The 458,763-nt window shown below is 41.2% G+C and overlaps 1 protein-coding gene and 1 non-coding gene across 2 annotated transcripts; one reads left to right on the top strand and one right to left on the bottom strand.

The window, feature by feature from the left end:
• Positions 1-106,183: 106,183 nt before the first annotated feature.
• Positions 106,184-457,884, bottom strand: plxna4 (plexin A4). Its single transcript, XM_088348478.1, has 33 exons — positions 457,734-457,884; positions 457,538-457,665; positions 422,816-424,161; positions 395,197-395,379; positions 237,803-237,931; positions 223,746-223,846; positions 201,403-201,526; positions 193,241-193,394; positions 191,630-191,729; positions 191,438-191,552; positions 180,219-180,419; positions 175,351-175,447; positions 170,987-171,177; positions 165,935-166,086; positions 162,841-162,964; positions 161,436-161,572; positions 159,040-159,207; positions 158,884-158,977; positions 157,995-158,234; positions 157,781-157,927; positions 156,512-156,746; positions 155,240-155,382; positions 151,277-151,545; positions 143,872-143,938; positions 142,570-142,716; positions 142,234-142,393; positions 139,580-139,683; positions 137,667-137,766; positions 135,477-135,667; positions 132,270-132,439; positions 127,385-127,597; positions 113,284-113,434; positions 106,184-111,293 (listed from the first exon to the last, which is right to left on the bottom strand). Exons 3-33 carry the CDS (start codon positions 424,058-424,060, stop codon positions 111,198-111,200), a joined length of 5,748 nt encoding a protein of 1,915 aa, XP_088204604.1. The 5' UTR covers positions 424,061-424,161; positions 457,538-457,665; positions 457,734-457,884; the 3' UTR covers positions 106,184-111,197.
• Positions 282,193-282,274, top strand: trnas-aga (transfer RNA serine (anticodon AGA)). The gene has a single exon. It is a non-coding gene; the product is annotated as a tRNA-Ser (tRNA).
• Positions 457,885-458,763: the final 879 nt, after the last annotated feature.

The following is a 458,763-nucleotide window of genomic DNA, read 5'->3' as shown; positions in this document are numbered from 1 at the left end:
ACTAAGTTATACAATTTAGAACAGAAAGTCTGGATCCCAGAGCCAAGCTGAGTTTGACATCGCTGGTTTGGGCCACTGGGGGGCAGTACAATACTATCACACCGACCTACAATTACTGGGACTAAATAAAAAACTTCCGCAATTTTTTCCCCCATCGAGGACAAATAGCGACTCTTAGATGAATTTGTACTCATCACAAGTTATTTCATTGCAACCAACTGGATAAAAAAAGTGGTAAGTTTTTGTGTATTGTCAGAAGAAGGGTCATTGGGAAGGTAGAATTTGGTCCCCATGTGGGGAGCAGAGGGAGTGATTTGTCCCAGTGTCACCCTCCATATAGCAGCCATTCAACTGGGAGGATTGGAAGGATTTTTGCAAGTGTCCCCCTCATTTTCGGACCAGCGATCCAGGGATAATGGATGGGTGGAAACGGGGGAACTCGGCAGCGGGGGATGATGGAGAGAGGGCTTGGATTGCTTTACGACATGGGGGGTGCGGGCTGCTCCCCATTCCCATAATCACAGTGGACCTTTGACCTCAGGTGATCCCCTTGCACCACCTTTAGATGTATTTCTCAAAGATCTTTTGGGAGATAAAGCAGAAAAAAGATTTACTACCCTCACCAAAAAGGGGTTGAAAAGGGCAAGGTAGGAAAAAAAAAACTATTTCTCCAGATGTTAAAAAAATATATATCTGTGGGCTGAATTTTAATCACATTACACTAGATTGGTCGTTCTCAAATTGTGGTGGTGGTGGTAGGTAGGGTCGTTTGACATTGGAATTTTTTTCGTTACTGTCCTAGACTAAATTGCAATTGTACCTTCTCTTAATTAGGGGGCAGCACTGGTCTCATTGGCAGTGTGTGCCCTCGGCGATGAAGCATGCACTTTTTGCACGTACAAAGCACAGAGAATGAGTATGAAGTGCAGACACAAAGTGTTGCAGACAATCTAGTCACCTATTTAATTTTTTTTTAATAAGGATGAATAGTCAGGCAGAGAGAGACAGTGATAAAGAAGAAAACAAAAGACTCCTGAAAGCTAAAACAACAACGTTTAACAATGTGTATGTCAGGATTAGCTTCACTTTCATTGTGTTAGACAAGGAAATGCCAATGTGCTTGCTAAGTCTTAAAATGTTGGCAGCGGGCAGCATGACGCCAAATAAGTAAAAAAAACTCATGCATAGTCGTTACACCCCAATGATGGTGATCAGCTACTTAAGTCTTTTTTAAGTAAAAATCGGCCAAACAAGGGCGCAGATTTCGCATGGACGGATGTTACGTGTTACCACCAATATCGAGCAATCATCGTTTTATCCCTGCCAATATTATATCATCACTTTTAGAAATAAATAAATCAATCGAAGCAGTACAGACAGCGTTAAATCAATGTCTCTGCTTAGGACAAATGCATCAGTGGTGTGTTCCCCCTATTTCATATTGACTCATGTTTTTTTTTTATGATTTGGTCCCCACCACTGCCAAACCCACGTCCTGATAGTCTTTTCTCTTTTTTCTCTTCAAATTTTTTAAAACATGTTTTACTCTCGAGTGCCATGTCTAATCTTGCTGCATGCAGTGTTGATATCAATGACCGTAAGGAAAATTTTACTCTATTGGTGACTAATATTGCCAACAATCATCCGGCTTTGTCAATCTTAACACGGGGTCTTGAGGGCTGCGAGAGGTTTTCTTCTTCCTAGGAGGTGTTTGACAGAAACTGATAGAGAAGCACTGCCATAGTCCCTAGAGATCTTTTTAACTCAACTGATTTTTTTTGCCTCTAGTAAGAAATATCACACAATGTCATTTGAAAAGAATACATAAGTTTAACAGTGTGGATAGAGAGACACTGATAGAATTTGTGTTTGTTGTTGCCAGCGAATTCCAGTCTTTATTCCAACTATAGTGTGTTTGACCTCCAGTGATTGTCTGTTCATTGGAAAGCAAACGCAGATGCGGGCAAATCGTCGGCTTTTATCCGCCAACAATCAGCGCTCGGGTTCCGCCCCTCGTCGGCTGCCAATTCTTTAATCAGCTTCGTCGTGACGACTTTCGATCATCGGCTGCCAAGTGATCGGGTTGGGTCTGAAGGTCGCCGATTCTTGGACGGTTCGAGGAAATCGATGCTGGCGCTGACTCTCCCGGTTTGGTTTTCTTCCCTCGGGACGCTGTCACGGAGCTGCTCAAAGAACGTATTGGATGTTTAACTTTACATCCATCAACCGCGCGCTGACAAACGCACCATAAAGTCTATTGTCGGGTGCCAAGCAGCGCACCCCATCATACATCATCTGTTACTAGATATATGTGCACTCGGCGTCGTAAAAATCGGACCCTGATACAGTAATACTGTAAACCCCCCGTTATTGTAGTTAACCAAGGCAGTGGGCAGAAGTAGAAACGTTTATCCATTTAATTATTTATTACTCATAAATAAACCCAATTTACAAGCTCAGGTATTTAACACATACAAGTACAGTGGAACCTCGGTTTTCGAACGACTCAGTTCGAACAAATCGGAGTCCGAACAAAAAATTTGAGAAATTCTTGCTTCGTTGTTCGAACAAAAATCGGAGTTCGAAAGCCGGGGTGGATGTTTCACATCACATTTTTTTACTCCTTTTAATTTTCTCAGGTGCAATTGCACCTCCAATACACTAGGGGACGTCCGAGATTGAACTAATGTGTAGCAAATGGGCTGAGTTACAGAATTTCACCACACCAATGAAGCTGCAGCCACCAGAGTCATTATGACTTTAATGACACTGTCATCAACCACTTCCGAAAAGTGCTAAAAAGAAGGCAGAAGCAAGTGTCATTAGATAGATATTTTGAGAGAAAAGAACATCCTGTAGCCAGTCATCGGTAGCAAAGAGATTTGAACGTGTGAGCACCCCTCGGACAGAAGAGCTCCCCGAAGTTTTTATGGAAGGGGACTCTCCTTCCAAACAATAATTTTCCTTCCTCCTCCATCCCTCACCGTCCATCTGCGCCTTCTGCTGACCACCACAAAGGTAAAAAAACCTATTCATAATTATTTTCTTTATCCTTTTTTTTATTTTTACACGTTCATGTTAGCGTAATCTTTCGTACGGAAGATTACGCTAACGCGAACGTACGATTAGCCTGGGTTACATTTATGTTATTTGTGTCTTAAAGGTAAACAAAGGTAAACATTCAGGGTGTTGGAACGGATTAAACAATTTACATTATTTGTAATGGGAAATATGATTTCTGTGTTCGAACAAATCGCTTTTCGAACAGGGTTCTGGAACGGATTATGGTCGAGAACCGAGGTTCCAAGTCAAGTCAAGTCAAGTCATTTTTATTTGTATAGCCCTTAATCACAATTAGTCTCTAAGGGCTTCACAAGTTATTACATATAAGAAGATTAGGTTACTCGTATGCTATAGAGTAGAAGTGAGTTTTAAGCCTAGATTTAAACATTTCCACCGAGGTTGCAGATCGGATATCAGGGGGAAGAGCATTCCACAACACCGGTGCCCGGATGGAGAACGCTCTCGAACCAGCGGAACACTTCTTGGCTCTTGGGATCACCAGGAGACCGGCGCTCTCGGAACGAAGGCTTCGGGCCGGGACATAAGGGCAGATCAGATCTGAAAGATACGAGGGGGAAAGTCCATGTATGATTTTGTATAGTAGTAGGAGAACCTTAAAATCGCATCTTAGGCTAACAGGGAGCCAATGCAGGTTAGCCAAAATTGGGGTGATGTGATCATACTTTTTTGTCCTTGTTAAAAGCCTCGCTGCAGCATTTTGTACCAGCTGAAGACTCTTGAGTCTGGTCATCGGAAGACCGGAAAGTAGTGCATTACAGTAGTCGAGACGGGAGGTAACAAACGCATGAATTATGATTTCCGCATCCGACTGAGAAAGTATAGGACGAATTTTAGCAATGTTACGGAGATGGAAGAAAGCGGTTCTAGTAATTTTCTTCACATGTGTTTGAAAGGACAGATCAGGGTCGAAAATGACACCTAAATTTTTAAGTGAGTCACTCTGTGTGATGTGGCAATTGTCCAAGTTCACTGCGGTTTTAGAGAATAAGTCACGGGACTTAGAAGGACCAATTACTAACATTTCAGTCTTTTCAGGGTTAAGACGCAGGAAATTGAGTGACATCCACTCTTTTATCTCAGTGAGGCAGGCCTCCAAAGTTCCACAGTTTAGTGTGGTAGATTTCTCCATCGGGAGATAGAGTTGAGTGTCATCTGCGTAACAATGGAAACTGATGTTATACTTGCGAATAATATCACCTAGTGGAAGCATATAGATGCTGAAGAGAAGGGGGCCAAGCACCGAACCCTGCGGAACACCACAAGTTACACTAAATGGCTCAGATGTCAATTCGCCATATTTAACGCAGTGTGTCCTATCTGAGAGGTAAGATCTGAACCATAATAGGACGTTTCCTGAGAGACCAATCCATTTTTCCAACCGTTCTAGCAAGATAATATGGTCCACTGTGTCAAATGCAGCACTAATGTCCAGCAGCAGCAAAAGTGATGATGCGCCCGAGTCCATTGCCCGTAGGAGATCATTGGTTACCTTTATCAGAGCTGTCTCAGTAGAGTGGTTAGCCCTGAATCCTGATTGCATCGATTCAAAGAGATTGTTATCGGACATGAAATCATTCAGCTGCTGTGCCACTACTTTTTCAAGTATTTTAGAAAGAAACGGTAGGTTTGACACAGGTCTATAATTACATAAGTTTTCTGGATCTAGGTTGGGTCGTTTCAGTGTGGGTTTAATGACAGCGGACTTAAAAGCAGCTGGAACTACACCAGAGGCGAGTGATATGTTTAAAATATTTAGAACTGAAGGTGCAAGAACGCCAAAGAGACCTTTAATAAGTGAACCTGGAAGTGGGTCGAACTGGCAAGTCGTCGGTTTGGCAGTATTCACCATCTGTTTAAGATTTTCGAGTGACAGTTCACTAAAACGGGACCAAGTCCCTGGACAGCCACCATGTCGTGCATCTAGGGATTTGAGTGCTTTAGTATGTGTTGAATTAATATTGTCTTTAGCAATTTCTTCCTGTATGCTCTGGATCTTCTTAGTAAAGAAGACCATTATGTCGTGAGCAGAATGGGTGGAGCTATCTGGGATAGTCTGTTGCCTTGTAAGTGATGCTACAGTGTCAAAAAGGGCCTTGGGATTGTTCTTTTGTGACGCAATCACTTTCGAAAGGTAGGCTGATTTTGCAGAGGCCAGGGCCGCTTTATACTTCAACAAACTATCACACCAGATTTGATGGAAAACTTCAAGCTTGGTAGCGCGCCATTTTCTTTCAGATTTCCTGCATTCTCGTTTAAGGGATCTAGTTTCATCATTAAACCAAGGTGTGCGTCTTTTAGGTCGTAATTTATGCCGGATGGGCGCAACTAAATCCAGGGCATTGGCCAGGGTAGCGTTAAATTCATTTAGGAGTAGTTCGATGGAGCCTATGTAGGAAGGAAAGGACGCAACTGCTCCTGTAAGAATATCGGAGAGCTCAGAAACTGTGCCTGTGCTTATATTGCGTCCGGTGAATCCTTCAGTTTTTTTGGTACTACATTTAGCTAGCACCTCAAATGTAACTAAATAATGATCCGAGATAACTGTAGTACACGATAGCACCGCCATGTTTGAGGTTGAAACTCCTCGAGTCAGAACCAAGTCGAGCGTGTTTCCATCTTTATGGGTTGGCAAATCAACCAGTTGATTAAAACCAAAAGCATCAATTATAGACTGAAACGCAACAGTGAGTGAACTGAGTGGAGAGTTCATATGAATGTTAAAGTCCCCCATAATAATAATTTTGTCTGCGTAGGTTACTAGTTCAGACAGAAGTTCGGCGAATTCGTCTAAGAAAGTTGTGTATGGTCCTGGTGCGCGATAGATAGTTATTACGTCAATTGACAATAGGGGGGACCGCATCACAAGAGCCTCAAACGTTTTGTAATTATTAGAGGTACGTGGATTAAATTTAAGCGATTTTTCAGAGATTAGCGCGACACCGCCACCCTTTTTCAACGTGCGTGCTATATGGCTGCTCTCGTAATCTGGGGGAGACGCATAATTTAGAGCTAAATACTCATCCGGGCGTAACCACGTTTCACAGAGACCAATACAGTTAAGTTTATAATCACGAATAATATTATCTACAAGTAAAGCTTTAGGAGCGAGCGATCTAACATTCAAAAGACCAAATTTTAGCTTTGAATCGTTTGACTTAGCTGTAGCCTTTGTAGAGATCGTCACGAGATGCCGGTTGTGTGCGTTGGGCTTCGGTTGTCGGTTTACTCGTAGAATCGACGAAGAAATGATGGTTGGATTAGACAGATCTTCATGTCGTTGCTCCATCAACTTCACACGCTTCCCTGCACGACATCCTCGCTTCTGTTTTCTATCTTTTCGCCGTCTTCGTCTCCGATTTTTCTTCTTTTTCTTCGGTGGAGCGGGAAAGCAGGGCGAACCCGAGTCCCTTTGGAGCTCATTTGGGATGTCGTGGGTGGTATAAAAAGTGCCCGAAAAGTCGAAATTTAGACACCCACCTAGTCGGATGAGCTCCTCCCGACTGTAGGTCTTATTGGCCACGCATGTATCCAAAAAGGAAAGCAGGAGGACAGTTGTAAGTAGTAGGATAACCGGGTAACAATCAGCCGCAACGTAAACACGCGCCGCCATGTTGGAAACCGGAACCGGAAGCCCACTGTACTGTAATTCATACAAGGTTCATAGGGGTGCTTGAAATCCTTGTAAATGATTGACTTTTAATGTTGCGTTTTCAAGATTTTATAAGTGCTTCAATTTCTGGTGAAGTGCTGGTTAATTCTTGAAATTGTTGCCATGGTTCTCGGCAGTCTGACTCGATAGACCGAGTATTAAACAAAGAAAAAAAAAACAAGTCTGCTCAAAAATGACACCAACACTGCTCTCTGGGGGTTTCGCTTTACCATTGCATTCCTTCATCCCTGGTGATTATCGGCGACTGGTATTAGTTTGTATGGCATTGTCCTATGAAGCATCATCGCCCTCTACGCATCGCGCCCAAGAGGACAGGTGCATGCTACACTTAACAGGGCACTATGAAATGTGCCATACAAAAGATTAAAGTACTTTTTCCCAGTGGTATATTTTAATGGGAAGAACTTCCTGTACTAAAAATGTAATCCAGTTATTATCATATTTAACCAACACCTAAATGAGGAGATATATGTCTCGTATTGCTTAGATCCACCAAAATATTTTTAATTTACTGAAGATCTAAAAACCATATGTCTCGATAAATGCAGAAGCAAGAAAATCACTTTTTGCGATTTTGTTACACAGCGGATTTTCATCGTGCATTGTGTTCTGGATTTTGATTTGCAAAACTGTCGTACTGCCCATTTTCTGCCTGTGCCTATCTTTCCGTCAATAACATTGAGGTCTACGTTGTACATGTCTGTAAAATAGCTTGACTACACACAAATCCTTATGAATTTAGAGTTTCTCTAAAAGCCATCATGTCAACAAAAGGCTCAGGACCAACAATGTGCAAAGTAAGGTACTTTCTTAACGCACATTAAGTTGGACTTCTGCACATGCTAAAAGAATAGTATAATCATTGTAATACCACATTTTTGTTTCCCACAAATGTCCACATAATAGCGACACATCAATCTACCTTGAATTCTGGACTACAGATCGCACCTGATTAGTGGCGCTGTCTTTTTTCTTCTTGTTTTTTTAGTTATCAAGTCATCTGTTTCCTGTACTGTTGCTGCCACGTCATAATGGTAACTGCTATCTTACTTCCTGATTCTGCCCATTGATTACTATCACTGTAGGGATTTTTCTAGCCTTAATTTTGAAAATCGTTAGGATTTAAACAAATTATTCTTTACTAGATTATTACTTTGAGTTCTGATATGAATTACTAATCCTGCCCCAAAAAAATTAATCAATGAACTAGGCCGAATGAAATAGACACACAATTTATTAACACAGAGAATTAATGATTGGGGGGGTCTTAAAGTTACTAGCACCAAAAGAAACGTTCCCGCTATAATGCTAGTCCATTTTGGGAGATTCCCTTGTACAGAAAAAAACGCTAATTCCCAAGAACCAGCACACATGGAGTTAAATCTGAATCTGTCACCTTATTCGTCAAGGAGAGATTTGGTCTCGTGTCCCGGATGGTCACAACTTATGACTAATATCAAGGCCGCAGTGCAGGCCCGCAGCGACGCGGCAAGTGGCCATCATACGAGACGAACCAGCCAGACAGGCTATCAGCAATTCTTTTTATATGGACCAGTGACGCTCGACCAGATCATGCCTCTTTGGATGTGATCTCAGATATCTGATACCATCAGTATCGGATGCCGGTGTTTGAAATAGTTAAACTTGTTAGAAAGCGGGAAAGGTGAACATTTGCGTAATGTTCTGCACTTAAAGAATGTCCCTCTCATCGACATAATTACGTATGGTCAGAACTATTTTTTATCAATTCATATCCTTTGATGTTTTGATTACATCAAACCTTCATGTTATCAGATTTTATCATGGTACATGGCGAATTGTTACGTCCGGGAAGAGTCCAAAAGGGGACGCAGCCATTCCACTCATTCCAAAGTTCTGAGTCATTTGAACTGGGCACCTGTAACTGTTCAGTTTTTGTTTGTAGAAAAGGACGAAAAGGTTGTTTGGCAGATCCCAATTGACCCTAGGTATGAGTGAGTGTGTATAGTTGTCTGTGTCTCATTGTGCCCTGTGATTGGAAGACTGCTGGGTACCCCGACCCAAGAGTGGCTAAGTTGTGCAGATAATGGATAGACATTCAGACTCCTGCAGATTTATATTTTGATAAGGCCAGGTCCTTGGGCATGTTAGAGGCCTCAGTACATACCATACGCAAGATACATTTGTTATACATACCAGGTTCTAGGGACAGTACGCCACCCTTCTTCTTTATTAGTAGAGCAGTTTAGTTAAGGCCCGGTCACACAACCTTTCACGGGCGTATCGAGGCTGAATCACGGCCAGAAATTTCTGCCCGTGAAGCAGACGCTGTTGGACGCTTTTGAGATCGCGATACAGACGAGATACAACCGTGCTTTACACGCGGTAAGAAATTCACACGCGGTTGGCCGCGCGAAAAAGTTTTGCGCTGCTCAAAACTTTAGACCACGGGTAACTGCGGGCGGCACAGCGATGCAGCCCCGGTTACCAGCGATAAGGACGCGGAACAGTCGCCGGCCAATTTTGCAAATTTTCCACCGTGGGCAACCCCGGGCAAAAAAAAAAAAAACGCAAAATTTTACCCGCGATACAGACGCAAAAAGCTGTGTGACCCGTCCTTTAGTTAGAGATTATCTGCTAGTGCAGCTTTAGTGGGCCCGCAATTAGTTAGGCAGATTATCTGGTTCCTTTCTTAGGTGTCTATTTAATTATTTGGGTGAACATACTTTCACTAGTCCGCTTGGCCTGGTCCTGAGATTAATTGTTTTGTCGAAGTACCTTTTCTGTTATTCTATCCTACATTTAAGTCAAGTCAAGTCATTTTTATTTGTATAGCCCTTAATCACAAAGAGTCTCAAAGGGCTTCACAGGTTATTACACATTAGCAGTCTAGGTTATTCATATGCTACACCATTATCCTGTGTTGTCTCAATTGTTTGCGCCAGCACACTTAGGTTTCCATTTTCCTTCTTAAAGTTATTTCTGTCACACTTATTTTACCTGGGAAAACCTATAGCTTACAGGCTGTAACAGTTTAAAATGTTAAAAATGTAACGGATTGTAGTCTGTAATTTACGGTAGATACAAAGAAGTGATTGACTGTTGTTTTTGTACTTTTCTTTTCGCAAACCTTTGTAATCAAAGTTTGCACACATGGAAAGGTCAGTATCATGACTGACAAATATAAAAGCTCAAACAGAAGGGAAGTGGGGGGAGCACTAGCATAGCGGATGGGGAAGGCGGTCAGATTGACAGAGCGTAGAGCCAAGTGCACTTTTCATATGTCACCTTGGCAGGAAGAATGGCGGGAAAAGGAAAATGCTTGGGGAGAAGAAACGGAACTGTTTGACAGTTGACAGTCGTCAAACTCCAGGCTTTAGAGGTATTCAAAAAGACCAATTTTTTTCAATAAGGCACAGACGTGTAGTGTTCCTCCCTAATTATGCAGATATCTAGCAAAATGATTTGAAAAATTTACTCCCTAAGTTGACCCATCTGGCTTGTTTGCTGCAGAACTGTGATGTCATTGACACAACACATGGCATCCAACATGGCAAATCCTGTTAACAAAACAAAGAGGCAGCTCCAAAACAGACAACGATTTTAGTCAACAGCGATTTCATTCCTCTCATTTCTGTTTGAATTTATTGGAACCTTGCTTACTGTCTCGCTGGGGGCCACGTGACTGTTTTCTCTAAGTTGACCTCCAAAAGCTGCAAGGGGTAAGTTTACCTCCTTGCAGTGACAGCATGCGTTCCTTCTTTGCCTTCGCATATTTTTAGGTGGGCAATTGTGGCTTTTTATTTGTGGTTTTTGGCAGGTTTCTCAGGTTGGTATAATATTGTCCAACTAGCTTCCGGTAGCGTCAGGGCTGCCGAAGGCTTCCAGGTTTATTTGCTCCCCATTGACCGCCAGCTATCCGGCTAGCCTGCCGTGTCCATTGGTTTGTTCTCTGTAGCCGTTTTTTTGTTGTTAGTTCCCTGTTAGCCTGGCTCTTCACCGTCTGTTTTTGTCAGCCGGTACCGCTTTTTACCAACGAGGCTGTGGCTGCCTTTTGTCAATTGTTTCGGTTGCATCCCTGTTGGCAGCCAGCTAGCCTGCCGTGTCCATTGGTTTATTCCCGGGGGGTTCACGTTTATCACTGTAGCTGATTTTTGTTGTTGCTCGCCTTTTGTTGTACCATCAATGCATGCACCGGCAATGCAAAGTCTAGGCATTCTCCACAATACTAAACAAAAAATTGGCTTAAAACACTCATAACCTCTTCGGCTAATTAACACATAGACCAATATGGCTGGCTTGTGATGGTTCTGGTGTTAAACTGGTGACGTCACAGCTCAGGAAGTTAAAGACAAGACCAGCTGTCTTCAAAATGCACTATTTCGGAAAGTAATTGCAATTTACCGATTTAGGCATCAACAATATAGGTAGCCATTCCAGGCATCAGAGGAAGACTGAAAAAAAAAAACTGGGCCGACAACGTTAAGGATTGGACTTGTGCCAATTTTGCCAGGACCACAAAACAGGCCAGGACCAGTGGAGATAGCTGTCGAGAGTTGCGTTCACATTGGTGCCCTGATGACCCAGGCGTTAATGGATCCGTGAATGCGATAAAGTATTTATAGATTTTGTGCCAAAAAAATTACTATTTTCTCACATTTTTGTATTTGGGTATATATTTATAGTTAATGCTAACGGTAATGATGGCCAGCATCTGGTCGCGGATGGGATAATCCATTGTCACAAAATATGATGTAGATAAAACAATGACTGAGTCCAGAGTTCCACAATATCCCAGCAATATTTCCCAAATTTGGGAAAAAGCACCATATCGCTCATCACAGCTGGATCCATCAGTCTCATGGCCACAAAAGGAGCTTTGACACGTTCTCCCGACGTACTTCAAAAACACATCAATCAAAGCCGGTCCCAAATGTCACAGACCTTTTCTGTTTGACCCGAGTGAAAACGGCAATTCGCTTCCTCTATTGGTGTAGAGATCAAATTCTATTGGTGAAAACATACTAAAATAGAGGATAAAAGGGTTTTTACTATAGACAGAACTGACCAATACTGGACAATACACTGTTCGCGGATCGCTTAATAGCCAGGGCTACCACATCCTGTGGTGTGGCTTGGGCAATCACCACCTGGTAACGCCCTTCCCTATTCAGGGCATTTTTTTGGGTGGGGGGTCGCTCCCCCACATGAAACGGTACTTTTTTCCATGGTTACCAGTAGCAGGAAAAGCCTCCTGATCTGACTCAAATACCACACCTTCCTTATCTGGTTGCTGTTGTTTTCCAGTGCAAAGTGTTATACCGCTCTTTAGAGATGAGCCGGACCTTGGCATTGACAGGCAGCGGTGTGTGACAATACTGATACTATGAGCTCTGTACAATACGGAACTACTAAAGTGTCCTCACGTGGCTGGAGTTAGGTAGAAGCGTTAGGTCTTACCTAAAATCACTTAAGCTACTTACTTTGTTGTTGTTGTCATTTATTCTGAATATGCATTACAAGTACTGCAAGGTTTCCTGATTATTTAAGCTACTTACTCTGTTGACTTAACTGTGATCTAAAGCAGTGTCCGAAATAATGTCTGCCGGACGCCCGGGGCGTTCATCTTTAACGTAAACTTACAAAATGTCTCCGCCCGGGTGGCCGCCAACTTTTTCAAGAAAAAAAAAATCTTTTGTTTTCATTTTTTTCCATTTATCTATTTTTAAAATTAAACATTTGCTTTATTCCGATTTTAAAATCTTTGTTCGGTTTAGAAATTTCGGAATGTCAATTTTGGTTCGTTTGGTAATTTGCATACTCGGCAGCCAATCAGAAGCCTGCATCGAATAACTTTGTTCTTCCGGACTTTCCCGAGCGTTATAAGGTCGCGCATTTGCATATTATTTTCCAAAGTAGTGAAAAAAATGGATAAGTGGTTAGGAATCAAGCCAAAACATCAGCCCCAGGAGAAATATTCAAACGAAATTTATGACGCTACAAAAACGTAAAGGTACATTAAAAGCATCGAGTTCATGTGGCTTGTAGCAGACGACGCAACGCAAACGTTGCATGAATGAAGATGAGTAAATACAGGTACATACTGATGGCAGATGGAAAACAGCGATGTCGTATACATGCAATGAATGTTATAAGTAGATTTATAATAAACTAAATTTCAAAGTGTTGTTCTGTTGTATACTCTGATTATCAATCCTTAATATTTTGCAACATTTTCTTCTTTTTGCGATTAGTTGTCTTATTGTGTTTCAAGTTGTGAAAAATGGGGCAGGCAACTTTATGGCTGAGTTGGGACCTCTCTCACCCCCATCATGGACTGTTCACTCTGCTAGCCTCTGGGAAGAGGTACTGCAGTGTGCGGTGCAGGACCACCAGGCTCCGCAATAGTCTAGTCCCCCTGGCCATTAGACTGTTAAATGGTCAATCTAACATATAGTTAACTTAAATCTAAACGGCTGCTAATCTGACTTTTTGCACTACTGGCAGTTTTTTTTTTATAGCTTGCCACTCCTTGCACATTGCTCTCTGCACTATTGTAATTACAGCGTTATTGTTACAGTGTTAATGTTACTGTGTACCTGACTTGTTAACCTGACTGCCCATTTTGCACATCTGGTTAGCTGCTCTTCTTGCACTATCGGCACTATGGTAAAATACTATACGTAGCCAAAATACAATACAACATTATTTATATCTGTACATTCAAGGAAACTGTGGGGGTCAGATGCATCGACATTTCGTTCTGTATACACGTGTACTAGAATGACAATAAAGTAGATCTGAATCTGAATCTGAATCTGAAAGTCACACACTTTCAACAGTCTTCAATTTGAAGTAAGATGATCATATTTATATCACTTAAGTCCGTTAAAATACACTGAGTATAAGATATAACAAGCCAATGGGACAACAACAGTAACTCAGTTTTCACGTTTTGCTTAGCAGTCAAAACCCTTTGTTGTTCGGGGCAGGACACCTGTCTCACACCAAAAGCGGTCCTACCTATATTTACCGAAACATTTATTTGCCTTCTGGATAAAACAAAAATAGCAATCAATGACACATGTACACTTTGACTCCTATACTGCATGATAGTAAAAGTCAGTTTTTTTTCTGTGCTTAACTTCATTTGATGCACTTTTAGGTTTACAAAATGACTAAAACACATACTACTAACTCACACACACACTCAAAAGCAACACAGTTAGTTTCAAGGTATCTTATGCACTCTCTGGAGGCCCTCTGGGCGACTGGAGAAATCGAGACAAACTCTACCTTATTGTCCGTCTTGCTTTGTTAGCAAGCATGCTAATTATACAGAGGAACCCTAATACAAAGACGTTCCCTACCAGGGGTATGTGTTTAAATAAACATCGACATGTTTGGAGTGGATTACAATGACCTCTGCTGCTTAGACTCCCACCATTGATTCGATTGGCGAGCAGACAATAACTAAGCAGACCAGCATCTGTCACTGTTGGCATTGCAAGTAATCGATTTAAAAAACAATAAGAGAGCTGTCTTTGAAGCTCTCACAGGTTGTTAAGGACACCAAAAATGACAAAAGGGCTGGCTGTGTTCTTAATCACATTCTGGGTTTTTTGCCACGGACACATCAGAGTTGAATATTGGCTATCACTAGTGGTATATGCGTAGTTGAGTAACACAGTACTCCCTCTCCCTTTCGTGGTTGGACTTTTGCATACTCAATGCATTATTTTGTGTCCTCGGTGGATTTTATTTTTATTATAAGGTTCCCCAAATAAATACGTCCTTTGCAGAATTACGTCATCACTTTAGCCTCAAACCAATTGGAGAAATGCCTTTTTTCCTGGGCGCTGCAATCGTGATGAACGTTTTCACACAAATAGACATTGTTTCCGCTTTTAACTTTTGACCAGTGTTGGGCTCATTTCTGGCAGTTTTTTGTGGGTTCAGTATATCACTAAAAATATTGCAACATTGTGCACAAAATGAATTGATAATTTAGAAAAAAAATCGGGCTTTTAATTCCTAGTTCGTGTGTAAACATTCTATACTGTATCTCCAGCGCAAAGAACTTTGACTTTTTTATTGTTTAATATCTCGTGCAACCATTCAAAATGGTTGATGTAAAGTGTAAAGAAGAGGCGAGCCGTTTCTTTTGAAATGAAAGGTGAATAGGAAAGGTTTGTTGCGATTGAGAAAATAGTCGGAACGCTTTTTCGGCCACTTTTTACCACGGAGGAGGACATCCTGAAGCGCATCTTCCATAAGTAAATTAAACTCAACTTTATTTATCTTCTATAAAACATATCATTTTATGAAATGTTTATTTTTTTGTACAAAACAATACAGGTTACTTATACAAGCCTTAAACATCCAAAATATAGCACTGAATCAACTTATGGACAAATTCAACTTTAGAAAGATTGTCTGGATTGTCTCGCTCGTAAGTAGAGCAGCGTCTGTACTCATTATCGAGAAAAGTAACTGCGTTCCAGACACGCAACTCTGTGTGACATTTGCGTGGTGAAATAACCATAGCGTCAATTTTGAGAGAAATACGAGGTCAGGAGGACCCCCATGTACTGATTTCTAGCGACAACTTCTACTAATTTCTCAAAGGCAGCTGGCCAACTGTCATTGTGGCAACTCAAGACCGATGTTCCCATTTGTCAAACAGAGGCAGTGGACTTGAGTAAGTGGGGGCTTTGGCTGAAGGCTGAGTGTTACTATGGGCCATTATAGCACCAGTGGGGAAGCTCATGCATATTTAAAACGGAGCCCGAGAATAAAAGGTTGGTCATTTGGGAGTAGGAGTGCGCCAACCTCGACCAGACCTCCACCGGCGACGCCTTATGAAGCCTTTAATTGACTCCATGCATCCATAAAGCTAATGTGGCCGTCCCTCAATGCTAATGTCGCCAGGGCGATAGGCCGGATAGGTGACAACTTGACGCCAGGAGGAAAAAGGTCACACTGTGATCGCTGAATGTGTAGAAAACCCTACATTTTGATCTTGTCTTGTGGGACAGACAAGATCAGAATGTGCAATACTAGAACTCATTCTAGTCCAGACATTTCTCTCAAATGGGAAAACCATGTACCATCCAATTTTGGACCCAAATTTTGTTTTATACCTATATAGGCATAGGAAATATCAAAAGATAGCTTTTACCCTCATCTTTTATTAGGAAACACGTATGTCTCTAGCTTTTACCATTGTTTATTAAACAACACGTTGGTGTTGGATACGTTTCTTGAAAATACGAGTTCCCAACAAAACTGAGAAAAACGGCTTTTGTGAAAGGATGCATTTCCAGCAGAATGTACACGTTGGTGCTTTTTTTGCATTTGTGATACCTCCAATATATAAAAACAGCTTTACGTAAACAACACAAGGGTACTTTGCTTGCAGAATAATATGTTATTGCAAGAACACCGAACTTATGCATGAACAATGCTTTAATTATGCAAGAACTTTTCAGTGCCAGAGGTTTTCAGTTGCTTGATCCAAAGATTTCAGTCGATGTGGGAATCGCGCCCCTGCAAATGTGCACAAAACGTCATCCCTCTCGGCCACAACGAGGGAAAAGCGACTTTATGTCATCTTTTTTAGAAAGAAAAAAGCTGTCTGTACTTATCCGTTTATTCACTTGTCTCACTCGCTGCTTCACTACCTATTCACCGTATGGGGCCGCCTACAGATTTCAATCACTGGATACAGGAAGCAAAACTAGGAATTGAGGGCTCCCTCCATGTGTAAAAAAAGTTCTGATCAAAGCCACTTCTGCCATTTAATGGTGATTTATCTTATTGAGATTATTTCTATTGACTTGATACTTACTGATGAACTGTGCCAAACCTTCAATAATGGTTTTCTAAAATAAGACAAAAAGCATCCGTTTTTTTTGCAGTTTTATTTTTGTATTTTCTGGTTATTTTTTCTTTTCAATCTTGTTGCGACAAACATGGCATAAAAAATACATCAACAAGTCACCTCAACAGAAAAAAAAGGATGGAAGGTTGAAATCTTATACGATACCTGTCCCTAAAATAACTTTTGACACTTCTATCATTCGAATAAACAAATTATTCTATCTGCCCCATTTTTCACAACTTGATTTATTTTCACATCTGGGGTAACCTACCTGACTGACTGCAGATGATAGACAAGGTTGTTCTGGGCTGGGAGAGTGGAGTGCCTATCTGGAAAAAAAGTGTGAAGTCAACAAAACCAAAAGTGCTGAGTCAGCTTTTAAGGACATTTTTCACATCAAGGGTAACCTACCTGAAGAGGTACCACTGTTTACGGGTGGCACGGATAGCATCGGAGGCTCAAAGAAAGGGGGCCAACATCAGACCAGGCATCTCCAACCGGTGCCATGCCTGGGAGGGAAGCAAGCGGAATGACTCGGGCCGTATTCTCCCCAAGAGCGCCTTCTTTGAAACGGCATCCAAATTGGAAAAAAAACAAAACAAAATTGGCCGGATTAGACTTTCTCCGACCTCATCAGAATTCCGCTCCCGGGGGACATAAACATGCATTTTCACAAATGCTGCCTTCAAAGTGTTCACCTTGATGCCCGGCCCTCCACGACATTGCAAGCGCTCCATGCCCCTCGGGCGCAGAATTGCTTCAGACAAATCGAGTCTGCCCAAATGCTGCCGTGTTTTTTTTAATTCAAGTCTCAAGATGCAGTCCAGAAAGCGTCTATTATTATTATTGAAATAGTAATACAGCAATCCCTCGTTTTTGGCGGGGGTTATGTTTCGAAAGGTCCTGCAATAGTCAAAACCCACGAAGTAAAAACCTTTATTTTTTAAATCAAATACTCAATTATACGTTGAAACCAAAGTATTTTGAAGGCTCAGGCAGATGTTTTTAAAATAAAAGTACTGCACTTTACAAACTTTTCTTTTTTATAAATGAATTCTGTACCTTTAAATTAAAATAAAAAAAGAATTCTAGCTACGACAGTGGTTTTCTTCACCACTAAGGGGGTATTGAATAATGCTCTATGCCTTTTTACACTAGGGGTCTAAAACTCAGGGGCCAATTGGGGCCTTCAGAATGATAGTTTGTGGCCCCCATCCTGATATGAAAGTTTAAAGGAGCAGTGTGTATTATTAAAGCCTCTTGTTGTTCAAAAAATAAGCAAAAATACATGAACTATGATATAAACTTGCATGTTTAAAAATACAGTAATACTCGTTGCAGTACGGCAGCGCAGTGCTTGGAGCATGTGAGGCACACTTCTGAGGTCATGAGTTCAAACCTTCCTGTGTGGAGTTTGCATGTTCTCCCCGTGCTTGCGTGCGTTTCCTCCGGGCACTCCGGTTTCCTCCCAATTTCCCAAAACATGCATGTTAGGTTAATTGGCCGGTCCAAATTGTCCCTAGGAGTGAATGAGCACGTAAGTTGTCTGTCTCTGTGTGCCCCGCGACTGGCTGGCAACCAGTTTAGGGTGTCCCCTGCCCACTGCCCGATGATGGCTGGGATGGGCTCCAGCACCCCCGCGACCCTACTGAGGAAAGCGGGCTCTGTTGTGGGCACAGAGCTGGACAGCCTGACAACTGTAGCCGAGAGACTGAAAAAGCTGCGGTCAATCATGGACAATTCATCGCATCCACTACACAGCATCATCTCCAAACAGAAGAGCAGCTTCAGCGACAGACTGCTGTCACAGTCTTGTTCCACGGACAGACTGAGGAGATCATTTCTCCCTCATGCCATGAGGCTCTTAACTCCACCCGGGGGAGTAAACGCCCACATTAAACCCCACCCCCACATTTGCATATTACCCTATTTTTATTACAATGTGTATTTCCCGTAGCACTATTTAAATACTCTATATTAACACGTTATATTGGGTATTTCTGTATTCTATTTCTTTTATTTTATTATTTTATTTTTTTAACACAAGGATACTGCTGGAAGTGTGAATTTCCCTAAGGGGATGAAAAAAGTATCTATCTATCTAATCCCCCGTTTTTCATTGGGATTGCGTTCATAAAAGGTCCCGCTTAAGTCAAGTTCGCGAAGTAGAAACCTTAATTTGTTCAATTAGTCAATACTCATAATACATTGAAACCAAAGAACAAAACCAATTTACAGACAGACAGATTTTACTGTTCCTGTACTTTCCTGTACCTTCCTCTAGCATGTGTAAAAGTCCCAGTTGGTTGATGATAGAAAGCAAGAAAAAAAAAGTATTTACTGTTGGGGCAATTTTTAAAGTAAATATTTTAGTTTTTTTCCCCACTGTTTCAACAGAACTAAGTTGATTGGTTTGGGCACAATTTTTTTCTTTCCCATTTAAACTACGTTACTAAATAACCCTCGGAGCACATTCAATGAGTGCAAGTTTCATTGTGCAGTTCCTTTAAACGTTTTACTGTCCTTAAACATAAAAACTTAATCTTAGATTGACACACATCAATCACTTGCAAACAAAAAGTTTGCAAGGACATACTGCTGCACTATGCAGTTTGTTCAGCTTGCCCTGAGGCTAATTATGATTCAGATGCCTTTGGCACGATTGGGGAAGTGACCAGATGGCACAACAGTTATTCCATTAAAACATTTTTTACACGATTCAACTGTTAATAGCCTAAGCCCTTTTTTTCTTTAAACATCCGATTCCTGAATCTGTCATGCCCGTGAGTGTCCGGGTATCGGGAGCCGCTTCAACGTGTCCATGTGTCCCCTCCATCTGTCACCCGGTGAGTCCAGGGGCCGGGATCCAACCCTTCAATATGCAGTGTTGGCCACGTTGTTGAAAAAAATGTAATGAGTTACAGTTAGCAGTAACTTCATTTACTAAGTACTTGATAATAACCCCCTCATTCACGGATCCCTTAACCACCTGGGTTGTCGGGGTACCACTCAATGCGCCCCTAACTCCCAGAGTACAGACACCCCTCCCTCCAGAAACTGGGTTGAAAGGCAACGTTCCAGCCTGACACTGACCCCAAACACATCTATAAAGACACCACAGCTTATCTAAAGGGACTATGGGTAAATTGGATGGACTGGCCAAGCATGTTTCCAGATCTAAATGCAATCGAACATCTTTGGGGCATCTTTGGCCAGAAGGTGGAGAAGCACAAGATCTTGAATATCCCCCAGTTCTGTCATGGAGAAGGTGGGAGAGCATTCCAGTGGCAATGAATTGCCAGGAGGATTAAAGTGATTCTCCAAAATCATGGAGGCCGCACAAAATATTGAACATCTGGAACTTTTTAAAGGTGTACTCACTTATGTTAGCCGGGGTTTAGCTACTAATGGTTGTAGTTTGCCCCGCGACCCTACTGAGGATGAGCAGTGCAGATAATGGATGGTGGGGCTGCACGATTAACCGAAATCGAAACGACATCACGATGATACGTAGTGCGGTTGTGAAACTGCAAAGCACTGCGTTTATTTCAAGGTTTTGGGTGAGTGATGGGATTTTGGCCATCCACAATTGTATCTGTTCAGGTCTTAAAAGCGCCGATCAATCAGAGGTAAGTTTTAATAATAGCACTAGCCAATAAAGGCGATTCAAAGTTTGCAAGCACTACTCTATGCCACACCCATGTTAGCTCATTGAGGTGTGATGCCGAAATCCGTAAACGTAGTTCCAGAGTCAACAAACGAGAACTCAACAAAGCTTGCACCGAAGAAGGGCGATACATCACTTGTTTGGACGTATTTTGGTTTTGACGAAGCAGACGGGGAACACAAGAAAAACGCCAGTTGCAAAATTTGCTTTTATGTAGTCGCTGGGTCTAGAGGAAACACAAGTCATTTGTACCAGCACCTTAAAAATGAGCACGAATTAGAAAACACGGCATGTCAAAAATGAGTAAAAGACGAAGAAAGTGCATCTACCCGTAGATTAGGAGGTAAACAAACCTCCTTCAAAGCACCATTTGCGCCCTAAGGCACAAAGGAGTAACCAATGCTGTGACTCTAGCTATAAATGCCAAATAGTGTCCAATTTAATTTTGTGATTGTGTTACAAGTTTTACCATGGGCGCACGCGGCTTATATACAGGTGCGGCTTGTGTAAGTACAAAAGCAGTTATCCTCTCAAAATGTGGTGGGTGCGGCTTATCATCAGGTGCGCTCTATAGTCCGGAATTTACGGTACTTGTTACCGAGAAAAGTAATCGCGTTCCAGGAACACGTTCCCGAGTAATTTGCTACTCCCAACAATGGTTACCCCCATCTGTCACGCGGTAATTCCAGGGGGCCGGCATCCAACCCTTCAATATGTGAGGCTGCATAGGAGAGTGAGGGAGCGTCACTGAATACTCTGGTTGTATTTCCTCATGAATGAAAGCCTTCATAACCGCCGCTCGCTGTTATTGTGAGCGGAACGATGCGTGACCTACAGATCGTCCCTTGACAGAGGAGCTGACAAGAGGGCAAGACGCCATCCTGATCTCCTGCGCAGAGGTCATTAACCGGGACTGTGATCCACAACTCTGGCCATTAGCGTCTTTATAAGAGGGGGTGGGGGCTGAGGCAAAGCCCAAAAGCAAAGTGCGTTTATGTCCGTGAGGCGTCCGCCAGACAGAATGGTCCATTTCAGCCGTCATTAGAGGAAAGGCAGCAGGTCAGACACTTCAGGGGACAGCTAGAGAAACGCTCTAAGGGAGTGTGTGCCACACAGCGCTGCAGATGTATTGTCAGAGATTAAAGAACACTGGCCGTTCAATCATGTAATGTTCTCCAATGTTGGTGTGAGTTTTCGTATGAAAACCTATTTTTTAGAATTAGAATTGTCCTTATTGTCATTGATTACAGCACACTGTACAGTGGTAGTCAAGTCAAATCACATTTTACAGTCAATCCATTAATCACAAAAAAAGTATCAAAGGACTGAACAGGCCACATTTACAACATCCCCTAATCTGAAACCTGCATGCCGGCAAAGAAAAACTAAAAAAACTCAGCATGAGGAAAACGAGAAAACTTGTGAAGGAGCAACCCAAGAGGTAACCCCATTTCAGGATGACCGGTATGCATCTGGTAACGATACACAAAACATCAGCAATAAACATTGGTAATTACTAGAACTGAGTAAGCGTGTGGATAAGAGAGTACTCTGTTGGTTTGGACAAATGGAGAGGATGGATGAGGAGCGAATGTTGAAGAGGAGCTACAAGCAGAAGTCAATGGAAGAAGACCAAGAGGAAGGCTGCGATTGACGTGGATGGATGGTTTTATGAGTGCACTGCAAGAAAGAGGTCTAAATAAAATGGAAGCTAGAGCTCTTGTTGGTGATAGGAATGAGTGGAGAGGTGTTGTAAAAGGATAGTGGGATGTTTAGACGTGTTCTAAGGGATGGGCTGGGCACCCGTATGATGCGGCAGGGGTAAACCAGTGAAAGCTGTCGGGCCCTGCTGTTCAACAGTAGAGTGTGTTGTGTCACCCTGACCCGGGTGAAATGGGCACTTTCTTGTGTCCCGTTTCATCTGGAGGAACGAAAGTATGACCAACTTGGCTGCCAAGGTACTAAGCTTGTTTGGGTGTTTGGGCATTTGGATTAACCATGGTCCAAAAAGTTTTGTGTGTGTTCCTTGCTACTTTTTCCCTTTTTTATTTTCTTTATTTTTGTATGTGTTTGTCTTGCTGTCGGTCACCCCTCTTGAGGGATATGACCAAGGTAGAGAGTTTGATAGATAGATAGAATTACTAAAGTTGTTGAAAAAGTCCAAGGCAGTGACAACACAGCTTCTCATCTCAGCCAGTGGGTCAATGCAGAATACACGTCTCAGCTCCAGGTTAACTCACTACAGCAATGGGGACAGTCCAAATGTTCTGCAGGCGGTACTCGTGGTCAGGAAAGTAGGCAATGGTTCGGTACACTGGAAGGAAACAAGGTTGTGACAACAATGCTTGGAACATGACAAGAGATGCAACGAACTAGCACTGAGCCGAGGAAACAAGGTTTAAATAGTGAACAGTGAGCGGTGAGATTGGAGAGTAATCAGGGCATGTGACACCAAGTGTGGGGTGGAATCTAGAGCCAGGAAGTGAGTGATCAAATAAGGTATGCAGGGATCAGAATTTTCCGCGGATCCGCGGATTTCCGCTGTTTTTGAACCCCAAAGGTCATTCCCGTAAATCGTCTAAATTCGATGAGAAAATATTTTGGGGGGGTGAGGTATGATACGTGACTGTTTCATCACCCCAAGTTAGCAGTTAGAGATCGCAAGAAAAATCGGCAAAAAGAAGCGCAGCGCATTAGATCTATAGCAAATAGATCGACTCCTACCATTGGTTGATAGGTTCGCTGATAACCAATCAGCGGAGCTTTTGTTCAGAGCATTGGCTTTCTCAAACATGGCGCTCCTTCCGGTCTTTTCAAACGGTGAAATGAGTGTTTGAAAAAGTAAATATGAAAATACTAAGAAAAGAAGACGAGGCTTTTGTCTCGAGATTAATAAAGGAATCAAGAATAAATTTAAGTGGTCATGGCTGGAGAAGACTGTCACAGTAAACGTTAAAATCGGCGCAAAGATCGAGGAAGTTACAGAAACTTTGAACCAGTTCATCGCAAAGTGTGATGTTCCAAGGAAAGCAAAGTGTCTATACTGTGTCAATCTGATCAATTATGGTACGCGAGGTTGTGTGGCACTGATCGATCATGCTAAAATGAACAAGCACAAAGCAAAAATAGCTTGCCGGCGATCAAATCATGCACTCGGATCCGCATTTAAAATCGGCAGTGAAACTAACAGTAACACCACCGGTTCAACATTATTGGCCGTTCCAAATCCTTCCACTTCAAATACTAGCAGCAGTCAACCACTGGTTCCCCTGTGTGACAGAAAATCCCAATCTGAAGTATTTATAAATCTATTTATTTATGAAATGATTTTATCTTTTGTGTTTATACAATATTTAGAACAGGATAAACAAAATTTATGACATGTATTTTCTTTAAGCATGTTCAGTTTGTGCATTCTATTTTCAAATTAATGATGAATGGTTATTAATGTATATATTTTCATATATATTGTTGATTAGTAGCTAAATACAAGGTCCATCTTCATCATCAAAACACAACAACAATGGTGATGGTTGTAACATTGTAATCCCCCAATTGTTTTAAACATCTTAAAACTGAAAAAAATACATGGTTTCTGTTTTGTTGGATTTAATTCATTCTAGTGCAATTTTCACATAGCAAATAAGATAAATGCTTTTGGCTTCAAGGGGGGCTTCGCCCCCCCTTAGCCCCCCACCGGGCTCCGCCCTGGACCTGGCCGGGGCCTGCGGCCCCTGGACCCTGGCTATTTCAGCTGAAAATGAAAATCTCCATTCTGATCCCTGGGTATGTGAGAGGGAGAAAAATATGAAATCAAACCTGACTACAGGACATAAAAAGCATTACCTGACCGAAACTTTCACTGGACTTGCCTCACCAGTTGCATTGCCATCGTGTTTAGATTTATTTTAGTGGTGAACCCCCAATCTAGGAAAAAAGCTGACAACTGTTGACAAGAGTATTCAACAAAAACTAGCCGATTGTGTATCCCCAATAAACACACGCACACACACACACGAGATACAAAAGAACAAACCCTCCAGACCAGTGTTCCGTCTAAGCTGCGCGCGTGCGCAATTGCGCACTGCTCGCACATTCTCAGCGCACAAGAAAATCTAGCCAGCGCACAAAAATGAGGGCTCAAAATTACTAATTAAGAAGCGACTCAAGTCAAAGTTACAGTGCATGATGGTAAAAATACACGGGTTCCCCTGACTTTATGTCCTAAATGCGGTATTTTGAAGTCGAGTCGAAGTAGAACGAAGTTGAGCAAAGTTAGTAGAGAATCGGCTTCTTCGGCTTGGCTCACTAAAAGGAACCGGCTCTTTCGGGTCCTAAACGGCTCTTCGGGTTGTTTTTGCTTCTTTAATCCCAACATGACCAAATATTATGTAAAATTATGCACAACATCACTTAAAGGAAGAGGGGAATAGAACAAAAAAGAAAAAAATACCAAAATGAAAAAGTAGTGAAAAGCTGAGAAAAAAAGAAACAAAAGGAAGAGAAAAAAGAAGGAAAAATTTAGAAAAAAAAGCCAGAAAAAAAGAAAAGAAAGATATGTAGGAAAAAAGGAGAAAAAAACACGGAAAAAAGAAGAACAAGTTTGTGTTGCATTCAAATGATTTCCAATTACATCAAGTGAATCTTGTTGCCAACATTGTACTTCCACTAAAAAATGTGATTAAGTACAGTTCTGTATCTTACAACTGACTAAAAAAGCCTCCAAAAATGTTAATATTACGCGACAAAATATATTAGGAAATAAAAAGAAACGGATATCCTGTGAAACAATTGCAAGAACAAACGACGTTTGTAGGCCGTACAACCTTTGCAATAGTACATGAGTCAATTCATTCAAAAGAGAAAAATTATTTTGCATTGCCGGAAACTCAGCAAAATGTAACTGGATGTCAAGTTTTGGACATGTTTGATAATGAATTATCTTGCCACACTTGGGATTATGGTTGCTCACTGTTGTTTCAAGCGTTTCTCACCGACTTTGTGTGAACGCTCAGACCCGTGGAAAATTACAGGGAACATCGCTCCAGACGCAGGCTAGCAAAAACGTAGCCATAGACAAAGCTAATCTTATGTACGCTGAGCGCCCTTTCCTCATGCCTCGTAGACATTCATTTAAGTCATTCTGCATAGCAATGCATTATGCCAAGCAGAAATTGTTCCTTTTATCCATCAGGAGAATTGGGAATAAGCACACATCACCATAAAACAGCGTACTGCCTCCGAGCGATGAAGGCAATGAAAGTGATGGATAATCAGTGAATTGAATCGTAGCAAATATGATCTCCGGACATTAACTCCGCTATAGTATGCACACATTTTCTTTTCATTAGACTCCACACTGCTATTTTAATGAATTGCCAAGAGTAATGACTGCTTTTAGGTGGCCAGCCTGGGCTGGGTGTTAATCACGGAAATGGCACAATACCAATTAAAGCTCGTAATGCTCGGTGTTATGGCCTTGAACTGGCCCGGGATTAGCCCCACACCACTCCTCAAGATCCTTTAATTATCAGCCCTTCTAGGAAAACGGGCCAAGTTGATGAATATATCTGCGATAGGAAAGATTCACTGGGCGGCCCCCTTTTTCTAATTGGCTTTTATACTGGGTTTATTTTCTCAATTGAAATGGAATTGGTAATTTATAAACACTTCGAATATAAGGAAAGGTCAATTGTTAGCTCCCTTAGTTTTGTTTCCCCGATTTCAGTGTCGGGGACAATACATTACAAAGGAAGGCGTTACTCACGTATTATCAGGGTTGGGTCGGGTTACTTTAACTTGATTACTTTCAATTACTTTTGGATTACTCCAACACCAAATATGCTAATAAAAGACAAAAGAAACTAAATAGGAATAAAATGACTACATTTTGTGCAGGCTTGGGGAGTAACGGAATACATGGAACGGCAAAAATGATGTTGGCAAGCTGTTTGGATTTATTTTTATTTTGTTTCTGTCGCTTTTTATGTTTGTTTTGCCGGAGATCAAAGAGATCAAAGCCAGGAGAGAAAGCTTACCACGTGTTGTGAGTCATCATTTTATTCATATTTAGTTTCTTTTGTCTTTTATTAGCATATTTGGTATTGGAGTAATCCAAAAGTAATTGAAAGTAATTCAGTTAAAGTAACCCTACCCAACCCTGCGTATTATGATATGCCTGTCATATTTAGTTGTGTATGGGAACCCAGTCAAAAATGGATCTTGGATGTCTATAGCCGTCAATAGCAGCCGAGCTTGAATGAATGATTGACGTCTATAGCCATATACGACAACCCAGTCAAAATAGATCTTTTACATCTATAGCTCTCTTTGGGAGCGAATGAATTAATAGGAGAAAGCATTGTCAAGTTGAGATTCGAATCGACCCCAAACAAAGACAACTACATATGTATGCTTTGCCTTAGGTAGGTGGTTTCACTGATAGCATCTCAAACCCATTTGACAGAAACGTTCACTGTTTTATGCATAAATTTTTTTCAATCTATCAGCAGCAACTAAAGGTGAGACCTCAGTGAGCCAAGAACCCCAATTACCAAGATGCTTGCTTATCTTGGCCTATTCTCAACCCAGACGCTCAGTCAACAATCATCACCCCTTAATGAATTCAATTGCATTATTTGCCAGATTTAATGGCCTGAGACTCTCGAGGCTTTATCTAGAAACGAGAAACAATTCCACTTTAAAAAAGCAAATCTAAAAAATAATTTGGCTGCATCTTCATTTCCTCAATCATATTCCACTTTGAAATTGAAATTCAACATCAACAACCGACAAGGAAATAAGCCATCTTCACACACTTTCAGCTTCATACAGCATGCAAACAATATGCTTTTAGATGACAGTGCTCTCAAGTATACCTTTTAACCCCTTTCCTGTCACTCAAAACTGAGTCAAGGCATTCTAATAGATTTCAGGTTTTAATCCTACCTCCTAGATTTAGATAATGGACAAGGGGTGTGACTACTTGTAGGTTCAACACAGGAATGATGAGATTATGCATTTTGGCTCAGGGACTACATGGTAGAAAATACACTCTCACGGGGGCCGGACTAATAAATTAATTGCATAAAAGGTGTGTCTTAGCTGTGGGGCTGGGGATCTTTTGGAGGCTCATAATTAAATTGTTATTCAGGGGGGTAAGATTTGTTTATAAATTTATTATTGGAGGTGTTTTCTTCTCAGTATATTTTCCTTTACTATGATGTAATCCAGGGCAGCACGGCGACGCAGTGGTTAGCGCATGTGCGGCACAGTTCAAGCGTGGGTTCAAATCCAGCTCCAGACTTCCTGTGTGGAGTTTGTAAGTTCTCCCTGTGCTTGCGTGGGTTTCCTCCCACATTCCAAAAACATGCATTTCAGGTGAACTGGCCGGTCCAAATTGTCCCTAGGTGTGAATGAGCGAGTGAGTTGTCTGTCCCTGTGTGCCCTGCGATTGGCTGGCAACCAGTTCAGGGTGTCCCCTGCCCACTGCCCGATGATTGCTGGGATGGGCTCCAGCACCCCGCGACCCTACTGAGGATAAGCGGTGCAGCTAATGAGATGAGAGATGAGATGATATAATCTACGTGTTTATTGTACATTTGTAAAAAGAAATCAAAACAAAAAATAAATTAATTCCCACTACTGTTTATTTAACTTAGGGGCAATCTTGCAAACTGGAAACTGAATGAAATAGCACACAAACACTAATTTGAGTGCAAATAATTACGTGATCAAGTTAATTTAAAAGTGTTTGTCTGCTTTTTATTACTGTATTTATTTTTTATGAAAATGTTTAGCTAAATTTGATAACTTAGCTGTTAAAGTTCAAATCTACTATCAGTGTCTGAAATAACCTCTGCCCGTCGGGCTTACAAAACGTCTCCGCCCGGGTGGCCGACAACTTTTTCAAGAAAAAAATAAAAAATCAAATCAAACGTTTGCTTTATTCTGATTGCGAAACCTTCATTCGGTTTGGAAATTTCGGAGTTTCGGTTTGGTTGGCAATTTGCATACTCGGCAGCCAATCAGAAGCCTGCATCGAATAACCTCGTGCTTCCAGACTTTCTTAAGCGTTATAAGGTCGTGCATTTGCATATCGTTTTCCAAAGTAGACGCATAGAGAACACAAGAAAAATGGATAAGTGGTTAGGAATCAAGCTAAAACCTCAGTCCCAGAAGAAATATTCAAAAGAAGCTAACAAAATTGATGACGCTACAAAACGTAAACGTACATTAAAAGCATCGTGGAAAGAGGAGTTCACGTGGCTTGTAGCAGACGACGCAACGCAAACATTGCATGAATGAAGATGGGTAAATACAGGTACATACTGATGGCAGATGGAAAACAGCGATGTCATATACATGTTATAAGTATATTTATAATCAACTTAATTTTAAAGTGTTCTGTTATATATTCTGATGATCAATGCTTAATACTTTGCAACAATTGTTTTTTTTGGCGATTAGTCGTCTTATTGTGTTCCAAGTTGTGAAAAATGGGGCAGGCAACTTCATGGCTGGGCAGGCAACTTTTCAGACTGTCCGGTAACTTTTTGTCATGAGTTTCAGACACTGCTATTATCGAAAAAAGCTACAGTATTTTAAAAATTCTGCAAAGATTCATAGATGTTATTTATATTTTTTATTTTCATCATGATGCAACAAACATCTCATCACAAAATGAACTAATGACCTGGTAAGTAAAAAAGGATGACAAGTTGAAGCCAAAGGATTCAAAGACAGTTAATTAGAAAGAGGAACAATTCTATCTGGTTTTACTCAGCTGGTTTACAATTTTTTCAAGGTCCATAGTAGGAAAAATCACACGTTACTTAAGAATATACAATGCAAGACCAGAAAACCTATAAAAGTAATAGGTATAGTCTGGAAAACGCCGCAATTTAGTCATGAAAAATCAAAATCTATAAACCCTAACATACCAAGGATATGTGAAAGACACAGAAGAGCAAAAGCCTTTAAATGAAGCCTTGGTATTCCTTGAAAACCCTATCAGGGATGCCAAACCACAGGATCAATTGTTCCTTTGAGTACGACAAAAAAACCTGAGCGAAGACATCAAGATGTGCCCCCACTGAGTTGGCTGTAATGACGGCAGAAAGAAGTAATGATAGTGTGCATGGATTGACAACACGAACCGAAGGTATAGAAGGCGAAGCACACTGATGAAAGGCTGAGGTGGGGTAGGGGTTCAACATGACACAACCATGTGATGATGTGAAGGAAATGATGAAGATACCACAGAGAAGCTCATAATGGTGTGATTCTTACGTTTCTACACGAACCCTTTCCTTGCCTCTGCTTCCACATGAATGGTAATCGCCCTGTCTTCAATCATGTCTTGTCATTCGGGGGGATAAGCAATTGAGGATCGACCACCCAGTAGCAGTGTTCCCTCTAAGCTGCGCGCGTGCGCAATTGCGCACTGCTCGCACATTTTCAGCGCACAAGAAAATCTAGCCAGCGCACAAAAATGAGGGCTCAAAAGTACTAATTAAGAAGCGACTCAAGTCAAAGTTACAGTGCATGAAGGTAAAAATACACGGGTTCCCCCGACGTTGTGTCCTAAATGCGGTATTTTAAAGTCGAGTCGAAGTAGAACGAAGTTGAGTAAAGTTAGCAGTTTGTCGAGAAATCGGCTTTATCGGCTCGGCTCACTAAAAGGAACCGGCTCTTTCGGGTCCAAAACGGCTCTTCAGGTTGTTTTTGCTTCTTTAATCCCAACATGACCAAATATTACTCAAAATAATGCACAAAATGACTTAAAGGGAGGGGGAATAGAACAAAATAGAAAAAAATACCAAAATGAAAAAGTAGTGAAAAGCTGAGAAAAAAGGAAACAAAAGGAGGAAGAGAAAAAAAGAAGGAAAAATTTAGAAAAAAGCCAGAGAAAAACAAAAGAAAGAAATGTAGGAAAAAAGTAAATAGAGAACAAAAAGAAAAATGTAACAGCTCGGAAAAAAATAAACACAATAAGATTTTTTTTCAAGGAATTAAAAAAAAAAGTAGAAAAAAAACGCGGAAAAAAGAAGAAAAAGTATGTGTTGCATTCAAATAATTTCCAATTATATCAAGTGAATCTTGTTGCCAACACTGTACTTCCACTAAAAAATGTGATTAAGTACAGTTCTGTATCTTACAACCGACTAAATTAGCCCCCAAAAATGTTAATATTATGCGGCAAAATATATCAGGAAATAAAAAGAAATGGATATCTTGTGAAAGTATTGTAAGAACAAACGACATTTGTAGGCCGTACAACCTTTGCAATAGTACATGAGTCAATTCATTCAAAAAGAAAAAAATAATTTTGCATTGCCGGAAACTCAGCAAAATGTCCATTTTTGGACATTTTTTATAATGAATTATCTTGCCACACTTGGGATTATGGTTGCTCACTGTTGTTTCAAGCGTTGCTCACCGACTTTGTGTGAACGCTCAGACCCGTGGAAAATTACAGGGAACATTGCCCAGTAGATTCATCCCGTTCCTACGCTGTATCGTTCGCCTTGGACTGAAGGTGTAATTGACAGTCTCTAATTACACCAATGGGTGGAAAAGAGGGGACAAAATAAAAACAGAAAGCAACGGGCCGACCGCATCAGAGCAGACCTGCGGAAGGTTAATTATTTTGTCGAGGGTGTGATATCTGCCCACTTTACTTAATCCACTGCGCCAGAAGCTCTTGACGCTCACATTTTTTGACATGTTCTCCCTTCGGAGATGTGGCTGCAGCCGTTCTGTCTGATTACAACCTTTCATCATCAAATAAAGGTAACACATCTTTATAACTCACAGGAGAATGACAAAAAACACACTTTCTGGAAAAGACGTATCGCTTAGATTTTTCGCAAACATCCGCTTGATTGGAAACAACGTCAAATGGCCCTCGGGTGCTGTATGAAAGATGAAATAGCGAGGCGGAACGTTCTGAGAACAGCTTTATTGTGGGCATGTTTACATGCAGGAGGAATAGTCCGATTGAGATTATAAATCAGGTTTTTGGACCAAACCCAATAATCAAGCCGATTGGGAAAGGTAAAGCACAAGTGTTGTCATTACACAAATACACGTAATTTCTATCTTGATTGTTTCAGATTAGATACATTTTTAATTATGTTGAATGGGTTCTGTCAAATACAGAACTATTGAAGTTGCTGTACAAGGCAGATGCGCTAGCTACCTAAAGTGACATAGGGTACTTACTTTTAATTTTAATGTGATCTAAAGTAACAACTCTTAGAAAGGCCTTTAGGTTAACTAAAACAATCATCAGTCAAAGAAAGTATGCCCTTACAAAAGACACAAGACTCAAAGATACCAGAATAAGCCAATTTCCATGTTAGCGTAGCATAGTGGTCAAAACCCTTTGCCCTTCTGGGTCAGATACCAGTCAGACAAGACCAGCCATGCTCACTTTATACACCTCTGAAATTGACTGCTATGTGGTGTATATTGTGCGGCATACAAGTATCTTTGGACCTGCTACTTTAGGGGGTCCGCCCGCAGGCAGCAAGACCACCATTCTTGAGTTTCCTGATCCGTGCATTAAAAAGACAAGGTACGGGAGCTCGAGCCAGATGCCTCCAGCATCAAGCTCCCACTTGTCTGCCCTAACTCAGAGATGTGAAGGACATGTCTGTTTTGTGTTCTTTTTAAGATATATATCTATGTGATTGTATCCCCGTGTATTAAGTTTTTATAAATTTTTCACCATCCTCACCAACATATTTATTCACTTAATAGTTTTTTGTTTATAAATATAGGTCCAGATTGTGATGGCTTTGCATAATATGATGGTGACAGTAAGCATTGACATATAGTTAGATCAAAGCGGCGCTGCCACGAGCGGCTGCCTGTTCCAGCAGCTGCCCTATTGTTTTATTGTCTGCTCCTATCTTCGGTGTTTTTTCTTCCCGTTTTGACAACTACACTATGGATTACTTCTATCCTATGGACATGGGTTTTAGCGCACAAAAATGCGTTAATTCAAGGAATCAACTCCTTGCCCTGAAGAATTCTCGTGCCGGCGTGATGAAGGGGCCTATCGTGGAAGAAGAGCCGGAGCTAGCTAAGCGGATAGCGGCGTTATAAGTCTTCGGTACCATCCGTAATCATGGTAAATGCGAACTCACGACCAAATAAGATCATCGAGTGCTGGTGGAAAACATCGAAGCGCACAGGGAGCGCAGTTGCTGTGTTTTGCGGAAACGTGACTCACGTTTAGCATTCCGGACGCTAACGTGTAGCCACCCGGAGCTACCCGGAGCTATCCGGCTTCAACGCCGCTATACAGAGACACGAAAGCCGGGGGGAATCGGAGAGGAGGTGGACTTGCTAACACGAGGTGGTGTATCCCTGGATTTTCATAAAGAAAAGATTTCCATCTGCCGCTGGGATGTCGAACTTTTTGGACTAGCGTGACGTCATCCACTCCGCTACAAGCACCCCTAGTGCATCATGTTAATCTGTTGATAAACAACGGGGTAGACTGCTGAAAGTGTGTATTTCCCTACGGTGATAAATTATGTATCTATCCATCTATCTGTCTATCTATCTATCTATCTATCTATCTATCTATCTATCTATCTATCTATCTATCTATCTATCTATCTATCTATCTATCTATCTATCTATCTATCTATCTATCTATCTATCTATCTATCTATCTATCTATCTATCTATCTATCTATCTATAGTTGATAATGATGGTGATAACAATAACATAATAGTCATGATAGTCGTTGCAATAGTAAAAAGCTTAATTATTAGCATTTATACAAAAGGCTTCTGCTCACATACATTATTTGGATACCAATAATACTACTAATAATAGTCACATAAATCTCATAATAATTATCGGCATATTAACAGTTTTAATAATACCACATTAATTTACAATCAATTACAATCAATGACACACATATATTTTGGCTCCTACAAATAAATATAAATAAAGATATTATTTCATTTATGTCACTCACCACGTTAAATGATGTGCTGCAGTTGTTGGGTGTCTCACATGCGTAAATAATTACAACAATAATAATGCATTCTATTTATACAAACAACATGGTCGTTTGAATTGGGCTGCTTTGAGTAGTTGATGATTTGGGGCTGCAGTACTCAAATTAGCCACTAAAAGGTGTTAGAGACCCCATGTAAGCAGAACACACCAAAACATTTATTTAAATATCTCATCTCATCAGCCGTACCGCTTATCCTCATTAGGGTCGCGGGGGGGGGCTGGAGCCCATCCCAGCCATCTCCGGGCAGTGGGCAGGGGACACCCTGAACTGGTTGCCAGCCAATCGCAGGGCACACGGGGACAGACAACTCACTCGCTCATTCACACCTAGGGACAATTTGGACTGGCCAATCCACCTGAAATGCATGTTTTTGGAACGTGGGAGGAAACGTTGTTATTTTTGGGAGGGGTACCTTGATACGAAAAGTAACTAAAGACACTTGCGGAGGCCTAAAGTACAACTGTAAATTTTTACAAAAATCGCTTCAGCCGTTTGGAGCCTATAAATCACATAGATACACACGTATACACCCACACATGCACGCACACACAAATCAGGATTTATGAAGTCGTTTAGATTAGGTTAGATAGATAGATAGATTAGATATAATGATTATATTAGATTTAGATAAGATAGAATGATTATATTGGATTTAGAATTAGATCACGCTTTATTCGACATTCAAAGAAACTTCACAGAGGATCCATTATTCATTCATCGCACCTTTCACGTACCAGTGTAAGTGGCACAGGAGGCAAGGTGTTAGAAGTGCCTTGCCCAAGGACACAATGACACATGATGTCCAGGAGAGAGATGGAATAGAACAGGCGGTTACTGAACAATCCACTCTACCCACTGAGCCAGTTTTGCTCATCGCTTGTCAAAAGTAGAGCCTATGCATATGAACAGATACAACCATGGCATTTTCGCTGCAATGATAATAAATATAAAATGTTACGGGAAAATCGACCGAGTCAAGCGGACCCTATCTGCTAGTAAACCAGATCGAGGTTGTATTATTCTTTTCTGTACTTGAAGATCAAAGTTCTTTGCGGCAGATCAGAACAGAGGAAAAAAAAATAGCCAATAAAGAAATGTAGCAGCAGGTGCATAATGCAGCGGATATGTTGGATGGGTTCATGTGACTGACTATTAGCAGTCCAATTAAGAGCTTAGTATTACTTTGGATTAACTTTGGCCTTCTAACACCAAAATATCTGCAATATTCTGATCTTAATCTTACTTACTCAGTGATCTTCCTTTGAATAATTGCAGAATTAGAGAGGCTTGCAAGGGTTGTTGTGCTGTGGGAGGTCTTAGGACAGGTGACAGGTGATGCTGCTGGTAAGTTTATCCATTTACTCCACATTAGCTGTTATCGATCGGGCGTGTCTCCTGCCATTCCTTTATCAGCTTCGGAGAAGGCTACCAGGTCTATATGTTAAGATTGCAGAGTGGAGGCACACTGGAATTGAAAAGCCTGTGTTGCACCAAATTGGGACTGATGGACTAAAGGCGACACCTGGACCGAGCCATTTAGCGGGCACTAATGGCTGGACCAGATTACCACTCTAGCCACACCACGGTTGTCCAAATCGCCCTCTTGAATGGATTGCAGGGCAAAAATATCCAGCAAGGAGCAACAGGAACGCTTGAAAGCAACATTTCCACAGGAATTCTATCGGGACTCTCGTCAGAATGTATGTTTATCTCTCACATGGATACATATATCACTTCCACCACCAGCGAATGATCTCAGATCAGTGTGATGTGATGCGTGCTGTGAAATCAACCTGAGACATTAATAAACCCCCCTAAAACCGGCATCACACCTATGCATAGCATTACCAAATCTGTTACTCGTTAGCATTGATCAACGTAACGGGGTATCTTGGTCGTAAAATCGTTAATGGTTTTAAAAAAGGAAACCAAGAGGTGACCTGGGGACTTTTGAGGTACAATACAATGTCTTCAACCTTTTCGAACTCCTCGGCATAATAATCCTTGCATTTCCTACGGAGTTCTGAGCAAATGGACGTGAAACACAAACTGATGTGTAGCCTTGCAACAGGGTGCCTACTTCACTTGCGTTATGATGGCTACCGTGGCGACAGTTTTAATTATGCACCATCAGTCCACACCGAGTGTAATAAACTGGACTGTCAATCTGAAACTCATTTGGTGGTGGGACGTCTCGCCGCTGATTACATTAATCACTGACACTAAGCCTAAATGGGAACACAACACCATGATGGCTTCTCTGCATCAGATGATGAAGTTAGCCCCAAGTGTGGTCACACTGATACTCAATAAGTTTACTTTGCTTTAATATTGTTTTAAATCCTTCGTAATTTATCACCAGCCATGCAGTATACCATTGACATTTGCTTTGCTTTTTCAGAAACGCTCAACTGCTGGTTCTGTGGGTGCGAGGCTAGGGACGTTGGAGTTTTGAGAGGACCACACCCGCTGCTGTTACTGTCATCGTGCAACTCCTAGGGGTGAAAGCTAGCTTAATTTGATTTTCAGAATATTTAGTGTCTTTTTGATGCATCTATCACTTGAAGTGTCATTCAAAAAGTGGATTTTTTTCACATTAGATTTTATTCAGAAAATCAAATTAAGCTAGCTTTCACCCCTAGTAGTTGCACAATGACAGTAACAGCAGCGGGTGCAGTTTTCATAAATCACTATATTCTCTGGAGAGAAAGCATCTACCTTTTCCCAGTTTTTGAACCATGAGGCTCAGACACAGATACTCTCCTCCCTGAGTTTGAAACCCTTGTGTATTATTAGTGGTTAATAAAAACCCGATGTCTTCTATTAAAATAAAACAAGTTTGTTTCAAATAATAAGAAAACCTTTCTATCTATCTATCTATCTATCTATCTATCTATCTATCTATCTATCTATCTATCTATCTATCTATCTATCTATCTATCTATCTATCTATCTATCTATCTATCTATCTATCTATCTATCTATCTATCTATCTATCTATCTATCTATCTATCTATCTATCTATCTATCTATCTATCTATCTATCTATCTATCTATCTATCTATCTATCTATCTATCTATCTATCTATCTATCTATCTATCTATCTATCTATCTGTTTTTATCTGTCTGTCTATGTCATATCTGTCTATGTCCTACCTACCCACCCTGGTCATATCCCTCGAGAGGGGTGACCGGCAGCAAGACAAATACATACAAAAAAAAACAAAGAAAATAAAAAGGGAAAAAATAGCAAAAAATCACACACAAAATTTTTTGGGACCATGGCCAAACCCAAAATGCCCAAACACCTAAACAAGTGAAGCACCTCGGCACCCAAGCCGGTAATGCTTTCGTCCCTCCAGATGAAACAGGACACAAGAAAGCGGCCATGTCACTTGGGTCAGGGTGATACAACAACTTCTTCTCAATAGCAGGGCCCGACAGCTTTCACTGGTTTACCCCTGCCGCATCATACAGGTGTCCTGCCCATCCCTTAGAATGCGTCCAAAAATCCTACTATCCTTTCACAACACCTCTCCACTCATTCCTACCACCAACAAGAGCTCGAGCTTCCATTATATTTAGACCTCTTTCCTGCAGTGCACTCATAACACTATCGATCCACGCAGAATTACCAACGGGTATTTATTTTCGAACCCATTCACCATAAATTATGGTCCATAATCAAATAACTCACAAAGTAATATGTCAAAAGTTTGAAAGCCTTTGACCTGGAAGTAAACCAGGCTGTAGCACTCAATCTTAACAACAATCAATCTAGTTCGACATTGGTGGTGGCGAGAAGAGGTCATTCAATGCCAAAAGTCTAAAAAACATTTATTCAGTGGATTTAATTGCAGGTGCCCTGACCTGAAGATGTCCTAGAGGACTGGGTAAACCGACAGAGCAATTATCCGATGTATATTCAATGTAAATATTTGACTGAAATCCTTTTCAATCGCTTGTTAAGTGGATATTGAAGATTTTAGCAATGATTTTCTCTTGGATCGTTCCTGTTTTAGTCAAGTGAAGTTTCTGCCACATTTAAAAGCCCTGTTGGAAGGGAATATATTCAGGTACGTACATGTCAATTTAAAGTTTGAATTGGTTCCATACATACACAGTGTTCATTTTACCTCTGAAAAGTGATGCTCAAAAATCTATGGGTCCCAACAGAGATCCATGGGTCCCCAAAATGTAGTGTTATCGAGGTTGAAAGTGTAAATCGGTGACAAATATATAATAAAAATCTATATATTAATTCAGTTTTAATCATCAAATTATTAATTCATTTTCTGCATCCAATTATTGTTGGTAATATACCGATTAAAGGGATAACCACAAACCTGTCTTTTTTTTCATTTTCTCCTTTTATACTTCCTTTTTTTTCTTAACTTCTTAATACAACATAACAATTCGTAATATAATGCATCAAAGCAAGTGAGCCGTTTGAGAGCCGGCTCTTTTGAATGAGTTGAGCCGAAGAAGCCGGTTCTCTAAAAAGAGACGGACTTTTCACCACACAACTCGAGATCGACCTGCAGACGAAAACTTGAACCGCGAGACCAAAACAACATCTGCCGGACCTGCCTGACGAAAAGTTTGGGGTGTGGTAAACCTTTGTTTAAAAAAAAATGTAATCGGGTAATAATGACAATTTTGTGGCAAAAAAAGTTGCGTCCCGGGGACGCATGTTGATTTGAGACTATGCGTCCCCAGCAAAAATGATGCGTCTAACGCAGGCAAACGAGAACACTGCATACAGTAAATATTATTTTTTTTCAACATTGATATCTGGGGCTCATAGTTAAAAGTGGCTTGTATTTATTTTATTATTTTGTTTTATAAATAAATAAGATTGGTCCAATGGTAAAATAGGGTAGCTAAGTTTGACACTACATGGACAATACAGTTGAGTCCTTCATGTAGCTGATCAAAACCTTTATCCTCTATCTACACTTGACCAAAATTTTGCGCTGCTTTTTCAGATTTATTCTCTTTTTTCTTGATTGTGGTTCCTGAACTGTGTGAAGAGACTTTTTTCGTCAAAAAATGGAAAATGGTCATGAAATTTGTTGAATATAAAACTTGATTAAGATGAGAAACGTTATTGCCTATCAGTTTTCAATAAGTTAGCACGGCGGCGCAGTGGTTAGCGCATGTGCGGCACAGTTCATGTCTTGGGAACCTCCTGCGTGGGTTCAAATCCAGCTCCAGACTTCCTGTGCGGAGTTTGTATGTTTTTCCCGTGCTTGCGTGGATTTCCTCCGGGCACCCCGGTTTCCTCCCACATTCCAAAAACATGCATTTCAGGTGAATTGGCCGGTCCAAATTGTCCCTAGGTGCGAATGAGCGAGTGAGTTGTCTGTCCCCGTGTGCCCTGCGATTGGCTGGCAACCAGTTCAGGGTGTCCCCTGCCCACTGCCTGATGATTGCTGGGATGGGCTCCAGCCCCCTCGCGACCCTACTGAGGATAAGCGGTGCAGCTAATGAGATGAGATCAGATGAGTTTTCAATAAGTAGTGTTAGAGTCAGAGGTAGTGTTTACAGGTTTCTGCATACCTGGCTGGTTTTCCAGATTTACAAGAGAGCCCGGTGAATGTTGACTATCCCTTTGTCTAATGTCTAACTTGTCAGTGTCTGTCATTGTTTTGTTGCTCCCTTCATTTTCCCTCCATTATCTTCTTCTTCCACCCTGCAATCCATTATTCATTCCTGCACACTCGCTTTTGCTGGTGACAGATTGATGAGCGTTTTCAATTAAGAGCTCTATTTATTTATTTTTCAGGCGCAGTGTCACTGAAAGCTGTACCCTTTTTTGTTGGGGTGGGGATCTGGCGATTTTAGGGCCAAAACACTGAATGGTGGGTAAAACTCAGAATTATGATCTCGACCCAAACCAAGTAAATACAAGGTCATATCGATTGATAGCGATCTGATATTTTTTGCTTGGAAACGTCATGATCATCGAATAATATAACCTTTCCCTTTGAGTTATTTTATAATTACAATAAGCACAACAGAACATTTTTGTCATGTCCTGCACGGTTGTCATGGCGCCCAGCTGGCCCCGCCCCTTGACACCGGCTGAGATGCATTGGACTGATTGCTCTTGGAGTACTTAATAATAATAATAATAATAATTTCCTTTGTATTGTCATTCTTTGTAACAATGTACACAGAACGAAATGTCGATACACCTGACCCGTTGTAGCGAGCCGATGCAGCCGCAGCCAACAGAGGGCGCCGCCATTTTACCAATTAGGTATGACTCGGCCGAGGCGCGAACCAGCGACCTCCCAGTCTCAAAGCGGGCACACTACCATCTAGGCTACTGAGCTGGTAAGCGTACCTTTTGGAACTGCCCGCTGCTAGATCATTGTTTAACCCTCGTTGGAACCCTGTTCATGCCCGGTTGATCTGAGTAATGCCTAGTTTGTAATTTTGCCTGCCTTTGAACCTGCTTTGTTTTGTTTTTGGTCCTTTTGTGTGTTGGACAACTTTACTTTCTCAATTAAAGTGACAGATCGTCTACGCAAATGAGTTCCGACTTCCTGCTTCCCGGCCCTTTTCGTGAAAATTTTTAGGCCCAGTAACCTTTTTATGAATCAAATAATTAAAAAAATAGTATAAAAATAAATATACAGACGCTCCCCTACTTACAAACAAAATAGTTTAAGGATGATTGTAAGTTAAATTTGTTCGTAAGTTGGTTCAGTGCTATATTTTGTATGTTTAAGGTTCATATAATTATATTTAAGGCTTGTATAAGTAACCTGCATTGTTTTGTACTGAAAAAATTAAGATTCAATAAAATAATATGCTCTATAAAGATACATTAAGTGAAGTTTAACTTACTTGTGGAAGATGGGCTTCAAGAGTGAGGCTACTTTCTCCTCCATGGTCAAAAGTGGGTGAAAAAAAGTGTGATCGGACCATTTTCTCAACCGCATCAAGCTTTCTTATTCCACTTTAATTTTAAATGAAACAGCTCGCCTCTTGTTTACACGTTACACCAACCATATTGAATGGATGCGCGAGATAACAAACAATAAAAACGTTCTTAGCGCGCTGGAGGTACCGGTAGCACTACAGTACTGTTCTGTACTCGGAAAAAGGTGCACAATACAAAATCTAACGGACAGCAATGAAATCCCGAAAAAACTTTTCATAGCTACCGTTTCTTGAATGTTTGTAAGTGGGGGAGCGTCTGTGTATATATTTATATTACACCTGTTGTAGAAAGGCGGCGTGCGTAGTTTGAGAGGTCCTTAAAAAGTTGAAAGTTAAATATTTTCTCTAATAAGTATATGATAACAATGACCAATAAGTTCAAAGAGCCCTTATGCCCTTTTTTCCATTGGTTTTCTCTTACTTTTATAATAGCTGTCCGGGCTATACATTAGATTTGAGGAAAGGGGTCTGAGGGGATTGCTGGAAAGAGACATCATTGTTTCTTAAAAATTGTATTTGTCAGTGGAGTATAAAAATGTTGAAAGGAGGAAAAGGTCTGCTTCTAGTAAAGTCCAAAACCCAATCCAAACCTCCAAAAAAAAAAGAGAGAAAGCCATTAAAGGAGGGACTGGCAAGCTACATGCTAGAGTCTGATCCCCCGCAATGTCTTTATGATGATTAAGATAGAGTGGAACCTCGGTTCTCGACCATAATCCGTTCCAGAACCCTGTTCGAAAACCAATTTGTTCGATCACCGAAATCATTTTTCCCATTAAAAATAATGTAAATCGTTTCAATCCGTTCCAACACCCCGAATGTTTACCTTGAATGTTTAACGTAAACATGAAGCTAACCCAGGCTAATCGTACGTCCGCGTTATCGTAATCTTCCGTACGAAAGATTACGCTAACATGAACGTGTAAAAATAAAAAAATCAGGTCGTTTACAAATCATTTAGCACCCGGGTCTCCACAACAATTGGTGAGCGGTTCATTGGAAAGGGGGCTTCGTTCCAACACCCTCAATGTTGGGCTCCGTTCCAACACCCTAAATGTTTAACGTAAACATGAAGCTAACCCAGGCTAATCGTACGTTCGCGTTATCGTAATCTTCCGTACGCTAACATGAACGTGTAAAAATTAAAAAAAAGGATAAAGAAAAGAATTATGAACAGGATTTTTTACCTTTGTGGTGGTCAGCAGAAGGCGCAGGTGTACGGTGGAGCTATTATTTCTTTCTGAAACGCAATAGTTGTACGCACTACTTTTCTTTTTTCACCTGTAATAACTTTGCTGCCTGCACTGACTTTCTTCGGAGGCATAATTAGGGGCTAAAACACTTCGTACACCTATATTAAAAGCGATAGCAAAACGGAGCACGTCCGCACGCTATAACAGTTGGTCACGAAAAGAGCGATCTACACCCGTACGCCGCTCAGCATCGCATCCTACGCATCACCGGCGTTCGAACTCTGATTTTTTGACCGAACAGCGAAGCAAGAATTTCTCGAAATTTTTGGTCGGACACCGATTTGTTTGAACTGAGAGGCGTTCCAAAACCGAGGTTCCACTGTACAAGAGTCACAATTGAAGCGGTTTTTCATGAGTAGTAGCTCCAAGTCGGTCACTTTATTGGTGATAAATCCGGCGTTGGTGACTAGCCACATTCAGCAGCGATGGTTTAAGAGTTGTTAGCCTAGCTCTTAGCTTCCCCTTCCGACCCCGCCTCAGTCAATTCCCGGACGCAATAAAAATCCAGGGCGCACCCGCTAGTGATCTGCTTTTCTTTGCACTCTTCTGACTTCCCTCAGAGTCCGATTTAATTGATGAATTTATTTTCAATGTAACGAGCTGGTAAAGCTACGGGCTGTCGCGTTCGTTTTGGTGACCAGTTGTGCGCCCGGCTGTTTGACTGTGAGCTAAAACCAGCCTATCAAAGTCCTGCACACACCTCTTGCAAATTCTGCCTCGCCTTTATTGGCTGATGCCATAAAACCTTGTTCTTATTGGCCAAACGCTTCATCACTTACATGACAAACTGGAACTATGAAACACTTTCGATTTCGGTTAATCGTGCAGCCCTACTACACATGTTAGGTAAAGTTAGCACCGGTCGAACCTTTCAGGTCTATGGTGCTGTCTGAGTGGTCCAGATGGTCCTTCTGCACATGGGACTGGTGACCCCTGATGACTCGACCCTACTGGCGACCTCGCTGAATTACAAAAACCTATAAAACATGGAGAGCCGACCCTTGAATAGTGGAGACTTTACGCTCAGATTGGATTTCTGTGCAATGACTGTCCCTGTCCCAAGGTGATGTTTTTGCCAGCCGTCTCTATAGCGTTTGGAGGCGTTATCAGTGGCACGCAGGCCCCGACACAGTATGATGCTATCTCAGGGCCCGCTAACTGCTGTGTTAAGCTATAATGAGGAATAGATTATGATGCAAAGCACATAGCATGCCCACACGCTGAAGCTCGGTCCATAATAGGCCAGATAAGGGATTTTTCTGCTGATCTCATGCAAACATAGACGGCCTCCGAGGGGCTGTTTAGGCCCGGCTCCGTGTTTACAATGCCATTTGTCACTTTGACACCTTTTGTTTGCGGTTTAGATGTCACCCCGGCTCATCCACGCATCCCTCTCTAAGTGTGCCCTTTGAGAGGAAGTGATGCGTGTTGACCTGCGAACTCGGAGTCGTGCATGTAACCCTCCAGATAGTGAGCCTCGAGTTCAACGTCTTATTTGTCACCTAATGAAGTCTCAGAAGGCCCCGTGAATCCTATTTTACTCTTGCTCTGCCTGTTCTAAATAAAAATAGCAGACCATATGGTCCAATCGAGCTCTCCAAAAAAAACATGGGTCGGCTTCTTTTTTCCTTTTTTTGGAAGTGTTGTGCTGCCCAGAATCAAACATCAATGTGTCTCACTTTTGGATGTTATCTTTGTCTACTAACTACCGTTTGGTTTTAGGGCTGCAACAATTAGTCAACGACGTTGTCAAAAATAGATAATGTAAATATTCGACAGTTGAATTATTTGTTGACTATTGTCGCCAGGGAGGTTTTTCCAACAGAAGCCTCTCTACATGGACTTGCACCCTTTTATCTCTCTGATTTGTTTTCCCTCTATGTTCTTGCACGGAGTCTGTGCTCGGAAAATGCCGGTCTACTTGTGACTCCGAGAGCCAAGAAGTCTGCAGGCTCGAGAGCGTTCTCCATCCGGGCCCCGGTGTTATGGAATGCCCTGCCTCCGGAGATAAGATCTGCAACCTCAACAGAAGTTTTTAAATCGAGGCTTAAGACACACTTCTATTCCAAAGCTTATGATTGATGCCCACCTCATATTCTGTATTGTCCTGTCTTTTCCGACTGCCTGCCTGGTGGTGATACGAAGGAGAAGGATGGTTTGGAGATGAGTCAGCGGACCAGCGTTTGACCTGAAGCATGTGAACGCCTGCATGGACCAGCTGGCAGAGATGGGAAACTGCGTGGCCGTCATAGACTTACTGGACTAGTTTACCGGCTGGGGGCGTCGCTGCTGTCATTCACTTTCCGGACAAATTTTCAACATGTTACCTAGTGTTTACTATGCTTGTGTATAGTAATGCTAATTGTGATTCACCCTGGTCATCCTGGAAGGGGGATTACCACTTGTGAGGTCCTTTCTCAAGGTTTCTCGTTTTCCTCACGCTGAGGTTTTGAGTTGTTCCTTGCCCGCATGTTGGTTTAAGATCAGGTCATTGTGTAATTGTAATCCTGTGCAGTCCTTTGAGACATTTTTGTCATTAAGGGCTATATAAATACATGTGACTTGTGTGACATGAGTATGAGGTCAGCTGTGAATTTCACATGGGCAATGCTGTCTCAAGTGATGACATAAAATACAGAAATGTAACGTCAAATACACGAACCAAAATATCTAAAGTTTGGGAGCACTATAGCCTGGATACGGCCAATAAAAAGACTACTTACAAAATTTATAAAGAAGACCTTGCGCGTCATGGAACTATCTCGGGCGACACACGAACAAGTAACTATTAAGCCAGTGCTTAATATGAATGTATTATGAAAGTAGCAATTCGAGAGGTATCAGTTTGTTGTCTGTGCTGGGTAAGCTGTATGGAAGAGTCTTGATTAAGAGAGTGAGAGGAAGAACGGATGAGGTGGTGATGGAGGAGCAGAGTGGTTTCAGGAAAGGAAGAGGACGTGTGGATCAGGTGTTTGCAGTACGACAGGTGTGTGAGAAATATTTTGCAAAAGGTAAGGATGTTTATTTGGCTTTTATGGACTAGGAAAACGCTTCCTGAAGTGTGTCTTGGGCAAGTACACCCTGGCCGTACCCATCACCCTCAAGGTAATTTTTTGGGGGTAGGAGTTTGCAGATAGTACTGGTTTCCCTGAATACCAGTACCAGAATGAGCAACCTGATCTTGCCCAGATACAGCACCTTCATGATGTGGTCGCCGTTGTTTTTCAGGATAAAGCATCCTCCCATTCTCCTCAGCTGAGCCAAACCCCAGCATTATGCCCGCTAATGCAGCATGTGACAATACTGATACAGAATATAAAAATAAAATATTCCGATTTTTTTCCCAAGAAAACTTTTTACCTTTAAAATTGAATTGAAATGTCGGTTTTAGACACTAACATCTTTACATCAAACCTCAAAAACAGTCTCGTCGATTCCACTCTCCCTTTGTGACTTCAAAGCATGACAAACATAAAACCCCTTAGCACAATTTCTATACTTTCACAGTGACACGCTGAATCCAACCCATTCCTCAAAAATGTCGTCCTCTGATCCAAAGCTATCATCATTCCAGTGTTGCTTTCAGGTGTCAAAGGTTCGGTGTATAAACAAAAAAAATATACGCCATGCCGACAAACTCGCTAGTTAGTATTACATCCGTTTCCCTTTGAGAGACGAAGCGACACACTGGGGCCCCAGCGAGGGTGAGTAAAGAGAACGTGATCTACGAGATGATGGCCACTGTTGCATCTTCCATCATCTCTCCTATAAAGTCCAGCCACTCATGAAATGAGGATGTTAAAACCGCTACTGCAAACACAAGCATCAAAATGCCCGGATAGCTCAAAGACACTTTATATAAACATTGAAGGAACAGCATTGTGATTGATCGAATCCTTTTCATGGTGAGGTACGGATATTTTTGATAGAATAAATAAAACAAAAACTCTAAGCTTAAAACACACTTCTACTCTATAGCATATGAATAACCTATATTTTTGTTGACACTATCTGTGTATTATTTGGTTTTGCAACATCCATTGCAGCCTGGTCATCCTGGGAGGGGGATGACCACATGTGCGGTCCCTTCTCAAGGTTTCTTCATTTTCCTCATGTTGAGGTCTTTGAGTTTTTCCTTGCCCTCATGTAGGTTTTAAATCAGGGGGTGGTGTAATGCTAGTCTGTAATAATAGTTTGCAATAACCTGTGAACCCCTTTGAGACTCTTTGTGATTAAGGGTTGTACAAATAAAGATGACTTGACTTGACTTCACTCAAACGCTGTGCAATTTTAGCTAACAAAAGAGTCAACATTAATTCACTTGTTATAATTTTACCCTCCTTGTTTGTTGAGAAGCCCAGTGTTTTTCAAGCAGTGTGCCGGTGCACACTAATGTGCCGTCAGACCTTGTCTAATGTGCTCCTGGAAATGGAAAATCCAACAACTGGAAGAAAGCACATTTATTGAAAAATGGCATGCTTTTTTTCAAGGATAAATGAAAAAAAATATACTCTAAGAAATTTACCAAATAACATTTCCAGAATAGGAATACTTGAAAATATTATTTTAGCTACATCCATTCAGCACATTGAACTGTTATTGTTGCAGCGTTGAGCTGCACGAATTCCAGTTCCGATATTGACTAAAATAATGAACAAAAACATAATTGAATAAAATACTGTCAAATACCAGTAGGGGGCAATGACGCTTTATACGATAATGCCATACAAAATCATGCCAGGAGCCGTTAATCACGAGGGAAGAAGAAATGCGATGGTAAAGCGAAGCCACCGGAAGGTCAGCGTCCTTTTTAAGCAGACTTGTTAAAAAAACAAGGTCACAATTCCAAGCATTTAAAACAACCAGCTCGTGTGCCTTGGGGGTAGGGCGCCCGCCCTGTGACTAGGAGGTTGCTGGTTCAAGCCTCGGCCGAGTCATACCTAAGACTTGTTACTAATTGCCTCCCTGCTTGGCGTTCGGCGTTAGGGGTTGGAATTGGGGGCTTTGGTCACCTAATGACCCCCAACACATCAGTTGGGTTGAGCGAAGGGGCTGGGAATCCCCTCCTCTGTATCAATCTCCCAGAAAGAGTCAGAAATATGAATGTGTCTTGACTCTAGCCACCTCCCACTAGGGGGATATGGCTCTGGTATATATATATATATATATATATATATATATATAATACAATATCAATAAAAACATTGTAAATTATTAAAATTGGCTTGGTTTATTGTTGATGTTGACTACGTTTTAATAATCAATACCCAATGCAACATCTATTGTAGCATGATCATCCTGGAAGGAGAATGACCTCTTGTGTTTTCTTATTTTCCTCATGCTGAGGGTTTTGAATTTTTACTTGCCCGCATGTCGGTCTCACAGCAGGAGATGGTGTAATTGTGGCCTCTGCAGTCCTTTGAGACATTTTGTGATTTAGGGCATACGAATAAATATGACGTGAGTTGACTGAATTATATGTCGACAGAACAAGAAAATCTAACTTGTATAGTGCATTATTTACTGTATTTTTCTACCTTAATTTCTAATTCGACTACTATTACAATGGGACTTGAAAACTGTATCAATGACAATAAAGACAATTCGATTAAAACATTTTTAAATAGTATTCATTCTTTTATTTGAATTTAGCCTGCAGTGTTATCAGCAATTACCAGGGTTGGGTAGGGTTACTTTAACTTGATTACTTTCAATTACGTTTGGATTACTCCAATACCAAATATGCTAATAAAAGACAAAAGAAACTAAATATAAATAAAATTACTAAATTTTGTGCAGGCTTGGAGAGTAACGGAACACATGGAACGGCAAAAATGATGTTGGCAAGCTGTTTGGATTTATTTTCGTTTTGTTTCTGTCGCATTTTATGTTAGTTTTGCCGGAGATCAAAGAGATCAAAGCCAGGAGAGAAAGCTTACCACGTGTTGTGAGTCATAATTTTATTCATATTTAGTTTATTTTGTCTTTTATTAGCAAATTTGGTCTTGGAGTAATCCAAAAGTAATTGAATGTAATCCAGTTAAAGTAACCCTACCCAACCCTGGCAATTACATGAAAATGGAAACCTTCCTGCGGCACACCAAACAAGGCTTGTGCTGCGCCATATGGTTTAAAAAAGACCGGTGTTATCAAATCACCAGCAAATTTGTAATGCGACACTGTATCCCAAACTTCATTAAGAACCTGGAAGAGTGCAGGAATGACAATGACATTTGCCATTTACAGGCCCCTGTGATTTATCTCCTATCGTATCCCGCTGAGATAAAACAGAAGAAGTCCTAAGAAAAGGTCAGTATCTCTAGACGACTGCGCCCTCGCCTGCGACGCTATGGGTGGGATTTATGGAGACGGTAAACCCGTGCATGCTTGTCGACGCCTCGGCACACACCACATCACTCTACCTCCCCTCATTTACTGCAATGCGCCAACAGTGGTTAGCAGTCGGAGACAAAAGGCAAGGAATAATAAGAGGTAAAGAGGGAGCTTGAATACACTCACTGATGTTCCTCTCCTGACCGTCCATTGATTCTGCAGATACATTTTTTAATACACGTACATCAATGGAGCGGATGGTCTGACAAATACATTTTTCAAACACTTGGCACTCGATAGTCATTTAGCGTGGATCTGTGTCCCCCAAGTAAAGGCTCTCGATCAATCAAATAGATGATTTCGGATAAATCACACGCAGGAATCAAGCCAAGCAATTCTGCCGGCGTGTCCCGCGGCCGCGCTGTACCGGCGACCGCGTTGCAAAAACAATAAATACTGCCATCCCCTTTCAATCGCAGATTAATTAGAGCCGCGTGGGTGGTGGAGCAGCCAAAGGTAGCAGGCGTAGCTTAAAAGTATCGGCCAGTCGATAGTCCATTATAGACACACGGTCCGGTGCTGTGTTAACAGCATGACAATGCAAGTGGGGGGTGATGGAGAGTTCATAGGTGCCTAGGGAGTTCTCAACACAAAAAAGAAAGTTGGTCCAACATGTTCTGAGTTTGTTTGAATGGTATCGTCTTCTTGGGGTTTGCATGCATCTACTGTATCCATTTAGTAACGTATTCATTTGAACACATGAATAATTTGTATACAGCTATACAAATACCTGAAACATAAAGTCCTTTAGGGCAGCACGGCGGCGCAGTGGTTAGCGCGTGTGCGGCACAGTTCTAAGGTCTTGGGAACCTCCTGTGTGCGTTCAAATCCAGCTCCCGGACTTACTGTGCGGAGTTTGTATGTTCTCCCCGTGCTTGCGTGGGTTTCCTCCGGGCACTCTTCCAAAGACATGCATTTCAGGTGGATTGGCTGGTCCAAATTGTCCCTAGGTGTGAATGAGCGAGCGAGTTGTCTGTCCCTGTGTGCCCTGCGATTGGCTGGCAACCAGTTCAGGGTGTCCCCTGCCCACTGCCCGATGATTGCTGGGATGGGCTCCAGCACCCCCGCGACCCTACTGAGGAGGAGCGGTGCAGCTGATGAGATGAGATAAAGTCCTTTACCAGACAAAGATCCTTTGTAACGTCATAGCCACAAAGTTTTTTATTCAACCAAAATATGGAAGCCACAAGTGATGCAATGTGTATTGATGGTCGGTTCGTTGGATCCCTTAAGTACTAGGGTCATAGGGGCACCATTTCTCATGGTGTGTCTTGGGCAAGTACAGCCTGGTGGCATCAACCCTCTCCAGGTACGATGTAAATATGAACAAAACATGCCTCCTCTTGATTTCTAAATGAATTAGTTGTTTTCTATCAGTATTATCACATGCTGCTGCCTGCCAGATGCTCATCTCTGAAGTGCGGGATGAGGCTTTACAGCAAAAAACAATGGCAACCTGATGATGAAAGTGAAGTATCTGAGTCAGATCAGAAGGCATCTCCTGCTACTTTAAATCATGAAAAAAAGTACTATCTGTTTCTTATGTAGGAAAAATTCCAATGCAAAGAACTAGCTTGGAGAGGGGCTGTACTTGCCCAAGAAACACTACAGGAAGTGGTTACCCTATGACCCTAGCGGTTAAGGATCTGTGAACCAAACTGTAACCTCCAAAAAGATAATACACAGTATGATTTGGCAACTTGACCATAAATCACAGTTCTGCCAATTACTTGCCACTCTCTTTGACTGTCCCAATGCCCGAAACTTCGCCATTCAAAGTCCTCACCGTGAGACAATTACAACCCACGGAGAGCTAATTACAGCCAAAGTCAAGCTTTGTGCTCTTTCTAATGATGCAGCAGAGCATACCTCAAGGGGCAGAACACAGCAAGTTAATTATGCTATTATTCTATAATTCCAGACAGACGAATAGGGTCCTAGCACATCTTGACCTCCAGGAGCTAGAGGATGACGATAGATCCCAAGTAATACCCAGCATCTACCTCTCACCTACCTCTTGCAAATAAACTGTGAAGATTGTGTATAATGAAATATTGGTTACCATTCACTCTAGTAATTTACTTTCCTTGCACTCGCCCAAATAACACAACTGTCTGCAATTGGCTTCATAACAGTGTTTCAGCATATGAGTGACGTATTTTTTTTACAGGAAGCACAAATGAGATTTAAAAGGCCCATTTAAAACCACATATGGCAGTAGAATACCACACCTCACGAAAGATCGGTCAAGAGTCTTGATAGAACTGTAAATAAGACAAGGCAAGTGCTTCGAAAGCCGATACGCTTTCATCTTGACCAACCCTACGCCAAAAGATATTCCATCAGGAATCCGCTTGCCGAAGGGACCGCATAGCATCCGTGTCTGCACTCCCAGTGAATGATGTCACTCAAACTCTATAATGGAGCTCTAATGAACTCTCAATGCCATGCAAGCACATTTACACTGCATTATTACTTCTTCACCCTTAACCTCCCAGTGGAGAAGAGTGGAGAGCATTTCTGTCCACAGAGATAGGAGTCATTATATATGCCTTTTGCTCTGAAGAGTGACTCTAATGCATACTAGAGTGTGTCAAAGGCTCAAAAATGGCCCTGCCAAGCCTTATAAAGCTTTGTGGCTTTAACAGTTGCAAGTGCTGATATTATTAGGTGTGTCACGTTGTAGCATAGCGAGTTTACAGGAAAATGGCATGACAAAGCCAACCTCATTCAAGATGCAGGGAAAGAATGAAAGGTCGAAGGAAGAACCATGTTATGAAATAGGCCCTCGCTCCTTTAACTTTTCTCTCAAAGTGATTTATCTTCTATCACGTGTGGAGATGACCGCAAACTTAAACTGGTTTGACGCAAGTTCTCTCCAATTTCAAATAAATCTAATCACTTTGAGGTAGGAAACTGACAGAGATGGGAGTTAGCTCACGCCTTGTAGAAAAGCGAGCTCTGTTGTGGGCACAGAGCTGGACAGCCTGACAACAGTAGCTGAGAGACGGGCACTGAAAAAGCTGCGGTCAATCATGGACAATTCATCACATCCACTACACAGCATTATATCCAGACAGAAGAGCAGTTTCAGCGACAGACTACTGTCACTATCTTGTACCACGAACAGACTGAAGAGATCTTTTCTTCCTTTATGCCATGAGGCTCTTTAACTCCACCCGGCGGAGTAAAGGCCCACATTAAACCACACCCCCTACATTGCATAATACCGTATTTTTATTGCAGTGTGTATTCTATGTCGCACTATTTAAATACTCTATACAACACGCTACAGTGGGTATTAGCACGTCACATTGGGTATTTGTATATTGTATTATTTTTATTTATTATTGTATTGTTCTCAGCGGGGATGAATACAGTATCTATCTATCTATCTATCTATCTATCTATCTATCTATCTATCTATCTATCTATCTATCTATCTATCTATCTATCTATCTATCTATCTATCTATCTATCTAATCTGGCATCTGCTGTGGGGTGTCCAATGGAAGGAGATGGGTGAGGAACAGGAGGTGGAGGAGTTCAACTAATTGCCCCATGATGGAATTTTAGCATCTCCTTCATTATAAAGTAGCTTTTAAGTGGTATTGATCTTAGTGTGAGAGTTGTGTGGTATGGGAGAGCTCGAATGCTCTGAGGCTATGCATTATTCAGGCTTTCTGACAAGCACAGCTAGACTGGACCTGCCAATTCCTCCTGTTGGCCTGGGAGTAGCTGCAACTCCCTAGCTGCCACATACTTACCGCAAGCCCACAAAGACACATAACGTAGACTCGACTACTCCACCAGAGTTTCAGGGTGTCATTCTTCTTCTCACATTGACCTTCAGCTCCACTAAAGGGTTCTTCTATAACATACTAACGGCTGCTTCTGCCTAGTCCGATTTCTGAACACTGAATTATGGATGTTATTTTTTTCTTCCAAACGAAAGACTGAGATATATGGACATGTTTTTTTCTAACAACAGTTGGTGCTACTTTGCTACACATACCCACAAGAGTTTAGGGAATTTCCTTCTTGATATGTGTAATTAGCAATCCAATCCCTCCTCCCTTCTGCCATGTGTAACAACTGTGATGGTCCAGTTTGTATGCGTTTCCCGTCAGGTACAGTTGGAAGTTTAATTATGTTCTTGCTCAGTACAGTGGAACCTCGGTTTTGGAACGCCTCTCAGTTCGAACAAATCGGAGTCCGACCAAAAATTTTGAGAAATTCTTGCTTCGCTGTTCGGTCAAAAAATCGAAGTTCAAACGCCGGTAATGCGTGAGTGGGTACGCTAGGGTGCGATGCTGAGCGGCGTACGGGTGTAGATCGCTCTTTTCGTGACCAACTGTTATCGCGTGCGGACGTGCTTCGTTTTGCTTTTAAGATAGGTGTACGAAGTGTTTTAGCCCCTAATTATGCCTCCGAAGAAAGTCAGTGCAAGCAGCAAAGTTGCTACAGGTGATAAAAGAAAAGTAGTGCGTACAACTATTGCATTTAAGAAAGAAATAATAGCAAAATATGAAGGAGGTGTGCGAGTGTCTGATCTTGCTAGGGAATACCCCACCGTCCACCTGCGCCTTCTGCTGACCACCAAAAAGGTAAGAAATACTATGCATAATTCTTTTCTTTATTTTTTTTTTTTAATTTTTACACGTTCATGTTAGCGTAATCTTTCGTACGGAAGATTACGATAACGCGAACGTACGATTAGCCTGGGTTAGCTTTATGTTTACGTTAAACGTTAGGGTAAACATTCAGGGTGTTGGAACGGATTAAAACGATTTACATTATTTTTAATGGGAAAAATGATTTCGGTGATCGAACAAATCGGTTTTCGAACAGGGTTCTGGAACGGATTATGGTCAAGAACCGAGGTTCCACTGTACCAAGTTTTCAGGAAGCCGTGGTTGTGTTTTAAATTGGCAGGAATAGACTGCATCCCCTCACTCTCAACTTTTTTTCTACTCTAAACTGTCAAGTCGCAACCGAAAATACATACCAGTCTTTTCAGTAGGCTGTGTTTGCTCAGCACTGTATTCAAATATTGCACACGCATAATTTCAGAATTGTTAGCAAAAGAGTATTACTTCCTGAAAATAAGCTTTAATGATAATAATGATCACCTCGCCCATATCAAACAGAATTTAATCAAGACAAAATGATGGATTTATGACAAAATGCAATAATAAAGGATATCAATATGAACTTGCAAGATAATACCATACAGCAGACAGTGAGCGTATATAGAGACAGGAAGAGAGAGAGAGAGAGCGCAGTTGAGCGGGGAGCAGCACCGTGCTTTAAAGTCGGGATCGCGGTACAATATTCCTTGGAGGACGCACTACCAAGAGGTGTTCACAAGAAAAGCACATCTCTTTTGCAAAACCATTCATCATTGTTTAGCCCTCCTGACAGAACGGGCTCAGGCTCATATAATACATCTTTGTTTTCACTGGCTGCAATTATCCACCAATCAATGAGTGTTATCAATACCTTGCAGCAATTAACATTTAATATCCCTCCACAGCCACTTACTCCATTAATGGTTGATTGATGATGGTAAAAGCCCAAGAGCTACACACTGGGATTGGTGTAGCACCATTTGACCAGTTGCCTCTGGAGAACCTCCGGCTCCATCTTAACCATATCATACAAAACAACCTACAGCAGTCAGACAACTATCAGGAAATCCAGGAATTTATTGTATTTGTGGTCTGTCTATGTTTCCCTTGCCACCACAATTACTCATAACCCCTTTCCTTTCTATTCCCATTTGACTTGAAAGACTTTTTGTGTTCTACAGTGGAACCTCGGTTCTCGACCATAATCCGTTCCAGAACCCTGTTCGAAAACCGATTTGTTCGATCACCGAAATCATTTTTTCCATTAAAAATAATGTAAATCGTTTTAATCAGTTCCAACACCCTGAATGTTTACCTCGAATGTTTAACGTAAAGCTAACCCAGGCTAATCGTACGTTCGCGTTATCGTAATCTTCCGTACGAAGGATTACGCTAACATGAACGTGTAAAAAAAAAATAAAAAAGATAAAGAAAATAATTATGAATAGGATTTCTTACCTTTGTGGTGGTCAGCAGAAGGCGCAGGTGGGCGGTGGGCAGAGGAAAAAGTTTTTCAACCTCTTCCAAAACTTGCGGCCGTTGCTTGCTTATAGCACTCACTTCCTTAGCCGCATCACTAGATTTCACAGCCTCCTTATTCTTTAGCATTGTACTGATCGTAGATTTAGCCATGCTGTATTCACTAGCAAGATCAGACACTCGCACCGCTCTTTCATATTTTGCTATTATTTCTTTCTTAAATGCAATAGTTGTACGCACTACTTTTCTTATATTACCCGTAGCAACTTTGCTGCTTGCACTGACTTTCTTTGGAGGCATAATAAGGGGCTAAAACACCCGTACGTCGCTCAGCATCGCACCCTAGCGTACACACTCACGCATTACCGGCGTTCGAACTCCGATTTTTTGACCGAACAGCGAAGCAAGAATTTCTCGAAATTTTTGGTCGGACTCTGATTTGTTCGAACTGAGAGGTGTTCGAAAACCGAGGTTCCACTGTACTTGCATTTCACCCTCGTTTTAGGCAACTATCAGGAAACACCCTCCCCTCCACCGCAGGACTTCATAATCTGATCAACTGTGATATATTTTCAGCATAAAGGGGCACTGCTTTCCATTTCAATCAAATTCAGCCTTTACAGAGGAGCCCCTAATGCAATCGTCTGTGCAAGATTCAGGCCCAATTTAAGCCCTATTGACAGTGGATCGCTGATAAACACTCCACCCCACTCGTTCTATCCTGTGGCCCTACTTCATGTGTCAAGAGCGAGCTGCTAGCTATCTGCTTGGAATTCCTGTAGAAGCCCAAGGCTTTGGCAAAAGATATCAAAAAGCCCATTCAGTAATACCGTAAATTCCGGACTATAAGCCGCTACTTTTTTCCCAAATGTTCAGCCCTGCGGCTTATTCAGTGAAGCAGTCAATTTATGTAATTTTTCTAACGGCCAACAGCGGCACTCGAGTCCAAATGATAAAATTTAGACCGGTGGAATTGTACGCCGAGGTAGACTGCATCCTCTTAGTTTATGTTCGAATTGTTTGTATGACAGAGGACAGAGGTTCGTTCCGATTATGAGGAAGACACCCTTGATGGCGACAGTTATGAGGAGAAAGACGAGGACGGTTTACCGTGAATTTCGCAATTGCGGTACGGCTTTTTTTAACAGCTACGCTTTGTGCGTTGCGAGCGTGTTAGGAGTAGCGTGGTGGTACCTTTCACAGGCACGGTTTGGGATGAAAGTTATATTATTATTATAAAGCTTTGAAAACTCTCTCGGTGTACCGTCTTTCTTTGTAAATATGTGTAACCATGTATAATATGTATTTGCAACTGTACATTTTTGTAATGTATTTATTTTAGAGACTTATTGTGACATGTTTTCTACGAGCGAATCAAAAAGAAGGGGCGGAGCAAACACGGGCTGACGGGAAGTGGGGTAAAGCTGGGTTAAATCTCTTTGTTGTTGCAGCGGACAATAGTGGATATATATTTTTCCCACCCTTAACTTTGGAAATATACATTTTTTTCATTGGATTACTTTCAACGGGACCTGGACTTTGCATTAAATTCTAACTACCGGTATCATTTTCCATTCATGTTGCAGATTGTGGTGGATGGATTGTGTACTATATTTGCAGTTACAATCGCGGCACCCAAAGTCAGGTTTGGGATAAACTTGTGATTGCGTTACATGTTTAAATGTTGGCGCATGCGGCTTATATACAGGTGCGGCTTGTGTAAGGACAAAACCAATAATGTCCGCAATATGTAGTGCGCGCGGCTTATAATCAGGTGCGCTCTATAGTCCGGATTTTACGGTAAATATCAAGTTGAACTAAAATGCAAAGCCACTTTGAAAACTATAGGTGCTGTTGTGGACGTAGAGTTGTTTGGTGGATCGAAACTTGAGCTGAGCAAGTTTAGAAGCTTGACCAGTCAGAATTTAAAAGTATTTGTTGTGGTGCGGTGTGGGCAGCTCCTTCCCGGGGTCGGAGCTTCGGGTGAGAGGTGCAGTGAGGTGTGCAGGCAGATTGGGAAGGTTTCGCTTAATAAACACTTTGTTTTCTGCTGACGTTCGGAAGGCCAGAGTGAGAGTGATGCGGACAGATCAATAAACTGATTTGTTCCGGGCCTCTCCTTGGTTCATCAGACCTGCGATTCTACCCAGGGGAGAAAGATGCGGAGCCTGAAAAGGGAAAGAAGAGGACGGTGATTGGAAGCCAGGAAACAGACAAGTGAAATCAAGGGAGTTAAGGGTAGAAAAACAGCGGGAGATGAGGACTTCGGATGCAGACAGACAAGACGATGATGATGATGGGCGGGGGGCAGTCTGGAGAAAATGGCAGAGGTTGTGTGAGAGGAAAAGCAAGACAAAAACAGAAGCAAAAAGAAGAGGATCTAGAAGGTCAAATATCAAGGTAACCAAAATGGAAAAGGAAGAAACGGCAAAAAGCTTTTCGAACGCCGCCGACTCAAAAGCTAAAACAAAGACCGGAATACCAGTGTTCTCGTTTGCCTGCGTCCCTGCGTCCTAGACCCATCATTTTTGCTGGGGACGCAACCTTTTTGCCACAAAATTGTCATCATTACCCGATTACTTTTTTTAACAAAGATTTACTGCACTCAAAACTTTTCGTCAGGTAGATCTGCCATTGTTGTTTTGGTCTCGCGGTTCGAGTTTTCGTCTGCACGCCGATCTCGGGCAATGTTGTGGTGCTTGTCGGTGAGCGAAAGTTAAGTATGCCTCCGAAAAAAAAGTTAGTATTAGGTGAAAATCAACACAAAATCGGTAATTTCTTCAGTGTCAGTAATAATCAAAACATAATGCAGAAAGTGATAATAACGGCAATAATTACGGCACAAAAAACGGCGGAGAAATTCATACCTGTCAACCTGTACGTTTTTGCCACACAAAGTACGTTTATTATGCATTTTAAGACGTGTACGACATACGAGAAAATCTGTACGGACAATCGCATATTTGTCAATCATGGGTACCATCAGGTGTACACCGACTATCACGAGCTGTGTAGTGAAAGGAAGTCCGTCTTTTTTTAGAGAACCGGCTTTTTTGGCTCGACTCATTAAAAAGAGCCGGCTCTCAAACGGCTCACTTGCTTTGATGATTGATATTACGAATTATGTTGTATAGAGAAGTTAAGAAAAAAAGGAAGTATAAAAGGAGAAAATAATAAAAATACAGGTTTGAGGTTATCCCTTTAATCGGTATTTTATCAACAATAAGTTGATGCAGAATGCCCTGCGATTGGCTGGCAACCAGTTCAGGGTGTCCCCTGCCCACTGCCCGATTATTGCTGGGATGGGCTCCAGCACCCCCGCGACCCTACTGAGGATAAGCGGTGCAGCTGATGATGATGATGAAGTTGATGCAGAAAATGAATTCTAATTTGATGATTAAAACTGAATGAATATATAGATTTATATTATATATTTGTCGCCGATTTATGATTTCAACCTCGTTAACACTAAATTTTGGGGACCCTTAGATCTCTGTTGGGACCCATAGATTTTTGAGCATGCGAGTCCCCGGGACCCATCACTTTTCAGAGGTAAAATGAAGACTGGAATACTTTCTTCTACTCTTCTTGTTTACAGGGATGAAAATGTATCTATTCGACCTGCCTTGTATGTTGTCTTAACCACTGAGCCTCCAAGTCTCTCATGATCCATCTCAGGGCGACTTGTTCAAAAGCACTGATAAGAGCTGGGAGATAATAGCACAGCAATTTTCTACCTCCTCAACAAAAGCAAAATAGGCTGTGGTGCATAATGGCAACAAGCAATTGTGCCGCAAAGATTTCAACGGCTATTACGCCATTGTACACCATTTTTGAATCTGATGTCAGTCAAATAAAATAAATAAAAAAAGATAATACTGTCTGCACCCGAGATGTACTACTGCTCTTCAATGTTCAATTTGAATAACAATTATGCAAATTAAAATGACTTATTTTACTGCTTGCGATTGCATTTAGTGTTGGATCAGAGTTTCCTCCCTTGTTTTAAAATGTATTTATTTCTGGTTGCACTTATATGTACGGTGCAATGAAATACATCCAATGCAGTGAATGGGAAGACTGTTTGCTACACCTTTACTTCAATGAATTCCAAATGAGTCCAAAAGGTCACAATGTAAGGACGCTGTTATTCCGGCTGACATAGTCCCACGACCAATAAGATTTTGTGAAAAACCATACACTGAAACTGAAATTGACTACACGAAAATGACTCAATCATGTTCAACCTATCCCATCAATAACCTTTTGCAGCAGTGCAAAATTATACCTACAGGGCACAAGCTGTAACTCCACCTTTATGCGGCTTTTCTCTAGTATCAAAGGCAAAGAAAATGAATATGATAATGGTTTTTGTTTTGCAAGGATGCATTTCTGTTTTAAATGAAATATACGTCCGCCATTCTACAGATAACAAGCGACAGAAAAATCCTGAATGAAAAGGTTTAGCTATTCTATAGACTTGCTTTGGGCTTTGGCACAGAGTAGACATAAAACATGAAATATAAATGGAAAAAAAGCCAGGGACGTTGTGTATAAACCAATCAAATTTGCCCACTGGCAGTTGCATTTTGATGCAGGGGAGCGTAGACATATCAGTCGGGTCTTAGCGAGTGACTGCTAAGGCTACAAGGTCAGGAATGAACGACATGAGCGGGAAAAAGTAATCCGTGTCTATGTAATAAGATTTACAGCACAGTACACACCCACCCATTTTATCCCATCATTTTCAAGTTCATCTCCAAGTTTGATTGTCACCAAGCAGAAGTTGAATCAGAGTTTTACTGTAACCACACATGAGACTGCTTTTCGGTTTGAGTTAAACGTTCTTTTATTTCATTTGCAAGCCACATACAGGAAAAATAAGAAAACAAGCCATTTTTAAAATTGTAATTCACGCAAAAAAGCAAACTCAATATTTTTGTTATCTATCAGTCAAAAGTTTTACAAAAACTTATCAGGGAGGGCGGTATAGTGGTTGACTGGTTAGTCAGAGGTTCAGGTTTTATTCCAGCTACCGGCTAATACATAAGTTTATTCCGATTTCGAAATCTTCGTCCGGTTTGGACATTTCAGTTCGTTTGGCCATTTGCATACACGGCAGCCAATCAGAAGCCTGCATCGAATAACTTTGTGCTTCCGGACTTCCCCGAGCGTTATACGGTCGTGCATTACATATAATTTTCCTCAGAGAACACCAGAGAAATGGTAAAGTGGCTAGGAATCAAGGCAAAACCTCAGCCCTAGAAGAAACATTCAAAAGAAGCTAAGAAAATTTACGACGCTACAAAACGTAATCGTACATTAAAAGTATCGTGGAAAGAGGAGTTCTAATGGCTTGTAGCAGACGACGCTATGCCATATCTGTCAACCTGTACGTTTTTGTCGTACAAAGTACGTTTATTTTGCATTTTAAGACGTGTACGACGTACAAGAAAATCTGCACGGAAAAACGCAAATTTGTCAATTATTGGTACCATCCGGTAAACACTATCACGAAACGGCAAATCAATCAAGTCAAACGAGTTTGAGTTGTGTAGTGAAAGGAAGTCCGTCTCTTTTTAGAGAACCGGCTTTTTCGGCTCAACTCATTAAAGAAAGCCGGCTCTCAAATGGCTCACTTGCTTTGATGCATTGTATTACGAATTATTATGTTGTATAAAGAAGTTAAGAAAAAAAATGAAGTATAAAGAATAAAAGGAGAAAATGAAAAAAGACAGGTTTGTGGTCATCCCTTTAATATTACCAATAATAGTTTGATGCAGAAGATTAATTACTAATTTGAATAAGAAAATGTATTATTCCACCTAATTATATTTGCATGTATTATTTCCTTCTACAGTGAACATCCAAGCTACTTCAGTTTTTTTTATAATAAACCTCATTCATGTCGAGCAACTCAGAATCTCATAACAAAATATTAATTGACAATATATATGATATAACGAAACACATGTACAATATAACATGTTAAACTACATCAATAAACACGAAAAAAAAATATGGTGTAAAATTATTTTGTATCTTGTAAGGGAAAACACGACAGTTTGTAAGGGCATGGAGCCATGGAGGTTGACAGGAACATACTGATGGAAGATGGAAAACAGCGATGTCATATACATGCAATGAATGTTATAAGTAGATTTATAATAAACTTAATTTTAAAGTGTTGTTCTGTAATATATACTAATTATCAATCCTTAATACTTTGCAATAATGGGTTTTTTAGTGATGAGTCGTCTTATTGTGTTTCAAGTTGTGAAAAATGGGGCAGGTAACTTTATGGCTGGGCAGTCAACTTTTCAGAGTTGAAAACAACTTATCAATTATTACTGTATGGGGAAAAAAATCAAATAATTAAAAAAAAAATCCTGATGGGAAACTGTCCGCCATATACCCTGGTCATATCAACAAGGACCAGGGGTGATACCGTTATTGATAGCCGTGGTTTATTTGGTACCTAAAACACGTCCTGATAGTCGGAGGCTACTAGCCAGTCCTTATTTACAGCAATGCATTTCAGGACATTTCAAAACAGTGTAAGGTGAATCAAACCCATCTTGGAGCAAATATCCTTTTCATTACGTGATACTGAAAAATGGTCAGGTCACCAGAAATGTATTCAGAAACTTTCTTTCAAGTTAACAATAATTTACTCTTTAGCCAATCTATGTTTGCATATCAATGCATTTGCTAGTCAATATTAAAAATGACATTGTTGGCCAGTTGTTGGCATTGTTGGCTTACACCAGAAGTCCATCCATGAACTTCAGCTGGTCCATAACTCTGCTGCACGTATCATCACCAAAACCACCGCTCGCCATTACATCACCCCTGTCCTCCAGCAACTCCACTGGCTCCCAATCAACCATAGAATAAACTACAAAATCCTGCTCTACATCTACATGGTCATTCATAACCTTCCCCTTCCCTACCTCTCCGACCTCTGTCACATTGCCACGCCATCCCGCACCCTCAGACCATCCTCCTCCCTCCATCTCACTATACACCCTGCCCGCCTCAGCTCCATGGGGAGCAGATCTTTCAGCCGCTCTGCCCCCCAGCTCTGGAACTCATTGCCGTCTGATCTCCGAAATTCTGCGACCCTGTCCACTTTAAAGTCTGGACACAAAACTTAGCTCTTCTTTTGACCATCTGCCTCACACACCGCCACTTTTCACTCTAATACGTTTTATTGGCTATTTACTATTGCTTGTTTTACTCTTTTAATCTCCATTTATTGTTGAGTCCTACTCCTATGTACAGCGACCTTGGGTATCCTGAAAGGCATTTTGAAATACAATGCATTATTATTAGTATTATATCATTCGAATTTTCGAAAACGTGTTTCCAAGGCTACAAAGAAAAGTATCCACACTTGGTAAAATGAAAAAAGGATTTGGATGTTCTTCTCTCACGGTCAAACACTTTTTCAGAAATGGTCTGTTTAGTACAACTCAAGAAAGACAGCTGGCTTCAATTTCTGTAATGCTGTAGAACCGAGAAAAACATTAGACTGCTATGATCACAATGTGTATGACCGAAGTCTTAAGGAAGCCACATCGTATCCAAAGCAATCTTCTGAAAAACAGACCATAGAGGTTTAATCTTGTCAAACACACAACACAACAATCACGAAAGCTGATCTTCGATGCGGGAGATGGATTATAATCCAATAGAGACTCTGCATCTGGCTATCATCCTGTGGAATCAAGTGTGGCAAAACCAAAGACCGCAGATGAAAGCACAGTAATAGCATACACAAATGACTATGCTGTGTATTTTCTTCCCTCCGCCATCCAGTTTTTTTTCCGTATTCCTCTTTGATTTGAGGAAAGCCGAGGAGGCTACGGAGCGACTCTCGAAAAAGACGTGAAAATGTTATTTGGCAGGATGTAAATGAGGGTATTTCAGCTCTTTAAACTCCGGTGTGCAAAAACACGGCAGGCAGTCAAGGTGGATGTGGGTGTGAAAATGTTTTCTCGTTTGGCTCGCTTAGACAAACAGTGAATAAAAACCCTAACTTGATCGAGGCGAACACATGTATGCAGAGCACCTCTTCAGTAAATCAATGGCTTGGTTACAAAGCAGGCTTTTTGATTACATTTTACTCTATGGCAGGAGAGGGAAACTACGGCTCACATATATAAAAACATATTTATATATACAGGGTTGGGTAGGGTTACTTTAACTTGATTACTTTTGGAATACTGCAATACCAAATATGCTAATAAAAGACAAAAGAAACTAAATATGAATAAAATGATGACTCACAACCCGTGGTAAGCTTTCTCTCCTGGCTTTGATCTCTTTGATCTCCGGCAAAACCAACATAAAATGCGACGGAAACAAAATGAAAATAAATCCAAACAGCTTGCCAACATCATTTTTGCAGTTCCATGTATTCCGTTACTCCCCAAGCCTGCACAAAATTTAGTCATTTTATTCATATTTTGTCTTTTATTAGAATATTTGGTATTGGAGTAATCCAAAAGTAATTGAAAGTAATCCAGTTAAAGTAACCCTACCCAACCCTGTATATATACATGTTTCAGTAGGGCAGCACGGCGGCGCAGTGGTTAGCGCGTGTGCGGCACAGTTCTAAGGTCTTGGGAACCTCCTGTGTGGGTTCAAATCCAGCTAACGGACTTCCTGTGCGGAGTTTGTATGTTCTCCCCGTGCTTGTGTGGGTTTCCTCCGGGCACTCCGGTTTCCTCCCACATTCCAAAGACATTCATTTCAGGTGGATTGGCCGGTCCAAATTGTCCCTAGGTGTGAATGATCAAGCGAGTTGTCTGTCCCTGCGATTGGCTGGCAACCGGTTCAGGGTGTCCCCTGCCCACTGCTCGATGATTGCTGGGATGGGCTCCAGCACCCCCGCGACCCTACTGAGGACAAGCGGTGCAGCTAATGAGATGAGATGAGATGAGATGAGATGAGATGAGATGAGATGATATATATATATATATATATATATATATATATATATATATATATATATATATATATATATATATATATCCTCAGAAGGGTCACAAGGGTGCTGGAGCCCATCACAGATGTCTTCGGGCAAAGGGCAGGAGGGGACACTCTGAACTTGCAGCCAGTCACAGGGCACACAGAGACGGACAACTCACTTGCTCATTCACACCTATAGACAATTTGGAGTGGCAAATTAACATGACATGCATATTTTGGGGATATGGTAGGAAAACAGAGAGCCATGCAGGCACGGGGAGAACATGCAAACTCTGGGCACTCCAGTTTAATGTGTCCCCTGCCCACTGCCCGAAGATTGCTGGGATGGGCTCCAGCACCCCTGCGACCCTACTGAGGATAAGAGGTGCAGATAATGAATATATATATATGTATTTATATGCGTGAATATATTATAAAACACCAAAAGTAAACCCCAATATGGCGAGGGATTACTGTATAGATTTTGAATGCTTTATCATGTATTCAGACTAAGAGAATGTTAAACCCGCAAATTTGACATGCCAGAGACAAACTCAAACGTCGGTACAGAAGAATTTTGAGAGCTCACAGCTTTCTTTCGCCCACTTTTTGCTGGAAGTGATCAAAAGTTGGCCTGACTGTGACCATTGAATTTCCTGATCTTCAAAGGGCTCGCTTGCCCGGTGAGCCAAAATCCTGAAGCGGCCCCTTTCTCTGGAGGGCCCCGCTTTCCACAGCGGCTCTCATCCGGGAAGGCGCCCCTTTCAAATTATTATGTATGCTTTCATTTACGCAGCGTTTAACACAAAATAATAACCCAAACACTTTGAAATTTTAAGTAATGGTATGCCGCCAGGGCCTTCAAGGCCTTCTCTACTGGCCTGAAAAATATCTGAATCGTGATGTTAATTATATTTTGTCCGTGAATACTTGATGAATAATTTCAAATTGTCTTTTAGCTTCCTTTCATTGCTTTTCCCTTGTCGGTGCTTTTTCCAGATGTGTGCTTTCATATTTAAGCATTTAAACAATTATATTTCAGCCATTACTTGTTGCCAGGATCAGAAGTCTACCCGGGGGCTTTCACAATCAGTTCTAAAGGCCCTGAGGCATAACATCAGTATCGATAAAGCTTTTTGTTTGGATTTATAATTGGCAAGCAAGGGCCTGCTAGAAGGTATAAGAAAACGTCAGCAGTTTCACAAACCATGATTGGCTAGGGTGCGGTCACGGAAGTATTACAAAAAACATGAACAAGAATATCCTTGTTTCCTCCGCTTTTGTCAATCAAGCATTTTCAGACATAAATCGAATGAAAACGTATGCCAGAAATACGGCAGGACAGGTTTAACTTTTGGCAATGGAAAATAACATATTGATGAAACTGAAAGGAAAATATAATCTACACAACAGAGTAAATTGAATCTTCTCTCGGAGGAAAATGAGGATGGGTATTGTTCAGCTGATTTTTTTTTTTTTATGTGTTTAGTGCAAATGATTTGTTGTTCCCTTTTGTTAATTACTGTTTAGTACTGTTTTTTTGTGCTGTGCCCAAACAAACTTTGTTTTATCATTTAACTGAAAAACAATCTCGCTCTCACACACACACACACACACACACTTACAATTAAGCTACCAAGCACTAGCTAGCACATCAAGCGAGTGACCGGAGACTAACTTTACGTTTCCTCACTTAATCAGTCGGACTTTGCCAGAAAATTAAAACCCGATGCTTAATCTTACCACCATTGTGTGAACGTTGGGTGTTTTTATACATAGCACAATTAAACCCCGCTTAAGATGATTCAACTGAGATCAAGAGTATCTCACACACATACATACGCGCAGTCATCAGCTAAAAAGCAACTGCTAACATCATCTAGCTACCAGAGACAAAGGCTACGTTTTCACACTTAAAAAGGAAAATAACAAATGGATAAAAACAAATAATGTCATCACTAACCCCTTAACTGAGCCCCCCCATCATCCTCATCGGTGACTCCATGTTTTGGTTTTGTCAAAACCTGAACAGACGGAGGACCCAGATGCATAACATTTTCACACAAGCTTTATTTTACGGGAATGGGGCAGTCAGGCGCGTGAACACAAACGCCAGGGATGCGGCTATCGCTAGGCGGAAGAAGTGAGACAGAGAAGTCAGAGGCAGACTGGATCGAGGCCGGCCGGAACAGATGGGATCGATATAGGACACACGGGTAGATACCTCAAGGGACAGACAGGATCGATACCGGATACTGGAGCAAAATACCGGACAGGACGAGACAAACGGGATCGATACCGGATACCAAATATTTGAGCAAGTTACCAGACAGGACGAGACCGACAGAATCGATACTGGAGACTGGAGCAAGATACCGGACAGGACGAGACAGACGGGGTTGATACCGGACACAGGAGCAAGATACCGGACAGGAGGAGACAGGCGGGATCAATATCAAATCCTCGAGACTGGAGCACGATATCGGGCAGGAGGAGACAGACAAAATCGGTATCGGATACTGGATACAAGGGCATGACGAGACAGGTGGGATCGATATCGGACACCGGGAACTGGAGCAAGATACCGGACAGGACGAGACAGGCGGGATCGATACCGGATACTGGATACACGAGTCAAAACACAAGTCTTGCAAGTGCAGAGGTTCGTTGACGGACTGACAAGGAGTGAATGAAAGCACTGAGTTTAAATAGGAGGGAAGCCAATAGCTGTCGTCAAACGGGCGGGGCCAAGTGAGGGCAATGGGCAACCGTGACCGGTTTTGATTGCTGCCTCACCATCGTGTTTCTCCTGTGCCATATCACTTTTGCAAATAAAGTTCAGTACTTATATTTGCCAAACAAAGGCTCGAGCTTGTAAATAATGGTTGTTCGTTGGGGTATTTAATAAATAAGTGAAGAAAAGTTTTAACTTTGTGAGTTTTGACTATCGTAGGTCCGCAACCCCCGCGAAAAAACGAGGGTTTGCTGCATGCATATTTACTTCTTGTGCGGGGGAGCTAAGAAGCATATTTTAAATTGTTGCTAAAGTATAAACCAAGTTATATAAGGTCAAAAAATGCACAGAACAAATAAAGAGTAACGTAGCTTGAATAGCTTGGCATTGGTATGCTTCTCGAAGTGATTGTCAGAAAAAAGACATGATTTGACAGCAGATGCACACAAATCCTAAACAGCACGTTCTCCCTTCAATGCACACACCTTTGGACGCACAGTAGATGGAAAATGTGTTTGTGAAATTGGGTTTCAGCTTTAAGGGCCTCTGAGGTAAGTTATGGGTCAAGTCAAGAAATTTGACTTTGGAAAAGGCGCTGATGTGGCTCCGCGTCGGGCGTTAAGGGTTCATTACTCTGCAGATGCCGGGTGAGACCGAGTTGGGAAGAGGAGTTAATTTCCACCAAGTGAGAAAAAACACATTAGCGGAGACCTATCCATCTTTTTCCCGCTGACATTTCCATTTGAATTGATTATTTTCTTAAAAGATGAAGCGAGGCGATGAGGCCGTGGCTGTGTGTGTGACTTGATGATGCCTTTCTATGTAAAATTCAGATACTTTCCATTTAAACAAGTGGATTCCTGCTCCGGTGACAAATTAAGCATTTTTGGGGTATTCCTTTCTTGTATATCTATAAAATCAATGCGAATGCTTTTGGTTTATCACAAATTACGGTTCCAAGGCCTATCCTCAATCAATCCGAGATCCATATTAAAGGAAAATCAAAATACAAGTATTAAAGGAAATCAAAATATAAGCATAGAATGTTTTGTTAGATGATGCTGCTTATTGTATGAAAGTATGAGGATATCTGCATGAGCGCGTGACGGGTGGAACAGGATGTGTGGTGCGAAAAAGTGCAAGAATAGAACAGACGGTACTACCAAAAACAGAGTGATGACTCAGAGGCAGTTGGTAAACAACTGCCAGGTAACCACAACCAGGAGGGGCCAACACGTGGTCCTGCAGGGGAGGAAAGACCAATCAGAGCAAGGTAAGGATAACTGCAGTACACACATAGCCAATAGAATTATGCTAGGATGTTTTTTGCTGTGCTATTTGCATATTGTATAGTATAAATTAATGGTGGGCTACTCGTATGAGAGGTGCGCCTGCTGGTGGGAACAGAGACGCACAAGATTGTATTAAGAGGGACCCGAGACCCAGTTGTTTGTATTAGATTTGTGTGTTAGGAATAAATCCAATTGTGTGTGAAATGCCGGCTTCCTAATGCCTTTCTATTACAGAACGAGCGCGCATATTATTGGATGAGTGGCGTTTGGGTAAGGTCAGAAATTGGAGTCAGATTACTAATGTAAGTGTGTATTGATAAAGTAATAATTCCAACAATACTTAAAACATGGCCAGCATTAACCCAACCCTTGACGTCTCATCACTTAGCTCTCCAATATCTTCAGGGCACCATTTATATTTTAAATGAAAAAAAAATGCACAAACTTGCCTATAGGGCGCCCGCTTTGAGACTGGGAGGTCGCTGGTTCGCGCCTCGGCCGAGTCATACCTAAGACTTATAACATTGGTAAAATGGCGGCGCCCTCTGTTGGCTGCGGCTGCATCGGCTCGCTACAACGGGTCAGGTGTATCGACATTTCGTTCTGTGTACATTGTTACAAAGAATGACAATACAAAGGAAATTATTATTATTATAAACCAATCAAGATTTTCTTAAGAAAGTTTGATCTCCTCTTCAAATGTGTCCTCTCCCCATTTACCTCCCACGAGCTAGCCAGAGGGAGGGAATAAGTAACACGAGCAAAACAACAAACAACATTTCAGGAGTCATGACTTTTCAACAACATTTAGAAAGCGCTCACAGGAAGAGGGACCAGAGACCCGGTGTTTTAAAATTCATTCCTACCCATGCGCACTCACACGCACAAAGCTGATAGTGAGTTTTGTCTTTAAAAGCGGTGAGTACTTTTATTTAGTCTTATTTGACTCTTTCACTGCTTCAAAATATGTCAGGACCAGAACGGAGACAGGACCCAGTTGCGTTGCGTTTCTCACTGGTTTTATTGGAAGAAAAAGAAAGGGTTGCGCCCACGATCCGGTGTTCGCTGGACGCAGGAAGAAAGTCGCTCTGATACTCGGATTGTGCTCGGAACACGAAAGTGGATCTTCCGTAGCGAGCAATGGCGGTGTCGTGGACGGAAAAGCAGGGTCGGTAGCCGGGACAGGAGAGCAAAAATGTGGTCAGGGTCGAAAGCAAGTCATAAGCCAGAACAGGAGAGAAGACCTAGTCGGGGACAAAAAAAAGGTTGAAAGCCGGGACGGGAGAGCAGACGTGGTCAGGATAAAAAAAACGGGTTGAAGACGGGACATACGGGAGCAAAAAACGGAACAGGTGGGAGTCAGGGTCGAAAAAGGCTTGCCTACTGTTCACTGAGGTTCGCAGAGGGACTGACCAGGGGACAGACAGGACTGGGTTCAAGTAGTGACAGGGAGCCAATCAGAACCTGCGGCAGTTGGCGCCAAATGAGTGGGCACAGCTGAGTCACATCAGTAATCATGACAAAATACTAGTTTCTGACGTAACTTTTAAGCTTTGCGTTTTTTTCTGTGTTAGATTTTTAGCATGTTGTTGTTTGACTACAGTGATCACGCAGCGTATGTATGCATGCCAACCTTTGTTCTAAAGCATCAGCAAAAGTTCTGAGTCCAATATTTCTGAACTTCAGTGTCTCTGGTTTTGGTGTAAACAATCAGTGTTGCGCAGCGTGTTCAATTCCGGGATTCCAACCGATCATTTTGACGAAACAAGTGAAGAGAACAGCTCTTTAGAGGATTTTTAATTACAAAGAAACATAATAAGAAATAGACAGAACATTCTGGGCTTGTGGTCAGGACAAAGTTGGCCTTAAAACTGGTATAAAAAATGGCTGACCATTGTTTTTATAGGAAAGGGGCGTGAATTGTCAAAAGTGAAACTTAGCTGAAAATGTAACTTAACCAGGAAAGGTAAGAAAATCAAATTTTTACAAGAGACCTTTTGTTGAGACCAGATCTAACTGTATTTTGCAGGTGGTGAGATAAGATTAAGGCAGACTTATGGGCAGACTCATCAGATCACCACTAAATAAATGGATACATTTCTGGGAAAGTACTGGATGAAAGGATACATTGACACATCAAATGCATACAGGAAGTAAATACTTCATTTAAATATGTGGATGAACCATGAATAATGTGATTATCAAAGCAATGATGTTATGATTATATAAAGAAACCTATTTAACTGGAAAACTTATGCAATTATAATCCAACACTGGTTCTGTTTAATCAAAGAAGCAAGGTTTTGGGTGCGCTGAGGAGAGTGACGAGTAACAAGAGTATGAGTATGGATGTTAAGAGGGGACTGTATAAGAGTGTGGTTGTGCCAACTATGTTGTAAGGTACAGAGACTTGGAGCCTGAACAGATTTGAGAAGGAAATTAAATGTTTTTGAGATGAAGTGTTTAAGGAGTATGTTAGGAGTGACAAGATTGGATAGATTGAGAAATGAAATTGGGAGGGATCGAACTGGAGTAGTAGTGGAACTGAGCGAGCGTGTGGGTAAGAGAGTACTCGATTGGTTTGGACACATGGAGAGAATGGATGAGGAGTGAATGTTGAAGAGGATCTACAGAGCAGAAGTCAATGGAAGGAGACCAAGCGGAAGGCCGCCATTGACGTGGATGGATGGTGTTATGAGTGCACTGCAGGGAAGAGGTCTAAATATAGTGGAACCTAGAGCTATTGTTGGTGATAGAAAGGAGTGGAGAGGTGTTGTGAAAGCATAGTGGGATGTTTGGACGTGTTCTAAGGGATAGGCAGGGCACCTGTATGATGCGGCAGGGGTAAACCAGCGAAAGCTGTCGGGCCCTGCTGTTGAACAGAGGAGTGTGTTGTGTCACACTGACCCGAGTGACATGGCTGCTTTCTTGTGTCCTGTTTCATCTAGAGGGACAAAAGTGTGACCAATTTAGGTGCTGAGGTGCTTAACGTGTTTGGGCATTTGGGTTGGCCATGGTCCATGGTGTTTTTTGCTACTTTTTCCCCTTTTTATTTTCTTTTTTTGAATGTGTTTGTCTTGCTGTCAGTCACCCCTCTCGAGGTATATGACCAGGGTAGGTAGGTAGCTAGGTAGATAGATAGATAGATAGATAGATAGATAGATAGATAGATAGATAGATAGATAGATAGATAGATAGATAGATAGATAGATAGATAGATAGATAGATAGATAGATAGATAGATAGATAGATAGATAGATAAATTAAACAAAATTGCTGCTATCAGGTCGGCCCACGGTAGAAAGGTCTCAACTGGGCAAGGCGTTTCTGCAGAACACCGGCTTCCAATGTCGTGTTTGTCATCTAGTTATACCCTCCGCGAGGGTTTTACTGTGACCAACCTCGTTCACAATCTAAGCCATTCCTTAAACAAATGATGAGAGTGCGACTATTAGACTGCCTGGAGGGATTTTAATTTGCCACGGTTCAAACATTTAGCATCATCCCACTTTTTTTTTCTTAGGTAATTTAATATATTGTGTTTTCTCAAATGTCAGCGTTGGTCCTAAGGGCCCACATAATGAGAAACAATAGAGAGTGGGCCGGTTTTAATCAAATGAGCCCCGCATGTTAGAAGCTCCCTGACGAGACCCGTTTGGTGCCAGCGATGCCAATATTACGCCCCATTAAGAAACAATGCCCACTGAACACGCGGGCGCACTGATTAGCGCCAATCAAGATAGAGACTTAACAGGGCCGTAGGAGTATTATTACTGAAAGGCAAACAACATTCATTAAGCAAGCTTGATCAAAAACAAAGTCAAGTGGTGCTTTTATGGACACGTATCAAAAGTGATTGTGTCAAGCAAGTGCTTTGCTTCCCTGGAGGCAGTCAAGTTGGCGATTAAGTTACCGCAAACTGCAAAAGAACACTATAAACACTTTCTTTTAGCGGTGACACTGGAGAAAGTGAAACTAAACAGAGTTTTCCTCAAGGCTTTTCCCTAAATATATATTTATGGGCTTTGTTTATTAGGGTTGATGTATTTATATGTTTGCAGAAGTTGTGCAAAGATGTTTTTGTTGATTTTATTTACAACTGAAAAAAAAATGATGTTACCTCAAAGTGTATTTTCTTTTGTGTGACACTCCGCATTAAAGGGGCGGCAGTGGCTCAGGAGGTAGAGCGCTCGTCTTGGGATCAAGAGATCGCAGTTCGAATCCCGGCTCCTCTGGGTTACATGGCGATGTGTCCTTGGGTAAGACACTGAACCCCTAATACCCCCAATAAACAGATTAGCGCCTTACATGGCTTCAAGACCGCTAGTGGGAAATGTGAAGCACACTGTAAAGCGCTTTGGGAAGTCTTGACTTGAAAAGCACTATATAAATGCAGATCATTTCATTTTTCATTTCGCGGTGTACCTGTCCCACCAAAGATCCACATTCACGCTGGACTGGATGATGAGGTTTTTATTACAGTTTCTGCAGATGAAATGAGTCACAACATTATCTTCTCTGCTGGCTTTGATCTCTTTGATCTCGTTGGCAGCTTCGTTCTGAGAGCGCCGGTCTTCTGGTGATCCCAAGAGCCAAGAAGTGTTCCGCTGGTTCGAGAGCGTTCTCCATCCGGGCACCGGTGCAGTGGAATGCTCTTCCTCCTGAGATCCGATCTGCAACCTCAGTGGAAATGTTTAAATCTAAGCTTAAGACTCACTTCTACGCTATAGCATATGAATAACCTATACTTTTCGTGGACAATATCTCTGTATTATTTGTGATTGCAACATCCTTTGCTGTCTGGTAATCCTGGAAGGGGGGTACCACATGTGCGGTCCCTTCTCAAGGTTTCTTCATTTTCCTCATGTTTAGGTTTTTTGAGTTTTTCCTTGCCCTCATGTTGGTTCCAGATCAGGGGATGGTGTAATAATAGTCTGAAAAAAATAGTCTGTGTAATAACCTGTGAAGCCCTTTGAGACTCCCTGTGATTAAGGGCTATACAAATAAAAATGACTTGACTTGACATTTCATACGTAAGGCAAGCACTTTGACTCTGGCTCCCGTCTGTCCCACCTTCATCTATATCCTACTCGTCTGCTCCTGACCACGCTCTGGTCTCCCGCTCCTGCTATCGACCCGTTTTGCCCCTGACAACGCTCCGATCTCCCGCCCCGGCGAATCCACTCACTTCCGCATTCCGATCACGCTCCGATCTCCCGCCCCGGCGAATCACCTCACTTCCGCATTCCGATCACGCTCCGATCCCATGAGCTGCCTGCTCCTCCTGTCCAGCGATCACCGGATCGCTGGCCTTTGGACCCTCGCACCTGACTTCCCCAGCATCCCAATAAAATTTTGTGTGAAACATGACGCGTTTGGGTCTACCATCTGTTCCGGTTCTGACAGGAACATACAAACGAACCTTTTGACATTAAAATGTGATGGATTTTATTGCCCACTCTGCAAGCCCTAAACACAATCCGTCTCCAAATATTAAAACAAACGTGTTTGTGTAAAACAGGAAGTAGCAAAGTTTTTTACCAAAACGGAAGTATTTTGCGACCGTTGGAGCGGTTTAGTCTTACTTCAAAATAAAGCTTTGAGTCAAGATATTTGTTGTGGTTTGAATTTGAAAAAGTAATAGATTGGGTGGCACGAGAGATGAGTGGTTAGCGCATCTGCAGCTCAGTTCTGATGTTATAGTTCAAATCCAGGTACGAGCCTTCCTGTGTGGAGTTTGCATGTTCTCCCCGTGACTGCGTGAGTTTCCTCCGAGCACTCTGGTTTCCTCTCACATTCCAAAAATGCATGTCCCTAGGTGTGAATGAGCAAGTGTGCCCTGGCTGGCAACCAGTTCAGGGAGTTCCCCCCTGCCCACTGCCCGAAGATAGCTGGGATGGGCTCCAGCACCCCCGCAACCCTACTGAGGATGAGTGTTGCAGATAAAGGATGGATGGAAGAATTCTTTAAGCGGAAGGCGTTTTTAAGGACTGGCAGGTATCTTTACAGTGGGGTTAGCTCAAGTAAGTAGAAAACAAGTTGCAGTATGGATACCCAAGAGAAGCCAATATGCTGGAATCATCAGGCAAGAACGATGCAAGTTTTGTTTTTGTATTGTTAATAACTTTACTTTTTTGTGAACTTTTATTTTAAAAAGAGTTTAATGCACTTCGTATAACCAAGGAGTCAGCAACCCAAGATGTTAAAACTGGAGCCGCAAAAATGATACATTATATATAATACAATGAGCCTTATATAAGAAGTTAACACATACTATATCTATGTAAATGCATTGGAAAACGTTTGGAATGTTTGTGTCATGTTTATCCTCTTCAGAAACCACCTATTTTTCTATCATGTAATATTTTTGAAAAAGGGTCAGTGGGCAACTAGGGAGCATCCTAGAGCTGTTATTTACCTACCCCCGGTATAACCAATAGCAGTGAAATGAAATGAAATGATCTGCATTTATATAGTGCTTTTCAAATCAATGACTTCCCAAAGCGCTTTACAATGTGCTCCACATTTCCCAATAGCGGCCTTGTACTGCAGCCATGTAAGACGCTAACCTGCTTATTGGGGGTATTAGGGGTTCAGTGTCTTACCCAAGGACACTTCGACATGTAACACGGACAAGCCGGGATTCGAACTGGGATCCCTTGATCCCGAAACGAGCGCTCTACCTCCTGAGCTACTGCCGCCCCCAGTGGCACTACAAGCTGGTGACTTTAGTTTTGTACTTATAGTTTTCACCACATTTATTTTGCTGATGAAGAGTACGTACACCGCAACTCAACACCTGGGTTTTCATTTGTACTTTATCTTGGCATTGACAACAAAACCCTTGTCGAAAACACTACACATTCTATTTATTTTCTGCTGAGTCAGACTCCAAACAATTTTCACTGCTTTGATTAAAACAGATCCTTCTCAGACTGTTGTTCACCCTTCGGATGTGCGTAACCTTTAGAAGACTTAGTGCGAAATAATTTCCAATACATATTAATGAAGCGCAGCTGAATGGATGCCCCTGGAACCTTGGGTGATGTTGTTGCCATTCAGTGACAGCAACAAAACGCTTCTGTGAGTTTAAAAGTGAAAGGCTGAAAAGTAGCATCCGTCGTCTATCAAGCTTAGTGTGTTCAGGACCAGCGAGTTCGAGTGAGTGACGCCCGAATGGGAGAGGCTGCCGTATCGATCTATATATCCATACTATAGCTAGTATTTCGATCAGATCGACACAATCGATATTTCACACTTCAATCAATTTCCAAAATGCGCCACTTCTCTGTGTAGATAGCACAGCCCTTCTTTCTCTCACCCAGCGCACTTGGCCACTGTAAGTCTATGCTTGGGTATATGACAGAGAGGCACACTTTTAGCACCTCTCCCTACCTAAATGAAGGAGGCAAACAGGACGCGCATGTGTCAAGTACTTTTTTATCCATACAAAAGGAAAGGTGTAATCATGTGGAAACGTGGTCTGCTACTGTGGAAACACCACTAATTGACATAAACACAAGAAAAACAGGCTCACCCTGCCGAGACCAACGAGCTACAACCAAAAATGTAAACATGTTACTGTTCCTGAACAAAAACAGTAAAACCATTGTCACGATGGCAACAGAGCAATGAGAGACAATTGACACGAGAGGTATGATCGGCCTAAAAAATCCACCTCGACCTGGCCCGCGGGTGTAAAAGTCTAAACCAGCCAGAGCTGGACCAATTAACATGATTTGAGGGACTGAGCCTAATACAAACAAACCCTACGTCCCTGTCATGATTACTGATTTGGGGCACCTGTGGCTGTGCCGTTGGAACCAACAACAACGGGACCTGATTGACTGTTGGACTCTTTTTAAACTCCCGTCTTCCGAAAAGAACTCGTCGGACCGTCTGCGAATCTATGCTCTCAGCTAGGCAAGCTTTTGTACTCTCCGACACGATCCTGCCCTGTTTCCTGCCTGATACCTGTTGCTGACCTCTTTTCTGAACCTGTTTCTGTTTTTGCTCCTCCGCCCCAGCCATCGACCTGTTTTACTCGCTGCCAACAACTACCCTCGGTCGACACGGATGTGCCACTTCCGCGTTCCTGCTATCTGCTACCTGTGACCGACGATCATCGGATCGTGGATGCAAACACTGTTCTCTTTCTTAATAAAAACTGAGTAAAACGAACGCAAGTGGGTCCCGTCTCCGTTCCTGGTCCGTGACAGTCCTCTCACTATTTGCCTGTCGGACAATGCCGCTGAGCGCACGCGCCACCAAGAGTGTGCGCCGCGTGGCGCAGATCTTTCACAAAAAAAAATAAAAATCACAAAACAAATGAGGGGTTGATACTATTTTTGTAAAAGTCAGCGAGAGAGAAACACCCTGAACCTGAACATAAAGATTGACATTGTAAGCCCGAAATGACCTGAATTCTGGGCAGGGTTCGGCCCTGGCCTAAGATCTTACTTCGAATTGAGACCTAAATTGTATTACTTTGTATAATTATTTTCAAAGTATCATGTGATGGATTGTATTTCAGTTATCTTTTTGACATTGGTACAAAATATTTGTATTTTCATGACATTGCTGCTTTTTCGTTGGACTCTCGTGGCTTTTGTTCTGAAACAGTTTTAATAGAAATACAGGTATTTCTTTTTTGTTTTTAAACTGTTAGAGTTTGCAACGTAGTTATGAAATAAAAAACTAAACATTTTAGTGCCTGTGTTACAATTAATTCTATACTAAGTGTTCATTTTACCTCTGAAAAGTGATAGGTCCCGGGGACTCGCATGCTCAAAAATCTATGGGTCCCAACAGAGATCTATAGGTCCCCAAAATGTTGTGTTATCGAGGTTGAAATTGTAAATCGGCGACAAATATATAAATAAATCTATAAATCTATATATTCATTCAGTTTTAATAATCACACTTAATTGGTAATACAAAGCAGTTATCACTTCAGATTTTTCAGTTCACAAAAATACTGTACATTATACAAAATAATATAAATATTAGTCTATATATTCATGCAGTTTTAATCACTTCAGCTTTTTCAGTTCATATATTCTGGTTTGCTGTCCCACCACAATTGTAATGCCTTCTCAAGGTCCGATTGAAGCAACAGAATTTCCATAGCTAATTTGTGGTTTTCATTGTCGTTGTGCCGATCTGATGTGCTTTTCTGAAAGTTCGTATTGCGAAATGATTTATGCAATCCAATTTTTTGTCACGCTGGGTGCATGCATCACAGAACATGTATCCTCCATTATCATCCTCCTCATAGCGTAACCAGGAATATTTTGGCAGAAAAGTCCTTTTCTTGCTAGGAGTATCCTTTTGTTTATCTTTCGTTCAATCATTCGCTTCAAAACACGTGTTTTTCTTGCCTTTGCGGTCTTCTGAAGAACTTCTCCGCCTTTTTTTCCTGCCGGAATTATTGCCGTTGTTACCACTTTTTGTATTATGTTTTGACAAATTACCATTTTTTGTGGATTTGCACCTAATACCAATTGTTTTTACGGAGGCATACTTCTCTTTCACTCGACAACCACCAAAACATTTACGTCATCTCGAAGCAGCGAGATCTCGTTTGCCAAGATCGGCGCGGGACCAAAACAACAATGGCGGATTTGCCCGACGAAAAGTTTGGAGTGCGGTAAATCTTTGTTAAAAAAAAAAAGTAATCGGGTAATAATGACAATTCGGTGTCAAAAAAGTTGCGTCCTGGGGACGCACGTTGATTTGAAACAATGGTCCCCAGCAAAAATGATGCGTCTAGGACTCAGTGACGCGGGAAAACGGGAACACTGCTAACTCGAAGGACGAGGTTTCAATTATTTAATGCTCTTGATATTTCCAAGCAAAAAGTATCAGTATTGGATCAGTATCAATCCATACTACCATACATCTACTTGGATCTGATCGATAACAAAATTCCCAGTATCGCCGGCCCACCCCAACCGAATGGAAGAGCCATCAGCGCTCGATTGCCTCATTATAGTTTGTGTAAGCAACTCTAAATGGCCGATCAATGATGTAAAACGCATTGATGATGTTTGCAATCACTCTCATGTGTGCATGAGTGCCGAATTTGCCGGCTATAAAAACCCTGCTTCTGCAGGAAAATGGCAGCGCTTGCTACTTACGGCATATCGAGCAGCCAGGGAATTACGAGCCCTGCGGCACTTGCACATGACACGGGTGCTTGCAGTTCAACCACGGAGCCAAATGCACTTACTGAATCCAAAATTTGGATTCTAGCAGTTGAGTAAGACTGGTCGGTATGCCTGCACAGTGCAATTGTGAGTGTGTGGATTCTTAAAGGAGCTGTATGGAATTCGGAACTTTGTACTTGCTGCTGCCATCTCCTGGCTTGTGTCATCATTGCAGCCTCGATCAAGATCCGTACAAGCTTGTGCGTTTCTTAGACATTCTTGAATAAAGTAAAGTGCAGTGTACGTCTGGTGTTCGGTTGGATCCCTTAACTATTAGGGTCAAAGGGGCACCATTTCCTGTGGTGTGTCTTGGGCTATTACAGCCTGGTGGCATCAATACCTCTCCAGGCCAACATGTGTTTCCAACCGGTCTCGAACCACGGACCTTTCGCCCGTCAACCACTGCACTTCGGAAACACATTGTACAATAAGAAAACAGAATCTTCTGCTGCTTTTTCCCCATCCCGACAACCTGGAACACCAAATGCAAAGACACACAAAATGGCTCAAGTAAAAGCAACATACCGTAAATTCCAGACTATAGAGCGCACCTGATTATAAGCCGCACCCACCACATTTTAAGAGGAAAACTGCTTTTATACTTACACAAGCCGCACCTGTATATAAGCCGCATGCGCCCACATTAAAACATGTAACACAATCACAAAAGTAACCCAAACCCGACTTTATGTCCCGCGATTGTAACTGAATATAAAGTACACAGTCCAATAAACCACAGCCGGCTAAATGAACGGAAAATGATACCGGTACTTAAGGTTTGATGCAGACCTGCAGAGTCCGGGTCCCGTTGAAAGTAATCCAAGGAATAAAAGTCTATATTTCCAAAGGTAAGGGTGGGAAAAATATATATCCACTATTGTCCGCTGCGTCCACAAACACGTCTCACCTTTACTCCACTTCCCGTCAGCCCCCGTTGTTTTCGCCCCTTCTTTTTGATTCGCCCGTGGAAAACATAGCAGAATAAGTCTCTAAAATAAATACATTACAAAAATATACAGTTGCATATTATACATGGTTATGCATATTTACAAAGAAAGACAGTACACCGAGAGAGTTTTCAAAGCTTTAATAATAATAATATAACTTTCCTCCCAAACCGTGACTGTGACAGGTAGCAATAGCAACACGCTCTCAAAACAGTAAACAGGTCTGTTAAAAAAATATACCGTACTTTTAAAAACCACGGTAAACCGTCCTCATCTTCCTCCTCATAACTGGCGCCATCAAAGTCGTCTTCCTCAGTATCGGAAAGAAACTTTGTCATATAGACGTTGTCCCTCGCAACCTTATTCCAAAACATATTCCAAAACACGCTAGCAACAGGCTCGCAAAGTAAAGTTTACGTGCAATAGCTCTGTTTCCTTCTTTATCGGATCGCTCGATTGCTTTTAGCTTGAAAGCTGCGTCATGTGCCTATTTTTTTTTGCAATTTGCATGATGAGGGTAAGTTTACGCTAATTTAATTTGTGCACAAGCTAAGAAGTTGCAGTCTTCCTCGGCGCAAATATTCCAGCGGTCTAAATCTTACCTTTTGTACCCGAGCGCCGCTGGCGGCCGTTAGAAAAAGTACATAAATTGGCCGCATCACTGAATAAGCCGCAGGGTTGAATGTTTGGGAAAAAAGTAGCAGCTTATAGTCCGGAATTTACGGTAAATATGTATACAAATACAATTATGAAATAAATACAATGGTGGCAAAGCACAGACAAACCATGTAAGGAGATAGACCATAGGAAGGCTCATCCACACTGATTGAGATGACAGCAGAGGGCCTCAGGAATTGATTTTCAACCATTGAACCAAACCCAACTAAGTTACATCCCTATTGTACCCGATATAATTTAAAGTATTTTAAAGGGCAGTCTTTGTACTGTTGTACTGCATATAAGAATCAATGCTTGCTTTTGAATACAATGGACAGGATTTTCTTTCCAGAATGACGTGAAGCCTTGGGGCGTTTGTATCACCAAGTTCTAGTCACAACCTGATTGGGTAAAGAAATGAAAAGTCTGGCCCGCCAGGTGCTTATCTCTGACCAGAGCTTACCGTGTCACCCCTACTCCACCACCAAACTCTTTAACTCTGAATGACATCCCAACACTGGAAGGGGGGACTTCCAATCACCGCTTGAAGTGCAAGCCTCAGAAAATATATTTCACAAAAGTTACACAGGAAGCCATACTCTCTGAAACCTACCCCAATATTAAGGATTGATGCGTTTGGAAAGAAGTGTTTCTATAACAGAATTTTGATGACTCACATCTCAGATTTAAAGGAATCGTGTATAGCAGCGGTTTCAACAGACAGATAGATAGGTAGATAGATAGATAGATACTAGTACTTTATTTGCCCTTCTTCAATATATCTGACCCGCACAGTTTCCGTAAATATATAAACATAAGTATATAGTTGTAACCGCAGTGTACCTGTCCCACCAAAGATCCACATTCACACTGGACTGGATGATGAGGTTTTTATTACGGTTTCTGCAGATGAAATGAGTCACAACATTAGCTTCTCTGCTGGCTTTGATCTCTTCGATCTCGTTGGCAGCTCGCTCTGTGGACTGGCCAAAGCATATCAAAGAGCATTCTTTTCATTTTACATAAAATACATTTTAGAATATCAAAATACATTTTTACATCCATTTTAACAAGAAACTTCTAACAAGAGATTGTATAGTGGGATTTTTTTAACGTTTGTAATGAATTCAACATATTTTTCTTTAGTCTGAATTTTAACCAACATCAGCCTTTTTATATATATGAGAAAATAGAAATAAGAACAATAATGAGTATAAAAACGGGTACAATTTACTTGCAGATGAAATGAGTCACAACATTAGCTTCTCTGCTGGCTTTGATCTCAATGATCTCTACAAGGGGAATTAACATTTCATTACAACAGAAACAAAACGAAAATAAATCCAAACAGCTTGACAACATAAATCACATTACTGTGCATGTTGAGAGATTTGTCAGCTGTAGTTATAATGTTTAAAATTAACTTCCAAAAGTTGTGTCTTACCGTTGGCAGCTCGCTCTGTAGACTGCCAACAAAACCCAGCCTTCCGGTCACACGTCAAAAGCCAAAACAAACCCTACCCCATACCAGCAGGTGGCACTGTTGGACTCATCATTACAGGACACTTACCAAAAACTATACACATATTTCAGCAGGAATTTCAATAAAACAAAAGTTATTATTACACCCGTTACATAGTAATGAGTTGGAGTATTTTGAAAAAGAATACACTACATTTGCGCAGAAGACAGACAGACATTTTATTCATATTTAGTTTATTTTGTCTTTTATTAGCATATTTGGTATTGGAGTAATCCAAAAGTCATTGAAAGTAATCAAGTTAAAGTAACCCTACCCAACCCTGTTGGCCACTGGTGTTGAGACTGTTTTTTCCAGCCAATGCTGCAAACAGACAGCCTCATAAGTGCTTTTCATCCTCCTGTCCAGTGGGTAACAAACCAGAACGTCTTACAGATAGAAAACAAGAAAGAAAAGTTTGAATCACGGGAGGGCATAGAAACAGGAAAGGTGTTCAAAGAGAATGTGGACGCTGGGGCGTGCAAGGCTGAGGACCACAGCATCCTGCCGAGCATTACAGATGGCCCTCAGAACTAAATCAAAACTATGCTGACTGCCAAGGAATGAAGCTCGCCACCACGCGGTGTTTAGGGGCGGAGGCTGCGGAAATATAGTCGAAACGTCTTTCTAATTAGTTTTTAAAATATCTAAAAATAAATTGAGTTTGAAAAAGCCTAACAGAAGGGCCCATATGCCAGCTGGATGGGGGCCAAGTGAGACGCTGCCCTCTCCCTCCATTTCTCATCATCGCCGCCTCCGTTGTAGCTTGCCATCATTTATTTCCTCGGGTCTCATTCCCTGTCATGCTCTCCCAGGGAATATGTAGTGCACATATACACACTGTGGTGTAAACAAAGGGCTCTGATTTGGTCACTAATGAGAGTCAGAAAAATTAATAAAGACACTCCCTCTGAAAATCTACGTTAAATGTTGTCATAACAACCAAAAAATACTGATGATGCCGATTATATGCAACGTTAAAAGCTGCATCAAAAGCACTTGAATGTGCCTTTGAGACATACGACAATCTTCCAACAAACATAATTTATTTGGATGGATTAGTTTTTGTGGCAGCAAAATAAACAACGGGGCGAATAGTAAGGGTAGGCGGATGATCCAAATATTCATATTATTGATATTATCGATATTAAGAGAGTACGGTGGAACCTCAGTTCTCGACCATAATCCGTTCCAGAACCCTGTTCGAAAACCGATTTGTTCGATCACCGAAATCATTTTCCCCATTAAAAATAATGTAAATAGTTTTAATCCGTTCCAACACCCTGAATGTTTACTTTGAATGTTTAACGTAAGCATAAAGCTAACCCAGACTAATCGTACGTTCGCATTATCGTAATCTTTCGTACGGATAACATGAACGTGTAAAAATAAAAAAATCAGGTCGTTTACGAGTCATTTAGCACCTGGGTCTCCACAACAAGTGGTGAGCGGTTCATTGGAAAGGGGGCTGCGTCCCAACACCCTGAATGTTGGGCTCCGTTCCAACACCCTGAATGTTTACCTTGAATGTTTAACGTAAGCATAAAGCTAACCCAGACTAATCGTACGTTCGCATTATCATAATCTTCCGTAAGAAAGATTACGCTAACATGAACGTGTAAAAATAAAAAAATCAGGTCGTTTACAAGTCATTTAGCACCCGGGTCTCCACAACAAGTGGTGAGCGGTTCATTGGAAAGGGGGCTGCGTCCCAACACCCTGAATGTTGGGCTCCGTTCCAACACCCTGAATGTTTACCTTGAATGTTTAACGTAAGCATAAAGCTAACCCAGGCTAATCGTACGTTCGCGTTATCGTAATCTTCTGTACGAAAGATTACGCTAACATGAACGTGTAAAAATTTAAAAATCAGGTAATTTACAAGTCATTTAGCACCCGGGTCTCCACAACAAGTGGTAAGTGGTTCATTGGAAAGGGGGCTGCGTCCCAACACCCTGAATGTTGGGCTCCGTTCCAACACCCTGAATGTTTACCTTGAATGTTTAACGTAAGCATAAAGCTAACCCAGGCTAATCGTACGTTCGCGTTATCGTAATCTTCCGTACGAAAGATTACGCTAACATGAACGTGTAAAAATAAAAAAAAAAGGATAAAGAAAAGAATTATGAATAGGATTTCTTACCTTTGTGGTGGTCAGCAGAAGGTGCAGGTGGACGGTGGGGAGAGGATCAGACACTCGCACACCTCCTTCATATTTTGCTATTATTTCTTTCTTAAATGCAATAGTTGTACGCACTACTTTTCTTTTTTCACCTGTAGCAACTTTGCTGCTTGCACTGACTTTCTTCGGAGGCATAATTAGGGGCTAAAACAATTGGTACACCTATATTAAAAGCGAAAGCAAATGGAAGCACGTCCGCACGCGATAACCGTTGGTCACGAAAAGAGCGATCTACACCCGTACGCCGCTCAGCATCGCACCCTAGCGTACGCACTCACGCATTACCGGCGTTCGAACTCCGATTTTTTGACCGAAAAGCGAAGCAAGAATTTCTGGAAATTTTTGGTCGGACTCCGATTTGTTTGAACTGATAGGCCTTCGAAAACCGAGGTTCCACTGTATTTGGATCGGATCAATACTACTGTCCTGGGATCGACCCTTTACAAATCTGAAGTCAAAAACACAGATTTCCTGAAAAACTGTCATTGCGTCAATTCGAACGACACATCACTAGTTTAGACTGGAGTGAAGAGCTAAGTCTAAAATTCACGGCATGCCTCTGGGTTCAAAACTTTTAACATCAGGATCACAGATCTGGCCCTCTGAGTTAAGTGTAATATCATTTTTTGGGGTCTGTCTTGGATGATGATGATGATGATGATAGCGGTGGGGAATCCAAGGAGTTTATGAGGCCCTTTATGCGCCGTCTTAATGTTCTCCACTTCATTGCAGCTCCCCGAGAAAATAGGCTATTAAAGTCGATCACGAAAGTATGTCTGCCATCAAAATGTTCGCATTTTTTAGGTGGTATTTGCCTTAGAGGGATGTTCTCCTACTCATTTAAATGACAACTATGATTCACCCAATACATATGCAAATAGACAAAAAAATGGAGATGAAAATCCGCCTGGGGTTTTTACACGTGTTTTGCTTTGGTTGAGGGGACAAATCTCACAATCGCAAAAGGACAGGATTTAGGACACAAGACCTTGCTCTCCATCCTTTTGACGGCCCAGATGTCAAGATACTCAACGGATCCAGTACATTTAATCCCAAGTCTCCTTCTGGAGATTAATTTAAAACTGGCATTAGCAAGAAGGCAGATGCCTTGGTGTGGGCATAGAGCAAATTTGCAATGACAGCGTTCAACTTTATCCCCTAAAAATAAAATACCGTAATTTCTGGACTATAAACTGCACCTAAAACCCAATTGGCCAGAAATATGCAAGTGCGCCTTAAATACACCGCAGATTACAGTGGATAATATTGATAATGCATACAGTAACTATAGTTAAGCATAACCATAAAAGATTTACATACACAATTCTACTGTATATTACTGCAATCAATTAACATCGCTGAACTAAATTGCAACATGTTGTATGCAACAGAAATCGACCTCGAGTAGTGACGATGAGAGCATCAGGGCTCATTGTCACAGACTTTTTCCACACGGTGCCAGAAAGACTGATTTGCATAGTGCATTCTGATCGCTCACACAGTCTCTCCACTTCTTCACCAACAAGTGTTAGAAAATGGAGAAAACTGAAAGCCTTTCAGCAAAATACTATAAGCATTATTTTAAGTATGGATACATATTGAACCGACAGGTTATTGGTGAAGAAGTGGAGGGACTGTTTAACCCAGGCATGTCAAACATATGGCCCACTGACCAGTTTTCGGCCCATTTGATTATTTAATTCAGCCCATACTACCGGTATGAGTGTCTGGGTCATTTCTATCAAGAATTATGATTTTTTTTTTTTAAATAAATGCACACCAAATGCTCTCTCGGGCCACTAGAGGGCAGTGTTAATTTTGTATAACTTAGTGAGCTAGTTCGCTCTAAAGGTAAGATCTTAAGCCTGAGCCCGGCCAGAGCCTGGCCTGAAATTCCCCCACCACCTCCCGAAATAATACATGAAATTTCATGTTTGCTTCGGCCTCTCGTTGTCACTAGTCGAGTTCAATTCCCATTGCGTACAATAGTCGACAACACGTATAGACTGATCAATCATTGCAGTAGAGTTATACACAAATACACACTGTAGATCTTACCGTAGTAAAGTCAAGTCATGTTTATTTGTATAGCCCTTAATCACAAAGAGTCTCAAAGGGCTGCACAGATCAAAGACTATTGCAAACTACAGACTATTATGACACCATCCCCTGATCTAAAACCTACATGAGGCCAACAATACATATTATCAATGTAAAATATAGGTTATTCATATGCTATATAATAGAAGTGTGATTTAAGCTTAGATTTAAACATCTCCACTGATGTTGCAGATCGAATCTCAGGGGGAAGAGCATTTTACAGCACCGGGGCCCGAATGGAGAACGCTCTCGAACCTGCGGATCTCTTCTTGGCTCTTGGGATCACTAGTAGACCAGCATTTTCAGAGCGACAGCTCCGGACCGGAAAATAGGGGGAGATTATATCTGAAAGATATGAGGGAACAAGTCCATGCATGATTTTGTATGCTACCAACGGAACCATGAAATCACATCTTAAGCTAACAGGGTGCCAATGCAGGTTAGCTCAAATCGGGGTCATGTGATCAAACTTTCTTGTCTTAGTTAAAAACATCGCTGCAGCATTTTGTACCAGCTGAAGGCTCTTGTTTAAGTATCGATTTCGTGCGCCTTACAGTCCGGATCGCTTTATGTATGAAAAAAATAAGACAAAATACTTAAGTGCAGCACGGTGGAGCAGTGGTTAGCGCTTGTGCGGCACAGTTCATGTCATGGGAACCTGTCGTGGGTTCAAATCCAGCTCCAGACTTCCTGTGCGGAGTTTGTATGTTCTCCTCGTGCTTGCGTGGGTTTCCTCCGGGCACTCCGGTTTCCTCCTACATTCCAAAAACATGCATTTCAGGTGAATTGGCCTGTCCAAATTGTCCATAGGTGTGAATGGGCGAACGAGTTGTCTGTCCCTGTGTGCCCTGCGATTGGCTGGCAACCAGTTCAGGGTGTCCCCTGCCCACTGCCCGGAGATGGCTGAGATGGGCTCCAGCCCCCCCGCGACCCTAATGAGGATAAGCGGTACAGCTAATGAGATGCGATGAGACTTAAGTGCACCTGAAAGTACGGAAAATACGGTAGAAATAAGATGTAGACCGTAGAAACCAAGCGCATCATTTCTCCGGATCCCCACGGCATTGTTCGGCTCCACTAATAACGCTGGCGAAAGAAGATGAGATTCAAAAAGACAGATGTGCCGAATAGGTTCCAGCCTCCGAGCCAAATTAGCCAGTTTGCTTTATTCAAGAGTTGTTGTTGACGTGTCGCTTGGCTTGCTACAAAGGCACGACTGGAACATTGCAAAGATGAGAGAGTGAGACGCTGTATACCAATGGCCCTTTATTAAACCCAACAGCTGGGGGGAAAGCTCTGTGCTGGGACAGCCTACTCTCCCGACAAAGACAAATGGGAAAAGGTCACGCTTTTGGCACACGATCACATGGGGTTCGCTGCGACGACACGAAAGACAAACGTGCTTATCAATTCTGCAGATATACATGGTGGCAGATGCAAGGTGTGACAAAAGCTAGAAAAAAATACAGTCTCGCTCGGTTATAATTAAGAGTGGCAGAATTCATTATGGGTTGTTTTTGAACTTACCAAGTTTTCTTGTCAATTCATTGTTCAATTAAGGGTTGTTTTACACCTCCCAGAGGCTATTTGTTTAGAAACACACTCGGTCAGAATTGACTTTTTCAGACGTGATGGGTAGCTCATCAGTAATGGAAGATTGCAATTTCTAAGGGATGTTGCTGAAATGGTAGTCTAAAAATATGTTTTATCAGTGGTTTGTGTCTGCTATGGTTCTTCATTATTGATAGGCAGAGCAGGGAAGCAAAATATAAACATAAAAACAAGGGTTTTATAGTTTTACCTTAACTTACAAATGAGGTTGCATGGACAGGTTCTGGAAGAAGTTGAAAAGCTTTAGGTACTAGGGTTGTGATGTGAATGCAGTTGGTGGAATTGAGTACGAGGTATTGCACAGAGTGAATCAAGGAAGCAAGGTTTTGGGTGCTCTGAGGAGAATGATGAGCAACAAGAGTATGAGTATGGATGTTAAAAGGGGACTGTATGAGAGTGTGATTGTGCCGACTGTGTTGTATGGTGCAGAAACTTGGAGCCTGAACGCAGATTTGAGAAGAAAATTAAATGTTTTTGAGATGAAGTGTTTGAGGAGTATGTCAGGATTGGATAGATTGAGAAATGAAATTGTGAGAGTTAGAACTGGAGTAGTAGTGGAACTGAGCAAGCGTGTGGATAAAAGAGTTCTCGGTTGGTATGGACACATGGAGGGGACGGATGAGAAGTGAATGTTGAAGAGGATCTACAGAGCAGAAATAAATAAAAGGAGACCAAGAGGAAGGCCGAGATTGATGTGGATGAATGGTCTTATCAGTGCACTGGAGAAAAGACGTCTAAATCTAGTGGAAGCTAGAGCTCTTGTTGGTGATAGGAATGAGTGGAGAGGTGTTGTAAATGGATAGTGGGATGTTAAGACGCGTTCTAAGGGTTGGGCAGGACACCTGTATGATGCGGCAGGGGTAAACCAGTGAAAGCTGTCGGGCCCTGCTGTTGAACAGAAGAGTATGTTGTGTCACCCTGACACGAGTGACATGGCTGCTTTCTTGTGTCCCGTTTCATCTGGAGGGAGCAAAGCATGACCGACTTGGGTGCCGAGGTGCTTAACTTGTTTGGGTGTTTGGGCATTTGGGTTGGCCATGGTACAAAAATGTTTGGGTGAGTTTTTTCTTTTTTTCCTTTCCTTTTTTAAATTTTATTTGTTATTGTATGTGTTTGTCTTGCTGTCGCTCACCCCTCTTGAGGGATATGACCTTAACTTACAAAATTAGGTCCATGAGCTGCTCCTTTTAAATAAAGGTATCCATCAATATGTAATCTTCCATTATGAAAAAACTCCATACAACAAGGACCAAATTACTGCGTTTCTTGACTTGCTGTTGGCTTGCTAATACCATTACTAATTCTATATTTTGGGGCTAAGGTATTTGCTGAATCAGAATACTTGGTCCCACTATTGCACTTGTCACGACCAGAACGGAATCAGGACCTAAATGTGTAGCGTTAACCACAAGTTGTTTGATAGAAAGAGGAAGGGCAGCGCCCGCGATCCGGTGCTCGCTGGACGTGGGAAGCAAGCCGCTCACACAATCGGACCGAGATCCGAATCCGGAAGTTGATCCTCCGGAGCGGAAGATGGCCGGGACAGGAGAGCAAAAACGTGGTCGGGATCAAAAACAGGTGGTAAGCTGGAATGGGAGAGCAAACCTGGTCGGAATCAAAAACAAGTCGTAGCAAACGGGGAGATCAGGAATGGACGGATAGAAAAACGGGTGCAAAAAGCGGGACTGACGTGAGTCACAGTCAAAATCCTTGCCTTGTAACAACAGAGGTTCGCTGACGGACTGACAACTGGAGAGTGACAGGACTGGGCTTACAAAAGGACAGGGATCCAATCAGGTAGCCCGCAGCGGCTGGCACCAAATGAGCGGGCACAGGTGATACTAATGAGTAATCATGACAGCACTCTGTATCTGCACTCTCAGTATACTAATTTTGCAGTGAAAATGGAGTACAAGTGCTCATTGATCTCAGTTGGGCATTCTTAACACATGGTTAAAGAGAAAATATTTAACCTTCAACATTTTAAGCATTTTTTTGAGTATATCATAGTTGAAATCTATTTTAATGTAATGTAAATATGCTTTACTGTTCCTTAACCGTCAGGGTCATCGGAACACCACCGACGACGCAACTACGGACGGCTTTCTTCACTGCTATTCTGTCCTTGACCTGGTTCTGACCCGTCCTCTGATACGACAGCTCCAAGATATTATATTCGGTGACAGGTTTAAACTCTTTGTGGTAGTTGGTGACGCGGATCCTGTGCCGTATGTACGTCAAAATACGATAGCTAAGATTAGAAATGCATACAGTATTCATACGTGTGAATTACTACACGAAATTCTGCGGTATACTACCGAAATCGTTCAATAATTGATCAATCAAAAAACATCGCTGACTAGATCGCAAGGCATTTTATGCAACGGTGATCGAGCGGGGGTTGCGGCAGTGAGAGCGCCGACACTTAACTGTATTTTGTAGTTAACATGCATGGCATTCAATTGTAACGCATGATTACACTATTCATGCTCATGGTGCCAGAAACCATTGTTGAAGAATGCCAAAAACAAAGTTGTCCTGAAAGATATTAACGCAAAGTCATCAGATACATTAAAGAGTTGCTTCCCCCATCATGCTTTTTTTGCATTTATCTGTTTTCCATTCTCTATCATTCGCAGCATGAGTAGAAATCATGTGATCTTAGACTTAATACACGTTTAGAGCATATGGAAGCCACACAAAATCGACTAAAATATACACCATAAAAACATTATTTTTCCGATTCCTGGAGCGGCTGGCGATAGTAAGTAACTCCTATAGCTCCGATAGTTTTACCATATCTGCCTTTCTTCACAAGTTCAAAGCATATAGGGGCAATAAACACCATGCATTTAGTAAAAATCGACAAAAACAGATTCTGTTTCTGATTTTGTAGTCACTGAATGCAACATTCATTGCAGCCTGGTCATCCTGGAAGGGCGATTACCTCATGTGCGGTCCCTTCTCTAGGTTTCTCCATTTTCTTCATGTTGACGTTTTTGAGTTTTTCCTTGCCCTCATATAGGTTTTAGATCAGGGGATGGTGTAATAATAGTCTGTGGTCTGTGCAGCCCTTTGAGACTCTTTGTGATTAAGGGCTATACAAATAAACATGACTTGACTTGATAATTTGGGGGTTGTAGGTCATTACTTTTTTTGGTTGAAGCCAAAAACCTTGGTCTCAGAAATCAAAACGGAGCAAGCATCGAAGGGTACTTGTCAAAAGAAAGTTAAGAAAACCTTGTTGTAATGCATTTGAAAAACTCCATAGCCAACTATTGACAGAGAGTGAGTTTATTTCTCATTATGCGTGACATTGCTATCAAGAAATCCCAAGGTGATGATCAATCTAACGTGACCCGAGGCCTTGTCATAACATTGTCACTGCGTCATATCAACTCCGGGCCCTTAATAAAAGCAGACACCGGCTCAATTACTTGGCCTGCACAGACTAGCGGCGTCGGCTACCATATTATAAAGTGTATTTGGCCGACTGTTATGAATAAGCGGGGATTCACAGCAGGTGCATTCATTACGCAAACCTGATTAAAGCGGCGGAGCCCTCGGGCGTCCGAGGGCCTAATGATCTCGCTCTGCCTTTTGTTATTCATGTCGGTAGAGGTCGGGCCGCTGAACGGCCCTTTCTCCCCCAACCCTATGAGGCCTCATTATTAGCACAAGAGCCCCAGGAAAGCCCGCCTATACCTCTGCCGCAGATGGGAGGAGCTATTACTTGGCATTATGATGTCCGCTTGTCTGTGACAAGATGATATATGTTGTGTTTGTTGTTTAATTGCCCCATTCCCTAGTTCTACTCTATTACTGCACTCGCCCCCATGGAGATGTTCAATGCATATATTTGCATGAAGCAGTCAAACAGATTTATATAGTCGCGGATAGAAAATGTAATCACTGTTATGTATATTTTTGCAGAATTTCCAATTTTAGCTTAGTATGGATGTTTTGAGGCAGAGGTCCCTAAACCAGGGTCAGTTTGAATGAATGAATGAATGAAAATTTTATTTCGAACATAAAAATAAAAACAGGACAAAAACAATGAGTCAACAACGAAATAATGTCCCACAAAATGTTCGAAAAGGGGTAGTCAGAAGCAGATGCTTATTTTTCCTACCCCTTTATCTTCCCTATTAAATACATTTTATAGATAGCTCCCTCTTGTGTACAATACAACAAAATCTCATGGATATACTTATTACATAGGTCAGATATCAATAATTATAAGTTACAATAATCACATATTTTATACACTAATCTTCGCAATACCCATCCCTCAACGTCATAATGCGCATAATGTCACTGCGGCACCAATGATAATATCAATAAAAATAAACACAATATTTATAACAGTTCTGATGTGATAATAGCACAATAACAACAAGTTAGCCATGGTTTGAAGTGCAGTATTTCCAGTCTCCCTCATATCCCATTTTCTTCATCTCTGTATTTCGCCAGTAATGCTTTTTTGTATTTAAATTTGAACACATGGATATTTGGACATTGTTTGATTTCATTTTGCAAATTATTCCAAAGTCTGACTCCACACACAGACACACACATACTTCTCCTGGTGGTTCTCACCTTTGGGATTTTGAATTCACCACAGCCCCTCAAGTTATAATTTCCCTCTTTCCGAGTGAATAATCTTTGTATGTTTTCTGGCACTATGTTTTTGTTGACTTTAAATAACAGTTGTGAAGTGAAAAATTTTATTAAATCATCCAGTTTCAATAAATTGGACTGCATGAATAAAATATTGGTATGATCCCGATATCCTACCCTGTGTATGGTTCTTATTGCACGTTTTTGAAGGATAAAAAGGGGCTGTAGTGAACTTTTGTAATTATTTCCCCAGACTTCTGCACCATATGTTAAATATGGCAGAACGAGAGAACAATATAATAAATACAATGCATTATAATGTAAAAGAACTTTGGTTTTATTAATTATTGAAATGCTTTTAGATACCTTTGTTTGTATGTGTCTGATGTGTGTTTTCCAACTTAGTTTATTGTCTATTATGACCCCTAAAAACTTAATTACAATGTCTATTGTGACACCATCCATTTTTACTTCTAAATTTTGATTTGCCTTACGATTACCAAAGAATATTACTTTGGTTTTATTTAAATTTAAAGATAATTTATTTATATCCATCCATACTTTTAGGTTAATTAGTTCACGATTAATACAGGTTACCAAATCCATATAGTTATCATTTGAATAGAAAATGTTAGTGTCATCTGCAAATACTACTATTTTCAATAGTTTTGAAACATTAAAAATATCGTTAATATATAAATTAAATAGCTTTGGTCCCAGGATAGAACCCTGTGGTACTCCACAACAGATGTCCAAATATTCAGATGAAAACTCTCCCATTTTTACATATTGCTTCCTCCCCGTCAAATAACTTTGAATCCATTTCAAAGCCACTCCCCTGATGCCATATCTTTCCAGTTTTTTTAATAGTATATTATGATTAATGGTATCAAATGCTTTTTTTAAGTCAATAAATACCCCGACTGCGTATCTCTTCTTTTCTATACTGTGGGTGATTTCTTCTACTGCATCAATAATTGCCATTGTTGCTGATCTGTTTGCTCTAAAACCATATTGACTTTCATTAATCAATTTATGTTTATCTACAAATTGTTCCAGTCTATTATTGTAAAGTCTCTCTAATATTTTAGAGAACTGAGGAAGCAGAGATACCGGTCTATAGTTTGTAAAAGTGTGCTTGTTCCCATTTTTGTATATTGGTATAACTTTTGCTATTTTCATTTGATTTGGAAATGTGCCTGTTAGAAATGATAGATTACAGATGTAGGTCAATGGTTTCACAATGCTGTTTATAATTTGCTTAATTAGTACCATATCGATGTCAAAACAATCCATAGACGTTTTGTTTTTACAGTTGTTAACCACGTCTAAGATTTCTGATTCCGTAACCCCAGATAAAAACATGGTCTTGGAGTTCATTTTTATTAGTGACTCAAATTGTTTACCACTGCACTCTGGGATATTTGCAGCGAGCTCTGGTCCAACATTTACAAAATAACTATTGAAATTCTCCACAACTTGATTTAAATTATAATTTTCACTGTTCTTATCAATAAAATAGTTTGGATATGCATTGCTTACATTCTTTCCTTTTATTATACTATTTAATATATCCCAAATACCTTTGATATTACTTTTGTTATGATGTAATAAATTGGTATAGTATAATTTCTTGCTTGCTCTTAATATTCCTGTCAATTTGTTTTTATACGTTTTATACCGGGTTTCGGCTTCCTTAGTTCTTAGTTTAATAAATTTTCTATATAAGTAGTTTTTTTTCTTACAAGCATTATGTAAACCCTTAGTTATCCATGGATGATTTACAGATTTATTCTTAATATTAATTTGTCTCAATGGGCAATTTTTGTTGTACTTGTTGGTGAATATTTCCAAAAATATGTCAAACGCACCATCCACATCATCTGTACTATATATAGCATTCCAGTTTTGTTTAACTAAGTCATCATACAGTGATATAATAGTCGCTTCAGTTCTAACTCGTTTGTAAACATAATCCTTAATTGATTCTTGTCTAGTAACCTTTTCATCATATACTGTAAATACTGGTAGGTGATCAGAAATATCACAAACCAGTAACCCGCTGACATTTGTAAATTCCATATTATTTGTAAATATATTGTCAATGAGTGTTGCACTGTGTGAAGTGAGTCTACTAGGCCTTAATATAGTTGGGTACAAACTCATACTGTACATCATATTAATATAGTCATCAATGTTTTTATGGTTGTTTGGATTCATTAGATCGATGTTGAAATCTCCACAAATGAATAGTGTTTTGGCGCTTATTGTTGAATATGTTTTTTCAGCCCAGTTTGTGAAGGTTTCCAGATTTGAGCCGGGTGTTCTATACACACAACTGACTATGATATTTTTCCTTTTTTCATTTATAATTTCTATTGTAATACATTCAAGTAAATCGTCAATGACAAATGACATGTTTTGTAATATTTTCGATTTTAATCTTTTGTGCACATATATAGCTACTCCACCTCCTATTTTGTTAGTTCTATTTACATAGTTCAGATTATAATTATTTAATTCAAAATTTACACCCCTTCCCTCACTGAACCACGTTTCAGAAACTGCAATAACACTAAACGGGTTCTCAAATTGTTGTAAGTACTCAGTGATGTCATCAAAATGTGTGTACATACTTCTACTGTTAAAGTGTATTATTGAGAATTTGTCTTCAGATTTAACAAAGGTATTGTATTCATTTCCAGTATAATATTTGCAATTGTCTGAGCTAGCTGATATGAATTTGTGGTCAGGATCGAAGTCATCTAATCTTGAATTATTGGAGTCAGTGTGATTAACAATGCTCAGTTCCGGTAAATCTTGGCCTAATATTTTATGATGGATTTTTTTATTGTGATCTGTAATAAGGGTGTCCATATTGTCAGTCCAGGATGCCATTGTTACACTTCAGGCAAATCTGTCCAGCTCCTGCATTTCTCGAACCCATAATATTTTTGCTTGTTCCGGAGTGCCGTTTAACTTTATGTATACTCTGCAGTTTGAAGTCCATGTTCCTTGTATTTTGTTCGTTTTCCTCAAAAATCGAGCCTGTCTTGCAATGTCAGAGTTTTTTTTGCTTAAGTGTTCATTTAAATAAACATTAGTCCCTTTTAGTTTTTTTCCTTGCTTAAGGATTTCATGTTTCCGTTTTCTGTTAACAAACCTTACGATGGTCGCCTTGTAGCAGAAAGTCTGATTATTGCAGGAGTGTCTGGATGTAAACATTTCAAAAAGCCACAATCCAATAACCCTTTCCGATTTTCCAAAAGACAATTAAGAAAATAAATAAACGATAGCCAAATAACTCTTTCTGCAGTCTTCATAGGACGGCAGAAGCTCACGAGTTAAAGTTCTCATCTTGGGATCAAGGGGTTGCAGGTTTGATTCCCGGCTCCTCTGTGTCACCAATCAAAGTGTCCATGGGCAAGACACTGAATCCATAAGGCCCCCAATAAGCAGGTAGTTGTCTTGCATAAGTGACGGTGCTATCGGTGTATGTAAGTGTGTGTGAATGGGTAAGTGTGAAGCACATTGTAAAGCGCTTCGGGAGGTCTTCAGTGACTTGAAATGTTTAAATCTAAGCTTAAAACACACTTCTACTCTATAGCATATGAATAATCTATATTTGATGTTGATAATATGTGTATTATTTGCCCTCATGTAGGTTTTAGGGGATGGTGTCATAATAGTCTGTCATAATAGTTTGCAATAGTCTTTGATCTCTTTGAGACTCTTTGTGATTAAGGGTTATACAAATAAACATGACTTGACTTGACCTGACTTGAAAAGCTATATAAATGCAAAAAAATTACATTTATATTAATTTACAAAATTCAGAAAATAAATAATACTACTGTTAAACTAAATATTAACCAAATAATACCATCTGGGTTTTCCGAATTCCATGGAACATTAACTTTCTTTTTTGTCATGCACAATCTTAACAGGTCCCTCAGCTTAGTTGTCATTGTCATGATAACATGTGAAATGCACAACAAAATTTGTCTCTGGTACCATGACTAAATGACCTGATAATGAGTAATAATGAGATAAAACCAATGCCTTTTCGTATGTCTTTTATATTATTGGTAGACCAGTGGTCAGAGTCTGGTGTTCTCACCACCAACAAAAAACACACACGACTTTTTCTGTAAAAAATATAAATGCGTTATACATCAAAAAATATGATATATGAAAAAAAATGCTCTCTGGTATTGTCCAGGATGCCGGATCAAATGTTGGGGTGGGCCGTATCAGGCTCACGGGCCGTAATTTGGATATCACAGTACGCCTGAATTAAATAACCAGTTATTAGTGACAGCAGTGCGGTGTTAGTCATCAGCAGATTAAATGTAATTCTCTAATAATGGATGCAATACATTATTATAGAATTATAACAGTATTAGCTTAGTGATGTTTAGTGATGTTCGTGTCTAGTGAGGCACAGTCAAATTCCACATGAATTAACCTCCATTTTCTTCATCATTTGATTGGTAGAGCAAGAACACAATATATAAACTAGCATAGAAGCTGAAAATGTTTTATTGTCTTACAATTCATTTTATTTGAAGTTTATGCGCTTCTCCTTTGGAATGTAGTCATCAATAATTAGGTAATCATCCATTCCCCAAAAATACATGAAATGAGTAAAGAAAAATACTGGATGGCTTGACTTGCTGTTAGCTTGATAAGCGGTTTATGGTTCACGAACCCCTTAACCGCCAGGGTCGTCAGGGCACCTTTTAGGTACACTGGAATAACAAAAAGATAAGAGTGCTTGGAGGTAAGAAGGAAGACAATAAACTAACAAGTAACCAAGTGGACGGAGTACTAATAAAGGGAAGAGGACGAATTCTATTAGGAGGAAAAATCGTGGGGAAACCCAAACAAGTGACCACAGCTGTGAGGAGGACAATTGAACCTGGAAGTAACCATATGAGGCAAGATTTAGAGATATTGGAGAGAGGAACCTACAGAGAAACAGCAACCTGAGTACAGGATCGTGAAATGGCCTGATTTTTTTTTAATCGTTACTTTGAACTATGTGTTTTTCACATTTTTTTCATATCTACAACATTAAAAAGGTCACAACTTTTGAAGTTCCAGTGTTGGCAATACTCAAATTCCGAGACATCTTCCAATGGATCTGCATAATATTAAGTGACAAGTAATTGATTCAATAGTACAAGGAATGCTAGGACATGCACTTTCCTGCACTTTTCTGCACCTTCCGATTTCCTGAAGCTGGATGTACCCCGACTCAGCTCTTCCCTCACGCCCATCGGATAGATTCCGGATCACCCTTGCTTGCTGACCAGGCACTAAATTATTCAGTTGAAAATAAGTCCGCATTAAAAATGCAATGACCCGCCGAAGTGGCTCACTGTAGAGCAAAACTGCAGCGCTTAACATGTACTATGAGGAACGGGTCGATTGACGGGACACTTTCCCTCCCTCTGCTTCTAAGTGCGCATCTCTAATGTTGATTAAGTGGGTGTAGTGGCCCAGATGATAGTTTTGCGGGTTCAGATATTAACAGTTAAAAAAGTAGAATAAAGTTTATGCCGTGGTAAAGAGTGCATTAGCAAGTATCAGTTATGAAGGTGTGGGGCCCGTCTACTTCAATTTGCTGACTGGTCTTTTCTGCCTGCACCCATAGTTGGGGAGTGGGGGAGCCTATTATAATCTACATTTAATAGCTTGGACCCTTGGCCCCGACCAGAATATTTTTCAGGGCATTCAGGTCAAAGTTTGTATACTATTAAAGTGAAAAGTGAATGTGGTTTTACTGCATCTTTTTATGGTAAATGAACAAAACCATTTTTGCTCTTCCTTGGTTATATGGCAATTGTGTTGCCCATCTTCCCCCAGGCTCTAAAACACACTTATATTCTCTAGTTTAGGAATAACCTATATTTCACATCGACAATATCTATTTATTATTTGTTATTGCAACATCCATTTCAGTTGGTCATCCTGGAAGGGGGATTACCTCATGTGCGGTCCCTTCTGGAATGGCAGGAATCCAGAACGACTCATCATAAAAGGAGACTATGTAGAGAGAGTCCACTCCTTCAAATTTCTGGGTGTGCACATCTCCGACGACCTCTCCTGGTCTGCAAACACCAGAGCAGTGGTAGGGAAGGCCCAGCAGCGACTGCATTTCCTGAGAGTGCTCAGGAAAAGTAATCTAAAACAACAGCTGCAGGTGTCATTTTACAAAGCCACAGTGGAGAGCATTCTAACATACTGCATTACGGTGTGGAATGACTTTTGCACCAAATGCAAAATTGCACAACCCTTACGATACCAACTGTATTACGATACCAACTGTATGTAACATCCTACATGCCGACATTTCTTGTGTAAACATCATGTAAATTACAACTATAGCCTTATCCTCCTTGTTTTATAACCTTATCTTTTCTGTTCCTTTATCTTCTTGGCTTTTTACCTCACTGTGAATGTGTAAAACTGGAGTGACATGCCCAATTTCGTTGTCACAATATGTTAACCCATTTTGTAACAATAACAACTAAGGTATATTCTATTCTATTCTCAAGGTTTCTTTATTTTCCGCATTTTGACGTTTTTGAGTTTTTCCTTGCCCTCATGTGGGTTTTAGATCAGGGGATGATGTAATGAAATGAAATGATCTGCATTTATATAGCGCTTTTCAAGTCAATGACTTCCCAAAGCGCTTCACATTTCCCAATAGCGGCCTTGTATTGCAGCCATGTAAGACGCTAACCTGCTTATCGGGGGTAATAGGGGTTCAGTGTCTTACCCAAGGACACTTCGACATGTAACACGGACAAGCCGGGATTCGAACTGGGATCCCTTGATCCCAAGACGAGCGCTCTACCTCTTGAGCTACTGCCGCCCCGATGTAATAATAGTCTGTAGTTTGCAATAATCTGTGGTCTGTGCAGCCCTTTGAAACTCATTGTGATTAAGGGCTATACAAAAAAACATGACTTGACTACTCTTGGTTTTTTTCCTCTTCTTCACTGCAGAGTGCTTGTGTATGCTTCAGTTGTACTTTCTGTATACTTATAAGATATAGGAGGAGAGTTTTTTCATCCTTGTAATATTATTTGAACCCGTGCTGAAGGATCAATGGCGCGGGTGTTTAAGAGGCAGGTCACGACACTGTGGTTGCTAAATGAAAGAAAGAACAGCAAAAGCTGAACACAAAATGATAAATGGGCACATAATAAAAGTGTCTGGCCTTTGAGGAAAGAAACAAAAGAAAGGAAAAAAGAAAGCAGGGAGAGTTACTTTTCATCCTTTTGTCAGCTCTCTTCGGTGTAGCATCAGGGACAATCGGTACCGGGATAATGCAACCACATTTCCCAGTGGGAGGGACGAACGACTCGAATGTTTATTGGAGGAAAAAGGGGTTCTGACGTCAAAACCTGCAGCGCCAATCCAAGGTTGTAATTCTAAAATCGATAAATGGAACCAGAAGACTGTTGGTGAAAGGAGGTGGAGAATGGGCCAGCCCATATTGCATTACAGGCTTGGCCTGCACCGTTTATAAGATTTGAAAACAAGTATCAGTGGAGTTCATCATCTCTCTATTGACATACAATTTGGTTTCTTTGAACATATCACTTCAAAAAAGGGTTGTTTGATCCAGACCAGCCAGCATTTATTAAGTGTATTTTACAAAGTTTGAAGGGATTAAACTCTAGGGCCGTTTGTCTCATATGGATAGAAATAAAGCTTCAATTTGGGAGATTTTGAAGAAACCAACTTAGCTTTCTCAGAATTGTCTGCGCTTGATGTGATGAGAGGTCATGAGAGCTGTGTTTGATAACCAACATAAGTGATCAACTTTGACTCTAGAACTAAAAAGTAAAAAAAAATCAAATCAAGAAAAATAAAATTCTCAGTCCACATTAAAACTATTGATTTTCCTGGTTTCACATATGAGTTTTCAATTATTGGATACATTTACCTATTTTATGTAATTTTTTGTTTATATCAATATAAATTAATTGTTGGTCAACCTAAAGGAACTGTTGCAAACCTTTGAGACTTCCAATAAGAGAAAGGAGGAGATTAGAAATCCGAGTTTGGTGTTAAACAAGAAAATGCAGAAGCTTGAAAAGATGAAAGCCTTGACCCAATGGAGAATTCAGCACCTTGAGGCCAAAAAGGAGGCCCATGCTTCCCAGGCAGCACACTATCACTACAATTGTCTTCTATGTGGAGTTATTGTGCCCATACTTCAGGAATTTTATGTAAAACTGCACTACGGAACAAAACATTACAGTAAGCTGAAACACCTGAATGCAGGGCAGAGGGTACAGAAAGTTGAAGAGTTAAAGAAGAATATGAGGACTGTTGGAATTTTAACTTTAAAAATGTACCAAACGTTTACCAAAATGTTGGAATAAGTTATCTGACTCCATTAACCAAACACGACCTACATTAATCCAACAATTATGCGCACTCGTTTTGAGAGAGAAATGACCAGGAAGCCGGCAATTCCACACGGGAGTAGATTTATTCTTGACAGCAGATCTAGTACAAAGCCTGGGGCTCGGGTCCCTTATCCAACAGAAGATGAACCCCATCCGAATTGCCCAGGATCATTTATACATTTCAAAGCAAAGACATCCTACTATTCCCCTATTGGCTATGTGTCATCTGCAGCTAACTTTAGCTTTCTCTTATTGGTTGTCTTCTCCCCTCAGGATGTCGTATCGGCTCTTCCCATGGGCGTGCCAAGGCAGTTGTTTGTGCTCAACTATCTCACACAACAGCGCCTTGATGTCTGGTCGTTCTGCGTCAGCACACCCACGCATCCTGTTATCAGAAGTGCGGCTCGTCCTGTACAAAACATTTGCCACCTATGCATTTCACACAGCCTGCCCTGACCTTTTATTGTACATTGAATTAAAGCACAGTCTATAAATATCTTTATTGCATTAAACTGAATACATGTAACTAGTCAATCGCATAAAGTCCTTTATAGTCAAATGTATAAAATCCTTTTGGACCAAGCATATGTTTTTCACCAAAGCAAAATTCACAAAGTGAAAAGCACATGTTTTATTTATATTTCAATCCTTTTCATATTTTGAATTTGTATAATTTTGAAAAGATATATTTCTATGGAGGGCAAAGTTTTTTAAGTTATTCAATGTTTAGGTATGTTTGTTCTCGAATAATATTCCTATCTGATTTTAATTCATTTTTATGTTTAAAAAAAGTTTTAGTGAATACAATAAATATGTATCCAGTTCCACTCACGTCCAAAGATGTTGTTTGAGTTTTGGCCCTGCTCTAGAACCTTATTTTGTTTTTTTGAGCCATTCAGTGCTGGTGTGTTTTGGATCGGATCCTCATCCTGCTAAGACCCAAAAGCGCTTGAGTTTGAGGAAAAGAACTGATGGCCGGACGTTCTCCTTTAGGATCTTCTAGTAAGCATTATAATTCATTATTCTGTCAACCACTGCATGTTGTCCTGGTCCTGAGGCAGCAAAAGGCATCTCAAAGGAAATTGGTTCTCCATTAGTGTGGAGCCAGCTTTTGTCACTTCCATGGCCTGGCTCATAGAGCTGGATCGATTGCGAACATCACATCACTAAAGGCATACCTGAAGGCCTAAGTTTGAAATTTGCAGACCGTCACTGCATTTGAACACTCAACAACATCACGTCGAAAATCATGGGCATTCTTTACTTCTTTTACCCTGATCCACAGGAGCATTAGCTGGCCGGTAGCCAATTATATCAGCTTCTGCTCTTGCAGCGCAGTGTTGCCATGGCGCTGGCTGGGCTGCAGTGATGCCGTGTTTGGCAGGTGTTGAAACAACTATCCGTGGCACAACACACACAGACAGGGGCCCAATTATCTCGCTCAAAACAATCAGCATGTGTGAAGAGACGTGACGGTACACCTGCGACACGGATTACCCTATCAAAGCGTATCGCTTTTCACCCCAAAATGCACCTCGCACGAATTTCCTCTTCTATTGCTTTTATCCCGCTTCACGAAACTTGTGGTGTACCATGCGATACTATTAAGGAGTCAATGGAAGTCCTCCAGCAACGGAGTTTCAATTAGGAACGTGTTTTCAAACTAGTCAAAACTGTCGGGGGGAGAGAGTAGCAATTTACTTGCTCAATGGGCAAGAACAAATGGGGAAAATAACGATCAATTGTGGATTAATTTGAAAGTCACTGCGAAAGTCGGTGATATTTGGGGAAACTCATTCCAAAGACTTTTTGCGAGAGAGTGACTAATAAAAAGTCTTAATTCTTACAAAAATTCTTTGGCTTAACTTGTTCATAAAGTGCAGTCGTCCAGAAAGTTTTAGATTTTTAAATATAACAAATATGCGTTCTCCCAGTATTTTTGCTGAACCGAGTGGAGTAGGTTTAACTGTCATGTCCTGCACGGTCGTCATGGCACCCAGCTGGTCCCGCCCCTTGACCCCGGCTGAGACACATTGACTTGATTGCGTGTGGGATACTTAAGCGCTCCTTTTGGGACTGCCCGTTGCCAGACCATTGCTTAACTTGAGGAAAAACCTGTTCATGCCGATTTGTTCTGAGTAAATGCCTAGTTTGTGATTTTGATTGCCTTTAAGCCTGTTTTGTGAGTACTACCTAGTTTGAATTTTTGATTGCCTTTAAGCCTGTTTTGTTTTGTCTTTGGTCCCTGCGTGTTGGACAACTTTTATTTTCTAAATTGAAGTGACAGATCGTACACGCAAAGTGAGTTCACACTTCCTGCCTCCTGGTCCGTTCCTTGACATTAACACTATCAATTATGCTTTTTATTGCCTGTCAAAAATGTACTGTACACATTTTTGTCTGTGTTTAGAATATTTACTAACCAATCTTAAAGGGACATTTTTATTATTATTTTGTAATCCTTACAGCAGGTGCTACCAACCTTTTTCAAGCTGAAAACTACCTTTTGTTACTAATTACCGCAAATGGCACCCAGTATTATATGCATTTTTAAAATAACTTGTGTTATTACTATGTGGTTAGTACTACTGTATGTTTTTACCAGGTTAATTATTTGAAGTAGGGTTTAAGACTCAGTGAACCACTGAAAAAATAATTTCACTTTCACAATGACCCATAATTGGTGAGCTATTTTCAGAACATATTTGCGGGCACCTCAATTCTCCTTAGGGGGCACTCTGGTGCCCGTGGGGACCATGTTGAAGACCCCAATTTTTGAAATTCATTAAAAAATGTTTTGTCATCTTTCACAGAAGTAGACCCAAATGCAGGAGAGAAGAAATGGATGCAGATGTGTTCAACAAAAGATTGTATTTATTATGGAAAATAAAGAACAATAAAAAAACAAGAACAAACGAAAACAAACTAGGTCTTTAAAAAATGAGCAAAGTGTCCTAACCAGAAAAAAAAAAAACTGGCATGCAGTGTTCATTTTACCTCTGAAAAGTGATGGGTCCCGGGAACTCGCATGCTCAAAAATCGATGGGTCCCTTTCAGAGATCTATGGGTCCCCAAAATGTAGTGTTATCGAGGTTGAAATCGTAAATCGGCGACAAATATATAATATAAATCTATATATTCATTCAGTTTTAATCATCAAATTATTGTTGGTAATATACCGATTTAAGGGATAACCACAACAAACCTGTCTTTTTTAAATTTTCTCCTTTTATATTCCTTTTTTTCTTAACTTCTTTATACAACATAATTCGTAATATCAATCATCAAAGCAAGTGAGCCGTTCTTTTTAATGAGTTGAGCCAAAAAAGCCGGTTCTCTAAAAAAAGACGGATTTCCTTTCACTACACAACGAGATCTCGTTGGCTGAGATTGGCGTGCAGACGAAAACTCGAACCGCGAGACCAAAACAACAATGGCGGACCTGCCTGAAAATAAGTTTGGAGTGCAGTAAATCTTGGTTAAAAAAAAGTAATCGGGTAATAATGACAATTTTGTGGCAAAAAGGTTGCGCCCCAGGGACGCACGTTGATTTGAAACTATGCGTCCCCAGCAAAAATGATGCGTCTAGGACGCGGGGATGCGGGCAAACGCTGGACATGGCTGGATTAAAGTGACATAGAAATGACACCATATGACCTGAAAGTTACAAAAACAAAAATGACAAATCAAACATCCACATCAAACAGACCTCCACAGGGGGACGGCAGAAGGTCCTCGTGGTCAGGTCGGCTTGCCATTTACATGCCATTTTCATCTAGTCTTCTGTTACCTTATCAGGTTCTTTTTTGTTTCTGTTTTGCACACTTTGCTCATTGTTTTAGGACCAGGTTAGTTTTTGTCTGTTCCTGTTTTTTTAAACATCATTTGTTGAGCACACCTCCCTCCATTCCTGCTTCCCACCTCCACAAAACCTGACATATGTTGTTTTCAAATAATACATAAACTCACCATATAAACTTTTTTAAATACACGCAGGTCAATAGATTTTGCTAAGAGAACCCTAAATAACAAAAGCAAGAGATATGAAGGATTCACTGCTTCCACAGGTTGGTGTACACATTTTCTTCGATTTATTTAATTATGTTGCTATTTTAAAGCAGTTTAAGGGGGTCAGCTTCTATTCAAGTATATACAGTTATTTGTAACTACTTGTATTTACTTTCAGAGTAACACACTACTTTTTGGTGTCAGTTATTCGGGGGGTAACATTTACTTTTTAAATGAAGTAACTATTCCATTTTGCACATCTGGTTAGCTGCTCCTCTTGCACTCTTTGCACTACTGTATAATACTCATAGCTATAATTATTTATAATTATCCCCAGCCACTTCTTCCAGCTCATCCAACGGGATCCCAAGGCGTTCCCAGGCCAGCCTAGAGACATAGTCTCTCCAGCGTGTCCTGGGTCGTCCCCGGGCCCTCCTGCTGGTAGGACATGCCAAGAACTTATCAGACGACCGTGCCACCTCAACTGGCTCCTCAGCGCGGAGGGGCAGTGGTTTCTACACAGAGGCCCTCCCGGATGACTGAGCTTCTCACCTTATCTGTAAGGGAGACCCCAGTCACCCTCCGGGGGAAACTCATTTCAGCCACTTGTAGATTGTGTTCTTTCGGTCATAACCAACAGTTTATGACATAGGTGAGGGTAGGAACATAGATCGATTGGTAAATCAAGAGCTTTGCCTTTCGGTTAAGCTCATTCTTCACCACGGTGGACCGGCACAGGGTCCGCATGACGGCAGACGCTGCACCCCTTTGTCGATCTCCTGTTCCAGTCACTAGTAACTGAAATGATTCTTCTTATTCAGTAACACATCCAATACTGTATTTCAAACACTGATTATGAAGAATGGTAAACTTATATTCAACACAAGTAATCCCGGGTGCTTTTAGTCCTGCAACCAGCATCCTTCCTTGACAAGGATTTACATGGAGAAATGCCGCTCTAGCTAGCTGAGAGCCAAGCAGATGGGCGGGGAAGCGTTAGGTAGTTGTGTACCTGGAAAAGCCTTGGCTGCTCCATCAAAGTGGCCCACGGATTTTATGTCAATGCACTTTACCGACTCCTACGCGCAGGAATTTCTCACGCTTCCATGTGTCCTCCTTCCCCTGACTGACAAATCGATTTTTGGTTGGAAGTCCGAGTTTTGCAAACAATGTTAACGGAAAAAAACAACAGGAAGTCCACTAATTGAGGCCAAATTTAATAAAATGGCTAAACGCTAATCGCAAAACTGATCACATGTTAGAACTTTCAAAAATTGTGCATCTAGGGATATTCCAATTCAATCAGCTAAATACAGCAACCCATATTCAGGACCAGAACGGAAACAGGACCCAATTGCGTAGTGTTTACCACATTTGACCAAGTTTTATTGAAGGAAAGAGGAAGCGCTGCGCCCATGATCCGGTGTTTGCTGTACGCAGGAAGCAAGTCGCTGTCGTACTTGGATTGTGATCCGAACACGGAAGTGGATCTTTCGTAGCGAGCGATGGCGGTGTCAGGGACGGAAAGACTGGTCGGTACCCGGGACTGTGAGAGCAAGGCGTGGTCGGGATCAAAACAGAGGTCGTAGCCGTAGACAGATGGGAGCAAAAACGGGACAGGTGGAAGTCAGGGTCGAAAAAGGCTTGCCTAATTTTCACTGAGGTTCGCAGACGGACTGACAACAGGGGATTGGCAGGACCGGGTTCAAATAGTGACAGGGAGCCAATCAGAACCCGCGGCGGTTGGCGTCAGATGAGCGGGCACAGCTGAGTCACATCAGTAATCATGACACGTGAAATTGCATTCAAAACAATGTTTTGTTTACCATAGTCTATTTTGTTATTTGGGGTCTAGTTGCCAGATATGAAAGTAATTCTGTCGCTTTTCAATTTTTGGGGAAATTATTATTTTATTAGTGTATCTCCAACAATTTGATTCTGGTGGCCCTTGAAATCACAAGTGTGGCAAAAATGTTTGCCATTTTGAAGTATATCTTGTCAAAACTCAAGGATTTGGGGATTTATTGTAAAGAATACCTTGAGGTAAATGGTGTAATTGTCCTGTATCTTTCTATTACGGGTACCAAAAAAAAACAAAACAAGAGGTAAAACAGTGTGTTTCGGTCAATTTGCGTCTCTGAAGATTGTATTCTTCCTTGTGTTTTTAGCACTACACTATACAGTGACAAATGAATATATGTATTTTTCTCAAAAAAATCTGATAAAAACATTCCACTGTTCCCAAATACTGTATGTTTTTTAAAATTTCTCAACACTCTTGGGATCAAGATATCGCAGGTTCGATTCCCGGCTCCTCCGTGTTATATGTCGAAGTGTCCTTGGGCAAGACACTGAATGCCCCTAATGCCCCCAATAAGCAGGTAGGCGCCTTGCATGGCTGCATGGCTGCTATTGATGTGTGAGTGTGAATGTGAATGGGTGAGTGTGAAGCACATTGTAAAGCGCTTTGGGAGGTCTTCATTGACTTGAAAACGCTATAGAAATGCAGACCACATTTGTAGTATTATTTGGTTGAGAACTTGATATAACATAAGCCCCACCTAGAGGGAGATGATACTTGTCCACCATCTTGTTGCCACGGGTACCCTAAAAACCCCAAATCCTTCCATAAAGTTTGGGCAAAAAAGATGAAAACATGTGCTGTCTGCTAACTTTGAACCTCCGCAGTTTGTATTCTTCCTCGTGAATTTCAGCACTCGTTTTGATTGCACAACAGAATACAGCGACGTCAAGTTGTCAAATAATACACAGTCCTGTTAACTATCATCCTGAGGGGCGCAATTGGCCCCTGGGCTTGCAGGATTTACATGGAGACATCAACAAATGAATCACATAGTCCTTGTTTCTTAATAAAGTTTATTCTATATTACAAATATTATTTTGTTCTGGACTGCAAAATAGGAATGCATTATATTTACATACACAGGTATACAATTAATTATAACAAAGTTAGAGAAGCTCACTGTCCATTTCCCACCCGGGCTTTTTTATCTCTTGATAAGATACTCTTTATCTTTCGAATATGGTCTAGTCAAAGTCTGTTTTGGGTCTTTCACCTGCTATAATACTGAGCTAAGAGGACGTCTTCACTGTAGTTCCGACAAAAACATCTTAAGGTGGGAACTCTATCCGTGCTTTGTCACTCAGTGCTGCGTAATGTACACATGGCTGGTAGGGCTTCTACACACAGTGTTTACATAGCTACATGAAGAACACGGCTAATTTGGAAGTCTACTGTTTACTCCGACTTTTTAGCTCCGTGTCTTTGATATGTTGAACAGACTGAGTGACCAGCGTAAAATCCGCCAGAGGATTTGGCTGCAGAACGTGAGTGACGGGCCACAGGACCGGGGCTCTGGAGTTCCTGCCTACCCATACAGATGTTCTACCAAAGCACACTGGGCATGCACAGCGCTGATAGCCTTTTGTGCCTTTGAAAGTGGGAAGTAGTTTGGTTTTTATTTAGGTTTGACTCTTTCACTGCTTAAAAATACTGTTTTCTGATGGAGCTTTGGTGTGTGTTTTTCTGTGGTAGCTTTCTAGATGAGATCCTGCCCCAAGTGGAGGAGTTCATATCTCAGGGTCTTGTTCATGAGCTAGGTTAGGATGGAACGGTAGACCAACAGATTTATCGGTCCATCGTGGTGAGGAAGGAGCTGCGCCGTAAGGCAAAGCTCACGGTTTATCGCTCAATCTTTGTACCTCGATCTACCCTCACGCCCTAAACTGTGGGTCAAGACCAAAAGAACAAGATCCCGGATACAAGGGTGGCTAGGCTGCACAGGGTGGCTAGGCTCTCCCTTAAAGATAGGGTGAGAAGCTCAGCCTTACAGGAAGGACTCAGTCTGAAGCCGCTGCTCCTCCACATTGGAGATGGCTCGGGCATTTGACAAGGATGCCTTCCGGACGGATCCCTCGGGAAGTGGTCTGGGCATGCCCCACTCAGGACATCCATGCCTGGGAACGCCTCAGGATCCTGTCGGACGAGCTGGGTGAAGTGGCTGGGAATAGGAAGGTCTGGGCTTCCCTGTTGAGGCTGATGCCAGATAAACGAAAGATAATGGATGGATGGATGGATGGATGGATGGATGGGTGTTTTTCTGTGTTAGCTTTTTAGCATGGTGTTTGTTGATTACTGAGTTTCAGTGTTGCCTGTTGTACTTGATTAGAAAAAAAAAAAACCTCCAGGTAAGCCCAAGGTAGGACGTCACTACAGTTAAAACTCATTTGGAAAATGGGCTTCATGCTCCCTAATGCCTGGTGAAGTTGGTTCTAGAATTTAACTCATTTCTCATTTCAAACAAAACAATCTAGATTATAATAATTAAGCTTGTTTTAGGTATATTTTTTCTTATTAAACTCAATCAAAAAAAACAAGTCAAATTAGCTTGTCACTAGAAAAATTACACTTAAAATGGGCGAAATTTTCTGCCAAAGAGGTAAGATTGTACTTTCGTAGTGAAATGCTTTACGTCAAAATAAATAAATAAATAAGCCTTACTTCTCTGGCAGAAAAGTTTGCTTAGTTTGAGCGGTATTTCTATTTTTTTAAGCTATTTTTATTTTAAAAGTGAATTATTTAGATGATCGTATGTGTTGATAAAACTACACAGTCGGAAGTATAAAATTACATACATATAAAATGGCTTATCTGACAATAAGCTTTTGAGAAAAAGGCTCAAAATCTTGAAGTGAGTAAGATGTGGCTAAATTCCCAAATAATTTGGCAATTTTATAAGGTTATTATTGATGCTATTTCCCTATGTGTTGCAGCTTGTTGGTGATAGGAATGAGTGGAGAGGTGTTGTTAAAGGATGTTTGGACGTGTTCTAAGGGATGCGCAGAGCACCTGTATGATGCGGCAGGGGTAAACCAGTAAAGGCTGTCGGACCCTGCTGTTTCATCTGGAGGGACGAAAGCATGACCAACTTGGGTGCCGAGGTGCTTAACTTGTTTGGGTGTTTGGGCATTTGGGTTGGCCATGGTCCCAAAATTTTGTGTGTGTTTTTTGCTACTTTTTCCCTTTTTTTATTTACTTCGTTTTTGTATGTGTTTGTCTTGCTGTCGGTTACCCCCTCTTGAGGGATATGACCAGGGTAGATAGAGAGATGAATGGTTGCAGCTTTAGCCGCACTAAATGTTTCACAGCCGTAGCACTACTGAAGGCATAGGTATGAAATGCACGGCTCGCCACCGTCGTAGACTAATGATCAGATTCTGCAGCGTCAATCAGATAAAGTTTCCACCTTAAACACGAAGATAGCGCTCTCTACTTTTCCTTCTCCCCAGTCTTTCAAGCAAACAAAAGTAAACAAACACATCCACATCATCATCGCAAGGCGTAGAGTTTTTCTTTTCTTTTTTTGTTCTCCTTAAATACGTTTTTTTCTTAAATGGTTTTACATGCGCTTAAAAAGCCAATAAAGGTGGACCGAGGGCGGCCTTTGCACATTCACATCACCACATGGGGCACGTTTGTCAAGGCAAAAGAAAGGGCAGAGCTTCACAGGATACAAGAGGTTGCCTCGCGCTCTCGCTCATCCCAAAAAGTCTTCAGTTCCATTGTTGCTCGACTTAATAATTCCGACCCCCCCCGAACGGTCCTACGAGAGGCGCCAAGACAACCGCAGCGCCGATGCGGCTACACTACGTCCACCTTGAAGGCTTGTGCAAAACAGGAAAGAAAAATGTGGAAAAGCCAGGAGCCACGCAGCATCTCCACAAACTGAGGTCAGAAAAGTAGCACACAGGTTCCAGTCACAATTTTTTTTCAAAGTTCATTTTATGGTTGTCCTTTTTCTTTGTGTTTTTTTGTTGTCTGTGTTCCTCTGTGGCACTTGACAAATACATATTTTTGTTTGAAAAATGTCAAGCTCCTTTGGTTTTTAGGCTGACCAGCTATTCATGTCCGCATGTCCCACAAGGGACTTTGTTGAGTTTGCGCATCTGCGTCACTTTGTTTCTGTGTGTGCTGTCAAACTATGAGAGGCCATTTGAGAAGTTTACCATACTTGCTCTCACATATAACAACATACTCTCACACATGCACAAGTATACTGCCATACAGATATTCATACACCATGTACAAACTCTTTCATACATAGTACTATACTCTTATACACACAACTATACTCTTTCGCGCATACTACCACACTCTCATATACACACTACTATCGGTTCACGAAACCCTTATCCGCCTGGGTTTTCGGAGCACCACTAAAAGTATCTCTTGACAGCTTTTTCCACTGCTGACGGTTTCTAGTCGGTTTTTGTGCCATAGCAACGTTGGCACCAGTACACTCCTTGTATATTGTCGGTCCAGTTCGTTTTCGGTCCTTGGGCTGTGCCCTGGAAAATGGTTTTGGGCAGTCCTGATCTTGTGACTATTGCACTGCTGTTTTCATATGCACACAGAAGACAACGATTCTTCATCGGGTCCAAAGTGCCCTGATGCCGTTTTGCATCATTTATTTGTCACATGGGCTATGTAGCTAAGTTTACTGTGAGAGACCTTATCACTCAAGCGTAGGGAAAAAAGTAACCAGCGCCTACATCAGTCTGATCTTTGATTTCATTGCTATGTTTATGTCCCTCCAGAGTGGTTTAAGTCTGGCAAGCGCAGTTGTGAATTGAGCTCTCCAGGCCATGATTTCTGGTTCTGAATGTTCTTCTAATATGACCATGATATTTAAATTTGGTGACAGTTTCAAGTTCTTGGTGGTTGATGGTGATATTTGTGGTGATACTTTGAGGATTGTTGATTTTTCTGTGCTGATTTCTATCCCATACTGGGTTGATGCTTTGTCCAGGCCATTGGCCACATCTCTAAATTTCTGTTCTCCTTCTGCCAGTCCGGCAAAATAATCAGCAAAATGGAGCTTAGTGATGTCCCCCAATACTGACTCTACCTTTATGTTTGTCCAGGGCTTTTGTCATGACCCTCTCCAGGAAGATGCTGAATACAATTCGAGAGTGATTGCAGCATTGTTTTATACCGACTGTGGTTTCAAACCACGCTCCAAAAGTACCATTGATCAGTACTGCTCTGTTGGCATTGGGATACAGCTGTTCAATGGTCTTAACTAGTTGTACTTGGCATACTGTCAAGAACAATCCTATACTGTCTAATTATTTATTTTATACTCTCATACACACACTACTCTCTCACACATACTTCTGTACTCCCATTGACACACTACTATACTTTATCATGAAAATATGAGTGAGAGTATGATGTTACAGGTGAGAGGAAGTATGATTTACTTCTCAAACGGCCTCTCATATCAAACCACACAAACGTTGTCATCTTTGTGTGCTTCTTACAGAGGAACCCGCTCTGGCCGTGCGGGGCTTCATCAAGGAGAACATTTTTAGCCGGATGGAAGCGAGGAAGCTAATGCTAATAAGTGTGTGCTAACGTCAGGGGTTGCGGGGGCTCTTCAGCACTGAGAGTGCCCCCAGGAGCCCTTAACCTCAGTCTTAAATGCAAACCCAGCTACAAGGGGAAAGGAACCCCCCCCCCAAAACTTTGCATTGATCCAAGTCCAGAAGTTTAAAAAACAAAAACAAAAAACGTGTGCCGCACTCCTCCAGTTAAAAAGAATTATACTTGTTCCGTAAATTCTTAAAGACAACGCAAAAAAATTCAATTTTTCCTTGTGTCTGTATGCAGCAGTGGATGAGGGGCGAAAACGATTCAAACGAGGAAGCAGGAATGAAAACAAAAAGAGGAACAGATTTTCGCTCAGGCACGGCTCGGTGTCGGACAAGTGGGCTGAGGCGGGCGAACGGGGCGGGGTTTGGGGGATGTCTCTTCTCTTCTTCCCAGTGCATCCTGGGAAGTGCGGTCCTCAGCTCTCCAATGTCATGAAGGCAACCACCTGCTCCAGTTTGAAGGCTAGCCGCTGCTTTCTGGCTGCATCGTCTTGCTCCAGCGCGCAAACAATCTGCAAAACAAAAACGGAAACTTATCTATAGTAGAGGTAAGATCAGGCCTGAAAAATTCCAGCCCTAGCTGACTCGGGCCCACAGGTATCGAAGCCCCACCCAGCTGGAGCTTGACCATTTAACTTGATTTGAGGGACCAAGCCTGAAGAAAACCTGAAAATTTCATATTTTATTTGTTGCTGACTTTTTAACAAAATTGTACACCCGTTATTATTCTTTGTGTCGCGCAGTGGATGATCTGTGTGATGGAATTAGTCCCCTTCTCACGCAGGAGCGATCGCAGGGACGCGGTTCTAAAATGTTAATCATGACGTTCGGGTTCAGGCCAGGCCAGGCCAGGTAGGTCTTCTCTCTTGATTCAGTCCCCCTATTGTGCAACGCAACCCGCGTCGCCGAGCGCTCGACAATGACGGACGGATAATTTAAAAAATGATTGATATTTTAGGCCCGACCCGACCAAAATTTGGGTCGGGTGTAAGATCTTACCTTTAATTTACAGTGAAAAGAAGACACATATGTGAGTAGAGATAAGACCGGGTCTAAAAAAATTCCAGCCTGCGGGTATTGAAGCCCAAGGTAGCCTGAGCCCGACCAGTTAACTTGATTTGCAGGACCGAGCTCAGAGCAAACCCCAAATTTCATCTCATTTGTGAGGACTCAGGAGGAGGAGAGAGGTTTTTTGAAAACAAATTAAAGCCTGTCTTTTGTAACAAAATGTAAAGTAAACAAGACTATAAACATTCACATCATTTCTTCTCTCAGATCTTACATCAACTAACAATTTTCCATCATTGATCGATTTTTAAGACTTTATGAGAAAATTTTAAGGCTCTTAGTCAGTTTGCCCAGTCGAAAATTGGGCCAAATTTGGGTTGGGTCTGGCTCGGAAGAAATTGACAGAAATGTTTTGCTTATGTTAAGTGTAACAGTCATAGTATTAAGATGTATCAACTTATTTTTATGTAAAATATGCTAAATTCAATTTAAAATATCTAGTTATACTTGGTTGATGATTTTGCTCATTGTAAGTATTTTTTTTGTCCTTTTGGTCGAAAGTAATTCTTAAAATTATCCTTTGCTAGATATTACAAATTTTCTTATTTTAAGAATATGTTTTTAATATTCTTCACAAAATACATTTTAAAACACAACAAGTTAAAAAAGGCAAAATTTTCTGGCCTCAAAGCAAAATAACTCCCCTGTGCAGAACATTTTTGCTCATTTTAAGTACTTCTTATAATGAGCAAAATGTTTCTTCTAGCTGATAGATAAGATCAATTGCTTATTTTAAAGAAAATTATTCTATGAGTAAGCATTTGTACTAATGGTAGTAGTAGCAATACTTGGTCTCCTCTCTATCACTTTATCATGTGCGCAAAGGATGGGATAGCCTAAGATCAGTTGCATGACTCAGCATCCATACAGGCTTTTGTCATCAGAGGGAATTCTGCATTTTAATCAGCACAGTACATTGAGTCTTGTTTTGAGAATGTTTTTGTCACACTCATGTGCATATGCTAATTCCAAATTAATTAAGATTGACTACTGCGCTAGGTGTTAAGTTAAGTCAAGTGAAGTCTTATTTATTTGTATAGCCCTTGATCACAGAATGTCTCAACGGACTGCACTGGTGACGAATGCCCTGCAGCATCCCCTGATCTTAAATCAACATGCAGGCAAGGAAAAACTCAAAACTTCAGCTCAAGGAAAATAAGAAACCTTGAGAAGATTGACAGCTGTGGACACAGTACCAATAGTGTCTTAATTGCAATGTGTTACTTGTACGTAATAGACATTTCCCCTGCTGATCTTTTTAAAATGCAGGAAATGGACCTGTGCCATTTTTATGGCTTTTGATGCCAAAACTCTAGTTCGACTTGTAAATTGAGTTTTAATCAGGTGAGGTCGGTAGTCCGCAATTTACGGTATTCTGGGTTTGATTCTACCACTTTTCTTTCACTGTGTTACGATAAAGTGAAGACCACATACCTCCTCGGTGTATTTTCCTACATAGGAGTAGATCTCACTCAGCGAGCTCATGCTGTTGAATTCGCTCATGTGCATGCGTGATTGTTCGGCCAAGTACGCGTTCATATCCTGGTCACTGATGGCTGGCATCTTGCTGATGTCCGAGTAGTACCTGCAAAAACACACAGACGCACGTTACGGAGACTTTCAACCTTGAACACTGCAACGTTCACACTCGGTTGGAGTCAGCAGCAGCAGCAGCTGTGTTGCATCCATCAGCATTGTTAATTAAAGCGGCCCATTTGCATATTTAAATCCCGCGGCTCCATTCGTGCAGAGGACGAGCGCGTTGATTTTTTGGCTGGTGGTGTCGGTAGGTTATAACGGTCGCGCAGTTCGTCATGGCAACAGCAGGCGACTTTTGAGGAAATTTGCATGATGAAAACACTCGGGTCCATCATTCTATTATTTACAATAGGACATGTTGTATAAAAGTGTTTTTAAACTTGCACTGCGACTAACAACTATTTTATGGGTCGACTCGTCATCGAAAATTGAAATAGTTTGTCGAATAATCAAAAGAAAATGTTTTTCTTATATTTAGCATGACGTTAAATTAATCAGGTTGGAAAGGAAAATAAACTCGAGAAAAATAGGTACTATTAAAAACAAATATTTCATCAAACATACAAAAGATTCGTTTAGTGTTCACGGATCCCTTGACCGCATAGGTGGTCAGGGCACCAGTGAGGACGCAACTCTGGACAGCTTTCTCCACTGTTTACGGTCCCTGGCCTGCACTTGGGTCGAATCATTTTGGTCAGACCTGATGATCTTGTGATGTGACCATACCACTAAAGTTTCTGTCTGTGCACAGTTGACAAGAGTTCTTCGTAGGGTCCAACGTGCCCTCTGATGGGGTTGCGCACCGTTTCGTTCATTACATGAGCTGAATCGCTGATGCCAAGACGTTTCCTGTAGCATCGCATCTCCATGGCCTGGGATTTCTTTTCTAGTTTTGCGGTGAGAGTCCATGTCTCACAAGCGTAGAGGAAGATGGAAGTAACTAACGCTTGCATGAGTCTCTGATCTTTGATTTCACTGCTATGTTCTTGTCCATCCAGATGAGTTTAAGTCTGGCAGGTGCGGCTTTGGTTTGAGATATCTTGGCCATGATAATTTCTGGTTCTGACCCATATTTTGATACGACAGCTCCAAGATATTTGAATTTGGTGACAGGTTCTAGCTCTCGTGGATGATGGTGATGTTTGTGGGGATACCTCGGGGATTGTTAGCCATTACTTTTGTTTTCTTCTGTGATTTTCTTCCCATATTGGCTTGATGCTTTGTCCAGGCGATTGACCAGATCTTTAAACTTCTGTTCGTCTCTTGCCAATCCAGCAATATCATCAGTAAAACGGAGGTCAGTGATGTTGTGTACCTTCATGTTGCACCAAAGCTCAGGACATGATCCTCTTCAGGAAGATGTATACAAATTAAGTTAAAATGCAATTGGGCACAATGATTGGTCAGTAGTGACAGTAATCCATAATCAAGGTTGTGAAGGGTTATTTTAACTGGATTACTTTCAATTACTTTTGGATTACTCCAATACCAAATATGCTAATAAAAGACAAAAGAAACTAAATATGAATAAAATGACTCAATTTTGTGCAGGCTTGGGGAGTAACGGAATACATGGAACGGCAAAAAATGATGTTGGAAAGCTGTTTAGATTTATTTTTATTTTGTTTCTGTCGCATTTTATTTATTATTTATTTTATTATTTATTCATTTCAGTTTTGCCGGAGATCAAGGAGATCAAAGCCAGGGGAGAAAGCTTACCACCTGTTGTGAGTCATAATTTTTTCATATTTAGTTTATTTTGTCTTTTATTAGCATATTTGGTATTGGAGTAATCCAAAAGTAAATGAAAGTAATTCAGTTAAAGTAACCCTACCCAACCCTGTCCATAAATAAACAAACGATTTTAAATAATTTGAAATCAACTGACTTTAACGTTTTTTAACAACTGTTCTTTGAGCTGCTTGCGTTTAATTTCAAATACGTTTGCCGGGCACAGTCTGGGAAATATACGTGCATGAAAATGTAGGAAATGTATTAGCTTGAATGTTAATTTAATCTTACTGAGGCGAGTTATTCAACTGCCAAGCGTAATTTTTCTTTAAATGTTGGTGCATCACCAAGGAGACTAATCACCAAGGTCTGCTTTGCAAACTTTGCAAGTACAGACGCTCCCCCGCTTACGAGCATTCAACTTATGTAAAACAGTAGATACGAAGATTTTTTTGGTATCTACCGGTACAGAGCGCACTGAGTTTTGCTTGTTCAGACCAATCACTAAGAAAAAGTGAGTTAGAGAAGCAAACCGTGACAAAAACATGAAGCGTCCAATGTGGAGGAAATAAACCACCAAACAGAATGACAGCTGTGGAGAATGCATGGAGATGGTAATTAATTATGTTTTGCAGCAACACCCACAAATTGCTTTTCGGAAGAACAACAAACACGTGTAAAAATTAACAACCATAACTAAACAGCATGATGGCAGCTATTTTTTAAGCATTTTATGACAACTTTTTCATCCGTGATTGGTCAACTCAAAAGTTTTGCAGGACTCAAAAGTGACCTCATCCTCCAATCAGCTGACTGTATTATACAGCACACTCCTGAATTAATTACAAAAGAACGGTTCTAGATGAACAATGCAGAGAATTCCCAAACTGATGTTTAACCTTCAGCTTTATTCAAGTTAAATACAAAGCAACACTCTTCTAAAAAGTCTCTTAACACATAGCATACAAGATGCATTACTAATATTTTATTTTTCAAGCTTAAATTAAATCACAAAGTAGTAAATAAACGCTACTCTTAAGTTAAGATTTTTAAATTAAGTATGAAGGAAAAAAATCCCATAGTACTTCAGTAACTAAATACATGACAATTTAATATGAACAAAAAAAATTCCTTGTACAGAGTACTTGCAAATACATTGTAAACAGTGACGTGCAGTCAAGGGAGGCAGGTGAGTCTGCGCCTCACCTGTAAGTATGAAAAAAGGTTCTTTTTCATTTAACTTGAGCATTTCTTGATTTGTTTTTTTTTAAATCCCTCACATTATATTCTGACTATTTTTACTACAATTAGTAAAGAACATATTACTGTGCCAAGCCTCTGCAGATGCAGAGTGAGGCACGCAATTCTTTTGCCTCATGGCAGAGGGTGATAGTGAGAGCAAGGATTCTGATTTGGTGCACATTTCAGCACCAAACAGTACGGATAGCAATAGCATTAGTAAGCTATTAGCATGTCAAGCCATCCAGTTTCTTTTCCATGTGGCTTGGACGTTTCTTTTAGTAATGGAGGATTACCTATCTATTTATGCTTTTACTTAAAAGGAGCAGTATGTAATGTACCGTAAATTCTGGACTATAAGCCGCTACTTTTTTCCCTAACTTTCAACCCTGCGGCTTATTCAGTGATGCGGCCAATTTATGTAATTTTTCTAACGTCCGCCAGCGGCGCTCGAGTGTTGCTACCATTAACTGCCCTGTCAAAGCTATATTATTATTATAAAGCTTTGAAAACTCTCTCAGTGTACCGTCTTTATTTGTAAATATGTGTAACCCAAGTATAATATGTATTTGCAACTGTATATTTTTGTAATGTATTTGTTTGTATTTATTTTAGACCCTTATTCTGATATGTTTCGCGGGTGAACGAAAAATGAGGTGCGGAACAAACGCGGGGTGCCGAGTTTAAGTGGGGGCCGCTAAAGGTGAGGGACAGACAAGAAAAGAAGAGGGGGTAAAAAGTTGGTTAAAGAAAAAGGAGTTGCGTGAGTAAATATGTTCATCTGATATATTTTTCCCACCCTTACATTTTGGAAATAAACACTTTTTTCCTTGGATTACTTTCAACGGGACCCGGACTCTGCAGGTCTGCATCAAACCTTAAGTACTGGTATCATTTTCCGTTCATTTCGCCGGCTGTGATTTTTGGACTGTGGACCTTAATGAAGGACATTTAGTTTCAATCGCGGGACTTGAAGTCGGGTTTGGGTTAGTTTTGTGTTTGTGTTACATGTTTAAATGTGGGCGCATGCGGCTTGTATACAGGTGCGGCTTGTGTATGTACAAAATAGGTTTTCCTCTCAAAATGTGGTGGGTGCGGCTTATGATCAGGTGCGCTCTATAGTCCGGAATTTACGGTATTACAGGGATTAGCCTCTTCAGATGCAGAGTGAAGCATGCAAGTATCTTGCCTCGTGGCAGAGGGCGATAGTGAAGACCAAATATTCGGATCTGGTGCTTTACACAGCCACAAACAATAGAGTTAGTAATAGTACTAGCAAGCTAACAGAAGTCAAGCCACCCAGTATTTTTTTTTTTCGTTGGATGGACTTTTTTTTATCATCATTGAGGATTACCTATCAATTGATGCTTTCCTTCAAAAGGAGCAGCACATAGACTTTATTTATAAGCTATTGTAAGACAATAAAACCTTTTTTATGCTATGCTACAGTTTATTTTTTGTTTCCTTGTTCTGCCAGTCAAATGGTAAATAAGATGTTGGTTCATTCAGACACGAACCTCACAACATGCCACTGATTGTACAGACAAACTACTTAATTTTATAATTTGGACCCAGTTGATAAAACAAATACACAAACATGTGTAGATTTGAATGAACCATTTAGTCTTTGTGTTTCATAGACAGTACACAAAGTTATTCATGTTGAAAGGGTCTTTTTCTTTCATTGTGCTACGCTGTTCTTGACTCAAAGCCAGACGTTAATTTTGCTTTGTGTGGCAATCAGGGAGAAAACAGGTGCAAACTGCATTCAACTGTCAAAAGGTTGTGGAAGTGTTTTTGCTCCTGCATCATTAGTCCAATGGTCTTTCTGAAAGAGACGGCTGGATGGTATTTTTTAAATATATGGATTTATTTCTCAAGTACAAGGTTGAAGTGGACTTCAAGTGTTCCCATTTTATACGTATACTCACACACCAAGACAAAACCCCCCTAAAATAGGGATTGTTAATAGTGATCGTGAGTGTGAGTTTGAATATTATTTTTCTGGTTTAAAGGCAGTGGTGAAAAAGAAGCTATGTAACTCAAGAGGCTACATTCAGCTTAAATGTTGGGTGCATAGTTTGAGGTCTCCTTCATAATTGTAGTCAAGTCAAGTCATTTTTATTTGTGACGCCCTTAATCACAAAGAGTCTCAAAGGGCTTCACAGGTTATTACACAGACTATTTTTTCAGACTATTATTACACCATCCCCTGATCTGGAACCAACATGAGGGCAAGGAAAAACTCAAAAACCTCAACATGAGGAAAATGAAGAAACCTTGAGAAGGGACCGCTTATGTAAAATTATTATTTTTTGATTAGGTATGTGTAACAATGGGCAGCTCGGCGGCACAGTGGTTAGCGCGTGTGCGGCACAGCTCTAAGGTCTTGAGAACCTCCTGTGTGGGTTCAAATCCAGCTACCGGACTTTCTGTGCGGAGTTTGTATGTTCTCCCCATTCTTGCGTGGGTTTCCTCCGGGCACTCCGGTTTCCTCCCACATTCCAAAGACATGCATTTCAGGTGGATTGGCCGGTCCAAATTGTCCCTAGGTGTGAATGAGCGAGCGAGTTGTCTGTCCCCGTGTGCCCTGCGATTGGCTGGCAACCGGTTCAGGGTGTCCCTTGCCCACTGCCCAATGATTGCTGGGATGGGCTCCAGCACCCCCGCGACCCTACTGAGGATAAGCGGTGCAGCTAATGAGATGAGATGAGATGTGTAACAATGCCCAACTGAGTTCAAAGAGCCTTTGAATATATTTTTTTCAATGCACCTATCTGCTTTTATCTTACGTTTATCATCAAGTGTTTTGGCCACAGAGCGCATTAGGTCCAGGGGAGGGTGTAGGGTGCTCGCAGGTTTTTAGTATTTTTGGATGAAAATGATGAAAGTAAGAAAAGGACTGTTTCGAAAACAGTCCAAATGCCAACTTAAACTCCCCAGAAGATGAGAAAAGAATTTCTTTGCGTGCATCTAAGAGTCACGCACTTGACAATTATGATTTCAGGATGGCATCGACAAGGAAATCATTTTGGAGTTGTGGACACCACTCCGTGTTTTTGTAAGACTGATATATGGGAGTGCTTCATGTCACTGTGGCCCAAAATTTCCAATTAATTAATAAACTGAATGAACAAGAAACTATGGGTAATTGCAGATGTTGAGCTAATGGGCAATCAGGGTTGGGTAGGGTTACTTTAACTTGATTACTTTCAATTACTCCAACACCAAATATGCTAATAAAAGACAAAATAAACTAAATATGAATAAAATGACTAAATTTTGTGCAGGCTTGGGGAGTAACGGAATACATAGAACGGCAAAAATGATGTTGGCAAGCTGTTTGGATTTATTTTCATTTTGTTCCTGTCACATTTTATGTTCGTTTTGCCGGAGATCAAAGCCAGGAGAGAAAGCTTACCACGTGTTGTGAGTCATCATTTTATTCATATTTAGTTTCTTTTGTCTTTTATTAGCATATTTGGTATTGGAGTAATCCAAAAGTAATTGAAAGTAATCAAGTTAAAGTAATTCAATAAAAAAGGTAACAACTCAGAATTGTATTCTATATTTTTATGTAGTGTGTATACCTGTTAACTAGTAACTGTTGCTCTATATGCCTGCATCTTGTTCCTCTCCTCTGATTAGTGTAGGGCTGTTGGTTAATATTTACATCCATGTGTGAACGATTTGGCAGAACAAAAAAGCAATATACAAACTGTAACCTGTGAAAAAAACAACATTTTTTTGTGCTACCTTAACATATAAACAGTCAAGAACATCTTTCTTGGAGAAATTCACAAGTTTGATGTCAAAAAGGGTGACCCATGTGAATTGAGTGAATCAAAAGAGGAAATGTTGCAATTCTCATATACCAGTTATCGGATTTATAGCATTTTAAAATCGCCAAAAGCTCCCAAAGGTTTCATCAATCTGATTATGCCTCCGTTAATACGACAGGTAAACAACAACAATACAACCCAACATAAACCAAACCACTAATATATGGTCGCAATAAAATTTACTTTGGATAACTGACTTGTGTGTCTGTTTTCATATGAAAGCATTTTACAACAACGCTCCCCCTTTAATTCAAACAAAGGGCCGTAAAATGTCTGATCTGCAAAAGTGCTGACCCGTACGCCGGCACACTTGTAAACAAATGATTTTAATGGCTGACGCACATTCTCCTGGTGGAGGCCATCAAACTGGGCCATCAAATTCATGGAAAGTGTCATCGTCTCTGCAATGGGACTCCTTTCCTCAATCAATGGCGCAAATATCCTACAGTTACTTTAACGTTTTTTTTGAATTGCCGTTTGAATTACTCACCACAGTCATACCTCTATATACCAACACCTCTGGACGCAAGAATTTCAATGTACGACTGGTAGCTTTTGGGAATGCTCTTCGCTTGGACGTCCAAGCAAAGAGCATTCCCAAAAGCTACCACTGGAGAACGCTCACAAGAAGTACAAGCTCTTCCTAGTTTGCGCATGTGCTTCCCACCATCAGACACCTCTGTTATATTACGCAGCAAGTTTCTTTAAATTGTCTTGCATCTCCTATTTGTGGCTTTTTGTGACCCAGAAAGGGACATGATAAGTGTTTTACCATAAAAAAAGAGAAAGATGTAAATTGACACTAAGCAGGACATAATACAGTGGAACCTTGGTTTTCGAACGCCTCTCAGTTCGAACAAATCGGTTCTCGACCAAAAATTTTGAGAAATTCTTGCTTCGCTTTTCGTTCAACAAATCAGAGTTCGAATGCCGGTACGCTAGGGGCGATGCTGAGCGGCGTACGGGTGTAGATTGCCCCCACCCCTCGTGAAGAACTGTTGTCACGTGAGCGCGCACTTCTTTTTGCTTTCGTTTTGAATATCGGTGAACGGAGTGTTTTAACCCCTAATTATGCCTCGGAAGAAGTTCGGTGCAAGCAGCAAAGTTGCTACAGGTGAAAAAAGAAGAGTAGTGCGTACAACTATTGCATTTAAGAAAGAAATAATAGCAAAATATGAAGAAGGTGTGCGAGTTTCCGATCTTGCTATAAATACAGCATGGCTTCTGCTAAGCACCACAAAGGTAAGAAATCCTATTCATAATTATTTTCTTTATCCTTTAACCGCTCACCACTTGTTGTGGAGACCCAAGTGCTAAATGACGTGTAAACGACCTGCTTTTTTATTTTTACACGTTCATGTTAGCGTAATCTTAGAAGATTACGCTAACGTGACCGTACGATTAGCCTGGGTTAGCTTCATGTTTACGTTCTTGCTACACAATAAGGGTGTTGGAACGGATTAAAACGATTTTACATTACTTTTAATGGGAAAAACGATTTTCCGTGATCGACCAAATCGGTTTTCGAACAGGGTTCTGGAACGGATCATGGTCGAGAACCGAGGTTTCACTGTACTTCGTTTAGGCGGGAATAATGGTATTCATGTGAGTGACCTAGCTGGTAATATGATTGGTTTACATATCTTATTTGTACAATAAGATACAAAATCTACCAGGGGAATGACTGTTCTTTCAAAAGTGCGAACCCCTATTCATGACAAAATGGACAGATCTTTGTTGTTTTGGATACACAACAAGGACTTGGCGGCAGATACCGAAGTTGCTGTATGTCTACAAGGACCTAAAACTTGAGACAACCAGAATGGATTTCAAGGCCAGCTATGGCTGGTTTGAGAAATTAGATAAGAGGACTGGCTCTGTGACTATGTGTTTTGGGGCATGAGAAAACAGTGATTGCAGGTTACAAAGCCGCAGAAAAGTTTTTGCAGCGGTTTTCTTCACTAAAATAAAATAAGATAAAAAAGTATACCGTCAAATGTATGTTCATTTAAAGTTACAGTAACTTTAATTTTAATAGTGCAGTAAGTGCTTAAGTATCATCAACGGTCACTTGTGCTCAATCGTTCTTACCCATCCCTCCAAAGTTGTTTCCTTTTTTTTGTGTTCATTCATATCAGCATGACTTTCTGTTTTTTCTATTCTCTACTATTTATCTATTGTATAGTGAATAAAAAGAGTGTGGTACTGAGATAAAATTGAATGCCTTTTTGAATGTCATCTTGCCTAGTGTTTAGTATTTACGTGGTTTCAAGCACAGTTGCATTCAATATTTGGCAAATGTGGTCAGCGATATTTTTGACTGATTAATTATACTCAAATATGATAAAATACTACTGAAAAACCTCATGCATAACATGCACCCAAATTTGAGTTATTTTTAAGGTTAATGTGCGGTCCCTTCTCAAGGTTTCTTCATTTTCCTCATGTTGAGGTTTTTGAGTTTTTCCTTGCCCTCATGTTGGTTTCAGATCAGGGGATGGTGTAATAATAGTCTGTAATAATAGCTGTGCAATAACCTGTGCAGCCCTTTGAGATTCTTTGTGATTAAGGGCTATACAAATAAAAATGACTTGACAAAAAAGTGTGTAATACGAATACATTTGGTAATCACTATTTGAATCTGTTTTTTTGTGAACAGGAAGATGTGTTTTATGACTATTTAGGTTGTACCCGGATGCTTTTGGGAGGCCGAAAAGGATTAATTACTTTGCAATTAATTCATATGGGGAAAATTTGCTTGTGACCAGTGTTTCCTCTAAGCTGCGCACGTGCGCAATTGCGCACTGCTTGAACATTCTCAGCGCACAAGAAAATCTAGCCAACGCACAAAAATGAGGGCTCAAAATTACTAATTAAGAAGCGACTTAAGTCAAAGTTACAGTGCATGAAGGTAAAAATACACGGGTTCCCCTGACGTTGTGTCCTAAATGCGGTATTTTGAAGTCGAGTTGAAGTAGAACGAAGTTGAGTAAAGTTAGTAGAGTTGGTCGAGAACTAGCTTCTTCGGCTCACTAAAAGGAACCCTAAAAGGGTCCTAAACGGCTCTTCAGGTTGTTTTTACTTTTTTAATCCCAACATGACCAAATATTATGTAAAATTAGCACAAAATGACTTAAAAGAAGGGGGGAATAGAACAAAAAAGAAAAAAAATACCAAAATGAAAAAGTAGTAAAAGCTGAGAAAACAAGAAACAAAGGATTAGAAAAAAAAACAGAAAAAAAGATAAGAAAGAAATGTAGGAAAAGCGTAACAGCTCAGAAAAAATAAACACAATGAGATTTTTTTAAAGGAATTTTAAAAAAGTAGAAAAAAAAACAGAAAAAAGAAGAAACAGTTTGTGTTGCATTCAAATCATTTCCAATTATATCAAGTGAATCTTGTTGCTAACATTGTACCTCCACTAAAACATGTGATTAAATACCGTTCTGTATCTTACAACCGACTAAATAAGCCCCCCAAAATGTTAATATTATGCGACAAAATATATCAGGAAATAAAAAGAAATGGATATCTTGTGAAAGAATTGTAAGAACAAACGATGTTTGTAGGCCGTACAACCTTTGCAATAGTACATAAGTCAATTCATTCAAAAGAGAAAAATAATTTTGCATTGCCGGAAACTCAGCAAAATGTAACTTGATGTTGAGTTTTGGACATGTTTGATAATTAATTATCTTGCCACACTTGGGATTATGGTTGCTCACCAACTTTGTGTGAACGCTCAGACCCGTGGAAAATTAGAGGGAACATTGCTTGTGACATGAAAAAATCGAGGCACAAGTTCGAATGAAGCTCGAATGTAGAAGTACCGCCCTACTTCCTCCCGAACTTCTAACCTGCTCAACTAGTAGCCCTGTGGAGCAGAGCGTGATGAATCAGCATCCTCACACCTCTACGCACATATCAGTAAATCAGCTTCCTGGCAGGCTGCAGGAACACAACTTGCACGACTAATGAGGGCACTGCTGAGCCTTAAGCCGCGCACATACGCCGCTGCCTGCTTCCAAAAGCTGCAGGCGCATGAATAAAATGCGCTGCGGCACCATCTTTTATTCAAGAGCCTTTCTCGCCGTCCTCAGACAAGTAAATGTAATAGAAATCTCATTTGGACAAATGTATATTCTCAGTCTCTCACTCACACAAGCTGGGTTTCATGCTACATCCATTTCCACTAATCACTCCAAAAAAGTTTGACGATTTGCAGATAATAACCCTTGTGGTCGACAACCTTTGCTGTAACATGGACCGGTAACTGGTCGGTATAGATTTCCCCAGTCTTTGCGCAGTGGGCAGGGGACACCCTGAACTGGTTGCCAGCCAGTCGGAGAGCACACATGAGCTTATTTACACCTAGGGACAATTTGGTCCCCCAAATAACCTGAAATGCATGTGTTTTTTTAATGTGGGAGGAAACCGGAGTGCCCGGAAGAAACCCACGCAAGCATGGAGAGAACATGCAAACCCCGCACAGGAAGGCTGGTAGCTGGATTTGAACCCATAACCTCAGAACTGCCGCAGACGCCCTAACCATTCAGCTGCCGTGTCGCCAGGCATTAAACATGTTTGTACTATTTCTTAAATCATTTTAACGATCGTAATATCATCAGTTGTAACATTCATAACAATAACATTAATATAAATAATAAGAGTGTATTCAATGTGTATCCATTTGAGCTGTCACACCAAAATTCATTCATTTTCCAACCAGCTTTTTCCAGGGATAGGCAAACAGAAAAAAATTAAGGAGCCATTACAGATTTGAACACTAAAATTGATTAAATGTTTTAAATCAAAATAATAAAGGGATCCATGAATAAAAGTTACTCATTTAGTATTTATTCAAAATATTTTTACAGTTAAGAATGTTTGATTTGTGTTTGTCTACCTGGAGTTTCTTTCATTTTCACGTTTCCAAGCATTTTTGAAAAAGCTTCAGGTGTTTAAGAGCCGCACACTGCTCTAGAGCCGCAGGTTGCTGACCTCAGCTTATCCAAGCGAGGGTCGCTGGGGTGCTAGGCCCATTCCACCCGTGTTTTTGGAATGTGGGAGGAAAACGCAGTGCTCGAGTGCAAGGGGAGAACATGCAAACCCCACACAAGGAGACCGGTAGCTGGAATTAAACTAAGAACCTCTCAACTGTGAGGCTGACGTGCTAATTGCAAAACACTCTAGCTGAATGTTTAAATGCAAAACGTCATGTCTATCCATGTACCAAGGAATTAAAAATACAAACTCGCCAAATCAACCAACTCAGCGGAAAACTTGTTAGTGTTATGTGTTTTACGTGTTGTATGACTATAACCTTATCCTCCTTGTTTTTATAACCTTATCTTCTCTGTTTCTTTATCTCCTTGGTTTCTTTTATCCTCACTGTGAATATGTGACTGGAGTGCCATGGTTAACAATATGTTAACCCATTTTGTCTCATCTCATCTCATTAGCTACACCGCTTATCCTCAGTAGGGTCGCGGGGGTGCCGGAGCCCATTCCAGCAATCATCGGGCAGTGGGCAGGGGGACACCCTGAACTGGTTGCCAGCCGATCGCAGGACACACAGGGACAGACAACTCGCTCGCTTATTCACACCTAGGGACAATTTGGACCGGTCAATCCACCTGAAATGCATGTCTTTGGAATGTGGGAGGAAACCGGAGTGCCCGGAGGAAACACACACAAGCACGGGGAGAACATACAAACTCCGCACAGGAAGTCCGGTAGCTGGATTTGAACCCACACAGGTGGTTCCCAAGACCTTAGAACTGTGCCACATACGCGCTAACCACTGCGCCGCCATGCTGCCCACCCATTTTGTAACAATGACAATAAAGGTATATTCTATTCTATTCTATTCTATTCCTAAATTAAAAATCCATGCATCCTCCAACCACATAGTCCAAAAAATTTTCATAGCAGCAAATGTGTTTACCATCGTTCTGGCATGACATTTATGGTTCGTACAGCTTTCTCATGGCCAAATTCAAGCACTTTCAAAGCCAATTTTCCTATTTCTCCAGTACAGTTAGTAACTCGAGGAATATATCTTTTTTTGGGGTAAAAATAATATGTAGCTTAAATTTTCTGTTGCAAGAAGTTCTTCCTATTGCAATTTCTCCCTGGGAAATGCTACCTTAATTTTTTTGTATGGCCTATAATAATTTTTCATTACTGATACTCAATCCTTACACTTTTCAAAGAACCTTGTGAAAGGTGTAGCATCCACCTTTAATCTTAAGTGCAACCTGTAGGGGGCAATGACGCTTTATAATGCCATACAAAATCATGCCAGGAGCCGTTAATCACGAGGGAAGAAGAAATGCGATGGTAAAGCGAATCCACCGGAAGGTCAGCGTCCTTTTTAAGCAGACTTGTTGAGAAACATGGTAACACTTTCAAGCATTTACAATAACCAGCACGGTGGCCTTGCGGGTAGGGCGGCCGCCCCGAGACTGGGAGGTTGCCGGTTCAAGCCTCCCTAAGACTCACCTAATGACTCCCAACACATTAGTTGGGTTCAAATGTGTATATATATATATATATATATATATATATATATATATATATATATATATATATATATATATACCACAGCCATATCCCCGTAGTGGGAGGTGGCTAGAGTCATTTCTGACTCTCTTTGGGAGATTGATTCAGAGGAGGGGATTCCCAGCCCCCTTGCTCAAGGTGTTGGGAGTCATTAGGTGACCAAACCCCCCCAATTCCAACCCCTAATGCTGAACGCCAAGCAGGGAGGCAACTGGTACCATTGTTTAAGTCTTAGGTATGACTCGGCCGAGGCTTGAACCACAACCTCCCAGTCTCGGAGCGGGCGCCCTACCCCCAAGGCCACCGAGCTGGTCAAATGTACCCATGAGAATCTCATTGTAAGAATGTGGTAAAACTAAAACTGAAACTTCGCCTACAATTCAAGCACTCTTCAATACCCTGTACAGACCCTGTGTAGTTGATCATTCTCTACGCAAATTGGCTATATCTTCTTTCACTTTATCTCTGTGAGGTGGGAAACTTTGTTTCTAACTTGACAGTTGTACCGCCCGACACTAAATTTGGATATAAACGTAACACCTCAAAGCCCAGGTTCAAGTTCAGTCTATAATGTAGAAGTGTCAGTAAGACAACAATATGTAAAAAATAACTGAGCTCACCTCTCCACCCAGCTCTTGTAGCTGGGGATGTCCTTGGCATACAGCAGCTTGTTTGACGGAGAGTCCTTCCCAAGGCGATGCTCCGACGTGGAGCAAGAGTCCATGAAGGTCTGGGCCACCACAGACAGGCAAGCGTCGGTAATGCTGCTCTTGTGGATGTCGAACACGAACTGAGGGTTCTTGATCACGTTCACCCAAAAACGCAGAGGTAGGCTGCCGGGGCAAGAACAGAGAACAATTACCGTAAATTCCGGACTTTAAGCCCCTTCTTTTTTCCCTAACTTTGAACCCTGCGGCTTATTCAGTGATGCGGCCAATTTATGTAATTTTTCTAACGGCCGCCAGCGGCGCTCGAGTGTTGCTACCATTAACTGCCCTGTCAAAGCTATATTATTATAATTAAAGCTTTGAAAACTCTCTCAGTGTACTGTCTTTCTTTGTAAATATGTGTAACCCATGTATAATATGTATTTGCAACTGTATATTTTTGTAATGTATTTATTTGTATTTATTTTAGACACTTATTCTGATATGTTTTGCTGGTGAACAAAAAATGAGGGGCGGAACAAACGCGGATTGCCCAGTTTAAGTAGGGGCCGCTAAAGGTGAGGGACAGACAAGGAAAGAAGAGGGGGTAAAAAGTTGGTTAAAGAAAAAGGAGTTGCGTGAGTAAATATGTTCATCTGATATATTTTTCCCACCCTTACCTTTGGAAATATACACTTTTTTCCTTGGATTACTTTCAACGGGACCTGGAATCTGCAGGTCTGCATCAAACCTTAAGTACCGGTATCATTTTCCGTTCATTTCGCCGGCTGTGATTTTTGGACTGTGGACCTTAATGGACATTTAGTTTTAATCGCGGGACTTGAAGTCGGGTTTGGGTTAATTTTGTGTTTGTGTTACATGTTTAAATGTGGGCGCATGCGGTTTATATACAGGTGCGGCTTGTGTATGTACAAAATCGGTTTTCCTCCTAAAATGTGGTGGGTGCGGCTTATAATCAGGTGCGCTCTATAGACCGGAATTTACGGTATCACCAAGGCTGCATTGGGTATGGTGGTTGTTTTTTTCTGATGAGTTTAAGATAGACGGTGTAATATTTGACTACTAGATGGCACTGTATTGTCTAATACAAATGAAAATTTGTGCCAAATGAGCACAGCGTAGCAGCAAGATGCTAGACAAACTTGGTGGCTACTACTAGATATGGATACAGCAAGAAAAAACAGTTTCTCAGATTATGAATATTTATGAAAATTAACATTGGTAAGACAGTAAATACATTTTTGCCCATCATTTAAATCGATATTTTTTACTGAGGTTATTTGAACCACTTGGGGGCTCTAAATATTACACACTGTTCAACCCAGGGATGTTAAACTCATTATATCCCGGAGGCCACATGAAAGAAAAAAAAACATTCACACCAACGCTGGATTAGTAAATAAATGGTATAAAAAGTGTGGCATGGTTTAAGGGCTGAGGGGTATTTTCGGAGGCCCAATAAAATTAAGGGATGTAAGAGTTGACAATAAAACGGTTATTGAGGGTTTTAGTCCCCTCAATATTTTTTTCCTTCACTAGGATTCAATCCCCTATAGTGTCAACTGTGCATTTGTAGAAAATATTTATAACAATTGAATTAATTTCCACTACAGATTATTTAACTCGGGAATCTTATGTAAACTGGAAAGTGACAAAAATCGCATAAAAACACTAATTTATTTGCTTTAAAAGTATTTCTGATTTTTGTTGTATTATTTTTATGATATGTTTTCTTGAATATGGAACCTTAGCTGTTAGACTTTATATATAATATATTAAAATTAGCTTCTTTAATTTCTCCAAAGACACCCAGGAGCTACTACTTCAATTTGTATTTTCGTATTGCCTTAAACCATGCGTCTGTTTGATAAAATAATATTGGGATGGGTTTACTCAATGTTCTCTGGCTGATTAATGGTATTCAGCAAATACAGGTAGTTTGCGAGTGTCGCCTGGCTTTGGCAACGTCCAGTGCACGCATTAAAAACTGCAAGTTGTTGTTTGATTTGATGCAGCTTATTTTCCTCTGGTGCTTCTCTCAGCATTGTCTCGCGGGCCATATAAAATGAGATTTCGACCTGCAATTTCAGTGGAAATGTTTAAATCTAGGCTTAAAACACACTTCTATTCTATAGCTTATGAATAACCAATACTTTATGTTGACAATATCTGTGTATTATTGGTTATTGCAACATTCATTGCAGCCTGGTCATCCTGGAAGGAGGATGACCTCATGTGCGGTCCCTTCTCAAGGTTTCTTCATTTTCCTTATGTTGAGGTTTTTGAGTTTTCCCTTGCCCTCATGTAGGTTTTAGATCAGGGGATGGTGTCATAATAGTCTGTAGTTTGCAATAGTCTGTGGTCTGTGCAGCCCTTTGAGATTTCTTGTGATGAAGGGTAAACAAGTAAACATGACTAAACTAGACTTGTAAGGCGAATTGGGTTTTCACAAGAACGAACCATTTCGTTTTGGTTTTATGTCAGAAATTACTTCATGAAAACATTCTTTAATATTGCAGTTACTTGGATAACAACAACTTCACAATCGTCTGCTTTTGATGTCGGAACTGATGAAGAAAATGCAATTGTGGCAACAACGAAAACCCGACCACTTCATCCACGGCCACAAAGCTATTAAGATTGACAATCTAGCACAAGAGGATTTGAACCACAGGAAGTAAAAGTCTGCATTATGACTTGAGCATTAATCGAAGCAAAGAATCTAGAGGGATTAGGTGACGGGGGATCAGAGGGATATTTAGGATGCCGCTAAGCCTCCCCAGCTGGCCTGTTCTTTGAGTTCTTTCAAATTATTCTGCATGTTAAAAAAAGACGACGTAGTAACGCCTACACATCGTCAGTTGTGCGGAAAATCCGAGAATTGTCTGCAGTTATTTTCTGCCAGGTCAATTCTGCAGATGGTAAATTGCACTTTCTTCAAATATTAGCTGCTAATCATTTAAATGTTGAATAAATACAATGTAAATTGAACGTGTTTTTGCTTGCTTCAGGGGTCTGACTTAGACGATTTTGTAATCATTACAGGTATAGAAAACCTTCACGCAGCAAAATTGAATGCAGCATGTAGTTGGAAATAATTTCTGGATGTTTAGAGTGTCAGTCTGGTGTAATGTCCTGTCGTATATATAAAAGAAGCAGTTCTGAATGTTTATCAATGTCTGCATTTGTAATGTGTGTGCACATACTATATATACTTGGTTTTACAAAGCGTTTTTATAGTTTTGCTAAATCGTACTTTCCCATTTTACCAACCCTTTGTTACAATGTTACACAAAGCTTCTTGCAATTATTTTTTTGTATTAGGTTACTCAATCTTGCACCTGTCATATGGAATTACATAAGAAGCCCAACATCAAGGTATTTTACTGTTCAATTCTTACCCCCTTATCTTTCACACTCACGTCTGTCAAGTATGTTTGAATCAACCTTCTTTATAATTTTTGGAATTATTGGAAATTTACTCCTGTCGTCACTTGACAGTGATGGCGTACATTTTAGTCTTTTTATGTGTTAAATTAATTATCCAATACACCGTGTCTGGAGAAAAAAAATGTGGTGAACAGTGTTTAGAAATGGAGAAGAAGAACTTCGATTGGTTTGAAGTTCATAGACAAAATGGATATAGAGTGTCTCGGCTACACAGCATTATCTCCAGACAGAACAGCAGTTTCAGCGACAGACTGCTGTCACTGTCTTGTACTACGGACAGACTGAAGAGATCTTTTCTTCCTCATGCCATGAAGCTCTTTAACTCTACCCGGCAGAGTAAAAGCCCACATTGAACCATACCCCCTACATTGCATATTATCGAATTTTATTGCAATATGTATTCTGTGTAGCACTATTTAGATATTCTATACAACACGCTACAGTGGGCATTTGCACGTCACATTGGGTATTTGTATATTGTATTCTTTTTGCTTTATTATTGTATTGTTCTCAGCTCAGGGATGCTGCTGGAAATGTGAATTTCCCTGCGGGGATGAATAAAGTATCTATCTATCTATCTATCTATCTATCTATCTATCTATCTATCTATCTATCTATCTATCTATCTATCTATCTATCTAAGTGTTCTTTGGCAATCTCTCCAAATTGCACAACCCGAGAAATCTGAATGGTTCACTCCATCCAAAGGTCAGTGTATCTATTTTAAAGAAGTTTTAGGGGGTCTGCTTCCACGCAAGTATATACGGTAATTTGTAACTAGTTACTTTCAGAGTAACCTGCTACTATTTGTGACTAATTACTGGTTTTCTGTCATGCACCCAACACTGCTCCCTGATCTGAAACTGTAAAAGTCAGACTTCCTACTTTCCTCGCACGCACCATTAATTGTAGCTTTCTTATGTTACATATTTATTAGTGTTAGTAAATATTTTGCATCTGATTGTCACCTCTTTGTGTGTCAAATATTTATGAATATAAAATGCTTTGGAGGCCAACAAAACTGATGGTTTCCACCTTTCTTTTTTTCCCTGACACACAATGATGTGAGTGAAGCATTCTGGGATCTTTGGCAAAAGGTCAGGAGGCTAATAAGATATTAGCGAGCGTTGAACTCCCACATATACCACTTGCCTCTTTTCATTATTTCTGCACCCCTCCTACACAGCTCACTTAATCCCTCGCCACCCTTGAGTTCATCAATGCATATTACTTTTAATCGCACATTTGCGACCACCGAGATTTCCACTGGGAGTTCTGGCCCAGAGAGGCGTACCAGTGGAGATTGGAGGCGGTTTACCTCTAAGGCGGGTGAAAGTTTAGGGAAATTGCGAGTTCATAAACAAAGAAGGCGAGTTTTTCTGCTCACCAGTTGCTCTTCCACGTGTGTCGTACGTGGGGGTCGTGGATGTTGTGTTTGTCAGCTTGCTCGTCCAGGAAATCGAACATATATTTGATGGCGAGCGGCAGGGCGCTTCCTCGGTGCGCTGTGCTAAAGATGGTCTCGAAGAGGTCGTCCACAAACTTTTGCAAGGTGCCCTGTGGAGGAAACAGCGTATGGGCTCAGATGAAGATGAGCCTTAGAAGCACTCTTGGAAAATCTTAGTTGACCACTCCTGGGAAGGTTTGCCACTGTTCAGTTTTCTCCATTTGTGGATAATGGCTCTGACAGTGGTTCCATGTATCCCTTCAGATTCAATCACTTCTTTCTTCTAATTTTGTCTGGAATTTCTTTGGATCGTGGCATGTCAATTGTGTTTTTGAGATTTTGTAGCCTACTTTACTTTGTCCAACAGATTCAATTTAAGTGATTTCTTGATTCAACACATTTATCAATCAGTGTTGGGTTATGCATGTGGAATGTAACTCATCTCTCCCAAGATTCTGGTTAGTCACCTTTATTTTGTGATTTAACAAGCATGTTGAGAGATAGGTTTTGATTTTTTTGGTGCCTTAACAAATTGATTAAGCATTTCAAAAATGCATTTTGTATTTCCTTGGGTTTTCTCTGTGTGATATTAAATATGGTTCAATGATCTGAGTCTGATAGCTCTCTGATTGATAAATATGCAAAAAAAACAACACATAAACAGTGTTCATTTTACCTCTGAAAAGTAATGGGTCCCAGGGACTCGCATGCTCAAAAATCTATGGGTCCCAACAGAGATCTATGGGTCCCCAAAATTTGGTGTTATCGCAGTTGAAATTATATGATATAAATCTATATATTCATTCTGTTTTAATCATCACAGTTAATTGGTAATACAAAGCCGTTATCACTCCAGATTTTTCAGTTCACAATATTGTACACTATACAAAATAATATTGCTGAAATATTTATATATTCTTGCAGTTTTAATCATCACAGTTAATTGGTAATACAAAGCAGTTATCACTTCAAATTTTTCAGTTCATATATTTTTTGTGGTTTGCCCGCCATAGTTGTAATGCCTTATCAGGGTCCACTCCATTATCATCCTCCTCATAGCGTAACCAGGGATATAATTAGTCCATTTTGGCAGAAAAGTCCTTTTCTTGCTCGGAGTATTCTTTTGTTTATTTTCTTTCGTCGAATCGTTCGCTTCAAACCACATGTTTTCCTTGCCTTCGCGGTCTTCTGAAGAATTTCTCCGCCGTTTTTTCGTGCTGGAATTATTGCCGTTGTTACCACTTTCTGTGTTATGTTTCGACTTATTACCGACACTGAAGAAATTACCATTTTTTTGTTGATTTGCACCTAATACCAACTGTTTTTTCGGAGGCATACTTCTCTTTTACTCGACAACCACCACAACAATGACGTCATCTCGAAGCAACAAGATCGGCGCGAGACCAAAACAACAATGGCGGATGGCGGATCTGCCTGACGAAAAGTGCGGTAAATCTTTGCTAAAAAAAAATATAAGGAATCAGGTAATAATGACAATTTGGTGTCAAAAATGTTGCGTCCCGGGGTCGCACGTTGATTTGACCCAATGAGTCCCCAGCAAAAATGATGCGTCTAGGACGCAGGGACGCGGGCAAACAAGAACACTATCTAAATTAGGAAGGGGTAAATAATTTTTCACGGCACTGTAGATTCATTTATTTGTAAATCTAATGGTGCCTCACCTAACACGAAGCCTCACCGCATGTCACTGTATAAGTTGTAACATTTACGATGACCGACACATCATTCCAGATGACATGTTGATGGGCTTTTCTGTGAGGTCTCAGATACTTAATGTGCATCACCTAAACGGCTTTATGTTTCCGGATTAGCTCCTGCATCCACGGCACAGTTGACCCTCATTTGATTTAATGATGACAGAAGGAGAAAGAATTCCGTGCTGGAATCTAATCCGCTTGTAGAATGAGGACGAATGAGCTGATGGGATGCAATGAAAGGAAAGAGATTTCTTATTAAGGATGAGGTGCAGGCAAATAAAAATCCAATTCTGGCTCAAGTGTCTGAAAGATTCAGAAGAAGACGACAATTCCGTTCGGCAGGAAAAAAAATCATAACTGTAATTCTAACGCGGCCCTCACTCCTGACAGCTTTTTTTTCCCCACACCATGTAGATAGAATCATATCTCACTGGTTCAAGCCCACAGGCCCTTTTTGCCAGACTATTATCTGTCAAGGGGGACGTGATGTATAGCCAGCGCGGCATGCCAAAGCAATGACATTTCACGTCCTCCATCTCGAGAGCTAACGTTGGCAGACATCACCGCCGGCTGCTCTTGCAGCAAAATATCTGCCCATCATTACACCGCAAACACCTAGTGCCATTTACGCAGAGACTATGTAGGAAAAGAGGGAAAAATGTCATTCTCAATATATCTTGTGTCCTTTGGGTTTGATAAGGTTTTAACTGTGATGAATGTTCAACAATACATATATTTAAACGTGCTGTTTAAAATTTGAAACTTTTTTACTCTCTGTCGCCATCTTCTGGCTTAAGGTCATGACTGCAGCCTCTGTCTTATTATTCCTCAAGCAGGTGATTTTCTTAGACGCGCTCGGCATTTGTATTTGAAACAGGCCTTTTCTTACTTATACCATTTTTGTGCTACACTAACAAAGAATCGCGAGGACGAGCATGAAATCGCAAGCTAACCCAACCTTAGACGAAATAATAAAATCGTTCTGTGCGTAAGTCAGCCTTGAGTACCATAACATTTCCTTTCAGATGCCTTCTTTACTTTTTAATCCCTCCTCAAATTCCATCTTTTCCAAACATAGGTGGAATAGTTCAAATACTTTGCTGTATTATTCTCAGCATTTTGACTTGCTCAAAATAATCCACAATGTTCTCTTTTATAGTGCAGAAAAACCTCAAACAGCCTCTTATCTGGAGCCCCTCTGATAAGATGCCTTGTCAACGGCTAATTTGAGAGAAGAGAAAAAACAAACAAAACTACTAAACTATCTACTTTCTCTCTCATCTTTTTGCCGCAGGGGATTTGAGCGGAATATATTTGAATAATCCTCTTCGAAAGGATGATGTCTGCAAATGAATATGGAAATAAGGGGAAACACTTTTCCTGAGTCATGGGAACGCTGCATGGAGTTCAGATAGAAGGATAGCCTCACCTTGGTAGCTAAAAGTCTCGTCAGGTAGATCTCGGACACCATTTTGCTGCCACGATCGCCCTCCTTCTGGTCACCGTGCTCGTGGTTCTTGACCAGGTGCCACACCTTGACGCCGCTTTCCAGGTCGGGGGTGATCATGGGCGTCCGGGAACGCATGCTGTCGGGACTTCCTGTGTATTTGATCATGTTCTCTGTTGGATGAGAATAAAAAGTGATAGTGTAATCGTAAATGTATGATATTGAACATTACAGAGACCTTACAATTGAGTATTTTATCATCCTGCAATCTACTCAAGCCAATCGACAATTTGCCAGAGGAGACAAACTGCATTGTAATGTTGGTGTCATGCCGGAGTCTGTTACATGTTCCCTTTTTGGGATTGTGTGTCCTTGTAGTTTTAGTTTTCTCTCCCCCATTCCCGTGACTGAACTGTTGCAACAAAGGAGGGGAATTGTCGAGGTTTTGGGTCAAATCAGGATCAAGACTTGAGCTGATCGCATCCCCTCACGAGCCGAAATTTATGTCTCTTGTGTCTCATAGTGTGTTGATTCAGAGATTTATGGTGATAGATCTGGGGTTAACTTTGATGCTTCTGGGATCTAGGGATTGGGGCAATCAATTTTAAATTATATAATATCTGGAAAATTTGCTCTTTACACAAACAATTTGAGCAATGAGCACAAACTTGGAACGGATTTAGCTGGGATGAGTGGTACAACTGTAACACTTTTCAAATCCCTGAAAAGTGGCTAAATCTTCATCTTTCGGGGTTGACGAGACACGGGTTGACAAAAAAATCAAAGCGCCAAAATACAACACGTCCACGCTGGCATACCGAGAAAGTCATGACATTTCCAAAACACACGGTTCACTGAATGTTGACATAGTGTGAGTGGAAATTGATCAGCAGCTTTTTGGACGCGATCAATCGCTGCTGAGGAGCAACGCAGAAGGAGTCATCTCAGACCATCAGAGGGTGAGTTTTGTAGCTTGGATTCATCTATTTAGACCTCAGTATTATTCTTAAGATGTTTTCCTGCATCCTCAAATCTCTTTTCAGCAACACTCTCCATTTAATTGGATCAAACTTGTTTTTGAAGAGTCGCTGTATCCTTTCAGGCTTGTGCTAATGGGGCTTTGTGATGGAAAAAGGTGAGGTTTCACCGGCAATTTCGCAACGTGTCTAATGAGCAACGAGTGTCAGTTGCTGGCTTTGATCAGTCGCTGACTGGAGAACAAAAAAAAACATTGCAAAATGCCTGTGGCTAACAGGCAACAGTCCTTGAAAATAAAACCGTGGTATTTGAATAAACAATAAACATAATCAGTTGTATTGCTATGGAGCAGGACGGTGAAGGACTGGTTAGGACATCCACCTTGCAGTTGTGAGCTCCCAGGTTTAACTTCAGCCACCGGCCTCCCTGTGCGAGTTTGCATGCCTGCTAGTCTTCTTAAGACTCCAGGTTTATTTGGTCAATTACTTCCTGGTGTTAATTCCCTCCTAGCTCTTGTATTGGTATCCCTCCAATCACTTCCCTCCCTCGTCACTGTTTAAAAGAAAATATCTTTGGATTTGCGCTTATTTGTTGGCTTTCAATGCCTCAACCCAAGCATTGTTTTATCAGTATCTTGCCACTCCAGTGTACCGACCCCTTGCCTGGATTCTGAACCACGGTTATTGCTTCGCCACTTGGGTTCCTGTGCACTGAACCCAGTCCGGACAAAAACAACTGTTTGCTTTAATAACAAGCAAATTCTGCACAACCCCGAGTAGGTTGAAAAAAATAAAAAGGAAAAAATGGATAGACATATTGCTATGACAGACATTTATCGTACATAAACAGCATTTTGGTAGGTTGATGGAATAGCTACAAGGGGTGAGGCGGTAAAACCAGAGAACCAGCGATAACTGAAGCGCAAAGATGAAAGGTGTCTCTTTATTGTTTTAGATACAAGTTTAAAAATATGTATACCATGTGGTGTGTATATTGATACTTTAACTCAAAGCCTAGATTAAGCAGGTAAAGTTTTATAAATAAAATTGATTTAAGTATAATTTCCCCCTTCTGCCTTACCCCCCCCACCAATAGCTTTTACATTTTTTTCCAGTTTTACTACAGATTCTTCTTTGGTTGCTGCACCAATAGGGATGAAAAAGTGAAGTGACATTGACGAAATAATACACTCACCGTATTTACTTGCAGACGTTCGCGAAACAGTGGAGTTGTTTACCGAATTGTACGCTGTTACTTGCTTGGGTACCAAAGCCATTACAGCGTTGTCGGGCACCTACACACAAACACAATGTAACCCATTTTAAAAAGTGAGTTCGATAAAAAAAGGACATTACAACAAATGCTGATCGCCAGTCATTTGTCATCGCTCACTGCAGGCAGAACACACATACCGACAGACTATGAGCAATGATCATGAGTAATCGTTAGCATGAGATAGCATGGAATTGGAATATCAAATCACTTCTATTCTTTTTGACTCCATCGGTGACGGTGTAAGTTAAAATGGTTGAACAAGTTTGGGTGAGTTTTGTTTTTTATCCTCCTTGATTTATTAAAAGTATGCTTTGATGTACTCATAGCAACAGATTATCTGCACCGCTTATCCTCAGCAGGGTCGCGGGGGTGCTGGAGCCCATCCAACCATCTTCGGGCAGTGGGCAGGGGACACCCTGAACTAGTTGCCAGCCAGTCGCAGGGCACACAGGGACAGACAATTCGCTCGCTCATTCACACCTAGGGACAATTTGGACCGGCCAATTTACCTGACATGCATGTTTTTGGAATATGGGAGGAAACCGTAGTGGCCGGAGGAAACCCACGCAAGCACGGGGAGAACATGCAAACTCCACACAGGGAGTTCGATCTCATGACCACAGAACTGTGCCGCACACGCGCTAACCACTGCGCCGCCGTGGTGCCCATAGCAACAGATTATGACTTTAAAATCAAAGTTGGGATCTCCTTTTAATATTTGATGTATCTTTGGATTTATTTTCATATTGCTACTTGACCACTTACTTTCTGTGTACATTTACAAGGAATTATTAATAGCTTTTGTGTTTCTTGACACATAGCCGTAGCTGACTTAACATTGTTAAAGTTAATTAAAAAAAAAAAGACAGAATATATGTCTTTTGCTGGTCTTTTTCAAAAGTCAGGTTCTTTCCCTGACTGGGAACATTCTTGGATTATTTTCCTAAATTTGAAGTGTATTATTGTATGATTCTAAATTCTGACACATAAACATATTTAGGTTTATTCCAAAATCCTCTTAGCAAAAAACTAGATGTGGTGACTAAACTAAATGACCGGTCATTAATCTGAAATACAAATAAAATAGGGTTTGTACATCAATATTGATAAATAAATAGGTGTGTTCTTTTAGTGTCATTTATGTTAAATATTGTTTATTCTCTTGCCCATTGTTCATCAAATTGACGGCGTTTATTGAAATTAAGTTTGTGTTTCGTCTATTATTTTACCAATCATCAAACCTAAAAATTACAGTCCAAACAGAACAGAACTCAAATGTATAAAATGAGTGAATTATTGTCAGAGTTTAAAATTATACCACCATGTTGCACCCACGCTGGTGATTGACAGTTTGATTCTGGCCTGTGTGGCTTAAATGATTTTAAAAAAAAGACTCCTCTCGGGAATGAATCGAGTGAATGCGTAGGTGAGAAGACTCGTGCTGTGTATGTGTATGAATGCATGTCATTTTCCTAACTCATCTGAACTGGTTTCAATTAATACAACTGGGATGGTGGATGCGTGCGGCGCATTGTGTATATTCGGAGTAGCCACCCTGCAAGGTTAATTGAAGTGATCTCTATCTTTGTTTGGGTGGATGGGACAGGAAAGAAGCACTTGGGGCCTTTTTGTGCATGCATGATGATTAAGATCCTATCACCATTTCACTCAATCTCAAATGTTGATATCAAATGTCGGCAGGGAGGGGAGAGCCAGAAGGGGGGAGTTAGGACGAGTGGGAGTGTGTGATGAGTTTGTATTCCCGAGTCTCCGCCGCCTCTGAACACGTTCCTATTTTATCTTCTGAATGGAGCTACATTGGAGGGCATTACCTGATAGTGGGCCAGCATGTTGAGTCTTTTCCAGTCTCCTTCGATCTTCGTGGTGACATCTTCGTCCTGTAAGATCACGCGCTGGCCTCGACCTTGACGCCACTCTGAAAATCCCAAAGTGGTACCATGAGGAACTGCTCAATCAACTTTGATTAAATATCTTAAAATGAAAAACAAAATAGATACATTTTTTAAAATGATAAAAAATATCCGTCATCAGGTATGAATCTATTGTTTGCTCCGGACTACAGAACTCACCTGATTAAAATGTCATGGTTACTGATGCGAGGAGCCTGAGCCTGCTCCTTTGGCGCCACAGACGCTAATTGGCTACCTGTCATTTTTCATACCCTCGTCTTCTTGTCACCAGTTGTCAGTCTGTCTGCGAACCTCAGCTTATGCTAGGCAAGCTTTTCGACCATGACTCTCTCCTGTTCTGGTTCCCGTCTGTTTCCCCGCTCCGACCCTGTTCCTGATCTCGACTATGATTTTTGCTCCCCCGTCTCAGCTAATGACCTGTTTTTCTTCCGCTCTCAACACCGCCATCGCCCACCACGGAAACACCACTTCCGCGTCCGAGCAACCTGCTCCACACGACCTGTGATCTACGGATTGTGTGTACTATTCTTTCCCATTTTCCCAATAAAACTAAGAGAAACACACGCAAATGGGTCATGTCTTTGTTCTGGTCCTGACATAAAAGCTGCATGTGCAAATGTAAGGAAGAAACTTAACTTTTTCCCAACAACTCAACAACTATTTTTTTACCAGCTGCATCAGATTTTAAGCAACAGGCTTAAACGGTCATAAAAATGAACTCATGCACTTTCATTTCTTACCTTTTAAAAAAAAAAAATCAGCAGGGAAATGTTGAGTACCGAAAAGTAAAAGTGTCATAATTGAGACTCTCGTTTGTGGTTTATCTTAAATTCCAAATCAATTGGTACAGCAGTCAATATCAATACAATTTGCATTAACATATATACATGGGTAAGAACAAAAAAAACTAAAAAAAACTAAATGTACAGCATTGACTAAAATTCAGAAGCCTGTATAATCACAACAGCCTGTACACATGCTGAGCCATGCAACATATCTTAAGTTATCTTATCACTTGCACACATGACAAAGCCATAGAGACCAAACATTGCTCCTATTACATTAAAACAAAAATCATTATACTTTAATGCTTGGAATCTTTCTAACAATTAATGTCAGCTGATTGAATATTTTAGTATGGCAGCAGGGGACTAATTATCAGGTATATTTTTCCTATTGGGCCCAAAACTCCGAGTTTATGTTAGGCTGTTATCAGCTCAAAACTGTCGGCGTGTGTAATTGGAAGCTGCAGTGTTTAAAATAATAGTATTAGCTTGTAGTCCAGAATTTACGGTACATTAGTATTGCACACATACACCCACACCCACACAAAAACAATTCTGCACATATGTGTTACAGCCACCCCATTTGAGGACCAATGCACAGTAACAAAGCCGCTCAGTGCACAATCCACATTCACGATCCCTTTATCCTTATCAGACCCCGCAATATAGTTTGAGCAGTATTTCTTTGTTGCTGCAAGGTAACCAGGGACATAACGACACTGTAGCATTAAACAGTGACATAGGAGCACAATCCAAATGGATGTATCTAAAATAGGAAAGCAACAGTGCTTTTACCAGGGACAAGCTTCTCTGTGTTCTCCCAAAGCTCCAATAACGATATGCTCCGCAAAGGAGGCTCTTGAAAACAATTTGGTCCTGGAGTGTCCCAGGAAAAAAGGGACACTAAAGAAAGCTTTGACTTTTGAATCATTTTAATTCCTAAAAGGGAAGCACAAGACCTGAGCTGATATGTCAGGTTGCCAGGCCATAGTCAAAATGCCATGATTTGTTTGTGTGTGCCATTTAAACCATTCATTCTCTTATTCTACAGAAGCACCATTTAGAGCATTCTGACAAGCTACATAACTGTGTCGTATGGTGCCCCCACCGACTCCTGCAATAAGACTCTAATTCTGCATTCTGAGATTTTTGAGTTTTTCCTCGCCCTCATGTAAGTTTTAGATCTGGAGATGGTTGTAATGATAGTCTGTAGTCTGTACAGCTCTTTGACACATCTAGTTATTAAGGGGCTATGAAAATAAACATGTGTTTACTTGAACAGTGGATATATATACAGTATATTGGTGTCCCACTTAAGCCCCTCCTGGACATCTAGAACACTTGCCTCACCTGAAAAGCGACCAGGCTTGCAGGTGACCCAACCCATTTTACAGCTTCTTCTGCCGTCAGGAAAAACACTGCAGAGTCTCAGAGACAGAACCAGCAGGCTCAAGGACAGCTTTATCCATCAGGCTGGCAGAACTCTAAATTCTCTCCCTGCCCTTCCCCTTCTCACTCTGTTGTCTTCTGCCAAATCAATGCAAAACTGCTCTATTTTTATTCTAAACCTTACATATTTTCATTTGCATAATATTCCTTTTTTTACCTTGCTGTTATTTGTATTCTGTCCTATTTATTGCATGTTTGCACGCGGGGAAGAGGTGGTAATTTTATCTATTCTGTATGTCGTACATGTAGCCCATTTGACCATAACACCCAGTTAAACTTAAGTGATTCTCAGGATTATGTGCATTGCCTATGCAGTCATACCTAGGTCCATGTCTGAGGCTTTGAGGCGGTGCGAGTGCGGCACATTTTTGTAAATAGCATCCAGGATCTTCTCCTTGACTTGGCTGATGGTGTCACAGTTGAGCGCCTTCACCTGGATCTCCGGGCTCTTCTCGTTCTCTGGGTGAATGCAGTTCACCACCTAAAGCCCCAATGGCACATCATGTGAGTTACCAAGAACAGGCAAAATTGCGCTCGACAGTCAAATAAGTCACATTTATTTGTATAGGACTTTATCAAAAAAGGTCTCAAGGTACTGCACGGGGCACAATTACAATTAGGTGACCCCAAACCCCCGCACACCCTCCACTTTCTCACCAGCGTTTTGTAGTCGATCTGCTGTCTGATGAGTTTGTCCTCACTCAGGGAGTAGCGTGCTTCTCCTGTGATGGAATCAATGGGGCCCTTCTCCATCTGCTGCTTGATGGCGCAGAAAAGCGAGAAGAGCGGTTCACCCGCACACTCCTGCACAAAGTTTTGGAGACATAAAAGTTGGAATCACGACTCAAACATGGACAGGCTTGCACATGCATCTTCAAAGCTAGTCTGCTCGTAGCAAAGAGACCGGAGGTTCTGGACTGTCAGTTATCACAGTGTTCTTCAACTAGTGTTCCTTGGCACACTTGGAGAGCTTCTCTAGTGTGGATATTGCCTGATTTTATCTTTGCAAAAGAGCATGCTATTGTTCAGTATCTTTGCTTCATTCTAGTGATTTGCTAAATAACTGTACTATTTCTAAATATCAGTAGGTAGCAGAAGATGGCGATCTTTTTTTATCTTTTGATATAGTATCTGCTCATTAGGTAGTACAAAGAAACATATGTATTAACTCATTTAGTTTTAATGAACGGTTTAAGATTGCACTACAAAAAATAATCAAATACTTTTAATACTGTAAATTGAATATCTAGCGAATTATTATATTTTTTTAGTCATTATCTTCTTATGTAATGAAAAAGTTAGAGTGTAATAGAAATATTCCACTGGCTGATCATTTTGCATATTTTAAGGATTATTTGTGTTATTTTTCTTTAAAAAACTGGTTAAAATAGTTAAATCCAAAATTACAGCAGAAATATACACCAAAATGAATAATAATTTTGAACTTATTTGAAATGTTGTTGGCGTGTCTTTGCTTAGCTTAAAATAAATCTGTATAGTTAACCAGCTAATGTCAGGTTTTGTGTTGTTTTTTCAGTTTTACGGCTTTAAAAGAAGGATAATGGTTGATGCCATTGTCCGAATAAACGGCAACTAAGGAAACATAAGTCGGCATATTCGGGACGTCATTCACTAGTTTTCTAGCTGGAGAAAAGGGGGTGACTTCGGAGTAAGGACAGCTCAGTAACCATTTATGAATACATTAATTTTAGTGGTGAAACAAGTTGTCATAATGTTAATTTATGTCCTATGAAATAAGGTAAACTATTTTTTGGGGGTGCACCTTATAATCATGTGCCCTTTGTAGTGTGGAAAATACAGTAAGCAAAAGCAACAGCATGTTTTCTTCTGCTATGTACTAACAGTGTATGACTATGTAACAATCACATAAAATAGAAAAGACAACATTTGACAAAAAAAGTAGTTTTTATTAGTGTGCCCTACAGTGTTTTCTGTTACCTTGAGGAACTTGTAGAGGAGAAAAGTAAACCAGTTAGTCAGCATTTTCTCTGCCACGGATTCGGTCCTACGGACGACACATAATAATCATGACATTAATATTCAGTGTCAATATCATTCTGTTGTCTCTTGGCGACACCAACATAATTGCGGCAGCACAAAACGGAAAAAAAAACCTATTCATGTAGGGGATTTGAACGTGATGCAAAGCAATTAAACCAATTAAAAGGCTTGATTTGATCCCACTGGATCGAGGTGCTCCCAGTAGGAAAACTGGCCTCATTATCAAACCTTTTTTTCCCCTGCACACTGGACTGACACTCTATCCTTGCACAATAGAAAGCCAATGAATGGCAGCTCTCCTCCTGCGCCATGCATCCGTGCTCTAAGGGTGCGTGTCAATCCTGTTTGACTTATACAGCGCGAATAAATGAAAGATGCATGCATAAAAACAGCGGTCGGCGTTATTTTCTGTACCACAGACCGGTTTAATGTCTGACGAATATCCTCATGGCCCGACCCGCTAATAACACTTGTAATAATATCAATAAAAATATGAATAAAAACAATATTTATAAGCCTGAACCTCACTAGCCCTAGACCAGACTGTATAACGATTGACCAATTACGTGCGCGAGACAACAAGGGACTGAGAGTAAAAATAGTATGATGATGAGATGCAATGCCTATTCCTATGTCATTGATGGCGCTCTCGCTTTTGCGATCTGGGTACGATTCCAGTTGCATCCTATAGTAAGGGAAAGTGACTGCCAGTGTTCCCTCTAAGCTGTGCGCGTGCGCAATTGCGCACTGCTCGCACATTCTCAGCGCACAAGAAAATCTAGCCAGTGCACAAAAATGAGGGCTCAAAATTACTAATTAAGAAGCGACTTAAGTCAAACTTACATTGCATGAAGTTAAAAATACACAGGTTCCCCTGACGTTGTGTCCTAAACGCGGTATTTTGAAGTCGTGTCGAAGTAAAAACGAAGTTGAGTAAAGTTAGTAGAGTTTGTCGAGAACTGGCTTCTTCGGCTCGGCTCACTAAAAGGAACCAACTCTTTCGGGTCCTAAACGGCTCTTCAGGTTGTTTTTGCTTCTTTAATCCCAACATGACCAAATATTATGTAAAATTATGCACAACATGACTTAAAGGAAGGGGGAATAGTACAAAAAAGAAAAAATATCAAAATGAAAAAGTAGTGAAAAGCTGAGAAAAAAAGAAACACAAGGAAGAGAAAAAAAGAAGGAAAACTTTAGAAAAAAAGCCAGAAGAAAGGAAAAGAAAGAAATGTAGGAAAAAAGTAAATATAGAACAAAAAGAAAAAATGAACAAAAAAGTAAAAAAAAAACGGAAAAAAGAAAAAAAAGTTTGTGTTGCATTCAAATAATTTCTAATTTTATCAAGTGAATCTTGTTGCCAACATTGTACTTCCACTAAAAAATGTGATTAAGTACAGTTCTGTATCTTACAACCGACTAAATAAGCCCCCAAAAGTGTTAATATTATGCGACAAAATACATCAGGAAATAAAAAAAAATGGATATCTTGTGAAAGAATTGTAAGAACAAACGACGTTTGTAGGCCGTACAATCTTTGCAATAGTACATGAGTCAATTCATTCAAAAGAGAAAAATAATTTTGCATTGCCGGGAAACTCAGCAAAATGTAACTTGATGTCAGGTTTTGGACATGTTTGATAATGAATTATCTTTTAATTTCACGGATCTTTATTGTCATGAGACATTTTTGGAACGCCTCCCCCGCGAAATGCAAGGGATTACTGTATTCATGGATAAATACGTTAAAACCAATAGAAACGTCTTTTTCCTTTCGGTGCGGCCTGGTTTTTACCGAACACGGCGAATGAGAAGATTAGATATCCTTTTTTGTGTCCATCAGCAGGGGACTATGACTATAAACACACACATTTAAAGACATAGATATTTCAGGATAAGTCTCCTTAGTTCTAGGAGTTTAGGCGAACACCTGCAGTCTACCCGCCCTCCTCTATGCCCAAACAGCCACTTAAAGGGGATTCAAACCGAGGCCCGCTGTGCCAGTGGGCCGGCCTGGCACAACACCTGGGAGGGATTAACCTCAAGCCTCTTGCCGCCGTGACCAACACCCCTTCACCATTTGTTCCACCCTCCTCCTGTGACAAGGTCTTCCAGGCCAAGTTTGATCCTTCCTTTCACACATCCCATAATCACACATGGCCCCAAAGCCTTTCCATTTCCATGCACCATTTCTATATTAACTCATTCAGTGCCATAACGTATAATTACGTGTTCAGCAGCATTGCTGTTTTTTTTGTTATATTAAAAAAACATAGTAAAGGGTTTGGTGCAGCTCATCAGTAAGTATCAAACATTTAAGATTGATCTCAGTCTGAAAAATTTCCAGTAAATGGCAAGAGTGATTTTGATCAGATATTTGTTAACATATCAAGGAGTCCCCACTTCCTAGTTTTGCTTCCTATATCCAGCAATTGAGAGTGTTTAGGCAGCCGCCGAGTAGGCGAAGTGAAGCAGTGTGATGAAAAAAGCAAATATGAGGGTAGACGCTTTTTTTCCCCCTTCGTCATCGTCGGGGCAGGGAGAGATGATGTATTGTGCAAATGTGGAGAAACACAATCGCCGTGGTGACCAATATCGTGTGATCATGTCACCATAAACATCAGACTCTGAAAAATTCTTGCAAAATTCATGCATGGTTTATATTTAAGTTCAGTGTTCTTGCAATAAAATGTTATATTGCAAGCAAAGTGCCCTTGTGTTCATGGAAAGTATTGTTTGGATAATGGAGGTATCACAAATGCACAAAAGGGGAAGGTTCAGCCTGAAATGAATCATTTTACAAACAACTGTTTTACCTAGAAGTCTTCTTGGAAATTAGTATTTTCAAAAAAGTTAGCAATGTTCAACTGTTAGAAGCTAGAAAAATACTTTTGTCTGATGAAAGATGAGGGTTGAAGATTTCTTTAGACATGTCCTATGCCTATATAGCTACAGAACTCAATTTTCTGCAGGCCTTCAAAAATAAGTCAAAATGCCAAAAATTGGCTGGCACCGGCTCGTCCCATTTGAAAGAAAACATCTTGCATTGAATGAGTTATAAACCTAAAAAGAGTGTGAAGAAAGACTCAACGTGAATAATGGCTCCCCTGGAAGGGATTCAAAAGCAGATTCTCACTCAAGGTGAACACGTTTTCAATCTTTTATGTTTATCCAGTGGCGGGCCGTGTATGATAATGATGGCTGGTTAGGCCAGCAGAGGTGACTTTGCTGGCCCTGACGGCTAGCCACTGTGTTTCACTAAAACAAAGCTGCTTGCTAGCTGGCTAATTATTTAAATAATAGACTAAATATTCTTCTTTATGTTCTTTGGCAGATCAAAATCAAGTCAGTAGGGTTTGTGTTCCTCTATTATTTTGACATTTGTCAACATGTTACTTCCTGTTTTATTCAAAATATGCTACTTCAATATCTTAATTCGCCACATTGCTGTCAGTGACGTGCTGTCAGGCAAGGGAGATGAGGCTGTTCATGGAGATACAAGATTAAGAATATAATAAATGGCCATAACCAATCAGAGTTTAAGTTCTCTCGCATTTACCTTCACAATATTGGATTTTATTTTGTCAAAATCTCTGAATTTTTAAATTATACAGCATGTCACACCCCTCACATTTCTGTAGATATTTCGTCATTATGTTTAGTTGAATAAGACTGAAGAAGCTGTCACGGTTACCATGGCGCCCAATTGGCCCCACCCTTGTGGCGCCAGCTGCAGCTTGTTGACGGATTGGCTACCCTTCTATTTAAGCTCAATGCTCTCACTCACCGATTGTCAGTCCGTCAACAAACCTCTGCCCTCAAGACGTGGGTTTTGACTCTGTCCGGTTCCTTGCCTATGTTTCCTGTCCAGTATTGTTCGCGTCTACTTTGTCCTATTTAATATCGATCTCCAGTTTCGTTCCCGTCTAGTTTGTATTGTTTAATTTCGATATGCTGTTTTGATATCACTCCTGTCTGTCCCGTTCTGTCCGGTATCGCTCCATCCGTCCGATATCTGCTCGAGCAATTGGTATCGATCTCGTCGGGCTCTGGCTTCCTGTCATTCCACGCCAGACTGCTGCCTTACGTCTTTCGCCCAACGGTCGCCGAATCACTGGCGTTTGGGTTAACGTGCATGACAGCCCCATTTCCCGCAAAGTAAAAGCTTGTGTGAGAAACGTCACGAATTTGGGTTCCCCCCTGTTCCGGTTCTTGACAGAAAACTCGCTTTGCCACAATAAAAGGTAGTCTGTGTTAAGCTTATATAGAAGTGTAAATTCATTCTTCCCTTAAAAAAATTAAAAATGTAACCTTACGTAGCCAGTTTAATCCTCCGGGCCTTGGATTTTACCAGAGCTTCAAAATTGCCATTGGAATGCTCTTCCACTCCTCCATAACAGCATGACAGCTGGGGGATATTTGGTATCTTGTGCTTCTCCACCTTCGACTTGAGAATGCCCCAAATATGTTCTATTGGGTTTAGATCTGAAGACATACTTGGCCAGTCTATTTCCTTTACCATTAGCCTCTTAGAAACGTATTTAGGGTCATTGTCAGGCTGGAACATTTCCCTACGACCCAGTTTCTGGATCATTCTGCCATTGGAAATATTTTGTTTTTTATTCTTATATTTTTTTTAATATATGATTGATTTTTTTTAGCTGTTATTCGTTGTCTGACTGCTGTAAGAAAAGACATTTCCCCCATTGTGGGACGGATAAAAGATTATCTCATTTTATCTTATCTTCTCTGCTTCAGTATTTCACAGTACATGCTTGAGACCGTGTTTTCCTCAATAAAATGCAACTCTCCAACTCCAGTTGCACTCATGCAGTCCCAAACCATGACAATCCCAACACCATGCTTGACGTTAAGCATGACACAAACAAAATTTCTGGTTTCACATAATCTGAGTCAAATAAATTAATCTTTGTTTTATGAGACCAGATTATATCTTTCCAGTAAACCATGGCCTTTGTGGACAGATGTTTTTGCATTGTGTCGAAGTGATGTTCCTTTAGTGATGTTCTACTAAACATTATAATAAAATCTTTGCAGAAATGTGAGGGGTGTACTCACTTTTGTGACATACTGTACAACGAATGCTCTTAACATAATTTGTACTTTAAGTAATACTGTGCTGAGCCTTCTTGGGTGCAGGGTGAGGCATGCAATTCTCTTGCCTTAAGGCAGAGGGCAGTGATGAGACCAATAATTCTCATTTGGCACGCACCTCAGCCCCAAACAGTATAATTACTGATAGTAGGAGCAAGCTAACAGTTATTTTTGTTCTTGTTGCACTTTCTCATAATGGAGTATTAGCTAATTTATCTATTGATACTTTTATCCTAAAAGAGCAACGCATAGACCTAATCTATAGGTCAAGGTAAGACAATAAAGCAGTTTTTTTGTTTGTTTGTTGCTACATAACAGTCTTTATATGACTTGTTTGTGCTGCCAATATAAATAAAATACAGGTTCATTTATTCATAAATCTGACTGTGCCTCACCAGACAAAACCCTTTTGCACATCACAATTAGAGGCAAAACACTTCAGCATAATACTCCAAACGATGCACAGCGGGACCAAGAGTAAGAGGAGGAAGAGGATATTGCGGCAAAGACTGCGACAGATGGATTCAGAAAGGCTCTGGTTAGTTATCATGCCTGGTGCTTGTACTTCAGCGCAGGTTGAGATGGGACAGATGGAGTGACGTGTGCGTACGGCAAACACGCTTCTTGGCCGGAAAATCAGTAAGTAGCCGTGCTCTGTTGCTGTGCCAGAGATACTCTGTTCGCACTATTTAAGCATTGAGTTAGCAATCAAGCAACAGGGAGGGAGAGGACGGTGAAAGAAATGAAGATGGTGACAGAACGTCATGCAAAATGGAAGAGACAACTAGTATTTCCCATACATAGGAAGACCTGGTGGGCCGTCAGAGTTTACTTGGTCCCGCCAGAGTCTCAAAAACTCGTATTAATGGAAAATATATACCGTCGTTCACAAGTTGCACATTACAATAACTTCCTGTAAACCATTGAAGAAGAATCGGCATCCCGTCATGGCAGCAATCGCAAAAGCAGTGGAACCGATATTTAAAATTGTAATTCACATAACAATTACATTTGATTAAATGTAAAACTTTGGTTTTTGGTCTTTTTACTCACCGATATGATTTGACTCACTATGCTTTCCTTTCACTATTATCATATTTAATTATTATTGTTATTAAGCATTACGTTGTAAATATTTTTGCCCATTGAAGTTATATACTGTTTTATACACTGTTTTATCTTACGTAAAGTCAAATATACTTATTCTAAAATCTGACTTTAGTGTTTGAGGGCGAATTATGAGAGAAGGATGTCGTAAAACACCTGTGCTTTGGAATGTTTTCTGTGGTTTACTTATCACCTCGTCTGGGGGGGGTTAAAATGTGTGTGTCGTGCCCCATTCTGTCTGGAGTGCGTTGACCTATCACCCCTCCTCCCATTCTTCAACCATGGTTGGAAAAATTGCATCGACGACGGCACGGACCAATCAGCCAGAGGCTTGGTCATGGGGCGTGAACAGAGGAAGACCCTGAAACCCCGTCGCTCTCTTTCTACACAAGATTGTGATTGGCAAGAAAGAAAGATCCGATGTGTTTAACTCTGATTCGGCTAATAAATTAATATGTGGACTATACTCGGCTCGATAACTTCTCCGACTTTTGGGCATGCTCCAACTGTAAGGGTTTGGACATGACACGTGAAGTGTCTTCGGAGTCAGATTTCAGTTTAAGAAATGTTAAAGCCTTACACCATTTATGCTTAAAATCTTTTGTTTTTCTCTAAAGTCTTTATTACATGTTTACTCAGAGGTGCCATGTCTAATCTTGTTGCATACAATGTTTCACTTGACATCAAGAGACAGTCAATACTATTTGATTAAATTCTCTTCTATTCTATTAAATTAGTCCAGCATAGGCACAACACCACTCTTAGTATAATAAGATGACGAGCAGATTACTTCTGCATTAAACTGTCTCATTTACCTTGCTTTGTGGTTGTGACATGTTAGCTGTGACTTGTTTTGTTGCCTTTAATAACTAATGAATTTATGATTTAAAGGTTTTCCAAGGGCACACATTTATCATAGATCTAGCTTCTTGATTTTGCTCTAAAAATGCACCAGATCAATGCCTTTAAATTTAAATCATACGAAATGTTCTCCCGGGGAAAGCAAGCTCCCAGACCAGTAGATTGTCCACCAACCAGGGTCTCACAAAATCCCATAGGTAAAACTGGACAAGGATGAAGTTTTCCGGCTAAATTTGTTGGACTTAATATTTTCTATTCCTACCTCCGGAGCAAAAGCTTAGGGTGGTTCTTGCTTTCCAGGTTGCGGTCGATGAGGTCGGACAGCAAGTGTTTCAGTACGTCGGTGGCGTACTCCAGCTTGCTTTGCAGCACCGTCATGATAAGCGAGGCCACGTTGCCGCGGTCCCGCATTGAAAAACCGCGCTGCGCCTCCAGTGTACGGATGAAGCACAGCAGGTAGACCTTGTTGTTGATCAGCTGGCCAAACAGCTTCAGGCCCTTCTCTACCTGCTCTTGTCGGTAACCTGGCACCTGTAACGAGAACCAAAACATACAAGCATTGGTTTGCTTACAGCAGTTTCCCTCAAAGTACAGTCCATGTAATAATAACTACAACAATAACAATAAAAATAATGTTAATACGCCCAAATCCACTGTGGAAGGACTAGACCACTAGGCATCTTGATATCATTGTAAAAGGCATTACATTTTATCTTACCACACTATTTTTATTCCTGGTACCACGTTGTACGTTGTTTCGGCTGAATTGTTGCCCATAATGTCCCTTTCCAATGCTGTACAAATAGTGTTTTGCTAAGATAAAATGCTTGTGTTTCTTATTTAGTGTGTTGGGACCCAAAATAAGGTCTTAGTTCCATTTTTAGTGGGTCGCCAGCATTTCCCTGGGCGGGATAAGGCTAAAAAGAATTTAAAAAAATGAGGGACCTATACACTCCTTAACAGTAGATGGCGATAAAGCCCTGCTCAACCTGTTGTACCTGCTTAGTCTGCGCGTTTGAGGGGGACCACATCGCACTTCATTGTAATTTTCTTGGCTGTTTTTCCTTTTTCTGCTTATATGGGTCCCGAGGAGGTAAGTGATAAGGGAAAGAAAAAGTGGAAAACAGTGACAACAACGATCGAGTCGAAGAAGGAAACGACAGCCAAATATGAAAATGGTGTTCGAGTGTCTGTCGTTGAAGTCTTGCTGGATGTACAGTAGTTTCAAAATGTGATATTTTTAGGTTTTTATCAGTATATAAATCTTTATTAACTACAAAATTGAATAATTAACAATGTTAAGGTACTGCTTTATATAAATATTGGATTTGTTTTAGTATATGGCTCTTCTAAAGCAGTTTTAGGGTGTTGTTAAAATCGGATGTAGGCTTATATGCAGGTATAGACGGTATTTTAAGTCATTGGCATCAGCGATATTTGTCGAATGGTCAATCATTGCTCAAGTACAGGTGACATACTACCCAAACTTTGAGTTTTTGGGGAATATGACAAATTTGTGTATCTACAAATAAATATAGTATAAGTAAAAAATATATATTGTTTTGTGCCCTGGTACCAAACGACCTACAGCAAGTACGAGTCCGAGTCGAAGAAGGAAACGAAAGCCAAATGAGAAAATGGTGTACGAGTGTATGCCGTTGAAGTCTTGCTGGATGTACTGTAGTTTCAAAATGTATTTTTAGGTTTTTATTAGTATATTGATCTTTATTAACAACAAAATTGAATAATTATCAATGTTAAGGTTCTGCTTTATATATATTTTGAATTCGTTTTAGTTTAGCTTAAATTGGATGTAGGCTTATATGCAGGTATATACGATATTTTAAGTTGTTGGCATCAGCGATATTTGTCGAATGATCAATCATTGGTCAAGTACAGGTTATATACTACCCGAACTTTGAGTTTTTGGGGGAGATGATAAATTTGTGTATCTACAAATAAATATAGTATAAGCAAAAAATATATATTTTTTTGTGCGCCCTGGTACTAAACGACCTACAGCATGGTACCAGTGCTCAGTCCAGTGTTTGCTGACAACTGTTGTAGTCATTTTGAAAATAATGTGGAGCCTATCAGGAGTTTGTTCAAAACCTTTGATGTTTACGCGTCGCTGTTTCAAAACTGCCGTGCTTCTGACCTCTATGTTTCTTTTTCTGACGAGCACCTATGGCGTTTGGTCTTTCTACTCGTGGTAATGGAATGAAATGATCTGCATTTATATAGCGCTTTTCAAGTCAAGACTTCCCAAAGCGCTTTACATTGTGCTTCACATTTCCCAATAGCGGCCGTGCAGCCATGTAAGGCGCTAACCTGCTTATTGGGGGTATTAGGGGTTCAGTGTCTTACCCAAGGACACTTCGACATGTAACACGGAGGAGCCGGGATTCGAACTGCGATCTCTTGATCCCAAGACGAGCGCTCTACCTCCTGAGCCACTGCCGCCCCGTGGTATCACGCTGTTCCTTTGCAGTAACTGCAGTTGCCAACTTCATTTCACGCCTTGCATTTTCATCACTACACGTACTTGCTAGCAAGAATCAAGATGGAATATTACTGTATCCTTTTCATCACTACGGCTATTTTTGTCACCACTGCCCACACATCAATAACAATTATGTGTGTGTCAAACACCTAAGAGCAGCCTTCTGCTTCCTTCATTAGACTGTCGTAGCACATCGCCTCTCTGTGCAGTTTGACATTTATACCAATTAAAGCCTAATTAATATTGCTTATTACTAGCAAATTCTCATCAAGAGACGGAGTGGCCAACCTTGAGGGCAGTGGAATGGGGGTCAATCATCACCTTAATGGAACAAGGCGACTTGCTCAATTATGACTGTCAATCAATGTCACCGCCGGGAGTAAATTACAGGATATTTTGCTTTACTTCTACTTGACTGACTTTTAATTTGATTTTTAACGAGGTGTCTTGGTAGGTTGAGGTGTCCGGAGAGGTCAAACATCCCATGACCTGTTTTAACCTGTCTCAAAAAGAGAGTTTTATAACTACTTTTAATACTTTTCTGAATTCATTGATATTTTAGTTTTGAGTTGGATGTATCTTTCTTTGAAAACTGGAAATGCATTGAACAAGGTAATTTCCCTCAAATTTCATGAAAATCAGTAGTAGGGATTTATGAAGTAGCGGTTATCAACTGGTCTGACTTGACTTGACCATTCCAACCTAATGATGAGCTGTGACCCAAATCAATAAAAATAAAATCCACTCTTCAAATGTATTTATTGAAAGGATTGTGCGCATTCAATCAAAGATAGTATGATACATTCAACCTTCTTTTAAAAAACAAAATGACCAGCAAAACTGAAACGACTTCAAAAACTATATATTCTCGCAAATAGGCATCCATCACAAATAATTTACCCACTAAAACTGCTCTAAAATAGCCACGTATTGAAATAAATCCAAAATATCAACAAAAGGTGTACCAAAACATCTATAATTATTTGATTATGGAGTTCATAAAGATTTATATACTGGTAAAATGCTTAAATTATTTATACCATTTACTGTACCAGCCAGCAGTGCTTCAATGGAAGATACTAAAACATCATTTTAGTACTGCGCAACTGTATCCTTCTTTGACTCCATGGTTGTTTTAACCATTTTACACTTTTCCTTCCCCTTATCATTAACTTTCTTGGGATCCATTATTATGGGCGGAAAAAGGAAACAAAACCAACAGAATCTGAATAAAATGAGATGTGGCACATTTAAAACGCGCCAAATCGTCTGAACAGAGATTGAGCAGAAGTGTTAAGGAGTGTAATTGACCCCGAATTTTTTCTTACAATACTTTGCCAAGGCAAAGACCTGCAACCCGCTGAATTGTGGTCTGCAAACTACTCTTGGGTCCAGAGCCATCTTTGAAAAACTCTGGTATAAATGGATTTAAATTAGGTTTAGAATAGATAAATATGTGATATAGATAGATATATCGAGTTTTTTCAAACTAATTGGTATGATATGGTGCCTTTATAAACAAGAAACACAACGAAACATAACTGCAAACAATGTCATGTATAGCCGAGGTATCGAATTTAAAACTATCTATCGGCATATACAAAAAAAATACATTGATGAGCCATTTTTTTTCCTTTCGCCTGGCCTGCAACCCAATGCAGCCTGCGACTCAAAAACCTTGCCCACACTAGCTGTCCTGGGTTACACACAGATGAAGCCTACCTCCAGGTCTCTGAGCACAGGATGCTCTTCTATCCCTGGGAATAGGACTCTCATGGTGTACGTCCTGTAGTCTAAAAAGGGGATCCCGGCACCGTCCAAGTCACTCGTCAACTCGTGGATATCCGTCTGCAGCTCTGCAAAAGCTAGGAGGGAGAAAACCTTAGCATGTTACGAAGCAAATGGGTCACGAGCAGTGTTCCCTCTAAGCTGCGCGCGTGCGCAATTGCGCACTGCTCGCACATTCTCAGCGCACAAGAAAATCTAGACAGCAAAAATGAGGGCTCAAAATGACTAAATAAGAAGCGACTTAAGTCAAAGTTACAGTGCATGAAGGTAAAAATACACCGGTTCCCCGACAATGTGTACTAAATGCTGTATTTTGAAGTCGAGTCGAAGTAGAACGAAGTTGAGAAAAGTTAGTAGAGTTTGTTGAGAACTGGCTTCTTCGGCTCGGCTCACTAAAAGGAACCGGCTCTTTCAGGTCCTAAACGGCTCTTCAGGTTTTTTTTGCTTCTTCAATCCCAACATGACCAAATATTATGTAAAACTATGCACAAAATGACTTAAAAGAAGGGGGGAAAAGAACAAAAAGAAAAAATAATCAAAATGAAAAAGTAGTGAAAAGCTGAGAAAAAAAGAAACAAAAGGAAGAGAAAAAAAGAAAATTTTGAAAAGAGCCAGAAAAAAAAGAAAGAAACGTAGGAAAAAAGTAAATAGAGAACAAAAAGAAAAAAGTAACAGCTTTAAAAGAACTAGAAAAAAAAAGTAAAAAAGTAGAAGAAAAAACAAGGAAAACAGAAGTAAAAGTTAGTGTTGCATTCAAATAATTTCCAATTATATCAAGTGAATCTTGTTGCCAACATTGTACTTGCACTAAAAAATGCGATTAAGCACAGTTCTGTATCTTGCAGCCGACTAAATAAGCCCCCCAAATTGTTAATATTACGCGACAAAATATATCACGAAAAAAAAAGGAATGGATATCTTGTGAAAGAATTGTAAGAACAAATGACGTTTGTAGGCCGTACAACCTTTGCAATAGTACATGAGTCAATTCATTCAAAAGAGAAAAATAATTTTGCATTGCCGGAAACTCAGCAAAATGTCAAGTTTTGGACATGTTTGATAATTAATTATCTTGCCACACTTGGGATTCTGGTTGCTCACTGTTGTTTCAAGTGTTGCTCACCGACTTTGTGTAAACGCTCAGACCCGTGCAAAATTACAGGGAACATTGGTCACGAGAAGACGGATGGGGGACAGGTTTTCTACCTTCCTTGCACTCGAGTGCCACTCGCGACTCCAGGTTGTCCATCTGCATCTGCAACCGCTTGAGCGTCAGGTCGCTCTCACGCGACTTGCGCTTGTAGGCGATGAGCACCATGATGATGGCGAGGAGGAGTAAGGCCCCGGCCGCAGTAATGCCGATAATGGCGGTGCTGCTGAGCGGGCTATCTGATGTGATGTGGACCACACCGGGCGAAAACTCGATTCCGCCCACGCGGGCCTGGGGACGGAACATGGGCGGTTTACAGATTACAACAAGCTGTTTATCATGAACTTTCGAGAAAGTTTATCCGGTTGACAGTAATTGGTATAAAAGTCAATACAGTGGAACCTCGGTTTTCGAACGCCTCTCAGTTCGAACAAATCAAAGTCCGACCAAAAATTTCGATGAATTCTTGTTCAGTCAAAAAAATCAGAGTTCGAAAGCCAGGGTGGATGTTTCACATCACATTTTTTTACTCCGTTTAATTTTCTCAGGTGCAATTGCACCTCCAATACACTAGGGGACGTCCAAGATTAAACAAGTGTGTAGCAAATGGCCGAGTTACAGAATTTCACCACACCGATGAAGCTGCAGCCACCAGAGTCATCATGACTTTAATGACATTGTCATGAACCACTTCCGAAAAGTGCTAAAAAGAAGGCAGAAGCAAGTGTCATTGGATAGATATTTTAAGAGAAAATAACATCCTGTAGCCAGTCATCCGTAGCAAAGAGATTTGAACGTGTGAGCACCCCTCAGACAGAAGAGCTCCCTGAAGTTTTTATGGAAGGGGACTCTCCTTCCAAACAATAATTTTCCTCCCTCCTCCATCCCTCTCACCGTCCATCTGCGCCTTCTGCTGACCACCACAAAGGTAAAAAATCCTATTCATAATTATTTTCTTTATCCTTTTTACATGTTCATGTTAGCTAACATGAACGTACGATTAGCCTGTGTTACATTTATGTTATTTGTGTCTTAAATGTAAACAAAGGTAAACATTCAGGGTGTTGGAACGGATTAAAACAATTTACATGATTTGTAATGGGAAAAACGATTTCTGTGTTCGATCAAATCGCTTTTCGAACAGGTTTCTGGAACGGATTATGGTCGAGAACCGAGGTACCACTATATTTATGAAAATTCAAGATTTAGGTATGAGTATCGGTAATCCTAAAAATATGTGGTATTGATAGTTTTTTTAGGTCCACGTGTATTTTTACTCGTAAGCAGCAATTAAAAAAATGAGAAGGGAACAGCTTGTCAATCACCAGAACTTTGTGGCGTCCTGTCAGATTGGGTGACTCGCAGAGCAACTGGGTGTCGGACACGGTCAACATGCAGGGTTTCTCTCCAATGAGAACAGTGTAGTTCATCTTTCCGTTTCCACCGCTGGTGGGCGGCAAGAAGTTCCGCCCCTGAAGTAGAGCATCAAAATATTTCAAACCTGGAAGCAAATCACCAGATCTAAAAAGGGCCACAAACCTTTAAAATGATAGGGGATCCGGGTTTGAGCTCCAGCACACCCGATGTGCTGAGAGGCTCAAACTCAGGATTGGGATAGTAGATAAAATTGGTGTTGTTGAGCGCCATGACGGCCTGCACGTCATCCAACTTGAAGCCAAATTCGTCGGGCCTCTCCGGCGCCTCCTGCTGTTGGGCCAGGCTGATGGGAAGCTCTGGGGCCTGGCACTGCATGGATGTCGGGCTCAGAACCTGGCACAACTAGAGGTGAAAAAATCAAAAAGGCCTTGTCAAGTTTCTCTTTTTGTCCCCAGGCTGTCCTTCACTTTGCAGCTATTTCTGAACTTGATTCGACAAACATGACTGCATTGTTTTATTCATATGCATTGAACTGTCAGGGTCACGACAACAGCCCCAAAAGGGTCTCCTGACACCAATGTTGAGACGCCAACAATAACCTTCAGTTTGAAGCTGCTTTGACCAGCGCCTGTCACTTTAATTAGGTCCTTGAAAGTCACACTGGATACATCTCGAAAAAGGCATGTCTCTGTCATGTGTCTTTGTTGAATAGAAAAACTGAACGTGCGTTGGAGATTGTCTCCACAAAAGCACGGGTTTAACATACACCAAATTGAATGCGCAACCTTGAAAAATCCTGTAAGGCCAAATCATTATGCCGAGTAGATACTATCTCTCGCTTTTGGAATCTCATCTTCAGTCGAATCAAGAGACATTTGGATGGGTTGAATAAAGGTTTCTCAGATTCCGATAAGAGGCTATCTCTGAAAATAACATTGCATCTGCGTGAAGATAAATTTCATCACCCTCTATTAATTTCCATACGCTCACTGCACTGCTTTTGACCCGGTTTGGTCACCATGGCATTAAGAAATGGGACAAGTGTACTTACATTCAGTGTTTCGTGGTTGTTGTATTTGGCTCGGATTAGCGGTGTTTGAATGATGTCCAAGTTAGTTCCGGTCACAGTAACCGGTGTGTGTCCACTATAAGTGAAGAAAAATGATGCATGACTGGGGATAATATTTGGGACTTTTTTGGAACTTACCTGTAGATGCTCCATTCAGGCTCTATCTTGGTGATGGTAGGATCTTCCACGTACTCAAAGCGGAGGTCCTTTTGGAGCTGGGCCTTGTCGATGCTCACGGACACTGGCACATATCCATAGCCGTTTAGCGACGCGTGCGTTCGGCATGTCAGCCACAGTCCATCGCGCCTGCAGCAAAACAGGACATCCCGGCGTGAAATCAACCGCATAAAAAACTGGTTTTGCATTTTTATGACTATTGAATGCTCCTTGAACTTATACTGGATTACTGAATACTATTTCTACGGCTTTGGACTTTTGGAGTTTCAGTACTAGCATCCTTGATGTGGTCGCAATACCTTAGAGCACAAAATCATGGTGTAGATAAATAACCAGAGCCTCAATTTTCTCTTTGACTCTGCAGGTTTGGGATGAGATCCTGTTCCAAGCGGAGGAATTCAAGAATCTCAGGGTTTTGTTCACGAGTGAGGGCAGGATGGAGCGGGAGATCAACAGGCATATATGTGCAGAGTGTACTGTTATGCGGCGTCTGTATCAATCCATTGTGGTGGGAAAGGAGCTGAGCCGAAAGGCTAAGCTCTGGATATAGAGGTGGATCTATGTGCCTACCCTTATCTATGGTCGCAAGCTGTGTTTATGACTGAAAGAACAACATTCTGAATGCAGTGATTCCACGGTACTCAACCATAAACCATTCAATATCAATGTTCCAACACCACAGTTTTCAAGTACCAAAGCATTTTTCCCCGCATAAGTCATCTAAAGTTTGTCTTCTTATGACCCGCACCAGATTTAAAGCTGCAGGCTTGAAGGTTGGGATGCAACGTTTTGAGGGGTAGTGTTGGAGATTGACGTTTTCCTCCCCCGCCCCCAGTTTGCCTTAGATAACGTGGTTTTGGATCAGATGACCATCCAAGATGGTGATTGAAAAGCCGAGCATATAGAGTATTTACTTCTGCGTGAAAAAGTCTTGCATTTGCTTGTCATCGTTCGTCAATCAAAGGAAACTCCAGCGACCTGACATTGATGACACGGAGAAAGAAGTGTAGCTTTTTCGATTAAAAACTGCCGCTTCAAATGTATAAATTGAGGACTTAAATTATGGATGCAAAAGTAGAAATGCTGTAAGTGTGTTGTAAATATTGAATAGAGTACCTTCTGTCTAACCTCCAGTTTTGCTCCTGTTATGTATTACATGAATAATGTTGACAAATACATGGACTAATTTCCCTCGGAGGAATGTTTACGAACGTCATCGAGATGTTTTGTCCGTGTATTTGTATATTCACCGTTTTTTTAAGGATTTACAAAAACATATATTACAGGTGGGCAGCACGGCGGAGCAGTGGTTAGGGCGTTTGCGGCACAATTCTGAGGTCATGAGATTGAACCTCCTGTGTGGAGTTTGCATGTTCTCCCCGTGCTTGCGTGGGTTTTCTACGGGCACTCCGGTTTCCACCCACATTCCAAAAACATGCATGTTAGGTTAATTGGCCGGTCCAAACTGTCCCTAGGTCGAATGAGCAAGCGAATTGTCTGTCCCTCTGTGCCCTGTGACTGGCTGGCAACCAGTTCAGAGTGTCCCCTGCCCACTGCCCGAAGATGGCTGGGATGGGCTCCAGCACCCCCACAGCCCTACTGAGGATAAGCGATGAAGATATTGGATGGATGGATATATTACAGGTGAGGGCTTTAATTTCTTGTATGCACCATTTCTAAGCCCACTGCTGGGCACCGGTTGAGTTGACCCGCCAGGGGTCTACACGGGGCCCTGACTGTAGCTAGGGAGGTCCGTGGGTAGGGCTCGGCGCGGGTCTTGATTTGAGTGGCCGCGGCCTTCCTTGCGACCATCCACTTCCCCCAAAAACCCCCCAAAACACTACTTTGTATACAAAGTCGCAGTGTTTAAAATGTAGAAAAAAGTAACGGCTTGTAGTCCAAAATTTATGGCACTTTTTCTACTCTCTTAAGAGCTAAGAGCGAATCTTCACTCATGTGCTGTCGTTGACAGATATCGACGTCAAAAATGAATTTTTACAGGGCCGAGCAGGAAATATGTTAAGGGTAGACATTCTGGTGCTGTCAATCACAGCAGAGACCTGCCCACAAAGCAACCCAGCTTTATAAGCTGAACGAGAGCATAACTTACTGAGGGAGCTCGGTTCTGTATTGAAGAAGACATGAAAGCGGTGATGGAGAACGGAAACTCATTAGGAGGATATTTATGGAGATCGTAAATCCGAGGCGGCTCGTTTTGCCAATGACTTGAATATAATCTGATTTCTCGTGGCCCTGGAATGTCTGTGCGGTTCTTTTATACGATGCAGAGTGAGCTCTTAATCGACTGCCTAAGTGTTGGGGTCATCAGGTGGGGTGCGATTTGTCGAATAACTGACTTGAGAAAGGTGCATGGCTGGTCTTTAAACATGATGGACACGTTGCTGCCGGCGTCCAGGTGACTTCCCATGATGCTGACAACCGTTCCCCCGGAAACGGGCCCTCTGCCTGGCTTGATGCTGTGGATTCTCGGAATCTAGACAGTCATTATAGAGGCAGTTAAAAAAAACATCAAACTTTGACAATTTCACACACTATAAAAATAGCCAAAGAGCGACCCATGATAAAGGTGGTGTATACATTTTTCTAGCTTTAATGTTGCGCGCCGGATATTATGTCAGGTCTGGAAGTTACTAGCACAAAAAGAAAGTTTCCTGCTATAATGCTAGCAGATTTGGGGGAATTACCTTATGGTGTTAACGTAAGGCCCACGTGCTGATCTCAAGGCCGCAGTGAAGGCCTGCATGGCGGCTGTAGGGTACCATGAGTCAGGCAGGTAAAGAAAGAGAACGACTATCGCTCAGCCAATTCTTTTTATATGGACCCGTGATGCTCAACCAGATCGTTTCTCTTAAGGTAAGGTCTCAGGTATCTGATACCACCAGTATCAGATGTCGGTGTTTGAAATTGCTAAACTTGGCATAAAGCCAATTAATTTAGAAATTTGCGTAATGTTTTGTAATGTCCTTCCAATCGACATAATCATGTTTGATGAGAACATCATTTTATCAACACATAGCCGTGAATGTTTTAATTACATTAAAACTTCCTGATTCAGATTTCAGACTCCAGATTTCATTATGGTACATGGCGATTTGGTACGACCCGGAAATGTCCAAAAGGGGATGCAGTCATTCCATTCATTCCAAAGTTCTGTTTTTTTTTAACTGGGCAACTGTAACTGTTCAGTTTTTTTTCGTGGAAAAGAAAGAAACCATTGTTTCTCTACAGAGCAGGCACCCGTTATTTCAGGGCAATACATAACTTCGAGGTCCAATATTTTTGCACCACATGGAAAAGCCATTGTACCAACTGTAAAGGTCATTAATGGAACAATTTTGATGACGTTAAACATGTCTCTAATTGACATTATTTACAAAATCATACACTAAACAATCATGAAGATGATTATACTAAATGATATTGAGTGCTTTTGGGTATTATATTCCATATGAGTCATTACTGATACTATTATACGTTTCAAAATGTCATTTCTTGTGCTGTTTTGTTGTTTTGATTTTAAATATGTATTCCCTGCAAGAAATTCAATGGAATATGAGTAGGCACTTAAAATCTTCTCTTTGGGCACATTTTGCCACATGCATTGTATAATTGTACAGCTGTTCTTGTGCAAGTAGTTTATTGTTTACGTTTGATAATTAATGATTGATGTTTTTGTGCTGTGCCTAAATAAAACAAACACAAACAAACAAAACGTTGAAGGCATTTCATTTAACCTCTTACCACAAAGTAGTAGTATTTGGATGACTTGGCGGTGAATTCTGGCTGGCACTCGCCGACGCCCACACACACTTTGACGTTTCCAGTGTACTGACTCTTCTCGGCGCGGCCCATCTCGCAGACGATTCTGTGGGTGGGACATCTGGTAAGGCCTCCACTACTGTATTTATCCGTGTGAAATGCTTTCTTTTTTAAATCTTTTAAATAAGTCAAAGTCTGGGTGCACTTTATACATGAGGTTTCATGGTAGTAAAAAAATATCCCTACAATCGCAAACAAATTGGATGCAACAGGAATCGAACCCAGGCGTCGGTGGTGAGAGAGCCGATTCCTAACCACTTGACCGCAAGTGATAAAGCTGACATATGATAAATCGTGATGAGCTTTCAAGGCTTGAAAGGCCTTCTCTGCTGGCCTGAAATATATTGGAATCACGTGATGGTAATTCTATTTCGTTCATGAATACGTATTAAACAACTCCAAATTGTCTCTCATCTTCCTTTCATTCCTTTTCCCCTGGTTGCGCTGCTACCTGATGTGTGCTTTTATATTCAAGCATTTAGCTAATTACAATCAAGCCATTACTTTTTGCCAGGGTCAGAAATCTACACAGAGGCCTTCACGGTCAGTTCTGCAGGCCCTAATGCATAAAATAAGTGTTGATAAAGCTGTTGGTTAAGCCAATTAGATTTCGAATTGGCGACATCCTGGACCAGGGATGTCAAACTCATTTTAACTCGGGGGCCACACAAAAGAACAAACATTCTGTTGGGGGCCGGACTAGTAGATTAGAGTGAAAGAAAAAAGAGACAAAGAAATGAGAGAAAGAGAAGGAGAGAAAAGTAGAGGGTGGGACAAAAAAATAGAGAAAGGGACAAAGAAAGAGAGAAAAAGGAGAAAGGGAGAGAGAGCATGAGAAACAAAATAGATAAGAAGAGAAATAATGAGAGAGGGAGAAAGAAAAAGAGAGAAAGAGAAATAGAACAAGAGAAAGAGGGAAGGAGAGAAAAGAGAAGGAAAGAAAGAGAGAAGGGGAGAAAGAGAGAAGAGGAAAGCAATGGAGAAAGAGGGAGAAAAGGAAAAAACCCTGAAAGAGAGGTAGATAGCGAGTGAGAGGAAAAGGGTGGAACAGTGAGTGAGAGTGAGAGAGATAAAAAAGAAAGAAATACAAGTACAGCATTTGTGAGAGGCACCTGCCTTTGGCAAGTGCATATTTTTCAACCTGCAGCTCATTTTTCTCCTCCGCTTCTCCGAGCATTGTCCCGTGGGCCGGATTGCATCCCTTAGCGGGCCTGATCTGGCCCGCGGGCCGCATGTTTGACACCCCTGTCCTGGACGCTTCGATTGGCTGGCAACCAGTTCAGGGTGTCCCCTGCCCACTGCCCGATGATTGCTGGGATGGGCTCCAGCACCCCCCGACCCTACTGAGGATAAGCGGTGCAGCTAATGAGATGAGACATCCTGGACCTTTTAGAAGGCGTAACGAAACGTCAGCGGTTTCACGAACTATGATTGGCTTGGACGTGGGAGTGGGAGTTAGTTGTGACAGAATTATCACAACGAAAGTGTGAAAAAAACAATTCCCTGTGTCCACTTCTTATGTCGAATGGACTTTTTCATGAAAACTCATGCTAGAAATACAACAGGACAGGCTCGACTTTCAGCATTAGCTTCGAAGGCAATAGAAACTTATTGCCGGAGAGAAACTGCACGACAGAGCAATAGAAAAGTTTTTGCACGAATAAAATTGATTTTTTGGCTAAATTCCTAAACTATGAAATTTTTGAGGTTATTATTGATGCTAGCGACAGTAAATGTTTTATAGCCTTAAAGTAGCTTTTGAGGGTTGGAATAATTCAGATGTGTCACCACTGAAGGCCTTGGTGTGAAATACACTGCCACCTGCCACTGCTCATGATCATAATATTTTTCCTCACTGTCCCAGAGACGAATTTTAGAGAATGAAAAAGCACTAATAGGAAAACAAGTATTTTGTGTATCTGATAATGAATCAGACTTTAAAGGACAATAAAAAAATACATGATCGATTTTAAGTTTGGATTGTGTTCATACTTTAGTGATTTAAATGATGGCACAATGTATTTAACATTTACTTTCACTACTTAGTTTGAGCAGTGTTAGACTTTAAAGGGACCGTGTGTAATATTTACTTCCTCCTAGTGGTACACAAAACTTTAATCCAGTAATTGGGTTTTATAAAGTGAATGAGCAAAAAAATTGCAGTTTTTTTTTAGCTAGCTCTCTTCGTACATTTTGAGCTATTTAGCAAGCTATCTACCTAGCTTTTTACATTATTTGCATGCTATCGAGCTAACATTTTATCTTTTTTGGGCTAGCTATCTAACTCCAAATCGTTTTTTTACGTGAGTATGAACGTTACATACCAATAATATCATTTATATAATCATATTTGGCATTCGGGGGCAGCACGGTGGGGCAGTGGTTAGCGCTTGTGCGGCACAGTTCATGTCATGGGAACCTGTCGTGGGTTCAAATCCAGCTCCAGACTTCCTGTGCGGAGTTTGTATGTTCCTCCGGGCACTCCGGTTTCCTCCCACATTCCAAAAACATGCATTTCAGGTGAATTGGCAGGTCCAAATTGTCCCTAGGTGTGGATGAGCGAATGAGTTGTCTGTCCCTGTGTGCCCTGCGAATGGCTGGCAACCAGTTCAGGGTGTCCCCTGCCCACTGCCCGGAGATGGCTGAGATGGGCTCCAGCCCCCCCGCGACCCTAATGAGGATAAGCGGTACGGCTAATGAGATGAGATGAGATATTTGGCATTCGGATTCTTTGTAAACCAAGTTACACATTTAATATTTCCATATTTTGCTTAACATATATCTGTTCCTCCTCCTTTCTGTTATATTTTGCTAGTTATTTTGTTGTAGTTATTGTGCTCTATACAGCCCTTTGAGACTTTTTGTGATAAACGGCTATACAAATAAATATGACTTAACTTGACTTGAGCTGAGAAAAAATGAAAAACATTTAATACTGACTTTAATTAAAATAAAAATAAGTGCGTTATACACAAACAAATACGGTGAATAAATATTTCCAGGGCTGGGTACTCACTGCTCGGCTGGGATATAGCCATCTCGAATGGGCGTGCACTCCACCTCCGCTACTTTCACATTGCCTTGGATCTCGCGGAATTCTAAACCCAGATTGTCACCACGGATGGTCACGAGTGTTCCGCCTTCCCTGGGACCTCGGAGAGGTGTAATCTGAAAACCGAAAAGTAATGCAAAGATGAGATACTTTGATCCTGCAAAGCACAAGATGACGCAAACATTATATTCCAAAAGCATAATATCCACGTTTTTTCCCCAACCAGTTCTCAGGGTTTCTTCATTTTCCTCATGTTGAGGTTTTGGGGTTTTTCCTTGCCCTCATGCTGGTTTTGGCTCAGGGGATGGTGTCATAATAGTCTGTGGTTTTCAATAATCTGTGGTCTGTGCAGCCCTTTGAGACTGATTAAGGGCCATACAAATAAATATGACTTGACTTGACTAATACCATTGCACGCTAGTGTGCATACATGCCAAGCTTTTGACATTAAAAAGCACGTTATCCCACACTATTTTTTACACGCAAAGCACAATCCATATACAGAATGTAAATAAAATAAAAATGTGCTTATTTAAAACCGGAAGTGGCAAACTTTTACCAAAATACAAATCTAAATAAATCGTTGGAGTGTTTATTTATGCACAAATCCTTCAAAATAAAGTGGATTGAAGAGAGAAAGAGAGACAGACAGAGTGAAGGAAAAACAGCAGAAGAGAGTGAAACAGGAAGAAAAGAGAGATAAAGTGAGAGTGTATCAAAGATTAAGAGCATTGAAGAGAAAGACAGTGAGTGTGTGAGAGAGAGACAGAAAGATAAAGAAAGAAAGAGAGGCAGAGAGAGTGTTACAAAGAGAATGAGGGACAGAAAGAGTAAAAGAGATAGAGAGAAACCGAAAGAGAAAAGTCAGTGTGAAAGATAAAAAGAGAAGAGGATTGTTAAAGAGAAAGAGCGCCAGATAGAAAGAAAATAGAAAAAAAGAGAGAAAACATAGAGAGAGAAAAAGAGAATATAGCGAGTGTTAAAGATAGAGAGGGAAACAAAGAGAAACAAAAAGACAGCTAAATAGAGAAACCAAAATAGAAAGCGGAAGATTAAGAACAGAGAGAGAGAAATTGAGGATTAATGAAATTCATAGAGTGGAAGTGCATAAAAGTAGAAAAATAGAGCTAAACAAAGAGAAACAGAGAGAGAAAGAGAGAAAAAGGGGAATAAAAGGAGACAGAAAAAAAAGACACAGCGAAAGAGAGAAGAATAAAAGTAGACAGAGAGAGAAAGGGAGAGAGAAATGGAGAGAGAGAGAGAGAGAGAGAGAAAGAGAGAGAGTTGGCTTCCAAGAGATGTCTCATATAGTCCTTTTCTTTCGTATATGTCAACTGGATGTATACTCACTGCCCACTTTTTAGGTACACCTGTCTCATTTCTGAATAGCCAACTCAGAGGATTTAGGCATGTAGACTTGGCCAAGACAATCTCATGCAGTTCAAACCGAGCATCTGTATGGTGAAGAAAGGTGGTTTGGGTAACTCTGATGGTTGTTGGTGCCAAAAGGGCTGGACTGAGTATCTAAGTAACTACTGATCTACTGGGACTTTCACGCAAAGACCAATCTAGGTTTTACAGAGAATGGTCCAAAATAAAAAAAAAAACTATCCAGTGAGCAGCAGTTCTGTGGGTGGAAATGCCTGGTTGACGCTAGAGGTCAGAGGAGATTGGCCAGACTGGTTCAAGCCAATAGAAAGGCAACAGTGACTCAAATAACCACTTGTTACAACCAACTTGGTTGTACCAAGGTAGGCAGGAGAGCATTTCTAAACGTACAGTACGTCAAACTTTGAGGCAGATGGGCTACAGCAGTAGAAGACCACACCAGGTGCCACTCCTTTCAGCCAAGAACAGAGAACTGAGGCTACAATTTGCACAAGCTCATCGAAATTGGACAATAGAAGATGGTAAAAATGTGGGCTGCTCTATTGAGTCTCGATTTCTGCAGGAACAACCGGATAGTAGGGTCAGAATTTGGTGTCAACATCATAAATGCATGGATCCATCCTACCTTGTGTGAACAGTTCAGGCTGATGGTGCTGGTGTAATAGTGAGGGACATATTTTCTTCGCACTCTTTGGGCCCCTCTGTACCAATTGCGCATCGTTGCAGTGCCACAACGGACCTGAGTATTGTTGCTGACCATGTCCATCCCTTCATGACTACAGTGTACTGTAAGGTTTTAACATTTATTAAACTGAAATCTGACTCCTAATTCCTTACAGTAGAAGCATATTCAGAAGTCAGAGAAGTTGAGTGTAGTCCACATATCAATTTATTCAGCCGATTCAAAGAGTTGAACAGATCTTTCTTTTTTGCCAATTACAATCGTGTGTGTAATAGAGACAAGGTTTTAAGGTCTTCCTATGTTATAATCCATGCTCATGACCAAGCCTCTGGCTGATTGGTCGGCGCCGTCATCGATGCAGATTTCCCAATGATCCTTTGAAGCTGGGAAAGGAGGAACAGGATGTCGCCAGGCATATGTTCCACCTCACCAGACGAGGTGATTAAATCATTGTTATCTGCTCAGGATGAAAGAAAAGGCACATTCCAACGCAAAGTGTGGTTTCCGACACTCGTCTGAAAAGTTGCACTTAAGGTTGAAGTCCAAGTATATTTGACTTTACGTAAGATAAAACAGTGTATAAAATAGTATATAACTTCAGTACCCAACCTCTAATGGCTCCTTTCAACAGCATAATGCGCCATCTCATAAAGCTGGAATCATCTGAGACTGGTTTCTTGAACATGACAATGAGTGTACTCCAATGGCCTCCACAGTCACCAGATCTTAACCCAACAGAGCATCTTTGGGATGTGTTGGAACGGGAGATTCGCATCATGAATGAGCATCCGACAAATCAGATACCATCATGTCAATATGGACCAAACTCTCTGAGGAATGCTTCCAGCACCTTGTTGAATCTATGCCACGAAGAATTGAGGCAGTTTTGAAGGCAAAAAGGGGGTCCAACACATTACTGGCATGGTTTACCGAATAAAGTGGACGGTGTAGATTGGGGGGGATCAGTGAAGACAAATATAGAGGTCCACTACACATCAGAATGTTGATCGGCATAGAACTTGATTGAAAGCCTTTCGATCTGCACAGATGGATGGACCTCAGTGGTTTGTCGTCTGGCTTGAAGCTCATTGAACTCCCACACATGCATCGTAATGAGCTGTAGCTTTGCAGGAGATGAATTATGGCGGCCGTGTTTCACGTGCCGGATTAACAAGACCCCCTGCTGATGTCTATCTTTGCGCCCGGCTGGCAGACCACCGTGAATTGGCAATCACTGGACTGCAGCAAAAGAATCGAAAACTCAAATCAACAAGGCGTGAATTAAAGGCAAGACTAAGACTCGTTTTTTGTTTCACAGCAGTACTATTCTTGGTCCAGCGCCTCCTTTTCGGCCCCCCCACTACCTGTCCCCCCTTTTCTTCAAATATTTGCAGGGATAATCTTATTCATGCCACTAGAAGATCATTTTTCAGCATATCTCTACCTGACTTTGGGGTCAAAAGATCAATCTGGAACGCCTCAAAAATGGACTTTGAATCATAAGGCGCAATCATAGCCAGGGTTGAGTAGGGTTACTTGAACTGGATTACTTTCAATTACTTTTGTATTACTCCAATACCAAATATCCTAATAAAAGACAAAATAAACTAAATATCAATATAATTACGACTCACACCACGTGGTAAGCTTTCTCTCCTGGCTTTGATCTCTTTGATCTCCGGCAAAACTAACATCAAATGCGACAGAAACAAAATAAAAATAGATCCAAACAGCTTGCCAACATCATTTTTGCCGTTCCATGTATTCCGTTACTCCCCAAGCCTGCACAAAATTTAGTCATTTTATTCATATTTAGTTTCTTTTGTCTTTTATTAGCATATTTGGTATTGGAGTAATCTGAAAGTAATTGAAAGTAAGCAAGTTAAAGTAACCCTACCCAACCCTGATTATAGCAACCCCTTGTGTTCGTATATAACCATTGGGCTCTTCATACACCAGAGGTATATATCACTGCGATAATTGATTAGTCCATAAGTGTCTATAACAAAAATCTCAAAACATTGTATGGACAGGAATTTAACTCAAATAATGGTGGTGTGAGCTCTGTAACTTGACGACCAGTCATGCAGATGACATATGAAAAGGCATTCGAGTTTATCTCATCATCACGTTCTTTTCACGCTGCCGGAAAACGCTGGTTTGCATAGTGCATTCGAATAGGTGAAACAGAGAAAAACCACAAAAGACTGTCAGGATTAACAGGCAAAAATATTTACAGTGTATTGCTTAGAGACTGAGACAAATACTAATCATATTGCAATGAAAAAGAATAATGCATCGTAACAAAAGTGCAATAAAAAGAAGAGCAATACCACTAAACAGCAACAAAAATACCCAAACAAGTCACCCGTTCTGTCTGTCTTTCCGTCTGTCCGTCTGTCTGTCCCTCCCTCCCTCTCTCTCCCTCATCTATCTATCTATCTATCTATCTATCTATCCATCTATCTATCCATCTATCTATCTCTCTATCTCTCTCTCTCTCTCTCTCTCTCTCTCTCTCTCTATCTATCTCTCTATCTATCTCTCTCTCTCTCTCTCTCTCTCTCTCTATCTCTCTCTATCTCTCTCTCTCTATCTCTCTCTCTCTCTCTCTCTCTCTCTCTCTCTCTCTCTCTATCTATCTATCTATCTATCTATCTATCTATCTATCTATCTATCTATCTATCTATCTATCTATCTATCTATCTATCTATCTATCTATCTATCTATCTATCTATCTATCTATCTATCTATCTATCTATCTATCTATCTATCTATCAATCAATCAATCAAGCCGTTTAGGACCCGGAAGAGCCGGTTCCTTTTAGTGAGCCGAGCCGAAGAAGCCGGTTCTCAAAAAACTCACAAACGCCGCTTAGAGGGAACATTGCGCTGGATAGATTTTCTTGTGCGCTGAGAATGCTTAGAGGGAACACTGGCCTTACCTGGGTGATGCGGGGATGGGTGCATTTGCTGTTGATGCCATTATGTTCCATCCACTGGTTCTGAGGGTGTGGACAGTGCTGCTTGAGCGTACAGCGGTTTTCGCCCTTGCACCACACGCAGCCGAATAAAGGGTCCGCCTTCAGGCAAAGGCCGCAGCTTCCGCGCTGGGCGTCACACTTGTACAGATGAACTGCAAGCCGTGCACAGGAAAAAGACGAAAAAAAAAACCCGGAGATAATTAAAGAGGGCGACAAGAACAGCAAACAGATTCTCCACCTGAATCTAAATCTGTGACAAATGAGTGCAAATAGGCAGAGAACAACAAACAGGAGAGTTTCTTTGGGCTCATTTTGCCATTATCATCGGTGTCTCACGCCTACACACGTTTAACATACTATCACCATGGCAACCAGCCAGATATTTTCCTCCTAATTGCGATTAGACGGAGGTGTGATCCGTCCCTCTTGTGTGATGATTATTCTTCTTTAACGCTGCTGCTGCCTCGGAGTGACTACTCCAAAGTTGCTTCTTTAAGCACACCCTTTAAACACTGATGGCTTAAAATCTACTAAGTAGAATGGACATTTAACCAATGCATGCTGTCTTTAGATTGTCTTGCCAGGTGAACAGTAAATAACTTTATTACCGTAAATTCCGGACTATAAGCCGCTACTTTTTTCCCAAACGTTCAACCTTATTCAGTGATGCGGCCAATTTATGTAATTATTCTAACGGCCGCCAGCGGCGTTCGAGTACAAATGGTAAGATTTAGACCGGTGGATCATATGCGCTGAAGAAGACAGCAAACTTCTTGGCTCGTGCACAAATTAAATTAGCGTAAACAAACCCTCATCATGCAAATTGCAAAAAGAAAGGCACATGATGCAGCTTTCAAGCTAAAGGCAATCGAGCAATCCGATAAAGAAGGAAACAGAGCTATTGCTCACAAACTTTACTTTGCGAGCGTGTTGCTAGCGTATTTTTTAATAAGGGAGTGTGGGACGTCGTCTATTCTTTCCGATACCGATGAAGTCGACTTTGATGGCGTCAGTTATAAGGAGGAAGATGAGGACGGTTTACCGTGATTTTTAAAAATACAGTATGTTTACTTAACACACCCGTTTACGGTGTTGCGAGCATGTTGCTAGTAGCGTATTGCTACCTGTCACAGTCACGGTTTGGGATGAAAGTTATATTATTATTATTAAAGCTTTGAAAACTCTCTTGGTGTACCGTCTTTCTTTGTAAATATGTGTAAACATGTATAATATGTATTTGCAACTGTATATTTTTGTAATGTATTTATCTTAGAGACTTATTCTGATATGTTTTCCACGGGCGAATCAAAAAGAAGGTGCGAATACAACGGGGGCTGACAGGGAGTGGAATAAAGGTGAGACGTGTTTGTAGACGCAGCGGACAATAGTGGATATATATTTTTCCCACCCTTACCTTTAGAAGTATAGACTTTTTTCCCTTGGATTACTTTCAACGGGACCCGGACTCTGCAGGTCTGCATCAAACCTTAAGTACCGGTATCATTTTCCATTAATTTTGCCGGCTGGGTTTATGGACTGTGTACTTTATAATCAGTTGCAATCGCGGGACTTAAAGTCGGGTTTGGGTTAATTTAGTGATTGTGTTACATGTTTTAATGTGGGCGCGTGCGGCTTATATACAGGTTCCGGCTTGTGTAAGTACAAAAGCGGTTATCCTCCTAAAATGTGGTGGGTGTGGCTTATAATCAGGTGCGCCCTATAGTCCGGAATTTACGGTAACTCATTCAATGGCCAGACATTTCTCTCAAATAGGAAGTGATGGTGCCAGCCAATTTTTGGCATTTTGAATTATTATTGAAGGTCTACAGAAATTCAGTACTGTAGCTATCAGATTAAAATAATGGTTAAACCCATATCATGAATAAAAAAAAAAAAACTATGATTCTAGCTTTTACCATTGTTTAGTTTACAACAGTTGACCATTGCTAAGTTTCTTGAAAATACTCGTCCTGAGAAAAAACAACTTTTTGTGAAATGATGCATTTCAAACAGAACCTTCACTTTTGCATTTGTGATACCTCCGATATCTTAACAATGCTTCCCTTAAACACAGGGGCACATTGCTTGGAAGTTGCACATTATTGCAAGAGAACTGAACTTTTTGCATGAACGATGCATGAACTTTGAAATAACTTTTTTTGTCAGAACACGAACAGATGGTAGACCCAAACGCGTAACGTTTTCACTCACACCAAGCTTTATTTACGGAAGTGGAGCAGTCATGTGCGGGAACGCAAACGCCAGCGATTCGGCGATCGCTGGGAAGATGAAGCGGGGCGGAGAAGTCAGGCGCGGGAAAACAGGAAGCCAGGGGCAGACGAGCAGGATACCGGGCAGGATGGGACAGACAGGGTCAATTCCGGATACAGGATAACGGGGCCGGGATTAGGGATCGATATAGGATACAGGACAGACGGGATCGATAACAAGCAGGATACCTGACAGGACGGACGGGATTGATACAATATACAGGATACAGGATAACGGGGCATGGATTAGGGATCGATACAGGATCCAGGATACGGGAAAGACGGGATCGATACCGTATACCGGATAACGGGGCTTGGATCAGGGATCTATACAGAATTCGGAACAGACGGGATCAATTCCGGATACAGGATACAGGATGATGGGGCATGGATTAGGGATCGATACAGGATCCAGGATACGGGACAGACGGGATCGATACCGTATACCGGATAACGGGGCTTGGATCAGGGATCTATACAGAATTCGGAACAGACGGGATCAATTCCGGATACAGGATACAGGATGATGGGGCTTGGATCAGGGATCGATACAGGATATGGGACTGACGGGATCGATAATGAGCGGGATACCTGACAGGACGGGACAGACGGGATCGATACGGGATACAGAATACAGGATAACGGGGCTTGGATCAGGGATCGATACAGGATACAGGATATGGGACAGACGGGATTAATACCGGATACAGGATATCGGATAATGGGGCTTGGGTCAGGGATCAATACAGGATACGAATACGGGACAGACGGGATTGATAAGGATCAGGATACCGGACAGGACAGGACGGGACTGACGGGATCGATACCGGATACAGGATAAAGGATAATGGGGCTTGGATCAGGGATCAATACAGGATCCAGGATACGGGACAGACGGGATCGATACCGGATAACAGAGCTTGGATCAGGGATCTATACAGAATTCGGAACAGACGGGATCGATAACGAGCAGGATACCCGTCAGGACGAGACAGACGGTATCAATTCCGGATACAGGATACAGGATGACGGGGTTTGGAACAGGGATCGATACTGATGTGCAGTTCCAAAGCCTTTAGAGGTTTTTTTTTCGAATATTGCAAAATTTAAAAAACATATCTTTATGTTGGCACTCTGGGAAAATGCTTTTAAAACGTATGTATATGTTATGGCACAGAATGAGTTAATGTATGTCAACTATTGCTATTGACGGGATGCACAGACTTTTCGGCGTCATCAAAATTAAAAAATGCTTTACACAATTCTACAATCACATTTTTATATTAACAAGCAAAATGGCCCCTTGTTGGATTTGGAGTGTCCCGACTAAGTGTTCGGTTGCAAACTCTCAAGATTGCACGAGCCAAGAAAAATGAAGGATTTGCATACTTCCACAGGTTTGTGTACGCATTTTTCTTCTATTTATGTTATTATGTGACTATTTTAAAGCAGTTTTAGGGGGTATATACGATAATTTGTAACTAGCTACTTTGGAGTAACTTGCTACCTTTTGATATCAGTAATCAGGAGGATAACTGAAGCAACTAGTAACTGTAAGTAATTACTATTTTTCAGTAGGCAGTGACGCTGGTGATAACAATCCGGGGACATGTGGCCCCTTAGAGTTAATATTTATTTTTTCAATGTAAGGAGTTAGTTCAGAAAAACAGTGTTGACATTCTCCACAAGAGTTAATGTTTTAAAACCTTGTCAGTTATTACTTACCTTAGTAGGATCTTGAATTATTGAGGGGAAAAAAAGAAACATTTGAAAGTAAAGGCCAGAGATTTAGTTTAAAGTTCTCATTTTATTTCAAAATTTCATCCTATTCTCTGTTTTGGTTCAACATGTTTGCTGCACAATGTGTCCAGCCAAACCACACCCCGAGAAAACATCAGGCCAGGCTTGCTGCATGCCGCCCGCCAGTTGCCATGGAGACTAACTCCTAGGGCAGGAGTGGCCATACTGCGTGTGTGTATTTTTTTAAGCTAACGCTAATTTCGCCGCTATGCACACGCGTGTCCAATTAAAAGCTGCTCGGGCTATAACTCTCACCTTTGTTATGGGCGGGATTATCGATGCTGAAGTCGCCGTTCCAGATGACGGTCAGCTCCACGGGAAGGCTGCTCATCTCCATCCCGTCGTAGAAGTACTGTTGTCATAGCAACAGAGGAGGGAGGAGAATGGAGAGGGTTAAGGTAGTGGTTATTAGTGGCCGACGGGCTTGCGAAGTAGCGGGATACGTGTAACGGCGTAATTAGGATACAAAAAAAAGTAAATGTATTTTGTTACAGGTACATTGATTTAAAATAGGGATTACTTTGCAGGATCACAGTTTTATTCAAAGCGATATTTACACACATATATATATATATATATATATATATATATATATATATATATATATATATATATATATATATATATGGATATATATGTGTATATATGTATGTATACATATATACATACATATATACATGTGAGGCGCACCTAAAAGTCTTAATTTTTTTCAAAAGCTGACCATGCGCCTTATGATACAGTGCGCCTTATATATGGCTCAATATTAAATCGCAAGGTCTCGTAACTTACGCAACAGCCGCCGACTCGATTTTCCCCCGAACGTGGAGTAGTCCGCAGTGTATGCTGGGATTTATATACCGGCGTTTCATTGGCTAACCAATGTGTCAATCATCATTTGAATCGATCGCTATTGGCTAAAGTTATTCGGATCCTCGGATAGGCTGGAGGGCCGAAACAAACCCTGCAATTAGCCAAAAAAGATGACTGAATAGCAAGCTTGCTAAACTACGCCATAAAGAAACATGTTTCATTAGTCTGTATTTGTAAATATTTTACTCTCCTGGATTTACTACACTCACGGTTGTAAGAAGACCATGGTTGCGTATCATTATTTAACGTGAGAACTTAGGTGAGCTATGCGGCTTTATATTTTCCCGGTATCTTGTTTTAGAACGATCTTGATGTTGCTGTGATGAGTTGAGTGAATTAAACTCAATTCCAAGTGTTTATTGTCATATGCACAGTAAAGTTGTGAGCGAAAAAGAAAATAGAAACTAAGGAATGGTTGGCATTTCTTGAATCCCAAGACTTTAACCTTCCGAATGATATTTGAAATGCATTTGAGTGACATCGTACGGACACCGCATCCGCACGTGTCTACGACACGTATTTGCTTCTTTGCAAGCTTTGGGAATGTTAAGGGGGTAATCAGTTGGACTGAATCATCTGACTGTTTTGTCGACGTTCCCATTGTAGCGCCTTATAATCCGGTGCGCCTTAACTATGGAAGATATAGGACCAAAAACTATTTTTTGGGGGTGCGCCCTATAACCCGGTGCGCCCTATAGTGTGGAAAATACGGTACACACATATATATATATATATATATATATACCAGAGGCGAGTCAGGACCCAAATGCGTCTTTTTTTTGTTTTGCTCTTTTATTGGAATATATGTTATTGGAGTGATCCAAAGTAATCGTAAGTAATCAAGATACATTGCAGATGCTGCCCTACTTACAAACATTCGAGTTACGAAAAAACAGTAGATACGAACATTTTTTTCGGGATGTCGAAAAATATCCGGACATTGCTGTGAGTTAGATTTTGTATCGTGTGCACCTTTTTCCAAATACAGGACATTACTGTAATGCTTCTTTCTGCTGCTACCGGCATGTGGTGGCGCTGTGAGAGGTCACCCAGCATCCACCTCGAAGAAGAAATGCGCTTCCTCTTTGAAGTTTGTGTGTAAACATTCTATACTGTATCTCCAGATCTTTGACATTTTTATTGTTTAATTTCTCGTGCATCCGTTCAATATGGTTGGTGTAAAAATGTAAAGAAGAGGGAAGCCGTTCCTTTTGAAATGAAAGTGTAATAAGAAAGCTTGTTGCAATTGAGTAAATGGTTGGATCACTTTTTTTAGGCCACGGGGGAGGAAGTCGACTAACTCTTGAAGCTCATCTTCCAAAAGTAAGTTAAACGTAACTGTATTTATCTTTATAGAGCTTATTATTTCTCAAAATGTTTATTTTTAGTACAAAACACTACAGGTTACTAATAGAAGCCTTTAATATACTTATAGAAACCATAAACATACAAAATATAGCACTGAAGCAACTTACAAACAAATTCAACCCACGAACGATCGTCCGGAATGAATCTTGTTCGTAAGTAGGGCAACGTCTGTATGGCAATATTATGGTATTTGGATGACATTACTGATTACATTTTTCAACATGTAACTAATACTTGCATTGGATTAAATAAGCTAGAGACCGACGAGATCGATTCCAATTGCCCGAGTTGATATTGCACAGATGTGGTTGATACCGGACAGGACAGGACGGGACAGACAGACAGATAATAAAAACAGGATATCAAAAATAAACAGGAAAAACAAGACAGGAACGAAAACTGGAGAGAATAATAAAACGGACAAAAATAAACGGGAACAAAACTGGAAACCGATATTAAACGGCATAAAAATAAACGGGAACAATACCGGACTGGAAATACCAACAGGAAAACAGGACAGAGTCAGAACCCACGTCTTGCGGGGGAGAGGTTCATTGACGGACTGACAAAGTAAGAGAGAGCGCACTGAGTTTAACATTTTTTCAAAGTAACCTTCCCAATCCTGGCATCAGACGACAAAAATAACCTGGGCAGGAACAGTTTTAGTGTGCAACAGACGGCTGCGGCCGTAGACACATCGAAGCAAATCAAACACGTCCCCAATACACGGACTATTTTCTGTCGGATTCATCATTCGAGGCAAGATTACTGTTTCCCTCCTTCAGTGCTCAATCAAAGTACAATATTTGGATTGTGTGATGATGAGCCGCTCTAATCCCACAGACACACAAGTAGTCAACGTGATGAGGAGAGTCATAGCGAGGAGAGGCTTTTGTCTAAACACCAGAGTGGCATAATGGTGATGGGCGGTTCGCAAACGAAAGGGAGTGAACGACGAATTCCGGCTCCCCTTCAAAGAGCCGGCTCACTTCAAACACGCGCTCTCTCTCTCATTTCCTCTCTTGCTTTTTTGTCTCTTTCTTTCTCCCTCCTTTTCTTTCTCTTACTCCTTTGCTGCAATTCTTTCCTGTTCTCTCTTTCCTCCCTCTCTTCCTCCCTCTCTCCCTCTAGTTTTCTATTCCGTTCTCCTCTACTAATTACTCCGTCCCTCTCTTGCTCTCTCTGCTGTTCTCTCTCCTGTTGTCTCTCTACACATCCCTCTCTTCTGTTTTCTCTCTCCTGTTCTCTTTCTCCCGTTTCACTTTCTTCTGTTCTCTCTCTCCTGTTCTCTCTCTCTTGCTCTCCTTCTCTCCTTTTCTCTCCCTTTGTCTCTATCTTGTTATCTCCCTATGTCTCCTGTTCTCTCCCGTTCTCTCTCTCTACTGCAAAGCCCCCCAGATCTCTCTCTCTCTCTCACTCTCGCTCTCTCCCTTTTGCTCTTTCTCTTTCCCTCTCTCTCTTTCTCTCCCACTTAATTTCTCTTTCCATCTCTTTCTCTCCCCCTCTCTCTCTCTTACTCTCTCCCTTTCACTCAGTTTGACTGTCTTTCTCTCACACTAGATCTCTCTTTCTTTCACTCCTTTTCTCACTCTCCCTTCCTGTCACTCTCTTTGTCTTTCTCTCTACCTATCCCTCCCTCCCATTTTTCCTGTCTCCCTCTCTCCTGTTTTCTCTCTCTCTCTCTCTCTCTCTCTCTCTCTCTCTCTCTCTCTCTCTCTCTCTCTCTCTCTCTCTCTCTCTCTCTCTCTCTCTCTCTCTCTCTCTCTCTCTCTCTACCTCTGACTCCCTATCTGTCCTTTGCACTCTGTGTATCTCTCCCTCTTTCTCTTCATCTCTCTCACTCTCTTGTTTCCTCTCTAAATCTTTCCCTCTATTCGCCTTCATGTCTTTGTCTAATTCTCTCTTTCTCTTGTTTCTCTCTACCTCATTCTCCCTCCCTTTCTCGCTCTCTCTTTTTCCCTCCATCTGCCGTTCTCTGTCTCTCTCTCTTACTTCTGTTCTCCTCGGACTTCTCTCTCTCCCTCTCGCTTGTTTTCACTATTTCTCCTGTTCTCTCTTTCTCACTCTTTCTCACTCTCTGTCTCACTCACCCGTTGTCTATCTTTCCCACTGTCTTTTTCTCTCTCGCGCTTGCATTTCGTAATTTTCTTTATTTTCTCTAACTTTCTATCTCTCTCATTCTGTTTTCCTCCCTCTCACAAAGGCATGACTGGTTAATATGAGTGGTAATAACATTATTAAAAATGACACCGTATATGGAAACATCCATCCATCCATTATCTGCACCGCTTATCCACAGCAAGATCGCGGGGGTGCTGGAGCCCATCCCAGCTATCTTAAGGCAGTGGGCAGGGGACACCCTGAACTGGTTGCCAGCCAGTCGCAGGGCACACAGGGACAGACAATTCGCTCGCTCATTCACACCTAGGGACAATTTTGACCAGCCAATCACCCTGACATGAATGTTTTTTGGAATGTGGGAGGAAACCGGAGTACCCGGAGGAAACCCATGCAATCACAGGGAGAACATGCAAACTCCACACAGGAAGGTTGGTAGCTGGATTTGAACCCATGACCTGAGAACTGTGCCGCACATGCGCTAACCACCGCGCCGCCGTGCTGCCTATATGGAAACAATTCATGCTATTATAATATAGTAGCATAATACATTTTCAAATTTTCGTGCACCAGGTTTCACAATTATTGGCAATGAATCATTAAAAAGCATGAAAATCCAAAGAACCTTTGGGGAGCCGTGAGAGCTGGCTTTTTTTAGCCAGCCGAGGCGAAAGTGACGGTTCTCGAAAAAGAGACGTAATTGCCATCACGAGGCATAAAGCCTCTTTCATGCTAATCTGCTGAAGACACTGAAGCGTTGCTCTTACCGAGGTGTTCTGACACTGTACGGAAGAGCTGTTAAAGCGCAGGGCGGGGACGCGATGCTCGTTGCCCTGGATGGTCAGAAGGCACTCGTAGCCTCGCTGGCCCGACTGAGGCTGGGGCAAGTTCTTGGCCCTCAACGTGATGGGCTTCACCACATTCACCGGAACCAGGATGCGCTCGGCCGGCAGCAGCTGGGGACACTCCTGGGGAGGGACAGACACGTAATGCTTAAAGGAACAGAATTGTGCTTTTAGTGTTCCTTCCCACAATTATGCAAATATTTAGCAAACTGTTCCATGTGCCGGGGGATTTGACACATTTAGTCTCAAAGTTGACCAACCTGGTTTGTCTGCTATAAAGCCATGACATCATTGAAGGAACACAACAGTTTAAAAAAGGCAAGTCCCATTAGCACAACAGGTGAGGCCAGCTCCGAAACAGACAGGGATTTTAGTGTACAGAGATTGCATGCCGCTTATTTCTGCTTAGAGAAATCGAAACTTTGCTTACAATGTCACAATGGGGCCTTGCGACTGTTTTGTCGGAGTTGCTTGCTCCGGCCTCTAAGAGTTGCGTGGGGTAAGTACACCTGCCGTCGTTCCAGCATCCGTTTCTTGTTTGTCGTCGCTTCCTTTTAGGTAGGCGGTTGTAGCTTTTCGTTTTTATTTTATCGCTGCGTGTGTTGCAGTAAACTTCCCGATTAAAAAAAAGCATTGACCCCATTTGAAGTACGATATACATTATTATTTTTTTAAATATGAGATATAATTGGGTACAATTTGTTTTTGGCAGTGCACCAAGATTATTAAAGAATATACATAAAATGCGTAAAGTAATTTACCATCTGCATGAACAATGTTTTTCATGTATAGTCAAGTCAAATTTATTTATATAGCCCTTAGTCACAAAAATGTCTCAAAGGACTGCACAGGATTACAATGACACAATGACCTGATCTTAAACCAACATGCGGGCAAGGAACAACTCAAAACCTCAGCGTGAGGAAAAAGAGAAACCTTGAGAAGGGACCTCACAAGTGGTATCCCCCTTCCAGGATGACTAGGGTGAATTACACTTAGCATTACAGTACACAAACATAGAAAACACTAGGTAACATGTTGAAAATTTGTCCGGAAAGTGCATGACAGCAGCAATGCCCCCAGCCTGTAAACTAGTCCAGAAAGTCCATGACGGCCACGATGCAGCTTCCCATCTCTGCCAGCTGGTCCATGCAGCCGTTCACATGCTTCAGGTCAAACGCTGGTCCGCTGACTCATCTCAAATCGTCCTTTTCCTTCGTATCACCACCAGGCAGTCGGAAAAAGTTTTTGTTTAAAGGACATTTTTTCCTATTTTGCTTGAAAAGAAAATTGAAACTAAATATCTTGAAGAGAGACACTTCAAATAATCACATTAAATACTTTTCAGTTCCTATTTTGTTGGCAGATAAAATTGCTCATTTTAAGTTTAAGTTTTCTTGTTTTAACATTTTCCCATAATGCTTGCAACTAAGTTGGCCATTGTTAAGACATACTTAATAGGAAAAATCTTTACTTTCAACTTTTTAAGGACACCTCAAATGACGTACCCCACCTTTGAGGAAAAACTCAAATTAAAGAGAAATAAAAACAAATAGAGATAAAGGGAAGAGAAAAGCAGGATGTGAAGACAACTAAGAAAGCAGCATTTTCAAGTTGGAAGAACTGAAGACAGAAAGTGAGCAAGGAAGAAAAATAGGTGACAGGAACAGCTTGAGCATGTCAAAAAGTGTGAAGAATGAGAAGCGGGCCAGATAAGGTGAGCGTGGCTCTGCACGTTCAACTGGTGATAACGCTCGTGTGGAGTTTATTAAAAGCCACTTGATTGGGTTTGCCTGAGTGAGTGACTGGATGGCTCCAAAGTCGAGGTGGGGGCATAGACGCTATTCACAAAAGTCATTATAGATAAATGACATACAGGCGTAGAACGAGAGCTGGTGTGTTTGCGTTTCATTTGCCCGCGTTTGGAGAATGAATTTGAGTGGTTGGGTTAGCACACATCCGCTTAATACATTTGAACAACGAACGGCCTGATGGAAGCGCAGACATACTAAAGACATCTAGAAGACTTAACTGGTTTTTCTGTAAACTGATGATAAGGTGTCCGAATGCAACACAAATTTAATACAGATAGAAATATCTTTAATTCATATTTGGATTCCTCGAACAAAACTCTGTGGAAAACATTGCAAATTTCGATATTGATCTAGCGAAGGGGTCGGGGAGCAAAGTATGGCTCTTCAAGAGTATATCTGCCTTGCATATCTTCATAGCCAAAAGAGACCCTGTCGTGATTTGGTTTGGGTAGACAGTCCCAACTACAGTTTACAGTCACAGTGTTTCACCAACATATCCGTTTTGGCTGTACGTCTCTATACAATCCTGTATATGGAAGCTCATTAAACAATTGATGTTTACTGTTGAGAAACATTATGATGAAAACCCACAGAACAAACGGCAAACACCCAAAAACGGCAGCCATGCACCCAGAGCAATCATATTGGGTGAATGGCAGTGGTGGGTGGATCTCTGCACACGGAGTGTGCTCCCCTATGTCTCTCGCCCAGCGCCCTCTGCACCACAGGTTAATTTATCTGTATCTCTGCCGTTGCCACTTAACTGTTTTTGCTGTGAACTGATGATAAAGTGTCTGAATGCAACAAAAAATGTATACAGATAGATGTATTTTCTATTCATATTTGGATTTATCTAACACAACTCTGTGGAAAACATTGCAAATATCGATATTGATCTAGCAAAGGGGTCGGCGAGCAAGGTATGGCTCTTCATGAGTACATCTACCTTGCACATCTTCATAGCCAAAGAGACCTTGTCGAGTTTCGGTTTGGGCAGACTGTCCCAACTACAGTCACAGTGTTTCACCAACATGTCAATTTTAGCTGTACGTCTCTATGGAATCCTGTATATGGAAGCTCATTAAACAATTGATGTTTACTGTTGAGACACATTATGATGAAAACCTACAGAACAAACTGCAAACACCCAAAAATAGCAGCCATGCACCCAGAGCAATCATATTGGGTGAATGGCAGTGGTGGGTGGATCTCTGCACACGGAGTGTGCTCCCCTCTGTCTCTCGCCCAGCGCTCTGCACCACAGGTAAATGTATCAGTATCCTTGTCGTTGCCAGTATTTGTTTTACAAAATAAGCCTGCGCTCACCTTGTTTTGAAACCATTATAAACAATAAAAATGGCAACACTTGCAGTGTTTTTTGCAATGTTTCTGACCACGCTTCCAATTAGAAATCTCAAAGTTACTTCTCCACTGGAAGTACGTTTTAAACCAGTCTGCTTGTTTCGATTTTACAGTGAAAATAAAGGACACTTGTTTCGAATCTATATTTCTGGGTGCCGATAGAAATAATATCGACCCCTTTCTAGCCACCATTACAGTCGCTGTAAGTTGATCTAGTGTTTGTATTGTCATTATCACACACATAATGAGATGTGGGTCATCTCTGAAGAGCAGGGTGGCACCTTACAATGAAAAATTACGGCAACCACAGGATGAAGGGGCTGTATCTGAGTCCAATCAGGGAGTTTCCCCTGCTGCTTGTAACATGGAAATCTGTTTCCCTAAAAAAATGGCCTGGACCTGGGTGGTTAAGGGATCCGTGAATTAACTTAGACCGCTGTTATGTTCACACAGGCAGACACAGGCAGAAAAGGGGCATGGCAACTGTCTAGCCAATCAGCATGCAGATCACAACGCTCAATGAAAATCCACAAAGTAGCGAAACAGAGAGACAGCGAGAGTTTACCGTAAAACATGCTAAGAACAATACTGCAACGAAGAGAGATACCCATGTACTTTTTGACACTAGTGAAGAAAACTAGTGAGAGTCAATACTTCCCTATTATCTCCTCTCACAGCGTTCCTTTCTTGTTGGCAACCTTCTTGGATCTGCTAATTGGATGCTGGAGGGAAGTGGTAAGGGTGTTTGTGGAGAGCGAGTGGAAAACGGCGTGGGAGATGTAATGGCCTCTGTCTCGGCGTAGTTTCAAGTTTCGTAATAATAGCACTAAGAGTTGTGACAGCTCTTGCTTTCGTACGTTTCCTTTCTGAGATCTAGAATCCTGAGGTAGACATCTCATCACAGTATTCCCTCGTTTTTCACGGAGGCTGTGTTCCGAAAAAAAGGATTTTATCAGTTATGAAATAATAATGGCGTCACGGTGGGTGGGTGGTTACTGCGCAGCCCCATGGTGCAACGGTCCAGGGTTAAACTCAGGTACCGGAGCCTCCATGTGTAGAGTTTGCATATTCTCCCCATACTTTCCTACGAGCACTCCGGTTTCCTCCCAAAATCTTCCCCAAAAACATTCATGTCAGTAGAGGTGGGTAGGAACGGAGTACATTTACTCCATTACATTTACTTGAGTAAGTTTTGGGAACTTTTGTAGTTCTTGGAGTATTTTTAAAATCCCTACGCTTTTACTTTCACCTGAGTAAATTTGTGAAGAAAAAAACGGTACTTTTACTCCGCCACATTAGGCAACATTGAAGTCGTTACTTGGTTACTTAATAAATTCTTTCAACTTAAGTACGCATCTGTCTGTCTCTGCTAAGGCCTATTTATTTTGGATGACTTCTTTTACTACTTTACTTTTACATGTGAAAAGAAATCATTGGTCGAGATATTTGTAATTTACATAGTGTAATGCCTTAAAATTTGTTGTTTACTGTGGCACTGGCAGGGTTGGGTAGGGTTACTTTAACTGGATTACTTTCAATTAATTTTGGATTACTCCAATACTAAATATGCTAATAAAAGACAAAAGAAAGTAAATATGAATACAATTATGACTCACAACACGTGTTAAGCTTTCTCTCCTGGCTTTGATCTCTTTGATCTCCGGCAAAACGATCCCGTCTGTTCCGTATTCTGTATCGATCCCTGATCCAAGCCCCGTTATCCTGTATCCGGTATCGATCCCGTCCGTCCCGTATCCTGTATCGATTCCTGATCCAAGCCCCGTTATCCTGTATCCTGTATCCCGTATCGATCCCGTCTGACCCGTCCTGTCAGGTATCCTGCTCATTATCGATCCTGTCAGTCCCGTATCCTCTATCCTGTATCAATCCCTGATCCCTGCCCCGTCATCCTGTCTCCGGTATCGACCCCGTCTGTCCCATCCTGCCCAGTTTCCTGCTCGTCTGCCCCTGGCTTCCTTTTTACCTGCACCTGACTTCTCTGCCCCGCTTCTTCTGGCCAGAAATCGTCGAATCGCTGGCGTTTCTGTTCCCGCCAGGGTTGGGTAGGGTTACTTTAACTTGATTACTTTCAATTACTTTTGGACTACTCCAATACAAAATATGCTAATAAAAGACAAAATAAACTAAATATGAATAAAATGATGACTCACACCACGTGGTAAGCTTTCTCTCCTGGCTTTGATCTTTTTGTTCTCCGGCAAAACTAACATAAAATGCGACAGAAACAAAATGAAAATAAATCCAAACAGCTTGCCAACATCATTTTTGCCGTTCCATGTATTTCGTTACTCCCCAAGCTTGCACAAAATTTAGTAATTTTTATTTATATTCAGTTTATTTTGTCTTTTATTAGCATATTTGGTATTGGAGTAATCCAAAAGTAATTGAAAGTTTTCCAGTTAATGTAACCCCATCCAACCCTGGGCACTGGTATATGTTCACATTAGACGACAGTGCCATCTAGTGGTTAAATAGTACACACTGAGGCTTTAAATAAATCTGTGATGATAAAAATGTGTGCTGTTACTCAAATAAGGCTCTTTTTGCACACTTTTCAAAATTGTTCCGGATGGACTCTCTCCCTTTTGGCTCCTAACTAGCTGCAGTTAAATTTGACATTTGGCTCAGATAATAAAATCATCCTGATCAATATAGTTGTGGTAAATAAACTCCTCGGAATCGATCAGTGTGAGTTTGAAGCACTTAACGTTGCTTTTTTGAAAGCCGCGACTGGCTACTGCTTCTCTGAACATGTCTGGATGAATTGAAATAAAATGGGGCAGTTAATTGTTTAGGGCAAGCCATTAGAGAAGAAATGGCCTTTCTGCACGTACTATAACAGTTTTGGTTATTGGTGTGCTGCGCAAAAAAATCTTGCTTATTTTATATACGGTAGCTTGCGGAACTATTTGGCCCCCTTGAACTTCTGCCACATTTCAGACTTCAAACATCATGATATAAAACTGTAATTTTTGTGAAGCATCAACAATAAGATAATAACACAATCATGAAGTAGAACACACTTTATTGGATATTTTAAACTTTTTTAACAAATACAAAACGAAAAAGTGGGTGTGCAAAATGATTCTGCCCCATTGAGTTAATACTTTGTAGTGCCACCTTTTGCTGCGATTACAGCTGCAAGTCGCTCAGGGTATGTCTCTATCAGGTTTGCACATCGAGAAACTGATATTTTTGCCCATTCCTCCTTGCAAAAACAGCTCGAGCTCAGTGAAGTTTGATGGAAAGCGTTTGTGAACAGCAGTTTTCAGTTATTTCAACAGATTCTCAATTGGATTGAGGTCTGGACTTTGACTTGGCCATTCTAACACCTTAATATGTTTTGGTGAACCATTCCATTGCAGCTTTTGCTTTATGTTTTGGATCATTGTCTTGTTGGAAGACAAATCTCCATCCCAGTCTCAGGTCTTCTGCGGACTCCATCAGGTTTTCTTCCAGAATGGTCCTGTATTTGCCTCCATCCATATTCCCATTAATTTTAATTATCTTCCATGTTCCTGCTGAAGAAAAGCAGGCCCAAACCATGATGCTGCCACCACCATGTTTGACTGTTGGGATGGTGTGTTGAGGGTGATGAGCTGTGCTGCTTTTACGCCAAATATAACCTGCATTATTGCCAAAAAGTTCGAATTTGGTCTCATCTGACCAGAGCACCTTCTTCTACATATTTGGTGTGTCTCCCAGGTGGCTTGTGGCAAACTTTAAACGACACATTTTAAGAAATGTCTTCTTTCTTGCCACTCGAATGATTGTTGTCCTTTGGACAGATTCTCCCACCTCAGCTGTCGACTTCTGCAGTTCATCCAGAGTGATCATGTGCCTCTTGGCTGCATCTCTTATCAGATTTCACATTGTATGAACTGAAAGTTTAGGGGGACGTCCCGATCTTGGTAGGGACAATTTGGACCAGCGAGTCAACGTGCATGTTTTCGGAATGTGAGTGGAAACCGAAGTCCACGGGGGAAACCCACCCAATCACGGGGAGAACATGCAAACACTGCACAGGAAGGCTGGTAGCTGGTTTTAAACCCATTACCTCAGAACTGTGCCACAGACGCGCTAACCACTCAGATATATATATATATATATATATATATATATATATATATATATATATATATATATATATATATATATATATATATATATATGTTTCTGTGTGCATATATATTTTATACGTATATATGTATTATTTTTAGAAATATCTTCTACTTTCAACGGTCTTGATTTAAAAAAAACAATTGAAAACAACAATTGAGAATTAAGGAGAAAAAAACATATTCTGCTATTTAAACAGTGATAATATTTTCCTTTTTTAACTATAAAACAAGGACAAAAAAGCTGAGTGACAGTTTCTAACCCAGGGCCATTACAACACCTAACAATCACGCAAAACTGTAGCAATCTACATCTATGATTTTTGTTGCTGCTAATGTTATTGCTCTACTTTTCATTGCATTCCATTAAAGCTTGAGCCAGTCTTTAAGCAATATGTTGTAAACATTTTGCCTATTTGTTCTGACAATTTTTTATCTCATTTTTCTCATTTAAGTCTTTATTACGTTTCCTCTGAAGTGACGTCTCTTCCTTTGTCAGTCCGTCAACGAACCTCTGCCCCGCAAGACGTGGGTTTTGACTCGGTCCTGTTTCCTGTTGGTATTTCCTGTCTGGTATTGTTCCCGTTTATCTTGTCCTGTTTAATATCGGTTTTCAGTTTCGTTCCTGTCTAGTTTGTCCTGTTTAATTTCGATATCCAGGTTTGATATCAATCCTGTCTGTCCCGTCCCGATATCCTGTTTTGATTTCAATCCTGTCTGTCCCGTCCTGTCCTGTATCGACCCCATCCGTCCGATGTCTGCTCGGGCAATTGGTATCGGTCTCGTCGGCCTCTGGCTTCCAGTCATTCCTCGTCAGACTGCTGCCTATTATGCATGACTCCCCATTTCCCATAAAATAAAAGGCTTGTGTGAGATACGTCACGCATTTGGGTCCTGATCCTGTTCCTGTTCTTGACAATGACAATTTTATTCTGTTTCTTATTTAGCAAGAAAACACGTTCAAAATTAATAAATTGTGTAAGTGAACTTATACTTCAAATAAGGTAAGAGTCATTGAGGTTCGATCTTTTCTTTAATGATTTAGTTGGCAGGTAAACATTGCTAATTAGGTAAACATACGAATCCTATTTCCAATGTAACAGCGTGACCGGGAATATTTTTGTTGTCAGGCTAATCCCGGTGGCTAAATCCTTGAGACGCATGAAGGGCAAAGTTTGGCAAGCATCTGAGCAGCGTACCCCTTGCCACCAGTGGCATAAATAAAACAGCGCCCGCAAGCTCCGTGCCCAAATTGGGTTTTAACGCAGCGCCGCCGTGCATGCTAACAACCGGCTCAACCAGTGGGGAGAGAGGCGGGATCGCTATCATTAGCATAGCGCGGAGGGATTACTCCCAAATCCGCTCAGAATCTCTTCATTGTATCGGAGGCGGTAGGATCAACGGCGACTTGTTGCCGTTTCGGGAACAGTGGAGGGGTGTCCGGAAATCTGAAGTTGGGTGCGTGACCTCAGATTGGAGGGGTTAATAAAAAGCAAATTAAAAGTCATTAAGGAAGCAAAGCACCTGCTTTCCTTCAGCACCACTCATCAAACCGTCCGTGTCATTAATGTGCAAATGCCTAATCCCTCTCCATTTATTTGTGGCTTTTCTTGGAAGTCGGCACCACAATGGGAAGAGGATTGGCACATTATTATCCTCCGTCAATATTGACCAGCAGCGCCTGAGTTAATTGGAAAAGTAAACCGGCAAAGACCGGGGCTCTGCAAAGCACGGGGTTCAAAAGGATAATGGAAGACGTTGGGAAGGAGGGAAAATAATATCGCGCTCACAGGTTGAATGGCTCCGGGGAAATTTTGACGGTGGAATACAATGGCGGGCGGCCTGCTCATCAAACCAGACAATCTGGCCCTTGCGCTCGTCCAGACGGGCTCTGGCGCCACTGATCTTCATCTTTGCTCACCTCAGGCGAGAATTAACCGGTCGGCGACTCCCAGAAAGACCTGCCTTCCCCAGAAAGAGCGATGAGATGGCCAACATATTACCTTTTAGCAATGGTGTTGCAGTTATCCTTGGCTGTATTGCGGTTTACTTTTCACGGTTTCAATACTTAAAGGATTTTAATTGTACATTGTCTTCTGCATTCAGATTGGTCACCCTGCCTCTTTTCAGCCTGTTTCTGTCTGTGGGTCTAAATTGTACAAGTTCGTAAAACAGCTAGTAGAACATTATGTATGCACAAACAATTTTCAACTTCACTACTTTGCAGATTTTCATCCTGCATTGTGATCTGTATCTGATTGGCTAAACTGTAACCCCTTCTCTTTTCTGACTTTGTCTGCCTGTGAGCTAATAACATTGCAACCTAAGCTGTACACATACTGAAAACACCAGTACAAACCAACATTACATACGTGTTTCTTTTAAAGCAATAATGTCAACACAACACGCTGGACCTACAAAACCAAAAATAGGCAGATGCTTTCGACCGCTGACAAAGTTGGACCCAAGTCGCACCCAACTCCTCATTTAATACTTACCTTACACACCTACATACCTATTTACCATATCTAATACTTACTTTACCTACATACCTACCTACAAACCTACCTACCTAACTTCCTACCAACCAACCTTATCTAATACCTACCCTTCCCTCTTACACACCAACCTACCTTATCAAATAACTACCACTCCCACCTACCTACCTACCTACCTACCTACCTACCTACCTACCTACCTACCTACCTACCTACCTACCTACCTACCTATCTTATGTAATACCTACCTTACATACCTACATACCTACTTATTTACTTACCTACTATTTCTAATACCTATGTTAATTACCTACCTACCTACCTATATACCTACCTACCGACCTACCTAACTTCCTACCAGCCAACCTTATCTAATACCTACCTTTCCCTCTTACACACCAACCTACCTTATCAAATAACTACCACCCCCACCTACCTACCTACCTACCTACCTACCTACCTACCTACCTACCTACCTACCTATCTTATGTAATACCTACCTTACATACCTACATACCTACTTATTTACTTACCTACTGTTTGTAATACCTATGTTAATTACCTACCTACCTACCTACCTACCTACCTACCTACCGACCTACAATTGTCCCCACTTACCTTACTCACCTTCCTTACATTCCTTACTTACCTACCTACCTATCTACCCACCTACCTACCTACCTACCTACCTACGTACCTACCTACCTACCTACCTACCTACCTACCTACCTACCTACCTACCTACCTACTTACCTACCTGCCTAGCCACACACCCGCCCATCGTTCATTCATTTTAATCTAACTTGATCTATTTTTCTATGTGGCCAACAGAAAACATTAAATCTTTTTAGAGATTGGCAACAATTACAATTTGCGATTATGATTAATCGCCTAAACTCTTAGATTAACTACACAATACAAAGACAAAACAGAATTTCATTAGTAAATATTTGTTCATTTTGAGTTCCCATTTTTCTTAAATGCTGAAAAAACAGGTGTGTCAGGCATCTGCTCATGCATGGGGGGAATATGAATACTCCGCACAGAGAGGCTGGTAGTTGGAATTTAACCATATAGGCGCAGTGGAAAATAAAGCATAAGGGTTGTCATAACTCAGTGGGTCATTGTCAACAAATACATTAATAGCGACCGTATTTAATTTTTAATTTTGTTAAGGATACCTCAAATGACGCAGCTTTGAATATTTAGTACATGTCCAACAATTTATAAATCACATTTATTAATACGTGAACAGTGGGTCCGAAATTTACCCCGTGGAATAATTTGGAGACCACTGATTTGAAAGTCAAGTCCGAACGCAGACCCACCTCTGGTTTCTTGACACGTCCCTCCTGGAAGGAGCAAGTGCGTGGGTCATGGGTGCAGTCATGTCTGTATTTGCACCAATGGCACTGGTACGGGCTGCTCACGCACGATAAACATCTTTGAAAGGAACCACAAAAAAATACATGATCAGATTGTCGTCACAAGGCCAAAGATGCACACAGTGTCAGACTTACGACTTGTGCACGCTGCAGTTGTAGAAAACGAAACTCGTGTTTGCAAACGCCAAGCCGGTCTCCTTGGACTTGAGATAGAGCTGCACGATCTGGTGGTCGCCTGGAGGAAACAGGCATGGAATTGTATCACTTATACACACGGCAATAGAGGAGCCGCAAGTGCTCCGCTTGTTGCTACGGTATCTTTGGGGAGAGTGCGAAAATCCCTGCAACCTTGACGATAAGGTGGCAACGAGTCTCCCTGGAGGTGGCAAGCGGTCTTATAGGGTGTTTCAGACAAGCCAGAGTGGGAATGTGATGAAACGCTGTACCTCGTCTGTGTCCTTTTGTCTAACTCTAATGAAGGGCTTCATGTTTAATTCATTATACGCACACAGGCTCACACACACAACCCTTGCACACGGGTCACCTCGCCTTCGTGGGTGCGGACCACTTATTCTGCTAGCCTGGCTAACAAAGAGGGAATCATTCATCAATCAAGTTAAAGCGCCCCTGACAGTGGATCCGTCCTAATTAGGCCGCCTAAAAGTTACCTTGAAGGCTGCTAACGTTAGCTTCCCTTTCCTGCTAGTGTATGTGTGTGTGAACCAAGAGTCAGGAACCATATTTTGTGGACTACAAGGCGCACTTAAAAACCTGGAAATTTTAACATGCACCTTTCAAGCGGACTCAATCAGAAACGTGGTCTAAATAAGAAATGCGTCAATATATTTTTGCAATCATTGATCAGTCGATAATCACTGACACAAGTTGCATACCAATGGTGGCAACAGGTAGCAATGGTAAGAGCACCGAATCCTAACCTCCAGGCCAGGATGCTTGTTAACAATTGTATGACACTGAATGTAACAGGAATCGAATCCAGATCACGGCAGGGCGAGCGCAGATCCCATCCACTAGACAACACATGAAAAGGCATTAGGTCTTATCTCATTATCTCACTATTTTTAGACACAATATCGGATATGTTAAAGCGGAGAGACTGTCGTTTCACTTTCTTAATAAACTACGCATTGTAAGTGTCAAAATGTGTGGGCATGAGTTTATTTATATATTTCAAGACAAGCAAATTACTTACCACAATGTAGTTCTCTTTATTTAGTTCATAGCAACCAAATTACTTCCCACAATGTCTTTATTGTCATTGAGTTCAGAATCTTGTGCACTTCGTATATCGACTGTGAGGCTGCTGGTTTAATGTCTGACTATATATTGCAGCCTGGCCAAATAAAAACATCCACAACTTGGTACCTTGACTGAAAATAATAAGACGTTATGCCTTTTCGTTTGTTGTCTGTTTCTCTGATGGTCTAGTGGATAGGATCTGGTGCACCCAATTGGACTCCCCTCTGTGATCTGGGTTCGATTCCTGTTGCATTCATGTTATGACATTGGATGTAAATTTGATCAGTGATATTTTACAACTGATCAACAAATGTGCAAAATATGGCACTTTTTCATTTTTTGTGCAACCCTAGCCCCTACAATAGTTAACACTTTTTTTGGCAAGGGGCCTTATAATGCGGTCCCCCATATAATTAGAAAAATACAGCAATTACTTCATGGAAAAAACAATAGGAATGAAAGTCCAGAAGAGATTGGCTTATTTACCTTTGTCAACGACTACACGTGGCATCTCCTTCTCAGCCGGTGAAAAGCACTTGATGCGGTTGCCCTGCACCAGACCGTTCATCTCGGCCAGGTCTTCAAAAGTGCAGTTCACTCCCGCAGAAAGTTCCGGCACATTGTAAGCTTCCAGGACCAACTTTGAGAGGAAAGGGGAGAGATGGACAAACAATATCAATATGTTGTGAAAGGTATTCTGTCAAGGTTCAACCACAACATCGAAACATGATACAAAATCGGTCATCTTTATGTGTAATCTTTGGGGTTTTGTTGTGGATGAACTGCAGCCTTCGAGCTGACAGGAGCCTATTGTGTGAAGATATCTGGTGGGAGTCATGGGATAATGTCGTTACAGGAAGTCACAAGCTGTTGACTGAGCAAGTTGAGGCCGGAAAAACATCAAGAGATTTTTTGAACACAGCATAAAGCCCAACGTTTCTGGAACAGTTCTGAATAAAGAGCATTCCCTCTTTGCCATATCTCCTCTCCGCGTATATTTTGGGGTGACGCCCAACGACGTCCTCTCCAAAAGTTTCAAATAACTAAAAGAAAATTATTTACTCTATGATGTTAGGTATGATTCCAAAAGATTTGAGAGTAATTTGCCCCTTGGACGCTTGGTTTATTGGTGTTTTACTCAGTAGTCTATTGATACTGGACCAGATACAGTAGGTGACACTTTTGTATTAAATGTAAGAAAGATGTAAGAATAAAGTGTTATTCAAAATATCTATATGTGTTTGCCTCAGGTCTCTATTGGTAATAGTCCCAGTTAGTGACACTTTAACAAGTTTGAACAATGCAAGAATCATTGCTTCTAAAACAGTTAAATTCCATTAATCAATTCCCATCCCTAACCATCAGGGTCCGTTGTAGGAGTCCATTGGTACTTTTCTGTAAGAATGTGGTAAAAACCAATAGATACTAGAATAAAAAATGAATAGTGACATTAGTCAACCTCCCTCAGTGTCAGATTTAGAATGTTTTCATTACTTGGCCCAAGTAATGACCCTTACACTGGCACAATAAAAGAACTCTGAATTATTATGATAATTGAATTTCCTTCTAAAATTATATTCTCAATTGTACTCTTTTGTAAGAATATTAAAATAATGTATGAATCCTGAGTTGTAAAATACTTGACTGTCACAGAAGGCCAGATTCCATAATAATTGAGTGCCAGGGATAGTAGTTAATTGGTCATTGCCCGGTTAGTGACATTAGACCACGAATGCAAGGAGAATGAAATAATCCAGGATAAAATTACAAACGACAGCTCTCGGTCAATTTTAGTATATCAGTGTCCGATTTAGCGTTCCATCAGTACTTGACCCTTTTGATAACAAAAACATAAATACTGGACTGTCTCAGAAAATTAGAATTTTGTGATAAAGTTCTTTATTTTCTGTAATGCAATTATAAAAACAAAAATGTCATACATTCTGGATTCATTACACATCAACTGAACTATTTCAAGCCTTTTATTATTTGAATATTGCTGATTTTGGCTTACAGCTGAAAAAAACTCAAAAATCCTATCTCAAAATATTAGAATACTTCCTCAGACCAAGTAAAAAAAATAATTTTATAACAGCAAAACTAAATCAAACATTTGAAAATGTCCATCGATGCACTCAGTACTTGGTTGGGAATCCTTTTGCACGGATTACTGCATCAATCCGGCGTGGCATGGAGGCAATCAGCCTGTGGCATTGCTGAGGTGTTATTGATTTCCAGGATGCTTCGATAGCGGCCTTCAGCTCATTTGCATTTGTAGGTCTGGTGTCTTTCATCTTCTTCTTAACTATACCCCACAAATTCTCGATGGGGTTCAGGTCAGGGGAATTAGCAGGCCAATCAAGGACAGTGATGCCGTGGTCAGTGCACCAGTTACTGGTGGTTTTGGCACTGTGGGCAGGTGCCAGATCATGCTGGAAAATGAAATCCTCATCTCCATAGAGCTTTTCAGCAGATGGAAGAATGTAGTGCTCTAAAATCTCTTGGTACACAGTTGCATTTACTCTGGACTTGATGAAACACAGTGGACCAACACCAGCAGCTGACATGGCTCCCCAAACCATTGCTGACTGTGGGAACTTCACACTGGATTTCAAGCAACTTGGATTTTGCTCCTCTCCAGCCTTTCTCCAGACTCTGGCGCCTTGACTTCCAAATGAAATGCAAAACTTGCTTTCGTCTGAAAAGAGGACTTTGGACCACTCTGCAACTGTCCAGTGCTTCTTCTCCATAGCCCAAGTCAGACGCTTCTTCCGTTGTCTTGAGTTCAGAAGTGGCTTGACCATGGGAATACGGCTATTGTAGCCCATTTCCCGGACACGTCTGTGAACTGTGGCTTTTGATACCTGGACTCCAGCTTCAGCCCACTGTCTTTGAAGCTCCCCCAAATTCTGGAAGCGGCTCTTCTTCACAATTTTGTTAAGGCTGCGGTCATCTCTCTTGGTTGTGCAGCGTTTCCGGCCACATTTTTCCCTTCCAACAGACTTTTTGTGGATATGCTTTGAAACTGCACTCTGTGAACAGCCTGCTCTTTGAGAAATTTCTTTTTGTGTCTTACCATCCTGATGGAGGGTATCAATGATGGTCCTCTGGACAGCAGTCTTCCCCATACTTGTGATTTAGTTTACTGAACCAAGCTGAGTGTTTTTAAGGCTCAGGAAACCTCGCAAGGTGTTTCGAGTTAATTAGATGATTCAGGTGATTAGTTGAATAGCCTACTTGTATACTTTTTCATGATATTCTAATATTTTGAGATAGGATTTTTGAGTTTTCTTAAGCTGTAAGCCAAATTCAGCAATATTAAAATAATAAAAGGCTTGAAATAGTTCAGTTGATGTGTAATGAATCCAGAATGTATGACATTTTTGTTTTTTTAATTGCATTACAGAAAATAAAGAACTTTATCACAATATTCTAATTTTCTGAGACAGTCCAGTAGAATAGGAATCCTGGATTTAGGAATAATCTAAAGTAATTCGAAAATTGTCTTCACAGTTATTTTTAAGAGTCCACTGGTAGGTGACCAGTTTGTGATACTTCGGTCGTAATACAAAATAATGTAAGAATCGTTAATTCACAAAAACTGGAGAGTAACTCTGATGTATAAAAGAATGTAAGAAGACTAAAAATAATGCAGTGCTATTTGTCAATTGACACCTCTGCCTGTACTCAGTACTCTGTCAATAAAATACCTAGTGACTCTCCCTTAGAATGAACAATCCTAAAACCCTTGATCACAGAAAAGTTGAGTGTCATTTCTCATTGTCAACTCAATTCTTCAGTGCTCGACTTACAAATTCAATGGTACTTGCTTGATTTGCGACATTTCTGTAAGAATATATGAGGAAGATGAGAATACTGGACATGAAAAAGAATCGGTGGATATTAGTCGAAGTTAAGACCGTCAGCATCAGACACAAGATTTCTTCCAGTTAAAGACAGTAAGAATATGATAAATGGAAGAACCCTAGATTCCTGAAAAATCTTTTGAAAAGTGACCACTCAGTTGTAGTCAAGAGTGCAGTAATCTACCGGTTATTGACATTTTGGTGAGAATATATATATATATATATATATATATATATATATATATATATATATATATATATATATATATATATATATATATATATATTGGCACGGTCGCCGTGGCGACCAGTCTGCCGCGCCCCCGAACTCTGTAGCAGATTAGCTGATTGCTGGTCTGCTACTTAAGGCTGGGTTGTGGGTTTGGCGGGCGCTGGCTCATTACACATTCCCCGGTCTGTTATGCCTTGTCCTGTTTTAGTTTTAAACATTGTCCGTTCTGTTATGCCTTGTCCTGTTTAGTTGAGTTGGAAGAAACAACTGTTTGTTTTGTCATGTCCCAAAGTTTTGGACAACTTTTATTTTGTTAAATAAAACTTATGGATCGTCACGCAATTGAGTTCTCCCTTCCTGCCTCCGTTCTGGTCCGGTCACCCCTTCCACTCCACCTCGCCTTGTGACATATATATATATATATATATATATATATATATATATATATATATATATATATATATATATATATATATATATATATATATATATACATATATATATATATATATATATATATATATATATATAAAACATAAAAATCCCATATTTAGAAGGAACAAGTGTCATTTGTTGACCTCTGTTCATCAGTGTGGGACTTCGGAGGCCTTCCATTCAACTAAAGACCAATGGACCATCTGTCCTTTCTGAAGAGACACAAATACCAATGATTTAGCTGGTTTAGCTGGACCTAGTATAATTCTCACTTACTTAGATCCAACAATCAGAGTCTGAAGTTTCCTACTAAGTTGAAAATACAGAATCAGCTCAGCACTTTCGTACCATCGAAGCTAGTTGAGAAGGAATAGAAAGCTGTCCTTGAATAAAGAGCCAGGAAAGCAGGTGTACGGGGGTCAAAGACAGAATATACATATTGATGGGACTAACGTGTCTGTGGTGGTCCTCGGTCAAGGCTTTGATTTGCAGCGAAGCCCGTTCACACTTGGCCGGAGCTGCCTCAGCAACCAAGAAAGGGCCGAGCTAAGCTGTTTTTAGATTGCGCTTTAATGAAGTCGGACCGCGGGGGTCCGGACCTTCAAGTTCTCGCCCCTCTTCTCACACAACAATAATAACAATTCCATTGTGTTATCCCCCTAATATGAAGTCAAAGGAAAGCGATGCGGGGCATCCTGGCCCAGGCTGTCGGTCACTTGGGGAAATGCGCAGCTTTGCCTTGAGGTAAAACTACACACTGCGAAAAGGTTAAACACTCATACGGGGTCTCAGAATGAGCCCGATCAAATGACATACACACACATCGACCCACTCACCCATCCATACACACACAGCCTATGAATACTATTAAAGTGGTGCAGGGGTGGAAAGCAACAATGGCGTATGTGCCCCTCGGAGCAACGCAGATGGGAAATGATCATTCAGGCCTGACCCCTGCAAATCAAATGGTATTGTACGGACCGCCTGCTGGCTATTCATGCACAAACCATATTTAAAGCCCAGAGGGGATAATGGAAATGTGAGAATTGTTGCTATATTTTAATTTTGAAGTGGTTGCAATAAAATCGAGCAATAAAACAGAAAAACAAAGTGTGATATAAGGGAGGAACTGCTTTCTTTTTTTTTGTTCTCATAACAAAATCTACCTGTGATTATCCTTCTCTGGTGTGTGGCCATTTTGAAAAAATCTGTCAACTGACACACTTTGGCATCATCTAATGACTAATTTCGGTTTACCTGCTTCCTGAAGCAGAGCCATAATTGCTTATTAATTATCGAAATCCTGAGGGTACGTGACGTCATGATTACCCGACAGCATTCTTAAAATAGCCGCCCCCAGAGATGTATAGAAAACATTCATTTTGCTTCATAAAAAACAAAGAAAAACAAATTTGTATACTAAGCAAACACACAGGTATGTTGCCACTCATGTTGTCCAGTCATAGGCGCCTTTGATGGATGGAGAAAGAGAAATGGAAAGGGAGAGAAAGATAGAAAAAAAGAGTGTGGTAAAAAGGAAGAAAGAACAATAGAGAAATAAGGAGATAAAGAAAGAAATAAGGAGATCAAGAAAGAAAGAAAGAAAGAAAGAAAGAAAGAAAGAAAGAAAGAAAGAAAGAAAGAAAGAAAGAAAGAAAGAAAGAAAGAAAGAAAGAAAGAAAGAAAGAAGAAAGAAAGAAAGAAAGAAAGAAAGAAAGAAAGAAAGAAAGAAAGAAAGAAAGAAAAAAGACTCGGACAAACAAAGGAACAAAGAAAGAGAACCAGAAAGAGTCGAAGAAAGAAAGAAAGAACGAAAGAAAGAACGAAAGAAAGAAACAAAGAAAGAAACAAAGAGAGAATGAAAGAAAGAAAGAAACAAAAAGAACAAGAAAGAGAGGAGGAGAGAAAGAAGTAGAGAGAGAAAAATAGAGCAAAAGTAAGAGAGAAAGAGAAAGAAAGAAAGAAACAAAGAGAGAATGAAAGAAAGAAAGAAACAAAGAGAACAAGAAAGAGAGGAGGAGAGAAAGAAGTAGAGAGAGAAAAATAGAGCAAAAGTAAGACAGAAACAAAGATAAACTGAGAGAGAAAGAGAGAGAGATGGAGAAAGAGAGAGAGAGAGAGAGAGAGAGAGAGAGAGAGAGGAAGAGAAAACTCGAGTGCTAAACAAAGATAAACTGAGAAAGAAAGAGGTGAAAAGAGAGACAGAAATAGAGAGAGAGGATGAGAGAGAGGAAGAGATAGAGAGAGAGATGGAGAGAGAGAGACAGAAAGAGAGCGCGAGAGGGAGAGAGAGGGGGAGAGAGAGAGAGCGAGTAAGAGAAAAAGCGAGTGCTGCAAAGGGAACCAGCTCCTTCCTACAAAGAGCCGACTCATTGAGCCGTTTTGTTTGCCAATGACCCATCACTAGGACAGAGGTCCTTCAAAGAAAATCTTCAATCGCAATAAATTAAAAATTAGCAATTAAGAAAACAGTTCCAGACCATTTCTTTAAAACAAAACAAAACTGATCATTTGAGATGAGTGGTTGAAAAGAACAAACTCACATAACAAAGCACTGCTGTTTCGTTGCAGAGGACCGGCAATATATTATCTAGGGGAAACGCGCCACATTGAGCTGCCAAGCATCCAGATTCAGTGCCAAGCAAATACTATGAGATGTTAATGAGTGTTCCATTGGACAGTATGACACGTTTGCACAGACGGGATTTGAGTTGTGTTGCTGTTGGCAGGCCACGCTGGCCGTGTAAAGTGCGATGGCTAATCGAGAAACGAGCGCAGTGTAATCACGTTGTCCGAGCATTCGTCCCTATTCACGTGGCACGCTCCCGTCAAAACCAAGCGGTGGGTGATGATCTGAATTTGTATAGCGCTTTTCAAGTCAAGACTTCCCAAAGCGCTTTACAGTGTGCTTCACATTTCCCAATAGCGGCCGTGCAACCATGTAAGGCGCTAACCTGCTTATTGGGGGCATTAGGGGTTCAGTGTCTTACCCAAGGACACTTCGACATGTAACACGGAGGAGCCGGGATTTGAACTGCGATCTCTTGATCCCAAGACGAGCGCTCTACCTCCTGAGCCACTGCCGCCCCATCTCAACCAAGTGATGTAATTATAGACGCTCCCCGACTTACAAACAAGATCCGGACGATCGTTCGTAAGTTGAATTTGTCCGTAAGTTGCTTCAGTGCTATATTTGGTATGTTTAAAGTTTATAGAAGTATGGTTAAGGCTTGTATAAGTAACCTGTATTTTTTTTGTACTAAAAAATAAATTAATATGCTTTATGTCAAGTACCAGAAACGGAGACAGGACCCACTTGGGTTCGCTTTTCTCAGTTTTATTTAGAAGGAGGAAAAGGCTTGCGCCCAAGATTGCTCGGAACGAGGAAGTGGCACTTCCGTGGCGTGCGAAGACAGTGCCGAGAGCGGGGGAAGAACAGGTCGATGGCCGGGACGGAGGAGGCAAAACGTAATCGAGTTCAGAAAAGGGGTCGGGGGTCAAGCAGGAATCAGGACAGGATAGTCAGGTTCGAAAGGGCTTGCCTAGCACGGAGCTACGGTTCGCAGACGGACTGACAATGGGTGACAGGAAGACGGGGGTTTAAAAAGAGATGAGCAGCCAATCAGCGTCCGAGGCAGTTGGCGTCAAAGGGGCAGACTCGCATCAGTAATCATGACACTATATAAAGATAAATGGGGTTGAGTTTAACTTGTTTTTGGAAGATGCGCTTCAAGAGGGCCTCTCTGTGGTAGAGAGTGGACATAAAAAAGCCATCTATCCATCTATCTATCTATCTATCTATCTATCTATCTATCTATCTATCTATCTATCTATCTATCTATCTATCTATCTATCTATCTATCTATCTATCTATCTATCTATCTATCTATCTATCTATCTATCTATCTATCTATCTATCTATCTATCTATCTATCTATCTATCTATCTATCTATCTATCTATCTATCTATCTATCTATCTATCTATCTATCTATCTATCTACCTATCTATCTAAGAGCCTTGTCATCTCAAACGACATATCACTAAAAGCCATCATCAAAGGCCTTGGTGTAAAATGCAAGGCCCATTGAAACAAGAGGAATGGCGCCTACTCACCGTCACACTGAATTGGGAAACGGAAATGTTGTTGGGGTGCACGCTGAGACGCACGCACTGCTTGAGGTCGGACGCAAAGCGGCGGGGTTCCGACGATCTCTCGCATTTCTCTTTTCTCGTGCACCTGCAGACGGAAAGAAACATGAGAAAACTTGCATTATTTATCACACAAATGCGGGATTGTTGGGTACATTACTCATCATTTCTCCAAAAGGGGGAAGGGGGATAATGGTTACGGTGATCTGGGAATGGACAAGGTAGCTTTTTGAGAAACAATAGTAGCTCTATATGTGGAAGTGGAGCAAGTCCATTGGGAAGGAGGAAGATCTGGCATTCATGGGCAATGCCAAGAGTAGATGAAGGCAGTGTCTTATATTCCTTATGCCAGACCAGGTGGTCTAATCCCAAAGGGTGAATTACATATAAATCCATGTACAGTGGAACCTCGGTTCTCGACCATAATCCGTTCCAGAACCCTGTTCGAAAACTGATTTGTTCGATCACAGAAATCATTTTTCCCATTAAAAATAATGTAAATCGTTTTAATCCGTTCCAACACCCTGAATGTTTACCTTGAATTTTTAACGTAAAGTTAAAGCTAACCCAGACTAATCGTACGTTCACGTTATTGTAATCTTCCGTACGAAAGATTAAGCTAACATATATGTGTAAAAATAAAAAAATCAGGTCGTTTACAAGTCATTTAGCACCCGGGTCTCCACAACAAGTGGTGAGCGGTTCATTGGAAAGGGGGCTCCGTTCCAACACCCTCAATGTTGGGCTCAGTTCCAACACCCTGAATGTTTACTGAATGTTTAACGTAAACTTAAAGCTAACCCAGGCTAATCGTACGTTCGCGTTATCGTAATCTCCTGTACGAAAGATTACGCTAACATGAACGTGTAAAAATAAAAATAAAAGGATAAAGAAAATAATTATGAATATGATTTCTTATCTTTGTGGTGGTCAGCAGAAGGCGCTCGCACACCTCTTTTATATTTTGCAATTATTTCTTTCTTAAATGCAATAGTTGTACGCACTACTTTTCTTTATTCACCTGTAGCAACTTTGCTGCTTGCACCGACTTTCTTCGGAGGCATAATTAGGGGCTAAAACACTTCGTACAGCTATATTAAAAGCGAAAGCAAAACGAAGCACGTCCGCACGCGATAACAGTTGGTCATGAAAAGAGCGATCTACACCCGTACGCCGCTCAGCATCGCACCCTAGCGTACGCACTCACGCATTACCGGCGTTCAAACTCCGATTTTTTGACCGGACAGTGGAGCAAGAATTTCTCGAAATTTTTGGTCGGACTCCGATTTGTTCGAACTGAGAGGCGTTCGAAAACCCAGGTTCAGCTGTATCTGTAAACACACTCACTCTAAAACCACTTTGGTGAAAAATAATACATGCAATACAATGAAGGGGTCATAAATACTTGTCTTGCATCATGACAAGGCATGGCCACTCTTTCATTTACCGGGTGTCCCAACAAATCATGTTTTCTGGACTATGAGGCACACCTAAAAAACAAATAATTGCCAGTGTACTTTGTAGGCCGGAAAATCCGGTAAACAAGTTGGAAATGCATGATTACAATTAAATGCTAATGATTTATAGCTTCGAAACTTCAACATAAGGCGAGAAGACATCAATGGATTTTGAACTTGCAAGGAGAACAGTAGATGACCGTACAAAAACCCTCACAATGCCAAATTGCAAATCTGTTCTGAAAGTTCATTGGTTGCAAAAATCAGATTTGCCCTTAAAAGTATCGGAATTAAAAAATACAACATCATTAGTCAATAGTGACAATGATGTAAACAGTGGATAATAATCAAAATCTGGAACAGCAATGAGGAATAATAGTCAAAAGATCAATCATATGCAATCTCCTTGTTGTCTTATAGTAAAAGCAGAATAATCTTATGTAGTAACCAATCATAATAATTCTATCTTAGTGGTGAAACAATATTTCATAATGATATTTTATGTTCAATATAATATGCTTCCATTATTAATAATTTTTTTGTGATGCAATATTAGCCATCAAAGTGTTTTTAATTTCATGCGGTTTATATTTTGGAAAATACGAGTAGAGCAAATAAGCCCAGCACAAAAATGATTGGCATATTCCGCTTTTTTCGGACAGCTCTCCGACTTCCTAATTCGCCATTTATCATAAAAAAATCTGATAACATGAAGTTTTGAATGTGATTAAAACATCCCAGGCTATGTATTGGTAAAATAATGTTATCACCTTACGCAATTATGTCGATTGGAAGGACATTCTCTGGTACAGAACATTGCACACATTCCTCACTTCTTTGGCTTCCTAACAAATTTAGCAATTTCAAACACCGTCACCCGATACTGAGAGTATCAGATATTTGGGACCTCGCTCATAGAGGCATGATCTGGTCGAGCATCCTTGGTCCATATCAAAAGAAAGGGAACGGCTTAAGATTTAACTCATGTTTGCTGGTTCTTGGGAATGAGCGTTCTTTTCTGTACAAGGGAATCTTCCCAAATCGACTAACATTATAGCGGAAAACTTTCTTTTTGTGCTAGCAACTTCTAGACTTTCAGCAGTCGAAAACTTTTACAATCTCCGACGCTTCCCCCCTTCCTTTTTATTATCATTGATTCTCTGTGTTGATAAATTGTGTGTCCCATTTCAAACGGTTGGTTCATTGATTTCATTTTTTTGAGATTAGTAATTCATATCAGAACTCAAAGTATTAAAGTAATTTTTTTTCAATCAGTGTAGGAATTTCTAGCATCCCTCGGAGAAATAAAAGCTTTACAGTGGAGCAACACCTAGAGGCAAATTTGTTAACTGATTCCAGTAAAGAAGCTGACGGAACTGTTCAAGTGTTGTATATTTTATAATTCACGCTATGGTCGGTAAAGTTCAATAATGCGTTAAAATTTGCTTTGAGTTTTTCTTAAAAGGAAGAAACCTTCAATCCATCAGAAAACGAAAAAAGACATTACAATTATTTATCCAGACATCTTGGTTTGTAACATTTCCTTTCGCTATCCATTAATGCTAGAGAGCGTTGTCACATTATCAGCCCTGCTGCACTTTAAACGATTCTTAATTTATGCCAATTTAAATAGATGCAGTACAATAGTACATTGTTGTCAAGGGCGAATATCCCCGCAGTTGTCATTTGTCTCATTCGGCTACGCAAACACAATCGGAGCGATCGGCTGTAAATATCTCCTACGCTTTTGCAAAAATCAAGCCGTTCCCCACTTGAAAGGATTAGATCTGGTCTTGAATGGAGACTAATATGCGCTTGCACTGACCCCGGGGGCTTTGATAAGGTGGCGCAATTAAGACGAATAAAAAGCGGATGAAAAAGAGAGGAGAGAGAAGGCTGTGGATAGATTCATTACCACCCCCCATCTCACAATATTCACCAACCCCCATCTGTTGATGATGATTTGTGGGCGATATATTTCATCGCAGAGCTCTTCTTTTGATGAGCTAATTGACTCTCATGTTGCAGATGAGGTCAAAACAGGCCAGAGAGGTCTCCAATCAAACAGACTTCCAGTATTCCTTTGATTAGCTTGTGAGGCTAAATAAAATTGCGGAATATGTATTTGGGATCCCTGAAGCATGTACGTCGAAGTGGGCCAGATTTGGTAAACTGGAAATGTGTCAGGGGCAACTATTCAGATTCAACCATGGTGAAAAGTTTGCAGTTCTTGGCAATCAGCACCGTGACCTCGCAGCTCGCCTTTGTATAGCGTTTTCATTTAACTCACAGGGTTCAGTTAGCTTTTCATAGACAGTATGCTTCGTCTGGCAGTGCATTAGAATATATTCTTTGAAAACAGCCTATTGGCAAATTAGGCAGACAAAGTTGTTTTGGATTTCAGAGAAGAATACAGTGGAACCTCGGTTTTCGAACACCTCTCAATTCGAACAAATCGGTGTCTGACCAAAAATTTTGAGAAATTCTTGCTTCGCTGTTCGGTCAAAAAATCGGAGTTCGAACGCCGGTAATGCGTGATTGCGTACGCTAGGGTGCGATGCTAAACGGCGTACGGGTGTTTTAGCCCCTTATTATGACTCTGAAGAAAGTCAGTGCAAGCAGCAAAGTTGCTACAGGTGAAAAAAGAAAAGTAATGTGTACAACTATTGCATTTAAGAAAGAAATAATAGCCAAATATGAAGGAGGAGTGCGAGCGCCTTCTGCTGACCACCACAAAGGTAAGAAATCCTATTCATAAGATTATGATAACGCGAACGTACGATTAGCCTGGGTTAGCTTTAAGTTTACGTTAAACATTCAGGGTGTTGGGACGGGGCCCAACATTGAGGGTGTTGGAACGGAGCCCCCTTTTCCAATGAACCGCTCACCACTTGTTGTGGAGACCCGGGTGCTAAATGACTTGTAAACGACCTGATTTTTTTTCCTGCAAGCCTTTTTGACCCTGACTCCCGCCTGTCCCGTTTTTGCAGCCGTTTTTCCACCTGTCTGTTCCTCATCTCCCTGTTTGTCTCTGGCTACGACCTGTTTTGATCCCGACCATGTCTGCTCTCCCGTCCCGGCTTACGACCCTTTCTGATCCCGACCACGTCTGCTCTCCCGTCCCATCTTACGACCCGTTTTTGATACCGACCATGTTTTTGCTCTCCTGTCCTGGCTATCGACCTGTTTTTCCATCCCTGACACCGCCATCTCCCGCTACGGAAGATCCTATTCCGTATTCGGATCCCGATTGCGAGAGCGACTTGCTTCCCCCGTCCAGCGAACACCGGATCGCGGGCGCTGCCCTTCCTCTTTCTAATAAACTTGTGGTTAACGCTACGTATCTGGGTCCTGATTCTGTTCTGGTCGTGACATTTTTGTAGTATTCCTGTAGTATTTTCAAACTATTCCTGTACTTTTATTTTGGAGTATTTTATATTGTTTATACACTGTTTTTTGGAGTATTTCCATAGTATATTTTGCAGTATATTGCGTGTGTTTGTAGTAGAAGTCTCACAAGGTCTAGTGTTTCAATAGGATTGCCCAGTATACTGACCTTCAAATACCGAATTTAAAGCACACTGTAGGGGGAATTCACGTTTTGAGTTTGGAGCTAAAGTTTTGTTGTTCTTGTTTTAAATTCAGGCTGCATTTGGGATTGAATTTTTCCCACTTTCGAGCTCTGCCTAATTGATTAGCATGTAGGTAGCATCCACATGATACTTAAGTGAGCCGCATTAACGATCAGGGTTGGGTAGGGTTACTTTAACTTGATTACTTTCAATTACTTTTGGATTACTCCAATACCAACAATGCTAATAAAAGACAAAATAAAACTAAATATGAATACAATTATGACTCACAACACATGGTAAGCTTTCTCTCCTGGCTTTGATCTCTTTAATCTCCAGCAAAACTAACATAAAATGCGACAGAAACAAAATGAAAATAAATCCAAACAGCTTGCCAACATCATTTTTGCCGTTCCATGTGTTCCGTTACTCCCCAAGCCTGCACAAAATTTAGTAATTTTATTCATATTTAGTTTCTTTTGTCTTTTATTAGCATATTTGGTATTGGAGTAATCCAAAAGTAATTGAAAGTAATCAAGTTAAAGTAACCCTACCCAACCCTGCTAACGATAGGTATTCCTACTCTTCGGGCGCTCGTCTTGGGATCAAGTGGTCGCAGGTACGATTCCCGGCTCCTCCATGTTACATGTCGAAGTGTCTTTGGGCAAGACACTGAATCCCTAATCTCCCCAATAGCAGGTAGTTGCCTGCATGGCTGACGCTGCTATCGGTTAGTTAGTGTGTAAAAGTGTAAAGTGTGAAGCACAATGTGAAGCGCTTTCATAGGTCTCCATTGACTTGAAAAGCGCTATATAAATTCAGATTTACATTTACTCAGGTGAGGGCCTAAAACTATCACCGCAAACTAGTTTGAAATCCCTGCTCTAATGTGTTTTGAGCTCATCAAATCAATTCTATGCACACACATTGATTTTGCAACAACATATTGATTACTTTTTATGAAAACAAAGATGGACATTGTACACAATGTATGCAAATACCCCACGAGCTTTGCGATTGATTTTTTTGCCGCATGGTATCAAATACAATATCCATAAACATAATTACATCCCTTCACATCATACTAATGAATTTTAATGGGCAGATATCAACACGATCGATACAATCCCGTCAGTTTTCTCTCTGAGCGATCACTTTTATTCACTCCAGGCAGTTTGACGACGTCCCCGCTCCGTTTCGTCTGTCCGTCACTCAGGGCCGATGAAACACAACCGCCGCTTCACATCACTTCGTTTAACTATCATCGAGCCCCTCCTCCGTCACCCCTGTCTCAAATCATTGTTACCATAAATTCCGGACTATAAGCCGCTACTTTTTCCCCAAACTTTCAACCCTGCGGCTTATTCAGTGATGCGGCCAATTTATCTAATTTTTCTAACGGCCGCCAACGGCGCTCGAGTACAAAAGGTAAGATTTAGACCGGTGGAATATATGCGCCGAGGAAGACTGCAACTTCTTAGCTTGTGCACAATTTAAATTAGCGTAAACATACCCTCATCATGCAAAATGCAAAAAGAAAGGCACATGACGCAGCTTTCAAGCTAAAAGCAATCGAGCAGTCCGATAAAGAAGGAGCGAGCGTGTTGCCAGCGTGTTTTGGAATAAGGGAGCGTGGGACGAAGTTTCTTTCCGACACTGAGGAAGACGACTTTGACGGCTTCAGTTCTAAGGAGGAAGATAAGGACGGTTTACCGTGATTTTTACTAGTACGGTATGTTTTTTTTTACCAGACCCGTTTACTGTGTTGCAAGCGTGTTGCTAGGATGTTTTGGAATAAGCGAGCGTGGGATGACGTCTATATGACAAAGTTGCTTTTCGATGGCTTCAGTTCTAAGGAGGAAGATGAGGACAGTTTACCGTGATTTTTACAAGTACGGTATGTTTTTTTAAAAACAACAACACTGGATGCAACAAATGCAACATACAATCCTCAGTTTGCCAGGGGGTAAGTTTATATGCTTTTATTTGTGGTGTGCAGGGTTGGGTAGGGTTACTTTAACTTGATTACTTTCAATTACCTTTGGATTACTCCAATACCAAATATGCTAATAAAAGACAAAAGAAACTAAATATGAATAAAATGACTAAATTTTGTGCAGGCTTGGGGAGTAACGGAATACATGGAACGGCAAAAATGATGTTGGCAAGCTGTTTGGATTTATTTTCATTTTGTTTTTGTCGCTTTTTATGTTAGTTAAAAGATCAAAGCCAGGAGAGAAAGATTACCACGTGTTGTGAGTCATAATTTTATATATATATATATATATATATATATATATATATATATATATATATATATATATATGTATATATATATATTAGTTATCGTAGTGTTAATAATGTATATTTGAAGAATTAAAAAAAGCATTTGGTAGCAGAACTTTTCCCTGCATTGCTTAAACAATGGGACGCTTCTCTCCTTTCTAAATATCTGCTGTGTTTTTCAAAAGAGCAGACACAGAATAAAAAACAAATAGTGTATCCTATTATCAGGAAGGGTGATAGTGAGACCACGGCTTGTGATAGTGATTTTGCGCACTCCCTCAGGGCCAATCAATAGAAGAAGCTAACAGCAATTCAAGTGCAGCCATCCGGAATATATCATCACATTGCTTGGCCTGAATCTCAAGAAATGGAGGAAAACATCTCGAAATTGAAGGAGATTTCCAAACTGGAATTTAAATCAAAGCAGGAGATGATAATTAATATCACTAAAGAAATGTGAATTTCCCTTCGGGGATGAATAAAGTATCTATCTATCTATCTATCTATCTATCTATCTATCTATCTATCTATCTATCTATCTATCTATCTATCTAAAGGTTAGCCAATAACATCTTAAACATTACCCTATTTTCCAGACTATAAGGCGCAACCCCCCAAAATAATATTTTGTGATATAGTTTTCATATAAAAGATGCATTGGACTATAAGGTGCATGTTATTAAAACAACAGAAAATTAGATGAATTAAAAATTAAAATAATTTATTCCATAGAACCACACATTAAAATACAACATATGGTCTCACCAATTAAATTAATTCATTTATTTCTAAATGGTTACGGATCTGTCCTAACTCCAGCGTCCTGAATAATTAAACTTCTCGTCTTTTGTGGCCGTAGTCGCCATAAAACTAAAAGCAAAGGCCAAAAACGTCCTAGATAGATAGATAGATACTTTATTCATCCCCGTTGGGAAATTCATACTTCCAGCAGTATCCTTGGGTTGAAAAATAAAATAATAAAACAAAAAAAATAGAATACAGAAATACCCAAAATAACGTGTAGATATAGAGTATCTAAATACTGCTCCATAAAATACACACTGTAATAAAATAAGGGTAATATGCAAATGTGGGGGTGGGGTTTAATGCGGGCTTTTACTCCCCTGGGTGGAGTTAAAGAGCCTAATGGCATGAGGAAGTAATTATCTCCTCAGTCTGTCCGTGGAACAAGACTGTCACAGCAGTCCTGATAGTTTGCTAACTATCCAGATACGTTCTAAGCTCAGCTAAAACATGCCTATGACAATTCAAACTGAGAACAATTTTGTACAAATTACCACAAATCAAAAATCTTCAAGTAATCACGATACGTTTCATACTTACGGACAATTATCGTATTCCCTTTTAGCAACAAATAACACGTTAGGCAAAACATTACATTGTTATATGTCAAAGTGTCCATAGGCAAGAAACTGAATCTCTAATGCCCCCAATAAGCAGGTCGACGGACGCCTTGCATGGCTGCATGGCCGCTATTGGTGTGTGAGTGTGTGTGTGAATGGGTACTGTGAAGCACATTTTAAAGTGCTTTGGGAGGTCTTCATTGACTTGAGAAGCGCTATTTAAATGCAGACCATTTAACAAATAATGTATTGCATTAATTGAAACTATGCATTTCAAATTTCATCCACCGTATTTTCCAGTAAATAAGGCTGACCGGATTGTAAGGTGCACGTTCAAATTTCTGGCCGATTTGGGGTTTTTAGGTACGCCTTATAGTTCAGAAAATTAAGTGCTTTTTTTCTCTGTGCTACAGTTTGTATATTTTTATAGAAATAAAATGCTTAAACATGCTAATTGTTGCTAGTCAAATGATTAATAAGCTATACTATAAGTTCATTTATTTAGAGATCTGACTGTGCCTCACCAGACGCTCCCCTACTCACGACCATTCGACTTACGAAAAATGGTATATACGAACATTTTATTTCGGGATGTCGAAAAATATCCGAACATTGCTGTAAGTTAGATTTTGTATTCTGTGCACCTTTTTCCGGGTAGCGGACATCACAGTAGTGCTTCTCTCCGCCTACCAGCATATGGTGGCGCTGTGAGAGATCACCCAGCATCCACCCCGAAGAAGAAATCCGCTTCCTCTTCCTAGTTCGTGTATAAACATACTGTAATAAATCTCCAGCGCGCTAAGAACTTTGACATTTTTATTGTTTAATATCTCGTGCATCCATTCAATATGGTTGGTGTAATGTGTAAAGAAGAGGCAGGCCATTTTATTTTAAATGAAAGTGAAATAAGGAAGCTTGATGCGGTTATGAAAATGGTTGGATGTCTTTTTATTGGCCACTTTTTTCCACAGAGGATGACGATGCCTAACTGTTGAAGCTCATCTTCCAAAAGTAAGTTAAACTTCACTTTATTTATCTTTATAGAGCTGTATATATTATTTCATAAAATGTTGATTTGTTAGTACAAAACAAAATTGTACAGGTTACTTATACAAGCCTTAAACATACTTATCTAGACCTTTAAGGTTTTTGAGTTTTCCCATGCCCTCGTGTAGGTTTTAGATCAGGGGATGGTGCAATAATAGTCCGTGGTTTGTCATAATATGTGGTCTGTGCATCCCTTTGAGACTCCTTGTGATAAAGGGCGTCACAAATAAACATGACTATAATTTTGACACACATACACACAAATAGGTACTCCCACACACACATTCTGAACCTTTAATGGTTGTTTGGATTTCTAAGTGTGTTTATTTTGCACATGGTTGTAAAACTCGCCTTCGGGCGCTCTTTTTGCCGACAAAGCACATAAGCGTTTGATTCTGGGCTGACCATAGACAATTAGTCCGTGTTGGTTTTAATTAGCATAAGTCGCTAATGAGCACTGGTAGTGGAAGTAACGGATGAGCGTGAGCGCAGACACGCGCCACTGCCGAAAGCTAACACCCGACAATTCTGCCAATTAGATGGGATTTTTTTTCCTCCCGGCGGAAAAGGTTATTCATGGAAACTTTGAAAGAATGCGTTTTTAGTTTGGTAAAAGAGAAATTCGGCATTTTCACCATTTTCAGGTTTTTAAATGTTTTTCAAAATGCGGGGTGATGGATTTAAACAAAGTCATTGAGGCCAAATGGACATGAAGAGATAAGAAAGGCTGGAAATTAGGGATGGAGAGATCAATCTAAATATTGATTGTATCTACACTAAACAAGTACTTGGATTGGATCAATACTATTGTCCTGGGAGCTATACTTTGCTCCTCCATCAAGTTCCTTAAAGCGCCGCTTTTCTATGTAGATAGCGCAGACCTTCTCTCTCTCCTTGGCCACTCTAATTGTATGCCAAAGGGTGTAACTTACAGGCACACCTTAAGCAATCCTTATGCTGCATTCTGCCTGCAAGGCAAAAGAGAGTGCCAAATGTATGTGGCCTTACCAACCAGACAAATAGAAAGTGCAGCACAATGCTGACCTTTTTTTAACAACAGAAAAAAACAATGCAAGGTATGGCCGTATGCTACTGTGGCAACACCAAAGATTTACCTTAACACATGGAAAAAAGCACACCTTGAAGAAAACAACCAGCTGCAAAGAAAATATAAACACTGTTACTGAAGAAAAAAATGTCAATGAGAGACTATTGACCCTTTTCTGTATTACTGACTTTATTTTCAACATATTATGCAATGGGAAGTGTTTTAGTTGGCTAGATGACATAGTGCAGCAGTTGGCACATTCGCCTATCCTGGGAAAGGTCCTGGTGGAAACACAGGATTGGCGCCACCAGGCTGTGCTTGCCCAAGACACACAACAGGAAACAGTGCCCTTATAACCCTAGTAGTAAAGGCATCCAACCAACCAACTAACCAACCAACCAACCAACCAACCAACCAACCAACCAACCAACCAACCAGCCATCCGACCAACCAACCAACCAACCAACCAACCAACCAACCAACCAACCAACCAACCAACCAACCAACCAACCAACCAGATGACATTGTATTTGTGTTCCATTGGTGCTTTTTGGTTTCACTTTTCCGGCTTTTGTTCGGAAACAGTTGTAATGGAAATTTGTATATCTATTTTCATACTGTTAATATGAAACATGAAATAAAATATTCTTAGTTCCTCGAATCTTGGTGCAGTGTTTATTGTAATTACACATTTACTGAAGAGGGGAAGGGTTCAATTGATCAATGATCATAAAATTTCCAAGCAGAATGTACCAGTATTGGATTGGTATAGATCGATACTACCATGCATTTTTCTTGGATAGGCTCGATACCAAAGTATCCATTATTGCCCACCCCTACTGGAAATAAATAAGCAAACGCTGAGGGAATATCCTCTGACCAAAGGAAGGCTCCAGATCACCAATCACTGAAGGCGAGTTAGAATTACTCGGGATTTGTCTACATTCGAACTTAATATGACGACAATTCAACTAGGGGAAATTCGCCGTCCAATCTCTGCTCCACACGCTTGACGGCGGATTTGACGGCTTGGTTAGCCGCTGGCGTGACTGACAGCTGACAGACTGGAAGGAGAATAGGCGTTGACGAAGCATATGGGCAGAGCAGTTAGGATCTGCTAAGTAAAATGGTCATGGATAATTTCAAAGAATGTAGAAATGTTCCTACTCCCAAATCCCTGAAATCCTTCCAGTAAAACACAATTTAAGAGCATTTCCTGCCAAACTAAATACAAAATCAAGATGACCAAACAACAAGCACAAGAATCAAGCTCATCTATAGCATCTAGGGGACTTTACCATCATACTAAGACTACAAAAATGATGAAACAACAAATAGGAAATGCACCTAAACCACAGGCTTACACTACCAGTCAAAGGTTTGGAATCACCCAGAAAACGTTGTGTTTTTTTGGGACTTTTATTTGTGATATGAGTTGGCCAAAGTCTGTTTTTTCTTGCCCATGTTAATCTTTTTCTTTTGTTGGCCAGTCTCAGATATGGCTTTTTCTTGTTTTTCTGCTCGGTTGTGCAGCAAGGCCTCCCACTTCTCTCTCTACTCTGTTTGGAGCTTGTGCTTTTCTCTGAGGGGAGTAGTACACACCATGGTAGGAGATATTAAGTCTCTTGGCAATTTCTTGCAGGAAATAGCCTTCATTTTTCAGGACAAAAATAGATTCTCGAGTTTCACATGGTAATTCTATTTTTCCCATCTATTCTAAAATTAAATAACACCCTCAAATGTGAGGCTCCAGATACTTGACTAGCTCAAAGAACATTCAGTTTTATAGCATCGATAAGAAGTCAAACTGTTTTTAGCTTTTCTAACATAGTTGAACAAGGGTTTTTCTAGTCATCAATAAGCCTTTTAACACAATTAGCAAACACAATGCACTAATTAGACTCTAAAGTGCTGGTTGCTGGAAATAATACTCTATACACCAATGTAGATATTGCATAAAAACGGACATATGCGGCTAAAATAGTCATTATATTTCAAATCAGTTTTGTATTATTTTCGTCGAAAAAATAAAAACAGTGCTTTTCCTTCTAAAACAAGTGTAAATATGTAATTCATTTTAGCGTGTTCCAAGTTCTGATTAATGTTTTGATTTGCCGGTTTGGTCATAAAAATATAACTTTGTATTATTCAAAAACTTTAAAATATATGTAACAATTTTCAAGTCATGATAAGCATTAACATAATAAATGAACAAATAGTATATTTTAATACAACGTACTGTAATACAATATGCTAATGATTTATTTCCCATCCATCCATTAGCTGCACCGCTTATCCTCAGTAGGGTCGCGGGGGTGCTGGAGCCCATTTCATGTATTTTTCTTCCAATATTTTATAATAGTAGATTGTATCCGTTTTTTTCTAAACCAATACAAAAAGAGAATACTGAATGATTAAGTATTCCACATAATCAGTAATATTTGTCATGATTACTGAAGTGAATCACCTGTGCCCGCTCCTTTGTCGCCAACTGCCTCGGACTCTGATTGGCTCCCTGTCCCTATTTAAACCCACTTTTGTCAGTCCGTCTTCGAATCTCTGTTTTTACACGGCAAGCCTTTTTTCGACCCTGACTCACACCTATCCCGTTTTTTGCTCCTGTTTGTCTCCCGCTACGACCTGTTTTGATCCCGATCACGTCTGCTGTCCCATACCAGCTTACGACTCCTTTCCGACCCCAACCACGTCTTGCTCTCCCAGTCCCGGCTACCGACTAGTAGCCATCGCTCGCTACGGAAGACCCACTTCCGTGTTTGCATCACAAGCCGAGCACGACAGCGAACACCGAATCGTGGGTGCACCCCTTCCTCATTCCTTCAATTAAACTTGTGATAAACGTTACGCGGGTGGGTCCTGTTTCCGTTCTGGTCCTGACAAAAAATAGTTCCTTTGAGTAACAACATTTGTTCTGAATTGGGAATTCCGAACAGGGTTTGATTTAGTTATTCTGTCAGTTTCTGATCCTAAACAGCCAGAAGCGGATAGATCTTGCATGCATCATCGATATCTTCAAATATTAATGGGGCCAATATCGCTACTTGGTATGAGTACTTCCACATTTCCACTTGTTTGTACTGAATATTGTATGCACAAGCACATTTTTTTACATTGATTTACAGCTACAATTTTAATAATGCTGCTATGAACATAATAATTGCAGATTCAGCAATGTAAACCTCGGAGAAGCGTAAATCAGAATGGGGCGGTCTTGACAAAGGTGAGGCTTGAGGTTGAACAGGAGATGGGGGTAAAGTCAACCTAAGAAGGGGAGTAACTAGGGCCGCTCTACATAACAGCTGAGTGTTTGCCAAGGACAATGGCACACAAACACACACCCCTGTTGATTTCCTCCCTATTGATTGCCTTTCTCCTCTTCCCCTCGGCCCTCGCCGATCTATAAAGTAAATAAAGCCAGTGCGGAGGCAAAGCGAAGAAAAGGCTGTTTACACTCAAGACCGGTGGGGTGATTTCAAGTTTTGATTGTGAAACCGCCGCACAACTCAGCACGAAATGCCCATTTTGGGCTGTTTAAAGGGACGAATTGCTCCCGAGTTAGCATACGATGTGTGATTTATGCACAGATAGGCAAAAATAAACCGATATTTTGACATCATGCATCCCTCTGAAACGATTGGGGAGTAATAGAATTTATATAAAGGCGTTACATAATTGGGATGCAAAACAATGTAATTGTATTCTCCAACAGTAACTCAACAAATGGACAGTGTTGGGTAGGGTTACTTTAACTCACAGGTGTCAAACAGGTGGCCCGCGGGCCAGATCAGGCCCGCTAAGGGATTAAATCCGGCCCGCGAGACAACACTCAGAGAAGCGCAAGAGAAAAACAAGCTGCAGGTTGAAATATGTCAACTTGATGTTGCCAAAGCCAGGTGCCTCGAACAAAGACACTGTACTTTCTCTCTTTCTCTCTTTCTCTCTTTCTCTCTCTCTCTCGTTTTTTTTCCTTTCCACTCCTTTTCTCCCACTCTGTCTCTGTCTCTTTCACTCTCTGTGTCTCTCTTTTTCTCTTACTTTGTTGCTTTGTCTCTTTCTCTCTCTGTGTATTTTAACCTCTTTTGCTCTAACTTCCTTTTTCTCCTTTTTTCTTTCTCTTTTCATACCCTTCGCGCTTTCTTTTCTCTTTTCTCTCTTTCTGTCTTTCTATTTCTCTTTGGATTTCCTTCTTCCTCTCCCTTTCTTTTCCCCCTCTCTCACGACTTTTTATCCTTTGGTTCTCACGCTCTCTCCCTCTCTCTCTCTTTTTCTTTCTTTGTCCGCCCTCTCTCCTTTTCCATCCCTCTTTCTCTTATTTCGTTATCTCTCCTTTTCTTTCTCTTTAATCTACTAGTCCGGCCCCCGACAGAATGTTTGTTCTATCGTGTGGCCCCCCGAGTTAAAATGAGTTTGACACCCCTGCTTTAACTGGATTACTTTCAATTACTTTTGGATTACTCCAATACCAAATATGCTAATAAAAGACAAAAGAAACTAAATATGAATACAATTATTAAATTTTGTGCAGGCTTGGGGAGTAACGGAATACATGGAACGGCAAAAATGATGTTGGCAAGCTGTTTGGATTCATTTTCATTTTGTTTCTGTCGCATTTTATGTTCGTTTTGCCGGAGATCAAAGAGATCGAAGCCAGGAGAGAAAGCTTACCATGTGTTGTGAGTCATAATTTTATTCATATTTAGTTTCTTTTGTCTTTTATTAGCATATTTGGTATTGGAGTAATCCAAAAGTAATTGAAAGTAATCCAGTTAAAGTAACCCTACCCAACCTTGCAAATGGATGACAATTCTATTAAAACTACATTTTCATATACATAAAGCACCGATAGAGGAAAAGTGTCCATCTTAATTTCAATCACCGACACTTGAGAAGCACAAGTTCTACAAATGGCCAACTTATCCACCACTGCATGTTTGTTAAATTGTGTTTTAGGTAAAATCACTTCTTTTGTCTGTCTTTCAATGTAGCACTCATTTTGTTGAATAAGTGCGCTAGTGATGCGTTCAAGGACGTTTAGTAAACATGATTGTCTTCTTTTTTATATTTTGCAGTTAATTGATGTTCAAAATCCTTAAACCATCACTGTATTGTTATATTGTGACAATGTTTTACTTAGCCCAGTAGATCAAAAGACAGACGCTCCCGACTTACGAACATTTGAGTAAGAAAAAACTGAAAAACTCTTGCAAAAACACTACCTCGTACGAACGTAAAATGGTACTCATGCCTATGTTTCTTGCACATGTTGACTTGCACTATTTTTGCACCAAATGCATATTGCACAAACCCTTACGATACCAAACTGTATGTAACATCCTACATGCCGACATTTCTTGTGTAAATATAATGTAAATTATAACTATAACCTTATCCTCCTTGTTTTATAACCTTATCTTCTCTGTTCCTTTATCTTCTTGGGTTTTTTACCTCACTGTGAATGTGTGAAACTGGAGTGTCATGCCCAATTTCGTTGTCACATTATGTTAACCCATTTTGTAACAATGACAATAAAGGTATATTCTATTCTATTCTGTTCTATTCTATTCTAAATACGAGCATTTTTTTGGGGATGTCCAAAAATATCCGGACATTGCTGTAAGTTCGATTTTTTTATTGTGCACCTTTTTACTAGTACAGGACAGTAGTGTAGTACTTCTTTCCGCCGCTACCGGTGTGTGGCGCTGTGAGAGCTCACCCAGTATCCATTCCGAAGAAGAAATCTGCTTCCTCTTCCTAGTTCGTGTGTATACGTTCCACAATGTATCTCCACCGTGCTAAGCACTTTGACATTTAAATTCTTTAATATCTCGTGCATCCATTCAAAATGGTTGGTGTGAAGTGCATAGAAGAGAAGAGCCATTTCTTTTGAAATGAAGGTGGAATAAGAAAGCTTGATGCGGTTGAGAAAATAGAACGCTTCTTTTTCGGACACTTTTTACCACAAAGGAGGACCTCTTAAAGCGCATCTTCCAAAAGTAAATTAAGCTCAACTTTATTTATCTTTATAAAGCATATTACTTTATGAAATGTTTATTTTTTTAGTACAAAACAATATTGCACAGGTTACTTATACATTCCTTAAACATACTTAACATACATAATATAGCACTGAAGCATCTTACCAAAAAGTTCAATTAACGAACGATCCTCCGGAAACTATCTCGTTCGTAAATCGGGCAGTGTCTCTATTGGATTACATTTGATAGTAAACCTCCAAACCCTGCACTCTGCAGGATCTTGCCCGATCACAGATTTGGTTTGTATGTGAATGTTTGTGTATTTATGCGCGTGCATGCAAGTTGAGTGGTGGCTGAAGAGATGAGCAGATTGTATCAGGCTAAGTGTGACAGGCCAATCTGTGGACACTCGTTTGCCATGTGGCCAGAAATAGGTCCAGGGCAGGCGCTCTTTCAGATTCTCCATATTGTAAATGACGTAAAACGTGCACAATTATAATCAGCAATCGCCGAATCGTGAGAAACAGTGGAAAAGGTCATTGGTGTCCCCCTCACGCCCTTTCTGAACACTTTCAAGTTCCGCCTCACTCGGAAAGCCACCTGATTACAGGTGACCACGCCCACCCAACTAAGAGCCTCTTCCACCTGCTGTTGTCAGGAAGGACTGCGAACTCAGAGCTAGAACCAGCAGGCTAAAGGACAGCTTCTTCCATCTGAACTCTCTCCCTACCCCTTTCCACCCCTTTGCCTTCTGCCAAATCAATGCAAAACTGCTCCATTCAGATTCCAGCTTATACTTTGCACATTTTTATTCTTAACTTTATATTTTTACATTTTATATGCATACATGTTTTACCTTGTTGTTATCTGTATTTGTGTCTCATTTATTGCATGTTTGCACACAGGGATGAGCAGGTAATTTCATTTGTGCTGTATGTTGTGCATATAGCTTATTTGACTATAAAGTTGAAAATATTACATTTTGTACCATTTCCTAGTAAATTACATTTGCTCGTTTTTGAACTATTTAACAAAAAAAATTGGAAAAAGTAAAATGCAAAGTATTTTTTCAAACCCCACCTAATGTACTGCAGCTAGGGTACAATGCAAACAATGAATTTCGAAATTGAGAAAAAATCGGTAAATAAAGAAATCTGTATGTAGATAAGAAAAAAACGATAAATTCAGAAAAAACTATCCACCCGTGAAACATACATATGTTTTACCCAAAATTTCACTTTTACTTTCATTTTTTTAAATTTTGGTGCTGCAATGTACAGTATTCTCTGGACTATAAGCTACTTTTTTCAAAATTTTGAACTATGCAGCTTGTAAAAACTGATGCCGTCAATTTTTGGATCAAGTAGGGCAATATTAAAGGGACACTGTGTAATATTTGACCACTAGATGTCACTGCATTGTTATAGATGAAGTCTATACGCCAGGGGTCGGGAACCTATGGCTCGCGAGCCATATATGGCTCTTTCTATGAGTATCTGTGGCTCAGAGACCAATTTGATTGCATGCAAAATTTCTCCATATTGTTCAAGACCGGAGTTGTCTATCCTATTCAGGTACACGTAAAGCCAAACTAAAGCTAAATTGAAAAGTAACACTTAGCAGTATATATAGGGCACGTTTTTCACTACGATTTACAGTCAAGGTGTCACACAAAAAAAAGGGGGGAAAAAAACTCGTTTTGGCTGTACAACGCTAAAGAATCCTTTATTTGAAAGTTCACTATATAATCTGTGTTCAGTGTTCAGATACTTTATGATGAATCCACAGAACTGTAAATACGCCAAAACACCGGAAAAGAACTTAGTCATTTGATTGGGTGAGTGGGAGGGATGGGTGGAGCTATGCAAAAAGTACAAGCATTCCCTCCCATCTCTCGCCAAAGGTAAGCACATAAGGCTCCCTATTCTCAGAATGTTGTGACGTTTTTACAAAATAAATGCTTGCATCTGGTTTTGAAACCAATATGTATGAAAAAAAAGGTCAAAAGGAGTTTAACCGATCTTGAGTAATTGCAAGAAAGAGACAAGTTTAAAGTGGTCTGTTTGTTGAATTTGGGACAGGGGCTCTGGCATTATTCTCTTTTCATAATTTTTATCAAATCATCAAAAATAAATGTGCTGAAGACTAAGCTTTTGTCTGGGGCGCCGGTTTAGCAATTTAGTAAATTTGTCTCATAATATATGGTGTGGCTCTTTCCCAAAATAAAATTAATATTTTTTGCTTTTATGGCTCTTTGAGTCAAAAAGGTTCCCGACCCCTGCTATACGCTGATCCCTTTCAATTAAAGCATCAACAGTTAGAAAAAAAATCCATTATAACACATCAACAACAACAAAAACACAGATGGCATGACTTGCTGTCATTTTGTTTATGTATTCACTAATTCTATTTGGAGCTGAGATGTGCACCAAAATCGGAATCATTGGTCTCACTGTCGCCTTTTAAAATGAGGCAAGAAAATTGCATGCCTCACTCTCACTCCGCACAGTTACATGATATTTGTTCTATTAATATTCTTAATATACTATGAAATATCAGCAATTCTGAAAAAATAAATGTCCTAAAATGATGAATTTAACACTGAATAAATATGACCATTTCACAAATGAACTTCAATCTGTGTTTGATCTTATGTCCAAGCAGTCTTGATTACCTTAGAGTTACATAAGACAGGCTTTATGTGTCGCACTTACCTAAGCTTTTCGATCTAACCCTGTTCGCATTCGTGAGCTTTTTTGGCTCCCAGATTTTCTTGTTTTTAATTATATATTACCAAGAATAATGAAACGTTATACACACAATGAATTATTTGAAAAATGTATTACGCATTTATATTATAATAGTTCTTATAGTTTCAAAATAAAGCGAACTTTTACCTCATCTAACCATTAACATTTTTTATATTAAGGAAACAACACCCATTTTGACGAGTCACGAGCGCCTTCTGTCGAGAGAGAGAGAGAGAGAGAGAGAGAGAGAGAGAGAGAGAGAGAGAGAGAGAGAGAGAGAGACAGAGAGAGAAAGGGACAGAGAGAGAGAGAGAGTGGCAATAAGAGGGAGTGAAAGAGAGTATGAAAAATAGAAAACGAGAGGAGAAAGATAAAGGAGCGAAAGAGAGACAATACAGTGAAAGAGAAGTAAAAGGCAAGATAGGGAGAGAAAGAGAAAGAGAGACAGAAGGACAGAGAGGTAGAGACAATAAGAGATTGAAAGAGAGAGAAATAGAGAGAGAGAAATGGTGGGAGAAGAGAGGTGGAGACAGAAAGAGAGGAAGAGAGAGAAAAAAGGTGAGAAAAGAAAGAGGGGAAGGGAGGTTTAGACAGAATAAGAAAAAGTCAGAAAGAAAAGAGAGAGAAAGAGTGAGATAAAGAGAGAAACTGAGGGGAAAAGAGATTGAAAGAGTGAGAGAGGGAGAGAGAGAGAGATTGAGAGAAAAAGTGTGAGGGAGAGAGAGAAACTGAGAAATAAAAAAAAAGATTAAAAGAGAAATAAAGATAGAGAGAAAAAAAGAAGGAAAGAGAGAAAGAGAGACAAAAAGAGAGAGGGGAGAAAGAGTGGGATCAAAAGAGAACAGGGTGAAAGAGAGAAAAGAGAAAGAGATAAAGGATAGACAAAGAGAGAGGCGGAGAAAGAAAGTGATAGAGTGAGAAAAATATAGAAGAGAATAGAGAGAGTGAATTAAAGGAAGACAAGAGAAAAGGAAGACAATGATTTAAGAACAAAGAAAAATATGGAGAGAAAAATAAAAGAGAGAGAGATATAGAGTGAGAGAAAAAGTGAGGAAAAGATAAAATGTGAGAATATATAAAGAGATAGAGAGAGCGAGTAACAAAGAGAACAAGAAAGCATTTTTCAAGGGATCCAGCTTCCTGTTGTCCACGTTGTCACTCATTCCCATTAAACCCCTTCCTTAACACTTATCTACTTTTTGCATCCGGTCTTTTCTTGGCACCTCGGCGTTTTTCGGTCAATATGCTCCTCTCTCCTCCGCCTTGCCTCGCATCTCTGCCCTCGCCGTGTCCTCTCGGCTCCGGCAGGGACGGAGGTGCTAAATACGGGCCACTAACACACTCACGCACAACTCACGCTAGCACAAAACCGTGCACATGCTACACCCAAGGGCTACCACTGACACGAGAAAGCCATTTTCAATTTACAGCCGAGTGGGAAATCAAGCGCCCCCCTATCCTCCCGGCTCCCGTTTTGCCAGACAGAGGAGAGTTGGACAGCTGGCGGAGAAGATCACGACAGATGGAAAGACGATGACGGTAACGGACGTTTCGGCAATTTGAGCTGGAGATACTACGTAGGCTAACACGTAGGTGTGTGTGTCAACTACTCAGGGTTGGGTAGGGTTACTTTAACTGGATTACCTTCAATTACTTTTGGATTACTCCAATACCAAATATGCTAATAAAAGACAAAAGAAACTAAATATGAATAAAATGATGACTCACAACACGTGGTAAGCTTTCTCTCCTGGCTTTGATCTCTTTGATCTCTGGCAAAACTAACATAAAATGTGACAGAAACCAAATGAAAATAAATCCAAACAGCTTGCCAACATCATTTTTACCATTCCATGTATACCGTTACTCTCCAAGCCTGCACAAAATTATTTATTGCATGTTTGTACACAGGGATGATCAGGTAATTTCATCTGTGCTGTATGTTGTGCATAAAGCTTACAATAAAGTTGAACATATAAAATTTTGTACCATCTCATCTCATCTCATCAGCCGTACCGCTTATCCTCATCAGGGTCGCGGGGGGGCTGGAGCCCATCCCAGCCATCTCCGGGCAGTGGGCAAGGGACACCCTGAACTGGTTGCCAGCCAATCGCAGGGCACACAGGGACAGACAACTCATTCGCTCATTCACACCTAGGGACAATTTGGACCGGCCAATTCACCTGAAATGCATGTTTTTGGAACGTGGGAGGAAACCGGAGTGCCCGGAGGAAACCCACGCAAGCACGGGGAGAACATACAAACTCCGCACAGGAAGTCTGGAGCTGGATTTGAACCCACAACAGGTTCCCATGACATGAACTGTGCCGCACAAGCGCTAACCACTGCGCCGCCGTGCTGCCCAAATTTTGTACCATTTCCTAGTAAATTACATTTGCTTGTTTTTGAACTATTTAACTAAAAAATTAGAAAAAAGTAAAATACAAAATTTTAATTTAACTTTTCATTTTTTCAAACCTCACCTACTGTACTGCAGCTAGGGTACAATCCAAACAATTAATTTCAAAATTGAGAAAAAAAATCGGTAAATCAAGAAGTTTGTTCATACTTTATTTTGTCTTGTATTAGCATATTTGGTATTGGAGTAATCCAAAAGTAATTGAAAGTAATCCAGTTAAAGTAACTCTACCCAACTCTGCAACTACCGATACCCAATGTTGGGATTTTTTGTTTTTGTGGGGTTGCATCTTCTTTCATTCACATGGCAACATTTGTTCCATGATACGAATGTCCTATTGTTCATCAATGGAGCATTGCAGCAAGACTTACGTGTTGTGAAGGACACACCAGCCGCAGTGAGGGTCTCCAGATCCAAGGCATTCGCTACAGGTAGAGTACTGACCGCAGGCTTCCACTGGCATTCTGGAAAGCTGCAAAATAGCAACAAAAAGGACAAGTAAACCATTAATATTCATTGGAACAATAAAGAATACTTAACTCAGTGGTCCTCTTTACTTACGACCTACTCTGGTTAAAAATTCGAGATACGAGATGTACTTTTAGCAAAAATCTTGCCCGACAAACAAGAAAAAGACATTTCCAGAGGCGGACAGGCAGGGTCCGAGTGCAGAGCCTGATCATGGATCGGGACAGGAGAACAAAGCGTGATAGTGGAGAACAAAGCGTGATAGTGGATCGGAACAAGTCGGGTAGCCGGGATGGGAGAAAGGAACGTGGTCGGGGATCGGAACAAGTCGGGTAGCCGGGATGGGAGAAAGGAGCGTGGTCGGGGATCGGAACAAGTCTGGTAGCCGGTACAGGAGAACGAAGCGTGTTTGGGGATCGGAAGCAAGTCGAGTAACCGGAGATGATCTGGAAACCAGGGACAGGGGATCGATACAGAAAACTGGGGTGGAATCAGGCAGGATACAGGAACAGGTCAGGATCAAAACGGAAGCCAGAGTCAAAAGTGCTTGACTTGCATGAGGTGAGGTTCACTGCAAACTGACCAAGAGCGAACGAGATTGAAGCGCTTAAATAGGGAGATGGATAATTAGGGAACGGGTGGTAGCTGGGGTAGAAAGAGTGAGCGCAGTTGCGAGCAAGTGACAGAATCGTGCCTCTTTCTGCTCTTGTAATTATGAACTAATTTAAGGGGAAGGGATTCAGTTATTCAATGATCATATCATTTTGGAGAAAAACGTATCGATAACACTACCCTGTAACATTTGGATCAGATCGAAACAAAAAAAAAAATCCAGGTATCGCCCACTCCTGCTTTTTAGTAATTAGGGAGATGTGTTTCACACCTATTAAGGGTTAGCTTGGATGATTTTGGGAGGCCAGGAATGGATTTTTTGTTCTCAGTGATGGGGAGAACTCATTCGAGATGAGACATTCTAGATACGAGCCTTATCCTGGAATTAATTAATCTTGTTTGTAGAGGGGCCACTGTATTTTTTGAAGTATTAATTATAATAATTTAAACGTATTTCTTTTAAATAAATAAAAAAGTTCGAGAATGCAAGCCAGACTCCTTTGTTCTCTACAAAACAAGAGGCCAGGGTTTTTCTTGTTACCACGGTGACAGCATCTGGCATTAACAGTTGTTGCCGGTGCTTTTTGATTAATGAGCTGTCACCGGGCGGGCGACCGCTGTCGCAAGAGAGCGTGGGCGGCTCGTCACGGGGTCGCGAGGAAAGCCGAACCTTTCGCTTTGGAAGCTTCCGTTTGAAATTCTGCTGCGCTGCGACAGCACCTGTTTTGATGTGTTTTTACAGGAAAAGATAGGACACCTAGTAAATTCAATTTTAGTATCGCCAAAGAGCACAGACAGATTTCTGGTATACACACGCCAGGTGTATCTCTTCCTCTAACAGCACACTGGATCAATGCAACACATTCCTTTAACTTTCAACTGAAATTTCAAGGCACCGGTAGAACTCAAACGTGGCAGACACCCGACTGAAACAGAGTTTTACTCCCGACTTAGCTCATCTCTACACAAAGAAAAAAACTGCTTTTTAGTTTCGATATCTCCTTTTCATGCGTAAATACATAGTTGTAGCTTTACTCAAAACAAACAAACAAAACGAAGGTATAACAATAAAACTAACCTCACAGCAAACAATTTCACAAGGATGCTTGAACGCAAAACACAAACAATTAACAATAAAGATGAACCGTATTTTCGCACTATAAGGCGCACCGGGTTATAGGGCACACCCCCAAAAAATAGTTTTTGGTCTTACATTTTCCATACATAAGGCGCACCGGATTATAAGGCGCTACAATGGGAACGTCGACAAAACAATCAGATAGTTCAGTCCAACTTATTACCCCCTTAACATTCCAAAAGCTTGCAAAGAAGCAAATACGTGTCTCAGACGGAAACAGTGTCTGTACGATGTCGCCAATCACTCAAATGCATCGTTCCAAATATCATTCGGAAGGTTAAAGTCTTGGGATTCAAGAAATGCCAAACATTTCTTAGTTTCCATTTTATTTTTTGCTGGCAACTGTGTGGAAAGCAAAGTAAGAATTTTATTGTGCAGGGAAACAGGGTTCTTTACTGTGCATATGACAATAAACACTTTGAATTGAATTTAGTTTAAAAATAGACTCATCACAGAAACATCAAGATCGTTCTAAAACAAGATACCGGGAAAATATAAAGCCGCATAGCTCACCTAAGTTCTCTTGCAGCCATCACGTTCAATAATGATGAGTAACCATGGTCTTCTTACAACCGTGAGTGTAGTAAATCCAGGAGAGTAAAATGTTTACAAATACAGAATAGTAAAAAAATGTTTTCTCTATGCAGTAGTGCAACCCAACGTGTGATTCACATTCATCTTTTTCGGCCAATTGCAGGCTTTGTTTCGCCCCTTTAGCCTATGCGAGCCTGTAAATGATAAAAAGGATCCGCCCCCTTTACCTCCGAATAACTTTAGCCAATAGTGATTGATTCAAATGATGATTGACACATTGGTTAGGAAATGAAACGCCGGTATATAAATCCCAGCATACACCGCGGACTACTTGGCCTTCGGGGGAAAATCTAGTCTGTGGCTGCTTGCCTTAGTTGCAAGACTTTGCGACTTAATATTGATCCATATATAAGGCGCACTGTAATTTAAGGCGCATGGTCAGCTTTTGAAAAAAATAAAGGCTTTTAGGTGCGCCTTATAGTGCGGAAAATACGGTAAATCTTGATTGTAATAGAATCTGGGGAATAGTCAAGTCAAGTCAAGTCATGTTTATTTGTATAGCCCTTTATCACAAAGAGTCTCAAAGGGCTGCACAGACCACAGTCTATAACAGACAACAGATTATTATTACAGCATCCCCTGATCTAAAACCTACACGAGGGCAAGGAAAAACTCAAATGTGTATAATTTTAATGAATTACATACAAAATAAAAATATATTTTAATGATAAGCAATTGTGTAATTTAGGTATTCATTTTGAAAATAGGGTTTTGTGAAATATGTTATAAATATTACTCAAATGTATAAATGTTTTTTTAAAGGGACAGTGTATTTTATCTAGCGCCTCCTCGTGGTTAAAAAAAAAGCGTTTGACCGTAAAAATAAACTTTCACCTTTCCCTTGTTCCTTGTTGTTTTTTTTGTCCTCTTTTTTTCTTTCTTTTTTCCTTTTTTCTTATTTTTTTTCTCTGTTCCCACCCCTTGTTTTCTTGTTTCTTTATTTTCCTCCTTTCTTTTCTTTCCACCCCTTTTTTCTCATTGTTTCCCCCCCGTTTTGTGTTTTTTTTTTATTTTCCGTTTCTTTCCTTTTTCTTTCTAATTCAAGAACTAAGTGTCAATAGAAATCTTAAATTACTTAACAATATATTCGACAAGATTCTCACTGTATGTTTTTATGAAGTGGTTTATTTAAAATGATTTAAAACCCAAAAATAATCGATCTTTAAAGCCCCCATATTGACACTTCCATTTGGATTAAGTGTGGGGAGATAAAACTATGTTTCATAGATTTTAAAATGGAAGATTGTCATAATAAGTGACATGCAGTGTGGTCTTTGTATTTTTGTCTCCCGACGCCATCTCAGTCACTTCCCGGACCCGATAACAATCCACAGAGTTTCCGCTAGTGATCCTCATTTCTTTGAGCTCTTCCGACTAGCCGCTAAAAGCTTCCCAGTTTGTTTTGGGTGAACGCACAGTTAAACTGACAGTATACACCAGCCTATCACAGTCGTGCACGCAGACAGTCCAGCCCACCAAGAGGTGGGTTGAGTAACCAGGAATTTTACTCAAGTAAAGGTTCTGTTACTTCAGAATAATAGAAGTAAATAGTAGTCATACAAATAACTACTTAAAGTAAAAGTAAAACAGTACTTGGTGAAAAATCTACTTAAGTAGCTTACTGAGTAACTGTAGCAAAGCTTTATTATTTCATTTTTAACTATTGTTGAAAATGAAACAACAATATAAATGATATATATATATATATATATATATATATATATATATATATATATATATATATATATATATATATATATATATATATATATATATATATATATAGTGAAGAAAATAGGTATTTGAACACCCTGCTATTCTGCTATTTCTCATGGAGGGGTCTGACATTTTCATCATAGGTGCATGTCCACTGTGAGAGAGCTAAACTAAAAAGAAAAATCCAGAAATCACAATGCATGATTTTTTAAAACAATTTATTTGTGTGATACAGCTGTAAATAAGTATTTGAACACCTGAGAAAATGAATGTTTTGTACTGTAGCCTATGTTTTTTATTATAGAGGTCAAACATTTCCTGTAGTTTTTCACTAGGTTTGCACACACTGCAGGAGGGATCCTGGCCCACTCCTCAGAGACAAGATCATCTATTAATTCTCCTTCATTTCTAACTAGCAATCAAACACAATGCACTCACAGCAAAGTGACAAAACTGATCTCTTATGTGAGTCAGCTTGTGCCTGCCGTTCCGGGTGGTAAATGTGCAAATAATAAGAAAATGAAGTTAAATGCATGCTATCTAATGTACCAACAGCCCCCTAGCCGTGTACCTAATTTATGTGTAGCGCACGTTGCTAAGTAACATATCTCACAGTTATGTTTATTATTGCCAGACGATCTGCTACTATCACGGCAAAACGATTATTTATACCGGCAGCGACGAACTGGAATAATAGTTTGACCTCACTGCTAACAAGCAAATTTAATCACCAGGCACACGAAAAGATATCAATCAGCAGAAGAGAGAAAACGAATATTCCCTGAGCGTTAAATATTGAAAATAACAAAGACAATTAACACAGAAGAGATACAATACAGTGAAAAACGGATGTCCCTTTCCATTACATGGAGAGACAGATCCCAGTATTGAAGGCGCTGCAGGAATTTCTGCCAAGTATTGGTTCAGCGTTTGCAGCATATGGCTGGAGTATGTGCAGGAGAGCAAAGCAGAAAATCTCACACACAAACAAAGCCAACATTCGTGCCTGTCTAAATATTTCCCGAGGATGTTTGTAATCTCACTCATTTATGTGGGAACGTGTGTTTTGGTCTGACGAGACAAGGTTGACCCGGTATGTTTTGCACATTTTTGGAGAGATTTATGAACAGCTGTCAGAACCAGAACAGATACAGGACCCAATTGCGTGACGTTCTCACACAAGCCTTTTATTTTATGGGAAATGGGGAGTCATGCATGTTCGGAAGTCGGTCTGGCGTGGAAGAACAGGAAGCCAGAGACCGACGAGACATATTCCAATTGCCCGGGTTGATGTCGGACAGATGGGGTCGATAAGGGACAGGAAGGGACAGACAGGATTGACAACAAATCAGGATCCCGATAACTAACAGGAGAAACCAGACGGGAACGAAAACTGGAGAAAATAATAAACAGGACCAAAATAGACAGACACAAAACTGTAACCCGTGGCTCAGGAAGTAGAGCGCTCTTCTTGGGATCAAGAGATCGCAGTTCGAATCCCGGCTCCTCAGTGTTACATGTCAAAGTGTCCTTGGGTAAGACACTGAACCCCTAAAGCAATCCAATAAGCAGGTTAGCGCCTTACATGGCTGCATGGCCGCTATTGGGAAATGTGAAGCACACTGTAAAGCGCTTTGGGAAGTCTATATATATATATATATATACATATATATATATATATATATAATCTATACATATATAATATGTGTGTGTGTAATTTTTTTTCAACAACTAATGTAAAACAATGTCAACTATTTTTAAACTATTTTGAAATAAATGTATGCAAATAAAGTGTCATTGTCTTATTGGCTCTGTTTCAATGGTGACAATAAATTTAGCCTTTTTTGTTCAGGAACAATAACATGTTTTCATTTTTGGAAGCAATGCGGTAAGCTTTTTCCTTGCGTTTATGTAAATGTGTGGTGTTGCTACAGTAGCAGATCACACAGCACTGCAATTTCTGTTTCCATCCGTCATCACTTCTCTGTTCCTTTATCTTCTTGGCTCATACCTCACTGTGAATGTGTAAAACTGGAGTGTCATGCCCAATTTCGTTGTCACAATATGTTAACCCATTTTGTAACAATGACAATAAAGGTATATTCTATCTATTCTTCATTTTCAGCTTTTGGTCGGGGTGGACGCATATATTTGGACCTCCCCTCTATCTGGTAGGCAGGATGCAAAAGCAGGCCAGGTAGGGAGAGGTGATAAAAGTATTACTGTCAGTCACTCGCTCAGCCATAATCTGAGAGTGGATAAGGGCACTGGGTGAGAGTGAAGGTTCCACTATCTACATAGAGAAGTGCCGCTTTGACTAAAAGGTTGAGAAGTAAAGTAAATGGTATCGATCAGATCCAAGTACCTCCTTAGTATCAATATTTGGATCGATCCGCCTACCCCTGGTCCAAACTAGGTCGTAGGAAATCAGCGAAAAAATGACAACCCACATCTCTTCTGCAAAGTCCTGCCCTGTCCTCTCCGTTATGCTAGAAGCGGCCCTCAATCCGCCAAGAGTTGGTTTCATATCATAAAATGGCTTAACGGAACGGCCCAGGGTGTAATATTGTTTTCACTTGACGCTGTGAAAAGGTCAAACGCCGATGGCATCTATCCTGCCTTCGGGGCTGACACGTTTTGACAAACGGTTCAGATGGGATCAATCATTTTCAGTTATAGCTCCGGTTAAAGGGCTCTTGCACGTGAAAATAACCTGTTTAGCTTGGTTTTCCCTTACAGAATGCTAAAGCTATAAAAAAAATGAATGAGGTTGATAGGCTGTTTACTCCGCAGTATGGAGCACATCGGATTATAATGCACAACCCCAAAAATAGCTTTTCGTCATATATATTTTTATACAAAAGACTGTAAAGCGCCTTAAATTACTTCAGTGATATCTATTCAGTTCATTCATGTTTACCGGTTTGACTCTTTATACATCTATTGATATACACAAATTTGTCATGATTACTGATGTGACTCAGCTGTGCCCGCTCATTTGGTGCCAACTGCCGCTGTTTCTGATTGGTTCCCTGTCACTATTTAAACTCAGTCCTGTCTGTCCCCTGTTGTCAGTCCATCTGCGAACCTCAATGAATACTAGGCAAGCCTTTTTCTACCCTGACTCCCACCTGTCCCGTTTTTGCTCCCGTCTGTCTCCGGCTACGACCCGTTTTGATCCTGACCACGTCTGCTCTCCCGTCTCGTCTCACGACCTTTTTTGTCCACTTCCCTGTTCGGATCACAATCCGAGTACGAGAGCGATTTGCTTCCCGCGTCCAGTGAGCATCGGATCGCGGGTGCTGCCGTTCTTCTTTCTTTCATTAAAATTGTGAGAAAACGTTACACGATTGGGTCTAACCTGTGTCCAGGTCTTGACACAAAATCATAATCATAATATATTTGATAAGTGTCGCTTTCTTGACTTGTAAAACGTTGTATGCAACCGGAATGCAACCAATGTCACGGTACTGAGGGTGCGAACTTTACGACTAGATACCCAGTGGTGGCTTTTATTATTATCACACTATTTTTAGTCACAGTACCAGAAACACTGATCTGCTTGATGGATGTTGATAAAAAGTCATTTCACTTATTTACCTGTGCATCAATAGCTTCTCGATTTACTCTGTATATGTACGTAAAATAGCTTGTAACGTATTGTAATGTGTAATCTTTCAGAATGCAGTCTGCAAATCTGTGTTTCTGGGACCACGAGTAAAAATAGCACCATCATAGGATAACCTCTTATACTTTCTCATTTGTTGTAAGTACAAATAAAGGTCTAGTGGTAAAGCACTCTCAGCCCCGTGACCCGGGTTCAAATCCCGCTCCATATAATATAATGTGATGTGGGCCAGTGATTATTATCAATTGATCAATTATTCCTCAAATGCAGAAGTAAACCATAAAATCTTGTCTAGAACTTTGTTCACAGATTTTCATGCCTGGAACTTTTTAAGGCCTTAATTTAATGAAGAGAACAATATCTAAAAGGCACAGCATCTTTGATTTAACTGAAGATGTAAAACACGGTAAAATGTGACCAAAATCACCATAACTTAGTTTTTAGGACTTTAAATGTATAGTATAAATTATAGTACAATTGAAAAAAAAAAGTGAAATCAAACGGCATTGCAGTTAGGCCCGGACATCGGCTCTTTTTTGTATTTTTGGTCTTTATTATGTGTTTATGTTGTTTATCCTAGAGTTCCAAGTCTAATCTTGTTACAGATGGTGTTCAAGCACAATGACAATAATTCTATTCTATTCTATTCTATTCCACTCAGGCTACCTCATTCATTGATCTTGCTTCAATGTTTCTTTTGAAGATCGTGTAGTACCTTGAGATACGATTTCAATTTATTTAAAAAGCGATGTATTTCTCAAAACATTCAAAAGTAAAAAAAAAATGTTTCCCAAATAAGTACATGAATATGAAATTAAGCGTTCCTGTCATTATTACCGATTGGAATCATCTGTGCCCGCTCATTTAGCGCCAACTGCCGCGGGTTCTGATTGGCTCTCTGTCACTATTTGAACCCAGTCCTGTCTGTCCCCTGTGGTCAGTCCATCTGCGAACCTCAGTGAACACTAGGCAAGCCTTTTTTGATCCTGACTTGCACCTGTCCCGTTTTTTGCTTCCGTTTGTCTCTGGTTTCGACCCGTTTTTATCCTGACCATGTCTTGATGGATAGATAGATAGATAGATAGATAGATAGATAGATAGATAGATAGATAGATAGATAGATAGATAGATAGATAGATAGATAGATAGATAGATAGATAGATAGATAGATAGATAGATAGATAGATAGATAGATAGATAGATAGATAGATAGATAGATAGCTTTCAAGTACTCCAATTGATACTAGCATCTGCAACAATTGCAGGATTAGCTCTGAGCCACAGTCTCCCTAAAAATGTTCCTCTGGGAAAACATTCCCAGCTAAGACAGTCACGTACCTGCATCTTAACCTTGTCACCAAATAGAATAGAATAGAATATACCTTTATTGTCATTGTTACAACATGGGATATATTGTGACAACGAAATTGGACGTGGCACTCCAGTTCCACATTTTATAGTGAGGATAAGGTTTATAATGCGCTTTTTGACGTTCTCCATTCATAAAATACCCTGGACAGTGACCTTCATCACAACCATTTCAACCACGCTGCACATTCCGCAGGCATCGCCTCATAAAGCTCTCGCTTTTGCTGCTGCTTTCAAAGTGTGTGAGAAAGCAATTTTAAGCCAGTGTGCATCTGTGGCAGATGACTGGACATTATGCACAATGAGAAGCCTTTAAAGGGAGGACAAAAGGTAAAACTTGGGCTCTCTGAGTTAGCTGACTCCAATGCTGCCTTGATAAACTGTCGTTTTGTGTCCGCTTTCTTGTCAGCACCTCATGGGACGAAACATCTAAACACCTTCACGAAATGAGCCTATATTAAGGAATAATGACACTAAACGGCTTTGATTATTCCTCAAATAAGTTGACGGCTTTCTCTCGGGAAGAGGAAGTGGTTGACTCTGAACGATTTCACCCCACTACAGTACAGTACACATTCTCAATAATTCACACTTACAGATTTGCATTTGCCACGCGGAATATCAATAATTGAGCGCTACCAGTGTGTCAGTGAGCCACGGCAATTGTTAGGCACCAGAAATGGGAGGAGTACTCACATTTGCTTGTTATTGAGTGTTTTATAGCTAAAAAGGAGGACAAATGAACAAGGAGCACAAGTTCTTGTGATTCTTGAGCTTGTATTTTGTTTCTGGGCTGGTCTCAAGACCATGTTTATTCTCTTTGATTGCCATTAATGGTTATAAACAGAGGAGAGTCTCTGTCGCATCGTGGAATCCAAACCATTTTCATTTCTTGGACTGTAATGGTCAAAATTAGGCTGAAAATTGTCAGAATTAATCCATCCATTATCTGCAACGCTTATCCTTAGTAGGGTCGCGGGGGTGCTGGAGCCCATCCCAGCTATCTTCGGGCAGTGGGCAGGGGACACCCTAAGCTGGTCGCAAGCCAGTCACAGGGCAAACATGGACAGACAACTCACTCGTTCATTCACACCTAGGGACAATTTGGACCGGACAATTAACCTGACATGCATGTGGGAGGAAACCGGAGTGCCCGGAGGAAACCCATGCAAGCACGGGGAGAACATGCAAATTCCACACAGGGGGTTCGATCTCATGACCTCAGAACTGTGCTGCCCACGCGCTAACCACTGCCCTGCCGTGCTGCCCGTGGTGATTTAATGTCCAACATTTATCAAACTGAGAGGAAGCAAGTAAAGTAAGAAAATAATAGTTTACTTGGACTAATGAACTCAGAACAAAAATGAGTGAATGTTAACTATTTTTTTTTTAGTAACGTTCTGTTCTCGAGCAATCATTTTCTTATCTTTATCGGATTTAGTTTTTTTGTTCGTGAGTCCTTTGTCTTGACCTCCAAACTAACTATAAAGCTGATTCCTTAAATGCTACCTACTATATCTATGGTCAATAAGTCGCCGAGGGTATAAGTTATTTCCTGACAAAATGGTAAATCAAGTTATAAACAATCGAGAAGTTGCACTGGAGTGTTATCCGCATTTTTCTGGCTTAAGTAGCAACAGTGCTAAATAATTGCCAAAGACCTAGAACTTTAAGTGCAGAGGAAGACAGCAAAAATTGGTTTAAGTAACGATGGTATCTCTACGAAGCCGATACTACTTTTTTAGGGTAATTAAAAGAAGAAATTCTTCAGCTCATAAGATGGCGATGCTAGTTTTCTCTGAAGACGTCACAGTTTCGCTGTGCAGAAGATGACCAGACCTGCATGTATAGCAGGGGTGTCCAAACTTTTCAGAAACCGTGCCAGTTTTGGTAAGCTGAAAATGTGTGAGGGCCGACTATTCAATCTGGCATTCTTTGAACAGTTTTTAACAAATTCAACCTTTGCCTTGCTTGGTGATCAATGTCACAATTATTTTTGTAGCATTCTCATTTGACACGCAAGGTGTCGTTAATACAGCTTCCAGTTGCTTCACCTTTTCACAGCGTTGCTTTCCAGTTAGCTTTTGAAGTCACCTTGTTTAATCTGGAAGGGGGCCTCTTCTTATTATAGACTTTGAAAACAGCCACAGTCTCTTGGTAAACTTTGCCTACTCAGTTGTTTCGGATTTGCGTGAAGAAATACTCCAATTTTCACAAATTTCAAGGACAAAGTGGCCAAAGAGCTACTGCCATTACTGATGAAATGGTGAATTTGTTTTTTGTACAAATCTTTTTTTATACTGCAGTCAACATTACTGGTGGGCCACATATGATAATTTCATGGCAGAGACCGTGGGCCAGCAAAAAATTGATCATGGGCCGTAGGTAGCCCCCGGGCCAGAATTTTGACATGCCTGGTGTAGAGGAAAAGGACTCTTATTTTCAGTTAACTTGAAGCATAAAGTTACACAATTATAAATGGTATATGATCTGCATTTATATAGAACTTTTCAAGTTCCTGAAAACATCCCAAAGCCCTTACAATGTGCTTCACACTTACCCTTTCACACACACACTCACACACCGATAGTGGAGACAGCCATGCAACCCTACCTGATTATCTTATAGTCTGGAAAATATGGGAAATCTTCAAGAAAATCACTCGTATTGGTTTCAAAGTGACCATTGAGAGTTACCTTGACATTCTGTACATGTCCTTGACTTGTTCTGTGACCATGAATGAGGAATGACATCTTGACTTTCCATCACAAAATTCTCAGCTGTATCAAGCTACCGTAAATTCCGATCTATAAGCCGCTACTTTTTCCCCAAACTTTCAACCCTGCGGCTTATTCAGTGATGCGGCCAATTCATGTAATTTTTCTAACGGCCGCCAGCGGCGCTCGAGTACAAAATGTAAGATTTAGACTGCGTCTTCTTAGCTTGTGCACAAATTAAATTAGCGTAGACATATCCTTATCATGCAAATTTCTGAAAAGGAAGGCTCATGACGCAACTTTCAAGCTAAACGCAATCGAGCAGTCCGATCTAGAAGGAAACTGAGCTACCGCACGTAAAGCCTACTTCGCGAGCGTGATGCTAGCGTGTTTTTGAATAAGGGAGCGTGGGACCACGTCCATGTGACAAAGTCTCTTTCCCATTCTGAAGGAAGACGACTTTGATGACGTCAGCTATAAGGAGGAAGTTGAGGACGGTTTACCGTGCTTACTACAAAAACAGTATGTTTTTTTAACAGAGCTGTTTACTGTGTTGCGAGCGTGTTGGTAGTAGCATTTTGCTACCCTTCACAGGCACGGTTTGGGCTGAAAATTATAATATTATTATTAAAGCTTTGAAAACTCTCTCAGTGTACCGTCTTTCTTTGTAAATATGTGTAACCATGTATAATATGTATTTGCAACTGTATATTTTTGTAATGTATTTATTTTAGAAACATATTCTGATATGTTTTGTACGAGCAAATGAGAAAGAAGGGGCGGGGCAAACGCAGGCTGACAGGAAGTGGAGTAAAGGTGAGACGTGTTTGTGGACGCGGCCGACAATAGTGGATATATATTTTTCCCACCCTTACCTTTGGAAATATACACTTTTTTCCTTGGATTACTTTCAACAGGCACCCGGACTCTGGAGGTCTGCATTAAATCTTAAGTACTGGTATCATTTTCCGCTCACTTTGCCGGCTGTGTTTTTTGGACTGTATCGGGTATGGGTTAGTATCGTGTTGCGGCTAATATACGGGTGCGGCTTGTGTATGTACCAAATCAGTTTTCCTCCCGAAATGTGGTGGGCTTATAATCAGGTGCGCTCTATAGTCCGGAATTTACGGTACTTGTTCTCCGCCCCTGCCTGGCATCACTGAAACTAAAGAGGACGTGTCAAAGAAATGCAATCGATCAGCTCTGTCCTGTTGGGGGCTGCCTCTTCAGATACTCGCTTAGCATCTGGTTCTCGGACAGGCCGCTGCATGCAAACTCATATCATTGATGACGGAAGCTTGCTTTTTATACTGTTTGGCACATTAATACTTCTAGAGGGTGGACTTAGAGTTGTTCATACTTTCTGTGACAGTTTTTTTCACAGTTCTTTAAGTATTCCCAAAAGTGTATCTGAAATTCCCCTTAGAGGGACTATGCCTTAACTAGGCTAATAGACTAATTACTCTGAAGCCTGTCAAACTGGACAGCCACAATCACATAGTGTTTATTTTTTCAAGACACACCGATCGGAATGGCTAAATGTGCAATGCGATATGCTACATAAGGGAATAGAACACAAAAGAAGCAAAGGAAATTAAGATTTTAATGCGGTACAGAGCCTTCTTCTTGCAGCCCAATTATGTATGCTAAATTCCAAGAGTGGAGATGGAATCTAATTTTGCTGGTTAACAGATTTGCAGAACTGATAATTGGATTCCATGACAAAACGGAATTCTAAATGGACCATTTCCACCCATTCCTCGTCTCTGCCTTTGCATTCTCCAACTTTCTTGCCTTGAGGTATTCATTTTGATATTCAAACCAATTATGCTCTGGTTCCTAATGTTATCACTGTTATCTCTTTCATCTAGAACATTTGGAAAAGTTCTCACAGACACAGTCCAAAGCTAAAATTTGATCAGTGTGGTGTACCAGTGAGTCACACAGCTTGTGTGTCCACAAACTATACATGGCGCTAATTTGGCCCTTATGGAGGCATCTACAGCCTCTTTGTGTGGGGTCCATTAGTCAGAGTCCTGTCAATCTACTACTCATTTCAGCTTATAAGAGTGAGAATAATACAAACACCTTTATCTCCCCCTACTAAACCTCTTTTTTAATACCTCTAGCTCTCTTAATATCATGAAGGGTATTCAATTGTAAGGAATTCAGGAACGAGCGTCCTACCTGGGTCTCAGACATAATGTAGAGGTAGTGGTAATCGGAGGAGAAGGCCATGTCTCGGAGGACTGGTCCGCTTCCAACCGCCTGCACCGTCTCGTACTGAAGGGCCCGGGAGGGGCCATCCACTCGGATCTGCAAGCAAATACAGAACCACATGAGCAAAACTGTACACATTACTTGTTACGTTGTTAAAATTGAGTAGTCACAGCAGACCTTAGAGCAAGAGACTGAGTGGATCAAGGGACAGGATGGAAACAAATTCAGATTCAGATTTACTTTATTGTCAGTCTTGTACACGTGTATACAGAACGAAATGTCGATACATCTGATCCGCACAGTTTCATTGAATGTATAGATATTAATAAAATGTTGTATTGGAGTATTGAGGTAATAATAATATACTAAATAATTATAGCTATGTATAGTATTTTACAGTAGTGCAAAGAGTGCAAGAGGAGCAGCTAACCAGATGTGCAAAATGGGCAGTCAGGTAAACAAGTCACTATACAATCTATCTATCTATCTACCTTGGTCATATCCCTGAAGAGGGGTGATCGACAGCAAGACACACACATACAATAACAAAGAAAATCAAAAGGAAATAAATAACAACAAAAAAACCACAACATTTTTTTGGACAATGGCCAACCCAATTGCCCAAACACCCAAACAAGTTAGGCACCTCGGCACCTAAGTTGGTCATGCTTTTGTCCCTCCAGATGAAACAGGACACAAGAAAGCGGCCATGTCACTCGAGTCAGGGTGACACAACACACTCTTCTGTTCAACAGCAGCTTTCACTGGTTTACCCCTGCCGCATCATACGGGTGCCCAGCCCATCCTTAAGAACGCGTCCACAATCCCACTATCCTTTCACAACACCTCTCCACTCCTTTCTATCACCAACAAGAGCTCTAGCTTCCATTATATTTAGACATCTTTCCTGCAGTGCTATACACTATACTATAGCACTATACAATAACAATAACAAATGCTTGTTGACTCAAGTTACATCAGAGGAAAGTATTTTCTTTTTAAACATAGTGTTTTTTTTTCTTTATGTGCTCAATTCCCCTATCATGGTTTGCTGATACATTACAAAATCAACCAGATTCTTCCAAACTATTGCCTATGACCGCAATCATGAATCCTGCTAAATCCAGCGACCTTTGGACATCCGGCGCTCAAAACAAAGCGTGGACATCACGTTCTTAAAGTTTTGATGACTGCGGCTCTTTTTTTCTCTCTGCGGCACTACCAGGTAAATGGCAGGAAGATAATTGGACAAGAAGCAGATGGTTCCATGGGCAGGTGAGTCCCTTCATGATTAATTACGATATACGCTCCTGACAACAATCTTTCTCAGTCAGCACAGTGTTACCAAGTCCTCTTCTGGCAGCATCACAACTCTTATTTTCCCCATTGACGATGCGAGGGGAAATCCACGGTTTGCTGGTTGAGCGTCTGCTGCAACCCAAACGAGTCACGAGAGAGAACTGCAAGCCCCACTGGGACTAGTGTTGGTAGCAAGATGAATTTGAACGGCAGTGGACTAATGAACAGCAGGTGTAGGAATTTTATTGCAGCCGTAAACACTATTTTACGACAATGAGGCAAGTTACAGAGTCTGTTTACGCGTCTCTCCTTCATTCCCTTTAATACCATCAATCTCAAGCTGCCATCCATGTTTCACTGTCATCATTTATATATCCCACCCTTAATGTTTCATCAGCTTGCAATCATTAAGGCAGCCACGGTGGTGGTAGCCAACATTATCTGATTCAGTTTCAACGGCAATAAAGGGGATTAGCCGCTCTATGCTAAATGGATTACAATGCTAATCTACGCTATCACATTAGCACGACACAATAGGCCTCCTCAGCGGGGCTGACTTCATTTTGCTTCCGAGGGGTTTGGGAAGGTGAGAGATTTACTTGGCCCCTGATTGATGTCAATTATTAAATGTAAACACTGAAATAATAATGCTCATACAGTGTTCTCTGACCGAGCCCGGTAGGAGACAAACCAGCTACCTGTTGCAATGTCCTTGTGGTGGGAGGAATAACTACAGAAAGATATATCAAATCAAATAAAAAATCCTCAAGTTTGCATCTCTTTTGAGATAGAAAGTGTGAGATGGAACAAAAACCAATGACACTACTTGCACAAATGGCTTTAGACATTAGGAATAATACCACTGCGGCCGGAGTGAGTGTTACATCTCCGGCTCTGCGGGTCTGCTTGCTAGCAGAAGGCGCAATGCAGTCAGGAAAGCTATTCCGGTGCGAAAGCTGTGGGATTACCCTCTCGCTGCGTCTACGTTTTGGCAGAAAACGCCACAAAAGGCGCAAGAGAACTTCCTTGGACTCGGCGCGGAATCAATTTGCTGAGGGCTTCGGCACGGCGCTGAGCCGACAACCAGACAATAACCGTGGCGAGGGATGCTGTGCTTGCATGAAAGCTGAATATGGATTCTGTTGGCCTAAAGTCACAAAGTAAGCAGTGTGTTAAGTGGCGCATAATGGAGGCTAACACCTCCAAACGTGGCAAACGCACATTAGAGTGCTGAGTAAAGGATCGTAATGCTCTGACCAGAGGCCATGCAACTCTGTGAGGTGCGTGGACTGGGGGGTATACGCCATTCAAGGTCATGCCTGAAATAGTAGCCAAGCTACTCTCAAACCGCAAAAAAACAGGTGCACCTTTGAGTCTGTTGTAATCTACCGTAAACTCTGGACAAGCCTCTACTTTGTTCCTACCCTTCAAACCCTGTGTTGTTAAATCCTCACCGATAAATAGCTGAGCACGTATGCACACAAAACCTCACGGTGGTGGTTGGAAACATTTCTCAGAGAAATTAGTCCAAACTAGTTTTTGCCACCATTATTTATATTTTCCATAATAGGAGCAAAGCGGGAGGTTTGAAAGCATGTATTTACAACATACTCATGTAACGGGTGTAATAACGATTTTCGTTGTGTTGAAATTCCTCCTGAAATATGTTTTTATAGTTGTGTATAAGTGTCCTGCAATGATGAGTCCAACAGCAAAACCTGCTGGTATGGGGTAAGGTTTAGTTTAGCCTCTGATTTTATGACCGGAAAGCGGATATTGTTAGCAGTCTCCAGCGCACTGCTAACGCTTAGCTGAGACTTTAAAGTTAATTGATAACAGTAAAACCACAATTGACAAATCTTGCAACATGCACTGTAATGTAATCGATGTTCTCAAGCTGTTTGGATTTATTTTCGTTTTGTTTCTGTCGCCATTTATGTTAGTTTTTCCGTACGTTGTACTCGACTTAAATGCTAATTTCCTTCATAGATGTTGAGAACCAGCGGAGGTGCTAACCACATGGTGTGTGTATGTTGTGTCGCTCATTGTAGCTAAATTGTTCCCTTTTTTATACTTGTTATTGTAATTTTTATGTTTTCACAAATATAAAAAAAGGATGATGTTGGTTAAAATTCACATTGAAAAATATGTCGAGTTGAATTCATTGTAAAAGTTTAAACCACTTTACGATCACTTGTTGAGATATATGTAGAAATTATTGTGATGGTTGATTTTCTGTATTGTATGTCAACTGTAAAGAAAACTATTTGATATGATTAGAGCAGTCTCCAGCACGCTGCTAACGCTGTTGAGAACCAGCGGAGGTGCTAACCACATGGTGTCTGTATGTTGTGTCGCTCATTGCAGTCTCCAGCGCGCTGCTAACGTAACTGAAATAAAAGCCTCATCATCTAGTCCAACCTGAAATTGGATCCTTGGTTGGACGGGTACACAGCGGTCACACTCACATTATTTGACGTTTGCACGCTAAAATCAAGTCCTCAATTCATATATCCGAATCGAACAGCAGTGAAAGTTACCTATCAAAAACACTTCACTTGGTTCTTTGTCTCAGCAGCATCATTGTAAGGTCCCAGGAGTTTCCTTTAATCCACGAGGAACAATGACAAGGAATGTAATTTGGGCCAGTACCATGACAACCAACAATGACAAAAAAACAGACCAGTCTTTGTAACTCAGCCCTCATTCTCCTTTTCTTTTTGCACAGTAGTAAATATGTGCTTGCCTTTGTATCTTGGATTGCAACATTATCTGAAAACACGTGATCTGGACAAAATAGGGGGAGTGTCAGGTACCAGGACAGGAAACAGAAAGCAGAACCCACTCGCGTAACGTTACTCACAGTTTATTGAGGGGAAGAGAAAGGAGCGCACACTCGATCCGCAGATCGTTGGTTGCAGGGAGTAGATTGCTTGGAACGCGGAAGTGGTCAAAATCAAACAGATCATGGCGAGAGCAAAACAGGAGCAAAAACACGGGAAAAAAAGGAGATTCTCGGGGCGTGACGTGTCAAACAGAGTTTCGCAGACGCTACGACAACAAACGACTCTCAGGACAGCATTTATGTAGTCACAGGGAGCAATGAGTTTCAGCTGGTGTCCATGGGCGGGGCCAATTGGGCGCCCTGGCAACCGTGACAGAAGCTGGCGCTATACGGCGGGGGCCAATTGGGCGCCATGGCAACCGTGACAGGGAGAGGAAAAAACATACCCAATCCCCCATTCCTCCCACTCAATGAGTTCACCCCGATCAGCTGTCCAAGAAATAAAATCATAAACAACTCAGTTAGGGATTGTTAAGACATACTTAATAGGAACAATATTTGACTTTCAAATTTTTTAAGGACAATTCAAATGATGCACTCCACCTTTAAGACTGCGTCTATAAATCGAATGAGTTTTCGTCATAGACAAAATTGAGTTTTGCATATGTAGTGTCACGGCCAGAACAGAATTAGGACCCAGATGCGTAACGTTAACCGCAAGTTTCTTGATATAAAGAGGTTTGTTCATTCACTGTATAATTCGAAATGTATGGTAGATTGATTTCTTCCCAATTGTCTAAGTATAGTTGTTGATGCCTGGAGCAATAATGCATCTCGGAAATGTCCTAGCTTCCATCTGAGATTGTATCACGGTCATGACAGCATTCAGTTTTGGCAACAGCTTCTTGAAAAACGCTTGATGATTGTTGCCAGGCAAACATAACGTGTCAGTCAGGTAGCCGACAGGGAGGAACACCGACTGTGAAGGAGACGAGTAGGAAAAACAAGAAATCATGATTGTGCAAAGATGACGTGCTTCTTCACTCCCTCCATTCATTCTGACATGGGTACAATAGCGCTGGTCTGATTGCCAGAATTTGTCCGGCTCAATGTGGATCCATTTCACGGCATCAATCACCGGAACCAAAATTCCATTTTACTGCCCACATAGCTCTAGGCGAGATGGACTTGCAGCTGATTTGACATTAATCTGAGTGTAATAGCTCCAATGCATCACAATTGCTTCAAAGAAATAGAAACTCAGTGAATTCAATACTAAGATTGGAGGTTTTTGAGTAAATTCCACAGGTTGATTCTGGTGCTAGATGAAGGTAAGAGCCTGTTTGAAACCTGAATACATCAGCCGAATTTGGGTTTGCATAACCATAATAGAACCCTACGAAGAACTGTTGTTATCTCTGAGCAGATGCAAACTTGATTGGTATCGTCACGTCAGAAAATCATCAAGAATGGCCAGGATCATTCTACAGGACACAGTCCTAGAGGGCAGGAGGAGAGGAAGACCGAAAAATAACTAGGCCGACACCTATAAGTTTACGTTCCACCGGATGCTAACGTTCTACTGGATGCTAGCGTTCCACCGGATACTAACGTTAGCATAGCGCAAAATCTCCTGCCCGATGCTATCAATAAACAACAGCTTGCACACCCCGACGGAGCTTTTATCGTCGCCGGCGACTTTAATCGGGCATGTTTAAGGACTGTACTTCCCAAATCCATTCAATACGTGGACTGAGCAATTAGGGAAAAACACTGGACCGTGTGTACGGTAAGATCAAACATCTAGTTGGATCCGGCCATCTCTCTCCCTCACCCCCTCATACACCCCGGTCCGGAGGAAAACAAAGCCTATGCAACAAGGACAGTACAAACATCTTCTTTGTTCCTTTATCTCTTTGTTTTCTTTATCCTCACTGTAAAATGTGGAACTGGAGTGCCACGTCCAATTTCGTTGTCACAATATATTCAACCCATGTTGTAACAATGACAATAAAGGTATATTCCATTCTTCTCTGTTCTATAAGGAGTGCCACGACCCCAAAACAGGCCAGGAACCATCAACGGTGGAGAATGGCCGCCATCTCCTGGCTTAAAATCATAATTTTAAGCCAGGAGATGGCGGCAAAGAGTAACAAAGTTGAAAACTTTCTTCCGCTCCTTTACATATAAAGTTGAATTTCTCAAACAGCGTTTATTTGCGTAACCAAGTCCAAGTGTCGCTCCCTTGAACAGAAAATGGGCTGGACAAACACAGGCCTGGGTCTTTTTCTCCGGGGGACATCCTTACAGCAAAAGCCTACTAAATATGACCTTCATGGCTGGTATTTACAAAAGGTGGTGATATTTTAAGCATGCAGGTAGATGTGGACTTATATTGCCCACCTGGGCTTCCATCGCCTCTCATTTGGGACCTGACACCAAGTCGGCGAGAGCTGCAAGGAACCCCCGCCTTGTTGAATGACCGATCTGGCATTCAAAGGTGCGTTAGCAGGTAGCCCCCAGGCCTGTGCGGTCGGCTAACCTAACCTCAGCCCCCCCTTTGAGAGCGGCGGCAGAGTGTTACTGTGAGTGCTGATGGTTTTGGATGTGAAAGGGGACAAGTGTCTGGAGGCTTCCCAACTCGTTCCTCTCTTAGCTTCGCTCTCCCTTAGCTGAAAAGAGGTGAGTGGCAGGTGCGCCTGTTATCGCTGCCTCGAAGCTTCTGGTGCATGCAGGGGGTACGAGTGAGAGTGGGTGGGAGGCTTTCACAGCTCTCCATCTATTTGCTTCCAGCCCAGGTGTCAGTTTGACTGGACCACCTGCAGGTACACGGACGCTTCGGCTAGGAAAGACATCATCTACTTTCAAAGTGTTTGTTGCTTCTTCATTTTTCTCAAGATTAGAGCAATAGAGCGCGTTTCCAAAGTACTTCAACAGATGTGCTTCATTGTGCAAAATGCAAAGTCTGGCTTCTCTGTTTTGGAGTTGGCGGAGACACAAAGGACTTTATGATTTCTACCCTTGTAGGTCGAGTTACTGAAAGCCCCGATCCAAATTTCAGCCCAGGTCGTGCCTAAAATGTCAATCATTACGTTCGTGTTGAGCAGAGCTCCACTCTAACGGACTTTTTGAAAATAAATACATGTTTATAAAAATGTATACTAAAACATAGTGTGGACACTAAACGAAAACAAAATCATTGTTTGTCTTTGTGTCTCTGTTTCTCTTTCTTCTAAAGTGCCACGCTAGGATGTACTGCTATGGTATATGGCCCAATTTTCCTCCGGTCAAAATGACCAACAGCCTTCAATAATTCCCGTCAATGCTTAAAAAATTTCCTCAATGTTGAAAATTGTCGGTTAATGTAATCTCTGCAGACAGAGAAATATAAGAAATGTAAAAGTTAATTCAGTCTTGTTTAACTGTTTTTTTCCAAAAGACAGGCCTTAATTTGTTATGATAAATCACCTCTCCTCCTCCCTAGTCCTCATAAATTAAATATTAAATTTCGGGTTTGCTCTGGGCTTGGTCCTGTAAATCAAGTAAATTGATCGGGCTCTGGCTGGGTCAGGCTTTGTTTTAAGGCCCGATCTCACCTGTAGTTCAGATCTAGTAAGCGACTGTCCTCCAGTAGAGGCCCGCGGGCAGATGGAATAGAGGATTTCCACACCTGTTTCTCAGACCCTCATTAAGAACCCCGTATATCATGACTGTGCTGACAGCAGAAACTGTCCGATCGTTGCTCTCCATGATGATGATCCTGCCTTTACCTGTTTTCTGATCTCTTGAAGCCTGTCCTTGACCAACTCAAAAAAATCCTGTACCCAAATGCTGTGAGCTTAGTCCGGACTGTGTTTTTTGTTTATCATGTTTCTCTTTTCCAACCCCCTATGGCTTGTATGAGTTTGATGTGGAAAACCCGAGACCCCTAAGGTAACATGCCATCATGTCACGAAGTTAAGTGCTGAAATTCACAATTACTACTGAACACCCCAGCTATTTTCTTTGACAAAATGAACACACGTCCGCCATTCATGTATGTATTTCTTGGAGCTATTTTTCCTATTAGTAAACTAAACACCACCTTTTCACTGCCTCATTATCGCAACAGATGGATGTTGGGGGCGACAGGTATCCGACAGATATCTGGCTTAGCTGAAAAAAAACTGTAGTCTATGTTTTACTTTCGATCCAATTATACCCTTTAAGGCCTTGGAGTCTTGGTTGGGCAGCATTTGAGGCTCTTATTGCCACCAGTTTTTCTTTTAGTGGAGCAACATTCAATAGCGGCATGCAGGCCTTTATATTTTCACACTCTTACCCCCTGGAGTATCCTGGGCACAAAATAGACCTTTCCTTTGGATTCCTGAATCAGCCATTTCAGGCGGCGCAGCGGTCCTGACTTATTGTCTGGCTTGAGTTCTTCCAAATGCGATTCCGAATTTTTTAACTCCCACAAGTAACCACGCGGCCATGCATGGATGAAAGTTCTACAAGTCTTGGCCCAAACATCAAAAATGCAAATCGAATTTCAGTTCGCTTCCCATGTATGCAGCAAAGGAAATACCACCGTTCTACATCCTCCTGGACGTGACTTTGATATAACTTAACAAGAAAAAGGATCAGATTTTCTTTTCAACTCAATTCAGTGACCTACGATGACCTGAAGATGCACTTGCAGGGGTAGTAACAGGAAGGGAGCCCCCTTTTCTGGTGATAGACTTTGATCAGAAATCAACCCCAACACCCGTCCTCGTGTAACGATGTCTCCCCATGGGTTTATCTCCATCAGACCATCAATCAGCAGCTCACTCAGACAGGATGCTGAGTCCGTCTCGTCAGATAATGACCTATTGACATCCCAGCGTCAGTTTCGGTCGAAGGGTGAAGGCATGACTTTCAGACCACCCAATTGCTGACTATCTTTGCCTTTTACAGCTTATCCAACCAGCCTCGTGTCAGCTCGATACTAATTCTGGATGTGTTTGCCAGGACAACAGGGCACTTCATCAACTTCAAGGGTGTGATTGATTTCTTTGAAGGTAAACAAAGTCCGGCGCTTTGAGAAAGCGATGAGGAAATGTAGAAGATTCATTCATGGCGATTCAACAGCTTGGCAAGGAAGAAGTTTACTAAGCAGATATATAGTAGAGAAAATTGGTGTGTGTGTAAATAATAGATGGGGAGTCGAAACTTCAGACGCTGTCTGAGGAAAGCCTGGATCCTGTTACCACGCACTACAATCAGGGCAGTTCTATAGACTTACACACACTCACACAGTGAACAAACCCAAAGAATCTCAATGGCCTTTGTGCACAATTTCAAGTGCTGCTGTCACTGAATTATTTTATCATGAGTAGAACAAAAGCATTCTACATTTGATTGCTGAATTTGCATAATAACAGGATTAGAAAAAGAAACATATTTTCAGTTGTTATGCTATTGCTTACAACCGGGTTAGTTAATATTGTCAAGGTGGCCGTTTTGGATGTGAATCTCTCAGAAACTCAGTCTAGTGAAAATAACTTGTTTTTATATTCCTAAATACAAGAACAATCTTTCTCACACACAAACACATAAAACAACGTTTCAATAATCAGTCTAATTATATCTCTTGTACAATTATCAATCTTATATTCGTTTATTGTGAAGTCGTGCTCATGTGTGTAATGTTTTCACTGACGTATAATAAACCACGCCCACCCTGGGGGCGTTTTCTTTTTCTCTTTCAACCAACATGGAAGCCTTGTGTAAGTACTTGCTCCTTCTATCACGTTGTAGTTTTTAACAATATATGTATTTTATCTGTGTAAATACAGCCACCAAAGAGTCTTAATAATGACTATCTCTGACAAATATATTGTTAGTTTATTGACACTAATTGTAAATCATGTTTTTCTTCTTGCTAGCTGTCTGTTTAGCCCCATAAAAGTATTTTCTCTATGCCGTAGACCAATCTAACTTGTTATTCACATCTTTTTCCCCCAATTGCAGGCTTTGTTTTACCCCGTTTTTTGAAATGAGCCTTTAAATAATAAAAGGACCTGCCTTCTTTACCTTCCAGTAACTTTAGCCAATAGTGACCGATACAGAAGATGATTGACACATTGGTTAGGGAATGAAACGTCGGTAATTATATATATCCCAGCATGCACCACACACTATTTTTATAGGGGAAAATTGAGTTGACGGCCGCTTACCGTGGTTGCGAGACTTGTTGCGACTCAATATTGATCTATATACAGATGGTTTTCGGTGCGCCTTGTAGTGTGAAAAATATGGTAATCTTCTCGCACTAACGATATTGATGACGGATATATTTTTTGAAAATAAAAAAAATGTGGGCATTGAATTGTATTTACCCACTCATCACCAATCTACGACTCCAAACAATATTTGAAATTCACGTTTATCTACTTATTGTGAAGGCAGAGATGAGGAATGGGTGGAAAGGGTCCATTTAATGGCTGTATGTAAAATAAAGGATGATAAAAATGAGAGTTTTTGTGACAACTATAAATCCAACCTTATAGGGACACTCAAATTTGAACACTAGATGTCACTACCCAATTAGAGCATAGGGTTTTGAACTCACGTGCCAATTGTGGCCCTAGAATAGTAGTATAAGGCCCCTCTCCTTAATTTGAAAGCTAAAGGGATGTGTTATTACACCACCAGATGTCACTGTATTGTGTAATGCAACTCGTTTTCCAAATATTCTTCCATGCACCCATCGGATTTTTCTGTTTAGGTTCCAGAACTTTTGAGGAATAAAATAAATAAAAATATGTAATGGTATTTCTAAGATGGCACGCAGTAATTCATGCTACCGTAGCCTCTCTGGGTGGAGTTTTCATGTTCTAACTGTGTCGTGTGGGTTTCCTCTAGGTACTCTAAGTAATCCCTACGACCCTAGTGAGGATGAGTAGCGCAGATAATGGATAGATGGATGGATCGATTGATAGATGGATGGATGTGCATTTCCAAAATGCATCTGTGCGCAGATTTGAAGGGATCGTCTGTATTTTTTTACTGCTATAGGTCGCTAGACTGTTAAGTGCAACCGAAACAAGTGCTAAAAGGCTCCAGGAGAATACAAACTACAGAGATTGAAAGCGACGAAACCAAACTATTTTACTCAAATTTTTGCCCAGTCTTTCGCAAGATGGGGGTTTGGGGGAACCCATAGCAGCAAGATGGCTGATAATCATATCAGCTTCCTCACTAGGAGCCAGTTGTTATGTAAAATAAATGCTAATTTCTTGAGTATTTAAAAAAAAATCAAAATGTATATGCTAGTTCAAGTTTTTTGTTTATTTTTCAATCTTTTTTGGAAAGTTGTTTATCGCTTATAGGTGCTTTTCAACCCTTTTCAAGCCAAGAGATACTTTTTGTTACCAATGAGCTCAAAGGGCATCCGTTTTGATATGAATTTCTAAAATAAAAATATATCATGTTTTTACTACGTTGTTACTATGTTATTACCAGGTTATTTATTGGAATTAGGGTTGAATAGACCAGTCAACCAGCTAAAAATAATTGTTCTAGAAGCTCACAATGACCCAGCACTGGTGAGCTATTTTCAGAACAGGTCTCCGAGCTCCTTAGTTGGCCATTGGTTTGAGACCCCTGTGCAAAATAATACACAATGTCCCTTGATGTCTGAACCTCAAATATAATTATAGCGTTATTTGAGTTCCGCCAAAACAAGTTATGATCTTTAATTATTTTCAATGATCCCCCAAAATTCTTTAATGTTCCGGCTCCTATGTACTGAATTCACATAAGCCAAATCCATCAAATGCCTCGCCAGTGCAAATGTGTTACTATAAGCTATACCATGTATTCTGCCTCCTATTCAATCGCACATGCCGGTGATTTATGACTTTGTCTGCAAAGTTTCTAATTAAAAAGAGAAGCCCCCTTGTAGGCAATTCCTCAGAGATAAGCAGGTGTGGATTCCTGTGTTTTCTGTACCTATATCCCCTTGTCGCCTGCCCTGAGGCCACTTGATTCGTCTTTGTATTCCTTCCGCAGCTCCTTTTTTCCATGCTTTTATTCCGTTATTAAACAGACGAGCAGAGCGCTCGGACTGTTAAAGCCGTTTCCCCCACTGAGGTGCAAAATTGCATTGCTGGCACAGCAGCGAGCGGCGCTTCGGGTACAAAGCCAGGCAGAGATTGAGGAAATAGAAAAAGAAAAACAAGAGGAGTGACTGCGGTAAAGCCCCCCAAAGGCATGTGTTGATTCACTGAGCACAATAAAAACAGGAAAAAAAGCGACGGCTCGGAAAATAGTTGGATGCATTGAAGCCTCCCAATAGTTTTCGCAAAGCCATTGACTAAAATTAGCACCTTGTTATCAAGGGCAAATGTGAGTTTTCACGCTCGTGCATTACAGCCTAGCACATAAGCAACGCTCTGTGCATAGCAATGAAGAATACACAGTGATGCTCAAATAAACAAGCGTGTTATTTCAACATGGTTGCTTATGTGATCAGAAAGATGAAGACAAATTAAAGGAGCGTGCTACAGACAAAATGCCGAAAGGAAATATTCCAATACTTTTTCAGATGTAAAATGTGGAGTCAAAAATAATTAAAATATGGTGAATTGTAAGTACAGTGGGAAAGACTTTTTTTCTGTTAAATTGATCTTCTCTAATATGGAATCATTCATTCATTCATTCATTCTCTGCACTGCTTATCCTCAGTAGGGTCGCGGGGGTGCTGGAGCCCAGCCCAGCTATCTTCGGGCAGTGGGCAGGGGACACCCTCAACTGGTTGCCAGCCAGTCGCAGGGCACATAGGGACAGACAACTCACTTGCTCATCCACGCCTAGGGAAAATTTGGACCGACCAATAAACCTGAAATGCATGGTTTTGAATGTAGGAGGAAAACGGAGTGCCCGGAGGAAACCCAGGCAAACAAGGGGAGAACATGCAAACTCCACACAGGAAGGTTGAATCTCATGACCTCAGAACTGTGCAGCACACGCGCGAACCACTACATATATTAAATACTTTATTTTTTTAGTCTTAAACATCTTTCAAAAATCACTGAATTTTTCGGATTGTGTTATGAATATCATACAACATATTACCCGAGCTAGGTGTCTTCAGATACGGTGTGAAACCCGCAATTCTCTTGCCTCGTGGCAGAGGGCAATAGTGAGCCCAAAGATTCTGATTCAGCACACACCTCAGGCCCAAACAATAGAATTAGTGATGGTAGTAGCAAGCTGAAAACAAGTCAAGCTATACAGTGATATTTTTCTCGTTGCATGGAGTATTTTTCATAATTGATGCTTTTATTCAAAAGTAAGTGCAAAGATTTTATTTATAGGCTAAGGTATGAGAAAAACTGTGAAAACTGGTAAATAGTTGTCAATCTCCGTGTGCCCTGCGACTGGCTGGCAACCAGTTCAGGGTGTCCCCTGCCCACTGCGAGAAAATGGATGTGATTGGCTCCAGCACCCCATACTGAGGATAAGCGGTGCAGATAGTGAATGGATGGATATATGTACCGTAAATTCCGAACCACCACATTTCGGGAGGAAAACCGATTTTGTACATACACAAGCCGCACCTGTATATTAGCCGCATGCGCCCACATTGAATATACGCAATACAAACACAAAATTAACCCATACCCGATACAGTCCAAAGCCGGCAAAATTAATGGAAAATGTTACTGGTACTTAAGATTTAATGCAGACTTGCAGAGTCCAAGTGCCTGTTGAAACTAATCCAAGGAAAAAAAATGTATATTTCCAAAGGTAAGGGTGGGAAAAATATATTTCCACTATTGTCGGCCGCGTCCACAAACATGTCTCACCTTTACTCCACTTCCCGTCAGCCCGCGTTTGCCCCGCCCCTTCTTTCTCATTTGCTCGTTCAAAACATATCAGAATAAGTTTCTAAAATAAATACATTACAAAAAGATACAGTTGCAAATACATATTATACATGGTGACACATATTTACAAAGAAAGACGGTACACCGAGAGAGTTTTCAAAGCTTTAATAATAATATTATAACTTTCATCCCAAACCGTGCCTGTGAAGGGTAGCAAAACGCTACTAGCAACACGCTCGCAACACAGTAAACAGCGCTGTTAAAAAAACATTCCGCACTTGTAGTGGGCACGGTAAATCGTCCTCATCTTCCACCTTATAACTGAAATCAGCAAAGTCGTCTTCCTTCAGTATGGGAAGGAGATTTTGTCATATATACGTCGTCCCACGCTCTTATCAAAAGCACGCTAGCGTCACGCTCGCAAAGTAAAGTTAGCGTGCGATAGCTCTGTTTCCTTTTTTAACGAACTGCTCGATTGCATTTAGCTTGAAAGATGCATCACGTGCCTTTCTTTTTGCAATTTGCATGATGAGAATATGTCTACGCCAATTTAATTTGTGCACAAGCTAAGAAATTGCAGTCTAAATCTTACCTTTTGTACTCGAGCGCCGCTGGCGGCCGTTAAAAAAATTACATAAATTGGCCGCATCACCGAATAAGCCGCAGGGTTGAACGTTTGGGACAAAAGTAGCGGCTTATAGTCCGGAATTTACGGCATACGCTTAATTACAATGATGACAGGTAGGCCTGTCTCTCCTAACTGCATGTCACTAATTACGTATTTTAATATGGTTTCCGTAACTTCAAACTGTATTGACATTAAAACAAACAGAACCACGTTCGTATTTGTTTTCCAAACTCCTTAACCACCACCAAGATAAACCGAGACAGCAGCAATGACAGAAAGCGACAACGGGAATAGTGATGCCCCCACCTGCCCGGTTTTCTAAGCCTAGCTAATGCTGAAAGACAGATAAAAGTTTATTCTTTCTCCGGGAGAGACTCACACAGACACGCAAACGAGAAAAAGAAGTCTAAGAGGATATCCCGTGAATAGGGACTGTCAGCTGCTGTTGTGCAGAAATCCTCTTATACCTCCAAATTTCAATTAGGGAGGAAAGCGCTCCACTGGGGTGCGCCGTCGCGCTGGTAACGCCTTCACAAGTACAAGGTGAACCAGGAGGGATTTGTCACGCCGGCGACAGGCCCCGCTCCACCTACATTACGACTCAAAGAAAAAAAAGGAAAAAGGGAAAAAAATACAACGTGCTCCCTCAACCGACCGCCGACTTCATTTTGAGTGACAACGGCGGCGCACTCGACGCCACTCCGGTGTTCATCCAGCGCTGTCGAAATTGGGTTTGTTCCGCGGTGCGGAGTTTGAACTTTGTGTGACAGTGACGATTACGCCGCTACGAACTGAAGCCGACCTACTGTAATTACAACGCCCCGCGCAATTGTGCATTTTCATGTTGCGCTTACGCTTCATTTGAACCGCCGCCGTTGTTACCTGCACTATAGTTAGTGTGTGTGTGCAAAAGGAAGAGGTGTCAAATTGGTGATTGTTGCGTGAAACAAATACATAAAAGTTTGACACCAGAAAGAAAAGCAAGATTCTTGAGCTAGGCTAGTGGTTCTCATATATTGGGGGAGCGCGATGCTCCTTGTTTGATTTTGGGAAACTTTTTTTTTAACTTACCGTATTTCCCGCACTATAAGGCGCACCGGGTTATAGAGCGCACCCCCCAAAAATATTTTTTGGTCCTATATTTTCCATACATAAGGCGCACCGGATTACAAGGCGCTACAATGGGAACGTCGACAAAACAGTCAGATAATTCAGTCAAACTTATTACCCCCTAACATTCCGAAAGCTTGAAAAGAAGCAAATACGTGTCGTAGACACGTGCGGATGCGGTGTCCGTACGATGTCACCAAACAAACATTTCTTGGTTTCCATTTTATTTTTTGCTGGCAACTGTGTGGACAGCAAAGTAAGAATTTTATTGTGCAGGGAAACAGGGTTATTTACTGTGCAAATGACAATAAACACTTTGAATTCAATTTAGTTTAAAAATAGACTCATCAAAGAAACATCAAGATCGTTCTAAAACAAGATACCGGGAAAATATGAAGCTGCATAGCTCACCTAAGTTCTCTTGCAGCTTTCACGTTCATGAATGATACGTAACCATGGTCTTCTTACAACCGTGAGTGTAGTCAATCCAGGAGAGTAAAATATTTACAAATACAGAATAGTAAAAAATGTTTTCTCTATGCCGTAGTGCAACCCAACATGTGATTCACATTCTTTTTTTCAGCCAATTGCAGGCTTTGTTTCGCCCCTTTAGCCTATGCGAGCCTGTAAATGATAAAAAGGATCCCCTTTACCTCCGAATAACTTTAGCCAATAGTGACTGATTCAAATAATGATTGACACATTGGTTAGGAAATGAAACACAGGTATATAAATCCCAGCATACACCGCGGACGACTTCGCCTTTGGGGGAAAATCTAGTCGGCGGGTGCTTGCTTTAGTTGCAAGACTTTGCGACTTAATATTGATACATATATAAGGCGCACTGTATTATAAGGCGCAAGGTCAGCTTTTGAAAAAAATAAAGGCTTTTAGGTGCGCCTTATAGTGCGGAAAATACGGTACTCAGAATAAAGAGCAATTGCACCTCCAGTTCACTAGGGCGCAGTGGCGTTCTCGGGGTGTTTTATTTACATTTAGCCTCCACGCAGTGCCTAAGGCACAGTGTTCAAGCAAGTCACGTCAAGTCATGTTTATTTGTGACGCCCTTAATCACAAAGAGTCTCAAAGGGCTGCACAGATCAAAGACTATTGCAAGCTACAGACTATTGTGACACCATCCCCTCATCTAAAACCTACATGAGGGCAAATAATACACATAGGACGTCTGCATTGTGTTTTTGGTTGTGGATGGTGGTGTGGAGGAAACGGGCACAGAGTTCGAAATGTAGCGGAGACCTTCACCTTTAATTCCTTTTCAAACCAAAAGAAACACTGACGCAAACATTGTGGCACAGGCAGAGATAGGAAAAGCAAGGAGGCTCCACACAGACAAAAACTCTTGCTTCACCTGGAAAATAACCCTAAAACAAGACAATAAAAGCGCACAAAGCCTAGAGGAGCTTTCACTAACTGCACTACACAAACAGTCGGCCATATTGGATAGGTCCACCAGACATGGTTTGATGTTGTTACGGTTTGCACTAATTTCTATTTATTTAATGAAAGAAACCCCTCACTACTTGGAGCTTCGGTTATCGCTGGTTCACTGCTTCGCGGATTTTGATTGAATTGAATTTTCTTGATTGTTATTGATATCAACGTATCGTGCATTTCTTTCTGAGCAGACACAGCAGATTGTGTGTGTTTGTGTGTTAGGTGGGGGTGACTATGTGGGTGCGCAACTATAAGCAGCTGGTGTATGCTTTCAGTCAAACAGTCTCCGAAAAAACTAGGAAGCATTGGGGCCTGCTATACTTAAGCGGCCCATTACATTGAAATGAAATTCGTCAATTAAATCAGACTCTGAGGAAAGTCAGAAGAGCGCAGGCGGTCCGTTTACTGTTATCAGGTTCATGAAGCGACTGAGGCGGTGTCATAGATTACTGCAAACTACAGACTATTATCACATCATCCCCTGATCATTTTCAATAGCGAGGCTGCAGGTGCTGCTACGGCCAGGCTAACAACTCTCTTAAGACGAAACTGACGAGCATTTACCTCACCAACACAAGATCCATTACCCATGAAACGGAGAACCTGGAGATCCAACTCTTGGGAAACCGCCACATTTGGGACGGTTGGATCATAATCATCATAGAGACCTGGCTTAATTTAAGGATACCTGATGCTAGCGTGCAGCTGGCCGGCCGCTCTCTAAACCGCTTTCTCTGAAAGGAGAAGCCCTCTATTTTCAATGAACTTTTGTATAATAGCAATAAAGACAATTCATTCAAATGCAATTCTGCGTTCTGTGGTTTATTGATAAATCTATTGTCATTTTTACAGTCATATACATCGGTGGTATAGACATCATCTCTAGGTAAGTTTGACCTCGTTTTGTTCTGGTTGAACTAGTTTATATTCCAACAAATACACATTATATTACTTTCATGTTTTGTTCAGATACATATGGTTTGGGTTTCTACATATCCAGCATTGTCTTTATGCTTTATTAATTTCCATCTTGTAAGTGTTTCAACATTACGTAGAAGGTATGCTCAGTAGAGGCTGTGTTAGGGTTTGATGCCTTTGAATTCTCAAGGTCATAGTAAACACCGTTGTTCTGTTTCTCTACACTCGCTGATACCAATTCTTTTTTTTTTAATAAATCTTATTTTGAAATCCTATGACAAAGATCGTTTTTTTTTTAATGGACAACCATTGCTAATAAACGATTCATTATCACTTATTTGTTTGTGCCCTAAACAACCTAACTTGTAATTGTGAGTCTGTCATAATTTTTGAACCACTGTTCCGTCAACACGATAAGTTCTAGAACCCGAATATACCAGAGCACTAAAATATAGTAAGTTTATTTCTTCAGTCCATCATTTGTCATCAACAATGTTTCCTGACCCTATACTGTTGTTTACCGCAAACACAGTTTACATTCCTCTTTGATGTATTAAGTCGTCTACGGAAGATAAAGTTTGAGCTACAGAAAACAACATTGCAAGTCGTTCGTCTGCCATGATTAACACATTTCTTGTCACTGTTTTGATAAAACAGAGTTTAATGGTGGAGTCACAGACTCATAATCACGGCTACCTTTTCCACTACAAAATAGGTACATTATCTGTACTGATACGTACAAGCCTACAGTCTTTTCCCAATTTGGTTTCTTGGGTGTCATGTTCCAATGAAGAGTGGGGTTAATTTAAGTTTCTGCAACTTCCGTCTGACATATACATACATACTCTGCCTGGAGTCTCAAACTCAATCTGGAGATCTCCACTGTCCCTTAATCGTTGTGTTACTGTGATGCAAAGCCTTTGTTTCTGACTAAGCAGCCCATTTCCCAAAACTTCAAACTGTCGTTCTCATCCCATCACCTCACCCCAACACTATCCCCCCTCTCCCGCTTTACTCCGGTCCCAGCTTCCCTGCCGGCTTTCATCCTCCCCAGGTTAGATTACTGCAAAGCACTGCCTGTCTGCCAGCATTCCTAAAAGCTTTTCATCTGTTCTGATTCATCTGAGGGAGAGACGAAGCGAGTTAGGGAAAATGGAAGATTCTGGAGCCCTTTCGTGCCTAACTTGCAGCAACAGGGGACCATGGGAAGATCCCAGAGACGCCCACTGGCAGCTCTGAGGGTCAGACCACGCATAAAACGCAAAGGTAAAATCTCATAGAAACGTGTTTAGTCAAGACATGAAGCTACACACAACAAAACACAAGTCAAACACTTTTCCCACCAACAAGATTAGGAAAGCGGCTGTCTGCCATGTTTCCCACAGACGTGTTTGTCCAAACGGCTGAATCCGGATTGTTTCTGGCAGCATACAAAAGAGGAAGATTGAAGGAAAATCCCTGCAGCAAACTTTCTGTAAACCAATGTTGGAAAACACAAACTTGAGTACCAATCACATACAGATCTCAATTGTGTATTGTGTCTTCACCTTTTAGTTTTCGTTTAGAAAATTCTTAAAGACTCCCTCCTGTTGAAAATGTTTATACGTTGCTTTACGTTTAAAATGTCAAAACGGTCTATTTGGTAAAGGGATTATGGCGAGTGAAGTAGAAATGGAATCCCTGATCCCCCAGTTTCAGGGCAGACACTACCAAAATGCCACAGAGTTGGTGTTTTACTATTTTTGACTTTTTTCCCTCAGAATTTTGACTTTTTCTCAGTTTTAAAATCAACGTTCAGAGAGAAAAGTTAAGTTTAATCATTGCTGCATATATCCAAAATTTGTAAGTCCAGTCACATTTATTAGTATAGCTCTTAATCATAAATTATCCAAAGGACTGCACAGGTTACAATTAGACCATCCACTGATTTTAAACCAACATACAGGCAAGGAAAAACTCAAGTCACCTACAATGACTAGTTCGAGCTGCGAAAAAGTGAAAGAAAATGTATATACGTACAATAAAACTACTTTACTGATCTAAACTACTTGACGAAGACAAGCTTTTATGAGAAAATGATGAATTTTATGAGGATCAGCACTTCTAAATCCGAGACCATGTAAGGGTGGCATGCGCCCCCCGGGTTGGGGATGAGATCTTGCCCCAAGTGGAGAAGTTCAAGTATCTTGGAGTCTTGTTCATGAGTGAGGGAAGGATGGAACGGGAGATCGACAGATGCAGCATCTGCCGTCATTCGGACCCTGTACCGGTCCGTCGAGGTGAAGAGGGAGCTGAGCCGAAAGGCAAAGGTCTCGATCTACCGGTCGATCTACGTTCCTACCCTCACCTATGGTCATAAACTTTGGGTTATGACCGAAAGAACACGATCCCGGATACAAGTGGCTGAAATGAGTTTCCTCCGCAGGGTGTCTGGGTTCTCCCTTAGAAGTCATCCAGGAGGGACTCTGTGTAGAGCCACTGCTCCTCCGCATTGAGAGGAGTCAGTTGAGGTGGCTCAGGCATCTGATAAGGATGCCTCCTGGACGCCTCCTTCGGGAGGTGTTCCGGGCATATCCCACTGGCAGGAGGCCCCGTGGGCGACCCTGGGCACGCTGGAGAGACTATGTCTCTAGGCTGGCCTGGGAACGCCTTGGGATCCCGTCGGCTGGGGATAGGGACGTCTGGGCTTCCTTTTTAAGGCTGCTGCCCCTGCGACCCGACCCCAGATAAGCGGAAGACAATGGACGGATGGATGGATGAATTTATTGTCCCTGTTTAGATGAAATCCGATAATTAACTCACAGAACAGCTCACGACACACTGATCAAGAAACACATTAGTTTGCTAATGGTTTTTGTAAATTGACAATTAGTTATCAGAGCCCTCGGTGAGTTGCATCAAATCCAGCCATGTGACTCAACTGATGTAGCGCCCTGAAAGTATTGAGGTCAGGCTCCCCTGGAGTGATATTTATGGAGCTGACAGTCTTTCCTGACCCGGATCACCCTCAGCCTTTCATTTCGTTGCTGTCACCGCTTTACGTATATACAGCCCCAGCCTTGGCATTCACGCTCCATTCTTTTGTTTGTGTTGAAAAAATAACACCCTGACTCGCAAACTAACATCCCATTCATCGCCACTTTCATCATCCCGAAGCAGAAAATGTCTCGCGTAATGACTAAATCATCCGGTGTTATGATGATGTTTGCGTTCAGAGGAACAGCAGCAGATTTATCTTCTGAAGCGGCTACTTGAGCCAGACGAGTTTACCACGTTGTTGCCTGGTGAGACGAAACGAACTTCCCTTGATAAGACCAAGCTCAAAGATGCTCCATCGCTCCGGTCACGCCGGGAAAAAATATTTACAATCGACTGTAAAAGCCAGGATGTTGCAAGCCAGTGGTCCATATTAATTAAGACACATTATTTCCCCGCGCATGTTTGCATGCTTCTCCGTTGAAAATTAAATTACACGCTTTGTCGTTCAGATGCTTGAATGACGATAGATTTGTGGTCCCAACGCGTAAATTTTTTGTCTACATTTACTTGAAAAAAATCACTGGAACCAACTGAAATGAATATTAATCATATTAGTGAGTCTAATATGGTTGTGCTGTGTGCAGTCTTTTGGTGAGAAAACAAATTAATTGTTGGGACAGCTGTGTTTTGCTTTTATTTATTTTTTTATCATTTTCCAGGTTTGTACACTGACGATGAGTTCTTACACCATTGTCAGGAAATGTTGATATTTTATAGGAACTGTACAGAAATTGGAACTTTGGTCGTGTGTTATCAATGTAGCCTCTGTCAAAATCCTCATGATGCTCGTGCAAGTACGTGCATTTCTTATATGCACTTGGATAAACTTTGTTCATATTTCTTGGGGTTTGGTGTTAGGACAGTATACTTGAAACAAGCCTTGAATTACTTTTACCGTATTCATGCTATGATCACAAATAGAAACCCGAGCAAAAACTCTGGGATGAGTATGAAGTCACTCTCTATCCCTCCCCCATTCCTCCTCTCTTATATGTTCCTCCCTGAACAGCTTTGCCAAAAGTAGAATAAATGTAAATAGTCAGCATTTATATAGCGCTTTTCAAGTCAATTAAGACCTCACGAAGCGCTTTACAATGTGCTTCACATTTTTCCCTTTTACACACTAACTAACCGATGGTAGTGTCATCCATGCAAGGCAACTACCTGCTATCGGGGGCTTCAGTGTCTTTCCCAAGGACACTTCGACATATAACTCAGAGGAGCCGGGAATCGAACATGTGACCTCTTGATCCCAAGACGAGCGCTTTACCTCTGGGCCAATGCCGCCCCAATAAAAAAGGATAGTTGCTCTTTGAACTCAGCTGGAAATTGGTTGATTTGTTGGTTGGATCTCTTGCCCTCTAGGATCGTAGGGGCACCATTTCCTTTGGTTTGTATTGGGCGAGTATAGGCTGGTGGCGCTCATCCCTTTCCATGCCAACATATGTTTCCACCCGGTTTACAAATTCTTAAATATTCTACTTTTGACTTTTAAAATGACACCTCTAACAACACACCCCACTCTTAAGGATAGTTGGTTCAACATCTATGGGTTTGCTAAAAGAATATGTTTTGAAAATAGGTTAAACTGTTTAAATCTAGGCTTAAAACACACTTCTGTTCTATAGACTATGAATAACCTATATTTTAGGTTGACAATATCTGTGTATTATTTGTTATTGCAACATCCATTGCAGCCTAGTCGTCCTGGAAGCGGGACTACCTCATGAGCGGTCGTTTCACAAAGTTTCTTCATTTTCCTCATGATGAGGTTTTTGAGTTTTTCCTTGCCCTCATGCAGGTTTTAGATCAGGGGATGGTGTCATAATAGTCTGTGGTTTGCAATAATCTGTGGTCTGTGCAGCCCTTTGAGACTCTTTGTGATTAAGGGCGTCACAAATAAACATGACTTGACTTGACTTGACTAAACTTAAAGCCAAATGTATCATTATACTGCACACTTCGCTGCTAAAACAAACTCAAAGTGAAGGATCCAAAAACTTTTATGAGCAAAAATATGCACCTGGACATGCTCATGGGATGGAGCGCTGACCTTTACATTGATAAGACAATTTTGTTTGTTCCAAGGATATTGTTTCCCCTATTTTATTTGAAAAACAGAATAAACTATACATACATTTAGCAAAAACATTGGGGCAAAATGTGTAGGAATTGTATTTTTCGCAGTGTACAATAATAACAGGTGCGGGTATTCCTTTTTCTATACTTTCCTGCAGCTTTGTTGCTTTTAAATGTGGCCATTTGTGCTCTTTCTTTGTATCTTGTTCTTGGTGGCAGAAAGTGGCTGTGGCTTCCAGGAAAACCCAACAGCCGTTAAATGTGAGTCTCAAGTATGACGGATGTATGCTAGGAAAGCGGTTGGGTGTCGTGTGTGCGTCTCCTTCAAAACGCAAAATATAGGAGCAATAATTTGGGTCGTTCTGAGGGGCATTCGTCTAAAGCTGTGCCTCTATTGTGCCTGATAACAGAGTGGGAACATTTGGATTAAGCTTCTATTGAAGGAACTGTAATTACCTGCTGGTATGAATATCATTATTAGGACTACTGGACAAAAACCTCACATTTTCCTTATTTTTTTTTTAAATCAGTCAAGGAAGGGAAAATGGTTAGCTCCGATTATTTTTACTATTAGATGGCTAGTAATGAGGTGGTGGCAGGCATAGGTCATATTGCTTGAACAAAAGCATTATGTAAAACAGACAATACACATTGAGAGGAATGAAATAATGTCATATATATATATATATATATATATATATATATATATATATATATATATATATATATATATATATATATATATATATATATATATATATATATAGTGATAGAGAGAGAAAGTGCCACGTAAGTTACGCTAGATGTGAAAAATGTCAAAAAGCTGACTCAGCACTATTAGTCTTGTTGATTCAGCGTTTTTCATAGCAAAAAAGACAAAGAGATTGACTGATCAGCTTCTTTTCAACTTCCAGTCTCCAGTTTTCTTTTTTTTTTCTCCTTGGATTGATTCCATTTTGAGGTTAATCGTTTAGAAACAATATAGATGTGGACAATTGCATATTTGGGCAGTTTGTACCCAGGGTTGGGTAGGGTTACTTTAACTTGATTCCTTTCAGTTACTTTTGGATAACTCCAATACCAAATATGCTAATAAAAGACAAAATAAACTAAATATGAATGAAATTATTAAATTTTGTGCAGGCTTGGGAGTAACGGAATACATGGAATGGCAAAAATGATGTTGCCAAGCTGTTTGGATTTATTTTCATTTTGTTTCTGTCGCATTTTATGTTAGTTTTGCCGGAGATCAAAGAGATCAAAGCCAGGAGAGAAAGCTTAACACTTGTTGTGAGTCATAATTTTATTCATATTTAGTTTATTTCTTTTAGCATATTTGGTATTGGAGTAATTCAAAAGTAATTGAAAGTAATCAAGTTAAAGTAACCCTACCCAACCCTATTTGTACCTCATTTTACGATATTAGTCTTACTCTTTGGGTTTTCCATTTTTATGTGCCAATGACCCTGGTAAAAAGGAAATGGTATCCCAAAAATTGTTTTGCATCTCAACCAATGCAGAAGCATTGTAGTTGTCATGTACTGTTAAGGAGTATAGTTGACATTCAGTATTTTTTTAGCAAACGCACCAAGAACAAGTTCGCGACCCAAAAGTTGGTCTAGAGCCATCTGTTTAGAAACACTGGTCTGGATGTCATACGCTTCCAAAGCAAATTGGTGGAACAAAACCACTGTCACCAGGCTCAAGTAAAAGAAATTCCACCAGGCCAAAGATTTCAGTTTTTGATCAAAGGTGTGAGACAGACCCAAAACGGACGCTGAAACTTTTTTCTTTCACAGAATCCACAAAAAAATCCATCACCAAACAAAACTGGAAGCTCAACAGGGGGCCCGAGCGACTCTATTCCATTGGACAAAAGTTCTGTCAGTCATCGTAAGGGGTCAAGGGGGTGGTCAAAACTCAAATAACCGCAGGGACAATGCTTCTATTACACGACTACACTCTGAAAGAGTGCATGGCTAATCAACCTTAGGGCAAGAGGCACATAATACCGTTGAAGTGACGGTCCGTGTGAGTCGGAGCGCGGCTGACGACTATTGAACTGGTTATAATGGAGAAGTCCATGAAGAGGAGTCATTGACACAGACTGACGTCCCCTTCACGGTGCTTTTGGAATGAGAGCGAAAGGACTCTCGGGCTTCGGGCTACGAATTCTCAAGGCGCTGACCTCGAGGTGTCGAGGGCCAGCGAGCACAATTATGACTGTCACTGGAGCTTTGCAATAACCCGGGCTTTGTCTGGCCGTCTCGCCAGTTCTCACGGGGACATCCGACACCAATAAAACCGTAAATTCTGGACTACAAGCCGCTATTTTTTTTCTACGTTGTAATCACTGCGGCTTACAATACTATGCGGCCTCATCTTGCGCCTAGCAGCTGCCTTAGAACTGGGGCGGACCAGGTAATCCAAACATTTAATCAAAACAAAGCATCCTGCGATTTCTGCTCAGTGCTCCGAATGTCGGAGTTAAGACATTCAATGAAGTGTGGGTAAAAGGCAGGAGTAACTATGACTACGTTCAGTGGCCAAATACCTTGTTTTCTAATTAATGATGCGCATTAATGTATACATATATGAATTGAATTTGCATCAAGATATCCATACGAGTGTGACAAAAACAATCTTAAAACAAAACTCAATGTACTTGGTCAGCTCTCTATCACTTTGTCATGTGCGCAAAGGATGGGAGAGCTTAAGATCAGTTGCTAAATCATAGCACAATGGGTTCCTTTTTTGTACTACTGAGGATAAGCGGTGCAGCTAATGAGATGAGATGAGATGACAGCAGTGATATAGATGACAAAAAATGCATTTGGTTTCATCTCATCACACTATTTTTAGTTTTGGTAGCAGAGACTAATGTTAGAGAATGGAAAAAAATGAATTTCGCCCGAAATATATAAATAAACCCCAAAAAGCATGACGAGGGAAACAACTCTTTGCTGTATCTGATAAATATTTGGACTTTGAAGGACAATTTCCTCATGTGCGGTCCCTTCTCAAGGTTTCTTTATTTTCCTCATGCTGAGGTTTTTGCGTTTTTCCTTGCCCTCAAGTAGGTTTTAGATCAGGGGATGGTGTAATAATAGTCTGTAGTTTGCAGTAATCTATGGTCTGTGCAGCCCTTTACGACTCCTTGTGATTAAGGGCGTCACAAATAAACATGACTTGACTCATCCTGAGATCTTTGAGTTTTTCCTTGCCCTCATGTAGGTTTTAGATCAGGGGATGTTGTAATAATAGTCTGTAGTTTGCAGTAATCTATGGTCTGTGCAGCCCTTTGAGACTCCTTGTGATTAAGGGCGTCACAACTAAACAGGACTTGACTTGACTTGACCTGACTTAGGCTGCTATGAACACACTAGCAAGTACAAGACGGCAGAAAGCAACACAGTTCCTAAATCCATACAGTTCCTGTGATTTGCACATGCAGCTATTAGGCAGATGTGCTCTATAGTCCAGAATTTACAGTAGATTAATACCTTTCCGATTGTCTAAAATATAAATTGTGATGCCTCCGGTAAACAAATCGCTAGGCGACTCTCCTATTGTCGAACAATGCCTCAAGCGGACACTCGCTTTACAAGCGCATGACACCACATTTTGAATACCGGTAATTGTTATTCATTTGGTCTCGTACACGGGTTTGTGTCCGCACTGCTTCGCATAGTACGATGAAAGCGGGATTTGTGCACGTTTATGTGTGTAATTAATTGGATATGTTTGTAATTAGAGGGAGAGCGACGCAGGCACCGGCTGCTTTTGTTTTGCCTGTTTTGCTCGACTACGGCATATGAAAATAAAAAAATAATAACACACAACATTAATTACGATTGCATTATCCACGCTCGCTCACTTGGCAGGGTTGATTCTTAACACGTCCTTGCATGATGTAATCACCATGCATGCTATCTGGCATGATGCGGTAATATCGTAGAGATTATTTGCCTAAACGTGAAGCTGCAAAAGGAGAAAATTGTCTGTTATCTGTTGCTTATCAGTAAAGAGGATAAATAACAGATAACAAAACTCTAGGTAAGGTAAGTATCAATACCTAGCATATCAACGTCTGCATCGACCAGCCGGCAAAAGGTTTAAGCTGCATCGTTGTAGTCATGGACATTTTGGATACATTTCTACATATTACCTATGTTTTTTTTTAATTGAAGTTCACTATGTTTTGTGTACTCTTACCCAATGCTAAATCTATTGCACCCTGGTCATCCTGGAAGCGGGATTATCTCTTCTGTGGCCCTTTCTCTGTCATGATTACCGATAGGCATCACCTGTGCCCGCTCCTTTGGCACCAATTGCCTCGACTCTGATTAGCTCTCTGTCCATATTTAAACCCACTTCTATCTGTCCCCTTTGATCAGTCCATGTGCGAACCTCATTTAACTCTAGGCAAGCCTTTTTCGACCCTGAATCCCACCAGTTTTTTGCTCCTGTCTGTTCCCTGGCTTCGACCTGTTTTTGATTCTGACAATGTCTACTCAACCGTCCCAGCTTTCGACCTCTATTGTCCTCAACCACGTCTACTCACCTTTCCTGGCTTCTGACTCGCTTGCGACCCCGACCACGTTTTTGCTCTCCGGTCCTGGTTACTGACCCGTTTTTCCATTACCGACACCGCCATCGCTCGCCACGGAAGATCCACTTCCGCGTTTAGAGCGTCCAGCAATATCCGGAACGTGGGAGCAACCCTTTTCCTTTCTTCTAATAAAACTTGTGAGAAACGCAACGCAAGTGGGTCCTGTCTCCGTTCTGGTCCTGTCTCTGTTTGGTCCTGACATTTTCAAGGTTTATTTCTTTCCTCATGCTGAGGTTTTGAGTTTTCCCTTGCGTGCATGTTGGTTAAAGATCAAGGGATGACGTTTGGTAATTGTAACCTGTGCAGTCCTTGATACATTTTGTGATTAAGGGCTATACAAATAAGTATGAATTGACTTGACTAGTATCAAGGGGACTTGCGGCGGCTATCATTACCGGTATCGGCAATCACTAACTTACGTCCAGTTCACAGATCCCCGTCAAAAACTGTTGAAATTCATTCACTTTTGCATTCCATACAAGATTGGTTACAAACAAGTGGGAGTTGTGTTAAAAACATTAAATCAGATTGAATTTTGGGGAAATTTACGATACTCACGTATTGAGATAACAGATACCTCATGCAGTAAATGGAATTCCCTGTTTGATAAAAAAATAAATATAGTTTTAAAGACATATGTTTGAATACGGAGCAACACGGCGACGCAGTGGTTAGCGCGTGTGCGGCACAGTTCTAAGGTCTTGGGAACCTCCTGTGTGGGTTCAAATCCAGCTACCGGACTTACTGTGCAGAGTTTGTATGTTCTCCCCGTGCTTGCGTGGGTTTCCTTCGGGCACTCTGGTTTCCTCCCACATTCCAAAGACATGCATTTCAGGTGGATTGCCCGGTCCAAGTTGTCCCTAGGTGTGAATGAGCGAGCGAGTTGTCTGTCCCTGTGTGCCCTGCGATTGGCTGGCAACCAGTTCAGGGTGTCCCCTGCCCACTGCCCGATGATTGCTGGGATGGGCTCCAGCACCCCCGCGACTGTACTGAGGATTAGCAGTGCAGCTAATGAGATGAGATGAGATGTTTGAATCCCAGTGTTGTTCTTTAATGGCAGTTTAACATTCCTTAAACTGATCTTCGAAGCAGAGAGCAGCAAATGCACAAAGGGTAAACCGCCCTACAGTAAGGGATTGCTGTACTTCTATCTATCTACCCTGGTTATATCCCTTGAGAGGGGTGACCGACAGCAAGACAAACACATGCAAAAACAAAGAAATTTAAAAGGGAAAAAGTAGCAAAAAACACACACAAATTTTTTGGGACCAAATGCCCAAACACCCCAAAAAATTAAGAACCTCGGTACCCAAGTTCATCATGCTTTTGTCCCTCCAGATGAAACGGGACACAAAAAAACAGCTATGTCACACGGTTCTGTTCAACAACAAGGCCCGATAGCTTTCACTGGTTTACCCCTGCCGCATCATACGGGTGCCCTGCCCATCCCTTAAAACACGTCCAAACATCCCACCTCTCCACTCATTCCTATCACCAACAAGAGCTCTGGCTTCCACTATACCGTAAATATATTTTTCTGAAAACAGTCGTGTTACAATACAAACACCAACTAATATTTTCTCAGATGTTTCCGAAATGTCCCTTTTCAAAAGACAAATTTACCTTCACCTTTCTCTCTATACGAGTTGCAACTAAATAGAGCACTCTGCAAGGAAAATAATGACGTTTACAAAGCAAGGACAAACACATCCATCGGCGGCAATAAGCCAGGGAGCAGGGAGTCAACCATGCAGCCATTGAAAGTTGTTCAATAAGCCACTTAACTAGGTCTCCAGATTGAAGCGCTGCAAATGAATGAGAGGCAGAGCGGTGAGCGGCGCTTTCACTTATCTTTGCTTCTTGCCTGGCAGGGAGGGTTCGCTAATGAATCCGTTGTGTGTATTTGTTTTTTAGCCCGAGTGAAATTTTCAAATTCCCACAACCGCACGCGTGCACTTCAAACTCTGTCTAAAATTCCATCTGATTAAAACCCATCACCGCCACCATAACCACAACCTTCCCTGTTGGTTTAATAAGGTTTGCCTCCAGCTGCTCTTATTTTAACAAGCATGAGGGCAAACTGTTTTTTGTAGACAACACGTTGATAAATGAGGAACTGTTCATGAATGTCTCATATATGTTCAACCTTTGAGCAATGTGAGAAAAGATATGGTTTAAATAAAGTGTTACTAATGCAAATGTGTTGAATTGGTGCCACTCTTGTCCCCTAGTGTCTCAATATTCTGATAGCTGGCTGCGTTTGTCTCCAGTTGCTATTTTTATTTTTATGTAAATTTTTCAAAATATTAATGACATTTCAGATAAAAACACAGCTAGTTGTATAGCAGTTTTCAGTTTTTCAATGTATAGTATCAAATTCAGGGCTTGAAAGGGGGACAATTTATTAATTTGTCCTTATTTGTCACGGTTGCTCATGGCGCCCAATTGGCCCCACCCGTTTGGCTAACCCAGTTGCGGCTCGTTGACTGGCTTTAAGCTCAGTGCTCACCCTTTGTCAGTCCGTCAACAAACTTCTGCACCCGCAAGACGTGGGTTTTGACTCTGTGCAGTTTCCTGCTTGTGTTTTCTATCCGGTATTGTTCCCGTCTATTTTGCCCTGTCTAATATCGATTTCCAGTTTCGTTCCTGTCTAGTTTGTTCAGTTTAATTTCGATCTCCAGTGTCTGGTATCATTTCCGTCTATCTAGTCCTGCTTGTTATTGGACTCCAGTCTCCAGGTCCTGATATCAATCCTGTCTGTCCTGCCCTGTCCGATATCGACCCCATCTGTCTGATATCTGCTCGTGCAATTAGTATCGATCTCTTCTGCTTCTGGCTTCCTGTCATTCCACATCAGACTGCTGCTTCACGTCTTCCGCCCTACGATCGCCGAATCACTGGCGTTTGGGTTAACGAGCATGACTGCCCCATTTCCCGTAAAATAAAGCTTGGGTGAGAAACGTCACGCATCTGGGTCCTCCTCCTGTTCCAATTTAATTAAATGGTATATCTATTTAAAAATCAAATATAAAATCTACCTGTAATTTTCTGCATGTTTGTTTATACAAAATGCATATTTTCACTGCTATTCTAAACATACTTTTTCTCCATTCTTGTTGGTCATTGTTTATTTTCGCCTGAACAGAATATACAAAAAAGCAAATGATTTATATGTATATGATTTTAAATCCCGGCCTACATGATCATTTTTCATCATGTATTTACAAATTATTGGATTTGAGACTGTATCGGTAGATACACAACATGAAATCAATAAATCTATCCGCCCATCCATTTTGGCCAAAATGTGTTAAGCCAATGCAGCCCGCGAATTAAAAAGTTTGCCTACCCCTGATGTAAAGGGACCTTATTGCTCTCCTATATTTGGATAATTATTCACTAGGTTGAAAATTATAAAGGTTGCCTCAAAAATGAAACAGAAGAGGGAGCATATACTTACTTATTTCAATCATTTGATCATGAACCCGAACAGGATCAGGACCCAAATGCGTGATTTTTCTCACAAAAGCCTTTAATTTTACGGGAAATGGGGAGTAATGCACGTTAGGCAGCAGTCTGGCATGAAATGATAGGAAGCCAGAGGCAGACGAGATTGATACCAATTGCCCGAATACATATCGGAAAGATGGGGTCGATACCGGACAGGACGGGACAGACAGGATTGATAATGAAACAGGATATTGAAATAAAACAGGACAAACTAGTCGGGAACAAAAACTGCAGAGAATAATAAACAGGAAAAAAATTGACGGGAACGAAACTGGAAACTGATATTAAACAGGACAAAACACATTGGCTAAGGTTGGCAATTATTCCACAAAACTCTTGTCCCTATGCTACATTACATACATATTGCTTTTTTTTGCTCTGCTAAGTAAATAAGACTTGTCCCTATGCTACATTACATACATATTGCTTTTTTTTGCTCTGCTAAGTAAATACGACTATGACATAGGTTATTATATTTGTCAATTTGACTGTGCCTCACCAGATATAAGCCCTACCCCTCGGTACTGCATCTGTGTATGGCATTTTCCTTTAAGAAAAGTTGTCCACAGGAATTAAAGTTGAGAGTGTTGTGTCTTAAAATTCAAAGTAGACAATTGTTAAGCTAAATGGTGATCAGAAAAAAAGTCAAGTAGACAAGCATGCAAATGTGGTTTCCTGAAAGATGACACCCCGGTCCCAAAAAAGAAAGAATGGGTCTCTCTGGACTCTCCTTGTTCACTCGCTCTCAGTTGCATGGAGGGGCTAGCCCTGAGTTGCCATGGCAACAAGGACTTGCTGCCGCAAAGACTACAGATGGAGAAAGTAGCGAGAATAAAAGGAGAGAGGGAATGAAGTGTGCATCTAGCAAAGGTACAAGGAGAAGAACATCAAGTACGTCCCCAAAATTCATTCGCACTTGAAAAATCAATATCCACTTGTCCTACTTCTTCCTTTTTTCCCCAAAAGTCCCTCACTCGCTTCCTTTTATTCCCTCCTGTTTCTTTTTTCCCCTCGCTATCCATGCCTCATTCACTCCCCTTGCACAATGAATTAATAATGACACAGTTGCGAATCCACATTGGTGACGGAATAGTAATTATGAAAATGTCAATCTCGGTTACGCCGGGAGAATGAGAGAGCGGCTATTACCGTTGCCGACATTTGCACTTTGTTGGGCTGGTGAGAGGATGAGAACTAATTTGACTACTTTCGTGAGTGAGGACTGGTATTCAATATTGGAAGACTTGTGGTCTCTGGGTTTTTTATGTGTTTTTCAATATGCAATAATTGATGCGAGAACCTATTCAAGTACTTGCAGTAATTGTCCATAAGTATGAAACATATTGTCATCTTAATCCGTCTCTCAGGACAAGAACGGAGACAGGACTCAATTGCCTTACGTTTCTCTCGGTTTTATCTGGAAGAAAGGAAAGGATTGCACACACGATCCGGTGATCACTGGTCACAGGAAACAGGTCGCTCTGAACGCGGAAGTGGCACAAACAGGTCAGTAGCCGGGACAGGAGAGCAAAAAACGTAGTCAAGATCAGTAACGAGTTAAAATCCAGGAGACGAGAGTAGACATGGTCAAGATAAAAAATAAAAAAACGGGTCGAAGCCGGGAAACAGACGGGAGCCAAAACAGGAGTGATTCAGGGTCGAAAAGCTTGCCTAGAGTAAACTGAGGTTCGTAGACAGACTGACAACAGGTGACAGATAGACGAGCGTTTGAATAGTGACCGGGAGCCAATCAGAGTCCGAGGCAGCTGGCGCCAAAGGAGCGGGCACAGGTGAATCATATCGGTAATCATGACACTGTCATTTTATTTATACATCAACAATCTTACTAGAATAGGTTTTTGCACCTCTGTAAAATTGTGAAGATTCTCCCGAAGCTAGGAAAATCAGATGCTGAGATTAAAATTCATGCATTTAATACTTCTCAGTTTGATTATTGCAATATATAGTTCTCTAGTCTCCAGATGACTAGCATTCAAAATCTTCCACCTGTTGGAAAATGTGGCAGGAAGACTTTGACGAGAACAAGAAAGTTTGATCATATCACTCCAATTGTATCCAACTTGCACTGTCTTCCTGTCTGTTTATGATGTGACTTTTGGGTTCTGGACTCGCCCCCTCTTATCACTCTGAAATGGTTTCCCCCTATATTCCTGCTTGAAGCCTCCGCTCGGAAAACTTGTGACTCCAAGAGCCAAGAAGAAATCTGCAGGCTTGAGAGCTTTTTCCATTAGGGCCACTGTGCTTTGGAATTCTCTGCACCCCTGAGATAAGATCTGCAACCTCAGTGGAAGTATTTAAATCTAGACTAAAGCCACACTTATAGTCTATAGCCTATGATTGATGTCAAACTCATACTTTTCTCTTCCTGTCCTTTTCAGTTGCCTGGCCAGTGGTGAAGTGAGGGAGAAGTTGAATTTGGATTAGTCAGCAGACCAGCACCGGGACCTGACAAATGTCACCATCTGCATTGACCAGCTGGCTGAGATGGGGAGCTATGTCGTCAGTTTCTTGGACTTCCTGAACATTTTTATATATTAGCTATGTTTATTGTTGATGTTGACTATGTTTTGTGTATTCTTACCGAATACAAGATCTATTGCAGACTTGTCATCCTGGAAGTGGGATTACCTCTTGTGTGGCACCTTCATAAGGTTTCTTGCTTTCCTCATGTTAAGTTTTTTGAGTTTTTCTTTGTCCACATGCCAGGGGATGGTGTAATTGTGGACTGTGCAGTCCAGAGGTTATGAGTTTAAGGGCTATGGAAATAAATGTAACTTGACTTATTGTCATCCACGATAATGCTAAATAATTTGAATATATTCTATGTTACTGCGTGCTAGCTTGACTTTGTTAGTAGACGTAACGCAAGATTCAAATGAAGCCGAACGATCACGTGAACATGTGCGAAAAGTCTATTCTTCTGCATGACCTATAACAATTGTCTATTTAAAATCCCGTGAATCTTTAGAACGTAAAACCCTAGCAAGACGGATAACAAAAGCATTTCTCGGTTCCCAGGTAAATACGTTGCTTTCACGTTGATGTACCAATCTGACCTGAGCAGGTCCAGCATGCTGAAAGTCACATCAGTCTGATAAAGATGTTCATAAAGGGATTTATATTGGCTGTCACGGAGTCTACAGATTTCTATCTCGAACATACAGTTGCACACGCAAACATGTGCAGGTGTCTGGTCTCATTCATCTTCACAATTTATGCTTCCAATCCCTCCAGACCCCCTCGCTGCCTGCCTCCTCTGATCTCACCGAATGATTCTAGTTTTGATCTTGGACGTATTGGGTGACAAGAGGAAATCACCTCGATAGCATCGGTGCAGGAAGCTTCCCTCGCAAACAAACAGACCCATCTGTTTTCCGGCCATCCATTACGGCAGTGTGCAACGCCTGCCCTGCCACCAGTGTAGGAACGCGTTACAAAGGAGCATGTTCCTGGAATGCAACTAGTTTTCCCTGTAACATTAACAATAACATTTTGCTACTTTACTCTCGTCACTACATAGCGTGGTATGTGTTATTGACCACTTATCAAATGTATGAGTTTTTGTGTCCTCTGCTGAATACACATGCATCATGCAGACTGTCACACACAGCCATCAATCTGCTAGCAATAGTTTCTGAAGGGTGGAATTAAGTTTACATTTTAGTACCCTCAAGCAGTGTTCCCTCTAAGATGCGCGCGTGCGCAATTGCGCACTGCTCGCACATGCTCAGCGCACAAGAAAATCTAGCCAGCGCACAAAAATGAGGGCTCAAAATTACTAATTAAGAAGCGACATAAGTCAAAGTTACAGTGCATGAAGGTAAAAATACACGGGTTCCCCTGACGTTGTGTCCTAAATGCGGTATTTTGTAGGCAATGTCGAACGAAGTTGAAAAGTAAAGTCAGTAGAGTTTGTCGAGAAGCGGCTTCTTCGGCTCAGTTCACTAAAAGGATACGGCTCTTTCGGGTCCTAAACGGCTCTTCAGGTTGTTTTTGCTTCTATAATCCCAACATGACCAAATATTATGTAAAATTATGCACAAAATGACTTAAAGGAATGGGGAAATAGAACAAAAAAGAAAAAAAAATGAAAAAGTAGTGAAAAGCTGAGAAAAAAAGAAACAAAAGGAAGAGAAAAAAAGAAGGAAAAATGTAGAAAAAAGCCAGAAAAAAAGAAAAGAAAGAAATGTAGGAAAAAAGTAAATAGAAAACAAAAAGAAAAAAGTAACAGCTCGGAAAAAATAAACACAATGAGATTTATTTTAAAGGAATAAAAAAAAGTAGAAAAAAACACGGAAAAAAGAAGAAAAAGTTAGTGTTGCATTCAAATAATTTCCGATTCTATCAAGTGAATCTTGTTGCCAACATTGTACTTCCACTAAAAATGTGATTAAGTACAGTTCTGTATCTTACAACGACTAAATAAGCCCCCAAAAATGTAAATATTATGCGACAAAATATGTCAGGAAATAAAAAGAAATGGATATCTTGTGAAAGAATTGTAAGAACAAATGACGTTTGTAGGCCGTACAACCTTTGGAATAGTACATGAGTCAATTCATTCAAAAGAGAAAAATAATTTTGCTTTGGCGGAAACTCAGCAAAATGTAACTTGATGTCAAGTTTTGGACATGTTTGATAATTAATTATCTTGCCACACTTGGGATTATGGTTGCTCACTGTTGTTTCAAGCGTTGCTCACCGACTTTGTGTGAATGCTCAGACCCGTGGAAAATTAGAGGGAACATTGCCCTCAAGGCGAGAAGAAGTATTTTGAACTTAAGAGGAAGACCAGGAGAGGAGCTTCCAGATAAGAGATTCTGTCCCTGGCTAAAGCCCTCCTCCGAGCCCCCTCTTTCATTAAATCTTCAGGGTCACAAAAATCAACCCCAAAGAGGTGTAAATCAAAGGACAGCAAAACGACTGTCCGATAGCGACAATTATGCATGGTCAAATGAATAAAAGTGAGTCAAAACAATGAACTGGCATCTAATGAAATTTCCTTTTTCCTCGTCCAATAGTAACAAACGTATCAGGTGGGGATGCTTAAATTTTACTAAAACGTACAACTTAATATAGATTCTGTGGCAATGTCTGAAGCACAGAGTACAATAATGCTACATTTCTCCTCATGGAGATATTCTCCCTACTTTACATACTCGCATCAAAGCTGTATTTACCAATACAAAATAAAATATTTCAATCAGGTAGTCACCTTATATACGCATATTTGGTTGTGTGTCACCAGTAGCGAATGGCAGGTAGTGTGTAGGGAGGAGGGCTTAGCTTTTATAGGAACAAGAAACCTAGGGGAAATTAATGGGGAAACTTCCTAAAGCAGCTGTAAGGGGTCGGCTTCTATGCGAGTATATACGTTAATGTGCAGCTAGATAGTTACATTCATTCATAATGGGCAAATTTTTGTTGTCAGTAACCCAAGGGTTACCTTAATTACCTTTTAAATTAAGAAACTAGTAACTGTAACTAATCACTGTTTTTCAGAAACATGCCATGCCACAAACAAAATCCAAGGTGCAGATCATCTATCCATCCATCCATATGCACCGCTTATCCTAACTAGGGTCACGGGGGTGCTGGAGCCCATCCCAGCTATCTTTGGGCAGTGGACTGGGGACACCCTGAACTGGTTGCGAGCCAGTCGCAGGGCACACAGAGACAGACAACTCACTTGTTCAAACCTAGGGGCAATTCGGACCGGCCAATTAACCTAACCATGCATGTTTTGGGGATGTGGTATGAAACCGGAGTGCCCAGAGGAAACAAACACATGCACAGGGAGAACATGCAAACTCTGTACAGGAAGGCTGGTAGTTGAAATTGAACCCATGACCTCAGAACTGTGCTGCGGATTGGCTAACCACTCAGCTCCCGTGCCACCTGAAGACCATCCACATAGACAATATTTTCTAGGACTGTCCAATAGCAGATTTAATGATAGTGATCTATCATTTTGTAGCACGGCGGCGCAGTGGTTAGCGCTTGTGCGGCACAGTTCTGAGGTCATGAGATCGAACCTCCTGTGTGGAGTTTGCATGTTCTCCCCGTGCTTGCGTGGGTTTCCTCTGGGCACTACGGTTTCCTCCCACATTCCCAAAACATGCATATTAGGTTAATTGACCGGTCCAAATTGTCTCTAGGTGTGAAAGAGCGAACGAATTGTCTGTGTGCCCTGCGACTGGCTGGCAACCAGTTCAGGGTGTCCCCTGCCCACTGCCCGAAGATAGCTGGGATGGGCTCCAGCACACCCGCGACCCTACTGAGGATAAAGAGGTGCAGATAATGGATGGATTGATCGATGGATCAATCATTTTGCATAAGCTTTAGTCAACTGAATCAAAACCCCGCACAGATGGTTGGACACGTAGATGTAGCATGTCGTTTTAATGAAACAAATGCAATTTAATGGAGAAATTTGAGGCCCCGCCGTCTTCTTTTTCTTTGCATGACATAAAATGCAGTAATAAAGTGGCTAAGTAAAACAAATGCACGGCACTAGAGCAGCTTTTACGGCAGCCCTTGCCCGCGTGTATAAACAAAAGAGTTGGACGCTAAGTGGAGGTGGGGAAGAGTAGGCACAGGACATATTCATTAACAAAATCCATTAGTTTGAAAACTGAATAGTAGATAAACGAATGGCAAAGGCTTGACACTCAATTGCAAGACTAAATGCTTGCAGCGCGTGAGTTTTCAAAAAATTAAAATAATATGCGGGCGTTATCAGGCGTCACTCAAGGTCGCTGTGTTCAGCTTTAATTACAAGTGTCGCCAGAGGGAGGCTCCAGTGATACACCAAATTCTGACGTGCCGGCAATAAATCACACTAATCTTCGACACTCGTTGCGTTTCATGTGCCGCATGTAACAGATATTGCACAAATATATGTTTTATGGATAGTAACTCAATTTAGACACAAAAGTCAAAAGTGTGCAAACAAAATCAAAATAAATATAACGGGCCTTGCAAAAGTATTGGTAGCGATCATTTTTGAAGAGCATTTTTTAGATCTTTCCTCAAATGCTTCATAGAATTGAGGACTTGACTTTGGTTTGGCCATTCTAACACCTTGGTATTGTTAGTTTTAGACTATTCCATTGTAGATTTTGCTTTTGTGTTCAGGGCCAGTGTCCTGTTGGTGATCCTGCGCCACAATCTCAAGTCATTTTTATTTGTATAGCCCTTAATCACAAAGAGTCTCTAAGGGCTTCACAGGTTATTACACAGACTATTTTTTCAGAGTACAGTGGAACCTCGGTTCTCGACCATAATCCGTTCCAGAACCCTGTTTGAAAACCGATTTGGTCGATCACCGAAAATCGTTATTGCCATTAAAAGTAATGTAAAATCATTTTAATCTGTTCCAAATCCTTGAAGGCTTACCATAAACGTGAAGCTAACCCAGGCTAATTCCGTACGAAAGATTACGCTAACATGAACGTGTAAAAATAAAAAAATCAGGTCGTTTGCACACCATTTAGTCTCCACAACAAGTGGTGAGCGGTTAAAGGATAAAGAAAAGATTTATGAATAGGATTTCTTACCTTTGTGGTGGTCTGCAGAAGCCATGCTCTATCCCCTCGAAAGAAGGGAAACTTGCACATCTTCTTCGTATTTTGCTATTATTTCTTTCTTAAATGCAATAGTTGTACACACTACTCTTCCTTTTTCACCTGTAGCAACTTTGCTGCTTGCACCGACCTTCTTCCGAGGCATAATTAGGGGTTAAAACACTCCGTTCACCGATATTAAAAACGAAAGCAAAAAGAAGTGCGCGGTCACGTGACAACAGTTCTTCACGAGGGTTGGGGGCAATCTACACCCGTACGCCGCTCAGCATCGCCCCTAGCGTACCGGCGTTCGAACTCCGATTTTTTGAACGACAAGCGAAGCAAGAATTTTTCGAAATTTTTGGTCGAGAACCGATTTGTTCGAACTGAGAGGCGTTCGAAAACCGAGGTTCCCCTGTATTATTACACCATCCCCTGATCTGGAACCAACATGAATCTCAAAAGAGATTGTCTACAAGAATCACCCTAAATTTCCAGCTTCCCTCCATTTTTTTTTTCTTTTGGGCCATCTGTTTTCTAGCCCTTGCGGGGAAAGTTAAGGTAGGGTTTAGCGAGCTTCATTCCACCAGGGGGCGCTGAGCGGGTTTCGAAATTGGCACAGGTGTGTTCAATAGACACACACCTGTCCTTAATTCACGCCACTTTTTAAAAAGATATTTTAGACAGCACATGTTGTTGGGTTATTTTATTTTCACAGCTAAGACAGTTTTTTTTTTTATTTCTTGCTTGAACAATTTGTTGTTTTGTGACTATTTGTTTGTCATTTTGCTCCTCCTTTGTTATCAGAAAACCATCCCTCTTTTTTTAGTACCCTTGCATCCAGCTTTTGCTTACCCCCCACATGGGTCCATCACCTCCACAACTTAACACAGCACTTACATTTCCCGCGTACAGACCTGATCCCACGCACTTGTGTTGTGTACAATAAGTGCTTTTGTATCATCAACCATATTTTCTGCTTCTTAACTCTTCCTGCACCACGCTCGCGTCTCCGTTACCAACCTGCCGACTTCGTCCATGGTAAGTGCTGGTCATAAACTTGTTAAAACGATATTTATCATATTACAATATTTTTATGTTTAATCACTGTTTGAATGGGTTTTAAGCAATGTTCCCTCTAAGCTGCACGCGTGCGCATTGCGCACTGCTCGCACATTCTCAGCGCACAAGAAAATCTAGCCAGCGCACAAAAATGAGGGCTCAAAATTACTAATTAAGAAGCGACTTAAGTCAAAGTTACAGTGCATGAAGGTAAAAATACACGGGTTCCCCTCACGTTGTGTCCTAAATGCCGTATTTTGAAGTCGAGTCGAAGGAGAACGAAGCTGAGTAAAGTTAGTAGAGTTTGTCGGGGAACCGGCTTCTTCGGCTCGGCTCACTAAAAGGAACCGGCTCTTTCGGGTCCTAAACCGCTCTTCGGGTTGTTTTTGCTTCATTAATCCCAACATGACCAAATATTGCGTAGAATTATGCACAAAATGACGTAAAGGAAGGGGGGAATAGAACAAAAGAGAAAAAATACTGAAATGAAAAAGTAGTGAAAAGCTGAGAAAAAAGAAACAAAAGGAAGAGAAAAAAGTAAATAGAGAACAAAAAGAAAAAAGTAACACCTCGGAAAAAATAAACACAAAGAGATTTTTTTTTAAAGGAATTTCAAAAAAAAAGTAGAAAAAACGGAAAAAAGAAGAAAAAGTGAATCTTGTTGCCAAAATTGTACTTCCACTAAAAATGTGATTAAGTACAGTTCTGTATCGTGCAACCGACTAAATAAGCCCCCAAAAATGTTAATATTATGCGACAAAATATTTCAGGAAATAAAAATAAATGGAAATCTTGTGAAACAATTGTAGGAACAAACGACGTTTGTAGGCCGTACAACCTTTGGAATAGTACATGAGTCAATTCATTCATAAGAGAAAAATAATTTTGCATTGCCGGAAACCCAGCAAAATGTAACTTGATGTAAAGTTTTGGACATGTTTGATAATTAATTATCTTGACACACTCGGGATTGCTGTTGCTCACTGTTGTTTCAAGCGCTGCTCACCGACTTTGTGTGAACGCTCAGACCCGTGGAAAATTAGAGGGAACATTGGTTTTAAGTAAAGGTGGCAGATCAATCCAAATATAGATGTAATCGATACTGAGCTGGTATTTGTATCGGATCGATACCATTGTCTATTCCATTTTAAACAGCAATAAATCCTCTATATTTGGTGGCTCTTCCAACATCATGTTGATCTGAATAATCGATGATATGTTTGGAAGAATTATTTTCTTTTTTTTGGGGGGGGTTTCAACAAGGAATGTCTCATGCTTAAGACCAACTTCTGTCTACATGTAACAATGTGTGAATTGTTAATAGCAATGTCTGTACAACAGGATGTAAAATTAATAATTCACAGCTGCTTTGTGGAATGTGTCAACACAGTGACAGATCTTAGCATAATCTTCCTTTAACCCCTTTTCTATTTTCCTCTGACCTACAACGCCGCTCCCTCGCCTCCTTTTCCCCTCCGTGCAAGACAACCGACTATGAAGACATGTACAAACACAACCAATTAGAAGTAAACTCGGGTGTGAAAAGCTGCAGCTCAACTCTCTAGTTAACAAAATAATGAAGCAGGGGAAAAATGTAAACACGCCGATGCTGAAAAAGCGAGACAAAAGGGAACTAAAGAGAATGACAAAAAGAGCTACAAGGTCTCGCAGACTAAAAGGAGTTCTGTCACGACTGCAATGCAGTTTTACAACTATGGAACACAAAAAAAATGAGACTAAAGGAATCCGAGAAGAGAGGGAGAAGCGGAAGGGAGCTAGGATGCCTCCAGTGCCCGTGACAGTCCGCCTGATGATTTATGGCTAACATTGTCTCGTGGAGTAATTGGCTGCTGGCTCTCTTGCTACTTTGTGGTCTATTTCGTCCTCTCGTTGGTGCGGGAATGGGGGCACGAGGGAAGCAGAGGTGTCTGTGGAAAGACTCAACGCAAATGTTTTGGAGTAAACACAAATAGGTGTTATGCAAGAGGAGGAAAGCTATAAAATATTGACCTAGGCTAGCCTCTGAGGAAACTCATAGGTGAGGATTTGGTGATGTAATGATTGATACCCGTTTTCCATTTATGCAAATGCTTTAGATAGATAGATAGATAGATAGATAGAGGGGGGAGAGAGAGAGAGATCGATACTTTATTCATCCTCGTAGGGAATTTCACACTTTGAGCAGTATCCTTCTGTTGTTTATTAACAGGATGGCCTCGGGCTGCTGTGTTGTAGTTTAGCAACAGCGGAGTGGATGACGTCACACGCTAGGCCAAAAGTTCGACGTCCCTGCAGCAGATGGAAATCTTTGTGCCCAGGGTTATACCACCTCGTGTTCACGTAGATAGCGAGTCCACCTCCTCTACGCTTCCCGCAGGCTTTTGTGGCTCTGTCTGTCCACGTTAGCGTCCAGGATGCTAGACGTGAGCCACGTTTCCGTAAAACACAGAAAACTGCACTCCCTGTACGCTTTGAGGTTTTTCACCAGCACAGCCAGTTCGTCGATCTTACTTGGTAGAGAGTTCACATTTACCATGATTACGGACAGTACCGAAGGCTTATAACGCCGCTAGCCGCTTAGCCTTCACCTTAGCTCCGGCGTTGTCAGACAAAAACTATATAATCCATAGCTTAATATCCAGTGCAAAATTGATTCCCACAAATGTAATTTTAACATGCTTTAAAAATTAAAAGGCTACCCTGAATTAAATCTACATTGAACTCTTTTTCACCCCTGTAAATAAAATGTCATTAGCACTGTAGAAGATGGCAAGTAGATATTCAACCTGTTTGTCTTCACTCTCAGACAGTGTTAATTTGACTGTGTAACAGTTTACCCTGACTGTGATTGAAAATGATATTTCTTAGCTCCTTTTGGATCTTTGAATTGATGATTGATGTGTAACAGTTCAACTATGACTAAATGTTTTGAGACTGTTGTTGTTGACAGCTGTCACGCTAAGTTGTTAAATGCAGGAGTGAAGCCCATCATTCAAAGCTATGGATAAATGTATTCATTCCTGTACAGAGTATGCATGTTCTCCCAGTGCTTAAAGCCAAACTAACCAAAGAAAAAGTTGATAAGGCAGCACTGAACAAACATGGCTGAAACCATCAGTCTGTGCTGGTCTTTACTCAGACCTGATATCATCACTACCCTTATAGACTAAGTTGTTTCCGAATTTTCAATGGGTTTGACTTATTAATTTTCATTTGTAAGAAATTGTGTTTGCTGGGCACTGATGTGAAGGTCCTGACTGCCTTTCCATTTTGTACTGTTAAGTGACGCAGGTTTTCTTGAGTGGCAGAGGGGTGAGACACAGACATCAAATGGAAGCTGCAAGTCTTTTATCTTCCCATTCATAAGGACCGACACATTTGTGATGGGAGCAAAAGATGACAGCGAATTGGACCATCATCAGCCTGTTATCAGGGGTTATTTTGCCGTTATACCATTGGTTTCCTTACAACCTTTTGACTGATCACCAACAAAGCCACCTTAGACGCCCTCGTCCCAGATTGGGAATCAGTCAGCATACAGGAAGGAGTCTCAGACGCTGACTATTACTGATCACCACAAAATCCAAGGAAGTCATACTCGACTTTAGGATCCACTCATCAACAGAGATTGTGTAGAGAGAGTCCCCTGCTTCGCACTCCTTTGCAGCCACCTCTCTGACAACCTCTTCTGGTCTACCGACAGCAGGGCTATCGTGAGGAAGCCCCACCAGCGACTCCAGTTGAAGAAAAACCTGGACCATAGGCTGTTGATGTCCTACAAAGCTACAGTGGTAAGCATCCTTGCATATGGCGTCACAATTCAGTATGTTGTCAACAAAGCCCAGAAAATCATTGGCTGCTCTCTGCCAAGTCTGGAGGACACTGTCCGCTTGCAATACCGTACCAGAGCTAACAACGTTAAAAATGATTCCTCTAACCGACCACCTATTTGACCTATTGCCTACAGGTCCCTTAAAACAAAGACTTACAGGCGCAGAGACAGTTTCCTGGGTTGTCATCTTAAGTGTCCTTAAAAAGTTGTTTTAGGAGAGTGAGTTTACGCCCGTCATTGCAGTTTTCTGTTAGTGTAAATGAAAATGGTGAAAGTAAGAAAAGACAGGCTTCAAGTAGAGTCCAAACGTGCTGCAATTATGACACAAGCCAGATGATGGTGTCAGCAAGTAGAAAAGGTGCAAATTACTTACAGCACTTTTAACAAGCGCACTAGACTTTGAAAAAATTAAATTTGGCCAGTTGTAATGAAAAATGTGTATTTTATAGAACAATGGGTATTCATATTGTATTATTTAATTTATCTGAGATTTTTGTCTCTGGTAAATTACTTTTATTTTTGTACAGTTACACTACCATTTTTTCATTGCAATTACAATTTAGTCCATCTATGTTCATTTTTGCAGTTGTCGTGGCCGAGTGGTTAAGGCGATGGACTAGAAATCCATTGGGATCTCCCCGCGCAGGTTCGAATCCTGCCGACAACGAATCATTAGTGAATCAAGGAAACAAGGTTTTGGGTGCTCTGAGGAGAGTGATGAGCAACAAGAGTATTAGTATGGATGTTAAGAGGGGACTGTATGAGAGTGTGATTGTGCCGACTTTGTTGTATGGTGCAGAGACTTTGAGCCTGAACGCAGAATTGAGAAGGAAATTAAAAGTTTATGAGATGAAGTGTTTGAGGAGTATGTTAGGATTGGATAGATTGAGAAATGAAATGGTGAGAGTTAGAACTGGAGTAGTAGTGGAACTGAGCAAGCGTGTGGATAAGAGAGTACTCGGTTGGTTTGGACACATGGAGAGGATAAATGAGGAGCGAATGTTGAAGAGGATCTACAGAGCAGAAGTAAATGAAAGGAGACCAAGAGGAAGGCCGTGATTGATGTGGATGAATGGTGTTATCAGTGCACTGGAGAAAAGGGGTCTAAAAGTAGCGGAAGCTAGAGCTCTTTTTGGTGATAGGAATGAGTGGAGAGGTGTTGTGAAAGGATTGTGGGATGTTTGGACGCGTTTTGTATGATGCGGCAGGGGTAAACCAGTGAAAGCTGTCAGGCCCAGCTGTTGATTAGTAGAGTGTGTTGTGTCAACCTGACCCAGGTGACATAGCCGCTTTCTTGTGTCCCGTTTCAGCTGGAGGGACGAAAGCATGACCAACTTGGGTGCAGAGATGCTTGACTTGTTTGGGTGTCTGGGCATTTGGGTTGGCCATGGTCCAAAAGTGCTTGTCTTGATGATCTTGTTTATCCTGGAATTCCATGTCTATTCGCATTGCAAACCAGGGATGCCACTAAGAGCACCTTCACTGCTTTACCAGATTCTTATCATTTATTCTTAGTCATTGCCAACATGCTGAGCTTTGTCAACTCTTGTATTTCATGGTTTCAACACCAAGGTGTTTTCTGCATTGTTCAATCGACTTGTGAGTACTCATTCTACGGGTTCTTTTTTTTTTCGGGCGTTTCAGTGAATGTTTTCCAACCTTGTAGCAGGCTTGAGCCGCACAGCACACTTTGATGTAACCTTGAGGCCATTGATTTTTGTAAAGTCGGTATATTTGTCAGTCTTTTTCTACCTACTTCTTTGTAAATAAATTATTTACCTAATCTTATTTTTGTGTCGATGTTTATGGGATCTACTTTTCCCGCAACACCGGAATGTAACACATAGAATGTTCACTCTGTTGTTATCAAACACAATAAAGACAAATCTAATTTAATCAATTTAGATCCAAGGGAGTAATTCAATGGGACCTGTTCACTGGCAATGCATGCCCATCAGCGGCAGTGATCACAACCACCTGGCCCGTGCATAACAGAAGTCTTATTCAAACACATTTTCTGTCAGCATGACTAAACCGGGCAAGCTTTGTTTTGTCCTACATAAAGAGGGTGAAACATGTGTCACTGCATGTAAATACAACAAAGTAATCGAGTATGCTGCAATGAGTCTTTCCTACACAGAGTGACACATGCACTCTGCCCTCTGGAGTTGGTAAAAGGCTGCCGGAACTAAACACGTTCAGATGTATCGGTCTGAACTGCAAAACGTGTTAAGCGCTCCCAGTGAGTAACAGCAGTGATTTCCAATCGTTGCATCACTGCCGTTGCTTGATGACATCACGAGCTGACATCATCGAGATAAAAACCTAATTAACGTTTTCTGAAAAACATTTAGGAAGGTGACGGATAAGATTTCTTATATCATTCACCGCCAATGGTGACTATCGGCGTCAATGATTAGTTTTAAATGCATAGCATTGATCATTTCAGACATCAATCCTCCATTTTTCATTTTCTGTATTTTCTACACCGGATTATAAGGTGCACCCCTCCAAACAAATCTTTTGTGATATATTTGTCATATATAAGGAAAACTGACCATAAGAAGCAATGAGAAACAAAAGCGAGTCTATCAAATGTTATGATTTTCTCAAATAAATGCAAGGCAAATACTCTCTCCGGCGGACGGAGGTCAGTGTTGGGTTCGCATAGCGTTGTGAGTTGGCTCAGGTGTAAAACTGTATTCACTCAACAGTTTAAATAAAGCAGTTAACACATGCAATACCAAACATTAAATATTTTTCCAGATTGTTTGTAAATACATGTGTTTAGAAAAGATCTTTTGTCATCCATGATTATAATATGTAGGGTGGTTTACTAATGTAAGCAGAATGATAAAGCATCTATCTATGTATTTGTATGGTTGGTTGGTTGCATCCCTTAACCACTAGTGTTATAGGGGCACCATAACCTGTGTTGTGTCTTGGGTAAGTACAGCCCGGTGGCGCCCATGCCTGTCAGGGCCAACAAATGTTCCACCCGATCCTGAACCGGGGACCTTTCGCGTGTTTGGCCAATGTGCTAACATTTGCACTACGGAAACACTATACCAAAGCCATATCCCCTTAGTGGGAGGTGGCTGGAGTCAAGAACACACTCACATTCACCAAATATTCATTCCCCTTTGCTCTTCCCAACCTGACACGAACATTCAGCCCACAGCACAACAAAGGGGTGAGTTGCTGTGTCATGCAACCCTTTATCAGGAGAGAGGCCCAACAGCAAACCCTGGTTTACCCCCTCCGCATCATATGCATCAATATCAGTCATTCTTCCTCATCCAAAGCACACACTTTTACATCTGTTAATTTAACCGACCTCACATCCAACCATATTTGGGCCTTCCTCTCATTCTATTTCCCACCACTTCTGCACTGCATACTCTTTTAGTCAAATGTCCTCAATCCTTTATTTCCATTTGTCCAAACTAGCCCAGGACACTTTCATGAACCCTCACAGCAAGCTTTCTCACCACACCAGTTCTTCTGTTTACTTCTTCATTCTTTAACCTATCAACATAAAATTTTCAAATAATTCAAGTACTCGTAAAACCCGGTAGTGACAATTCTTTTCTCTTTTAATCCAAAAACTGAAAAAAAAGCAAGACAGGAAAACTTATTTGGGTCCTGTTCCCCAACTGTCTTGCCACTTTTCGGATTAGTGTATTCAAACAAAGTGTACTTTTCTATACAGTGTCTGGGAGGAATAAATTACACAGTAACATATGCCGAGGTCAATAAAGCCAGCCAATGAAAAGGAAACAAAAACAAAGCCATCCAAACTTCTGCCTCAGTAACAATGAACGTGGCAACAAACTTTGCGCTGGGAAACAGGTGCGGATGAATATTCATGGAGGGGCCGAGCCGAATTCCAACGAATTGTGCGAGTGGAGTGAGTGCTTTGTTGAGCATGTGTCCTTGCGTGGGTGGCCCAAAAAATAAATACAGATTTATATAAAAAAAAAAAATACAGATTTTGCTTAGTGAACATGCAAAACGCTGTCGCTGGAGGAGTGAATATTCATGAGAGCTAAAAAGAACAAGCCAAGGGGTCAAGTCAATCATCCAGAAGAGTAGGAAGAAGAAATTGATGGAAATAAAGGATAAAATCACAAGGGATAAGCCTGGAAAATAAAGAAAAGCAAAGAGAGAAAAACTAATGACATATTTAGCATAAAACACTAAATCTGTTCCCTCCCCCAACCTTTTCTGTACTACAGACTAGTTTAATGTATGTTAATGTTCTCACGTCCAGCCCAATTGTAACAGTGGCAATAATAACAATGATAATAACAAAAATCGGCTTAAGTCCGCTGTGTAATTACTAGACCACTTTGGATATAGATGACATAGGAAAAGGTGTTGGATTATATCTAATCCAACCATTTTTACTCATAGTATTAGAGATGAATTTAGTGAATGGATAAGTCAAGTTTGTTTGTATAGCCCTTACTCACAAGACGTCTGAAAGGGCTGTAAAGACTACAGACTACTATTACACCATACCCTGATATTAAACCTATATGAGGGCAGGGGAAATGTAAAGTTGGCCGTTTTGGGAATGTGCATTTCTCAGAATTCAATGCAATGAAAATAACTTGTTTTTATATTCCTTCTCACACAAAAACACACATAAAGTAACGTTTCAATCATCAGTCTAATTACATCTTTTGTACATTTATCAATCTTATATTCTTTTATTGTGAAGTCGTGCTCATGTGTGTGTGTTCCTTTTCCTGTTTTCACTGACGAATAATAAACCACGCCTATGGAGTGGTGGTTCTGTTCGCCAAGAGACACAGCCACGTGAGCATGGGCAGCAGCTACCACGAAGTAGTTTTATAACTTAATATCTGTTTTTATTTGAGTAATACAGCCACCAAAGAGTTTTTATAATGATTAACTTTAACAGGAATATTCAACAATCTCAGCATGATAAGAATCAACAGACAGTACACATTATCAAAATGAAATATAGGTAATAACAGAAGGTCTGGTTGACAGCATCATTCATAAGCTATTGGATATACGTTTGGATTAAGCCTATATTTAAAGATTCCTACTGAAGTTGCAGATCGATGCTGCGGATTTCTTCTTGGCTCTTAGGATCACTAGTAGGATAAAGGCTCTAATGCCTTTTTGTATGTCATTGTACCACTGGTGGTCTAGTGGTAATGTGCCAGCGCCCTCACGGCAGAGACCCAGGCTTGAATCCCGTTGCATACAATATATTGCAAATTGGGCCAGTGATTATCAATCATTGTTAAACTACAGAAGTATACCAGGAAATGTAGTAACACACACCTATAAATTCTGTTTGAAATTCCAATCGTATCCACCATATTTTGTAGTAATCAAGGAGCACTAAGTTATTAGGGGCATCTTTAAATGTCTGGCCGATTTGTTTGTTTTTAGGTGCGCCTTATAGTCTAGAGAATATGGCATCTGTCATGATTACAGATGTGAATCACCTGTGCCCGCTCATTTTGCGCCAACCTCTGCGGGTTCTGATTCCCTGTCCCTATTTAAACCCTGTCCTGTTATTCCCCTGTTGTCAGTCCGTCTGCGAACCTTTATTTATACAAGGCAAGCCTTTTTCGACCCTGACTCCCGCCTGTCCTGTTTCTGCTCCCGTTAGTCTCCTGCTACGACCTGTTTTGATCTCGACCACGTCTACTCTTCCGTCCCGGCTTACGACCCATTTTTGATCCTGACTACGTCTACTCCCCCGTCCTGGCTTACAACTTGTTTTCGACCCCGACCACGTTTTTGCTCTCCCTGTCCTGGCTACCGACCTGTTTTTCCGTCCCAGACACTGCCATCGCTCGCTACGGAAGATCCACTTCCGTACTCGGATCACGATCCGAGTGCAAGAGCGACTTGCTTCCCGCGTCCAGCGAACACTGGATCGTGGGGGGCTTCCTCTTTCTTTCAATAAAACTACGCAATTGGGTCCTGATTCCATTCTGGTCCTGACAGGTATCTAAAGACCCTGATCATGATTTTGTATGCCAGCAAGAAAACAGATACGAACAATATAAAAAAAGATCAGTTTAGCTCATTTCCATCGTTAGATTTTTACATTTTTCTACCCCAGTTTTTCTTTGTAAACAACTATTACACAGCTTTATATTGCCTGTTATCTCAATATATGTATTAAACATGGCATAACAATCCATACAGGCGAACTAATTAAACATTGCTGATGCGCTCCTCTTTCCGTCCCTACCTTCAATCACCCATCTTGTTTTTACACTGTGGCTCCCCATGCAACCCTGGCTCCCTCCATCCCTCCATCCTCTTCTGCTTCCTTCCAGCTGCCCATCCTTCTGCTCTACCGCCTTTCCCTCAGGTGAGCCAGCGTGACGCCACGCTGGGACATGTGGCACTCCAATGCCCGCCACACATCTAATCTGCCTAAATTAGCATGAATCATCTTTTAAATTATGTGTGGCAGACAGGGGAGCAACCTCAAGAACTTTCCCACCAATTGTGAGAAGCTTTCGGTAAGTCAGGGGTCGGGAACGCATAGCTAGCGAGACAGTTATGGTTTTTCATTAGTAGATCTGGCTCAGATATAAATGAAGTCCATGCTTTCCTTTTCTGTATCATTCCAATTATCGTATATGCGAAGCAGAGGAGACGTATATACCACATGTTTCGGTTCGAAATATGTAAAAATGCACTATTCTTTTCATTGCACTGTTGTTATAACCAGGGTTACTTTTGGATTACTCCAATACCAAATATGCTAATAAAAGACAAAAGAAACTAAATATGAAGAAAATGACTAAATTTCGTGCAGGCTTGGGGAGTAACGGAATACATGGAACGGCAAAAATGATGTTGGCAAGCTGTTTGGATTTATTTTCATTTTGTTTCTGTCGCATTTTATGTTAGTTTTGCCGGAGATCAGAGAGATCAAAGCCAGGAGAGAAAGCTTACCACGTGTTGTGAGTCATCATTTTATTCATATTTAGTTTCTTTTGTCTTTTATTAGCATATTTGGTATTGGAGGAATCCAAAAGTAATTGAAAGTAATCAAGTTAAAGTAACCCAACCCAACCCTGGTTACAACCTAGGCCAGTCTCTAAGCACCAGGCTGTAAATATGTCTGCCAATTTATCCTAGAAGTAGGTTTTCTCGTAAAATTATTCTGTCATGATTACTAATGCAAAGGACCTGAGTGAGCTCCTTTGGCAGCAACTGCCTTGGACCCTGATTGGCTGCTTATCACTTTTTAACACCCCGGCTTTTTGTTACCGGTTGTCAGACCATCTGCGAACCTCAGCTACACGCTAGGCAAGCGCTTTTTGACTCCTGACTCAATCCTGTCCTGTTTCCCGTTTGTTTCCCGGCGCCGACCTCTTTTCTGAACTCGTTTAAGTTTAGGCTCCTCCGTCCCGGCCATCGACCTGTTTTTTCCCCCGCACACCGCCTTCTTTCGCCATGGAAGTGCCACTTCCTCGTTCCAAGCGATCTGCTACCTGTGACGACGATCACCCGATCGTGGGTGCAAGCTCATTCCTCCTTTTAAAATAAAGCTGAGTAAAACAAACTCAAGTGGGTCCTGTCTCCGTTTCTGGTCTCTCACTTCTTCATTTAATGGTTACCCTGGAGTGCCACGAGTAACCCCGTTGAATACAATGGTTCACAATGTTGAGATCACTTACAGAGCCTGAGCTAAGGTGAAGGCTAAGCGGCTAGCAGCGTTATAAGCCTTCGGTACCGTTCGTAATCATGGTAAATGTGAACTCTCCACCAAGTAAGACTGACGAACTGGCTGTGCTGGTGAAAAACATCAAAGTGTACAGGGAGTGCAGTTTACTGTGTTTTACAGAAACGTGGCTCACGTCTAGCATCCCGGACGCTAACGTAGCGCTGTTAGGGCAGACAGAGCCACAAAAGCCTGCGGGAAGCGGAGAGGAGGTGGACTCGCTATCTACATGAACACGAGGTGGTGTAACCCTGGGCACAAAGATTTCCATCTGCTGCAGGGACGTCGAACTTTTGGCCTAGCGTGTGACGTCATCCACTCCGCTGTTGCTAAACTACAACACAGCACCCCGAGGCCAGCCTGTTAATCTGTTAATAAACAACAAAATGATACTGCTGGACGTGTGAATTTCCCTACGACGATGAATAAAGTATCTATCTAAAGACAATTAAAGTCAACTCAGCAATAGGGCATAGTCCCAACTACAGTTTACAGTCAAGGTTTACGTCTCTATGGAATCCTATACATGGAAGCACATTAACTTGTTGAAATTATGTTGGGTCTGGTGTTTCCTCTATGAATTCTACCACTTATCAAACCTACACTAGTCCAGTATCTTTTCTTTCGTCTACCTGAGAGCATAGAGGCTATAATATTCCCTGTTGAGACATGTGTTGAATTTGCTCTTAGTATACTGTATATGGTGTAGGTCTGAAAAGAAATAATATAAAAATATTTAGCCGTAATAGCTCTTTAAGTCAAAACGGTTCCCGAATCCCGCTGTAAGCTACTAAAATCCGGTCCTGGTTTAATCCAAGCACAATAGCCTGAAGCTATACTATTATTGAGGTGTGTGTCCTAAGCAAGCAATGCGTTATCACCGGCAACCACCCTCTGTGCAATCGTCACTGAATATAAACACTTGATGAAACATTGTCACCACACTGGTCCTTAGTCACAATGTGAGAATGGATTTCATGCTTGGTTAAGAAAATGTGATTGTTTTTGCCAAAGGTAAAAAAAGAAAAGGGGTGTATGGTGAAAAGAAGACATACCTGGAATTGAGATCATTGATTCAATGGTGCCACCAAAGGGAGCGTGAAAAAGAAGAGAAGATCAGAATTAGAATGGCAGTAAACACATGACTAAAGTGCACATCTAATTATAAGCCTCACACATTACCTGGGAAAACATTTTGAACGTACATGAGATGCGCTGGTATATAAGCCCACCTTATATATAATAAAAAGAAAAACTACACAGAAATAATTTTCAAGAATTTTAGTAGACCTTAACTTTTTTTTGTCACGGTTGCCATGGCGCCCAATTTGCGGCAGCTGCGGCTCATTGACAGATTGGCTTCCCGTCTATTTAAGCTCAGAGCTCTCACTCAACCTTGTCAGTCCGTCAACGAACCTCTGCCCCGCAAGACGTGGGTTTTAACTCAGTCCTGTTTCCTGTTGGTATTTCCTGTCCGGTACTGTACCCGTTTATTTTGTCCCGTTTAATTTCGATTTCTAGTTTCGTTCTCGTCTAGTTTGTCCGGTTTGATTTCGATATCCTGTTTTAATATCTATTCTGTCCGTCCCGTCCTGGCCGGGATCGACCCTATCTGTCCGATATCTGCTCAGGCAATTGGGATCGATCTCGTCAGCCTCTGGCTTTCTATCATACCACGCCAGACTGCTGCCTAACGTGCATGACTCCTCATTTCCCGTAAAATAAAAGCTTGTGTGAGAAACGTCACGCATTTGGGTCCTGATACTGTTCATGATAGTTTTTACTTGATTTCTTTACTTTTAAGTCAAATAAACAAATACAAGAAATGTGACAGTAATAAATTTGTAACAGGGCACGAAAACCTGCATTTAAAAAAAAATGCCCCCAAAATGTTTTTGTATAGTTAGAGCACCCTCTAGTGATTGGGATTGACATGTTTCATTTGTATCAGGCATATTTTCGGCCACCCATGCATATCTTTTAAAGCCTTTGCAAATCAATGTATTAGCAGGTAACTGCTTACTATAAAGCAAAGTTTCTCAATTAGTGGGTCACGGCCCAATGGTAGGTCGCAGATTGATTTTCAGTGAGTAGCAACTTTTGGCTTTTCAAAATGCAATTATAAACACATCAGAAGAAAACTAGATTTAAAAGGTATAAATGTTGAAGTAAATAAGACGTATTCTTCCAAATCTGCAAGAGACATTCAAAAGTGTATGGATTATGTAAACTGTGATGATTACTGATGCTAATCACCTGTGCCAGCTCCTTTGGCGCCAACTGCTAGGGAATCGGACTCTGATTGGCTCCCTGTCCCTATTTAAACCCACTCCTTTAGTCAGTCCGTCTGCGAACCAAAGTTTACTCTAAGCAAGCTTTTTTCGACCCTGACTCCCACGTGTTTTTGCCCCCGTCTGTTCTCCGGCTTCGACCTGTTTTTTGATCCTGACCACGTCTACTCTCCTCTCCTGCCTTTCGACTCGTTTCCAATCCCAACCACGTTTTTTGCTCTGCTGTCCTGGCTACTGACCCGTCTTTTCCGTTCCCGACACTACCATTGCTCGCCACGGAAGTCCCACTTCCGCGTTCAGAGCGACCTGCTTCCCAGATCGTGGGTGCCACCCTTTCCTTTCTTCCGATAAAACAGTAAACGATTTTACAAAGCTTCCATTTTCACACTGAGTCACGTGTGGAATCCAGCTCCTGCCTAACATGCTGAAGCATATCTTCGTTAACAGTGTCCAGCAGATTACTGAGTTAGTGCAGGTAAACACTTATATTTATTATAATAATCAATTAGCAAGACTGCAGAGTAAAAGAGCCAGAACCAGAAGGCTCAAGGACAGCTTCATCCATCATCCCTAATCCACCCCCTTCCCACCCCTCTGTCTTATGCCAAAACAGTGCAAAATGGTTCTATTTAGTGTACGGCTATACTTTTCACTTTTTTTTAATCCAAAACCTTGTTGATGGGAAGAATACTTAATTAAATCTGTGCTGTAAAGCTGAAGTTGAAGCTTATATTTAAATTCATTCAGTTTGTTTAATTTTTATCCCGACTTATATACACTATGCAAAGTGCCATGAATTATCCCGCCATTGGCCGCATCAATGATAAGGCTAAATGGTTAAAAATCTAGAGAATAAAGAGTGACTTGTAGTCGGCTTTTATGGTATCATAAATCAGCAGACACAAAATCTACTTCAGTGGACACAACAAAACAACCATGAAATGTTAAAATTATGCCACTTGACATGCTGGCGTGTCAAACTTATTTGATGCAGACCCACAGGGGGTTGTTTGCATCAAGCCCCCCCAAAAATGACACCCGCAGGCTGAAAATATTGCATTTGACAGGCTCATTTCCCAAATCCAATTGGTTTCTTCTCGCCCCAGTCCTTATCCCGCATCAATGAGGAGGACGCAATCGCCCGTGCTGCTCGTTTAAGCCAGGGTTCGTTAAGCCCCGGGGTCAGAAAGATGTGATCCATTAGGCAGAAGACTGCACGAAGGGGATCGAATCTTTATGATTGCACAGAATTCCTTTGCACCCTTTGAGAGAATGCGTCGAACAGGTGGGAAATGTAACCAGTGGTCCCCAAACTACAGCCCACGGGCCTCCTCATTTGGTCTGACCCCCTGAACAATCCCAGAGAGCATTTTGACATGCGTCTTTTTACCTAATAACAACACAAAGACTGGGTGCACAATTTTGTTTGTAATGAAATTCAAACCTAGTTCATAACAGTGAGAGTGCAAAACTATTATCGCTGTTTATATTAAAAAAATAAATAAACACATTCATTAAATGCTCCAACTACCGCATTTTTTTTGTGTAAAAGGCAAAATTTTTTTCCTCAAAATTTGAGGTTCATCATTGCACAAATAAATTAATATTGACATATTTCTGCAATGATTAATTCGCAGAAAAATATCACTGACCACAATTGCAAAACACTGCATATAAAGGAAATCGAACCTGGGTCGCTGAGTTCAGGATGCTGAATCCTAATAAATAGACCGTCAGTGATAAAGATGACATTTGAAAAGGCCCGGGTTTTATCTTATTATCACATCAGGCTTAGCCATGGTACCAGAGATAAATAATAATTTCGTTGTGCGGATCACATATCACAATGACCATCATTTCTTGGAAAAGAATAGGAGAATAGAACATAATTTACAATTTCCTCATGCCATGAGGCTCTTTAACTCCACCCAGGGGAATAAAAGCCCGCATTAAACGCCCCCCCCACATTTGCATATTACCCTGTTTTTATTACAGTGTGTATTTTCCGTAGCACTATTTAAATACTCTTCATAAACACGATATATTGGGTATTTTTGTATTCTATATCTTTTATTTTATTTTTCAACACAAGGATACTGCTGGAAGTGTGAATTTCCCTACGGGGATGAATAAAGTATCTATCTATCTATCTATCTATCTATCTATCTATCTATCTGTCTGTCTGTCTGTCTGTCTGTCTGTCTGTCTGTCTGTCTGTCTGTCTGTCTGTCTGTCTGTCTGTCTGTCTGTCTGTCTGTCTGTCTGTCTGTCTGTCTGTCTGTCTGCCTGCCTGCCTGCCTGCCTGCCTGCCTGCCTGTCTGTCTGTCTGTCTGTCTGTCTGTCTATTTATATATCTATCTATCTGTCCAGACATGGTCAGGATCAAAACGGGTCGAAGCCAGGGACAAACGGGAGCAAAAAGCGGGACAGGTGGGAGTCAGGGTGGAAAAAGGCTTGCCTATTGTTCACTGAGGTTCGCAGATGGCCTAACCACAGGGGACAGACAGGACTGGGTTCAAATACTGATCTATCTATCTAATTTATGGTCATTGTATCATGTGAAACGCACAATGGAACTAATATTCTTCTCTGGTACCACTGACTAGAAATTGTGTGATAATGAGATAAAATCTATTGCCTTTTCATATGTCATCTCTTCCACTGTGGACCCAGTGCTCTGATAACTAAACTTGGAACTGTAAGAGCAGATAGATTGTGTTGCATGTAGTTTTTTCTGTGAAGGACCAAGTCGGTTAATTGAGTTTTTATTCATTTCATAAAAACTTTCATATCTTTCATACTTTCGGACATTTATTCTGTGAAGAATCTAGAGAAGGTTATTTGTTTATTATTTATTTCAGTACTAGTGTTTTTATTTAGCTTCTAACTTTTGTTATGAGGAATCCATAAGGGCTATTTGATTGTGGCTTTCTGGAAGCAATACAGGTTTACATGTATGCACTCCTGAAATCGTCACAGTTACAAATTGACCCCGGGAAAAGTTATGTGCCTCTCACAGGACAAAGTTAGCGGACCCCTGAATTAAATACAGCCAGTGACATACATATTCAAGCTCGGCTGTGTGTCCTGGGGGCTTATCAGCGATAGAGAGGCCTTTTTATGTTTCTTGACTTGTGAGACAGTGTGCTGCTCTCACTGGGATGAAAGGCGACATCCTGCAATAGTTCCAAAAAATTAAACCAGGGAGCATGTCTCTTTGAACTGACTCAGTTTTGCCATTGGGTAAATTCATGTCACATGATTCATGGCCAACAACTCTATTAGTGTATGCTTTGGTCTGTTTTTGTCCGTAGGTTGACATGCTGTATTTTAACTGTTTCTGCCCCACCTTCAGCGGCAGAGCAAAACCAGTGATTATACTGCCCAGGATCTCTTAGCAACCCCGTTATTGATCTGTTTTCGAATAAAAGCCCTCAGACCCAGGATTTTGCCGTAGATTCTATGCAGAACCGTCTTCAGGTAGTCTCGCTCCAGAGGGTCTTCAATGTCAAACAGCTCCAGCAACTGCAGGACAATCTTCTGGTCTATGTACTTTTTGGCAATGCTGGGCTGGAACTTCTGATTCTCCAAGAACCGGTTGAAGAACTCATAAACCAACTGGTCTCTGTATTTCTAGAAAGATTGTTACAATCCTTTTGGACTCCAAGACCCAACAGAAAGTCTTAGACCGTGGGCTATTCAAAGAGGTCCATAAGTGCCAATTGTGAACCAGAGCCAATCCACTAATGCAGGGGTGGCCAACCCAATCCTCGAGAGTAAATGGTCCGCATTGATATAGCGCTTTTCAAGTCAATAATGACCTCCCAAAGCTTTACAATGTGCTTCACACTTACCCATTCACACACACTCACACACCAATAGGGAGTCAGCCATGCAAGCCGCCTACCTGCTTATTGGGGGCATTAGGCATTCAGTGTCTTGCCCAAGAACACTTCGACATATAACACGGAGTTGCAGGGAATCGAACCTGCGACCTCTTGCCCCAATCACCTGGATCATTATCAAGCTCTCACAAAGTTTTCTAACAAGCTGAAAATGGGCATCACCTGTGTTGGAGCAGAGAAACCTCCAAAACATACAGGACTAGGCGGTGTCGGGAACGAAAAACGGATCAGTAGTCGGAAACGAGTTGTAAGCCAGACAGGAGAGCGAAAACGTGGTCGTGGTCGGAAACGAGTCGTAAGCCAGGAGAGGAGAGTAGACGTGGTCAGGATCAAAAACGGGTCGAAGCCGGGGAACAGACGGGAGCAAAAAACAGGTGGGAGTCAGGGTCAAAAAAGGCTTGACTAGTTTAAACTGAGGTCCGCAGACGGAGTCAGGGTCGAAAAAGGCTTGCCTAACTTAAACTGAAGTCCGCAGACGGACTGATAACAGGGGAACAAAAGGAGTGTGTTTAAATAGGGACAGGGACATGCAGATCTCGAGGACCAGGTTCGGCACCCGAGCGCTATTTGTCTAGCTCAGCTAAATCAATATATTTAAAAAGTTGTCCCAACTAATTTGGTCTTTGAATAGCTTGACCAAGTGTGATCATACTGTATTTTCAAAGACTACAACAGCACAGTAGTGGAGGTGAACCGCGGATCAGACTATAAGTTTGAAAATAAGTTGACATTTCCCAAATCACACCAGTTACATAAAATATTGCTCAGCACAATCTGTGTGTGTCTCCATTGAAGTGTCGACCAAAGAGTCCTCAGACAAACATGCTAAGTGGAAAGCTTTGTGGGGATTAGAGATAAAAGGCCATAACGGAGCCACAACGTTGCTCTTTGCCGGTAGCTAGCGAGATGTGTCGTGGCGGAATTGCATCTGGCTCTGCACATGTGATGGTGATGACTCACCGAGGTAGAGATGGGAAAACAGGACATTTGAAGCACAGAATTTGAGCACAGGGGTGTCACACAAGCACGGATCCATCTCAGTTCTTGAGAAGTTTTTGTTTTCCGATGGAAAACACAAACCCTTTACAGTGGAACCTCGCTAGTTCGCGGTTCCACTTTTGCGGGTTCAGAGCTTCGTGGGTCTAAAAAATCTACCTTACCTTCTCAATAAAAGCATTTATTGACTTGAGCAAGCGCGAGCTTATGTCAACTGAGGACACGGTGTGGCCACTCTTATTGTGAAGGGGAGGGGGAGGCCCTGACACAATGCTTAGTCATTGGCGCTTCGAACTGTTGAAATTGGGAGCATTTTAGCCTTGATACGGCCAACAAAGCACCAAACATCATTTTTTATTTTTTAACCGTTTGATTTCGAACTGTTGAGAATTGTGAATGTACTAGTAAAATGCACATATTTGTTTCATGTGTCATGATTACCGATGTGAATCACATGTGCCCGCTCCTTTAGCGGCAACTGCCTCGAACTCTGATTGACTCCCTTTCCCTATGCAAGCCTTTCTCGACCCTGACTCCCACCTGATTTTTGCTCCTGTCTGTCCCCCGGCTACGACTCAATCTTTGGTCCTGACCACGTCTACTCTCCCATCTTGGCTTTCGATCTTTTTGTCCCCGACCCAGTCTACTCTCCTTTCCATGGCTTACGACTCGCTTCTGACCCCCACCACGTTTTTGCTCTCCTGTCCCAGCTACTGCCCCGTTTTTCCGTTCCCGACACCGCCATCGCTCGACACGTAAGATCCACTTCCGGGTACAGAGCGACCTGCTTCCCGCGTCCAGCAATCACAGGATCGTGGCCGCAACCCTTTCTCTTTCTTCCAATAAAACTTTAGAGAAACGCAACGCAAGCGGGTCCTGTCTCCGTTCTGGTCCTGACATTATGTACTGTTCTACTCCTGCTAAGGAGCCTCTTCTTGGTTTACACGGATAAAAATGTTACTTGATATTAAATTATTATATATTTGCCGGTCTATAAAAACTGGATGGATGTTTATGTATGGATTTATGACTCTACGGATCACTGCGCCTAATTGGGTTTAGATTTTAGTTTTAGAGAGCTTTTGTACAAATCCGCAGTACATTAAAAAATGATTTATTTTTCATTGTAACCATTTATTTGGATTTATCATAATCTCATGTCATCTCATCAGCTGTACCGCTTATCCTCATTAGGGTCGCGGGAGTGCTGGAGCCCATCCCAGCCATCTCCGGGCAGTGGGCAGGGGACACCCTGAACTGGTTGCCAGCCAATCGCAGGGCACACAGGGACAGACAATTCACTCGCACATTCACACCTAGGGACAATTTGGACCTGCCAATTCACCTGAAATGCATGTTTTTGGAATGTGGGAGGAAACCGGAGTGCCCGGAGGAAACCCACGCAAGCACGGGGAGAACATAAAAACTCCGCACAGGAAGTCTGGAGCTGGATTTGAACACACATGACATGAACTGTGCCGCACATGCGCTAACCACTGCGCCGCCATGCTGCCCGATTAATCATAATTTTCCACATAATTATATTACCTTCATGCTAAATTTAAGAAAAAAAACAATAACGATCCGATTATTCAACCAATCTCTTCAATAGTCTGTGACTTGGTTGGGTGGTTGGACCCACAAGGATCGTAGGGGCGCCATTTCCTGTGGTGTGTCTTGGGCAATTACAGCCTAGCGGTGCCCATTCCCTTTCAGGCCAAAATACTACTCACATATTCAAATAGTTGCTGCCTTACACTCAAGGCAATGAATTCGACTTTTCAGTCAACCGTTGATAACCAAGGGAGCACGACTAATTTGGATTAGACATTCATCGGAGATATAGCTAGTTCCTATGGATGTCGATTGATCAATATGACCCAGTTTAAATTGGATCAATTGAGATTAAAGTGAAAATCCATACGGAATTCCCAAAGGGTCGGACTCCTGAACGGACGGGTGGAGACCAGATCGCTATTGCGTGGAGCCACTGAGTGCGTTATCATATTTCATATTTGCTCGCAGCATAGGTAGCCACTCAGAGAATAAACTGCCTTATCTGAATTAGCATTTATAACCTGAAAACGGAGTGCAGGAAGATAGCAGCATGAAAGGAAATTATGGAAATCACTGTTACCTATTCAATGCCAGACGTTTTTCTCAAATAGGAAAAGCCAGTATGAGCCCAATTTTTGCCATTTGGACTCATTTTTGAAGGCCTCCAGAAAATGTTAGTCCTGTAGCTACTGTATATAGGCATACTACATGCCAGAAAGCTCCAAGCTTCATCTTTCATTAGAACAAGTATGTTTCTAGCTTCTACCATTGTCTAGTAAACAACAATTGAACATCGCTATGTCACGTTTGCCATGGCGCCCAATTGGCCCCGCCCGTGTGGCGCCAGCTGCGGCTCGTTGACATATTGGCTTTCTGTCTATTTAAGCTCAGTGCTCTCACTTTTCCTCTGTCAGTCCGTCAACGAACCTTTGTCCCGCAAGACGTGGGTTCTGACACGGTCCTGTTTCCTGTTGGTATTATCATCAAAGCGGCGCTGCCACGAGCGGCTGCCTTTTCCAGCAGCTGCCCAACTGTTTTATTGTCTGCTCCTATCTTCGGTGTTTTTTCTTCCCGTTTTGACAACTACACTATGGATTACTTCTATCCTATGGACATGGGTTTTAACGCACAAGAAATGCGTGTATTTCAACTCCTTGCCCTGAGGAATTCTCGTGCCGGCGTGATGAAGGGGCCCATGGTGGAAGAAAAGCCGAAGCTAGCGAAGCGGCTAGCGGCGTTATAAGTCTTCGGTACCATCCGTAATCATGGTAAATGCGAACTCACGACCAAATAGGATCATCGAGTGCTTTTTGAAAACATCGAAGCGCACAGGGAGCGCAGTTGCTGTGTTTTGCGGAAACGTGGCTCACGTTTAGCATTCCGGACGCTAACGTGTAGCCACCCGGAGCCACCTGGAGAAATCCGGCTTCAACGTCGCTAAACAGAGACATGAAAGCCGGGGGGAATCGGAGAGGAGGCGGACTTGCTAACACGAGGTGGTGTATCCCTGGATTCTCACAAAGAAAAGATTTCCATCTGCCGCAGGAATGTCGAACTTTTGGACTGGCGTGACGTCATCCACTCCGCTACAAGCACCCTCGGGCATCATGTTAATCTGTTAATAAACAACGGGGTAGACTGCTGGAAGTGTGAATTTCCCTACGGGGATGAATAAAGTATATATCTATCTATCTATCTATCTATCTATCTATTACCTGTCCGGTATTATTCCCGTTTCTTTTGTCCTGTTTAATATCGGTTTCCAGTTTTGTTGCCGTCTATTTCTGCCCTGTTTATTATTCTGTCCAGTTTTCGCTCCCGTCTAGTTTGTCCTGTTTAATTTCAATATCCTATTTCAATATCAATCCTGTCGGTCCCGTCCTGTCCGGTATCGACCCCATCTGTCCGATATCTGCTCGGGCAATTGGTAACGATCTCGTCGGTCTCTGGCTTCCAGTCTTTCCACGCCAGACGCTGCCTAACGTGCATGACTCCCCATTTCCCGTCAAATAAAAGCTGGTGTGAGAAACGTCACACATTTGGGTCCTGATCCTGTTCCGGTTCATGACAGGCTAGGTTTCTTGAAAATACTCATTTCCACGGCTTTTTTTAAAGAATGATACTTTTCAAGCAGAATTTTCACTTTGGTGCTTTTTTCTTGCATTTGTGATATCTAAACAATGCTTCCCATAAACACAAGGGCACTTTGCCCACAAAAAATATATGTATTGCAAGAAAACTGAACCTATACATTAACGATGCATGCCATTTTCAGCGCCTAATGCTTCCAGTGTCGTGATCACACAGTTTTGGTCACAATTTGGAAACTGTTCCTGTGAATATTCACAAAACGTCATCCCTCTCTACTTTTGAGAAATAAAAAGCTCTGATGAAGCATCAGTCTGTCCTTATCTCTATATTTGCTTTTCTCACCACACTTTTTCACGACACCTACCCGGGGGCCACATCTACACTCTTATTTGCCGGATACAGGAAGTAAAACTAGGAACGGACTCAAAATTGACCCTTAAACTGCAAGAGCAGCACGTCCTTAAGTATCTAGCACGGCACTTTCAGAGAGAAGGAGTGAGGCAGAGAGACAAAGAAGAGGAACATTAGGTAACTAATAGAGAATTTGTTTGTCAGGTGAAGCTTATCCTGTCAAGGCCAGAACAGAGACAGGACCCACTTGCGTTACATTTTTCTCAGTTTTATTGGAAGAAAGGAAAGGCCTGCACCCACGATCCGGTGATCGCCGTGCGCGGGAAGCAGGTCGCTCTGAACGCGGAAGTGGGACTTCCGTGGCGAGCGATGGCGGTGTCGGGAACGGAAAACCGGGTCGGAAGCCGGGACAGGAGAGCAAAAACGTGGTCATGGTCGGAAACGAGTCCTAAGCCAGGAGAGGAGAGTAGACGTGGTCAGGATCAAAAACGGGTCGAAGCCGGGGAACAGACACGAGCAAAAAACAGGTGGGAGTCAGGGTCGAAAAAGTCTTGCCTAGTTAAACTGAGGTCCGCAGACGGACTGACAACAGGTGACAGAAAGGAGTGTGTTCAAATAGGGACAGGGAGCTAATCAGAGTCCGAGGCAGTTGGCGCCAAAGGAGCATCACATCGGTAATCATGACATATCCTGCAATCTTATGTGGATTCATCGGACCGGAATAACTCCAAGAGGCTTGATACTTACCAATGAGCAGTGCCAAACCTTTTATAATATGTTTTTATTTAAAAAAAAAGAAGAAGAAAAACATGTCCATGTTTTTGGCATTTCTGAAAACGTATTTATACGTTATGGCATTGAAAAAGCTCCAATAGATGGACCTTGTTTCGATGACACGGTTGACATTTTGGGAGAGCGGCCCCTTTAATGGCAAAAATACGAGCAAAGCACTCGGAAGGAAGGTGGTCCTCTAGCGCTTGAGGCGTTTTCTCTGCGTCACACTCGGAAATCAATTACAATGCAGAACTCCCAACATTGTTTCACGAGGGCTAATAATCGGATGTAATAGGAGTGTAATTGGCTGCCAATGGGATCTAATTGGGAGTAATCAGAGACAGTGTGAGTCTGAAGAGAAGGGGAAACCACGCCGAGATGTTTTGCACAATATCGCAACATTTTTAGCTAAGTCATTCCACCCTTCTCTTTCACATGTTTTACTACTAGCCGATATAATCTTTGCACTATTCCTCGTCTTTATTCACCCCTTTTTATTGTGTGTATAATTTATATATATATTTAAGGGATATTTACAAACAATGTTGGGGGGAGGGGTTTTTGGGGGAGCTTCATGTTTAGCATTGAAGGTCAGGTCCGAGCCGATGGGCGTCAAATATGTCGGAGCAGGACGTATATCGGCCCCGCCCCAAAACATATACAAGAGAGCAGAGAGAGTCGAATAAATGTTGTTTATTTCACTCAAACATTCGGTCGTGTTACGAAATTGTCCGGGCAGACAGTCGCATTTATACTGTGTTCGGTCAGCGCTGACGTGATTTGAGTCGCGGTGACCCAAAAAGTTCTTTATCAGTTAAGCAAATAGTTAGAATCCAAATTCTAACTATTTGGGGCGGCAGTGGCTCAGGAGGTAGCGCGCTCGTCTTTGGATCAAGAGATCGCAGGTTGGATTCCCGTCTCCGCCGTGTTACATGTCGAAGTGTCCTTGGGTAAGACACTGAACCCCTAATACCCCCCCCTAATACCCCCAATAAGCAGGTTAGCGCCTTACATGGCTGCACGGCCGCTATTGGGAAATGTGAAGCACACTGTAATGCGCTTTGGAAAGTCTTGACTTGAAAAGCGCTATATAAATGCAGATCATTTCATTTCATTTATCAGTTAAGCAAACAGTTGGAGACGTCCTGGCATGACCAAAATCCTGTCAGTCACGTAGCCTCCAAATGCTTTCTTGGTTTCCACAATAGTAACTGGTTTATTCTAACAGTTGAATTAATGCAGTTATATATATATATATATATATATATATATATATATATATATATATATAAAAAAGAGAGAGAGAGATTGGGAGATAGAGGGCTAGAGAGACAGAGATACAAGTGATAGAAATAGAAGGGTAGAGACATTTTATATTGTGCATTGGTTCAGCCCTCATTAACCTATTTAGTGGACATAGAACAGAACACATAGTAAACACATTTTCAAACTGTCACTAGAGTTAACATAAGGAGCCTTAAAATATATGTATCAGTAATGTAGAATTGTGTCACGGTTGCCCATTACACTCAATTGGCCCGCCCGTTTAGCGCCAGCTGAGGCTCCCCTCCTATTTAAGCTCACTCACCCTTGGTCAGTCCATCAACAAACCTCTGCACCCGCAAGGCGTGTGTTTTGACTCTGTCCTGTATCCTGCTTGGGTATCCTGTCCGCTATTGATCCCGTCTATCTCGCCCTGTTTGATATCTGACTTCAGTCTCCAGTCTTTGGTATCGATCCCGTCTGTCTCGTCCGGTCTGATACCTTGCTATAATCTCCAGTATCGGGTATCGTTCCCGTCTATCTCGTCTTGTATGATATCGGTCTTCAGTCTCCAGTGTCTGGTATCAATCCTGTCTGTCTCGTCCTGTCTGATATCCGTCTCCAGTCTCCTGTATCTGATATCAATCCCGTCCTGTCCGGTATCGACCCCATCTGTCCAGTATCTCCTCGTGTACTGGTATTGATCTTGTCGGCCTCTGGCTTCTTGTTGTTCCACGCCAGACTTCTGCCTTACTTTTCCCGCCCAGCAGTCGCCGAATCAATGGCGTTTGTGTTAACGTGCATGACTGCCCCATTCCCGTATAATAAAGCTTGTGTGAGAAACGTTATGCAAGTGGGTCCTCCTCCTGTTCTGGTTCTGACAGAATTGACCAATTTTTATCCATCAAACTCAATTTGTAAATGTAAAAACATATGTGTGTTTCTGTTGAAGGAGTTAAGTTTTGGGATCATTATTATACATAACCTAAAAAGAGTTAAAACTGTGCTATTTTTGAAATAATTTAAAAAATACTGTATTTCAAAATGACATGAATTGGTTTGGAAAAGAACGGTTTTTTTTACAGTGTTTTAATAATGAGAATCGAGTCTCTCAGTCATTTCTAACAAACGTTAGGATTTTTAAATGGATGCAAATCAAATGCTCTATATGGCCAGAAGAGGGCAGTGTTGAGTTTGTATATTGTGGTAAGTTGGTTCAGGTGTAAAACTGCATTCACTAAACTGGTAGAATAAACCAGTTACCACATTCAATGCTCAACATGAAGCTCTTTTCTCCACATTGTTTGTAAATATCCCTTATCATTCCAATTATAATAGTACGTGAGGTTATAATAAGTAGGTTATAAGTATAATACTGAAAAACGAAGCTAAACATTTGGAGTTGACATTCTTCTAATGTACCGGCCCACCTGAGAAGTTTGGATCCAGCTCCAGATCCAAACTAAGTTTGGCATCCCTGGTCTATTGTATTGGATTTGCAACATCAAGGCCCAGCTTCCATATGCGTGAATAATAACTGATATTTCCTGGCGTTTTATTTTCCTTTTTTTTTCACTTTTCATGTGGGAAGTGACCATCTTGCATTCACTGCTGTTTAGCTCAGTCAACGGAAATCTGTTAACTCTTGACAGCCATTCATTTACAGCAGCAGCTTGTGTTTCCTTCCCATCCGTCACACTTTTGTAGAAGGTACCACATGTTCCTCGACTTCTTGGAGACACCCCCTCGTGTTTGCACTTTACATGGGGAAACTAAGCTAACAAGATTGATGTTCATGGTATGATCCATGGCTCTTCTATTCCTCTGCAAGGGTCCCGAAGGGAACGCTCTGCTTTCCATCTTTACAACGGTCGGGTTACGTTCTCCTACGCTCGGAATGAATGGCTGAGATGAATGATTAACATGCAAGGTTTGCTAAATGAAGGCCAATAGATCATTTAGGCGGTATTCAAATGGCACGACTGGAGGACACAGAATCCAACTCTAATTAAAGGCCGCAATCGAAATAAGAGAAAAATCCCAATTTTATTGAGTAAAGGGATTGTTTGGTACAAACCAGAGATAATATAATAAATTCATGTTTTATTTTTTTAAACAAAATGACCAGAAAAACTAAAACGAGTTCAAGTAATAGTATTCCATTTAAAGGGAGAGTGTGTATCATTGTAAAATAAATAAGCAAAAAATGAGAAGCAAAACACATGCAATACATATAAACATGCACTCTAAAAACTCATAGGGTGAGAAATATGCATTTATTTAACATGAAATTAGCCTCACAATGATTGTTGGCTATCTTGATGCTACGGGTACTCTTCTTCTCTGTTTTTCATTTTCCTTCCATTCTTTTTTCTCCCTTTATTCTTTATTTTTTTTCTTTCTTGTTCCTTCTTTTTTTGTCTTTTTTTAAATTTTATTCTTTTCTATTTCTTTTTTTTTTGTTATTTAGCTTGTTCTCTTCTTTTCTCCCCAAAAGGAATGTTTGGTAAAATTGAGAAGAAAAATGTTGCATTTTAGTCACCACGATTTTCCCTTATAGTGGAAGCTAGAGCTCTTGTTGGTGATAGGAATGAGTGGTGAGGTGTTGCAAAAGGATAGTGGGATGTTTGGACGCGTTCTAAGGGATGGTTAAGGCACCCGTATGATGCGGCAGGGGTAAACCAGCGAAAGCTGTCGGGCCATGCTGTGTGTATTTGCTAATTTTTCCTTTTTTATTTTCTTTGTTTTTGTATGAGTTTGTCTTGCTGTCGGTCACCCCTCTCGAGGGATATGACAAGGGTAGATAGATAGATAGATAGATAGATAGATAGATAGATAGATAGATAGATAGATAGATAGATAGATAGATAGATAGATAGATAGATAGATAGATAGATAGATAGATAGATAGATAGATAGATAGATAGATAGATAGATAGATAGATAGATAGATAGATAGATAGATAGATAGATAGATAGATAGATAGATAGATAGATAGATAGATAGATAGATAGATAGATAGATAGACAGACAGACAGACAGACAGACAGACAGACAGACAGACAGACAGACAGACAGACAGACAGACAGACAGACAGACAGACAGACAGACAGACAGACAGACAGACAGACAGACAGACAGACAGACAGACAGACAGACAGACAGACAGACAGATAGATAGATAGATAGATAGATAGATAGATAGATAGATAGATAGATAGATAGATAGATAGATAGATATGTAGGTGGGTCGGTGGATAGATAGATAGATAGATAGATAGATAGATAGATAGATAGATAGATAGATAGATAGATAGATGGATGATTCCCCCTGGTTTGCTTTATTACTTGTGCTATTTATTATTCGTTTTTGTTAACACCACATGATAAATCGTCTTCTAGCGGTTGTATCAAACATACTGTCCCTTGAATTCTCAATTATATGCATTTTTAATGACATCGAAAAGTGTCACTTCAGCAGTTTTGTCTTTCCGATAACGACAGGTGTCAATTCACTAAACAATTTGTAAGGCATTATCGCCATATACTGTTAAGGGGTGTAATTGTCAACTCAGTTAATTTTTTCTCAGCATTATTTTGCCGAGGCAAAGACCTCTGACCACTCATTGGTAGAGTAACTAGAGAAAAGGACCTCGTAGAAAACGGTTGAAGCACACTTTTGAGTTTCTGTCAGCAGTCAGAACGCAAATGAAAATATATGAGCGGCATTGTCTTTTTCTGCAACAGGCCCAAAAAAGAAAAAAAATGCTGACAGGAGACTGCGCAAAATCCATTGCTGACCTTTCACTAGGTTATTATGGAACACTCTCACTATTCTTGTCGGTGACAATGCCTTTGAATCAGCAGATATTCAGGAAGTGTGCCTGGATTTAATGACGCGCGTTGTCACTTCGCTTTTACCGTGGACCATCTGGAGAAATGGTGAGTCTCCCTTTGACTGGAGGCTACCTGGCTGTTAATAAATCTTAAGATGCATATCTTGGATTTATAACACGATTCACCCGATCTTGCTCCCAAAAACCCACACTAGAGCCCTTAACCCCTCCTCCCGTATTTCCACTCTTATATGATGTCCATATTTCATGAGGTCTCGGTTGCGCTTTCATCATGCCCTATGACACTTCAGTATGTCTTTCAGGCACGCTGGATGAGATACAGAGACCCACCGGTCTTAAATATCTTTTATGGAAATCCCGCCAGGTCCCCCTCGTGTGACCCCTTTGCCCTGCCCTTATTCTGGGCTCCAACCCATATGCCAATCAATAAATAATGGGGTTAAATCTGAGTACTGTTTACGCATATTGCTGCAGGTAAGAGGCGGCGCTTGCAACAATCTTGTAAGGAGAGCTGGACAATGTCACTAACCCACAGAAGGAAAGACAAGGTGTATAGCTGAAGGAAATAATCCTGAAGACAACGTTTGATTTAATTGGACATATGTAAATTACTTCATAAATCCTGTTCTACGTGTGTATTCGTAGGTGACCTATAGGCTCTAAAACGGCTAAACTGATTTTTGGGAAATTGTACACAGTTCTACTGCAGCATTCAGTGAGTGTCTTCAGCTTGGTTCCGTGTTGAGGCAGCCCTAATAAATATCAACCAAATTGTAAAAACATCTGTTTTTTTTGTGGTCTGCTTACATGGGGCCTCTACCGCCCTCTGGCAGCAAAATCGGGTACTGCAGCTCCTGACTCCCGACCACTTTGAGCAGTGAATCCAATCTTCTACCTGGCCGGCTTGGCAACAAAAGAAGTGGATTCACAGAATGCATCTAAATTTGTTTCAAAGAAATGGACGTTAAATGGTAAATCCTTTTTGAATTATGATCGTATTTGCTTCGGGAGTTGCTGAAACGATGATTTGTTCGGTGTTGACAAAACAGTTTAATTTACCCTATCTGAGGTTTCCGTGGGTGTGTTTGTGAGCACTCTTGAGCTTTAGACTGCAGCCATGTTGTGTTTCTAGGTTATTTCTATCAAAAGTTCAAACCAAAGGGTTCTTTTAGCAGCTAGAGGGCAACACAGGATGGACTCAGCTTTAGTAGGCCTGGCCTCATAGTTTGATCTGACGTAGACTATTCTTATAGCCCATGCACTGCTAAAACTTTTATTTTATATTTATCTTTTATTGATTTTAAACCAGCATGACAAATAAGGCAAAAAGTATATATTATTTTCTTAGCTCCCACTTATACATTTCGGTGACGAGTTTGTTCAGGTGTGAAATTGCATTCACTCAACTGTTAATAAACCATTTAACGCATTCAATGCCCAAAATAAAAAACACGTTTTCCCCTTGTTTCTGAATAAATGCTTGGAAAATACTCCTTGCGATCCATGATTTGTCACGACCACAACAGAAGTAGGACCCAGATGCATAACATTACTCATACATTTGTTGAAATATAGAGGAAAGGCAGCGCCAGTGATCCAGATCTCGCCAGACGCAAGAAGCAAGCCGCTCACGGAATCGGAACGTGTTCTGAACGCGGAAGTGGATCTTCCGGAGGGGGGATCGTAGCGCAGTTAGACGGAAAAACAGGTCGTTAGCCGGGACGGGAGATCAAAACGTGGTCGGAGTCAAAAAACGGGTCGTAGCAGGAGACAAACAGGGAAATCAGGAACGGACGAGTGGACAAAATGGGACCGACGGGAGTCAAAGTAAAAAATACTTGCCTTGTGAAAACTGTTTCGCTGACGGACTGACAACAGACGAGTGAAAGGACTGAGCTTAAGTAGGACGGGGAGCCAACAGGTAACCAGCAGCAGCTGGTGCCAAACGAGCGGGCACAGGTGAATGTGATGAGTCATCATGACATGATTATTACAGATAATACTGAAAAACTACGGTAAGCTAAACAGAAGTTGACATTCTTATACTGATCGGCCCAGTCTGGATACGGATACGTCATTAGAGCCATACTTAGTTAGACATCCCTGAAATACAACATTGAGGTTTATACCATTCAAAACATTGATCCCAGCTTTCTGATTTTCTTATAATTTAATTTCTGAATTAAATATAAGTCATTGGACCCTCAACCAGTAAAAATCATGAATGGTATCGGAACGGCAGTAGCTCAGGAGGTAGAGCGCTCGTCTTGGGATCAAGGGATCCCAGTTCGAATCCCGGCTCGTCCGTGTTACATGTCGAAGTGTCCTTGGGTAAGACACTGAACCCCTAATACCCCCAATAAGCAGGTTAGCGCCTTATATGGCTGCAAGGCCGCTATTGGGAAATGTGGAGCACATTGTAAAGCGCTTCGGGAAGTCATTGACTTGAAAAGCGCTATATAAATGCAGATCATTTCATGCTTTAGCATGTAGCATACCATATGATCTACCTCCATGCAACGAGGTGACAGCTGTGTTTACCTGCTACCAAACAAGCACAATTCCAACCTACAGACTTTGCCTGGGGACGCCGAAACAAGCGGTTGACCCACACGTATGCCAAACGTACTTGCGTTTGTCTCGGAAATGTCTGGGTCATAAACAGGAACAGCTGCAGTCGTTTCTAATTAAATACCTGTGCATCTGTCTCGGGTCCCGAGCGGTGTGTCGTGCGGGGTAAGTATGGCAGGCCTTGTGTGTTTTGAGCCTCGGGCGAAGCAAACGTCACAAACGTGCCGTTCCTCGGCAATTGCTACCCTCCATCTATGCAATTAGTTTCAAACTCTGCATTCACACTTTAATGCGACGCCATAAAAGATATCGCCCATGATGGGTGGAACTAAAAGGGACCTCTTACTGGTAGTTATTAGGGACTATAAAATATAAGGAAATAAGACCACATTAGAGGTAGGGTTTCGACTCGGGTAGAGGCCCAAGATGTCATCACTACGTTATGCTCAGACCAGGCTTCTCTTTGGGTGATTTTGTTTGTCAACTAAAAATAAATATATATAATATCGGACCGTTTTCTGCTTATCCTCAGTAGGGTCACAAGGGTGCTGGAGCCCATCCCGGGCATCTTCGAGCAGTGGGCAGGGGACACCCTGAACTGGTTGCCAGCCAGTTGCAGACCACACAGAGACAGACACTCGCTCATTCATACCTAGGGACAATTTGGACCTACCAATGAACCTCACATGCATGTCATTGGAATGTGGGAAGAAATCGGAGTGCCTAGACGAAACCCGCGCAAGCTTGAGGAGAACATGCAAACTCCGCACAGGAAGACTGGTAGCTTAAACTGAACCCTGAGAACTCTGCACCGTGGAGCTGACGCGCTTACCACTAAGCCGCCGTGACACCCAATGTATGTTATGTACTGTGTTTAATAAAATATATGTTCATAAAAACGTATATTAAAAGAATATTGCTACACTAACAATTTGATATTGTGAGTACATATCGTGGCACGAGACTGTGGTACGCAAAAAAGTCGCCTCATCAGAACATGTACTGTACTAAACTCGTGCAATGTCTATACCATGGGTCTTCAATCTTTTGTGAACTGAGATCTACATTCTGTTACTTATTAGCACAAAGGGCACACAGTATGATATGTATTTCTGAAATAACTTATGGCGTTATTATTTTGTTGTTGCTATCAGTTTAATTATTGGATGTAGGGTTGGATAGACTCTGTCAACCACTAAAACAATAATTTTACCTAAAACTCAGAATGACCCAGCACTGGTAAGCTGTTTTCAGAATCTGTCCTTAGGGGGCACCCTGGTGCCTATGGACACCGCTCTGGAAACGCCTGGTCCATACAAAAAACTCCTTATGGTCTCTCTTATTCATCTGTCATTCCTCTACTTTGTCTCTCTGCCTCATTCTCTCTCTGAGAGTGTCATGCAAGATACTTAAGGACGTACTGCTACTGCAGTTTGTGTTCCAATTTTCAACCCGTTAAAATAACAGATGGCCTTAAAATGTTCCAGTCAACACATCTATCTACCTACCTTGGTCCTATCCCTCAAGAGGGGTGACCGACAGCAAGACAAACACATACTATAACAAAGAAAATAAAAGGGAAAAAATAGCAAAAAACCCACATAAAAATGTTTGGACCATGGCCAACCCAAATGCCCAAACACCCAAACAAGTTAGGCACCTCGGCACCTAAGTTGGTCATGCTTTCGTCCCTCCAGATGAAACAGGACACAAGAAAGCGGCCATGTCACTCGAGTCAGGGTGACACAACACACTCTTCTGTTCAACAGCAGCTTTCACTGGTTTACCCCTGCCGCATCATACATACATCCCTTAGAACGCGCCCAAACATCCCACTATCCTTTGACAACATCTCTCCACTCATTCCTATCACCAACAATAGCTCTAACTTTCACTAGATTTAAGACCTCTTTCCTTTGTAGACATAGAGATATAAAAAGATGTAAATGTAATGTATGCAGTATTGTTTAACATAGATTATATTACAAAAGACAGGCGTTATTCTGTCATCACAAATAACTTCTCTTCGCAAATAAAATGTTTTTCTTCGGGCTCGATCCTGCACATCAAGTTAATTGATGGGCTCGGGTCGGGTCGGGCTTTAAAACCTGCGGGCCTAAGTCAAGTCAGGCTGAATTATTGAGGTCTTAATTCTAGACCACAGAGACAACCATAAAGAGGGCAGAAGATAAATCACACGAAGTACATAAAGAAAGCCTTGAGTAGGCGCTTCTATTGTGAAGTGTACAAAGATGGTGAAAGAGTACTTTGTGGGTAATCAATGGCATCCAATGTCCAATTTTGGACGACATCAAGTGCAACGGGCTGCATTCAAGTCATCACCTTGCCCGAGGCGCCTTCTGCTTCTAAATTGAGGTCGGATGTCAGTGCGTAAGGGTGCCCCAACCTCTTGTGTCGATACGCCATACACACGTGTAGACACAAAGCCGCAACCGGAGGGGTGGCGGTCACAAATCCTTAGCTCATCATACCCCGGGGCGGAAAGCGACAGTACTTGACCCTTTTTCCATATTTACTGGTCGTTGCTGGTGTCAACAACGAGCGGTCTATCTTCTGACGTTTGCACAGTAACACGCTTGGATCTGCTTGATGGTATGGACACACTGGCAGCCTTGTCCCCTTCACCCTTTATTCATATTTTCAACATTTCAATGGCATATTGACTGGAACAGCAGTCACTGTAGTTAACTGACTTCCTCTTTATACCATATCAAACATGAGTCCTGATCAAGGATTTCTTATCTTGACTTCCCCAATTACGTATTTTCATTACTATAAGACTATGAAACCCAAATTGATATATGGTAATATAAACTTATGTCCTATAACAGGGGTCAGGAACCATTTTGACCCAAAGAGCCATAAAAGCAAAAAAATGTTTTAAAAAGAAATTGAGAGAGCCCCATCATATATTTTCAGACAAAATTGAAAAAACTGTCAAACACACTCTCTAGACAAAAGCTAATTCTCCAGCACATTTTATTTCACTGTGTGTCATTTGATAATTTAATCAAATGTATGAAATGATAATAATGCCAAATCCTGTGTCCCAAATCAATGTAAATATGCCATTTACCATATGTCAAGTTAAGAGTGTTGAGGCAATTTTTTTCCATGAAATATGTCCTTAATAACGGTTTCGAAACAATGTGTATGCAAAGTTATTTTGTAAAAATGTCACAAAATACTGCAAACGTTAAGCATATCGTCATATTCACTTTCGGTGTAGACTACACTGAGCAATAGAGAGAGAAGGAAGTGCCTTGCGCTATGTGCAAGGATCCACCCACCTTTTTATTTATCGGTTTAAATGGTTTCTTATCGAGCATCAGCATTAAGTTGCTTCGGCTTTATATGGACCAAAATCGGGATGAAATCACTTGACTTTGGAACGCCACAGAGGGATGTGTAATAGTTAAATTTTATTTCGGAGCCATGTGTACTAATGAAAAGAGCCATATATGGCTCCCGAGCCATAGGTTCCCTACCCCTGCCTTACAATATGGTACGCCTCATATGCGGAAAATATGATACCATATTTGTGAAATCATTGATCAGTTGATAAATCGTATCGCGAAAAAGGAGTTTTAATTACTCTCTTTTTTTAATCAGCATTATTTTGCCACAACAAAGGCCCACAAACCAATGAAAATTGGTCAGCTGTCATAATTACTGATATGACTCAGTTGTGCCCGCTCATTTGGCACCAACTGCCGCGGGTTCTGATTGGCACCCCATCAGTTTTGGACCCAGTCCTGTCAATCCCCTGATGTCAGTCCGTCTGCGACTCTCCGTGTATACCAGGCAAGCCTTTTTCGACCCTGACTCCCGCCGGTCCCGTTTTTGCTCCCGTTTGTCCCCGGCTATGACCTGTTTGGATCCTGACCACGTCTGCTCTCACGTCCCGGCTTATGACACCTTTTTGTTCCCAACTACATCTACTCTCCCGTTCTGGCTTACGACTCGTTTCCGACTCCGACCACGTCTTGCTCTACCAGTCCCGGCTACCGACCAGTTTTCCGCCCCTCTCTCTTTCAATAAAACTTGTGGTAAATGTCATGCAAGTGGGTCATGTTTCCATTCTGGTCCTGACATCAGCGACCGACCAGTTGAAAAACACTTAACTAAACCACTAGAGATAAAAATGATACATAAAAAGGCATTAGGTCTTAGATTACTAGTCATTGTACTTGAAAGTATCCATATCAAATTTGTTTTCACCATTTCTTAGCTCAAGTTAAGCATTGTAAGTGAGAAACGTTTTGAATAGGTTTTTCTACATATAGCCCGATTCAGAATAGTTTGTGAAATTGTCGGAGAGACAAACAAACATATTTTCCAAGATGACCAAATTACTTCCCACAATTCCTTTTGCCTTTTAATTTGATGCACTTTATAGTGCGAAGATAAGATTGCAAGTTTATATGACAATTAGCTAAGGTTATGAATACTGGTATATTCCTTCTTAGGCGTCATTAGCTGCCTCTGATTGTGTTTCCATTGTTATCTTTTTGACTAGTACTATGTCCCAGTGTTAAATTGGCCTAGACAACTCACTGATTGTTGGGGAGTGAAGAAAAGTAGCAGCCTGGGGATATTATTGACTGAGATTTATGAACAACGGAAGAAATAAAGGTGTAAGACCCTAGGGTCACTGCTGTCAAATAGTCAATGATGCCGTCTAGACAAGCCATTTCTCCGAGCGTGGTGTTCTGGTAGTGCAACACAAGCATAGATGTATATTTATAAATATGATTGCATTAGCAATATTTGGTCAGACTAATTGACATGATGTTACCGAAGTACTGGAGAAACAAAGGCGATGGTATTTAATATGCCCCAATTGGTTGAGTTCTCGATCCTTTGAAAAGGCCTGAAGATATTACAAACACGGCAACTACGATCTGAAATCCAGGGACGGGGAGCCCTTCCTTAAGATCTGGGGCCTCATCTATGGGGAGGAAACAGGAACAAGGATTCATGAAATACGGTGGCTACCTCTTGAACAGTTTGCCTTAGGGATGCTCTTTGCAGATCTTGTTCCATCCTCAGCTCAATTGTGAGCCGTTGTGTATCCTAGACCAGTCAATAGCTCCAACCTCTCTCCCAGGAGGGGGGCCCTTCTAAAACATGCATGAGTCTAGGAGCCGGGAATGCGTCATCAGAAGCCTTGAGGGCTTTCAAAGCTGTGGTATATCCAAAGAGCTAAGTGTATGACCATTTTCCAGGATTTGATCTCAGGGTTTTTTTCCCTGCCTTTTTAATACTCCTATACTCTTCATTTGCTTCTTCTCAGACAGATATGAAGCATGTCTCCTTGCATAAATCAGCCCTTAAGCCTCAACTGATGTGCAAGGGTATTCTTACAACCCACCTGCTCATTGTAATAAATAAAATCCCTGTGCCGTTTGTGTAAAGCTCGACTTTATTGCGAGGAATTACCCGGGGAAGAAGCTCACGTCTCATCCGTCTGAAACTCAACTTTTGTTCCTTTTAGATTTTAATTTAAATGGTACGATAATCTCAGGACACCATTTGGAAAACGGCAGGACGAGGGTTATGAGGAGTAGGACAATTCAAGGCTATGAATTTTTGATGAGGCCAAACGGGACGTTCTGTGACCCAGCTGCTGGGAGTCAGGTGGGCTTTCAATGGAGGGAAACTAAATTGGAGTGATAAGAAAGCACCTGACAAACAAACTTGACAATTTTCACGGCTGTTCTGATTGCAAAGATGTTTTTGTTTACCAAGTGCACTTGATCCTCTGGCCCGTACGGTGAATACACTTGAGGATCAATGCACTGTCATGGCTAATGTACACTGAGGGCAACCATTCCGAGTGGAAACTGGGTCTAGGTATCAGAGCGTGGCTGACACAAATCACCGTTTGACAGTAAAAGTGGAACAACAATTGGGAAGAGCAAGTGGTTGAAGAGAGGGAGGACAGATAGGCTTGATGGAGGAGAGGACCTCCTGCTTATCACATTATTCATCACTTGGATGCAAAATCTGCGGGGATGGGCGCCGAAAGGACGTCAGACCAGAATGTAGACATCGCAAGGAGTTGTAGCCTCTTGCAAACTCCTTTATTTTCTTGTTTCCCTCAGCATTCTTTTAATCAGTTGTCCACCTTCTTCCATTATGAGCAACGGACCTTAGCGGCCATTAAATCTATGCATCCTTTGCTTTAAGTGCTGCCTATATGCTTACTAGATGCACTCATAGCGTTTCAGGCCCATTGATTGGCTACAATCAATGCACCATCTTGGGGGAAAGTTTTGAGATGCTACATTAGTGCTCCAAGATGTCTTGAAAGCTCATGGTTGTGGTTTATGGAGAAGGGTCCATTGGTTAATTAAATTAATGGGTGAGAGCTGGTGGGTTTGCTATTGGATGGTCTTTACCTCAAGCATCCTGTTTTTTTCTGAAATGCCATTTGGGCCGTAGGAATGTTGCTTGTAACCCGTTTTAAAAAGTGATTTAGAAAATAAAAAATACATCACAGATATAGAGAGTGCCGATAGCCAGTATTTTGCCATTGCTCACTGCGGCCAGAACATGCATTTGCATGTCAGCAAAGAAGATGGACTAGACCTGCGATTATGATAGCAATCGTTAGCATGACATTGCTTGGAATTGGAAAACTAAATCTCTACTTTTCTTCGTTGACTCCACCAGTGATGGTGTGATTCACAAATGATGAAAACCCAATCAAGACAAAACAGATTAAAGTTAATACTAAGACTCTATCAGTGTGCATAAATGTATATTTTGCGACTAATCAACTGAAATTAGAGTAAATGACCGGTCAGCTAAATGAAATAGAAATAAAACAGGGTTAGTAAACCCAGATTAACCAAGTTTATGAGTTCTCATTTAAAACTTCACACTAAATAATTGTGTTCAGTGGAACTGTTTAAATCCATCTTTAAAACACACTTTGAGTCTGTAGATTATAGATGACCTAAATTTCACGTTGACAATATCTGTGTATTATTTGCAAAATCCTTTACAGCCTGGTCGTCCTAGAATGGGAATTACCTCATCTCAAGGTTTCTTCATTTACCTTATGAGGTTTGAGGTTTTTCTTGCCCTCATGTAGGTTTTAGATCAGGGGATGGTGTGAGATAGTCAGTAGTTTGCAATAATCTGTAGTCTGTGCAGCCCTTTGAGACTCCTTGTGATTAAGTCACAAATAAACATGACTTGACTTTTACTGTGATTTATGTTAAATCATGTCTTGTCCATTGTTCAATAAATTGCTGGCTTTTGTTCAAATTAATTTTGACTTTGGTGTTTCCTGTATCCATTTCACCACTCACCAAACCTTGAACTAGTCCAGTAGCTTTTCTTCCCTAATCCTAACAGTATAGGCGCTACTTCATTCATTTAAATGCAAAGCTTTAGATAAAATCCAAGAGATGCCATTTGTGATGCCAGCGCTGCGTCGCACAAAACAGATAAGGGTCAATTGTTCACTTATCTTCCCGCCAATGAGCTAATCTGACACATACAATTCGCAATCGGTGCTGACGTAGGACTGAGTTGGGTGCTGCTCGACCCGCAGATAAAATAATTGAAATTGATTGTGCATGTATAAGGGGTGCATCATGTCCTTCGTGAGACACGCTAACAGCGTTTCCTTGCTTAACAATGTCCTCAAAAATTTGATGTTATGTCGGTCTTTCCAAACTAGTCAAGCACACCCCAAGTATATCATTTCTTCCCCCCTCAATCTTTATCTTTTGTTGTGAACTTCTACTTTGCAGGAAGCGAATAAACCCGATAGTTCTCACAGATGAAAGTCCAATAAAAGTGCACGTCTGGGTATTCGTCACCCAAATATAGATGCCGGCGTGTGTGTCGCTAACAGGCAACGGGCGTACTCAAGAACTGCGTGAGTGTTTTACAAGCTCAAAGCGCCTCTGGTACGCCGCACATTTTTTCAGAGGATCAGCAATCCCAATGCGACTTGTATGCGCAGTCTTCGAGATATTTCCCCTCTCGTACACACGATCTGACACACAACTAGGAAAATATAAGGCTGCAATCATCCTCATTTCATCCTGCCCTCACTCCTGTTCCAATTCTGGTACATACAAGCTTTTTTGACTACATCCACCTATTTCTCCATTTGTCTTTTCTCTGAAGCCCTTAGCAATTACCTATCAGGACTCTGGAGAGAGAGAAATATGAAAGGAGAGAGAGAGAGAGAGAGAGAGAGAGAGAGAGAGAGAGAGAGAGAGAGAGAGAGAGAGAGAGAGAGAGAGAGAGAGAGAGAGAGAGAGAGAGAGAGAGGAGAGAGAGAGAGAGAGAGAGAGAGAGAGAAGAGAGAGAGAGAGAGAGAGAGAGAGAGAATGAGCAAATGCAAGTAATGGATTGAGTACACTGTAAAACAGGTTAAATTATCCAAAGAATAATTATTAAGACAACCTAAAAATGTGTATTAAAAGGTGGGGGGCAAGCATGTCCTGGTGCAGTCTGAGTACAGTATCTCTATTTGTGTCAAAAGGATGATGAAAATCACAAAACAATAGATCTTTCTTATCCTGGTGTCTGTGATTAACACTCATTCTTATTTATCGTTTATTTTCTAGAAATAGGCCGCACCTTCTGTGAATCTGTCATGATTACTAATGCGAGGCACCTAAGTCCGCTCCTTTGGCGACCAACTGCCTCAAACGCTGATCGGCTGCTTGTCTCTTTTTATACCCCCGTCTTCCTGTCACCAGTTGTCAGTCCGTCTGCGACCTCAGCTACGCTAGGCAAGCTTTCCAACCCTGACTCTATCCTGTTCTGATTCCTGTTTGATTCTCGGCTCCGACCCATTTTCTGAACTTGACTACGTTTTTGCTCCTCCGTCCCGGCCACCGATCTGTTTTTACCCGCTCTTGACACTGCCATCGCTCGCCACGGAAATACCACTTTCGCGTCTGAGTAACCTGCTCTCCACGACCAACGATCTACGGATCGTGTATACTATCCTTTCCCTTCTTCCTAATAAAACTAAGAGAAACGCACGCAAGTGGGTCCTGTCTTCGTTCTGGTCCTGACAGAATATTTGCCTCTGGTGGAGGAACACAGACTGGAAAACTGAGGGAAGACCTTGTGCATGCTAGAACTACCACTACCTCGCCACCCCAACTCCTACCAACCCTCCTCCCCGATTACTTCTTCCTTTTTTTCGTTTTGTTTCTGTTTTTTTTGTGTGTGGGCCTTTTCCGGAACACTGAGTTGAAAGGAATGGAGTCTGGGGGTATCACACTGCTACCCTTGGCTTTCAACTGTTTTGGTTTCCTGACTACTTGAGTCAAAAATACGGAGAAATGACCAAATTTCATGGAGTATACTGAAGAGCATGAATGCACTGGTATTGTTGATTATTTACTAAAAAGGCTGGTTTTAGATCAGGGGATGGTGTCATAATAGTCTGTGGTATGCAATAGTCTTTGATCTGTCCAGCCCTTTGAGACTCTTTGTGATCAAGGGCTATACAAATATACATGACTTGACCTGACTTGACTATTAATACTCACCACCCATAACTGTTCTTTTTTATTATTTTCCTTCTTAAAGCACGATCTAATTCAAACGTGGCTGTAGTAATAGGATTCAGTTAATGGTTTGGTCTATTATCAGCTTAAGCAGAAATGTTGATCTTTTTCCCCTTAAATCAAAGCAGATATTTGTAAGTGCCTCACTTTGAGAAAACACAAAGACATTTGCTACGATGAAAAATAATATCCGGGCATTTTTACCCGAGAGATTGGATTTTAAATGTTGCCTAAAACTTGTTTTTACAGAGATTTTAAAAAAAATAGTCGTTAATTGCAGTGTTGGGGCTAACACGTTACAAAGGAACTCCTTTCCCAAATGCGTTTCTGGAACACAAATACTTTTACTTTTCTCCCTAGCATCATTATTAACATTCTGTAAATCTACTACTTGACTCCGGTGCTTTATAAATGCAGAACATTAATTACACTGTTCTCTAGTTGCTGAGTTGTTGTCACATACATTCATCACACGGTAATATAGTCCCTGAAGGGTGTTTATTTTTATCTACAAGGTACAAGTGAGTAAAGTTATAGTGGTGCTATCAAGAGACCAGAACAGACCAGGAAACCTCAGAGCATTTGTTTCTGTTCTTTATTTAAGGAAGCGTTCAGGGCTTGCGGGAGAAGTGATGGCCGTCAGACGTCAGCAACGGACGGATAGCTTCGGATCAAGTGGCCAATCGAGGTGCGGAAGTCAGGCAGGTCGAGTTTACCGGGGCTGGAGAGGAAATCGGAGCGTGGGACGGAAACAGGTCGGATCGGAGGCAGGCAGAAACAGGTAAGCAGAGTTATTTGACCAACGGGAAATCAGGAGAGTCACAATGAGTTACCAAAGTACACTCTGACGAGGAGGTCTTGGCGTGCTTAAGAGCGAAGTGCCAGCCAATCAGAAGGCACCAACAAGATTGCTCCAGGTGATCAGAGTTACTAATCATGACAGATAGATAGATAGATAGATAGATAGATAGATAGATAGATAGATAGATAGATAGATAGATAGATAGATAGATAGATAGATAGATAGATAGATAGATAGATAGATAGATAGATAGATAGATAGATAGATAGATAGATAGATAGATAGATAGATAGATAGATAGATAGATAGATAGATACTTTGTTCATCCCCGAAGGGAAATTCACATTTCCAGCAGCATCCCTGAGCTGAGAACAATCGAGAACAATCGAAAATAACACGGGAGCTGCTGGAGTGGCTGCCATTCGTGACGGCGCCGGAAGAAAAGATTCAATTTGAATCATGTACAAGTGCTGAATTTTCTCATGTACATGTTCCTTCTACCGTATATTTTTGCATCTGAGCCAAATGTACAACTATAAAAAAAACTAAAATCAAGGAGTCAGTTTATATTCACACTTTTGGTGAAGTTTCATCAGTAGCAAATGGTAGGCAGCATATAGGGGCAGTTGGCAGGGCAAACCCTGAACTGGTTGCTACCAGGGTTGGGTAGGGTTACTTTAACTGGATTACTTTCAATGACTTTTGGATTACTCCAATACCAAATATGATAATAAAATACAAAAGAAACTAAATATGAATAAAATGATGACTCACAACACGTGGTAAGCTTTCTCTCCTGGCTTTGATCTCTTTGATCTCCGGCAAAACTAACATAAAATGCGACAGAAACAAAATGAAAATAAATCCAAACAGCTTGCCAACATCATTTTTGCCGTTCCATGTGTTCCCTTACTCCCCAAGCCTGCACAAAATTTAGTCATTTTATTCATATTTAGTTTCTTTTGTCTTTTATTAGCATATTTGGTATTGGAGTAATCCAAAAGTAATTGAAAATAATCCAGTTAGTGTAACCCTACCCAACCCTGGTTGCTACCCAGTCGCAGGGCACACAGAGACATACGACCAATCGGAGAGACGGAGTAAAAATCTACGCCGGGACGTGGAGGCCAGTAGCTGGAATTGAATCCTGTACCTTCGTACTGTGAGGCCAAAGTGTTAACAACAGAGCCACTGTGGCTAACTTATTCGATCAAAACTAATGATTTGTCACTTCCATAAAAAAATAATCTGAAATGTGCAAAAGTGACTGAATTCCCTGTATGTGTGGAACGTGCGAGTCTGCCACCCTTGCTAATCCCCCCAGGTTGATCCATTTAAAAACACAATTGAGGATTACATTGTCATCCAGCCTACACTGCAAAACATGGCAGCTTTAAAGCAAACTTGGCCCTTCCAGTACATGCCAGACGGAGGGAGCAGTATGAAATTGTGGACGACATGAGGAGGTTGGGTGGTGTCAGGATGCGGTGGAGGAGAAGGAGGTGCAGTAAGACCCTCTCCAGTGTTGAGTGCTTGCGAATTGGTTTTGGCTTGGGGCTAAATCTCCTCACAGACACCTTTGTTCTTCCTATCTTTTTTCTCCCCACTTCCTTCACTGCAGCACCTCCAATTCGCATACACCTCCGCCAACTGCTTTGGCCGTTTGGCAGGTGTGAACGTGAGCCTTCTTCGCCATGGACGAGTTAAAACAATGCTGGACCCTCCTCCAATTGACTTATCCTTTCCTCCGTTGTGAAGACAAAATACCGAAATAGCCGCCGAGCAGTCTCACACAGGCAGTTGCAGTTTGTCTGCGTGCTGCATTCAGGCTCCTGATTAAAACACTGGTTATTGGCAATTAAACAACATGCTTTGTGGCAGCATCCAGCTCGCACTCCTCCCTTTGCCTTTCAGGGGGCCGCAGGTGGCACAATTGGCAGTAATGTGTTCTGATTGTTGGCAGCGCTGCCTGTTTGAATACGTAGTGGGAAACTGCAGCTTGGCAGAGATACAAGCCTGTGGAGGGAGGTGCTAGATACCGGCAAAGGTAGTAGATTGTAGGGGTGGGTGGAGGATAGATAGAAATAACAATATTATCGATACTAAACCAGTACCGTAAATTCCGGACTGTTGAGCGCACCTGATTATAAGCCGCACCCACCACATTTCGGGAGGATAACCGATTTTGTACATACACAAGCCGCACCTGTATATTACCCGCATGCGCCCACATTGAAAAAATGCAACACAAACACAAAATTAACCCCTACCCGACACAGCCGGCAAAGTGAGCGGAAAATGATACCGGTACTTAACGTTTGATGCAGACCTGCAGAGTCCGGGTGCCCATTGAAAGTAATCCAAGGAAAAAAGTGTATATTTCCAAAGGTAAGGGTGGGAAAAATATACATCCACTATTGTCGGCCGCGTCCACAAGCACGTCTCACCTTTACTCCACTTCCCGTCAGCCCACGTTTGCCCCGCCCCTTCTTTCTCATTTGCTTGTGCAGAATAAGTTTCTAAAATAAATACATTACAAAAATATACAGTTGCAAATACATATTATACATGGTTTCACATATTTACAAAGAAAGACGATACACCGAGAGAGTTTTCAAAGCTTTGATAATAATATTATAACTTTCATCCCAAACCGTGCCTGTGAAGGGTAGCAAAACGCTACTAGGAACACGCTCACAAATCAGTAAACGGGTCTGTTAAGAAAACATACCATACTTGCAATGACCACGGTATACCGTCCTCATCTTCCTCCTTATAACGACGTCTTCAAAGTCGTTTTGCCCAGTAGGGGAAAGATAATTTATCATATAGACGTCATCCCACGCTCCCTTATTAAAAAAACATGCTAGCAACGCGCTCGCAAAGTAAAATTTACGTGCAGCAGCTCTGTTTCCTTCTTTATCGGACTGCTCGATTGCATTTAGCTTGAAAGCTGCGTCATGTGCCTTTCTTTTTGCAACTTGCATGATGAGGGTATGTTGTTGCAGTCTTCCTCGGCGCATATATTCCACCGGTCTAAATCTTACCTTTTGTACTCGAGCGCCGCATCACTGAATAAGCCGCAGGGTTGAACATTTGGGAAAAAAGTAGCGGCTTATAGTCCGGAATTGATGGTACTTGGATCTGATCTATACTATCGTCCTTAGATTGATACTTTACTCCTCCACCAATTTCCTCAAAGCGTTGCTTCTATTAGTAGATAGCATAGTCCTTCCCTATCGCACCCAGCATACTTGGAAAGTTTATGCCTGAATGTGTGACTGACAGGCAGAAGAGAGGGCCAAATCTATGTGCCCAAACCTACTTGAAGCTAAAAATGACATAGGCAAGCAGGAACCGCAGCACAGTGTGGATTTTTTTTACCTACAGAAAAGGACAATGGTAACTGTTATCTGTGTTGTATAGTGGTCTGCTACTGTGGAAACACCACAAAACTAAATAACCACATAAAAAAATCTTATCCTTCGGAGAGCAATGAGTTTCAACTAATAATGTAGACATTTTGCTGTTCCTGAACAAAAAGAAAAAGTAAATCTGTTATAGGCAAAAGAGCCACTTTATTTGCATTTTTGACTTTATTTTGAAAATATTGTACAATGAAAGGTATTTTGGGTCTTGTTATCCAATAGTGGTCCCCAAACTGTGGCTCGCTGGCCGAATACAGCCTGCCTCCATATTTGGTCCTGCCCTCCTGAACAATCCTAGAGAGAATTTTTATTTATTTGTTTCACATATTTGTATTGATTCTTTATTTCTGTAACAGAAAGTTAATGCTCCATAGATTCCTTTCTGTGGCGAATCGAAAGTATTATTTGTGCGTTATTTCTTGCATAAATAGTGTTAGAATTTATTTTCTGACTTTTGTTCCGTGAAGAATTCAAAAGGGTGATTTGATTGTGTCTTTCTGGGAAACACTCAATTATTACATATAGGTTCTCCTGCAATCGTGATATTTTTTGTTATAAACTCAGTCCGGCCCTGTTATCAGAAAAGGCGAAAGTCATGTGGCCCTCATAGGAAAACGTTTGGGAGCCCCTGTCTTATAGCATTTTGACATTTGATACATTGATGCTTGGTTTGATTCTCTTGGTTTTTGTTCTGAAACAATTGTAATAGAAATAGTTCAAATGCGTCTTTTTAATATTTGGAAACATTGGCAAAATAGATATTTAATAAAAATATATATTTGTGCTGTGTTTATCATAATTATAGAATAACCCAAGGGGCTGAGTGTTCAATTATTCAATGATCATGACATTTCCAAGGAAAAAGTATCAGTATTAGATCAGTATCGATTGATACTAGTTTGCATTTACCGTATTTTCCGCACTATAAGGCGCACCTAAAAGTCTTAATTTTTTTCAAAAGCTGACCATGCGCCTTATAACACAGTGCGCCTTATTTATGGAACAAAATTATTTCGCAGTCTTGCAACTAACTTGCAGCCGCCGACTCGATTTTCCCCCGAACGCCAAGTAGTCCGCGGTGTATGCTGGGATTTATTTACCGGCGTTTCATTGGCTAACCAATGTGTCAATCATCATTTGAATCGATCACTATTGGCTAAAGTTATTCGGAGCCTCGGATAGGCTAGAGGGCCGAAACAAACCCTGCAATTGGCCGAAAAAGATGTGACAATCATCAGTTAAATCGATCGCTATTGGCTAAAGTTATTCGGAGCCTCGGATTGGCTAGATGGCCAAAACAAACCCTGCAGTTGGCCGAGTTTAGCAATGGCGTAGCAAGCTTAGCAAGCTTGCTATAGTACGCCATAAAGAAACATGTTTCATTAGTCTGTATTTGTACATATTTTACTCTCCTGGATTTACTTCACTCATGGTTGTAAGAAGACCATGATTGCGTATCATTATTGAACGTGAGAACTTAGGTAAGTTATGCGGCTTTATATTTTCCCGGTATCTTGTTTTAGAACGATCTTGATGTTGCTGTGATGAGTTGAGTGAATTAAACTCAATTCCAAGTGTTTATTGTCATATGCACAGTAAAGTTGCGAGCGAAAAAGAAAATAAAAACTAAGAAATGTTTGGCATTTCTTGAATCCCAAGACTTTAACCTTCCGAATGAAATTTGAAATGACGCATTTAAGTGACATTGTTCGGACACCGCATCCGCACGTGTCTACGACACGTATTTGCTTCTTTGCAAGCTTTGGGAATGTTAAGGGGCTAATCAGTTGGACTTAATCATCTGACTGTTTTGTCCACGTTCCCATTGTAGCGCCTTATAATCCGGTGCGCTTTATCTATGGAAGATATAGGACCAAAAACTATTTTTTTGGGGGTGCGCCCTATAACCCGCTGCGCCCTATAGTGCGGAAAATACGGTACTTAGATCAATACCGAATTTCCCAGTATCGCCTACAACTAACAAAAAGGTCACCTGCATACCCCTAAGGTGAAAACAAATGAGAAACCTGCGCTCTCCTCGTCCAAATGTTTCCCTGGCTTTCATAATTTTTTTCCGACTCGCTGACGTTGAGATTCAAGACGAGTGAGAGAGTAAGCAGTCCTCTCCCACAAGGATTCCCTTTTATTACATTAGATCATGTAATTCCCCTTCAATGCTCATTTCGGACAATTCTGTGCTTTGGGGGAACTTTCATTTCTGTTGGTAGATCACGTACGTAGGTGACTTGTGTTGCCATGAAATTTAATTTTAGACGTTTAAATTGAAAACAGGGTTGGGTAGGGTTACATGAACTTGATTACTTTCAATGACTTTTGGATTACTCCAATACCAAATAAGCTAATAAAAGACAAAAGAAACAAAATTTGAATAAAATGATGACTCACAACACGTGGTAAGCTTTCTCTAATGGCTTTGATCTCTTTGATCTCCGGCAAAACTAACATAAAATGTGACAGAAACAAAATGAAAATAAATCCAAACAGCTTGCCAACATCATTCCGTTACTCCCCAAGCCTGCACAAAATTTAGTCATTTTATTCATATTTAGATTATTTTGTCTTGTATTAGCATATTTGGTATCGGAGTATGTCATGTCCTGCACGGTTGTCATGGCGCCCAGCTGGCCCCGCCCCTTGACACCGGCTGACCTGCATTTTCCTGATTACTCCTATGGGTACTTAAACTTGGCATAGGAGGTCAGCAAACTTCATGGGACGATGCTATACAAACTAATTCCAGCTGCTGTTAATCACAAGGTAAGAAATAATGCAAAGGCAGAGCAAAGTCAAGAGACATTAGTGTCAATGTCATTTCTAAGCAGACTTTTTGAGAAACATGGAAACAATTGGAAGCCTTTACAAGCACTTCACCCAAAATTCAAGCACTTGTCACTTTTCAAACACAGGATTTCGAGCACCCGTACAAACCCATATGGAAATAAAATGCAGGCCAAACCTCTCACAGGCACACACAGCATGACTCCTCACTGCAAGTGGTAGCAGGCAATATCTGCCCAACAGTGCAGGTGTAGCTCTTGCAGAGGTAAGGCAAAGATATACATCAAGTGATTTAAATTGTATGTATGATGTTCCGTGTACACGTGTGCTGTTATCACCAAAGCTCTATAGAGGCAATAGAGGGGACACTGCTGCATCAGAAGGGGCCATATATCAGCCGTGTACCCAATCACTGTTATCGGTATGGCTGCACACAAGCAGTCATGTTGTATGCTCACGTACACACAGAGATACACATGCATAATCTCATTTCTGAGCCTATGCTAGGTCACCTCCCTGCAGGTCACCATGGCAACATCAATGTGTATAAAAGTGTATAAAAGTGGCAGGGTGCCTGCAAGTTTCATTTAGAATGAAATAATTTGATTCATAAAAAATAAATTACCGTAAATTCTGGACTATAGAGCGCACCTGATTATAAGCCGCACCCACCACATTTTATGAGGAAAACCGATTTTGTACATACACAAGCCGCCGCACCTGTATATAAGCCGCATGCGCCCACATTTAAACATGTAACACAAACACAAAATTAACCCAAACCCGACTTGAAGTCCCGCGATTGAAACGAAATGTCCTTCATTAAAGTCCACAGTCCAAAAATGAATGGAAAATGATACCGGTGCTTAAGGTTTGATGCAGACCTGCAAAGTCCGGGTCCCGTTGAAAGTAATCCAAGGAAAAAAGTGTATATTTCCAAAATTAAGGGTGGGAAAAATATATCAGATGAACACATTTACTGACGCAACTCCTTTTTCTTAAACCAACTTTTTACCCCCTCTTCTTTCCTTGTCTGTCCCTCACCTTTAGCGGTCCCCATTTCAACTCGACACCCCGCGTTTGTTCCGCCCCTCATTTTTCGTTCACCCGTGCAAAACATATCAGAATAAGTGTCTAAAATAAATACAAATAAATACATTACAAAAATATACAGTTGCAAATACATATTATACATGGGTTACACATATTTACAAAGAAAGACGGTACACCGAGAGAATTTTCAAAGCTTTAATAATAATAATATAGCTTTGACAGGGCAGTTAATGCTAGCAACACTCGAGCGCTGCTGGCGGCCGTTAGAAAAATTACATAAATTGGCTGCATCACTGAATAAGCCGCAGGGTTGAAAGTTAGGGGAAAAAGTAGCGGCTAATAGTCGGGAATTTTCGGTATTATGATGACATCTGGTTTCTCTGCTAAAATCAATTTTCGTAAGAAACTATTACCATGACAACCACAAGAGGGCACTCGATGACAACCACAAGAGGGCACTCGATGACCATTCTATATTTTTCTTAAAGGCAGAACAGTTACCGTATGCTGTATCATTTAAAAAAAGTACAAACAAAAGTACGATATTTGGTACAAATTATTTTCCATACACAAACATCTCCATAAACAAAAGTCTTCATTCAACTAATCACAATATGTTTCACACTGATAAAGCTAGGCACCCAAAATGTTGAAAGAGCCATATTGGAAAAACAATAAAACCTCAAAAAACCTATGTTAAGGGCAAACAAATTAAGCTATATATTGTCAAGAACCGGAACAGGATCAGAACCCAAATGCGTGACGTTCTCACACAAGCCATTTATTTTACGGGAAATGGGAAGTTAGGCAGCGGTCTGGCGTGGAAAGACAGGAAGCCAGAGACCGACGAGACCGATTCCAATTGCCCGAGTTGATATCGGACGGATGTGGGCGATACCAGACAGGACAGGACAGACAGGGTAGATAATGAATCGGACATAGAAAATGAACAGGACAATCTAGACAGGAACGAAAACTGGGGAAAATAATAAACAGGACAAAAATAGATGCAAACTAAACTGAAAACCGATATTAAACAGGACATAATAAACGGGAACAATACCGTACAGGAAATACCAACAGGGACAGGACCGAGTCAAAACCCAAGTCTTGCGGGGCAGAAGTTTGGTGACGGGTTGATGGGCGGCAGTGGCTCAGGAGGTAGAGAGCTCGTCTTGGAATCAAGAGATCGCAGGTTCGATTCCCGGCTCCTCCGTGTTACATGTGGAAGTGTCCTTGGGTAAGACACTGAACCCCTAATACCCCCAATAAGCAGGTTAGCGCCTTACATGGCTGCACGGCCGCTATTGGGAAATGTGAAGCACATTGTATAGCGCTTTGGGAAGTCTTGACTTGAAAAGCGCTATATAAATGCAAATCATTTCATTTCATTTCATAAAACAAGAGAGAGCGCACTGAGCTTAAAAAGACGGAAAGCCAATCTGTTTATTGAGACAGAGCTGGCGCTACACGGGCGGGTCCAATTGGGCGCCATGGCAACCGTGACAATGTTTGAGCTTTGTGAGGATTGCACTGCATAATGTAAACATCTATTCGTATTAAAAAATGTTAAGAATGTTTGTACCATTTCATTTTCCATTATCAATCTTTTTTTTTTAATCGCCAAAAAAATCATACTCAAGTGTGCAAAATCATCTGCCTATACAAACAAACTAAATTGTACTTTTAGCCATGCAGTAGACAAAATAAATCTTGGGAATATATTATTTGGGAAATGTTTGACTCAAACTTTCTCGAATCACAATTCTGTGAAAGGGAAGATCACTTGCAGCAAAAGGCGTTCTTGTACTTAAAAGACTGCGTACTGTACAGTCATTAATAATGTAACACACAACACTAATGATAAGCATGCCGAACTCATTTATCATTTACGAGGGGAAAGGGGAATTACGAGGGGAATTTCAAATACAACTTGGACGAATTAGCAACATAATTTGAAAGCACGCACACGTTTGAAGTGCGTCTTTAGACTTCCAACAATTCACTTAATAGTTTAAAGTGGACAAAGTGTAATGATTACTGATGTGAATCACCCGTGCCTGCTCCTTTGTCCCTATTTAAACCCACTCCTATCTGTCTCCTGTTGTCAGTCTGTCTGCGAACCTCAGTTAACACTAGGCAAGCCTTTTTCGACCCTGATCCCCTCCTGTTTTTGCTCCCCTCTGTCCCTCAGCTTCGACCCGTTTTTAAACCTCACCACGTCTACTCTCCCGTCCCTGGTTTCGACCTCTTTTTGTCCCCGACCACGTCTACTCTCCTTTCCTGGCTTACGACTCGCTTCCTACCAAGTTTTTGCTCTCCTGTCCCGGCAAGTGACCCGTTTTTCTTTTTCCGACACCGCCATCGCTCGCCACGGAAGAACCACTTCCGCGTTCAGAGCGACCTGACTCCCGCGCCTAGCGAACACCGGATCGTGGGCGCAGCCCTTCCTCTTTCCTTTAATAAAGTTTGTGAGAAACGTAACGCAATTGGGTCCTGTTTCCGTTCTGGTCCTGACACAAAGTTGTCGGTTGCTTGAGTATTTCACCGCCAGTTTAAGTTTAAATGGGGAAGTTACATTTAAAAAGGCATATTTTTAAAACAAATGCATTGCTCTTGCTCGGTTATTTATTTTTAATGTGCAATATGGAATAAATTTCCAGTGATTAGCAAAGTAATGCAATATAAGTAGGTAGCAGCACATTGTTATTTTTTCTATTGATATTTTATCTGCTCAAGAGGTAGTACAGATAAATATATGTATTGACTTATTTTGTTCAAATGTGTTTAACATTGCACTGCATTAAACATTAGAATACATCAAACAAAAATGTCTTTTTAAACTCCCGTCTTCCGAAAGGAACCCGTCAGACTGTCTGCAAACCTATGCTCTCAGCTAGGCAAACTTTTGTACTCTCCGACACTATCCTGCCCTGTTTCCTGCCTGATACCTGTTGCCGACCTATTTCTGCTTTTGCTCCTCCGTCCCGGCCATCGACCTGTTTTTCTCGCTGGCCACGACTACCCTCGTTTGACATGGAACTGTCACTTCCGCGTCCCTGCTATCTGCTACCCGTGACCGATGATCAGTGTTACCTCTAAGCTGCGCGCGTGCGCAACTGCGCACTGCTCGCACATTCTTTGCGCACAAGAAAATCTAGCCGGCGCACAAAAATGAGGGCTCAAAATTACTAATTAAGAAGCGACTTAAGTCAAAGTTACAGTGCATGAAGGTAAAAATACACAGGTTCCTCTGACGTTGTGTCCTAAATGCGGTAATTTGAAGTCGAATCAGAGTAGAACGAAGTTGAGTAAAGTTAGTAGAGTTGGTCGAGAACCGGCTTCTTCAACTCGGCTCACTAAAAGGAACCGGCTCTTTCGGGTCCTGAACGACTCTTCATGTTGTTTTTGCTTCTTTAATCCAAACATCACCAAATATTATGTAAAACTATGCACAAAATGACTTACAAGAAGGGGGGAATAGAACAAAAAAGAAAAAAATACCAAAATGAAAAAGTAGTGAAAAGCTGAGAAAAAAAGAAACAAAAGGAAGAGAAAAAAAGAAGGAAAAATTTAGAAAAAAGCCAGAAAAAAGAAAAGTAAGAAATGTAGGAAAAAAGTAAACAGAGAACAAAAAGAAAAAAGTAACAGCTTGGAAAAAATAAACACAATGAGATTTTTTTTAAAGGAATTAAAAAAAAAGTAGAAAAAAAACACGGAAAAAAGAAGAAAAAGTTTGTGTTGCATTCAAATAATTTCCAATTATATCAAGTGAATCTTGTTGCCAACATTGTACTTCTCTAAAAATGTGATTAAGTACAGTTCTGTATCTTGCAACCGACTAAATAACCCCCCAAAAATGTTAATATTATGCGACAAAATATATCAGGAAATAAAACGAAATGGATATCTTCTGAAAGAATTGTAAGAACAAACGACGTTTGTAGGGCGTACAACCTTTGCAATAGTACATGAGTCAATTCATTCAAAGGAGAAAAATAATTTTGCATTGCCGGAAACTCAGCAAAATGTAACTTGATGTCGAGTTTTGGACATGTTTGATAATGAATTATCTTGCCACACTTGGGATTATGGTTGTTCACTGTTGTTTCAAGCGTTGCTCACCGACTTTGTGTGAACGCTCAGACCTGTGGAAAATTACAGGGAACATTGCCGATGATCATCGTATCGTGGATGCAAGCACTGTTCTCTTTCTTGATAAAAACTGAGTAAAACGAACGCTATTGGGTCCCGTCTCCGTTCCTGGTCTTTGACAAATACTATTTTTGGGGGTGTGCCTTATACTCCGGTGTGTCTTATAATGCAGAAAATACAGTAATTATATCTTCCCCCTGTCCAAGCCATAAATTAGTACAGTCAGGAGGAGGCAGTAATGTTGACAGAGCACTAGATAATAGAGAGTCTGTGTCGGAATAAAGTGAGAATAAAGCGAGAGCTCGCTAGGGAGACGGAGGCGAGACGGAGGGAGCATAAAAGGCCAATATAACCTCCCACACTCGACTATGCGTCACGCCGGATGCTTTTTTTTGGCGCGGGCGTCAATGAACGAAAGCGTTCTCATCCCCGCCCTGCGTCATCTCCAGGTAAGCGTTTCTTTTCCGGAAAAAAAAAAGGTGTCGCACATGATCGGGCAAGTCTGACTCATCGTGGGAGCTGCAAACAACACAAACGCACCGTTAAGACGAAAACAGTGGAAAGAGATTCCCCTCTGGATGTTGGAAGGGAATATGGCCTCATGTGCACACGACGAGTCGCTCGTCACCATTGCGGGGATATACGGGCTGAATAATTCAAGGCGACAAAATATGGGATCATCCTCGACGGTGCTGAAGAATAAATGCGCTCATAAAAGATAAATGAGCTTATCGGTGGACGAGGTTTGTTTTTCTCTGAGTTCCTCGGCTAATGGACTGCGCATTACTGAAAAATGTAATTAGTCACAGAAACCAGTTACTTCATTTAAAAAGTAATTGATTACCAGGGTTGGGTAGGGTTACTTTAACTGGATTACTTTCAATGACTTTTGGATTACTACAATACCAAATATGCTAATAAAAGACAAAAGAAACTAAATATGAATAAAATGACTAAATTTTGTGCAGGCTTGGGGAGTAACGGAATACGTGGAACGGCAAAAATGAAGTTGGCAAGCTGTTTGGATTTATTTTCATTTTGTTCCTGTCGCATTTTATGTTAGTTTTGCCGGAGATCAAAGAGATCAAAGCCAGGAGACCAGGAGAGAAAGCTTACCACGTGTTGTGAGTCATCATTTTATTCATATATAGTTTATTTTGTATTTTATTAGCATATTTGGTATTGGAGTAATCCAAAAGTAATTGAAAGTAATCAAGTTGAAGTAACCCTACCCAACCCTGTTGATTACCGACAACCAAAGTAACGCATTACTTTGCAAGTAACTATGTCATGATTACTGATTTGGATCACCTGTGCCCGCTTATTTGGCGCCAGCCGCTGCGAGCTACCTGATTGGTTCCCTGTCCATTTTTAAGCCCAGTCCTGTCACTCTCCGGTTGTCAGTCCGTCAGCAAACTTCATTATATCATTACAAGGCAGGCATTTTTGACCCTGACTCCCGCTTGTCCTGTTTATGCACCCGTTTTTCCACCCGTCCGTTCCTGATCTCCCCGTTTGTCTCCGGCTCCAACCTGTCTTTGATTTCAACCACGTTTGCTCTCCCTTCTGGCTTACACCCTGTTTTTGACCCAGACCACGTTTTGCTCTCCCGGCTTACGACCCGTTTTTGATCGCGGGAGCTGCCCTTCGCCGTTATCTCAATAAAGTAAAAATAAAGTAAAATGAAAGGCTTGTGTGAGAATATCACGTGTTTGGGTCCTGATCCAGTTCTGGTTCTTGACACAATTAAAATGATATAAAAACATTAAATACGGGAAAAACGTATACGTTTAGATGTATGCTGTATCAGACAGGTACCTCTGTTACTAGTCCTTCTTATGTTTCATTACTATTAAAATGTGTTTTTAGTTATCAGGTAGATGGGTTTTATAGTTATCAAGGGTTCACTTGTATGCTTTTGGGATGACGGGAACGAACCAAAGAGTTTTTAATGATTTTATATCGAGAAAATGTGCACGTTAAAGCCATTCCAACTACGAGGACTAGAATGAACGAAGCAAGCGTGGTCAGAATCAAAAACAGGTCGGAGCCAGAGACAAACAGGGAGATCAGGAACGGATGGGTGGAACAACGGGTGCAAAAACAGGACAGGCGGGAGTCAGGGTCAAAAATGCTTGCCTTGTATATTCAAAGATTATTCTTTTTTTGCAGAGAGAGGCATGCCTGTATTTAGGGAAGTGGGTACCCGATCGATTGTGGGCAAGATGAATGTGTGGTGTTGAAGCTAGCAGCAAGAGTGAGGAGTGGAAGTGAAAAGACAAAACGCAATAAGGGAAAGCAAACACGTAAAAAAGCTTTGTTACGGCAAGCATCACAATCACACACACAAGGACGGAGCATATGTCTCCAATAGTGGCAGTCAAGAGACATCTGTTACCAAAACTCCCCAGGTCAGGATCAGCGACACGCTCCACGAGGCATGGATGTGCCTGTTTATTTACACGTCGAATAAGTCCAGCGGTTGTCATGGTTACTGTCCCCATCTTCCTATTAGCTTGCATCCGGTAAATACAAACACTTCCGAACAAACAAACTAAATATAAAGCGTGGGCTGTGAAACGGGTTTGCGATGTCTGGAGTGTTCCATGCAGCAGGATACACTGATAGGCACTAGGTGTCACGGTTGCCATGGCGCCCAATTGGCCCCGCCCGTGTGGCGCTAGCTGCGGCTCATTGACAGATTGGCTTTCCGTCTTTTTAAGCTCAGTGCTCTCACTCTTCGTTTGTCAGTCCGTCAACAAACCTCTGCCCCGCAAGACATGGGCTTTGACTTGGTCCTGTTTTCTGTTTTCCTGTTGGTATTTTCTGTCCGGTATTGTTCCCGTTTATTTTTGTCCTGTTTAATACCAGTTTCCAATTTCGTTCCCGTCTATTTTTGTTTATTATTATCTATTGTTTGTTATTATTCTCTCCAGTTTTTATTCCCCTTTAGTTTGTCCTGTTTAATTTCAATATCCTGTTTCATTATCAATCCTGTCTGTCCCGTCCTGTCCGGTATCGACCCCATCTGTCCGATATCTACTCGGGCAATTGGTATCAATCTCGTCGGCCTCTGGCTTCCTATCATCTCATGCCAGACTGCTGCCTAACGTGCATGACTCCTCATTCCCCGTAAAATAAAAGGCTTGTTGAGAAACGTCACGCGTTTGGGTCCTGATCCTGTTCTGGTACATGACAGATACTTTCTGATAAGCAGAGCCAAAACCTTTATAGCAGTTTAGAAAATAATAATAATCGATGAATTAATGAATATTTTTTTTTTTTTACATTTTAGCACTTTCCCTGAGTGCTATAGGTTACAAAGGCCATATAATGAGACAAAACATCTTGAACCACAGTAACATGTTAAATAATCATTGTATTCATAAAAACATGTGAAAACTTAGCTATTTTTGAAATTTTTGACATTTATTATATTTGTATTTTACTTTTCCTGTCATGATTACCGATGTGATTCACCTGTGCCCGCTCATTTGGCACCAACTGCCATGGGTTCTGATTGGCTCCCTGTCACTATTTGAACCCTGTCCTGTCAATCCCCTGTGGTCAGTCCGTCTGCAAATCTCCGTGTATACAAGGCAAGCCTTTTTTGACCCTGACCCCCGCCTGTCCTGTTTTGCTCCCTTTTGTCTCCGGCTATAACTCGTTTTGATCCCGATCACGTCTGCCCTCCCGTCTTGGCTTACTACTCGTTTCCGACCCTGACCACGTTTCTGCGCTCCTGTCCCGTCTACTGACCCGTTTTTTCCGCCACCGACGCCGCCCTCGCTCACCACAGAAGATCCACTTCCGTGTTCGAATCATAAGCTGAGTACGAGAGCGATCACCGGATCGTGGGCGCAGCCCTTCCTCGTTCCTTCAATAAAACTTGTGGTAAACGTTACGCAAGTTGGTCCTGTTTCCGTTCTGGTCCTGACATTTCCATTAATGCGCATCACTGGTTGTTAGTTTGTTGCACGTGGCAACATCCTAAACAGACTAGGAACTCAGATGTACAAAATGTCGATCGTTGGATCCCAGATTGTCAGTAATTGATTTTCTATCCTTTAGTAAGTAGTCCAAGTACACACTTTGAAAAAAGACTATTTTTTTCCTCATTAGAGTTGATTAAAACTTAAAGTATAGTTTATCCATGTCACTTTTCTTGCTGTTTGTCGGCATCATGGTACTGTGTGTTTAATTGCAGCCACATGGTCTTGTTTTCTCTGTAGGCTTTTTAATGAGCTTTCTGCACACTCACACATAGACAATGACAGACACACAAACACACGTTTTGATTGGTACAACGTTCCCGTGACTATATATCTTATTTCATCTAATGAGAAGGCACTGCTGCAAAGACACGCAGAATAACACGTCGTAACAGGGTTGGGTAGGGTTACTTTAACTTGATTACTTTCAATTACTTTTGGATTACTCCAATACCAAATATGCTAATAAAAGACAAAAGAAACTAAATATGAATAAGATTACTAAATTTTGTGAATGCTTGAGGAGTAACGGAATACATGGAACGGCAAAAATTATGTTGGCAAGCTGTTTGGATTTATTTTCATTTTGTTTCTGTCACATTTTATGTTCGTTTTGCCGGAGATCAAAGAGATCAAAGCCAGGAGAGAAAGCTTATCACGTGTTGTGAGTCATAATCTTATTCATATTTAGTTTCTTTTGTCTTTTATTAGCATATTTAGTATTGGAATTATCCAAAAGTAATCCAGTTAAAGTAGCCCTACCCAACCCTGACGTCATATCAGCTGTACTATTTTTTGAGGCAAAACTCTTGACGCGGACACCACAAGACAAATACGCTCACTTTGAGAAAAAGCGGATTCTGTTATCGCTGCCAAAAGATGGCCCAACTCGCGCTTATGTTCAGGGCGTAAAAGCTTTTTCACATAGGCCCTTAATAAATTGAATGAAATGAAAAGAAATGAAATTATCTGCATTTATATAGCGCTTTTCAAGTCAAGACTTCCCAAAGCGCTTTACAGTGTGCTTCACATTTCCCACTAGCGGCCGTGCAGCCATGTAAGGCGCTATCCTGCTTATTGGGGGGCCTTAGGGGTTCAGTGTCTTACCCAAGGACACTTCGACATGTAACACGGAGGAGCCGGGATTCGAACTGCGATCTCTTCATCCCAAGACGAGCGCTCTACTTCCTGAGCCACTGCCACCCTCAACATTTCAAAACTGCATTTTGAAGTCCCTTGGGTTGTCTCTGTATGATATCAAAATTTGCTTGATGATCTTAAACCTTTGCGAGGGATAAATGTGGGAAAATCCCAGAAATCAGTAAGGGGTAAAAGACTTTTTCACGGGACTGTAAAAGCAGACCCCTTGCACTAGATAAGCTTTTTATCTTTTCATTAGAGCTGCGATAGGCATGACGTGCTGATCTGATTACGGGACTTGAAGTGAATTTGGTCCGAGCTGACTGCTAATGGCCGCACAATTATCGCCGTCGTGTTGCAATAAATCACTGATATCGTTCCCAATCTCTGCCTGTCGTGTTGCAAGGGAAAACGACAGGACATTGCGGTCACTATTATAAAGTGCAATTTGAGACAACAAATATAAAAGAGTACTGTGTTTTCTTTAGGGATGCATGATATTCATCGGACTGATAGTTATCAGACCAATAACAATGAACGAGTGTCATAATAGACACACAATGTCTTACTTTTCTGAACTGGACATCTGTGTAAAGTTGCTAAAATTGAGCATTTCACATTAATATAAAACATTTAGTATCTCAGAAGGTAAAGCGCTCGTCTTAGGATCAAGACATCGAAGTTCGAATCCCGTGTTACATGTCAAAGTGTCCTTGGGTTAGACACTGAACCCCTAATGCCCCCAATAAGCAGGTTGGTGCCTTGCATGGCTGCACGACCGCTATTGGTGTGTGAGTGTGTGTGAATGGGTAAATGTAAAGCACATTGTAAAGCGCTTTGGGAAGTTTTAATTGACCTGAAAGGCGCTATTTAAATGCAGATCATTTCATTTCATTACAAAGCCTTAAAACCAATAACATTCCATTTTCTGTCACTCTGGTATGACAGTTTATAAAAACCTTGTGATGTTGAAAGGGCGCAAAATTAGTAATATTACCTTTTGTACCATAACATTTTAAAAAATATGAGTTTGAAATCCTATTTTAGAGCAAAAAATACCAAAAATATAGAACAATACAGAACAACCAGGGCAGCAGGGCAGTGCAGTCGCCTGGACAAAGCATCAACCCAGTATGGGATGGAAATCAGCACAGAAAAAAACAAAAGTAATGACCAACAATCCCCAAGGTGTTACCACAAACATTACCATCAACCACAGAGAGCTAGAACCTGTCACCAATCTTAAATATTAAACACAATTTGAAGCTGCCATATCAGAAGGTGGTCACAACCAGAAATCATGGCCAGGATAGCTCAAACCACAGCCGCACTTGCCAGACTTAAACCCATCTGGAGGGACAAGATTATAGGAGTGAAATCAATAAACCGACTCGTTCAGGCACTGGTTACTTCCAACTTCTACTTTGCTTGTGAGACATACACTCTCTCAGCAAAATTGGGAAAAAACATTAAAGGGGTCAAACTAATGGTGCCAGTCAATCATGTAGTCTGTGACTCCTTTTTCAAGGAGAGTTTAAGCAGTAGAGTATAGTATTTTCCAATAGAGGTTTACTCATCGAAAACGACTCAAGTGGTTCCATTTTGATTTGCAACCCATTGCTGACTGCAACATTGACTTTGGAGTTTGAGTTATAATGACAATCTCCAAGTAAAACAAGATGCTTTCCCTTTTCATGCCTGGGGACACGATTGCAAGATATTCCGCGGTACAAAAAGTTCCAAAACAAAGAAGAGCAAAGCGGTACACTTGTGCAATGCCAGCTGTGAAGCAGAACTGAACCTGTCTAATTTTATTGTGACTGATTGCAGGAATAGATGCTACATGTAACGAGGACAGTGTTTTTGTTTTTGAATTCATATCGACATTATCAATCAATTTTCACATTGATTTCTGCAACGATGCAAGATATACATCCGTATAAATATGGTTGGTTGGATCCCTTAACTACTATGGTTGTATGGGCACTATTTCCTATGGTGTGTCTTGGGCAATTACAACCAACATACAGTATGTTTCCACTCGGTCTCGAACCAAGGACTTTTAGCATGTTAGCAAATGTGATAACCATTGCACTACGGAATACATTCATTTAATTCCCACATCATAAACTATTTAAATAATTTCTGGGGAGTTGGTGTATTTATATTTCTTATGTTTTTACAATATTTGTATATAGCTTGTGTGTCATGAATACTGATGCGAGGCACCTGTGCCCGCTCCTTTGGCGCCAACTGCCTCGGATGCTGATTGGCTCCCTGTCACTTTTTAACCCCCTGTCTTTCTGTCACCTGTTGCCAGTCCGTCTACAAACCTCAGTTCACGCTAGGCAAGCTTTTCGACCCTTGACTCACTCCTGCTCTGGCCCCCGTCTGTTTCCCGGCTTCGACCCATTTTCTGATCTTGCTGTTCTGTCCCAGCTACTGACCTGTTTTTTCCGCTCCCGACACCGCCATCGCTCGCCACAGAAATACCACTTCCGCGTCTGAGCAACCTGCTCCCCGCAACCTGTGATCTCAGGATCGTGTGTGCAATCCTTTTCTTTCTTCCCAAAAAAACTGAGAGAAACGTACGCAAGTGGGTCCTGTCTCTGTTCTGGTCTTGACATTGTGACCCTAGTGAGAATAAGCGGGTCGTAAAATGGACGGATCGATATTCGTATATATGTTTATATACCTATATTTAGTGTTTAGTCATAGAATGGAGAATTGTCTGCAATAGAAATATAATGTATTTTAAAGCAACAAACATGTTTACTATAAACCTTAAAACATTTTTTAGTAAAGGAATTTAATCCTGCTCAGATCAGGATCAATAGATCGGAATTTCTATTTTCAAACATGTTTGCAGTCTATTTAAGGTGTGTGTGTGCGTTTGTATGATAGTATTATATGTACATCGAATACACTACACTATCTGCCACTAGAGGGCACCAACCGGGTTTGGAACTGAACACACCTAAAGCCCACACCTGTCTCTAATCATCCCAAGACTTTATATTGACTGCTAGGACAGCACACTGCATCGGGTCATGGCATTTACCACTTCCATCCTGTCTTGTCATAATGTCAAGTTTGATTTTTATACCTGGTTTGGGCACTTTGCATGTTTTTTGAAGACCTGGGTTGTTTTTTGTTCCAGTTTTCTGTTAATGAATACTACACGTGCCTCCATTTTGGCTTCCCAGCATTTGGGTACACCCTTGCCAACGCGGTATCATTGCTTTCACGTTGAAGGATTTTATACATTTGACTATAAAGGATTTTGTACGATCGAATACAAAGTACATTTAATGCAAAAGATATTCACTGGCGGGGCTGTTGTGCTAGGTCATTGAAACCAAGTGGAAACTATTGTTTACAGGAATGGCGGGAACGGGACGTAAGGCTGATAAGATAATTAGCACATCCGACAACGCAGAAAGACCCCGATGACGGAGGACGGCAGGCAATGTTTTGAGAAACGCTCTGCTGTTTTGAGTTTTCCAGACATCACGGCAAGGTGGTGTAGCTCACGTTGGGCTTCATTGGCACGCCCATGGGAGGAGCCGGGACACCATCTTGCGCAAAGACGTGGTCCGAGAGAAGAAAGGCTGGAAGACTTCAGGGAGGCTTGACAGAGACTTGAGCGACACTAATAATAATAATAATAATAATTTCCTTGTATTGTCATTCTGTGTAACAATGTACACAGAACGAAATGTCGATTGCACCTGACCCGTTGTAGCGAGCCGATGCAGCCGCAGCCAACAGAGGGCGCCGCCGACCACTTTTTAAGTCTTAGGAATGACTCGGCCGGGGCGCGAACCCGAACGTCCCAGTCTCAAAGCGGGCGCCTTACCATCTAGGCTACTGAATTCGACTAATTCCGCCGATTTCGATGGAGTTCACTTAGTTAAAATGAAATGAAATGATCTGCATTTATATAGCGCTTTTCAAGTCAAGACTTCCCAAAGCGCTTTATATTGTGCTTCACACTTCCCAATAGTGGCCGTGCAGCCATTTAAGGCGCTAACCTGCTTATTGGGGGCATTGGGGGTTCTGTGTCTTACCCAAGGACACTTCGACATTTAACACGGAGGAGCCGGGATTCGAACTGCGATATCTTGATCCCAAGACGAGCGCTCTACCTCCTGAGCCACTGCTAAATTGTTCAAGAAATTAAATCTGCCCCCGTGTGAAAATGTCGGCGGTCTCATGTTCATCTTTTCCATCAAGAAATGAGCGTGCATTGTTAGGTGAATGTAGGTTGTGTTTGGTTAATGAGTCAGTTAACTAATTTGAACAATTTGGTAAACGATACATTTTAATATTTAATTCCTAACAACGTGGTAACACGGTTTCTCCATTATTATATTTATTTTTTTGCATTGATGGAATGTTTGCTTTGTAACATCTTTTTTCACATTGAAGATAACATTGTATCTACCGTAAATTCCGGACTATAAGCCGCTACTTTTTTCCCAAATTTTCAACCCTGCGGCTTATTCAGAGATGCGGCCAATTTATGTAATCTTTTAACGGCCGCTAGCGGCGCTCGAGTATGAGAGGTAAGATTTAGACCGGTGGAATATATGCGCCGAGGAAGATCACAACTTATGAGCGTAAACATACTCTCATCGTGCAAATTGCACAAAAAAGGCTCATGACGCAGCTTCCACGTTAAAAGCAAACGGGGTGTATTGAAGTAAGGGAGCATGGAACGACGTCATCATGATAAAGTTTCTTTCTGACTTTGAGAAAGACAACTTAGGCGTCTTTGGCAAGGAGGAAGAAGCGAACGGTTTAGGATGAAAGTTATATTATTATTATTAAAGCTTTGAAAACTCTCTCGATGTACCGTCTTTCTTTGTAAATATGGGAACGGGACGTAAGGCTGTAATATGTATTTGCAACTGTATATTTTTGTAATCTATTTATTTGTATTTATTTGAGACACTTATTCTGCACGAGCAAATTAAAAAAGAGGGGCGGAGCAAACGCAGGCTGATGGGAAAGTGGGGACCGGTAATGGTGAGTTTTTGTGGACACGGCGGACAATAATGGATATATGTTTTTCCCCACCCTTACCTTTGGAAATATACACTTTTTTTCCTTGGATTACTATCAACGGGCACCCAGAATCTGCAGGTTTGCAACAAATTTTAAGTACCTATATAATTTTACGTTCATTTTGGCGGCTGTGATTTTTAGACTGTGTGCTTCAATGAAGGACATTTAGTTTCAATCTAATAGTATTGCCTTTTACACGCTGGTTAACTACTGTTAAAAGAAAATAACTCTGAAATTGTTTAATTGATGTTGAAAATGTCAGGAAAAAATGTTAAAACGTCATATCGTCACGTCATATTGTCAGATATAAAAAAAATTGTGAATATGCTTGATGGCTGTGTTTTGCTGCTGTTGGTGTCGGTGGATTTGTTCAGACCGAGGACAATCGACTTTGGCCTGGACGGATCTATTGACACTAACAAAGATGTTATATAATGAAATTGTGAATATGTTTGATTGCTAATAAGATTTTCGAGAAGGTTTGTTCAAACCTCACTTTGTGTTTGCTGTTAAAAACGTAATATTGGAATATGATATTGTGAATGTGCTTAATTGCTGTTGAGATTGTCATGATTGTTTTCTGTTTTTAGTGTCAATAAATTTGTTCAAACCAAAAAAACATTTAGTTTCAATCGTGGGACATGAAGTTTGGCTTGGATTATTTTCGTGTTTCTTTGATGTGGGTGCATGCGGCTTATATACAGGTGCGGCTTGTGTATGGGCAAAATCGGGTTTTCCCTTAAAATGTGATGGGTGCGGCTTATATTTAGGTGCGCTCTATAGTCCGGAATTCACGGTATATAAAGAATGTGAAATTAACTTAACAGTGATATAAAGAAATTATGAATTTATTGTGGAAAAGGTGATAGATTAAGATTTTTTTTTTAACTATTTTGTCTTTGATTGTGTGTGTACAGACACACACGCTTAAGGGAACAAACACAACTACTTAGTATTCCGTCAGCGCTACGTTGCCAACGAGCCTACATTTGCCTCCATTCTTTGCTAATTAGCCAGCCAACGAGGAAGGCGCCATGTGCGCCACTTTTAAGGAGGAGGAATGTGCCCGGATTCTGCCAAAAGTCCCGTCGGTTCACCCCTTCATTAGATATTGTCGAGGTCTAGACGGAGAGACAAAGCCCACAGGCCTTTCCCCCCCACATGACACCCGGGGTAGTGGGCAGGGGGTAGTGGTGTGGTGGCGGGGTTTTGGAGACGTTTGATCGAACTACTGTATCTTTTGCAAAAGATGGAGTGAGGTCTGTCTGGTGGGTGTCAAGAGTGTAATTAGTGCAGGAAACACACACAGGGCACAGACTGAGAGTCCCTGGAGAGGTTTGGGATGAGACAAGGCCTAGATGGGGGAAAGAGTTATAGTAACGCATACCTGGAAGGCAATTACTTTCCTTTGAAATGGGTACTGTAATGTGTTATTATTAGAACATTGAAACTCTGAAGAAGATTACAAAGTCCCTTCATCATCGTTGGTGCCAGGGTTGGGTAGGGTTACTTTAACTTGATTACTTTCAATTACTTTTGGATTACTCCAATACCAAATATGCTAATAAAAGATAAAAGAAAATAAATATGAATAAAATTACTAAATTTTGTGCAAGTTTGGGGAGTAACGGAATACATGGAACGGTAAAATGATGTGGGCAAGCTGTTTGGATTTATTTTCATTTTGTTTCTGTCGCATTTTATGTTAGTTTTGTCGGAGATCAAAGAGATCAAAGCCAGGAGAGAAAGCTTACCACGTGTTGTGAGTCATCATTTTATTCATATTTAGTTTCTCATCTCTCATCTCATCAGCTGCACCGCTTATCCTCAGTAGGGTCGCGGGTAGGCTGGAGCCCATCCCAGTTATCTTCGGGCAGTGGGCAGGGGACACCCTGAACTGGTTGCCAGCCAATCGCAGGGCACACAGGGACAGACAACTCGCTCGCTCATTCACACCTAGAGACAATTTGGACCGGCCAATCTACCTGAAATGCATGTCTTTGGAGTGTGGGAGGGAACCGGCGTGCCCGGAGGAAACCCACCCAAGCACGGGGAGAACATACAAACTCCGCACTGTTGGTCCGGTAGCTGGATTTGAACCCACAAGGAGGTTCCCAAGACCTTAGAACTGTGCCGCACACTCGCTAACCACTGCGCCGCCGTGCTGCCTATTTAGTTTTTTTTTGTCTTTTATTAGCATGTTCGGTATTGGAGTTGTCTAAAAGTAATTGAAAGTAATCAAGTTAAAGTAACCCTACCCAACACTGGTTGGTGCACATCCGTAGGAACACGATTAAGGATCGTGTGATCACGTCAAAATGGCCCCCCAAAATTGTCTGGCACCTCCTTACCCATTTTGAGAGAAAAGGTCTGGCATTGAATAAAAACAGTTCAGGGATTTCAATGCCATCTAATCGGTATTTGTTCCCCTCTCGACATAAAGAAACCCTAGTCTTCATCACATCACAGAAGCAAAGTTGGGATCCTTGTATGGCCCTACAAAGTTAGTGGTGGGCCGTGAGGGCCTGGAAGCCCTTCTTTGCTGGCCTAAACAATAGTTAAAATCGTGTGATGTTAGATATATTTGATCCATCAATTGTCAAGGTTGCCATGGCACCCAATTGGCCCCGCCGTGTGTCACTGTTGCCATGACACCCATTTGTCCCTGCCCGTGTGGCACCAGCTGCAGCTTGTTGACAGATTGGCTCCCTGTCAGTATTTAAACATTGTTCTGTCCGTTCCCTTTTGTCGGTCCGTCTGCGAATCTCTGTTTTTGCACAGCAAGCCCTTTTACGCCTGTCCTGTGTTTTTGCTCCTGTGTTTCTCCCGCTACGATCTGTTTGATCTTGACCACGTCTGCTCTCCCGTCCCGAATTACGACCTGTTTTGATCTAGACCACGTCTACGCTCCTCTCCCGGTTTTCAACTTTTTTCTGTTCCCGACACCGCCATCGCTCGCCACTTCCGCGTCTGAGCAACATACTCCCCACGACCAGCGATCTCCGGATCCTGTGTGCACTCCTCTCTCCCTTCTTTTCAATAAAACTGTGAGAAATGTTACACAAGTGGGTCCTGTCACCGTTCTGGTCTTGTCATCAATACTCTTAAGTAATTCCAAATTGTCTTGTTGCACTGCTTCCAGATGTGTACTTTCATAACGAAATAATTTAACAAATTACATTGAGCAATTAGTTGTTACTAGGCTTCTAAATCTACCTAAGGGCCTTCACAAAAAATCCTGAAGGCCTGTACCATAACATCAGAGTTCGAGAAAGCTGTTGGTTGAGCCAATCAGACTCAAAATTGGTGGAAAGTTGGCTTCTGGAAAGCATAAGGAAACGTCAGTGATTAAAAAAAAGTTGTAATTGGCTAGGGGGCGGTAACTGACCAAAATTATTTCCCTGAGAGCTGTTAACCGTCAAGAGAATGAGCTGCGCAAGGATATATATTGTTTTGTTTATGTAATAGCTAAAGGTCGGGCAACCCCGAGGCCAGCAAGCCTTTTTATCGGGCTGGGCAACTCTCTCTATGACATATTTTTCAATTATCCACCCATCATTGTTCTTTGTCTCTTTTCATAAAAACTTTTTTTTTTTATTGGGATAAAAGACAGGCTTTACAGGTTGTGCGTCCGCAGGGCTAGGGGTAGGGGTGTGGGTACGGGGTTTGGGAGACGTTTGATCAAACTGCTGTATCTTTTACAAAAGATGGAGCTGTCTGGCGGGTGTCAGGAGTGTAATTAGTGCAGGAAACACACACAGGGTCCGCACTAAGAGGGTCCCTGGAGAGGGTTGGTATGGGACGGGGCCTGCGTGAGGGCGAGGGGTAGGGGTTGATGACAGCTCAATCAAAAGGTAGAAATCGGTTGTGTTTGTGAGCAGGTGCCGTTGTACAGCTGCACTTTTCACCTTTCGCCTTTAACTTCATTCATTGTGACAGGACGCCTGCTTTGTCTGTTCAACAACAGCTGCCTCATTGAGTCATTTACTTGACAGGCATCTTTCATACAAGGTCAAATTGTTCCGATCAAAGCAGTGTACTTGTATGAAGCTAAATACACAGAAATGTAGTACAGTAATCGCTTATTCTTGGCTGGGTTGCCTTTAAAAAGTTGCCGCGATAGTAAAACCTGCAAAGTAGAAATATTATTTATTTATCCATTGAAATGTAAGAACAAACCCAATTTAAAGGAACAGTACTTTATAAACCATTTTTACAAATAACTTCTGTACTGCTAAATTGTCATTTTAAAAATAATCAAGCTTGTTGATGTATCAATGAAGAACACAATAAACTTGACCTCAGATGATATTTCGTCACAATCATCTAGATGTTATGTAAAAACGCTTTTACTTTGCTTGAGCGTCTTAAAAAGTCCACATTTATTGGCGATAGAAAGCATCTTCCTTTGCGTTTTGTTCACAGTCCGTGCAAATTATTTTCTTGAACATACATAGATAGATAGATAGATAGATAGATAGATAGATGGATAGATAGATAGATACTTTATTCATCCCCGCAGGGAAATTCACATTTCCAGCAGCATCCCTGCGCTGAGAACAACGCAATGATAAAGCAAAAGGAATACAATATACAAATACCCAATGTGGCGTGCTAATACCCACTGTAGCGTGTTGTATAGAGTATTTAAATAGTGCAACATAAAATACACACTGCAATAAAAATATGGTAATATGCAATGTAGGGGGTGTGGTTTAATGTGGGCCTTTACTCCGCCGGGTGGAGTTAAAGAGCCTCATGGCATGAGGAAGAAAATATCTTCTTAGTCTGTCCGTGGTACAAGACAGTGACAGCAGTCTGTCGCTGAAGCTGCTCTTCTGTCTGGATATAATGCTGTGTAGTGGATGTGATGAATTGAACATGGCTGTTAGAGAAACTTAAAATTGGAAAAGAATTGCATGTTTGTAATGAAGGTTCATCTAGGTGTTTTACAGATATGTACTGTTTAAACCGCATTGTTATTGATACACAGGCAGACACAGGCAGAAAACGGGCGACTGTTCAGCCAAGCAAAATGCAGAACACTATGCATGATGTAAATCTGCACAGTAGGGAAAAGACAGGGGTTACTATTTGGTATATGAAAAGAATGAAAAATGAAGAACTAATCGGATACTGGGTGCTGGTATCAATTTGATTTTTAAGTATGCGTAATGGCAGCTTCCCTTTACATAAAATAAAATAAACCACTTTTTCTGAAAAGGACACTTTTTAATATTTGACCACTAGATGTCACTTTATGGTGTAGTGCAGCCAAAAACTACAAAACACAAGTAAAAATACAAACTAGGGAGACTAGAAGAAAACAAATTGTATCATTTTGCTTATTTTTTTGCTATGCCAGTCACAAGGTTTTTGTTTTCCAGGCTACCATTAGCAGCAAAACAGCAGACAATCATGCAATCTCCCTCTTGGTTAGCCTCATGTTATGTAAAATTAATACAATTTTCATGACCTGCGATTATTTGTCAAAATGTCACGGTTGCCGTGGCGCCCAATTGGCCCCGCCCGTGTGGCATCAGCTGGAGCTCGTTGACAGATTGGGTTTCCGTCTATTTTAAGCTCAGCGCTCTCACGCATCTTTTGTCAGCCCGTCAACGAACTTCTGCCCCGCAAGATGTGGGTTTCGACTCGGTCCTGTTCCTGTTGGTATTTCCTGTCCCGTATTGTTCCCGTTTATTTGGTCCTGTTTAATTTCGGTTTCCAGTATCGTTTCCGTCTATTTTTGTCCTCTTTATTATTTTTCTCCAGTTTTTGTTCCCGTCTTGTTTGTCCTGTTTATTTTCGATATCCTGTTTCATTATCTATCCTGTCTGTCCCGTCCTGTTCGGGATAGACCCGATCTCTCCGATCTCGTCGGTCTCTGCCTTCCTGTCTTTCCACGCCAGACCGCTGCCTAACGTGCATGACTCCCCATTTCCCGTAAAATAAAAGGCTTGTTTGAGAATGTCATGCGTTTGGGTCCTGATCCCGTTCTGGTTCTTGACAAAAATGAGTGTATTTAGGATCATCGTTCAAATCAATATTGTTTTTTTTAATAAATGAAGTTTTTTTACCATGTGGAAGTGCTAAATAATCCATCGTTTACCTTTAAAAGTATCACCGTTTCTTTTTAAACACGAATGCATGAATTTGCTGCCATTGACTGGTTCAGATGTCAACATTAAATTAAGCACAGTGTGTGAACGCGAAAGCAATTTCCCAATCCAAATAAATTCAAATTGCTGTACATCAAAACTCATGATTTGATCTTGTTTTTGTCAACAAGATTTTAAAAACATGTTTTTTTATTTGGAAAAAACACGTTCAAAAGCTGATCTTAGGCTTCCTCGTGATTAATGTATGCACCGCGGGGAATAGAGCGGACATTTTCGTATTCATTCTCAACATTTTGTTACATTAGCGGCTCGTTCCTTCATTATGCTGATGAGGGGAGCAGGAGTCGCAATTCCGATCGAGCGCATTTTGCTGATGCAAATGAGTTTGCTGGGAAGATTGAATGTAAGAGATGCGCCAGTTGGTAAGGAGTTGTCTGCGGTGTATCCGGTTGGGGAGGGGTCTTTCTGAACAACAGCTGCCAGGATTAGGATTAGACTCAAGCGAAAGGCCCAGCGGAGGGGCCGGATGTATATTTGATTATTTACCGTATTTTCCACACCATAAAGTGCAACTGAAAACCCAGATTTAGCCAAATAATTGAAAGTATGCCTTCTATCTATCCATCTTGGTCATATCCCTCAAGAGGGGTGACCAACATCTAGACAAACTCATACAAAAACAAAGGAAAAAAAATTGAAAAAGTAGCAAAAACACACACAAGAATTTTTGGGCACCATGGCCAACCCAAATGCCCAAACAAGTTTAGCACCTCGGCCTAAGTTGGTCATGCTTTCGTCCATTCAGATAAAACGGGACACAAGAAAGCGGCCATGTCACTCGGGTCAGGGTGACACAACACACTCTTTTGTTCAACAGCAGGGCCCGACAGCTTTCACTGGTTTACCCCTGCCGCATCATACAGGTGCCCTGCCCATCCCTTAGAACACGTCCAAACATCCGACTATCCTTTTACAACACCTCTCCACTCATTCCTTATATAACGCAGAATGTGCTGGATAAGTTTGAAAATAATTACAGGTATGTGTTACCATACGAGGATTCAACGGATTCATTGTGCAATGATTGAACATCACTGAACTAAATCGCTAAACATGGCATGCAACGGAATAGAACCCAAGGAGTGAAAGCACTGACAATTTACAAAAGACCACCAGTGGTACAGATGACATAAGAAAAGGCATGAGATCTTACCACAATATTACTATTTTTACTCACCAGAAACACTGATTTGCATAGTGCATTCTAGTTTGTTTCATTATCCTCACTGTAAAATGTGGAACTGGAGTCGTCCAATTTCGTTGTTATAATATATCATATGTTGTAACAATGACAACAAAGGCATATTCTATTCTATTCTATTAAACCACCTCTTCACCTCTTAACCAACGAATGTTGGAAAATGGAAAAAACTGAAAGTCTTTCAACAGAATACCATACAAGATTTTTATGTACAATTAGTTCTTTTTCATACAAATACATATTAAATTGCAATGTTATTGACACAAAAGTGAAGACACGCAAAGACTGTTTAACATGTCAGAATGCACTATGCAAATCAGTGTTTCTGGCACAGTGAGTAAAAATAGTGTGATAATAAGAAAAACTCTTTACATAGGTCATCTGTACCACTGGTGATAACGTGTCAGTGTTCCCATTACCACTATTCGGGTTTGGTTTCTGTTGCATACAATGTTTTGCGATTTTGGTCAGCAACACTTATTGACTGACCAATAATTGCATTGATATATATCGTAAGTGTATAAAGAGCTCAAGTTATTCACAACAAAGCTAACAAAACTAATGCTAAAAAAACAAAACCATGACGGAAAATGCATAGTCATACACAGCAATGCTAAAGGCACTCATGCATATGTTGCAGATATCCATGAAAAACAGTCTCTCCACTTCTTCACATGTGCATCAACGAAGTTGCAGTTTAATATGTATGTTTATAGTATTTTGTGGAAAACATTTCCGTTTACTGCATTCTCTTACATTCAATATTGAAAAGGTGGCGACTCTGTTTAACCTATTAGAATGCACTATGCAAATCAATGAGATCATGTCCCAATAACTTTTCGCATGTAATTTGTATCACTGTCGGTCTAGTGGTGAATTGTTGATGCTCTCACAATAGCAACTCGGGTTCAATTACCGGTGCATACATTCTTACGTGATTTTGGACCACCGTAATTATCGACTGATCAAATAAGACCAACAGATACAAACACTCCCCTACTTACGACAATTTGACTTACGTACAACGGTAGATTTGATCATTTTTTTCGGAATGTCGAAAAATATCCGGACATTGCAGTAAGTTCGATTTTGTATTGTTTTTCAGAGTACAGGACAGTAATGTTGTGCTTTTTTTCTGCCGCCATCGGTGTGTGGTGGCGCTGTGACAGCTCACGCAGCATCCACCCTATAGAAGAAATCCGGCTTCTACATCTTATTTCATATGTAAACATGCAGTACTACGTGTACTGTATCTAGCGCGCTAAGAACTTTGACATTTTTATTGTTTAGTATCTCGTGCATCCATTCAATATGGTTCAAGTAGAGTGTAAAGAAGAAGCGAGTTGTTTCTTTTGAAACAAAAGTGGAATAAGAAAGCTTGATGCGGTTGAGAAAATGGTCGGAACGCTTTTTTCGGCCACTTTTTACCACGGAGGAGGACCTCTTGAAGCGCATCTTCCAAAAGTAAGTTAAACTGAACTTTATTTATCTTTATATAGCATATTATTTTATGAAATGTTTATTTTAGAACAATACAGGATACTTATGCAAGCCTTAAAGAGACTTATAAAAACCTTAAAAAATATAGCACTGAAGCAACTTACGAACAATCTCGTCTGTAAGTTGGACAGCGTCTCTATACACGAATACATACAGTAACTCTTACTGAAGTTTCAACCACCTTGCGCCTTATAGTCTGGTGTGCCTTATGTATGATAAATATATTACAAAAGACACTTTTAGGAGGTTTGCCTTATAATCTGGTGCGCCTTATAGTGCAGAAAATAAAGTACATTTAAAACAATCTAAAAAAATCCCGTCCTTTGGCGACATGATCGATTGCATCCAACGTGTTTCTGTCTGAAGATCATCGGTGGGTCATTTATCAGATAAAATCGCTCATTTCGGTCTCTCCAGGAGTTGTGAAAGGAGACTTTCATCTCTCAGAAAGCAGCAGGGGGGAGACTTCGGCGATGAGACGCACGACCATTAAAAAAGAGGAAAAAAGACGAGGTGAAGAATGAGGGACATAATCCAAGGGGATGTTTACCTTGCACATGCTTAGAGAGGACAAAAGAGGCAATAATGCGTGCTGCGCCCTGCAGGGCCACGGGATATTAGATGCTGCGAGTGGGCCGAAGAAAAGCCACGTGGAGATGCCCGGCGAACACACTCGGAGTTTTTATGCCTGAGCGTGTGCGTGTATATTCATCTTCCCTTCTTGGAAAGCTCAAGGAGCCCATTTGCAAGTCAAATGTGGCACATAATGACACGGGAATCATCTGAATTTATCGGAAGCTAGCGTGGAGAGGAGAGTAGCTTGATTCGAAAAGAGAATGAATATATTTTGTACAGGCGACCGATTTAAAGACCGCGCTGCCGAGGGGAGTATACAGAGAACTGTTTTTTGGGCGTGAGGTTAAACTATTCTTTATACGTTTCAAGACAACTTTTCGTTTTCCCCATTGTCTGACATTAGTCTCTGGTACCGTGACTAAATATAGTGTGATCATGAGAGAAAATCCAATACCTTTTCGTATGTCATCTATATCACTGGTGGTCTAATGTGTCTGATTAGGATTTGGCGCCCTAACCCATCCTCGTTGTAATCAATGTTTTGTGATTATGGTAAGCATTGTTTTTGACTAATCAATCATTGCACAAATATGGTCGCATACTGTAAAACATCATGAATAACCATACCAGAATGTGAGTCATTTTTGAAGTGACAAAATATGTGCATTATCCAAGTAATAAATAGGTAATATCTCTATTTTGTTTTTCAATATAGCTTAAAGTATGGATAATGCACTTATAGGGTTAATGATGATAGTGATTTTGTTAAGAGTTATTTATTGCGATTCTATAATGTTGGCATAGAAATTTTAAAAAATAACATTTTAGATATTATCATTCATGTTTCTCCCGTCCTGTCCGGTATCAACCCCATCCTTCCGATATCTACTTGGGCAATTGGTATCGATCTCGTAGGCCTCTGGTTTACTATCATTTCACTCCAGATTGCTGCCTAACATGCATGACTCTCCATTTCCCGTAAAATAAAAGGCTTGTGTGAGAAATGTCACGCGTTTGGGTCTTTATCCTGTTCTGGTTCATGACAAATGACCACCATTCCTACAGCTTAAAGCAAATTCAATTCAAGACATTTTACGACTTTTGACCAAATAAAAAAAAAACGTTATTTTAAAACAACCAAAAAAAACCCACAAACATTTCTTGCCTCATACTCATATTGTCGGACAGAATCTTCCCATTAAATTTACACTTTCCTATGGTTCAAAGAAAATGTATCTGTGTATTGTGGATAGACTGCTCTAAAAGGCCCGACTGAAACCACATCACCGTTTTGATAATAATAATAATAATAATTTCCTTTGTATTGTCATTCTTTGTAACAATGTACACAGAACGAAATGTCGATACACCTGACCCGTTGTAGCGAGTCGGTGCAGCCGCAGCCAGAGGGCGCCGCCATTATACCAATTAGGTATGTCTCGGTCGAGGCGCGAACCAGCGACCTCCCAGTCTCAAAGCCGGCACACTACCATCTAGGCTACTGAGCTGGTAGTTCTGTTATTAAAAAGGTATTAAAAAAAGCAATTGATAAATGTTACTAAATCTTTTTAATTAAAATACATATAAATCTTATTCATGTGTTTACATTTTTTAAGACTTTAGAAAACTGAATTTAGGAAATTTTAATTCCAATTATGTCAAGATACATACTGATGTGACTCAGCTGTGCGCGCTCTTTTGGCCCCAACTGCCGCGGGTTCTGATTGGCTCTGGATCAGTATTTGAACCCAGTCCTGTCTGTCCCGTTTTGTCAGTCCGTCTGCAAACCTCAGTGAACACTAGGGAAGCCTTTTTCGACCCTGACTCCCATCTGTCCCGTTTTTTGCTCCCATCTGTCCCCGGCTTCGACCCGTTTTTGATCCTGATCACGTCTGTTCTCCCGTCCCGGCTTTCGACCTCTTTTCGTCCCCGACTACGTCTTCTCTCCTATTCTGGCTTGCGACTCGCTTCCGACACCGAACACGTTTTTGCTCTGCTGTTCTGGCTACCGACCCGCTTTTTCCGTCCCTGACACCGCCATCACTCCCCACGGAAAATCCACTTCCGCGTTCGGAGCACAATCCGAGTACCAGAGCGACTTGCTTCCTGCGTCCAGCGAACACCGATCCCTTTTTATTTCAATAAAACTTGTGAGTAACGTAAGTGGGTCCTGTCTCCGTTCTGGTCCTGATAAATTAAGGCCTTAGTTTTAAAACCTTTTAAGACTTTTCAATGATCCGCAGAAAACCTGTTCACCAAATCAGCAAAGTAAAGACATATGATGTTATATGTTTTTTTCAATAATGCAGGCCTAATGTGCATCCCAGTTTTTTTGTGCAACTTGTTGATGTCTGGATAAAATACTGCTCCAAAGTGGGAACCATAAAAGGGCATGTCTGTTTGTTATGGTCTCGATCCATCATACTAATTGGGAATAAACATGAGGTGTTGTTTGCTAGGCATTAAATCAGCCTCTCATCAAGTCGCCACAATAAGAGAGAGCTGAGTCGCGGCTGCTGGGCACTTTTCCCACAAAAATATTGTTTAAATGGATTGAAAGAAGAATTCCGTGGAGTGGGGAATAATTGTCTCAGTGTCGAGTCGCCCTCCTGCATGATAAAATCTCTCCGTTGAAGGCCCGCGGCTCTACTTGTGGAGGTGCCAATTAAGAAAACACAAACACAACAATAGAAAAGAAGCAACTTGAGTTCTCATGCGTTCCCATTCATCAGGTTATCTCCCTTTATCATTCCTCGCATTCATCACCTAATCATCATTTGCATAGCATTTTCTATTTACGGCCGGTTTTTGACGAAGCAGCCGAGCGTTGAAAAGGTGGGAATAAAAAACATCTGCTGGGAGTGAAAGACAGACGTGCGGAGAGAAAGGCGACGAGATAGCGGCTGAAGGGAAGACGCGGAACCTTGTTGTTGATCTCATTAAGATTAATGCACTCCAACAGGAGAGGAAACAGAAGGATACAAAGCGCAAGCGGAGAGGTGGAGATTGAACGGGATCAATAGCTGGGGCATGGACGCTCGGTCCGACCCGTCTTCCTCTTGGCTTTGAAAAATTTGACTGGTTGCATCCCTATCACACCCTCTCAGTTCCCGTCAAACTTTGATTAGGGTGCTGTAAATTAGGGAGAAATTACATACTTATTCATGTATAACACAAGCTCGTGCACCTCTAATTTTTGATTGGAAATCAGTAAAAATGTCAGGACCCACTTGCGTTTCGTTTCCGTCAGTTTTAGTGGAAGAAAGGAAAGGGTTGCACCCACGTTCCGGTGATCACTGGTCACAGGGAACAGGTCGCTCTGAACGCGAGAGTGGGACTTCCGTGGAGAGCAATGGCGGTGTCGGTATTGGAAAAACCGGGTCAGTAGCCGGGACAGGAGAGCAAGAAAAAATGTGGTTGGGATCGGAAACAAGTCGGAGGCCAGGGGAGGAAAGTAGACGTGGTCAGGATAAAAAAAAAAAAAAACGGGAAAGCCGGGAGCAAAAACAGGTGGGAGTCATGGTCTAAAAAGAGGTTTGCAGACGGACTGACAACAGGTGACAGATAGACATGGGTTTAAATAGTGACAGCGAGCCAGTCAGAATCCGAGGCAGTTGGCGCCAAAGGAGCAGGCACAGGTGCATCACATCGGTAATCATGACAAAAAATTGTGTTCCACTTTTTTTTCAGATCGAACTAGGTGGCTGGATTGAGCGTGCTAAATCCTAGCCACTGGACTACAAGTGACGTACATGACACATGAAACAGTATTTGACGTTATCTCATGATTACACTATTTTTACTGATGGTACCAGAGACAAACTGCACCATGAACAGTGTAAATGAGAGGTGTAATGCCTTTTCATATATTATCTATATCGCTGGTGGACCAGTGGTTAGGATTCGACACTGCATATGTGATACGATATATGAGTGATACAACTTTACTTTTGAGAAAGTCAGCAATTTACTTTAAAAAGGCATTTATTTGTTTATTTGAGTGGTCGTATATAAAAGTATGCAGAACACATTAGGTTCGAGGGATGGGCGCTGAGAAAGTGTTGGAGACTAAATTTCTAATTGTCAGTGTAGCGTGAGGATTGTTAATAAAAAAGAAAGAAAATGACAGCTTCCAGTAGAGTCCATAAGCCAACCAAAACCCTACAAAAGTGTCATGATTACTGATCTGACTCAGCTGTGCCCAACCGCCCAATTTGGCACCAACCGTGCTGGTTCTGATTAGCTCCCTGTCACTATTTGAACCCTGACCTGTCAATCCCCTGTTGTCGGTCTGTCTGCGAATCTCCGTGTTTACTAAGCTAGCCTTTTTTGACCCTGACTCTCGCCTGTCTCGTTTTTGCTCCTGTTTGTCTCCGGCTACGACCTGTTTGGATCCTGACCACGTCTGCTCTCCCGTCCCGGCTTGTGACCCCTTTTTGTTCCCGACTTGGTCTACTCCCCCGTTCTGGCTTATGACTCGTTTCCGACCCCGATCATGTCTTGTTCTCCCAGTCCCAGCTACCGACCTGTTTTTACACCCCTGACACCGCCATCGCTCGCTACGGAAGATCCACATCCGTTTTTGGATCACAATCCGAGTACGAGAGCGATTTTCTTCCTGCCTCCAGCGAACACCGGATCGTGGGTGCAGCCCTTCCTCTCTCTTTCAATAAAACTTGTGGTAAACGTAACGCAAGTGGGTCGGGTTTCTGTTCTGGTCCTGACAAAAAGATTAAATAAGTCGAGTATGATGAGCTGACCTACAATGCAATGATAACATAATGTTCTTCCTATGCCCAGTACACAACACTGGTAGCCAGTTTTTGTCCTACATTTTATATTTGCCTTTCAAAGCTACAATACATTTAATAGAAAGCTGTAAGTACTTACTGATTTTCGTTTTTATTTATTCGGATTTGTCTCGTTTACTGCTTCAAAAGACTGTTTTCCTGGCATGTTTTTCTTTGGTAGCCTTTTAACCTGGTGTTTGTTGACTACGGTAATCACCCAATGTATGTATGCATGCCAACCCTCATTTTATATCATCAGTCAAAGTTCTGTTTGCAATAATGTTGCTGATTATACTTGATTATAAAGAAAACAAAATTGTAGTCAGATCACCCCAGAGTAGGACGTCTCGACAGGGAGGAGGTTTCGGCAGAACCCTGGAACCAATGTTAGGGACCTCTTGGTAAGCATTAAGTTACAAATGTATAGGCCTCTGGAGTGCCAAAAACTGAAATATTTAAATCCGTGCCTTTTTAAATACCTGAATTATTCTTATTTCATTCTAGTCAAGTCAAGTCATGTTTATTTGTACAGCCCTTAATCACAAAGAGTCTCAAAGGGCTGCACAGACCAAAGACTATTGCAAACTACAGACTATTATGACACACACCAACATCCCCAAATTTTGTCAACATAAAAAATAGGTAATTCATATGCTATAGAATAGAAGTGTATTTTAAACTTAGATTTAAACATTTCCACTGAGGTTGCAGATCGAATCTCAGGGGGAAGAGCAGTCCACAGAACCGGGGCACGAATGAACCTGCGGATCTCTTCTTGGCTCTTGGGATCACTAGTAGACCAGCAATTTCAGAGCGAAGGTTCCGGACCAGAACATAGAGGGAAATAAAAACTAAAAGATATGAGGGAGCAAGTCCATGCATGATTTTGTATACTACCAAGAGAACCTTAAAATCACATCTTAAGCTAACAGGGAGCCGATGCAGGTTAGCTGAAATCGGGGTAATGAGATCAAACGTTCTTGTCTTAGTTAAAAGCCTTGCTGTACTATTTTGTACTAGCTGAAGGCTCTTGATTTTGGACTTCGGGAGACCGGAGAGTAGTGCATTACAGTGATCGAGACGGGAAGTAACAAACGCATGAATTATAATCTCTGCATCCAACTGAGACAGCATAGGGCGAATTTTTGCAATGTTGCGAAGATGGAAAAAAGCCTGTTCTAGTAATATTTTTAACGTGAGTTTGAAAGGACAGATCGGGGTCAAATATGACACCTACATTTTTGACTGAGTCACTCTGGTGATATTACATTTGTCAATGTTCAGAGCCGTTTTTGAGAACAAGTCACGGCATTTAGATGGACCAATACCTAGCATTTCGGTCTTTTCAGAGTTAAGGCGCAAGAAGTTGAAAAACATCCATTCTTTTATCTCAGTGAAATAAATCCCTCTCTTTACATCTGAAGCTAGGTTTTAATACCTTGTAAAATAGGCTTTACATTGGGCCTCCGCATTAAAATAAATGGACCTAAACTAAAATACATTTTGGTATTTTCATTTACAACGTGCGCCAAACTCATTTGTTGTGTTTTCAGATTTAAACTAAACCCTGAATGGAAATCGAACAGTGGTCATCCTGAAGAAAGTACTGCTTGTCTGCATGGGTGTAATTCTTGAAGACGAATTGCTTTACCCTTTGCCAAGATGTATCAACAGCACAAAAGTGATCAAACATGGCACCCCCCCTGCCTCATCCAGGCAGAGCCACTTTGTGTCATCAATCCGTCGTCTCATAAAACCACACCGTCAACGACATTTCGAAATGTGGCACGAAGCTAACGTTCCCTTCCAGGAAACACAGCCACCATTTACACCAACTTTATGACAGGAGAGTTGCTGCAGCTGGTGAACCATGCACAAGGAGTTTCCCCTTGCTTTCATTTCCACCAACAGTCGCTTGAGTTTCTGAGCTGCCAGGAACCCATCCCCTAGAAACAAAGCCCTCTGAAATATCACTGCCAACACATGGCACGTGCATTTACACAACAGTGAGCCTGTGGATGTGAGTGTGATAGAGCTCCACATGAATAATTGAACACAGAAAAAGGCAAAGAAAGGAGGGTATGGGTGGACTGCCAGACTACGCTCTCATCTGAAGAGTAATGCAAAGAAATGAAAGAGAAGATTCAAGTCCTACAACATGAGGCAGCTGATTTTGAGTAACGTGCTTGCCTCAATGATTTAATCATTCAGGGTTCATGGATACCTTAACTACATTGGTCGTCAGGACACCATTGAAGACACAATTCTGGACAGCTTTCTCCACTGCTGACTGCTGGCCTGATTTTAGGTTGTGGCAAAGTTGGCACCACTCAATAACTTAATGTTGTCGGCCCAGTTCTTTTTCTTTGGATTGAGAATGATCTTGGGAAGTTCAGATGATCTTGTGACGGGACCCATACACTGCAGTGTTTGTCTGCTCACAGTTGACAAAAGATCTTCATCCCCTTCAGCCCTCATCAGTTGTCATCTCTGCAAAGGTTTTCCGTCTGGTCTCACATAGACCAAGAGATGCCAAGAGTATCGTTTCATCTTGTAAATGAATTTGTTCAACTTTCGTTGTTGGTGCAGACGATCTATGTGGCTGTAGTAAAAGTTTTCCTACGACACAATACAGGTGTCTTCCTACTGGTCATACACTTATGAAATAATCTGCATTTATATAGCGCTTTTCAACTCAAGACTTCCCAAAGCGCATCTCAGTGTGCTTCACATTTCCCAATAGCGGCCGTGCAGCCATTTAAGGCGCTAACCTGCTTATTGGGGGCATTGGGGGTTCAGTGTCTTACCCAAGGACACTTCGACATGTAACACGGAGGAGCCGGGATTCGAACTGCGATCCCAAGACGAGCGCTCTATCTCCTGAGCCACTGCCGCCGCACCCCAGACTTTATGACCCAGGAGACGAGTGAACTGTTGTTTTTTCTCATGTAGTGTGTCTTGGGCAAGTACAGCAGAGTGGTGCCCATCCTCTTTACAGACTGTGTTTTGGTGTTGGGGTTGCGTACACCATTTTATTCAGGAGCAGAAGAAGCTTCCTGGTTTGATTATGCATATTACAGGAGAACAATTCAGCATGTTATTACCAGGTTGCAATCTTTAAAAGGGTTCAAAAGGCTCAGTCAACCATTAAAACACCTGCCTTATATAAGATCACTATTTGATTGACATTGAAATTACATTATTATAATTTAAACACAATGTTGAAAGATTGATTCATGACTTTGAAGACATTGACCATGTTAATGATTTCTCATGGCAGTTCGAAATCAAATTTTCAAGAAAATTACAATAGCAAATCAAAAGAAAACGAGGGGATATTTAAGAGATTTCAGAAATCAAAGAACAAACTTAAGGCCATGATCACTGATTTTGAGGTATTCTTGAAAAGTTTAACGTTAAATAATTTCACTATTAGGTATGTGTTCACAATCCCCACCTCAGTTCAGAGAGCTTTATATGCTTTATTTTCCATTGCTTCGATCTGCTTTTATCTTGCTTCTAGTTCGGGGCAGAGTATATCAGGTTTGAGGAATGGGTGCTGGGAAAGTGCTGGAGACTGACGTCATAATCGTCCCTACAGGTTTTTATTCAAATTTCTAATTGTGTAGCGTGAAAATAATTTTAAAAAGAAAATGCCTGGTTCAAGTAGAGTCCAAACACCAAGCCAAGCTTTTTACGATGCAATGATGACACAGGCCATGAGATGATGGCAGAGTAACAAAGGTCCACATTCTGTAGAGCTTCTTTAATAGAGAAAATATTTAACTTTCAACATTATTAAGGACACCTTAAACGATGCACCCAACCTTCACATTTCAACCAGAACTGGAAACTGACCAAAGCAAGGAAAGCCAACGACAAGGACCTGAGAGAATCATTGAATGAAACGAGAGAAACGGGGAGTCAAATAAAAGAAAGATTTTGAATAAAAATGTACTACAAAATGGAGAAAATACTGAACGAAATGATAGAAACAAAAAGGAACTGGACTAACAAATAGGGAAAAGTGATTTTGGGGGCGGGTCTTTTATAAGCCTTTGACTTTAACCTGCCATCCCGTTTATTTCTTTTCAGATGATTTGTTCGCTTTGCGATGTGATGTTTGCTGCAATATGATTGAAAAAAGAAAAAAGAGAAGAAAAAAAGAAGAAAAAGCAATGAGAGATGATGTCTAAAATGAATGTGGGATGCCGCGTCGATGAAAATTGCATAAACCGAGGGGTCAAAGGTGGACGTAGACAATAGATGGGAACAAAGCCACCTAAACGCTGTACATAATTGATCCCAACACAAAAGCGCATGAATAACATTGAGCACTCGGCCTTGTGCTTAAAAAAAAAAATCTCCATTCAGGATCAATTTGTTACGGCTCAACCGATGACTTCATTTGGCTGCGTCAGAGGAATACATCCGCCGTAACAATTGCGAAGAGATGCTTGCCGGGAAATTAATTACGAGCAATGCTGGGACTAATGTGTTACACATACATGCCTGAATAAAACATTGTTGAGTTTTTCCAAACACTGAATACACGTATATTTTTACTTTTTACCCCGATTTTAGCTAACCTGCCTCAGCTGCCCGTTAGCTTAAGATGTGATTTTAAGGTTCTGTTGGTAGTATACAAAATCATGCATGGACTTGCTCCCTCATATCTCTTAGATTTAATACCCCCCTATGTTCCGGTCCGGAGCCTTCGCTCTGAAAATGCTGGTCTACTAGTGATCCCAAGAGCCAAGAAGAAATCCGCAGGTTTGAGAGCGTTCTCCATTCGTCCCCCGGATTTGATCTGTAAACTCAGTGGAAATGTTTAAATCTAACCTTAAAACACGATTCTATTTGATAGCATATGAATAACCTATATTTTATGTTGACAATATCTGTGTATTATTTATTATTGCAACATCCACTGCAGAGCCTGGTCATCCTGGAAGAGGGACTAACTTATGTGTGGTCCCTTCTCAAGGTTTCTTCATTTTCCTCATGCTGAGGTTTTTGAGTTTTTCCTTGGCCTCATGTAGGTTTTAGATCCGGGGATGGTGTAATAATAGTCTGTGGATTACAATTATCTGTGGTCTGTGCAGCCCTTTTAAGCACCTTGTGATTAAGGGTGTCACAAATAAAAATAACTTGACTTGACTTCTGTCAAGCGATAAAGTAATGGTGAGTTCTGCTCAGTGTTGGGAGTAGTTACAAAGGAATGCGTTTCTGGAAAGCAATTACTTTTCTCGGGAAGCTAGTACGGTAATGCGTCAATCATAAAAATGTGTGACTCAACTGTCGTTACAAGGTGGTGTGCTACTTTGCTATTAAAAGCAGAACATGAATGATCGCTTGGCTGAAGATTAAATAAACAGCCCTCAATCCACCAGAAACCTTTTTGTAGGTTAGGCAAGTTTGTATTCACCTACAATGTTCAAATGAATACAGTTAAGGTGGTGCCGTCTCAAGCCCAGGGTATGAGAGCGCCGAATTTCTCCCCACTGATATTCTCCCTACCGAATATACTCGCATCTAAGCTGTATTTACAACCATTGAAATAAAATATCAAAGTCAGAGGGTCAGTTTGTATGCTTATATTTTGTTGTATGACACCAGTAGCGAATGGTAAGCAGCGTTTGTGGAGGGGGCGTGGCTTTATCATAAACAACAAAATCAATGGGGTAAACATTTCCTTGCAATTTTTACTACTTTTCTTGTGTTACTATACTCTTTGAGCTACTATTGAATTATGAATATGATGCATAGATGAGACATTTAAAATTAAATGACGAGCCAATCCCTTTTCATAATTAATCACAATGTTTGCAAAATCCCACCCAAGTGCATATATCAAAAACGCTGTCTTTACCTTTTCTACAGATGTCCGTCTGTCCATTGCAGACAAACTACGTGATCCACATGCCAATCAAAGACGCTGTTGCCGTTTTGTTTGCAGCAACAGACCCCCTCTGTTAAATCCGTTTTAATGATCCTATCACGCGATTAACACTTGTCGCCGGTTTGATCAAAGTTTAACTGCTGTGATCTGAAGCCTTTTCATCTCAGCTCTTTGGATGAGGTCGGGCAGGGGTTGTTGGCAGGAGGATGCTCACTGGCATAAACTAGGATAACGTGTCATAGTGGGTTATATCCAAGGTGTCTGGGAAAGCTCCAGTTCAAGTAAAAGAATGAAGCAAATGTGAGGAAGCTGTCGAAATATGCAAACAGTTTTTGGAGAAAACGGGATGGATGAAAAAAATATCGTCACAAATCGAGCACAAAAAAAATACATGTACTTTTTTAAAATACATAAATAAATATGAATTAAAATGTGGAACAAAAACAAAACTAAAGTATGAATTTTTTTCTCTCCATCCATTCATTATCTGCACCGCTTATCCTCAGTAGGGTCGCCGGGGTGCTGGAGCCCATCCCAGCTATCTTCGGGTAGTGGGCAGGGAACATCCCGAACTGGTTGCCAGCTCGTTCACACCTAGGGACACTATGGACCGACCAGTTACCCTGACATGCATGTTTTTGGAATGTGGGAGGAAACCGTAGCGTCCGGAGGAAACCCACGCAAGCACTGGAGAATATGCAAACTCCGCACAGGAAGGCTAGTAGCTGGATTTGATCCTTCTCTGCTGTCATTTACATGTATTTTTCATTTTCATGGAATCATTTACATACCTGTCAACCTCAGCCAATTGCTTCCCTTATTAGTGATGGCAATTCACCTTATTAGGTGATGAGGAACCTTTCAAACACAATGCTGCTATTTACTCACAGTAAGAAAGACTATGCAAAGAATTTGTGTAAACAAATTTACAATGTCTCATCAATCTTATGTTTCATCAACAAGGCCGCAATGCACATGAAAAATAATTGCTTCGAGGATAACATTTGCTAGTGTCCCTCAACAATGTAAGATGAGGTTTTCATCTGCTATTGTGAACGAGACGATCTGGATTAGGGCCCAAATATGCAAGATTCAGATTCAGATTCAGATTCAGATCTACTTTATTGTCATTCTAGTACACGTGTATACAGAACGAAATGTCGATGCATCTGACCCCCACAGTTTCCTTGAATGTACAGATATAAATAATGTTGTATTGTATTTTGGCTACGTATAGACAAGATCCATTTCACAAAAACATGGTTTTTATGTTTGCATTTTGTTCATATATTGGTAATAGGTAATTCAAATAATCCTATATTTTGTATTTGCCGTAAAACAACCTAAACACTTTAAATTAAATATACTGTATTTTAAGGAAAAAAAACAATAAAAGTAACCAATTATAGGTAGAAAATTACTTTTGAATTGTGAACAATGGCAAGCATAACAGACTGTGTGAGAATGGAGTAAAACACATTCACTGTCTGAGCTACTCGCTTCACAAAAGACCAATGCCGGCGGCTGAATTATGTTCCTTTCAAATCCTGCTGACTCTCGCTGAAGAAAAAGTGAACGCACCTAGAGTTAAAAAAAAAAATCCATACAACTGGACGCTTTGCTCAAAGTTTGGAAAAATGTCAACATAGCATTTTGCATTGAACTCAGTCAACTTTGTGTTGTAATGCAATGGTTCGGATAAAAGAAGAAAAAGAATCATCTGAAAATTTAAGACATATTCTGTCATGTCCTGCACGGTCGTCATGGCACCCAGCTGGTCCCGCCCCTCGACACCGGCTGAGACAGATTGACTTGATTGCGTGTGGGATACTTAAGCGCTCTTTTTGGGACTGCCCGTTGCCAGACCATTGCTTAACTTGAGGAAAAACCTGTTCATGCCCGTTTGTTCTGAGTAAATGCCTAGTTTGTGATTTTGATTGCCTTTAAGCCTGTTTCGTGAGTATTACCTAGTTTGAATTTTTGATTGCCTTTAAGCCTGTTTTGTTTTATCTTTGGTCCCTGCGTGTTGGACAACTTTTATTTTCTAAATTAAAGTAACAGATCGTACACGCAAATTAGTTCACACTTCCTGCCTCCCGGTCCGTTCCGTGACATATTTACAACTAAATACAAGGGGGTAAGTTCATATGCAGATATTAGATCTCAAGCACATAGCACGAAGTCACGTAATTTCTCCTTTCTGATATTCTCCCCACCATACATAAGGTCGCATCCAAGTCAAATAATGTTTATTTGCCTAGCCCTCTATCACAAGGAGTCTCAAGGGGCTGCACAGACCATAGACTATTGCAAACTACAGACTATTATTACACCATCCCAAGTCATGTCAAGTCATGTTTATTTGTGACGCTCTTCATCATAAGGAGTCTCAAAGCGCTGCACAGACCACAGATTATTCCAAACTATTATTACAGCATCCCCTGAGCTAAAAACCTACATAAGGGCAAGGAAAAACTCAAAAACCTCAAGAGGAAAATAAAGAATCCTTGACAAGAATGTTGCAATAACAAATAATAAACAGATATTGTCAACATGAAATATAGGTCATTCATAATCTGTAGAAAATAAGTATGTTTTAAAACTAGATACTCTAGATTCAGGGAGTCGGTCATCTGAAAAGAAGTATTTGATATTGCTTTCATCTACCTGTATTTGGATTTCCTTTCCTTTATTCGTATAGCCAGAAGCACCAAAGGGAAGTGAGAAGAGTTGGATGACACAAGATCATGATTTACAACGTCCTTTGATCGGTACATGTTCTTCCTTCGCTCACAACACAGCACTCAATCTACCAGCAACACAATGCTAAACACATCTAATAGAGTGGGCATTGTTTATATGTACAGTAAACGCAAACTACAACTAAATACAGTTGTGGCATCGCCGTCTGAACCACAGCAAATTCTACCTTCAGATATTCTCCCTTCTGTATATAATCACATCCAAGCCATATTAACAAGAAGTAAATATCTGGATATCTGGTCCTATGAAAACTACTTTTTTTTAAATTTAATTCAGCAAACTTGCTCAGTCTTGAGTGACTTTCTTCAGCTTCACCCTCTCAAACGCGTCCGTCCACACACTGTACCCTCCGGGACTTTTTTTTCCCCTATTTTGCGAGACAAACTTTGAAGTCGCTCTCCCGTAAAATGATACTGCTTTCACTTGTTTGGACTTTCTTTCCTCTTTTTTTTTGTATAGCCAGAAGCACAAAATGGAAGTGAGGCGAGAAGAGTTGAATGACACAAACAAGTTGAGACAAAACACAAAGCAAGAGAGGATTGCGGATGATGAAAAATAGTAAGGATGAAAGGACAGACAATAAGCTAGAAAGGGGGTAAGGACATTTTCAGTGCTTTATGTTGACACCCCTCAACCACAGACCCTTTGGCCCATTCATCACCCGGACAGATCACCCAACAGCACACATCCACCAATAAACTTGAACTCCCCCTTGTTTTTATGCGAGCTCATTTTGTATAAAAGCTTTACACAAGATTCAAGTGTGCCTGTGAAAACCACATTCCAATGACTGATTGCAGGCTTACAGAAAGTAATTTCTACTTTCAAAGCCGCGGAAATCTTAATCCTGTGTGCGGAGGAATCTTTGACCTTTGATTGTATTCCTACAACCCTGCTTTCATTTTTCTATAATTTCCTCGGAAATGGCTACACAGATTGTTCATAAAACCCAACGAGTCACACAATCAATCGTCCTCTCTTGCCCAATCGTGCAAATGACAAACGTTTCTGTTTATTTACACCGCATGCAATTTGGCCTGTTGACTGACATCAGTCACAGCCTTAACACTCTTCCTGCTGACATATTCCCCGGGTTGGGAATATTACTGGTTACCTGTTGAAAAATGTAATCAGTAACGTAATCCGAATACCATAATATTATAGTAATGTTATTGAAGCCGGATTTCAAATCACAGTCGTGTTAGACAAGGCTGCATTATTTCTCCAACTTTATTCAACCTATTCCTGGAGAGGACCATGTCCGAGGCTCTGGAGCAACACGATGGTACGGACAGTATTGGGGGACACAACATCACGAACCTCTGTTTTGCTGATGATATCGCGGAATTGGCAGGAGACGAGCATGAACTTTAAGGTCTGGTCAATCACTTGAACAAAGCATCAAGCCAGTATAGAATGGAAATCAGCACAGAAAAAAAAGAAAGGCAATTACCAACAATCCTCAAGATACCAAGAAAATCATCAACATCAACCACAGAGAGCTAGAACGTGTCACCAAATGTAAACATCTTGGAGCTGTCATATCAGAAGAAGGGTCAGAAGCAGAAATCAGGGCCAGGGTAGCTCAAACCACAGCCACACATGTCAGCTTTAAACCCATCTAAAGGGACAAGAGCATAGCCGTGAAATCAACAATTAGACTAATGCAAGCGCTGGTTGCTTCCATCTTCCTCTACGCTTGCGAGACATGGACTCTCACAACAAAACTGGAAAATCCACGCCATTGAGATGTGATGCTACAGGAAACATCTAGGTATCAGCTAATTAGCCCATGTGACAAATGAAACGATGCACAACACCATCAAAGGGCACATTGGACCCTACGAAGAACTGTTGTCAGCTGTGCCCAGATGGAAACTTCAGTGACATGGTCACATCACAAGATCATCAGGATTGGCCAAGATAATTCTCCAGGGCACAGTCCAAGGGGGCAAGCGGAGAGAAAGACCAAAAAAGAACTAGGCTGACAACCTAAAGGAATGGACTGGTGGCAACTTTGCCACCAGTCCATTCCCAAAAACAGGCCAGGAACCATCAACAATGGAATAAGCTTTCCAGAATTGCATACTGATAGGTGCCCAGACGACCCATGCGGTTAAAGGATCCAAGAATATATAAATATATTTCTATATTTTCGACAAACTTTGGGATGGCGTGCCTTCACCTTTAGGTTTTACTTGTTTAAAGTGGGGATACCAAGCCTCAGTAAAAGCATTGTATTAATTGGAGGCCATGCCAGCAACTACACTAACAGGCACGTGTATGGGGTAAGTCATGCGGGACTGCTCATTTACAAGAATTATGAGTATTCAGTAAAAACTTCTTGCAAAATATCAATACAGCGATTGTATAGTGGATTCTGATGTTTAAAAAATTAACTGCAAAATTAAAAAAGAGGACAATCAAATTTACCAATGTCAGGTTTTCAATGTAAATCTCTTGAATTTCTGTCTCAAGGTAATTAGCTTGTTTTTATATTACTAGATATAAAAACAATGTTTCTTATATACACACACACACATAGAGTAACATTTCAACAATGAGTGTAATTATATCTCTTGTATGTTTATCAATCTTGTATTCTTTTATTTTGAAGTCGTGTTCTTGTCTGTACTGATTTCCATGACGAAAATAAACCACTCCCTCTCTCTGTTCGGGACCTCAGCCAGGAAGGATGTGAGTTCTTTGCTTCCACCATCACGTAGAATTAAACTATATACATGTATTTTATATGTGCAAATATAGCCACTAAATAGTTTTAATAATGTCTATCCCTGACAACCAAATATCTCTGAATGCATCACAAGTGTGCAACAGCGCACACACATGAGCAGCCTCTCGAAACTGCAGGCTCGCGATATTTCTACAAAATGTTTGCTACATTGAAGCAGAAATAAAAGACAGACAAAACAGTGGTTTTAACCACAACACAGTGTGAAAACATACATTTGTTGAGGAGTTGGCTGTCTTAACAATTTGATTACAACTTTTCTTCTGTTACTCTAATGGAATACATTTATTTTTTTGTCCTAATCACATAAGGTCGTGACATGATTTTTGTTACTCCCCAAGCCTTCAAATTCCTTTCCTTTACCGTCGAGTGTAAAAGATTAGATCAGACGGCAATACTTTTAATGGAAGGGATGGGGAAGGTCAGGGAGTCACCTTTGCCGCGAATGAGGCAAGCGATCGATAGATTGTTTGTTTGCGTGAGCACGCATCCCGTTGTGCGGAAATCGAGAGTGTCATCGCCACATAAATCGTCCGGCTTTTAACTGGCACTTCACCTTGACCCAAACTTGACCACATACATGCCTGAATAAAACATTGTTGAGTATTTCCAAACAGTGAATGCTTGTAAATGTTTTACTTTCAAGCGATACAGAGATAGCGAGTTCTGCTCAGTGTCAGGAGTAGTGCGTTACAAAGGAAAGCGTTCCTGGAACGCAATTACTTTTCTCGGTGACGCGTTATCAATACTATTTTGTAACTCAAATTTTGTGACTACATGGTTTGTTACTCCACTACTTGTTAAAAGCAGATCACAATTTACAATGTCCTCTGATTTAAAACTGTTCATACTTCGCTCAACACACAGCCCTCAATCCACCATACAAAGTACAACCAAACACAGTTTTTGTAGCAACGTCACAAGCACGAGAACGCTGAATTTCTCCCTATTGATATTCTGATATTCTCCCTACTGTATATATATTATCATCCAAGCTGAATTTACAACTATAACTGAAATCAGGGTCAGTTTATATGCGCATATGTGGTTGTGTGTCAACAGTAGCAAATGGTAAGCAGTGCGTGGGAAGAGGGCGTAGCTTACACAGGAACAGCAAAATCAATAGGGCAAATGTGAGCACAGAATTTACAGTAAAAGAGTGCTGAATTTTGGTCTCATTTGTAAAATATTTTTTTAAAGACATGAGACAAAATGGATTTGAAGTGTTTGGAAGCCCTCAAGATTGCACAAGCCAAGAAATATAAAGGGTTCAACGTTTTCACAGGTTGGTGTACATGTTTACCTCTCTTTCTTTTATTATGAGGCTATTTTAAGCAGTTCTAGGAGCTCAGCTTCAATGCGAGTACATAGGTAATTTGTAACTAGTCAAGTCACATTTATTTGTATAGCCCTTAATAACAAAATGTCTTAAAGGACTGAATAGGTTACAATTACAACATCCCCTGATCTTAAACCAACATGCGGGCAAGGAGAAACTCAAAAACCTCAGCGTGAGGAAAATAAGAAACCTTGAGAAGAGGCCTTCCCCGTTCCAAAACGATACTATTAAGAGTAACACACTACTTTTGGGTGTCAGTAATCTGAGGGGAAAAGGAAAGACCTTTCAAAATGAAGTGCCTAGTAACTGTAACTAATGACTTTTTTCAGTGACACTGATCAGTGGTATGTGCAATATTCTAATGACCAAGAAAATGGGGGTCACATCCAGGCAATGTCAAGCTATCCTTAGGCAAGGTACTGAACCTCTCCATATACTGTGCTTTCAGTACATAGATATGTAATAGTGCTATAAAAATGAAGAGTTGTTTTGTGTGCCCAACAGTAGTTCTGCTGGACCCTGAAACAAAGAAACAATGGCCACTTTACTTGGAAGTAATAGTGTGCAAATATGAATATCATTTCATTTTTGTATCCATGCCAAAAAATGTGCAACGTACTACAGGCAAATACCCTGACTTGACCTCTAAGTTGTGCCTTTTGCCTGACATGACACTATGCAGAGAACAAGCATTAACCAGTTTGTTGGTGCTAAACTCTCCTATCGAGTGTGTGGGAATCCCATAATAGTAGTATTAGTTGCCTGGCAACTCAGCCTAGCAACTGCAGAGGGTAGAGATCTGCCATCACCGGAGAAGAAACCAGAGAAGAGGGAATTCCTCCACTCTCAGGGAAGGGGAAAAAACAATGGCTGTGAAATGGATATAATGTAATGTAGACAGGGTTTTTTTTTTTATTACTGTTTGCTAACAAAATAAGACGCCGGTGTTTCCGTTTGGGATCAAATTCCTGGGTTTCTTATTAGCTTCCGCCAGAGATGTGGACACTACGGGTAAACACCAATGAAAAAGAAAACAATTGCGTATGTAAACTGGGTTTATGGACCCATATTATGTTTGCCAACAAATCTTTTTGGTCTTTATTGTTCAATCTTATAAATCCCAGTTCTAACAACCAGCTTTTCTTGTTAAATCTTCAAATATATTGTAGAAACATGTGACGGGCCATGAATTTAAAATCTAGGCCTTCAGTGGTGCTATGTCTTGATCAATCCAACTCTCAAAAGCTATCCATCCATCCATCTATCCATCCATTTTCTGTGCCGCTTATACTCACTAAGGTCACGGGAATGCTGGAGCTCATCACAGCCGACTTAGGGCAATGGGCAGGGGACACCCTGAAATGGTTGCCAGCCAGTCGCGGGGTACACAATGACAGACAACTGTTCGCACATTGACACCAATGGTCAATTTGGACCGGCCAATTAACCTGACACGCATGTTTTTGGATAATGGGTGGAAACCAGAGTCCCTGGAAGAAACACAGGCAGGCATGAGGAGAACATACAAACTCCACACGAGGGGGGCTCGGTACCTGGAATTCCTCAATAATTATTTCATGGATTTAATACATTTATTTCAGCTACAGCTGTGCTATATAAAAAAGCCTCAATAATAATCTCATAAAAATGCAATATTATTTTGGAATATAGGCACTTTTTATTCACGAAATTCACCTTGTAATTGCACATAAAATCCTTCTTTCTTTCTTTCTTTCTTTAAGAAGATTTTAATAACTCTGTCGCACAGATTATGCGTGTGTTACAGTTCCATTAAGGTGATCTTTTCTATCGCCATCGAAGCTAATGCTGAAAGTCGAGTCTGTTGTCGTATTTCTGGCCTATTCGATTTAGGGCTGAAAATCTCCGTTGTTCAGAAACAGTGGACCCAGAGATGTTTCTTCACCTTTTCAATGTGATACTTTCGTGACAGCCCCCTAACCAATCATAGTTAGCTGTTGTTTTCCTAGGCTTGCTAAAAAGCATTAGGTGTTGTTTTAGAATAGAATAGAATAGAATAGAATATAATATGCCTTTATTGTCATTGTTACAACATGGGATATGCTGTGACAACGAAATTGGACAACTCCAGTTCCACATTTACAGTGAGGATAAGGAAACAAAGAGATAAAGGAACAAAGAACTAACTGTCTTTGTTGTAAGTAGAGAATCTAGATGGAGACGATTATTAATCAGTAAGATTAAATAAGCATATAGTTACTCCTTTTCAGACATATTTAGTTAACATTGTTTTTGTTTGTTCACTTGTTGTCTTATCTCTTTCTTTTCGAAATGAAGTTGCATTCATTCATTGGCTAAACCAACAGCTTTATCTACACTGATGTCATGCTTCAGGGTCTTCAAAACTGATTGTGAAGGCCTCTGGCAACAAGTAATGGCTGAAATGTGATTGGTTAAATACTTTTTAGTTTTAGGTGCTTTGCCCAAATAAACTGAATGCTTTTGTTTATTGATTTATTGATAGATATGATAACATACATCTGAAAGCAGCACAACCAAGAGAAAAGCAAAGAACGGAAGTTGAAGATTTGGAAATGCAAAACACATGAGATGGGTGGTTAGCGCACGGCGCCCTGGTCCGGAGGTTCAGCGTTCAAGTCCAGCCACAGCAGCCTCCCCGTGTGGAGTTTGCATGATATCCCCGTGCCTGCGTGAGTGTCCTCCGGGCACTCCGGTTTCCTCCCTCATTCTCAAAAACATGCATGTCAGGTGAATTGGTGGGTTCAAATTGTCCCTAGGTGTAAATGATCGAGTGAGTTGTCTGTCTCTATGTGCCCTGTGACGAGCTAGTAACCAGTTCAGGGTGTCCCCTGCCCACTGCCTGAAGATAGCTGGGCTCCAGCACCCCCGCGACCCTTCTGAGGATAAGCGGTGCAGATAATGGATGGATGATACACATATGGCCAGCAGAGGAGGGCTTGAAGGCCCTCTATCATTGGTAGAGACTACTTCAAGCTCAGCTCACCCAAAACATCGCCTGCCACAATCATGCTCAGATACAAAACGGTTTCTCACACAAAGATGAGTAATTTCACTCCTCATCCATAAAACAATTATGTGTCATTCCCGATACAGACAGTAAGCTTGCATTACCAGCGCAGGCATATTGATAGAAAGATGCAGTCTTACTTCTGGATCTCTTTTACTGTCAAGGAGGACGAAAGAAGTTGCTAATGAATTTAAAATGAAAGACAATGCTCAATATTTAAAGCAAAATATCGCAAGCATAGAAATACAAGATACACTCGGGGTTTGGGTATCTTTGTGGCATTCCTCAAAGACGGATAAGGCCGACGGATAATCGTTTCCGAAAATTATGAGTAGGTCTCGCTTCTTCCTGCTCATTTGTTATGGTACTCCCTCAAGTCTCCCCATCCGCTGGAAACTACAGTGCGTCCCAACTGTCACCACAAGCTCATTATTCAAATGCTAGTAGACATGTTGGCCTTATATACTAATCACAAACGAATGGCTTATGCAGCAGCTGCAAGTCGGCCTGCTGATCTCAAACAAGGTTTTAAAAAAAGAGCTTCAAGGAGGATGGCGCCATAGGAGCCCACTGGGAGAAGCTTTTTCCAATTAAGAGTGTGACAAACAGATCAGTCAACGTGAGGAAGTCTAGAAGACGGAAAAACACGAGTCGGAGTCCCATGTTTTGCCTCTCAGTCGGAAAAGAGGTGACGTGTGAGCTTCTATTTCAGAGCGCTGTCTATACCGTCACGTCTTTGCCCGCCGAAGTCTTAGTCGACGACGTGGTACACGTGACAGCTGCCAACACGTCTTAGCTAGCGCTTGCCTTTGCGGTATGTTTACAATCCCAAGTGTAGACCATCACAGCAAAACAACTGGTATGTTTCTCTGTCGGATGCGGAGATTATAGTTCATGCGTTTGTTACCTCCTGTCTCGATTAATGTAATGCACTACTCTCCGGTCTCCCGAAGTCCAAAATCAAGAACCTTCAGCTCGTACAAAATGATGCAGCGAGGCTTTTAGCTAAGACAAGAAAGTTTGATCACATTACCCGGCTTTTAGCTAACCTGCATTGGCTCCCTGTTAGCTTAAGATGTGATTTTAAGGTTCCGTTATAGCATACAAAATCATGCATGGACCTGCTCCCCCATATCTTTCAGATATAATCCCCCCTATTTTCCGGTCCGGAGCCGTCGCTCTGAAAATGCTGGTCTACTAGTGATCCCAAGAGCCAAGAAGAGATCCGCAGTTTCGAGAGCGTTCTCCATTCGGGCCCCGGTGCTGTGAAATGCTCTTCCCCCTGAGATTGGATCTGCAACCTCAGTGAAAAAGTTTAAATCTAAGCTTAAAACACACTTCTAATCTATAGTTTGTGAATAACCTATATTTTATGTTGACAATATCAGGGGATGTTGTCATAATAGTCTGTAATAATGGTTTGCAATAGTCTTTGATCTGTGCGGCCCTTTGAGATTCTTTATGATTAAGGGCTATACAAATACACATGACTTGACTTGACTTGACTATTGCACCAGGAGCCAGGATCTTTGGCATGTTGCCTGTGTTTATTGTTTACAAGTGATGGTAAAAGACATGAGCAGGACCAGAAATAAAGATCAGGATTGAAGAACAGGATAAGGAGCATGTGATCTAAAATCATGTCTAAAGCTGAAAATCCATCATCCAGAGATAGCCACTCACAAATCCGTCAGGTGGAAGACTTAAGTCATAATTTACTGAGACTTACATGACAGCTCACGCCGGTGCAGTAAAGGCTCAGGACTGAACAAGCTAAAGATTTGACCTCGACTTGGTCCTATTTTTCAATGGCTTGAGAATTGGCTTGGAATCTAAGGTCTTTAACTTGATTTGAAGTTGAGTCGAAGACTTGACACTTGACTCAACCCTTATGATGTGTTAGAGTCTCCAGTGACCCGTTTTAAGGTTGTAACATGTGATAACTGATGTTCCTCAGGGGCTATAAAATCATATTTTAATGGGAGTATATGCTTATAGATGCATAAACTGTCTGTTAGTATATTTGCTAACTATATTGAGCGATACTGTTTTCTTTTTGGTGGTCAGGACTGAGTTAGACCCTGAGTCATAAATGACCCGCTAAAAACGGTTAAAAGTGCCAAAAACAACATGAGGGTTAAACCTGTAATTAGATTTGACATAAACTCTTCAGTCTTGCACTAGATCAATAAAAAAAAATGTTGGGCTTACTGATAGAATCATTGTATAAAGTATCTCATTGTAACACATAACCTGTGTTTTGTGACGTTTGGTAAATAATGTAATGAAATGCTTTTTTCAAGAATATTGATTACAAATTAGATGGAACATCCACAGTCCAGTTCACATCTAACTTCCTCAGTAGTGTTTTCTAGGAAAGTGCTAATAAAAAAAAGGAAATGTGTTATTTTGATCTGCAACCTCAGTGGAAATGTTTAAATCTAAGCTTAAAACACACTTCTATTCTATAGCATATGTATAACCTATATTTTATGTTGACAATATCTGCGTATCTGTGTATTATTTGCCCTCATGTAGGTTTTAGATCAGGGGATGGTGTCATAATAGTCTGTGGTTTGCAATAATATGTGGTCTGTGCAGCCCTTTGAGACTCTCTGTGATTAAGGGCCGTACAAATAAACATGACTTGACTTGACTTTTTCCCCTAGCAGTTTTTAGTCATTTGCATATCAGAAGGCAAAACCTTTTCAAAATGTTTCCACTGAGTTAGGCTTTAAAAAAAGTGGCGATTTTATTACATGCGGGACCAAAAAAACGCCGCCTCCATCTCCAGAGGCAAGAATTTAATACACGATGCCTTGTTGAGATTTTGTCAACACTGAAGGCGGGGAGGGTGGGGAGCAGATTGGTGGGGTGTAGTTTGTTGCACATCAGAGCATCCTTGGAAGTCCAATTTCTCAGGGTCCCGCGTGTCAAAAATCAAGGACACGTAGAAGAGGGATTAAAACTGTCAACATTGCTCATTTCTTATTGGATGAGATGAAAACTAAAAGGCGCCTCTTTCTGTTTATGGAGTACTACATGATTGGCAAATGTCTGTTTTGGTCACCTGCGTCTCTGTCACAGGGTCAAACCAGGAGAGAAATCCCAACGGCAGTATTGCCATCTTTACATCACTGTTTCTGTTATCAAGGGATTACGTTGAAGGAAGCACTGTAATAAGAGTGGGTAAACAATGCATTGCAAATATATAGAGAGGTGCTTGGAGACACTAAAGGTACATGTTGTGTATTTAGACATTCTTTTTGTTTGCTTATTTCATCGGAGTAGGACAAAAGCGCGCAGTGTGCTGTTTGTGTATTAAAAATCCACATTGTCAAAACTACCCCTACGTCTGGACACCATTCTGCAGGCGTGACCCATATTTTTCAGATGTTTTATTTTAAAAAGCTTAAACAGTGTTCTGTCAAATTATCCCACCTTGTCGAGATATCCTATCGTAGGCTGATTCAAGTCAAGTCAGGTCAAATGTATTTATATAGCCATTAATCACAAAAATGTCTCAAAGGACTGCACAGGATTACAATTACAATTACAAAATTACACAATTACCTGATTTTAAACCAGGGCTATTGTGAGCAATTTAATTTTCTTTATAATTAAGTACCCTATAACATAATGGGATGTTTGGACGCGTTCTAAGGGATGGGCAGGGCACCTGTATGATGCGGCAGGGGTAAACCAGTGAAAGCTGTCGGGCCCTGCTGTTAAACAAAAGAGTGTGTTGTATCACCCTGACCCGAGTGACATGGCCACTTTCTCGTGTCCCATTTTATCTGGAGGGACGAAAAGCATGACCTACTTAGGCCGAGGTGCCTATTTTGTTTGGGTGTTTGGGTATTTGGGTTGGCCATAATCCAAAAATGTTTGTGTGTGTTTTTTGCTATTTTCTTCCCTTTTTTATTTTATTTGTATTTGTATGTGTTTGTCTTGCTGTCGGTCACCCCTCTTGAGGGATATGACCAAGGTAGATAGATAAATAGAATAATTAAGTAAAGCCAGCAACACTGAAACTCAGAATTATTAAAAACTTGAATCACTGGTGATAGAAAATGAGAATGGGCACGCATACATACATTGCGTGATTACAGTCGTCAGCAAATACCATTCCAAAAAGCTACCACAGAAAAACCCACCAGGCTTACAGGCTACACTAGAAAATAGTATTTTGAAGCAGGGAAAAAGTCAAATAGGATTAAACAAAACGAAAATCGTAAGTAGTCAACGCTTTTAATTAAATAGGGAACACGGTAACTTTTCCCAGGAAATCGCTAACAGTTGTGCGCATGTGCAGTGGGTATTGCTAGGATGTCTCGATGGGTTGGAAGGAATTTCAGAAACCTGGGTCAATATTAAGAAATAACAGTTGCTTACGTTATATCAGTATATGTAAGCAGCTTTCCTGTGTTTCATTAAAAAGACGTAACATAAGAAGGACAAAAAATGTTCAGTTCCTGAACGTCGTAAATGACGATGAAACCGTAAATAATCCACTTCGGAAACGCCAATGAATTTCCAGATTTTCATCTGTTACATCCCTCGCTTGAGTTAGTGGTTCCAGCCCAAGAAGGCTTTGAGGGCGGATACAGTTACGGCAGTTGACAGGTAAATATACTGCAGGGGCCACACACAGTCACCAACAATGGGTTGCTTAGGGTCGGGAGTAGCAATCCAGAGGTTGTGGGTTTGATTCTTCACCACTGTGACTCTGATGAAATATATTTGAACAAGATAAAGTGGTCTTAGTAGATGAATACATAAAAAATAATTTTGAAAGTAGATATAGAAGTTCAAGCATTGTTTACATCAGTGGTCAGCAACCACCGGGCAGCGGACTGATATCGGGCTGTGGGTTGTTTGGTACCAGACTGCACAGAGCAATATAAAGTTGCCTTATTTTAGGAAAAAAAAATAAAAAGCCTAGCTGAAGACAGTCACAGAGGCCTAAAGTACAATTGTGTAAATTTTCATGAAAATATGTTTGGCAGTTTCAGAGGCTACAAGTCACATACAAACAGACAAATCTGGAAGAAGTTTGAATACAGAGTTGTTTCCCTTGTCATGCTTTTTTGCATTTTCTCCATTATATGACATTCGTCTCTGGTACTGTGAGTAAAAGTGTTGGGATGATGATATAATTATATCACTAGCGGTCTAGTGTTATAAGCACAAATAAATACGGTAGATACAGATGTTTAAGCTTTGTTTACATGTTCAAGAGAATCGTAAAGTACATATATATATATCTATAACAAAATGATTATTCAAGAAGATAAAACATATATGATATAAAAGCAATCCAATCCAACATCCCATTTATTAGACTGTAGCACAAAAAATTAAATGCTAATTTCTGAGATTAATGGCTGATGAAATTACATACTTATCGAGAAAGCCCATCCCTATAGTCGGCAGTTACCAATTAAGCTTTAAAATACCTTAGCTGAAACCATTGTATGCCTTCATGGAGAGAAAGAATGACCCAATTGTAAGGCAGCAAAGTGAGAGAAGGAAAGATGGGGGCAGTGGAGGATGGAAAAAAGGAAGGTGAGCGAGGGCACCGGTCACCCCGAGAGACCTAACGGTGTGCAAAAAATTGAGGAGGAGGGAAGGAGTTGGTGTGAAGGGCTCACCTGCAGTTTTGTGTCCTCTATAGAGCTGCTCACACGTACATCCTGTGAGAAATGCTGTGACACCAATTTAAGACGGAAAACTGATCGATCTCTACATTGATTGCTCCTTTACTTGAGAAGCTCCTGTTTATTTTTCTGTATTTTCACAAAAAAACGACACACAAACAACACAAGTCGCAAAATGAGACACAGAAGATATTTTATGAAGTACACTCCCTAAAAATAGTCTTTTGGTATATATGTTTTATATATAAGGCGCACCTGACTATAAGGCACATGAAATTGAGACCAAAAAGAGAGCTACTATGTTTGACTCTATATACACTTACAGCCAGGGATGGGTAGGGTTACTTTAACTGGATTACTTTCAATTACTTTTGGATTACTCCAATACCAAATATGCTAATAAAAGACAAAAGAAACTAAATATGAATAAAATTTTGACTCACAACACGTGGTAAGCTTTCTCTCCTGGCTTTGATCTCTTTGATCTCCGGCAAAACGAACATAAAATGCGACAGAAACAAAATAAAAATAAATCCAAACAGCTCGCCAACATCATTTTTGCCGTTCCATGTTTTCCGTTACTCCCCAAGCCTGCGCAAAATTTAGTAATTTTAGTAATTGAAAGTAATCCAGTTAAAGTAACCCTACCCAACCCTGCTTACAGCATATAGCACAATTATTAATCAGTCGATAATCATCGGTGATTAAAATCGCAAAATATTGTTTGCAATGGGAATCAAACCCAGATCGGGTTAGGGTGGCCGGTGATGGTGCTGATATTTTTACCACTGAACTACCAATGGTGAAGAAGACACACGAGTAGTCATTATAGCTTATCTTATTATCATACAATTTGTAAGGGTACCAGAAACACTGATTTGCATAGTACTTTCTGTTAAACAATCCCTCCACCTCCTCACCTGTGCGTCAGTTACCTTTCGGTTTAATACATGAATAAAGTATCTATCTATCTATCTATCTATCTATCTATCTATCTATCTATCTATCTATCTATCTATCTATCTATCTATCTATCTAAAAACGTAAATATAGTTTTGTCAGGAGCAGAACGGGAACAGGACCCACTCACAAGTTTTATAAGAAGAAAGAGAGGGGGTTGCACCCACGATCCAAGGATTTCTGGACGCAGGAGGCAGGTCGCTCCGAACGCGGAAGTGGGACTCCTGTGGCGAGCGATGGCGGTGTCGGTAATGGAAAAAAGTCGAAAGCCATTAGAGGAGAGTAGATGTGGTCGAGATCCAAAACGGATCGGTATTCGGGACGTTAAGGCAGACGTGGTCGAGATCAAAACTGATCGTAGCGGGAGACAAACAGGTGCAAAAAACGGGACAGGCAAAAAAGGGCTTGCCGTGTAAAAACAAAGATTCGCAGACGGACCGACAACCAGGGATTGATAGGACAGGATTTAAATAGTGGTAAATCCAATCAGTCAACAAGTTGCAAGGGTGCCACACGGGCGGGGCCAATTGGGCACCATGACAACTGTGACAAGTTTTTTTTGTTTCTGTTCTACGTTATTGTCTCACAGGTGATAAGGTGGGGAGACGGTTTAACCAATCAGAATGCACTATGGAAATCAGGGATTAGAAATAGCGTGATGAGTCATCTATACCATTGGTGGTTAGGTGGTAACATGCTGGCATCCCCCAACACTGCGACCCAGGTTCGAATACTGTTGCATCCAATGTATTGCGGTTTTGAGTCAGCGAAGATAAATGATTGTATTATCAGCATTCAAGTACGAACGTATACTGTAAAACCTTGTGTAGTCGCTGACAGAGCTATTAAAATATTGATAAGCTAATGGCTAGAGTGATCAGGCAGGGATGCAAATGTAGTTTTAGAATCCGCTGAACAGCGGGGTGAGCCAAGGTGGTATCTTCCGTTTTGGGCTATACCAAGACCTCTCTCGAGTTTTATTCAAAGTTCGCGCATGCGTGGAAATGATCAATGACGTCACAAATACGTCTTTCCATACATACAACGAAAAATAACTGAAGTATATGTGTGTATTAAAATCAGACTATGTGTGTGTATTTTAATGATTACTCATACATTCAAAATGGAAAAATAGTAAATACAAATGAGAAAAATCAAGTTAAAATGCAGGTTAATTTCATCAGGATCATTTGTAACATAGAACACAGAGAAATACACAATTAACTAAATATGATCTACTTTACAGTCGCGCACTCCTATAAGTACTGTATGCATTTCTAATCGTATCCACCATTATATAAGATACGCTAGATTATACGGATCGCTTTATAGTCCGGAATATACGGTGATTATTAAAGCTTATTAGAGACAATGATGTCAGATTGCTACGAATATCAAGAAATACAAATGCTCAGCTGTTCAAGACTCCAATAAACAAACACTCGGGTACCTGATCCAGCCATCTATCAAAGATAAGTAAATTATGTTCTTAAACTAAGCTCCAAAAGGCATTGATGGAAAATATCAGTCCAATCCATCCATCCGGCAATGCAAGAACACCCTGTGTGATTAGTTCTCGAAATACTATTGATTCTCTTCCCCCCCGCCACAGTGCAAACGAATGGTCCCTACACTATTATTTGCCACACCTACGCCATAGTCATAGTAAATAAATAAAATGCTCATTTTCTGGAGGCACGGCTCCCGTAAACATTTTACACAGCATTTAATCAACAACGAAACGTAAATGACCTTTGAGAACGGTTAATTAAATGGCGGCCGTGTGGGGCTAGTCCAGGGTTTGCTGTAACCGCTACCGAAGCCAACAGTTAAAAGCACATCCTTGGCTCTCAAGTGGAAATACTGATACCTTTGATACCTCAGTAAGTGTTTTTAAACCAAGACACACATTTCATTATAAAACTCTCAAAGCACACCGTTGTTGAAAATACAACCTGCTGCTGTCAGGGGAAAGACTGTAAAGTCTCAGAACCAGCAGGCTCAAGGACAGATTCTTCCAGCAGGCTGTCAGGACTGTGAACTCTCTCCCGTCCTAACCCTTCCCACCTATCTGCCTTCTGCCAACGGCATGCAAAAAATTCTCTATTTAGATTCCTGCTGTGTGTTGAACATTTTTTCTGCCATCTGTTATTGCTGCTATTTGTTATTTGTACTGTGCCCTATTTGTTGCATGTTTGCACGCAGGGAAGAGGAAGTATTTTCATCTATGCAGTGTTTTGTGCATTTAACATATTTGACAGTGATATTGAAATGGTATTTGAATTCACATGTATGTAAACAAGAGAGAGAAGCAAAAAACAGCCTCTCTGTAGATATCAAATTCCACCACCAACTAATTTGCATTATTTGTAATATTCCTAGTTCGGGAAAGATGGACGACACTGTTATAACCACTCGTTGAAAACATACAAAGGTTTTATTCTCGGCTCCAGTTCCATGTTTTGTAAATTGTTACAATAGGGAATAAAGTAGTCTAAATAAAGAATTTATTGACAATATAAACTTGCTCTCATTATTTGCAGAGGAGCTCTATAAATATAAATTGTTGAAATATAAATATAAACATAACAATATTCATGGGTTGGGTTAATTTGTGGAGGAACTGGCTATTGTTAGATATATTTAGTGTTTTATTAAACAAATAAGAGAAAAAAACTAAAAGACTATTCAAAGATTGTAATTTTAGAAAAATAACTGTCTTGTTATTTTCTGTTTACTATATTTGTCATGATTACCGATATGCTTCACCTGTGCCCGCTCCTTTGGCGCCAACTGCCTCGGACTCTGATTGGCTCTCTGTCCCTATTCCAACTCCCTCCTATCCATCCCCCCTTTTGTCAGTCCGTCTGCGAACCTCAGTTAACACTAGGCAAGCCTTTTTTCGACCCTGACTCCCACCTGTTTTTTGCTCCTGTCTGTCCCCCTGCTTCAACCCGCTTTTGTCCTCGACCACGTCTACTCTCCCGTCCCGGCTTTCGACCTCTTTTTGTGCCTGACCAAGTCTTATTTTTTAACTTGGTTTTCTAAAATAAGGAAAACGATACATTTTTTTTTAAATTTTCTGTGAAAGGAATAAAAACATGTATCACTAAATTTATGACTTGTTTATTTTTCTGGATAAAATAGGAAAATATTAATAATGTAAATAATAATAATAATAATAATTTCCTTTGTATTGTCATTCTTTGTAACAATGTACACAGAACGAAATGTCGATACACCTGACCCGTTGTAGCGAGTCGATGCAGCCGCAGCCAACAGAGGGCGCCGCCATTATACCAATTAGGTATGTCTCGGCCGAGGCGCGAACCAGCGACCTCCCAGTCTCAAAGCGGGCACACTACCATCTAGGCTACTGAGCTGGTATGGGGTAAGTTTTTTTTATTCTTCTTATTATTAAATTGAAAATACATTCGTGATTTGCAATCTGCTGGTCACTGGGTGAAACTATTCTATGTATTGTAAATTATATAATAAAATATTTAAAATAATTAAAAAATTGTAAATTTGTTGTCACCTATGAGACAATCTTAGAATTTCTTGAGGCACTTCAGGTCACACTGGTCCACAACCTGCTGGACCATGGGATGGTAACCAAAATTGTTAAAAGAGCCATATTGAACCCCCCCCCAAAAAAACCTAAAAACATGTTCGGAGATGAAAATATTAAAAGCTTTATATAGGCCTTATGAGGAAGGTAACACATTATGTATATAAATATTGTATGTATATATTAATTGGACAACGTTAAGATAAGAATATTTGTGTCGGGATTGTCCTCCAGTCCTACAGAAACCATATGATTTTCCATTATCAAACATTTTTTAAAATGCGTTAGGAACCACTAGGGAGCACCAAAGAGCCACATGCAACTCCAGAGCCACTTGTTACTGACCCCCGCGTTTGAACAAATCGGCCTCTGGTCTTCATTCACAGACATTTATTATTTTCTTTTATGTTGAAGATCAAAATCTTTGTATATCCATTTTAGCACAGCAATAATAGTTAATGGAGTGGCAATAGTAGTACTTATAGTAGTAACAGTATCCTCGATACTGGCCGTTTCAGATCCGAATGTCAGGGTTTAACCCCAGAACAAAAGTTTTGCAGTGCATCCAAGTTCAGGGTTCTGACGTTCTCAGTGATCCGGCAGCTGACGTGTGAAGGCAAGACAAAAGTTGTGCATAATTATCTCTCCGTTTGCTTTCTTGACAATAATAAGGCCGTTAATAAAGTGGCTAATTGACTAGTTGACGAGACTCTGGGCTTTTAGGCGAGAAGGCGAGCTCTTTGAAGCAATCTGAGATGAAGATGGGTACATTGATTCGCTCCTCAGTTTGTGATCAAACAACTTCTAGGAAAGGGAATGGGTTCCAATCAAAACATTTTCAATCTGCTTCTTAGAAATTCAAGTAGGATATTAACAAAATGAGCCGCTTGGATGTCTTGATAAATGATCCGACACGCCAGCCTAAGTAATGTTGTGATCTTACACTTCAAAGAAGAGCATGTATTCTGAGCCGACCATAGAAAAAAGCTCAGTGACAGTTTGAGTAGGCGACCAATGGCGATTGTGTACGATGATATGTTGGATCAAAGAGGCCGTGACGTAGCAGACCTTGCCTCGTCCTTTTCTTAACCCCGAAACGTCAACACTCAGTGAGTCAACCTCAGTTTAAACCGTCAGGAATAGGGAAAAAAGGGGGCTTAGACACTAAGAAGCAAGTCATTTTGCCTCTTCATCGTCTTTGCCTGCTCAGGGGCTTCAACTTCCAAAGCGGGAATATTGTGACACTTGTCCTAATAACCACTAGGGCTGTAATGATAAGTTGACGTTGTCCACAAAAATAAGTCAAGTCAAGTCATGTTTATTTGTATAGCGCCTAATCACAAAGAGTCTGCGCCTAATCTGCACAGACTACAGATTATTGCAAACTACAGACTATTATGACACCATACCATGATCTAAAACCTACATGAGTGCAAATAATACCCAGATAAAATATAGAATATTCATATACTAAAGAATAGTAGTGTGTTTTAAGCTTGGATATAAACAGTTCCACTGAGGTTGCAGATCGAATCTCAGTGGGAAGAGAAATGCGGATCTCTTCTTGGCTGTTGGGATCACTAGTAGACCAGCATTTTCAGAGCGAAGGCTCCGGATCGGAACATAGGGGGGAATTAAATCTATAAGATATGAGGGAGCAAGTCCTTGCATGATTTTGTATACTACCAACAGAACCTTAAAATCACATCTTAAGCTAACAGGGAGCCAATGCAGGTTAGCTAAAATCGGGGTCATGTTATCAAACTTCCTTGTCTTAGTTCAAAGCCTCGGTGCAGCATTTTGTACCAGCTGAAGGCTCTTGATTTTGGACTCCGGGAGACCGGAGAGTAGTGCATTAAAGTCATCGAGACGGGATGTATGACAGGTTGAAGTCAAAGGCTTATAAAAGACCCGCTCCCAAAATAGCTTTTCTCTATTTGTTAGTCCAGTTCCTTTTTGTTTCTATCATTTCGTTATTTTGGGAGACCAGAGAGTAGTGTATTACACTAATCGAGAACAAACGCGTGAATTATAATCTCCGCATCCGACTGAGAGAGCATAGGGCAAATTTTAGCGATGTTGCGAAGATGGAAGAAAGCTGTTCTAGTAATATTCTTAATGTGTCAAATATGACTTCTACATTTTTGACTGAGTCACTCTGGGTGATATTACATTTGTCAATGTTCAGAGCAGTTTTTGAGAACAAGTCACAGCATTTAGATGGACCAACATTTCGGTCTTTTCAGAGTTAAGGCGCAAGAAGTTAAGTGATATCCATTCTTTTATCTCAGTGTGGCAGGCCTCCAAATTTCCACACTTTAGTGCGGCAGATTCCTCCATCGGAAGATATAGTTGAGTGTCATCTGCGTAGCAATGGAAACTGATATTATACTTGCGAATAATATCACCTAATGGAAGCATGTAAATTCTGAAAAGTATGGAGCCAAGTACTGAACCCTTTAAAAGAAATAGTCAAAAATTAATTCCATTGGTGAATTATGTCCCCAGACACACTTTTCCAACAGAGTGAGATATGTTTCATGAATATAATCTCTGCTGAGAGTCGTTCATGCCAAATAGTGTCTTTGTCTCAAGCAGTAAGATACACACACACCATTAAGTATGTGCACTAAAACTTTTAACGTTTGTGAGCGTTATAGCCTGAATACGAAAAACAAAGAATACTTCCAAAGTTTGCAAAGCAGATTTCGCATATCATGGCAGTATCTCAGTGATGCATGAACATTTGAAAAGAACAGTCGGACAGTTCAACGAAGCGGAGTCTGGCTCGCCTCAGTAAGATTCAAGCAACATACAAGCAACATTCAAGCCAATACAGTTTAAGTTTGTACAAATCAACAGTATGTTCAAGAAAAGATTTATTTTGTATTTGCACTATTTTTTCTTGCGGTAATTATCATTTGCAACATAATTTTTTCAACTTCCTGCTAAATATTATCTGATTATTTGACAAATGGTTTCAACAGTCATTCACTAGTCGACCACTGAAATAGCTGTTAGTTGTAGCCTTAAAATCCACACCAATTAGAACATAAAGCCCCCTGCTCATCAACTTCAGGCTTTCCAGACTTTTTAGCATTTGGAAAACAAAACTAATTATTGCCCTTGAACAAAGCGCAGCATCCATTTACGCACAGCAAGACAGACTGTGGAGTGAAAAACAAAGAAAATTTTTCTGGACATGTTTATTTAATTTACCAAATAAATGCTTGACCGACAATAACATTTGCGAGTGTACTGTGACATTTTTGGCAAACTATAACGACATTGTCATCTGCTACCAGTGACCAAGACAGTTTAGAGCTGATTAAGAGACACAAAGTATTTTTTAATTTCTAGTAAAAAAAATAATAATTTGAAATGATCAACAAACATAAAATTCAAATAAATTGACAGGAATAAGAATGACACTATTTCTGTAGAGGACAAGTTCTGAAATAATTATGCAACCTCAATACAACCTGGATCACAGAACAAGTAAATGCATGTTGAAAATTGAATGTTCAATTACTTTCAAGGAGTAAATATTTGTTACCTCTGTGCTAACCCCTCGTATATGTTCCATCCTATGCTGCATAAAACAGGCTGCTACCATGGCAACAAGGTGCTGCATTAGCTGGTAAGGGAGCAGTAACACGCACACAGAGTGCCAAGTCAACTGGGAAGCACTGGCCAGGAATACTTAACAGCGCAGGAACATTAGCATTCTCGCAGCGCTAGCTGCTTGCAGCAGCAGTTTGGACTACGGTCCTGAATCACACGCCACTCGGCCAGGTTGCGGTGCATTGCCGTCAACGTGTTCTGATAGCGTAACAAGGGCAGACGGGGAATTGGAATTTGTAGCACAATGCCGACACATCCTCTGGCATTTTTCATCATTAGCTCTTAGCAGTTAATCCTCTGCTCCACTGACCGCGCCTCGGGTCGACCCGTTTCAATAATCTGCATCTGGAGCTAACCGACCCGTTCGGCACTTACGGAGACGAGCGCCGAAGATGTACAAACACACTGACGCAACATACGAGTGCAGTCCTGAGCAAGAACGTTGTCAATTGGAGATCCTGTCAAGGTGCTAGAATGTAGGGGTGGGTGTATGTATCCAAATACTAAGCAATTACTTGGATCGCCTGGATACTATTGTACTGGGATCGATATTTCACTCCTATAACAATTTCCACAAAGCACCGCTTCTCCATCTAAATAGCACCCACCCATTGTCCTCAGCAACTCTCTAAGTTTATACCTGAGTGTGTAACTGGCAGGCACACGTTAAGCACTTCTCCCTACCTGGCCTGCTGCTGCATCCTACCTGCCAGGTAGAAAATAGGGCCTTGATCTATGCGCCCTTGCCTATCAGAAGCTACAGATGATAGAGGCAGACAGGAAGTGCAGTGCCGACTTGTTTTTTCAATTGCAGAAAAGGATAATGCCAGGGGTAGTTTGAATGGTAACCAGGGTTGGGTAGGGTTACTTCAACTGGATTAATTTTAATTACTTTTGGATTACTCCAATACCAAATATGCTAATAAAAGACAAAAGAAACTAAATATGAATAAAATTACTAAATTTTATGCAGGCTTGGGGAGTAACGGAATACACGGAACGGCAAAAATTATGTTGGCAAGCTGTTTGGATTTATTTTCATTTTGTTTCTGTCGCATTTTATGTTCGTTTTGCCGGAGATCAAAGAGATCAAAGCCAGGAGAGAAAGCTTACCACGTGTTGTGAGTCATAATTTTATTCATATTTTGTTTTTTTTGTCTTTTATTAGCATATTTGGTATTGGAGTAATCCAAAAGTAATTGCAAGTAATCCAGTTAAAGTAACCCTACCCAACCCTGATGGTAACATGGTCTGCTACAGTGGAAACACCACAAATTTATATAAACACATAAATAAACGCTCACCCTGCAGGAAAAATGGATCGTTTTAGTTCTATCAAAAAAGACAGAATTTAACTACCGTATTTTACGCACTATAAGGCGCACCTGAAAACCTTTTATTTTTCAAAAGCTAACTGCGCACTTTACAATATGGTACATAGATCAATATTGTGTTGCAACAGGTTTTGCAACTACGGTAAGCAGCCGCCGACTTTTTGTTGCCCCCTAGAAGAAGTAGTGTGTGGTGCATGCTGGGATAAATATAGCGGCATTTCATTTCCAAACTAATGTGTCAATCAGCATTTGAATTGGCCACTATTGGCTAAAGTAATTCCGAGGTAAAGGAGGCGGGTCCTTTTTTAGCATTTACAGGCTTGTATAGGACAAAGCCTGTGATTGGCCGAAGAATATGTGTATCAGAAGTTAAGTTGGTCTACAGCCTAGAGAAAATAATTTTACTAGTCTGTTTATTTTTAAAATACAATTACGGGGCTAAACAGACAGCTAGCAACAAGCAACGTCCATCAATGCAGAGATGCTTTTCGGCTGATATTTTTATTCTTTTGATTCGGCATTATCGCGAGACCATGGTTGCGTACTATCATCTAAAGTGATGGCTGCAAGATTACTTATTTCGTGAGCTTAATATTTTTCGGTATCTTGTTTCAGATTGATCGTGATCTTTCTGTGATGAGTATATTTTAACATTATCATTCTATCTTGAATCTCAATAGTTTAAGCTTTCCAATGATATGTGACCTAATATATTTCAGTGACTGGTGACATTGTACAGACATCATATCTGTACATGTCTGAGACACGTATTTGCTTCTGAACAGTCCGACGGCCCGTGAAAGGGATATATAAAAGTTTGACTGTTTTGTTGACGTTCCTACTGTAGCGCCTTATAGTCTGGTGCGCCCTGTGTATGCAAAATATAAAACAGGACTATTTTTAGGGGTGCCCCTTATAACCGGTGCACCTTATGGTGCAGAAAATACGGTAAATCCTCCATAGCGCAACCACCAGATTGACGAATTAAATAAAATAGGATACACTAACATAACATTCATACACTAAGACCTATTGTAAAGCAGTATTTCTTTCAGCTAATCTAGTACTTTTGCAATGTCTCAGTATTATATCAAAATCTGGTCAAATACAACGGTATTAAAGGTAAATTTAGACTACAAATGACTTTATTCTTAATGTTATATTTTGGTTTAGGATACCATAGTGCTTGACAGCATACGGGAGTGACACAACGTTGCAAACCCAGCAAGCGTAATAATGAAATGGCACATAAATGGCAGGTTTGTGCTGAGGAGGGCGGCAGGAGCACACACAAAAAGGCAAGATGGGTGACAGTGAAAATTGACGAGAGGATGTGAGAAGATGTCGACCTTTCACTCTGCAACAGGAAACATTAACCACCCCTTGTCTGGATTGACCTATTGTCAAATCCCGAATTGGCAAACTTAAAAACCGTAAGCCTTTAAATGTTGCTCATTGTTTTTAAATCTATGCTTAGGACAGACTTATATTAAGGGATGTCCTCATACGTCTTCTTATCTTTGAAGTGAGAAGAACAAGCCTAGATGTTGCACGGTGCTTGCATTTCGAGCCATCGTACAGGCACTTGGACCTGATGTACGCAATTATCTAGGACCTGCTGCATTGGTAAAGCTGTTTGGGCAGGAAGCTGTCAAATGGACATTTTGTTAATACCTACATTCCATATTGATGAAGTGTGTGTATTGTCTGTTGATGTTCTTGCATTATACATTGCATTTTGGTCATCCTAGAAGGGGGATAGCCGCATGTGCAGCCCCTTCTCAAGGTTTCTTAATTCTTCTCATGCTGAGGTTTTTGGGTTTTTCCTTGCCCTCATGTAGGTTTCAGATCAGGAAGTGAGCCCTTTGAGATTTCTTGTGATTAGGGGCTATACAAACAAATATGGCTTGACTTTCGACTTCCTCTTTCGCATTCGGTATGCATGATTGCTACTGGTTTTCGGTTCCTGTCTGCCTCATTGCCCTAGACAGGAAAAGTGCAACTGTGTAAGGGATGACTGAAAAGTCACATCTTGAGTCTCTGCTCACATTGGAGCAAAACCTGAAATATGATCTGCAATCAGAAAATAGGAAAAAGCTGGCCTTTGCTTGTGCTCGCACAGCTTTTTCTTTCGTACGCTTCATCTTTTAAATGCCGTGACGTTCTCGTGTGGAGTTCAAGGTTAGCCTCTGATTGTGTCCGGCGCCAATGCAGACTCCCCCCCCCCTCTTTTTTTTTTTTCGAGTCAGGCAAAGGCACTAAAAAAGCTGCATTATCACCTCTGTCGGCGGTCCTGGGTTTCTACTCTGGTTTCCATCTGTGCCAATGTGCAGCGTGAGCAAATGACCATACGCTAAAACAACACTTGCAGGGGGTAAGGATTTCCCCTTGACCAGTGACCTGTAAGCGATGGCTTTAAACCTGCACCCCAAGCACCAGACCCTTTCATCTCCATTACGTCTTCATCCGAGAGCAAAGCCGACGGACGCCATATGGCAGGCAGGTAGCCGTCAAAGAACTCTCCCTGCAAGATGAGAGGGCAACTCAAATGGAAGTTGTATGGTTCACCGTTTCTATCAGGAGAAAGACCACACAAAAGGGAGATAGATAGATGTCTAGATGTCTAGATAGATGTCTAGATAGATAGATAGATAGATGTCTAGATAGATAGATAGATGTCTAGATAGATAGATAGATGTCTAGATGTCTAGATAGATAGATAGATAGATGTCTAGATAGATAGATGTCTAGATGTCTAGATAGATAGATAGATAGATGTCTAGATAGATAGATAGATAGATGTATAGATAGATGTCGAGATAGATAGATGTCGAGATAGATAGATGTCTAGATAGATAGATAGATAGATGTCTAGATAGATAGATGTCTAGATAGATAGTTAGATGTCTAGATAGATAGTTAGATGTCTAGATAGATAGATAGATAGATAGATAGATAGATAGATAGATAGATAGATAGATAGATAGATAGATAGATAGATAGATAGATAGATAGATAGATAGATAGATAGATAGATGTCTAGATAGATAGATAGATAGATAGATAGATGTCTAGATAGATAGATAGATAGATAGATAGATGTCTAGATAGATAGATAGATAGATAGATAGATAGATAGATAGATAGATAGATAGATAGATAGATAGATAGATAGATAGATAGATAGATAGATAGATAGATAGATAGATAGATAGATAGATAGATAGATAGATAGATAGATAGATAGATAGATAGATAGATAGATAGATAGATGTCTAGATAGATGTCTAGATGTCTAGATAGATGTCTAGATAGATGTCTAGATAGATAGATGTCTAGATAGATAGATGTCTAGATAGATAGATAGATAGATAGATAGATGTCTAGATAGATAGATGTCTAGATAGATAGATGTCTAGATAGATAGATGTCTAGATAGATAGATGTCTAGATAGATAGATAGATAGATAGATAGATGCATTGATGCATGCATAGATGCATGCATAGATGCATGCATAGATACTTTATTAATCTCGTAGGGAAATTCACACTTCCAGCAGTAGCGTTGTGTTGAAAATTTAAAAAATTAAATGAAAGAAATAGAATACAGAAGTACCTAATATAACGGGTTGATGTAGAGTATTTAAATAGTGCTACGTAAAAAACACACTGTAATAAAATAGGGTAATATGCAAATGTAGGGGTGGGGTTTAATGTGGGCTTTTACTCCCCCGGGTGGAGTTAAAGAGCCTTATGGCATGAGGAAGAAATGATCTTCTCAGTCTGTCCGTGGAACAAGGCTGTGACAGCTGCTCTTCTGTTTGGAGATGATGCTGTGTAGTGGATGTGATGATGCATGGAAAGACTCGGGTGATATGATTTCTGAGGTTCTTTTTGTTTGTGGGCATACAAATGAGTTTAGATCAAGTGTCCTTTCTAGGAGGGAACCAATTTAAAGTTGGTCGAGCATGAAAGCAAAAAAAAAACACAAAAACGTTGCGCCCGCTGTTTCAAAGTGCTCCTCCAACTCTCGAGACCAGCTTTCAATCCAGGAACTGAGCTTTTGCGGAATTTTCTGCTACTTCTTTCTCTCCTTCAATCAACAAAACGGTGAATCAAAAATGAGTTCTGAGACCGAGAACTTCTTCTGAAAAGTGAGTCATTACTGAGGTGACATATTTTTGGGCCGTGATGGCGATCATAAAATCAACAATGGAATGAATTAAAGAATTCAGGAGTGCATTTCCACATTTGACGGCTCGCATCGATCCGACCTTGGCAAAGCCTCGTCTTTATTTATTAGTGCTATTTGGCTGTAAAGCATTCTTGGATTTTTTTGAAGCAGACTGATTTATGACTGGACTGAGAAGACCATTACCACCTGACAAGGGTGAGACAACATATACCACTTAATATTACCAATCAGGCGAAGAGCTTTGTTGACGTAAGAAAGCATTATAAGCGTGGAGTTTTATATTCCCCTTTGAACCGCAGTATAAGCCTTTGTCTATATCAATGGTTCTCAACTGGTGGGTCGGGAACCAAAAGTGGATTGCCGGCCTTTGTAGGTTTTAGATCAGGGGAATGTGTAATAATAGTCCGTATTTTGCAATAATCTGTGGTCTGTGCAGCCCTTTGAGACTTTTTGTGATTCAGGGCTATACAAATAAACATGACTTGACTTAACGTGACACAAAAATGTTAGAAAAAAAATAACCGTCAATTACACTCCTTAACAGTAGATGGCAATAATTCCCTGCCAATGTGAGTTGACAACTGCCATTTTACACCACAAAAAAAGACCAAGTCTACATATGTTGAGCATGGCCAAATGCAGAGAGAGTAAATAATTTATGAGATAAGGATTTTAGTACCTAAAAGACAAAGTTACTGAAGTAAAGCGTTTTGTATTTTAATAAAAATGTCGCTAGTTAAGCATTCAAGGGACAGTGCGGAAAATTTGACAAGAAGACGCTGCTTTATTGTGTTGTGAAACAAAAAAAAAAGTACTAAAAATCACAAGGAAGAATACAAACCATGGAGAATCAAAGTGACCAAAAAACAATATTTTTCTATTAATTTTTTTGCCAAGCCATTTGTAGAGAGAGGAAAATAGGGAAAGGGATGAAATGAAAAATAAATAAAAAACACAAAGAAAAGGACAAAAGAAAAGACAAAAGGAAAAAGGAAAAAAAAGGAAATATGAAACAAAAAGATTGAATAAAGAGAGTCAAAAAGGAAAAAGATAAGGCTTCTTTGTTTTTAAGGGTACCCTTGCAACAAGATGGCCGACAATTGTGGCTCGGGTTGTGTCAAATAAATGGTAATTTTTCATCCCATGAGTTATTTTTTAATGCACGTTTATATGTATTGTATGTATTTTGCTTGTTATTTTTAAACGAATGATTTGCTTATTTTTTTGCAATAAGGAATCGCAAGATAATACACTCTGTGTCAGGACCAGAACGAAGACGGGACTCACTTGCGTTTCTCACAGGTTTTATTGGAAAAAAGAGAAAGGGTTGCGCCCATGATCGAGTGATTACTGGACGCGGGAAGCAGGTCGCTCTGAACGCGGAAGTGGCTCTTCCGTGGCGAGCGATGGCAGTGTCGGGAATGGAAAAACAGGTCAGTAGCCAGGACAGGAGAGAAAAAACGTGGTTGGGGTCAGAAGCAAGTCGTAAACCAGGAAAGGAGAGTAGACTTGGTCGGGGACAAAAAGAGGTCGAAAGCCGGGACGGGAGAGTAGACGTGGTCGAGGACAAAAGCGGGTCGAAGCCGGGGGACAGACAGGAGCAAAAAACAGGTGGGAGTCAGGGTCGAAAAAGGCTTGCCTGGAGTTAACCGAGGTTCGCAGACGGACTGACAAAAGGGGACAGATAGGAGTGGGTTTGAATAGGGACGGAGAGACAATCAAAGTCCGAGGCAGTTGGCGCCAAAGGAGCGGGCACAGGTGACGCATATCGGTAATCATGACACACTGTCCCTTCAAAGACAATATTACTCAAAGTTGCTTTAACTTTTCTGGTCATTTTGTTTTCTAAAAGAACTTTATTATAATATCTCTGGTTTAGACTGCACAATCCTTTAATTCTGTGAATTTTAGAGTACTTTTCTTTATTAGGGTCGCGGCTTATTATTACGGAGGGACCCTCCAGACAGACCAGTTAAGAACCACCGGTCTATGTCAAGATTTTCACAAGGTGCGTTTGTAAACAATACCTCTTTAAACAAGTCCTCAGTGAAATGTATCTCGTTCTGCGGGCCAAACAAAATATTATCCTTACCCGCCCAATAGAAACATTTCACGAGCACACAAAATTTCATTCGCTAACGCTTCCCGCCCCTCTTAAATTCATGATGTGATAAAAGCTAGCCGGCCCACCGACAGCAGCGCATTAAGGTCCATCCACTCTGTTTTACCGGAACGCTCGTTTTTATTCTGACGGATGTGTCGCTTGCGGCGCTATAAATAACAGTTAAAAGCCAAAAAAGACAAAGAGAAAAGTGGTGGTTTGTTGGTTGGGCTGGGTCATGTATCTATGGATGGAGCAAGTTGAGGTGGGTGAGTGTACATAAATCAACATCCATTAGTCAAGAAAGGGGGCTTATAAAGTCCCAGATAAAGGCGATGGGCGGAGACTCGGATCTTTTATTGTTGTGCTGTTGTCTTTTATTGCTTGTGATGTCATCTAATGGTATACTCTCTAACGACAAGGGGCGGAGTTGGGCGTGCACGGGGAGGGGAGTATTGGCTTGTAATGGGGCAGAGTGTAAGTGCCTGCGCACTTGTGATGGAGGGATATTGATCACCTTCTGTCCAACATGTCCACCATATGGATGCAAGTGGAGCAGAACAACAGCTAACTAAGCCAATTTCACTGGAAATGGACGACCAGCAGTTTTGGGACTAGCACGTAACAAAGGAACGCGTTCCTGGAACCAATTACTTGTCTTGGTAACAAGGGCTGTAGTGCATTATCGATAACATTTTGTGTTTGTGTTGTTACAACATAGTACCTTTAAAAAAATGTTATTTAGAACACTCTAATCGTTTTTATTTTTCCACCTTCGTGTACAATGCACCATCTAACCCTCATTCTACCAGAAAGATTAAACAAGAATGGGTTTATATTTACCTGCATTTACAATGAAATACAGTTACGGTGGTACCAGAGTGCTGAATTTCTCCCTATTGCTATTCTGATATTCTTCCTACCATATATACAAGCATCTAAGCCGGATTTACAACTATAAAGTACTGAAAATAGGGGTCAGTTTACATGTTCATATTTGGTTTTAAGTCACCAGTAGCGGGTGCTAAGCAGCGCATAGGGAGTGGGCATGGCTCATAATGGGAACAACAAAATCAATGGGGCACCCATGATCACAGTTTTTTTGTAAAGCGTTGGTGTTGCTATTTATAAAAAAATCTTTTGCAATTGACCATGCCTCGAGAAAAAAAAAACACTGGACATTAGCCAGGAATTTAGGAAATCTTTAAGTGGTTTGAAGCCCAATCACAAAATTTATATGGAGTGTTTCTGCTAAGTGTTCATTTGCAAGCTCTCAAGCATGTGGTGAGTCTTATGCCCTCTGGTGGTCAAATTTGGTACTACAGCTCTTGACCAACGACCACCCCAAGCAGCCGGATCCAATCTTCTTTGCCCGGTCATTTTGCTCTTTAAAAAATATATATATGTATATTATATATACCAGAGTCATGTCCCTCTAGTGGGAGGTGCACAGACTCTTTCTGGGAAATTGATACAGAGGAGGGGATTCCCAGCCCCCTCGCTCGATCCAACTGATGTGTTGGGAGTCGTTAGGTGACCAAACCGACCAAACCCCCCAATTCCAACCCCTAATGCCGAGCGCCAAGCAGGGAGGCAATGAGTACCAATGTTGTAAGTCTTAGGTATGACCCGGCCGAGGCTTGAACCAGCGACCTCCCAGTCTGGGGCGGGCGCCCTACCCCAAGGCCACCGAGCTGGTTTGAAAACCTCCAATGGAAAGTTCAATACCACTTGCAGGCATTATAGACATGTTAAGCCTGTCGATTTAGACCTAAATGGGTCAAGATCTCAATTAAGTCACTGTCTACAGTGCTGACTCTCATGTATGCCACAATTATAAGTAAGACTAAATCCTATGCGGTGTAACCAATGGAAAAACATAGTCGCACCACTGCTACCGATGGAAAATAGTGTCTGACCCTCGGCTCAACTTTCTCCTTCAGGCAGTTTTCTCCACACCCGTGAATCTCCCGAGCCCAGAGTTAGTCACAGCTGCGGCCTAACATCAGGACCGTAAAATGTATGTGCAAGAACTATCACCCCTTGCGCCACAGTGTCATCCCCTTAGCTCAAGGATGGGGCTGAAAGGGGGCAGGTGAAAGGGGGTACCAGAACACAATCAAGCCTGGCTTATCCCTTAACAAATCTTGTTTGGCCAGAGGCTCATCCAACAAGTGAAACGTTCCACCAGGCAGGGCGCGATATATTCACCCGGTTTGCTTCAAAGGCAGTCAGATTTCCTTTTCAGTCACCCAAATCTGTTGTGGAAAACTTTATTTGAACTTCAATGTGCCTGAAGAAACTGATAAGACGTCCAATCAGTTCTGCGACATGCTGATGTGTGCTCTCTAGCAACTTCTGCAACATGCTGACGTTAGCTCGCATTGTCCCCAGGGGGGGTCTGGATTTAAGTCCAAAGTGGAGTAAAAAGTAATGCAGAGGATGCACACTTGTGTATGCGTAATGGACGAGGAGGATGTAGTGAGACACCAGATAGGTTTTGCCGCAGGAATGAAATCCCTCCTCGGGGGCTCTCTTGATCACACCTCCGCTTCCTCACAACATACTCAAATTCATTGCACACATGCAAACGCACGCTTCTTTCACCGTCGCAAATGCTGCTGACTCATCGAGTTTTTCTGAAAGTCAATCCGCTTTACTACCACTAGAACCTTGCACGGCATTACAGAAAGGCGGCTTTCCTTACCTTCTTGACGCGGCCGCTTTTGGTCCCGGCGAAGACCAGCGAGTGGTTCTTGTAGACGTAAGCCACCACAGAGGTCATCTTATCGTTGGCGTCGGAGAACAAGGGCCTGCCGCGCACCATCTCTGAAACGCCAAGCGGCGCATTCATGTCCAGGCCGCAGAAGTCGTCATCGATGGTCAGTAGCTGCAGAGAAAGAGTGATTTAAGTGGTTTAATAATCATAAGTGATTTGATGATAATGTTGAAGCAGCATGTGACACATACACAAACGCCAGGTTATGTGAAAATGGGCTGTCACATTTTTCAGAAATACTCAGTATGCCATAAATTTCTGAGTGTGTCAAAAAAAATAAGTGAGTCTCCAGTCAATCAAAATATCCATCCATCCATTATCTGCACCTCTTATCCTCGTAGGGTCACGGAGGTGCTGGAGCCCATCCCAGCCACCTTCGGGCAGTGGGCAGGGGACACCATGAACTGGTTGCCAGCCAGTCGCAGGGAACACAAAGACATTCTACTCACTCGCTCATTCACACCTGGGGACATTTTGGATCGGCCAATTAACCTGACATGCATGTTTTTGGAATGTGGGCGGGAACCAGAATGCCCAGAGGAAATCCACGCAAGCACGGGGAGTACATGCAAACTCCGCACAGGAAGGCTGGTAGGTGGATTTCAACCATTGACCTCAGAACTGTACCGCAGATGCGCTAACCACTCACACCCCGTGCCGCTCTCTATCAAAATACATTAGTTTTAAAATAAATGCAAACCCATGCTCTTTACGGCCACTAGAGGGAAGCTTTGAGTTTGTATTGCCTGGTGAGTTGGTTCATGTGTAAGACTGCATTCACCCAAGTGTTAAAATAAACCGGTTAACAAAGTCAATGCCTAACAATCCCTAAGAGACAGAAAGGCAAAGAAAGGGGGTGGGAGACCGAAAGATCTCACAAACCCTAGTTATAGGGTCACTAAATGTGAGAGGATGTGGAAGTAAAGCGACTGAGTGGAAGAAAGAGGTGATTGGAAGGACGATGACTAAAAGGAAGGTTGATGTGTTAGCCTTGAGTGAAACAATTTATAAAATAATTCATACATATAAGCGGACCTACTTAAATACCTATACAAAAATTGGTTCGGGTTTTGTATGAATAATAATGGAAATATGAATATTGGGCTTCTATTAAAGAGGTCAAATGATTGTTTAATTTTGTTTCAATTTTAATATATTTGGTCACATTAGGTCATTACTCCAAAATTACTTCCCAAAACTGGGTTTCTTTTTGTGAACAAATAAAAAATGGAATTTGCTTGAAACACCCGAAGTGATGTCCTTTTATATTAACGTAAAACGTTCAATACCGAAGTAGTGGATCGGTCCCTTTTTCGCCAAATTTGGGCTATTTTCTTTGGTGAATTAGCACTTTACCGGGGCCAGTACATCTAAATAGATTAGACCCAGAGTTTTAAGATGTATTTTGGCTAGCCTGTTGGCTTTTGAACACTTCCCCATGGCACTCTTGCAATATTCTGCTTGTCAGGACCATAACGGAGACAGGACCCACTTGCGTGCGTTTCTCTTAGTTTTATCGGGAAGAAGGGGAAGGACAGTAACACACAATCCGTAGATCACTGGTTGCGGGGAGCAGGATGCTCAGACGGGGAAGTCGTATTTCCGTGGCGTGCGATGGCGGTGTGGAGAGCGGGGAAAAAAAAAACAGATCAGTAGCCGGGACGGGGGAGCAAAATTGTAGTCGAGATCAGAAAAGTGGTCGTGCCGGGAAACAGACGGTAATCAGAACAGGAGAGAGTCAGGGTCGAAAAGCTTGCCTAGCGTAAGCTGAGGTACGCAGACGGACTGACAACCGGTGATAGAAAGACGGGGGGTTTAAAAAGTGCCAATCAGCGTCCGAGGCAGTTGGGCCAAAGGAGCGGGCAATCATGACACTGCCTGAATCTTCAATGTCAATTTCTGAGAAACCGGTTAGCTTGATGGTCACTAAGAGCTTCAGAAACGGAAAACAATTGCAAGGAGTCATATAGGCTAAGTGGGCAGAAGCTGTATTTTGCTCAGGAACAAATCAGATGCTCAGGGTATTGTATAGATCAAATGCCCAAGATGCAGCACGGCGGCGCAGTGGTTAGCGCGTGTGCGGCACAGTTCTAAGGTCTTGGGAACCTCCTGTGTGGGTTCAAATCCAGCTACCGGACTTACTGTGCGGAGTTTGTATGTTCTCCCCGTGCTTGCGTGGGGTTCCTCCGGGCACTCCGGTTTCCTCCCACATTCCAAAAACATGCATTTCAGGTGAATTGGCCAGTCCAAATTGTCCCTAGGTGTGAATGAGCGAGCGGGTTGTCTGTCCCTGTGTGCCCTGCGATTGGCTGGCAACCAGTTCAGGGTGTCCCCTGCCCACTGCCCGATGATTGCTGGGATGGGCTCCAGCACCCCCGCGACCCTACTGAGGATAAGCGGTGCAGCTAATGAGATGAGATGAGATGGGAAATGCCAAAAGATTGAAATAAATAAACGTGCAGTCCGTACAAGAGGTGACACACAATCGAAGGACAATTTCTGTTTTTGAGGACCTTGTAAAACTTCTCCCAGTTTTATTTCACAAACTGCTTCAAATGACTATTTTGGCACCCCTTGAGAAGATTTATTCTGTGACGAGCGGAAAACGAATAGAGAAAAATGAGGACGGAAGACGGAACAGGATCGCCGTCGGGCTGTAGCACTGGAGGCTGAGCTGTCAGGCACGAATCCCCACCGTTCGACCGGCTCCCGAGATATTAAAATTGGAAATGTTGCGTAGCTTCGTGACGCTTTCAAGCAAATCCTCGCAATGTGTCGATGTACTCTCAGCGGCCATTGTTATGGAAGGAAAACAGGTCCAAGGCCTATTCCATGTTTGTATGCTGCATTGAACCCTCTTGCCAGACGATGTATATGTCATTCGTGGCACCGGGTGAGATAGAATGACGAATGGGCTTTGATAAGAGAATAATGGAGATAGGGATTAGTCATTATTCTAGTAGTATGTGTGGGGCTGAATTTTGAGAACATTGAGCGGCATTTGGTGATGAATGGCTTCACAATGTGATTGAATGCGAGGGAAGACTTGGCAGGTGGTGCATTTTTATGCATTCAAAAATCGTCTGTCAGTAAAAATACTTGAGTTATGGTCACTGTTGGGGATGTTACTTTAAAAAAGTAATTAGTTATAGTTAGTCACTACTTCTTCCAACAAGTAACTGAGTTAGTAAATTTTATACCCAATAGTAAAGTTACTAGTTGGCAGAGAACGTGACTTTGTCGGAACCCGAACAGACGGTGGACCCAGACGCGTAACGTTTTCACACAAGCTTTATTTTACAGGAATGGGGCAGTCATGCGCGTGAACACAAACGCCAGTGATTCGGCGATCGCTGGGTGGAAGAAGTGAGACAGAGAAGTCAGGCGCGGAAAACAGGAAGCCAGAGGCAGATGAGATCGAAACCAGACAGGATAGATGGGATCGATACCAGATACAGGATACACGAGCAGATACCGGACAGGACGGAACAGACGGGATAGACACTTGATACTGGTTACAGGAGCAAGATACCGGTCAGGACGGACAGATGGGATCAATACCGGATAATGGATACAGGAGCAAGATACCGGACAGAACGGGACAGACGAGATCGATACTGGATACAGGAGCAAGATACCGGAAAGGACGGGACGGACGGGATTGATACCAAATACAGGACACATGAGCAGATATCGGACAGGACGGAACAGAAGGGATTGATACCTGATACTGGATACACAAGCAGGATACCGGACAGAGTCAAAATACACGTCTTGCAAGTGCAGTGGTTCGTTGACGGACTGACAAGGAGTGAATGGGAGCACTGAGTTTAAATAGGAGGGAAGCCAATCAGGCAACGAGCAGCAGCTGGCGGCAGGCCCAGGTGAGGGCAATGGGCAATCGTGACAAACTGTTTCCGTTATTTTAAAAATAAGTTGTTGTATGTCAAAGAATTTAACATTTTTTGAGCAATTTTGATAGTTGAATAGAAAAAAACAGATGGGTAGTTGATTTTTAGAACTTTGTGATATGTATTGCACATCACCAGCAACGGATGTTTTTAACATTTGAACATTGAACATAATGATAAAACAAAAATTAGCAGTAAACCCCATAAAGGGAGTTTGATAAATTAAACTTAGCTCTCACAAACTCAGACAACTGGTCAAGTAGACATATGCTACTGTACTTTAAGTGTTTGTTTCACAACAAAAGTCAACTATAAAACAATATAAAGCGAGTTTCACTATATAGAATAAATTACAATATCGAGTCAAACAACTGCCTAAATAGAGATATGCTACTGTCCTTAAAGTATTTTCACACAACAAAAGTAAACAGTTCAATAATATAAAGTGTGTTTAACACTACATCGTAAAATAGATAAATCAAACTTTAACAACCTGAGATAAGTGGTTGAGTAGAAATATGCAACTGCAGTTAAAGTATTTTGTTCACAACAAAAGTCAGCAGTAAAAAAATATAAATTGACTATTCAATCCCACGCTCTATGTGTTGTCGTGAGCTTAATAACATAAGAACTACATTACCCATAATGTGCAATGTGTTCCCTAATGTTTTCAGTTGTATGTTTTAGTTTACTTGCGAGTGACACGAAATCAGAATGCAGAGCACAAAGCAAATCTGAGAAGCGATGAATGGTGAACAGTGTTATAGCAAGGGATTACTGTAATACATAAGGTGCATACCTACCAACCTTAAATAAATAAATAAATAAATTGCTTTATCAAATTTAAACAACAAATTCTCCTAAATCCAGACTAGTATTTTAAAGTCTTTGTGAATGAAAAATTTGCTTCAATGATTGAATAAGACTTTGGTTTGTTTGCCATTTGTAATTTTAGACAAGTACATATTGTTTGTTTTTGAGCATAAAAATAAAGCTGTTGTAAAAATATTTCACTTTATAATGTCATAATCATGCCGTGTATGAAGGTGACCGAATTAATCTAAGTATATACCCTAAAAACAGAATTAATTTTGTTAAAACACAAAGTAGGGAGCCTCTCTTCATCTTTCGTTGCATTTTTTCCGATGTGGTGTTTCTCGGTCACCTTTAACACGGGCCAATCATCACCAGAGAAGAAATATGGACCCTCGTTTTCATTAGATAAATGGAACGTGGCTATCCTGACCCATTTTAGGGTGGTCAATAGAATTTTAAGAGGCTCGAATGATCTATGAAGATTAGTCGGATTGGGATCATGGCAATGTCGACAGGAAGAGGGTAAACAAAGCTAAATAAATAAAGCACTTATCAAAATGAACAAGCAATCCTGTATGAAAAATAATAATTTTGAAGCCTCTTATAAGCGTTGCCTCTGTGACCTGTTTATATCCACATGGATTAACGAAACGTTGTAGTATTTAATGTCTTCATTGTCAGGGTTATTCTACTTAATTCTATTTGCATGTATTTTTTCCTTCTACAGTGAACGTCCAAGCGACTTCATTTTTAAAAAGAAATGTATAATAAATCTCATTCATGTCGAGCAACTCAGTGTCTCTCAACAAAATGTTCATTAACAATATATATGATATAATGAAAGGACTTCCCAAAGCACTTTACAGTGTGCTTCACATTTCCCAATAGCGGTAGTGCAGCCATGTAAGGCGCTAGCCTGCTTATTGGGGGTATTAGGGGTTCAGTGTCTTACCCAAGGACACTTCGACATGTACCACGGACAAGCCGGGATTCGAACTGGGATCCCTTGATCCCAAGACGAGCGCTCTGCCTCCTGAGCTACTGCCGCCCCAAAAACTGTGCGGCCTTGCAGCCATGTAAGGCGCTAACCTGCTTATTGGGGGTATTAGGGGTTCAGTGTCTTACCCAAGGACACTTCGACATGTAACACGGACGAGCTGGGATTCGAACTGGGATCCCTTGATCCCAAGACGAGCGCTCTACCTCCTGTACAATATAACATGTTAAACTACATAAATAAACATGTTTGAAAAAAAATAATAATTGTATTTTGTAAGGGAAAATACGACAGGGCATGGAGCACACTAAATTTTGGGGACCCATAGATCTCTGTTGAGCATGCGAGTCCCCGGGACCCATCACTTTTCAGAGGTAAAATGAATACTGTACAGGTTGTGTTTTTCCCCAAAAATCAGATTTTCCTGCACTGTGAACATAGCTTTATTCGCCGTATGACTCAAACCGCTAGCCAATCACATTTGCCATCTCGTCGAGTGCGTTTTGTGAGCGCGTCTGCTGCAATCGGGTGAAATACACTTTCTGTCAGGGAGCAGACACGTTCTCAATACGCCGTTTGTGTCAGAAAGGCGAATTATATCAACGCGGCGTTCAGCGTGCTGCGCTAATCAGATGCTGATGTGACTGGCGACGTTATGGTTTGTGTTGCAGAAACAGAGATGTTGAAATAACAAAGAAAATCCTGCCTACCAATGACAGATTACTCCAAGGAATGCATGGTGTCGAACAATCCCTCAAATGTCTTGGTGCAAATATTGTTTCTTCACGCTTCACGGGTTGCGTCACGTCAAACTTCAGTTTTCAAAGCCAATTCAGAGTGACTAGATCAGGGGTGTCAAACTCATTTTAACTCGGGGGCCACACGATAGAACAAACATTCTGTCGGGGGCCGGACTTGATGATTAAAGAGAAAAAGAAAGAGAAAAAGAAAGAGAAAAAGAAAGAGAAAAATAAAGAAAGAAAGAGAAAAAGAAAAAGAGAGAAAGAAAGAGAGAAAAAGAAAGAGAAAAAGAAAGAGCAAAAGAAAGAGAAAAAGAAAGAGAAAAAGAAAGAAAGAAAGAGAAAAAGAAAAAGAGAGAAAGAAAGAGAGAAAAAGAAAGAAAGAAAGAGAAAAAGAAAGAAAGAAAGAGAAAAAGAAAGAGAAAAAGAAAGAGAAAAAGAAAGAGAAAAAGAAAGAAACAAAGAAAGAAACAAAGAAACAAAGAAACAAAGAAAGAAAGAAAGAAAGAAAGAAAGAAAGAAAGAAAGAAAGAAAGAAAGAAAGAAAGAAAGAAAGAAAGAAAGAGAGAGAGAGAGAAATAAATACAAGTACAGTGTCTTTGTTCGAGGCACCTTTCTTTGGCAACATCAAGTTGACATATTTCAACCTGCAGCTTGTTTTTCTCTTGCGCTTCTCTGAGTGTTGCCTTGCGGGCCGGATCCAATCCCTTAGCGGGCCTGACCCGGCCCGCGGGCTGCCTCTTTGACACCTGTGGACTAGATGATGTCCCGAGTCGACACCTTGAAAGTCCGGTATACTTTAAGGATAGATGGATTAATTGCACTAAAGATTGGAGCTCAGACAAGAGATAGAAGAGCAATGTATGGGCAGACGAGAGAATGGATATAAATAAAGATTTAAATCTTTAATTCAAGATTAAACATATGATCCCGACGACCTGGTCTGTAGGTGTAAAGTTGGCTGATTTTGGTTGTGTATTTCTCAGACTTCCATGCTATGAAATTAACCTGTTTTTATATTCCTAATATAAAAACAATCATCACGCACATACACATAGTCACGTTTCAAAGATCAGTCTAATTCCATTATTTGTAAATACGTTTCTCAATTTCATTTCATTTTAATGTGAAGTCGCGCTTATGTGTGACTTCATTTCCTGTTTATGTGTGAAATCAATAAACCACGCTTACTGACCGAATGTTGTCAGTACGGCCCAGGCAACCTGGGAAGATGGCGGCTGGGCCTTGCTCGCTCCATTCGCGACTGAGGTCAAACCTCAGTAAGTGTTTTTATCTGAATAATTCTGCCAACAGAGTTTATATCTTGTATATCTCTCACAGTAGGTTTGAGTGATTTAAGGAAGGTAAGATGAACCAATGAAAATACATATGGTTCTGACCTCCAATACTTGTTCTAAAATCTGACTTTAGTGTTTGAGGGCAAACTATGAGAGGTTTGCCGTGAACCGCACTTTGCCTTGGAATCTGCCTTTTCTTCCTTTCTGTTTGTGCAGATAACAATGATTTAATCACCTCGCCTGGGGGCAAGGGCGATGACCTATTACCCTTCTCCCAATGCTTAAAATTGCATCAACACGGCACGGACCAGTCAGCCAGAGGCTTTATCATGGGGTGTGGACAGTCCTTCCCATGTGGCATAAAAGGGGCAACCCGGAAGCCCCCATCGTCTCCTGCACAAGATTGTAATCGGCACAGTCAGAGACCTGATTTCTTCAACTATGTGATTTGGCTAAATAAATTAATATGTGGACTATATGCGGCGCTCGGCTCAAAAATGTCCCTGACTTAAGGACATGCTCCAACTGTATGGGAATTAGACAAGACACGTGAAGTGTCTTAGGAGTCAGATTGCAGTTTAGTAAATGTTAAAACCTTACAGTACAGATGTTGTAAATATTAGTTATGACTGAGGTGGTGCTGGTCCTGACCAACAAGAGAACCTGAAACCCCAATACTATACTTGGGAGCTTCATATTGTCAAATTTTACACTAATTAAAAAAGTATGTCGAGATACTAATGATAAACAAAGCCAGACTACTACAGAGTACTACAGTAGAGTCATATTCAACTAATGCACATATATGATAAAATAAAAGTAAAATAGTGAGATGAGGCTCTAATGTCTTTTCATATGTCATCTGTACCACTGGTGGACACTAGTTATAAAGTGTTAACGCCCTCACCTCCCCAAACCAGGTTGGAGTCCTGTTGAAAACAATGTTTGCTGTTTCAGCAATGCTTAAATACTGATTAATCATTGCACCATTATAGGCCGTTAGTGTATTAGGAGCCCGAGGGTTGCACAGTGCCTCTTATAGTCTTATAGTCTTTGTTTAGATTAAGATGTAATTTATTGGCCCCTCTTGGGAAATTTTCTTCCACAGACTTTAACGAGGGAATACAGGTATTAAATTACAAAATCAGCAGAATGACAAACGTGACAGTGTAACAATAAGGGTAGACTGATTCGATGGGTCAGGGGGGCCTGGTGTTTAGAAGGGTGATGGCAGAGGGGATCAGGATTTTCCCAAGCAGGATAGTCCTAAATGTTTTGGTCTTTTTGTCTTTTTAAATCGAGGCTTAAGACACACTTCTATTCCAAAGCTTATGATTGATGCCCATCTCATATTCTGTATTGTCCTGTCTTTTTCCGACTGCCTGCCTGGTGGTGATGCGAAGGAGAAGGATGATTTGAGATGATTCAGCGGACCAGCGCTTGACCTGATGCATGTGAACGCCTGCATGGACCAGCTGGCAGAGATGGGAAACTGCTTCGTGGCCGTCAAAGACTTTCTGGACTAGTTTACAGGCTGGGGGCGTCGCTGCTGTCATGCACTTTCCGGACAAATTTTCAACCTGTTACCTAGTGTTTACTATGCTTGTGTATAGTAATGCTAATTGTGATTTACCCTGGTTTTCCTGGAAGGGGGATACCACTTGTGAGGTCCCTCCTCAAGGTTTCTCATTTTCCTCACGCTGAGGTTTTGAGTTGTTCCTTGCCCGCATGTTGGTTTAAGATCAGGTAATTGTGTCATTGTAATCCTGTGCAGTCCTTTGAGACATTTTTGTGAATTAGGGGCCGGTCACACAGACATTTGCGGCTGAATAACGGCCAGAATTTTCTGCCTCTGAGGCGGACGCTATTGGACGTACTGAGCTCGCCATTGAAACGTTAAAAAGCTGTGCTTGACTCGAGTTCGGGAATTCGCGCGCGGGTGGCAATGCGAAACTCTTTTGCCCTGCTCAATTCTTCAGAGCGCGGGTACACAGCTCTGGACGAGCGTAGTGAGTCCTAAACACGGCCAGAATTATCTAGTCGCGAAGCAGATGTCGCTGGGACGTTGTTGGACGTTTAGAGCCCGCAATATAGACGAGATAGGGCTGTGCTTTACTCGCGGTCGCAAATTTTCACGTGGTTGGGCGCGTTCAAAACTTTTGAGCAGCTCAAAAGTTTGAGCACGTATTTAAAACGCGTGCCGCACACGTGGTCAACACGAGTTAATGACGCGGAAATGACGTGCTATGGTCGCAGCCAGGGCGCAGTTACACTTGGGTAGGACGGGAAATTTCAGCGGGTAATCGTGGGTGGAGCATGGTAATAGCATGTTCTGTGCCTGTATCGCGGTGTTATTACGTGAAATTAGCGTGTTACGCATGTGACAGTCAAACGCCTTTCTCTGCGTATACACAGCGCAAATGCCGAGCGTGCTCGTGACGTCAAAGGGGTGAACATGGATCCCCGTCAGCGTAGGTTCTCTTCATTTCGAATAAATTATTCGGTGCATCCGAAATGGTTGTAATAAGGCTATAAAGCTAGGATCTTAACTTGGCCTTTTGGCTGAACTTAAGAATCCCAGCTATTGAGCTTTAAAACACATTATGTTTCTTATCGGTAATGAGTAATGAGTAAAGCAGATAGACTCAAATTCCTTAAGACCTACCCCCCTCTCCCTCAACGTAACAACTTCGTCGTAATCCATTTTTATATCTTGACATTTTTTAAACGATAATAAAATAAAAATTATGCCATACCTTGAATTCTTGTTCCCCACGATACTGTGATTCATTCTATTATGATATTCTACAGCCCGGTTCCAAGATTAGCGTTCCCCCGTTACTTCATCCACATTAACATCGTCCTATCTCACATTTAAGTATGGAATGTAATGGCGAATATACAATCAAAACCTCCTCATTTTGAATTTGTTAGAAATGTAATTCAGAAAAAAAAATCCCAAAATTTTAGCCGTCATTCAGCCGCAAATGTCTGTGTGACCGGGCCCTAAGGGCTGTATAAATAAATGTGACTTGACTTGACTTGAGTCTTGTATTTGCGCACAGACGGTAGAAGGATGAAATAATGGAATAGTGGGTGAGTGATATCCTGGACTAGTGTGTTTGCCAGTCAGATCATGGACCTGAGAGTCTGAGAGTTTGGGTGTATGCTTGTATATGTTTAAATATTTGACTATTTTCTGGGGGTGTGCCTTAGAATCCGCTGTGACTTATAGTGTCAGGACCAGAACAGAGACAGGACCCACTTGTGTAACGTTTCTCACAGTTTTATTGGGAAGAAGGGAAAGGAGTTCACACACGATCCGGAGATCACTGGTCGCGGGGTGTAGGGTGCTCGGACACGGAGGTGGGACTTCCGTGGCGGGCGATGTCGGTGTCGAGACCGGAAAAAACAGGTCAGCAGCAAAAACGTGGTCGATATCAGAAAACGGGTCGTTATTCGGGAGGGGAGGACAGACGTGGTCGAGATCAAAACAGGTCATAATCCTGGACGGGAGAGCAGGCGTGGTCAAGATCAAAACAGATTGTAGCGGGAGACAAACGGGAGAAAAAACACAAGACAGGCGAAAAAGGGCTTGCCGTGTAAAAACGGAGATCCACAGACGGACCGACTAAAGGGGACTGACAAGACAGAGTTTAAATACTGACAGGGAGCCAAACCGTCAACAAGCTGCAGCTGGCGCCCACGGGCGGGGCCAATTGGGCGCCATGGCAACCATAACATATAGTGCAGAAAATATGGTATATACTGGACTGTCTCAGAAAATTAGAATATTGTGATAAAGTTCTTTATTTTCTGTAATGCAATTAAAATAACAAAAATGTCATACATTCTGGATTCATTACACATCAACTGAACTATTTCAAGCCTTTTATTATTTTAATATTGCTGAATTTGGCTTACAGCTTAAGAAAACTCAAAAATCCTATCTCAAAATATTAGAATATCATGAAAAAGTATACAAGTAGGCTATTCAACTAATCACCTGAATCATCTAATTAACTCGAAACACCTTGCGAGGGTTTCCTGAGCCTTAAAAACACTCAGCTTGGTTCAGTAAACTAAATCACTGCTGATCTGGCTGTTGTCCAGAGGACCATCATTGATACCCTCCATCAGGAGGGTAAGACACAAAAAGAAATTTCTCAAAGAGCAGGCTGTTCACAGAGTGCAGTTTCAAAGCATATCCACAAAAAGTCTGTTGGAAGGGAAAAATGTGGCCGGAAACGCTGCACAACCAAGAGAGATGACCGCAGCCTTAACAAAATTGTGAAGAAGAGCCGCTTCCAGAATTTGGGGGAGCTTCAAAGACAGTGGAAGCTGGAGTCCAGGTATCAAAAGCCACAGTTCACAGACGTGTCCGGGAAATGGGCTACAATAGCCGTATTCCCATGGTCAAGCCACTTCTGAACTCAAGACAACGGAAGAAGCGTCTGACTTGGGCTATGGAGAAGAAGCACTGGACAGTTGCAGAGTGGTCCAAAGTCCTCTTTTCAGACGAAAGCAAGTTTTGCATTTCATTTGGAAGTCAAGGCGCCAGAGTCTGGAGAAAGGCTGGAGAAGAGCAAAATCCAAGTTGCTTGAAATCCAGTGTGAAGTTCCCACAGTCAGCAATGGTTTGGGGAGCCATGTCAGCTGCTGGTGTTGGTCCACTGTGTTTCATCAAGTCCAGAGTAAATGCAACTGTGTACCAAGAGATTTTAGAGCACTACATGCTTCCATCTGCTGAAAAGCTCTATGGAGATGAGTATTTCATTTTCCAGCATGATCTGGCACCTGCCCACAGTGCCAAAACCACCAGTAACTGGTGCACTGACCATGGCATCACTGTCCTTGATTGCCCTGCTAATTCCCCTGACCTGATCCCCATCGAGAATTTGTGGGGTATAGTTAAGAAGAAGATGAAAGACACCAGACCTACAAATGCAAATGAGCTGAAGGCCGCTATCGAAGCATCCTGGGCATCAATAACACCTCAGCAATGCCACAGGCTGATTGCCTCCATGCCACGCCGGATTGATGCAGTAATCCGTGCAAAAGGATTCCCAACCAAGTACTGAGTGCATCAATGGACATTTTCAAATGTTTGATTTAGTTTTGCTGTTATAAAATTATTTTTTTTACTTGGTCTGAGGAAGTATTCTAATATTTTGAGATAGGATTTTTGAGTTTTTTTCAGCTGTAAGCCAAAATCAGCAATATTCAAATAATAAAAGGCTTGAAATAGTTCAGTTGATGTGTAATGAATCCAGAATGTATGACATTTTTGTTTTTTTAATTGCATTACAGAAAATAAAGAACTTTATCACAATATTCTAATTTTCTGAGACAGTCCAGTAGATATTACTAATTAGTCCAGAAACCAAGAAACTTGCCAGCATGTAAACATAGTCATTGACGATCGAAAATTAAACTGTATTGTTTTCCGGGCCCAAAATTAAATAAAGGGAACCCAGAGTCAATCTCGACAATTGTGGCTGATGTATTTGGACTGTGGCCATAAACCGAGGCAGAATCAGGTCACCCCCGGCCGCATGCATATTTTGTTTTGTGCGCGTTGCCGCCGCCTCATACAAAACGGGCGCGATCCCGTGGTTGGGGATCAGCAGATATATATTCGGCGTGCTGCGAGAAAGAGAAGGGGCCACGCGAAAAAGCGATTAGCGGTGACTGAAAGAGATCCGCTCTCAAACGCTCTCTGATGTATGGCCTAATCTGGGCTGGCGCGGCAACGATGGCCCATTCAGTTGGCTGCTGGTTCACAGAGTTAATGACACATATTCAACCGCCGAGAAAATTTCATTTCATGTCGGCGCTCTGCTCTTACGGGTTCCAAAGAGTCCATTTTCTTGCTTCAGACTCGTCCCATTGATGACAATTATTCCGCACAAATTCGGATGACGAGCACGCTCTAATGTGATGATTCCACATTAATAGCAAGCCGAGCTGGTCGTACTTTCACGCATTATCCTTGATTGAAGGGGGAACTTTTTCCCCTGATGGGGAAAAGTAGCGCCTGTTAAAATATATAATTACATAATACAGCATTGGCTGGCGCCAAATTGCTGACCCGTCAGAATGATCGGCAGAACTGTCCTGACAAAAGGGATTAGTCCAGCTCATTGTAATTATGTAACACATTCATACTAGGGAGTTAATCAAAGTGAAGTCAACATCACAATGCCGTACATCGTAATTTTTAAATGACTTAGGCTTCAATTTGGGATAAATGTAAATTATTTTATTTTCTGCAAATATTATTTCATCAATCAAAAGTCACGAAAATTATATACATACATATATATGTATATATGTATATATATATATATATATATATATATATATACATATATATATATATATATATATATATATATATATATACACACACAACCTGGTGCTTTTATTCTTTTTTAATCATGTATTTTTTGTATTGCCTAAAATTGTCAGGACCAGAACGAAGACAGAACCCACTTGCGTTACGTTTCTCTCAGTTTTATTAGAAGAAAGGAAAGGGTTGCACCCACGATCCGGTGATCACTGGACGCGGGAAGCAGGTTGCTCTGAACATGGAATTGGGACTTCAGTGGTGAGCGATGACATGTCGGGAACGGAAAAACCAGGTCAGTAGCCGGAATAGGAAAGCAAAAAACGTGGTCAAGATCGGAAACGGGTCGAAAGCCAGGAGAGGAGAGTAGACGTGGTCAGGATCAAAAAACGGGTCGAAGCCTGGGAACAGACGGGAGCAAAAACGGGTGGGAGTCAGGGTCGAAAAAAGCTTGCCTAGAGTAAACTGAGGTTCGCAGACGTACTGACAACCGGTGATAGAAAGGAGTGGGTTTAAATAGGGACAGGGAACCAATCAGAGTCTGAGGCAGTTGGCGCCAAAGGAGCGGGCACAGTTTATTCACATCATTAATCAGGAAAAAAATAGTGACTTTTAAGTAAAATAACAATTAGATTGCCTGAATGTTCTCTGGTTGATTAATGGTGGTCAGCAATTACAGATAACTGTATCTGCTTTGCAAGTGGCACCTGGCTTTCACTACATCCAGTGGACTTATTTAAACCTTCAGGTTATTTTGACTCGTTTTTATCTTTTGCAGCATTGTCTCGCGGGCCACACAGAGTGTTATCTGGCCCGCTGGCCATGAATCTGATACTTGTTTTTTTCATCCAAATCTTTAAATAAGTCTCATTCCATCGAGGAAGAAACAAACCGGCAGACAGTTTTACCTAATCACAAAATAATGATATTGTGATGAATGGTGACCTTTAGCTAGTGGTATCATGTATAGGATATTTAATTAGTGGACCGGCCAGCAAAGCGGATAACGGATATGTGGATGGATGGAGCGGGATGAAGTGGAATGGAGCTGACGAGTGGTTGGGGGGAAGGAGATCAGTCAGGATCTTCGTAATGAATGAACTCGCCTTTCACTTCCTGGGGATGTGGCCGAGACCGACTCCTCGGACAGAAAGTCGCTGCCGACGACAACCATTTTGGTATGATCAGTGTTGGGAGGAACGCGTTACATAAGAATGCATCCCTGGAACTCAATTATTTTTCTCGATACAGGGTTCGTACGGTTGCCTGAAATCGTTGAAAACGCTTGAGTTTTAATGTTGTGTTCCCAAGGGTTGAAAAGTGCTAGAATTTTGGGTGAAGTGCTTCTCAATGTTGAACAAGCCTTGGATGTCTCAAGCAAAGAGTATGAGGACGCGTAATTTCTCCCTAATGATATTCTGATATTTGTCCTACCATATATCCTTGCACCAAAGCCGTATTTACAATTGCAAAATCTATTATTGAAACCAGGAGGTCACTTATATGAGCATATGTATTTGGTCGTGTGTCAAAAGTAGCGGATAACAGGCAGCGCGTGGGTAAGGGACGTGGCTTATACAGGAGTAACGATATTATTGGGGCAGACGTGAGCTCAGAATTCACGGTAAGAGTGCAGAATTTTGATCTTTTTATTTGTAAAATTATTTTTGAAACACACTGGAAAAAAAAAAAAGAAAACGTCTTGGACAGTACCCAGAAATGGAGAAGGACATCTTCGAGTCTAGGCGCCACGGCGGCGCGGTGGTTAGCGTGTGTGCGGCGCAGTTCTGAGGTCATGGGTTCGAATCCAGCTACCAACCTTCCTGTTCGGAGTTTGCATGTTCTCCCCGTGCTTGCGTGGGTTTCCTCGGGGCACTCCGGTTTCCTCCCACATTCCAAAAACATGCATGTCAGGTCAATTGGCCGGTCAAAATTGTCCCTAAGTGTGAATGAGCGAGCGAATTGTCCGTCCCTGTGTGCCCTGCGACTGGCTGGCAACCAGTTCAGGGTGTCCCCTGCCCACTGCCCGGAGATGGCTGGGATGGGCTCCAGCCCCCCGCGACCCTACTGAGGATAAGCGGTGCAGATAATGGATGGATCTACGAGTCTAGAAAAAAAAATGGAAATGTTGTCTCTTGGCTACGTGTCTGTTTTCAAGCTTTCAGGATTACACATGAAAAATTAAGGCTTTCATTGTTCTAAAGGTTGGTGTACATGTTTTGTTTTATTTATTGTATTATGTGGCTATTTTTAAGCAGTTTTAGTTTCAGCTTTAACGTGACTGTTCGGTAATTTGTAACTATGGTTAGTTTCAGTCTAACGTGCTACTTTTGTAACGACCAGAACAGAATCAGGACCCAAATGCGTAGCGTTAACCACAAGTTTATTGAATAGAAAGGGGAAGGGCAGCGCCCGCGATCGGGTGCTTACTGGACGCGGGAAGCAAGTCGCTCTCACAATTGGATCGTGATCCGAATACAGAAGTGGGTCTTCCGTAGCGGGAGATGGCGGTGTCAGGGACGGAAAAACAGGTCGATAGCTGGGACAGGAGAGGAAAAACGTGGTCGGGATCAAAAAACGGGTCGTAGCCGGAGACAAACAGGGAGATCAGGAATGGACAGGTGGAAAAACGGGTGCAAAAACGAGACAGGCGGGAGTCAGGGTCAAAAAGAGGTTCGCAGACAGACTGACAACCGGAAGTGACAGGACTGGGTTTAAAAAGGGACAGGGAGCCAGGTGATTCAAATCGCTAACCATGACAACTTTGGGTTTCAGTATTCTGAGGGGCAATGGAATTATTTTTTAAATGAAATAATTAGTACCTAATTATTTTATTTCAGCAACGCGCCCGGCATTGGCTACATCACGAGTTAGGCCTAGTTTTAACGGGTCTAGAATCTAGTATTTGTCACCAAATTGTCAAAGTGCCGGTTCTTTTTATTAGAACAACCTCAAAGCACCAACAGATTCCAACAAAGTACACTGAACTTATCATTGCTAGAAAATCATAAAATCAATGAGAAAAGGCTCTTAACAAAAATTACATCTTTGATTTACCGTAAATTCCGGACTGTAAGCCGCTACTTTTTTCCCTAACTTTCAACCCTGCGGCTTATTCAGTGTTGCGGCCAATTTATGTAACTTTTCTAATGGCCGCTAGCGGCGCTTAAGTGTTGCTACCATTAACTGCCCTGTCAAAGCTATAATATTATTTTTAAAGCTTTGAAAACTCTCTCGGTGTACCATCTTTCTTTGTAAATATGTGTATCCCGTGTATAATATGTATTTGCAACTGTATATTTTGGTAATGTATTTATTTGTATTTATTTTAGACTCTTATTCTGATATGTTTTGTACGGGTGAACGAAAAATGAGGGGCGGAAAGAACGCGGGGTGCCGAGTTTAAGTGGGGACCGCTAAAGGTGAGGGACAGACAAGGAAAGAAGAGGGGATAAAAAGTTGGTTAAAGTAAAAGGAGTTGCGTGAGTAAATGTGTTCATCTGATATATTTTTCCCCACCCTTACCTTTGGAAATATACACTTTTTTCCTTGGATTACTTTCAACCGGACCTGGACTCTGCAGGTCTGCATCAAACCTTAAGTACCGGTATCATTTTCCGTTCATTTTGCTGGCTGTGATTTTTGAACTGTGGACTTTAATGAAGGACATTTAGTTTCAATCGCGGGACGTGAAGTCGGGTTTAGGTTAATTTTGTGTTTGTGTTACATCTTTGTATGTGGGCGCATGCGGCTTATATACAGGTGCGGCGGCTTGTGTACGTACAAACTTGGTTTTCCTCTTAAAATGTGGTGGGTGCTCTCTATATCAGGTGCGCTCTATAGTCCGGAATTTACGGTAAATCATGTATTAAATTCAATACGGTTTAATATTTTTCTAGCTACAGCGTCAAAAACACAAATACATTCTCCTAGAAAAGCCTGTTTCTGAAGGCCGAATGTGAGATCTCCAGAGTTCCTTCCATTAAAAGGAAGAGCGTGGCTCAAAGACACGGCGGAGTAGAACAATCTAATTAATCTGAGTGAATCCACAACGTGTGGCCGGGACCATGACGAATGTGCAAAAAGGGCTTGTGCTATGTCGGTTAATGACATGTAATTAATGATCATTAGCCAATGGAATCGGACGTCCGCGGGCCACATAGGACACGCTAGCTACCTTGTCATTTTTCCTGAGGTGAAGGGAGTGTAAAAGCAGGTGGGAGCACACTCCCAAAGGTGATTCCAAATTCTTAAACATGCAAAATGTGAGGTAATAGTACTTTATTTTTGCAGAATATATCGATTTAAGCTGTTTATTCCAAATATTTTATGAGACAATGCGCTTTGAAGAGAGTCTCGTGTTTGTCATCCTGAGTTGTGACATCATCGATGAAACACCAGTAGGCCGGTGGCCATACTGTTTTACCTCTTAGTCGAAGAGGTTATGATTGTTGGAAGCGAAGTTTTGGTAGTTTTTGTGGAGAATGCCTTGGCGTTGCGTCACAATGTAAATGTAGTAATAGTACAACAAAGGGCAAGAAAAAAAAAAGAGGCTAACTGGCAAAATAACACCAATGGGGGGCTAACCGGGAACCAACAACAAAAGGTACAGTCTCGACGGAAAAACATGCAGTGAGCAGCCAGGCTAACCGGGAGCCAACAACAAAAACAGACAACCGCTAGCACGATGAACGCAAAGTCGGCCAGGAATAAAACCAAGGGCCCGGCAAAACTGACTCTAATGCCAGGCTAGCCAGCCAAACAACACACGTTGGGCAGCCAACAAGCGCAAACAGGGAGCAAACTAAACAACAAAGCTCTCGGCAGCCCTGACACTGGCCAGACAAAACTATTGAGAGGACAAAACTGCGACACATGCTGCGAAAAATACAAACAGACAGCCACAATCCCCTACTTCCAAGCAGAAATGAGTATGCAGTTGCTGTTCACTACAATTTCTGTCTGTTTTGAAGCTGTCCTCACATGTTGTGTTATTGCAATCCGCTATTTTTAAAGTGTTGTGTTCCTTCTATGACATCACAGCTCTACAGCAAACAAGCCAGACGGGTCAACGTTAAGAATATGTTTTCAACATGTTTGCATAATTGTGAGAAGTAACACTGCATGTGCCTAATTGGGAAACAATCAGTTTGAGAATTATATTTAAGAAAGAAAGCAGAAGAGAGACAACAGAATTTTCAATTCGTGTGGAGTCTGTGTTTTGTTGTGTTATTTTCTTTCTGCTGACGGAGCGAACATGTAAAATACATGCAGCCTGTTTTATAGGTCACATTCCACTTCATGATGATCTATGGACGCCAGCTCCTCTGCAGACTTATATTGTTGAGCGTGCATTATGTAGCTCGGCCAAGCGTGGTGGCCACTTCGGCATGGGTGGGGCGTTCTCTTTTTCATAATATCTGGCTTCTTCTGCTTAGGTCAGAAATCATCAAGCTTTTTAAACCTGAGAGCTACATTTTTGTTACTGATTACCGCGAAGGGATAAAGGTTTAAAATGCATTTCTAAAATAGCAACTCATGGTATTGCTGTTGTTACAATGTTATGTAATTACCAGGGAATGAAAATAAGTTATAACATTATTTTTCAGGGTGGCTTTGTAGAAAATGGAATATTTTCTCTATTAAGTATATGTTGACTGTAAGGACAATGATATGAAATCAAGCTAAACCATCAAACAAAAACTGTGACCACAGAGGACGTGTAATCGAAGTTTTAATTCGTTCTCCGGATGGTGAAAACTGCAAAGGTACATTACAATGCATTGAGACCATGTGCCTATAAATTCATAATAATAAAGTACATAACTTACAATATTTAGTTGTTTATACATGATATAAAACACTTTTACAAATGTATATCATTGCCTTGTTAATCCTTCAATAATGATGGAGATATATTGGACATGTCTGAGTCTCTGTTTATGTTGAGCTGGTGGAACTGGAAGTGACGCAAGAAACCTTTAAGTAGTATTTCATTACACTTTTTCTACCTAGAGCTCAAATAAACACAACAGATTTGTGTATAACACTTCCCTAATTCATTTACATCTGTTTTGTATATGTCTTGTATTACAATATAAACTCAGTAATTTTTTTTTATTTAAGAAAAACAAATGCTGTCAGGGCAACACGCTTAACAATGTTAATAGCCCTTATAATTTTTTTCCTAACGTGCCTATCTTCTTTTATCTTACTTTTAGCAAAGCTGTTCAGGCCGTGGAACCATTATGTAGGAGCAATGGGGAAAAGTGGTGTGGCGATGAGTAACTTCATGCTTGTGTTAGCTTTTTTTTCAATTTGTTAGTGTAGCATGAGAGTGGTGAAAGTAAGAAGAGGCCTATTTCAAGTATTGTCCAAACACCAACCCAAAACACACCAATAAGGATGAAAAAGGAAGAGGTTATTGGAGCGCAACTGAGAAATGCACATCATGAACACACTGACTAAAGCAGTAATCATAAATTAAGGAACGAGATGGCTGCAGAGAGTTTTGTACACTTCCTTCAAGGACGCTGATCATGTCAATAATTTCTAATGCCAGTTAAAAATCAAATGACTACTCAGGTTTTCTTAGGGGACTACCTGGTGCCCGAAGGCACCACGTTGGAGACCCCTGCTCTAGATTATGTAAAGAAAGTAAAGATTAAATGATTTATTCCCGTGCAGAAATCGTTAGTAGTCAGTCAAAGCTCGGTACTTCTTTAAAATCCCAGGGAGAAAGAATGGCTTTATTGTTAATCTGATCTAGGATTACTTCATACTGTGAACATTATCCAATCACTATAATCCTCTATAATAATCTGTCAGTTTATGCAAAACCATGCTGGATTAGTATCAGCATATTGGATCACGACTATGATCAAATATAAGCATCGTGTGATGTCGAAAGGGCATTTAGACAACTATGTTAGAAAGTTCAGATTTTAAAATGTCATTTCTTCCCAAAACATTATTTTAATGATGCTAAACAACTACATGGGAAGCCAAAGGTGTACTGTGGGTTGCCATGTTTATATACAGTGCATACCAACACTACTGCTTTACATGCTATACTACTTTTATAACCTTAAAAAGGATTTTTTTTTCTGCAAAAAAATCTTGATTTTAGACTGGTGTAGCGATGCTACCAACCTTCCTGTGCGGAGTTTGCAAGTTCTCCCCGTGCTTGTGTGGGTTTCCTCCGGGCACTCCGGTTTCTCCCACATTCCAAAAACCATGCATGTCAGGTTAATTGGCCGGTCAAAATTGTGCCTAGGTGTGAATGAGCGAGCGAATTTTCTGTCCCTGTGTGCCCTGCGACTGGCTGGCAACCAGTTCAGGGTGTCCCCTACCCACTGCCCGGAGATGGCTGGGATGGGCTCCAGCACTCCCGCGACCCTACTGAGGATAAGCGGTGCAGATAATGGATGGATGGACGGATCAAGTGCCACTGCCAGACAAAACATGCTGACAACAAAAAGCTAACTGGAAACAAACGCTCTGAAAAGGTGAAGCTACTGGAAGCTGTTTTAATGGCACAGCAACACCTTTTCATGAGACCCTGCATGTCAAATGAAAATGCTACAAAGGTGAGCTACGAGGTTGTGACACTAATCGACAAGCACTGATAACCTTTCACGGTAGGTGACTTAATCAAAGACTGTTCAAAGACTGCCAGGCTCGAGAGTCGGTTTTGTCGGAGCTATATATTATATAAACTCTCTGTTGGCAGAATTACTCAGATGAAATCACTCATTAAGTTTTTTAAATCTCCCTTGCGAAGGAGAGAGCACTGTCGGGAAGCCATCTCGCCAAAATCTCCTCGACAGAACTGCCTTACCTCCGGTCAGGGGTGTGGTTTATTTTGAGTAGACACATAAACAGGAAGGGCAGCACGGCGGCGCAGTGGTTAGCGCGTGAGCGGCACAGTTCTAAGGTCTTGGGAACCTCCTGTGTGGGTTTAAATCCAGCTACCGGACCTACTGTGCGGGGTTTGTATGTTCTCCCCGTGCTTGCGTGGGTTTCCTCCGGGCACTCCGGTTTCCTCCCACATTCCAAAGACATGCATTTCAGATGAATTGGCAGGTCCAAATTGTCCCTAGGTGTGAATGAGCGTTGTCTGTCCGAAGATTTCTGGGATGGGCTCCAGCACCCCCGCGACCCTACTGAGCATAAGCGGTGCAGCTAATGAGATGAGATGAGACATAAACAGGAAAAGGAACACACATGAGCGCGACTTCACAATAAAAGGATATAAGTTAGCAGTGGTTAGCGCTTGTGCGGCATAGTTTATGTCATGGGAACCTGTCGTGGGTTCAAATCCAGCTCCAGACCTTCTGTGCGGAGTTTGTATGTTCTCCCCGTGCTTGCGTGGGTTTCCTCTGGGCACTCCGGTTTCCTCCCACGTTCCAAAAACATACATTTCAGGTGAATTGGCCGGTCCAAATTTTCCCTAGGTGTGAATGAGCGAATGAGTTGTCTGTCCCTGTGTGCCCTGTGATTGGCTGGCAACCAGTTCAGGGTGTCCCCTGCCCACTGCCCGGAGATGGCTGGAATGGGCTCCAGCCCCCCCGCGACCCTAATGAGGATAAGCGGTACGGCTAATGAGATGAGATGAGAAGATAGAGAAACGTATAAAAGATAAAATTAGACTGATGTTTGAAACGTGACTATATGTGCGTGTGAGAGAGATTGTTTTTATATTTAGGAATATAAAAACAGATTAATTTCATTGTATTGAATTCTGAGAAATGCACATATCTCAAAACAGCCAACTTTACACCCCTCACACATTTTCAGTTTACCAAATTTGGCCCGCTTTTTGAAAAGTTTGAACACACCCGGTTTTTATGAAGGAGTTGCGTTGTGACTTTGCGGATTTTCACTTTTTGCCGGGGCTCCGGTCCTCATTATCTGTGATAACCGAGGGATTACGGCATTAGCATAATTGCTGGAAAGAACACTCCACGATCTGTGCCTAATGGATAAAAAAATGCTGCTGACGTACGTGAAGTCCATTAAACAACGCCATCAATTATTCCCATCTAATCTCACCTTTTGATTAATGCTGTATTTTGATATTTTCAAACACCCTCACCCTCAAACCCCCCAGAGCCGGGATTTAATCAAGGTAAACAGTGCGGCCAGTCGGACGAAATAGCTCCGCAATCTGGCGGCGTCTAATCGCGAAGCGTAGGATTAATCAAAACATCCCCCGCTACCGTCAGATGGCCGCGGAGGATTTATCGAGGAGTCGGCGCTGTTGCTTTAAATGCTTGATTGGCATGAGCGCTTGATAAACATTTCCATGCAGATTGCTTTTAATGTTTGGGGCGCCGGTGTTTACGAGTCTATTTGCATTCCCGGGCTGTTAATTTGCTGTGTGGGAGTTTGATGTCGTTGTGCACGTTGTCATTGAGAAGTCTTTGATCGAAGATATTCTGGTTGAACTTTCACACAGAAGCCTTTGAATGACCTCTGCTTGTCACTAGGTATATCTATTGCAGGGGTAGGGAACCTATGGCTCGGGAGCCATATATGGCTCTTTTCATGAGTACGTATGGCTCCGAAATAAAATGTAACTATTGCACATCTCTCTGTGGCGTTCCAAAGTCAAATGATTTCATCCCGATTTTGGTCCGTATCAAGCCGAAGCAACGTAATGCAGGAGTTTGATAAGAAACCATTTAAACTGCTAAATAAAAAACGCTGGCAAGTGACTTTTGATTGGGTGAGCAGTACAGGTGGGTGGATCCCTTCACACAGCGCAAGGCACGTCCTTCTCTCTCTCTCGCTCAGTGCAGTCTACACGAAAGTGAATATGACGGTATGCTTATCGTTTGCAGTAATTTGTGACATTTTTACAAAAGACCTTTGCATGCACATTGCTTTAAAACCGTTATTAAGGACAAATTTCGGGAGAAAAAAAATCGCCTCAACACTTTTAACTGAAGGTGGAAGACAAATTGTAAATGGCATATTTACATTGATTTGGGACACAGGATTTGGCATTGTTATCATTTCATACATTTGATTAAATCATCAAATGACACACAGTGACATAAAATGTGCTGAAGAATTAGCTTTTGTCTAGAAAATATATGATGTGGCTCTCTCAATCTCTTTTTAAAACATTTTTTGCTTTTATGGCTCTTTGGGTCAAAAAGGTTCCTGATCCCTGATCTACTGGATATAATCAGCTTTAGTTTTGTTAATGTGCTTGGACTTTTCTCAGGAACGACTACTGTAACGCGTTATTAATAAAATATTCCAATCAAAGTCTGGATTAACTGGATTAGCTTTGTTTTTTAGTATTATGCTTTATTGTTCAGCCTACATAAGTAACCTACCCTACATTGTCATGATTACTGATGCGAGGCACCGGCGCCAACTGCCTAGGACGCTGATTGGCTCCCTGTCTCTTTTTAAACCCCCGTCTTTCTGTCACCGGTTGTCAGTCCATCTGCGAAACTCAGTTGACGCTAGGCAAGCTTTTCAACCCTTACTCACTCCTATTTTGGCTCCCATCTGTTTCCCGGCTTCGACCCATTTTCTGATCCCGACCACATTTTTGCTCCCCTGTCCCAGTTACTGACCTGTTTTATCCGCTCTCGACACCGCCATCGCTCGCCACGGAAATCCCACTTCCGCGTCTGAGCAACCTGCTCCCCGCGACCAGCGATCTCCGGATCGTGTGTACATACAATCCTTTCCCTTCTTCCCAATTAAACTAAGAGAAATTGACGCAAGTGGGTCCTGTCTCCGTTCTGGTCCTGACATACATATTAGAATCAGGGATGAAAAAGGATATTTCTAAACAATGGGGACAAGAAGATTGTCATTTTCGGCCTTTAATTTATCACCTGGTTTATCTTAACAGTTGAGTAAATCCATTTTTACACCTGAACAAACTCACCACGCTATACAAAATCTACTCTGCCCTCTAGTGGCTGGAGTGGGTATCTTTAATGCTTTTTTTTAATCATAACCTTTTATAGAAATGTCTTAGAGATAAAGTATTTGAACATCCTGCTATTTTGCTATTTCTCCCACTTAGAAATCATGGAGGGGTCTGAAATTGCATGTCCAGCGTGAGAGAGATAAACTAAAAAGAAAAATCGAAAAATCACAATGCATGATTTTTTTAACAATTTATTTGTGTGATACAGCCAGTCTCCAGACCTGAACCTAATCAAAAATCTTTGGAGGGAGCACAAACTCCGTGTTTCTCAGCGACAGCCCAGAAACCTGACTGATCTAGAGAAGAACTGTGTGGAGGAGTGGTCCTAGAGACTTGTTTATTTTTTAGAAATGTCTGACGGGCCGGATTAAATCATCCAAAGGGCGGGATTCAAGCTGCAGCTGTGAGTTTGATATGCTAGCCTTAAGGAGATTGCTGCTTCTCTTTTTTATTTTTCTGAGGCAAAACATTAACGTTATTACGTTAATGAAAGATTAATTGTAAATGTGATGAATCCTCTGACTCAAGGTGGCCTCCTTCCAGCTTCCTGGTGTGACATGTGAGCATTTGCTATTTCACTCCCGTTGCGCCCACCGCCTTTGCTTCTTGGGCAGGGTCTAATTCGCACGATGGGGGCGGTGAGACCGTGGCGCGTGTTGAAATGGCATCATTCCACGGCGCTAACCTCAGCAAGCACACACACATGCACACAAATATTCACACTCACAATCTTCCTGCCGATAGCTCTGTTGCGGGTGTGATTTATCATGCCCTCGAGCGTTCTTGCCACGCCGGTCCGGCACGTGCGCGCAAGCCCTAGACGGAGCTCTGGATTTACTCCATGACCCCAGGAACCAACACGTGGAAGGGTCGAATCTTGAGACAGTCAAAGGCTAAGGTCACAAAACCGACTGGATGGATTCTAAAATACGATCTTGAGCACACAATACACTTATTTTCTATATTAGTATCTGCAGGAAACGCAGGTGATTTCTATTTGTATAAAAACTGTAAAAAAAACAAATACATATATGTCCTACTTTATCTGGCAGTGCTTTAAATAAATGTCTATAGCCATAACAGGCAGTGAGCATATGAAGGCCAATTTTTTTATGCCTGACTCACACCTGTTTTTGCTACCGTCTGTTCCCCGGCTTCGACCCCTTTTTGATCCTGACCATGTCTACTCTCCTCTCCTGGCTTTCGACTTGTTTCTTGATCCCGACCACATTTTTTGCTTTCCTGTCCTGGCTACTGACCCGTTTTTTCCGTTCCCGACACCGCCATCCCTCGCCGCGGAAGTCCGTCTTCTGCGTTCAGAGCGACCTGCTTCCCGCGACCAGCGATCACCGGATTGTGGGTGCAATCCTTTCCTTTTATCCAATAAAACTGAGAGAAACGTAACGCAAGTGGGTTCTGTCTCCGTTCGGGTCCTGACATTCTGCTTTCGACACAAAATAGTAGAAAACCATTAGTTCAGGCATGTCAGCGACCCAACCCGTTGGGTCATTTAATCCGGCCCGCCATAAATTCCAAAGTATGTCAAAAAGAGAAGAGAGTCCCTCTGTCATTTCTATCAAAAGTTATAGTTTTTAAATAAATGCAGACCAAATACTACCTCTGACTACTAGAGGGCAGTACTGGATACATTCTCAGCTTTGCTAGGCCCAGCCGAGTAGTTTTTCAGTTATTTTGTATTTCTTCTTTGTTAATATCAAGACGACGAAGACAAATATATAGTTTTTCTCATAGATCTCACTTCAGTTTGTATAGCGTGGCGAGTTACTTCATGATTAAAACTGCATCCACTTAACAGTTAAAAAACAAAGCGTCAAAATATTTTTTTCTTTGTTGTCTGTATATCAGGTGTTATGCTTTGAAGAATCATTTGTCGTCCATGATTGGAGCTTGTAGGGTAGGCTACTTAACTATAGTACTGACATACTATGGTAAAGATTTTAAATTGACATCCTTTGACTGATCCGACCCACCCGAGAGCACAAAGTTTGGATTTGGCCCCACAGCCAAACTGAGTTTAGCACCCTTACATTAGTTGCTCCTTTTTATAAAGCACAAGAAAGGTTCTTCAGGAAGGAGGCACCTCCACTGATTTCCTTTTTTAAGTTTCTTTCAGCAAAGCATGGCAATTAGACCATCGTCCATGTTAAGGTTGGCTGCTTGTGCCAAACAACAAGAAGAAAAATTAAAAATCTGGCTTTTGCTTTTCTTTTTGTCTGTGTGGGATGAACTGAATCACTGAATTTGTAATGTTGTTACAGGCTGTTATGCTAATTTGGCCCAGCATTGAGATGCATTGTTTCAAAAGGGTGAGTGAATAGCAAACATCTCATCATGATGAGATAGGGCAAGAAACCTGTGCCCTCCACTTCAATGAGCTTATGCATCAGTGTAGATTTCACAGACGCCTGCGTTTTCCACAAGAAAACCCGCATTAAATCAACAAAGCAGAACTCACCGCACTGCTGCAAGGGATGTCTTTGACCTTGAGCCAGGCCAGGTCGAGCGTACCCTCGCCCTTGTAGCATGACTGCAGCCTGTCCTTGATCCTCTCGTTGATCTTGCGCAGCGAGAATACACAAAGGGCCGAGTCCTGAGACTCCTGCTGCGGCCGCCGCTTTTGACCCTTGGAGAAGACTGCGAACAGGACATCATCATCGGGCGCCACATCTAGCGAGCGTGCCAAATTGGCCCCTGCTTTGGACAGGTAGGCTGCCTCCAGCAGCCGGTACTCCACGTTGCCGCTGACGCATCCAATCGGCACCTCCACGTAAGAGTTGAAGGCGGTGTCTGCTTTACACAGGCGAACTATCTTGGAGGTGTAGACCTGTTCTCGGCCCGCCGAGGAGGATCCCGTGGTTGGGCCGCCCCCCATTTCGGGTTGCAGCGTCAGGAAGTAGACAAAGTTTCCGCTAGCGAACCCATAAATGTAATAAATGTCAAAGTCCGGTATGACAGTGAAAGTGTCTGAAGGGATTTTAATCATTGAGGCCACAAACTCATCGTGGAAGACATAAGCAAACATCCCATCCTCTTCGGAGTTCCTGGCCAACTTGCGACTGGAGATTGTAGGGAAATACTCCGGTTTGCCATCCACAGCAGTGGCGATAAACAGCATGTCCGGCGAGGCGTTGCCGTAAGAAACAATGACACCGAATACAGAGCCGCTCTCATTGACACCAGAGAGATAGTGTTCCTTTTTGTGGAAGGGTTCTCCAAGCTTGAACAGGTCGTCCAACCGCAGCAGTTTGCAGATGCCCTGGTAGAGGCTTCCACACGCAAGCAGCCGGTTTTCCCGGTAGTCCATCAGTAACATCTTGTTGATGTTGTTGGTGAGCGTCAACGGTTCGCTGCACGGCTGAACGATCCGCGGCGGGTAGCACTTGCGGTTGTCCTCGTCCGGGCCCGTCTCGTGAGACACCTGCACCTCCAAGCTTGGCGACAGTTTATAGATGCGGTTGACGGCTCCCAAGTAAACATTGCCATTGCGATAGTCCACCGCCAAATGGTTGAATGTCCATTCGGGGTTTTCCGCGCGGAACGACGCATACTCTTCCTCCTCGAGAGACGCAGTGATCACTTGGGAACCGGAGCTGTGGGACTGCGGGGCCCTCGCTGGAGTTTTGGATGAGGCAAGGGACGCCAACGCAGAAAGGAAGAAGCACAGAAAAAAGCAGGTCCGTGTCCCTGCATGAGAGGTCATGACTGTGCTGGAGTGGGCTGCGATGGCCGGGGTGGAGGCACGGTCCGCTATGGTCGGACGTTCAGGATCAAGCCTCTTTCGAAATGGAGGGCATCATGCACCTAGAATAGACAAAGAATAAGGTGAGAAGCCGAACCAATTTGTCCAGAAGAATCAATGTAAACAGAAGTCTGGGGCAATAATTACAAAAGCCCTTTTTATCCTCCAAAAACATGCAATTAGAACTATACACAGGGTACGATATTGAGATCATACTAATGTTTCATTCCTGCAGTCCAAATTTTTAAAATTAGATGATTTAGTAACATTTTTCACTGCACAATTGCTATTTAAGTTCAACAAAAACTAAGTGCCAGAAAACATCCATAAATTATTCATTCGGAAAGAAGGAAATCATAACTTAAGGGGCTGTAGTGAATTCATGATCCCAAAGGTGAGAACCACCAGGAGAAGTATGTGTGTGTCTGTGTGTGGAGTCAAGCTCTGGAACGGTTTGCAAGATAAGATCAAACAATGTCCAACTATTCACTTGTTCAAATTTAAATACAAAAAAACATTCCTGGCGGAATACAGAGATGAGGAAAATTGGGTAGGAGTGATACGGGAGATTGGAAATACTGCGTTAACAGCTATGGTTAACTTTGTTGTTATTGTTGCTATTCTTATATCATAACTGTTATTATTAATATTATTACAATTGTTGTTATATAATTGGTGTGTTTAATAGGGAAGATGAAGGAGTAGGGAATATAAGCATTTGCTTCTGACCAGTGTTCCCTCTAAGCTGCATGCGTGCGCAATTGTGCACTGCTCGCACATTCTCAGCGCACAAGAAAATCTAGCCAGCGCACAAAAAATAGGGCTCAAAATAACTACCGGTAATTAAGAAGCGACTTAAGTCAAAGTGACAGTGCATGAAGGTAAAAACACACGGGTTCCCCTGACGTTGTGTCCTAAATGCGGTATTTTGAAGTCAATGTCAAACGAAGTTGAAAAGTAAAGTCAGTAGAGTTTGTCGAGAACCGGCTTCTTCGGCTCAGCTCACTAAAAAGAACCGGCTCTTTCGGGTCCTAAACTGCTCTTCAGGTTGTTTTTGCTTCTTTAATCCCAACATGACCAAATATTATGTAAAATTATGCACAAATGACTTAAAGGAATGGGGGAATAGAACAAAAAAGAAAAAAAATACCAAAATGAAAATGTAGTGAAAAGCTGAGAAAAAAAGAAACAAAAGGAAGAGAAAAAAGAAGAAAACATTTAAAAAAAAAGCCAGAAAAAAAGAAAAGAAAGAAATGTATGGAAAAAGTAAATAGAAAAGAAAAAGAAAAAGGTAACAGCTCGGAAAAAATAAACACAATGAGATTTTTTTAAAGGAATTAAAAAAAAAATTAGAAAAAAAACACGGAAAAAAGAAGAAAAAGTTTGTGTTGCATTCAAATAATTTCCAATTATATCAAGTGAATCTTGTTGCCAACATTGTTCTATGTATGTATGTGATATGTTATTAAGTACAGTTCTGTATCTTAAAACCGACTAAATAAGCCCCCAAAAATGTTAATATTTTGCGACAAAATATGTCAGGAAATAAAAAGAAATGGATATCTTGTGAAATAATTGTAAGAACAAACGACGAGTCAATTCATTCAAAAGAGAAAAATAATTTTGCATTGCCGGAAACTCCGCAAAATGTAACGTGATGTCAAGTTTTGGACATGTTTGATAATTAATTATCTTGCCACACTTGGGATTATGGTTGCTCACTGTTGCTTCAAGCGCTGCTCAACGACTTTGTGTGAACGCTCAGACCCGTGGAAAATTACAGGGAACATTGCTGCTGACTACCCATTTTCGAACATATTATGTAATCTTATCTTGTTGAGTTATTGTTTTTGTTCTGTTTTTATTATAATGTTCGAATAAAGTTTTCATTCATTCATTCAAGTACAGCAGCGAAGGAAACCTTCGATCAATATGAACTTCACGGACCCTCATCACCACCTTCTTGCCTCTGTGCACCTAATTGATTTCCCTTTCAGAGGGGCAATTTGCAACCTTTGGCGATTTCTCTGCTGCCTCCCAGTAGGGAACATTACATGCTGACTCCGCAGACTGCGCACCACCTTTGCTTTGTCTTTTACAAACTAGCTCAATGGAACAATAATTAGGAAGGAGAAACGCTGGTGCTTGCAGAAATAAGCCTCAAGTAATGTCACAAGGTCACTCCGAACGACGATGTTCAACTGGAAGCCGCTCGAAATGTGGAGACGAGAAAGTGACAGCTCTGCCTGTAAACAAGGCACTCCCTTGCGAGTGTCACCTGCTTGTTAGGTCTCCCAGGTGGGAAGTTGGCATTTATATGCAGACTCCTAGGATAGCGTTACCCTGCTCTTTATCCACCCATCACGCACCCCACCCCAAAACACATACAGTGGAACCTTGGTTTTCGAACGCCTCTCAGTTCGAACAAATCGGAGTCCTGACCAAAAATTTCGAGAAATGCTTGCTTCGCTGTTCGGTCAAAAGATCGGAGTTTGAACGCCAGTAATGCGTGAGTGCGTACGCTAGGGTGCGATGCTGAGCGGCGTACTGGTGTTTTAGCCCCTTATTATGCCTCGGAAGAAAGTCAGTGCAAGCAGCAAAGTTGCTAAAGGTGAAAAAAGAAAAGTAGTGCGTACAACTATTGCATTTAGGAAAGAAATAATAGCAAAATATGAAGGAGGTGTGCGAGTGTCTGATCTTGCTAGGAATACCCCAGTGTCCACCTGCGCCTTCTGCTGACCACCACAAAGGTAAGAAATCCTATGCATAATTCTTTTCTTTATCCTTTTTTTTAATATTTTTACACCTTCATGTTAGCGTAATCTTTCGTACGGAAGATTACGATAACGCGAACGTACGATTAGCCTGGGTTAGCTTTAGTTTACGTTAAACATTCAAGGTAAACATTCAGGGTGTTGGTGCGGAGCCCAACATTCAGGGTGTTGGAACGGAGCCCCCTTTACAATGAACCGCTCACCTCTTGTTGTGGAGACCCGGCTGCTAAATGACTTGTAAACGACCTGATTTTTTTATTTTTACACGTTCATGTTAGCGTAATCTTTCGTACTGAGGATAACGCGAACATACGATTAGCCTGGGTTAGCTTTATGTTTATGTTAAACATTCAAAGTAAACATTCAGGGTGTTAGAACGGATTAAAACGATTTACATTATTTTTAATGGGAAAAGTGATTTCGGTGATCGAACAAATCGGTTTTCGAACAGGGTTCTGGAACGGATTATGGTCGAGAACCCAGGTTCCACTGTATATATAGTTTAGTTCACGAATGCCCCACATTCTGAAAATAATCCAGAGCATAGGAATGGAACGCTTCTCCCTTTTTAACCCAGTGAGGCCATAACAAAGCACTTTAAATGTCAAAGCAGTGGCTATTATTGGAGGATTTAACAGAGGGGGAACAAAGAAGAGATTAAGTTCCAAGTTGGTGGGGTCACACCACCACCTTGAACGCTTAAGGTCAAGGATAGATAGTAGTTACTTAGAAGGGTTGGGTAGGGTTACTTTAACTGGATTACTTTCAATTACTTTTGGATTACTCCAATACCAAATATGCTAAAAAAAGACAAAAGAAACTAAATATGAATAAAATTACTAAATTTTGTGCAGGCTTGGGGAGTAACGGAACACATGGAACGGCAAATATGATGTTGGCAAGCTGTTTGGATTTATTTTCATTTTGTTTCTGTCACATTTTATGTTAGTTTTGCCGGAGATCAAAGAGATCAAAACCAGGAGAGAAAGCTTACCACGTGTTGTGAGTCATCATTTTATTCATGTTTAGTTTTTTTTGTCTTTTATTAGCATGTTTGGTATTGGAGTAATCCAAAAGGCATTGAAAGTAATCCAGTTAAAGTAACCCAACCCTACCCTGTTACTTGCATCCAACATAAAAAGTCAAAAGCAACCCAAAAAGTAAAAAAGATAAATAATCAAGAATAACTTGTTTCAAATTGACCCATTTGTGAGAGCATTTAACAATCTTTTATGGATCTGTCAAGAGACCTCTTAGCTTATGTGATGATGATGCTGTAAATTGAGGGTTGAGGAAAGACGCGGCAATCAAGATGCCACACTGCCATTCAAAATGTGTGCGACTGACAATATAATCTATTTCTATTCAATGACTGATGCATATAAGTACAGACAAAATGATGATGACAACGTGCAAATGAAGATGGTGTCTTCTGTAAAGTGCCTAAAAGTTAAGACTTCAAGCAAATTGGTTTAAGGGAGGTCAGTGCCGACGAAGAGATTATTTAGAAGAAAAAAAAAACTAATTTCTGAATGATAACGGGAAGTAATCAGTTAATTAACAAAACGAATATGACTGATTTCAAGCTTGTTTGTCAGGACCAGAACGGAAACAGGACCCAATTGTGCTACGTTTCCCACAAGTTTTGTTCAAGGAAAGAGAAATGAAAATATGAAATGATCTGCATTTATATAGCGCTTTTCAAGTCAATGACTTACCAAAGCGCTTTACAATGTGCTCTACATTTCCCGATAGCGGCCTTGCAGCCATGTAAGGCGCTAACATGCTTATTGGGGGTGTTAGGGGTTCAGTGTCTTACCCAAGGACACTTCGACATGTAACACGGACGAGCCGGGATTCGAACTGGGATCCCTTGATCCCAAGACGAGCGCTCTACCTCCTGAGCTACTGCCGCCCAGGAAGAGCTGCGGCCACGATCCGGCGTTCGCTAGGCGCGGGAAGCAAGGCGCTCTCGTACTCAGTTTGTGATGCGATGGCGGTGTCAAGGACAGAAAAACAGGTCAATAGCCGGGACAGGAGAGCAAAAACGTGAACGGGGTCAGAAACGGGTTGCAAGCCGGCAGAGCAGACGTGGTCAGAATCAAAACGGGACGTAGCCGGAGACAGACGGGAGCAAAAACGGGACAGGTGGGAGTCGGGGTCGAAAAAGGCTTGCCTAGTGTTCGCAGATGGACTGACAAATGGGGACGGATAGGAGTGGGTTTGGAAAGGGACAGGTAGCCAATCGGAGTCCGAGGCAGTTGGCGCCAAATGAGCGGGCACAGGTGATTCACATTGGTAATCATGACATTGTTAACAATAGGTGGGGTCATTTTGGCTGCTGTGACAATCCTCGGACAGTTCCAATGTGCGTCTGACACCTGAGATCCCTTTTCCTGTACCAACAGGTCTCGATGTCAGGATGATCAACACTACCACCAATTGCTCTTCAAGCCAGATAAACTGAGCAACAAGAAATCTCTCCAAACTAGACGTCAACAAAAACTTCAATTGATGATTAATCATCACCATCAGCAACGAAGTAAAGCTGCACCCTTGAACTAATTCCACTTGCTACTCTTTCGTAGGCATGGCGATATAAATAAAGATGGAGTAATCAGTTCTGACACAGGGCTAAAATGACACAATGAACAGATGGCACACTCATTTTATTCAGGGAGGTGGTAACGGCAGAAGAGGCGGAGAGAGGATCCGTAACGTCCTTGACTGTTTACATCAAGACTTGGATTAGCGGCCTGGATTACTGTAACTGGATACCCACTCCAGATTGTGGAGGATAGGAGGGTCTAATCCAGCAAGGATATCATGAGGACCAGACGGGCAAAAAAATCGACAACATGATTGGACATCAAACACGAAGGACAGGTTTTGTGATTTGGTTTGTATGTTCTTTTAAGTCATGAATATTAAGTTATCTTTTTCTATCAAAAAAAACATGAAAGCAGAACTCCAAGACGAGTCAAACTCTGTGCCCAAAAATCCCAGTCAAATCCAAGCCCCAAGATTCTGACCACAGGAACAAATCGTGTAAAATTATTAAGGTTCAAACCCCAAATCAAGTCACAAATTTTTTGACCCTTGACCCATGTCTTAAGCTTATATGTCAAGTATAAATTCCTTAACCAAACTGTCCAAGTCTTTGGATTCAAAGTACAATTATTTAGTCCCTTAACACGAGTCCAAGTCTACAGTTTATGATCAGTGTCAAGTTTCAGGACAAACAAAACGGGAACAAAAACTGGAGAAAATAATAAACAGTACAAAAATAAACAGGAACGAAACTGGAAACCGATATTGAACAGGACAAAAATAAACGGGAACAATACCTGGAAAAAACAACAGGAAAACAGGACCGAGTCAGAACCCACGTCTTGCGGGGCAGAGGTTCGTTGACGGACTGACAAAGTAAGAGAGGGCGCACTGAGCTTAATAAGATGGAAAGCCAATCCAAGCCTAAGTACTTTAAAAAGAAAAAAAAGAAAAAAAAAATCTGCATTTATATAGCGCTTTTCAAGTCAATGACTTCCCAAAGCGCTTTACAATGTGCTCCACATTTCCCAATAGCGGCCTTGCAGCCATGTAAGGCGCTAACCTTCTTATTGGGGGTTTTAGGGGTTCAGTGTCTTACCCAAAGACACTTCGACATGTAACACGGACGAGCCGGGATTCGAACTGGGATCCCTTGATCCCAAGACGAGTGCACTACCTCCTGAGCTACTGCCGCCCTCACACTTTAATAAGTTAAGCTTATAAGAATAAAGGTATCCCTTTTTTTAAATCTCTGAGGTTTGTGCACATGGCCCTGTCCGATTGTTTTATATGAAGTCCAGATTCCTCTTTTGAAGTCATGGAATAAAGTATGTAGAGCTCATAAACAGTCAGGTCAAGTCAAGTCATGTTTATTTGTGACGCCCTTAATCACAAAGAGTCTCAAAGGGCTGCATAGACCACAGATTATTGCAAACCACAGACTATTATGACACCATCCCCTGATCTAAAACCTACATGAGGGCAAGGAAAAATTCAAAAACCTCAACATGAGGAAAAGGAAGAAACCTTGAGAAGGGACCGCACATGAGGTAATCCCCCTTCCAGGATGACCAGGCTGCAATGGATGTTGCAACAACAAATAATACACAGATATTGTCAACATAAAATGTAGGTTATTCATAATCTATGGAATAGAAGTGTGTTTTAAGACTAGAAATCAAACAGTTAAACCGAGGTTGCAGGTTGAATCTCAGGGGGCAGAGCATTCCACAGGACTGGGGCACGAATGGAGAACGCTCTCAAACCTGCAGATTTCTTCTTGGCTCTTGGGATCACTAGTAGACCAGCATTTTCAGAGCGAAGGCTCCGGACCGGAACATAGGGCAAAATTAAATCAGGCATGATTTTAAACAGCAGTGCTGCAGTGCCATTCTGCAAGTTTGCTATGCGGTTCATTGTCTTGTGTGTTGTCTCGAGGACCTTGAGCATCTTGATTATATAAGTAACATTTGGACAAGGCAGATAAAATAAAAGAAGGTTTACTGCAATTAGGCTAATTTCCGCATCGCCTATTTTCTTACTAAACTTCTCCCCATCCCTCCAGTTTCCATTCCTGGAATTTTTCAGAGAAAAAGAAGCAGAGGCGGGGAGAGATCCAACAGAAGGACCCTGTGGATTTCAGCCGACATCTGCCCATCATCGCACCATCTGTGTGATTTTTGCGACTCCTTGTTATTAAAAGCAATTCAGGAATGAATTACATACTCCGGCCTTTTGGAACGCCGGCTCAAAAATGACAATGCTGCATGCAACTTACTGTAGCCAAATAGGACAGCTACGATTAGTTGACATTGTTGAAGAAAATCGATAATAGAAAGTCCGCCCTTCGTTGTCTCAGTCGGATGCAGAGATTATAATTCATGCGTTTGTTACCTCCCGTCTCGATTACTGTAATCCACTACTCTCCGGTCACCCGGAGTCCAAAATCAAGAACCTTCAGCTGGTACAAAATCGCTCTGAAAATGCTGGTCTACTAGTGATCCCAAGAGCAAAGAAGAAATCGGTAGGTTCGAGAGCGTTCTCAATTGCTGTGGAATGCTCTTCCCCCTGAGATTCGATCTGCAACCTCAGTGGAAATGTTTAAATCTAAGCTTAAAACACACTTCTATTCTATAGCATATGAATAACCTATATTTTATGTTGACAATATTTGTCTATTATTTCCCCTCATGTAGGTTTTAGTTTAGGGGATGGTGTAATAATAGTCTGGTTTGAAATAATCTGTGGTCTGTGCAGCCCTTTGAGACTCTTTGTGATTAAGGGCTATACAAAAAAACATGACTTGACTTGACTTGACTTAATTTAATTGTTGATTATTGTTGTCAGACACTTCTTTCCAACAGAGTGAGGAATCTAAAAATGAATATGATCTCTGACTGATAGTCACTCAATCACAGTAGCATCTCTGTCTGGAGCGGTAACTTAAATACACAGAAAGGTTCAAGTACCAAAACTTCTTAAGTTTGGGAAAATGTTATCCTGGATACGGCAAATTAAAAGACTACTTTCCTAGGCAGACCTTGCATATCATGGCAGTAGCTATATGACACACGAACATTTAAAGAGCATGACAGACAGTTGATCGAAATATTTCACTATAAACGCATGCAGTCCGAAGAACAAACCTCTGTTGTTAAATGTTAAAAACGATGTCAGTTAAAACCGGTCGATTTTAAACTGTTGGGAAACATAACGTTATTTCGTTCCAGGTATTTGTTTGCAGGGATACAAAAATTGTTCACTTAATTTCAATTCATGATTTATGTACCTGTCCCTAAAACAACTAACGGATGAACCAGAACAGGACCCAAACGCGTGACGTTTCTCACACAAACCTTTTATTTTACGGGAAATGGGAATTCATGCACGTTAGGCAGCAGTCTGGCATGAAATGATAGGAAGCCAAAGGCTGACGAGATCGATACCAATTGCCAGAGTAGATATCGGACAGATGGGGTGGATACCGGACAGGACGGACAGGATTGATAATGAAACAGGATATCAAAAATAAACAGGACAAACTAGACGGGAACAAAACTGGAGAGAATAATACACAGGACAAAAATAGATGGAAACAATACCGGACAGGGGCAGCACGGCGGGTCAGTGGTTAGCTCGTGTGCAGCACAGTTCTAAGGTCTTGGGAACCTCCTGTGTGGGTTCAAATCCAGCTACCGGACTTCCTGTGCGGAGTTTGTATGTTCTCCCCGTGCTTGCGTGGGTTTCCTCCGGGCACTCCGTTTTCCTCCCACATTCCAAAGACATGCTTTTCAGGTGGATTGGCCGGTCCGAATTGTCCCTAGGTGTGAATAAACGAGCGAGTTGTCTGTCCCTGTGTGCCCTGTGATTGGCTGGCAACCAGTTCAGGGTGTCCCTTGCCCACTGCCCGATGATTGGTGGGATAGGCTCCAGCAGCCACGCGACCCTACTGAGGATAAGCGGTGCAGCTAATGAGATGAGATGAATACCGGACAGGGATTACCAACAGGAAACAGGACCGAGTCAAAACCCACGTCTTGCGTGGCAGAGGTTCCTTTACAGACTGACAAAGGAAGAATGAGATCACTGAGCTTAAATAGACGGAAAGCCAATCTGTCAATGAGCCGCAGCTAGCGCCACACGGGCGGGGCCAATTGGGCACCATGGCAACTGTGACATTCGATTTTTATTTAGTTTTAATACTAATTCGCAACATGTTCAATAAAGGATATATTTTTCATCATACCCACTTCTCTTGTGTTTATTATCAGTTTCCTCAGAATTAAATCAACATCATGCTAAAGAATAAAATATATATAATTATCCAATTATTCGACTAATCGTATGGATAGTCAGTGACTAGTCGACTATTAAAACAGTCATTTGTTGCAACCCTAAAGTCCATTTTCAGAACTCCCTGATCTAGCGCTATCAATCCTACCCATTATCCCTCCAAGTACCCCCCAATCAACGCCACTCAGATACTTTGCTGTAATAAAGACCACTGCAGCCAAGAATCTCTCTTAAATGTTTAAAAAGGCACTGCTGTTATTTAATTTTTTTCTTTTTGTTCCCGTTTTTCCCGGAGGCGGTTAATTCAAAGCTTTTCACTCGTCCAATTTCCAGGCGCCGTGCGCTGTCAGTTAAGCGAGGGGAAAGCGAGTGATGCAAAGAAATCAGCTGCAAGAAGGCATCATCTCCAGTCCTCACACGTTTTCTTTGCGTCCCTCCATCCCTCCGTCTCATGGTTTGTCCTTCCCGCTCTCTTGCCTTCAGCTCGGAGCGAACGCAATCGCTCTGAAAATCTGTTTTTAATGTTTTGGCTACAGTAATAAGTTATGGGCTTTGTATGATATTTTATACTGTTTGCTCACAGACCATAATATGAGCTACAGTGCAACTACAGCGTAACAATAACCAAAAGTACAACCAGGGTTGGGTAGGGTTACTTTAACTTGATTACTTTCAATTACTTTTGGATTACTCCAGTACCAAATATGCTAATAAAAGACAAAAGAAACTAAATATGAATAAAATTAAATTGTGTGTGCAGCCTTGGGGAGTAACGGAATACATGGAACGGCAAAAATGATGTTGGCAAGCTGTTTGGATTGATTTTCATTTTTGTTAGTTTTGCCGGAGATCAAAGAGATCAAAGCCAGGAGAGAAAGCTTACCACGTGCTGTGAGTCATCATTTTATTCATATTTAGTTTCATTTTGTCTTTTATTAGCATATTTGGTATTGGAGTAATCCAAAAGTCATTGAAAGTAATCAAGTTAAAGTAACCCTACCCAACCCTGAGTACAACTTAGTAGGAGTAAAGTATAGAAAACTAGCATAACCAGCCCATTTTTGGGGTTGGTTAAGCAACCCCAAATTCAACCTAAGCACCCCCGGACATGAAAGCATTTTAAAAATTCTCTTTCCTGTAATAAAGGACAGGATAGGCTTAAAAACGTTAAAAAAAAATAAGTAAAACAAAATGAAAATATTGCCCTGCGATTGTCTGGCAACCAGTTCAGGGTGTCTCCTGCCCACTGCCCGATGATTGCTGGGATGGGCTCCAGCACCCCCACGTCCCTACTGAGGATAAGCGATGCAGCTAATGAGATGAGATGAGAAAATGAAAATATGGAAAAGACAGCTTCAGAAATACTCTGCTGCCTTGAAATTGATTAGTTCATTGATTCTTCACACCGCTTTTGATATTTACTTTTGTAGTGATACTGTAGTTTAATTTTATTTTTAATATTCTTTAGTATTTGTGTAGAATTTCTGCAGTCACATTTTTGTGATAGCCGAATGTTGAAAAATATTTTGTTATAACGTTCCATATAGAGGACAAATTGTGTTGAATATATGGGATTAATAACGTAATAAATAAACTTAATTTTAGTTTTCCTAAAGGAAGGTGACATTATGTAAACATAATTCACACTTTAATGAGTTAAGTTTATAAGAATAAAGGTGTCCTTTTTTTTATCTCTGAGGTTTGTGCACATGGCCCTGTCCGATTGTTTCATATTTTAACAAGTGGTTCCTGTTCGTTTTCTTTTATTTACAGCGCGGTTCAAGTCCAGCTACCGCAGCCTCCCTGTGTGGAGTTTGCATGTTCTCCCCGTGCCTGTGTGGGTTTTCTCCGGGCACTCCGGTTTCCTTTCACATTCCAAAAACATGCATGTCAGGTTAATTGGCCGGTCTGAATCGTCCTTAGGTGTGAATGAGCGAGTGAGTTGTCTGTCTCTGGGTGCCCTGCAACTGGCTGGCAAACAGTTCAGGGTGTCCCCTGCCCACTGCCTGAAGATAGTTTGGATGGGCTCTAGCACCCCCGTGACCCTACTGAGGATAAGCGGTCCATATAATGGAAGGATGGATGTCGGATCTGCTTGTGTTTTGTCCAGGGGTCTCCACATCAATGTACTATTCAGCCGCCGGAGCTAGGGTTTGAGTTAGGTTTGGCTAAAATCATTCCATCAATCAACCCATTATAAATCCATAATCAGCATGGGCTGCACTTAAGGGGACTATCTATCTAAATGTGTATTTATTTCAAAAAGGGCTCACCTCGACTATCTTACTGCTACTATAACCCATGAAACCAAAGAAACGTGTGAAAGCTGGGCGGGAGTGGGAGGAAAAATTGTGTTTTTTTGTTACATCGAGCGTATATAGTTTGTGTTCTTTCTTGTGCTTTGTAGCGCTCGCTTTCAGTTGCACTGCGCAATAAAGCGACATCTGGTGGTCGACTATTGCACACTATCTTTTAAAACTCTGTGATGGTTTCAGATGAATTTGGGAAATAACAATACATGTTTCATCTCATCTCATTAGCTGCACCGCTTATCCTCAGTAGGGTCGCGCGGGTGCTGGAGCCCATCCCAGCAATTATCGGGCAGTGGGCAGGGGACACCCTGAACTGGTTGCCAGCGAATCACAGACAATACATGTTTGTTTTATTTTATTTTTTTAAAACATAAACAGATGGTTGGAAGGAAGGATTTCTGGAGTTGCAAGACATAATGCAGCGACATCTAGTGGTCCAATAATACACACTGTCCCTATTAACCTCCATTTTAGGGCTGGGGCTTAAACTATCATCCTGGGGACCGCAATTGATCCCCGGGCTGTGGGTTTGAGTCAAAGACTCAAACTTATTGGCAGGCACTTCACAGTGCAGATGGACAATAACCCATAAAAGCAGCATGTATTCTATAAAAAATAAAAAATAAATAATAATAATCATGCATTCAAACTACCCTAATAAATATTGTGTTGTTTTTTTGTATACAAGTTTTTCTCATTCAACAAAATTGCCTCAAGCACTGTACCATCTTTTTCTTATTTTCTCTCTGACTTCTGTCATATGGCATGTTTCACAACTCTTTGTTGAGTGTTTTCTTAACATCTGATACAAAAAAAGCCAAATATTAGGACCTTAACTCAGTTTCACATATTGCTCCTTTTTTATTGTATCTTACAAAACCAGTACAGTAATCCCTCGGTTATCGCGGTTAATGGGGACCAAAACCCCCCGCGAAAAGTGAAAATCCGCGAAGTAGCGACCCCCTTCGAAAATGCTTAAAAAAAAAAAAATTGCGGGAAGGTAGTATTAATAGTTATGATGTCACATCATGACTATGACTTTTTTTAAGGATTTCTTGACAATATCTTTAAAGTCTGGAAAATTATATATTCATTATTTTATTTTATTACTATTATTTTTTTTAGACCCGCGAAGCTCTGAACCCGCGAACGTGGAACCGCGAAGTAGCGAGGTCCCACTGTAAAACGTCCTCCGAGTTTGAACAAAATAATATTTACCTCATAAAAAAGGAGGGATGACTTTATTGGGGTAAACACATGTATGAAAGATAAAGGAGACTATGGCTGTGTAAATAACAACCATTATCACATCTTCGCGTTAACAGAGATCGAGCGTGAGAAACGCTTGATGAGTATCGGCAATGGGAATAACAGTTTTTTGCGCGCGACTTGCTATTACAGGAGCAGCCTGAGGGAAAATGTGTGCAGGTTTGTATTGTCGTGCTACAGGTGGAGACACGTATTGAGCAGGGGTTGCACACAATGGCCAAATCCAAGTACTTTTAAATGCCTTCCGAAGCCAGTTTTATCCAGCACCATTAAAAGAAGAAAACCGGTGTGAATCAAGTTTTTTGCAGCGCCACAAACATATCTGCGTTTTACATATTGTGCATTTATCAAGACATAGTTTTAAATCTTGAGTAAATTCCTAATATATTTGTGGATCTGATTAATACATGAGTAAGTATTTCTGAGACAAATCTCTTCCCATAAAGGTGTTGGGGGAAAATAACAGTAATAATAATAATAATTTCCTTTGTATTGTCATTCTTTTGTTAGAACGAAATGTCGATACACCTGACCCGTTGTAGCGAGCCGATGCAGCCGCAGCCAACAGAGGGCGCCGCCATTTTACCAATGTTATAAGTCTTAGGTATGACTCGGCCGAAGCGCGAACCAGCGACCTCCCAGTCTCAAAGCGGGCGCCCTACCATCTAGGCTACTAATATGTAGCTATTTTCAGTTACAGTAAGCTCTTATTACAATTTACCACTTGGAAATGCTACCTTAATTTCTATGCATGGTCAGGGTTGGGTAGGGTTACTTTAACTGGATTACTTTCAATGACTTTTGGATTACTCCAATACCAAATATGCTAATAAGAGACAAAAGAAACTAAATCTAAATAAAATGATGACTCACAACACATGGTAAGCTTTCTCTCCTGGCTTTGATCTCTTTGATCTCCGGCAAAACGAACATCAAATGCGACAGAAACAAAATGAAAATAAATCCAAACAGCTTGCCAACATCATTTTTGCCGTTCCATGTATTCCGTTACTCCCCAAGCCTGCACAAAATTTAGTAATTTTATTCATATTTAGTTTCTTTTGTCTTTTATTAGCATATTTGGAATTGGAGTAATCCAAAAGTAATTGAAAGTAATCCAGTTAAAGTAACCCTACCCAACCCTGTGCATGGTCCAGAAGAAATGCCCACATTTAATACATAATCATTGCCCTAATACACATTTCATACTACCCTGTTAGGGTGTATCATGCGCCTGTCCTCTTGGTTGTTGATGATGCCTAATAGGACAAAGCTGTACAAACTAATGTGAGCACGAGGGATGAAGAAATGCAATGGCAAAGCAAAGCCAACAGAGAGCACCGTCAGTGGCATTTTTAAGACTCGATATGAGACGTGGAAACAATTTCAAGGATTTACAAGCACTTCACCCAATCTGTCAAAACCTAGACCCAGACGCATAACGTTTTCACACAAGCTTTATTTTACGGAAACGGGGCTGTTATGCGCGGGAACACAAACGCCAGCGATTCGGTGATCGCTGGGCAGAAGAGATCGAAACCGGACAGGACAGACGGGATCGAAACCAGAATTGAATGCAGAGTATAATAACCACAAAAGCTGGTAGCAATGTCTCAAGTTTTCGTCGTCGCAGTTTTCCTACTGATATTCTTCAAAAATATCTATCCATCCACTAGCTGCACAGCGTATATTCAGTAGGGTCGTGGGGGGGACTGGAGCCCATCCCAGCCATCTTTGGACAGTGAGCAGAGGACACCCTGAACTGGTCGCCAGCCAGTCGCAGTTTCCCTACTGATATTCCTCAAAAATAGCAAAAAGTCAAAAATGGGACCCAATAAAAACAAGTGTTTTACGGTCACTTGGATTCCACCCTACCTTACCCCCCTGATCTGAGTCAGATCTGTGCTCCTAAGAGGACTTGACCTCGTGGGATTAAGTGCTTATTGGAAATACGCTTTATAAGGCTTTATGTTGACGATTAGAATGAAACATTTAATTTGGTCGCTCTCCACGCCAAAATGTACTTGAGTCGCTGAGTCTGGTGCCAGCTATTGAAGAAAAACAACATTAATCCAGCTAGTCTAAAACACATCTGGATGGAGAGCAGCTTCTGGATTATGGTATCTGGCTTTAAAATCCAGAGTGGTGATCAATTTAAAGGGACAGTGTGTAATATTTGACCACTAGATGTCACTTTATCGTGCAGTGCAACCAAAAACCATTGCTACAATGCACAGGGATACAAACTAGTAAGACTCAGAGGGAACAAACTGCACCAATTTAAAATCTTATGTTTATGCCAAACCGTTTGCAAGAAAAAAGGAGGGGGGAAAGGGAAAGAAAACAAAAAAGGAAAATGTGGTGAAAAAGAAAAAGAAATAAGTGGTGAAAAATGAAAAAAAGAAGGAAAAAAAAGAAAATGAACAAAGAAAAATAAAACTATATGACACAAGCAAGAAAAGAACAAAGGAAAAGCAGAAAAAAAACAAGAAAAGGGGATAAAAATGGGAAAAGGGACAAAAAACAAAAGGGGTACCCTAATTAACAGTAAGGCAAACGATAATATCCTCCTGAGCCTACTTGATGTAAAATTTCTCCACCTACGAGTATTTAAAAAAGAAACTCTTTTTTTATATTATATTTTTTGCAACCATCATTTCTTCGTCGATTCTACGAGTAAACCGACAACCGAAGCCCAACGCACACAACCGGCATCTCGTGACGATCTCTACAAAGGCTACAGCTAAGTCAAATGATTCAAAGCTAAAATTTGGTCTTTTGAATGTTAGATCGCTCGCTCCTAAAGCTTTACTTGTAGATAATATTATTCGTGATTATAAACTTAACTGTATTGGTCTCTGTGAAACGTGGTTACGCCCGGATGAGTATTTAGCTCTAAATTATGCTTCTCCCCCAGATTACGAGAGCAGCCATATAGCACGCACGTTGAAAAAGGGTGGCGGTGTCGCGCTAATCTCTGAAAAATCGCCTAAATTTAATCCACGTACCTCTAATAATTACAAAACGTTTGAGGCTCTTGTGATGCGGTCCCCCCTATTGTCAATTGACGTAATAACTATCTATCGCGCACCAGGACCATACACAACTTTCTTAGACGAATTCGCCGAACTTCTGTCTGAACTAGTAACCTACGCAGACAAAATTATTATTATGGGGGACTTTAACATTCATATGAACTCTCCACTCAGTTCACTCACTGTTGCGTTTCAGTCTATAATTGATGCTTTTGGTTTTAATCAACTGGTTGATTTGCCAACCCATAAAGATGGAAACACGCTCGACTTGGTTCTGACTCGAGGAGTTTCAACCTCAAACATGGCGGTGCTATCGTGTACTACAGTTATCTCGGATCATTATTTAGTTACATTTGAGGTGCTAGCTAAATGTAGTACCAAAAAAACTGAAGGATTCACCGGACGCAATATAAGCACAGGCACAGTTTCTGAGCTCTCCGATATTCTTCCAGGAGCAGTTGCGTCCTTTCCTTCCTACATAGGCTCCATCGAACCACTCCTAAATGAATTTAACGCTACCCTGGCCAATGCCCTGGATTTAGTTGCGCCCATCCGGCATAAATTACGACCTAAAAGACGCACACCTTGGTTTAATGATGAAACTAGATCCCTTAAACGAGAATGCAGGAAATCTGAAAGAAAATGGCGCGCTACCAAGCTTGAAGTTTTCCATCAAATCTGGTGTGATAGTTTGTTGAAGTATAAAGCGGCCCTGGCCTCTGCAAAATCAGCCTACCTTTCGAAAGTGATTGCGTCACAAAAGAACAATCCCAAGGCCCTTTTTGACACTGTAGCATCACTTACAAGGCAACAGACTATCCCAGATAGCTCCACCCATTCTGCTCACGACATAATGGTCTTCTTTACTAAGAAGATCCAGAGCATACAGGAAGAAATTGCTAAAGACAATATTAATTCAACACATACTAAAGCACTCAAATCCCTAGATGCACGACATGGTGGCTGTCCAGGGACTTGGTCCCGTTTTAGTGAACTGTCACTCGAAAATCTTAAACAGATGGTGAATACTGCCAAACCGACGACTTGCCAGTTCGACCCACTTCCAGGTTCACTTATTAAAGGTCTCTTTGGCGTTCTTGCACCTTCAGTTCTAAATATTTTAAACATATCACTCGCCTCTGGTGTAGTTCCAGCTGCTTTTAAGTCCGCTGTCATTAAACCCACACTGAAACGACCCAACCTAGATCCAGAAAACTTATGTAATTATAGACCTGTGTCAAACCTACCGTTTCTTTCTAAAATACTTGAAAAAGTAGTGGCACAGCAGCTGAATGATTTCATGTCCGATAACAATCTCTTTGAATCGATGCAATCAGGATTCAGGGCTAACCACTCTACTGAGACAGCTCTGATAAAGGTAACCAATGATCTCCTACGGGCAATGGACTCGGGCGCATCATCACTTTTGCTGCTGCTGGACATTAGTGCTGCATTTGACACAGTGGACCATATTATCTTGCTAGAACGGTTGGAAAAATGGATTGGTCTCTCAGGAAACGTCCTATTATGGTTCAGATCTTACCTCTCAGATAGGACACACTGCGTTAAATATGGCGAATTGACATCTGAGCCATTTAGTGTAACTTGTGGTGTTCCGCAGGGTTCAGTGCTTGGCCCCCTTCTCTTCAGCATTTATATGCTTCCACTAGGTGATATTATTCGCAAGTATAACATCAGTTTCCATTGTTACGCAGATGACACTCAACTCTATCTCCCGATGGAGGAATCTACCACACTAAACTGTGGAACTTTGGAGGCCTGCCTCACTGAGATAAAAGAGTGGATGTCACTCAATTTCCTGCGTCTTAACCCTGAAAAGACTGAAATCTTAGTAATTGGTCCTTCTAAGTCCCGTGACTTATTCTCTAAAACCGCAGTGAACTTGGACAATTGCCACATCACACAGAGTGACTCACTTAAAAATTTAGGTGTCATTTTCGACCCTGATCTGTCCTTTCAAACACATGTGAAGAAAATTACTAGAACCGCTTTCTTCCATCTCCGTAACATTGCTAAAATTCGTCCTATACTTTCTCAGTCGGATGCGGAAATCATAATTCATGCGTTTGTTACCTCCCGTCTCGACTACTGTAATGCACTACTTTCCGGTCTTCCGATGACCAGACTCAAGAGTCTTCAGCTGGTACAAAATGCTGCAGCGAGGCTTTTAACAAGGACAAAAAAGTATGATCACATCACCCCAATTTTGGCTAACCTGCATTGGCTCCCTGTTAGCCTAAGATGCGATTTTAAGGTTCTCCTACTACTATACAAAATCATACATGGACTTTCCCCCTCGTATCTTTCAGATCTGATCTGCCCTTATGTCCCGGCCCGAAGCCTTCGTTCCGAGAGCGCCGGTCTCCTGGTGATCCCAAGAGCCAAGAAGTGTTCCGCTGGTTCGAGAGCGTTCTCCATCCGGGCACCGGTGTTGTGGAATGCTCTTCCCCCTGATATCCGATCTGCAACCTCGGTGGAAATGTTTAAATCTAGGCTTAAAACTCACTTCTACTCTATAGCATACGAGTAACCTAATCTTCTTATATGTAATAACTTGTGAAGCCCTTAGAGACTAATTGTGATTAAGGGCTATACAAATAAAAATGACTTGACTTGACTTGACTATTATTTAAATCAATATTTGTTTTAATGAATTAAGTTTTTTTTATTATTCTAAGAGTCACTGAATAATACTGGATGTAAGGAGTTATTTTTTTAACCTAACACGTGTATTGTTACCACGTTTTTTTACCTTAATTTTTTTTTACTTAATAGTCTCCCTTTTGATTTCAACACTTCAACCAGTAGGGGGCAGCACCAGTAGGAGGCAGCACAATAACATGCTTTTAGAGGTGAGGGTTCAATGTCACAACCCCAACCCTAAACCCTAACTCTAACCCTAACTCTAAGCAACCCTAAGTAATTATTTGTATAATGAAACTATTCCTGTGACCAATGTTTCATTACATCTCTCCTTTTTATTCCAGTGTAGAAACCCTTGGATTACCAAAGAGAGCCCATCCCAGCTATCTTCAGGCAGTGGACTGGTTGCCAGCCAGTCCCAGGGCACACAGACACCAACAACCATTCATACACTCACTGTACTTATTGACAATTTATAGTCACCGTTTAACCTGACATGCATGTTTTTGGAATGTGGGAGGAAACAGGGAGAACATGCAAATGCCACACAGAAAGGCTGAATTCGAACCCATGACCACAGAACTATGCCGCAGACGCGCTAACCACTCAATCATCGTCCTGCCCACTGCATTGTTTGTACCTCAATATTAAAACATCAAAAAAGCATTCCAAGTGTTCCATGCACATCGATACAAAGTCAAAATGCTACTATAACATAAAGTTTCGACAAAACAAAATAAACTAGCAATCATACCTCACTTCGATCACCAAGGATGCTTAAATGTTTAGTATCCTTCTGTTCTCTTGTTAAAACAGGCATACAAGTTTTTTTATGAACAAATAAAGCAGGAGTGAAACTGAAGCCTGGGGATCAAACTTTTGCAGCTCAGGCTAAAACAAAATAGCTTTCTACTTAGTAACATCTGTTTGGTTACCTTTAAAGGTCTCCATCTTGGGGAGCTATGGTGGCCCTCAATGGACAAAATTCAACCACTAAAGTCCAAACAAGATTCTCAAGCATAAAACAATGACTCACAATTTTGCATACCATCTACTTTAGAACACATAAACAAAATCAAGAATTATTATCAAATACATTTGACATTTTGTTTGAATGTTGCTTACATTGAATGTAAATAAAATGGAGATTATGTGGGTTTACTGAAACCAAAAATGAGAAACATATACAAGGACTGTCAAATCAGAAGAGGAGCCAGAACCAAAAATCATGGCTAGGATAGCTCAAACCACACCTACGCTTGCCAGGCTTAAACCTGTCTGGAGGGACAAGAAATCAAACATTAGACTAATGCAAATGGTAGTTACTTCCATCTTCCTCATGCCAGACATGGACTCTCACAGAAAAACTGGAAAAGAAAATCCAGGCCAAAGATATGTGATGCTGCAGGAAACCTTTAGGCATCCGCTACATAGCCCATCTGACAGTTGAAACAGTGTGCAACACCATCAGAGGGAACATTAGATCATACGAAGAACTATGGAGACAACAATGGAAAGTTATGCCAAAACTCCTTCTGAACACCCTGAAACCACAAGCTGAGAACATCTTAGCCAAAGAACTGGCAGGTTTTACGGAAGGAATCAGCATAACAAAACAGATTTTTAATCTACACATCATACGCAAGAAGTTTCAAAAACAACAGAAAAACCTCTATCATGCCATGACGGGTTAAGGGATCTGTGTCATGATTACTGATGTGATGTGATGCTCCTTTGGCGCCAACTGCTTCGGACTCTGATTGGCTCCCTGTCCCTATTTAAACCCATTCCTTTCCGTCATCTGTTGTCAGTCCGTCTGCGAACCTCAGTGTACTCTAGGCAAGCTTTTTCGACCCTGACTACCAACTATTTTGCTCCCGTCTGTTTCAGGTTCGACCCGTTTTGTGATCCCGACGACGTCTACTCTCCTCTCCTGGCTTTTGACTTTTTTCCGATCCCGACCACGTTTGTTGCTCTCCTGTATCGGCTACTGACCCGTTTTTTCCATTCCATACTACTTCCGCGTTCAGAGCGACCTGCTTCCCGCGTCCAGCAATCACCGGATTGTGGTTGCAATCATTTCCTTTCTTCCAATAAAACTGAGAGAAACGTAACACAAGTGGGTCCTGTCTCCGCTCTGGTCTTGACAATTTGTGGGGGTCCCTTACACCCACTTACCACTTACCCGTTTGTTTACAGGCCTGTGGGCATCCAACAAACACCAGACAGGTTATCCACAACCAGCCTCTCTTTTGAATTATATTGGGGGTATTTTAAAATGCTGCTTTTAAATGTTATGACACTTAGTTTTATTGCACTATTGTTACATTGCATTATTATTATAACTAGGGCCAGTTTTCGGAGCATTAAGTTGTAATTTCTTCTTCTTACCCTGATAGTATTTAAAAAAATATATATTTCTTTCGAAGTCTTCTTTACATGTTCAGTGTTTGAAATAACTTCTGCCCGTTTTCCGTCGAGCGTACAACTTTCACAACGTCTCTTCCCGGGTGGCCGACCCTTTTTTCAAGAAAAAATAAATAAATAGCAAAAGATTTCTTTTCAAATCAAACATTTGCTTTATTTCGAAATCTTCGTTTGGTTTGGCAAATTCGGAATTTTGGTTCATTTAGCAATTTGCATACTCGGCAGCCAAACAGAAGCCTGCATCGAATAACTTTGAGCTTATGGACTTTGCCGAGTGTAATAAGATCGTGCACTAGCATAGCATTTTCCAAAGTTGTTAAGGATATGTCAGAGTGTGCAGTTTCCTTATGCGTGAGAAGATAAGCAGAACATTGTGGTTCAGCTTTTAAGCATATTTATTCCTCAACAGGAAGGCAAAAAAGAACACGGCTCGATTCAATACAACATGGCAATCAACAATGGCAAAACGAAATATGGTGCGTGCGTAATGACGTCACACAATGGAAAAGGTCTTACCGCAATATCACGAGTAAGAGCGCTATTAAATTGAGAAATCTTAACAAAAGTAGACTTACAGAGAACACAGGAAAATGGATAAGTGGTTACGAATCAAGCCAAAACCTCAGCCCCAAAAGAAATATTCAAAAGAAGCTAACAAAATTGATGGCGCTACAAAACGTAAACGTACAATAAAAGCATCGTGGAAAGAGGAGTTTGCATGGCTTGTAGCAGAAGACGCAACGCAAATATTACATAAATGAAGATGAGTCAATACAGGTACACACTGATAGCAGATGGAAAACAGCGATGTCATATACATGCCATGAATGTTATAAGTCGATTAATGATAAACTTAATTTTAAAGTGTTGTTCTGTTATATAATCTGATTATCAAATCTCCATTCTTTGCAACAATGTTTTTTTGCGATGAGTCGTCTTATTGTGTTTCAAGTTGTGAAAAATGGGGCAGGCAACTTCATCCGGAAACTTTTTGTCACGAGTTTCAAACACTGGTTCTAGCCTGGTGTGCCATGTCTAATCTTGTTCCATACAATGTTTCACAACATTAACATCCATGACAATAAAGACTATTCCGTACGATTTTATTTTAATGTGGCAGGTTTTTAGTCAAAGTTTTGACTGGTACATTTCCTCGAGAGTAGTTTGGTCTACACTAGGTGTTTAAAGTGAAAGGAGGCAGGTTTACACTCCATTACTGATACTTTTGCATGGCCTCCGTGGTTGTTTTTCTCCTTTCAGATGTTCTCACCGCGTGTGCAACCGCAGCCCTCAAAAGCCCCGTGGCGTAAACACATCAGACAAGCTTTCTCCAAGCCAGCCAGTTCGCCCGTCGTCCTTCGCGGATGCAAATTCTTCTCCCACAACACTCTCCCCCCTCCCGGATCTCGTCTCTTCACACGCGGTCACGGCCCGTGTTTTCACTCGCCGATTTTCCACCGAACTCTCCCGCTTCACTGTTGCTTTAGCCCCCACAGAGATGAACAAACATATAGTAAAGGAGCGCGCCTGCCAGATTTGCCGTCGGGGCCCCCGGAACAACCCGGGCGAAGCTCCGCTGGATGAACCGTGGCGTGACAATGCAAAACAGATGGACACAAAGGAAAAAGAGGAAAAGCTGAAATGCTCATTCAGAAGTCGGGAGTTATATTGTCAGCCAGGGGAGGGCTGTGCTGTGGGGGGGGGGCTCGGATTTCTAATGGACTACAACCAGTAACATTGTAGACTGCTATTCTCTGAATTGCATATCAACTTGGATGAACTTTTAAGCGACCCTTTTCCTGCAACACTGTAGACATTCTCTCATACTCACCAGCACTACAGATTCATGCTTTAGACCACACAAAAGGGAGATTGATAAATAGATAGATAGAGAGATAGATAGATAGGGAGAGAGAGAGAGAGAGAAGAGAGAGAGAGGAAGACATAGAAGAGATAGATAGATGTCTTGATAGATGTCTTGATAGATGTCTAGATAGATGTCTAGATAGATGTCTAGATAGATGTCTAGATAGATAGATAGATAGATAGATAGATAGATAGATAGATAGATAGATAGATAGATAGATAGATAGATAGATAGATAGATAGATAGATAGATAGATAGATAGATAGATAGATAGATAGATAGATAGATAGATAGATAGATAGATAGATAGATAGATAGATAGATAGATAGATAGATAAAGAGAGTGAGCAAGATAGAGATAGATAGATGGATAGATAGATAGATAGATACATAGATAGAGTGAGGAAGACAGAGAGAGAGAGAGAGAGAGAGAGAGAGAGAGAGATACTTTAGCCATCCTCATAGGGTAATTCACACTCCCAGCAGTATCCTTGTGTTTAAAACTAAAATAAAAGATATAGAATACAAAAATACCCAATATAGCTTGTTAATAAAGAGCATTTGAATAGTGTTAAGAAAAATAGACACTGTAATATAAATAGGGTAATATGAAAATGTGGGGTTGGGGATTAATGTGGGCTTTTACTCCCCCGGGTGGAGTTAAAGAGCCTCATGGCATGAGGGAGAAATGATCTCCTTAGTCTGTCTGTGGAACAAGACTGAAGCTGCTCTGAGTTGCTGAGTTTGCTTAAACCAATTTTAAATGTTGGCCTGGAGAGGGATGGGTGCTAGCAGGCTGTACTTGCCCAAGACACACCACAGGAAATGGTGCCCATAAGACCCTAGTACATTTGACTAGATGATGACAGTAGGCTTTTGGCCACCTTGTCCTTGGCTGTTCTGTGAAAATTTTAGCCCATCCCATTTCTGACTTGGCAACTGTAAATAAAAAAAGGAAAGTTGACTGTAAGGGACGCCGCTTCCTGGACAAGTGGAATCGGAAGTATTTTACCCCAAAATCCGAATCAACTGCATATGCCTAATTTTCCATGAGACTGTGGTTTTTTTTTCAAGTCAAGTCATGTTTATTTGAAAATAAAATCAAGTGACACTGCCAGACAAAACATGCTGACTAAAAAAAGCCAACTGGAGAAGCTATTGGAAGCCGTTTTAACGGCACAGCAACTTTTTTTCACGAGACTTACATGTCAAATGAAAATGCTACAAAGGTGAACTACACGGTCGTGACACTTAAGCCAAGCACTAATAACCTTAATAACTAATACAAAATATTAACATTCATTTTCTCAGGTGTTCAAATACTTATTTCCAGCTGTATCACACAAATAATATGTTAATCATGCATTGTGATTTCTGGATTTTTCTTTTTAGTTTATCTCTCTCACAGTGGAAATGCAATGAAAATTTCAGACCCCTCCATGATTTCTAAGTGGGAGAAATAGCAAAATACCAGGGTGTTGAAATACTTATTTTCTTCACTGTATATCCCATATGATATACATTAATTTATTTTTTCTGACCTTATAGTATGAACTGAGAATGCATACTTTTCTTCATCTTTTTAAAAGTCACCCATTGCCATTGATGGTTATAAATGTCCTCTTTCTTTGGGTTGGTTGTTAATTGTAACTATTAGCCTAGCATTATTGAATATTTCATGACTCTTCTCTCAAGGTTACAATTTTACTCAAGAGGAGGAGCCACTGTTTTTCCTTTAAACGTATCCCTAATCCTCTCTTTATTACCAAAAGTAGCTTGATAAGTGAAGGTACTTTCTAAAGTTCTACTCTGTCATCTCATTATTTATACTTGCCGCCTTTCTATTTACCTCCATCCGGCATTAAGGCACCCACTCGTCATTTCTCTTTTTCTGAACAAGAGCAATTACAATTGCGAAGTTTGTAGTAGACCTAGCACGTAACCATGGGGATATGTAAAGAATGTTGTGTGCCATGATTTAAGAGTGAGTAAATTACCCTCTGAATAAAGAAAACAGTAACACACACATACAGTATTAGTATAAGAATATAGCCTAGACATGCAGCTGATGTCACATGTAAGCAAAGAAACAGCTATAAATGCAATTCACCACTGATAACAATGCATGAAAATGCATTAACAAAGCGTTGCAACCTGGGCCACAACACAAAAAGCGATGAAAACATTTCATTCCAGGAACGCCACTAAGTTCTCCCCGGCACTTGGCGGGGGAGTGCTGGGGCCTGGCTGGGAGTCAATCACTGCATTCACACACATTTCCAAATCCCATCAACAAGAGCGTAAGAAGAAAGAGAGAAAAACACTCAAGTCTTTAAAAAGGGTGAATCACTGTGAAAAGCGTGCATAAGTCTTACTAAACTGCTCATGTAACATCACCAGTGGAGGGCCTGAAAATATCATCTCATCTCATTAGCTACACCGCTTATCCTCAGTAGGGTCGCGGGGGGCTGGAGCCCATCCCAGCAATCATCGGGCCGTGTGCAGCGGACACCCTGAACTGGTTGCCAGCCAATCGCAGGGCACACGGGGACAGACAACTCACTCGTTCATTCACACCTAGGGACAATTTGGACCGGCCAATTCATCTGAAATGCATGTTTTTGGAACGTGGGAGGAAACCGGAGTGCCCGGAGGAAACCCACGCAAGCACGGGGAGAACATACAAACTCCGCACAGGAAGTCTGGAGCTGGATTTGAACCCACGCAGGACGTTCCCAAGACATGAACTGTGCCGCACATGCGCTAACCACTGCCCCGCCGTGCTGCCCTGAAAATATCATGTGATGTTGATTATATTTTGTCCAACAATGCTTATTAGATAATTCCAAATTATCTCCCAGCTTATTTTCCTTGCTTCTTCCTGGTTGTGCTGCTTCTAGATGTGTGCTTTCATATTTGAGCATTGAACCAATCACACGCTCCAGAGGGTCATCAAAACAGCCCAGAAAATCGGCCCAAATCACTTTTACTACACCCGAAACCTCACAGATGAAATGGCAAGATTCACTTCGAAGAGCCAGCTCATAGAGCCAGTTCCTTCGTGAACGACACATCACTGATACAGCTACACTGTAGGGGTGTCAAACACTGTTGTGTTAATTTGTTAGCAAAAGGTTGGACAACTCAGTAGCGGGCAAGAATTTTGTAAGCGGGAATAGTTTTTGTCTACCACTTTCAGCCTAGAGGTAAGACCTTACGCCCGAGCCCTTGCCAGACTAGATCCATATTTCGACCGGTCGGGCCTAAAATGTCACTCGTTTCATTCAGATTGGGCCGAGCTGCTCTCTCGCTGACTTTTTTTGTATTATCCACCCGACATTGTTCTGTTTATATAGTCTTGTTTAACTTGGATTGCATTCCAAAAGACAGTGTCGCCCGTCGCGTGTGACACCCACGCCCTTCCCCCTCTTGCACAGCCCGCTTGCCCGACACCGTCGGACCCAGACAACCGACCACACGGTTGGGGACGGGGTAGGTCCAAATCACTTTTACTACACCCGAAACCTCACAAAAAAGTGGTAAGATTCACTTTGAAGAGCCAGCTCATAGAGCCAGTTCATTCTTGAACGACACATCACTGATTCAGCTACACTGTAGGGGTGTCAAACAAGCGGCCCACGAGCCGGATCAGGCCCGCTGAGGGATTGAATCCAGCCTGCGAGACAACGCTGAGGGAAGCGCAGGAGAAAAACGAGCTGCAGGTTGAAACATATCCACTTGATGTTGCTAAAGCCAAGTGCCTTTCACAAAGACGCTGAAGTTGTATTTCTCTCTCTCTCTCTCTCTCTCTCTCCTTCACTCCTGTCTCTCTTTTTCTTTCTTTGTTCCTTTTTGTCTCTGTGTCTTTTTACCTTCTTTTGCTCTCTCTTCCTTTCATCATTTTCTCTGTTTTCTCACTCTTGCTTTCCTCTTCTCTCTTTCTAACCTCTATTTTTCCCCTCTTCTCTCCTTTTTCTCTTTGGATTTATTTATTTCTCTCTCTTTTCCCCTCTCTCACTATTTTTCTTTTTATCTCTTTTGTTTCTCACGTTTTCTCTCTCTCTCTCTTCCTTCCTTTCTCTATTTCCTTGTCCAAGACTCTCTTTTTCTCTCCCTCTCTTTCTCTTATTTTTGTCTCTCCTTTTTTCATTCTCTCTAATCTACAAGTCCGGCCCCCGAGAGAATGTTTGTTCAATCGTGTGGCCCCCGAGTTAAAACGAGTTTGACACCCCTCAGCTATAGTAAAGGTGTAGGTGACAACTGCACAGTCCGCCTCTGAACATCACCATGATACAATGCTGTCGTTTATCCAATCCGCTTTTCTGTTTGTCTCCCTCAGTCCACAAATTATAAAAGGGTTTTGGTGGCTTTGAGCTTGGAGCTAAACTTATAAAGTTGTGCACAAAGCATTGATCACCCTTGTTGTTTGGGGATCCTCAAGGATCAATATCCAGTCCAGACCACAATACCATTCCAGGGACTGATTGTTAGCAGTTACTCACATCTTTGGAAAGAAGTGTCCAACGATCATAAGCTGAAAGACAACAATGCAAACAAATAATAAAAAACAGGCCTAAAAGGTTAAAGAAAATTAAAACCAGTTTTGCCTCAAACCATAATGATTGGATTGTATCCAGGCTGAGGAGGAAAGAAAAGCCAGATGTCCGAAAATGACTGTCACGGCCAACACAAAGGGCAGATACAATCGCGTAACGTTTCTCACAAGTTTTTTGAGATAAAGAAGAAAGACACCGTAGTGTCGTAGACGGGAAAACCGGTCGATAGCCGGGACAGGAGAGCAAAACGTGGTCGGGATCGAAAAACGAGTCGCAAGCCGGGACGGGAGATGACAACGTGGTCGGGGGTCAAAAACAGGTCGTAGTCGGGGACAAATGGGGAAATCAGGAACGAACGGGTGGAAAAAGCCGGACCAACGGGAGTGAGAGTCAAAATGCTTGCCTTGTAGAAACAGAGGTTTGCTGACGGACTAACAACAAGCGAGTGAAAGGACTGAGCTTAACCAATCAGGTAGCCAGCAGCAGCTGGCGCAGGTGAAAGTCATGAGTCATCATGACAGACTCAAAAACTTTTATGATTATTTTGAGTAGAGGTTACTTCATAATGCTCCTAGAAGCAGGAGAAACCTCGTGTTCTGACTCAAAAACACAGCACCTTCATCATCTGGTCACTGTCAGTGTAAAACGTCATCCTGCTCTTCAGAGATCTCAGCATTGATGGACAATACCGATCCTTGGGAAAAACTGTTTCCTGTAGTGTAGTTTCAAAGTCACACCATCTGGATTCTTTGAAGCAAAATCCAAGTACAAATCCAATGAAACAAGACTTTACTCTAAATCTGAATGTTTCAAAAACCATTTGAAAAGGTGGTCTATTTATAAACAAAACTGGGATGAAATATAACCTGTAAATGTCTGCATACTGGATAAGCTTACATTATCCTTTTCCTTGTGGTTCCTGAGGTATTGGATTTGAGACTCAGTGTCAGCAGACACAAAACATCTAATCAATATTTGTTCTCCTGGTAGCCCAGCCCTTCAGCAGATGTTTTTTTAACCTAATATGGCCCGCGGCATAAAAAGTTCGCCCACTACTACTCAAGACCCTGCTGTCGAGTGAACTCTCGACCTCTTTTTGTCCCCGACCACGTCTACTCTCCTTTCCTGGCTCACGACTCGCTTCCGACCCAACCACGTTTTTGCTCTCCTGTCTCAGCTACTGACCCGTTTTTTCAGTTCCCAACACTCGCTCGCCACGGAAGAGCCACTTCCGCGTTCAGAGCGACCTACTTCCCGCGTCCAGCAATTGCCGGATCGTGGGCACAACCCTTTCCCTGTCTTCCAATAAAACTTGTAAGAAATGCTACGCAAGTGGGTCCTGTCCCCGTTCTGGTCCTGACACCCAGACCAATTTGATTGAATGAGCAGTAGGGGGTGGATGGATCTCTGCACACATAGCCCATGCCCCTGTATCATTTTCCTTTGCAGTATTTTGTGACATTGTTACAAAAGAACTTTGCTCGCACCTTGTCTGAAACAACTATTTACAACAAAAATGACAGTAAAAATGAGCCTCAATGACATGTCTTAAGTAACTGTGGGAGAGAGACAATTTTGAAGTGGTAAATTTGGCTTGATATGGGATACCGGGGGCAGCACGGCGGGGCAGTGGTTAGCGCGTGTGCGGCACAGTTCTGAGGTCATGGGTTCAAATCCAGCTACCGGACTTCCTGTGCGGAGTTTGTATGTTCTCCCAGTGCTTGCATGGGTTTCCTCCGGGCACTCCGGTTTCCTCCCACATTCCAAAGACATGCATGTCAGGTTAATTGGCCGGTCCAAATTGTCCCTAAGTGTGAATGAGCGAGCGAGTTGTACGTCCTTGTGTGCCCTGTCATTGGCTGGGAACCAGTTCAGGGTGTCCCCTGCCCACTGCCCGGAGATGGTTGGGATGGGCTCCAGCACCCCCGCGACCCTACTGAGGATAAGCGGTACAGATAAAGGATGGATGGATGGGATACCGGCATTATTTCGTAGATTTTATCAAACCATTAAACATCACCCGATTTTTTTTTGCTCTCATAGCTCTTTGAGTCTAAAAGGTTTCCGACCCCTGCTTTAAGATGTTCAAAACCCTAAAGAAAGAATTGTTTGTGAGGAAAACCTCTCTCAGAAGACCTTCCTCAGAACAAACAGAGAGCGCCATTCATGTACGGCACAGTCTTTCACCTCCACGTTCCCTCCACTCACAATCACTCGCTCCCTCCGAGTATTCCTTACTCCGCCGAACGTCATCCGGCAAGGTTGCCAAGCGAGATGAAACGTCGGCCACGAATGATATTGACAAGGTTGCGTTCTGCTTGTAACCATAACACCAAAACATGAGCGACAGGGGAGGGGAGGGAGGTCATATGTCAAAGTGACTCCTTTACAAAAGCTACTGCCCGGCCCGGGACCAGATAGGATTATCAAAGTCCCCCTCGGGAACGCCAATGTTTACCCTCTTCCCTCATCAGGGACCTTGGCGGCAGTTACGCAGACTAATGGGACAATTCTGACAACAAAAAGGGCAAAGACGGACAGTGCGTTTGCAAAAGATGGTGCATACATTTCCCTGTGCCGGTCTTCTAGATCAGGGATCAGCAGCCAGCGGGTCACAAACAGGGTTGGGTAGGGTTACTTTAACTTGATTACTTTCAATTACTTTTGGATTACTCCAATACCAAATGTGCTCATAAAAGACAAAAGAAACTAAATAGGAATAAAATGACTAAATTTTGTGCAGGCTTGGGGAGTAACGGAACACATGGAACGGCAAAAATGATGTTGGCAAGCTGTTTGGATTTATTTTCATTTTGTTTCTGTCGCATTTAATGTTCGTTTTGCCGGAGATCAAAGAGATCAAAGCCAGGAGAGAAAGCTTACCACGTGTTGTGAGTCATTATTTTATTCATATTTAGTTTATATTATCTTTTATTAGCATATTTGGTATTGGAGTTTTCCAAAAGTAATTGAAAGTAATCAAGTTAAAGTAACCCTACCCAACCCTGGTCACAAACTAGTAAAGAGCTACACTAAAATGGGAAAAAAGTTGCCTTACTTCTTGCTTATAACGTATTTGTCAGGAACCTTAATTATCAGGACCCAATCACGTGACGTTCTTACACAAGCCTTTTATTTTACGGGAAATGGGGAGTCATTCATGTTAGGCAGCCAGTCAGGCGTGGAAAGACAGGAAGCAAGAACCGCCGACATCGATTCCAATTGCCGGAATTGATACAGGACAGATGGGGTCGATACCGGACAGGACGGGACAGACAAGATAGATAACGAATCAGGATATCGAAAATAAACAGGAGAAAGTATAAGGGAACAAAACTGGAGAAAATAACAAACGGGAAAAAAACAGACGGAAACAAAACTGGAACCTGAATTTAAAAGGACAAAAATAAACAGGAACAATACCAGATAGGAAAATCCAACAGGACCGAGTCAGAACCTACGTCTTGCGGGCAGAAGTTTGTTGACGGGCTGACAAAGGAAGCAAGAGAGCGCTGAGCTTAATATAGACAGAAAGCCAATCTCTCAATGAGCCGCAGCTGGTGCCACACGGGCGCGGCCAATTGGGCACCAAGGCAACCATGACACACATTGGTGCGGCCAATTGGGCGCCATGGCAACCGTGACAGTATTTACTCATGGATACATGTATTTTTCTTCACCCTTCCCAAAAACCTCAAAGATAGGTTGTGCATTATGCTCTGGGTTTTACAATAGTATATATTTAACGAATGATTAATCATTCGACAAATTCCGCTGATGACCCTCAGCTTTGGATGTGAAGGGAATCGAACGCGGATCGCAGCAGCGAAAGCGCCGAATCCTAACCAAAAGACCACTGGAAAAGTAGATAACTCAGGAAAATGTATTCGATTTTATCTCATTACTCACTATTTGTACAGTGATATAATTGGGCATTATGGGAAAGAGTTCAGCTACAATCACATTGTACAATGTGGTACTGTGAATTAAAAAAGATGATAGTCAGATAAAATGAAATGCCTTTTCCTATGTTACTTAGATTCCTGATTACAAAGTGGCTTGAGATGTATAATTGTAGTTGGTATGGATTACTAATATTATTATTGGGCCGGTGTTCTGAAATTCCTTCCTACCAATGCCCAGTGCGTACAATGATAGTGATTTCTCAATAAATGAGCAAGTGTATGTCCTACCTATCATATGTGCCTGTGAAAGCAATGATACAATCAGTTGTAAGCGAAGAGTATTTACGATATTTATCTCAGTTGTCCTAATTGAGTCTTTCACTACTCTGTAATACTGTTTTCAAACGTAGAATTTAAGCCGACTTGTTTTTCTTTGGTGGCTCTTTTAGCCTTGCGTTTGTTGACTACGGTAATCACGCAGTGTATGTATGCATGCCATCTCTCGTTTTATACCATCAGTAAGTTCTGTTTGCAATCATTCACAGTTTCAGTCTTGCTGGTTTTACTTGATTATTAAGAAATATAATTAAGAAAACTACATTTCAGTCAGAGAAACCTACGGTAGGAGGTTTCGACACGCACGGTTGGTCGTTTCGGCAGGACCTCGGGCTGTGAGATTATTTTTAGATATTATACTCGGGAAAAAAAAATATGGACCACTGTCCTGGAGTATCAATCCATACTGTTGTACTTAAAGACATAGCCCAATACACCAATGTGCGTAGTCAATACTAAACAATTGTTTTGTGCGGCAGCCGCAACAATCCCTCTAGGGCTTGTATGCGGCAACCCCTGTGGCCATACTTTGAACATGGGATCCACTGACATGGCATTTTGGGAAAAAAATACAATAAAGTGGCTTTATAGCAAGAAAACTGTTTAAAGGCTCGGAAACAGTTTCATCCCCAGGGCCATCACCCCCTTAAACAAGCACGCAAAACTGAAAAATACATATTTTGCGACTTATTTGGGATTTACACACACAATTATATGTATAGGCTATTTATTCTGACTGCATTCAATCTTGGTTTTTGGGCGGCATTAGTTCAGGAAGTAGAGCGCTCGTCTTGGGATCAAGAGGTCGCAGGTTCGATTCCCAGCTCCTCCGTGTTATATGTTGAAGTGTCCTTGGGCAAGACACTGAATCCCTAATGCCCCCAATAAGCAAGTAGGCGCCTTGGATGGCTGACTCCCAATTGGTAAGTGTGAAGCACATTGTAAAGCGCTTTGGGAATTCTTCATTAACTTGAAAAGCGCTATATAAATGAAAACCATTTGATGTCTTTAGAATGTTTTTATCATTAAAATTAAAGACAATTTAATACTATTAAAATCCTTAACGTAAAAATATTAATCAGACAGACTGAACACGTTTTCCCCAAATGATAGCCAACTGAAGCACATTTTGCCAGGATTTATCACTTATTGGGACTCTTTTTACATTTAACCAGCCAAAGGATGTCTTATATTTCCAACCCTTGGCAGATAATTATGGAAAATGTGATTTGAAGTCCTCCCGGCCAACTTTTGCACGATTAATCACCTTTGCAAGAAGTTTATAGAAAAAACACAGAGAATAATTCATAGAAGGGTTTGTTTGGAAAGGCTTCCTCTACCGTAGCAGAAGCTATAAAATATTCAGCATGCTTTAAAAAGCACGCGTGTTTATCAGCAGATCCAAAGTGGCTGAAGCAGGTGCAGCCTTCCAAAAGGTCTGCGTGCTTACCTGTGTGTGCTCTCTGCAGATGTCACTTCGCAGCCGCACTGCGGATGCAAGAGAGGCAGGTCCGAAAAATGGGCTTCTCGTTCCTATCCTCCGATAGACACAAAAACGAGTGGAGCTTGTATTAAATCCTGCCCAAGAGACGCGTCTTTAAAATCCACATGCAAAAGAAGACTTCCAGGAGCTTGCAGGAACGGACCTCCAGCAGCATCCTCCGGTCAACCGGAACTGAACACGCCGCTCAGCGCGCACTCACAGGCGGTCGCCGCACCTGCCATGTCCCGGCGTGGAAGCGCTTCGGAGGAGGAGGGAGAACGGGAGGAGGAGGTTCCAGTTTGGGATGTGACTCGGTGCGGAGCTCCTCATCAAGTGACGCTCCGGGGGAGGCTGCAGCAGAGTGGGAGTGAGAGCGAGACGAAGGGGGAGGAGGAGGAGGGGGGGGGTGATAGGGGAGGAAAAGGAGGAGGGAGAGCGGAGGAGTGATGTTGAGGAGGAGGGAGAGGGATGCTTCGGAGTTGGCCGCTTTTGCCCTTCACGCTGAACGAGGAGGTTTGTGGACGAAACGGCTTCGTCGGCCGGCTCTTGGAAGTGAACGAAAGCCGGCTACTCCATTTAATGAGATAGCTCCCTTCGAAAAGTTCTCTCCGTCTCAATCTCTTTATTTCTCTATCTCTCTTCCTATATATCTGTCTTTCTCTCTTTATCTGTCTTTCTATTACTTTTTCTCTTTCTCTGTTTTTTCTCACTGTGTCCTTCTCCCTTTCTACTCCCCTCTAGCTCTTTCTCTCTCTCTATCTCTCAATTTCTCTTTTTTATCTCTCTTTCAGCATCTGTCTCTATCACTCTACTCTCTTTTTTCTCTCTGTCTCTGTCTCTCTCTCTCCATCTCTCTTCCTATATATCTGTCTTTATATCACTTTTTCTCTTTCTCTGGTTTTCTCACTGTCTCCTTCTCTCTCTCTACTCCCCTTAAACTATTTCTCTCTCTCTCTATCACTACTCTCTTTTATGTCTCTGTCTATGTCTCCCTCTGTCTCTTTCAGTCACTCTCTCTCTCTCTCTCAATCAATGTATCTCTCCTTTTCTCTTTTGCTCTTTCTGTATTTATTTCTCCCTTTCTACATGTTCTCTTTTCTCAATGTATCTCTCTTTATTGCTCTCTTTTTTTTATTTCTCTCCATCTTTCTTCCTATATATCTGTCTTACTGTCTTTCTATTGCCTTTTCTTA

Source organism: Urocampus carinirostris, chromosome 11, assembly GCF_059441175.1.
Source record: "Urocampus carinirostris isolate Australia breed hairy pipefish chromosome 11, RoL_Ucar_1.0, whole genome shotgun sequence".
In the NCBI taxonomy this organism is placed as follows: domain Eukaryota; kingdom Metazoa; phylum Chordata; class Actinopteri; order Syngnathiformes; family Syngnathidae; genus Urocampus; species Urocampus carinirostris.
The sequence above is the reverse complement of the archived record's forward strand: the minus strand, read 5'-3'. Positions and strand labels throughout refer to the sequence as shown.

Excerpts from the sequence above, each read along its gene's own strand:
- plxna4 (XM_088348478.1), bottom strand. The coding sequence starts at position 424,060 with ATGACCTCTCATGCAGGGACACGGACCTGCTTTTTTCTGTGCTTCTTC. Across the intron at positions 175,448-180,218 it reads TACAGTGTCAGAACACCTCG|TACTTCTACGACGGGATGGA; the intron begins GTAAGAGCAACG and ends CTATGACAACAG. Across the intron at positions 156,747-157,780 it reads CAGGACGCCACAAAGTTCTG|GCCCGCGTGGGCGGAATCGA; the intron begins GTGATTGACAAG and ends TTCCGTCCCCAG.